Raw genomic sequence first — 539,529 nt, 5'->3', positions numbered from 1 at the left:
GCAGGACACATATTTAGTGATCAGTTAGGGAGACTAGTCCCCCAATCATCATCAGGGGGATTGTGATTTTTAGATTTTCCCCATCTTGCTTAGTTCAGCATCCAGGAATATACACACCCACAGTACACTGGCATTAGCACATGTACATTCCTGGGTACTAGACTAAGCAAGATGGGGAAAATCTAAAAATCACAACTTGGAGCCAAGGTTACTGTAGACACAAACTTTCATGAAGTCTTTGTCTTTAACTTATGATATGTTTTCATTTTTGTTTTAACATAGGTCTTCAAGGGGTCAACTTCATTAAAACATTTCTAATATGGAGGTGTTGGTATTTCTTTATTCCAATGTAGCTTGCCTAGTATCACGTGTTCCTGTTTGCCAAGAAAATCTGAATGTCATCATGGTTTTGAATAGGGCTATGCTGGAACTTTATGCTTCTCTGTCCATTCCCTATATTCACAGGGGCATTTTCACCAATTCAATCAGCATTATGGACAGAGACAGTAAGTTGACTGGTGTTTCAGGATTTCTGCCAGGCCTTTGTAGCTAGTGTAGGAGTCTCAGGGTACATAGAGTCCCAGTTATACTTCATCCCTCTTGGCACTCCCTTATTTTGCCATTATTCACCCAGGAAATTATTGTTTCCTAGCTCCATATTTTTCATTAGTCCATGGGCTACACTTTGAGAAGACTGACCAAACCCCAATTTTCCTTCAAAATGTAAACTTTTTGCTCTAAGGAAAACATTCAGCAGAATGATGAGGTCCTTTATTATTCCTCTTATGGAACCACCTTAGTGCTTGGATGAACACAATAAATCCTTAGGGGAAAGGTTCTAGATTAATGCAATGATTATTTTTAAAATATAACCTTATGGAACAGAGTTTCTTTTGATCCTATAGTTTGTTACTTCTCCCACCATGAACTTATCCTCATGAAGAGTTAAATTTCCCACCTAAGGATCCTGTTTTATATGTTTTGATTTATTAAATGAGAAAGTTGGACTAAGATGGTCTCTGAAGTTCTTTGCATCTCTAATTATATTATTCTGTCATCCTGTGATCTCATTGTGTCCTTTGTGTGCTGCCAGTGGTAATGTTAACACAAAGTCTAAGCATGACTGAAGAAATGGTATAAATTATTTTTAGTGGAATTGGGCCAGACTTTTGCCTGTACTCTCTGATGTTGGGGAGACTGAGGGAGATAGATTGCATGATTTTGTAAAGTCTGAACTATAATAGGGCCAAAAAGTTAATGGATTGATCATTAGTTAGTGACATTAATGTCACTAACATGGTGAACCCCATTGGGGGAGGGTGGAAACCTGTCTGCTTAAAGAGAGGTAAACCAACTCAGTTCAGAAACAGAGAAGAGCAAAGCTTCTAGGCTGATAAGTAGTGAGTAAGATTAGTTTGGACAAGATTGGGAGATCCAGTCTATTGGCTAGCTATAGCTAGATGAAGAAATAAATAAGTAAATAGATAATGAATGAGTAAATAAATGAATGAATGAAGTAGAGTGTTATGTAGCCTATAAGATGTCTGAAATATCTTTACAGTGTGGAAATTTAATACTAATCTGTACCTTTTTTTGGCACCCCAAGACAACCTTCTGATTTTAAAGGAAAAGAAGTTTAATCTTAAGACCAAAGCAACAACACACTTCTTCCCACTTTGCTAATTGAGTATAGGGACAAGTTCTCTTATTTATCTGTAAACATGCCTCTTAAGATAGGAAAGCAGCTAAAGTTAAGCAGAAAAAAAGTGGACATGTGCCCTGTTCCTGACTGATAGTGGCCAGAAGACTTGCCTCTTGTTTGGAGAAAGTTTGGATACTGTAATCAAAGAGGCTTGGGAAAGGGACTTCAAAGAGCACAAATTGGAGTATAGGAGGAAGGTGCTCCTTTCCTTGGAATTCTGGACTGGAGTAAGGTGTGCTGTCAAGCTTTGGGCAGGGACAGGTCCCTGGTGGGATGAGGTGGGAGTGGGGATGGGGAAGGCAGCTAAGGCAGCTTCTGGCCACATGTGACAGGTGCCTTTTCTTTTTTTAGCCTGCTTTTTATTATCTAATAAATAATTATAAATTAGGATATGGTCTCCAGAGAATTTTAATCATAATAACCGAATATAAGAGAAGGAATCTACTATATCATGAAGTCCTCTGTAGAAAATAAGCACTCTGAGTATTCCTGGAACATCACATATGTGACAAAGAGAATAGACCTGAGAAGCTAATTTCACTCAGGAAGTTACTACAGCATTTCCCTAGGAGAAGCACCATCTGCTACTGTGTTTATTATTAAATATCCCAAGCGATAGTAACATTCAGTGAAAACATAGACAGAAAGGCAGGATATGTTTTCATTCACAGCTGCCAGTCTTCTCACTTAGGCAATAAGTTTACAGGACCTGCTTAAAGACTTAACAAAGGATCCCTTGACTCCCTCCTTGAATCTCATCCACTTAAACATGTATGGATTTGAACTCTTGATTTTCTGAGCAGTGTTTATTTGGATGACCCAGGCATTGAAAGGACCATCCTATGGGAAATTTGCTTAGCCTTCATATTTGGCAATTAAGAAAGACAATGAGAAATGCTGCCCAAAAGAGACAGTAAAGGTGGTTCAGTAGATTGAGAGCCAAGCTCAGATGCAAGAGATCCTGGGTTCAAATCTGGCTTTGGATGCTTCCTATCCCTTATTCTGCCTTAGAACCATTATACAGTATTGATTCTAAGACAGAAGGTAAGGGTTTAAAATTTAAAAAAATAAAAATAAAAAACAAAAGTGACAGTGAAGAATACACAGATATTCAGAAGGAGGCACTCATATTGACTCATATCCTTTTAAAATATGTAGTGATTATGGTATTATATTCTATGGAAACAAGTATGGTATAGTAGAAATGGAGCAGAACTGGGAATCAGAGGATAGGGTTTAAATCTTGTCTCTGCCATTTACCTTAGGCAAGTCAATTAACTTCTATGGACCTTTTCTGGGTAACAAGGAAATGACACATATATCAGAGTGCATCAGCATGCCCAACTAATATAAATTTCCCCCTTTGGAGAGTTGGGGAGATGCATCCTGGAGCATTTTTCTGATTGTCATTGTATAATTAGAAATTTGCTCCCCAGGAACTCTCTTTCCCAGCTTCCTATGTTCTTTCTCATGTTACATGCTAATGTAGGGAGGATATAAGTTTTAGGTAGCTCCGCCCTCTTGTGCTTTTTATCCTGATCATGGTTGGGAGGTTAGGTGAGTGCCATGAAGAAGAATTTTTCTCATGTGTCTTTACTCAGGTTTTTACTTTTGTTCTTGTATTTTTCCTGCTTTTTGTTAATAAATCTTATAAAATATAATACTTGAGGTTATTGATATTAATTTTAATCTTACATTTTTGGTAAGCCACAAAGGGACAGAATCCTTTTTTTTTTTTAAAGAAAACTTTTGAGTAAAGATAGGGAGTAGGTTATTTTGAAAAAAAAAATGCGTTTCCTTTCTGCCACAGCTTTTTACCCTCCCTTTGGTGATGAGGACCCACCTGTGAGAAGGTGGAGCTACACAAAACTTATATCCTCCCTATGTTAGCACTTAATGTGAGAAGGAACATGGGAAGCTGGGAAAGAGAGTTCTGGGGGAACAAATTTCTAATTATACATCATCGAAGTACCTTGGAGAACCTGGAGTATGTTGTAGAAATTCTGTAATTGGTTCCAGTCTGTTAACCACGTGATTAGGAGAAACCTTTCCAATTATTATGTTGTCTGAACTGGGTGAGATGTCAAAAGACCTTAGTTGATCCTGGCAATTCATTTTCTTTAGTTGTTTTCTTTGTTTGGCCCTGTTGATTGTGAGAGATAGAGCTGTAAGGTCATTGAGTATTCTCTTCTGAAGCTGACATGTAATCCTATGAAATAGATCTCAAATCTTTTACCTCTGAATTTGTTCTTTTCCATTTTAGGTGAAGAGTTTGGAGACTCCCTACCTTGAGTGTTTTAAAAGGTCAGGAGAGGAAGCTTCTAAGAATTCTGATATTTCAACTTCTAGGTTTTTTTTTAAATAATATTTTATTTGATCATTTCCAAGCATTATTCATTAAAGACATAGATCATTTTCTTTTCCTCCCCCCCACCCCCCATAGCCGACACGTGATTCCACTGGGTGTCACATGTGTTCTTGATTCGAATCCATTTCTATGTTGTCAATATTTGCATTAGAGTTTCGTTTAGAGTCTCTCCTCTGTCATGTCCCCTCAACCGCTGTAGTCAGGCAGTTGCTTTTCCTCGGTGTTTCCACTCCCATAGTTTATCCTTTGCTTATGCATAGTGTTTTTTTCTCCTAGATCCCTGCAGATTGTTCCGGGCCATTACACCACCACCAATGGAGAAGTCCATTACATTCGATATACCACAGTGTATTAGTATCTGTGTACCATGTTCTCCTGGTTCTGCTCTCGCTCTGCATCACTTCTTGGAGGTTGTTCCAGTCTCCATGGAATTCCTCCAGTTTATCATTCCTTTTAGCACAATAGTATTCCATCACCAACATATACCACAATTTGCTCAGCCATTCCCCAATTGATGGGCATCCCCTCGTTTTCCAGTTTTTGGCCACCACAAAGAGCGAAGCTATAAATATTTTCGTACAAGTCTTTTTGTCCATTGTCTCTTCAACTTCTAGGTTTTGCAGTCAACTCAGTATTGATGGTCAGAGGAATAAGAAGAAAGCTGGAGAAGTGACCTATAAGATCCAGCCCAGTGATAGATGAGACAAAGACTTGTTGAGTAATGATGCTGATATTGAACATAAAGTTGGTGAGACTAATGTTATGGAGAAACCAGGTTAAGTTGAACTTTGTTTTCCTCAAAGACCGAGATGGTGAAAGAGAGTGTATGCCACCAAGGCATTGGTAGACAATATTTGTACTTTTGTTCTTTCAACTATCCCTTTGTAAAAACTAGTCAATATGAATTGATTAAATGGAATGGGGGCTCCAGTTAGTCACTGGCAGTTAACAGTGGAGAAATATAAGAAGTAGGGGCTTGAACCTATAGCATTAGAGGAGATATACCCACAAACTTCTCAGGATATTCCTTGAATCCTCAAGAGATGTAGGAGCAGGGATACGAGAGTGAACAATAGCATACTCACTGTATCTATGAAATGAGATCAATAGGGTCATAAATTTAGAGATGAACAGACAATAGTCTACAGAGATTAAGTGAATTCCTCCAGGACACATGAATAAGAAGTGGCAGAACCATGTTGATTTGAAATCAGGTCACCTGACTTCCAATCCATTATCCTTTCCATTTCATCACATAGGACCTAGCTCACAGGGTTGTTGTGAGATTTGAATGAGATTATATATACACATATAATTAAAAAAAAAAAAACCTTAAAGTAGGGAAGGGAAGAAACAAGCATTTATTACAGGATGCCAGGCATTGTGCGATGCTCTGAAGATACAAAGGGGGAAAAAACCCCAACAAATCCATAACCCAGTGCCTATTCTGAAGAAACTCAAGATCTAATTTGGGAGACAACATGTAAATAACTATGTACCCACAGGATATATGTGTAACTACACCTACATATCTATTTCTTTTCCTCTATTTAGTTTAATAGTATAAAGTGGAGATTATCAACAGAAGGAAGGTATTATTAGTATTATTTTAAAACCCTTACTTTCGATCTTAGAATCAATAATAGAATCAATTGTTTCCAAAGCAGAAGGGTAGTAAGGGCTAGGCAATAGGGGTTAAGTGATTTGCCCAGAGTCACATGGCTAGAAAGTATCTTAGGCCAAACTTAAACCCAGGACCTCCTGTTTCCAGGTCTGGCTCTGTCTACTGAGAGACACTGAGTCACCCCTAAAGGTATCAATATTAAGGAGATCAGAAAAAGGCTTTTTAAAGAAGATAAGATCTTCTCTGGGATTTGAAGGAAGCCAGGGAAGCCAGGAGATGGAACTGAGGAGGGAGCGAATCAAAGACATTGGGGAACAGCCAGTGAAAAGACACAGAGTTGGGAGATGGAGTGTCTTGTATGATGAACAGCAAGAGGTCAATGTTACTGGGATGCAGAGTACATTAGGAGAACTCGGGTATAAGAAGATTGGAAACACATGATCAGAAATGATCCTAAAGAACAAGTCATTTGAAGGACCAGGAGTAGCTCTAGATGCTGAAAGGTTCCTACATTTTACAATAAACAGTGCTATACCATGGTAGACTCCTAGACCTGAGTAAGTCATTTTCTTAGAAAGGGACCCATATCTGCTGGGCATGAAACACAGGATGTCTGGGTCAGAAATGTGACTACAGCGTGGAACTTACATGTAAATGAGGGACATAACAAGGGGGTGCACTCTTAGAATGCATTGAAGACATAGTTTTTAGAAGTCAACAAATTCTTAAGACTGCATAGCCCATGGCAGAGATGTCTACAGGGACTAGAAAGTCAATTTGCTGGCAGTGGGCAGTTTGATAGTATGTGTATATTCAGTTTACCACCAGGGAAAAAAAAAGAAGGTTGGGGAGGGAGAAAACTCTTTGAGTTTGGTTGTCCTGTGTGTTTCAGGGACCCAGAAGAATTTTCAGTCTCCAAAGAGTAAACCTGGTGTGCACAGATAGGTGGACAATAGAGGTTGCCACTTAGCAGGAAAAGGGCAAGGCCATTTCTCCAGTAACTCTCTTTGTAAGGACTGGGTTTCCCTCTGAATGAGGAAGCTTGAATTTTTTTCCCCCTTTCTCTTTTCTTTCTTGTCTTTGAGCTTGGCCAGGCTATTGAAAGTGCCAAGACAGGAAGTAACCTATGAAAATTTTGTAAAATGATACTTATCTGTGAAAATAGCCCATGAATTTGAGTGTAAATGTAATTACCAGGTCTATCAGGTAGGGCAGGTCTATAATATTGTAGAAGAATGATACTTCCCAAATTGTCAATTGTGTCAGATGGATTTAATAAAAAAAGCATCAGGTTGACAAGGGACAACAAATGTTTAACTGAGCAAAGAGCAGGAGGGGTGGAATGTGATTCATCCCAACTCAGATGATACCATAGAAAGCAAGAACCAGATAACAGAAATACTATTTTAATGTGTGAACACGGGATCTTTTCATGAAATGTTAACCCCTTTTGCTTTTTTAAATTAAAGGGAACAACCTTATTAGGCAAGCAACTACTTTAGCTTTTATAATTGCCTGTATCTTTTATTTGCTTAAAAATTCATCTCCTATCCACAGTTCTGGAAAGTGTATGATCACTGCTTTTCATCTATATTTTTTAATTGCATGATCTTAATTTTCAGGTCATATATCCATTTTCAGGTTTTAGTGGAATATAGCATGAGATTTTAAGAACCCTAATAAGAACCTTAATTTTGGGCAGCCTGCTTTCCAGTTTTCACAATAGTTCTTATGAAATAAGGAGTTCTTTTCCTAAGTAATGTAATTTAGCCTGCTGAACACTGGGTTATTGTTTTAATTATAATATTTCTGATTCTTCCTTGTCTTGTCTGTTCTACTGATCTATTTTTCCATTTTTAAAATCAGTACCAAATGGTTTTCATAATTTCTTAAAACATAATTTGTTAAATTATGTGAAAATTGACAGTGAGGAAATAAAACTATTTCTTTTTGCAGACAATATGATTGTATATTTGGAAAATCCAAAAGATTCAACTAAAAAAATTACTTGAAACAATAATTTAAGTAAAGTAGCTGTATATAAGATAATTTTAAATAAATCATCAGCATTTATACATATTGCACAGTCCTGGAAGAAAAGATAGTAAGAAATATTTCATTTAAAATAACCATAGACTATAAGGCAGTTAATCATCAAGGCAGTGTGGTATGACTAAGAAATAGAATGGCAAATCAATGGAATAGATTAGATACACAATTTACAAGAGTAAATGACTTCAGCAACATGGTGTTTGATAAGCCCAAAGACCCCCAGCTTTTGGGATAAGAACTCATTATTTAACAAAAACTGCTTGGAAAACTGGAGAATAGTATGGCAGAAACTATGTATAGATAGACCAATATCTCATACCCTATACCAAGATAAAGTCAAAATGAATATATGATCTAGATATAGAGTGATAACATAAGCAAATTAGGGGAACATAGAATAGTTTACTCTTCAGATCTATAGAGAAGGGAAGAATTTATGACCAAACAAGAGATAGAGTATTATAAGATATAAAATGAATAATTTTGGGGCAGCTGGGTGGCTCAGTGGATTGAGAGCCAGGCCCAAAGACAGGAGGTCCTGGGTTCAAACCTGGCCTCTGTTATGATTAAAATTTTTGGGTTTAAGCTGTAGCAGGTAAAAATTAGTTTCTTGCTAGAAGTATTATATTTTTTATGAGGTTTATTTAAGATTAAGAATTTAAGAAAATCCAAGTAAGAAAGGCACGTGCATAGGTGGGCCAGAAGGCCCATTCAATTTCACTTACATTATGAAAGATGCGTCTGCTTGGAAGCGGAAACAGGAAGAGCCAGTAGGCTTTTACAACCAGTTAAATAGAACTTTTGATCCCACCCAGGTGAATATCTCAGTGAGAAAGACTTCTGGGGATTGGAGTCCCGGGTTCAAGTCTCCATTTTTACATTTCCTCGTGTGATCATTTTTGGGGGAAGAAAAACAAAAAACAAAACATTTTTTCCCCAAAAGGATCACGAAAACATAATCAAAGATTACAGTAATTTGAGGATAAGAGAAAAAAACAAAACCAAAACCAATAATTGCTAGGCGCATTGACAAAAAGCCAGTTAGAGGGCAGTTCCCTTTGGCATAAGAGTGTACATTCAAAATAAATGTTCAATCAACTTCACCCAAAGTTCATTCTTGATCTTCTTGTGCAACTTGTGGTCTGGAGGCTCCTTCATGGTGTCTTCTCCAACAGTTCAGTTTCTGAATTCAGAGAAAAAATAAATTACCTAAAATTCTTCTCAAAAGAAATTTAAACTTTGCAATTTAAACAATAATATTTTTTGCATTTCTCCATGTTGTGGGTGATTGAAAAACACAGGATCACTTAGGGATGCATGGCTGAGTTATGAGGTATATGAATCAATTGGTAAGAGAAATGTAAAAGACATCAGAAAAATCCAAATAAAAAAGAAAAATTTCTGGATAAAAATATAGACTATCAAAGTCTTATGTGTAAAAATTCCAAGTAAAGGAAAAATAAATCTATAACAGGTTCTTAATTCAGGGCCCAATTAAATGATCTAAGCAATGATGCATTTACCCAGTCAGTAGCCAGGACTACAGAAAGTTACCACTCTATGAAAGACAGAAAAGGGACCAGATTATAGGAGCCAGGAAGGAGCCAAGGTTTGGGGATACTCGTCTGTAAGTATTTTCAGAGTGAGTGTGGACACAAGGAAAGTCTATGTCGTAACAATGTTAAATCCACTGCCTTAAGTCACTCTTGAGATTGGCCAGTATGACAATAAAGGAAAGTAATACATGGAGGTGATGTGGAAAAATTGGAACACTGATGCATTATTGATTTTGTGGACTGATGCAACCATTCTGGAAGGTAATTTGGAATTATGCCAAAAGGGCCATAAAATTGTGCATACCTTTGAACCAGTAATACCACTACTGGGTCTGTATCCCAGAGAAATCATAAAAAAGAGAAAATGACCTACTTGTACATAAATATTTATAGCAGATCTTTTTAAGGTGATAAAAAAACTGGAAAGTGAGAGATTGTTCTTCAATCGGGGAGTGGCTGAACAAATTGTGGTACACGATGGTGATGGAACACTAGTGTGTTATAAGAAATAAGTAAGATGAATTCAGGAAAAGTTGGAAAGATCTACCTGAACTGATGCAAATTGAAATAAGCAGAATCAGGAGAATGTTGTACCTAGTAACAGCAATATTTTCTGATGATCAACTGTGACAGACTTTGTAATTCTCAGAAATATAATGATCTGGGATAATTCTGAAGGACTCATGATGGAGAATACTATCCATCTCCAGAGAAGGAACTGTTGGAATCAGGTACAAATCAAAACATATCTTTCACATCAGTTTATTTATGGTTTTATTTTGAGGGTTTGGTCTTGTATGAGTGTACTTTTATAACAATGACCAATGTGGAAGTATGTTTTGCATGATAATACATATATGACCCAGGTCAAATTGCTTACCATCTCCAAGTTGAGGGAGAGAAGTAGATGAATGTTGAGATTAATTATTACATGTAATTGGGAAAATAAAATATCTTTGAATAAAAATAAAATAAAATAACTGTAGACTATAAAAATACTTGAGAGTATACCAAATCTAGGAATTATGTGAACATAATTATTAAGCTGTTTTTATACAAATAAAGTCAGATTTAAATAATTGAAAAAATAGTCATTGTTCATAGGTGGGCTGAGCCAATATGTAATAAAAATGACAATTCTACCTAAATCTCCTTATGTGGTGCCATCCCAACTAAACTACCAAAATTTATTTGAAAGAACAAAAAATCAAGAATATCAAAGGAATTATTGAAAAATATAAAGATAGGACATCTAAGTACCAGATTTAAAATTGTATTAGAAAGCAGTAATTATCAAAACTATCTAATATTGACTAAGAAATAGTGTTAGATCAGTGGAATAGAGTAGGTATACAATATACAATAGTAAATGACCATAGTATCTTCATGTTTGATGAGCACAGAGATTTAAGCTTTGGGTATAAGAACTCATTATTTGGTAAAATTGTTGGGATAACTAGAAAGTAGTTTGACAGAAATTAGGTATAGAACAAAATCTTACACAGCTTACCAAGATAAGATCAAAATGGATACATGATCTAGACATAAAGGGAAATATAAGCAAATTAGTGGGACATGGAACATCAGGTTTATGGATAACAAAAGAATTTGTGAGTAAACAAGAGACAGAGAACATTGCGGGATGTAAAATGAATATTTTAAATTATATTAAATTAAAAAACTTTCCATACAATGCAACCAACATAGAATGAAAGCAGAAAGCTGGAGGAGAAACTTTATAGACAGATTCTCTGATAAAGGCCTCATATCTCAAATATATAGAGAACTGAATTAAATTTATAAGAGTATAAGTCATTCCCCAATTGATAGTTGGAAGATATGAATAGGCATTTAGGGAAGAAGAAATCAAAGTTATATTTAGCCATATGATAAAATGTTCTAAATAATTATTGATGAAATAAATGTAAATTAAAAACAACTCTGAGGAACTATCTCAAAACTATTAGATTGGCAAAAATGACAGAAGGGGGAAAAGATGAATGTTGAAGGGGATGTTAAAAATTTGAACACTAATACACTTTTGGTGGAAGTGTGGATTGATCCAACCATTCTGGAGAGCAATTTGGAATTATGCCTAAAGAATTATAAAACTGTGTCTAGTTTTTGATCTATTAATTCTCCTATTTATAGTAGGTCTCTGTGTGATGACAAAAATTTTGAAATTGAGGGGATGCCCACCTGTTGGGGAATAGATGAATACATTTTTTGTTTTATTTTTTCCCCCTGATTATATATTGATACAATTTTCAACAATCATTTTCTGACATTTTCTGTTCTATGTTCTTTCCCTCTCTCTCACCTATCCCCCTGAATGGCTGGATAAATTATGGTATATGATTATGATGAAATATTACTGTAAGAAATGATGAGTAGGTTAGTTTTAGAAAAGCATTGAAAGATTTACATGGAACAATGCAGAGTAAAATGAGTAGAACCTAGAGAATGGTGTATACAGTAAAAGTAACTGTGAATAACTGAGCAATTCTGGATAATATGATAATTTGAATCAACTATTAAGAGGTTATAAATAAAAAAAATTAATCTGGAGGCTTAGTACTAGATTCATAAGCATTTATTGGTAAAGAGAGAAAATCTAGAAAAAGGGGGTTTAAATCCATTCTAACTTTAGGTAAAGATCCAATCCTCCATTGCAGTGGACCTCTAAACCACTACCTGTCAGAGATGGCCAGGTGAGATAAAAGAGCAGAGAGAGCTAGCTCAGAAACAATAGTTTCTTCAGAGACTCATTCAGATCTACTACTCCCATCCAGTGTTCAGAAAGTTCCTAGCTTCTCTCTCCTTGGTGATGTTGCGCTGATGCTGAGATGCTCTGGAGGCTGGGACACCTGGGTCCCCAGGTGCCAGTTGGTCAGACAGAATATATTTGAAAGAATACAATAATCCTCAGGATTAAAAAAAATTTTGTGAATAACCTCCTTGAGAAGATCATGTGTAACAGGTACCTCTATTTCCTCTCACTCACTAAAAACTTTTTTCAAGATTACGTCAATGCAATTTTTAATATTTGTTTTCTGACATTTTGCAATCCACATTCTCTCCCTCCTTAACCCTTCCCACATGTCAAGAAGGCAGGTAATATGATGTAGGTTGTAGATATATTATCATATAATACATATTTCCATGTTTGTCATATTGTGAAACAAGATACACATTGCTTATATTAGAGAAAAATTCACAGAGGAAATAAAGTGAAGAATAGTACATTTCAAATTGCATTCAGACTCTATCCCTTTTATGATGGTAGATAGATAGTCTTTTTCATCATGAGTCCCTTAGAGTTGTCCTAGATCCTTGCCTTGTTGATAATAGTTGTCATTTACAGTTGATCATCCCATGATAATATTGTTACTTTGTACAACATTCTTGTAATTCTGTTCACTCAACTTTGCATCACTTTATATGTCTTTCCAAGCTTTTTGTTTGTTTGTTTTTTAAATTTTATTTAATTGATTAATTAAGACAATTTTTCTATGGTTACATGATTTATGTTCTTTCCCTCCCCACCTCCCACCCCTTTTGCATAACTGACCACTGGGTTTTACATGTGTCACTGATCTTTTCCATATTATTGATATTTGCACTAAGATGATTGTTTAGAGTCTATATCCCCAATCATAACCCAATCTACCCATGTGATCAAGCATTTGTTTTTCTTCTGTGTTTCTATTCCCATAGTTCTTCCTCTGAAGGTGGATAGTGTTCTTTCTCATACGTCCCTCAGAAATGTCTTGGATCATTGCATTGCTGCTAGTAGAGAAGTTCATTACATTAGATTGTGCCACAGCATAACAGTCTCTGTGAATAAGGTTCTCCTGGTTCTGCTCCTTTCACTCTACATCAATTCCTGGAGGTCATTCCAGTTCACATTTTCTAGGCTTTTTTGGGATCATCTTGTTTGTCATTTATTATGGCACACTAGTATTCCATTATAAGCATATATCACAACTTGTTCAGTCATTCCCCACTTGATAGACAGTCCTTCATTTTCTAGTTCTTTGCCACCACACACAAAAAAAGCTGCTATAAATATTTTTGTACATGTAGTTTCTTTTCCCTGTCTTTAATCTCTTTGGAATACAGACCTAGAAGTGGCATTGCAAAGGGAAAGAGTATGGACAGTTTTATGACTCTTTGGGCATGGTTCCAGATTGCTCTCCAATCAGTTCACAACTTAGTGTCCCAATTTTTCCACATTCCCTCTAATAATTATCATTTTTCTTTATTTTGTCATGTTAGCCAGCCTGGTAGGTATGAGGTGGTATCTCAGAGTTGTTTTAATTTGTATGTCTCTAATTAATAATGATTTGGAGCATTTTTCATGTCTAAAGATACTTTTAATTTCTTTATCTGAGAATTGCCTTTTTATATCTTTTCACCATTTGTCAATTGGGGAATGCTTTGTGCTTTTATAATTTGACTCAGTTCTCTATGTATTTGAGAATTGAAGCCTTTATCAGAGACTTACTGTAAAGATTTTTTCCCTAGTTTGTTGTTTTCCTTTTAATCTTGGTTACATTGCTTTTGCTTGTACAGAAACTTTTAAACTTAATATTATTTAGTCATTTATCTATTTTACATCTTATAATGTTCTTTAAGTCTTGTTTTGACCTAAATTCTTCCCTCATCCATAGTTCTGACAGGGAAACTACTTTATGCTCTCTTTATTTGTTTATGGTATCACCTTTTAGTTCTAAACCATATATCTGTTTTTACTTTATTTGGATATATGGCATGAGGTGTTGTTTTATGCATAACTTCTGCTATTCTGTTCTCCAGGTTTCCAAGCAAATTTTGTTAAATAGTTCTTTGAAAAGCTTGGATTTGCAGGTTTGTCAAACACTAGAGATTACTAGGGTCATTTATCATTGCATATTAAGTGTCCAATCTATTCTACTGATTTTTATTTCTTAGTCATTATCAATTGCTTTGATGGTTGCTGCTTTATTATATAATTTGAGATCTAGTTACAGCTAAGCCACCTTCTTTCAAAATGTTTTTCCATTAATTATCTTAATATTCTAGGTCTTCTGTTTTTCCAGATGAATTTTTTTAAACATTTTTAGCTCTATGAAATAATTTTTGAATAGTTTGGTAGGACATTGAATAATAAATTAATTTAGAAAGAATTGTCATTTTTATTATATTGGCTTGGCTTACCCATGAGCAATTAATGTTTTTCCAATTGTTTAGATCTGATTTTATGTGAAAAGTTTTTTGTAGTTGTGATCATATGGTTTCTGGGTTTGTCTTGGCAAGTATACTCCCAGGCATTTTATACTGTCTACAATTATTTTAAATGGGGTTTCTCTGTCTATTTTTTGCTATTGGGATTTATTGGTGTTTCAGAGAAATGTTGATGATTTCTGTGGATTTATTTTATATATTACAACTTTGCTAAAGTTTTTCATTGTTTCAATAAGTTTTTCAGTTGATTCTCTAAGATTCTCTAGGTATACTATAATGTCATCCACAAAGAGTGATAGCTTTATTTGCTCATTGCCTATTCTAATGTCTGCAATTTTTCCTATTATTGCTATGCTAGCATTTCTAGTATGTTGAATAGTAATGGTGATAACGAGCATCCTTATTTTATTCCTGATCTTATTAGGAAGGCGTCTAGCTTATTCCCATTACAAATAATATTTGCTGATAATTTTAGGTAGATGCTATTTATGGTTTTGAGGAATGTTTCACTTACTCCAATATTCTCTTGTGTCTTTAATAGGAATGTTTTTGTATTTTGTCAAAAGCTTTTTCTGCATCTATTGAAATAATCATATGGGTTCTAGTGATTTTTGTCATTGTTATGGTCAATTATGCTGAGAGTTTTCCTAATATTGAACCATCCCTGAATTACTGGCATAAAACCCACCTGGTCATAATACATAATCCTTGTGTTACATTGCTGTATCTCCTTGCTGGTATTTTGTTTTAAATTTCTGCATCAATATTAATTAGGGATATTTGTTTATAATTTTCTTTCTCTGCTTTTGCTCTTCCTTATTTAGGTATCAATATATTTGTGTCATAAAATAAATTTGGTAGAGTTCCTTCCTCAGTTATCTTTCCAATTAGTTTATATAGTATTCAAATTAATTGTTCTTTAAATGTTTGGTAGAATTCACTTATGAATTCACCTAGTCCTGTGACTTTTTTCTTGGGGAATATATTGATGGCTTGTTCAATTTCTTTTTCTGAGATAGAACTATTTAAGTATTCCATTTCTTCTTTTGTTAATTGGGGCAATTTATATTTCTTTAAATACTCATCTATTTCACCAAATTACCAGATTTATTGGCATATAATTGGGCAAAATAACTCCCAATAATTGCTTTAAGTTCCTTTTCATTGATTGTAATCTCACACTTTTCATTTTTAGTACTGGTAATTTGGATTGCTTCTTTCTTTCTTTCTTTTTGATCCAATTAATCAATAGTTTATCTATTTTACTATTTTCCTGCCACAATACTAAGCTCCTTCTCTTATTAATTTTCAATGACTTTCTTTCAGTTTTAATTTCTTCTTTGATTACCCTTTCCAGTTTAGGATTTCCAATTTAGTCTTTAATTGGGGATGTTTAATCTGTTCTTTTTCTAGGCTTTCTTTTTGTTGTTGCCTGCCCAATTCATTGATCTGCTCGTTCTTTGTTTTATTGATGTAAGCATTTAGAGATATAAATTTTCCTCTATGTACTACTTTGGTTGCATCCCCCAAATCTTGTTTTGTTGTCTCCTTGTTTTCATTTTTTTAAACCCTTATCTTCTGGCTTAGAATCAATACTGTGTGTTATGTATTGCAGTGGGGGTTAAGTGACTTGCTCAGGGTCACAAAGATAGGAATCTGAGGACAGATTTGAACCCAGGACCTCCCATTTCTGGGCGTGGCTCTCAATCCACTGAACTACCCAGCTGTCCCCTTGACAATTATTTTCTGACATTTTAGAATCCAGGGTTTTTTCCTCCCTATCCTCCTCTCCCCTCTCCAAGGCAGTAAATAGTATGATTCAGGTTATACCCATAACTTAATGCAATACATATTTCCATATTACTCATGTGATAAAAAGTTGTCATTCTCATTAATGAAAATGTTGATTGTTTCTATAATTTTCTTTGACCCACTCCTTCTTTAAGAATAGGCTATTTAGTTTCCAATTAATTTTTAGTCTTTTTTCCCTCCAGCCTTTTATTCGGTGTAATTTTTATAGCTGTGAATTTTAAAACTATTCCACCCTAATCAGACCATTCTTTAGAAGATATGATTTAGCTATTTCCTGATCAGTAACAATAGAGATACTTGTAATAACAGAATCAGGTCTTGGGAAGTCCACATTTCTCCACCCTACTCAGTTTAACAGGGTCAGGATGCCTGCACCATACTCAAGATTAAGTATCTGGGGAAAAAAGGCAACAGACATGTGCAGAAAACAGCTGACAGATTCGTGGGCTGTCCTAAGTCAAGATAAGCTATCATTGGTTCAAATGAGACTCAGAAAAGTGCTGTAAAAACGTCTATATAAGGCACCACACTTCCTCTCTCCTCCTCTTTCCATGGAGAGATGACTCTGACTGGCAGCATGCTAAGCATCCGGATATCTTGGCCTGTGCCACCTTGACATGGTGGCAGCTATTGTCTGGGTTGGTGGTGAGTTTTCCCCTGGAGCTGATTTCAGGTTCCGGGATCTTGGCTTAGCCTTTTCCTTTTTTGGAGTTCAAGCCTAACTCCTTCCTCCTTCATACTCCAAACCCTTATCTCCTAATCTCCCCCCTCATACTAGGGGGAAGGGGGGAGAAGAATGCCTACTCCTTTCCTTCTTCCTCCTCCTTAATCTCCTCCACTATCAATTAAAATCAACATAAAATTTCCAGCTGACTTGGGTTTTTCATTAGGATTTTATAAATAAAATCCTTGGCGACCAAAATTAATTATACATTCAGTCTCAGCCATAATTTCACCTTTTACATAGCATTATGGTCTGAAAAGCATTCATAGAATAGAATTCATTTTTGTGAAGGTGCAATATACTGCTGAGAAAAAGATATATTCTTTCTGTGTGAGATAAAAATGATGACAAGTGCCCTTCTCAGCTGTGAATGAGCACAAGTACCCCACTCACTCAAATAAACAAAATCAGAGTCAGAAGGTAGGAATAAAAAGAAGCAGATCTTTATTCCCTTCATGAAAGAGAGCACTTCAATGATCGGCTAAGAAGTGTCAACAAGCAATATATACAAGTTCCCAACACAAGGCTCCTCCCCTGTCCCCTGTCAGGCCCCACACCAAGGCCTGACCTACAATCCAAAACACCTATCTGGGTTGTAGATTCTTCCAACCCAGTTCAGGTGAGGTAAGGGGAGCAACTGAGTTGTTCATTGCCATTCAGTCTTTCATCAGTCTTCCTCCCAAGCTTGTCCTGAGTCCTCAATCAACAAAAAGTAACAAACTAGCCTTTGAAAGCCAAATACTCATTTTGACAGTAACAACTCAATTCTGTATCACATACTTTCTGTTTCCATTCAGTTTTCTCCTTTCAAGTCTAACTTTTCTAAAATTATATTCACTTACTTAATTTTTTTTCTTGTTTATTTTTTGGTTTGATTTATCTAATTCAGTGGAGTATTAGTGTCCACTGCTATGTAATTTTATTGTATATTTCCTCTTGCAATTCATATAATTTCTCCTTCAGTCATTTGGATGCTATGCCATTTGGTACATATATATTTAATATTAATATTAGCTCATTGTATATGATTCCTTTTATCAATATGTAATTTCCTTCCTTATCTCTTTCAATTAGGCCAATTTTTTTACTTTTGCTTTATTTGAGATCATAATTGCTACCTGTACTTTTTTAAATTTACCTGAAGCATAGTACATTTTTCTCCATCCTTTTCTTTTACTCAGTATGTCATTCTGTTTTAAATGAGTTTCTTGTAGAAGAATACTGTGGGATTCTGACTTTTAATTCACTCTCCTATCCTCTTCTGCATGGGTGAATTCATCTGTTTTACTTTCACAGTTATGATTTCTAATTGTGTGTTTCCCTCCATCTTATTTTCCCCCTGTTTATCCCCTTTCTCTCCTTTCAGCCTTTTCTTCTTCCTGAATATTTTTTATTCTATTTACCTGTCTCCTCAAGTTTCCCTTCCTGTTTTTCTGTCCCCCCATCCACCATTTTTCATTCCCTCTCCTCTTTTTCCCTTCCTTTTGGGTAAAATGGGTTTGTTTGTTTTTTAGACATTAAAATTATGTACTTGTTTCATAAATATTAGTTTCTGAAATAAAAATTCTTCCTAGATGTATGGGAGATGATAACCACCCATCTAAGGGAACCTCTGCAGGGCCAATAAAGTGAAAAACCCTTGGCTCTAGAAACAAATTTTATTTTCATAATAGGAGTAAAGGAGAAATGAAAGGTAGATTCCTACAACTATAGATCTAATCTCCACCCACCCTCTTTCACCTCACAGTGAATTATTTCTTCTTCTTGAGAATTCACTCAAGCTAAACTCCTTATCTCTACCAAAGACCCAGAAAACACCCCAGCTATATGACAATAAACTAACCTACTTAATATTGATTATCAAAAAGGATAAAGAGGAAGGGCTCACCGATGTATTTGAGCCCTTATCTAAAGCCTGGGGTTGACTTCACTAGGTAACCCAGAGTCCCAAGTGACAAACCCTTGGGATTACCTTAGCCAAGTGGATTTCTGACAGATGGATCACAGGCAAAATTAGGGAAAAAGCAGTCTACTCCAAGGCAAACTCTCAAACCAAGGAATCACTAACCTCTCCACAAAATTAGGATTTCCAAGAGAAAATTGCCAGAGCAAAGATCCTTCTTTCAGCTCAGTCAAAACAGGAGTGACAATTAAAATAATCAAACCCCAGAATCTTTCCCCCCAGGGCTTGTATCCAAATTCTCCTCTTTTCTTCTTAAAGCTAATCCATGAAATTTACTCTATCCAATACTTCCTACATTTCACATACATGGAATCACATATACAAGGCTGTAAGGGATTTGGAAAGAGGAGTACAATTGTAGGGAATTTGGGGTATTTAAAGGATTAGGCCAATCATTTTCAAAAAACAAAAATACATTTTTGGACTACTGCCAGACTAAAGAGTTTAAAAGTATTTATTGGAAGGGTATGGAAAAACTTTCATATAAAATCATTAGTTAGTGAAACAAAGTAATAATGTACCCAAGTAGAACTTTTGTATGCATCTGTGTATCTCTTCCTTAACCTATCCTCATTGATCATCTTCAAGAAACAAACTGCCAGTTCCATCCATTTTATTCTTCTTATTTATTTTTGTTTTAAAACAATAACCATTACTTTAAGTGGAATATACTTTGTTCTATACAAGATAAACATGGGAATGATTTTGGTCTAGAGTTTTGTTTTTTAAGGTGTTTTCTTTTAAAACAATCTACAAAATGTTATTTGAAAGAGTAGTCCCTTAAAATGGCTGTATTCTGGACCAAATAATATATTGAGCATTTCCTAAAGTAGGACAATTTCAATCATGTGGAAAATGTTATCCTAATGATATGTTGCAAGCAGGATTAAATTTAAGGTCTTAATGTAATCCTCATTTAATATCTGAAACAACCAATTCTATAATGATTTGTGAATCTGCTTTCTAAAAATGCAATTTTCTATAAAGAAATCATTAATATCTGTCCTAAAACCACACATTAGCATTTGTTTTAGAAAAAAAGAAGTCATCAAAAGATTATTATTTCTGCAATTGCAAAGAAGCATAGGTTCACTGTTATCTCATACAAGCAAACTATCAAACTTTACAAATCATCTTTTGTTAAAAATCCTTTAAAATGACAACTTGAATGGGTATTAACTGGTTTTACTTAACTTTATTTATTTAATTAATTAATTTAGAATATTTTTCCATGGTTACAAGATTCTTGTTCTTTCCCTCCCCTAGCCCCACCCCCTCCCATAGCCAATTAGCAATACCACTGGGTTTTACATGTGTCATTTGATCAAGACCTAGTTCCATATTATTAATATTTGCACTAGGTTGATCATTTAGAATCTACATCCCCAATCATATTTCCATTGAACATGTGATCAAGCAGTTGTTTTTCTTCTGTGTTTCTACTCCCACAGTTCTTTCTCTGGATGTGAATAGCATTCTTTCTCATAAATCCCTCCGAAGAAAATAGGTTCTTATACCTGAGTGTGGATGTTTTTCCCATTTTGTGTAAATTCTGATGAGAGTAAGGCTCAAGCATTGACTGCCACCTCCCATCCCTATCTTCCCTTCCCCCATATTGATTCTTACATGCTTCCTCATGTAATATAACTTACTCCCCAGCTTTTTCTCTTTTTCTCTTTTCTCAGTGTATTTCTCTTCCTTATCCCTTGATTTTCTAATATTTTTTAGATATCATCCTATCCTATTCAACTTACTCTCTGCTCTCTGTCTACATATGCCCTTATTCATTGCCCTAATAGTGATAAAGTCCTTGAGTATCTTTAGAATTTTAAGTATCTTAAGTACTTTAGGCATGTTAGGTACTTAAAGTATATTTATTTTAAGCATCTTTTATAATCTTCTTATAGTTATGTAATCAATTTAACCTTATTGTTTCACTTGACTACATCAAAATATCTTAAATATCTCTTGTACCATAAGCATTCTCAGTATTCTGTTTATCACGTTTCCATGCAAGGAATATAATCAGTGTCACCCCACTGTTTCTCTTTATTACCTTAAATATATTAAGTACTTTAGGTATCTCTTCTATCAGTGAAATCTTAAGTATCCTCATTACATTTTTCTGTGCAGAAATGTTATTACTTTAACACCATTAAATCTCTTGAGTTTTTTCTGTTTTTCATCAAGAATGCCTGGAATGCCTCTATTTCATCAAATATAACATTTCTTCCCCTAGAGTATCATGCTCAATATTCCTAGGTAGGTGATTTTGGGTTGTAGGTCTAAATCCTTTGCCTTGCAGAATATCATATTCCATACTTTCTAGTCCTTTAATGTGGAATCTGCAAGGTCCTGTGTAATTCTGATTATGGTTCCATGATATTTGAATTGATATTTTCTTGTCTGCTTACAACATTTTCTCCTTGGTTTGGGAGTTCTGGAATTTATCTATAATAGCCCTGGGATTTTAATATTTTGGATTTATTTCATGAGGTGACTGTTAGATTCTGTTAATTTCTATTATCCCTTTTTATTCACGAAAATCAGGGCAGTTTAGACTGATAGTTTCTTACAATATGGTGTCCAGGTTTTGTTTTGTTTTTTAGATCACAACTTTCAGACAATCAAAATATTCTTTGATTATCTCTCCTGGATTTGTTTTCCAGGCCAGTTGTTTTTCCAGTGTGAGATTTTGGATTTTCTTCTATCTTTTTCATTCCTTTGAATTTGTTTTATTGTTTCCAGCTATCTTAGGAAACCATTACCTTCCATTTGTCCAATTCTCATTTTTTTAAGTATTTATACATACTTTCTTAAGGAGTTATTTTCCTGTTTGAGTTATTGTCTTTCCTTTTTTGAAAACTGCTTTTTTTTTCATCAATTTTTTGTTCAAAACGGTTGATTTTTTTTCCATAATTTTTTCAAAATTTTCTTCTAAGTTTCATAATTTTCTTTGAGGCTTCACACATTTTCATTTTTGCATTGCTGTCCTCTTCAGGAAACAATAAAATCAAATCAAAAGAATGAAAAAAATAAAAGAACTTATGAAATATCTCTTTAAAGAAAAAATAACTGACCTGGAAAGTAGATTCAGAAGAGATAATTTACAATTACTGGACTACCTGAAAGTCATGATTAAAAAAAGCCTAGACATCATATTACAAGAAATTATCAAAGAAAATTGTCCTGATATTCTTGAACAAACAGGGTAAAATAGAAATTGAAAGAATCCAGGAATCACCTCCTGTAATAAATCCCCAAATGACAACTCCCAGGAAGATTATCACCAAATTCAAGAGCTCCCAGGCTAAGCAGAAAATACTACAAACTGTCAGAAAGAAACAATTCAAATGTTATGGAGTCATAGTCAGGAATACACAAGATTTAGCAGCTTCCACATTAAAGGGAAAAAAGAGTTGAAATATAATATTCCAGAGGACAAAGGAACTAGATGTACAACCAAAAATCACATACCCAGAAAAAACTATATTCTTTCAGGGGGAAAAATGATCATTTAATAAAATAGAATATTTACAAGCATTCCTGACATAAATACCAGACCTAAACAGAAAATTTGATGTCCAAATAAAAAATTAAAGAGAAGCCTAAAATGTAAATAAGAAAGAAAAAATTTAAGGGACTCAATAAGGTCAAATTACTCATATTCCTACATAGAAAGATGATATTTATAATTCTTAAAAATCTCATCATTGTCATAGTAGTTAGAAGAAGTATACATAGATGGAGGGTTTGGGACTAAGTTGTTTAGGATGACATGCAAAAAAAATCAAGAGGTGAAAAAGAGGATTTCACTGAGAGAAAAGGGAATAAAGAGGTAAAATGGGTAAATTATATCACCTAAAGTGGTGCAATTTTTTTTTATACTGGAGAGGAGGAAAAGGGTAGTGATAGGCAATGCTTAAATCTTACTCTCATTCCAACTGACTCAGAGATGGTATAAAAACCATACTCACTGGATATGAATCCTATCTTGCCCTATAGATAAGTAGGAAGGGGAAAAGAAGGGAGGTGGTAAGAAGGGGAGTAATATAAGGAAGGAGGAATTTGAGGGAGGTGATTAAAACCAAAATATTTGTGTGGATAGACAGAGTGAAAGGAAAAAGTATAAGACCAAAAGGTAAAAACAAGATGGAGGAGAATAACTTGGAAATGAATGGGACAAACTCACCTATAAAATGAAAGTGAATATCAGAGTGTATTAAAAACCAGAATCCTACTACATGTTGTTAACAAGAAGCACATTTGAGGCAGGAAGACACACACAGAATAAAGATAAGGGAATGGAACACAATTTATTGGGCTTCAACTTAAATTTAAAAAAAAAAAAAGCAGGAGTAGCTATTATGATCTCAGACAAAGAAAAAGCAAAAGTACCTCTAAATAAAAGAAGGAAGGAAGAAAATTACATCTTGATAAGAGATACTAAAGACAATAAAGTAATATCAATACTAAACATATATGCTCCAAATTTTTAAAGAAAAAACTAAATGAACTTAAGGAGGAAATAAATAGTAAAACTATACTAGTAGAGGAGCTCAACCTTCTCCTCTCAGAACCAGATACATCTAAACAAGAAATAAATAAGAAAAAAATAAAAGAAGTGAATGAAATTTTAGAAAAGTTAAATTAAATAGACCTCTGGAGAAAATTGAATGGGGATAAAAGGAATATACCTTCTCTTCAGTAGCACATGGTACATACACAAAAACTGGTGATGTATTAGGGCATAAATCTTCACAACTAAACTCAGCAAAGCAGAAATAATTAATGCATCTTTTTCAGATCACAAAGTAATAAAAATTATAATCAATAGGGGTCATAGAAAGATAAATTGATTTGGAAGAACAAAGGATCAAGGATATCCAGGGAAACAATGAAAAAAATACAAAGGAACGGGGCCTTGAAGTCCCAGATCTCAGACTATATTATAAAGCAGCAGTCATCAAAATAATTTGGTACTGGCTAAGAGAAAGAAAGGAGGATCATTGGAATAGACTTGGGGTAAGTGACCTCAGCAGGACAGTATACAACAAACCCAGAGAACCCAGCTTTTGGGATAAAAATACACTATTTCATAAAAACTGCTGGGAAAATTGGAGGACAGTGTGGGAAAGATTAGGTTTAGATCAACACCTCACACCCTACACGAAGATAAATTCAAAATGGGTGAATGACTTGAACATAAAGAAGGAAACTATAAGAAATTTAGGTGAACACAGAATAGTCTACATGTCAGACCTTTGGGAAGGGAAAGATTTTAAAATCAAGCAAGACTTAGAAAGAGTCACAAAATGCAAAATAAATAATTTGGAATACATCAAATTAAAAAGGTTTTGTACAAACAAAACCAATGTAACTAAAATCAGAAGGAAAGCAACAAATTGGGAAACAATCTTCATAAAAACCTCTGACAAAGGTTTAATTACACAGATTTACAAAGAGCTAAATCAATTGTACAAAAAATCAAGCCATTCTCCAATTGATAAATGGGCAAGGGACATGAACAGGCAGTTCTCAGCCAAAGAAATCAAAACTATTAATAAGTACATGAAAAAATGCTCTAGATCTCTTATAATCAGAGAGATACAAATCAAAGCAACTCTGAGGTATCACCTCACACCTAGCAGATTGGCTAACATGACAGCTATGCAAAGTAATGAATGCTGGAGGGGATGCGGCCAAGTAGGGACACTAATTCATTGCTGGTGGAGTTGTGAATTGATCCAACCATTCTGGAGGGCAATTTGGAATTATGCCCAAAGGGTGATAAAAGACTGTCTGCCCTTTGATCCAGCCATAGCACTGCTGGGTTTGTACCCCAAAGAGATAATAAGGGAAAAAACTTGTACAAGAATATTCATAGCTGTGCTCTTTGTGGTGGCCAAAAATTGGAAAATTAGGGGATGCCCTTCAATTGGGGAATGGCTGAACAAATTGTGGTATATGTTGGTAATGGAATATTATTGTGCTCAAAGGAATAATAAAGTGGAGGAATTCCATGGAGTCTGGAACAACCTCCAGGAAGTGATGCAGAGCGAAAAGAGCAGAACCAGGAAATCATTATACAAAGAGACTGATACATTGTGGTTCAATCGAAGGTAATGGACTTCTCCATTAGGGACAATGCAATGTCCCTGAACAATCTGCAGGGATCTAAAAAACACTATCCACAAGCAAAGGATAAACTGTGAGAGTAAAAACACCAAAGAAAAACAACTTCTTGACTACAGGGGTGGAGGGGATATGACTGAGAAGAGACTCTAAATGAACACTCTAGAGCAAATACCAACAACACGGAAATGGGTTCAAGTCAAGAACACATGTGATACCCAGTGGAATCATGCGCCAGCTATGGGAGAGGTGGGAGTGGGGGGAGGAAAAGAAAATGATTTTTCTTTCCAATGAATAATATTTGGAAATGACCAATTAAAATATTTTTTTAAAAAAAGAAAGATAAATTGAAAATTCATTGGAAACTAATTTAATTCTAAAAAGTGGGTGAATCAAAGAAATTGTAGAAACAATTATTTCATTAAAGAAAATGACAATGAGGAGAAAACATATCAAAATTTATGGGACACAGTCAAAACTATTCAGGAGGAAATATATACCTCTGAATGCTTATATCAATAAAATAGAGAAAAAGCAAATCAATAAATAGGGTATTCAACTTGTATTGATGGAATTTCATCCCCTCCCCCTCCTGAGTTGCTGACCAATTCATCAGCATTCTTCACATACCAGAGTTGCATCCATGAACTTCTGTGAATGTCTCTGAATGTCAATAAAAGGGAGTGGGTAGAGCCCACCTGGGTCTTTGGGCATGGAAGGTTGGCTGAAGAGAGAGGTGAAGGGGAGAGGGATACTTGGAGAATGATTACACATGGTCAGAACATAGAGTAAGGAAAATACTTTAACTGTATGCTTATTTACCTTTCTATCTCAAGTGATTATTAAGAAAACCTTATGAAAAATAATAATTGGTAGATATATTAATCTTAAATATAACAAACTAAAAAAAACTAGAAAAGGACAAATTGAACATCTCTAATTAAAGATTAAATTGGAAATCCTAAAAATCAATGGAGTGATAAATAAAATTGAAAAAAATAAGACTGTGAGTTGATCTTAGGAAAAAAAACAACAAATAAAATAAAGTATTGGTTAATTTGGTTTAAAAAAGAAAAGAAGAAAATTGAATCACCAGTACAAAAAATGAAAAGGGTGAATTAATGTCCAACAAAGAGGAAATTAAAGCAATCATTAGGAGCTATTTTGTTCAATTATAAGAAAATAAACCTGACAATATAAATGAAATGGATTAATATTGACAAAAATACTAATTGTCCAGATTAACACAAAAGGAAATAGAATCCTTAAATAATCTCATAGAAAAAGAAATTTAACAAGCCACCAATGAAATTCCTAAAAACAATTCCTCAGAGTAAAATGTATTAACAAGTAAATTCTATCAAACATTTAAAGAACAATTAGGCAGAGAAGGAATCCTACCAAATTCTTTTTATGAAACAAATATAGTACTGTTACCTAAGCCAGAAAGAGCAAAAATGGGAAGAGAAAATTATAGACTGATTTCATTAATGAATACAGATGCAAAATTTTTAAATAAGATACTATCAAGGAAAATATAGCAATATATCACAAAGATCATTCACTATGACCAAATAGGATTTATACCAGGAATACAAGGCTAATATTAGGAAAACTATCAGAATAATTGACCATAACAATAGCCAAACTAGCAGAAATCACATGATTATCTCATGTGACAGAAATCACATGTGATTTCCCTCAATAGATGCAGAAAAAACCTTTGTCAAAATAAAATACCCATCCCTATTAAAACACTTGAAAGATGGGTGGAGTCAGGATGGTGGCTTAGAAGCAGCAATGGTTCAGACCTCTGAATACCCTTCCTTACCAATTACAAACTAAATGCTCCCAGGGGACTAAAAATCAAACCTAACAAAAAGACAGAGCCAAGGAACCCTCCTGCTGGATTCAATTCAAAAAGTATGCTCCCCCCAAAAAAGTCATAATTTGAGAACACTCAGGTTTAAGGGGAAGGCAGAAGGAAGGTCCCAGGACTCTTTCCCCCTACCTAGAGTACTAAGCCTCCAGCTGCAGTGGGAACCTCCAGGCAGGCAAAGGCCCTGGACTGGAGGGTGTACCTTGTGGGCAGGGCTATGCCAGGCCCAGATCATCCCACACTGGTGGTGGGGAAGGAGTTGGAGAGGGAGCACAGAGCTGGCAGCCTGGTGACAGCTGCTGAGACCCTCCATATTGCTCTAGCCTTCCAGAATGTTTTGGCCTCAGAGCACACCCAGCCCAACCCACCTGAACTTAATCCCATCAAACGTCTTCAGAGGTCAGAGAAGCCAGAGCTCCAACACCCCTCCCTTAGGGACTGCTGGGATTTGATCCAATCAAAAGCCTCCAGAGAACAGGGAAGCTCAAACTCCAACACCCTTCCCCACAGACTGCACTGTCCTGACAAAGCTCCAAGAGGGGAGACTGACAGAAAAACCCAAGACCAAAAAAAAAATGAGAGGAGCAAGAACACAGACAAATATGGGGAGCAAAGAAGGGGTAAATATGAGCAAACAACAGAAAAAGAAGAAAGGAATTACAATAGACCACTTCTATACAGGCAACGAACAGAGAACAAACGAAACAAAGGAGCATGGATCATCAAACAATAAGTCAGAAATTCCAGTGAATTGGATACCGGCTTTAGAAGAACTCAAAATGCAATTCAAAACACAATTAAGAGAGGCTGAAGACAATTGGGAAAGGAATTTAAAAACTAAGATAAGTCATCTGGAAACAGAAAATAGTGTCTTGAAAGCCAAAATCAACCAGTTTGAAAATGAGGCAAAGGAGGTGAAAGATGAGGTAAAGAGAATGAAAGATGACCTCCAAAGAAAATCAGACCAGAAGGAGGGTGACCAAAAAATCAGGGTTGAAATCCAGTCTTTAAGAACCAGAATACAACAACTAGAATTAAGTGACCTCACAAGGCAGCAGGACACTGTAAAACAAAACCAAAAGAATGAAAAAATTGAGGAAAATATGAAGCACCTCATTCACAAAACAGAGGATTTAGAAAATCTTTCAAGGAGAGACAATTTAAGAATCATTGGTCTACCAGAAGACCATGACGAAAGAAAAAGCCTGGACATAATACTACAGGAAACCATCCAAGAAAACTGCCCCGATATTCTAGAACAAAAGGAGTAAGTGGAGATTGAAAGAATCCACAGATCACGTCCTGTACTTAATCCCCAACTGACAATACCCAGGAATGTTATAGCCAAATTCAAGAACTATCAGACCAAATAAAAGATATTACAAGCTGCCAAGAAGAAGTCATTCAGATACCATGGAACCATAGTGAGGATAACACAGGATCTGGCTGCATCTACACTGAAGGACAGAAAGGCATGGAATATGATATTCCGGAAAGCAAGGGAACTAGGTCTACAACCAAGAATCAACTACCCAGCAAAACTGACTATATTCTTACAGGGTAAAGTATGGTCATTCAACAAAATAGAAGAATTCCAAGAATTTGTAAAGAAAAGACCAGACCTAAACAGAAAATTTGATGCCCAAGCACAGAACTCAAGAGAATCATCAAATGGTAATTTAAAAAGAGGGGGAAAAAGAAAAGCAAAACAAAACAAAAAACAAACAAACAAACAAAAAACTTTTTTAAGAGACTCAATAAGTTAAAATGATATGTATCCCTATAAGAAAAGAGGTCATTGGTAACCCTTAAAAATTGTTATTATCACCTGGGCAGCTAGAAGAATTATACTTAGAAGGAACAGTGACAAACTATAAAGGATTAAATGACAAGACATAAATAGGTATATAGATATATGTATGCAAAAATACATATACATGTATATGTGTATATATATATATATATATATATATATATATATATATACACAACTAGAGCTAAAAAAAGAGGTTAGTAGTAAAAGAAATGGGAAAAGAAACTAAAGAGGGTAAATGTATATGTCACAAAGAAGCACAGGGTGGGAGGGGGAAGAACATCAATACCCTGGAAGGGTAAAGAGGTTGGAGATAGGAAATAGTCAACTCTTACGTGCATTGAAATTGACCCAAAGAGGGAAGAACAATCCAATCCATTAGAAAAAGACATGTACAAAAATATTCATAGCTGCGCTCTTTGTGGGTGGCAAAAAATTGGAAAATGAGGGGATGCCCTTCAGTTGGGGAATGGCTGAACAAATTGTGGTATATGTTGGTGATGGAATACTATTGTGCTCAAAGGAATATACAAATGGAGGTATTCCATGGGGAATGGAACAACCTCCAGGAATTGATGCAGAGTAGAGGAGCAGAACCAGGAAAACATTGTACACAGAGACTGATACACTGTGGCACGATGGAATGTAATGGACTTCTCCATTAGTGGCAATGCAGTGATCCTGAACAACTTGGAGGAAAAACTGTGGGGGTAGAAACACAGAAGAAAAACAATTGCTTGATTACATGGGTCAAAGGGATATGGTTGGGGATGTAGACTCTGAATGAACATCCTGTTGCAAACATCAACAACATGGAAATAGGTTCTGATCAAGACACAAGTAACACCCAATGAAATTAAGTGTTGGCTGCAGGAAGGGTGGGTGGAGGGGAGGGAGGGAAATAATGTGATTATTGTAACCAAGGAATAATGTTCTAAGTTGACTAAATAAACTAATTCAAATTAAAAAAAAAAAACACTTGAAAACATAGGGATAAATGGGTCATTCCTTAAAATGGTAAATAGTATCCACCTAAAACCTTCAACAAGTATCATCTGCAATGTGGGTAAGTTCGAAGCCTTCCCAATAAAATCAGAGATGAAGTAAGGAAACCCATTATCACCACTACTATTTAATATTGTATTAGAAATGCTAGATTTAACAGTAAGGAAAGAAAATGGAATTGAAGGAATTAAAGTAGGCAATGAGGAAACTAAGCTATCACTCTTTGCAGATGATATGATGGTATATTTTTTATAATCTTAGATAATCAACTAAAAAACTAGTTGAAATAATCAATAAAGTTTAGTAAAGATGCAGGATATAAAATCAATCCACATAAACCATCAACATTTCTATATATTACCAACAAAGTCCAGCAGCAAGAACGAGACAAAAAAAATCCATTTAAAATAACTCTAAACAATATAAAATACCTAGAAATCTACTTGTCAAGGTTAACAAAGGAATTTTATGAACACAATTACAAAACACTTTTCATACAAAGTCAGATCTAAACAATTGAAAAAATATTAATTGCTTATGGAGAGGTAGAAGTAATATAATTAAAAAATGACAATTCTACCTACATTAATTAATTTATGTAGTACCTTAAACTACAAAAAATTTTTTTGTAGAACTAGAAAAAAATTCATCTGGAAAAACAAAATATCAAGAATATCTAGGGAACTAATAAAAAATGTATCAAACTGTACTATAAAGCAGCAATCATTAAAACAATCTGGTACTGATTAAAAAAGAATGGAGTAGATTAGATATACAATACACAGGAGTAAAGGATCATAGGAACCTAGTGTTTGATAAACCCAAATATCCCAGCTTTTGAAATAAGAACTATTTAACAAAAATTGCCAGGAAAATTGGGAAACAGTATGGCAGAAGCTAGGTATAGACTAAAATTATTAGACTGGCCATAAATTTAATTATTTTATTAATCAGAAAGGAATGTGGAGGAAGGATGGAAAAAAAGAATATTTTCCTTGTTTCTTCATTTAGCTTGCTATTCTGTAGCTGCTATGTGAGCCCCCCTGATCATGCTAACATAGGAGTTGATCCAGCACCAAACAAAGTAGAGAGCAGCCCACATACTTCCTGATTGATATACTCTCCTGGATCTTCCCTCTGTATTGAAATTGCACTGATGACTAGCCTCAGGGACCTGGAGACATTTAGGATGATGCCAGATGCCTAGCAGATGTTGACAACAATGTTTTAGACTGAAGTCAGGGAATGCCAGACTGTGATGGATGCCAAGAGGGTAGGTTAAGCTATTTTTCCTCACATGCATCTTATCCCAAGATAAGGAGAAAATGGATATATGATTTAGATATAAAGAGTGATACCATAACTAAATTAGGGGAACATGGAATATTTTACCTGGCAGATCTTTGGAGTAGGGAATAATTTATGACCAAACAAGACATAGAGAGTATTATAAGATGCAAAATTAATCATTTTGATTATATTAAATTAAAAAGGTTTTGTAAAAATAAAACAAGTGTAACCAAGAGTTGAAGGATAATAACATACTGAGAAAAAAAATTTTTTTTTGTAACAAATGTCTCTGATAAAGGTCTTATTTCTCAAACTTATAAAGAACTAAGTCAAATGTAGGGGAATACAAGCCATTCCCCAACTGACAAATGGCCAAAGGTATAAAAAAGCATTTTCATTTGAAGAAATCAAAGCTATCAATAATCACATGGGAAAATGTTCTAAATCACTCTTGATTAGAGAAATGCAAATTAAAACAATGCTGAAGTATGTAAGGTTTAATTAGTTATATAGCATAATTAGAAGCAGAGAGATAAGTACAAGAGAAAGGATTCTTTCCTTGTCCCTGTAAGGCACGGCCAGGGGGAAAAATCGCAGCGGTCACTTTAAGGAAGGTTGGGATGCTGGGAAGATGGTTAGAGGATTCTGGGCCACTATTCATTGACATGAGAAGTATTTGGGAACTTTTCTCTGGATACTATCAGCTAGTAGTTTTGGTTAAATTTAACTTTGAAAATTTACAAGAACATCTGCAAAGGTGGGAAGAGTTTTGGTTTGATGTGAGAGCTGTTCTCCTGAAAGGGAGAAGCAGCTGCCAAGCAGAGGGCACTGTTTGCTCTTAATGAACAGCGTGAGATATGCCTCTGCTGGGAAGAGTGAGAGGAAACCATTGATCTCTAACTACCACATCGGTCAGTTAGAAAAGACAACTTGTTACTTTTGATATATAATTTAAGGAGGTTAATAATATTTGAAGTGTATATGTTAGAATAAGTTTAAGTGGATAGAATTGGGTTTTAGGTAGACAGTTTAGAATAGTTACAAGGAGGTTCACCCTTGGTGAACAAGAAGCAAATCTTTGTAGATTAGTTTGGGGAGGTTATATTTAGAAATCTTAGAATTAGGGTAAGAGTTTTCCTACTTTATTTCTACCTGCTTTATCCTATCCCTGACTCTCCTGATAGTGAATAATAAATTTTGCTGGTTTAAGCTGCCTCCATCAAATTCATCCACTATCTACAACCAGGTGACACTAACAGTTCAAGTCTACCTATCTCAATGGATAAGGATCAATCAGCTATCTATATCAACTGGCCAATCTGTGACAATAACTTATAACAAGATCAATATTACCAATAACAAGTACCACCTAACACCTATTAGACTGGCCAATATGGCAGTAAAGGAAAATGGTAAATGATGGAAGAGATGTGGCAAAATTGGGACACTAATGCATTGTTGGTGGATTTGTGAACTGACCCAACCATTTTTTTTTATTTTATAAGATTTCTTAATAATCACTTGATTTTTTCACAGTATTTTTATTTGAATTTTATTTATTTATGTTTTGAATTTTTATATTTAATTTAATTTATATTTTAAATTATATTTTTAAATTTATTTATATTTTATTTGAATTAATTTATTTAGTCAATTTAGAACATTATTCCTTGGTTACAATTTCCCTTGGTTACAATTACATTATTTCCCTCCCTCCCCTCCACCCACCATTCCCGTAGCCAATGGGCAATTTCATTGGGTATTATTTGTGTCCTTGTGATCAGAACCTATTTCCATGTTGTTGGTGTTTGCATTAGGATGTTCATTTAGAGTCTACATCCCCAGCCACTTCCCCTCAACCTATATATTCAAGCAGTTGTTTTTCTTCTGGGTTTCTACTCCCACAGCTTTTCCTCTGAATGTGGATAGTGGTTTTCCTCATAGATTCCGCCAAGTTGTTCAGGATCACTGCATTGCCACCAATGGAGAAGTCCATTACATTCGATTGTACCACAGTGAATAAATCTCTGTGTACAATGTTCTCCTGCTTCTGCTCCTTTCACTCTGAATCACTTCCTGGAGGTTGTTCCAGTCCCCATGGAATTACTCCACTTTATTATTCCTTTGAGCACAATAGTATTCCATCACCAACATATACCACAATTTGTTCAGCCATTCCCCAACTGAAGAGCATCCCCTCATTTTCCAATTTTTGGCCACCACAAAGAGCGCAACTATGAATATTTTTGTACAAGTCTTTTTTCCTTATACTCTCTTTGGGGTACAAACCCAGCAGTGCTATGGCTGGATCAAAGGGCAGACAGTCTTTTAGTGCCCTTTGGGCATAGTTCCAAATTGCCCTCCAGAATGGTTGAATCAATTCACAATTCCACCAGAAAGGCATTAATGTCCCAACTTTGCCACACCCCCTACAGCATTCATTACTTTCTATAGCTGTCATATTAGCCAATCTGATAGGTATGAGGTGATACCTCAGAGTTGTTTTGATTTGCATTTCTCTGATTATCAGAGATTTAGAACACTTTTCCATGTGCTTATTAATAGTTTTGATTTCTTTGACTGAAGATTACCTATTCATGTCCCTTGCCCATTTATCAATTGGGGAATGGCTTGATTTTTTGTACAATTGATTTAGCTCTTTATACATTTGAGTAATTAGACCTGTTTCAGAGGTTTTTATAATGAACATTGTTTCCCAATTTGTTGCTTCCCTTATAATTTTGGATGCATTAGTTTTGTTTGTACAAAAACTTTTAATTTGATTTAATCAAAATTAATTGATTTTACATTTTGTGACTCTAACTCTTGCTTGGTTTTAAAATCTTTCCCTTTCCAAAGGTATGACATGTATACTATTCTGTGTTCACACAATTTACTTATAGTTTCCTTCTTTATGTTCAAGTCATTCACCCATTCTGAATTTATCTTGGTGTACGATGTGAGGTGTTGATCCAGTCTAATCTCTCCCACACTGTCTTCCAATTTTTCCAGCAGTTTTTTATCAAACAGTGGATTTTGGTTCCAAAAGCTTGGATCTTTGGGCTTGTCATAGTCTGTCTAGCTGAGGTCCCTTACCCCAACTCTATTCCACTGATCCTCCTTTCTGTCTCTTAGTCAGTACCAGATTGTTTTGATGACCGTTGCTTTATAGTATAGCTTGAGATCTGGAACGAAAAGCCACCTTCCTTTGCATCTTTTTTTTTTCCATTATTTCCCTGGATATCCTTGATCTTTTGTTCTTCCAAATGAACTTTGTTATGGTTTTTTCTAATTCAGTAAAAAAGTTTTTTTAGTACAATGGGTATGGTACTAAATAAATAGATAAGTTTGGGGAGAATGGTCATTTTTATTATGTTAGCTCATCTTACCCATGAGCAGTTAATGTTTTTGCAATTGCTCAGATCTAGTTTTAGTTGTGTGGAGAGTGTTTTGTAGTTGTATTCATATACTTCCTGTGTTTGTGTCGGCAGATAGATTCCTAAGTATTTTATATTGTCTAGGGTGATTTTAAATGAAATTTCTCTTTTTAATTCTTGCTGCTTAGATGGATTGGAGATATATAGAAATGCTGGTGACTTATGCAGGTTTATTTTGTATCCTGCAACTTTGCTAAAATTGTTGATTTTTTCAACTAGCTTTTTGATTGACTCACTAGGATTCTTTAAGTAAACCATCATATCATCCACAAAGAGTGATAGCTTGGTCTCCTCATTGGGAATTTTAATACCTTCAATTTCTTTTTCTTCTCTAATTGCTACTGCTAGTATTTCTAGTACAATGTTAAATAATAAAGGTGATAATGGGCATCCTTGTTTCACTCCTGATCTTATTAGGAATGCATCTAGTTTATCCCCATTGCAGATGATGTTGGCTGATGGTTTTAGATATATACTGTTTATTATTTTTAGGAAAGACCCTTTTATTCCTATACTTTTTATCATTTTCAATAGGAATGAGTGTTGTATTTTGTCAAAGGTTTTTCTGCATCTATTGAGATAATCATGTGATTTTTGTCAGTTTGCTTGTTAATATGGTCAATTATGTGGATGGTTTTCCTAATATTGAGCCATCCTTGCATTCCTGGTATGAATCCTACCTAGTCATAGTGAATAACTGTAAAGATTAAAATTTTGGGAAACTGGGGCAGGAAGAAATTAGTTTCTCTCTGCAAGGATTATTATGTTTTTATGAGGTTTATTAAAGGTTAAGGATTAAAGAAAATACAGAATAAGAAAAGCATGTGTCTAGGCCAGAGAGAGAGAGAGGCCTAGACAACCTCACCTACATCATGAAAAAGTCCCGTCTGCTTGCAAGGGGAAACAGGAAAGCAAAAAGAGCCCCAGAAGCCTTTCCAATCAGGTTTAATACCCCATCTCGATCTCGGCCCAGGTGAGAATTCAGTGATATTACAAAGCATTCTGGGGAAGTGGAGCAAGGACTTCTGGGGATTGAAGTCCTGGATTCAAGTCTCCATTTTTTACATAACCCTTGTGATGACTTGCTGAGTCTTTTTGATAGTATTCTATTTAAGATTTTTACATCTAGGAGATTGGTCTATAGTTTTCTTTCCCTGTTTTTAACCTGCCTGGGTTTGGAATCAGTACCATATTTGTGTCATGAAATGAATTTGGTAGAAATCCTTTGCTTATTCTGTCAAATAGTTTGTATGATATTGGGATTAGTTGTTCTTTGAATGTTTGATTGAATTCATTTTTGAATCCATCTGTACCTGGAGATTTTTTTCTTAGAGAGTTCTTTGATGGCTTGTTCAATTTCTTTTACTGATATGGGGTTGTTTAGGTCATCTATTTCTTCCTCTGTTAGTCTAGGCAATTTATATTTTTGTAAATATTCATCCAGATCACCTAGATTGCCATATTTGTTGCCATATAGTTGAGCATAATAGTTTTAAATGATTGCCTTAATTTCCTCTTCATTAAAGGTGAGGTCTCCCTTTTCCTCTTGGATACTGTCCATTAGGTTTTCTTCTTTTCTTTTTTTAATTAGATTGACCAGTACTTTGACTATTTTATTTGTTTCTAATCTTATTTATTAAATCAATAGTTCTTTGACTTTCAATTTTATTAATTTCTCCTTTGATTTTTAGGATCTCTAATTTAGTCTTCATCTGAGGATTTTTAATTCGTTCAGTTTCTAGTTTTTTTAATTTGCATACCCATTTCATTGATCTCTGCCCTCTCTAGTTTGTTAATATATGAACTCAAGGATATAAATTTCCCCCTGAGTACTGCTTTGGCTGCATCCATAGGTTTTGAAAGGATGTCTCATGATTGTCATTTTCTTCAATGAAATTATTAATTGTTTCTATGATTTGTTCTTTAACTAACCAGTCTTGGAGAATTATATTGTTTAATTTCCAATTAATTTTTTTAGCTCTTCATGTACCCTTACTAATTATTATTTTCATTGCATTGTGATCTGAGAAGGTTGCATTTATTATTTCTGCTCTTTTGCAGTTGTTTTCAATGTTTTTATGCCCAAATACATGGTCAATTTTTGTGAATGTACTATGTGCTGCTGAAAAGGTGGTGTATTCCTTTTTGTCCCTATTTATTTTTCTCCACATATCTACTAGCTCTAATTTTTCTATGATTTCATTCACTTCTCTTACATCTTTCTTATTTAGTTTTGCTTTTGATTTGAATAGAGGAAGGTTCAGGTCTGCCACTATTATAGTTTTTCTATCTATTTCATCCTCTCCAGCTCTTTCCCCACTGCCTGTGTTTGACATTCTGAGCCTGCCACAGCCCTGCCCGCAAGGTATTCCCTCCAGACCAGTGCCTTTGCCCCCCACCCCCAGGTTCCCACTGTTGCTGTAGTCTTAGTGCTCTAGGTAGGGGAGGGGTCTTGGGACCTTCCTTCTTCTTTCCCCTTAAACCCAAGTGTTATGGTTCTGGCTTTTGGGGGGCATACCTTTTGAATTGAGTGGAGCAGGAGGGTTCCTTGGCTCTGTCTTGTTGTTAGGTTTGATTTTCATTCCCCTTGGAGCATTTAGTTTTTAAATCGTAAGGAAGGTTTTCAGAGGTCTGAATTTTTGCTGCATCTACACTGCCATCTTGACTCTGCCTCGACCCAACCATTTTGGAGGGCAATTGGAACTATATGCAAAGGACAGTGATCCTTTGATCTGGTAATGCCACTACTGGTTCTATATACCAAAGAAATAATTTAAAAAAGGGAGGGCACAGAATCCACTCCTACAAAAATAGTTATAGCTGTGTTTTTTTTTCCTGATAGCAAAGAATTGGAAATTGAGGAGATGTCCATCCATTGGGGAATGACTAAACAAATTGTGGTAAATGTTGGTGATGGAATAGTATTTTACTATAAGAAATGCAAATGCTATAAGGAAGCAACATGATTTAAAAAAGAGATGGAAAGAACTGTGGGAACTGATGCAGAGTGAAATAAGCAGAACTGGGAGAACATTGTACACTGTAACAGCATTACTGGATGATGATTATCTGTGAAATTTGGCTATTCTCAGTAATGCAATCCTTAGACTTGTGATGGGGAATGCTATCCACTTCCAGAGGAAGAACTGTTAGATTTGTTGTTTGAGTTTGCTCTTACAACAATGACCAATATAAAAGTATATTTTGCATGATAAGAAAAAAATGGAAAGAAAAAAAATAAAATAGAGCATAATTACAAACACAATTATAAAATACTTTTCATACAAATAAAGTTAGATCTAAACAACTGGAAAAATATTAATTGTTCATGGGTAGCCTGAACTTATGTAATAAATATGACAATTTTACATAAATTAATTTACTTATTCAGTGACAATAATCAAACTATCAAAAATTATTTTAGAGAACTAGGAAAAATAATAAAACTCATCTGAAAGAATAATAGATCAATAATATCAAGGGAATCAATGAAAAATATGAAGAATGGTGGCCTAGCAGATCTCAAACTATACTATAAAGCAGTAATCATCAAAACAATATGGTACTGGCTAAGAAATAGAATACTAGATCAATAAATTAGGGATAAATGACCTTAGCAATCTAGTGTTTGATAAACTCAAAGATCTCAGCTTTTTGGAATAAAAACTTACAATTTGACAAAAATTGGGAAAACTAGAAAATAGTATGACAAAAATTAGATATAGACCAATATCTCACACCCTATGCCAAGATAAGGTAAAAATGGATATATGATTTTGACATAAAGGGTGATACTATAAGTAAAATAGGGGAACAAAGAAGAGTTTACCTGTTAGATCTATGAAGAAGGGAAGAATTTATGACTAAAGAAGAGATAGAGAACATTATAAGATGTAAAATGAATATTATGATTATGTTAAATTAAAAAGATTTTGTACAAACAAAACTAATGTAACAAAGATTAGAAGAGAAACAAATTGGGGGGGAAATTTTATAACAAATTTCTCTGATAAGGGTCTCATTTCTCAAATATACAGAACTAAGTCAAATTTATGGGAATACAAGTCATTCCCCAATTGATAAATGGTCAAAGGATATGAAAAAGCAATCTTCAGATGAAAAAAAATCAAAGCTATCAATAATTATATTTAAAAATGTTCTAAATTACTCTTGATTAGAGAAATGCAAATTTAAAGAACACCAAGGTATACACTTCTCAAATTGGCCAATATGACAGAAAAAGAAAATGATAAATATTGAAGGGAATGCAGCAAAATTGGGACACTAATGCATTGTTGATGGAATTGTGAACTCCCCTGTTCTTGAGGGCAATTTTAAACTAAGCCCAAAGAGCTATAAAAAGTATGCCCTTTGATCCAGTAATACCACTACTGGGTGTGTATCCCAAAGAGGTAAAGGAAAGAGGAAAGGACCTATTTGTCCAAAAATATTTATAACTGCTCTTTTGGTGGTGGGAAAGAATCGAAAATTGTAGGAATGTCCATCAATTGGGAAATGGCTGAACAAATTGTGGTATATGCTGGTGATGGAATACTATTGTGCTATAAGAAATGATGAACAGAATAAATTCAGAAAGAGCTGGAAAGACCGACATGAACTGATGCAGAGTGAAATAAGCAGAAGCAAGAGAACATTTTACACAGTAACAGCAGTTTTGTGTAATGATCAACTGTGGTAAACTTATCTACTCTCAGCAATTCAATGATCCAGACCAGTTCTGAGGGACTTGTAACAAAGAATGCTATCCACCTCAAAGAAAGAACTATTGGAATTTGAATGCAAATCAAAGCATTTGATTTTTCACTTTAATTCATTTGGGTTTATTTTGAGGTTTTGGCTTTATATTAATAATATGGAACAATAATGGGACAAAAATAAAAAATAAAATAAATTTAAATATTAAAAAATAAGCTGTTAAAAAACATTTATTAAGTGACTATGTCCAAAAGAGATTGTCTCCTAAACCCTGAGAACATCACCACCTCTCTATCAAAAAGTGGATCTCATGTTTTATGTTCCTCTAGAGATATGGTTTATATTATAATGACTAAATTTTTTATCCATTCAATATTGTTTTTCTTTATAATGATATTGTCCTTGTAAAAACTGTTCTCTTCATTTTGTTTCATTCATAATCAGTTAACATTGGCCAGGATTCTATGAAATTGTCTTTTTTATATGGTGCAATAATTTTCCATTACATTCATATAATACAATTTGTTCAGCCCTTCCTCAATTGATGGGCATCTCTTTATACTCTATTTTTTTTCTTTTAATTCTCTACTCAAGAAGTTTATTTTGCTTGTGACTATTCCCTTCCTGGTATTATACTTTCTCTGTTGAGTTTGATGCATTTCTATAACAACTTGCTTATGTGTTTGTGTATTTTTGTACATCCTTCGAATTTATTTTGTTTAGGACAAATCTCTCCTTTATTCTACCTTCCCCCCTCTACCTTCTCTCCTTGCCTTCCTGTTTATGTTGTTTGAGATGTATTAATCTACTCAACTCTGTTTATGTTTTTGTGTATTTTCCTCTCCTTTGACCACTTTCGATGAGAGTGAGGTCAAAGTTTCAATCACTACCCTTGCCCCTTCCTTCTTTTTGTATAGACTTTTACTTATAAACCCAATTATGATGTCATTTTTCCTATCCTTTTTTCTTCCATTCCCAGTGTAATAATTTTTCATTCATGTTTACCTTCTTATGTTTCTCTTTGTCTGTCTTTGTCTTTGTCTTTGTCTGTCTCTCTTTTAAAACTCTTATTTTCTGGCCCACTAACAACTCTCAGACAGAAAGGTAAGGGCTAGGCAAATGGGGTTAAGTGGTTTACCCAGGAAGTGTCTGAGGCTATATTTGAACCCAGGTCCTCCTGACTCCAAGCATCATAATCTATGCATGGTGCCAACTAGCTCCTCTCTTTGTTTCTTTTTATTCTTATGTTTGCACCTCAGAGGTTCTAGGTATTTGTAGTCTTTTCATCAGGAAGGCATGGAAGTCTTCTGTTTAGTTAAAAATCCATTCCCTGAATGGAAACAGAAAGGAATGTATTTTCTTCTCAATGGTGAAAGTAGAAATATTAAATACTTCCTTTTCAGACCATAAGGCAATAAAAATTATATATAATAAGGGACTATGGAAATCCAAAGTAAAAACCAATTGGAGACTTAATAACTTAATCTTAAAGAATGAGTGGGGTAAAGAACAAATCATAGAAATAATAAATAATTTTATCAAAAAGAATGATAATGTTGGAATCACGCGTCGGCCACGAGGGGGTGGGAGGGAGGAAAAGAAAATGATCTTTGTCTTTAATGAAAAATGCATGGAAATGATCAAATAAAATACTATAAAATTAAAAACAAAGAATGATAATGAGACAGCATACAAAAAACTATGGGATACAGCAAAAACAATAATTAAAGGAAAATTTATATCTCTGGATGCTTATATAAATAAAATAGAGGAAGAAAAGATCAATGAATTGGAAATATAATTTAAAAAACTAGGAAATAAATAATCAAAACCCCTTACTAAACACAAAATTAAAAATAAAATTGAATGTAAGAAAACATGAATTAATAAATAAATCTAGGGATTGGTTTTATGAAAAAATCAACACAAGATAAAACATTGGTTAATATAATTAAAGAAAAAAAAGAAGAAAATCAAATCATTAGCATTAGAGATGAAAAGGGTGAATATACCACCAATGGAGACAAAATTAAAGTAATCCATAGAAATTATTTTGCCCATTTATATGCAAACAGATTTAACCGTGTAAGTGAAATAGAAGAATATTTACAAAAAAATAAATTACCTAGACTATCAGAGTAGGAAATAGAATATCAAAATAAATATTTTTAAAAGAAATTAAATAGAATATAAATGAATATTTTAAGAAAAAAAAGCATCAAGATCAGTTGGATTTACAAGTAAATTCTACCAAACATTCAACTATCAACTAATTCTAGTATTAAATGAATTATTTTAAATAACAGATAAAGAAGGAGTTTTTATTGAACTCCTTTTATGAAACAAACATGGCTCTGTTATCTAAACCAGGAAGAGCAAAAACATAGAAAGAATATTATAGAGCAATTTCATTAATGAATATGGATACAAAAACCCTAAATAAAATACTAATGAGGAGACTATAACAACATATCACAAAGATTATACAATTGTGAACAACAAAGAATTTTACCAAGAATGGGGGAATGGCTTATTAAAAGGAAAACTTTCATTCTGATTATACTAAATTTTATATTAATTATAGTAGTAAAAAAAAGTAATAAAACTATATCATATTAATAAGTGCTGAAAAAGACTTTAACAAAATAAAAATTATTTCTATTAAAAACATTGGAAAGCATAGATAGAAATGAATTTTTTCTTAAGATGATATGAAACCTCTACCTAAAACCATTAGCAAATGTTATTTGTAACTGGAATAAGCCTAGAAGCCTTTTCAACAAGATCAGGGATGAAACAAGGATGCCTATTATCACCAATAATATTTAACATAGTATTAAAAATGCTAGTATTTGCAATAAAATAAGAAGAATAAATTGAAGGAATTAGAATGGGCAATGAGGTAACAAAATTATCTATTTGCAGGTGACATGATATTTTATGTAGAAAATCTGAGAGATTCAACTAAAAAGTTAGTTGAAACAATCGATAATTTTAGCAAAGTATCAGGATATAAAATAAACTCACATTAAATCATCAGCATTTTTATGTTGCTGGCAAAATTCTGCAAAAAGAGAGAGAAAGAGACTCTTTTTACCTGGGAGTGTACCTGTAAAAACAAACCCAGGAATTACATGAATATAATTATAAAATACTTTTTACTCAAATAAAGTCTGAACTAGATAATTGGAGAAATATTAATTTTTCTTTGTTAGATAGAACAATATAATTAAAAGTATTATCCATCCCAAACTAATCTACTAATTAATTGCTATCCCAATGTAATTACCAAAAGATTATTTTATTGAGCTAGGAAAAAATAACAACAAAAACCCATTTCCCATCCTCCTCCACATAGAACTATATTTACTTTGTTTATTTTTAAACCTTTACCTTCTGTCTTGGAATCAATACTGTGTATTGGTTCCAAGGCAGAAGAGAGGTAAGGGCTAGGCAATGGGGGTCAAGTGACTTGCCCAGGGTCACACAGCTGGGAAGTGTCTGATGTCAGATTTGAACCTAGCATTTCCCATCTCTAGGCTTGACTCTCAATCCGCTGAGTTACCCAGTTGCCCCCTATATTCAGTTTTGCAAGCTAAGTTATTTTTGCCTATAATGCTTTGTGTCTTCTGGAATATAATAATATTCCAAGTTCTTAACTCCTTTAGCAAAGTGACTGTTAAATTATGTTTGATCCTGAATGCATCTCCCTCATACTCAAATTCTTTCTTTTTAGCTACTTGAATTATTTTTTATTTGAATTGGAAACTTTGGGTTTTGGCTACAGTGCTCCTGGGAATTTTCATTTCTTTTTAAAGAGCTGAGTAGTAGATTAGTTCTATTTCCTCTAGTTCTAAGAGATCCAAGCAGTTTCTTCTATAATTTCTTGGAATAAGATGCTGAAACTCTTTTTGGGGGGGTAGGGAGGGGTTATGACTTCAGGTAGTCTAATAATTCTCAGTTTTTTTCTCTCCATAATCTTTTTTCCAGATTGTTTTATTATTTTGCTATAAGATACCTGACTTTTTTTTAGTCCTTTGATTTTATTTTACTATTTTTTGTTGTAACTTGGAATCTTGTATTTGGTCCATTTTAATTTTTGAGGAGTTTGTTGTTTTGGCAAAGTTTTATAACTCTTGTGCCATTTCCCTTCCAATTCATTTTTCCATAGTGCTAATTTCTTTTTCCCTTTTTTTCTCCTGTATTCTCTTTATTTATAAAAACATTTAAAACTTTTAAAAAATCCTCTTTTTTTCTCTCTTCCAGGAATTCTAATTAAATTTGTGGCCCACTTATGTTTTTCTCTGGGACTTTGTTTTGGAGTCATTCACTTTTTTTTGTTTTAGCTTTATTTTATTTTAATAAGATATTTATACATAAGTTTTCCAAATTTATATGATTCATATTGTCTCCCTCCTGCATTCCCTCCTCCCTTCCAGAGTTTATAAGCAATTCAGTCTGGGTTGTACATTTATTATCACTCAAAACATATTTCTATATAATTCATTTTTATAAGTGAATAATCTTATAAAACCAACAGCTCAAACCATATACCCAAATAAACAAGTGATAAATCATATGTTTTCATCTGAATTTATACTCCAATAGTTCTTTCTCTAAAGGTGGATAGCATTCTTTTTTTTAAATCCCTCAGAATTGTCCTGGATCATTGTATTGCTGTTAGTAGCAAAGTCTATCACATTTAATCATCCCACAATATTTCAATTTCATTACTTCTTTTGAATTTGTCTTGAGTTTCCCTGTCACTTGTTTTGCTTTATTTTTTGCTCATATTTCCAGCCTTCTTTCTGACATTAGACTTTACATTAGAGCCAGACTGCCCACTTATAGGAAGAAAATCTGGTCTTGTGGCTGCTTTCTTGGGCTGGTGAATAGAGTGTTATTCCACACTAGTAGCCAGCCCAGAAGTCATCCTGGCCTCCACTCACTTTTTCTCTCTCCATCTCTCTGTCTCTCTCAGATACACACACACACATTCACACGCACACACATCACCCTATCCATATCCAAACTGTTGCTGAGGTCTATCATTTTCACCTTTACAAAATCTCTCTTCTGACACTACCACCACTCTAGAGGAGGCTCTCCTCTCCTCATGTTTGGATTATGGCAATAGCCTGTTGGTGAGTGACCCTGCCTTAAGTCTCTCCCCATTCTAATCCACCTTCCATTCATCCACAATAATGATTTCCCTAAAATGCAAGACAATCCTCTTCCTCAAACAATAAGGTTCATTGGCTCCCTATTGCTTCTAGGAGCAAATGCAAAATGCTTTTTTTGGCATAGAGTCCTAACCCCCTCCTACCTTTCTCATCTTCTTATGCCTTATTCCCTACCACATCCTCTTTGCTCCAGTGACACCCCTGTTCCATGAATAAGATACTTCATCTCATGGCTCCAGGCATTTTTTCTGGCTGTCCCTCATGCTTGGTACATTTCCCATCTCTACTCTGACTACTGACCTCTCTGACTTCCACTAAAATCTCACCTGCTAGAGTAAGCTTTTTCCAACCTCACCCTTAATGCTGGTGCTTTCCTACTGTTAATTATTCCTATTTGTTCTGTATAGGGCTTGCTTTCAATATATATTTGCCTGTATATTGTCTCCCAATTAGATTGTAAACTCCTTGAGGGTAAGTGCTGCCTTTTGCTTCTTTCTGAATCCTCAACACTTAGCACAGTGCCTGGCATATAGCAGGCACTTTATAAATCATGATTGATTGGTACGAGATCTAAGTTACATGTCAGGCTGGGGAGCTGCAAGTTTTCCGTCCTTTAAAGATGTGATCCAAGGCAAGGTTGGTCACCCCTGCTCAACCCCAGGAATGTTGCAAGTTTTTGAAGTGGGCTTAGGTCTATGAAACAGTAGACTGCTGTTGGATTCAGTCACTCATTGGAAAGTTTTACTAGTTCAGTGACAGAACAGCAGGCTCTACTTATGTCTAGGATTCCTGCCTTGATTAATATTCTGCAGGGTTTCAGACTGGACTAGAAGCTAGACTAGAGATGCTGATCTGCTACTGGGCTACATCCCTGCTATTTGTTTCTGAACTTTCTCCTTTCTTGGTACACAGGCGAGGGTCCTCAATGGTTTCTCCCTTAGGAATGCCATCTCTGTGTGCACATCCCTTCCTCAGTTCACCCTGGATCTGTAACCCAGAACTAGGTAACAGGTGACAAAGAGACCAGAAGACCTTGGCATTCATGAGGTCTCAATGTTCCATATAGATGTGGGAAACTCTTTTTGCCTGGAATTCATAGTCCTTTTTGCCTTCTGGGATTCTCTCTGAGGCCTTGCTCCCAGGCAGTCCCCGTCCTCTGTGTCCATAGACCTCTCTTTCTCTTTCTCTATGCTATCCTGGTCTGTATATCTGGTCTGATGTGATATTTTCTTGATTATCTTGTTTAGGATTTGGTCTGGTATGCGTTCTAGGTCTTTTTGGAGGAGATTTTTTTAGGAAAGATCACTGTTCTTCTTCCCATTCTATCCTTTTTTTTTTAAACCCCCCTCCCCCTTTTTTTAATCTTAGAATTAATACTATGTATTGTTCCAAGGCTGAAGAGTGGTAAGAGCTAGGCAATGGGAGTTAAGTGACTTGCCTAGGGTCACACAGCTAGGAAGTGTCTGGGGTCAGATTTGAACCTAGGCCCTCCTGCCTCTAGGCCTGACTCTCTTTCCTGAGCCACCTAGGTGCCCCCTTCCTATTATGTTTTTACATCTTGTCTACACCCTTAATAAATGTTTATTAATTATCTGACTCACCCCAAAAAAACCTCATATTAAAGTTCAGACACTAGAGATGATACCTGGAAAACAGCCAAGAAATGAGGAATTCAAAAGATGTGATTATTGATCACATAGGAGCTAGGAAGTGTTCTCAACAAAATGCTGCTCTATAGATGATGAAGGTATTACTATCTCTGATGTCACCCAGTCAGACCAGAGGGCAGGTGAGAGAAGCAGCCATGTGGTGGCTGTATGAAAAAGACTTGACTGTAGAGAGCATCTTGCAAATGGGCCAAAATGTCTTGGACCAACTCATCTACTAGTAATTAGAAATCTTGAACCCTTGAACTACATTATCCAGCACCCGACTCTCCTCCTGTCAATTACATACTATAAATTCTATATTTCTCCTATAATTCTCTCGCTATAAATTCTCCTTTTTTCTGCCTAACTTCCTCTTTCCTTCCTATTGGTGACTTTGGTGGAGCAGGCCCTTTTGAGCAGGTAGATTAGCTTGGACACGTGTTTTTTTTTTTATTAGATAATTACCTTTTTATTCCTTTACTTCTAATGATTATTAATAAATCTTATAAAATATAATATTTGGAGTTATTGTACATTAATTTTAATTTTTACTCTACCTAGTTGACTTCTGGAGGGGTAAGATGAAATGTATAAAGTATACAAGTGAATCTATGAAGCAGTAATATGGAGATTCAGACATTCCAAACATTATGGTAGACTTGCCATGTATTAAATCCAAGACAGCACACTTAGCCTTGGCTGTTCCCTCTGGGGCATGGTGTCAGATATCCCCATGAATACTTATTTGGCACATCAGATAGAGCACTACACCTGGAGTCAAGAAGGTTTAAGTTCAAATCCTACATTAGTAGTAGTAGTAGTAATCTCTTGGTAACCGAGGATGACGATTCTCTTTGTGTGTTTTCATCAATGATAGATGAGTGTGCACAAAGACACTTGTGTGTGAAGGAGATTTAAGTGGAAAAGTAGATGCACAGAGACAGTCCCACTCTCTCGGCGTTGGAAGCCTGGGTCCAGTGGCACGAAAAGTCGTTACACCTGGAGACTTCCTCAGCTGCATTGGATGGCCATGTTGTCCTTTGTGCTCCAACACGCCCTAAGCACTCCACAGTGCTTTGCTGCGTCGCCCTCTCAGCCGTTGAACCTTCTTATTGGTTTCTTCTGTCTGTTCGGCAGAAGCAGTCTTCACATGGTGGGTGAGCAAAGCCCTAGTTCACCAGGGGTCGACGACTGGATGGCTACCCTCACAAGGTTTGGCCAGCCTGTCGAAGCCGTTGCCCAGGGTGTGGCCGCTGCTGCATGCTAGCAGCTTCTAGGAGCCACAAGTGAGAGGTGGGTGTCAGGTGGGGGTCAGAGGTTGTCGTGCCATAGGAGGGCACGACAAGCCCTCCATACCAGAGATACTACCCCTCCCTGAACACCTCATACACCCCAATCCTACATTAGATGCTTACTAGTTGCATGATCCTGGGCAAGTCACTTTACTTCTGTTGTTTCAGTTTTCTAGAAAATAGGGATAACAATCATACTTACTTTCCAGGGATATTGTGAGAAATAAATGAGTTACTATTTATTAAGTGTTTTGCAAAACTTTAAAGCACTATTCTAGCTACTATTATTTAAAGAATCACCAATAGATTGAAGTGGACAAAGAGGGAGGACCTAGTACTCCAAGGAAACCAGAAATGGCCTGGAGAACTGGCTTCCAAGGAAGCTGTGGAAGGAGATTAATTTGTTGTTGGCTGTGGTCAGCAGACTTGTCTTCTAATGAACCTTCAATATTCCTTAACCCAATGGGCACTTGGCAGTGGAGACCTCAATCCAGCCTCTGAGTCTGAAGAAGAGGGCATCTTGGCCATATCAGCAAAGGCCCATCTAGTACTGGCCCATCAGGAGTAAGGAGCTAGACTGACAGTTGGTGTTGGAGATACTACTCTACTCTTAACTGGGATGTACAAGGTGTCAGGGAAGACTAATACCTCTGGTGCTCACTCTCCTTCAGTGTAAACCTGCCACCCAGCTCTCTCTCCTATGGCTCCAAGAAACTGTAGCATGAACAGTTTGTTTCTGCAGGGCACTTTCTTTTCCCCTACAGTCTTGGCAGGTGGCAGGTGGGCTAAACTAGGTTGAAGGTAATTGATGGGCCTTAAACCTTTGGTGGGTGGATTAGAGTATCTATCCCAGGCATATTAAAGACTTCCCTCTGCAGAAGGGGCAGATGAGAACCATTTGTTCTAAAGGCCACAGAGGTGGAGAGCAGGCACTGTGGAGCACTTAGAGCTTTGTTACATACCAAAGAAGTCAAGATCATTCACTGCATCCTGGGCCATCCCTAGTCATCTTGATTTTTGTCTTGCCATTTGATTTTGATGACTCTGAAAGAGAGAGTGAGGCTAATGACTTTGTGCAACTTTGCCTCTCTTAAATCCAATTTATGTAAGACATCACTCAATGATGTCATTTTGGTTCTCTTCCAATATGAAGCACAACCACTACCACCACTACCATTATTCTTAATTCAGCTTGTTTGGAACACATTGGCCATCTCTGAAAAATGAACTTGGTGATCCTTTGGTGCTAAACTATCTTGGGCTGAACTTTAGCATGCCCAACTCATTGGGTTTATTTAATAAAATTTTCTTTCAAAGAAAGAAAAAAAAAACAGTCTTGGGTCCTTCTTTTTGGTATTTTTCAGATGCCTTCTCTCTTTTGGATTTCTAGAAAGGGGGAGGAGGGAATATTTCTTATTTTCTCTATCCATAGTAACAGTATGTCTATAAGCATCTAAGAATAGGAATATATCTATATCTATAACTATTTCTATATGTATATTATATATATATATATATATATATATATATATATATATATATATATATATGCCTGCCTTGGCAAATTTGAGGTCCTTGGCTGGTTCCTGTTTTCTCTTTCTTTCTATGAGCATAGGTCAGGAATTAGATATTCTGAGAAATGAACTAAACGCCAGCCTAGGTAATTACTACATAAATTTCAGAGTTCCTGAGGAGCAGGGTGCTCTTGGCTGATCAATGGGAGATAACTTCCTTAAGGGTATAGAATCCTGCAACTCATGCTCAGCTGCCTAGGAGGTCTGAGGTTTAAAGCGAAATATCCTGGGGTAGCTAGGTGACCCAATAGATAGAAAACCAGGCCTGGAGACAAGAAATTCAAATATGTTCTTGTATTTCTTAATAAGTTTATATACTTCTTAGCTGTGTTATCCTTAACCCCAAGCTTTTAACCCCAAATGCATAGTCCTTACCACTCTTTTGCCTTGGAACCAATACTTAATATTAATTCTAAGGCAGAAGATAAGGGTTTAAAAAATATAGTGAAATATTTTTATAACAATCCCATAAACAGCATTTACTCAGAAGAGATGGGGAAGGAGAAGGACAGGGCACATATAATGGGATCAGGTTTTTTGCATTTTTTACTTTTGCCATTTTAGTCAAGCATTTTCAGTACAAGATGAAATAATGCCTTATATTTGGTATTCTTATTGTCCATTGAGTTCCTTTCTTTTTACCTACATTTTGGGGCAACTTAGACATAAGCTGTAGCTAAACTTTCTTTTCTTTTCTCTTTTTTAAACCCTTACCTTCTGTCTTGGAGCCAATACTGTGTTTTGGCTCCAAGGCAGAAGAGTGTTAAGGGCTAGGCAATGGGGGTCAAGTGACTTGCCCAGGGTCACACATCTGGGAAGGTCTGAGGCCAGATTTGAACCTAGAACCTCCCCTCTCTAGGCCTGGCTCTCAATCCACTGAGCTACCCAGCTGCCCCCTAAACTTCCTTTTAGAGATTTCTCTTAAAAGAACTTAAAAAATAAATATGACTGTCTTATTTGGTATTAGGACTGTTAAAGATTTTGGCAAGAATAGCAAATATACAAAAAAAGAATTTTGAAAGTCAAAGTGGGCATGGGTTTCATGTGAACAGCAGTTAAGACTGTATCAGTTGGTCCCAAGAGCTGGACGAATGACATTCTGAAGACTTAAATGAACAGGATTTCTGGAATGGAAGGAGGAATATTTCTTTCTTTTTTTTTAAATTTTAAACATTATTTTATTTGGTCATTTCCAAACATTATTCACTGGAAACAAAGATCATTTTCTTTTTCTCCCCGCTCCCCCTCCCACCACCTTTTCCTCTCCCATAGCCGACGCACGATTCCACTGGGTTTCACATGTGTTCTTGGTTCAAACCCATTTCCCTGTTGTTGGAATTTGCATTAGAGTGTTCATTTAGAGTCTCTCCTCAGTCATATCCCCTCAACCCCTGTAGTCAAGCAGTTGCTTTTCATCGGTGTTTTTACTCCCACAGTTTATCCTCTGCTTGTGGATAGTATTTTTTAGATCCCTGCAGATTGTTCAGGGTCATTGCATTGCCACTAATGGAGAAGTCCATCACCTTTGATTGTACCACAGTGTATCAGTCTCTGTGTACAATGTTTTCCTGGTTCTGCTCCTTTTGCTCTGCATCACTTCCTGGAGGTTGTTCCAGTCTCCATGGAATTCAGGAGGAATATTTCTAGTGAGTTGGTCCTATCCAATAGAAGGACCACAGTGGGTATATGCATGAACACAAGTGGAGCCATCTCTGTGGCTTTATAGATGAACTAAAGTGAATCTCCTTGACTCATAAAAGTATATCCTCCTTGATTCCAAGTGGCCAGACTAATCAAGAGTTGCTGTGCCACTCCAAGAAAGCAGGCATGTCTGACTCTATAGTAAGTGTCTCTTTTTTTTCAAAGATTTATATCCTATAATCTTATCAAGTGGAATGGGGAGGTTCCCAGAGCCATACCTCCTTCTCCTTTATAAGATGAAGGGAATTACTCCTTAGTTTCTCCTTAAACTATTTATTAGCTGATATGGTTGTCCTAACCCCAAACTTCATGCAAGTTAGGCTAGTTTTTCCTTAAAAGGTATTGACATTATCCTTGAGATTTGGTTGGTTCAGAGGACTAAGGGCTATTGACATCATTTCTTGGTTGCCTGAGTATAAAATAGAAGAGCTCTGATTCTTGGCTGGTAGAAAATAAAAGATAAATAGTTCTGCTCAGCCAAATAATTTCCAGAATGCCTATCCTTACTGAATACCCTTCTCCTGATACAGTGGAAGTAAATTTCATTAAAAAAAACCCCCAGAAACTGTTGAATGGTCTACAAATGTCTCTTTTTATTCCAGTGTTGAATCTCAAATTCCAGGTGACTGGCTTAAATCATATCCAGCAGCTACCTTTGGGTGCTTTCCTAAGTACACAATCTAGCTTATGGGACTTATGTCTCTAGGGTTTCTCAGATAAAAGGTAAACAAGATAGATCAGAATACCTACATAGCAAAGTAATAAAAAGAACTAGGTGGAGAGTGATAAGGCAAATGCTGACTCAACTCTTATTTCCTGTCCCTTTCTATGCTTCTTGGTTTCCTTTTAGGTCTCAGTAAAGATTTTACCATCTTTAGGAAGCCTTTCCAATCTCCTTTATGCTAATGCCTTCCTTCTGAGATTATCTCCATTTTATGTATCATATTTGTATATAGTTAGTTGCATGCTGGTTCTTACATTAGATTATAGGTTCTTTTAGAGTAGTGATTTTTGATTTGTGTTTGGTATCTTTGTACCTCCAAGTGCCTAGCAGAGTTTCTGGCACATAACAGGCTCTTAAATGGTTGTTGACTTGACTATTGCAAATTAATCTTTCAGTTTTAGTACAAAAGATCTGTGATTTCATCATCAATAGCTGGTTCTCCCTTCTATGATAAATAATTTCTCCATTCCTTGGAAGGTTTTTGAGTTATTGTGTTCTAAAAATTAATCGCTTGTTGATAAATCTTCTTAATGGACAGACTGGTCTTTAGATAAGTCTGCTTTCATTGACCTCCACCCTGTAGGGCTTTGGTGGAAGTCCATCCCAGAACTTCCAAGTAGGAAGGAGGGAGGTTCTCCATCTGGGCTACCAGGTATACTTAGTACCAATACTAACTAGTATTTACTGTTGGAAAATTGAATGGCAGAATTGCTGCCCTCCTGGCCTTCTCCCCCAACCCCCACCCTGCTTTGTTTTTAGACTCTTTTATTTAAGACTGAGCAAGGAAAGAGTATGTTTGGAGATGTTGAAATTTCTGCCTCTCAGGTTTAGACTAAATACCAATGACTCCTTGGTAGAAGGTGGATCCCTTGCCTCTAGTTACTATTTGTGGTTAGACAGCCTAGGTAACTTTCTGCCTCCCTCATCATGTCAAGGTGCTTAGAAATAACAATTAAATTGGCTCTTTCATTTTCTTTTGGGGAAGGGAAAGGCTGGAAGCTTTAGCTGACTCAAGACAAAGACTGAGATTAAGTGCTTAGAGCTCACAGGAATTAACTACCCCTCAGTTTTGACAGGCTGAACAATTTCTAACCCATGAACAGAATGTCCAGAGTCGGAGGGGCTAGCAATAGATGAGGACTATCCAGAGTTTAATCAGTTTTTACATTTGGGTGCTAGAGGCGACAGCAAGACTTTTGGGTTGTACCTTGGCTGTGTGCACACATTTCCCTTCATGTCCCTCTACAAGCCATACTACCTCCTTGTACTACCTGCTACGTTGGACTTGTAAGAGTAGTGGACTGCTCTGAGAAATAATAGGCTTAAAAGGGTGAAATAGGCTAGACCTAATGCCATATTCCAGGCTTAGAGAGGTGGAGGGTGGGACAGGGAAAGAGGTTTCCGGTTAAATCATTCACCTGGAGTGGCTAGAGAGACTGTAGGTGAATAAATTGAAGTCCCATAACCTTGATTACAGTCTTAAAAACAACCCAGAAACAAAACTCAAGATGATATTTTTCTCCAGGTCATGATGCCCAAACGACTTCATAGAAAATGCATAGCATCCCAGAGTAAGAGAAGGCAATGCCCTCAAAAGGGAAAAAAAAAGCACCTCTAAACCTTCAGATAAATAGACAAATAGTTAAGTAGACAGATAAATAGCTAGACAAATAAATAATTGCTCCTACCAAGGGACAACCCTCTTCTCTTACTGAATTTCCATGGCTCTGCTGCCTTCCCCAGAGTGGACAATGACAAGCAAGCCTTTTGGGATTTTGCAAGCTGGAGTTTAAACATGCATTCCTTTGGGTGAAGGGGGGTGGGGGGAAGGGGAATTCTTCACAGAAATGAAGCTATCTTCATATATGTATATATACATATATATATACACACACATACATTATGCTACAAATAATTGCTACATATGCATTCCTTATGTAGCAATTACACTATACAAGGTGTCCCAAAAGCCTTAGTGCAGTGTTAAGCTATTAAAGCTTAAATACACACTTAGATATTTATTATTACTACATATACACAGGGTGTCCTAAAAGTTTAAGTGCAGTTTTAAGCTATGAAATCTTGCAATTAGATATTTATTACTACTATGCACATATACAGTGTGTCCCAAACGTCCTAGAGCAGTGGTAAACTGTTATTAGAGCTTAAATATTCACTTAGATGTTTATTTATTAATACTATATACAGACAGGGTCAAAAAAATCAGGGTAGTTGTAAATTATTAAAGCTTAAATAAGTAGTTAGCTGGCATTTAGGTGTTTATTACTGTACACACATGCACATCCAAAGCTTAGTGCAGTTTGGTTATTAAGAGTCAGTGTATATGATAACAAATAAAAATATTAAAATTTAGTAATAATACATATTGAAGTGTATCTAAATAAATAAACAAATTTTCTAAATTGCCGAGCAGGAAAATCCTATAACTGACTTATTAAGTACGGCCTGTTCCGGGCCCCAGCCATGGGGGAAGGGCGCTCAGCATCTCCGCATCCCGGGACAGGAACAATTTCTTAAAAAAAAAAAGCAAAATAACAGTTTAACAAATAATTACAGCAACAAACAAAACAAGGGGTTAAATTAGAATGTGAATTTCGAATACAAATGAAAGTAGCGGAAGAGGTGGAGGGGGGAGTGTTACCAGGCCGAGAGGCAGCCTCTGGGGCAGGCTAGAGGACGCCCCTCCCTCTCCAAACTTTCCGGCTCGGGGCGTGGCCGAGGCGAGGGGGCGGTGGAAACTGAGAGGGCGGGAGTTCGACCTGGGGGAGGGGAGAGGGCCAAGCTGATGAAGGCCGGCTGGAGGAAGGGGGAAGGGAGATGATGGGGGGGGAGTCACTTTAAAGGCTTTTTCTTTCCCATAATGCTTTGTGGGGACGTTGACAAGTGGATTCAAGATGGCGTAGAAAGTAATGACAGGTAAGTCCTGACTTCCCCCTTCTAAGCCCCGGGGGTCGCCCCGGGAGCCTCCTCTTTGCTCCCAGGACGAGGCGTGAGGACTGACCGCACTTCAAGGTGGCCTTCGGCTGGGGAGAGAGAGGCCTGGGGCTGGAGGGCCCCAGCGGCGAGCGGCGGGCTCTGGGCCTGGGGAGTAGGGCTGTGCGAGGCGAGGCCCGGCCCGGGCGCTGGGAGGTCTGGACTGTCCTTTCCTCCAGACTTGGACCTAGACCCTGGACCTGCAGCAGGGGGGTGGCAGGGGTTTCGATCCTGTGGGAGGAAGAGGCCGGGCCGACTCGGGGCCCCAGGGGCGCCTCTCTCCTATGGGTCTTGGGAGCGGACGCGGAGATTGGGAAGGAAGCTTTCTTCCTTTTCTCCCACTCCCTATAACTCTTCCTCCACTTCCCCGGGCCACTTGGATGCCCCCCCCTGGACTGGGACTGCTCCTTGAGGGGGATGGGTTAGAGAAAGTGGGTCATCTTTGTTCCCGCTCCCTGCTCTCAGCCCAGGACTCCCCGACTTCCTTCTACCCCCTAGTCCCTAATCGCCTTCCTCGGAAATCTTTATCGATGCTTGCACAAACATAGACATACCAATAATAAAATTAGCAATGAAAAAAAAGTAACAACTTAACACCACTTTTCTATCGCGTAGGAGAGGCTCCTTCAAAGTGACCATCTTCCCCATTGAGGGGGGTGGTGTATAAAGACTCACAGCCTTTTGGGGGAACTCTTGAGCTTCCTTACCCTCACCCTTTCTTCCTAAAACATGCCTGCTTAAAGTTTTTTGTTATTGTTGTTGCTGTTTTTTAATAATTTTCATCCTCCAGCCAGACTCTTGACTGGAAAAGGCCAAGGGTTAAATATGGAAGTGTTTTGACCGTTAGTTGGAGTAGATATTCAAATATTATTACCTCCATCTTTAGGTCTTGCCCCACCCTACTCCCAGTCGTCCCCCCCCACCCCCCCATCCCCAAACTATAACATCGTCCAAGAAAAACATCAGTTCGGAAAGAAAAGTCTACCCACAAAGAGGGACTTAAAGTGATTCCCCTAGTGGTGGTTGTGGGATGTGTACGTGCCAATGTGTGTGTGGGGGAGGGTGGAGAGTGGGGAATGGGGGACCTTGTAAGACTTAATTTATCATTTAAAATCACTGAGGTTTAAAATCTTATCACTGAGCTTACTAGGAGTAGAAGAAGAGCCTTTGTCAGTGTGTTTTGGGCCTCCAGCTTGAACTACAGGTTCAAGATAGATACCATTTTATTCTACTAATTGAAATACTTTTAAAATAAAGGAAACACTTATTTGCAAAGACATGCTCTTCTAGTATGTCATAAAGTAATTTGCTTTTCCCCCTTTAATATGTAGATACCCTTTTGCTTACTGATGAATACTTAAGTTTTGCCTTATCTAATATTGATTCTGAATAGACGTATTTTTACTTTTTTTAAATTGTCCTTAGGAATTGGATGAACAATTTAACTGATTGATCACTAATGAACTCCACTGCTGTTGAAATGAGTAAGGTGAGGTTTCAAACTATTTTTCTTCTCTACTATTCTCTTTTTATGCCTAAAGGTAATTCTGAAACTATGTAAACAAAATACCTTTTTTGCTTTTGAAATTAGTCATACATATAAGAGTATAGATGGAGAAGACTTAGAAATAGAAAGTATCCCTGCAGTATAGAGCATGCTTCCTCTCACACTTTTCAGAACTTGCCCTGTGCTTTCTGGCATTTCCATAAGCCTTAAATGTTGTCTTCAGAGGGTTATATTGTTTTATATAACCTTCTGAGCATTATGGCTTTTTAGATTCAGATTTCCACATATAAGCTTTAATTATATTTCTTAATTTTGTTTTTTCTCTAATGTCCATGTGCATTTTGTTTACATTAGAGGTATCATCTGTATATCAGTGATGGTAAGTATGAATATTTTATGTAAATAGTTTGTTCCTAACTTGTGAAGTGACACTTTTATATTAAAAAGGTAAGCCTTGGACATATCATAGCCTTTTTTTTTGGTTTGGAAACTGAACATAGAGCTTTTCTCCATCTTGTGGTGAAGTTGAAATAACAAAATAATATGGAGTATGAATACAGATTAATGACATTAATTTTTTGTGGTTTGTGGAAATTAGACATATTTCCTTAGAAATTTAATTCCTCATGGAATCAAAGAATCTTATAGTTTTACCTCAGTAGTCATCTAGTCCAACCCCTTGTCACACGTTTTTCCGAAATTTCTGATTGACTCACCTGTGATGGGTAAGTTGTAGCATTAGGAGGCTTATTAAGATAACTCTAATTTTAGGAATTCAAAATGAAATGTTTTCTTATAACTTTCACCATTAGCTCTGACTTAAAAAAGACTACATTCTTGGAACTCTTTGGTGTATTGCTGCTATTCTTTTTTTTTAGTTACAAGATTGTTGTTTTTATTGTGTTTTTTTTTCCTTTGGTTAATTGGGAGGAACTGATTAATGAGAGAGATACTCAGATGTAATCGTTATTGTTGTTATTCTTAATAGATTGATATAGTTTTTTAAATATGGATGATGGGGGATTTATAAGGATAGAAGGTTGAAGAGGTATTACATAATATTTTCTCAAAGTAATTATATATACTTTTGAACTTTTTTCTAAAAATGAGCCATAGTTTAATATCTTTAAGCAACCATATTTAAGTGAAATGATTTCTAGTTTCGTTTTTGGGAGGGCTTACATTATTTTTCCTATTTTCCTGGTAAGGAAACTGAGACAAAATAATAAGTAATTTGCCCAGGGTCACACTGCTAGGAAGTGTACGAGGCAGTATTTTAACTCGGGTCTTCCTGACCAATGCTTAGTGTATATAAGAACACATATATTGCTATGAATCAACAAGCATTTATTAAGTACCTCATATATGCTAGGTATTATGCTGGGTGTCAGATTACAAAGAGCAAAACAGCTCCATAAGGAACTTTCATTTTAGTGGTGGAGAATATATGTACATGCATAAACAGAAACAAAACACATACAAACACATACACCATAATTTGGGGAGAAAAGATTCTAGCATCCAGGGGGACCAGAATGGTAGTGCTTGAACTAAGTCTTAAAGGAAACCTGGTATTCTAAGAGGTGAAGAATACCTAGCATATATGAGGTACTTAATAAATGCTTGTTGATTCATAGCAATATATGTGTTCTTATATACACTAAGCATTGGTCAGGAAGACCCGAGTTAAAATACTACCTCGTACACTTCCTAGCAGTGTGGCCCTGGGCAAATTACTTACTACTTTGTCTCAGTTTCCTTACCAGGAAAATAGAGGTGAAGGTATGGAAGGAGTACCAGGGCTCTTTTTGTTTTGTTTGGTGTTTGTGGGGTCAGGCTGTAAAGAGCTTTAAATGTTTAAACAAATGAGTTTATATTTGATCCTGAGGTGAGAGGCAATTACCTGGAGTTTGAGTGGGATATGCATGGTTAGGAAAATAATTTTGGATGTTATGTGGAGGATGGATTGGAGTGGGGAGAAGCATGAGTCAGGGGAGCCAAATATGAGGCTAGTCCAGGAGAAGTTAATGATGACTTGAACTAGGGTGGTGACTGATTGGAAAGAAGAGGATTTTATGTAAGAGGGATTGTGGAGTTAGAAATGGCAGGATTTGTCAGCTGATTAAATATTTGAGGTGATTGGGAATGAGGAGTCAAAGCTGACTGACATTGGATAATTTAAAAGGTTGGTGATGTCCTTAATGAAAATTAGGAAATTTAGAAGAGGAGTGGGTTTTGGGGGGAAAGTAGTGAATTCAGTTTTGGACATTCTGAGCTTGAGTTGCTTATTATGGGACTTAATTTTGAAATGTTCAGTAGGTTTATGTAGGGCTTAAGACCTTGGGAGAGAAACCAAGGCTGCATATTTAGTTAGCTAGCATTTATATAGATAGTGCTTTATTATAAATATTAATCTCATTTTATCTTATGGGTGGTAGAGACCATTATTATTCCCAGATGAAGAAATTGAGGCAGACAGATTAAGTGACCTGTAAGAGATGCCAGAAAGAGACAGGCTATATTGAGTTTGGATCTTTCTGACTTTAAGTTCAATACTCTTATCCATTGTGCCATCTAGCTGTAGTCATCTGTATAGATTTGATTAAACCCTTACGAATTGAGGTTACCAAGTGAGTATAGAGAAAGAAGAGGGCCCAAGAAATAATGTCTTGAGGTATATAGCTGACATGACATGGGTAGTGATCCAGTAAGGGAGACTGAGAAGAAAAGGTCAGAATGCTAGGAGAAACAAGACCTAGCAGTGTGGTGAAAACTAAGAACATGGCAAAGTATCTTAGGAGATGGTGCTCAATAGTACCACTTGCTTTTATAAAGGTTAAGAAGGATTAGGATTGAGAAGTGGTTGTTAGCTTTGCCAATTAAGGGATAATTGGTAATTCTGGGAGAGAGCAGTTTCATTTGACATTAGAAAATTGATTACAGGGTATTCTAAAGAAAGTGGGAAAGAAAGTAGAGGTCCTGAATGTGGATAGATTTCAAGAAGTTTGCCTGAAGGGCCAAATTTTTTTTAAAAGGATGTTTATATGTAGCAGGAAAGGAACCTGTAGGACAGTAATATTGAAGCTTGGAACAGATGTTAGTGAGCACAATCTGTTGGAGAAGTTTGGAGGGGATGTGATCAAGGGTACATGTAAGGGTTAGCCTTTGTGAGAAGGAAGGGCCATCTTAGTTGATATTGGAAGTCCAAAGGAGGAAATGGTGGGGGGTTTGTTGAGTGATGGTGAGTTGAAAGGTCAAAATAGTTGTGTATGAAAAAATGACAATACTGATATATAAGTATAATTTTTGAGTTTTTTAATTGAAGAAATGGGGTCTTTGTTCATCATTCTCTTGTCATTGCCTCCTCCCCTATCCTGTAGTTACTAGCCTGAAGCTGGCACATTCAGACCCTATAATAACTCAGTACAGGTTATGATGGGGTTAAAATCTAGTAGGTTTTTAATCTGTCATAATGTTGGTTCTGTTATAAAAGAGTGGAAACTGGTAATTTAGGCCTAAAAATGCCAAAATGCTCTTCACATTTAATGTACCTGTAGATTATGCAAATGTATTATATTTGGAATATCAATACCATTACTATCACAATAAAACCTTGCATTCAGTAAAATCTTCAAAGATGGAGGAAATCAGTATATTAAAAGCTGTCATAAGGCAAAAATCCATAATTGAACATTTTACTGTAATTTTTAAAAGTTGGGCCTTTTGAGATCAGGTCATTATTTTTAAGTAAAGTTGTACTTTTTAGAATTAGTAGGTTTTCTATCTGCTGCTAAATTTGAATGGTTTGGACTTTGCAATCATGTAGCAAGAAGATAGGTTTTAATAGCAAAGTTATTTAATTTACATTGCTGAGTCAGCTTTTTATGGAGTACTGACTTACATTGAGTACAGAGATATGAATTTGGAGCAGGAAGACCTGAGTTCAAAACCAGCCTCAGATACTAACTAGCTGTGTGATCTTGAGCCAGTCACTTAACCTCTGTTTGCTTCAGTTTCCTCAATTGTAAAATGGGGATAATATTAACACCCATATTGCAGGGTTGTTGTGAGAATCAATGTGATATTTGTCTAAAAGTGCATAGCTAGAACAGCTAGGTGAGTCTGTGGATTGAAAGCCAGGTACAGAGATAGGAGGTCCTGGGTTCAAATCTGGCCTCAGACACTTCCTAGTTGTCACTTAATCCTGGTTGCCTAGCCCTTACTGCTCTTCTGCCTTGGAACCGAAACACAGTGCTTATTCTAATATGGTAAGGGTTTAAAAAAAAAGTGCTTAGCACAGTGCCTGTCACATGGCAAGTGTATATAAATGCTTATAGGGCCATTATATATAACGCTAAATGCTTAAAACACATGATGATTTTTACTCAGAAATGATCATAGGGCTTAGAGCTGGAGAGAATTTATAAATTTTGTAGTTCAGCTATCTCATTTTTCCAGATGAGGAAATAGATCCAGAGAAGTCACATAGCTAAGCAGTAAAGCTTAGATTTGAATCCAGGTCATCTGACTGCAAATCCAGTGTTCTATAAACTATATCATGTTGGTATCATTCTAGATGGGGAATATGTAAAAAAAAAAAACTAGGAAAATTTATAAAGGAGCATATTAGTGAATAGAACTCAACAGAAAAATGCTAATATATAGTTGATAAAGAATGAGATGTGACATTCCTATTTGTGTACAGATTAAAATATAACAATCCATGGTAATTATAGGCTACATTTAAGTTTCAAATGCTTGCCTAGCAGTAGTAAAATAGTCTTTTCATGCTCTTTGAATTGTGCTGAAGGGACTGGATAAACTTAATCAGCAGCAGGTGTTTAACTTCTCAGCTTAGAGGAAAGAAAGGAACTTTAAAAAGCAACAATATGAAAAACTGTTATGATTGCATGCTTTTTAATAGACTTATTAAGTAAATATATGTAATCTTTTTGTCAGAGGGTCATAGACCCTTATTAAGTAAATATGTGTAACCCTTTCATCAGAGGTGCAGAGCCCCTTGTGGTGCTTGTCATATATTGGATAAAAATCCTTACCTAGAAACCTTGGAAGTGTACTGAATACTTCCATATTTGTAACTGTGCTTACTCAAATCTCAAAAAAAAATTAATAAAGATTATGCTATACAACATATAGTAGCCCACTTTATTGGGATCCCGGAGCAGAGACTTCTTTTCTTTTAGGGGTTCCAAAGTCATTTAGAGTTGGAATCATGATCCATGACTACCTGTTTCATACCTCAATGGAATTCTTTGCCTCTGGTCAGCTGCTTCTCTTGAACTTTTAGTGTCTGTGAAATTCATTTTTTTCTGTTTGTTATCATCTCACCACACATATCCCTGAGGTCAGTGGAAATAGGATCATTGTATCTTCTTCAATTTAAGATCTGCCTCTGTACATTCTGCTCAAGTACTTGCTAGGCAAATGACTGCCATTTCTATTCAGTTAGAATGAATAATAATTAGCCTTTGATTTTTGTATAAAATTTGCTAGCCTTGTTTTTAAAATATTCCTAAAAAAGAGTTATGATAGATTGAGTATCTTTTCAGGTTAGTTAACTTCATAAAAATTTTTAGATATAGTCAGTATCATTCCTTTATTATATAGTTAGGTTCATAATTCATGGTGGTTTTACGCATGTAGGATTCCTTAAACATAATTATAAATAATTTACTTAGCAAATATATTTTATTTGTATATATTTGTGTGTATATGTAAAGCATAAATCTTTTTAGGAGATTTGCACATATAACTGTAGGAATGGTTTTTTTCTAAGTTTAAATAGTTTCCATCCTATTATATTTCTTTTATATTATGCAGAAGTTAAGTGCTTCTGAATTTAATATTTAGCAGTCACATCAACCTTTTCTTATAAGTTAGGCATATTCAGCTCAAAGGATCAGCAGATTTACTAGAAAATAGGTTGGTGAAGCCAAATCTGGCACGCTGATTATTCTTTCAAATTTCCAGAGAATACTTTTTTTTTGGACAGAGGTTAATACCTTTTTATAGCTTTTATGATACCTGTAACATAATTTAATCATTTTGGGCAGCTATCAATTTACTTTTTTTTTTTTACTGTTTTACTTTCTTTATACCAAAATTGCTTCTGTGCTTTTGGTGAAATTATCCCTGCTAACAGGTAGTTGATGCAAATCACAAAAAAAATCTTGGAAACCTGTCTGGGATTCACTTGCAGTGGCAGAGATGGAGGTAGACAGTAGGAAAAGATGAAAGGTAGGGCATTGAATCAGAGTTTAAATGTATACCCTTATTTAGGACACCCTTCATTAATATTTTCTACACTTGTACTGCTTAGTAGTTTTGCTACTAAGTCCCAGAGAGGACTCCCCTCCCTTCATTCCCTTCCCCTCCATTTAAATATTGATTACAAGGCAGAAGAATGGTAAAGGCTAGGCATTTGGGGTTAAATGACTTGCCTAGGGTCACACAGTGAGGAAGGTTTGGTCTCTATTTTCTGAGCCACCTAGCTGCCCTTATTCTATGTTTGTCCCACTATGTAAGCTCTCTTGAAGTCCTAAAAACTGAAGATTTGATGAGAATGCTCTAAAATTTTGTTATATGATATCTTTGAAGGTTTCATTCTCTCAGAAATTCCAAAGAACTCTTTTTGGAGTGATATGCAGTGCAGAAAGCTATGTGACTGGGAAGAAACATTTTCTATTTAAGAAAATAAAGCTTTTTATGATATCTAAAAATAATAAGTAAAACTATAAGCAATAGCTTGTTAGAAAAATAAGGAGCTGTCTGGAGAGCAAAAACAGAAATTTGAAGTTGACAGTCACAGCCAAAATTTGCTACTTCTTGGTGAGATAAAGTATTGCATTTAGTCGGAAGAATCTGTTTTGACTTCTTTGGGAAGTCATTTTGTTTCAGGGAAGAGCTTGAGGGTAAATTGTCTACTTTTCAGAAAAAATAGTAACCTTTTTTACTTGCTATGAGTTCTTTGTACCTAGATCATAAATTACTTAAAGTAAGGACTCTATTTTATTTATCTTTGTTGACTAGCACAGAAACTTGTATGTAATAGGTTGTCAGTAAATACTTGTTGAATTAAATTAGATTTTTTCTGTGTGTGCTTAATTTATGTAATATGTCAGTGCCTTGTAGAAATGACTTGGGATCAGTGTTGGGTATCTGACAACTCCAAGACAGTATGTGTGTGTGTTTGTGTGTGTGTGTGTGTGTGTGTGTGTGTGTGTGTGTGTGTGTGTGTGAGATATCTGTTGGGGAAGGACACAACTTTTCATCAAAAGTTGGAAGGACAATAGTTGATAGTACAGTTGGTGAGTAGTAGCTTTAACTTGGTTATCTACCATAAGAGTTCTAAGGAAAGAGAAACTTTATACTTCTTCCCTTTGCTCCTTGCCCCCTGAGTGTGGTGAGTTAATCCTCAGTAAACTCTCAGGACAGGGTACAGAAAAAAATCAAGAAAAGTAGTAGTGTTATTGTCGGTAGACAATGAGAGAGTTATGAGCTGAAAGGATTGTTGTCAGCTAGGCCATGGATGATATTGTATAATCATTATTATTAAAAGGTGACTTGAGCCATGATTGTTTGCAAATGAGGTACTTTAGGTGAGTGAAGCAAAAACCTCAGGCAATAACCCAGACTGTAATGGTACTAACCCTCTATGTGGATTGTACTGTATTTGGAGCTTTGGAGGATCTGAAATTTTCATGTTACTATTTTTAGAAGTGATTGTCCCTTTTCCCTACTCTTTGGTATGCAGAACTGTTTAATGATCCAGGCTTTAAATTTGTCTGTTTTGAACATATCAAATGATCATATATTATCTCATTGTATCATTAATTCATATCATGGAGAACATTTTAAATGTCAAATAGGAATATCAACTTAATATTTTTGTTTTCTTACTCTTAAACGACTGATTTTTTCATCCTTGTTTGCCACATAAAAGTGAGACTAAGCAGTATTTTGACTGGTGTCCTAGAAAGAGCCCTGAACTTGGAATCACTAACCTACGTTTGATTCCAGGCAAATTACTTAATTTATCTGAGCTCCAGTTTCTTTCACTTGTCTTGCCTGCTTCACACCATTGTTGTGAGGACCAAATAAGATAATGATTATAAAGGGCTATTATATTACTTCAAAAGATGACAACAAAATCATAGATATTATTTAATGAGGCTTGTGATCTGGTAAAGGGAGAACCTATTACACTGATTAGATGATTTTTGTGTATTCACTTTACAGGATGACTAATTTCTCTGCCTCATTAAATGATACTTATATTGTGGTCATCTAGTGATCACCTAACAGAAGGCAAATCTCTTCACACTTGGCTAGCTTGTTCTTTACATGAGAGACATAGTCTCTTACCAGGCCCAAAACTGAAACCTTTTCAACTGAATGAATTATATGGACATAGCCTTTAAGAACCTTTAAGGATGGGGAGAGATTCGCTTCATTGGCATTATGAATCATTGGAATAGGACTTTGGGGGATATTATGAATTTAAAGTGCTATATAATTGTAAGCTTTAAAGACTTTTATTAACTTTTTTAAGATTTAAGATTTTTAAATTTATAAATGTAATCTTTAGAATTTTTTGGAATAATAGACACAATGACAATAAGATATAGAAGAAAAGAGAAAAACATGGATTGTTTATAAGAGTGAGCAGTTGTATAAAGGGCCACCTTAAACAGATTTATTTCACAGAATCTTTGTTGGAGGTCATGTAGTACAATATACCTTCATTGGATTCCCCTTGTAACTTATCTACTCTTTGTTAAAATAATTTCCTTCCACATCTGGACAACTTCGTTAGGAAGTTTTGCCTTATATCCAGTTTAAACTTTCCTTTTCTCTACTTCTATCTTAAAGGACCAAAGATAACAAATCTAATTCCTGTTCTACCATTCCTGGAATCAAATCCAGTCTTTTTTAAATAGGTTAGCTAGTAGTTTCTCTTTTTTATATGTTCTCTTTTTCCCCAGGTGAAACATTTCTATTTACCTCCTCTTTAAAAAGATGATGTGATCTTTAGGCTCTTAACCATGCTTGTAGTTCATTTCTGAACACTCTTCATCTTATTGCTCTTCTTAAAATGTGGCGTCCAGAATTGAACACAGTATTTCAGATGAGATCTGATCAGAGCTTAGTACAGTTGGTGCTTTTACCTATTTAGTCTTTGATATGCCTCTCAATTTAGTACAAGAATGCATTAGCTTTTTTAATCACAGAGGATTGTTCTTATCATGTTGAGCTTGTTTGTTAAGATCCCCAGATCTTTTTTAGTTTAATTTCTCTCTAGCTCTGCTTCTGTCATCTTTTACTTGTAAAGTTGATTTTTTTGAATTAATGAATAATATTTTACCTTTATTATTTTAAAATTTCACCATATTATACTAATCTCAGTGTTCTAGCCTGTCTGGTAGTCATCCAGTATGTTAGCTATCTTACTCAGCTTTATGCTTTTATCCAAGTCATTGATAAGAATGTTAAGCACTTCTGAGGGAAGCATAGATCCCTGGGTTCCTCAGCTGGTGGTTTTATTCCAACTTGACATTGAACTGTTAATTACTATTCTTTGGCCATTCAGCCAGTTCTAAATCTGCATAATTATACTATTATCTAGTTCAAACTTTTCTGTTGTTTCTACAAGAATAACACAGGTCTCTAAAAGCTCCAATGGCTCCCTATTTCCTCTAAAATGCAAGCACTTTGCATTTAATAATCTGACTTCAGTCTACTTTTTCAGGTTTTATATTACTCTTCTTCACATACTCTGCTATTCCTTAGACATTTTACTCCATTTCCTGCCACTGTATTTGCATAAGCTATTCTCTATGCATAGAATGCCCATCTCAATCTTTGCTGCTCAGATCCTAATCCATAAATTATTTCGTATTCCTCAAAGATTTCTCTCTTTTTACCCTATATTATCTGGATAGATATACTATTCCAGAATACCTGAAGTTAGAAAAAAAATGCAATTCAAAAGAATCTTATCACAGTAATAACTGTGCCCTAAGTGGAGCAGTGGAGGTAGAGCAATGGACTTGGAGTCTAGGAAGACCTGGATTCAAATTAGACTTTAGAGTTTTTAATTGTGGAAGTCATTTAACCTTTTGACCTCAGATTTTACACCTGTTAAATGAGGAGTTGGATTTGAGGACATCTAAGGTCCCTTTGAGCACAAAATCTAGGATTCTGTGTATGATTTTTTTTGGTTCATTACATCCATAATATTTCCATCTTTATGAATATATAGGCAGTCTCTAGGGATTGTTTACATTCAGGGCATTTTTAGAATAAGAGGAAAAACTTGGTGTAGGATGAAGACAATAGTACCTTCTGTCATCCTGTGCTTAAAGTTCTTTCATCTTTTTACTGATGGCTTGTTACTTTCATTAAAAAAGGTCTTTTTGTTTGTTTGATTTTGATAATCTTGACTTCTACTACAGTTAGTCTGTTTTTTTTTATTGTTGCCTCTGAAATAAGTATATAATAAGATAATATTTTTTGGGAACATTATAAATTCTATTCTCCCCGTTCCCCCCCAGCCATCTCAGCAATGGAAAGTTACTATGTCTAATGAAGTTACTTGTTACTCTCTTTTAACAATTATTTAATTAACAATTTTTTAATTTTGGCTACTCAGTTTATATGTGACATGTTGGCTAAGAGCCTTAGCTCTTAGTTTTGTGAGGGTCCATGCTTGAAAAAAAACTTTTATCAGTGTAATGACATTTCTTCCAGCTGTAGAAATAGTATTTTATATACTTATAGGAGAATTCCATTTACTTTAAGTGTAGGCTGTTTTAAACCTCACAATAGCAGGTAAAATCAGTTATTATGAAATAACAGTGCACTATTTCAGGTGGAACTAAAAAATTGATACTATGTAGGCTCTTTGATTGCTGTTCAGTTGATTGTAAGATAGCACCATTTGAAAAAGATCTGGACTAAAAGTTCTGAAAGGTGACACAGTAAATTGAGCCCTAGAGCTAGAATTTGGAAGGACTAATTTCAAATGCAGCCTGAAGTCTTATTAAGTATGTTAATTCATTTGCAAGTCAAGATATCATCCCAGTCTTTGGTCCTCTTCAAAAACCAGAGGATGAACCACCAACTACCTTGCCAAGTCATTTAACTTTTCTTATTTTCAGTTTCCTTGTCTTTAAAATGGGAATAATAATAGCACCTACCTCCCTGAGTTGTTAGGGTAAAATGAGATATTAGTAAAGGACTTCATTAACCTCAAAGCACTATGTAAATGTTAACTGTTGTTATTATTTTTATTGAGAGATTAAGTGACTTTGCCTTTGGAGGAAATAGATATTTGACCCAGGTAGTAACTGAGTCTTTTAACTTATCAGGAAGACCCATTTTATATTATTGTGGTAATACTTCACTACCTTAAATCAACCAATATAGTATATATATTTAGGGCCTATTATATTCTAGGCCTAGTGTTAGGTATTAAGGTTACCAAGGCAAAAATGAAATAAATCTTGCTCTGAAAGCGCCCACTCTAGTGGGTGAAACATTTTGTATATACTCATACATATGTATATACATTATATATGTTTCATTCAGCTCCAGTTTATTTATTCATATTTTACTTCTCAATGACCAACCTACAATAAGCAAAATATACAAAATATGTTCAACGTAATTTTATTTGCAGTGGAGATAGTAGCAGTTAGGAAGTTTAAGAAAGGTAGCATGTGGTATGCCATTTTAAAATTCATGCTATCAGTGGGAATCCCAGAGAGCTATGTGTCAGTATTATCTACATTTAAAAGAGAAAAGGCTTGGAATTTGGATACTTTTTTAAAGTTTAAAACATGCTATTTATTAATTAAGTCAGTATTAGCTTTTGTCTGAAATCACTCATTAAATCAAATTTCCTTACTGGAGAATTTTTCTTCTAAATTCCAAATCCCTGATTTACCTTAGTCTCTTACATATGTGTTACATTTACTTTAGTGGCTTTTGTTCAAACTTAGCACTCTTATAAATTGGGTCTTCCTTGAGAGAGCTTCTGTTTTTGGGTTCACAAGAGTACCTTCTGGATCCATACTTGGAAAACTAGAATTCTTGATCTTCTACTAGTAAGTTTACCTTTAATTATTAGCTAGTAGACTCAGTCAGTTCAAAGCAAAGTAAAAAAGCATAGTAAGAAAAACAGATATAAAATATTCTTATCTCTCTAACCTGGGATGCATTCTTGTAGAAATGTAGCATCTGTGGGAAGAGTTAGCACAAATTTAGACTATGAGGTGTAAGACACAGATGGGGCCACATCAGTTTAGCCCTTTTTGTACTGTGGGATCCCCACCCACCTTTTTTATTCCCATGTTGAGTTTTCACACTGCTCTGTCTTGAGATGGATGTGTTTTCTCTTCCTAGCTTGAATTCTTAACTGCTAGGGTTAGTTTTCTCTTGAATCCATAGCTCTTTTCTTTACTGTTAGAGGTCTTATTCCTTGAAGCTGTTTCCTGTGTGGTATTTAATTCTTTTCTTTGTATTTTGGGGTAGTGTGTGTTCCTGTTTCCTTCTGGATATATGCCTTAGTCTCTCTTGGATTTCTCAAACTGAGTATCTTGTTCTTGCTACTCTGTATGGACTAACTTTGTTAAACTAATGGCCTAGTTCTCTTTCTAATTCTTTTAGAGACTCATCCTTCCATTGGGGATAGCTAGGTTTATATTGTTTTACATATGAATACTGCCTTAGCTCTTTCTGCTTTATGTTCTCTAGACACTTGAACCTCTTCTAAAATTCTTTCTTCCTACTTTTTAAATTCTCTGTTCCATTTAGTTTATCATTATAGGATTTGATCTCTGGTTGCCAGACCAATAAATGTGAAGGCAAATCTTTGAAGCCTTTTTTCCACTTTGATCCACTATTGCTTCTGCCTCTACCACTTCACATACCCCTTTCTCCCCCGTCTTATTTTCTTTTGGGACTTGACTCTAGGGAAGAAGCTATTAGATTTTCTTCTCTGCTGTGGACCTCAAAGAAGAGAGAAGCAACAAGTACTGTCAGTGAAGCAGATGATAGTCTTTAGAAATAGGACTAGAAGGAGTAGGAGCAAAAACTTTTCAGTTGGTAATTGTGGCTCTTGGTCTTTAAACTGGTAAAGGACTTCCATTGCTATTTCTTTAAGAGTTCTCATTGCTTTAAATTTTTTTCAAGATTCATGTTTATTTTATTACTATTTTTGGATTTATAGCATTTATTAGTTACTTTTAATGTTTATTAATTTTTTTGAGTTCTAATTGCTATCCCTTTCCTTAACATTTCCCTCATCCATTGAGAAAACAAGCAATATGACATTCATTATACTTGTGAAGTCATGCAAAGCATTTCTATATTAGCCAAGTTCCCACTCCACACCCACCCAACAAAAAAAAAGAAAAAAGAAAGTGAAAAAAGTGCTTTATTGTGCATTTAGAGTTTATCAGTTCTCTCTGGAGGTAGATAACATTTTTCATCATGAGGCCTTTGAAATAGTTTTTGAATCAGTTGTTTTGATCAGAGTCTGTTAACAGTTGATTATTGTTGCTATTATTGTGTATAATGTTCTCCTGGTTCTGATCACTTCATTTTGTATAAGTTCATAGAAGTCTTCCTAGGTTTTTCTGAAACTATTCCTCTAGTCATTTCTTATTGGACAGTAGTATTCTTTTTTGCTACCACATATAGGTTCATTTCATTTTTCTTTGATCCCTTTGGGATATAGACCTAATTAAGGAAAGGGTAATATAGAAGAATTGCTGAGTCAAAGGGTAAACACTGTTTTATAGTCCTTTTGGCATAGTTCCAGATTATTCTTTAATTATTGGACCAAAATTTGATTGGACAATTCCACCCTTATGTATTAATATATCTATTTTTCCTTATCCTCTTTTATATGTATCATTTTCCTTTTCTATCATGTTAGCCAATCTGATAGGTGTGAGGTGGCATCTTAGAGTTTTTTTAAATTGCATTCTCTAATATTAGTTATTTGGAGCATTTTTTTTGGTATTACTAAAGATAGTTTTATTTTTTTCTTCTGAGAACTACTGGTTCATATCATTTGAGTTAGTCCCCCTCCAAATTAGAGAAATGAGGACTTTATTAGAGAAAGTTGCTATAAATTATGCTTCCTTCTCCCACCTTTCTGCCTTCCATCTAATTAATTTTGACTTTTGGTTTTTGTGCAAAAACTTTTAATTTCATGTAATCAGAATTATCCATTTTACTTCTTTATGAGTCTATCTCTTGCTTGGTCATAAACTATTCTTATACATAAATCTGATAGGTAAAATTTTCCATGCTCCCCCAATTTTTAGAATATTACCTTTTATGTCTAAATCATGACCCCTTTGATATATGGTGTTGAGATATTGATCAGTTTGTAGTTTTTACCAGCCTACTTTTAATTTTTCTCAAGAGTTTTTGACTAATAGTGAGTTCTTGTACCAAAAACTGAGTTCTAATTTCTGCCAGAACCAGCCTTTTCCACATTATTTGGAAGTAATTCTTCCTTTAAGATACTAGAGTCATCAACAGTGACCTGCAGTCAGGCTCTATTTTGGTCTATTTCCCTGGAAAGCATCTTGGAACAATGGTGAGAGTGCTGAATTTGGAATGAGAGAACCTATGTTCTAATTTATAATTCTGCCATTCACTTTGTAACTTTGTACATACCACTCAACATGCCTTGATTTGGGGTTCTTCAGCTGTAAAATATTATTGTTGGACCAACTAACCTAATACTTCCCTCTATCTCTAAATCTGTATTCTCTTAATCCCTGTTATTCTAAATTATGTTCCTGTAGGCCCAGGGTAGAATTCTAAAAGGATTTTCTTATAGAAATGTTATGATGATTAGTTTTTTATAACATTATTCTATGTTTTAGGCATCTCTGGTAATTCAAGAGACTATAATTTCATTAGTATGGGTATTTGCACTCCCTAAATTAGCCTAGATTTCTTTCTTTTTTTTTTTAAACCCTTCCTTCCTGTCTTAGAACCAATATAAGGTAGAAGAGTTGTAGGAGCTAGTTAATGGGTGTTAAGTGATTTGCCCAGTGGGGTCACACAGCTAGAAAGAGTCTGAGGTCAGATTTGAACCCAGGACCTTCTGTCACTAGGCCTGACTGTCTACTGAGCCAACTAACTTCCCCCCATTAGGATAAATTTCAACTCCCTTATTCCTGAATAAGTGGTATTAAATAGTTTGCACTTTAAATTTGTGGATGATGGACACACAAATTGTGAACAGGCCTAGCCTGTCCATCCATCCATCTGTCCATGCATCCATGCATCCATGCATCCATGCATCCATGCATCCATCCATCCATCCATCCATCCATCCATCCATCCATCCATCCATCCATCCATCTTCTAACTATCCTATATACCATAGAGGTCTGTAGTTATTTTAGTTGAGTGATTTGCCCAAGAAATCCAAATCTTGGACCTTCCATAGGTGGAGTTCTTATAGCTTTGTAGAATCTATGCTCACCTCTATGTTATAAATCATTTAGGAGAATTTTCTGGAGAGTATACCATATGGGCTAAATATGCTTTTATGGACTTTCCTTAGAATCTATTCAACATTTTCAATATTATTTCTTTGTAATAATGCAGTCCAAATTCCAAACAGCTGCTTGCCTCAGAAACTTTTTAACATCACTCATTCCTTTTCTTTTTTTTAATCCTTACCTTCTGCCTTGGGTATCTTGAGTATGGATTCCAAGGCAGAAGAATGGTAAAGGCTAGGCAGCTGGGGTTAAGTGAACTTGCCTAGGGCACACAGCTAGGAATTATCTGAGGTCAAATTTGAACCCAGGTCCTCCTGAGTCTAGTCCTCTATCCACTATGTTATCTAGTGGCTTCAACACCACTTATTTTTAAGCAAGGAATTGCCTATATTTATATTTAAAGGTGGATCTTGTGAATTTATTTATCTACCAGAAAAAAACAACATAAATCTTTTCTATGTTTTTATGGAATCATTTAACATTGACTTCTTCCTTTGTTAAAAATTCTTTGACATTTACTGATAGATGATTTGGTGTAAGGAGGGAATTTACTGATAGATGATTTGGTGTAAGAAGGAGGAATTTATTTTTTTCTTTATAAAGTTCTGTTATGGTGATAGTGGTTGATGGTAGTTCTTCATAAATCACTCTATTATGGTAATGTGTTAAAAAAAAACCCTGACTCTTATTTTCTTAGAATCAGTATTAAGTACAGTTCAAGGTAGAAGAGTGGTAAAGGCTAGGCAAGGAATTAAGTGATTTGTCCAGGGTCACAGAGCTAACCTAAGTTGTCCTCATTTCAGACCTAGTGCACAATTCATTGAGCTACCTAGTTTTCCCTCACTATTTTTCGAGAATCAGCCTGCATAAGTTCAAAGAGAAATCTTCGCCAGTTAATATGTAAGATGATTAATTTTTCCATAATATAGTTTTTGAATATATACTATCATAATGGAATTGTGATCTTTGTTGGTGGAGTACTACTTGAAGTAACAAAACCATAGATTCTGGAAGCAAAAGGAGAATATATATATATATATATATATTTTTTTTTTTTTTAAATCCCTTTGCCTTATAAGGTCCTGGATTTGGAGACAGATTGTGAAAGGCCTATTCTTCTCTTCTTTGGTCCTTCCTTTGGATTGTCAGCATTACTAGCTTGGTCTAGTCAAACCTTTCTCCTCCTGGTGGATTCCTCCATAGTCACCTCCCTTCTTTCCAAGTCTGTATAATTATGGGGGGGGGGGGCGGGGAAGGGAATAAATCAAGAATCATGCTCTATCATTCCCATCTTATTCCCTGGGACACTAAATGATAATTTTGACTTTTAACCTAGGAAAAAGGAAAATAATCCATTTAAGTTTTGCTTTAGAAAAAATTTTATTTACAGATCAATTCTCTCTTTTTCTGTCTCTCCCTCTCCTCCCCCTATCCCTTCCCCCCTATCTTTGTCTCTATCTTTTGTCTCTGTCTCTCTCAGGCTTGACCCTTTGGCATTGGGAATTGAACCTTTGGCCTTTTCTGTATTTTTGTTTGCTGATCCCAAGCACTGCACTACTCTTTTGCAGCTTCCTTGCTGAAAATTAGGAATGATATAATTAAGAGGCAGTTAATATCAATCCTTTTTTCTTGAAAAATCAAATGGATCTACTTTGATAATAAAAATAGAAAGTAAACAACTTAAAAGAAAGAAAATCCTGGACTTAAATAATCTTCTCTTGAATGGAATGAGAGTGAGGAAGCCCCCAGTTAGTGATTGTATACTCCTCATACTCTGATGAAATTTCTCAGTGGAGTCTGAGGGCTCACTAGCACTCATCTCAGTGGTCAGTGCCTGTCTCTAGTAGTTCCTCTCTCTACTACTCTAGGGGTGGTGGGGGAGAAGCTTTGCAGTAGCACTGAGTTAAAAATTCTCTTTGGCTCAATCCCTACCATAGCCTTTAAGACTTTCCAGAGCAGAAGGAAACAACTCTGGGCTTCTATTTCCCAGAAACACATGCAACTAAGCTCTGAAAACCTTCCCTGCCTGCAGAATGATCAGTTTGTAACAGACAGCTACAGTGCTCCCCAGGGTTTTGAATTTTGCAGTACCTTACAAAATCAGCTGCAATGAGCTTGACATCTGGAATTATACAGTGTAGGATTAGCATAAGCATCAGCACTTAAAAGGTCAAGGCTGATTAACGCACTTACCTTAGGGTGTCCTTCACATTAAATATACATCAATAATACATGCATAAGGCATATCACAGTATAATGCAGTTTTTGACAGACTTCTATGATTCCATCTCTAAATTATATGCAGGATATAATTCATATCAACACAATAATGCACATCCATAGAACACAAGCTGATATTTATAATAGCAAAATAAAGCAAAAAGAACACCAGTAGACTGACATTTTGAAAAATGCAGAAAAAGCAGTATATTCACAAATAAATGCTAAAACTATGTTTAACAGACTTAATATAGCTGCTATTCATGCATATTTACAAAAGCAAATAAAAATCATTAAGTATAATGAAACAAAAAAATACCCAAACATGCAGCAATTAACTGCATTATTGATTTTATGTAATCATGCAAAGCACACATTATACATATCAACAACATTAACTTTATTATCTGATCACATGTTTAACTATTTTTGCTATTTCTCCTTGGACACTGAAAGTTTGTCGAAAACATTATGCTGTAAACTAATTGATTGAGCTTATCATAATCCTAATAAGAACTATAGTCAGTCTTGCCTTTGTAAACATGAATTTGTAGAGAGCCCTGGCTAGTTAATAGTGTGACTATACACTCTGTGGTGTGTGACTATTCACTAGAAATTTTTTAAAAACTCTTCTTCTGTCTTAGAATCAATATTGATGATCAGATCCAAGACAGAAGAGCACTAAGGGCTAGGCATTTGGGGTTAAGTGATTTGCTCAGGTTCACATACCTAGGAAATGTCTGAGGTCAAATTTGAACTGAGGTCTTCCTGACTTCAGGTCTGGTACTCTATCACCTAGCTGCCCCTGTACTAGTAGTTTTGACACCTGAAATATTAGATAGAAAAGATGCTCCTTTCTTTGGTTTTAGGCATTTTTCATTACAGAATTTGAATTGGTTTTTGGATTATAGAATATGGAGACATATTCAGCTGAAATGTCTTTCTCAGCCATTATCTGGATTAGGTAGTTTCTGTATAATGGACAGACTGGCAGATAATCTCTTCATAGGCAGTAAGTTGTGATGGATTGTCTTTGTAAAACTTCCACCAATATGAGGGGCTATTTTGTAAAAAGGCAGATTAGTCAGTCTTTCTACAACAAGGAATGTGGGGTAGTTTTCTATTAATCTCTTGTGAGTCCTTGGAACACCAGAATTCCTCAGCAAAACTTTTTTTTTAGTTTCTTTTCTCAGCTATGAGATTCATTGTATTTTTTTTGTCTCTATCCTCAGATTCCAAAACATATCAATAGGTAGGCATGGCTCATGCACCAGTTGGTAGGGTGTAAAATCAATGGCATCATTCCTGGTAGAGTTTATGGATATATCAGAAAAAGCCATGTTCTCTCCACTGAGATTTTGGTTAAGTGTCCACCTAGCTGCCTCTTTCAGTGGACTACCAAGTGTTAGATGTGGAATCCCAGAAGGAAGTTCATTTACTGGAAAGACTTCTTCTATAATACTTTAGCAACCATGGGAACTTTCTGGCTCTAGCTTGGATGTATTTGTGCATATCTTGTAAAATTTTCAGTCACCACTAATGGCTTATGTCAATATAGACAAGTTCCAGAGATTTGCTAGATATTTATATTTTTCCAGTATTCAGCATAAGTTGGGAGTACTTTTTTTTTCTTTTTTGATACAGTGAGCATGTGTCTCAGTTTCTTTGTAACATCTGTTCACATCTTGAGCCAGTAAATTTTTTTTCTTATTAGCTCCAAGGTCTTCTTTGGACCGATGTGTTCAAATTCATCATGTAAAACTTTCATGGTCATGAGGTAGGCTTCATTAACTACTTTAACATACTGTAAGTGCTTAACTTATTGTCCCATATATGAGCTCAGTAAATGCCCAATTCAGTAGTTAATAGCACAGCTCCAAGATTTGCTACTGTTTTAATAAGATAGCTTCAAAGGAATATTACTTGATATCACCTTATTGCCTTTTGGCTTACAGCACTTCTTGTAGTCCTTTGTGACAGCCATCTGTTCTTATTGTTAATCATCCATAGATAACTTGAGGCAAAGAAGATTGGCTCAATGACCAAGTTCACTTACGCTGTTGGCATGTTGTCTAGTGGAAGTCTCAAACTTTTAGCTATGCTTATATTTGCTTGTAATTCAGCTCCTTGGGTATTAAATATAGTTTGTCCAAATTAGGTGATTAAGAGGCTTAGCAGTAGCAGGATAGCTTCTAATAAATTTGTGCTTATTACCAAATGCTAGAGGAGTCCTTAGATTTTAAAAGTTTTATTGGATATGGCTAAGCCAGGGGTGCTTCTTTTCTAGGTTGTTGTTCATACTGTGTTGTGATTATGTAATGCATGTACTTAATAGAAGCTCTTCAGAACTGGCATTTTTTTTTAAACCCTTACCTTCCATCTTAGAATCAATACTGGGTATTGGTTCCAAGGCAGAAGAGTGGTAAGGGCTAGGCAATGAGGGTTAAGTAACTTGCCCAGGTTCACACAGCTAGGCAGTGTTTGAGGCCAGATTTGAACCCAGGACCTCCCAACTGTTAAGATTAAAATTAGTTTCTCTGCTAAAGGTATTATATTTTTATGAGGTTTATTAAAGATTAAGAAATAAAGAAAATACAGAAAATACAAAATAAGAAAGCACAGAGAGAGCTGCCTGTCCCTAGAAGCAGAAGCCGAGAGAGATTGGCCAGTAGGCGGAGAGCCCCTTTAAATAATAATTTGTGATCTTGCACTCAGGTGAGACTACAGGGAATTCTGGGAACTGCGAAGGACTTCTGGGGATTGAAGTCCGGGGTTCAAATCTCCATTTTTATATCTCTGCATTTGATCATATTGGGAAAAGATTTTCCCCAAAAGGATCATGAAAACATAATCAACTTAAAGATTACAATAATTTGAGGATAAGAGGAAAAAAGAACAAAATCAATAATTACTAGATGCATTGACAAAAAGCCAGTTGGGGGAAGTTCCCTTTGGCATGAAAAAAAAATATATATATATAGATATAAATAAATGTTCAATCCACCACACCCAAAGTTCATTCTTGATCTTCTTGTGCAGCTTGTGGTCTGGAGGCATCTTCATGGTGTCTTCTCCAAACAGTTCAGTTTCTGGATTCAGAGAGGTAGCATCTTTCTTAACCTAAAATTCTTCTCAAAAGGAATTTAAACTTTGCAATTTAAAGTAATAATATTTTTACATTTCCCTGTGAAGAGGGTGATTGAAAAACACAGGATCACTTAGGGATGCATGGCTGAATTATGAGGTATATGAATCAATTGGCAAGAGAGATTAAAAAGACATCAGAAAAATCCAAATAAAAAAAGAAAATTTCTGGATGAAAATGTAGACTATCAAAGTCTTATGTGTAAAAATTCCAAGTAAAGGAAAAGTAAATCTATAACAGGTCCTTGAATCAGGACCCAATTAAAATGATCTAAGCAAGTAAGCATTTACCCAGTCAGTAGCCAGGACTACAGAAAGTTTGCCACATTATGAAAGACAGAAAAGGGACTAGATTATAGGAGCCAAGTAGGAGCCAAGTTTGGGATACTCGTCTGTAAGTGTTTTCAGAGTGAGTGTGGATACAAGGAAGGCCTATGTATTAAGGTATGTTAAGTGTCGCAACCTTGAGTTTTCACACTAATATATCCTGTGTGCTCTTTGTGTCACTAATCAGATTTAGCTTTGTGCTTCACTGGCCCCGTGAATTGACTCTTTTGTATATCTTGTCCTGAAATTAGACAGAATCATTAAACAAAGTCCCATAATTTTGTTTAAACAATTAGTGGCATCATTTTTATAGTCTCAACCTTTTTGGGCATGCATTGACATTATAGCAAATGTATTTTAAACATATTACTGCAAAATCAAAAAGTTAAAGAAAATCTTAATACTGGTGACGTGCTTCAAATGTAAAAAGGAGAGAAAAAATACTGAAATAGTATTTTGCACATGTAAGAAAAATATAATAAAGGAGTTTTAAAAATAAAAATATAGCTTATAATCATTGACACACTGTGTCAGCTAAGAAAATATAGAATACAAGGCTTTCTCACCAAAAATGAGATCTATTTCCTCTTCATATCTGTCCACGACCCACTGTGAGTATAAGCAAATGAATTTCACAAGGTAACTTTTTTTTAAAAGAACAGTAGTATAAATATTATCCCCCAAATTCTCAATAGCCCAGTTAATTACAATAGCAAACAAACATACTATCATTTTTTACACGAGTTGCTGAATGACATTTTTAAAAGCCTATGAACTGATGGATATTTGTCACAATTTTTACAAATGTAGCAAATCTTTCAACCTTGGTAAACATATTTTTAAACAAAGTGAAACTTATTTTGGGTTTTGAAAGTCATCAAGAATTCTAGATATCATTCTGCTGGAAGTAAAGTAAGCTGAAGGGTAATAAATGAGATGCTCTGCTTTTGGGAATCTTCCAGGGGTTCTATATGCCCTGGGATTAGCTTCCCAGCTTCCATTCACATTTTTATAAATGCGGAAGTTGGGGTTTATAATTGTATTTCACTTCAGCTACTAAAATGGACCTTACCTCGTGGTAGGGGTAGGCAAAATGACCAGAGATTGTTAAGAAAAAAAATTCTAAAAATCATGTCTAAAGAACCCTTAAAATCAATTTGAGATATTTAGCTCATTAAATTTTCCAATGGTTGTTGTAGCAATTTTTTGACGGAGTCCATCTATCCTCTGTGTGACAATTTACAAAGTCAAAAATAGAAAAGCTGTTTTTATATGGGCCTACTCAATAATGTTTGTTCAGTATGGTTATAGGGGAAAAGCAACAGAATTTAGCAGTAGTTAAAACCCAGTACATTAAACTGATTCGGTGTAACAGAATAGTATTGAATGCAGTAATATATGAACTTAAAATCACAAAGTTAAACCTTAAAACAATCAGCAAATGCAATAGAATACAGAGATTTCCATAAAACATGGAGTCTGAAATGCCTTAAAAAGATTACCTCCAGTCTCTTTAAAGTTCCTTGGTTTTTTTTATCCATTTAGATTTCTATTGTCAGAAGGCAGAAGATTGGTAAGGGCTAGGCAATGGGGGTTAAATGACCTGTCCAGGGCCATACTTACAGGAAGTGTCTGAGGCCAGAATTCAACTAAGGACTTCCTGTCTCTAGGCCTGACTCTCAATTCACTGAGCCACTGAATTGCCTCCCCATAGTGAGGCATCTCAAATTTGGCTAATGAGTTGCAGGGAGCTGAATTTTTCCCCTGGCACTCAGGTGAGATAAATGAAAAAATCAATGCAGTCAAAAGATATCCTTTTAAAGTAGCCATGCTTTAAGTTCCTGTTTGGGAAATCTCTTTTCCTCTTCCTTCTCCACCCCTCCCCCCCATTCCCTGCCCCCCAGTCCATGTGGAGGCTAATTGTAGCCTAAGGAAAAATCATCCCTGTTTTTACCAGCCAATGGAAGTGAATCCTGGGCCTATGAGCAATCTACTCTGAGGCTAGAGTTGCTGGGCCAGGTGGGTTGGGACCAGGTGAGCGAGATCTGGGTCAAACAGGTCCAGATGCTGGGATCAGGTGAGTGAGAGACCAGGAGGCATTTCTGAAAATTCTTGGAGGAACTTGGCTTAAAAAACAAAACAAAACACTAGGCACTAGCTATTAAAAGCTGAACTTAGTTACAGTAGAGAAAAGATCAGAAGATTGAAGGTATTTCATCACAACTGACGTGGTTCGCCAAACTGTTAAGATTAAAATTAGTATCTCTGCTAAAAGTATTATATTTTTATGAGGTTTGTTAAAGATTAAGAAATAAAGAAAATACAAAATAAGAAAGCACTTGCAACCTACATCTTGCCAGATAGGTAAAGAGCCACCTGTCCCTAGAAGCGGAAGCCGAGAGACAGCGGGCCGGTAGGTGGAGAGCCCCTTTAAGTAATTTGTGATCTCACACTCAGGTGAGACTACTGGGAATTCTGGGAACTGCCAAGGACTTCTGGGGATTGAAGTCCGGGGTTCAGATCTCCATTTTTACAATCTCTAGGCCTGACTCTCAATCCACTGTACTACCCAGCTGCCCCCAGAACTGGCATTTCTGTTTGAAAACTTTAGGTGGTTCTACTCTAGATGATCTAACACTTTCATCAGTTTTTACTCATTTTGTTACAGGATCTTCCCAGGAGCAATTGTCATTAATGTAAATTAATTCTTTCAGATAGTTTGTGTCTCCAACTAATTTTTCTATCAGTTTTGGAGAATGATATGTGCCCCTGAGATACTTTGAGGTAATATGCTCTAACTCATAAAATCCAGTTGGGTAAATTAAGTCTGTCTTCTCGTTATCTTCCTCTGCTCTAGCAATTTCATATTAGTCACTGTGTAAGTCTAATGCTTGGAACTACTGGTTGCATAGCAATCTAGAACCTCAAACTTTTGGCTAGACCTCTTGTTGCATTTTGTTCACTATCCAGTAGTCAACACACATTTATATTTTTATATTCTTCAGTGTTATCACTATAGGCAATTCATATGGGCTTTTGGTCTCTGATGCTTCTGTTAAACGATAGTTTCTTGAATTTATCCATCACAGGCAAAGGGATTTCCCTACATCTTTCCCTGAGTAATTAGGAGTAAATTAGATCCATTGGGTTGCTTCTTGAGTATATTCAATATCCTACTCATGCAGTGACTTGAATTTCTACCTGAATCACTCTTTCCATTTCGATGGTAGTTGGTAATCTCTTAAATCAATTTGTCTTTAGATTACCTTTAGAGATTGAAGACTCATTGCTTTTCTGTTATTGTCTGATTCTGTTCCTGTATTATATGCCTTTGTACATCCTGCACAAATGGTCAAAGCATGTAGGTATTAGGTTTCATCTTATCTACAATACTCTGTTAATATCTTGAATGTACTGAAATTTTTTCCAGTTGAAGATAATATTTCATTGACAAGACCTTAGTCAACAATTTCTTTTAGAAGAAATATTTCCATGTATTTCAAATACATATATAGCTTATATCACTGAGAAGTCCAAGACCAAATCTTTCCAGAGGCTATAATAGTCTTTAAATGTCTCATAAGAGGAGCAAGGTATTGGTCACTTGTGTTCTACCATCCAGGAACAGTATCTCTGGCTCTTGAGCAAGGCTGACTTGAGTTCAAGTGTTACCTCTAATATATTTTTGGGGTTTGGAGTTTTCAGGGAGGACAGGCACCTCTAGTATGAGCACTTGCTGAGCCCTTTGTAGGGCCATTTGTCCACCTTTCACCCAGCTCCTACTCATGGTTCCAAGAAGCTGCAGCATGTACAACAGCCCCATCCCATTAAAACTATCTTGACAGAAGGGATAAACCAGGTTTAGGGTAACTCATAGGCTTCAAACAGGTGCTTAACTTAGGGAGATGTCTTCCCTAAGTATGTGAAGACTTCCCCAGAGGAATGGGCAGATGAAAACAATTTGTTCCAATGGTATTAATTTTCCTACTTCTAGTTTTAGTCTTTATAACTCTTACTTTCCCAATGGTAGAATTCAGATGGCAATTCTCTTTTTTTACTCAGTAATATTGCTAAATTCAGCTCTTGACGTTGTGGTAGTACAGGCAACGTTATAGAATAAGTCGAGTTTTCAATGCATTCCAGATCTTATGTCTAGGGCCATGTTGGTGAACCTATGCCCCCCCCCCCCCCAAAGGCTGCTCCCCTCCCCCTTTCCACCACACCTGAAGACATTTCTCATATCACCTGCCCCTTTGCCCAGCAGTCCAATTCTCCGTCTGGGGTAAGGGGGCGGCTCACATTCAGTTTGTACTCTCAGTCTCTGGAGGGTTCGCCATCATTGGTTTAGGGTTTCTTGTCTTTAGATCCCACAGATATAAGTTCAAATTTAGGGCCTTTAAAGTTTTCGCTCAAAAGTTAATCTTATCCATGTCAGAAGCTCACTAGCTCTGTAGGAAATCTTTTGGATGTCCCATTTAGTAAAGGTTCTTTCTAGGAAAGTTCCATCTTGGACTTATCTTGATATTTGTGACTGTTTTATCTGGGCTGAGTTTGCAACAGAGATCTAGCCTAGCCCCCCTCACTCATCTCATGCACAGATAAGTGATTTCTTTCCACATAGTGAATCAGATTTAAAGTTTTTCACCGATGTTGTCCCAGTAACTGATGCAAAGTGAAGGTGCTAACCTTCTATCAGAAACAGATAAAACTTTCATCTTTGGCATAGAGAATGAAATCAGAATTACTTACAGAATAAGTTATCTTATTCTGATGAGAATAACTCATTAGCTTCTGTATTGGTGAGAACCAAGTATATATCCAAATTTATGTCTCAGTTGTTATGCTGATTATTCACTCGTACTTGTTGTTATTATAACTTTTCTATGCCACTGCATTTCTAATGAAGGCAATATAATAAGCTAGTTTCCAAATACTATATTGGAATAGTGTGAGGAAAAGATAGTATCCTATCCGGATATTGTTTTGTCAAGCATTTTTGATTGATCAGCTATGTCAGATCATTCTCATTCCTAGGTAGATTCTATCAAATTTATTTCCATGTGTACTTTTTTTACAGAGATGTGACCTGACAACTGCCTCTCTAGGTACTATAGCCCCTACTTCAACTGCCCCAGCTACCAATGACGGAGAATAAATAGTCATGGTTCAGCATCAATGGCTTAATTGATAGGAATAATGTTAAAGAAGATATGTTGCTATTGTCTTTGTAAGTGTACCTTAAAAATCACTGAGCATGTTGCAAAAACCAACTCTTAGCTGAAACCTCTTTGATATGTTGTCTCTTATTAGAATGTGTGTTCCTTAAGAGCAGGGACTATCTTGCTTTTTTTCCATTTGTTTCCCTAGCTCTTTACACATTCATTCGTGTATCATTCGTGCTTAATAAATGCTTTTTTCATTCTCTGTATCGAGAATAGGCATATTTGTGTACTCGTGTATCTCTTTAGTATGTAACTATAGAATGTAATTTCTTGAGGAAAAGGATTATTTTGCTTAGGGCATAGCAGAGTGCCTGGCACATAAAATATTCAATATGTGCTTGTTGATTGATTTATCTAGCTCTAATCTCTCCTCTGAACTCTAACCTGCTTGCTGGTTAGCTCCACCTGCATACCCTAAAGGCATCTCAAACCCAATATGTTCAAAAGTGAACTAACTCATTAATCTTATTTCTATTAAATATACTCTTCCTCTGAACTTTTCTTTTTCTATATTGGTAGCAATAATGTAGTGCTGTGAATGAAACAAATATTCTAAACACGTATTATTTATTCACGGCTTTTTGTAAAGCACTTACCTTATAATAGCTCCAAAAAGGCTAGTACTTCCATTTATATAGATGAGGTTAAGAGAGGTTAAATTATTTATGATCACAGTAAGTATCTGATATAAGATTCAAATTTAGATTTCTCAACTCCAGTCTACTATTCTCTTATTCATTACTGGGCATCTTTTTCGCTTTTTTCCTGCTTTTGTCCCTTCTTCCGCAATATATCTTACATCTGACCATCTCTTCACTTACATTGCCTCACTCTAGGTTAGCCTCCCATCTCCAGCAATAAGTATTTTATTGGTCTCATTGCCTCTAATCTCTCTTCTCTTTACTCCATCACTTAATTGCTGAAATAATTTTCCTAATGCATAGATCTGAGTGTCTTTTGTCTCAAAGCTTTAATGTTTTCTTGTTGCTTCTAGTCAAAATACTAGTCTTTTAGTTTAGGCCTTAGATTGGCTAAAGGTCATGTGTTTCCAGACAGAATTGCTTACCTATCAGATATATACTATTGTTTACTGCCTCTTGCTCCTTTGCATTCCTTTATGATTGGAATACATTGCCTTCTAATTTCTTCCTGTGAGAATTCTTTTCCTTTCTTTAAGGTGAAGCTCAGATTGTCCATGAATCTTCTGATTCCTCTTTTCCCCATCTCTCCCAAACTGGAATTTTCTCCTTCCTCAAATTAGAGCATTTTGTTTAACTTTCTTTCTCTCATCACACTAACCTTGTATCATACTTTAATATAAAATGCCATTCCCTTTAGAAAGTAAGCTTTTTGAGGCACTACTGGTACTATGTTATAGTCCATCTGTAAAATATTTGTTTTTTGTTGTTAATGCCTGATACATATAGTAAATGTTTAATAAATGCATTTTTTTTACTATGTTGAGCTAGCGTTTTCTTCTGTATTCATTATTATATAAAGATTAAAATTAAATGGTTGGACTAAATATATAAAAATGTGGTCACTGAAAATATTACTCAAGTCAGAATGACTTCTTATGGTAGTTTATTTACAAGAGGAAAAAGAGTCAATGTAATGGAAATGAGAGAGAGAGTAGATAATTACTCCTGTGAGGTCCAAACCAGGCAGGGCTTCAGAGGCCCTAGCAAAGATGGGGGCCTAGAGGTAAATTAAACAAGGGTTCTAGCTGTGAGGCCTCCTCCAAGATGAGGGGCCTCTCCGGAGGCTAGTACCTCCAGAAAAGCCAGGAAAAGGAGTCAGCCTTTAAACTCACCCTTGTGACAGTCCTAAGGGAAGATCCAAGAACAGTCTTACCAGAAAGTCTAAGGTCCCAAGCCAGAGCTCCTCCAAGGCCAAGTTCAAAGGAGAAAAAGCTTGTCACAGGAAGTTACCACCATTTTTAAAGACAGTTCTTTGCATCACTTCCTGTGTCTTCCTTCCACTTTATGTGGACCAATTGCAGCTTTAGCTTTGCATTGGACTGTGTTGTTTTTGATTTGTCACCCACTATAACACACATGGGTCATAGACACCCCCTCCCCTGCAATTAAGGATTAAGTGGGGGTGTATACATGCCTCATGGCTATAAAATCTATAAAAGCTAGGGGAGAGTTGATCTTATCTTCACAATTATAATTGAAGACACCTTATAATCAAGGTCTTTAAGCTTGCTTTCAAAATAGCATTTGTTTATATTTGTAAAAGTTACTATTTCTTATGACCACAGAGTGGATACTAAGTACTATAAGTTAAGTACTATAATTATAAAGTTCTTTTTTTAGTTAATTGGAATAGACTTAGAAGACCTAAAGAGAAAATAACTTGATATAGAACTCTGCAGATTCTAGTAATTTCTTTTGGCTCATGCCATTTAGTCATAATTTTTTCATGATTGCTAAAAATTTTATGTCTAAAATGGAAATTTTGGACTTGAATATAGAGAGAGTCTAAATTTGTTAATTGTAGTGATTAGTTTCTATTAAAAGAGATAATATTCTCAAGCTTCTGACTTTCTAATATATATAAGGAGAGAGGTAGTTTGACATAGCCGATAAAGATTCAGCTCTAGTTGGAAAGACCTGAATTCAAGTTTGATACATTTTGTCTGTGTGAGACTGATTCTTGTTGCTTAGCAGACGCCGAGTTGCATTAGTAGAGGGGGTTTCTTCAACTGTAAAATCATAGGCCCAGGCCCACTTTCCCTCTCACCCCAAACCTCAAATTGAGAACACTCAGGAATTGTTGTTATTTTTACTTTGGTTTGTCACTACTTGCTTACTGTAACTTTTTTTTTTAAACCCTTACCTTACCCTTACAATATTGCAGAAGAGCAGTAAGGGTTAGGCAATGGGGATTAAGTGATTTGCCCAGGGTGACACAGCTAGGAAGTGTCTGAGGCCGGATTTGAACCCAAGACCTCCTATCTCTAGGCCTGGTTCTTTCCACTGAGCTACCAACCTGCCTCCTTCCCTTTCCCCCCATAACTTTTAAAGTATGCCTTTGTAAAAATATTTATATCAGCTCTTTGTATGGTGGCAAAGAAGTGGAAATTGAGAAGGATATCCATCAATTGGGGAATGGCTGAAAAAATTGTGGTTCTATGATGTTGATGGTATTATGTTGTAAGAAATGATGAACAGGGTGATTTCAGAAAAAGCTGTAAAGACTGAGTCAGAACTGAGGCAGAGGGAAACAAGCAGAATGAGAAGAACATTGTACCCAATAATGACAATATTGTATGAAGACAGCTACAACGAACCAAAATAATTCTGAAGGACTTACGACAAAGTATGTTATCCTCCTCCAGAGAAAGAACTGTTGCAGTCTGAATGCAGATCAAAGCATTCTGTTTTTTACTTTATTTTTGTTTCTATTTGGGGGTTTTGGTTTTATATAAATATTTTCTTATAACAGTGGACATTTTGGAAATTTGTTTTTTGTGATAATTCATGTATAACCTAGAAAAAAATACTTACTAACCCGGGAAGGGGAAAAGGGAGGGAGGATGGATACATTTTGGAACTCATAACTTCCTAAAATGTATGTGGAAAATTTATTGCATATAATTGGGAAAATAACATGTCTTAAAAAATAATGTATGCCTTTTGGATTCTTAAAGTGGAAAATATGTGTGTTGTATTTCTAGGAATTAATTTTTTACTCCTAGAAGTACTTATTTTAATCAGTATTGTACATGAGTCCATGTTGTAAAAGAATGAGTCCAAATACGATTTTACAATGAAATTATTTCATGTTACTCTGTATAATATTTAATAGCTATTGTCACACAAATTACTTTCCTCATCCTCCCTGTAATGAGTCCCCCAATTTGGCTACTATTGCAAACATTTTTGTTCAGGCAAGCCTGCCTAAAAACTTTAATAACTTGAATAAAACTTAATAAAAATTAAAAAAACTTAATAAAAACTATATTGCTGTTTATTTAACTTTTTTCTGCCCCATATTTATTTTGATGCTAGATCAGTTATCCAGCTAAGAAGTAAATTCTTCCAAAGGATCCCAGATTTTTTGCCAAGAAAAGGGTGTTTACTATAGAAGAATTTTACGTAAACTCAGCAATCTTTTGTGCCCATTCCTCTTTCTTTCCTTCCATATTCAGGAAGGCAAACTGAGTTTGGTACCTTACTTCTTTCCACTTAGAAACAAAATTCCTTATTCCTTTAGACCGTCTTTTTACATCATATTAATTTAAAGACATTGGGACTGAGTATTTTTATAGAAGGGTGATATGAGGTAGTCAGGCATATAAGTTATATTGCAGAGTCTGAATGGTATCTTAAAATTAATTTTCAGTGAAAGCATGTTAAATGTTTTCATGTTTTAGGAATATAGAATTCTTGGGTGTTGGATACAGGTAAGACTTGCTAATTGAGAAGACAACTTTTTTTTAGACTTTGTTATGATTATTAGGAATGTAGTTTCTAAATTTGTACCCTTTATAACTCAGAACTATGTAAGAAAAGCCTTTAAGCCCATTAAAGAGTTTAAATTGGATGTAATAATTTTGTTTTTTGGTGTTTGTACTATAGTATTTTTCTGCTTCTGCTTTCTTTGTTTTACATTATTTTGTGAAAAATTTCTCACGTTTCTAAATTCTACATGTTTTTTGATTCATATGATATAGTGATATTCTATTTCATTCATATTCTGTGGCTTTTACACCTACCTATGTTACTGAGCACTTATTTAGTTTCAGTTTATTTGCTACTACAAAAGGCAACTAGGAGGCAGAGTAGAGTCAGAAAGACTCATCTTCCTTAGTTCAAATCCAACCTCTGTGACTCTGGGCAAGTCACTTAACTGTCATCTGTAAAATGTACTGGAGGAGGAAATGGCAAACCACTCTAATATCTTTGCCAAGTAAACCCTGAATGGAATCATGAAGGATAAGACATGACTGAAAAATTATTGTACAACAACAAAACAGGTTATTGTTAATATTTTAGTATGGTTGAACTTTCTATAGTTTGGATATCATACCTCAAATAAATTTACTGCAAAGATTTTGTCTAGTTAACACCATGATTATTTTCTTACAAAGAAGAAAGTGATGAGAGAATGAATGTGATCAGTACAGTGGTTTATAGTTTAAGTGTCCTTTTTTAGTTTTATTGCCCTATTTCTTTCCCTTTTAGTTGGGCCCAAATCATTAGTTCTCACTTTTTCACTTTTTTCCTCTTTTTAATTCTACCTTCAGAGTCCTTTTCCCATAGTTGAAGTTTGTTTGGTTTGCAATTATTCTCTCTTGGTGTTATCCTTCTTCTTAATTACCCTCTTCCAATTCCCTCCTCTTTCCTTGTTGAGTCTGATAGATTTCTACCTCAGATGTGTGTGTGTGTGTGTGTGTGTGTGTTTGTGAGAGAGAGAGAGAGAGAGAGAGAGAGAGAGAGAGAGAGAGAGAGAGAGAGAGATAGACAGACAGATAGACATGGAGGTCAGATCTGATTCTGGGAAAGAAAATGTGAAAACTCTTCTGTCAGGGTCCAAGGTTTTTATGGGAGGAAGGGAGATTAGGAGGATGAGGCTGATTGACCAGATTACAGGGAATTTGACTTTATATTTTTTTCATTGCTTGACTTCTTTTTTTCCAGGTATTCATCGAGGTCTTATAAAAAATCCATTATTTTCCTTTGAGTTTTCCCTAGTAGATGTTGTGGGACAGTCAGTTTTAGGTTGGATTTTTGAATATGTCTGAATCTATACTAATTTTTTATAATGACTGATATTTTCTTTGCATATTCTTATCTTTTACTTTTAAAATCCCTGAATTGTGTTTTTGTATCAGGGCTTTGGCATGGTTTAGAACTGGGCACTCATGTAACATCTACCTTTCTGGATATTTTAAGGTATTTTTAGGTTTGAGCCCTGCCCCCTTTATTTTTGAGACTTAATTTCCTCTCATTGCCCTCTATTTGTAACATTTTACAAATTTTTTTTCTATTTTAGAGTCCCTGGGCTTGTTGTTGACTCAGTATGAATTCTGTCTTGCCCAGATTGTTATTGTTACTTCTGGTAGTGTCCACAGTTTACGCTGTGGGATTCTAACCCCAAGACTTTCTCAAAGGAATTTTCTTCTCTTGCCATCTTTGGATTCAAAGTATGGTATCTAATCTGTTTTATGCTAAGTGACTTTTAAGTTTGTCTTTTCTGAAGCTAGCTTAACTGGCATGCCCCACCTTTCCTATTACCTGTGGCTTTCTGGCAGATGTTTTGTAGAATTTGGGATGGATCAAGTCAATCATTGTAGTTTCTCATTGGATTTTTTGATCATAATTTGGTATATTGCAATTTTTTTTTTTGCCACTGGAGAAGGCATATGGGAACTAAACTCCCTGCTTCTTTCTGTTCAAGCAGAAATCTTTAGCCAGAAATTTTCATAATATTCTTTTAAAAGGTAATAGGGTGACTGGGAGGTGAAAAGGTATTGTTTTACTCATTCATTGCTTGTGATTTTTAATAAGTTTCCCCCCCAAATTTAGAAAAAAACTTGAAAGTTAGAAAAATGTCCTTAATGAAAGCATATAGAAGAAGGGTCAACTAGGTGACACAGGTCTGCAGTCAGGAGGATCTGGGTTCAGATACTATTTAGAAGTATGACCTTGGGCAAATCACTTAATCTCTTAGAATTGTTACTAAAGCAGAAAGTTAGAAAAAAAAAGTATATAGAAGTATAAATTATATAAAGTACTGGAAGAGGTATTTCTGCATCCTTTCTGGTTGTTAGTACTTTTCTTTTAATCTCCCCCTCATATTACTTGTGTTTATTTTGCATGTAACTTTTGCTTCTAATAGGATATAATAAGGGACATTCTCCCTCCCCCTCTTCTTCTAGAATAGGACATCTCCCAGGGTTCTGGGCTGCCTCTGTGTAGCTGGTTCTACTTGCCCTGGCTCTAACGGGACAGACTTGTCATATCCCAGCATTAGTAGATAGAGTGTCTTCCCCAGTCATCCTCTATTATTATATATTTATATGGATGCTTGCTGTTTTCCCCATTAGACTATAAGGCATGGCATATACTGTTGTGCTTCATGTTTTTAAACATTTTCTGTTTTCTGTACACAATAAATAGATGGTTAATAAATTATTTATTGAGTTTAAGAATCCGTGTACATCCCCTTTTCTATTATGTACAATTCCTACCTGTATTCCTATTTTGAGATTCAAGTGACTATGAACATTTTAGTGATGTTTCTACCTTGTTTTTAAAGTGTAGTACTTTGAATAATCACAGCAAGAGAGCTAAATAAACAAAATACACCTTAGTCTGAATAAGCATTTTTCAGACTTGTTTTACTCGTTTTAGAGTATTATTTTTTTGTGAGAAATTTTCACAGTCTTAATGTTTTAAGTTGGAAATGGTCTGGAAGCTTTTTTGAGAGGCTCTTGCATTTTTTGTTGAATTCTTTGAGAGTTCAAGATCTGATATTTCACCATCAGTACATGTGAGAAATATGCAAATTTTATTTATTATATCATTTTAATACTGTATTTATCATGCTGTGTATACTAGATAAGTAAACTTTTCTTCTCTCTGCAATAATGTAGCATCCAAGATTCCATGGCATAGTTAATGAAAGTCATGGCATACCAGTGTGCCCTGGCACATTCTTTGAGAATCATTGTCCTGATCTCTGTTCCATATAGTTTCTCCTTTGTAAATTTTATGTCTTTCAGCCAAGAGCCAACTTGATTTAGCAATTAACATGAAGCCTGGCACATAATAATTGCTTGATAAATACTTATTAATAGACAGCTGGCCTTGGAACCAGGTAGACCTGGTTTCAGATTTTAGCACAAACATACTGGATGTGTCATCCTGGGATGTACTGAATAACTTCTCAGTGCTCTAAAGCAAGCAAGTTTTCTTTAAATATCAAAGAAGGTGCCAACTTGATTTTGTAGAGTTTTTTCCTCATTTGGAAGCTTCCTCTGCCAATTAAAGCCCCTACCTGTTCTATGTCAGCATATCATTGTTAATTTCTTTTCTAATACCATTCTTCACCTCCTGACACATACATTCCTTTAGTTCCCAGGAGACATAAAATAATTGCATTTTCCTAGTTGTTCTAGGCATTTCTTCTGTTTGAAAAAACTACTAGCCCAGATTTCTAAGCAAGTAAATAGTTCATTCATGTGATCTCAATGAAGGAGAAAGAAGCAAGGAAAAGGAGCCCTTAATGCCAAAGGAAAGGCAAGACCTGGAAAAAGAAGCGTTCACTCCACCTTACATCTATAACTTTACTAATTCTTCCTTCTTCCCCTAAATGAGATACTATTCCTTAACCCTTTGCTGTTGCCAATCAACCATATATCTCTTTATTTCCAGACAAAGGACTTTAATGCTTCATAAAGAGAGTCTTTTCAACCTATAGAATTGTGTGGGTCTAGTGTGGCCCAGCCCTGGCCAGGAATGTCTAGGGACCTAGCCAGTTTTCACAGCTGTTGGGAGGGCTAATGTGACACTTCACTATTAGACATGAGAATGAGTGAGGGTGCTAGTGTCAATGTACTTATGAAATAATAGTAAAATATTTTTTTCTATAGCTTTATGTATAAAAAAAGCTAATGCACACTTCATTGATTATCTTGCATATCCCCTTGTATATGTGCCACTTACTTTGGACACCACTGATTTACATTGTAGACGTTTCTTATTTAATATTTGCTACCATAAAATCTTCTGTTTGATAGGAAAACAAACAATTATCTTAGTGGCGATGTAGTTGAGTGGACAGCACCACCAGTAATAATGATATCAGTTTTTTACATTTGCCAGGTTTACTTGATGTGAGGTAAAACCATTTTTTTATATGAATATTTTTTTACTAAACTGGAACATTTTTTATATGACTGTTGATGGTTTGTGATTCATTTTTTGACAACTTCATATTCTTTAACTGCATATATTGGCAAATGTTTGTTATATTTGTATTAAAATTTAAATATATCATGTGACTTTTATTAGAGATATTTGTAAAAACTTTTCACCACTTGCTGCTTATATTTTAGCTGTATTGATTTTGTTTTTTGCAAGACTTAATTTTATTTAATTAAAATTGCTTGTTTTCAATTTTATGATCATATTTATTTGACTAAAAACTCTTCTGTGATAATTGTGAGACCTCTGTTTTCTTTCTTTTTTTTTTTAACTGGATCTCCCTGTCTTACCTAGGCTACAAGTGTGGGGTCTACTCCTAGCTTGACTCTATTACTTACTGTTACTTGTCCAGGAACTTGATTACCTTAATTTCAAAACTGAGTCAGTTGGCTCCTGCTTAAGCCATCTGATGGTCCTACTATTTTTTGTTTGTTTTTAAAAAATTAAACCCTTACCTTCCACCTTAGAATCAATAAGGTATTGGTTCCAAGTCAAAAAAGTGGTAAGATGGAGATTAAGTGACTTGCCCAGGGTCACACAACTGGGAAACATCTGAGATGAGATTTGAACAGGATTTCCCGTCTCTAGGCCTGGTTCTCAATCCATTGAGCTACTCAGCTGCCCTTGGCCCCACTGATTTAGGGGTTTACCATATTTATGCTAGATTTAGTGTGGATACTCATAGTCTAGCCTGCTGCAGCTCAAAACTCTCATAACCGAGGTTACAGGCATGTGAGTGTGACTTAAACTTTTTTTTTTAAACCCTTACCTTCCGTCTTGGAGTCAGTACTGTGTATTGGCTCCAAGGCAGAAGAGTGGTAAGGGCTAGGCAATGGGGGTCAAGTGACTTGCCCAGGGTCACACAGCTGGGAAGTGTCTGAGGCCAGATTTGAACCTAGGACCTCCCATCTCTAGGCCTGACTCTCAATCCACTGAGCCACCCAGCTGCCCCCGTGATTTAAACTTTTAAAATAATATAGCATTTTATATTTAGGTTGTTCCTTGCTGCCTTGATGTAGGATAACTGGTCTAAGCTTACTTTCTGCCAGATTCTTTTCCTGGCACTTTTGGTTGAATAAAGACTCTTAAAAATTTTTTTTGTTGATACATTCCTTACTCTCTCTCTGCCCCTTAACCATTCCATGTGATAAAGTATTTTTTGGAGAGGAAAAAAAAGTTAGTGCAACTGTTTGATAAATTGAAACATCCTGAAAACGTGAGCAATGTAGAACACCTTTGGATCTTTCACAAAGGAATAGGTTGGAGGTATCATCTCATATCTATTTAAGTCCCACTTGATCTTTATGATTTTGTTACATTTATTTTCACTTTTTTGTGTTATTCTTTATTTAAATTGTTGTACTGTGTTTATTTTCTTTGCACTGCTTGCTTCACTCTGCATAAGTTCGTGTAGTTCTTTGTTTCTTTGTATTCATTATATATATTCTTTCTTACTTTATAGTACTATTCATTCCATTCACATACCACAATTTGTTGAGCCATTCTCTAATTGATACCTATTTCGTTTCCAATTTTTAGCTATTACAAAATAAATGCCTACAGATGTTTTAGAGTATCTGGGGACTTTTCTTTTTTTTCAGATCAGTGGTTTTCTAGAGGTATAAACTTAATGGTATTTAGTTCAAAGCACCTGGCCATTTTAGCCACTTAATTTGCATAATTACAAATTGCTTTCCAGAATGGTTTTACCATTTCATAATTTTCCCAACAATGTATTAAGTTTCATTACTTCTTGGCCTCTTGACTAAGATCAAGTGTGGTATCAGTTTATTAGTTTTTACAACCTCTCCAACATTGACATTTTTTTTATCAGTTTTCAGGATGTGAGGTAAAACTTGAGAATTGTTTTGATTTGCATTTCATTCGTTATTTGGAGCATTTTCTTCATGAAGTTGTAAATATTTCGCAGTTCTTTTGAGAACTATTGACTATTTATCTATTGGGAAATGATTATTAGTCTCATATGTAATTGTTTATATATCTTGGAAACCAAACCTTTATCAGAGAAACTGGATGCAAAAATGTTTTTCCCATTTAACCACTTCCCTTATTCCAGATGCATTAATGTTATCTGTTCAGAAGCTTTCAGTTTCAAGTTCCTTCTTCTGCTATAAACACAATATTCCTTTAGTTACTTTAGTTTTTTTTTTAGGGTAGTCTTGCTTCCTCTGCCTTTTTCCCCTCACCACTGATCTTCTCTTCTATTTTGATATTTTCCCTTCTTCCTCCAACTAGTCCTGTTCCTTAGTTTAGTTTTTTTTTTTTTAAACCCTTAACTTCTGTGTTAGAATCAATACTATGTATTGGTTCTGAGGCAGAAGAGCAGTAAGGGCTAGACAATGGGGGTCAAGTGACTTGCCCAGGGTCACACAGCTGGGAAATGTCTGAGGTCAGATTTGAACCTAGGACCTCCTGTCTCTAAGCCTGACTCTCAATCCATTGAGCCACCCAACTGCCTCCTAGTTTTTTTTATAAATTTCATTTTTTTTGCACCCCTTTACAAAAAGAATTTCTCTTACTTTTCATTATCTTCTCTTTCTCTTTAGACATTCTAGACACTTATTCTCTGATTCATGACTCCTATAATTATCTAGTTTCTCTTTTTTTCTTTGTATTTTTCATGCTATCAAAGCTTCTAAGGTATCCTTTATAAGTTCTCCTCCTAGATGTTTCCTGCCCATTGACTTGTTGGGTTTACTCCATGGATTCCTCTTTCTTGTTGTGCCTCATTTACAGAACACTGATACTGTTGTTAAGAACAGCTAGCATTTATATAGAATTTAATGTGTGAAATTGCTTTACAATTATCTCATTTGATCATCACATCAACACTTGGAGTTAGTTGTTATCATTATCCCCAATTTATATAGATGAGGAACCTAACATACAAAGGCTAAGTGACTTTTCCAGGGTCACACAGCTAATAACTGAGGTAAAATTGAATTCAGTTTTTCCTGACTCTGGGCCTGATGTTCGTTCTACTACACTACCTAGCATTCATTGCCTCTTGGTAAGGCCAGTCACTGCATATGCAAGCTGACTACTGATCTGTACCTTCTCTTGTTGACTTTTAGCCTGAAAATTTCCTCCCTGTGAGCATGCTTATCTAGTCCTCCAGGTGTGATCCAAGTGTCATTTGCCCCCAAGAGGTTCCAGCATTGCTCCCCCCACACTTTTTAAGCACTAAATCCCCTCAACCTCATCTCCCTTTAATGTTCAGTTGTTTCCATTCATAAGGATATTTGTCACTGAACCTTCTTCCTTTCCCCTACCTTTTCAGTCATTCCTCTTTCTTCCTAACTTCTCTGTAGACTCTTTCCTTTCTGAGACTTGAGACCTTTTAAACCTCATTGTAGCCCCTGGTGCATCATTAACTCTTGTCTCTCAGCTTCTTCCCTTTCTCTTTTCTATACTCTCCAGTGCCTTTATGCCATCCCACAAAAGAGGCATTCACCTATAGACATGGTGTTGCCAGATTCTGGGCATAATACTTCTGCTTCTTTTTTGTGGTATCTCTACCAGATTCCTATCTCTTTTGTGTACAGTTAGAAATCTCTTACTTGTCTCTCTTGCTATTGCTGTCCATGCCTGTTGCATTTATTCACTTCACCTGTTTTTCTGTTGCTTGAGGAGTTCCAGAAGTAAGGACTTTACTTCTGGTTTTATTTCTAAAAATGTTTCAAACTCTCCATTACTATTGAATAACTATAGATTTGCAGAATAGGTCACCCTGTCTTACATCTTGAGCTCCTTTGCTCTTTGGAACATTATTCCATTTTTTCCCTTCTTTTTTAGTGTGTGTGGAATAGTCTTGCATTATTTGAATGTCCTTTCCTTTTTTATTAGACCTTTCTTTTAATCTCTTGAAGAACTTGTTCCTCAATTGAATTATTAAATTTAACTACTATTCTTGGAGTTTGGAGCCCTGGGATTTTTTTTGGGGGGGATGATCTTGGAATTTAATTTCCTGGTAAGTTCTAGAAAGTTCTGTTTTTTCCTTCATTATGATGTTAAGGGTTTTTTTTTTTTATCCTGTCATGTTCTCTGTTTTAGAAACCCATTTACTTAGGTTGTTTCTGCACGTCCTCTCTTTGAGTTCAATATATTGTGCTTGCAGAATGAACATATTTAAAAATTTTTTTTAATTGATTGGTTTTTCCTTCTATTCTTCCAAGTTGTCTTTTTGATGTAGGTATTTACACACCTAAACTATTACTCTCTTTTTTGTTTTTTTGGTGAGCCTTGCCATTGTAGATTCAGATTTTTGTAGATTCAGATTTTTCTATTTTGCTTATTATTTTTGTTGTGTAGGACATAAATTATGCTCACAAAATTCTCATTTCTATTTTTCTCCTTTTTTTCCTTACCATTAAGGAAGAGTATGTTTTCGTTTTCTGTTCTCACATTCTACAAGATCTTCTTTCTAATCAAGTATTGGATAATTTTCCTTTATTTTGCAGCATTTATTCATAGGTACTTGAACTTGTTTCTCCAATTTTAAAATTATATACTTAATAACCACCACCACCAAAATACACTTAAACAAATGGAAAAAAATGTGCAAAACAACAAACTCCACATTGTTTACCATTTGTTTAGAAATATGTAAATTATATATGTCTGTACTAATATAAAAATCCTCTGCTTTTGAGTTCCCTTTGAATTTGTTTTACCTTTATACTTTTTTCTCTTGACTTTGTGACTGTCATTTATTTAAAATTTAATCATAGAATATATTTTTCTCTTTTCATCTCCTCATATATTTCCCTCATTTTATTTGTAAATCCAATATTTGTCATTTCTAATATTATAATACAATCCATTAGATTTAAATACCACAACCTTTGCAGCCATTTCTCCCAATCATTGCATTTGTGTTATTTCCAATTACATTATAATTACAAACAAAGCTTCTCTATTTACATTCACAACTTTTCCCCTCTTAATCTACTTAGTCTACTAGAGCTTAATCCTAGTAATGGGATCCCTAGGTTAATGAGTATAAGGAGTTTTACAGTTTTTAATACATATTTCCATCTTGTTCTAGAAAAAAACAATTCATAGTTATTCTAGACCTGTTCTTTGTTCCTATCAGCAGTTAATCTAATCATTTTAACCAGTCTAGTTCTCAGTTAATATTTATAATCAGGACCATATTTTGTTAGATTGGTCCTAGACAGTCAATGTTATCTGTTGTCAGAACCATACTCTTTCAAAATCCAAGATTTTCTAACTTGGTCATACCCAGTGGAATCTAGCACTGGATACTAGGCCATATTTCATTCTATGATTGCTACTTTTCCTGTTGATTTATCTGTTTATATTCAAAGTTTTTGAATATTCTTTCTAATTTTTTTTATACTTCTTGGCTTTCCCCCTTATTTTCCTTATCACTTGTTTTCTGACTCCCTTCACTTTTGATTGTGGTTTCCTTGGATACTGAATCCAAAATATCTCAGCCTTCTCCTGAGGTGAACATTTCATAGTTCAACAGCCAGACTCTGCCCCAGTTGACTTCTGATGCCCAAAATGGCTGCAGCTAGATGCTATTGTAGATTAAAATTAGGGAGTTGACTAAAATACGAGATTTCTAAGGTAATATTGTGGTTGCAGATTAAAAAATATTATAACTCAAGTCAAGTGACCCTTAGTAGCTTTTATTTACAAAGGGGTGGAAAGAGTGAAAGAGAAATGTAAGAAGAGGGTATAGAAAATGTCTAGCCTATCACACTAAATGTTGCTCTGGTGTCTGGCGGAGCTCTGGCAGGGCTTGCTAACCCTAAGCCAGAGGATCCTGTGAAGTCTTATGCAAAGGTTCCAGTCAGCAATGTAGCCTCCTCCAGGAGAAGGAGGCCTCTCTGGAACTAATCTCTCCAGAAGCCAGGAAGGGACAGCCAGCCACTCACTCACCGAAAACGAAGTACAAAGGGGAATATCCAGAAGTAGTCCAAGAAACCAAGGGCCCAAGTTGAAACCGAGGTTGAAGTCTAAAGCCACCTCCAAGAGGCAGGTCACCAGCCGAAGCTCCAAGCCAAAGATTCAAGCTGAAGACACCCCTGGACAGAAAGTTCCACATCATTTCCTATCCCTTCCTCTCTTCACAGGGGCCAATCACAGCTTCCAAATTGCCTAGCACTGCCCAGTGTGAGATTTAAAATGGTTGAGGTCTTAAACTGTAGTGAGTTAAAATGGTGGAAGATATAAATTGTGATAGATATAAGAGAGGGTGAGTAAATTTGACCGCAGAAATATGTTTCACTACAGTGTCTTGGGTTTTAAAATCAAATATAAGGTGGTCGCCAGGGAAATATTCCTAATTATTCAAATACCCAAGTCAATTGGGTTTTATAGAGATTTTAATTAACAATACAATGAGTAATCAAAGAAAGAGAGAGAGAGAGAGTAAGAAAGGAATAAGTATGAAGGGCCTCAAGCCAATATGGCCTAGACCTGAGTCTTAAAAGAGAAATCAGTCAGTTTTTTAACACTCACCACAAGGTCTGACTAAACAAGGATTCTAGTAACACCAGGCCAGCTCCATCTCAGCTGACTTCACCAGAGAGAGCTCCCAAGCGATCCTCATCAGAGATCTATCTCCAAAAGGATATCTCCAAGAGATCCTGCTTTTTCTTATATAGGGGTTTTTCTCCCATGCCACCTCCCCTAAGTCCCTACATCTACCAATCACTGTAGACGCTTTCCAAAGGACTGCCCATCTGAATTCCTGCTAAGTCGACAAATCTCCTCAGTATGTCTGAATCAGAAAAAATGCTGCTGTGTCGACCAAGATTCTCAGTAAGTCTGAACTAGAGAAAACACAGCCCAGTCAACTAATCTCATTAAGACAAAACTTGCCCGACCCTTTTAGGTACCTAGCATCTCATTGTATCAATTCTAAAAACAGGCCTGGCTCAAAGAACTCCTTGCCCCACCATAAGCATGGATCCAAGTACTTTCTTTGTTTAGCAATGAGTTTTCTCCCCTAAAGCAGTCTTAAGTATGGTTGGAATAGAGATCCTCCCATTTCTGATCCTGGCGAGTTCTCACATCAAAATGGGAAATGTTTCTCAGTAGGGAATTTGTTCCAATTAAGAATTCCCTGATGGGGAAATTTTTAACATTCACAAGTCTGAGAGATTTCAAGATTTATACCAGGGGAGCAGTGTCTGTGGGATCCACCTTTCATCCTCTAAGAGTGTAAACTCTTATTAAAGGATTCACAACTTTCTGGGGTTGTCACCCATTTTAGTAAATGACTTGGGAACTCCCTTACTTAGTGTTAAGTATGAGAGAAAAAAGAATTCCATTTCACAATCCCCTCTGTGATTCTTTGGGAGACTAGTCTGCTCAATGAATCATTTAATATAACCAGCTTATACCTCTAAGGATCTAGCTAAAGATGCATCCAATATTGCACTTTTTAAGACGAAACTATGATAGTTATAGATAAGAGGGAAATAAAAGAGAGAGAAAGCAAAACCAGTGTTTTCTAGGCTCGTTGACAAAAAGCCAATTAGGGGGCAGTCCCATTTGGCATAAGAGTTTACATTCAGAATAAATGTGTTCAGTCTCCTTCAGTTCAATCAGTTATATCCCAAAGTTCATTCTGGATCTCCTGATGCAGTTGAGGTTTCTTTATGGCACTTTCTCTGAACAGTTCATTTTCTTGATTCAAGGAGTTCTTGAGCTTCTTTTCCTGAAAAATTTCTCAAAAATAATTTTAAGTCTTGGGTTTTATGAAAATTATACACTATTCCCTTTCCCTCAGACTTGGAGTACTACATAGCTCCAGTTATACATGTACAGTGCCCTGCTCCTCTATTTCTGTTCCTTAGTTCTTTTACCTGACATTGGCACTTCAGAACCTGTTTTTCCTTGCACTGGCAAAGCCTAATTTCCCTGGCACCAGCAGACTTTGCTTCCTTTGGCACTGGCACTTCTGGGTTTCAATCTCTGATCAGCTTTTGCTCCTAGAGGACTCTGGTAAAGCTGGCAACTTTCATATCCTAGAGCCATTGTTCTCTTTAACACTTGAAAGAGGGAGGGGAGATTGGGAGACAGAGGTGGGTTTTGAGTTATGTCTGTGTAGCATCCTTGGATTTGCTAGAACAGCCTTGTTACTGGCAGTGTGGGATGCATGGAAGGAATGCTGAAGGAACTAATGGTCAATGTCAGTTCTGTAGTTTTGGGAAGATTTACTTTATTTTTTGCCTTTTGTTAACTTGGGTAGTTTGTCTTTTTTTTTTAAACATTATTTGGTCATTTTCGAGCATTATTCATTGGAGACAAAGATCATCTCTCCCCCCACCCCCCCCACCCCCATCCCATAGCCGACGTGCGATTCCACTGGGTATCACAAGTGTTCTTGATTCGAACACATTTCCATGTTGTTGGTGTTTGCACCAGAGAGTTCATTTGGAGTCTCTCCTCAGTCATATCCCCTCACCCCCTGTAAAAGCAGTTGCTTTTCCTCGGTGTTTTTACTTCCACAGTTTGTCCTCTGCTTGTAGATAGTGTTTTTTCTCCTAGATCCCTGCAGATTATTCAGGGACATTGCATTGCCACTAATGGAGAAGTCCATTACCTTTGATTGTACCACAGTGTGTCAATCTCTGTGTACAATGTTTTCCTGATTCTGCTCCTTTCGCTCTGCATCATTTCCTGGAGGTTGTTCCAGTCTCCATGGAATCCCTCCACTTTATTATTCCTTTTAGCACAATAGTATCCCATCACCAACATATACCACACTTTGTTCAGCCATTCCCCGATTGAAGGGCATCCCTTCGTTTTCCAATTTTTGGCCACCACAAAGAGCGCTGCTATGAATATTCTTGTACAAGTCTTTTTCCTTATTATCTCTTTGGGGTTGTAAAAAATAGACTCGAATACAGGACTGCAATCCCCACGAGCCTTTGCTCCACTTCCCCAGAATGCCTTGTAATATCACCTGGGCCGAGATTGAGAAGGTATTTAAGCTGATTCAAAGGCTTTTGAGGGTGCTCTTTTCTTGCTCTTGGACTTCCGTTTTGGGGCAGGCCTGGCTTTTTTTCATAATGTAGGTGAGGTTGTGTCTAGGCCACTCTATGGCCTGGACACGTGTTTCTTACCCTGTATTTTCTTTAATCCTTAATCTTCAATAAACCTCTAAAAAAATATAATACTCCTTGCAGAGAGAAACTAATTTCTACCTGCCTCAGTCTCCCGTCTCCCCTAAATTTTAATCTTTACAGTTGGTGTAACCACTTCGGGAGAAAAAACTCTCAATCTTCTGATTTCTTTTCTGATCTTTAGTTCAACTTTTAATATCTAGTGCCTAGAAAAAAAATGTTTTTGAGCCATATCTATCTGGCCAAGGTTTTCTACCCTTGCAAAGCTGCTACAGGCTCCAGACCTGTTGCGTTTGCTGCCCACCCCACCTGGCTCAGCCCCATCGCTTCCTGCCTGCAGCCTTGTAGCCCTGATCATCCTCACCTGGTATCTGGTCCTGGCCTTGCCCACCCCCGCAGCCCCTCCAGCTCCTGCTCCTGGCCTCTCACAGGCCCGCTGCCTGCCTATTTCTGCGCCCCAGACCCACGAGCACAACCCCAGTTGGCTCATCACCCAGATCCTTGGAGCAGATCGCTCAGGACTCATTGTGACCAGCTGGTAACAGTATTGGCTACGTGGGCGGAGGGGAGAGATGAGAGGGAAAGGAGAACTAACGGCAATTTTCCCTTAAGCTAAGCCTCCAAGCAAAAGGGGGTGTATTGGCTCCAAGGTGGACTGGGGCAGGAGGAGGGATCATATCAGGGGAGAGGGGAAAGAGAGAAAAGGGAGAGGAGAAGAAACAGATTTTTTCAAACAGAAATCTAAAAAACAATGGGTTTAAAAGGATACCTTTTGACTCTTCTGGCAATTTCATTGATTTTACCTGCCTGTCAGGGAGCAGACTCAGCCCAAAGATTCAACTTTAACTTTGGGGAGGCAAATGGGTGGCTCAGCGACCTGATAGCCAGACATAAAGACATTCGGTCCTGGGTTAAAATCTGGCCTCAGATTCTCCCCAGCTGTGGGGTGCAGATCGATAGCCATTACCACTCTGCCTTTGGACAATAGACATTTAAATGGATAATTAAAAACAAACAAACAAAAAAACTCCCCAAGGAACTTTGAAGAGACTAATGGCTATATTTTGAGGCATTTCAGATTCCAATGGTTTATAAAAATCTCTGTATTCTATTGCATTTTTTGTTATGGTTTAACTTTGTGATTTTAAGTTCGTATATTACTGGATTCAATATTATTCTGCTTGAACTGAAGGTTGATTGAATTTATTTTGAATGTACTGAGTTTTGAAATTCTGTTGTTTTTCCCCTATAACTGTGCTGAAAATATTGTTGTGAATAAGCCCATATATGAAAAAACAGCCTTTCTATTTTGACTTTGTAAATTATCACATAGATGGACTTCAGAACTGGTTATAATTGTATTAACAACCTTGGAAAATTTAATGTGCTAAATATCTCAAATGATTTTAAGGGTTTTTTAAATATGATTTTTGGAATTTTTTTTAACAATCTGGTTATTTTTGCCTGCCCTAAGGCCCATTAGCTGAAGTGAAATACATTTTATAACCCCCAACCTTCCCACATGTGAATGGAAGTTGGGCAGTTAATCTCAGGGCATTTGTACCCTTAAAAAGCCTCCAAAAGGAGCACCCCTTTATTTATGCTCTTCAGCTCACTACTTTACTTGCACCAGAATGATATATAGATTTCTTGATTATGTTCTTAACCCTAGATGAGTTTTACTTTGTTTAAAAAAAAAATATGTTCATTACCAAGGTTGAAAGATTGCTATGTTTGTAAAAATTGTGACAAATGTCCATCAATTCATAGGTTTTAAAAATGTCATAAAGCAACTTATGTGAAATATGAAAGTGTGTTTGTTTGCTATTGTAATTAATTAGGCTATTGGGAATTTTGGGGATTTTGGTAACTACATAGTTGTACTACTGTATTTTTAAAAATGAAAAAATTGTTATCCTTGTTCAGTTCATTTGCCTTCTACTCACAGTGATCATGGCCAGATATTAAGAGGAAATGGATCTCATTTTTGGTGAGAAAGTCTTGTAATCTTTATTTTCTTAGCTGACACAGAGTGTCAATGATTATAAGCTATATTTTTGAATTTTTTAAAGCTCTTTTATTATTATATTTTTCTTGCATGTGCAATATACTTTTTCAGTTTTTTAAAATTATTTTTTCTCTCCTTTTTATAGTTGAAGCACATGTCACCAGCATTAAAATTTTCTTTAACTTTTTGACTTTTCAGTGCTACAAGTTCGAAATACATTTGTCAGAGCATGCCCTAAAAAGCTTGTGACTATAAAAATGATGCCACTAATTATTTAAATAAATTATGGGACTTTGCTTAATGATTCTGTCTGATTCCAGGACAAGATATATACACAAGAGCCATTGCACAGAGCCAAAAAAAAAGGCCAATCCAGGATGGATTGATGCACTTCTAGGCCAATACAAAGGTCTTGAACCTAGTGTGAAGACTCCTGAGGTTACTATGTTTAACATGTATTAAGACATAAGCTTTCCTTGTGTCCACACTCACTCTGAAGATACTCACAGACGAGTATCCCCAAAACCTTGGCTCCTACTTGGCTTCTATAATCTGGTCCCTTCCTTTTCTGCCTCATAGTGTGGTACCTTTCTGTAGTCCTGGCTACTGACTGGGTAAATGCCTCATTGCTTAGATCATTTTGATTGGGCCCTGATTCAAGGACCTGTTATACATTTATTTTTCTTTTACTTGGAATTTTTACACATAAGACTTTGATAGTCTATATTTTCATCCAGAGATTTTTCTTTTCTTTTTGATTTTTCTGATATCTTTTTAATATCTCTTGCCAATTGATTCATATACCTCAGACATGCATCCCTAAGTGATCCCGGTTTTTTAATTTCCCGGTTTCCCGGGAAATTAAAAATCCCGGTTTCCCAATTTGTTGCTTTCCTTCTGATTTTGGTTACATTGATTTTGTTTGTACAAAAGCTTTTTAATTTGATGTAGTCCAAATTATTTATTTTGCATTTTGTGACCCTTTTTAAGTCTTGCTTGCTTTTAAAATCTTTCCCTTCCCAAAGGTCTGACATGTATACTATTTTGTGTTCGCCTAATTTTCTTATAGTTTCCTTCTTTATGTTCAAAAGTCATTCACCCATTTTGAATTTATCTTCGTGTAGGGTGTGAGGTGTTGATCTAAACCTAATCTTTCCCACACTGTACTCCAATTTTCCCAGCAGTTTTTATGAAATAGTGGATTTTTGTCCCAAAAGCTTGGATCTTTGGGTTTGTCATATACTGTCTTGCTGAGGTCACTTACCCCGAGTCTATTCCACAGATCCTCCTTTCTGTCTCTTAGCCAGTACCAAATTGTTTTGATGACCGCTGCTTTATAATATAGTCTGAGATCTGGGACTGCAAGGCCCCCTTCTTTTGAATTTTTTTTTTCATTATTTCCCTGGCTATCCTTGATCCTTTGTTCTTCCAAATGAACTTTGTTATGGATTTTTCTAAATCATTAAAAATTTTTTTGGAAGTTCAATGGGTATGGCACTAAATAGATAGATGAGTTTGGGTAGGATGGTCATTTTTATTATATTGGCTCATCCTATCCATGAGCAGTTAATGTTTTTCCAATTGCAGAAGTCTAGTTTTAGGTGTGTGGAGAGTGTTTTGTAGTTGTGTTCATATAATTCCTGTGTTTGTCTCGGGAGATATATTCCTAAGTATTTTATTTTGTCTAAAGTGTTTTTGAATGGGATTTCTCTTTCTAGTTCTTGCTGCTGAGCTGTGTTGGAGGTATATAGAAATGCTGATGACATGCGGGTTTATTTTGTATCCTGCAACTTTGCTAAAGTTGTTGATTATTTTGATTAGCTTTTTGGTTGAATCTCTAGAATTCTTTATGTAGACCATCATGTCATCTGCAAAGAGTGATAACTTGGTCTCCTCCTTGCCTGTTTTAATGCCTTCAATTTCTTTTTCTTCTCTAATTGCTACTAGTCAAATAGTAGAGGTGATAATGGGCATCCTTGTTTCACTCCTGATCTTATTGGGAATGCATCTAGTTTATCCCCATTGCAGATGATATTAGTTCATGGTTTTATATATATTCTATTTATTATTTTTAGGAATGACTTCTATTCCTATGCTTTTTAATGTTTTTAATAGGAATGGGTATTATATTTTATCAAAGGCTTTTTCTGCATCTATTGAAATAATCATGTGATTTTTGTTGGGTTTGCTTGTTGATGTGGTCAATTATGTGGATGGTTTTCCTGAATTTGAACCAGCTCTGCATCCCTGGTATAAATCCTACTTGATCATGGTGAATGACCCTTCTGATCACTTGCTGGAGTCTTTTTGCTAGTATCCTATTTAAGATTTTTGCATCTATATTCATTAGGGAGATTGGTCTATAATTTTCTTTCTCTGTTTTTGGCCTGCCTGACTTTGGAATCAGTACCATGTTTGTGTCATAAAAGGAGTTTGGTAGAATTCCCTCTTTGCTTATTATGTCAAATAGTTTGCATAGTATTAGGATTAGCTGTTCTTTGAATGTTTGATAGAATTCACTTGTGAATCCATCAGGTCCTGGGGATTTTTTCTTAGGAAGTTATTTGATGGCCTGTTGGATTTCTTTTTTCTGATATGGGATTATTTAAGAAAACTATTTCTTCTTCTGTTAGTCTAGGCAATTTATATTTTTGTAAATATTCATCCATATCACCTAGGTTGGCATATTTATTGCTATATAGTTGGGCAAAGTAGTTTTTAATGTTTGCCTTAATTTCCTCTTCATTGGAGGTGAGGTCCCCTTTTTCATCCTTGATGCTGTTAATTTTTCCTTTCTTCTTTCCTTTTTTTAATTAGATTGACCAGTACTTTGTCTATTTTGTCTTTTTTCAAAGTACCAGCTTCTAGTCTTGTTTATTAGCTCAATAGTTCTATCATTTTCAATTTTATTAATTTCTCCCTTAGTTTTTAGGATCTCTAGTTTGGTTTTCTTCTGGGGTTTTTTAATTTGTTCACTCTCAAGTTTTTTGATTTGCATTTCCAATTCATTGATCTCTGCCCTCCCTAATTTGTTAATATATGCACTCAAGGATAGGCGTTTTCCTCTAAGTACTGCTTTGGCTGCATCCGATAAGGTTTGAAAGGATGTCTCACCATTGTTATTGTCCTCAATGAAATTATTGTTTCTATGATTTCTTCTCTAACCGATTTTGGAGTGTATGTTATTTAATTTCCAATTAATTTTTGATTTGGCTCTCCATGTGCCCTTACTGATCAATATTTTTATTGCCTTATGATCTGAAAAGATTGCATTTATTATTTCTGCTTTTCTGCATTTGAATGCCATGTTTCTGTGACCTAGTGTATGATCTATTTCTGTGAATGTGCCATATGGTGCTGAGAAGAAGGTGTATTCCTTTTTATCCCTATTTATTTTTCTCCCTATGTCTATTAACTCTAATTTTTCTAAGATTTCATTCACGTCTTTTATCTCTTTTTTATTTATTTTTTGGTTTGATTTATCTAAATTTGATAGTGGTTGGTTCAAGTCTCCCACTAATGTGGTTTTACTACCTATTTCTTCCATCAATTCTCCTAGTTTCTCCATTAGAAATTTGGATGCTATACCATTTGGTGCATACATGTTGATTAGTGATATTTCCTCATTGTCTATATTCCCTTTTAACAGAATATATTTACCTTCCCTATCCCTTTTGATCAGGTCTCCATAGTATACATTTCATCTCATTTCTTCGCTGTTGGCATAATGTTAACATGTTATAGTCTACTTATACCTACAATTCATTTTTCCTCTGTATAATATGATTTGATTTCTTAGCCATATAGCATCATAGGGAGAAATGTTAACAATAAAAAAAATGAATTTTTGTTCAGGGGAGCAGCTTGGATTCTTCAAAAGTCCTATCTAGTTTCCCAAATTTAATTCAATGAGTCTCTTTTATTGTACATTGCAGAGCCTGTTTAAGATATATATATGTATATGTATGTGTATATGTGTTTGGTGATATATACTGAGGAAAGAAAGCTAAAAGGAAAAACTCTTATCTCACTCATATTTCTAAAAGCTTAGCAACCAGAGTTTCCCCTGGCTGAATTCACTCCCACTTTCACTTGTTTTCTAACCCCATTTACCACCCTCATTCATAAAAGAGCAAGAACTCCCTAGGCATGGGAGTGGTCCTTATATAGGCCAATCCTGCTCCTAGAAGTAGGGGTACGTGGTCCCTCCTCCAGGATGGGATTGGTCCATTCAAGACCAATCCTATTCCAGGGAGTAGGAGGGACCCCTGAAGCAGCTGGGGGATGTACTTCCACATGGCCACAACATTTTGAAACTCACATAAACCCCCGGTGATCCTTTGGGAGATCAAACATTCCAATGGACCATAACAAACATAGCCAACTAATGTACTAATAATGTACATACAATTTAACACGAGGAAAATACAACAACCTGGAGACAATGAAACAAAAGTGAAACAAGAACAAAACCAATACACATACGCACAAGAGTATGTCAGGTGTTAAAATGTCAGAAGACTGCAAAGAGAGGAGGCCACAAGGTTATGAAAAGCTTTGAATATCAAAGGTTATTTGTATTTGCACCTGGAGGCAGTAGGAAGTCATTGGGGTTTATTGAGTAGGGATTTGATCAGACTTTCACTTTAGGAAAATCACTTTAGTGGTTGAAAGAATGGACTGGAGCAGGGGAGAAGACCTGAGGTAGGCAGTTCCATCAATAATCCAAACAGGAGGTAATTAAGGCCTGCATCACAGTGATGGCAGTGTCAGAGGAGAGAAGAATGTGTGTTTGAGAGAGGTGAAGGTGATATCAACAGGCTTTGGCCACACTTAGATATGGAGCGTTAGACAGAGTGAGGAATCCAGGATGACTCCTACTAAGTTGTTTTGAGAGATTGAATGCCCTTTACAGTAATAGGAAATGTAGGAAATGGGGAGGATTTTGGAGGAAATTTAATAAGTTCAAATTTTGTACTCTGGTTTAATATACTGTATACCCAGTTTGTGTCTGAAAGGCAGTTAGAGATTGAAGATAAGCATAGATATATAAATATATAAATGTTGGGTATGATGATGATGATGATGATTTCATTCTATAAATAACTAGTTATGATTAATAATGCTGTTTTCTTTTTCTTGATTTTTCTCAACTTTTCTCTACTACTTTCTCTCAATCTTTTTTTTTTCCTTTTAGGATTTTTGTCCCTGAGTCATGGCAGACAGAAGACCTGAAAAGTCATGTGAACAAGCATGTGAATCTCTTAAAAGACAGGACTATGAAGTGGCAGTGAGACATTGCACAGAGGCCCTTCTTTCCCTTGGCCAATATTCTTTGGCAAACTTCACAGAGACATGTCCATTGGAAGTAGAACGCATAAAAATTGAGAGTCTTCTGTATAGAATTGCCTCATTCTTACAACTTGTGAGTAAATGTTAATAATTATAGTGTCTATTTGTAGGTATTTAATGTATCCTATGGAAAAAAGTAACAGTGCCTTCCTGTTTTATTTTTCCTTTAACCTTTACCTTCTGTCTTAGAATCAGTATAATAAGTATCAGTTCTATGGTAGAAGAGTGGTAAAGGCTAGGCAGTAGGGGTTATGTGACTTTCCCTGGGCCATACAGCTAAGAAGTGTCTGAGGCCAGATTTAAGCCCAGGACCTCCCATCTCTGGGCCCCCACCTGCGCCCTACAGTGACTTCTGTAGGATTTAAATTAATTTCCAATACTTCAAGTATTATTTTTATAAAGTTTATTATCTGACAAAATAGAACCAGGTGATTAAATTTTTGTACTTGTTCAAAATTTTTGCTCCACCAAAGCCACCTTAGGAAGGAAAAAGATGCAGAGAGATGGAACTCCACCAAATGTATCTCCTGTTTCCGTCTGTATGTAACAACAGGAAGGAGTAGGGTGCTGGGAATCTTGAGTTCTGCTGGGGATGAGAGTTTTTAGGGTAACAGATTCAAATTACACAATCACCCCTGAGAGCCTTTGGAAGACTAGTCTCCCCAGTGGATCTTATAAACAACCAATTTATAAATTACAATAATTTGGGGATAAAAGGGAAAGAGATCCAAACCAATGATTACGAGGTGCATTGAGAAAAAAGCTAATTGGGGGGGTAGTCCCTTTCAGCATAAGAGTATACATACAAAATAAATGTTACAACCCCCCACAGTTCAATTTCACTACAACTCAAAGTTCATTCTGGATCTTTTGGTGCAGTGTGAGGTTTCTGCAGGTGTCTCCATGGAGCCTTCTCCAAGCAGATCAGTTCCTGGATTCTAGGAGGTAGCAAGTTTCTTAACTTTTTTATAAAGTTTTTATAAAGTTTATAAAACTAGAATTTTATTACAGCTATACAATCCCCTCTGAGGAGGGTATCAACAAACGCATGGATCAACTCAGGAAACATTAATTTTCATTAAGAAAACACCTTTATAAAAAACATTCTAATTCAAGATAATTCAAGAAAATCTTTTGGGTCTAAAACATCACTAAGAATCTAGATCATTCTGTTGGAGGTAGATTAAACTGAAGAGTTAAAAATTTTTATCCAGAAGCTACTTAAGCTTCCTGGGAAATGCTCCCTCTTGGGAGTCATCCAGGGGTACAACTCCCTAGGAAAACCTTCCCAGTTCCTCTGGTATGAGACTGTAACAGCTGTAAAAGGCATGTTTTTATGTGTCTCATCCATTACATTTTTAAAAATGCGGAGGTGGGGATTAGTGCTATAACACTTTACTTTAGCTACTAAATGGACCCTTACTTCTTCTTACAAAGAACTCAAACTTCTTCTTACAAACAACTCAAAGGTACTTTTATAATGGTATCTTCCCCAGTCCAGTATTATGGGGAGGTACAAATAAAGACAATATAACAGCACATATAGCTTAATTGTCAAAACACAGTAACTTAAAGTGACAGTGTAACAGAACTTAACAAAATAAAATCTTAAAACAAGCAGTCAGGAAATACAATATATGTGACAGGATACAAGCACTGAATTCATGAGTCCTTTTTTTCCAATTCTGACACAGGGATTTTTAAATAAAACAATGGAGTCTGAAAAGGCTTAAAATTCACCTCTAGATTCTTTAAGGTTCCTTCCCCTCCCCATTATCATTGTCCATCTAGGTTCCTTTTGGTCACAGCTCTGAAATCTCCCATAATGAGGGAGAATTCTGCACTGAACATAGTGTGGAGGAATGCCATACGGGTGTATTATAGAGAATGAGAAGTCCAGAATGGCAAGGGGGGTGTAGGGAGATGAATCTCTCCCTTGAATCTCAGGATTATTCATGATAATCGCAAGGACCAGTGCACCCCAGAAGAGTAGGAAAAAAACACATCCTACAACTGGGAGCTGTTTGAGATAGATAATGCACTGTTCTTTCATAGAGTGAGCCATGCTAGCAATTCTACTTCCTGTTTGGAAGAGTAACCTTCTTTCCTCTTCCCCCTAGGGGTAAAACAACAGGGAGCTGGTTGCTTCCCTGCTTGCTTCCCCTGCCACGTGGACAGGGAGTTCAGAGGGTAGAAGCTCTCTTGCCCAAGGGAAACATACCTGGGCTTCCAAGGCAAACAGCGAGCAAGCACTAAGCTGTTGGCAATGTAAGGGAAAGAGGAATTTATACTTTCCAAGCCTCCAGAGAGGGGTTCCAATCAGCGGGAGGAGCAGTAGTGGGAGGAGCAATGACTCTTCAAGGACCATCCAGGCAGGGAGGCAGGAATAGGCTGTTGGGACTACCCATTGAGTTAGCATTTGGAAGCTGGATTGGCAGCAGCATCAGCAATGCCAGGAAATTTCTGAAGAGAGTTGGGGGTGGGGGTGGAATTGGGAGTTGTGGCGATGGGGGATGGGGTAGGAGAAACATGGTTTCTTTTCAAACCAATCTACTCAGAGAGAATGAAGGGTTCTGAACCCCACTTCTGGTCATCAATAAATGTAGGATTTAATTTAATATCAATATTTCAAGAATTATTGTTATAAAGTTTATTGTCTGACAAAATAGAACCAGGTGACTAAGTTTTTCTACCTGCTCAAAAGTCCCCACTCCACCAAAGCCACTGACAGGAAGGAAAAAAAGGCCAAGAGATGGAACTCCCTTGAATTTATCTCCTATCCACATCAGCACATGATGACAGGAAGGGAGTAGGGTGCTGGGAATTGGAGTTTTGCTGGGGATCAGAGATTTTAAGAGTAACAAATTCAAATTACATACTTCTTAATGAAATGTGAAATATAGTTGGCATATCACATTGGCTTTTTGTAGATATGTGAGTTGGTTGGTACAAAAATTGTTTGGTAAATATTTTTTCCTCCAAGTAACATTTTTGAACCATGTCCATTACTATGGTCTCTTTTACAATACTGATATAACTGTGGTAATATTTATTATTGAGAACACAATAGCAAGCATTAATATAATGCATTAATGTTTGCAAGACACCTTGCAAATATTATCTCCTTTGACCCTCATAACAATCCTGGGAAGTCGATGTTATTCTCCCCATTTTACTGGGGAGAGTTTTTTTACTTAACTACATATATAATAAATATCTGAGGCCAGATTTGAACCCAGGTCTTTGGTCTCTATAAGCATTACTTTGTTTACTGTACTACCTAGCAGCTTCCATTTCTTTTAACCATTTTCCATGAAGATTATTTGCAAGATTAAACTTTAAAGTATTGAATTTTATGTTCTTTGCTGAAACCTATGAAATGAATTCTTATTCTTCAAAAATTTAAAATAATACACTTTACATTTTTTGCCTTACAGAAGAACTATGGACAAGCTGACGAAGATTGTAGGCATGGTATGTTGAAATAAAAACTTTCTAGAATTCCTTAATTGAATAAATGATAAAAAGCAATTACTATTTAGTATGTACCAGCAGACCTTGTGCTAACTGCTAGGATGCAAGCATTAAAAAATAAGATATAGTTCTTGCCCTCAATGTCTTATACATAAAAGAGAAAGGTGACCAGGGAAGGAATTTTATTTTGAATATGTGGAAAAGGCAAGGAGATAGGGACATTGGGGGAAGGTAGATGGTAAGATAAGATAAATTACCTGATCAGCTGTGAAGCAGAGTTACAGTTTGTCATCTTTTGTGAGCTAAGTGAACTAGTTTTAGTTTCCACACAATAACCAGTCCACTAGGATGGATCCTAGAGCAAGAGCTCTGAGGAGGAATTGCCTATTTTCCCATATGACTGGGTCTTTGGATTCAGGAAGAATGGAATATGAAAATATAGATCTTGATGTGAAGTATACTGGTTTAGGTGGAAAAAGAGCAAAGGCAAATGGTGGGTTTATTTAATGGAGTATGAATTGTTTTAGATTTATTTAGCAGTGCATTTTTCTTTGTTCTTTTATCAATTTCAAAAGTGATTAAAATAGCAAAAAACCCCAAAACAACCTTTTTGCTGTGGTAATTGATGTCTCTTAGAACGTGATTTTTATGCTTCACCAGAGATAGTATATATGTAAATCTTGTTCCTATCAAATAGAGGATTTTGATCACAGATAAATTTTTATTTTAATTACTTATGTTGAATAGATGTAATTCAACTTGATGAGTTTAAAGAATATGCCAACATTGCCCAATAGTATAATTTTTCCTATTTTAAAATGCTCCTGGAAGAAAGATGAGATTAATATTTGGTCTGATATTCTATTCCCTTTTATTGGCAGTAGTTTTCAGTTAATAAGATTCTTGTTCTTTGAGTATTGAGAAAATGGGAATATGTTTCCTCTTGTTTCATTGCTAACTTAAAAATTAATTCAGGAATCCTTCATAATCATCCCAGGATTTTTATCTGGGTTTAGGGGTTAGATATTGTAGTAACATCTCACTTATCTAGCATCATTAAGGAATTTTGATTAAGAGCATTTTCTAGCTAATTTCTTGTTACTAAAACATTTTTTACTTTAGTTTTTTAAAAAGTCTTTCTAAAAGGTATTCCTCCTTTCTTAAATGGAACAAATTTTCTTTTCTTTTTTTTTTAAATAATAAGGGACTAGCTATGTGTCTATAGAAGGGAGAAGGCCAAATGTTAGAGCTTCTTGTTGAAAACAGGAGGGGGCATGGCATTGTTATTAGTTCCTGATCCTAGTTTAATTTTGTTGCCCTAGGAAATGACAACTATTAAAAAATGAAGTTGGAAGCAGAGTAGGGATAATTCCCTATGGGCTTATACCTTTTGCCCATCTTGGCCTTATCCTGAGATTGGGAGCAATAGGATATATTTGGTCAGAGTAGGTCTCTTTGACATTAAGTGGACCTAGTGGTGTTGCCTTTCCAATCAATCAGTAGACATAAATGCCTATTACCTGCCAGGCATTGTACTAAATGCTAAGGATGCAAAAAAGGGGTAAAAGCCCTTGTAGAGCTTATAAGCTAATGGAGGAGATAACACATAAATAAGTATATACAAAACAAATAACATATGAGGACGAATAGGAAATGTAAGAGACAAAGCACTAGAATTAGAGGGGTTAGGGAAGGCTTCCTGTAGAAAGTTGGATTTTAGTTGGAACTTAAAGGAAGCCAGTAGTGAAGCCAAGGAGAGACAGTGTTCCAGTTATGGGGGACAGCTAGAGAAAATTCCTGGTGTAGAGTGATGAAAGCAGCCAGGAGGCCAGTGTCATTGGATAAAAGAGTATGTATTAGGGAATTAGATATAAGAAGACTGGAAAAGGAGAGAGTTAGATTATGGCTTTAGAATACCAAATGGCATTTTGTATTTGTTCCTGGAAGCAACAGGAAACCATTGGAATTTATTGATTTGGGGAGTGGCGTGGCCAGATGTTTTTAAGAAATCACTTCGGGGGCTGAAAGACAGAAAGATTGGGGGTGAGGGGAGGGAGAGACTTGAGCTAGTTTGTCTCACCAGCAGACTATTGCAATAATCAGAATATGAGGTGATGAAGGATTGCATTAGTGTTGGAGGAGAAATTGGAGGGTATTTTAGAGATGTTACAAAAGGGAAATTGGCAGGCTTTGGCAATAGCTTGAAGATGGGAAATGAGAAAGAGTGAAGAATCAAAGATTCCTAGGTTGTGACTCTGAGGGACAGGGAGGATGGTGTTAGCTTCTATAATAATAGGGAAAATAGAAGGTGGAGACAGTTTACGGGGAAAGATAAGTTCTGTTTTGAACATTTTGAATTTAACATATATACCGGACATCCAGTTGGAAATATCTGAAAGGCAGTTGGAGGTTCAAGATTGGAAATCATCAGAGTGATTGGGGCAGAAAAAATAGATTTGATTAACATTAGCGTAGAGATAGTAATTAAATCTGTGGGAGCCAGTAAGATCACCAAGTGAAGTAGTATAGAGGGAGAGGAAAGAGGACCCAGGACAGAATGAAGGACACCCAGGTTGAGAGGGCATGATTTGGAGGAGGATCTAGAAAAGCAGAGAAGGAATGATATGATAGGTAGGAGGTGAAACAGAAGAGATTGGTGTCTTGAAAATTTAAAGAAAAGAGATTATTAAGAAGGAGCGTGATTGGCAGTGTGAAAGGCTGCAGAAAGGTCAAGGAGAAAGAGAATTGAGAAAAGGCCATTGGATTTGGCAATCAGGAGACCATAATTATTCTGGAGAGAGCATTGTTAGATTGGAAGATGGATTATAAGGGGTTAACAAGAGATTGAAAGGAGAGAAAATAGAGGCCTCTTGTAGACAGCCTTTTTGTGGAGTTTAGCTATAAAGGGCAGAGATAGAGGATGATAATAGTGATAAAAAGTTGAAGTGAGGATTTTTCAGGTTTGGGGAGAAATGGGCATATTCATAGGTAGGAGGGAATGAGCCTATAGAGGAGAGGTTGAAAAAAAGTGATTTGGGATGACAGATGGGGCAATCTGTTGGAGGAGGCCTGATGGAATGGGATTATTTGTAAGGCAGTGAAAAAAGTGAAAATGCAATACATTATGATAAGATAAGGAGATTTCAGAATCATTGTGCTTGTCCCTGGTATATTTGTGGTTGATGGTAAGATCAAGAGAATGACAATCTTTGAGTCCAGTTGAGGTGGTTTAGGCATACCACAAGTGAAATCAATTGGTTGAGGATCTGTGTGCTTTAGGATATTTGAGAGAAGATAATTATGTTTGTTGAAGTCCCCTAGTATGAGGCAGGAGTTGGGAAGGAGATAAAAATTGTAAGCCAAGAATGGATCTCATTGAGGAAGGAAAGTGAGTGATATGAGGATGTGCAGACAGTAGGTAATAGGATTTTGATTGGTTAGTAGATATGAATAAAATGACCATTGAGAGAGATGTTACTTAGTAAGAAAGGAGTTATTGATGAGGAATAGGGAGGGCCTGTGTGTGGTAATGGGGAGCAAGGTATATTACAACTCTCCTGTTTTGGTGAGCTGAGGAGAAATGAGTAAAGGCAGTATTGGAAAGGGAGGTTTTGTCATCAGGGGAAAGCTAGATTTCAGTAAGAGCTAGTACATAGTAGTGGGAAAGGAATAGATTAAAAATATTTTTTTCTCCTGTAATTTACTAATATTTTATTTTTTATCTCAATTACATAAAATTATTTTTTTATCTTCCTTTTCTTTAAGTTGGAGCCAAATTCTCACCCTTCATTCTTTCCTTACCTCCTCCCTCCCTGAGATGGCAAATAATCTGATAATTTTACATGTGCAATAATGTAAAATATCAAAAAGTGAAGAAATGAAGTGAAATATAGTATGTCTGTATTCAGACCCTTATCTGTTCTTTTTCTGGAAGCTGATAGCATTTTCCATCATGAATCCTTGAGGATTTTCTTGGATAAATGTATTCCTAGGAATAGCTAAGTTATTCATAAGTGGTCATCATGTGATAATTGCTGTTACTGTGTACAATGTTTTCTTGGTTCTGCTCACTTCATTTTTGCATCAGTTCATGTAGGTCCTTTTTTTTAAAAAAACTTTTAAACATTATTTTATTTGGTCATTTTCAAACATCATTCATTGGAAACAAAGATCATTTTCTTTTCCTTGTATGTAGCTGTGCTAAGAATAGAAGAAATAATAGTATTGATATTGGAGACTATAGAGTGTCTCTTTATAATGTGATTGTTCACAGCCCTCAAATCCTACAGGAGTCTATAGAGGTGTTTGCCATCAGGCCCTCTTTTTGGTTTTTTATCAGGCAGGATGGGTGTATTGTATTCAGATTTACAAGGGATTTTTATTCCCTGTGTAATTAATGAGTTAATTACTGGGGTAATTGCCTCTTTTGAGAGGGAATACTGAGGAATGGAAGGAGGTGGGCTATATTTAGTTTTTATCTGCACAGGAACAGCCGACATCGGAAGAAGATGTGGCCCAAAGAGCCTCCGGTATATCTTCAGGTATTGCAAAGGTGGAATGCTCTTTTTTCTCCTGACTTTGTGAGAGAATTACAGGGAGTAAATTTAAAGATTCCTCCGGTACTTCCAATGATAAGGAACCATCTGGGGAGCAAGTTATTGTGGCTCTGAGTTTGCATAGAAGGTCCCTCCTCAGCAAATTTAAAGGGGAGTCAGGCATCAAAAAGAAGGAATGTTGTACCTCTAGTGGTTCTACAGACACCATTCTAGGGGGAAGTCTTTTAACTCTTTGGGGTATTCCTGATACTCCCATTACATTCTCTGAGCCAACAGAATAACATTGTAAATCAGGTGTTCTCTTTAATACAGACCAGGAAGCTCCAGTGTCTTAATAGACAATCATAATAAGTGTTACCTACCTTTAAAGTAACATGGGGTTCATTAGTATGGGGGGATAGTGGATAGGGACAACGGGTAGTAGGACATCAGGGTCCAGGAAATCAAAGGTTGTATCCTCTGATTCCTGTGCCCCAGCTCCTCCCCCTAACCCCTCCGGACACCTTCATTGTGTTTGGGAAGTTCCTTGGGCATCCTCCTGAAAAGCGCTTCCCTGAAAGGCACCCCCCTGAGGGGCATTAGCACCTCTAGTATTTTTTGGACGAGCACCATTTTTTATATATTGTGGAGTTATTTCATTTGAGTTATCATTTTCCCAATATCTATTCCTATAGTCATCATTCCTAAAGTTGTGGTTTTCATTGTCATAATTATATTTATTTCTATAATTATCACTTCTGTAGTTGTTATTAAACTGAGTATTCCTTCCTATAAACTTGATAAAAGCTCTACACTATACTGTATTGTGGCCCGTCTTCCCACAGAAGTGGCAGATGATGGATTGATAATTAGATTCCTGGAGAGGGGCAAGTATCATTGGTTCATTATCATGCCCCCTTTCTAATTTAGCTATCTTGTCTTTTACACATCTCATTTCTTTCTTCATTTCCTCCATGTCATCATTATTTTCTTCCTCCTTTTCTTTGTTTCCCTTTAAAACATATATAGCTGTTTTTTGCAATTCTTCAAGGTCTATCTCTGACCATCTTGGACAATGTGTTCTAAAATAATTCTTAATCGCTTTGCAAGAGTTACTGACGGGAAAGATCCTTCTAACTTGTCTTAAGCTATTCTCTTTAGTTAGGTCCCAACCCAGGTGTCTGTCCACAAACTCAATTATTCTATCCATGAATCTGGAGGGTGTTTCTTTCTCCTTTTGCTTAATTTTCTCAAGTTCCATCCACTTATCTGTACTGTCTGCACAATCCCTCATTGCTGTAAGGATGGCCTCTCTACAAAGGTATAGCTGTAGATAATCCTCAGGGTTGTTATAGTCCCATTTGGAATCCTGAGATGGCCAATGTGCTGCATTATGCCCCCGGGTTTTGTTGACATGAGCAATTATTTTATTTTTCTCACATTCAGTTAAAAAAAACCTGTAGCAAGTTCCCAATGTTCTTGTGAGATGGATTATACTGAAAAAATGTGTCTCCCATCTTTTTTGTTTCTAGAAAGGGATCTTGTTCATATGTGGGGATATTTTATGTAAATTCATTTATTTCTTGGGGAGTAAAAGGTATCCTTTTTTAAAGTCACCACATCCACATTCCGTCCTATTTCAGGTACTTCTCTTAGAGGAAACAGGCCTCTAGTTGAATTTTGTACCTGTGGGTCAGTTTGACTAGGACAAATTTCTCTAGGAGGACAAGATCTCCTTTGGGCTGGAATTTGGTTTTCTGTAGGAGAGGGAACATGAGAAACTGGAATTGCAGGGGAAGGGTTTTGGGGATTAAATTCAGTCAAAATTTGCACTACACGAAAGAAACAGTCGGTTAACTGAACTATAGGGAAGGTGTTTTCCATCTCTATTTCAGGGAAGGAAAATTCCTCATTCATTGTTTCTCAAACAGGTCTGTTTCTGATAAGGTGGATGTTTGCCAATTGATCCTGTAAGAAACATTTAAAATTTTCTAATTGGGCTTGCATGTTCTCTTGCATTTTATCCTTGATTTTTTGGGTGTTTTTCTGAATTTCAGCTTCAAATGATGTTTTTATGTTAGCATCTCTAAACACAGTGCTGAAGAATATAAAAATGATATTACCTATTAATATTAAAAATTGGAGGTATCCTACATTCCTCAATGTCCCTAATTCTTCAACCTCCATATAAATGTCAAAGAATGTAGTATTCATTAATATATATATATATATTTTTTTTCTTTTTTTTTGTAATTATTTTTCTAAAGGTCTTCACAAAACAGGTGGGGAGCAGGGCAAAGCCAAAACTTTCCACAGGTTTTTTTTCCACTTCTAATCTAGGCAGTTGTTCCCTAAGGGAAAGGATATTTAGAAACAGCTCTCCCAGCCAGGACCTTAGGACCCTGTTGCTAAGATTTAAAACAGCTGTGTTCTATCTATCAGAGTCACACAGCTGGGAAGTATCTGAGGTCCAATTTGAACCTAGGACCTTCTGTCTCTAGGCCTGGCTCTCAATCCACTGAGCTACTTAAAAGGAAGAAAAAAAAAATGCCGATTCCAATTTAACTTAAGGAGAAAAGAGAAGAGAGAAGATGTTTTTTATACTCACTTGTTTTAGCAGCTGTGTCTTTAAGCCAAGTTAGCTGTTAAAAAGGACTAATTGAGTCGGGAGAAAGTAGAGTAAAAAGGCAAGGAAATTCAGGAAGTTTATTGAGGGAACTTGTTAGTCCCTTCATGGTTGCCACACTGTGATATTGAAATCACTTTATAAGACTGATATATATTAATTTAAGGTCGCCAAGGAATTCAGCTATGTAATTCCTAAATGAAAAACTCAAGTCAGCTGCCAACTTTTTTATGGTGTTTTAATTACAAACAGGAGGAAGAAAGTATTAGAGGGAGAGAGAGAGAGAAGGAAAGGGGAGAGAAGGAAAGAGGGTTTAAATACCCATTCTGCTCAGGCTGAACCAAAGTGGGCTTCAGGCCCTGGATAGCCAAGGCGAGGAAAGTGATCAGTCCTTATCACTCACGTGACCAAACTGAAGAAAAACAGTCTGTGGGCTCCTCCAATTCCAAGCACCAGCCGCCTGTTCTCTACCTCACTTCCTACGTCTCACATGTGCCAATGGTGGCTCTAGCTTGACCTAGTACCGCCCAGAGGTCTGTCCTTTTTTGCACATGTCTGTTGAAGGCCATATTCTCAAATAATTAAATCTTGAGTTTTGCTGCAGCCCTTCCTAATCTTGTTACCTTGAGTAGGGTGGAGATTGTAGTTTCCAAGACCTGATTCTGTTATTCCAAGTATCTCTATTTTTATTGATCAGGAAATAGCTAAATCCCATCTTCTAAAGAATGGTCTGAATAGGGTGGAGTAGTTTTGAAATTCACACATCTTAATGCCCCAATCTTTCTCTATGAGCGATTCTTCTGATTATTAATGCATAAAATTTTTGAGAGTTACACATAACATTTCCCCCATATATTAATATATATAATTTGATCTAATTGTAGCCCATATAGGAGAAAGTTTGACTAAAAGGAAAAAAAAAACATTTTTCTTCTTTCCCCTTTTATTTCATATTTATCTTTTCATGTTTCTCTAGCTTTTTGTGTTTGGTTGTCAAACTTTCCACTGAGTTTTGGTCTTTTCTTTACAAATACTGGGAAATCTATTTTGTTGAATTCCCATCCTTTCCTCTGGAAGTATATAGTCAGTTTTGATGGATAGGTAATTCTTGGTTGAAGATCCAGTTCTCTTGCCTTTCTGAATATTGTGTTCCAGGCCTTGTGGTCTTTTAGCGTGGAAGCTGCCAGGTCTTGTGTGATTCTGATTGATGCTCCTTTGTATGTGAAGTTTCTCTTTTTGTCTTCTTGTAAGACTTTCTCCTTGGAAGCTCTTGAATTTGGTAATTACATTCCTGGGAGTTGACTTTTGGGGATTTAGTATAGAGGGTGTTCTATGAACCCTATCAATTTCTATTTTGCCCGCTTCTTCTAGAGCTTCAGGGCAATTTTCTTCGATTATTTCTTGTAGTATGGCATCAAGATATTTGTTTATCTCTGGTTTTTCAGGTAGACCAATGATTCTCAGATTGTCTTTCCTTCCTCTGTTTTCCTTGTGTGTCACCTTGTCAGTGAGATATTTTATGTTTTCTAATTCATTAATTTTTTGACTTTGCTTCCTTAATTATTGCTGTTTTGCAAGATCATTGTCTTCCAGTTGCTTAATTCTGGTCATTAAAGACTGGTTTTCCTTTTCAGTTTGGTTTGCCCTGCTTTTTGAGGCTTCTAGCTGTTTCTCCAATTGGGAGTTCTTGTCTATCAGACTGTTGACTTTTCTCTGACTTTTTTCCCATTTTTCTTGCCAGAAGGCTTCCATCTTTTGGATAAGCTCCAATTTGAGTTAAGGGTCACTTTCTTCCTGTTCTCCTTGGAGGGTTGGTCTTGGGCACAATGAGCCATCCCTTTGGTGGTTTTCCCTTTCCTTTTAGTCAGAAATTTGAGTGAGATGGGCAGGTTTTCTGTGGAGTTATGTGACGGGGCTTTTGCCTCAGGCAGGTTCTGGCGTCTCCGCAGTTTGCAAGAGCACCCGAGGTCTGTACTTTCTAGTGGGCAGGGTTCTCCTGTGTAACTGCTCTCAGGGGTAGATCCCTGGCAATCCTTGTCAGTTCCCAAGACCCTTGTGTGTCCCCCACTCCCTACAGGGGAGGAGCGGAGCTTTTGCCTCAGGTAGGCTGTGGAGTCTCCGCAGCATCTGCAGTTTGCAAGAGCCCCCGCGGTTTGTGCTCTCCAGTGCGCAGGGGTCTCCTGTGTAACCTCTCTCAGGTATAGATCCCTAGTGGTCCTAGATAGATTCCCAAGGACCCTGGTGTCACTACAGAGTCATCAGTTGCTCACTTGCTGTCTCTGGTGAAAGCTGTGGTCCCGACTCTGGTTCTGTAGGTGAGGTGGGAGAGGGTAGTTCAAATCACATTTGGGTGTGAGCTTTTTCTCCTTATAGTGTGGAAATGCTCAAACCCCATGTACCTTCAGTTCGGTGCCTACTGTAGAGTCCCTCCTTTCTTCCAGAGATGATTTTTATGTTCTTTTGAGGTAGTCTATTTCGTTGAGTGTTGGGGAGAGGAAGTGATTAGTGTCTAGATTGCAGCCTAAAATGTTTACCTGGAAGCTCCAAAAACTTTTAAATTTGATATAGTCAAAATTATTTATTTTATATTTTGTAACTTTAAGTCTTGCTTGGTTTTAAAATCTTTCTCTTCCCATAGGTCTGATATGTATACTATTCTGTTCACCTAATTTACTTATAGTTTCCTTCTTTATGTTCAAGTCATTCACCCATTCTGAGTCTATCTTGGTGTAGGGTGTGAGGTGTTGATTCAAACCTAATCTGTCCCACACTGTCTTCCAACTTTCCCAGCAGTTTTTATCAACTCCAGGTCCTTCTTAAAACGTCCTTCACATTATTTCTTACAGCATAATAGCATTCTCATAATATACCACAGCTTTTTCAGCCATTCCCGAATTGATGGACATTCTTTCAGTTGACAATTCTTTGTCATCACAAAAAAAGAGCTGCTATACATATTTTTGCACAAACAGATCCTTTACAAGATCAGAGGGTATATACAAATTTAAAGCTCTTTGGGGGGCATAGTTCCAAATTGCTCACAAGAATAGTTGGATCAGTTCACAACTCTACCAACAGTGCATTTGTGTCTCAATTTTGCCACATCCCTTCCAACATTTATTATTTTATTTTTCTCTCATATTAGCCTGTCTGATAGGTGTGAGATGGTTCTTCAGAATTGTTTTAATTTTTATTTCTCTAATCAGGTGATTTAGAACATTTTTTTCATGTAATTATATCCTTAAATCTTTTATCTGAAAATTGCCTATTCATATTCTTTGGCTATTTATTCAATTTCAACTAACTTTTTCTATATATTTGAGAAATAAGGCCTTTATCAGAGATACTTGCTGTAAAAAAATTTCCCTGGCTTTCTCCTTTTCTTCTAATCTTGTTCACATTGATTGTGTTTGTGCAAATCCTTTTTAGTTTAATGTAATCAAAATTATTCATTTTGCATACTATAATGCTTTCTATCTCTTGTTTTCATAAATTTTTCCCTTTTTCATAGGTTTTACAGGTAAACTATCTTATGGTCCTCTAATTTGTTAATGGTAGTATCCTTTATGTATCAAATCATGCATCCATGTTGACCATATCTTGGTATAGGTTATGTGATGTTGGTCTATACAGAGTCTTTGCCATACCTTTTTTCAGTTATGAATGGATTTAAGATGTAAAGATATTTGTTTCTTATGGAAAAGGCATTTCAGAAGGCACAGTGGAAAGAATGGGTGGAGTTAGAATGAGACTTTGGGGTAGGAGGATTGCCGGGGATTGGAATGAGGAATTGTATGTTAGGAGCTGTGGGTTTGGATGATGATATGCAGGTGTTCAGAGTGACCAAAATCTGGCCAGCCCTAAAAAGAGATGGGGATTTAGTGTAAACAAGAATTATGGATATGCTAATTAAAACTTGAGAGTTTAAGGTGACTTTTGAATCCTAGTTAGAGAATACCATGATAAGAAAGAAGGGATGATGCCCAGGTTCCTCATTCTCCCATGTCCCTTTTCTTCCCCTAGTCTCTAGCAATTACCTTCTATTCTGATTCTATGGAATTTTAATGGATATTGGGGTTTTTACTTTGAAAGGTAGAGTTTAGACAGATTTCTGCTGGATACAAGAAATTAAGTGATCACCATACCTGGCTATGCCACTCACTTTCGGCTTGCTAGTAAATAGTGAGTTAACATTTTTTTTTACCTTTTGTCTTAGTATCAATTCTAAGATAGAATAGGGACAAGGTTAGGTTTAAGTGACTTGCTCAGGGTCACAGAACTAGGAAATTTATAAGGCTAGATTTGAACTCAGGTCCTCCTGACTACAAACCTGGCACTCTGTCCACTGTACTATCTAGCTGGCTTGTACATTGTTAACAGTTGGCTTTGCTGGAGAAAAAAAGATATGCAAAACATATTTTAAAGTTTAATCTGCATTAACATTTTATCCATTATTCTTAAATGTAGATAATAAAATTACCAATGCCAGTTTCTGAGGTATAAATTCTCAAAATACTCATTGAAGATTTAACTTAACAATCTGCTCTTGCCAGTGAGTTCAGGATGGGCCCAGTACACCTCTGTCTGTCACCCAGTGGAAGTGGGAGGTTTTGAGGGGTACTTATACATAAGGACTGGGGCTTCTGCCCAGATAAAGATGAGAATATGACTGGTAGTACGTACATATTCTTTTGGGTTTGTAAGTTGCAGAATTGCCACTAAAAACTTCTGCTCTCATCTTGCCTGTGGCACAGTTTCCAGTGGGTCCTTGCAGTTCAGGGGCTTAAGTAGTCTCTTTTGTGTGCTGGGCCATAGGCCAACTGGATGATTACCTGTGGGACTGTCCTATGTGAGGAAGAGAGTGGATTATTATTTCTTTATACTCCTTAGATGGATTTTTTTTTAACTCTTACCTTCTGTCTTAGGATCAATGCTGTGATTTGGTTTTGAGGCAGAAGAGTGGTAAGGGCTAGGCAATGGGGGTTAAGTGACTTGCCCAGGGTCACTCAGTTAGGAAGTGTCTGAGGTGAGATTTGAACCTAGGACCTCCTGTCTCTAGGCCTGATTCTCAGTCCAGTGTGCTCCCCAGCTGTTCCCAGGTGCTGTGATCTTTACTGACTACTTGGGAGCATGGAACCTGAAGCCTAGATTTAAGATACTCCACCACCATAAGAGCAGGGTCAGTGGCAGGAATTTGTATATTCATATTGGTCAGCTCTCATCAGTGTTTGGATTACCCATTCAGCTAAAAATTGAATAATACAATAATACCATGGACAGATTCCTTTCTTAAATTTCTTCTACATTTTCTTTGATCACAGAACCCACTTTTTGCTTCTAGCAATGTGCACAGTTGGGCTTAATTTCATAACATAAACATATAATAAAACAATTAACATTACATTTTAAAACTAAGTGAATATGTGGCCCTCAGGGAACCTTATGCCATAAAGTAGTGGTCCCATTTCTATTTGAATTTGATTCCCAATGATTTATGAAAGTTCACCATTTCTCTTATTTGTTTTTCATTTTATAGTCTTTTCTATTTATTTCATATGGTCTGTTTTTGACTTAAATTTTATTGTCATTGTTGAAGAGAATAGCCATAGAAACACTGGTGTTTTATTTTCCATTTCATATTATTTATTGTCCTTCTAGTGTCTTTTATCAATGTTTTTGAGATGATCATGCTTTTCGTCTTATAGCATTTTTTAAGCTTGTTCCTTCCACATATTCTTCCCTTTTTCTCTGTTCCCTGATTAGTGAGGCAACATTGCCCTTTATCTTTTGCTTTTTTAACATCCATGATATTTTGCAAGTGACCTTATAGCCTAAAACACTACCTAGGCTGCCATGTCTTTTTAATTATGAGAGAGCAAGTATTTAGCTGCAAAAGTAATTTCTGGATCCTTTTGGTCTCCTTATTCTGTCTCCTATTTTGTATCAGTTCAATGTCTTTGTCTTTACTTTTATTCATTTTTTATTAAAGGTATCAGTGACTTGTTCTAAATAATTCGAGCTATTTGTTATTGTATACTGGAGTTTCTTCTTTTTATCTTCCTAATTCATCATTGATTTTATATATTTTTAACCATTTGATGATACTCTGTTTTGGAATGATTGACACATTGATGATCATTGCTTCTTGTTTGTTAAGATACAGGTAGTTTTATTCTTATTAGGTTCAGTTATTCTTGTTAGGTTCAGTGCTCAGTATGTGCAGCTCCCTTTTCTGTTAGTGCCATGGCCTTTTACATTCTCCAAGACATTTGAAACCTTAGTTCTATTTTCTTCATTACCCCTTGTATCTGGTTAGCAGATGTTATTATAGAATTAGAAGAGAGCCTTCTAGTTTGAAAGGACCTCCAATGTTAAACTAGTACTTGAAAAATCATTCTCTTCTATAGTCCACAAAACAGATGGTCCGCAACCTTTGTTTGGAGCTCTCCAGTGAGTAGGAAACTACTACTATTCAAAGGTAGCTCACGATACTTTAGGTTAGCTCTAATTATTAGAAAAATTTTCCTTATATCAAGTATCATTTTGTCTCTTTGAAGTGTCTACTCCTTGTTCCTAGTTTTACCCTTTTGGACTGGACAATAAGTTTTAATTTCTCTTTTCCCTGATAGCCCTTCAAATATTTGAAGGCAGTTGTCATGTTAGTCTTTTCAGGTTGAACATTCTCTATCCCTTCCACAGATTCTTGTATATCACAAGGTCTTTCATTATCTGGATGTTTCCTAACATAACAATTTTCTTTGTAAAATGTGGCTAGAACTGAATACAGTGTTCCAGATATGGGTTGTCTGGGGCAGAACACAGTGGTCCTCTTGTTTCTCTAGTTTTAGACATTATGCTATGATGACGGTTTATTTATAAAATGCTTTTAAGATTTTGAGGCCACTGGATAGATGTTATTCTGTTTGCTAGCTTAAGATGAATTTAGCTTTCTTGGCTGCCATATATCATTGTTCAGTTATGGAACTTGCAAATCAAATGAAATAATATGTTTGCTTTGAAAACCTTGAGGTTATGCAGCTGGTTTCCAGTGAATGCAAATAACTTTGTGAAATGATTGCATTATTTTTATTCATACTGCATATGATAAAAGTGCTGAGTCTGGATTCAGGAAATTCTGGCCTTAGACACTTTCTAGATGTGTGATCCTGGACAAATCACTCAACTTCTGTTTACCCCAGTTTCTTCAACTGTAAAATGGTGATAATCATAGCATGTAACTCACAGGATTGTTGTGAAGAAGTGAGTCAATACTTGTCAAAAACCAGTATAGTGCTTGTCACATAATAGGCACTATATAAATATTTGCTTCCTGCCCCTTCTTCCCTTTTGGCTGGGACCAATGACCATATTTTACATATTTATATTTTGAAATAATGGGAATTTGAAAACATAGGACCACTTCATGATACTCATTTTGCACTAATGATGACCTAGCTATATACATTTTAGTTGATGATGATGATGATAATTCTACTAAAATGCTCAAATCTGTTTTCCAAATGAACTGTTATTGAACCATGAATAACCTATTTTTTTTGTATTTGTGAAGTTAATTTTTTTGAAGCCAAGCATAAAGTTTTATGCCTAATAGTTCATTATATTAGATCTGGCCAAATGTTTTAGTTTTCCAAGATCTTTTTCAATCCTGTCAGTTAATGTATTGTCCCTCCTAGCTTACCACCTGCAGGTTTTATAATTATGCTATCTATGCTACCTTTTATCTGAGCCAGTGATAAAAAAAAGTTTTTGGAGGTCCCTGGATTTCTTCACTAGAAGGGAGGAAGTTTGATGCAGTGGAAAGGACATTGAATTTGCCTGAAGTTAACCTATATTCAAATCCTACTTCTGCTTTTATTCCTCTTTATCTTTCTCATATGTCAGTTGATGAGTTGTGGACCACAGTAGGACTTCATTTTATGCCTACTCAACTTATGCAAATTCAGATATATTTGATTGCTATTTGAAAGAAATTAAGGCAGAAAAATACATAAAATAATTTTTTAATTGCTAAATATTTATGTTTTTCTCAGGGGGAGTAAAGAAATGTAGCAGTTTGCCCAATTACAGTTATTCTTCCTCTGGGTATTGTTACTGTGAAACATTACATTGTTCTGTCCCAAACATTAGCTCCCATATCAGTCTTTGTTCGAAGTTCTCACTTAAAACAGATTGTTCCAGGTCAGAGCAGTGCTTCTCTTTGTTTTCATTAACACTATTTAGTTATTAGTAATGACTCCAAAGTATAAGAGTATTATTGCTGGTATCTGATAAGCCTAAAAAACGTTTTTGTTGGTATGTTTGTTTAAAACATATTTACTAAATAATAGAGTTCACTATCGGGTGATTTTCAAATTATACTCAGGTTCTTGGAATGTTTTGGTCATATAAAAGGGTCCTACGATATATTACTTCTATAGTCTCTTCCATCTCTCAATTTATTTTTTTATTTTTTTTAATTTTTTTTTAATTTTATAGTATTTCATTTGATCATTTCCATGCACTATTCATTAAAGACAAAGATCATTTTCTTTTCCTCCCCCCCACCCCTCATAGCCGACGCGTGATTGCACTGGGTATCACATGTGTTCTTGATTCAAACTCATTGCCATGTTGTTAATATTTGCATTAGAGTGTTCATTTGGAGTCTCTCCTCTGTCATGTCCCCTCAACCGCTGTAGTCAGGCAGTTGCTTTTCCTCGGTGTTTCTACTCCTACAGTTTGTCCTCTGCTTATGAATGGTGTTTTTTCTCCTAGATCCCCGCAGATTGTTCAGGGACATTACATCACCACTAATGGAGAAGTTCATTACGTTCGATTATACCACAGTGTGTTTGTCTCTGTGTACAATGTTCTCCTGGTTCTGCTCCTCTTGCTCTGCATCACTTCCTGGAGGTCGTTCCAGTCTCCGTGGAATTCCTCCACTTTATTATTCCTTTTTGCACAATAATATTCCATCACCAACATATACCACAATTTGTTCAGCCATTCCCCAATTGATGGGCATCCCCTTGTTTTCCAAATTTTGGCCACCACAAAGAGCGCAGCTATGAATATTTTTTTTTAAAACCCTTACCTTCCTTCTTGGAGTCAATACTGTGTATTGGCTCCAAGGCAGAAGAGTGGTAAGGGTAGGCAATGGGGGTCAAGTGACTTGCCCAGGGTCACACAGCTGGGAAGTGTCTGAGGCCAGATTTGAACCTAGGACCTCCTGTCTCTAGGGCTAGCTCTCAATTCACTGAGCTACCCAGCTGCCCCCTGCTATGAATATTTTTGTACAAGTCTTCTTGTCCATTATCTCTTTGGGGTACAGACCCAGCAGTGCTATGGCTGGATCAAAGGGTAGATATTCTTTTATCGCCCTTTGTGCATAGTTCCAAATTGCCCTCCAGAAAGGCTGGATCAGTTCACAACTCCACCAGCAATGAATTAATGTCCCTACTTTGCCACATCCCCTCCAGCATTCATTACTTTCCATAACTGTCATATTAGCCAATATGCTAGGTGTGAGGTGATACCTCAGAGTTGTTTTGATTTGCATCTCTCTGATTATAAGAGATTTAGAACACTTCTTCATGTGCTTGTTAATAGTTTTGATTTCTTTATCTGAAAACTGCCTATCCATGTCTCTTGCCCATTTATCAATTGGGGAATGGCTTGATTTTTTGTACAATTGATTTAGCTCTTTATAAATTTGAGTAATTAAACCTTTGTCAGAGGTTTTTATGAAGATTTTTTCTCAATTTGTTGTTTTCCTTCTGATTTTAGTTACATTGGTTTTGTTTGTACAAAAGCCTTTTAATTTGATGTAGTCGAAATTATTTATTTTACATTTTGTGATTCTTTCTATGTCTTGCTTGGTTTTAATGTCTTTCCCCTCCCAAAGGTCTGACATGTATACTATTCTGTGTTTACCCAATTTACTTATGGTTTCCTTCTTTATGTTTAAGCTTTTCACCCATTTTGAATTTATCTTGGTGTAGGGTGTCAGGTGTTGATCAATTCCTAATCTCTCCCACACTGTCTTCCAATTTTCCCAGCAGTTTTTATCGAATAGTGGATTTTTGTCCCAAAACCTTTGATCTTTGGGTTTATCGTATGCTGTCTGGCTGAGGTCGCTTGCCCCCAGTCTATTCCACTGATCCTCCTTTCTGTCTCTTAGCCAGTACCAAATTGTTTTGATGACTGCTGCTTTGTAATATAGTTTGAGGTCTGGGACTGCAAGGCCCCCCTCATTTGTGTTTTTTTTCATTATTTCCCTGGATATCCTTGATCTTTTGTTATTCCAAATGAGCTTTGTTATGTTTTTTTCCAAATCAGTGAAGAAATTTTTTGGGAGTTCCATGGGTATGGCACTAAATAGATAAATAAATTTGGGTAGGATGGTCATTTTTATTATATTGGCTCGTCCTACCCATGAGCAGTTAATGTTTTTCCAATTGCTCAAGTCTAGTTTTAGTTGTGTGGCGAGTGTTTTGTAGTTATGTTCATATAGTTCCTGTGTTTGTCTCGGGAGATAGATTCCTGGGTATTTTATTTTGTCTAAGGTGATTTTGAATGGGATTTCTCTTTCTAGTTTTTGCTACTGAGCTGTGTTGGAGATATAGAGAAAAGTTGATGACTTATGTGGGTGTATTTTGTATCCTGCAACTTTGCTAAAGTTGTTGATTATTTCAATTATTTCATTATTATTTCAATTAGCTTTTTGGTTGAATCTCTAGGATTCTTTAAGTAGACCATCATGTCATCTGCAAAGAGCGATAACTTGGTCTCCTCCTTGCCTATTTTGATGCCTTCAATTTTTTTTTCTTTAATTGCTACTGCTAGTGTTTCTAGTACAATGTCAAATAGTAGAGGTGATAATGGGCATTCTTGTTTCACTCCTGATCTTATTGGGAATGCATCTAGTTTATCCCCATTGCAGATGATATTAGCTGATGGTTTTAGATATATACTGTTTATTATTTTTAGGAACGACCCTTCTATTCCTATGCTTTCTAGTGTTTTTAATAGGAATGGGTGTTTTTTTTTTTTATCAAAGGCTTTTTCTGCATCTAATCATGTGGTTCTTGTCAGTTTGCTTGTTGATATGGTCAATTATGTGGATGGTTTTCGTAATATTTGGTATAAATCCTACTTGATCATGGTGGATGACCCTTCTGATCACTTGCTGGAGTCTTTTTGCTAGTATCCTATTTAAGATTTTTGTATCTATATTCATTAGGGAGATTGGTCTATAGTTTTCTTTCTCTGTTTTTAACCTGCCTGGTTTTAGAATCAGTACCATGTTTGTGTCATAAAAGGAGTTTGGTAGAACTCCCTCTTTGCTTATTATGTCAAATAGTTTGTATAGTATTGGGATTAACTGTTCTCTGAATGTTTGATAGAATTCACTGGTGAATCCATCAGGCCCTGGGGATTTTTTCTTAGGAAGTTCTTTGATGGCTTGTTGGATTTCATTTTCTGATATGGGATTATTTAAGAATTCTATTTCCTCTTCTGTTAGTCTAGGCAGTTTGTATTTTTGTATATATTCATCCATATCCCCTAAATTGGTGTATTTATTGCCATATAATTGGGCAAAGTAATTTCTAATGATTGCCTTAATTTCCTCTTCATCGGAGGTGTTGTCCCCCTTTTCATCTTTAATGCTGTGAATTTGCTTTTCTTCCTTCCTTTTTTTAATTAGATTGACCAGTACTTTGCATATTTTGTTTGTTTTTTCAAAGTACCAGCTTCTTGTCTTATTTATTAAATCAATAGTTCTATCACTTTCGATTTTATTAATTTCTCCCTTAATTTTTAGGATTTCTAGTTTGGTTTTCTTCTGTGGGGTTTTAATTTGATCGCTTTCGAGTTTTTTCATTTGCATTTCCAATTGATTGATCTCTGCTCTCCCTAGTTTGTTAATATAAGCATTCAGGGATATGAATTTACCTCTGATTACCACTTTGGATGCATCCCAAAAGATTTGAAAGGATGTTTCGCCATTGTCATTTTCCTTGATGAAATTATTGTTTCTATGATTTCTTCTCTAACTAAACGATTTTGGAGTACCATATTGTTTAGTTTCCAATTAGTTTTTGATTTTGTTTTCCATGTACCATTACTAATCGTTATTTTTATTGCCTTGTGGTCTGAAAAGGCTGCATTTATTATTTCTGCTTTTCTGCATTTGTGTGCCATGTTTCTGTGATCTAATGTATAGCCACTCTTTGTGAATGTGCCATGTGGTGCTGAGAAGAAGGTGTATTCCTTTTTATCCCTATTTATTTTTCTCCATATGTCTATTCTAATTTTTCTAAGATTTCATTCACTTCTTTTACCTCTTTCTTATATATTTTTTGATTTGATTTATCTAAATTTGATAATGGTTGGTTCAAGTCTCCCACTAATATGGTTTTACTGTCTATTTCTTCCTTCAATTCTCCTAGTTTCTCCATTAGAAATTTGGGTGCTATATTATTTGGTGCATACATATTGATTAGTGATATTTCCTCATTATCTAAAGTCCCTTTTAACAAAATATAATTACCTTCCCTATCCCTTTTGATCAGGTCTATTTTTGCTTTGGCTTTATCAGATATCATGATTGCCACTCCTGCCTTCTTTCTGTCAGTTGAGGCCCAGAAGGTCTTACTCCATCCTTTAATTCTGACCTTGTGGGTGTCTACCCACCTCATGTGTGTTTCTTGGAGACAACATATGGTAGGGTTTTGGATTCTAATCCATTCTTCTATTCGTCTACGTTTTATGGGTGAGTTCATCCCATTCACGTTCAATGTTATGACTGTCACTTGTGGACTCCCTGGCATTTTGATATCCTTCCCTAATTCTAAACTTTCTTCTTCAGCTCTACCTTTTAGTCCAGTGATTTACTTTAAATCATCCCCCCTTGTATTTCCCTTTCTACCCCCCTCCCTTCTTATTCCCTCCCTTATTTTCCCCTGTAGTCTTTTTAAAATCCCCCCCCCCCAATCCTCTCCCTCCCTTGTACTGCTTCCCTCCCCACCAGTCTGTTTTTTACCCTTCTACTCCCCTATAGGGCGCAAATCTATTCTCTTCCCCTATGGATTGGATTGTTCTTCCCTCTTTGGGTCAGTTTCAAAGTACGTAAGAGTTGGGTATTTCCTATCTCCAACCTCTTTACCCTTCCAGTGTATCGATGTTCTCCCCCCTCCCACCATGATCTTCTTTGTGACATATAAATTTATCCCCATTTGTTTCTTTTCCCATTTCTTTTAGTCATAACCTCTTTTCTTTTTTACCTTTAGTCATGTGTATATATATATATATATATATATATATGTATTTATGCATGCATATATCTATATACCTATTTATGTCTTGTCCTTTCATCCTATACAGTTTGTCACTGTTCCCTCTGAGTGTAGTTCTTCTAGCTGCTTAGGTGATAGCAACAGTTTTTAAGAGTTGCCAATGACCTCTTTTCTTATAGGGGGATACATATCATTTTAACTTATTGAGTCTCTTGAAAAAAACCTTTTTGTTGTTGTTGTTGTTTTTCCCCTCTTTTTTAATTACCTTTTGATGATTCTCTTGAGTTCTGTGGTTGGACTTCAAATTTTCTGTTCAGGTGTGGTCTTTTATTTATGAATGCTTGGAACTCTTCTGTTGTGTTAACTGACCATACTTTCCCCTGTAAGAATATAGTCAGTTTTGATGGGTATTTTATTCTTGGCTGTAGGCCTAGTTCCCTTGCTTTCCGGAATATCGTATTCCCTGCCTTTCGGTCCTTTGGTGTGGATGCAGACAGATCCTGTGTCATCCTCACCATGTTTCCATGGTATCTGAATGGTTTCTTCTTGGCAGCTTGTAATACCTGTTCTTTCATCTGATTGTTTTTGAATTTGGCTATAATATTTCTTGGTGTTGTCCGTTGGGGATTAAATACAGGGGGTGATCTGTGGATTCTTTCAATCTCCACTTTCCCCTCTTGTTCTAGGATTTTGGGACAGTTTTCCTGGATAATTGCCTCTAGTATTATGTCCAGGCTTTTTCTTTTGTCGTGGTCTTCTGGTAGTCCAATTATTCTTAAATTGTCTCTTCTTGAACGATTTTCTAAATCGTCTGTTTTGTGAATGAGATGCTTCACATTTTCCTCAATTTTTTCATTCTTTTTGTTTTGTTTTATAGTGTCCTGCTGCCTTGTGAGGTCACTTGATTCTAGTTGTTTTACTCTGGTTCTTAAAGATTGGATTTCATCTTTGGCTTTTTGGTCGTCTTTTTCCTTCTGGTCTGAGTTTCTTTGAAGATCATCTTTCATCTTATCTCGTCTTTCATCTCCTTTGCCTCATTTTCCAGCTGGATGATTTTGGCTTTCAGGACACTTTTCTTGTTTTAGTTCAAGTGCCTCTGTTTCCAGATGACTTATCTTAATTTTCAAGTTCTTTTCCCAATTGTCTTCAGCCTCTCTTAGTTGTGTTTTGAGTTCTTCCACAGCCTGTATCCAATTTGCTGGGATTTCTGGTTTATCGTTTGCTGATCTCTCCCCCTCTGTTCCATTTGGTGAGTAGTAGCTGTCTATTGTAGTTTCTTTCTTCTGTTTCTGTAGTTTGCTCAAATTCACTCCTTCTTTCCTCCCCGTATTTGTCTGTGCTCTTGTTCCTCTCATTTTTTTGTTTTTTGGGGACTTCTATCAGTCTCCCCTCTTGGAGCTTTAACAGAGGATCTCTTGGTGTAATCTCTGAGGGAGGGTTGTTGGGGGTTTGAGCTTTCCTGTCCTCTGGAGGCTTTTGATTGGCTTAAAGTCCAGCAGTCAGTGAGGATAGATGGGGAGCCTGGGCTTCCCTGTGTTCTGGAGACTTTTGATGGGATTAGGTTCAGTTGGTGTGGGCAGAATGCTCCCCAAGCCAAAAAACGGAAGGAAAAAAAAGCAGTAACCTCCTCTTCCACAGTCTGTGTGGAATGCCCGGAAACTGGCCCAGGTTACTTTCAAGGTAAGCTCTTCAGAGCAACCCCTTTGCCAGCCCTGAGTTTTCTGTCCTTTCAGTAGCTCTGAGGGCTCCTGATGGGATTGGGTTCAGCTGGTGCCCTAAAGCTGGGACCTCCCTTGAGACTCAGATGGAAGGACCCAGCCAGGGGGCTACCGGCTTCCCCCTTCTCTCTATGTTTCCTTGCCGTCTGTGTTGGGCGCCCCGGAGACTGGCTCAGGTTGCTTTCAAGGTGAGTCTTCAGAGCCCTGAGGTTCCCGCTGCTGCCGTGGGCTCAGCACTCTGGGTTGGGGGGGATGGGTCCTGGGACCTTCTTTCTGTCTACCCCTTAGACCCGAGTGATCTAGGGTTCTGGCTTTTGGGATGTGTGGTACCTTTTGATCCAGCTCCAGGAGGAGGTTTCCCCAGGTCTATCCTGTTGTTCAGCTTGAATTTCGGTGGCCTATGAGCACTCTGTTTGCGATCGGTAAGGAAGGGTTTCCGAGGTCTGAACTTTCGCTGCTTCTACACTGCCATCTTGACCGGAAGTCCCCATCTCTCAATTTATAATTGCAGTTGTGATCCTTGTAAGTTGATTTTAAATATTTGAAGCCTATTTCTTTCTCTGAGTCTTCTTAGTTTTTCAACTAGTTCTAACTTCATCTATTTGTCCTATCTTGTAACTTATATATTTTCATCTTGTCCTCAAAAGCAATTTGAAAGATTTTGTCATGCACTTAATTAAAATCTACCCATGTTTACTAGTCTAGGATTGTCAAAAGAAATGATGTCAGTATGCTATAATCAGATTGTGAAGAAACAGTGTTATCTTTAAAATCACCATTTACATTTCTAGGTGTCTACTCAGTTCTCTTATAAAGAGTTAGAGTCAATTTTATTGGTTCATAGTTGGTTCGTTTCCCTCTTGAAAATTTGGATGATATTTGCCTTTTTATTAGTTTCTGGTTCTTCTTGTCTGAGTTCTTTGAAAGATAATGATCACTGGCTCAGTAATCATGGCTTGTTCTTTGATTTCCCTGTATCTTTCACCTTGATTTCTGTAACTTGAACTCATGAAGGAGTGGTAGTTGGTCTCTATATCTCTTTTCATTTATCCTCCCCCCACCCCCTTGGTTCTATCCCTTGCAAACCCAACAGTATTCTCCTTGACAAAGAAAATGAACAAAATTAGAGGTGAATAGTTTTATTTTCTCTTCACAGACAATTCTCATATATCCCTAACAGTGGTCATTTAAACAAATATTTTTTTTGACATTATGGTGAATAAAATTGTTTACTTTTGCTATCTTTAGATTTTTCTTGCCAGCTGTAACTCATTTTGAGCTTTCAGAAATAAATTTAAGAAGTTCTACTTTTGTGGTATTTCCCATATCTGTCTTTTCTTCCCTATTAAATGTCATCTTAGTATAGGATGTCATTTCCACTTGCCTCGTCTCTGCAATAACTTAACATGTGTTCCTACCTCTAATGCCTGTCTACTATAATCTCTTCTTCATATTGTTTCTAAAATAATCTTCCTTTTGCATAGATATTTAAGAATCTTCAGGTCTTACCTTTTAAGTCCATCATAACCTGGTTCTGCCCTACTTCCATCTTATGTCATATATTATGTCCATTATGCTATAGACAAAAGCATAGACTACTGTTCTCTGTACTCTAAACATACTATGTGCTTTCTTACTTCAATGCTTTTGGTATTGCCAAATAATAGAAATAACAAATTTTTTTAGTCTAAAAGATACAGATTTGACTCCTGGCTAAGATCTACTCTTTTACCCCATGCAAGTCAGTTAATGTCATTGGGATTTAATTTCCTCATCTTTATAATGGTGATAAGCTATATTTGTAATACCTACTCCCAGGAATGTTATGAAGAAAAACCTTCATATATTTTAAAGCACTATTTGGATACTTTTTTATAATTATTCCTCATTTTGTTACTTGTTTCTAGACTTTCTTCCTTTCTCTTGTCTTGTATTCTGACTTCTGTTAAAGTTCATATCACCTATCAGTTCTTCCATAATGCCTTCTTTGATTTCTTCCCCCAGTTGGTAACAACCTTCTCTTTTCTTTCATCTACAAAGCATGTTGTTTTGCAACTTTGCCATATAACAATTTTCTTAGGATTATAAAATCCAGAACTGAATGGGACCTTAGAGGTCACTATTATTTTATGCCATAATTATATATAGTTCATATCCCTCCAGTAGACTAGAGAGACTGTGGAGGCAGGGACCATGTTTTATCTAAACATCACTCATATTACTTCTATAATTAGGCAGTTAGTAAATGTTGAATTCTAGTTGGATAAGGTACTTCATGTAATATTCAGGGTCACTTAAGTAAATATCTTGAAGCAAAAAGGCCAAACTAATCATTATAAGTATTCCTCAGATCCTGAATCCCAATTTGCTTTCATTCATCGTGACCAGCAAACAGTTGTTATTATGATATTATTTTTGGCCAGTTTGGGTAATTTAGTGTGCAATATTTGATTGTTCCTTTTTAGACAGTTAGACTGTTAATTCCCTAGTACTTGTTTTTTTTTGATTTTCCAATAAAATGGGGAAAAGGACTTTAATAGATTGTTTACAAATAAATCTTATAGAATCTTTATTTATTTGTTCATTTGTTCATTTATTTATGAAACCCTTACCTTCCATCTTATATTGTATATTATATCTGTATATTGATGCCAAGACAGAAGGGCTAGGCAATAGGGGTTAAATGACTTGTCCAGGATCACACAACTGGGAAATGCCTTAGGCCAGATTTGAACCTAGGACCTCCCAACTCCAGGCCTGCTCTCAATCCCCTGAACCACCCAGTTGCCTCTAAATCTTGTAGAATCTTAAGGTGAAAGAGTGATTAGTAAATTTTTTTTTCCTGGAGGCATACTTAAATATGACACTGAGTGGCTTTGAATATGGTTGTACTTTGAATGAAGTCTCACTGATGAGTAATTTCATTAGTTTGTAATATTAATTAGGATGGGAATAGGGATTAGATCTATGCTTTCATTTGGTATAGGGGATTCATTCTAGTAGTGCAGAGATACAATTTATAAATTTAGAGCTTCTTTAGGACATTGAAATATTAAGTGATTTGCTAGATTTACAAAGTCATTGTGCTTCAGAAGATGGACTCAAATTCAACTCTGATTCTAGGGCCATGTCTTTCTCTAACTGTTACGATGTAAACATATTGTAATCATTCTGAATGTCATAAAATTTTGTCTCTAGTTTATATTTATTCCTTAACAAGGGTAGGGATTTGGACAAGATGGACATTAGCACAACATGACCCTTTATTTCTAGAAGAAGCATAGACATCTCAGTTTTATTGTTTATTATTTGTTGTACACAACTAGGACATAATTATTATTTTATAGTCAAGAAAAATTTGCATTGATTATTGCATTGATTACTGTTTGCTATTCTTTTACAGTGTTGGGAGAGGGATTGGCCAAGGGAGATGGCTCATTTCAAGCAGTGCTTTGTTGCATGCATCTTAAAGGAAAGCTTCAAGTTGTCTCTAATGTTCTTTCCAAATCACTGATGGGAGAGTCTCTGGTAAGTTGATAAGATTTAATTTGATTTCCTGAAAAGTAATTCATGCTTAACTTTTGTCCTAGGTATATAGGGCTCATTCCAAACGTTGGAGTGATGATCAGACCCTCCACCAATACCTAACATTTAACAGCAAATGCTCTCTAAATATGGTGGTTACCAAAAAGTGAAGACAAACCCTAGTACACAACTCCTATCTGTTTCAGTGGCATTTATCAGTCAGCAAGTATTCATTAATTGTTTCTATGTATCTGGTAATGTAGGATATATTCAAAATAGATTGGAAGGCAAACTTAACTAGTTCTTACTTCATAGGGTTTTGATTTTCAAATGAGATAATGTATGTTCACATTAATGAATAAGATAAAGGCAGAGTAAATGGAACTTTGAAGGTAAAGCAGTAGTAGTCTCAAGGTCCAGGAAAGACTTCCTGCAGAAGGTGACCCTTGAGCCGAGTCTTGAAGGAAATCAAGGATTCCAATTAGTGGAGGTTGAGTAGGGAAAATGTCCAGAAAGTGAGGACAGAGACCATTTACGACATTGCAGATGGTCAGTACAAATGCATGGAGACAGGAGATAATAGTGTTTGTATCTGAGAGACAGAAAGTAGGTGAGTGTTACTGGACCAACCATAGAGTGAGTTGAAGGGATGTGTAGGAAAACTGGAAAGATAAAAAGAAGCCAGATTGTAAAGAAATGTAAATGTCAGCCAGAAGATTTATTTTATTTATTTATTTGAAAAAATATCCTTACCTTACATCTTAGAATCAATAATCAATACTGGGTATTGGTTCTAAGGCAGAAGAGTGGTAAGGGCTAGGCAATGGGGGTTAAGTGACTTGCCTAGGGTCACATAGCTAGGAAGTGTCTGAGGTTAGATTTGAACACAGGACTTCCTGTTTCTGGGTCTGACTCAATCCACTGAACCACCCGGCTGCTCCCAACCAGAAGATTTATTGAGAAGGGACATAAATGACATTCTTAGACTTAATGCTTTAGGCTAACCACTTAAAAAAAAAAACCCAAACATTACTCAGTGATATTTATTAAACACTTCTTCTGTGCCAGGCACTGTGCTAAGTGCTGAGGATACAAAGAAAGGTAAAAACATATTTCCTATTTTTAACTAACTTACATTCTAATTAGGGAGAAAATATGCAAAGAATTATGTATTTATAAGAAATGTATGGATTAAACAAAAGGCAATATTGAGAGGGGAAGGTACTGGTACTAGGGGTAGAGGAGTGGATAGGCCTCCTATCAAAGATGGGATTTTAACAGAGTCTTGAAAGAAGCCAGAAAATGCTAGGAATCAAAGATGAAGAGGGATAGCCTTCTAGGTTAAGCACTTTTTAGAAGATTGGTTAGCATCAGGAAACCTTGGAGGATGAGAGTCCAGTTTGATGGCTATTGTATTAGTTCAGGTGGAGGTAAATAGGATGTGAACTACAGCGGTAGCTGATAGGAGAGTAGTATGGGGAAAGAAATCACAACATTTGGCAATTGACTGGATATTTGTGATGAATGAATGTAGTCAAGAATGTCTTTGAATGACTGGAAGGAAAGTGATGTCCCATAGAGTAATAGAAACATCTGAAAGGGATGATTTTGGGGGGGAGAAAACAAGTTCTATTAGTTTGAGATGAAGGGTATACATTGTTGAATTATAGCTGCGATTCTCAGATGAAATAAGTACAGGTACTGAAGCTGCTTAAGGGATCCCTTTGATAAGTTTTTCTAGATTGAGGGATGTACTTCTCTGATTTTGAGTGTGTTTGTATGCCAGCCCTTTCCATGCTATTATGAGTACCAGTATCCAAGTGAGATTCAAATAATGAGTCTGATAGCAATGTAATTTGAGAATGGATTTTTTTTTAATAGAGAAAAAGCTCTGGTTCCATTATCAGACCTTATCAATGAGATCCATACTTCTCAGGTGGTCTTAAAGATTGTAAATGCTAATTGGTTAGGGTGTATGTGCCTGAGCTTGTAGATATACTTTCACAGTCATCATTGGTTTTTGTAGGTGCTTCTTGTCTCTGGAATGGGAAAGAGAGTGAAGGGATACTATGATGGACTGGTTCCCATGATTAAGGAAGATATATGGACAGGCACATTAGAAGATAGTGATTATCCCAGGATGGGCTGATTGCTTAGCGTGGATATTTATAATATCTTGCGAATGTCCTTGAACAAAAGCCATTGTTATCTTGGGGATGGGGAGCAAAGGACACAAATTTTTGCAGAAGATAGAAGAAAAAAATCTGTTACATATTTGAACAGATTTTTGAGGGTTCAAATAGACATTGTTTAAAGAAATGTCAATTTTGTGCAAGCAAAAATCATTATGATAAATAATAAATCAAACAAATGTTTCATTTCCTTAGGAAAAATGTCTCCTAAAATTAAGGTTATACTTGTAGTTTCAGTGTACAATAAATATTAATAACAACAAGAATAATAATCCTAGCTTGATTCATCACTTAACCTCATATTTACATCAGTAGTTTTTTAAACTATGAGATAGATCACTGTCATCAAAATAAGTTATTAGCTGTTAAAAAAAAGGCCCCTTAGGACAACTTATTTATGTAATTGGAAAAGGGTATCTGATTAGTTTATAAAATAATTAATAATTTCATTAAAAATAATCTAAGCATTTTCATAAGGCATAGCTATTCATTTATATATTGAGATATATAGATTCTTATTTGTTAGTTTTTATTTGGCAAATATTTGAGAAATTTATTACATGCAAGGTTGTGTGCTAGTTGATTTTTTCCCTTTATCTTTGAATTATTTTATGAAGAATGGTTATAACTTTTAAGAATTCTAAGTGAAGTAATTTGAATATGAAACATGAAATATATCAATATGAAATATATAGTTTTTATTCTGTATGCATAATTTAATAAAGCTGTGTGGACCTCTTCATTTTCATTTTTATTTTTTAAAACCTTAACTTCAGTCTTAAAATCAATTTTACATATTGGTTCTAAGACAGAAGAGTGGTAAGGGGTAGGCAATGGGGACCAAGTGACTTGCCTAGGATCACACATCTAGGAAGTGTCTGATTCAGATTTGAACCCAGGACCTCCTGTCTTTGGGCTTGACTCAATCTACTGAGATACTCAGCTGCCCCTTGGATCTCTTTTCAGAATTTTTTTTTTTTTGAGGCAAACAGTTAAGTGATTTGCCTGAGGTCCCATAGCTAGTAAGTGTCTTAGGTGGGATTTGAGTTAAGGAAGATTAGTCTTCCTGACCCCAGGCCTGGTACTCTTATCTATTGTATCACCTAGCTACTTTCAGAATGTGTTTTTAAATCAAGGGTTCTTAACCTGGAGTTTCTGAACTTGTTCTTTAAATATTTTAATATCTGCATTTCATTGTGTTTATTTTACTTTATATATTTAAATGCATTCTGAAGAGGAGTCCATGGGCTTCACAAGACTGACAAAGGCTTCCCTGATACAAAAATGTTTGAGACATTGTTTTAAATGCATAAAATATATAGGATTGCAGAGAAAACTTAATTATGAGAAATAAAAAAAAAACAAAAACAAAAACTCCTTACCTTCCGTCTTAGAATCAATACAGTGTATTAGGTTGAAGGCATAGGAGTAGTTAAGAGCTAGTCAATGGTGGTTAAATGACACTTGCCCAGGGTCACAGAGCTAGGAAGTGTTTGAGACCAGTTTTGAACTCAGGACTTCCTGTCTATAGGCCTGGCTCTCTATCTACTGAGCCTACATAACTGCTTCCTAGAAATTAAAAAAAAAAAAGTTTACAAACCATAAAAAGTTCACTTAATCAAGGTTTTGCTTGCTCTATAGTTTTTAGTAATTTTTAAAAACCTGCACATACTTTATAAATTTAATGGTTTGTTGTTATCATTATCATTATTATTAAATAGCCTACATTATAGACAAAGTTTAAAATTGTTAGGCCACAAGTTGAAGAAAAAGAGTATTACTTTTCATAATGTTTGCTTTGTTGGAACTTACCAATATTTTCCAATTTGATGGGGATAAGAGATGAGAAAATGATTGTTAATTACACAATATGTGATCCCATTCCTGATAACACAGGACTTAGAGTAGGCATTTAAGTCCTTCCTCTCTGATTCTACATGCAGTTTTATTTTTATTCTTCTGATCTGAATGGTAAAAGAGATAGACAGTGCCAGTCTAAGCAAACAAAAATGTCTCAAAATGTCTAATAACCAAGCATCTTAAAAAATTACTCCTCTCTTGAGATATTATTAACTATAGAACAATAGCATTCAGGTTAGCAAGACTTTGGGTACTTTTCTAATTTTTCCACTTTTTAAAGCAAATACATAGATAAATTTGTGCAAATTTTTTCCATCACTCTTGATGCTTTAATATTTTTAGATGTGACATTTTGAAAATATCAGCCTTTTAGTTAATAAGATTAAAGGACACAAAAGTTAAGATTTTTTCCCCCTTTTCTTTCATCGTTTTGGCCTATGTTTATGTCTATAGTATGCCTTTTTTATTTTCCATTTAACTAAGCTGAAGTTCATTTGCAAAATGTGAGACTTTTTACTTATAAATTTTCGCATTTTAGCACTATGTCTGTATTTTCCTTAATTTTTATGATTTGGTCAGGCAAACTGGAGAATCAGTTAAGGAATTAATCTTGATTCCAGATTGAAACTAGTAAAAGAACTAATCTCTTGATAACCTCCCTCCCCCCTTTTTCTTCAACTTTTACTATTATCAGAATGGAATGGCAACAAAAGATTTGACACGACTAAAGACACTTCTCACTGAAACAGAGGTAAGAATATTTGTGGAGCTTTTTAGGGGGAAATTTTGCTAATTTTGATAGTGGGCTATTTGTTTTGAATTGTTTGGAATTACATTTTTATTGATGTCAGCTAAGAAAATGGTGAAGTGATCCTTTGTGTTGAGGACAACTTTCAGTTCTCCATAAAACCTGTGTTTCTTAGGATTTCTGTGTTTATGCTTGAATCCTATTAATTCTAAAGCTAGCTAGATAATTGCTGATTATTCTTTCTGCTATTCAGACTTTGTTATTACTCTGTAGCCTGAGCATCTCTAAACCTGCAAGCCCCGAGGTCAGAGGTTAGCAAGGTAATGAAGGGGAGACCAAGCAGTAGAAGTTTCCTTTGGAGATTAAGGGCCCAGATACCTATACTCAACACGTGGATTAAATGGCTTTGAATGTACTCTGAATTCAGTCAGATGAGTCTTTACCCTGAGAAAAATACATTCAATTACAGCAGTGGGGCTTGCTTCTTTATTTCTATCTCTGTAGATATATCTCTTTTTCTCTTTCTGGTGAAGTCAGCCAAGCCATCTATCTGGCAGCTATTTCTCTTCATATATACATATACATACATATATTTAGGTATATGTATATACATCTATATACATATGGTATATACACATATAAATAAACTTTCATATACATATATGTATATGTGTATATATTTGTATATATATATTGGCCCAGAGCTGTGATTTTAAATGAATTGTGATCAAACAGAGTTACAGTTGTCCTATCATAATTACATATAGGGCCTTGTAGGTTCATGACGAAGACTTTGCTTTTCTTCATACAAACTGGAACGTTTGACAGCTTGGGTGGACTTCTTGTATTTGTTTTTATCTATGAACTCACAAAATTGGCTTGAATTTCCAGCCTTTTCAAGGAAAAGATTCATTGTGAGTGTGTCTAGGACCAAGTAGATAGTAGAATGTTAAATGAATGAGTAATGTGCCCCTTCTACTCTGCTGAAAAATGACCTATGAGTCTTGATATTGAGATAATTCTTCATTAGTGGGTAAATGAGGTTTTTGTTCATAAACATCAAGGCTCTATGGTAGTGGTAACTGCAATAGGTGTAATGCAATTGTAAGTACTAAATGATCTCCAAGCTTTAAGGAAGTCATCTTGCTTCCTCACTTAAATTTTTTTTTTTTGCATATCATCTTCATTTATTTTTTAAAAATATTTTATTCTCCCAATTACTTGTAATAACAATTTTCAACATTTTAAAAAAATTATAAGTTAAAATTGTCTCCCTACCTTCCCTACCCCCTCCCAGAGATGGTAAGCAATTTGATCTGCATTATACATGTATTATAATGCAAAATGTTTTTCCTTATTGGTCATTGTTATAAGAGAATACTCATAAAACCAGAAACCCAACATAAAAACATAAATAAACTAATGTGAAAAATAGCATGCTTTGATCTATATTCTGACTCTCAACAGTTCTTTCTCTGAAGGTAGATAGCATTCTTTGTCATAAGCCTTTCAAAACTATTCTGGATTATACAATATTGCTGTTACTGTATGCAGTGTTCTAGTTCTGTTTGTTTTACTCTGCATCAGTTCATGTAGGTCTTTTCAGCTTTTTGTCATTGCTTATAGCACAATTGTATTCCATTACCAACATGTACCACAATTTGTTCAGCCATTCCCCATTTGATGTATGTCCTGTCAATTGCCAATTGTTTGCCACCACAAAAGGGGTTACTATAAATATTTTTGAAAGTATTACATTTGAGTTTCCCACAATGTGTTAGTTACTCTATAAAATGTTCTCCTGGTTCTGCTTATTTCATTCTATCTTAGTTTGTGTAGGTCTTTTTTAGTTCTTAGAAATCCATCTGTTCATCATTCCTTATAACAATGGTATTCCATTAATGGTATTTCATCGGGTCGTAGACCCCTGGTGAACCAAGGCTTTGCTCACCCATCATGTGAAGACTGCTTCGGCTGAATAGACGAAAGAAACCTATAAGAAGGTTCAACGGCTGAGATGGCGACGCAGCAAAGCACTGTGGAGTGCTAAGGGTGTGTTGGAGCACAAAGGACAACACTGCCATTCAATGCAGCTGAGGAAGTCTCCAGGTGTAACGATTTTTTGTACCATTGGACCCAGGCTTCCAACGCCGAGAGAGTGGGACTGTCTCTGTGCAATGACTTTTCACCTTAAAATCTCCTTCACGCACAAGTGTCTTTGTGCACACTCATCTATACACCATAGATGAAAACTCACAAAGAGAATCGTCATCCTCGGTTACCGAGAGACTACTACTACTATATACCATAGTTTGTTCAGTCATTCTCCAATTTAGGGACATCTCTTTAGATTCTAATTCTTTGCCACCACAAAAAGATTAGCTATGAGTATTTTTGTACAAGCAGAACCTTTCCTATTAAAAAAAAAAGATCTCCTTTGGAAACAAATCCAGTAGTGCAGTAGTGGTATCGCTAGATCAAATGACATACATTCCTTTCAAGCCCCTTGGGCATAATTCCAAATTGCCTTCCAGAATGGTTGGATCACTTCACAACTCCAGTAACAATGCATTAGTGTTCCAATTTTGCCACATCCCCTCCACCACTTATTATTTTCCTTTACTTTCATATTGGCCACTTAGCTAGGGATAAGGTGGTACCTCAGAGTTTTTTTGATATGCATTTCTCTAATCAGGAGGGACTTAGAACTTTTTTTATGTGATTATTGATAGTTTTGAAAACAGGAGATTTTTAATTTGTTCTTTCTTTAGTTTTTTAGTTGCATGCCCAATTTATTGATCTGATTTTTCTTTATTTTTTAAATATAATCATTCAAGGATATAAATTTTCCCCTGACTACTGCTTAGGCTGTATTCCATCAATTTTGATATACTGTCTCCTCATTGTCATTCTCTTCAGTAAAATCAGTCATTACTTCAATCGTTTGTTCTTTAACCCACCAGTTTTGAAGAATTGGAGTATTTAATTTATAATTAACTTTTAATTTGCCTCTCTTTAAACCCTTGTTGAAATAAATTTTTATTGCATTATGACCTGAAAAGTTTGCATTAATTATTTCTGCTTTTATGCATTTGCTTGTGATATTTTTATGCCCCAGTACATGGTCAATCTTTCTATATGTATTATATGCTGCTAAAAAGGTATATTCTTTTTTATCCCTATTTAATTTTCTCCTAATATCTATTAAATCTAACTTTTCTAAAATTTCATTAACTTCCCTTTTTTCTAATTTATTTTTTGTTTAGATTTTTCTAGTTCTGATAGGGGAAGGTTGAGGTCCCCTACTAGTTTAGTTTTACTATCTTCTTCCTTTTTAAACTGCTTTATAATTTGGATGCTTAGGAGCAGCTGACTGTCTCAGTGTATTGAAAGTCAGGTCAACTTCCTAGTTAGGTGACCTTGGGCAAGTCACTTAACCCCCATTGCCTAGTCCTGATGCTGAACCATTTGGTGCATTTATGTTGAGTAGTGATATTCATTGTCTATACTGCCTTTTATCGAGATATAGTTACCTTCCTTATGTCTTTTAATCAAATCTGTTTTTGCTTTACCTTTGTCTGAGATCATGATTGCTACTCCTGCTTTCTTTGTCTCAGTTGAAGCCCAATAGATTCTGCTTCAGCCTCTTACCTTTACTATGTGTGTCTCTTCCAGCCTCAAATATGTTTTTTTTAATACCATATGGTAGGATTCTGGTTTTTAATGCATTCTGCTATGCATTCTGTTTCTGTTTTATAGGTGAGTTTATCCCATTTGCATTGCCATATATGTATTCCCTTCCATCTTGATTTCCTCTTTTAATCCTAATCTTTCTCATTTCATTCTTTCTGTCCACACCAGTGTTTTGCTTTTAATGACTCCCCATCTACCTCCTATTATTCCCCTCCCAACCTACCATCCCCTTTTTATTTCCCCTTATACTTTTCTATAGGTTAAGATGGGATACTATACCCTAATGAATCTGGCTGTTCTTCCCTCTCTAAGCCAATTCCAATGAGAGTAGGTTTTAAGTATTACTCATCACTACCCTTATCCACCCCTCCATTGTTATAGTATTCTCCCTCTCTGTAGCACCTCTTTATGTGATATAATTATCCCATTTTACCTTTCTCTTCCCATTTCTCTTAGTACAATCTTCTTTTTCACCCCTCGCTTCTTTTTAAACATATCTTAAACACCTTACTACTATGCCCTCTGTCTGTATTGTAAAAATAAATTTTACGAGCTATAAAACAAAATATTTAGATGGAAAACCTGTACCAATATAGGTTCAAAAGTGTTCAAAACTGTTCAACTGGCCACTTAGGTTCAAACTGTTTGGATACTTTTGGATACTTTTGATAGAGGTAATCAAAAGTATCCTCAGTGATGAAGTGAAGCTGAAATGTGAAATTCCCTTCAGGACTAGGCGCAAGGATGTTAAGAGACTCTTATTATAAATATAAAATGTTTATTGAAATATATAAGGACAAATAAAGGATTTCTAATTCTAAGGGATTCTAAATCCACCCAAATAAACTCCCAGTTACCATAAGGAACTGCTTCTCCCATGTTTCACAGGCTATACTAATCCTCCCTGATCTAACTAACCCAAATTTATAGTATCTAAATAAAAAGTACTGCGAATATTCTTATAAATCTTAATTTCGCCTTCAAATTATAAAATAGCAAAGGTTAGCTGGTTGAGTCTCAATAAGAATCCAGTTAGGACTCTGAGTCTTAACAGTCTCAGAGTCCAAACCAAAGACCAGGTTTTTCTTTGGATTTCTCAGATATAAACCAATTTATAAAACCGCAATAGATAGTCACTAGTGTTTCACAAGTTGGGAAAGGAAAACACTGAACTCCTTCAGATCTTTCCCTCAGATAGAGAGAGAGGCAAAGATGTTACCTCCTCCAGCCCTGAGAGAGAGTCTCTGAAAGTGTGTCTCTGCCAACTGCCAGAGACCAATTTCCAACTGCCAGAGAGAGTAACTGACATAGAAAAATAGTTATAACTGTCAGCAGTTGAAATTAACATGTTCTCTCAGCTCTGCTTTAAACTCCAGTTCTTTTCTCAAGCCAGTCACTTTACTTCTTATCCCTAAACTAATAAAACAACAATTATTTTCTAATATCATCCTTACAATTTATACTTTTCTACTATGTTAATGGTAACAGATACCATCTTTCTATATAGTAATATAAACAATTTGACCCTATTAAAGTCTTTAATTTTTTCCTCTTGTTTACTTTTTTATGTTTCTCTTCAAATTTGAATTTGGACATCAAGTTTTCTGTTTAAGTCTGGTCTTTTCTTCAGAAATGCTTGGAAGTCTTCCATTTTATTAAATGACCATATATTCCCCTGCAAGAATATAGTGAGTTTTGATGGGCAGGTGATTCTTGGTTGTAAACCAGTTCCCTTGTCTTTCAGAATACCATATTTCAAGCCTTGCATTCCTTCAATGTGGAAGCTGCCAGATCTGTGAAATGCTGACTCCATGATATCTTATTTATTTCTATCTGCCTGCTTGCAGTATTTTCTACTTGCCTTAGGAGCTCTAGAATTTGTCTGTAACATTCCTGGGAGTTGTCATTTGGGAACTTATTGTAGGAGGTAACCTGTGGTTTCTTTTGATATCTATTTTACCTCCTTATTCAAGAATATCAGGGCGTTTTCTTGGATAATTTTTTGTTATATGATATCTATGTTGTTTTTTTGTCATGACTTTCAGGTAGTCCAATAATTTTTAAGTTGTTTTTCCTGGATCTATTTTCTAGGTCATTTGTTTTTTCAATGAGATATTTAATATTTTCTTCTATTTTTTAATCCCTTTGACTTTGTTTTATTGTTTCTTGATGTCTCATGAAATCCTTAAGCTTCTTTTGCCCAATTCTAATTTTTAAAGCCCAAGTTTCTTCTGTGACATTTTTGATCCTTCTTTTTCATTTGATGTGTTCAACTTTTCATGTCATTCTTCATTAGATTACCCCCTCCTCTTTTTCCAGTATATTAATTCTATTTGTTTTTTTAAGACACTTTTTTCTTCATTGGAATTTGGGCCTCATTTTCCTGTTGACAAATTTTGCTTTTTAAGCCGTTATTTTCTCTGCATAACTTTTATTTCTTTCTCCCATTTTTCTTCAACCTTTCTTATTTAACTTTTGAATTCCTTTTTGAGTTCTTCCAGAGAGTGGGACCAATTCTCATTTTTTTTAAAGTTTTGTTTTGTAAGGATAATTTTAGGGTTGTGACCTAAATATAAATTATTTATTGGTCGCCAGGGGAAATCCCAGATAAAATACCCATGTCAGCTGGAAATTTATGGTGATTTTAATTAATATAGAGGAAAGAAATTAAGGAGAAGGGAGAGGGAAAGGGTGTAGGATTTCTCCCACCTGGCCTGTGCCAGGGGGAAGATTAGAGGCTTTTAAGAGGATAGTATTGGAAGGTAAAGGAGAAAGGAATCAGCCTAAAACTCCAAGAGGGCTCAGCTAAGATGCCTGAACCTGAACTAGCTACTCAGCTTCTCCCAGTATGGTATCAAGGGAAACTCACCACCGAACCGGACGATAGCTTCCGCCATGCCAAGATGCTGGAATGCTTAGTATGCTGCCAGCCAGAGCCACCTCTTTGGGAAAACAGCCTGAAGAGAGGAAGTGGCACGCCCTCTATAGATGGTTTTACATCACTCTCCCGCATCTCATCTGTACCAATTGTAGATTAAGCTTGACTTAGGATAGCCCAGGGGTCTGCCAGCTGTTTCTGCACATGTCTGTTGAAGGCCATCCTCCTAAATACTTAATCCTTAAGTATGGGTATAGACATTCCTGATTCTGTTAGACTAAGTAGGGTGGATTAATGTAAAGTTCCCAAGACATTCCTGATTTTGTTAGGCCAAGTATCTTCATTGTTATTATCTCCTGATAGTTAAATCCAATCTTCACAGCTTGTAGCTTCTTGATTTTTACCATCCTCTATTGGTTCTCCTCTTTGCTCATTTTCTCTTTGATATTTTTGAGGGTTACATTGTTTTTCTGTTTTTTTCCTCTCATTTTTCTACCTTCCCCTCTCTTTCCCTCCCCTTCATGTTATGTTGAGGAGAGCCCCTTAACTGTCTTGCTGTTGAATTTATATTCCTGTTTGTTTGAAGCACTTTTTAAAGATTCATATGGAAGGATAGTCAGTGATTTTAGCTTTTGCTGCTACTAGGCTGCCATCTTGACTTCACCCCATTGTGTCTTTTTCTACAGGCTAAACAATCCCATTTCCTTCATCCAAGTCTCATATGAATAACATAGACTCAAAGGCCATTCAGGCATTATGAATTGAATTAATCAGGGGTGCTTTTTAATTATCGTCATCTGCGGTTTCCACTCCTTGTTATCCTTTGTTGTCTAGTTGACTTCCTCTGGATGTTTTTTACATTATCAATGATTATTAAATGTGGCAGGAGGACACAAATACAGGACTCTAGGGATATTCTAAATAGGGCAGGGTACAGAGGGACTTTTTCTTGAAGCTCTTTTTCTCTGAATGTCACTTGCAGTCTCATTAGATTTTTGGTTTCTACATCACACTTTTTTTTTAATTGGAAGGATTTTATTTAATTAGTTAATTGAGAATATTTTTCCATGGTTACAAGATTCATGTTCTTTCCCTCCCCTTCCCCCAACCCACTCCTGTAGCTGACGCACAATTCCACTGGATTTTACATGTGCCATTTTTCCCATATTGTTGATATTTACACTAGGGTGATTATTTACAACCCCAATCATATCCCCGTTGACCCATGTGATCAAATAGTTGTTTTTCTTCTATGATTCTACTCCCAGAGTTCTTCATCTGAATGTGGATAGCATTCTTTCTCATAAGTTCCTCCAAATTGTTCTGGATCATTGCAATGCTACTGGTAGAGAAGTCCATTACATTTGGTTGTACCACAGCTACATCACACTTCTAACTTACTGAGTTTCAGTGCACTAAAACTCACAGATCTTTTTTTCAGACAAATTGTTTTCAAACTATGCCTCCCCTAACTTTGTATTTGTCAAAGTTGATTTTTTAAACCCAAATCTTGAGATTTTATATTTATCCTTATTTTCACTCTCTTATCTTCCTTTTTCAAAATCCTTCCTCTCTGTCTTAGAATCAATACTATGTATTATTTCCAAGGAGGAAGAATGGTAAGGACTAGGCAATGGGACCTAAGTTGTTCGCCCCCAGTCACACAGCTAGGAAATTGTCTAAGGCCAGATTTAAATCCAATATCTCATTTGTTAACCTGGATTTCAATATATTGAGCCTAGGGCACCTAGGTGCCCTTTTCTCTCTCATTGAATCCTGACGTTGCCAACCAATGTGTTAGGTGTTATTTTAGTGGGATTTGCAAATATTATGAGCTTTCTAACTATCCTTTGTCTGAGGTAATGATAAAAATGTCAAATAGCACTGGATGAAGTACAAGTTCCTGGGAATGTCTCATTGAAATGCTGCAAAACTAATGTTGACTACTCTTTGAATCAAGCCATTCAACCAATTCCATCTCATTATACGTCATCCAGTCTGTTTATCTCCATCTTCAATAGCGTATATAATAGATTTTTAAGAATTCTTAAAAATCTTAAGTTTTGTTTATATACAGACACACTATTAAAATTTTAAATTGAGGGGTCAGCTGGGTAGCTCAGTGGATTGAGAGCCAGGCCTGGAGATAGGAGGTACTAGGTTCAAATCTGGTTTCAGACACTTCCCAGGTGTGTGACCCTGGGCAAATCACTTGACCCTCATTGCCTAGCCCTTACCATTTTTCTGCCTTGGAACCAATACACAGTATTGATTCCAAGACAGAAGGTAAAGGTTTAAAAATAAACAAACTAAATATAGTTCTATGTGGAGGAGGATGGGAAATGGGTTTTTGTTGTTATTTTTTCCTAGCTCAATAAAATAATCTTTTGGTAATTACATTGGGATAGCAATTAATTAGTAGATTAGTTTGGGATGGATAATACTTTTAATTATATTGTTCTATCTAACAAAGAAAAATTAATATTTCTCCAATCATTATGTAAATATTCTTGGTATAGGAAATATAAAAATCAGAATTGAGCAACTTTGTGTGCTCCCTGTTGACAATTAGTATTGTCCTAACCATCTCAAATCAGATAATCCATCTCTTTGACCATTCTTTTCCTCATAGTATAAATAAAAATTCTTTTATTGTCCTTAATTTCACTTGCCAGGGTTAGCTAATTTGGAACTTTTAGCATTATTTTTATAGGACACTGATGCTTTTATTATTATTTTTCCTTAATTCCATTTCTTAAAGATTGGTTGATGAGTTCTTTGCTCATTCTCGTTGATCTTTTCTGACAGTTTGTATTTTTCTCCTTTATTGGAATTGCTCCCTTTTGGGTCTTTATAGTTCTGTTCTTTAACATTTGTTTCTAGAAAATTAGTTCTATTTCTTGTATTTTTCTAAATAGTAAGAGAATCATTGATAAACAATTACAGCTTTTCCTTTTATTTAAATTTTTGGAGAGCATAACTAATGGATGTTTGATATATAAATCTCAAGGAATTACTGATATATAAATCTCAAGGAATTACTGAGGCACAAAGCAATTACATGGCTATATTCTGTGTTCCTGAGATTTCAAGTCATGATTCCTAGCTTATTATTATTCTCTGTATGATACTAAACTGTCTCCACAATCACTTGATAGAAACTAAAATGTTAGTTTTGATTTTGTACATCCATCATATGCAAGTTCCTTGAATATCACTGCATCCTTTTTTTGACAGCCATTTTGAAGAATAATTTAGTTTGCTAATAATTTATTCACACCTAGTTTTAATGACTTGTTTTCTCTACCTAGAATATAATTTCTGTAAGTCAATCATGTAATATATTAAAAAAAACAAAGTACTTTTGATGAATATTAAAAAACCAAAGCATTCATTAAAGAAAGATAATAAAAGGCAATCTGTTTTATTATACTTTACTTAGAAAATCATGACAATTTTTTATTCAAAAATAAGATTGTGTTGCCATATGTGTTTGGATGAATTAATTAACATTTATTAATTGTCATCTATATATTAAGTAGTTTGCTAGGCTTTGAAGATACAAATAAAAATATGAAACAATCCCTGCTTTGAGGGAGGTTACATTCTATCATCTTAGAGAGTATGTACATCTAAAAGTACATACAGATTAAATATACTAAGAATAGCTTCAAAATAGTGTCTTCCTTACATTTGTGGGGGATTTAGAACGTATTCTCTTGGATATTCACTCATTTCAAGGTCTTTTGGGATCAGTTATTGATTGCTATGACTCCTTTAAGTTTCTTTTACTAGTCCTTCCATGTCATGCTCCCTAACCTTGAGTGTCCTCCAATGCTCTTTCCTGAAAGGTCCCCGTCCCCTTCTTTTTGTCTATTCTGTGTTATCTCAGAGCATCAGCTACCATCAGATATTATCTCCTTACATATGATTCCTAGACCTTTTGTAACTAGGCCTCATCTCTTTCTTGCCTGATCCACAGTTGTGCCTTTTGGACATCTCTAACTGAACATGTCCCACTGGATGAACTGGATTAACAGTTCAAAATCTATCTATCTATCTATCTATCTATCTATCTATCTATCTATCTATCTATCTATCTATCTATCTATCTATCTATCTGTCTGTCTGTCTGTCTGTCTGTCTGTCTGTCTGTCTGTCTTCTATCTAATCTATCTTTCCTTCCTGTCTCCCTTCACCTTCTGTCTGTGTATTAATTTTAAGAGTACTAAAAGCTGGTTAATCAGAGTTCCGTGATTTGTCAAGGTTCACACAGCTATGAAGTATTTGAGCTGATTTCATTCTAGGTTGTTCTGACTTCTGTGCTTGTGCTCTATCTACTGTGCTACCTAGCTGCTCCTGTCTTGCAAGTGTTTCAAACTCATCATGTTGCAAAATAGAGCATTATCTCTTTCCCCATCTACCTCTTACAACTTACCCCCTTTTCTAAATTCCTTATTAGTGTCACTGATATTACTTTGTAGTCACTTTGCCTCATACAGTCAATATAATCCATGGCTTTTTACTCCAAATAGCTATTATATTTGTCTAATCTTGTCATTTCTGTCTTCAAACATTTTGTATATATTCTATTCTGTTCAGTCCACCACCCTACTTCATGACCTCACTGCCTTTTTCCTAAACTACTGATATTTTTATTTTTTAAATTGATCTTTGTCTTTACCCATTCTATTTCATCCTCCACTCACTTGCCAAAGTGATTTTTCTAAAACATATATCTGCCTATGTCATCCAATCTGTATTCAATACCACCTTCATTTTTATTCTTTGGTATTTACAGCTCTTCATAACTTAATCCCATTCTTCCCTTTTCAGGCAAATTATGCTTACTACTCTCCATGTACTATGATCCACCTTTCCTGTTCTTCTTCTTCCTGTTCTCACTTGACTCTCTATCTCTGTATATTTAAATTGGAAATCTCTCATCCTTGGAAAACTTTACTTTTTCTCCTTTACCTTTTAGATTCTCTGGCTTCTTTCATCATTCAACTCAGATTTCACTTTATAGAATTCTGACATTTCACAGTTCCTTCCCCCCGTCCCCCATGGCCTTCACCCAGAGATTATTTTCCATTTATTCTATGCTTATATTATGTATACTTATTTATTGACATACTCTGTCTTTTGTCAGAGTATGTGTTCCTTGAGACCAGGACTGTTTTTTGCCTTTTTTAAGTATATGACATGTAATAAACTTTTTAACTTATTGAAAATCCAGTGAGTAGAGAGTTTATAGGAAAGTCAATGACATGTGCAGCAAATTGGTAAAGAATAAAGAGGACATTGGCTAGCAATTTAGCTATTAAATTAACTTTGAAGAGAGCAATTTCATTTAAGTGTCATATTTAGAGGTTGTGTTGTAAAGGCTGTGAGTTATATAAGAAATGGAGGCAATGAATGTAAACAGCTTTTTTCTAAGAGTTTTGACTGAGAATGGAGGAGAGATGTAGAATTATAGTTTGAGGGAATGATATGATGTGGTGAAAGTTTTTAAAGGCTAGAGGAGACTTGAATATACTTAAAGACTGGAGAGAAGGAAACAGAAAACAGACATTGAAGATTAGATAATGAGTAGGATGCTTGAAGGAGAAATCTTGGTGAAGATGAGATAGAATGGAATCAGGGATTCATGGCAGTCATAAGGGCTACTTCATTTACAGAAATTAGGGAATAGAAGTGAAAATGGGCATAAAGAAATTGTTTTGTGATAATTACAATCATTTTTCTAATTCTTTATTGTTACATTTTCTAATAAATATACTTGTTTTTAGTGTTTACTGGAATTTTTATATTTTAACTGCCTTTTGAGAAATATTATATAACTTAAAGCAAATCATGGTCTATCTAATGTCTTTAGCTGTTAGCTTAATTTGTGGGCCTCTGATCAGTTAAAAAATGGTGTTTTCAAATATTTTAGGTCCCCAAACTTTGATAATAAAAGAGTAAGCATAAACAGGTTATCATAATCACTTGAATAGGCTCTCCTAATATGGAAGCACATTCCGTCATTTAAAACAGTATGTTGAGCACAAAAGTATCAGCATGAATGTAATCTACACATTTTCTGGTCATTTATCAACAATAGTTAATGTGCTTTAGTACATTTATCATGCATATTTCCTTTTTAAAAAAAATTATACTTGGAGTCCGTATGGTATGGTGGAAGGAGAGCTAGTTTTGGGATTAGAAAGACCAAGGTTCATTCTGCCTCTAATATGTACTGGCTATGTGACTCTGGGCAAGTTATTTATCCTCTCAATTCTTCACAAAAATATCTTAAGACTTCAGTTGTAAAGAAGTTTCTGATCTAAATTGGTAGAAATAGTCTTCTCTAGTTCTTCCCTAAAGTGATAAAGATACAGATCTACTAAAGAAAACCGTTTTATATTTTTGATAAAAGCTAATTTATTCTCATTCACACATTTTGTTATTTCATTGGCTAAGAAAGAGCTAAAAGAATTCAATGGTATACATATATAAAGTAAATTTATGCACAATAGAGTGCCATGAATATATGTTTATACCTCACTTAATACTACTGATTTATTTCTTTAAAGTTTAAGACAATTTAATCATATGTTTAATAGACTATGATAGCTTTCTATTTTAAGAGATCTTGTAAGTAAATCTTTTTAGAACACAGCACCATTTATAATGTGAATACTTGTAAGCTCAGATTTTCTGTTAATGGTAGCTTAAGAATTTTTGCATATTTCAAAATTTCATTTGTAAGTCAATTCAGAACTTAAAATACATGTTCCTAAAGCTACTGTTTTAAATTATGGTTAGGTTTAATAACATGCCTAACATATGAACTAAAATAATATGAAAAAGTCTTTGAAAAACCTGAAAGCATTATATATATATATAATATATTATATATATGTGTGTATATATGTATATATACACACATTTACCATATATATTATTATCATCATTTCAGTCATATATAACTTAGTTTTTATAACATTTTTTCCATTGGAATTTTATTCTGAGTTCTAGCTTGAGATCTTTTCCCTTTTATGAGTTGTAATGTCTTCTCTGGTATGGGTGTGCATACAGAACTTTATTTCTCTATATTAGGTCAGAATTTGGTAAAAAGGGGCAGTTTTTCCTACAAGATAAATACTTCTGTTGTATGGCCATTTATAAAGCAAAAATTGCCTGTATTCATTTTTTTTTCTTCCTAATGTAAGCTGCATCTGTATTGTAGCAAATTTCTTCCCCTGCTTAATTTAGTGTATTATAGAGAAAAATATTGTGGAACCAGGTGAATGTTTTAAATTTCTATGATGAAACCTCTTTTATTATAATTATAGTTTTAATGTTAATAACCCTCCCTTTTCCATAGACCTGATGTTGCATTAAAAATGTAATTCTTGAATTTTAAAATTGTATTGGTTTTCAAAATACTTTTTGTTTAAAAAATTACAGACAGCAACTAGTAAAGTCCCATCTGAATATCTCATGGAAGACTTGGAAGAAGGTAAGGTCAAGTTAAATAAATTTCTGCTAATCTAGGCTTTTTTTTGGGGGGGTGGGTCTTCGTTATGATGGAGAAATCTATTTAGATATTTTATATTAGTAGAGAATATATTAGAATTTTTTTCCGGTCCAGACCATTGGAGTACATTATTTCTAACTTAGAAACTCCTTCCATCAATGTAATTTGTCTCTAACTTAAGAATTAAGAGAGTTGCCTGGAACATTGGAAGTTAAATGATTTGCCTCTGGTTACTTAGCTAATATTTGTCAGAAGTAGGAATCGAATCTATTTCTTCTGACTCAAAGGCCAACTATAACTATCACTACAGAAAATATTGAATACTTTTTATTCAAATATTATGGGTAATAGGAAATTTTCCAAAGGTTTTTTTTTGGAGTAACAGGTAGAAAAGAACTTCAGGTCATCTAAATTCCATTTATCTGTGTCCTAAATTTTAGAGCTAAATTTAAGCCTCATATATCTTAAAGTTTAATTTTCCAATTTTCTCTCTAGTCTAATCTCTTGTTTTCAAGAAGTTCTTTTTTATATAATAATTGCTTATATTGATACAGTGTTTTACAAAGTGCTTTGCTCACAGCAACTCAATGAGGTAGGTATTATAAATATTATTATCTCCATTTTCTAAAAGAGTAAACCAAAGCCCCGAAAAGTTATTGGGGCCAAAAATGAAGAAAGAACAACCAAAAAACTGTTAGACATTTGAGAATTTTTGAATGCTTGTTCTTTTTCTTGGCACCATTTTCTTTAATCATTGCACTTACATTCAGTTTTGATTGACCTAGATTTGTAACTTTTATATTACATATAAATATATGTGTAACATAAATAAATCTTAGGTAACATTGACTTCTAATATTGAGATGACTTATCTTTTTGTATGTGAAACTTTTCCCTTTCAGAAAGAACTTTCAGTAAAAAAAAAAATTGAATACTTAATTTATCTCAGGTATCCTAACATTTTTCTTTCATGATAACTAAAGGGCAAAAGATCTAAGATGAGGTTTTGAATTAGATATATATCAGTTAGTTTATAGGATAGAAAGCTAATAAAAGGATTAGATTTCTACTCCAAGTTAACCTCTAAATGTGTTTTCAGGAAGGACAGTTGTTTTATATATTTTTGTGTCATCTAGAATAGTGATCCTAGAAGCAGTATTATTTTTTAGAAAAATATTAAAATATTGAAATCATTAGCAAGCACATAATAAAAAATACATATCCTGATTATTCTTCAGGTTCTCCAAATGGCTGGCATTTCCGCCCTCCACCTAGAGGAATCACCAGCAGTGAGGAGTATACTTTGTGTAAAAGGTAAAATGACAATTATTTTTATTTTTAAAAATGAATCTCATGTTTAGATCTTTCCCCTGTTTTTTTTTTGAAAGTCCATAATTTAGTAACTCTTAAATTGTAGACAAATCACTTGACCTCTCAGTGCCAGATCAGAAGTTGTTGATCTGCTTTGATCAAGTTTTATATTCAAATTTTTTTGACCATGTCCTTCTGTCACTAAAAAGAATTTTGAACTTTCTCTTCCAATATATCTATGTTTACTTATTTGTTAATTGTATACAAATAGTACTGTGCTAATTATTTTTAGAAAATGTATATAAAAATACAAATTAAAAGAAAAGATGAAATAGAGGTAAAATAATATTTGATCCTAAAGTCATTATGGAGCCAGTGGAATTTATTAAGTAGTGGAGAGTCATATAATAAGACCTGTACCTTTAGCAGAACCATTTTGGCAACTGTTTGGAGGAGGTAGACACTTGAATCAGGAAGTCTAGTTAGGAGGAGAGTATTGCAATAATCTAGATGAGAGCCTTGATGGTATTGTTATAAATAATGAGAAAGAGGACAGATGCAAGATATATTATGGAGGTAAAACATTTGGCAACTGATCATATATTTGGGATGAGTGAGATTGAGAAGTTGAGGATGATAACAAGATTTTGAATTTGAGTGACTGGAATGATGATGTTGCCTTTGATAGAAATAGGAAAATGTGTAGTAAGGGTGGAAGGATAAATAATCTAATAAGATACAGATCACAACTTATCCATAGCTATTCTACCCAAAATGAAGTTGGGTTGAAGAGCCTGGCTCTTACTGGTCACACTGCGTTAGAAGCTGAGACCTTTAAGGTGCCTGCTGCCATCAGGTGATCTGTGGGGTAGAGGTTTTCTCTATTGGGTGAGTGGAGACGGTGCACATTTTCTTAATAGTTCTTACATAGGTCCTACAGTTGATGCTTGGATAGTGATTATAACTTTGGGGGCACATATACGACTTACACGGGAAAGGTTGAAATCTTAATTAATGTTGGGAGGGAGGAGGATAGAGAGAGTGTTGGTGGACCATTGCCCCATGCCATTAAAATTACTGGTCTGATTTTTTAAAAATAAAGTAAATTAGTAATACTATTTTCAAGAAAGTTCTAAATTTTCAAGAAAGTTCTAAATAAGGAGAACTATATCATTATAGATTTGAAATAAGAGAACCCAAAGGTCATCAACATTCAATAAAGTCAGTGCCATATTTTGTTATAGTCAATTAAGGCTTAAATAATATTTATTGTAGCTATATATTGTTTTCTTTTGGAGGTTTTATGTTTTTACAATGATCTTATAGCCAAAATGTCTAAAACATATTAATTGCTAGTCTCTAATCTTAGATGACAACATTTTGAGATTTTTATGAAACCTGAAATAGGTAATAAAGTGAAATTCATAAAACAATAATTTTTTGTTTTTTTGAAAATAAATTTATTATAGTCATGTTTTTGTGACCTTTTTAAAGATTAATTTTTTCAATCAATAATCATTTATTCTCTTACTTCTTCTTCCCTCTCCCTCCAAAGAAAAACAAAATCCTTGTTAAATAAATATTCAGTCAAGAAAACAAATGTATATCTACTTCAACATAGTGAGTGTATTACCTATTTGTTAGGAGGTAGATAGCATTCCTTATCATTGTCACTCTGGAGTCATGATTGATCACTGTATTGATCAGAATTTTTGACAGTATTTGGAAGTTATTATCTTTTACACCATTGCTTTTACTGTATGTAACATATATACCCTGTCCCGTTATCCCAAAACCATACTTGTTTTATTGACCTCAGGATACCTTGGAGGTTGAATGGGAGGTACTCCTTTTTTCTTCTGCCATTGGCTTAAATCTCCACTGACCGTAATACTCTACTTTTTCTTTGAGGAGCAGTCACCTAGCACTCCAGTTCCACTTAACCTGGATAACTGGGTAATTTGTACAAAGTGATAGTTACCTCAAAAATACAACCAGAACAGTCATGCCAACATTTACCTCAGGACCTCCTAAACATACTTTTTACCAACACAGTTTCTAGGTAGTATGCTCAAAGTGTAGTGCAGATCCTTCATAGCATTGATCTCTACCACGTTTGTGCATATTGGTGACTTCATTGCTGGAGGAATCTTCATTTCAGCTATAAACATGGGTTCAAAAGGTCACTTCCAGAGATTACTGCTTTATCCATGAGGCATTTATATGTCCTCAGTCTGTTGTAGCCTCTTTCCCGGTAGCCAAGCCTCTGGAACGCTGGGATGCTGCAGCAGCATCATGATGGACTTTTGAATACACTAGATCATGAGGCTCTCTACTCAATCATCAAGAACAGAAAAGTAGGAACAAAAAGGCTCAGGACCAAGGCCCCTTTTCTTGAGGATCATATGGCCTCAGAAGGGAGAACCAAAGTGAAATAGCTAGCTGAGGCGGTGGACATTTTTGAAAAGGCCAGCAATTCTCCTGTTGTATCTAATTTAAAAAGACTTATAACACTGATGTGGTTAACCAAGCAGAACTAGTTACAAAGTACCTTTGTGTACTCCATAGTACCATGATTCTTCTGGGAGTAAGTACCTGAGTAGTACCTTCTTTTGGACAGGTTGCATCAACTAAGTAATCTGATTGGATCTGTACTGTTCATATATAAATTGATTCATATATAAATTGTTCATATATAAAAACTCTTTCTCATTTCATTCTGCATCAGTTTATACAAGTATTCCCATGTTTCTGTCATTTCTTACAGCACAGTAGTATTCCATTTAATTTAAATAACATTATTCATTTGGTCTTTCCCCAATTTAAACCCTTTTTCTCCCTATCCCCTCTAGTTTTCAGTTTTTTCCAGTGCTTGATTTTAACATAGTTTATATGAGTGATTTGTGTATAAATTAAAAACTTAGTAACTTAATAATTATGTAACAATATTCAGTGACTTTAGTTCGCTTTTAAAATTATCTTTTGTATATTACCATCATTTCCAATTATATCACTTCTTCCATCTTGAGCCTGGAGGAGATAAGGTTAGTAAAATGAATTAAGATACCTACTATGTCTGATAAGTACAGTCAGTATTCCATACCCATAGTTCTTCTAAGTCTACAAAGAAAAGAGAAGAGGCATTGAGTTTTAAAAATTATACTTAAAATTATTAGCCAACTTAAACATATAATTTTAATTCTGAAGTTTAAATTTTTCCATGAGGGCAGATTCTACACGCAAAGCAAGAATTCTTAATTTTTGAATTCTCTTTCACCTTTATTTGGATATGTGAAGAATTAAATGAAAGAACCTTTTGTAGCTCTAAATTCTGTAATTTTAAAAAGTCATGATTTCAGATTTTTTTTTTTTGGTTTGAATTTATGATTTCATTGGTACAAAATCTTTCCATTATAGAAGCACTCTGCCCTGATGCTCATGGTCAGCTTTTCTATAATTTTTGGTAATTTATGTAATTTATGCTCCAGGTTCTGAGGACATTACCCATATATATGTCTGTCAGAAGCAGGATTTTATCTTGGGTATTCCTCAATTGAAATCCAATCCTTAATCCAGTATGGTATATTTCTCATTTCATTTCTATTGTAAAAATGAGACTACTTATCACTACTTGAAACTTTTCTTGGGAAACATAATATAGGTAGTACACAGTGGTGAAAATAAAAAAGAAATAGTAGCTATTTTGCCAAGATAAAACAGTATAGAAAATGAAAGTTCTTGATTGTTTAAGGAAAATTATTGAAAGTAAAATAGTTAAAAGAAAATAAATGACTTATTTGCATACTATGCTCTCTCCTTTTTAACTACTCCTTTTTTTAAAAACCCTTACCTTCTGTCTTAGAATCATTACTGGGTATTGGTTTTAAGGTAGAAGAATGATGAGGACTATGCAATGGGGGTTGTGACTTGCCAGGGTCACTCAGCTAGGAAGTGTCTGTGTCTCTGGGGCTGGCTCTCAATCCACGGAGCCACCCAGCTACCCCCATTACTCTTGTTTTTAAAAATGTTATCTTTTATATAGATACCTTTTGATTTTACATCACATTTATTTCAGTGTGTATATACACATGCATACACCCTTCCCTTACCCAGCAAGGTATAACTTACAACAAACTTTGAAAAAAAAATAAGAAAAACAAAATTCAGCAAAACCAATGAAGCATATTGATCAAGTTGGACAATATATACAATAGTCTATTCTAATTGTCTTCTACTTTTGTACTAAAAGAAGAGAAGTATATGTTATATTAATTTTTCTCAATGTCTGCTGTTGTATACTAAGTTAATAAACAGGGAACATAACTAGTAAGTACATAAGTAACATGAATAAATTCTTTTTAGAATAGATTTTTATTTATACTTTTAGTTTTCACACTACCTAGATTTACTCCTGTATTCCTCACCCTAACCCTTCCCAAGAGTCATCCCTTCTAACAAAGAATAAATCAAGAAAGGTGAAGAAAATGAAAGCAAATATGACCTATATATATTGAAAAGATCAGTGATTATATGCAATGTTTCAAATCCATAGCTATCTTTCTATTCTTCTCCCTTCCCCCCTACCCATTTATGCAAAAAACTACAGAAGAAGCTGTTTTGTTATACAGAAGGGCTCCTGTATTTGCAGGAGATACCTACTGTGGATTGCTGAAACAAGAGATATAATTGAATACCTGCTGACTCCATATATAACTTGATTTTCTTATGTGTGTATATATTTTAAAAGTTTAGTTGTAATAGTTTAATATTCTGAGAAATTGACTCCTGGGTAAAAAAAAAATGGTCTATTGATTAGGATAGCATTAACCAACAAATGAATTGGTCAGTGATTTCTTCTGGTGGTCACAGATCCTCAAGTCCCCTCACACAGGCCTGTAAATAGACACTTGTGGTAGTTAGCATTTTTCAGCTCCAAGACATTCTAAGACATCTCTAATTGGTGAATAATCAGTGAGGAGGCGATCTGTCAAAATTTTCAGGTCCTTCTCATGTTCCAGGAGATGACAGTAGTCATGTACAGATAATGCTCTCCAACTATCTAGGAGATAAATCCCCTTTTTCTCAGTCAGAGTTGACTCCTGCAGTGATTCCCAATGGGAGGTTGAATAACTTGTTTGGGCTATGTGTGGGTACATCTACAATAAGCTGATTTTATTTTACAGACCTCACAATCTTTTCCGTAATCTTCCTTTTATATCTATTCCTCAATGGTAGAAGTTCTTTGTGTGATGCGTAATGGAATGGGTATAGCGACTGAAAGGATTTATTTGAACTTCGAATTCTAAATCCAAATGTAGAAATAATTCAATACATGTTAAAAATAAATCCTCATAATTTATAAATCAAACACAGGTAAGACATTACCAACATTAAATTACAGTAACAATAAAGTACTTTATACATTATTCATGTAGTACTATACTCTCTTGGGGTTTATGGATATTCAATGAGAACTAGCACCTTAGGTGAGAAGGCTTCCTTGTGCCCTTTTCAGGGCTACTCATTCATTTTTTAAAAAATTTTATTTAATTGATTAATTAAGAAAAATTTCCTATGGTTACACGATTCATGTTCTTTTTCTCTCCTCCTCCCACTCCCTTCCCTTAGCCAATGTACAATTCCACTGGGTTTTACATCTGTCATTGATCAAGATCTATTTCCATATTATTGATATTTGCACTAGGGTGATCATTTAGAGTCTACATTCTCAATCATATCCCCATCAAACCATGTGATCAAGCAAGTTGTTTTTCTTCTGTGTTTCTACTGCCACATTTCTTTCTCTGAATGTGGATAGTATTCTTTCTCATAAGTCCCTTAGAATTGTCCTGGATCATTACATTGCTGCTGGTAGAGAAGGCCACTACATTCAGTTGTGCTACAGTGTATCAGTCTCTGTATAAGGTTCTCCTGGTTCTGCTCCTTTCACTCTGCATCAATTCATGGAGGTCTTTCCAGTTCACATGGAATTCCTCCAGTTCATTATTCCTTTTAGCACAATAGCATTCCATCACCAACAGACACCACAATTTGTTCAGCCATTCCCCAATCAGAGGGCATCCCCTCATTTTCCAATTTTTTGTCATCACAAAGAGTGTGACTATGAATATTCTTGCGTAAGTCTTTCCCCTTATTATCTCTTTGGGGTACAAACCTAGTAGTAGTACACCTGGATCAGAGGGCAGGTGATCTTTTAGAGTTCCAAATTGCCCACCAGAATGGTTGGATCAATTCACAACTCCACCAGCAATGCTTTAGTGTCCCAACTTTGCCACACCCCCTCCAGCATTCATTACTTTCCTTTGCTGTCATGTTAACCAATCTGCTAGGTGTGAAGTGGTACCTCAGAGTTGTTTTGATTTGCATTTCTCTAATTATAAGAGATTTAGAACACTTTTTCATGTGCTTATTGATAGTTTTGATTTCTTTATCTGAAGATTGCCTATTCATGTCCCTTGTCCATTTACCAATTGAGTAATGGCTTGATTTTTATATATTTAGACCTTTGTCAGAGGCTTTTGTTAGAAAGCTTTTTTACCAATTTGTTACTTCCCTTCTAGTGGTTTTATTTGTACAGAAACTTTTTAATTTAATGTAGTAAAAATTATTTATTTTACATTTTGTGATATTCTCTGTCTCTTGCTTGATCTTAAATTCTTTCCTTTCCCATAGATCTGATAGGTATACTATTCTATGTTCACTTAGTGCGAAGGAGGGGGGCCTCGTAGTACCAGATCTTAAACTGTACTATAAAGCAGTTGTCATCAAAATAATATGGTACTGGTTAAGAGACAAAAGGGAGGATCAGTGGAATAGACTTGGGGTAAATGACCTCAGTAAGACAGTGTATGAAAAACCCAAAGATGCCAGCTTTTGAATCAAAAATCCACTGTTTGACAAAAACTGCTGGGAAAATTGGAAAACCGTGTGGGAGAGATTAGGGTTAGATCACGGTCTCACACTCTACACCAAGATAAGTTCAGAATGGGTGAATGACTTGAATATAAAGAAGGAAACTATACATAAATTAGGTGAACACAGACTAATTTACCTGTCAGATCTTTGGGAAAGGAAAGATTTCAAGACCAAACAACAGTTAGAAAAAATTACAAAATGTAAAATAAATAATTTTGATTACCTTAAATTTAAAAGTTTTTGTACTTATTCACTTTTGATATTCATCTGGCATGCAAATCTCAACTGTGACTCCAAGAATCTATATTTTCTTTGTGGCTAATCTTGTTTTCTAGCATTCGCCTTTTTTGTGGTGGTGGTGGTTTCTTTCCCCAAAACATATGTTGATGTAATTGTATATATTGTTTTCCTGGCTCTGCTTAATTCACAATTCATGTAAATCGTTCAGTTCTCTGTATTCATCATGTTTCTAGTTTCTTAGCAAGAAGTAATATTCCATTAAATTTATATGCCACAATTTTAGCTGCTCTCTGATCAGGAGGGGGAACTATTTCCAATTCTTTGCTATCACAAAAAAATGTTGCTATAATTATTTTCCTGTATAAGCCTTTCTTTTGGGTGTTTTAACCTTTCTTTTTGTTACTGATTTTCTTGGTGTGTATGTTTATCTTTAACAGTTCTGGAGCAAATGATATGGACATTTTAGCTACTTTATTTGCTTTCTCCCAAATTGTTTTTGATAATAGTTATGCTAATTCATAACTCTACAAACAATGTGTTACAGTATCTCTATCTTCCTACATTGCCTGTAAAAATGAGCTATTTCTAATTTTTGGTCATTTTTGTGAATGTACTGGCTGTGAGGTTATTTTATGGTTATTTTGATTCAAATTTCTCATATCATTAGTGATTTGGAGCATTCTTTTATATGGTTATTTCTAGTTATATTAATAGTAAAAACTTTTTTTTGAGAATTATTATCTTTTCATTACTTAGCTGTTGGAGGAATCACTCTTTGTCTTTTATAGATTTCTGTTATCTATGTCTCTTGGATACCAAACCCTTATGAGAGATATTTGATTCAAATCTTTTTTTCTTTCTTTCCTGCTTATCCTAAATATATTAATTTTAACATGAATAAATTATAAGGGCAAGTAGTCAGTGTATCATGAACTTAAATTTCAGATAATTACCTTTCTAAATATAATGAGATATTGTAATTTGTTGTATCATCCATGTTTTAATTTTCCACCCTTTATTTAATTGTTTGTGAAATGACTTTTTTTGATACCACAATTATGCATTAAGAATTTTTTCTCACAAGAGCACTGTCATTTATTATTTTTTTATTTGGTTTGCAAAACTGGCCTATTCCTTCCTCTTGCTATCCAGGTCTTTTGGGAGGTTTTTCATATTCTTTTTTTTTTTTTAATTTTGAATGGCTTTTCCATATCACTATCAATGAGAAATCATTAATTTTTATATATTTTTTAAAAAGAAAACTGAGATGAAAACCAGTTTAGAGAACATCATATTTGACCTTGTAAAATGATTTTTAAATCATATTTATTTTTAATTCCCTTAGAAATCATGGCAATACTTTGAAATAAAGTATTGGTTAATGGTAACAGGCAAAGTTGGTACTTGTAGTGAAAATATTTAGTTCATAGCATATTATTTAGTCAAAATCTCATTTATATTGAAATTTTTCATTTATATGAAAATGAGAAGCATTAAATGCATAATTTAACAACTTATTTATCATAAGGAAATGTTTTTAATTTCAAGGTAATTTCTATTAGATTTTATTTTGAGTAGTATATACATGTATTTGAATAGTCGAACCACTTGATGTCAGTGTTGCTTCAATAACTTAAAAAAAAAACTTGTCTAACAGATAATAGTAATGTGCCATATAGGATGAATGTTTGTAGGTGGAATTTTTTTTTTGTTTGAACCTACATTTTATTTTTATTAACATTTTTCTTTTTAATTTTACAGATGTTTCTATTGCAAAGTAATGTTGCTAGATTCATCTAATATCTAACGAGACATGAAGAGGAAGTGAATTCATTAGCTCCACTCAATTGCTAACATTGTAGATTTAAATCCCAGAACATTTTTTAAGAAATTAATTTGAGTCAATGAGACTTTTCCTTAGGAGAAAACCTCAAGATCAGGTCACAAATAGCTATAAAATTGTATGGTCCACAAACAATCCTAGACAAATGCATTGGAATATTAGAATGGAATAATGTGCATGTTTTTATTAAAGAAACTAATTTTGTACAAAGTAAAGCATTGAAGGGACTTTATTAGAAAGTCTATGTTCATAAATCCTAATGGACTGTCTAATCTTCCTACTTCCAGTTACTCTCAAAAAGGAACATTAAAAATAATGAAAAAATTGATGTAAAAATAATGAAAAAATTGATGTGTAGGTGGAATTTTTGAGAGATCCTCAGTTTGTTATGATTTAGGCCCTACCTGTTACTGCTTTATTCCTTCCTTTTTGCCAAAAAATACAGAATGAGATCATTAAAGGTAGAAGTGTGGGAGGCAGGCTTTTATTTGGAACTGTAGTAACGTTTGCTGCTGAGGGTATTCTTTTTTAACCAACTCACTGCAAGTTAATCTACTGGAAAACACAAGTTGTTCTAGGTGGTAAATAGACAGAGAGCACATAATGAACTTTGGTGTGTGTTTAGAAAGATTAAGGACATGATATAATTATCTTTTCTTTTTTCTTAGATTTTTAGAGCAAGGAATATGTAGGTATGGTGCCCAGTGTACATCAGCCCATTCCCGGGAAGAGCTAACCGAATGGCAGAAAAGATATGCATCAAGACTGATAAAATTGAAACAGCAGAAGGAAAGCAAACAATTTTCTGGAAGTTACATGGAAACCTTGATAGAGAAATGGATGAATTCACTATCTCCTGAGAAAGTGGTGAGGGAAAAAAAATTCATATTTTTCATTTGTTGGGTGTTTGTCTCATTTTTTGGATAAAAATGTAAATTGACTTCTGAGCAAAGTGTCCTGGCGAAGTGCAAAGAGCACTGTTTTTGAAATCAGAAAACCTGAGTTCAAATCCTGTCTTTAACATATACTAGGCACTTTGGGCATAAATAATGTCACTGTCAGTTTTCTTCTCTGTGAAATGAAGATAATAATGGTTATATTCATTATCTCATGAAGCTATTTGTGGATCATATGAGATTAACACATATGAAACATAAACTTGAAAACAGTTTATATTGTTAACAGCAAAATATTTTTATACCCCAAATAAATCTAAAATAAAACAGATGTCAGTTGTTCATGCTATAGCCTTAGTTTAGGCATTTGAGGGTTGACAGTAATTAAAACATTTTTCATATATTCTTTTTTTAGGGCATATATAATTGCCAATTTTTCTTTTGTTAATTTTTCATGTACTTTGTTTATTAGATTCCATTCCTATAAAAGAAGTTTCTTTTGTAAGCAGTTTTCACAGATGAAACAGTTTGAATGTTGAAACAGATTCACTAGACCTGATTATTTTTGATAGTAGATATGTTACAGTTACTTTCTTTTAAATTCCAGCTTAGTGAATGTGTAGAAGGTGTCTGGGTGGAACATAATCCGGAACTCTCTCTTACTGTTAACACCAAAAAGTCACATCAAACATGGACATTTGCTCTCACTTGTAAGGTATGGTTTCTGGTATTGATTTAAAACAAATTAACATTGTTAAAGAAGTATATTGGGCATTTAGGTTTTTGTTTAAAGATCATGAATATATTATGTATTCATATTAGCTTTTCAAAAAACCAATATGTATTGTATTTTGGTCACTAAAATTTTTTAAGTTTTTTTGTTAGGATTTGAGGAAATATCCTCCCTACCTCCTTTTTTCCCTTCTTCCCTCTCTCCCTCCTTCCCTCTCTCTTTCCTTCCCTCCCTTCTTCTCTATCTTTTGTTGGGCAGTTCTTTAAATATGTTATTTAAGGTACCATTTCTTAGATTTATTCCACTGGAAATTGAAATTGTGGCCATGAAAAGAATTTCATCTGTTTTTGTAGTTGGTGAAACTATGTCATGGTGTCAGTAGGATATATTATATTGATAATGTGACATATGGGGGATATTTTGCTGCAGTGTTTGCCTTTTTAAATGGTTATGTTTAGGGTTAAAATTAAGGAAAATCAACACTTTGTTTGAACATGCATATTGAAATGTGTTATTACTTTGTGAATCATATTCTCTTACTACACTGTCTCTTTATCATACCTGGGTGTTTTGTGTACCTGGCTGTGAACACCTCCTTCACTGTTCAGAAATGTCACTTCTGATGTATTGCAGACACTGCTATTGGGAAGAGGATAGGGAAACAGGTGGAGTACTTGAAAAACAGGTGACAAGAGGAAAAGCAGGGATAGTATTGAAAGGTTAAACCATATGCCACAAATAGATAACTTTTTAATAGTTGCTTTTAGGATTCTGATTTTTGTTTTAATAGCTCATCAGTAAAATGTAGATTTTTATCTTATATTCTGAGACATATGGGAAAATTAAAGTTTTCTGTGGAAATAACTTAAATACTAATGTTTGTTAACTTTCTTGTAGCCTGCAAGAATGTTGTATCGAGTAGCATTGCTTTATGATGCTCATCGTCCTCATTTTAGTATCATTGGAGTATCTGCTGGAGATAGTACTACCCAGGTATCACAAGAAGTACCAGAAAATTGTCAAGAATGGATAGGAGGAAAGATGGCCCAAAATGGATTAGATCATTATGTTTATAAAGTCGGGGTAGCATTTAACACCGAAATATTTGGAACTTTTCGCCAAACCATAGTTTTCGACTTTGGATTAGAACCAGTGCTCATGCAAAGAGTAATGATTGATGCTGCTTCTACAGAAGGTAATATTTGGAATTTTTTTCCTCTGGTAGTGTACCTTTAGTAGTTCTATTAAAAGAAATATGTTAGTCTCCAAATGGTCTATGAGTAGGTGATAGTAGAGATTAGGGATTCCAAATTAATTAAAATATTTCTTACATAATTTGTAGGTTTAGTATTGTGGAATTAATAATGTCCATTTTGTACTCCGTTCTTATGATGCAAGGATCTGTTATTATGCCTGTCTTTCTTTGAGAATTCTAAGATTTCTATGAATAGAGGATTATATATATATTATTTACTAACTTTTTCCATTATCTTTTAGATATAAGAATTATTACAACAATTATTTTCACATATTACTACTTGTAGTGGTCAATAAAGTAGTAATCCGCATGTTTATTATAACAGGAGAATTTCATGTCCTAGATGACTATTCATATTAACACTTTTTGCTGATTTAGATAAAATAGTGAAAAATGCTGTGTGATGTTCTCAGTACAGAGACAATCTAAATAAGCAAAGATTTTGTGTGGGAATTGAATAAATAAAAAACAAGTTTATTTTTATATTTGTGTATGCTAATGAGTATTTAAATTAAATTTGGAATGTTTAACAAAATACATTTTTGAGGAGGTTTTAAAAGTTGGGTTAGGGCATAGAAACACAAGGTACTACATAGAATGACCAATAGCAGTGCTTAATGAAAGTACTGGAACATCTGGCATTAGAAACAGATTTGAATAAAAATTTTAAAAATCTAAAAGTCTTTGTCCAGTTAATTGTGAATTATTTTGAAGGTAAAAAGAGAGATAATCCAGGAACAAGAGTGACTCAAGGCATTTGAATTGAGATAAAATAAACAGTTTGTACAGTTTTGGTTATTAGTGATAACAAATTTTTAACATTCTTGATTTAGGTGAATTTATATTGAAAGAATCCTAATATCTTGCTAGGATCTCTAAAGCCATAAAACTACAAGGGTCTTTTATGTAAACAAGATCAGTTCTTTGCTCTAGGAAAAGAATTAGTCCTTGAAAATAAAGGACAGATTACTTTGTAGAATTATCATATCCCCAGCTAGCTTAGATGTTTTAATTTATAGTATACTCATATGTACTTAATAGTTTGTTTCACAGTTTGAAGCTCAACTACCAAGGACCAGAAAGCACAATTTATACCATAGACACATCTATAAAGAAAATACCAGATTTAGAAATGGTTTATGTTCCAAATGTTTTGGAGTTGATCATTTGAAAACAGTTTCTTAAAGAAACCAGGATATAGATGATAGAGATGGTCATTTCCTTGGCTAACCTTTAAAACCCTGTTTGACATATAAATATTGTAAATATTATATATTTACATTGAAATTCTTAACGAGCCGTGATCTCTCTATTGATCATCAATTTCAATTTTCCAGTTACCTCTTGGATATTTCACCTGTCTATCTTGTAGATGTAAACTCAATATGCCCAAACTGTACTCATTAGTTTTTGTTTTTTTTTACCCTTACCTTCTGTCTTGGAATCAATATGAGAATTGGTTCCAAGGCAGAAGAGCAGTAAGGGCTAGGCATTTGGGGTTGAGTTACTTGCCCTGGCTTACCCAGCTAGGAAGTGTCTGAGACCAGATTTGAACCTAAGAACTTCCATCTTCAGGCCTGGATCTCTTTCCATCAAGCCACCTAAATTCATTAATTTTTCCCTAAAACCTTTCCTGTCTCCCTTATTATTGTCAAAGGGTACCGTCATACTCCCAGACACAAAGGTTTACAAAGGCATGATCTTCAACTCTTCACCTTTATTTATTGTAAATTCAATATGTTCCAAATCCATTACAATTTGCCCTTGTAACATTTCTTGTATATGACTCCTTTTCTCTAATTACATTACCACTGACCTCGTTCAAGGCACTCATTACCTTATGCCTGGTTTATTGTAGTAGCCTTCTGGTTTTACTCCCTGATGTATAAATTTCTTCCCACTTCAGTCCATCCACCTCTCAGCTGCCAAACTGATTTTAATGTGCCAATCTAACACACTCTTTCTCTCTGTTTCTGTCTCTCTCCCTTTGTCTGTCTCTCCCTTTCTTCTCTCTATCTCTCCCTCTCCCATCACCTTTAGAATCAACTATAAAATACTCTCTTTTCAAGTCCTTTTCAACCTGACCCATTCCTATGTTTCTAGTCTTTTTACATATTTGACACTGACATCATTGCAGTTATTTGCATGAGACAATTATTTCCTAACTCTTGTTTTTACTGGTTGTCCCTCATACCTAGAATTCTCTCCTTCTTTTCCCCATCTTTTGGTTTTCCTTGCTTTCTTCAAGTTCCAGCTAAAACCTCATCTACAGGAAACTTTTTTTTTACTTTTTTAGTGATTTTCTTCTGTTGATTCTCTCCAGTTTATTTTATACATAACATATTTGTACATGGTTGTGTGAATGCTGTCTTCTCTGTTATACTTTGAATTTCCTTGAAAGCAAAGACTGACATTTGCCATTCTTTGAACTAACCCTCAGCTTAGTGCTTTGCATAGTGTAGGTGTTTAATAAATGTTCACTGACTGACAGTGTAGATATTCCTTCCCTGAAGACCTTTATATATTATAAAGCACTATAATAAATTCAGGTTGTTGTTACTATTATCATTATCATCATAATTACCACTGATACATATTGTAGGTCTTTTAAATTTTGGTTGGTACTCATAAATTACTGTAGCAAGAAAAAACCATCATCTACTAGGTAATAAACTCCCTCCTTAGTTTAGTTGGTTCTTGGACAACAGAAAGAGGTATGAAACAGGAAGGAAAAAGATTTTCCTGAGACAAGTAGGAAAGAGTTAGAAAAATGAGTAGGAGATTAAAGATATGAGATTGAGACAGTGCCTGAAGTGACAGTAACAGACCTTTCAGGGGGCTGTGGTCAACATCCTAATTAAGTTCAAAGAGGCTTGACACCAAAATACTCACTTTTGAATTATACATTTGGCTACAAATGTTAAGTAGTATGCCAACTTCTGGCATACTACTTATGCCAGAAGTTATAAGCCTATGTCTTTAACACATGTTAAACACAGTAACCTCGAGTCTGCACACAGGTTCAAGACCTTTGTATTGGCCTAGAAGTGCATCAATCCATCCTGGATTGGCTTTTCTTTGGCTCTGTGCAATGGCTCTTGTGTGTATATTTTCTCCTGGAATCAGACAGAATCATTAAGCAAAAGTCCCATAATTTATTTAAATAATTAGTGGCATCATTTTTATAGTCACAAGCTTTTTGGGCATGCTCTGACAAATGTATCTTACAATTGTAGTACTGAAAAATCAAAAGGTTAAAGAAAATCTTAATGTTGGTGATGTGCTTCAAATATAAAAAGGAGAGAAAAAATAATAAAAAACTGAAAAAGTATATTGCACATGCAAGAAAAATATAATAAAAGAGCTTTAAAAAATTCAAAAATATAGCTTATAATCATTGACACTCTGTGTCAGTTAAGAAAATATAAAATACAAGGCTTTCTCACCAAAAAATGAGATCCATTTCCTCTTTGTATCTGGCCATGATCACTGTGAGTAGAAGGCAAATGAATTGAACAAGGTTAACAATTTTTTCATCTTTAAAAATACAGTAGTACAACTATGTAGATATCAAAATCCCCAAAATTCTCAATAGCCCAATTAATTACAATAGAAAACAAACACACTTTCATATTTCACATAAGTTTCTGTATGACATTTTAAAAACCTATGAATTGATGGACATTTGTCACAATATTTACAAACATAGCAATCCTTCAACCTTGGTAATAAACATATTTTTTAAAACAAAGTAAAACTCATCTTGGGTTTAGAACATAATCAAGAAATCTATATATCATTCTGGTAGAAGTAAAACAGTGAGCTGAAGAGCATAAATAAAGGGGTGCTCCTTTTTCTTGGAGGCTTATAGGGATACAAATGCCCTGAGATAAACTGCCCAACTTCCATTCACATGTGGGAAGGTTGGGGGTTTATAAAATGTATTTCACTTCAGCTACTATTGGCCTTAACTCGTGGTAGGGGACGGCAAAAATAACCAGATTGTTAAAAAAAAATTCCAAAAATCATATTTAAAAAACCCTTAAAATCAAATCATTTGAGGTATTTAGCACATTAAAATTCCAAAGGTTGTTAATACAATTATAACCAGTTCTGAAGTCCATCTATCCTCAGCAAAATAGAAAAAAGCTGTTTTTTCATATATGGGCTTATTCACAATAATATTTGTTCAATAGTTATAGGGGAAAAACAACAGAATTTCAAAACTCAGTACATTCAAAATAAATTCAATCAACCTTCAGTTCAAGCAGAATAATATTGAATCCAGTAATATATGAACTTAAAATCACAAAGTTAAACCTTAAACAAAAAATGCAATAGAATACAGAGATTTTTATAAACCATTGGAGTCTGAAATGCCTTAGAATATAGCCTTTAGTCTCTTCAAAGTTCCTTGGGTTCTTATCCATTTAAATGTCTATTGTCCGAAGGCAGAGTAGTAGTAAGGGCTAGGCAATGGGTTTCAAGGGACCCGTTCAGGGCCCCACAGCTGGGAAGTATCTGAGGCCAGATTTTAACCCAGGACCAAATGTCTTTATGTATGGCTATCAGGTCGCTGAGCCACCCATTTTCCTCCCCAAAGTTAAAGTTGAATCTTTGGGCTAAGTCTGCTCCCTGACAGGCAGGTAAAATCAATGAAATTACCAGAACAGTCAAAAATCCTTTTAAACAGCCCATTGCTTTTTAAGTTTCTGTTTGAAAAATCTGTTTCTTCTCCTCTCCCTTTTCTCTCTTTCCCCTAATATGATACCCCTGTGGCCAATACCCCCATCCACGTGGAGGCTTAGCCTAATGGAAAATTGCCCGGTCTCCTTTCCCTCTCATCTCTCCTCTCCACCAATACTGTTACCAGCTGGTCGCAATGAGTCCTGAGCGATCTGCTCCAAGGATCTGGGTGATGAGCCAACTGGGGTTGTGCTCGTGGGTCTGGGGTGCAGAATCAGGCAGGCAGGGCCAGAGGGCCAGGAGATCGGGAACCAGGTGATTGCAATCTTGGTTGAATCAGGTGGGGGGGGGTGAACACCTGCAGGCAAAAGTGGCTGAGCCGGGTGGGGTGGGCGGCAAACACAACAAGTCTGGATCAAGCAGCAGCCTTGCGAGGGTAAAAAAATTCACCTTGACCAGAGAGATGTGGCTCAAAAAAAAAAATTCTAGGTACTAGCTATTAAAACTGAATTTAAGATCAGAAAAGAAATCAGAAGATTGAAAGCTTTTTTCCTCATTAGGTCGCCAACTGTAAAGATTAAAATTTAGGGGAGATGGGGAGACTGAGGCAGGTAGAAATTAGTTTCTCTGCAAGAAGTATTATATTTTTTAGAGGTTTATTAAAGGTTAAAGATAAAAGAATATACAAGTAAGAAACATGTGCCTAGGCCAGAGGCCTAGACAAAATAACCTCACATCACGCAAGAGAGCGCCTGCTCCAAAACGGAAATCCAAAAAGAGCCAAGAGAGCTCCTCAAAAGCCTTTGAATCAGCTTAAATACCTTCTCAATCTCGGCCCAGGTGAGATTACAAGGCATTCTGGGGAAGTGGAGCAAAGGCTTGTGGGGATTGTAGTCCTGTATTCGAGTCTATTTTTTACAGAGATAGACTTCTGTTTTTTGGTTTTGTAACCTGAGCGCTTAGAAAAGTACTTCCTTGACAGAGGGCAACTAATAGATTCTTGTTGAATTAAGATGAATAAAGATTGAAATGTAAAAGTATTGACATCTAAGCTGTTGGAAAGAATGTTTTCTTTGATAAAATCATAGATTTGTTCATGTATTGAAATGAAAGTCGTGAAAGACATAAATGAGGTGACAACCACAATATTTATATCCTTCAATTTTAGAGAAAGATAGATTTTGATAGTGCAGATTGGGTTTGAAGATCCCTGATGCTGACTAGTAATCACTGGTTGGCTCATGACAGCTTGCTTTTTTTTGTGGAGGAAATAGTGACCTGTGTGTACCTAAAAAGTTATCCAGTTAACTTTGGGTAACTTGGGGAGGGCCTATATATCTAAATATAATATAAACTCTTTTCATTTCTCCAACATGATGTTTTGAACAAACATAACTAGTGTATTATATTCAAATAAAAGAAATTTAAACTCATATTTCTGCCACTTTGGTGCCAAGTAATCAACTATTTTTGTATAGCATAGTACACAGTGCAAGCTTAGATAAAATGTAGTAATTTTAACTGCTAATTAGGATGTGGTTTTTCCTGTATTTTACTAGATAACTGACCTAGAATTATTTATCAGATAGTCAGTGATAAATGTAGGAGATGATTTTGGAAATATTTCCTAACCTGTAATGTAAAATGCAAGAAAATTCCTATGTAATTGAGATAAAATTTGTTTTTGAGAGCATAGAAAATACATAAGCTTCATAAAACATTATATTTTATCATCTGAGATTTAGAATATAATAAAAAAGCTTGCATGTGAGTAAAAAGCACACAAACCCCACCAAAACTTAAATCCTGATTTATTCTTTAAAAAAAAAACAAAAAACCCCATTACCTTTTTGCCTTAGAATCAATGCTATATATTGGTCCAAGGCAGTGGTAAGGGCTATGCAATGGGGGTTAAGTGACTTGTCCAGGGTCACATAGCTAGAAAGTATTTGAGGTCCGATTTGAACCCAGGACCTCATCTCTAGGCCTGGCTCACAATCCACTGAGCACCCCCCCCCCCCCCCCCCCCCAGTTTAGTCTTGCTATATTACACTTGCTCCTGTGGTCAGACTTAAAGGCTAGTTGAAGTTCTGTGCTATGAATTTTAGATAGCTGGAGCATTAGAACTTAGAAGTAGGACTTAGAATCAGAAAGACATAGCTTTCTCATTATAGCCCTGGGGAAGCAATTTAACTTCTCTCAGTCTGAATTTCTTCATCTATAAAACAGAGTAGGGGTGGTGGTGGTGGTGGTGGTGGTGGTGGTGGTGGTGGTGGTGGTGGTGGTGGTGGTGGTGGTGCAAGTTGAATTAAATAACTTTTCAGATCCTTTTAAGCTTTGAATCTAGGATCTTATGAGTCCCATTTTCCTCAACGAGTTTTAGTGTTCTGTTTTTATATTATTTTTCTGAAATCTTTTACCATGTCTACCCTTGTTTCTACGAGATGCATGCTTAATGGTTGGTCTACATAGTAATAGGATCATAGACTTGGACCTGGAAGCAATCTTAGATGTTAGTATGTCCAATTCCCACATTTTACAGATGAAGAAACTGAGGCCCAAAGTCATACAAGTAGGAAGAATCAGAGGTAGAATTTGATGTGCCTTTTTTTCTCCATTTTACTGTCTCTCTAATGTATTGTATGGACATTTTAGTGGCTATCCTTTATTTTTATCTACAATTTCTTTTTGTTTTAGGGTCTTAGTGTGAGTATGATTCAGTTCTCCCAATAGTGTATTGACTCATTGATCCTAAGTTAGCCTATAGTTTGTAGTGAACAAAAAGCTGTGTAACTTTGTTCACTCTGGCCTATTTCTGCTTGCTCTTCCAGTATCCTGAAGGAAATAGAAAGGGATGGACTGTTATATAGTTTCATAAATTTCATGAGTTTCCATGCACACTCTCTCTCTCTCTCTCTCTCTCTCTCTCTCTCTCTCTCTCTCTCTCTCTCTCTCTCTCTCTCTCTCTCTCATTCTCTCATTCTCTCTCTCTCTCTCTCTCTCATTCTCTCTCTTTCTCTCTCTGTCTCTCTCTCTCCCTCTCCCCCCTCTCCCCCCTCTTCCCCCTTACCCCCCTCTCCCCCTACCTCTTCCCTCCCCTCGTTTGGAGGGACATGAAGATGTAAAGAATCATAGTTCTGCCAGTGATTCCAAAAAAATCGATAAGGTCACAGACAGTGCAATTTTAAAACAAACAGTTGAGGAGACATCAGAAACTACCAGCTCATGACTTTCTTCTTATCTCTATAAAATATAAGAATCCTTGATGAATGCATGAGAAGAGTATAATCAGGCTTTTATAGATTATTGTTATTTTTAGATTAAGCCATTTCTTTTAGGCCACAAATGATCAAGAATTTTAGATCCTGGTTTGCCTATTTGTCAATTCAAAACAAAACAAAACATGACAATAGAACAATAAGCATCCTTGGAAGTTTTCTCTTAATACCATATCTCACATTAAAATGATACAAGATGATGACAGAGCCAGCTACACAGAGAATCCATTAATGTTTAATTGACAGAGATATGTATTTATCTAGCATAGTCATCGTTATAGTTAAAATAGGAATTTGATGTTAATATAGTATTTTCCAATTGACATATTCATAGACGATTATGTATAAATTACACTGAGCCCCATAACACACAAAACTTCTTTAATGAAATCCTACAATTAATCTAAATAAGATTGTTCTAATAACCCATGTTAAAAAAGCATAATGGATAAAGATTGTCATGAATGACAGTTGGGAAGATTTGAGTTCAAATATAGCTATAGATATTTACTAGCTCTCTCCCCAAGGCAGGTCAATTAGACTTTGCCTCGTCTATACATATTTTACAGATTTCTCAGCTGTAAAATGGGAATATCAAAACACCTACCTCCTAGGGTTGTTGTGAAGATAATATAAAGTGCTTCATAAATCTTAATGTATATAATAACTTGTTATTATCTTTAATTCTGTAGAACAGTTCATTAAGTTATTTTATCAGTGCAAATTATCTTAAATAGGTATTGCAAATGGATAATGAATTGGGTCCCAAGTTGAGTATAAAGAGATTTGGGTTCTTGCTCTCAAAAATCTAAAGATATTTGCTCCTGCAAAAGTTTTTTTTTTTTTTTAAATATATTTTATTTGATCATTTCCAAGCATTATTCGTTAAAGACATAGATCATTTTCTTTTCCTCCCCCCCACCCCCCATAGCCGACGCGTAAGTCCACTGGGCATTAGATGTTTTCTTGATTTGAACCCATTGCTTTGTTGATAGTATTTGCATTAGAGTGTTCATTTAAAGTCTATCCTCTGTCATGTCCCCTCAACCTCTGTATTCAGGCAGTTGCTTTTTCTCGGTGTTTCCACTCCCATAGTTTATCCTTTGCTTATGAATGGTGTTTTTTTTTCTCCTGGATCCCTGAAAGTTGTTCAGGGACATTACACCGCCACTAATGGAGAAGTCCATTACGTTCGATTATACCACAGTGTATTAGTCTCTGTGTACAATGTTCTCCTGGTTCTGCTCCTCTCGCTCTGCATCACTTCCTGGAGGTTGTTCCAGTCTCCATGGAACTTCTCCACTTTATTATTCCTTTGAGCACAATAGTATTCCATCACCAACATATACCACAGTTTGTTCAGCCATTCCCCAATTGATGGGCATCCCCTCGTTTTCCAGTTTTGGGCCACCACAAAGAGCGCAGCTATGAATATTTTTGTACAAGTCTTTGTGTCCATTATCTCTTTGGGGTACAGACCCAGCAGTGCTATGGCTGGGTCAAAGGGTAGATATTCTTTTGTCGCCCTTTGGGCATAGTTCCAAATTGCCCTCCAGAATGGTTGGATCAGTTCACAACTCCACCAGCAATGAATTAATGTCCCTACTTTGCCACATCCCCTCCAGCATTCATTACTTTCCTTTGCTGTTATGTTAGCCAATCTTGCAAAAGTTTTTTAAAGCACACAATACTGGAAGTGATAGAAAACATCATGTTGTGAATCATTCTAAGATCCCGTGGAACATAGTGAACTCAGGGGAATTAAAATTACCAGCAGCTCAAAAATCAGTAGAAAAATGACTAGTGGGAATAATTTGCACATACTATGTTACCCACAATGATTTTTTTATTCCTTACTCAGGAGAGATTATTGACCAGAAAAGGATGTGGCCAGTTAACATAGCAAGAAGAAAGTCAATAGATAACTAGCCTGAATATTACTGAGATATGAAAAGAAATTAGACAATGACCTCTCTTTTTTGGGCTCTGTGGAAAATTTATGGAATGAGAGATAACTGCACAGAGAGAGGCTCAGAAGAATAGTGTGATATTTTCATTGATGGAAGCAATTGGCATATTAATGTAATCGTGGAGCACCACAGAAAGGCAGTATGATACAGTCCTAAGTGTGATACTTCATACTTGTGATTAATAAAATCTATTTGACTACATGTCTATTGTGGAAAGAGTACTGGATTTCAAGTCCAGAAAATTTGATTCAAATCCTATTTCTTTGGGTCCTTGGGCAATTGAACCTTGTTGGACTTAAGTTTCTTTCTTTCAAAAAGAGGAGCTTGAATGAGATAATCTTTGAGTTCTGCTCTCACTATAGTTCTCTAGTTCTAGCTCTATAATTCTACCCTCATGTGATTAGAGAGCCTCTTAGGTCTTATTCAATCTTAAGTCTTTGTTCCTGTATAAGTATTTAAATGTTAATTTCTTCATGTTTTTTTTTCCACATTTGTCTTGCCACACATATAAAAAATATCCTTTTAAGGCCTTAATCACAATTTATAATCATGTATCAAAACTGTAGTCACTGTTCTAGTTAATAATCAAAATAACATGATAAGATACAAAATACTATTTGTGTCTGAGTAGACTTGAATTCTGTTACTGACAATTGTAGCATAGAGACATTTTGTTGAAGATCTTGGTAGTTGTCTTCCATTTACACTGACTTTTGAAGGTTACCATTGGATATATCATCTATGAATTCCTTTAAATTATTCTTATTTTGGAAGCTTTGCTTTTTATTTTAGAATCTATAGAAAGTAAGACTAGGTTATTGGGGTTGAGTGACTTGTCCATATAGGCCTCATGAGTGTTTGAGACTATATTTGAACCCATGTCCTCCTGCCTCTAGGTCCCATGCTGTATCTACTGTGCTATCTCTATAAATCGTTCTTTAATCTATTTTCATTTTCTGCTGTTTAACTTCTAAGGTCGTGAATTCCAATGAGTTTACCTCTCCTTTAAGGCTCAAGTATCTCAAATTCTTCAATTTCAGGATTTGGTCATCATTGATGTTTATCCATTCTCTTGATAATTTTGTATAGTTGAATCTCATACCTTATACCTTCTGTCTTCATTTTTTAAATATCTTGATTTTTTCTCAATTAAAGTTGAAGAAATATTCATATCTTCATGTGTTTGGATTTTTTTTTTTGACAGAGCAAAAAGGGCACAGAATCTGACATCGGAGAATCTGGCATTATATTTGGCCTCTGATCGTTTTTCTTTTTAACCTGTTTTACTTGGAGTAGGTAATTAACCTACTTAGGAATCAGTTTCCTTATCTGTAAAATGTCAGGGTTGGACCTCTAAGTTCTCTTCCAGCTCTAGATCTGTGATTCTATGATCTAGTGACCTGACGTAATAGAAACACTTTCATATCCTAGCTCAAAGACAAAAATGAAACCATCCCAAATATGCCAAAATATACTTAGCAGCACTTTTTTGTGATAAAACTGGGAATAAATTGTCCATCGATTGGACTGCTTCTCCAGTGATGATTCTATTGACATTCTGATTGTTCTGACTCTTCTGTATGTCACCAAATATACTTAAGACACAAGTAGAAATGAATACCGGCTCCAGAGGCATCATGGATGAACATAGGAATTCTAACCCCATCATCATTCCCTTCTTTCATTACCATTCTTGGGGCCATCTGTCTTTAGTCTCTCTAATTTAAAACTGATACCACTTCCTCTTGGTATTAATTAGGTTTAAATCTACCCTTCTTCTAACTAGAGTATGATTTTTCACACCTCTTTGTTATATAATTCACTCCATTTTATCTCTTCCTTTCCTTTTCTCTCAGTGAAATCCTCTCACCCCTACTTTTTTACATATCATATGATACATACTTATCATTACATTTACATATACATTGTATCATCTTACATCATCATTCATCCTATCATCATAATCAGCTTACTTTCCCACCCTCTTTCTAAGTTTATTCCTTCTTTATGCTCTATTGCTAAGAGTAATGTTTGAAAATTACAGATATCCTCTTTTCATGTAGAAATACAAATATTTTAAATTTAATGAGTTCCTCAAATATTATTCTTTATTATTTACCTTTGCAGGATTGTCTGGGGACTTGCGTTTGGACTTCACATTTTTTGTTTAGGTCTGGTTTATTCTTCAGGAAGGCTTGGAAATGTTGTATAATGTCCATTTTTTCAAATGAAGGAATACATTCAGTTTTGCTTGAATAAGTGACTCTGTGTTGTTAACCTAGCATCTTTCCCCTCCCTGAATATCATATTCCATGTCTTCTAATCTTTTAATGTGGAAGCTGTTAAGTCCTATGTAATCCTGATTGTAGTTACATGGTATTTGAATTATTTTCTAATTGCTCGCAGTATTTTATCCTTGACTTGGGGCACTCTTGAATTTGACTATTCCTGGAAGTTGTCATTAGAGAATTTCTTTCTGGAGATGATCTATGGATTCTTTCAATTTTTATTTTATTTTCATGTGTGAGTTTATGTGGATAGTTTTCTTTGGTAATCTCTTGTATTATGATGTCCATGCTTTTTTTTTTTTTTAAATCCGCTTTCAGGTAGACCAATATTTCTTAAATTATTTCTCTTGGTTCTATTTTTCATGTCAGTTTTTCCCCCCAATAAGATATTTCCTGATGTGTTTTTTCATTCTTTTGATTTTTTTTATATTGTCTAGGGTGATTTTAAATGGAATTTCTCTTTCTAATTCTTGTTGCTGAGATGTGTTGAAAACATAGAAATGCTGATGACTTAATGTGGGTTTATTTTGTATCCTGCAACTTTGCTAAAATTGTTGATTATTTCGACTAGCTTTTTGGTTGATTCTCTAGAATTCTTTAAGTAGACGATTATCTCATCTGCAAAGAGTGATAGATAGCTTGGTCTCCTCATTGCCTGTTTTAATACCTTCAATATTGCCTGTTTTAATACCTTCAATTTCTTTTTCGTCTCTAATTGCTACTGTTAGTGTTTCTAATACGATGTTAAATAATAGAGGTGATAATGGGCATCCTTATTTCACTCCTGATCTTATTGGGAAGACTTCTAGTTTATCCCCATTGCAGATGATGTTGGCTGGTGGTTTTAGATATATATTGTTTATTATTTTTAGGAATGACCCTTATATTCCTATGCTTTCTACTGTTTTCAGTAGTAATGAGTTTTGTATTTTGTCAAAGGCTTTTTCTGCATCTATTGAGATAATCATGTGATTTTTGTCTGTTTGCTTGTCAATATGCTCAATTATGTGGATGGTTTTCCTAATATTGAACCATCCTTGCATTCCTGGTACGGATCCTACCTGGTTAACCTTGTGATCACTTGCTGGAGTCTTTTTGCTTGTATCCTATTTAAGATTTTTGTATCTATATTCATTAAGGAGATTGGCCTATAGTTTTCTTTCTCTGTTTTTGACCTGCCTGGCTTTGGAATCAGTACCATGTTTGTGTCGTAAAAGGAATTTGGTAGAACTCCTTCTTTGCTTATTCTGTCAAGTAGTTTGTATAACATCAGGATTAGTTGTTCTTTGAATGTTTGATAGAGTTCCTTTGTGAATCCATCTGGACCTGGGGATTTTTTCTTAGGGAGTTCTTTGATGGCTTGGTCAATTTCTCTTTCTGATATGGGTTTGTTTAGGTAGTCTATTTCTTCCTCTGTTAGTCAAGGCAATTTATATTTTTGTACATAGTCATCCATATCACCTAGATTGCCATATTTATTGCCATATAATTGGGCATAATAATTTTTAATGATTGCCTTAATATCCTCTTCATTAGAGGTGAGTTCTCCCTTTTTATCTTGGATACTATCAATTTGGTTTTTTCTTTCCTTTTTAAATTTAGATTGACTAGTACTGTAATTATTTTATTTGTTTTTTTCAAAGTACCAGCTTCTAGTCTCATTTATTAAAGCAAAAGTTCTTTGACTTTCAATTTTATTAATTTCTCCTTTGATTTTTAGGATCTCTAAATTTAGTATTCATCCGAGGATTTTTAATTTGTTCACTTTCTAGTTTCTTAATTTGCATGCCCAATTCATTAACCCCTGCCTTCTCTAATTTGTTAATAAATGAACTCAAGGATATAAATTTTCCCCTGAGTACTTCTTTGGCTGCATCCCATAATTGAAAGGATGTCTCATCATTGTCATTTTCTTCAATGAATTGTTTCTATGATTTGTTCTTTAAATTTACCAATTTTGGAGAATTGTATTGTTTAATTTCCAGTTTTGATTTTGATTTGATTTGCCTCTCCATGTACCCTTACTAATTATTATTGTCATTGCATTGTGATCTGAGAGGGTTGTATTTGTTATTTATGCTCTTTTGCACTTATTTGCAATGTTTTTATGCCCTAGTACATGGTCAATCTTTATTAATGTACCATGTGCTGCTGGAAAGAAGGTGTATTCCTTTGTGTCCATATCTATTTTTCTCCACATATCTACTAACTCTAATTTTTCCAAGATTTCATTCAGTTCTCTTACGTCTTTTTTATTATTATTTTTGTTTGATTTATCTAGTTCTGATAGAGGAAGGTTTAGGTCTACCACTAGTATAGTTTTTCTAGATATTTCATCCTTGAGCTCCACTAGTTTTTCCTTTAGAAATTTGGATGCCAAGCCATTCATGGTGAGTACTGATATTTCCTCATTGTCTATACTACTTGTCTATACTACCTTTTATCAGGATGTAATTACCTTCCATATCTCTTTTAACTAGATCTATTTTTACTTTGGCTTTGTCAGATATTATGATTGTGACTCCTGCCTTCTTTTTATCAGTTGATGGCCAATAAATTTCATTCCATCCTCTTACTTTGACCCTATGTGTGTCTACCTTCTTCATGTGTTTTTCTTGTAGACAACATATGGTAGGGTTTTGGATTCTAATCCACTCTACTATTCACTTGTTTTATGGGTGAGTTCATTCCATTCACATTCAGAGTTATGATTACCAGCTGTGTATTTCCCAGCATTTTTATTTGCACTCCTAGTCCTGCCTTTTCTTCTTAAACTATTTCCTTCTACACCAATGTTTTGTTTTTAAATCAGTTCCCCTAATTCCCACCATTATTTTACTTCCCTTTCTACCCTACTCCCTTCTTATTACCCCCTTATTTTCTTTACAGTCTTTTTAAACTACCTCCCACTGTCTCCCTCCCCTGTACTGTTTCCCTCCCCATCAGTCCATTTGTTAACCATTCTACTTCCCTATATGGTGCAAATCAAATCTCTGCCCCAATGGATTTGATTGATCTTCCGTTTTTGAGCCAATTTTAATGTAGATAAGAATTGAGTATTTCCTATCGCCAGCCTTTTTTACCCTTCCAGTGTATTGATGTTCTCTTCCGTGCCGCCATGAACTTCTTTGTGACATATAAATTTACATATTTATGTCTTAGCATTTCATCCTATAGTTTGCCACTGTTCCCTCTAATTGTAATTCTTCTAGCTGCCCAGGTGATTTTTTAAACCCTTACCTTCCGTCTTGGAATCAATAGTGTGTATTGGTTCCAATGCAGAAGAGTGGTAAGGGCTAGGCAACAGGAGTTGAGTGACTTGCCCAAGGTCACACAGCTAGAAAGTGTCTGAGATCAGATTTGAACCTAGGATGTCCCATCTCTAGGTCTGGCTCTCAATCCACTGAGCTTCTCAGCTGCCCCCGATAATAACAATTTTTAAGAGTTATCAATGACCTTTTTTTCTTATAGGAATACATATCATTTTAACTTATTGAGTCTCTTTAAAAAAAGTTTTTGTTTTGTTTTGTTATTCTTTTTTCTGTCTTTTTAATTACCTTTTGATGATTCTCTTGTGTTCTGTGTTTGGGAATCAAATTTTCTGTTCAGATCTTGTCTTTTCTTTAAAAATTCTAGGAATTCTTCTATTTTGATGAATGACCATACTTTCCCCTGTAAGAATATAGTCAATTTTGCTGGGTACTTGATTCTTGGTTGTAGATCTAGTTCCCTTGCTTTCCGGAATATCATATTCCATGCCTTTTGGTCCTTCAGTGTAGATGCAGCCAGATCCTGTGTTATCCTCACTGTGGTTCTATGGTATCTGAATGACTTCTTCTTGGCAGCTTGTAATATCTTTTCTCTGGTCTGATAGTTCTTGAATTTGGCTATAACATTCCTGGGTGTTTTCAGTTGGAGATTAAGTACAGGAGGTGATCTGTGGATTCTTTCAATCTCTACTTTTCCCTCCTGTTCTAGAATATCAGGGTAGTTTTCTTGGATAATTTCCTTTAGTATAGTGTTCAGGTTTTTCCTTTTGTCATGGTTTTCTGGTAGTCCAACAATTCTTAAATTGTCTTTCCTTGAATGATTTTCTAAATCCTCTGTTTTGTGAGTGAGGTGCTTCTTATTTTCCTCAAATTTGTCATTCTTTATATTTTGTTATATAGTGTCCTGCTGCCTTGTGAAGTCACTTGATTCTAGTTGTATTCTGGTTCTTAAAGACTGGATTTCATCCCTGGCTTTTTGGTCATCCTTCTCCTGGTCTGATTTTCTTTGGAGGTCATCTTTCATCATCTTTTCCTCATCTTTCATCTCCTTTGCCTCATTTTCTAGCTGGTTGATTTTGGCTTTCAAGACACTATTTTCTTGTTTTATTTCTAGTGTCTCTTTCCAGATGACTTATCTTAGTTTTTAGGTTTTCCAGTTGTCTTCAGCCTCTCTTAATTGTGTTCTCTATTGTATTTTGAGTCCTTCCAGAGCCTGTATCTAATTTGCTGAGGTTTCTGTTTTTTTGTTTGGTGTTCCCCCATCCTTCTCTGTTCCATTTGTTCTTTGTTCATTGCCTGTATAGAAGCTGTTGATTGTAATTTCTTTTTTCTTTTTTTGTTGTTTGCTCATATTTACCCCTTCTTTACTCCCTGCAGTTACCTGAGCTTTGGCTCCTCTTTTTTTTTTCCCATGGTTTTTGGCTTTTTTTTTTAGCCTTCACTCTTGGAGCTTTGTCAGCAAATCTCTCAGCACAGTCTGTTGGGGAGAGGTATTGGAGCTTGAGCTCCCCTGCCTTCTGAAGGATTTGATGGGATTAAGTCCAGCTAGGTTGACCTGGATGTGCCCTGAGGCCACAACGTTGGGAATGGGGGGTGGGATAGGGAGGGTCTCCACTGCTGCAACTAGGCTGCCCACTCTGCCCTCTGCATTTCTTCTCTAACTGCTTCCCTATCACCTGTGTTCGACACTCTAAGCTTGGCACAGCTTTGCTTGCTAGGTACTCTCTCCAGAGCAGAACCTCTGCCCATGCAGAGGTTCCCGCTGCCCTGTAGGCTTAATGTTCTAGGTGGGGGTGGGGTCCCAGGACCTTCCTTCCTCTTTCCCTTTAAAACTGAGTATTCTCCAATTCTGGCTTTTGGGGGTGTACCTTTTAAGTTGAGTCCTGAAGGGAGGGTTCCTTGTCTCTGTCTTGTTGTTAGGTTTGATCTTCAGTACCCTAGGAGCATTTAGTTTGTAATCAGTAAGGAAGGATTTTCAGAGGTCTGAACATTTGCTGCCTATATGCCATCATCGTGACTCTGTCTCCAGCCATCATATTTTCATTTGGGAACTACCTTCTGGGAGGGTTTTGTTTGAATCAAGTTAATTTATAGACATCTTTATTTTGGTTTTCTTTTGATCTTAAAGAAGAAAGTACTATTACTACTTAACCTTGCTTTTTGATCAGATAGTTGTTTGTGGTGAGAAGTGAAACATTTTCTATACCCAACAAAATTTGTCCTGCTGCATTAAACATTTATTTCTTGCACATTAGATTTCTCTTTTATGTGTATTTATTATTGGATTCTCCACTTTGTAATTTTTGATAGGTTTCTAGCATTTGTACTCAATTCATAGATTTCTGTTTTTTTGTATTACCATTTTGTTAGATTACGTTAGTATTCTGATAACTGGGGAACGAACACTAGTAAGAGAAAAAGTTTATGTGCAAGTCAAGTACAAACAGAAGAATTCTGTCTTTATTGGGTAAAATAAAAAAAATGTAGGATAGTATTTAAGGATTGTTAGTGGATAAGTCCGTATATAAGCATGCTTTCCTTTTCTCTTTAGATCTTGAATACCTAATGCATGCAAGGCAACAGTTACTAACGACTGCAAAGCGCTGGGATTCCACTTCTAAAACTATTATTGATTTCGAGCCTAATGAAACTACTGATTTGGAGAAAAGCCTTCTTATTAGATATCAAATTCCTCTATCTGCTGATCAGCTATTTACACAATCTGTTTTGGACAAATCATTGACAAAGACCAATTATCAGTCACGGTTACATGACTTGCTCTATATTGAGGAAATAGCACAGTATAAAGAAGTTAGCAAGTAAGTTATCATTTAAAAAATGTTTTTCATTAACTGTTTGTCTCATGATACTAGGACTTATTATGTGGTACTTTGAATGATAGGTTATAAAGTAATTGTTCTACCATCTTCTCTAGTTTTTTAATTATAACCCTTCATATAAAAAGAGAATTAACAAGTATCTTGAAATATAATTATGAGAATAAATATATTTTATTCAATTTTTTAAAAATAGGACCTTTTGTTAGTCATTGTAGTAGTTACAAAAATGTTATAGTCTCTGGAAAATGTTATTATTAATGGATGTCTTCTTAATGTCTAAAATGGAATATATGTATAAAAGGCAAATTTTGAAAAGGAAAACAAAATGTTAAGCCATTTTAAGTAAGTTGTACACTTTGCCAAATTTTAATTTCAATGTTAAATACAAATAAATTTCATTTTTAAAATTACATTTAATTAAAAATTTAAAATATTCAATAAAATTTTTTGTAGAGTACTCATTCCCTTTCTATTAAACCTGAGTGTGCATTCATAAGTAGTATTTTATTTAGAAGTTGCATTTTTTCATGTTCGTTAACTCAAGCTTGGATCAAAAGCAAAAACATTGAATAATTTGTAACTCAACAGCATAGAACTTATATGATGTTAATACTTTCTATGTTTATATTTGATGCACATTGCATTTCCTTGTCCCAGGTCTCTCAGAATTTTTATTTTGTTGTTGTTGTGGTCAGCTGGGTGGCTCAGTGGATTGAGAGCCAGGCCTAGAGATGGGACATTCTAGATTCAAATCTTATCTCAGACACTTCCTAGCTGTGTGACCTTGGGCAAGTCACTCAACTCCTGTTGCCTAGCCCTTACTGCTCTTCTGTCTTGGAATCAATATAGAGCATTGATTCTAAGATGGAAGGTAAGGGTTTTAAAATTTTTTTCTTTATTTGTAAATTATTTAAACTAACTGTATATTTTCTGATTTAGGTTTAATATTAAAGTGCAATTGCAGATTGTAGCAAGTTTCATGCTCACGGGTGTTTCTGGAGGAGCAAAGTATGCTCAGAATGGTCAACTTTTTGGTCGCTTTAAGCTCACTGAAACTCTTTCTGAAGACACTTTGGCTGGAAGACTGGTGATGACCAAAGTCAATGCTGTTTATTTATTGCCAATCATTAAAGAGAAATTAGTACAGACCCAGGGAACCAAAGAAAAGGTTTTTGAAGCAGCTATTGAAGAAAAAACAAAAGATTATATTTTCTTGAGGATATCCAGGGAATGCTGTGAAGAGCTTAATCTTCGAGCTGATTGTGAAATGCAGGTATGTTTTGAAAAAGCTACTTGCAGGTTGTTTCTCATTCTCAGGATTACTAGTTCTCCTTTGATTATTTCGACTCATTCTTTATGTATTTACCATAAGCAGAGTTGTAATTGACTTCAGAGGTGAATGGGGATATCAGTGGTATGAGAATTACGTAGTCAGTAAAGTACTAGTTAAAGTTATAACAAAGTTAGTTTTCTTGTATTTTAAGAATCATAGTTATTTTGATTAAAATATAAGTATTAGAAAATTATTTTAACATTAATTGGAGGGAAAGTTTTTTAAAGACTTCCAGTGAATAGTCTCCATTTTTAGTAGATAAATACATTCTCATAGGTCTGGAAAAAAAAAATCTTGATCTTATGAGGTCATTTTCTTCTCCCAGGTAAGTGAATACTTTAATGAATTATAAATATAGTGAGTAGTTATTATAAAAAGAATAATGGCCTGCTGATTCAGTGCTTACTAATACAAAATAGTATATAAAATAAGTGGTTTTGAATGAAAATTAAAGATGTTCTGTTTAAAAATCCATGGTATTATTGCAGTATTTTTATTATAATAGGACATTTTTTAGGAAGAAAACACTTTAGTAGTCATTTATTCTAATCTATATTAAAATAGAAGTTTCTTCTACAACAACCTCCTTTTCTTTTCTACCCCTTTCTGTCCAACATGACCATATGTTACTTACAGTAATCCAATGTGTCATAGAGGGTGTCCTAAATCATTTGAAGTATGGAGGTTGGAGGGTGAAGGCACTGTTGTTGCCAGGTCCTCGTTTTCCATATCATCTGTTACCTTGCTGCCCCTGAAAGCCACTTCAGAGTACGTACAGAAGCTAGGACCTCATGTTATAGGACTTGTAGATTTGCATTTCCTTTATTTTGTTTTTGGTCTCTCTTCTGACTCTTCACTGTGTTGTGGAGGAGATGATGGGGTTTCAAACACACTACCAAAGTAGTGCAGGTTGTATTTGGGCTTAAAGTTTTGAATACAATTTTAGCACTAGACTATATTGTCTTAAGCACCAGAATGGCATAATATGAAAAGTAGAAGGTTGCCTATTAGGTAATAAATGTTTTGGTCATTGGGACAACATGAAATATGTAAAAATACAAAATGTTCTTGACTTTCACAGTGAATGGTGATAGTAGTGGAAAGGGGGGCAGAGGGTGTAAAAGCTCATTTAATTCTTATACTATCTTTAGTATTTTAACTGTACTCTTGATATTCAGTCTTTGACAATATATTTTTTGGAGGAATGAATCACATTCATGGACTTACTTTAAATAAAACTAATAGTCAAATTAGTTAAAACTAAATGAAAATTTGGTTTATTAGTTTTCCTTGTGTAGGTGAATAATGGAATTGCTGGAGTTAGTTTCATTGTATACCCAAAATTAACAAGACACATCAATTCATGGGAAATTTGGTCATCTCACCTTGCAGTGCTCATGATGAACGTAAGCAAACAGACTACAGTGAAGATAATTGCACCTTATGTACCAACATCTGTTTAGAGGATGAAGAAGTAGTGAAAGTCTATGAAGAACTTGACAAGATCCTCCAAAGTGTACCTTGATACTTGGTGACTTCAATGTGAAGGTGGGAAAAGGGGAGGATGGCAAAAATCATGTTGGAAAATATGGTTTAAGATCAAGAAATTTAAAAGGCCAGAGGCTGATAGACCACTCAAATACCTCTTTCCTGAATATCATTAACACTTTCTTCTAAAAGAATTAGAAGGCACTGGACATGGTGAGCACCTACAAACGTCACAAAAACTGAGATTGACTGTGTTTTAATAGGAAACAACTAGGTATCAACGTGGGAGTCATTTCAGAATCAGTTGTCTTTGTACAGTCAGAACTTATGAGAGCAAAGGTTAAAGTAAATTAATTGGAAGAAAAGATAAAGATGACAAGACTGTATTTTATGTGATATATAGAAAGTTTTGTTGCTGTCCAAAATTTTTTGTTTTATTGATACCATTTATTTTTACCTCAACATTCCCATACAGCTTAGTAAGTTGATTATATCCAATAACACAGATTAACTTTTTATAATCAGAGTCCTCCCATTGTTCAAGTTAAAGGAAGAATTAATGCCTTTTGTTTTTTTATACCACACCCATTTCCTTGATAATTTCACTCCCCCTAATGAAATACTCCCTTGTTTCAAAATACTTGTGCAAAATAAGCCAATGAAACAAACCTCACATTTTTTTATCTTACCCATGACCAACAGTTATATTTTTACTTGTTATATGTATTGAATGCAATTTACATTACTGTAGTTACTGTGTATATTGTTCTTGTTGAAAAAGATCGTTCTCTTGGTTCTGCTTACTTATGCTCTGATCTATAAATTTTCTTGCATTTCTCTGAATTTTTCATATTCATTATTTCTTATGCCATAATAATGTTTTATTGCATACCACCAATTGGTCAACATCTTTTTGCTTCCAGTTTTTTTTGGAACCAGAAAAAAGCATTTCATATAATTTATAGCAGTATCATTGCAGTCTTAAACAAATCTCTTGATTCAGAAAAACAAGAAATGGACAAAAATTATTAACTTTCACCATTTCTTGGAAAAGTTTACATTATGCAAAATCATTATCACAACAAGGAAGCTAAAAGAGCACATAAACTATATGAGCTAGCAAAATTACTGAGCAGAGAAATGTGATAGTTAAGGATTTATAGAGGTTAATATATACAAGTTTATGTTCAAAACACTGCAGAGAAAGATGATGAAAGAATATAAGCACTATTGCCTCAGGAAACAATATAAAATAATAGAAGGAAAAAGAAGTTTATATGGGAAAGATAGATAGATTATCCAGGAAACATTAGAGATGAAACTTGGAGGACAACAAATATATGCGAAATGAACAGTTCTGCCAACATTTCTATGGCAGGCTATTTTGATCAGTAATGGTAATAATTCAGTCAAGCATTTAGCCTATGTGATGAAGCCAGAATGGTATTTAATTGAATTTGCAAAGAATGGCTTTATTTGACCAAATCCAAATAGAAATCTGTGCTGGAGAATACACAATTTTTAAGACACTAAAGAATTTTTCATTATTTCTAAGAGGAAAAGATTCCATCAAAAAGAAGGAGAAAAGAAAAGACAGCAATTTGTGCTATAAAGTTGTGACTGGGAAAACATTAACAATTATTCATGGTTGCCTTCTCATCTTTATAAAATTTTTATGAAAATAAGACTGCAGGCATTGAGAGGGTAGCCTTTATAAATACATTAGAATGCAATAGGCAGCTTTTTTCACATAATTTTGGTTAGCAGACAACATTTTCACAACCATTCAAGGTACAAAAGGTACAGATAATATATTATTTTACTGTCAATTATTTGATGTTTGTAATCTCTTCCCATCCCCCTGAACAAAAACCAAAGAAAGCATTTAACATGACTGAACAAAGGCATGTTTAAAGACTTTTCTAAAATAAGATGAATCCCATTCATATTTTTAAATTATGCAATATCTTAATTCAAATATGATTATTGCAGTAACTTTATAGAAAAAATTTGTTGAGTATGAACATTAAGGCCCAAACAGGGAGACCATGTTTTCAATAAGGTGATGGAAGATGTCCTACATAAAATCCAACTAGAAGAAAATTTTCCTACTGATAATGAAAATTTCCAGATTCTGTTTGCAGATGACATTGTGCTAATTACCTGGAAAGCCCAACTCAGTGAGATCATATCTACTTAAATGAGATTGGCCTATCTTAACATGGAAAAATATGTGTTTCTCTAATAATGGAATGGAGTTTAATAGAAATTGAATTAATTCAGCGTGGCATTGATGTAAGGTATTGGCACCATTTCCAGCACTCATCATGCTTAAGGTTTTCCATTTACTTTCCAAACATTCTCATTTAAACCTCACAGCAGCTCCCTGTCATAGATACTTTAGATATTATCATTCCCATTTTACAAATGAAGAAACTAAGGTTCAGAGTCTATTATAGAATTATGACTCAAGTATTCTTGACTCTAGATCTAGTACTTTATATAATATACTTTCCTGCATCTCATGGTAGTAATAATGTGAAATTTTCCTCAATTACTTGATATCCTTTCCTTTTTGAATAGCTTGAAAATTGATCCCTTACTGATCTAAAAATTGTGTCATCTCCAGCATGGACCTCCTTTCCATATACTTGGTCTAGTGCAGCTGTTCTTTTAGGCTATTTTCTTTAGTACCATTTTGACTTTACTATGTAGCACATCATTGACCATAATCTTATAGTCGTCCAATTGTATTGATTCTGTTGACAATGGTGAGATTTTGGTGACAATTTTGTTATAGTAATCTTGACAAATCTTTTTTCATTTTTTGTTCTTTATTGTCCTCTGTTAAGTTTCAACTTTAATGCTTATAATTATCTGCCTTAATATGGTGTCTTGCCAAGCTTTCTGTGAACTTTTTTCGACCTAATTTCTCTTATTATTTTTATTGATGATATTATTAATGAGATTTTTTCCCATTCATTCTTATCGGATTTTTGTGAATGGATTTAGATCTGAACCAGTATTGTTCTTTCTTGGCAAGGAGATCAAATGTTTCTTGGCCAAGGGAGTTGCTATCCTCTTTTGGTCTCCCTTTTGTGAAATTAATTTTGTGTTAATTGAAATTCCTTAGGAAACAGTGCTAATCTGCTTTATTCTTTTATTTTGCCCATTTCCCATTTTCACACATCAATGAGTTATTAAATAGGTTAGGTTGTAGTTATTTTAATTTTACTCCATATCTCATTTTTATTCTTTCTTCTAATTTAATATTGATTTTTCTCTTTGCTCTAACAAATTATGGTCAGATTGCTTGCAGTCAAGTAGTAGATTCAAAAATGCCTCCTAAATTTGTAACTAGTTGTTTTCTACCTCTCAAAAAAGAATGAGTTTTATTTTTGTGATGTTACTGAGTGCTACCTGTAGGCCAATGACTATTCACCCTCTTGATGCAGAAACTATTTATTATTTATAAGGATGAGATTTTTGTGTAGTCTGTAATATGAGGATTGGCCTTTCTTTTTGCATATTTCTGAACCATATTTTCCAATTTATTTTTCTTCATCTACCCTTATCTATGCCTGCCTTTGCATTGATATTAAAATGCATTAAATATATATTAATTTAATATGGAGGGTCTTATTGAGTTTTCTAACTTCTCATCCTCTTCAAGAAATCAGCCTATAAGTTGTATTTATTTTCATAGTTATCATTTAGCAAAGAAGAAAAATAATAAAGAACTCTCTGCTCTCAGGGAATTCAGCCTTTTGGGGAATGCCACATGTGAGCAACTACGTACAAACAAGAGATTGACAGGACAATCTGGTGATAATAAATAGAATGAAGGATCTAGCATTATGAGGGATTACACAAAACTTTTGTGTAAGAATGTGGAGGGAGAGAATTCCAGGCACAAGAATGGCTTCAATGAAATGTGTGGAGTCAGGATATAGCCTGTTTGGTGTGAGGAACAACCAGTAGGCTAGTGCCAACTGAATTTCAAGAGTCTGTGGGGGAAAGTTAGATATAAGAAGAGTGGAAAGGTTGGAAGGAGGCTATATTATGAAGAACTTTGAGAGTGAAACAGGATTTTATACTTGACTCTGGAGATGATCAGGAGTAACTAGAATTTATTTAATAGAAGGATTACATAGTGAGACCTGTTGTTTAGGAAAAGACTGATAGCTGAATAGACTGAAAAGACTGATAGATGAACTAGAGTGGGAAGAGACTTGAAAGAAAGAAATCAACCAGAAGACTATTGTAATAGTCTAGGAGTGAGTTGATAAGGGCTTGTACTAGAGTATTAGTGGCATTAGAGGAGAGAAGGTAGCATCTTTAAAAGATGTGGCAAAGGTGATTGACTATAGGGGTTTTCTGAGAGAGAGTGAGAAGTAAAGGAATGCACCTAGGTTGTGAACCTGAACATTTGGGAGTCCTTGACAAGAATAGTGAAATGTGGAAATTGACAGGGTTTGGAAAAAAAAAAGATAATGAGTTTCATTTTGGATATGTTGGATTTAAGTTATCTACTGGACATCCAGTTTGAGAAGTCTAATAGGCAGCTGGAGATGTGAAAATAGAGGTTAGCAGGCAGGTTAGGACTAGATGAGTAGATTTGAGAATTGTAAGCATAGAGAATGATAATAGAATCCATTGAAGGTCATGAGATCATTAAGTGAGATAATATATTGGGAGAAGAGAAGGGAGCCCTACATGCTCTGTAGGACTTTATGGCTAGCTAGCAGGTGTGATCTTAATGAAGAACCAGCAAAGGAGACTGAGAAGTAGTCAGATAGATGGAGAATAAGGAGAGAGTAGTGTTGAGAAAACCCAGAGATTAGAGATTATTAAAGGGAAAATCATTATTGACGGTGTCAAAGATTTTGGAATTCAAGATTTAGGATTAAGAAAAGACCTTTAGATTTGGCAGTTGACCTCGTTATTGACTTTGGAGTGAGCAGTTTCAGTTTGATGAGAACAGAATCCAGACTATAGTGAATTAAGAAGGAAGTAAGAAGAAAAAAAAAAGTAGAGGCACTTATTATAGACATCCTTCTTAAAGAGGTTAGCCATAAAAGTCAGGAGAGATGAGATGATAGTGGAGATAAATGGATTAGTTGAGGGTTTTTGAGGGTGAGGAAGTAGATATGGGTGTGTATGTTGGTGGTAGAGAAGAAGGCAGCAGACAAGCAAAGATTAAAGATTAATGGGAATGTAAGAATGATAGAATTGATCCTTGTGATTTTTTTAAACAAATGCTTATTATGAGCAGTGCAATACAACCTACCCAATTGTCCAGTGCCTTGATTCTTGTTTCCTTTAGGTAACAATTAAAATTTCAGCTGCATTAATTAAGTTCAGGATGAATGAGGGAAAAGCTCTGTTGAGTTTTGGGTGCCAGAATTTAGGATGGACATCTAAAATACATTGTATTTCCAAAGAACAGCAACTTAAATATTGATGGAATTTGAATACATGTGATATTGTGAAATAGCTATGGTTTTTTAACCTTGAGAAAACTTAAAGACTTCATAATCAAGTTCTTTAAATATTTAAAGGTTTGTTAAATTTTTAAAGAAGATGGTTTTCTTTGTCCTGATGACAGAACATGCACTCATGAGTAAATGTGATCTGAGTTCTTTGGAGGGGGAAACTTCCCAAGAGGTACAGTAATTTTTTTTTTAAACCCTTACCTTCCACCTTAGAATCAATACTGTGTATTGGTTCTAAGGCAGAAAAGTGGTAAGAGATAGGCAATAGGGGTTAAGTGACTTGCCCAGGGTCAGACAGCTAGGAAGTATTTGAGGCCAAATTTGAACCCAGGACCTCTCATCTCTGGGCCTGACTCTCAGTCCACTGAGCCACCTAGCTGCCCCCTGTACAGTAATTCTAAAATGGAATGATCTTCAAAATTTAGTTAATACCACTTCATTTCAGGGCTTTAGTTTGAAAAAACAGACACATACACGCATCTATTTATCTAACTGTCTGTCTGTAGTTATCTACACACACAAATATATATACTTATATAATAAAATATTTGTATGTAGTGCTTTTTATCCTCATATACATACATATATAATAAAATGTATAAAATACATCTATATGTTTATATCTATTTATATATTTTATACATACAGACATATATATGTGTATGTGTGTGTGTGTGTATATATATATATATATATATTTATACAAGGATGACGATTGTCTTTGTGTGCTTTCATCTGTGATGTAGATGAGTGTGCACAAAGACACTTGTGTGTGAAGGAGATTTAAGTGGAAAAGTCGATGCACAGACACAGTCCCACTCTCTTGGCGTTGGAAGCTTGGGTCCATTGGCACGAAGTCATTACACTTTATATATATATATATATATATATATATATATATATGTATATATGTATAAATTGTTCCTCATGATAATCTTGTAAGGGAGGCAGGCACCATTATCCCAGTTTTACAGAAGAAAAACCTGATGATTAGGGAGATCATGATCTATCCATGGAACTGCAATTGATAATAAATGTGGGAGATGTGATTCAAAACTGTTTCTCTTCTTAGTCTAAATTCAGTGTCATTCTTCTAAACCATTCTTCCTTTTTTCAGGTAAATGACCACTAATGGGGTTATCTTGTACCTTCTTAATACCATTATGATACATCTAAATGACACCTAAAAAACCCCTTCCAATTTGTTCAGAGCTCAATTTTTGAAGCAAGATGGAGTTCTCACTATCATTGCTTCAATTTAGAGTCTGCCTTCTAAGGGGAGCGCATGTGTGACAAAAGCATCTGCAGGGGAGACAATAGGTGGGGAAGGTGACTAAGGATGCATTTTTCCCAGTGTTAGTTATTAAGTTACTATTATGGGTACCTTAATGATTGTTAGATTATAATTGTACTGAAGAGCCTGTTTAGGAGTAGCCCTGCCTGAGTGGGGAATGTTAAGAGCTTACAGAATAGATGAAGATGAAGTTGGAAGATATTTTGGGGGATCAGAGTAGGAGTGATCATATTATTGATAAGTCCCACAATTGATTATCTTGAGGATGTGAAATGACCCATTTTCCCACTCTTTAATTGATTGATCACATTTCCTTTGCTTAGACCATCAGGCCACAACTCTCAGTTCAGTGAGTACTATATAGAGTATTGTTTCTTTAAAAAATTTTTTTAAACCTTTACCTTCTATCTTAGAATTGATACTAACTGATATATGGGCTGGCTACTCCGGATAAGAAAAAGATAAAAAGGTCTCAGCCCTTAAGGAACTTATGTCCTGAAGGGTTTAAAATATCACATAGATAAGTATGATAGAAGAAGGGAATGAAGGGCAAAAAGGAGGAATCAGATAAAGTGATCTAGATTAATAATCCTTGAGAATGAAAAGAGTATAAAGAAAAAAACCGAGTATGAGGAAGGTCTTTGCAGAGGAGCACTTGAGTTGAGCCTTGTAGGAAGATTGAAATTCTGAGAATTTAAAATGAAGATGGTGCACTATTCTTTGGTAGTTACCTAAGGTAGGTTACCTACCTTTTTCTATTGTGTCTTACTTCATACTTGGGCATATGGGGTTTGAGGATAGGAACTAGACCTGTGAATTAATTCACATATAGATATTTCTGTCATTAGAATTCTCCTATCAGTGAAGGTTAGCTCCTCTTTGCAAATTAGTCTTAAAAATTTATCTAAAGGCAGGACATAGTGGACAAGCCTGCAATCCCTTCTACTGGGAGGTTGAGACTGATGGATTGTTTAAACTCAGGAGTTCTATGTCACAGTAGAAATAAAGTTGTACCCACTAATTTTGGCATTAATATGGTAAGGCTCTGGTGGTATAGTGGTGAGCAAAGGATACCTAAGGAAGGAGGAGGAACTGACAGTGTCGGAGGTAGAACACATCAAAGTTTCTGTGCTGTGACCAAATGTACTGATTTAGTCCTTTAAGGATGGTTAGATTTAAAGCAAGATGGCGAGACCTAGTTTCAAAAAACAGTTACATAGAACATTAAGGGATGAAATGATTTGCTGAGGTTTACTTCATGATTTATTCAGCCATTCCCCAACTACTCTTTATTTTGTTTCCAGTTCATTTCTGCATCAAAAAACAACCTTTTACTCTGTCCTTCATTTCTTTGCGACATTTGCCTAATAATATTATTGCTATGCCAAATCATATGGAAAGTTTCAGTAACTTTTTTTGTGTAATTCCACTTTTATTCCAGAATGTTCAAACCAATTCATAGCTACTCTTTGCATTGTGATTGAGGCTGGAGTAGAAGTATAGGTCATGATTTAAATAAATAGGGGCTGAGGAATTGGCTTCAGGAATTTGAGGTCATGTTTATATGAATATTAAAGTCTCAATAATTCAGGGAAGTGAGGAAGATGTTGCCATGAACTAACAAAAGTAGAATGATTTGTGCAGTGCTATAATAATAACCATCATAATCTGGATTGGGTGGAAAATTTTAATTGACTACTTCAAAGTAGGGATAGTTGTTGATTTAGATACTTTTCTAGAATTTGTAAGTGTCGGTGGGGAGTAAGGGGTATTCGGACTCTTTCCAGAATGTGTTTGTATAGACATGAAAAGAATGCTGTGAGAGAAGGTATAGTCTGTTCTGGAGAGGATCGCTAGGGATGTGTTGTCAAAGTAGAGTCAAGTCTCAGTCAGGGTTAACATAAATGGAATGACTGAGAGCAAGATATTCAGAATGAAGGATTTAATTGAGTACAGGAATGGAGATGGGCAAAATTAGTGTGAAACAGGGAGTGTTTAGGATGGAGGAAATTGGGAAGGATAAAATGGGAGAAGGAGCCTAGGGATAGTTTCTTCTAAATGGCTAGTGGTCAGTTAGTACTGGCATAAGAAGAGAAATAGAAGGCCATGGGGGTTAATAGTTATTGACTTATGAATAGTGAAGTGCATAATGCCCTGAGGGATGCTGTAGAGTTTATTGGAACTATTCTTCCTCTTGGGTATTTGGGGGAGTGGAAGAGAGCCTTAGGTTTAGGAGATAGTTTTTTCCTTCTCTCTTTTGTTTGATCCCATCTTATCCTCATTTTTAGGAGTGGCAGTTTGGAATGGGACTATGCAGGTAGTGGAGCTCAGAAATGGGTTGTGGTCCCCTTAATGGCCAGATAGAATTAATGAGTTGAAACTTTATCATTCAAGGCCTTGCCAGTTATCTATATTGCAGTTTTGTAATTTTGTTAATTTTTGGCACAATGTATTCTCAATCTGTGGTAGATTTTCCTAAAGCTAAAAAAGTACTTTTAAAATGAAGATTAGGTTTTCTTTGTTTTTCCTTTGGACCATAATAATCTCCTAATTGTCAATTAAGACCTTTTCTTACTTATCCTCCTTGGCTTTTCTGCTGTTGACTATCCTTTTCTTCTTTGGCTTGCTTGGGTTCTATGATAGCTTTTCTTTTGATAGTTCATGCTTTTTCAATCTTCCCTAGTTTCCCTTCCAGTCCCAAATGCCTAAAATCTCAGTCTTTCCTCAGCACCCAGCTTTTTGACTGCAGCATAATATCTCTTTTGGCCATTTCATCTAATCTTTTGCCTTCCATTATCATCTGTAATATCGATTCCCAAATTTATCTATTTTTGCTTTCTGCTTCTGTCTCTACATTTCCATTTGCTTGCTCATAATCTCCTTGGTGTCTTATTGGTATCTGGCTTGTTAAACAAATGTTATACTGTATATCTAACAAGTATTTGAAGATTCTTATTGAAAAGGAGTCTGTCATCTGTGACACAAGGGGTTAATATTGTACTGGGGCTGAGACCTGATAGAGTTAATGAGCTCAACTACGCTTAGTGATAATTGTGAGTAGCAATGTTGTGGGGGGGTTGGGGGGGAATTTATTAACTGGTTCAGGAGGGCACCTACTTAAAGAATTACCAAGCTCCAATGAATCATTAAAAGTAGAGGATTTTATTGAGTGAATGGCTGTCAGGCAGATGCAGGTGAAGGCTGCTTCCTTGAAAAGAAGTCCAAGATTTTTATACCTTAAAGGAACAGAGACAGTGTAACCCAGAAAGCTAGGTCTGGAGGGGGCCAAACAAGAAGGATTAAGTGACATTCCTGAGTGAGAGTGAGGTGGCCTGGATGGAAGCACTGGTATACCTTGTTCCTGACTGATTAGGCCCTGATTATAAAGGAGGGTGAATTGCATATCTCAAGAGAATCTAGTGATGTTTGAGATGCAAACAGAAGGTATATATCCATGCTAAAACTCTTATCAGAAGACTATGGGAAATGCAACTAAAACAGAATGAAATATATCTCTCAGAGAATCCTTTGTTTATGCCATTATCTCTTTATTTGGACTATGAGCACCTTTTTTCCAGCCTCCAGCATTTCTGGAATCCAGGACATGGAATTCCTCACATACTCTTTCTGACCTGGGATTCCTCTAGAGACCTGGGGTTGTCCAGTGGGTCATGTACCTCCATTCTAGCAGTAAGGTTCAAACTGCCAAATCTTAAGAAGAGGGGGAGAACCAAGCCTACAAATTTGAAAGGCATGTTCGAAAAGGGAAGTTTTCTATAGATATAGGTTAATCTAAAGATTGGGGTTTGATTGTGTCTCTTGAGGTTAAGGTTACATTTTGAAGGCATCTGTAGGTTTGACCTTATGACCAGAGACATGGTCTTTATTCTTTTATGCTTTTTAAAAAAAATAACTACTTTAAATCTATCCACAGGTGATGAAGTGTTTAGCTGTAGCCATCTATAAATTAAAAAAATAAAATAAAAAATGGCAATCATTTCTGTGTGTCTCCCTTCTGCTTCTGTAGTGATGGTTTTAGAAAGGTGGTAGATGATACTAAGAATCATACAATTTTTAGAATGTTTACAAATATTTACTGTACGTGAAATATGAGATTATGTCTGTTGACATTCTCTTGGAAGAACTAAATCACGTCAATGTTATTATTCTTATTATAAATGAAAAAAGAAGACAAAATGGAAGTTGTAGCTTAGATTGCTCACTGATTCTCATTGATGATATTGCAAACAAAAAGAGTTGAAGTTTTTCATTGTATGCCCAAAGGAAATAAGAAATACCATTTTTGAGACACTTGTCATCTCATCTTGCAGAGATTAAAAAAAAAAAGCAAAAATGCCATAATGAAGATGACCACAAGCTCTGTGATAACATCGGTTGCAGAGAAATAAGTAGTGAAATTTTACATGTGATGAAGATCTTCCAAAACAAGCCAGTGTATACTTGGTGAATTCAGTGTACATTCATTTCTCCTGGAGAGCATGGTGAAAAGTATGTTAGAAAATCTGACTCAGGTTTGAGAAAGGAGAGATCAAAGACTTGTTGACTAAGGGACATGTGGTTTTCTGGTAGAAAGTTAGAATATACTTGATGAAATGAGGAACAAGAAACAAAAACCAAAATTGACTATTAGCAAATAACTGGTCACAGACACAGCAGTCATTTTAGAAACATCTATGTTCAGTCAGACCATTTGCTAGTTAAAACACAAATTAAAATCAATATCCAATTATAACTAAGACTAAAATTGGGGAGAAAACATTGTATATACAAATGTAATGGCTTTAATCTGACCTGTTCAGCCAAGCCATCAATCACTTGGAGTGATTCAAGGTGTCTTCCCATCTTCATCTTTTCACATACCACTTTTATTTTACCTTTATTATCACCATTTCTGTTAAAAATTTAAGCTAATTTGAAACAGTTTCTGTATTAGGTAGGCAAAGGAGCCAGAAACTACCTTTGTCAGCAAATGTTTTATTTCCTTTCCAACTGGAAAGACATAGCACCAAAGAGAAGTACCAACTTGAAATAGTCTTTTGTGAAGCACTACAGGGAGGAATTGCAAATTATAAGCAGTATCATCTTTTAAAAGGAACCAGTAAAAGCTATTTATAGAATATTTAATATGAGAACTAAGACATATCATCCAAAGAGAAGGAAAATCAATTTGATTTTTCAGCACTATTATATTTTAATATATCATTATATATTGTTATATGTTTCATCATTGACCATGGAGCCCTCATGTTTTGGCTTCTATAATTGCTAGTGGAAAAAAAGTAATAAAAATACCAACAGATCAATTCCATTTTCCTTCAGTTTGTTGTCTTACATGTTTCAATTGTGAATGCTTTTTTGTCATGTCCTAATTAGACTCCCAATGGAGGGGGAGGGATGGGAAGAGGAAATAAAAGTGGTTCTTAAAAGGATAAAGATGGGGGGGAGGCTGGATCATTCCATATATATAGCTGAGTCAATCCATGTTGGAGGTGACCCTTTCTTAGAAGTAAAGAGAACTTATTTTATAAGATATTCAATGGAAGAGATAATACCAAAAGAATAAAAAAAATAGACCATAGAAGATATTATTCTTCAAAAAAAGTATTTGAGGAAATCATCAACTACTCAATCATATATGTATACATAACTTATTCTCTCATTTCTCTAATCTTTTTGGAAATTTTATGTATGTATGTTAATGGTATGTCTAATGTAAATATGAGGATACTATAGGAATACTTTTTGAAAATAATATGTAGATTACCTGTTTACAGTCATAATTGACTTTAAAGTGCCAAGGATAAATGATCCTGCTATTTCTGTTATTTTATTTACTCAAGAGCATTAACCCTGTAGAATAAAAATATAGTATTAAAAGCTGTCTGAGGAGGACTTTCTCCTTGTTTTTATGTATATCTCTTTAATGTAGTATATGTGTTAAGATTATACAAGAGTCCCTGAAAAAAGCAGACAACCCTCTTTTTCTGGTTCTCTTTGTATCTTTTCATGTAAATCTTAACATGTGTCTCTGTGTTCTACTTATTTCTTACTTAGTATGACATTTTAGTGAAAAAGATAGCCTATTGTACCTTTGGCAAAAGATAAGTCAGTAGCCTTATACTGACTTCCTTATTCATAGGATTGAAGGAAACTTACAGTTATAAAGTCAACCATCATAATCATGTTCAGAGTATTTTGTGTTAATCCATGTTAATTTTCAATTGCATAAAAATTTTATGTTTACCTCATAATCCACATCTTTTATATTGACCATTCTATAGGAAGAATCCCTTTCTTCATAGGTGACTGGGCCAAATGCTAAGTTCATGCCCTTGAGTGGGTATGAAGCTTTAGGGGGTAACATAATATGGGGGGAAACCCCACACTTAAGATTCACTGGGTGTTTTGAGGCAAAGTCTATTAACCTCTGAAGGCCTTTGTAAATCACAGGAGCTAAACTAAATGACCTCATAGGATGATAATCTCTGGTAATTTATAGATTCCTATTTAGATGACTTTGTTTTAGAGGATTTAGTTGGAGATTGTCTTGTAGATAATCAATCCATTAAATTATAATGCCCAGTTGCTTCACAATGTGGAATCACTCAATTTTTAAACAACTTATTTAGCCTCTAGTTAAAAAAAAAAAAGGATTAGCCTAGTTAAATCAGTTTTGAACAAAGTGTCTTATTCTCTTAGACTTTTCTTGTTTTAGCATCTTTTTATTTTTTCCCTTGGCTTGAGTTTAATTGTTTTAACTACAAGTAGCTTTTTTTTTTTTTAAACCATACCTTCCATCTTAGAATTAAAACTGAGTATTAGTTCTAAGGCAGAAGAATGGTAAGGGCTAGGCAATGGAAGTTTATATGATCACACAGGTAGCAAGTATCTGGAGGCCTAGGACCTCCCATCTCTAGGCCTGCTTAGTCCACTGAATGACCTAGTTGCCCCATACAAGAAGCTTTTTACTCTGAATGGTTAGAATGGAAATAAATCCTAGATTCAGAAAAAAAATTAAAAATAATCCTTTTATTTGAAGTAACCTATAAAACCAGATTTTCTCATTGTTTTCTCATCCAGTTCAGTGATATGCTTAGATAATTAATAACGTTTGTCTTTAAATTTAGGTAGGGAAATAAATTTGACATGACTATTAAGGGGAGCTTGTAAGTAGGATCTATCTTCCAGATATAATTGTGAGGACATATACTTGTATACTTGCTTATCAAAGTGTTATCCCTAAATCAGGTTAGAGAGAAATTAATCTAAAATAAATTATACTTTAATTGATTGCCTACATGTTATAAGTGTTGTGAATAGAGATTCAGGAACCCCTCCCTCCCCCCAATTACCTATGGTTACACAACAGAAATTATTATCAATCAATAGGCTATATACCATTTGCAAGCATAAATGTGATGGCTAGTTAACATTAATATTTAGTTACTTAACAGTGAATAGACTAGCATTTTGTGATCTTGTCATAATCCTTCCAATTTGGTTATATTGAGTTGGTTTCCCAGAGCCTGATCATATTTGATAGGCAAACTAATCAACTCAAGTTCGTGATCTTTTAAAGCTTGAGAACCTAAACATAGTTCAAAATAATGCCACATGCTAAATTTTGAGCAGTTAGCTGGCCTTTTTCTTCAACATAGTAAACAGAAAATTACTATGACCTAAATTATAACAAGGAGAATTAACATAGAATCAAGGTGATGAAACTTGGAAAGCACTTCCCTTTGGACAGCTCCATTTAAAACTAAGAAACATTTGATAAGGATCAAATATAAAGTCATATGTTTGGTTTTTAAAGCTTTCCTACCTTTCTTGCATTCAAACACATTTTTCCCCCTATGTAATCTGTGGCCCAACCATACTGGCTTACATGCTATTCCTCACATATATGTTCATATATATGAACTTGCATTTGCTGTTCCCCAGGCCTAGAATGCTCTTCATTCTCCCCTCTGCCTCTTAGAATTCCTTGCTTTCTTCTAGACTCAGCTCAAATACTACCTTCTGTAGCAAGCAATTTCTATTCCTCCCAGCTTCCCAGGTCATTTTGATCCTCTTCAAATGCAAAGGACAACAACCGACCAGCCTTCAAGAAAGCCTCTGTTTTCTCATTTGTAAAATAGAAATAATAATAGTAATAATAATAATAATAATAGCACCTCCCTCCCAGGGTTATTGTAAAGATAAAAAGTACTCTATATTATTCTGTTAGCTGCTTGTGGCCGGGCTCCTTTTTACTTTTGTTTTTGTATCCCAACCACTTAACCCTGGGCTTATCCCATGGTAAGCATTTAATGAATGCTTACTGATAAATCAGTTGTACTGATAGAGAAAGTACCTTACCAGGATCTTCCTAGGAGACCAATTAATGAAAGCTGTACAAGGCACTGCCCAAGGCAGTAGGGGGATACAAAGACAAAGCAGAAAAAGTCTCTTTACTCTCATATATGTAAAGATTTATGCATTTGTATTCCAATAGAGATTTTTATACTTAAAGGTTTTATGCTTTATACTTCAAGGTTTTCTCATATTTTTGGTTGCAGGTTGAACTTCAGTTTCAATTAAATCGATTACCACTCTGTGAAATGCATTATGCTTTGGACAGGATCAGAGACAACAGTATTCTGTTTCCAGATGTTAGCATGACTCCTACCATACCTTGGAGTCCTAACAGGTACAATAACATAAACATTTTAATACTCTAAGCTCATTAAATGCCATATTAGATTTTTCATATCATCTAAGGCATGTTCCAAAATACAAATATGCCTGTATAAAATCTTCATCTGGCATTGTAGGATAATAGAGGAGGAGTAATTGAAAATGCCGTTGATATGAAGACAAAGTTAAAATATCAGATTTACAATTAATTTTCTATCTTTCTTTGCTTTGCCTTTTTTGGTGCACTAATTTGGTGATAATGAAACCAACTTTAACACTAGAAAATTTTTCTGTAAATTATAGAAATATGAATCTGTAGGCCTATTCTAAATTTGTTCTAATAGCTAATTTTTCACAATATATTTTTACTTAATATACTATTTACTTCCAAACAGATCAATATGGAAATTGTCTTTTCTTTGACTTAGGTCTGGCACATATTCATACTTTTTTCAAAATAGATAACACAATAATAAGTCTGATTACAGAGTCTCAGTTATAATGGTTTATAATTTGAAATTTGAGTTAGATGTTATATGATCATTGAAATGTTTTCTTTTGAGCATTTTTATTTAAATAATGAAATCTTGCCAACTGAAGTAGTAAATATGTGTGAGTGAGTTCAACAAGCATAAGTGAGATGAAGCCATCTAAAAGAAAAAAAAATACTTGGATCCAGATGGTGAAGGAAAGACCAAACTAAGAAATTTGTAGTAAAATTTTATTAAGTTTTATTTTATTAAAAAAATTAAAGAAATTTTATCAATTAAAAATGCAAATCAGGAAGGATCAAATTTAAAATTAGTTTAGATTATTTAATTGTATTAAGTAGAAATTTTTAAAATTTTTAATTTTTAAAAAATTCTAAAAATGATAACTACCTCTTATTAGAATAGACACCTTTTTATCTGTCTCTAGTTCAGCTATACACATTGGAGATGATGTCAGTGGAAATGGGTTCAGATTCCAGCTTTATCATCTACTACTTGTGTAACCTTGAGCAAATCCCTTTACCTCTCTTGGCCAGTTTTCTTGTCTGTAAAATGAGATTGTTGTAATGGATGACTTTTGAGAGGTTCCTATCACTGCATGCTGTCCTTATACACGGTGAACCAAATGATTTTCTTTTAGCTCATATTTTTCCCCTACTCAGTTCCTGTAGTTTGCTATTGCTTCCAAAATGAAATATTAACTTTTTACCTGATCCTCACTTATTTTTTCAGTGTTATCTTCCTTTTTCTTCCTTCTATACTAAATAATTTAGCCAAACTGACCTTCTGTTTCTTACCCCCAACACTGTAACTTGCTATCTTTTAGTCTTTGTTCTGCCTGCTACTTATCTAGAATATACTTCTTCCTGACTTTTGCTTTATATAGTGTCTTACTTTCTTTAAAATGTTATTCAAGTACCACTTTCTGTATCAAGCCTTTCCTGAAGTCCCCATCTACTGGGGGTTTTTCCTCCCTATATTTTTTATTTAACTATTTTGTATACATTTATATTTATAATGTATTTATATTGGCACTTTTCTCCTCCATTAGAATGCAATCTCTTTCCAAGTAGAGATTGTTCCATATTTTTTGTCCTTGTATCCCTAGTATAATGCATAACACAAAGCAGGTGCTTACTAAATGTTTGTTGATTGCTTGATTAATAGAAGAGTATCTTTGGGCAAATCACTTCACCTGTGACTCCCAGTGGTATGAGCAACATCTATAGGGTAGGCTAGGTTTTTCCCCTAAGAGGTAGGACAACTGACTGGGAAGGTGGATCAGTGGCATGCACTTTATCTTCTCAGCCCATAATATCTCAGACCACTGAAGCTAGATCTATTGGCATGGCTTTCTAATTTAGGGCACAGCCATGTAGGCTGGGCTAGTTTCCATAAAAAGCACAAAAGCAGTCCCTGAGGCCTGATCAGGTGGCTAAGGTTTGAGTCATTAATTCTAATTTCCAGTTGCTTATGGAATAAAAGGCCTGCCCATGAAGAATTGGTGCCTCTCAGACTCAGTAACTGTCCTAACCAATGCAGTACTGACCAGATATATTTCTGTATGGAGTCAAGGGAGAAACTCTCTACCTGTTCTTATATTTATTTTGCTTTCCATGCTATGCCCAAGTAAGCTTCCTTTTGTTGAGATAGTTTGACTGTCTCATTTTTGTTTAAATTATGAACCTGAAGCATGAGATGGGTTTGAATCAGTTCTAGGTGATGCTAGTCCTAATTTCCTCATTCATTATGTGCTGAGGGCCAAATGAGATAAATTTCCTGACCTGTTTGCTATGAGTAAAGGACAAAACTGGAATTTATATAAATCTGAAAAAATTTTTACCAATTTTTGATAAAGTATTTTAATAAAAATAACAAATTGTTAACAAGAACAATTAAATGAACACATGAGACAAAGAATACAATGGTATGTTAAACCTATATCCTTTAACAAGGCAGAACCAACTGCTACTAACAAGCAATAAAGATTATTCTGTTCTCTTTCAGACTCATCTTTTGACTTGATTTTTCTTCCTTCTGTTCTTCCAATAATACAAGTTGTACTTGGTGTTCATGAAGTTCTGTTTCTGCTGATTTGACTCTGCATCATCTTGTCTGTTTTTCTGTATTTGTTATATTTTTATCATTTTTATATTACTACAACATTTAGTTAAATTAACCTACATTTAAAAATAATTTTAATAATTGTTTTTCATACAGGTTAATGATCAAAATACTTGAAAAATGCATTATGTACTTCTTTGCTTCCACAAACACAGTATATCAAAAGTAATCTAGGGCCATCATTATAAATAATAATTATTTTACTGTGAATGCAGACTAGTGTAGGAATAGAGACTGAATCTTTGACTGCATTCTTCTAGTGAACTCCAGGAGGTGACCATTACTTCCACTCATAGAGATTGATACTTTGATAATTTAAGGTTCTATAGAGTTGCCTAGAGCAGTGAGAGATTAGATGATTTGCCCAGGGATGCTTTGCTAGTAAGTTTTAGGTGGGAATTAAACCCACTTCTTGGCTTTGAGGCCAGTTTTCTATTCTTTATACCACGATATGTATACATGCACATAATATAATAATAACTTTGAAGAGTATTGAGTTGATTGAGTAGTTTGATGCTAGGTCAAATGGCCATAGACACCTGTATTTTGCATTTGTGTTTGATTTGTACAGGTTTTCTGTCTGCACCCTCCTTCTCTCTGGACTTCCTTGTCAACTTATTAGAGACTATTTAAAATAAGATCTAAATGAAGGCCTGAGAAAATGTCTCTGTGGAAGAATGCTTTAATTTTACTGCATTACTATATGTGACCTTCATTTTAGTTCCTTGGAAGTCCTTTTTAAAAAAAAATTGCTTCTCTGAGTTCTTGGCCATGTTCTGGATAATTAAAATTTCCAGAAAAGTGACATCCAGATAAGAGAGTCCTTACTGTATACAAGTCTAGATAGTCTAAGGTAAAAAGAACCTTTGTGACTTTTTTTTTCTTGTTTTTAAATAACACCTTAGAGCATAGCTTCACGGTGTTTTTAATGGCAATTTTCAGTAGCTTTTTCTGTGCATAATTAAATTAGCCTGTGTCTTCATTCAGAGAGCATTTTGCTATCAGAACTATCTTCTATTATACAAAGATTTTGGCAGACATTTTCATTGAAGTTTTCTTGAGATTCTTTTCTAATTAGGCTTTTTTTTTAAAACTTCACATATCTGTCATCTTCCTCATAGAACTTATTGTTTGTTTTAGTTGTTATAATTTTGATAGAAAAGTATACAACAAATTCCCTACTGAGTTTTTTCACTGCCTTAACCACCCAGTGAAAATCTTTCAACTTCAGCCAAATTAGGACCATTTATGTTATTGTGGCAAGTATTCACAGGACAGTATACTTATATCATTGCAAAGCTTGCAACATTTTTTAGATAGGCTTGAATCAAGCATCCAGCTTCCATTTTCTAGATGTTTGACATCTTTGAATGAAAATGGTTTTGATATGAAAACAAAACTAATCTTGGAAAGCTATGCTTTCAGTGTTTAGGCCCAGGATGTTTACTTTTTTGGTTTTCTAGAATAAATAATAAATCTTTTTATGAATTGTCAATGGATTCCTCCTCTCAATTTTGTATTATCAACTACACAATCAGTAATTGATTATACATAATCAAGAAATGAACCTGGATTTCTGTAATGCAGTGTCTGCATATTTATGCAATAATGTATATTGTTTCAGATGCTTTCATAAAATTATACTTTCAAAGAATGAGAAGTTTTTTGGTAGACCATGTCACCGAATAAGTAAATGGCATATAAGTGGTTTATGATTTTTTAAAGTAACTTATTAAGATATTTTATTAAGGTGGCAGCAAGGTGACTCAGTGGATTGAGAACCAGGCATAGAGACATGAAATCCTGGGTTCAAATTTGACCATGAACATTTCCTAGCATTGTGACATTGGGAAAATAACTTGCCTCCTATTGCCTAGCCCTTACTGCTCCTCTGCCTTGGAATTCATACACAATGTTGTTTTTAAGACAGAAAGTAAGGTTTTTCAAAAGTCTTTTATTACCTAAAATAGAGGAAACTTTTAAGGTTAATTTTTATTTTAGTCTGGTCTAATTGGTTAATTGTAAATCACTCTATACCAAAATTGAATGGCATTTTGAACAAAAGAACTTTCAAAATAAGCGTTAGTTTTCTAGATAATTGAAATGTTTATTTTCATTAGTTAAATAACTTGGTACATTGAAAATAATTTTCTTTCTTTTTGTTTTTTAATGTAGGCAATGGGATGAGCAGTTGGATCCTCGGCTAAATGCAAAACAGAAAGAGGCTGTTCTGGCTATTACCACCCCACTTTCAATACAGCTGCCTCCTGTTCTTATCATTGGTCCCTATGGGACAGGCAAAACCTTCACTCTAGCTCAGGCAGTCAAGCACATTCTCCAACAACAGGATACTAGGTGAGGTGGTGGTATATGGAGATTTAGATATTTAATTAACAGTATAAATAGCCAACTTTCTTTTTTACATACTAAGTAAGGGTTAGTAGAAAGTACAACAAAATTTTTTATCCAGATTAAGAAAGTATCTTGTCATTTTTGGAGTACTAATATTTAATTATTTACTCTTAACATTATCTAATTTTTGAAAGAATTTGCAAAAAAGAAAGAATTGCATTTAAATAGTTTAAGAAAGCTCTCCATTAAACATTTAAAATTATGATTTTCTTTAGATTTCCAAAGTGTATTTATATTGTAGTATATTATCTTACCTGAAAGATTTTAAATATAATTTATATAAAATAATTCTTTTGCTAGTTTAAAGATTAACATAACTTCATAAAAGCCTCATTAATATCATGTATCATGGAGATTAGTGAACAGTTTTAAGAGAAATGTATGGAAAGATGGCCACTGTTTGCTTTTTATTTTTTTTCGATATTTTACTACTTTGATTGTTTTGTGTTTTATCATTCTTTTTATTTGCACCATTTATTCCAGCAGGATTCTCATTTGCACCCATTCTAATAGTGCTGCTGATCTCTACATAAAGGATTATTTACATCCATATGTAGAAGCAGGCAATCCCCAGGCGAGACCTCTCAGGTATTTTTTAAGGCTTATTATGTATATATAAGCATACCTTTATTATTCTTAAGAAAAGGTGTCTGTAAAATAATTTCAGTAACTTTGAAAACATTTAAATGTTTAAATATATATTGACATTTGAAAGCTTTGCTTTTTAAGAAACAATTTGAAAGGATTTGAATATAGTGAAAAGTTTTAAAACTTTTTATAATTTATTTTCTACACTCAGTAAAGACATCCTTTTTTAAGTTTTACTTATATGAAAATGTCTTTTCTTTCTGAGGAAAGTTTAATATGCTCCTCTAAAAGCTACTATGATAAAACAATATTAATTGGGTGTATTTTTAAATATTGTAACACATTGAGCATGTACTAGTCATGCAATAATACGTATGAAAGTTAAGTTGGAATGGTGATCCTTATAAGAAGTTGTCATAGAAGCTATACATTAGAGAACCATGAAGAGTGGTGTTTTCTGTTATGAACTGTATTTTGTTATTTGAAAAATTTATCCAAAGTTTTGGGAAGAAAGTGGCACAAGGATTTAAAGTAGACATAGGAAGACCCATTGAATATCTGTAAATGCAAGAAATATTTAAATGTGGGGATAATTTTGATAGAGATGAGATGAAATAATCCTTTTCTTCAGAAAGCAAAATAACATCACCAAATTATTATACCATTTGCTCTCATTATATTCTAAATTAGTGTTTAGTTTTATCATCTTACATACTAATATGCCATGCTTGTGTTGTTTGGATTAAATTACTGGTTACAACTTGATTCACAATTGTAGCTCTAAATCATGATTCATTAAATTTTTATTTTTAGCTGAAAACTGGGCAAAAAAGTTGAGATTAAGCAAATTATTTCTTAGTTAACTATGGTGTACCCTTTTTAATGATTTTATGATCATATATAAACAGTGAAGGTGGTGATACTAATTATAGTGATTCTTGTTGCCAACCCTAAATCCAATTCTGAAAGATGCATTAAAAAAAATAATTGCCTTTAACTATATCATGCTTATGTTTTATTGAAAACTGTTTAGTAAAGGGGCAGCTAAATGGCTCAGTGGATTGAGAGTTAGGCCTAGGGATAGGAGGTCCTAAGATCCAATCTGGCTTCAGATACTCCTATGCAGCGTGACCCTGGGTAGGTCATTTAACCCCCATTGCTCAGCCCTTACCACTCTTCTGCCTTGGAACCAATACAATGTATTGCTTCTAAGGCGGAAGGTAAATGCTTTTAACAAAAAAAGCAAATTGTTTAGTAGAGCAGGATTTATGAATGGAGGAATTTTATGCTTCTATGAGAGATAAAAGAATCACTTTATTTCTTCAAGACAAATGAATTTTGATAGGCTAGAAAAGTGTTTACTTGAATGAATGTGGTTTTCTATGGATTACAGAATATAAATGCATATGAGAAGTATTATTGGAAGATCCAAAGTACTAGTGAACTTCGATGTCAGATTTTTGAGGTCTACTTCTGAGTTTGGTAGTTGTTATTTAGCTTATACAGTATTGGGGAATGTGACCTAAATTTAAGTTTTGATTGACCTTGTCCTTTCCTCAATTATTAGGGCACATAATTTACCTTAATACTATATCCAAGTCGGTTAAACAGGAACTAACAAGAGCCCATATATTTATATTTTGTTGTATTCCATATGTAAGATACTTATGCATTGAAGGAAAAATTATGTAATTTTTCCCCATATCTCTCCCCACCAAAAAGAAAACAAAAAGAAAATGCCCAAACTAAAGAAAAAATTTCTGAAAGATATTGACACAGTTTGGGAGAAGCATCTAATTATATTCAAATGCAGCCCCATTTCCTTGCCTCTTACTCTAAAAACAGTAAATAAAATAATAAGTACATTAAAAACTATTGGTTAGATGACGTAAGGCCTTGAGAAATTTCATAAAATTGTTTTCAAATTTTTATCAAGTCAGTAGAACTAAATATGGTGTAATTTCAATGGGTGCCAAAAGGTCTATCTTTCCCAGAACATTTCTTTCCCGGGGTTCCAAATTCTTGCCATTATTGTTCCTCTTTTAACAAAGGCCCAAACAAAGTGTGTTTGTAAAGAAAATTACTCTCAAAACATGTTTCTTGGAAAGGATAACACATTAAATGATTAGAATTTATTATCTGGTGTTATCATTTTAATTTGAAGTTTGTTTATTACTTTCCTAATAGATAAGGCCCTCTTGGGGAATGACTAGGGAGACAATTTTATGGATAAAATTGGATGTAGGTAAAAGTTAGAAACATGGAGGACAGACTTGGGTTACCCTGGGGAATCCAGGAGGCAGAGAACTGGAGGGATACGAAGTGTCTAAGCTTTCTGGTGGGTAGTGGTTGACATTTTGACAAAAAGTGCTAAATAATAGGAAAGTGACTGGTGAAGTCTGTATATAGCACAATTTTTGCATATATTACAGTTTTGTTTAGGGCAGATCTTTGTAGATTAAGCACATCATTAATATAATAACTGACTGTTTGGCTTTTACAAATAATGTAGTTAGTGTGAGAGTATGTATACTGCAAAAAATGTTCAAAATGTTTTGGGTTGGACCATTTTAGAAAAAATATTTTCTTTAATATTAAATTATTTCATTCTCAGAGTTAAAATTAAGTATATAGAAAAATTATTTTGGTTGCTTTCATCTGATGCTTGAGATCAGCTTCTGATTGTGGCAAAGTTTGTAGTGGAGTTTTGTGTATTAAGACAAATATATATATTCATTGCTTTGCATGCATGACTTTTTTTGTTATGCCTCTGGATAGGTTCCTATGTATTTAATTGTTGCTTTGCTTGGTGAAGGTTTATAGTCAGAATATTTCTCCTTATTTGCAAAATCTTAAGTGAGAAGTTTACTTATTTAACCCCATATCTGAAATGTAAGAAATTATAGTGAATTTAAAATGTATATTACTAGGGAATGTTTTGTTTTAAAATTCAGTGAAAACATTCTGAAGTATATGAATAGATATAGTTTTGTAAAATTTCACCTTTGAAAAGTTAGGATACTAAAAATATTTTTAGAAGTAACTGGTCCTTTAAGTGCAAAATAAAAACAAAAGTACAGAGACCTCAATTTTTATTCATGAAAAGAATGTTGGTCTTTTTTTTTAAACCCTTACCTTTTATCTTAGTATTAGGTCTAAGACAGATGAGTGGCAAAGGTTAGGCAATTGAGGCTAAGTGACTTGCCCAGAGTAACATAACTAGGCAGTGTGATCCTCCTGATTACAGGGCTGGGGCTCTATCCACTGTGCTACCTAACTGCCCCAAGAATATTATCTTTTTAAGAAAATAGTCTACATAATCAATTTTTACCATCATGTTAATTGTCTAATCACAATCAATGGACACTTAACCTCTGCTATCCAAAGTAAATGTGAAAATACAGATTGAGACATAAATAAATAATTATTGAGAGATAAAGCCTTTTTAAGTAAAGAAATTTGGAGTAGAATTTGACAGATAATTTTTTTGAAGATATCATTTTAGACAGATTTTTAAAAGAACAAAAACTAAATCAGTGTATCATTTATACTTTGGACTGCTTCATAAGAAAGGAAAACTTCTTAACATTTAATCATTTTCTGCCTGAATTATTGCTTGTAAATCTTGATACAAAAACTACAAATGATTACATCACATTAATTCAAATTTCCTAATGAATTGCTTTGTTTGTCTATATATTTTATGCTTCCAATGCAGGTGGGCCCCAGTTTAAGAAAACTGGATTTTCAAAAATCCAAATTTATATAACAGGTAAATTAGGCAGTTATATATTTGCAAATCAACTTTAAAATATTAAGTATAGAATTCCATTAAATAAGGAATTCCTGCAATGTGTTCTACATAAAGGTGACTATCCAGCTTTTTTGAAGTATGGTATAAAGTGAAGTACCCATCTCTTTCATCTGAAAGATTACTACCGGTGTTAACTGATGTTTCCTATTAAAATAATGTTTATTGATGCCATTTCAAAATTTTACCTCCATCCCTATCATTTCCTAATGATTGCCATTTCTTCCATCTCCTGGCCTTCAATTCCTACTCTTTCCTGATATGGAAATATGGGGTATGTTGATTAACTGACTTAAATTTACTTTTACCTTTTATGTTTTTAGTTTTCATTATTAAAATGTAGATAAAATACCAAGTCTTAAAGAACCCTCTCATTCACATTTTTCCACTTTGTAGATTAAAAATAAAGAATACTTGAACAAAAATAGTAGATATGCTCATATGCTTTGATAAATTTAGATAACTTTAAAGCTCCTAGGGACTTTAGTATCATGAAATCATAAGTCCCTTGTTTCAAAGACTCCCTTCTCCCTCCCCATGTTAAGCAAATTTTTAGTACCTTTTGTGGATCTTATGCCATAGGACCAGAAATTTCTCACTCTGGGTTAGCCTTAGTTTTGAGCAAGCATGCTTTAAGAATTTTACTGCCAATATATATCTGCTTCTGATCCTTTGGGAATTAGTAGTACAAAAGCATAGCTATTAACATGCTAATTAAATTAGTAAGAGCTAGCTTATGAGAGAAGAGAAGCTTTGGTTAATGAAATAATAGTGCATCACCTTTTAAGAAAGTCATTAAAAAGCTACACTTTATTTACAGAAGGCAGCCACAATAATAAGAGGATTGGATTACATGTTATAGGAAAATAGATTATAGTTGAAGTAAGTGGTAAAATTTGACCTCCAGAAGAGAGAACTTTTTGGTGGAGTAGAGATCGTTGGGAACATGCAATTGTGTGGATTTTCATGATTTGAAGTATTTTTATAGGCTAAGGATCCACAAAGTTGCATAAGTCAGAAGGAAAAGGAATGGTTGAAATTAGGAGAGGGTAATGATTTTAGCTTGATGTTAGGAAATATTTCCTAACAACTACAGCTGTGTGGAATGAGTTAACTTGGAATGTAGTGGGCTCCTCCTCACTGGAGATTATTAGGTGGGTACCAGATCATTTGTCAGTATTGTATAAGATGTTCCTAGTCAGGAATAGTTTGGGTTAAATGACCTCTGATCATTTAGCTCTAGATTCCATAAATCTGTGAGTTGTATTTGATCATGAGAATCAGTGATTATAGGAATTCTAGAAAAAACTTTTCCATGTGAAATGCTGGAAATTCATTGTTTTCTCTCCACAATAGAACTTGTGGATTTTTAAAAAAGTCTTAAAATTTCTGTCCACTTAGTGATAAACAATGATTTCTTCTATTTAAAAAGTTCATATTGCATCATACTGTCCAATATATTCTATTATCCTATGTAACCTAGTGGCTTTTAGGGTTCTGCTTTTTTTTTTTTTTAATCCTTACCTTCTGTCTTGGAGCCAATACTGTGTATTAAGGCAGAAAGCGTGGTAAGGGGGTAGGCAGTGGGGGTCAAGTGACTTGCCCAGGATCACACAGCTGGAAAGTTGGCTCTCAATCCACTGAGCTACCCAGCTCTCCCCCGTTCTGCTTTTTTTTGAATTGTTGCTAACACCCGATTAGCCAAGAGTAGGTTTGGGGATTTATAACTGAAAGATCTTAGAGGTCATGTATTATGATGCTCTCATTTTACAAATGATGAAATTTAAGTATATGCCAGACTCTCTTCTTTGGATCTCAGTTTTTCAAATCTCATATCTTTATGTGTTCTTTAAGCTTTCATCTTAATGTTTTACCATATATTTTTGGACAGATATCTCAATTTAAGCACCATAACTTAAGTTTTAATGTAGAAAAAAGGAGAAAATTCAATGATGATACATTTTCTTGACTGTAAAACAGTAATGTAGCTTATTTGTCCTGTACATTGACCTATTATGATTTGGCAGAGTCACTTTGAAATTATGTTTAGAAGTTACTTAAAAACATGTTCATTGGATCATGAATCTAGAGCAGGAAGAGACCATAGAAATCATCGAGCCCAACCTCCTCCTCCCTGTGTTGATGAGGAAAACTGAGGCTCAGAGAAACTAAGTGACTTTCAAGATTGCATGTGCTAAGTATCAGAGTCAGGATTGGTACCCAGACCATTTGACTCACTATCCACTGTTCTTTCCACAAATGATTACAGATTTGACTTGTCTCATTTGTAGAATTTTTTAGACCAAAAAATTTGGTTGTGTGTGTGTATATATGTGTAATTGCTCTAATAGTTAATCATTAAGTACCCATTGAATCTTTACTCTGTGCTTAGCAATATGCTAAATATTGTCTAGGGATTGAGGAAGGAGTGGTGCAAAGTATGCAGAAGAAGTAGAAGATATTCCTCCCTTTTCTTCCTGAGAATGATATGCTGGCTGGGAAAATAGAATAGATATAGGAAATGGAGAATAGATAAGTGTTAAACAGGGACATCATTAGAATACATTAAGAATTCAAAGAAGAAAGGTTATTTAGGTAGTATGGAAAAAGGTAAGCTGAAGTAGTTAAAAGATGGCTTGATGGAGGAGAGTGAGAACTTGAGTTGGGTTTTAGGGATCTAGTACACTCTTAAGAATAATGAAGAAGAACAGCATTGTAGTTATAGGAATCACACTTTACCTGTCCTCAACATGGGACTCCTACCCCTACCATCTGCTTTTAAAAAATTTATTCCTAGTTTCAAGCTGCTTTCTGATTAGAAAGGTAAAAAAAAAAATTCAGTGGATTAGGATTTTTGCCATTCATTTTATCTAACCTTATTTGGGCTTTCACTGCTATTTGGAATTCCTTTTATACAATTCTTTTTTTTTTTCCATCCAGAGCAGCTATTCCAAACTTTCTTCTCTCCCTTTAAGTTTCCTAAGCCTATCTTTTCCCCTTTCTTTCACCAGATGACCTCTACTTTACAGAGATGATGGGGGACATTTCATATTTTCATTTCCTATCTTCCAACTTCAAAACTTTCTACATTTTCATCCATTCTTTTCTCCTTTACTTTAGTCTCAGGGTGACTCTTCATCAACATTGAGCACTCTATTTGTGCCCTTGAACTTCTTATCTTCTCATACTGTCATTCGGTATTTCTCCTACCTTTTATATTGCTGCCTCTACTTCTCCACCTGTTTATTCCTCCTCTCCTTGTAATCTGATCAGGTCATGCCATTTTCTAATCATATATAATATTGAAAAAGTTTTTTTTTTTACATCACTTCTTGCACATAATTTAGCATGGTCATGTGTTATTGACTACTTATACTGACCATATTTTGGGGGTTTTGAGTTTTGAATCTTCATAGATGATGGTAGTCTATGATTTGTAGCTATTTAGCATCACCAGAAGAATATGAGATTAAAAAGAGGGGCCTTTTGTGACAGGGAAGAGCTTGGAATCAATTGAAAATGCTGTGTAGTTTTCTAAAAGGATCCAGCTTCATCTCTTCTTTCTTTTCAATTTCAGTCCCAGGTCAATGTCTACCTTCAGTACCTCTCAAATAAGATAGTATTTGTAAAGTACTCGGCATTGTTTCTTGCACATAGAAAGCACTTAATAGCATATATTAGACATCCCTTTCCTCCTCCCTGTCTTCTTGTTCTCCTATCCCTTCACCTTCCCCTGCCATCCACAAATTGGAACTTCTGCATACCATACCATCTGTAGGAAATAAATCTCTTTCATTTTGACTTTGTGCAGGATTTTCTCCATTTCAGTGGTGAATGCTTTTGGCTAGCATATATTTCACTTTTATTCCTCAGTTTAATGATAATTTGAGGATTATTGACCTATTGTGTCCATGAAGGCATCCATTATGATCTTAAATGTGTAGGAGCCACCTGGTTGGAGGACGTCTATAATGCTCTATTTTATTTTGCTTTGCTAGATAAATATTTTTGATGATTAAAAACAAGAAGTATGCTTGGATTTTATATTAGCTATACTTCAGTTACTTCTGACTATGGAGATGTAGTCTTAACATGGAAAATTATTTTTAAGAACCTCTCTAATCCTTCTATTTTTCATAAAAATGTAGTTTATATACATATGTAGATTATTCTTAAAGGAATTTTATTAAGATGAGAGAAGGCAGGCAGATATTATTTATAAGTTGATACTTTTTTGATAACAATATTCATTTTTCCCAATTGCCCAATATCTTCCCCTCTTATATATCAATCTCTCAAAACTTTCACAAATATTCTGGTACAGCTACTTTTCATGTCTTTTTGCCATTCGTGCCACTTTCCCTTATTTTATATAGCACATCATGGACTAAAGTGTTAACAGGACAAGTATGGTGGTTTCACTGTCATTGACAATGAAAATAGTATATTATAAAAATGCCAACACATTTGTTTCATTTTTCATCTGTTTGTTGTCTTCCTTCCAGTTTCATCTGTGAATGCTCTTGGGATGATCTGGCTTAGTTGGGCTTCACACCAAGGTTTCTGCAGACTTGGTTTTCCCTCCACCACTCTTCGCTGTTTTGTGAGGTGATACTGCTCATAATCTTCCACCATCCTCTTCTGTAAAATTTTGCAAATGAGTTGATATTCTAGAACAGTATTACCCTTGGCTGCCATGTCTAATCATTTGTGGACTAAGCCAGTTTCTAGATTCTTTTGGTCTCCTTGTTGTGTTGATTGACAGGAAATGATAATAAATCATGTCACTGTCTTTTTGTGTCATTATTTTGACCTCATCCTATTCAGCACCTTCTGACTCCTTCCTTAAGAAAGTAAGTATTCATGACATATAGATATGAGGCTTCTAAACATCTTAGCATTTCTTATTGCCAAACCATATTTTTCAACCCATTTTACCATCCCATTGACGGTATCTACCAACCATATCTACCGTCCCATTGTTTGTCAGTTTATATGTTGACTTAATTTGGAGGCTGATAATATGTCCTTTATGGAATATTTCTAAATTTTCTTTCTTTGAAACTGATGAAAACTAAAGATGCAAATGTTTTCATAGTGGTCTTTTTTTCCCCTCATGCCTTAGGGTGTTTAATGAAATCAATATTATCAGCTCCTTTTTTTGCCTATTCAAAGCGAATTTAAAAGGCATTTTCCCATTTAGTGACAACTTCCTTCTGCCTTTTTTACTTCATTTATAATGAAAGCGTTTTTCAATATGAAGCAATTAAGTTTGTTGGTCATCGGATAAAGATAACACATTTAGATTTCTGTTAAATTATGTTTGTTGATGTTTTAAAATTCTTAGCATTCGGCCTGTCTTTCTCCGAATTTTGACTCCATAGCATTTTTACAGAAATAGCACAGAACTACTGTGTATTTTTCTTTCTTTCATGAGTAATCATGCCTAAGTAATCATTTAGTGACTTGTCATATTACAGCAAGCCTCTGTAGTTTCGGTTGTTAGTCAGTGGTATTGGTGTGTGTGTGTGTGTGTGTGTGTGTGTGTGTGTGTGTGTGTGTGTGTGTGTGAGACAGACAGAGAGAAGCACAGGGACCATACTTTTCTAATTTGGAATTTTTGCCATATCTTGTGTTCTATCCATGATGAGGTGATGAGGTATTGAAGTAGGATTTTTTGGAGCTTAAAATAGAGAAATATTCTAAATTTCTTTTTAAAATGCTTATTTTGATTTATGTTTGCATTTTCTACATTCTTATGCTTTTTTAAAAATTAGAAATTAAGACATTGTATGTAGATTGAAAGAGAACATGTCTTATAGAACAGTTGACCTAAAAGGGACTTTAGAGATTTTCTTGTTTAACTGCCTCATCTTTCAGAGGAATCAGAATTACAGAATTTGGGAGTTGAAAGGAACCTCAGTGGCCATCTAATCTTAACTGTCACCAGAAAGAACATACTGTATAAATCCAATCCTTGCTTAAAAAACCTCATGAAAGGAGGAATGGATTTCTCCAAACACCTCATTCCACTTTTGGACAGTTTTAATTTTTAGGAAGGTTTTCTTTACATCAAATGGCATCCTCTTTTCATCTTAAAAACATTACTCTTGATTCTGTTCTTGAGGGCCAAACAGAACAAATATAATTCCTTGTCTATGTAACACTCTTGGGGCTACTTTGAACATAATTATATTCCTCTTGAATCTTCTCTAGGCTAAACACCTCCAGTTTCTTCAACTAATCTTCATATGACATGAATTTAAGACATTCCCCTCTCCCCTTTCATTATCCTAATTGTCCTCCTCTGGATGTTTTCCAGCTCTTCATCAGTGATTACAGAACAACCAAATACAATACTTTAAATGAGATTTAACAAGGATAGAATATAAGGGACTATTATACTCTTATTACATGAAACTAGACCTCTTAAAGCAGCCCAAGATTGTCTGACTTGTTTGCCCTTTCATAGTCTTGACTCATTCATTAAACCAGTAATCTAAAATTCTTAGTATGTGTTGGTACTATCCTATTAGTTGGCTGTTCTAAGGAAGACAAAACACAAATTCATCAACACCTGCCCTTGGGGAGGTTGCATAATAATTAAGGAGACAATATGTAAACAAATGGGTATATACAACATAGATACTTTGTAAAAAGAAATTAACCTGAGAAGCCACTTAGAAGTATAACTAGGTAAATGGGATGAGTAAGAAGGTCACCTATAGAAGCTGGCATTTGAATTTACTCTTAAAAAAATACAGAGCTATCAATAGCCAAAGATGAAGGAGAGCATACCAGACAAGGTGTGGAGGTGTTGCAAAGCCAGGTAGAAGAGAAATAGATAAATTGTCATGTTTTGAAGGAATAAAATAGATCACCATGACTAGAATGTCGGTAAAATGTAAATGCTATAAGGATAAAAGGTGACCAAATTATGCTGACCTTTAACTGTCAAGGTGATGTTATATTTGATACTGGAAACTCCTGCGGTTTATTGAATAGAGGGTGATGTGGCAGACCTATGCTTTAAGAAAATTATTTTGATAGCTGAATAGAAGATGGTTTATACAGGAAGACCATTTAGAAGATTGCTGTAATAGTCTAGGACAAAGATGATTAAAGTCTGTAAAAGTGGTAGGTGGGTAAATGAAAGAAGGATGTATAGGTACATATATGTATAATACATATGTATATATATGTGTGTGTGTGTATGTATACCTAATAATGACAAGATTAGATGATGAATTAGATATGAAGAAAACAACAAGCCTGGGAGATGGGCAAGTATTGGTACCCTCAAGAGTGACAGGGAAATTCAGAAGAGGGATTGGGTTTGTGGATAAAGATGAGTTCAGTTTTAGACACATAGAGTTTGAGATGTTTATAATGTTTAATAGCCAGTGGGACTAAAGCTCAGAAGATAGACTAATGTTGCATATATAGATACGGGAATCATTTCTATAGAAATGATAAGTGAATATCAATAAGATTGCCAAATGAGAAATGTAATGGGAACAAAAAGAGAGAAGTCCCCAGACAGACACTTGGGGGATATCTATAGTTAGGATTTGTGACAAATATAAAGGCACAGAAAAGATGCCTGAGAAGGAATGGTCATGTAGGAGGAAAACTCATAGATTTTAAGAGTCATGGGAACACATTAAATTATGAGCTTGTAGTTCACAACAGTCACTAGATCTTTGCTCTCTAACCATGTTTCTCCTTTTATTTGTGAAGTTGGTTTTTGTGCCTGAGTTTGAAAGAAGACTACATTTTTCTTTATTAAGTTTCCTCATACTAGATATAACTCTCTTCTCTATGCTGGTAAAATCTTTTGCTTCCTCACTTTGTCATACAGTCTGTTAACTATTCCTCTCTATCTCTAGCTTCATATTATCTACAGATTTGATTAGCATGCTATCTCTGCTTTTATCTAGGCATTCATAAAAATGTTAAATAGCATAAAACAAAGCATTTCAAGGTAACTCCCCTAGAGACATTAACCTATTAACTGCTGCTACTCTTTAATCATTCAACCAGTTTCCAATCTCTACAAAATGCATTAACATCTAGTTAATATGTCTCCATATTTTCCATAAGAATAACATGATATACTTTTTAAAGGCATTGCTAAAATGTAGGTAACTATATTTACATCATTTCTTTGATCTGTTAGTTTTGTAATCTTGTCAAAAAGTGGAAATAAGATTGGTCTTGTATGATCTATTCTTGAAGCCATTCTGACTCTTTATTGCTTCATTCTCTTGATGCTCAGTAATTATTTCTTTAATGATTCTTTCTAGAATTTTCCCATAATTGAAATCAAGCTCACCAGCCCGTAGTTTGCAAAAAAAGCCCAAAGAAGTTAAGTGATGTTTCCAGAGTCACCTGGCCAAGTAGTAGTATTTGAGATTAGAACTGGAATGTTATTTCTTGATGTGTGAAATGCTTATTCACAGAATGACTTATCTACTTATTCCCTTATAGGAAGGAAAATTGCATGAAAAAATAAGAAAACAATATATCTTTAAATTCCATTTTCATAATTTACTCTTTGGATTACCAAACAGTAGGAAGTTATTCACAGAATTAAGTTTATAAATTTAGTACTCAAGGTGTCCATTTCTCCCAATATATTCTGTTTATAATTAGTATAAGATTCCTGTTGATAAACCTTGGCTTTTTTCCTTTATGATCTGAAGAGCAAAAATATTTATATAAGTGTATTTTATTCTGAGAGAATAACTGACTTGCTTAATTTATTTAGCTATTATTATCAACAAAATTATCAAATGCTGTTATCAACAAAAATTACCTACCTTTATCAGAACAGCTGAGCTTAAACTTTTTTTTTAAAACCTTTACCTTCCATCTTATAAGCTATACTATATATTGGTTCTAATGTAGAAAAATGGTAAAGGCTAGGCAATTGTAGTTAAATTTCCTGAAATCTATACATGCATAGTTCTAGGGATTAAAGTCTCTTTCCCTTAACTTCTGGAACCCCCCATCCCCCGCTATCTCTCTAAAATTGGAGTTTATAAATGCCATGTGTTAAAAAGAATGCCTCATTTTGAGGTAGAGGATTTGGATTCAAATCCTGACTTTACTATTCACTACCTATGTCACTTTGAGTACATCAGTTAATATCTCTAGATCTTAGCTAACTCATTTATAAAATGAGGGAGTTGAACTAAATGATTTGTACAGTCTCTTCTAGATCCAGGTCCCAGAAATATTTTCTGTACATTGGAGCTTGCCTTTTCTAATGTTCCAAATCAGCTTGCTGAGATTAGATAATCCTTCATTCTTTTTTCCATGCAACTGAAGCAGATTATAATGACATAGATCATTTTTGTGTTAGTGGTGTATACTCTTTTGGCTGCCTTTTTCCACTTAAAGGTAGTAATTTTCCAAATTTCTCTTAAAAGTTGGGACCTTCTTCCTTTATTGAAAAGGATGTTTTTTTGCTTTTTTGTAGTTACAATTTACATACAGTGACCACTTTGGTTTTAATCATAAAAATGAGCAGATACCATTTTTTAAAAAAGGACATTTTTGAAAAAATCAGTTTTACCTCATTTAACTCATTTCTTCCTTAGTAAAGTTCCATTCTTAATTGGAAGTGTTGTGTCTTAGAGTAATCCAATAAGATTCAGGTTGCTATATTAACCTTTAGGGGACTTTTTGTCCCTGTAGTCTATAAAGCTCTGTATTCTGCATTTTTAATTTGTTATTGTCAGCTCTATTATAAAAGTATCTGATGCTTAGTATTACTATTTCTACATCTTCCTGCTTTCCACCACTATTGCTGTAGCTGCTATTTCCCATCTTTTCACATTGCCTTGAATCTAATGGGTGTTCAGTAAATATTTGATGTGTTGAATAAGATTATTTAATGAATAAAATTGCTTTTTGTCTCTCTTTGCCTTTTTTTTTACCATTTTTTATCTTGTTGCTTCTCTGTATCTTGACTTTTTGTATGAAAAAACTGTTCTGTTTTATAAAGCCATCCAACTTGTGAAATGTTCCTTTTGGTTGTAGCACCAGCTAAGTATATTATGTTGTATGTAATATTCAGATCTTCATTTTATTTTGTTTGTTGTTGCTGAGTGTTTAGGGAATATTATTTGATTTTTGAAGTTTTTTTCTTCCTTGTTTTAGACCCATTCTAAGTGTGAGGGAGCTAAAAAATTGCTGTCCATAAATATAAGGCTTTATACTCCAACTATTTGTTAGGTAGTAGTGAAAGAGCAGAATGGAAAATGTGAAGTGGGAAAAAAAATCAAGAACTCTCTATGTCTGGTGAAAAACACAGATTAGACTAAGAATCTGTAAAACCTGGTTCCATATCCTGACTCTTCCCAGTTGGGTGACTTTGAGCCTTAGTTCTCAGTGTCTTCCTGTATAATTTGAAGATAAGAATACCTAATATCCATACATTTGAAGATAAGAATACCTAATATCCTCTACATTTTACAGTGTTTACCTGTGTTACCTCATTTGAGTTTTAGCTAGTTAGTAGGCTACACTGTCAGGATTGAAACCTGTTTTTTGTCCCTTAAGTCCTATGTTTTTTTTTTCACTTCTGCACAAAAGTATTTTTAGGCCAACAATTGCTATCATGATAAAAATGAGATAATATATATAAAAATGCCTGTCTAAACATTTTAATGTGGCATTATTGTGGATTCTTGGAGGATATTTTTTATTTTATTGCAGTTTTAATCTTGTCAGTTATGAGACATCTTTCATATTTTATCTATTCATAGGCTCATAGATTTAGAATTGGATGAGACTGTTAAGATTATTTGACTAAATAACATCCTCATTTTGTAGATGATGAAACTGAAACTCAGAGAAGCCAAGGGATTTGCCTAAATTTGCCAAAAATAAAAAAACCTTAAATTTAGGTTTTCTGATATTATATCCATTGTCAACTCTTAGAATGAAGGGAGAATTCTGAGTGAAGAGATAGGTTGGAAAAAGAGAATAATTTTTATAATTATTCTTTAATTAGTCCTTGATTATGTGGCATCATTGTGTTTAAGACATAGACAATTACAGTTTTAGACCCTAAGGGGGAGAATAAGGATTCTCTGTAGCAGTCAGGTTTAATTAAGAAGGGATATTTACAGACTTAGAATGTTCTATATAAAACATAGTTTTAAAATACAGCTCCTACATTTGCTAAGAAATTGTAATTCATGAGTTAACCGTTTGTTGAAAATTAGCTTATTGAGACCCTTTAATATGCAGTAGAGATAGTAGAAAAGATAATTTGTCAATTAAAAAATACTCAATGTATGTTTACTTACATATAAAAAAGATCAGGGCAAGCTGTCTAAAACCAACTCAAAGTAAGGTGCTTCTGCCAACCATGTCTTTTCATTTTGTCCATGGACATAAGTAAGCCATCATACACTTAAGGGATCCTAGATAAATGAATTCTTTAGTTGACTAAAAGTCAATTCACAGTGCCAGTGCCTTGTAGATTCTTGATAAAGATTTATGAAGTTCAATTTATATTATTCATCTCAAATATAATTTTGTGTTTCCTAAGTATCCCATAACTGGAATGTTACTGTCCTACTTAAGTAGTCTTTCCATAGGAGGTCTGAATATTTTGGGGGGGGAGGGTGGTAATGAACAGAAATGTACATTTTGACATGAATTATTGTTAAGTTCTTAGAATAGTAGGCTTATTTGTGTTTAAGTTGAAGTACAAAGACACAGAATCCTAAATTTAGATCTAGAATGGATACCAAGGGGTCATTTAGTTTAAATTAACTATTTACAGATGAGGGAGGAACTCAGAGGAGTTACTTCAACTTAGCCACTGGAGTAGCCAGAATTTGAATCCCAAATTCTGACTTCAAATTTATTGCATAACTGCTAACTGCATTCTCATATCCTAGATAAATGACTTTGCAGTTACATATTAATGTGATTTAGTAGTTAGCATAGTTAGTCTTAGTCAGACCAGGGGCAAGCCACTTATCCTCTCAGTACCCATACAACTCAGTAAGAATTTGAGTTGCTGAGCATGTCCCAACTTGCATTGGTAGAGGAAGTTTTTACAGTGGAAGTAGTCAATATTTATGAAATCACAAGTGAGTTTGTAAAGAATATAAATCGCTATACATACACAAACATATACATAATTATTGAATCACTTTTTCCTTAATTGTCTGGATAATTAGCAATTGATTCTTAATATATTTTGCTTTAACAGTATTCTACTGAGAAAAGATATACTTAACCATATATTGAAATTTAAAAAGCAACATCTCTTTTTTGTTTCTACAACCTACATATTAATCTCTCTGGAATATTTTTGCAAGGTTGATTTGAACAATTTAAAAGGACTAGACATGTGTATTCTCTAGTTGCTCAGTTGTTTTCTGTTTGTATTTTTCTTTTACAAAAGATGCTAGTGGCATTTCTCTTAAGGCCTAATTAAGAAGTAGAAAAATAGGCATTGTAAAAAATTAATATTAATTGCTTTGGTTGTAAGGTTTAATTGTCAATTGAATAAAAACTTTTATCATCAAAGAGAAAATTTTATCTCATAGAATTCATGTTGTACAAATCAAATTTTATAATTATTAAGGTTATATTGAAAATAAGCTCTTTTCTTGTTTTCTAGGGTATATTTCAGAAATCGCTGGGTAAAGACTGTTCACCCAGTCATACATCAATACTGTTTGATCTCAAGCACACATTCCACCTTTCAGATGCCACAGAAGGAAGACATTCTTAAACAACGAGTAGTAGTTGTTACTTTGAACACTTCACAGTATCTTTGTCAACTGGATCTTGAACCTGGTAGGCAGCCAAGAAATACAAGTTTCAAGGTTGTTGGTGGCTGGTGAAGGGAGGGGGTGGTACTTGGAGACTTAACAGTAGATTATAAGAAATAATAAGAAAAAAGGGATAAAATTATTAATGCATTTACTATTGCTGTTCTTGTCTGTGTCAGTATGGCAGAGCATGGAGCCCAGACCTTGAGGGTACAATTCTATTGATACTGCCAATTACTCTTTTAATATTGCTGTGTTTGAGATGTCAAAAACAGTTTTTCCTTTAACTGGCAAAGGGGTTCAGCATAACTTCCCATCCTTTCTTAGGGTTACTCAGATTCTCCTTCAGATTGCCACAATTTGGCAGGTAAAGACCTGAAAGAGGCCCAACTTTCTGAGAGCATTGATATCCACCATTATATTAATGATATAATGTTCACTATGTGGGATGAGACCATGACAACAGTCTTTAAATTTTTTGATGGCTCATATTACAAGGGGCAGGATATCAACTCAAAGAAAATTCATCATTTGGCTTCCTTAGTTAAACATTGGGAAATACACTGTAGATGGAAAAAACTCAGAAGTGTATACTGTAGTAAGCTACTGACAGTTGTGACCTTATTAGCTGAATCTTAGTGGCTTATTTTTTTGGGTTCTGAAGAATTCATATTTCCCTATGTTGATATTTTGATGAGCCCCATTTCCCCTTATGTCTGCCTCTTTCACTTGTATCCCAGATTAGGGCATATCCATGGGCATACCCAATGAGCCATCCAGCAGTCTCTCTCCTGGGTCCTTATGGTTCCTTAGTTCCTATGATATTTGAGGTCTCTATTTATATGGAACAGGCCAAATGGAATCTTTGTCAGGAATTAAGGAGTGACCAGATTAAATAACCCTTAGGCTTCTTGATTTGTAAATTCCTTGAATCAGTCAGTTATTATATTGTTTTTGAAAAGTACTTGTTGGCCATTAGTTGCCTTGAACAGTTGATAAAGGATCTTACCATTACCTTTCTTTCAGAATTTCCCATCATGGTTTGGGTAATGCAAAATGATCCTCCTATCTAGCAAGATGGGTAAAGTGAACTGAGTCTTTTAGAAATTGAAATAGGTTGTGTGAGTGTGTGTGTATGAATGTATTCAGAATTATGATAGGTCTCATGTCTTGGTGTATTCCATGAACAGATTGTGATTTTCCTGAAAGTTGAGAGTAACTCAGAGTAACTCTTATTAACTCAGATCCTTTGCATCTTTCACTAGCTCAGTGCTCCTGTCTATGTGGACTTGGCTCTTGAAGAATGGAATTTTACTTGGTTTATTGATTGTTTTACCAACTATGAAAGAGTTATATGCAACTAGATCTTGACAGCCATTAATCTAGTAACAGGGTAAACTCTGAGGGTTAGTGATATTGGCAAGTTCCTTTGCTGGATGGACAGCATTTGAAAGAAACATGAGGTATCAATCAGATAAGATGTACATCTATACTGATTCCTGATTGGTACCTATGGGTATGTTTGAATGCTATGGTGCTTAGAAATGGATTGGACAATCCATGTCTTTTGTTAAAATCTTCCATGGCATGTGGCTGTTTGTGAGGCATGCTAGTGCCTATCAGAGATATCATATACTCACTGCTAAATTGAATAATAAAGTTGATGCCCTTAAAAGAATGGAAGAGAGAGAGGCTAATTACATCACCATACTGAATTATGGGTATTGTGATGGTAGGTTTCTGAGGAAGAGACTATCTGCCTTTCAATGATATTCCTTATGCCCAAGTATCTAATTTTGAAAGATGGGTATGGCATGATCTTGTGTGATTCGTAACCTATCTCTGTCAGGAAAATTGATACATTCACACTTTTTCTTCATTTCATCATGACCTTGATTATTAAAGTTACTTGTCCCACTTCCCAGTGGCTGTATTTATGGTGATTGATGCTGCCCTTGAAGGCAGATGGGCTCTCCTCTCTAGCAGTCCTAATTGACTCTCTCTAAGCTTTCCTAATTTTATTCTTGCACAATTGCCTGGTCTTGGGTTTTTCCCCTTCAGAAAGAGTTCTCTTCATCCTGAGAAATTAATTCATATTCCCTTTAATTGATAGATTTCTTTTGTTCTGGGATAGTTTGGACAACTTCTTCATAGAAAGAGTTTGAGGAATCAAAAGGTAGAACTGTTGGGAGCTGTCCATTCATGTAGAGGGGAGATGAATTTTATCATGGTAAATTTTTATTTACCTGCAAGAAAGGGGATCTATCAGCTGATTTAGAAGCAATCTTGAATCCCTGAGTGATGGTAGAGAGGTGAGTCTTCAACCAACTCCTACAAGAAGAGAGTAACCTATTAGAGGCCTGTAAAGGGTCACGGATTCAGTATTGTTCTCATGATGGTTCTTGTTGCCAGGTAGAGTGAAGTTGTGATGGTGGACTAGAGAACACTGAGTTGATGATGGGGTGTGTGTGTGTGTGTAGCCTTGATATCATCTTGGGCCCTAGGATAAATGCATTCAATAGACTTAGGACTCTTTTATCTAATTTGCTACATGTAATCACCATTGCACTAGTCATTTATGACTGTTGGAGGTGTTGCCATTGATGCTTTGACTGTTATTCTTGGTTTGTTTTTGTTCATTGTTGCTATTTTGTATCAGGAGACCTACTATGATTTGTCCTACCCCAATTGCATGACTATACTTTTTAATTGTATTTTACACATATTATATATTTATTATACACAATATACTTTTATATCATTTGATATTGTAGTTTTTTTATTTGTATTCCATTTCTTCTCTCTGCTATGCTTCTTGCAGAGATTATTTCTTTTGAAGTTTTTAAATGATGGAAGCTCCTCTAGAGGATTTTTTGGACCTTTCCTCATGAAGGGTGCAATGTGTTTGGAAATTTATTTTATGTAAATGGATAGTTTCCCTTTAAGGAGGTAAGGAGGCCATCCCTGGGATTTGGTTGGTCCAGAAGACTAGAGATATAAAAAGCCTAGTCTTTTATGGAGGAATTGTTCTTAAGGTTTGGCAAAATTCCCATTTTTTTTTTTAAAGATAACTTTCTGATCCAGAATTCATGATCCAGGAATCATGCTAACTTGGAGATGGAAGGAAGCAGCATTTTTTTAAAAATTTCCTTGCATAAGTATAGTAATTTTCATTATTGTAACTTGTAACTTTATTTAGCTATATTTATTTTTATTTGATTTAATTTTATTTTTTTAATTTTTTTCCCCATGGTTAAATGATTCTTGTTGTCTCTCTCCTCTTTTCCCTCCCTGCTTCCAGCATTGACAAGCAGTTTCACTGGTTATACATATATTATCACATACTAAATTTAAAATTGCATTTTATTGAATGGTTCATGAGTGCTTCATGACATTCCAGTTCTGAGCTTGTTTTTGCTGGGTTGTTCTGAGTTAGGCTTTTCTGTTAAAGAATTGTGGTGTGGAGAGTTAAGAATTGAAAACAAATGTGAAGTTAAATTCTGATTGACCTGAAGGGTGGTGTACCCTTTATTGAAAGAGTTCAGAATTGAGGAGGATAGTTTTGAGGAACACTAATGTATTTTGGTTTTTGACTTATTGAGCTTAAGATTTCTATATGATATATGATTGGAAATTCCCAGAAGGCTATTAAGGATCCAGAACTTATGCTCAGAAGAAATACTATGACTGAATGTACAAGTCTAGGAGTCATTTGCATAGAAAGTCTAAATAAACTACATGGTGACTAATGAGATCATTAGGAGAGAGCATATAAAGAGAAAAGGCCCCAATACAGAGCCTCTGGGAAATGAGATTTTGGTGATGATCTAGCAAAGGAGACTGAGACTTAGCAACAATAGAGGAGAAAAACTGTGATATAGGAGTGCCACTGAAAAACTGGAGAGGAGAGAGTATCTAGGAGAGAGAGGTCAACACTGAAAATGTTGTAGAGAGGTCAAGAAGTATGACCAGCTGGAAGAGGTCATTGGATATGCCAGTTAAGAAAAGACTTCTAACTTTGAAGAGAGTAGTTTCAGTTGAATAAGGTTAGAAGCCATGTTGCAAGAAAGGAGGGGGTCTAGAAGAAGCAATGGGAAGCAAGGAATATGCCTATTCATGCTTCTGGTCTAGTGTATTAGGGGAAGTGAAAGAAGGTGTATCAGGCACAGTAGAAATTTAGCACAAAAGCAATATCTATGTGGGGACCCAGGTTTCTTTTAGGTTCAGAAGTTGTAACTTGTACATGAAGAAAAAGCTTAGGGCAAAGAAAAATTAGTTAACAGTAGAATCATTTTAAAGCCAGGAATGGAAGGGAACAGTCCTTATTATGTTATGTTATAGTTATTATACGGATGAAAAATCTTTGAGAAAAGTGCATTTATGTGAAAACGTTGTCTCAGACCTTCACACAAAGCTTTTTTTCTTGGGATATTGTGAGGAGTGCTAAAGTATTGAGTTTTGAACTTTAATGGAAGACATTAAATGAGAGGGAAACTGATATTGTGCCTGTAACAACTTGAATTCACTGTTTGCTCCTGAAACATACTAGCTCTGAGGCCTTGGGGATGTCATTTACTCCTTCTCTGCTATATGCCACTCTCACATAATGAAGTTCTAGATGAATTGCTGATCTGTATCTGAGCAGGAAATTTCCACACCCAGAGTGCCCTCCCCTGATGAAATTATCAGTCCAGACCAAAAATAACAAAACATTTTCTCAAGATTTTAAAACTTGTTTAGTTTTCGATAGCAATATAAAGCACTGTTTAAATATTTGATGTTCTAAATATTGAAAATAGAACACTTCTGAGGCATTCAAATAAGATATATATATATATATACACATATATATATACATGTATATGTACACACATATATATTTATTTACACACATTTTCTGAATAGATTTCTTTCTATGTTCTTTTTTTCTTTATTCTGAAGTATCACTTTATTTTTGCTGTGAAGGGACATCCCTGTTTCAAAGTTACTCATTGGTATTTTACCTAGTAAATATGGAAAGACCTTTATCTATTAGTACTTAGTTGCTATTTCTTTCCATATAAGTAAAAGAAAATTATCTTTTCGGGATTTTTCAAATGGAATCTTCTACATCCTAATCATGATGTAACTTGGATCTTTATTTCTTGATTTTGGAGACCTATTTCAAGATGTGTTTAGTTTCTATGACTAAATCTACTGATTAATATGATATACCTAATATTATAGCTTTATTTTTAAAAATCTATTATTTGTCAAAGGAGTGTGATTTGATATTTAGATTTTTTGTGTATCTAAAACGAAAGTCTCTCAAATTGTCTAGATTCTTTAATGGTAAAGAAAGTAGTGCCTGCTCTCTTTATTGTCCCTGAAATATATTTTCCTGAGGTTTCTTGCTGTGCTTTCTAGGGTTTTTTACGCACATTCTATTGGATGAAGCTGCACAGGCCATGGAGTGTGAAACCATTATGCCTCTTGCATTAGCAAATCAAAACACAAGGATTGTTTTGGCTGGAGACCATATGCAAGTAAGTTAGTCTAGAATGAAATTCTGATTAACAAAATATTATAGTATATTTATTGGTAATGAAGTAAAATAATGTATGTAACAGGTATTAAGATTCATTTTAAATGTTTCTAAACTATATGTTCCAATAAGTATATAAACTGACAAATGGAAGACAACTTAATGTTAATTCCTGTTATAGTGACCATTTTAGCAAATTTGACCAATTCCTCATTTTGCAAAGGAATTTTACATGCTAGTATTAGTCTTTTTTCTTTTAAAGTAGTTATACAGTTGGAGTGGGCAAAACTGTTACTGCTTTTTTTTCCTACTTTTGTTGATTTGAAGTTTTATTTTTTTGTGGTGCAAATATTTGAGTTTTACTTTGTTACTTTTTCTTCTATTTCTCTGTGGAGTTAATTAGTTTTCAGTCAAAGCAAACAAAGGGGTAAAAGTATTCAGGAACATTTTAAATTTTGCATATTTAAATACATACCTCTTTAAAAAAACAGAAATTGACATTTCTGTTTGAAGCAGAACAGTGGATAGAGTGACTTGCCTAAGGAACTAGCTGTGTGACTGTGGATAAGTCACCATAACCACTCTTTCCTTATCTGAAAAATGGGGAGAGCAACAGCATTTAACTCCTTGAGGTGTTATGATGATAAAGCGATAATATTTTTAAAGTACTTTGCAAACCTTGAATAGAGGGAAGGGAGGATGGAAGACAATTTGAATCATATAACTTTGTTGTTACACGTAATTAGTGTTTTAAAAAAAATCCTTCAGAATTGTCCTGGATCAATGTATTGCTGGAGATAACTAAGTCTTACCCCAGTTGATCATTGATATTGCTATGATTGTGTACGACGTTCTCTTGATTCTGCTTATTTCACTCTGTGTCAGTTCATATAGGTCTTTCCATTTTTTTCTGAAATCAGAATGTGTGTTTTTCATCATTTTTTATATAGCACAATCGTATTCTATCACCGTCATATGTTTGGCCATTCCTCAAATGATGGAAATCCCTTCAGTTTCCAACTATTATTATCCTAATCACATTATTTTTATTTTGCTTAGCTATTTTACAGCTTAAACAATGAATATATCTTTGGAATTAACCAAAAAAGTTTTTTTTATTATTTAGAAAATACTTGTTTTATATATAAACTATCTTTACTGGGATCCCTAAAATCCTTTTGATTTATTTAGAAGGGTTAGAAAATCAACAGTTTGAGTTTTTAATCCTTCATTGAATAAATGAGATTTCATGAATTGGTAAATTATTTTAGCCATGGTAGAAAGTGACTTTATCAAATGTTAGATTTGCAAACAATCTAGAAATTTTTAGATTGGACAGTCCAAGATTAAGCATATAAAGATTTAATACATAACATTTTTAGCATATGGGATTTTATGTAAGTAATTTCCAGAAGCTTTTTGCAAATTTTGTTAATTTTTTTTCTGTATGAATGTCTATTGCAGCTTAGTCCTTTTGTCTACAGTGAATTTGCCAGGGAGAGAAACCTTCATGTTTCTTTACTTGATCGACTCTATGAGCATTACCCTACAGAATTTCCATGCCGAATCCTACTGTGTGAGAATTATCGTTCCCATGAAGCTATCATCAAGTAGGTGTGACTTTTTTCTAATGTACCTGCAACTGGTATTAGTGAATGTAAAATTAGTTTTTAGCATTAGTGAGTGAGAGTGTTAAACTGAGCCATAGGTGATATTGGTGTTATAAATAGCTTTTATTTGTTTTGTTTTTTTTAAAGGAACACTTGAAGAAACTCTTTAAAATTGAAAAGAGAAATTTTTTAAAAAGTCATTTAAATTTGGGACACCAGAACTTTTAATTGGCTTGGATATGTGTCATGTTTGTATATCATCCTGTGTTTGTAAATTTGCACATACTAATGTGAATATTAATGAACCACAAAAATAACAAGAATTTTCCAGTTTTGCAAAGACTTTTTTGGGTAGGGAATCTAATTAGAAAATAAAATAAATAAGGGCAAAGAAAGCAAAAGTTAGTTATTTTTAAAAGTTCAGTATATTTAGGTAATGTGAATAGTTCCATTATTATGAGTAGGTGGTTAGGAGGATAAAGAGTGAAAATAAATTTAGTTTCCACTTGGGCTTTTGTCAGCATCTTAAAATAGAATTTCTTCTTTGATGATCATTTGGTGCATGCAAAGACCATACTGGGAGGCTTCTATATGAATAAAAGGGTTTTCAGTAGGCTTAGAAAAATGTTGAAATATTGATTGTCCTTAAATTATGTTGCATTGGCTTTGAAGAGAAATATTGTATCTCATGACAATAGATAAATCAGAAAAGTACACATCAAGTTGCTTCTCATTCTTATTCTCTTTATATATAACTGTTCCCTAAATGTATTAAGAGCAGTGTCTGTTATTGATCCATCATATCTCTCATCCTTCTCTCTTTAAGTCTCTTACCTTTCTTTCCCTTCAAAAAAACCCCACCCAATAATTGTAGAGTAACAAGGACATACTCTGTAGGGTTTTTTGTTTGTTTGTTTCCTTTTTTTAAGGGAAACATTCCTTCATATTAAATATTTTGTATAACATTTGTTGTGGGCACAAAGTTATATATTTGAATGTAGTTCTTTTATCGACTAGGTTTTTTTTTTTAATGATTTACATTTTCATTTTGTGTCTTTTTTTGTAGTTACACATCTGAGCTCTTCTATGAGGGGAAGCTGATGGCAAGTGGAAAACAGCCAGCACACAAAGATTTTTATCCATTAACCTTCTTTACAGCACGTGGAGAAGATGTACAGGAAAAAAACAGTACGGCTTTTTATAATAATGCAGAGGTAATTTCCATATTTTTGTAAATATATTTTCTTTGAAAATTTGGTCATTATGATTTTTTTCTTTTAACTTGTATGGTTTCATATTATATTTTTTCCTTAAATTCTTTTATTGACTTAAATAATAACTTTAATGGCATAGAATAAGATATAGCATTTCTCTTGGCATATAGCATTATACTCATTGTGTTATGTTTAAAATGAGGCAAATTGATGCACATGATGAATTTATTAGAAAAGTGCAGATTTTCTTTATAAATAGGATCTCAACTTTCTCAGTAAAGCTAAGACCCCAAAGTAGGGAATAGCTACCCTTTTTATAGTTTTTAGGGATTTGCAGAACAAAGAATAGGATTTTATAGGTGGAGAAAAAATTGTGATTGGCTAAAAGTGTTAAACATTATATCTGGCAAAATCAGTATGTTTATAGTTACAAAATTAAGGGGTAGGAAACAATATAATTGGTTGGAAATTAAGTATGAGGGGCTAACACCAAACACCTTTTCCTCCCATGACTAAGAAATGTTCTGGCATGAGTCTACTGGCAAGGTCATGTATTGCACACCATACCCCACCCCACCCCAGCCCCCAATCCTTCTCTTTTGTCTTAGAATTGATAGCATGTATCAATTCCAAGGCAGAAAAACAATAAGGGGTAGACATTTGGGGTTAAGTGACTTGCCCAGCATCATTAAACTAGAAAGTATCTGAATTACTTTTGAACCCAGCACCTCCTATCTCCAGGCTTGATTCTCTATCCACCGAGCCTAGACTTTTTTTGGATAACAATCCAGATATCCTTGAGGAAAAACTTAATGATATAAATATACTAGACCAATCTCCTTGGCATCCACCTGCCTTCTTCAAAGATAGCAGATTTCCTTTAATAATGATTTACAAGAGAACTGGATTTCTAAATTTAATTCCCCCATCAAGCATATATGAAGTACTTAGTATGCATAAGATATTGGGGATGTAAAGAAAGAGAAAAAAGAATCTCTTCCTTCCTGAAACATATATTGTAATGAATGAGACAACATGCAAATATATGCATAAGAGATGAAAGTAATTTCAGAGGTGAAGGCAGATGGGGAAACCAGGAAAGACCTCCTACACAAAGTGCAAAGGTATGGTGATGTATGATGAAGAGATATGCACAAATATGTCATTGTAGCTGTATCTTAGTGTGTGTAAAGTGGAGTCAAGTATAAGAAGATTTAGAAGGTAGGAAGGAGTCAAGTTATGAAGAGCTTTGTATGTGTCTGCTCTCCTGTAAAGTCCACCTTATGTAGAATGGTGCAGCAAGAATTTATTTCACTGAAAAGAAAGGTCCAAGTTACTTTTCTACTTGCCAATCAATAAGCAGTTATTAAGGACTCCTTATAATCAACATACTATGCCCTAGGGATACAAAGGCAGAAATTAAATAGTCTCTGCCCTTAAGTAGATTATATTCCTATGGAAAAAAGAATGTGTGAATAAATAAATACCGAGTATGGAATAAGTATACGTAAGCTATAGCTATACACAGTAAATACAAAAAAGGTTCATGAACTTTGAAGGAAACCAGTAGTGTGTTCTCTCTCTCTCTCTCTCTCTCTCTCTCTCTCTCTCTCTCTCTCTCTCTCTCTCTCTCTCTCTCTCTCTCTCTCTCTCTCTCTCCCCCCTCTCTCCCCCTCTCTCCCCCCCCCCCCTCTCTCTCCCTCTCTTCCTCTCTCCCTCTCCCTCTCCCTCTCTCCCTCTCCTTAGTTTTATTAGTTTTATTCCAGAAGTATTTGCTGGAATCTTGTGAACAGATGAGTTAGATCTGTGCTTTACCACTTTTGCAGTGAGATAATATAAAAAAGAGTGGAGACTTGATGAGATGACTAAAGTAAGGTGACTGTAGGAATGGGGAGAGGAGAGCTAATATTCAAAACATTGTGAAAATAGAATTCATATAACTTGACATATATGTGGTTGTGTGAAGTAAGAGTGACTGAGGTTGATTGCATCCTCAGTAAAAATAGGGAAGTTAGGGCAAGAGGTACATTTTGGAAACATTTGAGACATGTTGAATTTGAGATGCCTTTGAGACTTCCAGTTTCAAATGTCTAATTAGTAGTTCATGATTACTGGGACTGGAGCTCAGAAGAAAGACTATAATTGATCTATAGGTCTGAGTCATTTGATTTTAGATGACAACTAACCCCATGAGAGCCAATGAGAAAGTAGAAAGAAAATATAAGCAGGTCTAAAACAGAGTCTTTGAATTTTAATAAAGAGGGTTCCCAAAAGAAGGAAAGCAGACTATCAACAACCATTTAAAGAAAGTTAACAAATTCTCTACATATTAATAAAGTTTCATCTCTGATGACAAAAGGATGCTAGGCATTTTAATGTAAATAGTTGTAAATTGTAGCCATTCTGAAGCAGTTTAGAACTATACTATATGTTATTAAATTTTGCATACCCATGGAACTTAGTGATTCCACTATTAGGCATAAATTTGAAATTTTAAAATAGAAGGGGGGAAAAAGGGGGTGAAAACACCTTTGAGTATAAAGATATTCATAGCAAAACTTTTTGTTGTAGCAAATTTCTGGAAACCAAAGATTTCTATCATTAGAGGATAACCAAGCAAAGTATGGCATGTGAAAATAATGAAATATACATTTTGCTGTTAGGAATCAAAAGGGGTGGATTCAGAGACAATTGGGAAACCTTAGTGAGCAGAGTTAAGAGAACTATATGGGTTCTCCTAAATATGTGGGTTGGGGGGGGAAGGGAACAAACATTTATTATCTAGCATCTGCTATATGCCAGCCAATGTGCTAAGCACTTTCCAGACATCATTTAATCCCCACAACCCAACAATGTAGATGCTTTTATTATGCCCATTTAATAGTTGAGGAAACTGACATTAACTAGAGATTAAATGTCTTGCCCTATAGGGTACCACACCTAGTAAATGTTTGAGGTCACATTTGAACACAGCTCTTTATGGCTTCTGACCCAGCACTCTATGCTTTTCACCATCTAGCCACCTTGTAATGACTGTAACATTTCAAAGAAAAACAACTTTGACAGACTTAAGAACTCTGATCAATGCAGTGACTGGCTATGACCAATGAGGACTGAGCAAGAAGCATGTTTCCCACCTCTCTGGAGATGTAGAGATGATGGACTAGATATTCAAAATCAGACATTTTCAAATATGGCTAATAAGTGGATTTGTTTTGCTTGGTGTTGCTAACGTAAGGAAGGGTTAAAATTTTCTGTTACCTATAACAATTCACAGTAGTATATACAAAATACTCTTTTTTTCTTTTTCTTTACATATGGAAATGTTCATGTTTTTTTGTGCTTGTCCAGATCAGAATAACAAAAAATTCCTTTAAAAATAAGATTTGTTTCTGAAAGTAGTAACACCACTTGAATCAGAGCATTGATTAATTTACATTAGGCCACCAGAAATATTACCAAAGTTTGTTAATGAAGCATAACATGCCTTTAAGTCTTTGATACTCTGTATATAAATATATGACCAAAAAGGTATCTTCACTGATTACACTACTAAATTAATAAAAAAAAATTAAAAGTACCTTTTATAAGGGATTTCTCATTTAAACTATTTTATTCATATCAACAAACTGTTAGTGTGGAGTATTAGAGAAGAATATGAATAATCTTGTAACTTAGAACTGAATTTTTAGATGACTATTAAAATGATATTTCAGACACGGGTTTAAAAACTAATCTTTTTTTTTTTTAAAGGTATTTGAAGTGGTAGAACGTGTAGAAGAGTTAAGGAGAAAGTGGCCTGTAGCTTGGGGAAAGTTAGATGATGGAAGTATTGGTGTGGTCACTCCTTATGCTGATCAAGTGTTCAGAATTCGGGCAGAACTTCGAAAAAAGAGATTATCCGATGTTAATGTAGAAAGAGTACTCAATGTTCAGGGTAAGAAACGAGTTTCTTAAAGTTATCAAAATGTAAATATTTTGAAATGCTTTAATAATCTTTTTATTTATGCCTTTATACTTTTTGAAATAGAAAACCACATGATATGGTAGCTAGAGAGCTGACTTTGGAGTCAGGGAGACAGGTTCAAGTACTGCCTCTGTCATATCATAGCTATGTGATCCTGGGTGAGCTGATTAAACTCTCAGTGGCCTCAGACAGCTCTTAAGATTGGGAGGGACAGAGAAAGTACAAATCCCTATTAGTGGAGGTTCCTTATGACCAATGAAATCACAGGTTTGGTTAAAAAAAATTATATATAGATATAGATATATGAAAAATTGATTTTTCAGTAGCTTTATTTACAAAGAGGTGGAAAGAACGAAAGTAGAGAAATGTAAAAGAGCATAGAGTAATAAGTCTAGCCTATCAACCTAAATGTTGCTCTGGTTCCCCATTCAATCCAGATAGGGCTTGTTAACCCCTCAGCAGGAGGATTCGATGGTGAATTAAACAAGGGTTCAATCTACCTGGCTTTCTCCAAGAAGGAGAGACCTTTCCGGAACTAATTTCTCTAGAAGCCAGGAAAAGAGGGTCAGCTTCTCACTCACCCAAACTGAAGCTCCAAAGGAGAAGATCCAGGAGCTGTCTTACCAGAAGCAGTCCAAAAGTTGAGTCCCAGGTCAAAGTCCCAAGTCGTAACTTCAAGCCACAGTCCCAGTCTAATATCCTCCAAGCTGAAAATTCAGGCTGAAGAACCCCTTGGACAGGATGTTCAGGACTTTTATAGTCCATTTTCCATGTCATTTCCTGTCTCTTCCTCCACTTTATGCGGGGCAATTGCAGTTTTTAAATTTGCTTAGCTCTGCCCCTGGTCATTCACTTCTGGAGTTGATACCCACTTATAGCAAGTGGCTTTCAGACCTCCCCTACTTAGTGTTAAGTTGGGGTTGATTAATTTAAAAATAGGGAAGGGGAGAGTTAATCCATACGTGTGTGTGTGTGTGTGTGTGTGTGTGTGTGTGTGTGTGTAAAAGCAGTTAAGCATTAGCATTTTCATGCCTATCCTATATAATAAAGATTGGACCCAGGTTGATTTAAAAAAATACTTTATAAAATTGTGCAGAAGTGTTCTTCACAATCACCTAAATGAAAAGTATAAGTAAAATGAAAAATTTCAATGTATCTTTTTCTTTATGCTAGACTAAAGATATTAAAAAAAAGTATAACACACAAAGTTGCTATAGCTAGTTTCCTTTTGGCTATTACAATATGAGATTTTTTTTAATTAGAAAATTTACCACATCAGGATAACAGTAATACTTATATTCTGTTTGACTTATATTCTATTTTGACTTTTTTGGGGTTTAGTTTTTGTGGTCTGATATTAAATTAATAGGATTTTTATTATCCTTTTTACCTTCCTAATAGACAATAATGATATTACTAGTCTATGATAAGCCACCAGTTTCATTTTCAGAATTCCAAGTATGTTTCAGTGAATAATCTCTGGCTACATTTCTGAGCAGTAAAGAGAGGGTTAATTTGTTTTGGGAAGATAAACAGCATTAGCAAAAATTTCTTATACCTAAGAAATAATACTTCAATGCATTTCAAATGATCAGTTTATTTTTTCTGTTTATTGGAAACTCATCAAAGATTTCATGTGATACCATTATGATATTTAGTTTTTTTCATAGTTTACATTCATGTCACATTTGTTTGTAAACATGGCCCTTTCTTTTGCCTACTCATTGAATTGTAAAGTGATTATCAAAAGTTCCATTGCTTTTTGTGCTGCTCATTCCACATCTATGATATTTTTTCAATTTTAGGCACAATATTTTAAGAGAGGCTGACTATAGAATGTCTAGAAGAACAAGAAGGGGATGGTGAGGATACTGACTCATGTAATTCTTGAAGGAACCAAGAATGTTTAGCTTAGGGTACAAAAGAATTAGGGACTTGATAGATACCTTCAAATATTTTGAACTCTGATAACTAGATGGGAAGGAATAGAGGGTCTCTGAGATCTCTTTCAAATCTAAGCTCTTAAATTCTAAATTATGAGAAGAAATTTTGACTTAACATGTGAAAGAAATTTTTGCTAGCCTTGGCCAACAACTAGATTTGTACAATTTTGGAAAGGATTGCCTCATGAGATAAAAAAGTATTTAAGCTCAGACTAGATGATGAGCTATCAGAATTATTGGAGTAGGAGCTCTTATATTCGCAGAATATTATATAAGTTGATCTTTGGACTTGATTTTAACTCAAGTTTCTAGGATTTTGTGAAAATGTGATCCTTTGGTTTTGTTACTGATTAATAACATTAAATGTAAAATGTTCTTGTTTTCTTTAGGAAAGCAGTTTAGGGTTTTGTTTCTGAGTACAGTACGCACACGGCACACTTGCAAACATAAACAAACCCCAATTAAAAGGAAAGAGCAACTATTAGAAGATTCAACAGAGGATTTGGATTATGGTTTTTTGTCCAACTACAAACTTCTCAACACTGCCATAACAAGAGCACAGTCCTTGGTAGCTGTGGTGGGTGATCCTATTGCGTTGTGCTCAATTGGAAGATGCAGGTATTTTGAATTGTGTGTGTGTGTGTGTGTGTGTGTGTGTGTGTATAGTTAATTAATGATATTGAGAAGCAATTCAAAGATGCCTTAATAAAATGGCCATATGGCATTTGATTAGTCACTTTTTCTTAATACATTTTTAGCAATAATAAGCGCATGGATTTTATTTTCTTGACTTGTTGAATATCTGAATAATTGTTTACCTCTTTGTAACAGTTTTAAATGACCTTTAAAACTAGGCATATTTTAAATGACCTTTCTTTCTATAGATAGGGAATGTGATGATCTTCTCTTTTCAGGCATTTCCTAGCATGACTTTTCTTTGCACTCTTTAATAAGTTTCTATCAAACAAACAAGATTTTTTAAATTTTTTTTTATAGCTCTAAAAAGTGCCGTTGCCTTGGTCAGCCATAAATTGTAAGAAACTCTCGTCTTAATATGAGAACATTATCAAAACAGGCACCGAACATTCCTTTTTATATACCTTATACCCTTTATTTGAATGCTGAAAATTTGAATTTAATGGTATTAGGTATAAACGTTTAACTCTTGAAAAATCTTATTTGTGTGTATGGCTCAAAAAGAAATTTATAAAACTTATAATATCTATCAAACTGAGTTCAGAATCATAAATGAGGTCTGTGAAGATTTGAAATGTACCTTGGGTAACAATTTCTTTATTATTATTGCCAAAATAAAAAGTAGCAAAAATTTTATATGATGCTTTTAAGGTTTGAAAATCATTTATTTTTTTCTTCACTATGACCCAGAGAGATAGGTGTTATTGTTATACCTATTTTACTACTGAGGAAACTGAGGCTTGCCCCAAGTCACTTAGCAAACAAATGACTGAGGTCGTATTTAAAGTCAGATTTTCCTGATTGTGTGCCACCTTATCTGCCTATTGTATGAAGCTATTATTCTGTGCTTGTATTAAGACAGACATACCTGTTTGGTTGGAGTCCCTTGAAAAGTCAAATCAACTTGGTCCACTTAAAAATAAAATGATTATTTTAGCAGAACTATAACTATCTCAACCTATTATTTGTTTGGATCTTTAATCATAATCTCCTTATATACATAGGTGATCCCATTCTATCCTGTCTTTTCCAGAAGACTGCTCTCTCTGTCATCTAAACCCTTTAAATTGATCTTCAATTTGTTACCAATTTACTGACTTCTTCCAAACTGTTTTCAAGCCTGCATATATTTTCCCTATTCTCATTTGAACCATTGATCATGACTAATCCCCTGCCTTTTATGGCTTAATTCCTAAATCAAATGGATTTTCATCTGTCTTCATTTTTCTTGATCTCTTTGACACTGTTCATCACTCTCTTCATCTTTACATTCTTTTCCCTCTAGGTTTTCATGAAACTGTTTACTCCTAGTTCATTTTCTACTTGTCTGATCCCTCTCTGTTTCCTGTGTTCTTTATCCCTGTCATACCCACTATGGGGGCTCCCAAACCTCTGCCCCAAGTTGTCTTCTTTTCTCTTTGTATACTATTTTGCTTTGGGGTCTCATCATCTCTCATGGATTCAATTATCTTCTTTATGTAGATAATTCTCAGATCTACTTGTCCAATCTAAATCTCTCTCCTGACCTGACTTACTTCTCCAGCTGCCTTTTAGACATCTCAAACTATATACGCTAAAGAAATTTTAGGCTCAAAATGTTCAAAATTGAACTTATGTTTTCCCCTCAAACTCTCCCCTATTCTTGTTTGTATATTGTCTTTTTCATTAGTCTATGAGTTCCTTAAGAGCAGATACATTTTTTTTTGTTTTGCTTTGTTTTGCCATTCTTTGTATATCCAGTACTTAATATAGTAGATTCTTGATAAATACCATTTGACTAACTGTAATGTGAAGAAACTTCTACCTATGTCACGAGAGATGGCAGGGGATAATGGATAAAGTACCAATCTTAGAGTCAAAAGGACCTGGGCTGAAATCCTGCTCCAGACCCTCAATAAATATATGCCTGTAGACAAGTCACTTGTCCACTCTGAACCCCTGTTTGCTCTTTAAATTAGTATTTAATTCAATGGGATTTGGAATCTTTCTGGCTCTAAATCTATAGTCTTATGCATAATCATTTTGCAATTTATAATTTTAGAGTGTGGACTGGGGGCAAAGAGAAGTTATTAAGTCACATATCCAAGTATGTGTCAAAAAGCAAGATATAAGCTTAGGTCTTCGTAATACCATTAGCCAATTCATGCTTTATCCATTATATTTATAGTTATCTAATTAAAGAAAATCAGAATAGACAGGGGTTTCATTGTTATAAGACTGTGTTGGCAAACCTGAGACATGCATGCTGGAGGGGACTGCTCCCTTCTCCCTCTCCGTGCAACTGAGGATATTTCTCACTTTACTCACCCCTCTCCCCAGCAGTCCAATGGGAACACTTCCTTCCTCCCCTGTCTAAAGTAACACATGCAGCATAAAGTTTGCATTTTGAATACTCAGTCTCTAAAAGGTTTTCCATCACTGATATAGGGGATTCCTAGTTAAGAAAAGTTTGCCAGTTTGCCTCCTCCACTAATAGTCCTAGAGAGTTAATGCCTGACAGAGAGGTTAAATGACTTTTCAAATGTCACATAGCCAGCATGTATCTAAGATAGAACTTGAACTTAAGCCTGCCTGGTTTTAAAGTCTACTCTTTCCACTCCACCATATTACTTCTTTCAGCTTATAAGGCTTGATTGCAAGCATTAATAAATGAAAATTTTGCCATTAATGCTGTATCTAATGTTAAATTTTGATGTATTTGGAAAATTGAGGTTATCATTCCTTTTTCTCAGCCTAGGACAAAATTAAATTGAAAGTAGATGATTAGAATTAAGTGTTGAAGTGTAGACATAACACCATTTAATGAATTAGTTAATTTGTAGTTGTCACTTGAATCTTATAGATTATCTACTATTAGATTTATGATAAAATATATTCAAAACTAAATATAAAGTAGAGCATCATGCATCAGAAACAACAAAGCCTGCAAAACAAAATTTAGAAGTAATTATTAAGAATATGAATATCTTCAAAAATGATGTCCAGAAATTTACTAACCCTCACGCTTTCTAGCAGTTACCCTTTCCTGTAATGTTTTTATTCATTTCGGACTAATATTCTCATTTTGTTCTATGTACTAGATATTTTTTGCTGTGAAAAAGATGACTGAGTCTCCCTAAAATTATATAGTCATGATAACCTAGGACTAGTTTTTAATTTTAGAATGGTATATCATCAGTGCTTTTCTACCTGTAAGGTTTTATGTTTGTTACTTTTGAATTTTATCTTCTTATATTAAGCCAGTACTTTAGCCTGTCGAGATCTTTTTGGATCCTGCACTCCACCATCTATTGTGCTATTTATTCCTTCTGTCTTGTCACTGAACATCTTCCAAGGTACTAATCTAAATGATATGTTTAGGGTTACAAACTAATTTTTACTACAATCTAAATGATATGTTTGGGGCTACAAACTAATTATTTACTCAAACAAAATATAATTAGCAATTAAAACATGTTACAGAAAAAATCTTAAATATCCAAATACAATTTTCAAAACTTTTATTTTATATGGTTCTTCTTCATTTGCAGATAATTTACTGGTGTTCTGGGGCTAAAACTAAGCAACAGTCCCTGAGGCATTCAACTGGAGACCTCTCACCAAATGATACTGAATCATTTACTGCTCTTTTGTTCAACCATTTCCCAGTCCATCTAATTTTTTAAAAAGTGAACTCTAATGACTCCCAATAAGTTCAAGTTCAAATTTAATTTTTTCCTTTTTGAAATACATTTAAAATTCTTTATAGCATAAACCTCACCTGTTTTCTCATTAATTCCCATAACAAATACTATTGACCATTCAGATATCATTATTATTTTTTCTTCATACACAGTACCTCTCATCTTTAAGTCTCCTTGCCTTTTTATTGGCTACCCCCCATGCAAAGAAGGCTGTCTCTTCTCATTCTAAAAATCCTTAGTTTCCTTCAAGGCTCAGCTCAGAAACCGCCTTTTGTATGATACCTTTCTTCCTAGTGCTTCAACTCTAAATTATATTGTGTCTATTCACTATATAATGTAAGAATTAAATTTTAATGGTTTGACTAAAATATATGGTAGTTGCTGATTCAAAGTATTATTGTTTCAAAGCTGAAATTACTTTAGCAGCTTTTATTTACAAAAGAGGTGGAATGAAAGCAGAAAAATATAAAAGGGTAGAAAAGACGTTAGCTTATCTAACTAAATATTGCTCCAGTGCTCGATAATTAAAACAAAATTAGTTAAATTTTGCTTAGCTTCTCTGCACTCCGTGTTCCATATAACAGGAAATGGCAGTGAAGGGGGCAGCTGGGTCGCTCAGTGGTTTGAGAGCCAGGCCTAGAGACAGGAGGTCCTGGGTTCAAATCTGCCCTCAGCCACTTTAGTTGTGTGACCCTGGACAAGTCACTTAACCCCCATTGCCTAACCCTTACCAATCTTCTGCCTTGGAACCAATACACAGTATTGATTCTAAGACGGAAGGTAAGGGTTTTAAAAAAAAAAAAACGACTGTGAAATTAATACCTGGTTGATTTAGAAAAAAATAAAAAGAAAGATTTCTTTCCCTCTCTATGTACATATACGCCATACATATGCTGTATGTATATTAGATAGATAGATATACAGATATACACTTTGGAATTTATAGCCATAAGAGTTCACAGTTGAATTCTGAAACAATAAAGCAATTTATAGATTGATAGCCCTTAAATACCAAATTAAAGATAACCAGTCTCTGATTTTAGACCATAAGCTATGGAAATAAGAAAGTAATTTTATTTGTTGTATTTTGTAGTGCTATTCAGCTTTTATTTGATAACAATATGTAAAGCAGTCCTATGATTTGTTGAAAGTATCTTTTTTTAAGTCAAATATTTTTAAATGTTATTTGCATATAGGATTGTTTTGCTCATTTCAACATTACACTTACATTTTTTTAAAGTTAAGGAACATAGAAGAATATGTATATAAGCTTATTTAGTAGAAAATTTATTTGTGATGGCCATCTCTACTGCTATTTTGTTATAATACGTTTTTCTATTTATGTTGTCTTGAACTTTTTTGATTATGGGAGAAATCATTTTCATATTCTACTTTTTAGCATAATTAAAATCTCTTTTGAAACTTGTTAAATATTCTTATAATGATTACATAGACTTTAAAAACTTTTAAGTGGTTATGTTTCATAACATTTAGTTAATTACAGGATATATAAAATCTTTTTAGCTTTTTAGGATCATTCTTCTGACTCGTGTAAGATTGATAATTTATTTTAAATAACCTATTTAAGTTAAATGACATTTTCATTTTAATGTGTTTTGAATTCCTGTATCACATTGTACTTTGTTAATTTCTTCTCCTTAACATTATTAATTTAATTCCTTTGCAAATTTGTATAATGTTTTAATGCTCATTTTAGACAGCTGAAGATTAAGAAATTTAATATTTTTGAGAAGTTTTATTTTAGAAAAGATTGTTAAAATAAAGGAAGAATTAATCAGTTTTCTTCAGTTACTTTTTAATAACCTCAATATGACTTATCCGAGCCAATTTTCAATTCTAGGTTGGTTATTTGTTCTCACCTGATTGTTGATTATCTCTAACCAGGAATGCAAGTAAAAGTAAATATATATGAAAAAGTAAGCGTATTTCTCAAAACTGAAGTGTTCAGATCCTTAGTTTTTAAAGCAAATCTTTCTGTAAGAGCATCTCTCTATTGACATAGATAATTGAAAGTTGACTATTCTAAGGTAAATTATCTAACAAACATTTTGGATATCTGCCTTATGTATAACTTTGTAGGAGACAATGACTATGATATTTTGAGATGATTTGCAAATGTTTTGTGACCAAATGGTAAAGATATTCCTAAAATTCTTGTTGGTCAAGTAAGCTATTTACTGATGACTTAAGCTATTATTAAGTATTTTCAAGGAAAGCAATTCTTAAGTCTCTTCAGTTTATTTTGTTTGTGATCTCTTTCTTTCTACTGATAAGCTGATCTTTATATCTTTTCCATAGGAAATTTTGGGAGCGGTTTATTGCCCTGTGTCATGATAACAAAAGCCTACATGGCATCACTTTTGAACAGATTAAAATGCAGTTAGAGGCTTTGGAGCTCAAGAAAACATATGTCTTGAATCCACTTGCTCCTGAATTTATCCCTCGGGCTCTAAGACAGCAACATTTGGGAAATACCATCAAACAGCAGCAGTCACCACCCAAGGTAAAACTTTTAAAATAAAAACTACTAGATGGAATTGGAAAAAAAAATAACTCTTGAGAAATGATATTTTATTATATTGTTTTATTATTACATATTTTACATACAATATTATATAATTTATATTTATTATGTATATTATTAGATTAGTTATAGTAAGTAAGTGATATAGGAATTTAAGTTTAAAAATGTAAGTAGACATAGTACCTATTGGAGTTTGTATAACTGGAGATTTAGATGATACAACATGGTGCTTCTTAGCCATGTTTTTTATACTTGGTTTTTAAATACAACTTCATCAGAAGTTATTTAATGCTAACTACTCTTGGTATCCTCATGATAGTAACCTTCTATTCCACTATCTAATAGATTTCCATCTTAGCAAATTTTGGATACATAATGTAATTTTAATGTCTTTCTAAACTTATTCAAATTATTCTTCTTGTAGTAGTAGACTCATAAGTCTTTGTATAATAGATATATTTAGAGTCTTTGTTTATAGACTATTATTTCAAAGAATATTTCATGCTATTTCCTAATTTAGATATCACCAGATTGTATATTTAAAGCTAGCAGGAACATTGGAAGTCACTAAACCCACCCCCCTCATTTTGCAAAAGAGAATATTGAATGACAGTCTGTTTAACTTTTACATCGTCCCCCAGGAAGAACGTGGCAGAGGCAGGATATGAAATCAGGTTTTTGAGTCCAAACCAAACATCCTTTGCAGTATCTCATGCTGCCTGCCATAAAAGGACCTGTCTTAAAGATTGTTGAAATGCCTTTTGACCTAGATTTGTTTCAAGAGAAATGTAAAGGAGGACATCAGGACCCTTGTAGATAGTCCGCTTATAAGCTGTTTTTATTAAAACACTGAAGTACACAGTTAATATATTTGTGAGGACTCCTGATAAAATTTAATCATTAACTAAACAAGGTAGTGATAGGAATGACATCTTTAACATTTCCCCTAGATTAAAAAAAATTCCAATATTGTTTATTAAGGAGGATTAAAATTATTGATATTAATCAATCATAAAAATATTATTTATAAAGATGGAAGCATTTCTAATTCACTTTTGACAGACACAATAGCAATTGAGTCTGCATTTTATTATTTAAAAATATTTTCTTTTCCCAATTACATATAATAACAATTTTAAACATGTTTTCTGAGATTATAAGATCCAAATGGTCCTGGCTTCCCCCTCCTCCCCCAAGCAATTTGATCTGGGTTATACGTGAATGATTATGTAAAATATTTCCATATTAGTCCTATTGGGATAGAAATATATAAAACAAAAATGCCAAAATAAAAACACAAATAAAATTAAGTGAAAAATAGTATGCTTTGATCTGATTTCAGATGCCATCAGTTCTTTCTCTAGAGGTGGATAACATTCTTTGTCAAATAGTCCTTCCGAATTATCCTGTATTCCTGAGATTAACTAAGTCTTTTGCAGTTGATTATTATACAGTATTGCTGTTACTGTGTATATTGTTCTCCTGGTTCTGCTTATTTCTCTTTGTGTCAGTTCTTATAGAGGTCTTTACAGGTTTTTCTAAAGTAATACTGTTCATTATTTCTTACAGCACAATAGTACTTAGTACCCAGGAAATTATTCAAGTTACAGAAGAATGAGACATTTTGATTAAATAAATTTTGAAATAGTTTTATTTTAAGCTTTTAACCATAGAAATTGAAATAGGGATAAGGTTGAATAGTGGAGAACATGCCTGGGCTTTGAGTTAGAAAGAATTAGGTAATTTGTTCAAAATAATAGGCCAGTAATTTGTATCTTTTTCATAAAGATGAAGGAATCATGTTTTGAATTCACTTGTTCCAACTAAATTGTGAGTTCCTTAGGGACAAGGAATATATATTCTATAACTTTGTAACTTCCCCAACACATAATTTTGTATCTTTTATATAGTAAATGCTCATGTTTGCGGAATACAAAAATGAATGAAGAGTTATTAATAGCATAATCTTTGTTCTACATGGTTCACTACACAAAATACAAAAATGCTGAGGTGGCTTTCTCTAAAATGATTTTTTTTTTACCACCTAGAAAATCTTATTCCCTTTCTTATTACTATTTACCATTGATTTCTGAGTGTAAATAACATTCAAAACTTTTTTTGTATCACCCACTTTCAAGATTTTATGGTATAGATTTTTCACGGTATTTATACCACATCCCCCAAAATCTTAATCACTAAGTGAAAGTGAAATGTCAGCAGAAATAACACCGAGCCATTTTCCCCTATATTTTCCTCGTTACTTTGCTTTTATCATAATTCCACATAAAGAGTTAAATTTTTCATCTTTAATATTATGATAAGATTTAAAGATTCACATAGGAATAGCCTCCATTCTTCTAAATATTTTTTCCTCTCTGGATTTTTATGACTTCTTCCTCCTGTTTCTCCCTCTGCCTGAATGTGAGCTTCTTACTTACCTTTGCTGGATTATCATTTATGACATGCCCACTAATCATGAATCGTCCCCAAGGCACTGTGCTGGTCAGTATTTTCTCTCTCTACTATATTATTTGCTACACTTATCAACTAATATGAAATCAATTATCTTTATTCTGATAATCCCTGGATCTCTATACCCAGCCCAGATCTCTCTCAATTACATGCCCACCCTATAAACCTCTTTTGGGACATTTCAAATTACTCTTCCAGCTGAGCATCTCAAAGTTTACATCTTCTGCATTAGGCCTTCCTGATTCTTCCAGTAGCTAGTGCCTTTCTTTCTGAGATTATCATCAGTCTTCTCTGTTAATACCTTGTACATATTTATTTACTTACATTTTTATTTTTCTCATTAGAATGTAAACTCTAGGAGGCTAGATACTGTTTGAGTCTTTCTTTGTATATCTAATGCCTAGCACAGTGCTTGTCGACTAGTAAGAATTTAATAATGTGTAATATTGATATTAAATACCACTTAATTATTTGATAGTATTTACATGTAAATCTTTCTGTTTTGACTATTTTCCCCTTTTTCATAATTCTTTTACAGAAAGTTCAGTTTTTAAATTTAAGAACTTTATTATTTGTTTGATTAATTTTAGTAATTTATATTTTTGTAGATAATTTCCCCCTTTAAAAATGTCTCATTTTTATTGACGTGTAATACACACACACACACACACACACACACACACACACATAAAAATGATAATTCACATTTTATTATTCTTGTAACTTTTCCTTTGTTCATTTGTTATTTTGGTAATTTGTTTTTCCTCTCTTCAATAAGGTTAGTTAATTATTTATTGATTTTGTAGGTCTTTTAAAAGCTTCAACTTTTTGTTTGATTTATTTGTCCTGTAGTGAGCTAGGTGAATAGAGTCCTAGACCTTGGGATCTGGAAATCCTGAGTTCAAATGTAGATAATGATATCTCTGTCTACCTCTGTTATTTTTTTTTGGTTTTGGGTTTTTTTTGTTTGTTTTTTTTTTTCAGTTGTAAAATGGGGATAATAATAGCCCCTACATCTCAGGGCTGTTGTGAGGATTAAAGGAGAAAGTATTTGTAAAATACATTGTAGTATCTGGTTTGTATCTGGTTCTTAATAAATTCTTGTCCCTGTCCTTTCCCTTTCTTCCCTCTATATTTTTAATTTTATTTTCCATTTGATCTATTTTCCTTCTCATTTTCAAGATTTTTTTTTGCTTAATTGGATTTTGTTATGCTATAGTTTTAAAATTGCACATTCAGTTTAATAATTCTTTCCTTCCCCACTTTTGTTAATATATGCTCTTAGAGAGGATTTTTACTCTGAGGGCTATTTTAACTGTATCCCAGAAATTTAAGTAACTTATTTATTTATTGTTTTCTTTCCCATAGATATTAATTATTTTTAGCATTTATTCTTCAATTTATTCATTATTTAGGTTTCATTGTTTTCTATTAGGTCTCTGCCTTTTAATTGTGTTTCTTAATTCTTTGCTATTTTTATTACATTGTAGTCCATAAAGGAGGTATTTTTATTTTTTTATAATAACAATGAATATTAATTCACAGGGTATTGTACAGATGTAATTGTGGATATTTGTTTTGTTAGGCACCTTCCAGCTTACCGGCAAGTTGGAATATGTAAAAATGATGACCATGTACTAATACTGCTTTATGAGAGAATACTACTCTATTCACAAGTATAGAATTGGTAGAATAGTTTTGTTGGCTTCAAAAAAGCATGTTCTTCTGAAATAATTTTTCTCTGAAAATTCACAAATAATAGAACTTTAAGTAAAAATAATAGTCAGGCACATTTGAAACTACTAGGACCATGACATTTTCTAATCACCAAAAGTTATATTTTGAGGAAGCTGGTAACCTTAATGTTGATTGTTATAATTAGCTTAATTGTTGTATGCTTAAAACCCAGGAGCTACTGAGATCACCATGAAAAAAGATATTGAGGGAGAAAGAGAAGAGGATCCAAGACAAAGCCTTGTGGGGAGAGGACCCTCACTATTAGTGGGTATGGTGGAGATAAAGATACAGGAAAGAAGATTGTTGAAAAAATAGTTAGATAAATAGGAGGAGAACCAGGAGAGAACAGTCTTCATGCAAAGCTAGAGAGGAAGAGGCAGTCAGTAGTGTGAAATGGTGCAGAGAAGTCAGTCTGGAAGAATGAAGATTGAGGAAAGGCTATTAGATTTGTCATTTAAGAATCACTGAGCACTTTAGTAGTTGTGGTTGAAAGAAGTAAGAACTAGATTATAAAGAATTAAAGAGGGGTCATCTGGGTAGCCCAGTGGATTGAGAGCCAGGCCTAGAAATGGAAGGTCTTAGGTTCAAATCTGGCCTCAGACACATCCCAGCTGTGTGACCCTGGGCAAGTCACTTGACCCCTATTGCCTAGCCTTTACCACTCTTCTGCCTTGGAAACAATACACAGTATTGATTCCAAGACAGAAGGTAAGGGTTAAAAAAAAATTAAAGAGAAAGTAAAGGAACAAGTAGTGGAGGTAATGAATGTAGCTTTTCCAAGTTTAACCAAGAAGGGGAAAAGTTAAAGGATGTTAAAGGAGAGTATGGAAGGAAAGAATTATTTTAAGGATGATGATTTAGACATGTTAATATGAGACAGCGAAAGAGCAAATATATGGAGAGTCTGATGATTAGAAGAGTGAGGATGATGGTTTGGAGGGCTGGGTCAAGATTCCCTGTAGAAGGACAAGCAAAAAGACCACTATCAGAGAGTAGAGTGAAAGTAGAAATATTGTAAAAAGATGTCAGACAAATTAGAGATGAGGAGCAGATGTTGAATATTATGGATTTTTGTATATAAGTGTGTGCATGTGTGTGTGTGTGTGCGCAAGTGCAATGTTTTGAGAGAGTTCTTTAGTTGAGAGGGTGAGGGAAAGGATTGTATAGGAGGATTGACAATATTAAAAAAATTGTGGAATTTGATGATGTAGTCAGAGTATAACCAAAAAATATTGGTGGTAAAATATGGATTATTCTTTCAAGGGGAAACATGGGACTATAGAAAGCATTGTATGTTTTCTCAAGTACAATTCAACTCATTTTTTTTTCCTTGTAAGATAATTTTGGGGCCACTTCATTATTCATCTACAGTGTATATTCCAAATATTTGTATCAGTGAACCAGCTCAGTGGTCTTGTTTTTATAATTACATATCAATAATTGGGCTTTTCCTTTGCAAATATAGGCCAATAGGCAAATAAGCCAAAATCTTGGAATGGATTATGGAATTTGGAAGTTTATTTAATATAATCCCCCCAGTATTACCTTCAAACAAGAGTATCTAAAAGATAACATCTACCACAGGGAATTCTGTAGAATTAGGAAAGGTTTCATAAAAGACTGGCACTTATGCTGAGTTTTGAAAGACTAAGGATTCTAAGAATTAAAGATGAAGAGGGAATATATTGATACTGGTGATCTTGGTAAATGAGAAAGTAGAAAGGCATGCAATAGAAAGTCATGCAAAAGGGGAATAAAATGTTGTGTGTGAAGGATGTTAAGAAGCCCCATTTAACTGGACTAGAGTATTCATGAAGGCTTATAATGTAAGGATAAGATTGGAAAGATAAATTGAACCAAGTTGTGAGGGACTTTAAATGCCAGAGATGAAATTGTAGTTTATCCTAGGGATAACCAAGAATCAAGCCACTAGAATTTGTTGGGCAAAGGCTTGATATGGTTAGACATGCTTTTTAAAAATATCACCTGGAGAACTCTATGGACATGAAGTAGAAAAAGAATTGCTGGAGGGTGGCCAATTAAGAGGCTATTGAAATAGTCTAGGCAAGAGGTCTGAACTAGTGTGGGTGCAATGTGAATAGAGAGAAGGGAACTAATCAAGAAATATAGTGGAGTGAGGAACAAGATTTGTTAGTTCAAAAGCTGTGTAGAAAGAAGGGGAGCAACTAGTCAAAGATAATGATGTACTTGGAAACCTGTATGACTATAAGGATAAGCCCTTGACAGATGCAGGGCAATTTAGAAGACTTGTTGGTTTTAGGGAAAAGATTCTCTTGTGAACATGTTGAATTTGAGTGTATAGAACCTCTGGTTGCAGATGTCAAATAAGTAGTTAGTACAGTAAGACTAGCACTCAGGAGAGATATTAGGGCTGTATATACAAATCTAGCAATCATTTATGTATATATATAATAGTAATTTATATGTGATAGAGAGGTAAGAGAAGAAAAGGTCCAGGATACTTTTGGAATATTTTTGTAGGGGACATGACAAGATGATAATCTGGTAAAGGTGAATGAGAATTAGCATTCAGATATGTAGCCAGAGAGCCAAGAGAGAACAATGTCACAAAAACCTGAGAGAGTACATAGAATCCAGATGGATAGGGTCATTAGTAGTATCAGTGCTGGATAGAGGTCAAGAAGGATTAGGAAAATTCTAATTAAGAAAGACTTTTAAAAGATAATTTTATTTGGTAATTACAAGAGTAGACCTAACTTTGTTTTTAACTTTATAACTATTGATAAACATTTTTTGAATCACTTGTTAGATGCAAGGCTATATAATGAATGCTATGTTTTTGCCTGGGGGTTGGAGTGGTGGAGTGGGTTCTTAACCTTTTTTGTGCCATGGATCTCTTTGGTAGTTTGATAACACCTCTGATGTTTTTAAATGCAAAAAAAACCCAAAAACATAGTATTTCAAAAGAAGTCTACCTCATGTGGGCACATAATTGTTAGTGGTCATCCTAATACTAGATCAACAGTTTTTGTCACTAGTAAGGCTGTGGCAGCTACTCCTCTAAGACATGGTGGTGCTCCTGATGCTACTGGGTCCAGTTGGGCAGAATAATCAGCAGTTGGGTACTGAGAAGGTCCCAAAGTCTGAGTTAAAACACCTGAAGCTACCCCTCTTCGCTCATGTACATACAAAGTAAATGGCTTGTAATCTGGGATGCCTAGAGCAGGGGCAGACAGGATAGCCTGTTTTAGGTCTGATAGAGCTGGAAGATGTTTTGGCTCTAATCTGAGGGGTTCAGGGACAGAATCCCTTATTAGTGCTATTAGGGTTTTAGTAATTTCCCCATAGCAAGGAATCCATTGTCTATAAAACCTTTTGTTCCTAAAATGGCTCTCAACTGTTTCTTAGTGGTAGGAGCGCTTAAATTTTGAATATTTTCAGTTCGTTTGGGAGAAATAGAGCAGGCACCCGCAGTCAGGATGAACCCCAAATAGTCTACTTTGGGGAGACACCACTGAGCCTTATTCTTTGAGATCTTATGCCCTCTTTTATGTAGTTCCAATAGAAGGTGTTTACTATCTTCCTGACATGCTTCTGCATCTATGTTGAGGCTGAGTAGATCATCTTTGTATTTGATTAATTTACTATATTTAAATGTTATATTCATCTGTGTCTTGGCTCAAAATTTGTGCAAATAAATTTGGGCTTTCCACAAACTCTTGTGACAGACAACTCCATGTAATCTGAGAGCCCCTCCAGGTGAAAGCAAAGATATGCCTGGAGTTCTCATGTATAGGTATGGAAAAGAAAGCTGAACACAAGTCTACTACTGTAAAGTATGTAGCTGTGCTAGGAATAGAAGAAATAATCATATGTATGTTGGAAACTATGGAGTGTCTCTTTATAACGTGGTTGTTCACAGCCCTCAAATCCTGTACGAATCTATAGAGGTGCTTACCATCAGGCCCTATTTTTGGTTTTTTAACAGGCAGGATGGGCAAATTGTATTCAGATTTACAAGGGATTATTATTCACTGGTCAATTAATGAGTTTATTATTGGCATAATACCCTCAATTGCCTATTTTGAGAGGGGATACTGAAGGATGGAAGGAGGTGGGCTAGATTAGTTTTTATCTGCACAGGAACAGCTGACTTAAGTAAGCCTACATTGGAAGAAGATGTGGCCCAAAGAGACTGGTATATCTGCAGGTATTACAAAGGTGGGATGCTCTTTCCCTTCCTGACTCTCTGAGAGAAGTACAGGGAGTAATTTTAACAATTCCTCAGGCACTTCCAATGATAAGGAACCATCTGGGGAGCAAGTTATTATGACTCTGAGTTTGCATAGAAGGTCCTTCCCCAGGAAATTTAAAGGGGAGTCAGGCATCAAAAGGAAGCAATGTTGTACTTCTAGAGGTTCTACATACACCATTCTAGGGGAAAGCTTTTTAACTCTTTGGGGTATCCCTGGCACTCCCATTACATTCTCTCAGCCAATGGAATAGCAATGTAAATCAGGTCTGCTCTTTAATACAGACTTGGAAGCTCCAGTGTCTAGGAGATAATCATAATAGGTGTTAACCACCTTTAAGGTAACATGGGGCTCATCAGTATAGGGAGGGTAGTGGATAGGGACAACAGAGTAGGACATCAGGGTCCAGAAAATCAAAGGTTGTATCCTCTGATTCCTGTGCCCCAGTCCCCTACCCCCATTCCCTGGACACCTTCATAGTATTTGGGAACTGATGGGCATTAGCGCCCCGAGTATTTTTTTGGACGAGCACCACTTGTTGTAGAGTCATTTGGTTTGAGTTATCATTTCCCCAATATCTATTCCTATAGTTATTATTCCTAAAGTTGTGGTTTCCATTATCATTATTATAGTTATTTCTATAATTATCATGTCTGTAGTTGTTATTAAACTGCATGTTCCTTCTGATTGCCTTGAATAAAGTTCTATACTCTTATTATTCTGTGGCCCTTCTCACAGAATTGGCAGGTAATGGTAAGGGACAAGTGCCATTGGTTGAGTATCATGCACTCTTTTCAGTTTAGCCATCTTATCTATTAAATATATCAATTTTTTCTCCATTTTCTCCATAAGATCATTATTCTCTTCCTCCTTTTCTTTGTTTCCCTTTGAAACATATAGAGCCATTTTCTGCAATTCTTCAAGGTCCATCTCTAGCCATCTTGGGCACTATGTTCTAAAATAATCCCTGATCCCTTTGCAAGAGTTATTGACAAAGTGCCTTCTAATTTGTCTTATGCAGTTTTCTTTAGAAAGGTCAAAATCCAGGTATTGACCCCCAAACTCAAGTATTCTTTCCATGAATCTGGAGGGTGTCTCTTCCTCATTTTGCTAAATTCTTTCAAATTCTGTCCACTTATCTGTACTGTCTGCACACTCTCTCATTGCTGTTAAAATGACCTCCCTACAATGGTATAGTTGTAAATAATCCTTAGAGTTGTTATAGTCCCATCTGGGATCCTGAGATGGCCAGTGTGCTGCATTGTGTCCCCGGTTTTATTGATATGATAAATTATTTTTCTCATGTTCAGTTAAGAAAGCCTATAGCAAGTTTTCAATGTCTTTGTAAGATGGATTATACTGAAAAAATATGTCTGTCATCTATTTCATTACCAGAAAGGGATCTTGTTCATATTTGGGAACATTTCGTGTGAATTCATTTATTTCTTGGGGAATAAACGGAATATTGTGCCTTAGAGCCACCACATCCCCATTTCATCCTATTTCAGGTACTTCTCTTAGAGGAAAAAGACTTCTAGTTGAATTTGGTACCTGTGGGTCAATTTGACTAGAATGAGTTTCGTTAGAAGGAGGAGATTTCCTTGGGGCTGGAATTGGTTTTTGGGTAGGAGAAGAAACAGGAGAAACTGGGATTTCAGAACTTTGGGTTTCAGGAGAAGGGTCTTGGGGATTAAGTTCAGCCAAGATTTGTAGACTAAGCGAGAACAAGTCTGTTAGCTGAGCTATAAGAAAGGTATTTTGCATCTCCATTTCACGGAAGGGAATTTCCTTGTTTAGAGGTTCAGAAACAGGCTTTTCAGGTTCAGACCTGTTTTTGGTGGGGTGGATATTTGCCAGTTGATCTTGTAAGAAACATTTTAAATTATCCAGTTGGGTTTGCATGTTCTCCTGTATTTTAGCCTCAAAATTTTAGCCTCAAAAATTTTTAGGTTTTCCTGTCTTAGCTTAAGCTTTTTTTATGTTTTTCTGTATGTTAGCTTCAGTTTTTGCATAATTTTCTGTATTTTAGCTTCAGATTTTTGCATGGTTCCCTGCATTTTAGGTTCGAATTTTTTTCGTGTTTTTCTGCATTTCATTTTCAAATTTTTTCAAGTTAGCATTTCTTTTTTTTTTTATATATATATTTTATTTGATCATTTCCAAGCATTATTCGTTAAAGACATAGATCATTTTCTTTTCCTCCCCCCCACCCCCCATAGCCGACGCGTAAGTCCACTGGGCATTAGATGTTTTCTTGATTTGAACCCATTGCTTTGTTGATAGTATTTGCATTAGAGTGTTCATTTAAAGTCTGTCCTCTGTCATGTCCCCTCAACCTCTGTATTCAGGCAGTTGCTTTTTCTCGGTGTTTCCACTCCCATAGTTTATCCTTTGCTTCAAGTTAGCATTTCTTATCACAGTACTTAGGAGTATAAAAATGAAATGACCTAATAACATAAGAAATTGGAGATATTCTGAAATGTTTAATGTCCCCAATTCTTCAACCACCATATAAATGTCAGAGAATGTGTATTCATTTATCTATGTATGTATTATTTATATATATATATGTATGTGTGTGTGTGTGTGTATATATATATATACATATATATATATGTGTGTGTGTGTGTGTGTGTGTATATATATATATATATATATATATATATATATATATATTAGTTATTTTCCTACCAGGCCTCACAAGACACATGGGGAGCAGGACAAGGCCAAAACTTCCTCCAGGTTTCCTTCACTGCTAATTAAGAGTAATCTAGGCAGTATTGTCAGTGACTTTTGCCTAATTGGGCCCTTTGTTCCCTAAGGGAAAGGGGATTCATACATAAAATGCTTCCCCAGACCTGTTGCTTTTAGGTTTAAAAAAACAAACAAACAACCTGTGTTCAATTCAAATTAAGGAGAAAAGAGAGGGGAAAAACTGCTTAAAAGCTGACTTCAGGAAGTAATAAAGAGAAAAAGGAAAGAGATTTCACAGAAATTTGGGGTCCTCGTCACACCCTTCGTGGATTAGCCAGACTGTAAGGATAATTTTAGGGTTGTGACCTAATCTAAATTAAATTTGGTCACCAGGGAATATCCCAAATAATGTCTTAAGGAGAAGAGAGAGGGAAAGGTATAGGATTTCTCCCGCCTGTCCTGTGCCAGAGGGAGTACAAAGTCCTCTTCCACGAGGTCTTTGAAGATTAGAGGCTTTTTCTAAGAGGATGGTGTTTGGAAGGAAAAGGAGGAAAGAGTCAGCCTTAGCTCTGAAAGAACTCAGAGAAAACACCTCACCTGAACTAGGTTACTAGGCTTCTTCCCATATGGTATCAAGGAAAACTCACCGCTAACCCGGACAATTGCTGCCACCACACCAAGATGCCGAAAGGCTCAGCACACTGCCACCAGCCACCTCTACGCCGCCAAAGAGGCCTGAGAGAGGAAGTGATGCAAAATATATAGATGGTTTTACATCACTTTCCTGCATCTTACATGTACCAATGGTAGCTTAACCTTGACTTAGGACTGCCTAAGGGTCTGTCAATTGTTTCTGATTTGTCATTTTGCTAGCACATGTCTGTCATAGGCCATCCTCCTAAATACTTAATCCTTAAGTATGACTGTAGACATTCCTGTTTTTGATAGACTTAAGTAGGGTGGTGTAATCTAAAGTTCACATAATAATGAAATACAATGATCAAAATATTTTTTAAAAAGTTCATGGACCTAGATTAAGAACCTCTGTTTTAGAGAAAATTATAAAAAATAGTTTCTGCACTTAATGGGTTTATAATCTACTTGAGCAGATAATGGATTTACACAAAAATAAGTAAGTTGTTTATTACTAAAAATAGCTAGGAAGTACAATTTATTTTTCTACTTCCTCTTTTAGCATGTTCCAGACTTTAAAATAAAGATAGGGAGAGTGAGGGAGGAGCCATGGGGTACAAAAAAAATTAACTTTTCAAGTCTTAAGTTTTCAAAGGCATGTATATTACAGTTATTTGGGAACATACCATAGGGTTTTAGTGGACTGCAAGCCTAACATGAGTTAACAGTGTAATGTGGTAACTAAAAAAAGCTAATGTGTTCTTCATCACCATTAAGAGAGGTATAGATTCTGGGAGTGATGAGGAGGTAGTAATTCCATTTTACTCTGCCTTAGTGAGGTCTCATTTGGAATATTTTATTCAGTTTTGATTGCTGCAGTTTAAGAAGGACATTGGTAAGGAAAGCAACTAGAATGGGCCTTGAGTCTGTGACTTAACAAGGGCTTTTTGAAGGAATATAATCAATTTAGCTTAAACAAATTCAAGATGGCATGGCAGCTGTGTTGGGATTAGATTTATTCTTTTTTGTCTTAGAGGGCAGAATCAGGAATAATAAATGGAATATGTACTGGCCATTTTAGGTTTGATAACAAGAAAAACTTCCTAATAATTAGAGCTGTCTTAGAGAGAGTGAGAGTAAATAGGGTCTGGATATTCATTTGTCAGGTTTCATTATTCAAATTTAAACTATTTTGAAATATCATTATATGTAAGATATGGAAATATACAAGAAAAATTGGCATGATGTGACCACTTCATGGAATTCACAATGAGAATTAGTAGCAGTAGTGAGGATTCCTTTCAGATAGTTTGGTTTAGATGACCTCTGAGGTCCTTTACAACTCTTACATTCTGTGAGTCTTGGAGGGATCTTCAACTTTTGGTCCTCTACTACTCAAAGTTATATAATATTGCTAGAAGAATCTATTTAGAAATAGATCTTTGATTTACTGTTCCTATAATCAATTCTTTAAATATGTATTTAAATAAATAAATCAATAATTGTCACCATTCAAACTATTGCCTTGTTTTCTTTTGCTTCGCTTTTCTGATTTTCCTTTTGTTCCTTCCTTTTCCTGACCCTTTTTCTGTGTGCTTCACAGAACTATTTTTTTTTTTTTGTGGAAATTCACTTTTGTAGGCACTGATAGACAATGAGTATATTTTTTCTTTTATTGTTAACAGTTATAGCTCATTAAATATAACTTTGTCTCTTCATTGCTTTTATTGTTGTTGAATTGTTACTCAGGAGTTTGCATCTTTGTCAAAGGCAATTTCTTCCTTTACCAACTTTTGAGTTCAACTCTATTCTGGACATTTCAGATTGTTCAAGTTTGATTTTTGTGCAATTGAGATGTTATGGTATTGTTATTTTGGCCAAAAGTTAATTATTTTTTTCTTGCTGAAGATATTAGCCCTTGTGTCTTGAGTACTATATATTTTTATATAGTTATATATATATATAGGTATAGATATTATATATAAAAATTACTATAAATGTATAGTACTTTAATGTGTAAATTGTGAACTTTAAAAAATACTGAACATATACTGTTTTTTCTTAAATTTTTTTATTGTTGATTTTTAAAATTTATTATTTTATATATGACATCATGGAAAAGATTTCCACATTAGTCATGTTGAAAAAAAAATAAGTAAAAAAATATACTTCAGAATTCATCAGTTCTCCCTGGAGGTGGATAACATTTTTTTTTTAATCAAGAGTCCTTTGGAATTGTTGTGGATCATTGTATTGACCTTAATAGCTAAATCTTTCACGTTTGACTATCATTACATTTCTGATACAGTGTACTAGTGTGAATTTTAAAACTACTCCACCTTATTCAGACCATTCTATAGAAGATTGAATTTAGCTATTTCCTGATCAATAACAATAGAGATACTTGGAATAACAGAATCAGGTCTTGGAAACTACAATCTCCACCCTACTCAGTGTAACAAGATTAGGAAGGGCTGCAGCAAACTCAAGATTTAATTATTTTGAGAATATGGCTTTCAACAGACATGTGCAAAAAAGGGACAGACCTCTGGACAGTCCTAGGTCAAGCTAGAGCCACCATTGGCATATGTGAGATGCAGGAAGTGAGGTAGAGAACAGCCTCTAGAGTTCTTCCTGGGAGGAGGGCTAGAGTCAGTTGAAGCCTGGTGTTTGGAGTTGGAGGAGCCCTGTGGACTGCTTTCCTTCAGATTGGTCACGTGAGTGATAAGGACTGATTCCTTTAGACTATCCCAGATAGCCTTGGCTATCCAGGGTCTTAAAGCCCACTTTGGCTCAGCCTGAGCCAGAGTTGGTATTTAAACTTCTTATCCTTTTCTCTCTCTCTCTCCCTCCCTCCCTCTCCTCTGATACTCTCTTCCTACTTCCGCTTCCAAGGAGACACAGATCTCCACCTAGCAAGCAAGATGTAAGTGGTTGTGAATGGGATCTCTGGGCCTAGGCACATGCTTTTCTTATTTTGTATTTTCTCTATTTCTTAATCTTTAAATAAACCTCATAAAAATATAATACTTCTAGAGTAAAACTAATTTTTACCTGCCACAGTTTGGCCCAAATTTTAATCTTAACACTAGTATACAGTCCTAGTTCTGTTCACTTTGTATCGATTCATATAATTCTTCCCATCTCCTTAATTTGTACTGAAAACATTCCTGTCGAGAGTATTTTAGGAATTTTAAACTAGGGGGAAACTGTTTTGGGGAGATATTGGTTATAGGAACAAAATGTTAAGAAGAGCATTAATCATTTGCAGTGCTTATTTTTAGTACCTTTTTTCAAATGTTCTATATAGTCACTTCGTTTTTTTAAGCACATATTAACAACAGAAATTGCTTTTTCCAAAATTAATAATGATTTCTTGACTGTTGTGTCTGATACCTTTGTCTTAGTCCTACTGCTTCATGATCTCTCTAAAGTAATTGACACTGTTGATCACCTTTTCTTCCTGGATAACTCTCTCCTTTCTGAGGATTTTTTTTAAACAGTCTTAGTTTTCCTCTCACCTGTTTCAATCTCTTTTCTTCATCATCATTCATGTGGGTAACTTTGGGTATCTGGGTATCCCCTAAGATTCTGTCATAGACTCTCTCCTCTATACTCTCTTATTTGATGCTCTCATCAGCTCCCCTTAATTCATTTATCCTCTCCCCACAAATGATTGTTAGGTCTATATATCCAACCTGAGTATTTTCCATTCCTGTCCTGAATCACCAACTTCTAAACTGGATGTCTCATATTATAATAACCACACTTATCTAGTCAGTTGATAGATCTTGCCACTCCTATCCTCATAATATCGTTTGCATCAGTCCTCTTCTCTTTACTCACATGATTACTACTCTAATCTTCTTATCACCTTTTGCTTTGACTATATTACAGAAGCCTGCTAATGGTCCTCAGTATCATTTCTCTCCTATTTAATTCATCACACCAAATTTACAAGATATTCCATGATATCCAAGATCAAACATAGGTTTGATCCTATGGGTCTCCTGATCATCAGTAAGCTCTAGTGTCTCTCTGAGTTGACTCGGAGATTAAATATAAACTCTTCTTTTTGATATTTGAAGCCTTTAACAGCCTGATTTCAACTTAATAGCTACTCAAATATGATCTCCTCTATGAGGACTTTACTTATTATTTCCTTAGTTGCTAGTACCTTTCCACTAAAATGACTATATTATTTTTTATTCTCATATATGTGTATTATATTATTTTTTATTCTCATATATGCATATATACATATTTTATCCCTTCAATTGAAATTAAGCTCTTTGAGGGCAAGGATTTTAATCTACAGCAACTAACACAGGATCCCACGTATGGTATTGAATAAATACTTGTTGATTGAGTATATATAGCTTATTCACTTTATAAAACAATCATTTTTTTGGCTTTTTTAGAAGACTTGAAAGGAAAAACACAAATCAAAAATCATAACAGAAAAGTTTCATTATTTGTTACTATTGTGCAGGCAGTGTGAGGACTGCCCCCCTTCCCCCCCCACCCCCACCTCTGTCCCGGGCAATGCTTTTCAAAAAACTGACTTTTGTAAATTTGGAAACAAAACCAGGGAGGGAAAAGGTGAAAAATTAAAAGTACAATACCTTAAAATATTGTTATTGTATTTGTTTTTCAGGTGACCTGAAAAATGTCCCCCAAGTGAGCAGTTCCTTCCCTTCTTACTAGCATCATCTGGCTTATAATAATTATAATGTTTTGTATTAATTAGGTATATGTATATTTGTTTACAAGATATATTATCACTATTTAGAACTCTTTTCCAAACCCTACCATCTGCAATTTCTATATTATGTTGTGTACCCATTTTGAAAAGGGAGATTACAGTGAATTATGTGGTTTAATTCTTTTGCATTTTGTGATTTTTAGAATTTGATCTTTCAGTTCTTTTTTAGATATTAATTGGAAAATACTAATTTAGATCAAGTAAACAGATGTAGTCCTTAGTGTTGTAGAGTTTATATTTTAAAACACCATGAGCTACTTTTAGAAGATAGTAAACAGAAACTTTATTTTCAAAGTATTAATTCTCATCATGAAATGTTTGCAACAAAAAAATTTTCATATGTCATTCTTGGAGAACTTACAGAGAAGTTTTCAGGAAACTAATTTTTTTTTTAATACCACTAAGGTAACTAAGGTAGTTAATCTCTGCTTTTATAGACACACCCATATGTACAAATAAAATTATTGCTAAGAGACAACTTAGAAGTCCAACCCCTTCATTTCATAAATAAGGAAACTGAGGCCTCAAGATTAGTAACTGTCTCTAGGCATAATTTTGTTTTTAAACCTTTGCTTTCCATCTTGGAATCAATATACTGTGTATTGGTTCCAAGACAGAAGAGTGGTAAGGGCTAGGCAAGGGGGGGGGGGGGCAGTTAAGTGACTTGCCCAGGGTCACACAGCTGGGAAGTGTCTAAAGCCAGATTTTCTAGGCATAATTTTTAAAACAAAGTTAGCCAGTTTAGAGAAATCTCATAATCATTTAATATTCTCTCATATATTTGGTTCTTTAATGATGGCTATACACATTCAATTTATAAAAGATTAGGGAAAAATCATACAAATTTGTCAGAATTAAACTAATCTAATCATAATTTTTTTAAAGGGAAAAGGCCATAATCATAACCAGAATGAACATTTCCAGAATGAGGGAATTGGTGAGTGAAAATTTACTATTAAAATTTTTTTTTCTTTTGTTTATGTGAATATTTATAACATGAATTTCAGGGTGTTTAAAATAGAATTTAGGATTTGACTTTCCAATTGCTTTTTGCAGCATGCTTGACTATTTGTGTACTTGTATTTTTTAGTTATGTAAAAAGGAAGTGTTTTAAAAAAAGGTTTTTTACCTTGAGTTTTCAGGGAAATGAGCTAGGAAAAGATGAGTGTTTTGAGAAATTATAAGTTCATTCAGCTTTCCTTTTTTCTTCACTTTAGAGATTTTATTTTGTTTCTGAATTGTTTCATGTCCATGTTTTATGTTTTACTATTTTCAGGGTATACTTAATTAAAATTATAACTGAAAACATATTGGGAGTAAGTTACTTAGATCATTGCTAAATTTCACTTCCTGGGTGCATTTAAGTTAAAATTTGCTTAGAAAAAAAATTTTAACTTGTTTGAGCAAAATTTTTTCTTTTTTTCTTAAAATCCTTACCTATTTAAGGCCGAAGAAAGGTAAGGGCTAGGCAATTGAGTTTAAGTGACTTGCCTATATTCACACAGCTAGGAAGAGTTTCAGGCCAGATTTGAACCTAGGTCCTCCTAATTCTAGGCCTGGCACTCTATCTACTGGGCTACCTACCTGCCCTTTAAAGTAGATTTTCTTAATATCTATTTCTCTCAAAAAGCTCTTCTCCTCAGTCTTATCTCAAGACTGTTGAAATGAAGATTATAATGTACATAACATGTACATATTGTATTATTTTGTGGTGTCAAACTGACATCATAAATGTGCAAATGTCTAAAATGTATCATTATTATGTATTAAATGTATTATTGCCCAATAGTTCTCTTGGATGAATTTTTTTATTCATAAGGAGTACATTTTGAAAACATTGACATTTTTTTCCCTTCTCTTGTTTATTTTTAGTTCAAACCAATCCTTCTGTACTCATTGGCAATCCTATTAGAGCATATACTCCTCCTTCCCCTCTTGGACCCCACCCAAATATGGGAAAGTCTCCTAGTCCTGTTCAAAGGATAGATCCTCACAGTGGGACTAGTATTCTTTATGTACCTGCTGTCTATGGAGGAAATGTGGTTATGTCTGTTCCTTTACCAGTAAGTATAGATTTTAGATATTTGCTATTTATTAAATTAATTACTAATTAATATAATAAAAACTGACCCAAACAATGCTCAATCCAGTTGAGACTCTGTCTCAATACTACAGAAAAGCTATGATTTCATCCATGTAGGTATTCACTACACTACAAAGATTGCAACCCTTTGTTACCTTAGTTATAATCCTCATGAATTGCTGTCTTAAAAACAGTTCATTATCTAGACAATGTTATGTGTTGATGCTCTATGAAGTTAGCTAGTCTTTTCATTACAATAAGCTTCCCACCTGGTACTCCAGGCTTTTCAACCTTTATAGGAAGTAGTACCAGAGTTCTCATTCTGCTGGATTGTTCTTGGAGGATCCAGGACTGTCTTCTCAAAAGAATGAGATGTTTGGATAAAACCTTGAAATTCTAAGTTTTATTTAAGCTAATGAACATGGTATATTTTGTTTATACTATGTCATTAGCATATTTGGAGAAAGAAAGGAATAGGTTATTTCTGAAGAAGAGGTTCTTGAAAAAAAATTTTTTTTTTATCATGGTTAATTTGGCTAGAGACTAGCGAAGCCTATGATTCTATGATTTGGTCTCTTATTTTAGAAAGTGGTGTTATTTGCTTCTATAAAACTTCACAGATGGAGATTTTATCTTTTCTATACACTAAAACAACTAAGGGGTAACAGTCATTTGAGAACACTTTGCCTCCTGAAAAGGCTTCAGATTATACCTTGTTCTTAGCTTTATTTGAGAAATACCTCACTTTATGATGTTTTATAGCTACTTAAAAACACAACTTTGCCCTTTCTATGAGTATTGACTTTTGGGACCTTGGACTGTTAACCCATGGGATAGTTTTTTTGTTTTTTTTTTTAATAACCCTTACCTTCCGTCTTGGAGTCAATACAGTGTATTGGCTCCAAAGCAGAAGAGTGATAAGGGCTAGGCAATGGGGGTCAAGTGATTTGCCCAAGGTCACACAGCTAGGAAGTGTCTGAGGCCAGATTTGAACCTAGGACCTCCTGTCTCTAGGCCTGGCTCTCAATCCACTGAGCTACCCAGCTGCCCCCAACCCAAGGGATAGTTAAAGAGATTCAGTAATAGATCTCAGCATTTTTCAATACATTTTTAAAACATTTCAATTTCCTTTGAGACTTAGTATATTTTAGTAATTTAATTTGATTTGCTGTTCCATCTGCCAGATCTAGGGATTTAGCCAAGATAATGTGTTTCCTTTATAGCAATTAGTTCAAGCAGTTCCTATGATTCATTGTATTACCCTATTCCTCTCTTGATTCTCTCCATGCCTATTCTCTACTCCCTACCTGGAAAAAAAAAATAAAGCTGCTCAGAAAGAAATATTTTTTGTCAAATTGGCCAGATGTCATACTTCAGGTATCTAATGAGAATAACTGTCATCTCAAAATACAGAGTTCATATACAATAAGTATAGACTTTATAATTTATGCTAGTTTCTTCTTATTAGACATCCTAGCCGTGGTAAACATCATCTTTCATAAATAGTACATGCTTTAGAACTAGGTTTCATTTTACTAGGTCACAGAAGCTTTTGTTATACAAAGTTTCCAGTAGTCTACATTTCAACAGATTTTAATTAAATGAAGAATTGCTACTTCAATTTCTATTTATTCATTTTGTGTGAATATACTGGGATAACATGTGAAGATCTTTTTAAATAAGTTTTTTCAGATTTTATGACCTAACATGTAATCCGTTGACAAAGCCATTCACTAATACTTGCAGAAGGAATAATATTTTTGAGTTTTATCCACAAGAATAATTTTTTTATTCACATGTAGATTAATGTCTAGATTAGATGATTGCTTTCAAAGATTATTTAAGATGCACAGACTAAAATTTTCTTTTTTCTCATTAATTATACACAACCTATATGGCCAGCTGCATTTCTGGCATAATATCTTTCATGGTAATCTTAGCATATATTCTGGTGAGGAGAAATGTTTGCAAAGCAATGATAATAAATAAAAAAATTTTAATACCTCTGTTCCTATCTAAACTCATAAAATTTCAACTTTCATTTATGCACTAATGGTGGGTGGGTCACATAATTTCTTTGCAAATAAATGTATTGTTGTAGTATTCTTTATGATGAAATGTGTGGTGGTCATTTTGTAAATTCTGACTAATCATGAGTTATTCTCCTTTCTTGAATTGACTTTCACCCCTGATATTCTTTCACCTATACCAATACCATTGGAATAGTTGGTCTTTTGCAATCTTTTAAAATAGATCAATAATCTCAATTCTTCTAATTGTATAGGTACCATGGACAGGGTACCAGGGTAGGTTTGCAGTTGACCCTCGAATCATTACACATCAGGCAGCAATGGCATATAATATGAACCTGTTACAGACACATGGACGGGGGTCACCTATACCATATGGCCTTGGACATCATTCGCCAGTTAGTGTAGGGCAACAACAAATTCAGCAACAGGAAAAGGATCAACATGAACAAAATCGAAATGGTGAGTTGTTTTTGCCATACTCAAATCATAAGTAGAATATAAGCTAAGCATGTCAATAGCCACCAACTAGAAAATTCCCTTTAAAGAACCCATTAGTTATGCTAGATATGTTATTTTCTGGTAGAATATTTAATGTTTATGTTTTAAGTATTCAGCACTTAAAATTTGAGACAGAAAAATCCAGTTCCTTTAGAAATTCTTAAACACAATTTATGACAATAATTGATTTAAAGAGATTATTTTAATTAGGTCACGGAAGAAGAAAGCATCCATTGTATTTATTTACCCTGAATTTTGAAATTATAATAAAACCCCATTGTAAAATTCCTTGCTCTACCACAAGGTTTATTTTTTTGTGGACTTATTGATGAGCCCTGTCTTTATAGTGATACATAGAACAGTTCTCAAAATATAAAACACAAGTTCCTTATCCTTCTAAAAGTCAGGAACACTACATTGCTTTATTATAGTGACTATCTAATCTCATGTGTAACACTAAGAGTACATCAGTATTATATGGGTATGTATAGTGGACTCCATAAAGATCCTAACAGCCATCCAAAAAATGTGCATTAGCAAGTCATTGACTCTATTATGTATTTGTTTTTCTAAGGTAGTTATTTTTAATTAAAAATTGACCTATGGGGAAATATATTTAAGACAAAGTTCAAGATCAACTTCCTTTTTATAGAAGATTCTGTTTCCATTGAGGAATTTCTTAATGTAAGAAATTGTAGGAGTTGATTTGTATCATTTTATTTAAATGGAATATTATCTTAGTATCATACTTAATGTTCATATTTTTGTTGCTTGTTCCTTGCACAATCATTAAACTGAATCAGGAAGATAGAAGGGAATTTTTCATTATATAAGTGATTCTGGTCTATCAGAATTTACTGAGAGAAATTTCAGGTTGATAGAGTTAATCCCAAGTTCCCCCAGACATAGCCTTAGAAAGCATAATAAATCGGAGTGTAAGCTTAACTCAATGGCAACTTGAAGGTAGTTTTTTGTTTTTGATTTTTAGAAAAGTTTCTTCTGAGTCAGAAAAAACAACAACAAAAAACAGGGAAGAAAGATGTCAAAAGTACAAAAGTTGTCCATGTCCTTTGCAATATATTTTCCTTGAATCAAAGTAAGGGACCTAGGTTCTAGTCATTTAAGTTTTTGTGCCTCAGTTTCCCTGACTATAAAATAGGCAACTGGATTAGTTGATCTTTCAAATTGTTTGCAGTTCTAAATTTCCATAATTCTGTGCTCATTTTTAATTCTCTTTGAGTTGTCATTGTTTAAACTTTCAAGCAGGAAACATGGCTACACTGTAAATTAGCAAAAAAAATGAAAATTTAATAGTAAAATATCATTATTATAGTGTTCTCTACTATGAAATTTGCTGTAATCTAGTGATGAGAAGCATGATTACTTCTGTGCATAAAGTACAAAATAATTTCTTGCACAGAATTTTGGGATATTGAAGAAAAGGAACATTCAGATTAAAATCAGCAGCTTTTTTTTTTTTCATGTAGAAAATCTTAAGAATAAGTCATGGCTTTGCCACTTATTAACTGTGGCTCTAAACTTTTCAATTCCTTACTTTTGTTTGCTTAATGGAGACAATACTTAAAGTCCTTAGCTCACAAGTTGTGAGGTAAGTACTTTTTAATCTGGAAAGTTCTCTTGTTATTAATAAAACTACAGACTAAGTAATCAAGATTTTTTAATGGTATAAAAATGACCAACAGATAAGGCCCACATATTAAAGGACTTTCTGTTTTAGAATGCTTCTGAAATTTGGGTTTTTTGAGATTTAAAATTTTAAATTAACTTACTCATTGCATTTACTAGTATCCATTTTGTTTTTAATGTAAAACCTTTAATACACTCAGATAATTCATATGTTTTATAAAATATATAAGAAGTACTTACTTATCAAATGTCCATATCATTTTGAATTAATGAAACTTAATCATATATTTGTAAATAAAACTCTAAGCATTTGCTGAAGGGGTAGAATTCTGTTCAAATAGAATCAAGGTAATAAAATAAACATGCTGTAGGTTTTATGGTAATTATTGTTGTTTTGTATAGTACAACTCTCAATGTTATACTTTATCATTGACTTTAGTAAGAGGATTTATTTTCTTTTGTCATTTAGCAAAAAATTGCAACTTTTTAAAAATGGAAAGAACAAAATTTAAATGGGAATATGAAACTAATCCTTTAATGTGTGGATAATCACAAGAAGTTAGTTTCATTTCATTTATATAAATCAAAACAATGGTTTCGATTACTTTTTTTAGGTAAAAATGATTCTAATCCTGGACCTGAAGTAAATAAAATTCGCACTCCAGAGAAAAAGTCTTTAGAATCCAAACAGGTATGGTCTTTACATTTAGTAAATGTATTTTGTTTTTCAGTATCATACTGTCTTTTTTGATCATTCATTTATCCAACATGTTATTCTCAAGCATTTTCATATCCTTGTCACATTAGAACTTAATAGGTTTGAGGCTACTTGGTGGCACAGTGGATAGTATGGCAGGCCTGGAATTGAGAGGACCTGGGTTCAAATGTGACTTTAGGCATTTCCTAGTTTGTGCAGTCCTGGGTAAGTCATTTAACCCTATATGTCTAGCCCATGCTCTTCTGTCTTAGAGTTGTTAATAAGAAAGTAAGGGTTTTAAAAAAACAAACCAAAAAAACACTCAATAGGCTCTATTCTAGAAGGTGTCCCCATGATACTTTAAGGCTACACTTGTAAATATCAGAATTTTCCATGACAATATATGAATATGAAGGTATAATAGCCTTAGTATAAAAATTCTGATCAAGATTATAACTGGTTTCATTGTTAATTTTTCATCTCTAATTATAGCCATGTGTGATCAAATAGATTGTTAAGATTCATTTTGGGGAATAGAGGACAATTCTAATGGAGAGATTTGAAAGTTAATCCTTTTAAGAGAATACATTTCAATCCATCAAAAAACTTTTCTTAAGTGCTTCCTATGTGATAAGGAAAATGCTATGGGATGAAGATATGTAAAACAATTCCTGTTCTCAAGGAGCTCATGTTCTAATATATGTAATCTTATATTCTACAACTTATGAGTAAGTTTGTATGTATATTATACATGTAGTAGACAGATGGTAATCCCAGAGGGACTGGGAAAGGTCTCTGTCAGAAGGTGCTTTTGTAAATGAATCTTGAAAAAACATAGGTTGGGAAGGGAGTGAATTCTAGGGATGGGAGACAACCAACCTAAAAACATGGGGAAAGTATATGGAGTTTTGTGTATGAAGAATAGCAATTAGGTCAGCATATCTGGATCATATAGTATGTGGAAAGGAGTAAAATGTAAGAAGATTCAAAATGTAGCAAAGGGCCATTTTATGAAGAGCTTTAAATGCCAAACAGAGGATTTTAATTTAATAGAGGAAATAGCATTGAGTCACTAGAGTTTATTGAATTGGGGATGGGACAGGGAGACAATCAGAACTTCACTTGAGGACAGTCAAAGGAATGAATGGACTGAAGTAGGTGAGAAACTTAAAATTGTGAGATCAACCAGTAGACTAATAGTCTAGGTGGAGGATGGTTTGCTTTGCAAATGGGCTTTGTGCCAGATGTGGCATTGTCAGAGGAAAGATACAGATGTTATAAAGGTAGACATTTCAGGACATGGCCAAAGATTGAATAAAGGGAGTGAGGGAGAATGAAAAGTTGATGATAGCACTTAATTTGCAAGCCAGTGTCAGTAGCAATGTGGTAGTACCCTCCACAAATAATAAGAAAGTATGGAGTAGGATAATGAGTTAAGTTTTTGACACGTTGAATTTAATGTCTATAGGATATTCAGTTTGAGGTGTCTTATTAGATTAGGCAGTTGGAGATATGGGATTGCAGATCAGGAGAGAGATTAGGGTTGGATAATTAGATCCAAGAATCATCTGCATAAAAATGAGAATTGAATCTATGGGAAGGAATATATGGTCATCATTACCATATAGTATATAGAAAGAAGACAGGGTCTTGTAGGATCTTAATGTTAATTGACATGACCTAGATGAAAATTCAAGAAAGAAGACAGAGAGGAGCAATCAGAGTTAGGAGGAGAACGAGAGAGTAGAATCATTAAAAAAAAAAAAAACCTATAGGAGAGGGTGATTAACAGTGTCAGAGGCTACAATGAGCTCAGAACTTTGAAGATTGAGAAAATGCCATTAAATTTGAGAGTTAAGTAGTTGTTGATAACTTTAGGAAGCATAATATCTGTCAAATAATGAAGTTCGAAGTCACGTACTGAGAGTGAGAAGAAAAGAAAGTGAAGGCACTGTTTAAGTCCTTGTTAAGGAGTTTAGCCAAGCAAGGAAGGAAGGAGAGACATAGGACAGCAGATAGTGGGGATGGACAGGTTTCTTGAAGGTTTTTGGAAGATGTAGGAGAAATCAATATTCATAGAGGCAGTGAGGAAGCAGGCATTAGATAGATATTGAAAATAGTGGGAGAATGGAAATGATAGAAGGATGATTCAACTGGAGAAGATAGGATAGAATGGGATCACTTATGCAGATGGAAGGATTTCCCTTGGCAAAGAGAAGGGCTACTTCTTTAATTTGAGACGATGTTAAAGGAAAAAATAGTGGTATTTTGATGGCGGGTAGGTGATGTGAAAAGGTGGAGAGGTTTCTAGCTGAGAGTGTGGTGAATGAGAACAGTGGGTAGTTTGAGGAGGGAGAGAGGTTTTGGCAGAGGTGCTCTGGTAAGTGGGAAAGTGATTTGATTAGGATGATGTAGAATTGCCTGGCAGCCACAGAGGCCTGGTTAAGGTTGTATAACATACATCTGTAATGGTCTCAAACAGCAGTTTTGTGAGTTTCTTTAACTCTGCAGCATCATCTATATAGAATGAGGGCAATAGATAGTGAGAGGGATCCAAGCCCAAAGTTTGGAAGTTCAGGATCAGTGATACTAGGGCAAAGGACTTGAGAAAAGAGGATAATGATAGCATGGAGTTCATTCATTGGTAGGGAAGAGGGCCAAGATGGGAAAATGAGAATATAGCTGGGCCAGGGTAATGCCCTGAGAAAAAACTGAAGAGTCAAAACATTAGAAGACAAAATATGGAGGAATAACAGGGATTTGGAGTCTCAAAACCTCAAAAGGAAGTGTCCTGGAATTCAGTAGAAAACATATTGATGATTCATTACTTTTTAATGATGCTGTAGTATTTAATTTCCAACACTCCAAGAATTATATTTTTATGAAATTTATTAATAATCACTTGAAGTAGAAGGAATAAAAAGGAAATAGAAGTTTTAAAAAAAATAACCTAATGATTTAAGAAAATTAAGACCACATGACTTACGTTCTCCTTGCCTGTTTAAAAAGCCCACTCCACAAAGCCCCCAACAGGAAGACCAGAGAGTGAGAAGTGGGGCTACACCAAATTTATATCATCCCTACATTGGCATGTAACATGAGGAGAGTGGGGTGCTGGGAATTGTAGTAATTACAGTTTCCCCTGTGATCCTTTGGGAGACTAGTCTCCCTAGTTGATCATTTAAACATAACTGTCTTATACCTCTAAAGATCTTCTAGTTACAAGTGCATATAATATTGCACTTTCTAAGAGGAAGCTACAATAGTTGGAGATAAGAGGGAAATAAAAGAAGAAAGAGAGCAAAACCAATGTTTGCTCAGCTCATTGACACAAAGCCAATTAGGGGACAGTCCCCTTTAGCATAAGAGTTTACATTCAGAACAAATGAGTTCAATCCCTCACAGTTCAATTTCACTATATCCCAAAATTCATTCTGGATCTTATGGTTCTTTATGTGGTTTCTGCAGTCATCTTCATGGCACCTCCAAGCAGTTCATTTTCTTGATTTAGGGGGGGTAGCAAGTTTCTTATCCTAAAATTACTCTCAAACAAGAATAATTTTTATAAAATTTATGACAGTTATAGTATCCCCCCTGAGGAGGGTGTTGACAAACACACGGATCACCCAGGGATACTTAGCTGAGTTATGAGGTATGTGAATTAATTCTTAAAAGGAAATAAAAAACAAACCAAAAAAGCAAATAAAGGGAAAAAAAGAATTAAAATTAAATAGTACTTAAAAATTCTGAGTAAGCAAGAATAAGCTCATAACAGGTGCTAGAATCAGGGCCTAATAAAATGATTTATGTCTCACAAGCCTGTAGGATCATTGCAGCAATATTCACTAACCCAATCAGCAGCCAGGACTACAGAAAATTGCCACACTTATGATAGACAGAAAAAGGACTAGAATTTTGTAACAGACAGAACATAAAATTCCCTGGTCTGATTTTCCCTTTACTCTTAGGGATAGGGGAGCCAATATCCTAGCCAAACTGAGGTACTTTTCAGAATATGGCAAAGGGAAATCATGCATCTGACATTGTCAAACAGCCAGTTCCTTGAACCCCAAAACAAGTTCTCTGTCTTGGTGCAGATTCTCATCAGTCCCACAGGGATTGGTTGGTCTCCTTGACCTTGTGATCTGTACAGATTAACTTTGTACTTCCCTGGCACTGTAAAATGGTTCTTTTGAGATCCCTTCTTCTGGAATCGGACACAATCATTAATCAAAGTCCCATAATATTTAACAATTAATGGCAGGTTTCCATAGGCCAAACTTTCGGGTATGCAGTAATATTAAGGCTAATGGATATTGTAAACTTATATTTGTGCAAAATCAAAAAACTATTAATACTGGTAACATGTGCTTCAAGTTCAAAAAATGAGTGAAAAAAAACAAAACTCGAATATCCCATTGCACATACAAGGAAAAACAATAATAAAATTTAAAAAATCAGAAATATATAATTCACAATCAGTGACATACTGTGTTTGCCCAAGGAAAGGCAGAATGCAAAGATTTCTCACTCAAAAATGAGATCCATTCAAGAGCCTCCCTTTCCCCCCAATTTTGATGGCTGCTTACAGAGACTTCTTCACTTTGTAGGGGAACAAAACTCAAAGAGTTAGTAATGGAGTCTGAAAAGGCTTAAAAAATTCACCTCCAGCCTCTTTAAGGTTCCTTTCCCTCCCCAATATCATCATCCATCTAGATTCCTTTGGTCACACCTCTGGGGTTCCCCATACCCTCACTGGGGTGTAGGGAAATTAATCTCTCCCCTGAATCTCAGGATTACTCAAAATAATCGCAAGAACCAGCGTCCCAAGGAACAGTAGTAAGAAATTATACCCCCAAAATTTGAGCTGTTCAAGCTCTATAATGCTCTCTTGGAATGGGATCTGTGTTAGATAGTCAGGAAACTGGGCCAAGCTTGCAATTATACTTATTAAATTGGTTGCCAATCTACTTTCTGTTTTGAAGAGTAACCTTCCTTCCTCTCCCTGCCAGAGGTAAAAACACCAGGGAGCTGCTTGCTTCCACTGCCATGTGGACAGGGAGTTAAGAGGGTAGAAGAGTTTCCTAAGGTAAAAGCCCTTTAGGAGGCTGATTGTTGCCTAAAAGAAACACCTGGGCTTTGCATTTAGGTGTTAGCAATGCAAGGGAAAGAGGGGTTAATACTTTACCAGCCACAACAGTAGGAGGAGGCTGCAGTAGTGGGTGGGACCCCCAGGCAGTAAGCGAGGGAGGGAGGCAGGCAGGCAGGAGTGAGCAGCAGCAGCAAGAAGCAAGGAAGACAAGCAGAGATGCCACTACTCCCTGGAGGTGAAAGGCTAAAAATCCATGGCAGGAGAAACATGGTTTCTTTTCAAACTAATTTACTTAGAGAAAATTAAGGGTTCTAAACCCCACTTCTGGTCACCATAAATGTAGGACTTAAATTAATATTCAGCAACTCCAAGTATTAATTTTTATGAAGTTTATTAATAATCACTTAAAGTAGAAGGAATAAAAAGGAAATAGAAGTAAAAAAACTAATTATTTAACAAAATTAAGACCACATGACTAAGTTCTCCTTGCCTATTTAAAAAGGCAGCTCCTCCAAAGCCCCAACAGGAAGACAAGAGAGCAAGAGCAGGGCTACACCAAATTTATATCATCCCTACATCAGCACATAACATGAGGAGAGAGGGGTATAGTTTTTAGGGTAACAGATTCTAATTACACAGTGCTCCAAATCTTGATTTTTCATGTTTGTTGAGGATTGGAGTAGAGTTAAACTGAAAACCCCCAAATAATCTTTAAATCTCATTTTAGTTATTTTTTCATATCCTTCTAAGAAGGCCAATAAATAACAAATGTGTCTTATATACATATATACACACACACTCATAAGTATTATTAGGAAAATAAACTGGTTTCATTTTTCTTCTCCTGCATGCTTTTACGTTGTCATTAGTGCTTATCAGCAGTGACTTGACTAGAAGTCAGAATTAAGAAGGAAAAAAAATAGAAAAGCTAGAGTAGTGATGATTTGTTAGTAATATTTTTAACATTCTTTTTAAAATTTTTGAGTTTTGAATTTTCTCCCCTCCTTCCTGTTTCTTCCCATCCCACATTGAGAAGGCAAGAAACATACTATTAATTACATATGTGACATTATGAAAAACATTTCTATATCAGCCATATTGCACTTCTCCCACCCCGAAAAAGGAAGAAAACTAAAGAAAGTGAAAAATTATGCTCCAATCTGTGCTCAGATTCCATCAGTTCTGTCTCTGAAGATTGATAGCATTTTTTATCCCAAGGCCTTCGGAATTGTCTGGGATCGTTCCATTAATTAGAATGGCCAAGTTTCTCATAGTTAATCATTGTACAAAATTTCTCTTATTATGTACAATGTTCTCTGGTTCTGCTCACTTCACTACATGAGGTCAAAATAGATCTTCCTAGGTTTTTTTTTTAACCATCCTACCTGTCATTTCTTATAGCACAACAATATTCTGTCATAATCGTATACTACAACTTGATCTGCCATTCCCCAGTTGATAGATATTTCATCAATTTCCAATTCTTTGCTACCACAAAAAGAGCTGCTATAAATATTTCTGTATTTATAGATCCTTTTCCTTTTTCTTTAATCTCTTTGGAATTCAGAACTAGCAGTGCATATCAAAGTGCATATCAAAGGATATGCAGTTTTATAGCCCTTTGGGTATATTTGCAAATTGTTCTTCAGAAGGGTTGTGCCAGTTCACATCTCCATCAACAGTCAATTCATGTTGCAATTTTCATATCCCCCAACATTTATTATTTTCTTTTTCTGTTATATTAATCTGATAGAAATGAGGTGGTACCTCAGAGCTATTTTTCCATTTCTTAAATCAATAGAGATTTAGAGTGTTTTTTTCCATATGACTATAGATAGCTTTGGTTTCTTTTTCTCATATTCTTTCCATGTCAACATTCAGTAAAGATTTATTAAGAATCTGCTATATGCCAAGGACTGCAGATACAAATATGAAAAAGAAAGTCCCTGCCTTCAATGCACTTACAGTTTGATGGAAGAAAATGGCACACAAAAGAATCCTGAAAAATGGGGTGGTGAGAGTAAGGATAAGGGAGAGAGGAGATGCCAAAGAAGTCTAAAATGAGCACAGCTGAGTGAGAAATGAGACATGAACTTTAGTATACTAATGCTTAGCTTTTCTCTCGATACTCTTTGTTTTCATATCTCTTTCAAAATATTGTGTTGTGAACTTATATTTTAAGTTTATTAGTATCTTTTGTTTTTAGATCATCCTTATTTCCAAATATATCTCTCCCTAAAGGGCCATCATTTCTAAAAATAATTTTTTTTAAAAAACAAAAAAAATTTTGCAAAATCAACTCATGAACCAAACTGACAGTATATATAGTGTTTCACATCTATAATTTCCGACTTCTCTTGAGAGAGGGAGTAAAATCTTTTCCCTTCTTTGTGGATGAGCTTAATCATTGAAATTATATAGTATTTTCATTTCGAATTGTTGTTGTTGTTTTTGTTTTGACATTGTTATAGTTCTATATGTTTTTCTCTCTTCTTGATTCTATTTTGCATCACTTCCTGTGGATTTCTGTGCTTTCCTTTATTCTTCATATTTTTAACAGTACAGTAATATTGCATTAGATTAATGTTTCCTGACTTCTTGAGTCATTCTCTAGTCAATGACTTTGCTACTACAAAAAATGCTGCTATAAATAATTTGATGTATTTTAAGGGACTTTTTTTTTTCTGGCCATGTCCTCTTTTGCTTGTGGGATTTAGTTTAAAGGATATAGACACTTTAAGTCATTTTTTAAAAAAGTATAATTGCAAATTGCTTCCCAGAGTTGTTGGACTAGTACCCAGCTCTACCAGTGGTACACTAATTTACCTCATTAGGTTAGAAATTCCGTAATATTGGACTCAGAGCTCTTCAAGAAGAACTGGCTTTTGCTTTTCTTTGTATTACTAGTGCTTGATAAATTTATATTGACTTCCTGTTTTTCTATAATCCATCAGACATTGACCATTCCCACTTGTCATATTTGGTAGTTTTCTGGTTGTGAAATAAAGCCTCAGAGCTTTGTTTTGATTTTAATTTCTTAGTGATATTAGTGACTGCTCAGTCTTTCATATATATGTTTATAAACAGTTTGTAATTCTTTAGGAAACCATTTGTGTCTATTCTTTGACTACCATTGCAAATGTTGTGTGTGTGTGTGTGTGTGTGTGTGTGTAAAAATATATAATTTTTTCTTCACAATTGGCAGCTTTTCTTCTTAGCCTAGAAACATTAATTTTGTTTATGTAGTTGAAATGACCTATTTTATCTTTTCTGTTTTGTTTGGTTATATAATCCATGTTTTTAAGTCTTTGAGGGCCCACAAAATAGTCTATCATCTTTCTTCAGTGTGTTGTAACAAGGGAATCACTTTAAAAGACTGATATATATTAATTTAAGGTCGCCAAGGAATCAGCTATGTAATTCCTAAATGAAAAACTCAAGTCAGCCGTCAGTCTTTTTTGGAGTTTAATTACAATAGGAGTAAGAAAGGAATTAGAGATAGAGAGAGAGAAAAAGGGAGAGAAGGGAATAGGGCTTAAATACCCCTTCTGTTTAGGCTGGGCCAAAAGGCCCAAGCCCTTAGATAGCTGGGGCAAAGAAAAGAGATCAGTCCCTATTACTCACGTGTCCAAAATGGAGAAACAGTCTCAGAGGCCCCCACCTTCAGCTTCCTTCAGAGCAAGCCTTCTCAGAGCCCACACGAAACACACCGACCAACTCTCCACCCTCCCCCGAGTCTTCAGACCCCCTATCTTTAAGCAAACCCTCCAAGTTGCCTCCCCTCAGTCCTCACATCTACCAATCACTGTTCATCAATTTCCCTGTCAATGGAGGCTCTAGCTTAACCCAGGACTGCCCAGAGGTTTCTGGCTTTTGCACATGTCTGTTGAAGGTCATATTTTCAAATGATTAAATCTTTACTCCTTTGCTACAGCCCTTTCTAAATCCTGTTAACTTGAGTAGGGTAGAGATTGGAATAATTAAATTTTGATCTAGGCTGCAGCCCTTACTCAATCCTATTAGGACTGAATAGGGTGGAGATTTATTCCAAGTATCTCCATTGTATCAATTCTAAAATCAATCAAGACTCAAAGAAATTCCTGTTCTATGCTTGAGCATAGGTCAAAGTCCTTTCCATTGTTCAGCAAAGGGTTTCTGTCCTAAAGTAATCTTAAGAAGGGAAGAGAAAGAACCTCCCATTCCAATGGGGTTCCCATTCCACTATCAGTAAGAAATTTTCCAAGTATGAAATATCCCAATGGTGAAATTTCCAACATTTATAAGTCTAAGGAAATTTGAGGTTTACAGTGTAGACTATTCTTTATGGTGACTTATGTTGTGAATTAAAAATAAAAATATGTGATACTAAAATGCATTTCTTGCCAGCAGTATTTATTGCACCCAATAAAACAACTTTTTTTTTTAAACCCTTTCTTTCCATTTTAGAATCGATATTAAAGTATTGATTCCAAGAAAGAAGAGGACCAGGCAATGAGTATTAAGTGACTTGCCCAGGTTCAAACAGCTGGGAATCGCCTGAGGTCCTCCTGTTTCTAGGCCTGGCTCTCAAATCACTGACCCACCAAGCTGCTTCCCCCAATTTTAACTTCTATTTAATTGTTCTAGTTGATAAATTAAGCCAGTAGAAGAATTTTCACTTTCTTGTATTGCAATTAAAGGATTTGGCCAGTCCCAGAAAGTAATATTTCATTTAATTATAATATTAAAATACTTTTTGTTCTTCATTAGTAGGCTTAGCTTTCTTTTTTTTAATTGAATTTTATTTTTTTAATTACATGTAGAAACAATTTTTGGCAATTCTTTTCTGACATTTTGTGATTCAAATTCTTTTCCTCCCTCCTTTCTCCTCTCCATGTGGTGGTAAATAGTCTGACATAGATAATATCAGTGCTTTCATGCAATACATATTTCCTTATTCCTCATGTCATGACTCATATCATATATACAATATCATATAGATAATAAAAAACTCCAGAAGAAAATAAAGTGAAGGGTGGTATGCTTTGATTTGTGATCAGATTCTAACAAGAATTCTTTAGCTATTGATAACTTTTTTTTTAATCACGAGTCCCTTGACCTTTTTCAGTTTGCATCAGTTCATATGAATCTTCCCAGCCTTTTCTAAATGCATCTTGTTCAACATCTCTTATGGCATGATAGTCTTCCATCACAACCATACACCACTGCATGTTCAGCTATTCCCCAGTTGATGAACATCTCTTCATCTTCCAATTCTTTGCCATTCTAAAAAAGAGCTGCTATCAATATTTTGGTATAAGTAGGATTTTTTCTATTATCTCTATAACAGACTCAGTAGTGATATTGATGGGTCACAGGGTATGCATACTTTTATGGCACTGTAAGAGTGTTTCCATATTGCTCTCCACATTGGTTATATCATTTCACAGTTCTACCAACAGTGCTTTAGTGTCCCAGTTTTTCCACATCCCCTCTAACATTTATCATTTTCATTTTTGCTTATATTAGCCACTGATAAGTATGAACTGATACCTCAGAATTATTTTTATTTGACTTTCTCTAATCAAGAGTGCTTTGGAGTATTTCCTCATAGAGAGTTTTAATTTCTTCCCCTGAGAACTGCCTGTTCAACTCCTTTGGCCATTTATTATTTGGGCAGTGCTTTGTTTTTTTATTAATTTGGATCAATGCTCTATATATTTGAGAAATTAGGTCTTTCAGACACACTTGCTATAAAAATCCCCCCCCCCCCCCCATTTTGTGGTTTCTCTTCTAATCTTAGTTGGTTGCATTGGTTTTGTTTGTAAAGAAACTTACTAATTTAATGTAATCACAATTATACATTTCATTTTTTTGTAAATTTCTGTGTCTTGTTTGGTCATAAATTCTTCCTTTATCCATAAGTCTGACAGGTAAACTTTTTCACGTTCCTCTAATTTATTTATGGTAATCCCTTTATTTCCAGATCAAATATCAATTTTCATCAAATAAACATCTTTGTGTATGGTGTGAGATTTGGTCTATGCCTGCTTTCTGCCATATTTTCCAGTTTCCCCAGCAATTTTTGTCAAATAGAGAGTTCTTCTCCCAATAGCTTGGAATTTTGGGGTTGATCAAAACTAGATTACTATGGTTGATTTCCTAACTTAGTCCATTGATCCACTACTTCTTAGCCAGTACCACATGTTTTCTTATATTTACCACTTTATAATATAGTTTGAAATATGGTACAGCTAGGCCTCCTTACTTCATGGTTTTGTTTTGTTTTTTCATTAATTCCTTTGATATTTTTATCTTTTTCTTCTTCCAGATAAATTTTGTTATTATTTTTTCTATTTCTAGGGAATCATTCTTAGGTAGTTTGATATGGTACTAAATAGGTAAATTAATTTGTGTAGGATTTTTCTTATATTGGCTTCACCTACTTATAAGCAATTAATATTTTTCCAATTATTTTGGTCTGACTTTATTTATGTGAAGTCTTTTGTAATTGTATTTATATAACTTCTGGGTTTGTTTTGTTAAGCATACTCCTAGGCATTTTATATTGTCTACAGTTATTTTAAATGGAATTTACTTCTCTATTGCTTGTTATTGAATGGTAGTTAGAGGTTGATTCTGTAGTTTTCTATATATACTATCATATCATCTGCAAAGACTTATAGTTGTGTTTCCTCATTGCCTATTCTAATTACTTCAGTTTTTTCCTACTCTTATTGCTATAACCAGTATTTTTAATGTAATATTAAGTAGTAGTGATGATAATTGGCATCCTTGCTTCTCCTCTGATCTCACTGGGAAGAATTCTAATTCACCCCCATTACAGATAATGCTTACATATGGTTCTAGATAGATGCCTTTTATCACTTGTATAAATGGAAATTTTGTGTCTTTGAACTACATTTCCCAGCATCCCTTTACTCTTTCATCTCCCGTCTTGCATGCTTGAGTATTGGATGTAGGTGGATGATTTTTTTCCGCCTGCTCTCTTTTTCCCATGTGCATGGCTGGGTGAGCTCTCTTTTTCTCTAGCCTTTTATTTTCCTTTTTGTTTCAAATTATTATTAATAAATCTTATTAAATTTTTTTTAGAGTTTCAAGTTAATTTTGTTTTCATGATCCATTGGGGAGACTAGTTTCCCAAAGGATCATGGTGGAGAATGTATAAATGGAAATTTTGTGCCTTTGAACTACATCTCCCAGTTATGAAACTTTCACCTTTTTAAGATTGTTGTAATATTGAACAATGGCTGCCAAGGAATTTGCTTATGAAATTCCTAAAATGAAACACTCAAGTCAGAATGGAGTTTATGAAGGTTTAATTACAATGGGAGTAGGGGAAGGAGAGGGAGAGAAGGAGAGAGGAGAAAAGGGAAAAGGGCTACTCAACCTCTGACCAAGGCAGAGGGAGTTTTAGGCCCAAGGCCAAGGTGGAAAGAATCAGTCCTTAACTCACATGACCGATCTGAAGGAAAGCTGTCTGCGGGCATCCTCCCTGTCCAAGCTTCTAACACGAACTTGCGTCTAGCTCTCTCCACAGGAAGTGAGCGAGTTCCAGAGGCTATTCCCTACCTCACTTCCTGTGTCTCACAAGTGCCAATGGTTGGCTCTAGCTTGGCTTAGGACAGCCCAGGTGGGCAGTTAGTTATTTCTGATTTGTCATTGACTAGCACATGCCTGTGTAGTGTGGGTGTGCACAATTTTTGGGTGCTATACCAAGATAGAGACTTTTAAAATTCACACCAGCATCCCATTCCTCTTTCATCCACACCTTGTGTGCTTGCTTATTGAATATATAGTTGTGTGTAACTCCTCCCCCCACTCTCTTTTCTCACAACTGCAGTTGAGTTAGCTCCCTTTTTACTCTAGCTTTTTACTTCAGTTATTATTAATAAATATTATTAAATATGATTCTTGGAGTTATTGTATACTAATTTTTAATCTTACACATTTTAAATGTTTTCTATTTTTTTTAAATAAGGGAAGAGTGTTATTGTTTTCTAAAGGCCTTTTCTGCATCTATTAAGATAACCTTATGGTGTCTGTTGGTTTTGTTGATGATGTCAATTATGCTGATAGTTTTTCTAATATTGAACCATCCCTGCATTCCAGGTATATATTAGGCTTAACTTCTTAAATGAATATGTAAAAATAGTCTGATAAATCCAAGTATCAGAATAAATTATTCTAATATGCAACACCAGAAGCTGACAACATAACTCATTTTTGGTATCAATGTACCTTCAAATGAATTTAGATTTTCATTGTTTAGGAAATGAATCTTCTTGCTCAATCATTGCTCTCCTGTTAATTATTAATAATCATGTAGTACTTTAGGAGATGAGAATAAGATTATCTCATATATTTTGCATTTAAATCCACTATACTTTTTTCTCTTTGATTTATTTTTTATTTTTTACTATACTTAATTGTCTTGAAGTGAATGGTTTAGGACTTATAATAGAACTCAGGACATTGTTACTTTTATAATTAAGAAGTTTCTTTTTTATTTTCTCTAGAGTGATTTAGATTCAAATCCACAGAACCGAAGTCCAGAAGCTCGTCCTGGTTTTGCTTATCCTAATCCCAAGTTTCATCGCAAAGATAATCTCAATGCGAGACACCTAAACCTTCATCTTACTGCTCCCCATGCACAATATGCAGTCCCTCATCGCCACTATCAGCACTTATCCCAGCTACCAAGACAACCATTTCCAGCTCAACAACCCCAAAATTTAGGTCAGCAGCAGAATCATTTCCCTGAGCAACCAACTCAAATACCACCTCAACCACAACCAAACCAAGCAGTCCAGCAGCATAACCACTTGAATCAACAAACTCAGCAACAACCCTCTCAGCTGTCTCCTACTTATCAAGCAGGCCCTAACCATTCCTTCTTTAATAATGCAGTCTCTCATCGACCACATTCTCCTCCTGTAGATTCAGTGATTTCTGAACAGCACCCTACTCCTATGCTTCAAGAAGTTAACCCTTTGAGATCCACTGCACAACCCAATCCAGTGATACCCTCTCACTTGAATAATTTCATTGAAGAAAATCCTCCAGGATTACCAATAGGGGAAGCTTTAGGTAAGTTTTATTTTTATTTTCCTTCAGTGTCTCTGCTCAAAGTGAAAAAAGATTAGTGCATGTACTACATGATAATACTTTAAAGAATGGATTTATTCAGTTCTTAGAGTAATCCCATGAAGAATATATTACTTATCATAATAATTAGGATTATGTTAATAATCAGTTTTATATGTTTTGGAATTATGCAGTTTTGGCCATTTTAAAAATTTAGATGAATGGTTTGTTAAATAAAACTCTTACTTGTTAAGAAATGTAGGGATTTCTTACATTCTTCCCAAAACTAATGGTAGCTCTTATTGAATCTTTGTGGGGAAATTCTTGTTGTTGGCAATAAAGTCTTTTTTTTTTTAATCCTCTTCTGACCAACCATGTGTATGGCTTATATTTTTTGTAATCCACCCTCCCTCCCCCCCTCCCCACAGAACGTATGCATGGAAATGTGGCCTTAGAAGCATTAAGGCAACAGCAAGCAAGAATTCACCAATGGAGTGAGCATAATGCTTATCTCACTCAAGGCAGTCTTCCATATGCACACTATCACCACCCTCACCTACAGCATCTTTCCCAACCACCAGCAGGATTACATCAACATCCAATTAGGGCAAACTGGAAACTTGCTACTAATGCAGAAGATGAAGCAAAAGCAACACATGCAAGGTATTTGAACATTCTTAAAGGTATCTTCTAATACAAAAATTTTACCCAAGTTTCCTTGAAAAATCAGTACTTTTATGGTTAAGTAGGAGCATTTTTGTGAAGAAATTTTTCATTGCATATACAGGGATATGCAAAAATATATTTTTCAGAATTTATTCAGTTAAAACACCTAGAGATTTTAGTTAGCCAAAACACTATTATTCAGGTATGGATTATGCAGACTGACAACTACATGTGTTCCTGTTTCCTTGTCTGTTCATTTCTAGGGGAAATATAACAATCTCCTTGAATCTATATTCAGTAAACATTTGTTGAATTATTAAGCTTAGATAGAGACTAAAGTAAAATCAGTAATGCTTAAAAGTTATTCATTTGTAACTTTAAATGTTATCTAAAAAATATAGAGTACCATCTCTTTATTAACACAGGTGCCTAGGATAATATATCTCTTAAGAATTGTCTAGGACATTGAGAATTTAGATAACTTGCCCAAGGTCACAGTATGTCTCATAGGCAGAGTGAAAACCCAGGTTAAAAAATAGAAAGGACCTCAGAGGCCACAAAGTCCAGCCCTTTATTTTATAAATGACCAAACTGAGATTCTGGTTAAGTGACTTCATGATTCCAGAAACAGGCTTCAAGGGTTTTGAGTCCAGATCATCTGATTCTGAGCCAGGCTCTTTCTCTTCTACCTGATTAGATTAAATGAATTTTCAAGTCTTGTTGATTCACCTCTACAATATTTCTCATATCTCTCCCCTTCTTTCCACTCACTTCAACCTCTTATTTTTTTCTCACTGAGGTTATTATAGTGACTTCCTAGTTAGATATCTATTCTTGATTCTTTCTTCTATAGTCCATTCTCTATAAACATTTGCCTAAATAATTTTCCGTAGATAGAGCACAAGTGTTAGCATGTTTAAAATCTCTGGTGGTTCCTTATCACTTCTAGGATAAAAGAAAAAATATTCAGCATGGTATTTAAAGCCTTTTATATGTCTGACTCTAGCCTATCTTTTTTGGTTCATTTCACAGTACTCCCCTTTGCACCCTGTATGGGCCAGCTTGTTATTTTCTCCTTCACTCAAGAGTTCTGGATTTTGGCTTTATTATTCCTTTGAGTTTTCATTTTGGAGTTTCTTTCATAAGTTAATGGTGAATTTTTTCAGTTTCTACTCTGATCTCTGAATTGTCGTGATTTAAATAAGAGTCTGGCCATAAGATTTTATTTAATCAGAACGGAGAAGTGGAGAAGGATGAGAGAGAGAGGGAGGAGATGGAAGATTTACCCTAATCTTGCCTCAGTTTATCAAGTTTTCTGTCCACTAACTCTCATACATCATGCCTAGTGATCCAATTGTCTCCTTTCTTCTTTGCCTGCATGGACCAGAGGAAAGGCCAGACCTGCCTCCTGCCTCATGAATCCCCTACCTCAATTTCTGGCTTTTCCTGCTGACTACAAGAGTGCACTAGGGCTTCCATTCTATCCTCATGATCAAAGTCCCCTCAATGCTTTTCTTCACACAGTTTCTAATATATCTGGGCAGTTTTCCTTTAAAGTTTCATAAAAATATGATGCATAATCGGGTTTCAGTTAGTTTCAATGATTCCTGAATTCACATCTCTTCAACTTATTTTCTTGGTCAGTTGTTTTTCACATAAGATATTTGATATTTTCTTCTATTTTTGAAGTCTTTTGACTTATTACCTAGAAAAGGCACCAGGCACTATACATATACATATACATATACATACATAGATGTATATGTATACACATACACCATAGATATACATCTCTTATATAAACTCATCTACCTGAAGGTAGGAACTGTTTCCCAGTTGATCATTTTTCCCTCAAACAACTAGCACAATCTCTTATAGTAGGATCTTAAAAAAATACTTTTTGAATTAGGTGGTTTTTCTGTTGGAGTTGCTTTCATGATTTTCAGTTTTTCCAACTCCTTTGGGTCTGATCCTTTTGGTTTTTTTTTTTCAGTGAAGACAGTGTCTGATGTGGGAACTCTCTCTAACAATTTATTTGTTGATTTAGTTATATGTGATAAGGAGCTAACCTGAGATATAAAAATTAAGTGATTTATCCTTTGACTAGTAGGGAATGTGTGCCTTCTCAGCTCTAAATATAGTACTCAATCTACTGCATAATACTATCTCCATATATTGGAGTAATAACTTAAAAAAAGAGATGGCAGTTATGAAAAATATCAAGGAAGAAGGACCCATTTTTTTTTCAGACTTGGTATCATTTTAGTGATCCTATTTTTCTAATTCTAATTATTTTTCTAATTAATGCATAATTTTTTAATAGATTTAAGTCCGAGTCCAGTAGTATGATTTAATTTGCTTATATGTATCATTGTGCTTCTGAAATTATATGTGCATGTTTTAATGTTTTCATTTTTCTCATGTTGTAACTTATTCTGTTCTTCAGGTTTCAAGACTTAATCAGAGAGCTGGCTCATCATGATCAAAGTGAAACACGGGAGCTAACTGAAATGCCACCACCTCAGTCAAGACTTTTACAGTATAGACAAGTTCAAACTAGAAGCCCACCAGCAAACACTTCTTCATCCAATTCAAATCACAGTGGCCACTTTTCTAACTTCAGTGACAATATCAGAGAAATTGAAATGGCCAATAATCCAGCATTTCAGCAGCATCTGCCACCCCAAATATATAACTCCTCATTCTCAATACCATCTGAAAACCTTACCCCTACACCTTTGAAATATCTGCCACCAGATGGATCCTGGACCTTTGCTAATTTACATCAAAATCATTTAATGGGACAGGGTTTTCACTATAGCATACCACCATTACCCCACAGACCACAACAAAACCCTTTTATACAAATTCAGAATCAACATGTGGTTGGTCAGGAGCCATTTCACCCACTGTCATCTCGAGTGGTATCTGCTTCTTCTCTCCACAGTCTAGAAGAGGTATGGTTACATTCAATCTCCTACACCCCTTCCCCTCATTGTTGATATGTTTATGTGATCGTGGTAGGGTAAATACTTAAAATATTTAATGACTGATGGTAGGCAACTTTGTTGAATTAACATGGGCTCAGAGGCATTCATATCATACCTCTTAAATCTAAAGAAATTTGAGCTTTCTAAAACTTCTGGAATTTCTTTGTATTGGTTGGTTCTGTCATGTTTTGCTAATTTTGCTAACTCATCTATTTCCACCTTGCATTGATCAGTTGTGGACTATGATTATCTAATTCTGTTTTCAATTATTTTCAGTATTCACTGACAAGTCAAATGAAAATTTTTAAGATTGAATTCCTACTTAAAATTTTTTATGCATTTGAGGCAGATTATAGTATAAATCATATGTGTATATACATACATATGGTAGTCTCCAATTTAGTAGTGATAATTTTAATATCATTTCTATAGCTGTTTAATGCTTGCAGAATGTTTTTTATGTTTTGTATACAACTTGTCCCTACTTTGTATTTCCAGCTTCATTGATTATTACTCTCCCTCCCATATTCTATAATCCAGCCAAACTGGCCTTCTCTCTGTTCCTCATATATAACAGTTTCTTCCCTGTGCCTTTTCAGTTGCAGTCCCTCATTCCCAAAGAGTTTCTTCCTTTCTCTTGCTTTTTAAAGTCCTTCTCTTCCTTTAAGAAGGAGCTCAAGCACTTTCTTCTTCATAAAACCCTTCCTGATCTGCCATAATTGCTAGTTACTTCCTTCCCAAACTATATTTAAAAAAAAAAAAAATATATATATATATATATATATAGACAGTTCTCCCTTCATATAAAAAATTCTGAAAGAAATCTGCATTCCAAGAAAAAACAATGCTAACTTTGTTTTAGAGTACTCTGCACTCTCATTGTTGTCCCATCTGTGGCCCCCCACCCCCCACATCCCCACACACATACATACTAGAAACTCACCTAGTAGTGCCATTTTGGACTTAGATCTAGTAGATTGGTTGACCCTAGCACCTTGATAGAAATTAGATAGTTACTATATTCATTTTACCTGTGTGTTTCTCTTTTTCATTTGAAGAATTATGTGGTTCCCAGGAGTACTAACAATGGGAATAGTATTGAATCGTTGTACCATCTTTTTTATAAAATGGGAGGAATGAATTTGATGCCTTTGGCTATAGCAGTGGTTATCAAACGGGTTAGTTTGCTTGCTTCAGTTGACCTGGGGCAGATTTAAAAAAAATGTGTTTATTTATTTAGAATATTTTCCCATGGTTACATAATTCATATTTTCCCTCTGCTCTTCCCTCCTCGGAGCTAACAAGCTATTCCACTGGGTTATACATGTATCATTATTCAAGGCCCATTTCCATATTATTATTATTTGCAATAGAGTGATCATTTAATGCCAAAACCTCCAATCATATAGCATTCTTTCTCATAATATTGTCCTGGATCATTGCATTATTGCTAGTAGAAAAGTCCATTACATTTGATTATGCCACAATGTATGTCTCTGTGTATAAAGTTCTCTTGGTTCTCCTCCTTTCACTCTACATCAGTTCCTGGAGGTCTTTCCAGTTCACGTAGAAATCCTCCAGTTCATTATTCCTTTTAGCACAATAGTATTCCATCACCAATAGATACCACAATTTGTTCAGCCATTCCCTAATTGAGGGACACACCCTCATTTTCCAATTTTTTTCCACCACAAAGAGCACAGCTACAAATATTTGTGTACAAGTTTTTTTTTCCTTATTATCTCTTCAAGGTACAAAACCAGCAGTGGTATTTTTTTTCTTGAAAAATTTTATTTAATTAATTTAGAATATTTTTCCATAGTTACATGATTCATGTTCTTCCCCTCTCCTCCTCCCACCCTCCTCCTGTAGCCAATGAGCAATTCTACTTGATTTTACATGTGTCATTGATCAAGACCTATTTCCATATTATTTGCGTTAGGGTGATCGCTTAGAGTCTACATCACTGGTCGTATCCCCATCAAACCATGTGATCAAGCAGTTGTTTCCTACAGTTCTTCCTCTGAATGTGGTTAGTGTTCTTTCTCATAAGTCCCTCAGAATTGCTCCGGATCATTGCATTGCTGCTAGTAGAGAAATCCATTACATTCAGTTGTACCACAGTGTATCAATCTCTGTGTACAATGTTTTCCTGGTTCTGCTTCTTTCATTCTGCATCAGTTCCTAGAGGTCATTCCAGTTCACATAGAAACCTTCCAGTTCATTATTCCTTTTAGCACAATAGTATTCCATCACCAACAGATACCATAATTTGATCATCCATTCTCCAATTGGAGAAATTGCCCTCATTTTCTAATTTTTTTGCTACCACAAAGAGCACACAGCTATAAATATTTTTGTCCAAGTTTTTTCCTTATTATCTATTTGAGTTACAAACCCAGCAGTGATATGACTGAATCAAAGGGCAGGCATTCTTATAAAGCCCTTTGAACATAATTCCAAATTTCCCTCCAGAATGGTTGGGTCAATTCACAACTCTACCAGCAATGTATTGGTGTCCCAATTTTCCACGTCCCTTCCAACGTTTATCACTTTCTTTTGCTGTCACATTGGCCAATCTGCTAGGTGTAAGGTGGATGGGGAAACTTTCTTAACATTTAACTAATGATTTTGTGAGGAAGAGAATTAAGTGTGACCTTCAGTCAGGGTACCTCATCAAATATTTAAATGCCTCAATAAAAGAGGAATTTAGCAATGAGGTAAAAAGCTATGCATCCATTTATGTCTGTCCTCTTCTCATTTGACCAGTAAAATAAAAATTGACTGGAGCCAAACTGACTAGTGTCCATCTTTATGGTTTGACAATTGCTCATTAGTTCCTGGGAGAACCAATTTAGAATGTATTCTGAAGTAAGATCTCCATCAGTTTTAAAATCAGTACCTAGTTGAAATAAAACAAGTACATCAGGCAAGGGGGTTTTTAGTCACCACCATGGCTTTAGCCTCAAAACTTTTTATGAGGGGGAGAGGTTCTTAACTTAATCTGCTGAATTGGCATTTGTTTTCATGAATAAAGCAACCAGGTTGTTTTCCTTGAATGTAGCAAGAAGATTTGGCCCTAGAGGCTCTGTTAGTATTAGTCTCCTGAATGAAACATTATCTTATGTTCTGTGCCACTGTAACCATCACTTGAGCAGCATTGTCTTAGTACCATAATGCCTTTTAAACCAAATTGGTAAGATTGGTTACTTAAGTCAGAGGAAGAGAGCTGATGAAGTCATTTAGAATTTAGAATGTAGAGAGAAGATAATTGAAGTGCACATAAGAGTTAGAGGATAGTAATGTAGCAAAGGAAACTGAGGTACATTAGGATAAATTAAGAGAAGAATCACAAAAGAAGTATATCACGAAAACCTAGAAAAGAGAAAATCCAGGCAGAGAGAGAGTGGTCTTTTTCAAATTATGCAGGGAGAAGAAAAAGATCAAGAAAAGACCATTAAATCTGGCAATTAAGAGAGGTAGTGACTTTGGGGACATCAATTTCAAGGTTGAAAAGCCAGATAGCAAAGGATTTAAGAGAGTGAAAAGAATAGAAGTGGAGGCAATGAATGTAGACAACTTTTTTCTAGAAATTTGGGTGAGAAATTGAAAATAAAGTGTAAGGGTTTGAGGAAGGTTTTTTTTAATGGATAGGGGAGTCTTGGGCATCGTTATAGAAAGCAGGAAAAGGGGCCATTAAATGATTAAATTAAAGATTGGGGGAAAGTGGTGTTTGTGGAGCAGACTGTTGGAGAAAACAAAGTGGGATAGAAAAGAATTTTACCTTTATTAGGAGAAAGTCCATTTGAGAATGAAATAATGGAGGAAAGGATGATGGGATAATATTATGGTGCTCTGGGATATGGCAAAGGAGGTTATGGTAAATGGCCTCTTTTTTATTTAGTAAGTACTAGTTAGCTGAAAGGCTTGAAGAAAAAGGAGAAATGTAAAGTGTACCTAACCCTAGATTACTTGCTTCCTTACACACCTGCATCCTTAATTCCTATTCAAGTACTTCAGTGTGAAACTGGAAGAAATGAAGCAATTGTGTCTCCTACAAATTTATATTATCTGATTTCAACTGGATCTTTACTACAGCAAAGCAATCCTTCTATTCTTCTCTCAGTTCTCTGTCTTGTTTACCACAACAGTTGTTCCAAACCTTCTCATTTCTTCTCTAAACTCTGTTGCCAGATAGCTTAGATTCAGATTATGAAAGTTTTCATTACTAAACAATGGAAGTTATATTTGCTTCTGAAATACAAAGGAAGCTATTAGAGTTTGCTGAGTAGGGGGAGTAACATAGACTATGCTTTAGAAAAACCACTGACCTCTATATTGTAGAGAGATCAAATTGGGGTGAGACTTGGAATAGGAAGACCAGTTGAGGACATTTATTAAAATAGCCTGGGGGCAAAGTTGGTTCTGAGATTGGAAAGAAGGTGGCAAATGCTGCAAATATGTGGAAGTATATTATCCACATCTGGCAGTTGGTTGGAGGGAGAGTAGGATGAAAGAGAGTGAAGGGTTAAAGAATAAATGGATGGAATAGTCATGCCCATCTGAGAGCAGGCTTTATTTTTCCTAAATAGTCATATGTACGATATATGAGGGAGAAAATCTTGGATATTTTGCTAATGACTATTGTTATGAAATTATAATTTAGGGTTGACTAATTTATGGAAGGCCTTTCTTTGGAGTTGGTCTTTCTGTATACTGATGCTGCTTAGATTTTCATTAGCTTTAATGTCATATAATAACTCTTTACATAAAGCAATTACATTTGATCTTAGTGTATGCTTAGAATGAAATTAGTTTCATTAAGAATATTTGGTTACTTTAATATTTTTTTACTGAATAACTCTTACTTTCCTTTTTAAAATCAATACTGTGTATTGATTCTAAGAAAAAGAGTAGGAAGAGCTAGGCAATGGGAGTTAAGTGACTTTGCCCAGGGTCACACAGCCAGGAACTGTCTGAGGCTGTATTTGAACCCAGAGCCTCCTATCTTCAGGCCTGGCTTTCTATCCACTGAGCCATCCAAATGCTCGCTGGTCACTTTAATCTTAATTCCTACCTTACATTAGTTATAGTTGATACTGCTAAAGAAAATATTAACCAAATGTTTACCAAAGCTTTGCAGATTTTGAAATTATTAATATTGTAAAAGATTTTTTATGTTAATTGATATTAATTAATTTGATACTAATTGATATTGCATTTAAAATGCCTTTTCAAGAGTAATGAAATTATTTTTGAACTTATCATCTTCTATTCTTTAAAATTAAATCTACATGAAAAACACAAAGTAGACTAAAATTCAAGATGTATCATCACAGACAGTCATCTACTGTGAAGAGAACTGTGTTTTATCTTCATAGCTTAGAAGTAACTTGTTTGGGAGATGGCCTTTCAGCTTCATACTTGCTCTTTTGAATTATGAAGTAGCAGTTATATCTTCAACTACCTTGTCTGTCTGAAGGCAGTTATATACTTTAAAAAATTTTTTTTAGTTTCTTTTTTTTAATTTGACTTCCAGATTCTTTCCCTTCCTCCCAGTCCTCCACTACCCTTTCAGTAGGCAAGCAGTATATATCAATTATTTATGTGAAGTCCTGCAAAACATTTCCATATTGTGTACATACACACATGAAACATAAGGAAAGTTTTATATATATATATACACACACACACACACACACACAAATAAATATATACTCATCATTTCAGAAGGTGGATAGCTTTTTTTCATCATGGGTCTTTTGGAACTGGAAGACAGAGAAAGAGAAAACAGCCAATGAAACAGCCCAGGGCGACAAAGAGCTACAAGAAGAACTTTTTGCATCAAGGAATAGGGTTTACTGAACTCAAGAGAAAAGTACTAGCAGTTTAGAGAAGAACCCTGTAGAGAGACCTGCCTGTGTAGCAGTCACTTCATCTCTCCCTTCCTCCTGCCCAGGGGATTTTCAGAGGAAAGAAAGGACATAGAGTACTAGCACCATGAGTTACACTGGTCACATATACTTCACTACCAAGTGGTGCTCACTCTGGCCAGATGCTGAACATTTTAGTGAGACACCCCATCTCTCTCCCACCCCCACCCCCCAGTTTATGGGGAAAATATTTTGTAGATATTACTCTTAAACTATCCAAACAATTATGTTGCTTTAATCTAATTGTGCCTATTGGTTTACTATTAAAGTTAGACTAACTAGTACAGACTTTTGAGCTCTAGTGTTAGGAGTGTAAACTCACAAAATACCCTAGTCCTTGGAGATAGTATTCATCCTGGACACCCTACCTAAAAACCTGTGAATGTCTCAGAAGGGGTGCTAGACATATGTCATCTCAAATCAAGTCTCAAACCAACCCCATGAAGCAGGAACTATAAGATTGTCTTCCATATTCATACTTAATAAAACCCAATAAATTGTTTGGAAATTTTCATCTTTTCTTTTACAAATACTGAAAGGTTATGGAGTCCCAGGTTAGAAAGTGATAGAATTTGAACCCCAGTCTTTCATATTCTAATTTAGAACTCGCCAATATATCACATATCTCTCTAAATCACTAAGATTACTTGATTTTAAAGTTATAGTTATTTTGGCCATTTTTCCCCATTGACATTAAGTATGAAGCATGTTAATATGAATACAAAGAGTTAAATTGTGGAGTTGTGTGTAGAGATACTCTTTCAGAACCCTTTTGAGGGTGATTTATCTAGTCTGGTTCAAAATGGAATCACATTTCTGATGTAATTGTTTTCCTATGATTAAGTTAGAGAACTTTTTGGTGAGATATTGCCAATAGCTAGATATTGTCCTAAGTGAAAGGGTGCCACCCTCCTCAGTATAGCACCTAATACTGGCATTTCTTACTCACAGGCTAACATTTCCCTTTATAATAATTAGTACAAGGTCATATTTGTGTTGAAGAAGGAATTTGATAGGATCCCTCCTTTACATATTTTTTCCAACAGTTTATGTAGTATTAGAAGTAATTTTTCTTTAAATATTTCATATGTTTTAATAACCCATCTGGTCCTGGGATGTTTTTCTTCCAGAGTTCATTTGTGTCTTACTCAATTTCTTTTTTTAAGATCACATTATTTGTGTTCTATTTCGTATTCTCTTAATCTGGACAATTTATGTTTTCATAAATATTCTCTCATTTCATTTAGATGTTTAATTTTTTAGCATATAATTAGTCAAGAGAATGCTTTAAAATTGCTTTTATTTCTTCATTGATTTTGAATTCATCATTTTTATTTTCTATATTGATAATTTGGTTTTCTTTTTTGTTAATCAAATTTGTTAATGACTCATCTATTTTTTGTTTTTTTAAACTGTTCTTAATTTTACTTATTAATTAGTCTTTCCAGTTTTGTTAATCTCTTGATTTTTTAGGATTTCTATTTTGACCTTTAATGGGTCTTAATTTGTTCTTTTCTTTTTTGTTCTAGTTCTTTTAAGTTGAGTTCTAGTTCTTTACAGTTGTGAGTTCAATTTATTGATCTGATCTTTTTCTCTTTTATTGATAAATGAGTTTAGAAATAAAAATTAACCCTGATTGTTTCTTTAGCTATATCCCATAAATTTTAATATGTGGTCTCCTTTTATTGGCATTATTTTTAATAAAATTGATGTGTTCCTAGAATTTGTTCTTCGATGCACCCATTTGGTAGTATTAGATTATTTAGTGCCCAATTAATTTTTAGTCTTTACTTCAAAGTCCTTATTTTAAAATGTAATTTTCATTGCAGTGTGGTTGGTAAAAATATCTGTATTTGTTTGTGAGATTCTTACGCCTAAATACAAGATCAGTTTTGTGAATGTGTTAGTCTGCACACCTGAGAAATAATTATACTCCTTTCTGTTCCCATTCAGTGTTCTCCAGAGGCTAAGTTGATGTAGCTTTTCTAAATTTGTATTTAGGTCCTTAACTTCTTTCTTATTTATCTTGGTCTCAGAGGACTAGATTTAAGTCCCTTATTATTGTAGTTTTACTGTTTTATCCTTCTTATAACTCATTTAGTTTTTCAATGTTCAAGAATTTAGACACTGTGCCAGTTTGTTCATTAATGTTTAGTATTCATATGAATTCACTGTCTGTGGCACTTTTTAGCAAAATGTAGTTTCCCAGTTTATCTGTTTAAATTAGGTTTATTTTTTCTTTTCCTGAGAGCATGATTGCTACCTCATCCTTTTTAACTTTGAGAATAATAGTCTATTGTATTCTGCTCCAGACCTTTATTTTAACTCTGTAGTAAACACTGGGTTAACTCTTAAGTTAAACACACTTTCAAATATGTTTCTTAAAACCAACATGTTGTTGGATTCTGGTTTTTAATCCATTCTGCTCTCTTTTCCTGTTCATCCCATTAAGAGTTTTGATGACTGTATTTCCCTCCATCCTCTTCTCTTATACTTTTCATTCTCTTTTCATCCCTCCCATCCCTTGAAGAGTGTTTTGCTTCTGTCTAATTCTCCCTTAATCTATCTCTCTCTTATTTTTCTCTTTTCCCTTAACTCCTTTCATTCCTATTTTCTTGTGGGCAAGATGTAATAATCTACTCAACTATGTTTGTATGTATGTATGTTCTTCCCACCTGTAATTAATTCATATGTGAGTGAAGTTCAAGTGCTGTCCAGTCCCTCTCCTACTCCCTGCAACTGCCTTCTCTTTGTTGGATAAACTTGTTTTTATGCACCCTATTTATATGTATTAATTTTCCCTACTTATCTTCTCTCTTCTTCTCCCAAGGCATGCCTCTTGACTACCCATTCTCTTTCTTTTGAAATTGTCTTAAATACAAAAGAATCACAATGGGGTCCTCTGTTATTAGACTTTTTTGTGACCCCTGGTAATAAAGGTCTGAGGGGCTTTATGTATCTTCTGACATAACAATGTAAACAGTTTAACCTTATAATGTTTACCTTTTTACTCTTCTTTTGGCTCCTATGTATATTAATTTTTTTTCTTCAGGAATGTTGGAAGTCCTCTGTTTCATTAAAGATTAATTTTTTTTCTTTGTAGGACTATACTCAGTTTTGCTGAGTAAGTTATTCTTGGTTGTAAGCCTAGATCTTTGCATTCTGGAATATCATATTCCAAGTTCTTTGCCTCTTTTTAGTGATGCTGCTAAATCTTATATGATCCTGATTGTGATTCCTCAATATTCGAATTCTTTTTCTGGCTAATTGAAGATTTTTTCCTTTACCTAGGAGTTCTGGTCTTTGGTTTTAATATTCTAAGTTTGCATTTTATGGTTTCTTATATAATCAGCCTATCAAAGGTGAAAACTCAGTTTGAAGAAATCCTAGACACTTTTGTTAATAAGAGATGTAAGCTGAGGGTAAATAAGTCCTTAATAATTTGAAGTGATTTGAGCCATTGGATAAAATCAGTTGATGTTGCAAAAGGATTATATTGGGGATTGAAAGAAAGACTTCTAGATACCTTTGACCTATGCATATTGTAGAAAAGATTCCAAAATCAAGACAGTCAAGCTTCAGGAACACCTTGATAAAGCAGATTCCTTGTGTCTATACTAGAAGCATATAGGAAGGTGGTAGGGAATGATCCTATTGTGTTGCCATCTCCCACTTGACCATTAATAAAGAATGTATAACTAGAAGCTTAGAAAGGAAGGACAAATTGGACACAACCAAGAAAGTCAGTTTTAGGGTGTAGGACCTCTTCAGGTAGAATTGTAGCTATGGACTTTACAAAGGCACTGACTTTTGGAGCACAGTAAAATACAGTACCTCAGGAGATTTTTGTGAGGACTACACACAAGCGAGAAAGGACTCTTATATCCAAAAAAAAAAAATCTATGACTTATCCTTGTACTGCCAGTGTTCTTTATATTTGAGCCCACTCTTCCCAGGAACTTTGTGTGCACAAAAAGAGAATGTACTTTTGGATTCAAAGAGATTGCCTCAATCGGAGGATTGTAGAAATTTGTAGCTGAATAAGATCAAAGGAAAAAATAATTTAGAACTGGACCCCACAATATGGAGTCACATCATTAAGGGCTTTATGAAGTAGAAGAGTTCCTGTTATGTCTTAGGAGCACTGAAGTTTCTTGAGCAGAAGAGGAACATGGTCAGACTGGGACTTTAAGAATATCAGTTGTCATCTGTGTGGATTGGACTGGAAGATGCACACCAATTAGGAGGCTATTGAAATTGGAGGGGGAAGTTGATGAAATTTTCAATGGGGAAGTGATGAAAATATGCCTACCAGACATTTCCAGATACGGCCGCCTCTACTCAAGTTACTTTCAAGGGTTATTTCCCAAAATAAGCATTTCTTCATGCCTTTTAGATAATTTATGTTGTAGTCTCGCTGACCTTTTTTTGTTCATCTTCAATGTCATTTCTATCTGGTGACTGAAACTTTAAAACAGGGATTCTTAGTCTCGGGTCCATGAACTCATATATAGATATAAAATAACTATTAGCATAATTTCCTTTATAAGCCTATGTATTTTGCTTTATGCCTTGTAAAGCATTGTTCTGAGAAGAGGGGAATAGGTTTCAATCAGATGTTGCCCTTTTTTGTAACTCCAGTGCTTAACATAGTTCCTGGTGTGTAATAAGTGCTTCTTGATTCAGTGTAACAAAGAAGTTTATGACACAAAAAGGTTAAGATATCCCCTACATGAAAGCATCACTTTAGCTATATCATATGCTCAACAACTTGAAAGACACTGATGACAGCAATTCACAGTATTTTTAATGAAATTTCATGCTTCATTGAAACACTGTGAATATCTTCATTATTAGAAGCCATCTTCTATTGGACCTGGTAAATATCATCAGATTCCTTTTTGTCTGAATATATTATCTTAATTCATGAGATTTTTGCTGGGTTTTTTTTGTTGTTGTTGTTGAATTTTTTTTAAAAATGCAATAGTTAATTAACACTATTACTTGTTCTTATGCCAATCTTCCTTTAATTTTTTATTTATTTCTTGCCTGTTAAGGACTTGAGAAGTGAGTCCATTTGCCTAGCATCTATAAAAAGTTGGTATTTTTTGTTGACACTACTAATTTAAATATTTTATATTCATTATTTCTTAAGAGTTTTTTTATTTTTACAATCTTTCCTTAGTCTCATTTTACACAAACTCAATGCATACAAATTTAGTTATTGGTAATTGAAAAAATTAAGGCAGAAAATATGTAAAGTAAAAATTTTTAAATGACATGCTAAATCTACACCACTTTCCCAAGTGTCATAGAGCCTGAATAGCAGTTCAACCAGTCATACTCTTTCTCACTCTGAGAGGCATTAGTGTAAATCATTACATTGTTTTACATGAATCATCAGTTCCCCATCAGTCTTATTAACCCAGAGTTCTTACTTTTGACAAGTCATGTCCATGTCAGAATAATGCTTCTTTGTTTCATTAATGCTATTAATTTTTTAATAATGACCCTAAAGTACTAAAGTAGTGATGTTGGTAATTTCTAATTAGCTTAAGAAAAGTCATATAAAGTACCTAGGTATATTTATATAAGAAGCACTTATTCAATAATGGGGTTCACTCTTAAGTGTTAATTTCAACTTAATTTTAGAAGTAGTGGTTATTTAAAAATGAGGCCCGACTACATTTATTTTCTGGTATATATAGATATAGTGAGCAATGATAACCTAGCACCTAAGTGGATTTTCATATTGAAGATAAAAATGAAAACTTTATTTTAGGACTTAATGGTTCATTTTGGAAGACTATTGATAAAACATGTGTCTCTGTGTATCTTTTTCTTCTTATGTATATATTTAATATATCCATATATTATGTGTATTATATATTATGTCACAAGTTTCCTAGGGCTTAATAATTTCATCATTATCTGAGTTAGGTCCGATGAATTAATGAAGTTCATTAATTTTATTAATGACCTGGACAAAGGAATAAATTAAGAAAATGTTCATTAAAATTGTACTAAATTAAGTGAGTTTAATTCTCAAGAATAGTGAAATAAAATATAAAATTATCTTACGTGTTTGGGAGAAAATATTGTACAAAGCAAGATAAAATCAAGATGGCATATTTATTTTCCCGTTTTTTTTGGACCAGGCTTGTGATTTCAGTAATAGTAGTAGTAGTAGTAGTAATGTTGGTGTTTAGCATTTATATAGTACTTTCAAGTTTTGCAAATGCTTTAAAAATATCTCATTTTATTCTCACAACAATGCTGGGAGGTAGATACTATTATCCTATTTTTACAGCTGAACCTGAGGAAAACATTAAATGAAATGCTCAACATCATATATAGTGTCTGAGGTTAGCTTTTAATTCAGGTTCTCTTAAAATCCAGTATTGTGTATTATATCATCTAACTGACTAGGGAGCTCTGAAAGAGGAAATTTCCTCTCCAAATGCAGATCTATACTGTCTATGCAATTTACAGGATTAGTTGCCTGGTTCAATAGGTCAGTAGTGAAATTTGAATCCTTATCTTTGTGACACAGAGACCAACTTTTTATCCATTCCCCTATTTGTCTTATTTGCTATTAGCACCTTTAATTAGTAACTTATCTTTGCCTTTTTTCCACTAATAAATCCCTCTGCCTTGTAACAAAGAAAAATTTAATTGAAATTAAGGTCAACAAATCAATTTTCTCTGAAAGAACATGCACTTTTAGTCCCCCACTTTTCTACAAGGAATAAGGGTAAGGGTAAGGAGACAAAAAAAAATAACACATAAATCTTGGCAAGGTATATATACAAAAGAAAAAGTTCTGATAATCATGGTTGACCATGAACTGAATATGGAGTTGTTTTTTTTGTTTGTTTTTTTGGTTTTTTTTTTGGTGTTTGTTATTGATTGGGAGGAAAGGCAACTGAATTCTGTGATTTGTTTAAAATTAATCTGAGGTTTAAGGAATAATCCAACCCATGTACATTGATTAGTCAACTTTTTTTAAGAGTACTCAGTTTACTAGTCATTGCCACCTCATTCTGCCTCCCCATTCCCCCTTAGAGATGAAGGTGTTTGAGAGGGATATGGTTAAGAGAAGGGAATAATGTGTAACACTGGGCAAGTCCCCAAGTTCTTACCATTCTTCTGCCTTGGAACTAATACTTAGATTCTAAAACAGAAGGCAAGGATTTTTGGGAACCCATTTTCAAGTATATGGAGAGAATTGTTTTTCAAAAGAATGAGAAATTGATTAGCCACTTTCTATGCTTGTGAGGAACAAATAATAGATATGTTAAAGCAACTGAGAATTTTGTTGGTTCAATCAGTCTATATAAGTCAAGCAGTTATTAAATGCCCATTATGTGCCAGGCACTGTGCTATTCAAGGGATACAAAAAAAGGGTAAAAAACCAGCCCCAATTTTCAAGAAGCTTACAGTCAGATGGGAGATACGACATGCAAACAAAACGTATGTCCAAACAAGATGTCTATAAGTAGCAGATAATCACAGAGGGAACCTTAATATCATTAAAGGATTCTCGTAGGAGGTAGAATTTTAGCTGGTACTTGAAGGAAAACCAGGAGGTAGAAATGAGGGAGAAAGTACCAGGTATGATGGCAGCCAGTAAAAATGCCTGAGTTGGGAAATACAGATTGTCTGGTGCAAGGGATAGGGAGCAATAAGGCCATGGTCTCTGGATTATGGGGAATATGTAGAGGTAAGTAAAAGGGTAAGGAGACTGATAAAATAGGAATGTGTCAGGTTCTAAAGCACTTAAATTTGACACAAAATTTTTTTATCTGCTTCTAAGGTATATCGGATTGTTGAGTAGGGTATGATATACTTATAAGAACTATGGAATTTGGATAAGACACTAGAATAAATTCCTCTAAGGAGGTTTTGGAACATCATCACAAGATCCTTTTTTGAATGCTGTAGGATGTTTCCCTAATCCAGTGATATTGAGGTCCCTTCTACCTATATTTCCTCCATTGACTTTGAGGCACGTGCGCATGCATGCATGTGTGTGTGTAAAGTTTTGTATATATGTATGTCCTTATAGACACACGCATTCCATTTAAACTTCAGCCAATCATTAAGCATTTATCAGATAACGATTATATGCTGAGGGCTGTGTTAGGTACTAGAAACTCAAAGACAAAACTAAAACTGCCCAAGGAGTTTACATTCTTTCAGGGAAAATAATATGTAAACATATGTATATAAATAAAACTAAATAAATACAAGATAATTGGGGGGAAGAAAAGAGGGGGAGTAAAGGCATGTAGGAGGTAGCATTTGATCTGTGTTGAAAAGGAAACAGGGTTCTAAGAAATGGAGGTTAGGGGGTACATTTCAGGCATGGGGAAGGGTGGAGCTGGGCAACAGCATATTAGTAGTTGATGTAGTATCATGTGTGAAGAATAGCAAGGTCAAAACCAAAGAGTACATGAAGGAGTAATGTAAAATAAGCCTTGAAAAGATAGGTTGAAGCCAAGTTATTAAAGGATTTTAACTGCCATGCAAAAGAGTTTCAGTTTTATTATAAAGCAAAAAAAAAAAGAAAAGGTTCCATTGAAACCAATGAACAGGGGAATAATCTAATATTCAATTAGGAATATCATATTGCCAGTTGTGGAAGATAGATTAGAGGAAGAGAGGAGAGACTTGAGGCAGGAAGACCAATTAAGAGATGCTAAGGAGGCAATAGCCTAGTCAAGTGATGAAGAGGGCTTTCATTTGATGAAAGAAAGTGATAAATGACCTTTATTCTTTATTTTTTTTATTATTAACATTTTGAAAAATAGCTAAGATGGAAATCTGTTTTTACATGCTTTTACATGTATAATGGATATGTTAATTGTCTTCTCAATGGGTGGGGGAAAGGACATGAGGGAGGGAGAAATTTGGAACTCGGTAAAATTAAGTACACTAAAAAATAAATAATATTTGCTTAAAAAGAAGAAAGTAGTGAATGAGTGAGATTTTTATGGAAATAGAATCAATAAGAGTTAACAACTGATTGGGCCTGTCAAGTTGAAATATCTCCAGGACACAAAATATGTGGAATGTTCCTTTATCCCTGTACTCCTTGGTTTTAACATAAAACTACCAGATTTTTAGAGCTGGAAGAAGCCTTAGAGAACTTCACACATCCAGCCCTTCTACTTTCCCTGCCTCCCCAACTCTCCCATTTTTTAGGTAAGGAAACTATGGTTCCAAAAATTAAATGATATGGCCAAGACCACAGATGGTGACAAAAGTTAAAGCACTTGTAATAGAACCCATGTATTTTGATGGCTAAGTGCTCTTTCCATTTTACTGCACTGCCTTTCTTATGTGTACTCCTGAAAAAGAATGCTCCCAAAGAATTATTTCCTAATAAAAAGTGTCCCCAAATTTTACTAAGAATATATAGAAAAGTTGTTGTGGGTTAAAAATAAAATATTGAACTTAAAAAAAAGGGAAATGCATTGTGTTAATTTATAAAATGTCCTTCTTCATGCAGTATGAACCACGAGGACCAGGCAGGCCATTGTACCAAAGAAGAATTTCATCTAGTTCAGTACCACCTTGTTCTGAAGAGTTAAATACTCCTCAAGACAGTCTTGCTCAGTGTAAAGAGCATCAGGACCATAATAACCGATCTTCTTTCAACTATTCATCACCGGAGTTGTGGGTAAATACCACCTCATCTGCTCCACCTCAGAACATTCCATGCAATGGATCCAGCAGAACAGCCCCACCCAGAGAATTGTTAGGTAAGGCAAAACTCTTCAACTTTCCACAACCTCCATATTTCATTGGCTTCCCTAGTCTTCTCTATTTTTATCTTCTTTCCCTTTGTTTTAAAATCACCATTTTTGGACAGTATCAAATCTGGTTCATTATACTTTAGAGAAGTAGAATATCTGCTTAAGGCAGGTTTCTAATTTATATGCATTGGATAAATGCAAAATATGCCAGTTCTTCCTTGGAAGCTGAAACCAGTTGGTTTCAGCCCTGTTACTGAAAGGATCAAGTTGCTGAAATCCAGGCAAGTATTTGAGTCAGAGATAACCTTGCCTTTTAGAATTCAGTAAAACATAATATAAATAAAAATTAATGAGAAAATAATAGATTCTTATAAAACCATAATTTATGATTGGCCATAATAGAAAGGTGGGACAGTTAGATAGCTAGTATAGTGGATGGAGTATATATATATATATATATATATATATATATATATATATATATATATATATATATATATAGTAGTAGTAGTAGTATATATATATAGTAGTCTCTCAGTGATCGAGAATGACTATTGTCTTTGTGCAGTTTCATCTATGGTGTACCCTCATATGGCTTTGGAGTCCAAAGGCTGAGGCGCAAATTTTGTGGCACGTGGGGCATGGGACTCCAGTTGTTATAGGAGGTGCGGTTGTGGCCTGGTGTCGGCGTTCACGCTCAGCGGCAAGACGTCAACGTCGCTCATCTTCAAAGGTGATGGCGGCATGGTTAATGTGGGTTTGCCAGCTGCTTCTGTCAGAGGCAGCAAGTTCTAGTTGCTTTGGTGTAATGCCAGCCCACTTCAAGTTTGACTTTAGCTGATCCTTGAATCTTTTCTTTGGTCGGCCTTGTTTCCTGAGTCCAGCTGACAGTTCACCGTAGAATACCTGTCTTGGTATTCGTTGTGGGTCCATGTGGATGACATGTCCAGACCATCGTAGCTGGGTTTTGAGGACCATGACTTCGATGCTGGTGGAGTTGGCTCTGTTGAGGACTTCCTGATTGGTGATTCGGTCCTGCCATCGGATCCTCATGATTGACTGGAGGGAGCGTTGGTGGAGTTGCTCCAGCTGTTTCATGTGCTTCCGGTACAGTGTCCATGTCTCACAACCGTACAGGAGCGAGCTGAGGACCACTGCGTTATACACTTTGAGCTTCGTCGCAGTGCTTACACCTCTGTGTTGGAGGACTTTGGAGCACAGCCACCCGAGTGCCTGGCTGACCTTTTGGATCCTGGCATTAATCTCGTAGTCTAAGGACCCGTCGTTGGCGATGGTGCTGCCCAGGTACTTGAAGGTGTTGACGTTAGAAAGCTGCGTGCTATCAATTGTAATGCACAGCTGGTTAGTTGGCCTCCCTGGTGCAGGTTGGAACAGCACCTCTGTTTTGCTGAGGCTGATAGTCAGGCCAAACAGTTTTGTTGCTGTGGAGAACCTGTCCACAATGGTTTGGAGATGATTTTCTTGGTGGGCCATGAGAGCACAGTCATCTGCGAAGAGAGCTTCCAGGATGAGTCTCTCTGTTGTCTTTGTTTTTTCAGTCAGGCAGCGAAGGTCAAATAGTGAGCCATCCAGGCGGTATTTGATGTAGACGCCCAGGTCTAGATCCATCATAGCATGTCATAATACTTGGGTGAAAAATAGGTTGAATAGTACCGGAGCGAGGACACAGCCTTGTTTCACGCCATTGGAGATGTTGAAGCGATCGGAAGTCTCTCCACCAGATAGGACTTCCCCTGTCATGTCGACATGAAAAAGCTGGATCAGTTTGACAAATTTTGCTGGGCAACCGAGCTTGCTGAGGATCACCCACAATGAGTCCCTGTTCACTGTGTCGAACACCTTTGTCAGGTCTATGAAGACAATGTAGAGACTCAGGTTCTGCTCAAGGCATTTTTCCTGCATTTGCCTCACCGTGAAGACCATGTCGATGGTGCTGCGATCTGGTTGGAAGCCACATTGTGATTCAGGCAGGTTCTGCTCTGAAACAGATGACATGAGTCTGTTGAGTATAACACAGGCAAGGATCTTTCTGGCAGTGGAGAGTAGTGAGATGCCTCTGTAGTTGTCACAGGCTGCTCGTGAGCCTTTGTTCTTGTATAGGGCTACGATGGAGGCATCTCTGAGTTCTGGGGGCATGTCTTCCTCTTCCCATATGCTGGTCAGTACTATGTGGAATGCCTGGAGCGCCTTTCCATTTAAGGCCTTATACACCTCGGTTGGGATCCCGTCTTTTCCAGGTGCCTTGCCTGCTCTCATTTGTTTAATGGCTTTTTGGACTTCCTCTATTGAAGGAGGGACATGAAGTTGTTCAATGGAGTGGTTTTGGGGGATCTGGTCAAGAGCGCTTTGGTCGACTGAAGAGGGTCGGTTGAGAAGCTGACTAAAGTGTTATTTCCACCTGTTGCTGATGCCTTTTTTATCATTTATGAGAGTGTCACCATCAGAAGATAGCAAGGGAGTGTTGGTGGGTTTTAATGGTCCATAGACAGTCTTGAGGGCACTGAAAAATTGTTTGTAGTTTTTCATATCAGCAAACCGCTGGATTTCTTCTGCCTTTTTTCCCCACCATTGGTCTTGCAACTTCCTGATCTCACGCTGCGCCATGGCTTGGAGAGACTTGAATCTGTCCTTTTTAGGAGCAGAGTTTGGGTTATTTTGCCACTCCATAAAGGCTTTGTTCTTCTCGCTCAATAGGTCTTCAATAGCAGTGTTGTTCTCGTTGAACCAGTCCTGGTGGTTGCGTTGTTTTGGGCCTAGGACTGCCTTTGATGTTTCCTTCACCGAGTCTCTGAACTGGTTCCATTTCTTGGTTGAGCTTCCAGTGAGTGGTCCATTGGCAGACAGATTGTTGTCCAGGCAGGACTGGAATGTTTGCAAATAAGATGGATCTCTAAGACGACTCATTGTAAAATGCGCGAACTGTCTGGGTGCTTTTTGGATGGCGAGGCGCAATGCACATTTGAAGAGTCGCTCTAACCAATCGGTGGTCTGTCCAGCATTCAGCTTCTCTCATGGCTCTGGTGATGTTTACATCCTGGATGTCTTGCCGGCTTACAATGATGTAGTCAATGAGATGCCACTGTTTTGATCTTGGGTGCATCCACGTTGTTTTATATTTGTTCACCATTCTGAACAGTGTTCGTGATGGTGAGTTCGAACTCTGAGCATTTGCTGAATAGCAGTAGGCCGTTGTTGTTCATTTTGCCCATGCCGTGTTTGCCGAGCACTACATCAGGACATTACTTGATAGAGAGAATACCCCAAGACCTGAGAGAAGAACAGCTCAAATCGGTAAAGAACTGGCGTGATATAACATCGACATCACAGCCTTAAGTGAAACACGCTTACCAGAAGAGGGATCACTCAGCAAACCCACCACTGGATACACCTTCTTCTGGAAAGGTAGAGCCTCAAATGAAGACAGAATCCACGGTGTTGGCCTGGCCATCAAGACCAATTTGCTCAAACAGCTGCCAGACTTGCCTGTGGGCATCAGCGAGAGGCTCATGAAGATCCGTTTGCCTCTCAGCAAAGACCTGTATGCCACAATCATCAGCGCATATGCCCCAACACTGACCAGCACAGAGGAGACCATTGAGCAGTTCTACTCTGACCTGAGTGCTGTCCTGCACTCAGTGCCCACAAATGACAAGCTGATACTACTGGGAGACTTCAACACCCGCATTGGCCAGGACCATGAAAGATGGAAAGGAGTACTCGGCAAACGCGGCGTGGGCAAAATGAGTGGATGGAGTACTAGGCCTGAAATCAAGACTCTTCTTCTAAATTAAAATAATGTCTCAGCCACTGTATCTGTGGGTACCCTGGGTAAGTCACTTGATCCTGTTTGCCTCAGTTCCTCATCTGTAAAGTGAGCTGGAGAAGGAAGTGGCAAACCACTAGTATTTTTGCCAAGAAATCCCTATATGGGGTCACAAAGAGTTGGACATGACTGAAAATGACTGAACATCAACCACAACAATAATAGAAAGGTAACAAGTTTGAGACAGAGAAAAACTTGGCATATGTATGATTCCCATATTCAAACAACCAATTAATTGGAAACAATTAAAAAATTGTATTTGACATCTTTCCATGAAATTTGAATATTAGTGTTATTTAATCTGTTCTTTTCTTTCCCTTTTAAATAATCACTTTAAGTGGCATTCATTTCTGCTCAACAGTGCTAACTAAAAGATGATTTTCTTCAAGTGGACATTTTTGCTTACATTATTTGCTAAACTAACCTCTAATTTGCAGCTAGAACAAAACTAAACATTACAATAACAGTTCTTTTCTCTAAGTATTGCAAATAACTAAGGAAGTTTTATGATAATTCATTTTCCCCTAGAATATAATAATGAGGGTCGAGATATATTTTTGAAACTGTGAAACTAAGTAATGATACTTTGGTCATAAATATTTTCTTCCTGGTCATAGCAACCCCTGAAAGTGAGAATTTAAAAAAATAAATAACCCTCCTCCCTGGGTAGTATTCTTCAGTAATGATGTAGCAAAATGGTAGAGGAGGGGGCAGAGAGAGACTGTTTATACCCTCAATAAACTTCAGTATAGCTGGAAGATCTAAATTATATTGTAGTTGACAGTGATTTTTGTCATATGTTGACTCAGAGGCAACAAAACATATTTCATAGGATATTTGTTTAGCTCTATATTTGGGGGGAAAAGACCCCTTTTAAAATAATTGCTGTTTATGCACTAATATCAGTTGCTGAAATGAAATGGTAGAGAAATTCTACAGAAAACTTGAACATCCTCCAAAACAGCCTACACTCTGGTACTTTATTGACTTCAAGGAAAAGGTGAGGATGAGGGGAAACAAGTCAGAAAAAAAGAAATGGAAGAGGCCAAAAGACTTGTAGATTTCCCAGAAACCTCATGTCTTTAAATCATGACCACTTTCTCTAAGAAAAGAATCAAGAGACAATATAAGCAGTATTATCTCAAAAACAGAGAGAGGCAGCAGAGGGAAAAACCAGTTTAAAGAAACTTGGCCAAGATATCCAACTAAGCAAATCCATCCATTGAGCATCGAATAATGAAAATGGAAAAAGGAATACTATAAGGAGAAGAGAAATGGTAAAGTTTGGGGGTGAGGGATGGCATTTTTACACACTTTTCTTTGAGTATGGTAGAACTACCACATACTTGGTCCATAACATCATTTACAGTCCCACAGTTGCTTCTGAACAGGTTAGAAATGGTACTCACAAGAACAGAGATCAAAGAGCATTTGGATTGTATCAAGTTTATTTAGAAAAGATCTATGATATGCCTGTGATAATATCAAAGGAAGGGAAGTTACTAAAGGTGTGGAAAAAGTATTGAACCTTATTAATATTGAAAAAAGTGATCTAGAGCAAAATGTTATAAATGTCCTAACTTACTGTACTATCTATACAGAACGGTTGTAATAGTTATTTATACATGAGTCAAAGGCATCTTCAATGAATATAATAGTAAGGTTGTAATAGTTATACATGAGTCAAAGGCATCTTCAATGAGTAAAATAGTAAGGAACATACAAGCTTTCACAGGCCATATTCATTACTGAAGTGCATCTTGACCATTTCACAACAACATAGAAAAAATTTAATTTCTCTTTGCATTTATTGTTTGTTGATTTTTTAAAATTTTATTTAGTAGAGCAAAACTCTTAACCTATGAACTCTTTCACAGCAAAATCTTTCTAATCCATATATCAAGGATATAGAAAATTACATGGAAGATAAAACAACAGAAATAATTATATTTGGTGATAATCAGTATTGAATGAAACAAAAACAGGGAAGTGTGTGGTAACTCTTGAGATTTGCCTCTGTGATAGAGGAGATCTAGTGAAGCATACAGGTCAGAGAAGGCTTCCTTGTGAATAGCTAGGTCCTCCAGGTGTTCCTGTGTGCTTATTGCTTTTAATTTGACAACTTTGCAGAGCCTCTTAGGAGAGATTTGTAAACAATCAAAAGTTTAACCTGTCATAGCCACAGAAGAAAGACTTAAGTAAATGAAGAATTGCCTAGGTTTCAGCATTCAATCCAATACTTACTAAACTCCTATCCTATCCTAGGACCTAGGAATGCTTTTATTTTCCCTCATTGGAAGTACTCAGTTAAGCCATTCCTTATGACAAAGGTTTTTTGCTTTTTAACAGAGTACAAAAAAAAAAGGACAGTTTAGTAAAACCAACCGATACATTATCCATGTCTGAGATTATATGAAATATTCCACACCCATCATTCCTATCTGCAAAAGAAGTAAGGGAAATATGTTTTCTACCACTATTCCAGGACTACAATTGTTCATTATGATTCTACAACATTCAGTTTTGTTTTGTCTTTTCCACTTACATTATGGTATTCACTGTGTATAATTAATAAACACTTTTTAGAGCCTATTGTGTGTCAAGGCATTGGGCTTAATCACTGGGGATATAAAGAAAGATATCAAATGGGAGAAGACAAAATATAAAATGAAACTAAAAATGGAGGTAGGTATTTGGGCATATTTGGGCACTGAAGGGTAGGAAGTGATTTGAGGAGTTGTGAATTTCAGAGTTGATCTCATCTTTCCCAATGATGAGTTTCTGGAGATCATAAGATCCAGTAGAATAGCTGGGTAGGAAATGATGAGGTTAATACCCTAAGGTCATTATCAGAAAGGACTGTTCTGATGCTCTGAAGTCCAATTCCATCCTCTTAGATAAGAGGAAGGGAGGGGCCCCAGAAATAGGGTTTACTGAGGAAGAGTGAATTTCAGAATAGATTTCATCTTAAAGGATGATGAGTTTCTGAAGACCATGAAATCCAGTAGGTATATGTTGTTTTCCTGATTTTGCATCAGTTTACATGTCTTCCTGAACTCTTATGTTGTTTTTTGTTACTCAGGAATACTATTGAATTACATTATCAAAATAATTTATTATTATGTGTAATTCACTATTATATGACTTAAAATTAAAGTACTCCAATTTATTTAGCCATTCCTCAGTCAATTCAATGGTCATCTAATTTTCTTTTATTTGTTTGCCACTTCCAAAAGTGTATATTTCATAGTTATATTTTGGTTGGTTTTGCTTTTGACCTTTTTAATGTATCTTGGAAAGGATAAAAGACATTTTGGTCACTTTTTTAGCATAATTCCAATTTGTTTCCCATAATTATTAAAACCAATTCCCAACTCCACAATAGTTTATTAATGTGCCTGATTTTTACATAGCCCCTTCAGAATTAACTATATTTTTCCATCTTTATCAGTTCCTCCACATTATGTAATAAAAAATCTCTTTCATATTGTTACTGAATTTTTATATGAAAAATCAGTATCACGTATTTGAGATAATCAAATTGTTTATAACTTGAGGACCTACCATTAAATCGACTTTTTTTGTCCTTTGATTTTAGCTCCATCAAAGCCCTTGAAATCCTCTGAGGATCACCTGAAATCTGAAAACCTTCAGCTGTCCAATTCGTTCAACTACAGCATGTTGCAGCATCTAGGCCAATTCCCACCCCTCATGCCCAACAAGCAGATTGTGGAATCAAACAGCAACAGCCAGCCAAGTTCTGGGGGAAACAAACCTACTATGTCCTACGCAAGTGCTCTACGGGCGCCTCCAAAGCCCAAACCCCCACCTGAACAGGCAAAAAAGAAGAGTGACCCTTTGTCTCTGTTTCAGGAACTTGGCTTAGGTAGATCATCAGGTAGCAATGGCTTTTACTCGTATTTTAAATAATCAGTTTTTTAAAAAGAGAATCTGTTTTCTTTTTTGTTTATGTCAATAGGATAAATATAGTTGGGCCTCACTTATAGTTGCAACTATTCCTTTGTTTATATTAGTAAATATATCCTCAATGCTTTTGCTGCTGGACTTGAAACTAATTTTTTTAACTTTATCCCATTATTTTACATTTTCAATGTGGGTCAGAATTTTGACAGCTTTTATGTAGAACAACAAATATTTTTAAATTTGTGTAATGTTACATTTGTGTTGCATTAAGCTAGCAGCTAAAAAGTTAACTTTGCAACTATACAAAAAAAAAGAAAAAAATTGTCTAAATTGTATTTAAAAAGAAAAAAAAATTGTAAGTAGCATTTACATTTATTCAATAACATTAGTATACAATGCTGGGTTTCTGTACCAGAAATGACCAGTTGATGTACAAATGTATGTTATTTTTGCTTAAATTCATTTTAATTTTTTTAAATAAAGGGGCAGCATCTTCTAAATACTTTCAGTTTTATCAGTTTTTTGTGAAAGGATGCTGCATTCTAAGACTTTTATAGTTTTAGATTCTGTATGATGTGGTATTGTAATCTCCATCCACTATAGGATAGAGTTAAAGGTATTCCTTGCAGACACATTGAGTATACCACCGTTTTTTAAATATGCAAAAAAGCATTGGTATACTTAATGCCCTCTTTTATTTTTGGACAAGCTACTAATTCAAGCTTGTTTTTAATGTTAATTTGATAGATTTTTTTAAATGAATCATGAAGCTGAAAATAATTTTTAGGTATTGGTGCTTAGTAGATTTAATAATTATTTTTTAAAACTGCGTGAATTTAGTAAAATACCTGGGTCTTTCCCCCTACTATGCTTGTATAAATGTTTGTAATTTGGCTTCCCCCCTTTCCCCACAGTGGTATGAAGAATTGTGCCGCTTTTTTTTTCTTCTCCAGTAAAACTTTTGGTACATTATTTGATGTTTACATTAAAATGTGACATTACATATGGAAATTCAAATATTTTGCTAACTATTTTGTTTGAGGAACATCAATGAAGAAGAAATATAATGTTTGCCAAAGTTGTGTCCAAATTTGGCTACATCTTCACTATGGCAGAAAAATGACCCTTATGTTTTCATGTGAATTATAATTCTTCATAAACACTCCATGGATTAATCCTTAAAGATAAAATTAAAATTGATATTTTAAGTATTTCGTAGCCTAAGAGTATTTTAAATGAACTTTGGACAAAATCCAAAAAGAAATTTAACCTTTAAACATTGTGGTCTTGTATACTATCCACCCTCTTTATGTGATGCATGTATTTACTGAAAACTACAATTTAATGTGTTTTTCTAAGAAAATGAGAATGGGAAGTATTGCAAGTCAATATTGCAGCCTACATGACAAACCATTGAAAAATTGTTTTCCTATTGAAGGACCATTTTAAAATGGGTTGTCCCTATGTTATAAAAGCACATTTATGAAGTTGCATTGAGAAACAGCAAGGGTCAAAATCATTTTCTCTTTTGATTGGACTTCAGTGTAACTAAAAGTCTGTGTGATTTCTGTCTATCTGTTTAGTTGAAGAGTTGTGTTAGTTGAAAGTCAATAAGCAACAGAAAAAATTAATAGTGAGTATAGTTTCACATTGCAAGTAATGAGTAACCAGCTTGTACTCAGTGGCCTGCACAATTTTGAAGGTTGGGAATAAATCACATTTGGAAAACTAGGCCAATGAGGCAACACATTTTCCATTTATGAGCCAAACTGAGCAGACATAGCCATATAATTTATTTCTTATGAATAATAATGTAACCAAAAGTAAAAGAATAAAAACAGCCCTTGTCAGATATAATGAACATTTCCAACATATAATAAGAATTTTTAAATGTGGAGTTTTTATGTTCCTGGTCTGCAGTTATTAGTGAATGTGAATTTTCTAGCCTGTGATGATGTCCTTATAAAATGTGCAAGACTACAATGCTTTAGATAGATTTCAAATGCATTTTCCATAATACTAAGATAGCACTGTAACTTCAAGGTTTTCAGCTCTTGGAGTAATCTCTTTATTCTGTTTACCATACTTGAAGATTTTTTTAAAAAACCAGTTGCTAATTTTTGTTTATTTGTGACTTAGTTAACTAGTTCCCTGCAGAAGACCACAAGCATATCCTACCAACTTATGCAAATATACTGATAATCAAAGCATGTGACAAAGAAACTATTATAATAGTTGAGGTGACAAATCCATTCAAAGTGCTATTTCAGAAATTTTGCAATATGTGTATATATATACATATATATATGTATATATATATGTATCTCAAGTATATATAATACAATATTCCAGTAGTGCAAATGTTTTTCAGTAGTAGATACTTTATTTTCAATTTGTCTCCATAGCCAAGAATACTGTTTCCATCTAAGTTGTTTATTTTTTTTTAATGGGATCTGCTCTGAAAGTTTATTTTAACCTAGCTTACTCTTTAACCTTTATCATTATTGTATAATGTATAATTTTCCTACCACACTTTTAAATAGTATATATTACTGGGTGCAGAGTAGCTTCTAAAACATTTGAGCAAATCTTTGCTTATTAAGCAAAGACAAAAACAACCCCAGGGAGAAATGAAGTGTGACTGTGTTCTCTAAATAATGTTGATTCTACTTGGTGTTTGAGAAGTAGTACAAGCACCTTTGAATAAAATAAAATCTGAGGAACTGACATCAGGTTCAGGCTTTCAGCTCTAGGCTTCAATTAAGAGCAGGAATATCTTGATAATCACCCTTCAGCAGTACCAAGTGCTACCAAGTTCATTGTCTTTGCAGGGCAGATTCCTCCTCTCAAGTGAGATAAATTGTTTTTGGGTTTTTTTGTCTTTGTACTTCTGTTCTTTGTAGCACACTGAAGTTTCTAATATTTCTTGCCAGGAAGAATTTGTATTCACTTTACTTTTTAATTTGACTTCTACATGAAATTTTTAAATCTTCAAATGCCTTTTTATTATTTTAGCGTTTAGTTTTGTGAAGTAAAATTTTCATGTAGAATTTTTTTTATTAATCATGATTTTTTTTGCAAGTAGGAAATTCATTCGGCCACTTTTGCATATATATGTGTATGTATATGTGTGTGTATATATATATATATATGTATATGTATATATATACATATATAACCCCTTTTTTTTCCAGCCTTTTAAAGTTTTTCTTTTTCCATTTCCTTCCTTTTTCAGATTGTTGCAGGAAGACTTCCTTTGGGAGGAGAGCTAATTAATAAAATAGTTCGTAAATTGACTGTATTTTTTCTGTCCTCACAAATATACTTTATTCTATCCCTTTTTGTGTTGGTATGACAAAGTGCTTTGTGCAGCTTTTGCATCAGAGGTTCTAGAACACATTCAGATTCAATGTAAGCATTAACTGCTTTTCTTAACGAATTGCAGATTAATAAAATAGTAAAAAATCATATTGTATACACATAATCAATCACAACATCATAAACTCAAAGATCTATTTATGGGAATATTTCCCTGCTTGAATTTGCTGAGAAAGTTAGTGAAATTTCCTAGCTTCGGATGTAATTAGTATCTCAGCCTTAATATTGAATAATTATAGCAAACTTGACTTCCTATTTTAATATTTTCTATGTATCTCAGGAGCAAAATTATAGGTGCATGTGAGTTTTATTTCACATCCTATAGTGGAGGCTTGTCAGGGAGTGGAGAGAAAATTTCAGGGTGATTCTTGTGTTTGTATTACTGTTAAGTAAACTAGATCTACTAAATAATACTTTAAAGGATAGACTCCCATTGCATAGCATTGTTTCATATTGGAGTTGATAAAAAGGAAAATCTCAAAAAAAAAAAAGTAAAAAGTTTTAGTAAATCAAAGAATGTAATTTTCTGCCTTAAAATGGTGTCCAGTACATTTATCTTTTCCCTCTTTAAAAACTTGGAAAATATTTTGTCCTCTGGGGTTTTTTTGGACATTATTAGTCTTTCCTAAGTTGACCTTTAATTTAAGAACACTTCCATATATGTTACCATCTTATATATTTCCCTCCTACGCCTTAAAGAAAAATTTCAGAGTCTAGCTTTTTACCTTCTATCAATCATCCTACATGTTCTAGACTGAACTATTTCTAAAGACAACAAGTAATTTTGAAAAATGGACATGGCACAATTTTTATTTTAAAAAGTCACCCATAGATTCACTTCTAGTGACATTGCAGGTGTCTTCATTAAAGAGAAATAAGGAAGCATAATGCTGACTTGGAAAAATATTCCTTTTAATAGAATTCTCTTATTTCTTCTTTAATTGAGATTAGGTGCACATTTGCAATGATTCTACTGCATGCTGCTAAACTCCCATTTGCTGCCTTCATTCCTACTTCATATGCAATTCTGAGGCTCTTGTTCAATTCAGTGAAGTCTACTAACTCTAAAACATTCAAAAATGATACCATTTTCATTTCCAAATCAAAATGCCAAGTTGAATGGATTTTTTTTGTTGTTGTTTTTATATCCATTGTGACATTTAAACGTTTTGGCAATAATCTGAAAGACTTAGTTTGGAGTGAAATTTAAAGATGCAGATTCATTCTGGGGGTGACTGAGTTTTCTTTGTTGGAAATGACACAGCTTAGAAAAGTGAACTGGTGTTGACACTGTCTTATATGAAAGAAGTTTTATCTTGAGCTATGCATATTTCAGTAGTTTTAGGTGTCTGAAAGTTATTTAGGTTATGAGACCCATCCTTATTTGCAGTTTTATCAACAGGGTTTGTTTTGTTACAAAAACTAGCATAAAGTCATTGAGTGAGCCTTGTCCCAATCTGTTGAGTTCATTCAACCAAGTAATATTTTTTGTTAAGCATTTGGAACACTCCTTGAGAGTTTCTACCTCCTATACAAAGTATAGCATTGACTTAGCAAGAATCACAGAATTCAGAGTTGAAAGAGCCATTGGTCATCTAATTCAACCCAGAAGTACTTCAGAAGAGGGAGAAAAATCTAATTTAAATTCTTATCTCAAAATGCATTAGTTTTAAAAATAAATTCTGCCTTTATTCATTTCAAAATAAAAAAAACATTAAATCAAATAGCTCCATTGCCCTTGTTTCTGAAAAATCAAGAATATGACAAAGTTGTAGGATAGATTATCTAGCAAAAATTAAATCCTTATTTATAAATCTATCCTTAAGAGAAAATTATGAAACACAAAGAGAATGTTTGACTGTCTTTTTTCCTATAATGATTTTTAAAAGTATGACAAGACAAAGCTATTGGACCACAGGTGTTTCCATAACTCTTATACTATGAACAAAACACTGACAATGGAGACCTTTAAACTGATTATATTTTCTAGCCCGATGGCACTCATTAGTAGTATACTTGGCTCAGAGAGACAATAGTCAATAAGCTCTTGCAATTTCAGGGTGAGTCTGTTTTATTGCACATTATTGTTAGTACTTTTTTCCAGGAGGGGAAAGAGGTGTAGTGTAGATATGGTTGCCTCATACTCAAATACAGTTAGATCAGAAATTATTTTAAGTGCATAGTTATACTTCACACTGAACAAATGGATCACTCCAGAGAGTAGATAATTAGATAAATTAAATTTGGAAGTTTTGTTTTTATGTTTTTTTCTCAGGCTAATATTAAAATAATTTTGCACTCCCTGAACACAAATATTGGAGTAGGTGATCCTAGACATGAATCATCTATAAAATAGACAAAATATGGCAGGTAGTTTAGTATTGACTGATTACTAAATGATGTTTTCATACACATTTAAATTTGAGGAGCATACCATCCACACACCATAAATAAGTTAATGTGTGATGAGAGGAAATTAATGTAATCAAATGAGGTGCCTTATATGTTTTGATATTTTTTAAAATTAACATTTAACCTACAGTGAAATTTTTATGATGTTAGGTACATCTTCAGGTTTTTAGTTTTGTTTTAGATTTCCTGAAGCACTAGGAAGATTGTTTGTTTTAAGGCAAAAAGTTAAAAGGGCTTATGGAAGGGGAACAGTTACAATGCCTGTCATTGTAGTCCTTTAAGAGCAAACTTTCTTCTTTAAGCTCATTAGTATGAAATACATGTTTAATGCTTAGTTTATCCAGGCCCAGCAATGTGGATTTAAACTTTATCTGTACTGATTTGCTGTACAAAATATCTTGCATGAGAAATTTCTATACATTGGAAATAGGAATGATTGTTATAGTATTTAATCTGTGCTAAAGGGGTATCCATATGTCAATTGTGTTCTCCAATATGTTTGACTCCTAGAGCCTCTTTCCTTTGTATGGCAAGAGTCTCCCTAGTTTAGCTGGGTTTGAATATATTCAAGTGGGGTCCAGGACTGACCTGCTTCTAATAAATCCAGATTATGAAGTTGTACTGTATTTTCTTTTTAGTGATGGGCATCTGACTTGGTTTTTTTTTTTTTTTAGAGACCTAAGAAGTTACTACTTATCCCTGCATATTTATGGTATCATTGGCAAATAGGATGCTGGAAGTACCTCTTGTTGAAATTTTGAAGCTAGTAGGTTATTTAATAGGGTATTCATTCCTCTGATCCCCAAGCCAGTATATTATCAAACATGGCAACTTAAGAAACCAACACCCTGCAAAAATATTCTTATCTAGAATTTTTTTAGCCCAATTCAAGCTACTTTTTGCATAGCAGCTTTATTTGGGGCTATGTGTGGAAAATAAACAATAAAGCTTTGCAAGTGATTGTATGAAAACAAAAGTGGTAAGTTCCTATCTCCTAAAAAGAAAACATTTACTAGTTTTGAAGGTATCTAATCATGCTTTACTTGTAGAAAAATGACATCTAAATAATTTCATTTTACCCCTGAGGTTAATTGGTACTTAACTTGAAAGGCTCCAATACTCAAAAAAGATTTATATTTAAAAGTGAAAGAAAGTTTGGTGTTCCATAATAGTGACCTTAAAGCTACTCTGTAGAAAATTTTTAAGCTTAATTTTTAGATTGATTAATTTCAGCCACTTTGATTCCTCATGAAATGCTTTCAGATATGGGGCTTACAGTACCTACAGTGTAATCATTGTTTTGGTGCAGTCTTTTTTGTTTTGTTTTTAAAGTTTAATGATAACACAAAAATGTATTTTCCTGCTACATTTCAAATGTATTTATAATAAAATACCTTTTTTAATAATATCATGATTTATCTGTGTATTATGTGTGAATAAATTTCATGTTTCTTCTCAGATTGCTCAGGCTTAAGGTTCTTCCAGAAACCAAGGAGAGTACTTGGATTTAAATAAAAGTGTTTGTAGGTAAAAATCCTTTTTAACAAAATTGAGCAGAAAATTTAGCCAAAATGATATATTTGGCAAGTTTTCATAGGTTTGTGATTTTCCTTAAGGCCTAAGAATACAATAGCATCAAAAGTCTTATTGATTTTCTAAGCGTTGTGAATTTGAAAGCTTAAAAAAATATATTAGTGACCAGTAGACAAGCATCTTACAAATAGTAAAATCTTGCTTTTGTGAACCAGGATTTCTTTCATTACTCAGAAACCAACACACAGAGGTATATAAAATACTTGACAGTGGATTGTGACAGGTATTCTTTGGTGACTGAGAAAATGATGCAATCTGTGCACAAAATGGCCCAGAATTGAGACCTATCTTGTTTTTGTTGAAGAGATAATTATCTGAATCTTCTATGATGCAGTTTTGAAGAGCTTTAGCAGGCCATAGAATGCTTTGTGTGCCCTGACTATTTTATCTCTAACATCTGATTGAGCTGGCACTATAAAACAAACTTGAATGTACTAGGCTTGAAGTCTACAAATAAAAGTGGACAGAATAGGCTATTTGTAATCAAGAGAATAACTGACTCTTCGCATTGATTCAGGGTCTTTTAAACAAGGCATCTCACTTTCTTTGAGATAAATTGCCATCAGATTACTTAAATCTATGAAATTTGGAAATAAAAACTATATTAGGGTGATTTGGGGTGACATTGAGAGTATCAGTTCTAGAAATTCCCATTTTCAGAAGGAAAATACAAATGTGATATATGCCAGTATTTTGGTACCCTTTGGAGCTTCTTGTAAGACTGGTTTTCATGCAAAAATAATTGATAAAACTAAAAGGTAAGTAAATTAATAATCTGTCAGATACAAGATACATGTGTAATGATGATTAGGACAAGCATGAGGATGAATGAGGAGCTTGATTTAGTGGATAAGAGGTCTAGAATAAAAAATGGAATGTATTTATATGGCTGAGACAAGAATATCTCAAATATATTGAAACAACAAAAATATACTGCTAATTTATGATGTCATAAGCAGTCTGAGAATCCTTGAACCACAGTGGATATTGATGCCTAAGGCTTATAGTGTTGTCCTGACAAATTTAATAGATATATACCGTTTCTTAGAATTTGAGGGCTCATATATCATTTTATCCATCACAACAATAATGACATTTAAATAGTGCTTTAAGGCTTCCAAAATAATTTGCATTTATTATTTAAATAGGATATGCTAGATTGAGAAATCCTGCAGGAAAATCTACTACTCTTAAAATTTAGACACTGATGACTTTTGCCATTGTAGCCTGACCAGAAGAAAAGTTGAGAACTATGATAACCAGATAGCAACTTAACAAAGAGCTATGTGTGTGACATTGTTCTAGTCACTGGGGAATAAAAATATGACACAATCTGTCCTCAAGGAGTTAACTTTCTGTGGTGGCTAGCATACCATACACAAAAAAGTAAAATCATATTAAAAATAAAATATTTTTATTTGGGGGGCAGTGTCAGGGATAGAGTATATAGTAGGAAGGATAAGCAAATCTATGTTTACTCTGATGAAGTCCCTATTCATTTTAACGGGATAGGGTATAACCCTTTCCAAGAAAAATCTGTCAGCCACAGAGCTGGACATGTACCCTAGTTAGCATTTTTCTGGAAGGATACAGCAACTTCCTCGCTGATTCCCAATGACTGAGGCTGTATTGATGAAGATTGATAACTGAGAATGGAAGGATAATGGACTGGCCTTTGGTCTATAAGAGTGAAATATGCAAAGAGCTCTAATTCCCTCCTTTGGTTGGGAGGGTGGACATATCTCCAAAAGCTTTCACTACTTTGGACTTCCAACAAAGAGCAGGAAAGGAAAGGATTATTCCCCCATTGTCCTTTTCCCAGGAGCAATTGTGACAAAAAGCAGAAGTACATTTTATTGGGATATGTTATCTTTCAAGCTTGAGACTGAAACTAGAGTGCCTTAGATCTTGCAGTACTGGCTACCTTCTGCCTTTTACTTTTCTGAGCAGAGGTCAATAACTAATAATAATAAAAATAAATAAGAAATTACTATTACTATTAACAATTACCACATAGCTAATTCAGAATTAAAAGTTCCTTAGTTCCAGAGCTGCATAAGGAATCTTTCCCTAATAACATGCTATTTAAGGAAGATGATAGTCAAGAGAAGCACCCTGAAAGTATGGTAGAAAAGTAATTTGATGAGGGTCCAATCCTCCATAATTTCTGTGAATTTGTTAGATAATATGTGTTTGAGGTAAATATGAAATAGCTATTCTACAGTCTCACTAAAGGGGCTTGGGGGAAGATAATGTAATGAGCTAAGTGCTTTATGATCCCTCTTTATGTTATTACACTTAATTTTCAAAAGAAGCTACATCTCCCTCCCATTTTCCTACCCATACATTGATAAATCTGAAAAAACAAAACTGTTGCAAACATTTATTGTCAAGCAAAATAAATTCACACAGTGGCCATTTCCAACTAAATATTGCCTCGATATGAAATTTGAATCCATCATCTATCTTGAGACTTCTGCAATAGTAGTTGGTCATTTTGTTGATCAGAATTGCCTTTTATTGATCAGTGTCTTTTGAAGATGTTTGCCTTTATAAAATTTTATGAATTATTTTCCTGATCCTCAACTTGCTCTATATCAGTTCATATAAATCTTTCCAGGTTTCTCAGAAACTGTCCCTTCATTTCTTACAACATATTCTATCACATTCATATGCCATAATTTTTAGCCATTTCCCATTGATGAGTACCCTATTACTTTCCAGTTCTTTGCTATCACAAAAATAGCTACTATGAATATTTTTGTACATGTTGGACCTTTCCCTCTATCTTTGATCTCTTTGGAATATGGACTTAGTAACTATGTCATTGGTTCAAAGGGTATGCACAATTGCTTTTGGAATCTAATTAACAAATTGCTTTCTAGAATAGCAGGAGCAGTTCATAGCTCCAAAGGTACATTTTTACCTATTTTCCCAGAGACCCTCCAGCATATAGTTTTTCAGTCTGATGGAACTTCTGAATTGCTTTATTTTGCATTTCTAATTATTAGTGATTTAGAACATTTTTCATATAGCTATATATAGATTGTGTTTATTCTTCTGAAGACTACCTCTTCATATCCTTTTGACCATTTATCAATTGGGAAATAACTAATTCTTATAAATTTGAATTGGTTCCATATACATATATATATATATATATATATATATATATATCAGGAATAAAGCCCTTTATCAGAGCAACTTGCTGCAAAGAATTTCCCTTCTTTGCCTACTTCTAATTTTAGCTACGTTGGTTTTGTTGGTGTAATTAAAAAATTCCTTTTTATCTAATCCACATTGTCTGTTTTATCTTCTGTATGCGATCCTCTCATTTGATCATGAACTCCTCTTATCCATAATTCTGGAAAGTTAATTCCTTTAATTTGTGATGTCGTTGTTTATGTCTGTGTCATGTAACATCTTGGAGCTTATCTTGGTATATGATAAGAGATAATCATCTATATATACCTGGTTCCTGCCAGATTGCTTTCCAATTTTTATCAAATAGTGCATTCTTGCCCCAGTTTCTGAGATCTTTGGGTGTATCAAATACTAGGCTATGGTGGGCCTTTGCTTCTAAATTTTATATACTTAATCTATTCTACTGATCAACTATACTAAATTGTTTTGATGATTACCATTTTATAGTATAGTTTGAGATCTAGTATTTTTAGGCCCCATTCCATCTACTTTTTCTTTCATTAATTTATTTGAAATTATTGGCCTTTAGTTCTTCCAGATGAATTTAATTTTGTTTTTTTTCTAGTTTTATATATTAATCCTTTGCTAGGTTGATTTGTATAACACTGAAAAAGTAAATTAATTTAAGTAACGTCACTTTTTAAATATTGGCTTTACCTGCCCATGAGCTCTAAAAATATCTCCATTTAGATACGTTTTTGTGAAAAGAACATTTTGCAGTTTTGTTCACATAGTCCCTGTGTGTATCTTGGCAGGTAGAAACTCAAATATTTTACACTTTCCGTGATTTCTTTAAATGGAATTCTTTTAAAAAATATTTTTCAACAATTACATGTAATGACAAATTTCCACATGTTTTCCAAAGTTATATGATCCAAATTGTCTCCCTGCATTCTCTTCCCCTTCCCGGTGCTGGCAAGCAATTGGATCTGGGTTATACATGTACTTCTATATTGTTCATTTTTGTAAGTGAATAATCTTATAAAACCAAAACCTCCAAACAAAAACCCAAATAATTGAAAAATTATATGCTTTCATTTGCATTACAACTACAACAGTTCTTTTCCTGGAGGTGGATAGCATTCTTTGTTATAAGTCCCTAGAATTGTCCTGGATCATTGTATTGGTGAGAGTAGCTAAGTCTATCACAATTGATCATTCCACAATATTGCTGTTACTGTTCCAGTTCTGCTTATTTAACTCTGCATCAGTTCATGTAGATCTTTTTAGCTTTTTCTGAAATCTCATGTAGTTTTAAAAATATTTTATTTTTTTAAAAATATTTTTCCATGTTACATGATTCATGTTCTCTTCCCCTCTCTTCCCTCCCCCCTCATCAAGCTGACAAGCAATTCCACTGGATTATCCATGTATTATCACTCAAAACCCATTTCCATATTATTCATTTTTGTAATAATCTTCTAAATTCAGAACCCCAAATCAGAATATAAATAAGTGATAAATTATATGTTGTCTTTTGCATTTCTTCTCCATTTCTAGATGTGGATAGCATTTTTTCTCATAAGTCCCTCCAGATTGTCCTGGATCATTGCATTGCTTTTAGTAGCAAAGTCAATTACATTTGATCATCCCACAATATTTCAGTTACCATGTATAATTTTCTCTCTGTTTCTTATTTTACTCCACATCAATTCATGTAGGTCTTTCCAGTTCTTATAGAAATCAAGCAGTTCTTCCTTCCTTGTAGCACAATAGTTATTCCATCACCATCAAATACCACAATTTGTTCAGCCATTCCCCAAAGAACAACCCCTCATTTTCTGATTTTTTGCTACCACAAAAAGCACAGTCAAAAGTCAGTGTTTTAACTGCTCTAGGATTCTCTAGATTTCATCATACCATCTGCAAAAGTGATAGTTTTGTTTCCTCTTTGTCTATACTTATGTTCTCAATTTTTTTCTTTTATTCCTGTGGCTAGCATTTGTATAATTATATTGAAAAGTAATGGTGAAATGGAACCAAGATGGCAGACTAGAGGCAGCAACCCAGCCTAACACTCAACAATCCCTTCAAAATAACTGATGATAATATAACTTATAAAATAACACAATAAAAATAGTTCCTTAAATCTTGATGCAGCAGAATCTCACCAGAGATTGACATGAGATTTTCCCAACTTGAGACAACTCAAGAGATCAGAAGGAAAGGTATATGACAACAGAATTGGGGCAATTTTCAGAAGACATCAGTGCTATCCATAGTTATGTGAAAAAAATGTTTCAAACCACTGCTGAATAGAGAAAGATAAAACAACTCTGCAGTACCATCTCATGTAACAGAAATGACAAATTCTGGAAGAATTAAGGGATATTTGGTGTACTAATGGGCAGTGGGTAGAGTTGTAAACTGGTCCAATCATTTTGGAGAACAATTGGAACTATGCCCAAAGGCCTATAAAACTATATACTTTTTGATCCAGCAATCAGTTTGTATCCCAAAAAGATTAAAGATAAAGGAAAAATATCTATGCATACAAAAATATTTTAAGTAACTTTTTTTAGTGATAAGGAATTAGAAATTGAGATTAGGGAATGGCTGAACAAATTATGGCAGGTGATTGTGATGGAATACTCTTGGACTACAAAAAATAATTGGGAGGGAATAGTTTCAGAAAAATGGGAAGAAAAAAGGGATGTAAAGTGATGTGAGCAAAACTAGTAAAAGCAATGATGATGATCAACTGAAAGACTTAACTACTCTGATCAATACAATGATCCAAGACAGTTCCAGAGGACTAAAGAAGCATGCTATCCACCTCTAGAGAAAGAACTGATGAACTCAAGTTGAAATATAATTTTTCACTTTATTTCATGTATTTTGGTGTGTGTGTGATATGGCTAATATAGAAATATTTTCACATATATCATTTTGCTTGCCTTCTGAGTATGTAGAGAAAAACATGGGAGGAAAAAGAATTTAAAGCTCAAAAAATTTTTAAATGATAAAAACAAATATATAAAATAAAATAAAAAAGTAAAATAGAGACTAATATATATATTAAAAAGTAATGTTGTTAATGGACAGCCTTGCTTTACCCCTGAACTTTTTAGAAAGGTCTCTATTTTATTCTCATTACAGACAATGCTAATTCTTTATTTTAGATAATACAGTGGTACCTTGATACACGAACAACTTAAGTTCACAGGCAATTTGAGATAGGAGCAGTCACAATTGAGATTGTTTGCTTGAAGTCGAGGTGAATATTTGAATCCTGAGTTTCTGCCACCTCCCACTAGATAGCAGCAGCATACGGAGGCTGGTTTGGGTTTTGTTTTGTTTTTTTCCCTAGTGCTGCAAGGCGTTTATTAAGTGCCAAAAAAACTACGCACACATCTGCAGGAGAGTACAGTCTTGCCTACATAAACTACAATGAGGTAGAGATTTGACTCAAATATTCACAAAAATCCACACAGAGCAACTGAGATACGCTCAACCAGAGGGAGAGAAAGAAAAAGGAGGGTTATGACACTGGTTCTTTGGCACAAAGCTTCCCGGAAAGGGGCAAGTTCTATTTTCTTTTTTTAAAAAAAAAAGTCATTTTAAAATCCTTGTTGCTTCATATACTTTTTTAAACAAACAAACAAAAAAAAAAACCGAAAGGATTAATTGTATTTCCATTAAGTTAAATGACGGAATTCGATTTGACACACCAAGCAAATTGAATTATTAGCTTGACCATGAAATGAATTAGGGTACCACTGTACTACTTATTAAGGAAACATTTGTCCTTATACCTTTTAGTGTATACACACACACACACATATTAAACTCTTACTTTCCATCTTAGAATCAATACTTTGTATTGGTTCCAAAGCAGAAGAGTAGTAAGGGCTAGGCAAAAGGGGTTAAGTGACTTACCCAGGGTCACACAGCTGGGAAGTGTTTGAGACAAGATTTGAACCCAGAACCTCCAGTCTCTAGGCCTGGCTCTCAATCCACTGAGCCATCTAGCTGCCATCCTTTTAGTATATTTTAAAAACATGAATTAGTTATATCTTGTCAAAAGCTTTTTTTTGTCTTTTGAAATAATCATGATTTTATTGCTCTTGTTATTAATATAATCAATTGTGCTTATAGTTTTTCTAATACCTTACCAGTCCTGCATTCATGAAATAAATCTAGACTGATCATAATGGATAATCTTTTGATGTATTTATTGCTGTAGTCTCCTTGGTATATTGATAATATTTTAAAATTATCATATTTATTAGGGATATTGGTCTATTGTTTTCTTTCTCTGATTTAGATATTAAGGCCATATTCATATCACAAAAGGAATTTTATGAGACCATGTGTTCTATTTAGTTTATGTAATGTTAGAATTAATTGTTCTCTTAAATGTTTGAAAGCATTTGATTATAAATCCATCTTTGAGAGTTCACTTCTGTCTTGTTCAATTTGTTTTTTCTAAGATTAAGTTATTTAAGTCCTGTATTTCTTGTTCTGTTCATCTGTTTATTTTTTTATTTTTATAACTATTCATCCATTTCAGTAGAATTATCAATGCCATTGCTATATAAGTAGGCAAAGTAGTTCCAAATTATTGCATTTATTTCTTCATTGATTGTGAATTCATCCTTTTTAGTTTAATACTGATAATTTGGATTTCCTGTTTGTTTTTAATTCAGTTACCTAATAATTTACCTGTTTTATTCCTACTGCCTCAAATACCTCTTAATTTAAAAAAACAAACTCATCCAATGAGTTTTCCCTTAAATTTTATAAAGCTCTTATTTTTAGCATTTCTATTTTTGTATTTGCAAGTTTTTAACTTTATTGCTTTTTTTAGTGGAATGCCCATTTTGTTGGTCTGATCTTTCTCCCTTTTGTTGATGAAAGTGTTGAGCAATAAATTTTTTCCTAAAGACTGCTTTGAATGCATATGCCAAAATTTTCCATATGTTGTTCCACTGTAGTCTTTTATCTCTAAAGAAATTATTGATTATTTCTGTGATCTGTTATTTCACACATTCATTCTTAAAGAATAAGTTAGTATTCAGCTTATAAATGTTTCATCAGCAGTCCTTTCATATAATTTTTATTATACAGTATTGTGGTCTATAAAATATGTAGTTAGTATTTCTGCCTTTGAGAGATGTTTATGCCCTATCATGTTTTCAGTTTTCATAAAAATGTCATGCATAGTACATATAGTAACATATATTATATTCCTTTCTATTCCCAAGTTCTATCATAGCTAATTTTTAGAATCCTTACCTTCCTTCAAGATGAGACATTAGGGACAGTAACCCAGCTAGACTCTCCCAACATTTCTCTCCAAACAACATTAAAATAATATCTCAAATAAAATTTTGAAGTGACAGGGCCAGCAAACGGTCAGGGTAAGACATGGATCTGGCCTAAGAAAATTTTAAAAGATTGATTAAAAGGAGCCATCTATGGCACTCGAGTTGGATGCTATGTGGAGCCACACATGCAGTGGTGATAAAAGTTACCATCACAGCAGTAGGAGTAACTATGGAAGCTCTCCATCCAAAGATGGCAAGGAGTTCGGAAAGAGGGGGACTCTTGATTAGCATTAGGTGTACCTGGCACTAATTAGGAATTCTATTGCCCGTATTCAGTTCCCAGTCATAGTTTCAGGGTACAGAGGAGTGCTTGTGTCAATCACAAGGAAGCAGGGGCTCTGGTCATGGTACCAAAACAAAGAGGGGATTTTTTTCCCTCATAAAAGATGTGCACAAAGAAGAACTTTTACAATGGAGGGGGAAATTGGGGTGGATAGGCAATGCTTGAAGTTTTCTCATAAATATTAGTTCAAAGGGAGAAGAATACACACACACTTAATTGGGTATGGAAATCTGACTTATCCAATAGGGAAATGGGAGGGAAAGGATTTTGGAAGCAGGGATGATTAAAGGAAGAATGGGTTAAAAGAGGCAGAGATTAAAAGTAAAGACATGAGAAAGGATGTAATAAAGAGAGGAAGAAACAAGAAAGTAGGTTGGAGGGAAACGCAAAATAATTAACTGTGAATGGGATCACTTCATCCATAAAACAAACAGAAAGGAGAATGAATTAGAAACCAAAATCCAACAATGTCATTTAAAAGAGATGCACTTGAAACAAAAAGACACAGCTACAGGGCCAGAGCAGAATTTAACATGCTTCACTTGAAGTGAAAAAAGCAGGGGTAGCAATCATGAGCTTATACAAAGCAAAAGAAAAAATAGGAATAATGAAAAGAGATACTCAGGGAAACTACATTATGCTAAAAGAAATAATATCAAAATTTCTTATAGAGTTTCTCTAATAAAGGCCTTATGTCTTAAATATATATATTGAGTATAGAACTGGGTCAAATTAATAAAAATAAAAACCATTTCCAAACTGATAAAGGTTCAAAGGATATATAAACAAGCAGTTTTCAAGGAAGAAATCAAAGCTATGTATGGTCATATGAAAAAATGTTCTAAATCATTATTGCTTAGAGAAATGCAAATTAAAGCAATTCTGATATATTAGAAATTATAAATATTAGAAGAACACAACAATGTGAAAATAGCTATAAAAAATACTCAAAGAAAAATGCTATTTGGACCGAAACCCAACAAGAATTCCTGGAAGTCATAAAGAAATAAATTATAATTATATATATATATGCATATATATATATATATAATATGTATTACATATATTAGAAATTATAAATGCTGAAGGAAATTAGGGGAAAATAGGTACACTAATGAACTGCTGGTAGAGTAGTGAACTGGTCTAACCATTCTGGAGAACAGTTTGGAACTATACCCAAAGGACCATAGAACTTTAAATATCCTTTAACACTAAATCTTTACTAGTTCTGTGTCCCAACGAGATAAAAGGAAAAGGGAGAAGTATTATATATCCCAAAGTTTTTATAGAAACTCTTTTTTGTAGAGGCAAAGAATTGGACATTGAGGGGATACTCATCATTTGGGAATGGCTAGATAAATTGTGGCATATGATAGTGGTAGAGTCCTATTGTACTTGTGTAGATAAAATTCACTCCCCAGGCTCATCCTCCTCAAGCTCCTCTTACCCCACATCCCATTTTGCCTGGGTAAGTTGCAGGATGCAGATAGATCTGTCTGGGTTGGGAGTGAGAGCTCAGGTGCCTGCTGTGCACTCAAGGGCTTTTGTGGGGTTTGTTGTCTTGATGGACTTCAAATTTTAATTTCCCGATTCAGCTGAGGGTATTTTAGCTAGGTATTATTTGCTGTCTCTTCCCTATATTTCCCTCCTTTTACTTTATCTCCATTTTGATTAAAACTTAATTGTTAACAGCTACTAACAGACTCCTGACCTGAGAGTTAATTTTATAGATGGTGACCATAATCTTTTTAAATTAATATTACATTTAATATTTTACTTTCATTATTACATACTATAAGAAATGATGAGTGTGATTTTGAAAAACAAAAACATGGTAAGACAAATGAATTGATGCAAAGTGAAGTGAAAAGAACCAGATCGTTGTGCACAGTGATGTCAATATTGTAATGATTATAAACTGTGAAAAACTTGATTACTCTAATCAACATGGTGATCCAAGACAATTCTAAAGGTCTTCTGAAAAAAATGCTCTCCAGCTTCAGAGAGAGAATTGATCATTTCTGAGTGCAAATTGAAATATAATTTTCTCTATTTTTCTTTTAAAAAAATATGTCTAGTATAGAAATATTTTTCATTATTTCTTATGTATAATTTGTATATTGCATTTCAGTGGGGGGGGGCAAGAGGGAGAAAGAGAATTTGGAACTTAATTCAAAAGGAATATTTAAATAAATAACAAATTAAAATGCTAAAACAAAAAGATTCAGAACTATATTGAAGGGACTGTTAGGTGGCTAGAGCAACAGACCTGAAGATAAGAGGTCCTGGATTCAAATGTGACCTCAGATACTTCCTAGCTGTATGATCCTGGACAAGTCACTTAACTCCAGTTGCCTAGCCCTTATCACACTTGTCTTGGGATCGATATTTAAAAAACACATAGCCAAGTCCTTCATTTCTTTTTTGTTTAATTTTTGGTTAGATTTTTCAAAATAGGAGACAGGATAAATTGAGGCTCCCTCCCCCCAGCATTTTTACTTTTTATTTCTCCTGGTTACTCATTTGACCTTTCAGTATTTAGATGTTAAGCCATTTGGTGCATACATATTTAGTACTTATTTTAGTTAATTGTCTATGGCACCTTTCCTATATTTGTTCGCAGACACCTGTGAGACCTTTGTACCTTCTGTGGTTGAAGAAATAAAAAGTTATCCCATACCCAGGGTGTGCTGGTAATCCTCTCAAAAAAAAAAAAACAACAACATGCAGGACACATTTTTAAAGTTTAATCTACATTATTAACACTTTCGTAAGTCTACACAATTAATAAAACAATAGATCAAGTCCTGATTTATAACATTTGCCAGTTTCCATGCATAACTGCTCACGCTGCAAATTTAGCAATTACCTTTCTTGAGCTAATTAGAGCTGGCTCTAGCACACCTCTGCTTATTTCATGTGTCCATATTGAATATAATGAGTACCCCTGTGAAAGTAAACTCTGTGTCCCACAGCTGGGGAGACCTTAGACATGAGCTATACCTGAGCATTTTAGATATTTCCCTGGAGTTTTACTCTGGGTTGGGGCTGTAATGAACCAGAAAGAAGCCAATTAATGATTCTTTGGGCTTCAACCCCTAGGATAAACTTTTGACTTTGTAAGTTTGTGCCATGAATGTCATTTTAGGAGTTTATCTAGGATTTGGGGAGGGAGCAGGTATCCAACTCCACATACTTAAATTGCTTTTTTGGAATCTCAGATCTTAGGAACTTAAATGAGATAATCTGGCTTCCTTTTGAGGTTATCTACCTACTTATTTTAATGTATTGCAGGAATCTGTTGAAGGGATCTTGGGTCATTTTGATTAGCCCAATATATCCTAGGGATGCACTGGAAAAATTTTACCCAAAACAATTCAGTTTTCCACTTGATAATGAAGGGATGATTTCCATTTGATCCAAGGCCCTTGATATCTGCTGGAAAAAAACTGCATCATGGGAGCATATTTTTTTCTATGAAGGGAAAGTTTGTTTCTCCCCATTTTATTTGTCTGCTTTTACTTTTTTTTTTTTAATAACCCTTACCTTCCATTTTAGAATCAATACTATGGGGCTTAAGTGACTTGCCCAGGGTCACCCAGTTAGGAAGTGTCTAAGGCCAGATGTGAACATAGGACCTCCTATTTCGAGGCCTGACTCTCAATCCACTGAGCCACTCAGCTGCCCCCACTGTTGTTTTATTTTAATTTTGTTCTTTCCAGATTATTTGGGATTGAGGCAGGCACTTTAAAACACTGAAGGCAAGAAGTAACCTATGATTGCTGTGTAAAATGTGGTTTGTTTGTTGAATTTGTATAACTCTTCTTAGGGATGAGAAAACTCTCCAAGTCCACCAGCTATAATAGGTTGGAACCCTCATGCAAGTTTATTGAATTTTTAAGTGTTTAAAAATGTAATAATAACTGAGCACATGGGAATTGATGAGTTTAATGAGGGAGAAGAGAGAGGAAAGGAAGGGTATATGGGAAGAGAGAGGGAAAAAAATCTGTGTTTTGTGTCTTGTGGCAAAGAACATTACATTTCTAGAATTGTTTTTTATAAGTGCCTATTCACTAAAATATTTCAGATTGCAAAATAATTTTATCTGATAAATATTTGATTATATTCTTTGCTTTAGCAAATACAGGCTGCATGTGGACAAGCTACTCTCACTGCTTAAAACCTGGGAGTCAAAGTCCATTCTTTATTTCTCTTTTTTATTTCCTAGATCTATGCTTCCTGTTAGCACAATACATATTTACAATGCCCATAATCCTTAGTAAATACTTACTGTTCACAATGAATTCATTTCTATTTACATTACTATTGTCCTAGCTGAGTCCCTCAATACCTTTGTAAAAATAGACTCGAATCCAGGACTTCAATCCCCAGAAATCCTTACTCCACTTCCCCAGAATGTCCTCTAATCTCACTGAATTCTCACCTGGGCCAAGAGTGAGATGGGGTATTTAAACCTGGTTGTGAATAGGCTCGGCCTTTTTTGGACTTCCGTTTTGGAGCAAACGAGTCTCTTTCATGATGTGAGGTTATCTTGTCTAGGCCTCTCTGGCCTAGGCATGTGCTTTCTTATTCTGTATTTTCTTTAATCCTTAACCTTTAATAAACCTCATAAAAATATAATACTCCTTGCAGAGAGAAACTAATTTCTACCTGCCTCAGTCTCCCCTAAATTTTAAACTTTTTAATCTTTACACCTTTCTCTGGACAACTACAATAACCTCTGTAACAGTTAAAATAGGAGTTTTGACAAAAAAAAAGAGAGCAACTTTTAATAAATTAAGTTTTAATGAGAATATAGTAGAGTTATAAATTAATATTAGCCCTTTAAGCCAGAGAAAAGAAAACTTCTAGCAGCTTTTAACAATTAACAATTTAGCTTAATTAAAATAGAGAGGGGGGAAAAAGGGGGAAAGATAGAGAAGAGGAAAGAGAGAGATTACTAATCTTATATCCTATAAATATACCTAAAATTCCCAATAATTACTTCTAACTGTCTTCTGAGGACCACTTCTTCTTGTCTGATAAACACCAGGCCTATCTAACCTACATTATCTATAAATGATTAATTACCCAATTCCCTAAAATAATACACAGCTACCACTCACTTGCTCCTTCAGTCAGTTTTCTATAGTATCCTGAACTGTCAGTAGCCAACTGACAGCAGATCTTTGCGCATGAGACAGACCGATCCCAGAGGCAAAAAGCCCTTTTAAAGGCTAAGGTCAAAAGCCCTCTCAGTAAGCTCAGGCCTGCCTTTATATTCCCACAACTAAACACCAACTACACCACCAGCAACCAACCCCCAACAACCAACTCATGCCCAGCAACTGCTAGCCCTAACTGTCAGCAACTCACTGACCAGCTGTCAGCAACTGACAGCCTGCAACTGATGCTGCCTCAGCAGGGGGCTCCCCAGTTTCTACTTCCTTTCATTGTGGGTTAGTTAATCCCTACACACCTCTATGGTAAGAGGACTTCCAGGTCCCCCATTAAATTAAAGAAATTAAAGAATTCCTTTTTACACCTCTTTTCAAATTTCTCCTTTATTCTCTTCCCTGTCTCTTATGCATCTTGCACTATCATCTGATGATCTTATTTTTTAAAAATTGTTCTAAACCTTAAAACACAAAAATAGCATTTCTAAGTACATATTAAAACACAAAAATGATTATGAATCTATATTCCATACAACTTGTTTTTTTAATGCATATAATAAATTCAACCTACATTTTCAAAACTGTTCTTACTTGTCTGTGCTTCATTATAAATGTCTCTCGGTCCTCCTCTGTTCACTTTCCCTCTCCTTGTAACAAATATGCATAACCAAGGAAAACAAAATCCTGAGATGGCCATGCCCCCCCCCCCAAAGATCTGCATACTCTTTGATGTTTGACTGTTTCTGATTTCTACTCCTTTATGGCTGCTTACAATATTTTTTTTCTTGGACATAGAATCCCTGGATTTTGTCTATGATATTCCTAGGTATTTTTCTTTTGGAATTTCTTTCACTAAGCAACTGGGGATTCTATCTTCACTTTGCCCACTACTTCTAATAGATTTGAGCAGTTTTGTTTATGATTCCTTGAAATCTGGTCTTTTAAAAAAAGGTTTTCAGGAAATGTGTGGATGCTTGAATTCTCTCTCCTTGACCAGTTTTCTGGGTTTGTTGTTTGTAATTCCAAATATCTAGCATTTTTTTTCTATTTTCCCCATTTTTTATTTTGTTCCAATTTTTTTTTGGTCTCATGGAAATATTAATTTTGGTTTGCTAATTTCCTAATTTTCAAGGAGGTAGCTAGGTGTTACAGTGGATAGAGTACTGAGCCTGGAGTCAGACAGACTCATTCTGTAGTTCAAATCCAGCTTCTGTTACTTCCTAGCTATGTGACCCTGGACAAGTCACTTAACCCTATCTGTCTCAGTTTCCTCATCTATAAAATTATTTTTTGTTAGATTTAGTTGATGTCTCCTACTAATATGGTTTTAGTGTCGATTTCCTTCTTTAGCTCATTTAACTTTTCTTTTAAGAATGTGAATGTTGGTACATATATGTTTAGAATTTTTTTACTTCATTTACTTCATAGTACCTTTTAGCAAAATGTAGTTTCTCTGCTTATTTCTTTTAATTAGACCAATTTTTTATTGCAATTCCTGCTTTCCTAAAATTTCAGCTGAAATATAATAGATTCACCTCCAGTCATTTGCCTTTCCTCTGTATATCCTCTGCTTCATGTGTATTTTTTGTAAACAACATATTGGAAGCAGCTAAGTGGCTCAGTAGATAGAGAACCAGGCCTTGAAATGAGAGGTGCTGGGATTCTGAGGTGTATGACCTTGGCAAGTCATTTAACTCCATTTGCCTAGCCGTTCTCACTCTTCTGCCTTGGAACCAAGTATTTAATATTGATTCTAAGATAAGAAGATATCGGTTTAAAAAAAACTAGCAGCAACAACAACATATTTTAAGATTCTAGTTTTTAATCCATTCTACTACCTGCTTCCATTTTATGGGTGAATTCCTTTCATTCACAGTTATAATTATGATTAATAACTGTGTATTTCATCCATCCTGCCCCCCCATTTATTTTTCTCTGTCTCTTTTCATCATGTTCCCCCTCAAAAACGTTTTGCTTCTGTCCCTGCCTCCCCCAATCAAACCACCTTTCTATTAACCCTTTCTATTCTTATCTCTCTCTTCACTTACTTCCCTGTAGGATGAGATCAATTTCTATATCCATCTGAGTGTTGAAGGTGTATATTATTCCTTCTGTGAGCCATTTCTAATGAGTGTATGATTCAAGTTTTGTCCACCAACCATCCCCATTTCCACCTCCAATTGAAAAGCTCTTTTGAATCAATTTTATGTGATATGATTTACTCTATTCTACCTCTCTCTTCCCCCTTCTCCCAGTGCATTCCTCTTTCTTACCCTTTAATTTTATTTTTTTGGAAGGATATCATTCTATCATAGACAACTCACACCCTTGTCCTCTATGTACACTCCTTCCAGCTGTCCTAATAATAATAAAGTTCCTAGGTATCATTGAAGTATCATCTTCCCATGTAGAAATGTAAGTAATTTTACCTTATTGAATTATTTTATTATTTCTCTTTTATTTACCCTTTTTCCTATTCACTTTGGCTTGTATCTTTCAATTTTTCTGGTTTTTTTTCCCATTGGGAATGCTCAAACATCCTCTATTTCATTAGATATTACTTTTTTCCTTAAAGGATTATACTCAGTTTTGCTGGGTAGATTATTCTAGCTCCTGATGAAACCCCTGAGCACAAGATCCAAGGACCCTTAGCTAAATAGTCCCCAGCCACATACACTCTCCTCTATCTAGAACATGTTTGTATCCCACATCCCTGGAAACTCTAGCAGGTGACATCATATTCCATATGTTTTCATGTAACCTATGGATACCGCCCCCCCAACCTCCAGTCCCCATACAAGGTATAAGGTTCTCTGTTAAAGATTACCTGTTACTACATAAACATTGCCTGTTCCCATGTATGCAGAAAATTTGGGTAGAAACTTCAACTGGTAATTAAAATCACCACTTCTTTCAATAAAGTTGTCATTGATTGCCATCATCCCTCCTGAGTCTGTTTATATTCTTACCCCTCCAGAACCCAAACAGGTGGTCCTGATAAGCTCCTGATAAGGGGCCCCGATGGCAAGCACCTCTATAGATTCGTACAGGATTTGAGGGCTGTGAACAACCATGTTATAAAGAGACACTCCATAGTTTCCAACATCAATACTATTATTTCTTCTATTCCTAGCACAGCTACATACTTTACAGTAGTGGACTTGTGCTCAGCCTTCTTTTTCATACTCATAAATGAGAACTCCAGGCATATGTTTGCTTTCACCTGGAAGGACTCCTAATACACATGGAGTTGGCTGCCACAAGTTTTCGTAGAAAGCCCTAGTTTATTTGCACAAATTTTGAGCCAAGATAAAGATAATATAAAATTTAAAAACAGCAAATTAATGAAATACGTAGATGATCTACTCTTGGCTTCAACAGATGCAGAAGCACGTCAGGAAGATAGTAAACAACTTCTTTTGGAATTGCACAAAAAAGGGCATCAGATCTCAAAGGATAAGGTTCAGTGGTGTCTCCTCAAAGTAGAATATTTGGGGTTCATTCTGACAGCTAGTGCCTGTTCTATTTCTCCCAAGCAAATTGCAAGTATTCAAAAATTGAGTGCTCCTACCACTAAGAAACAGTTAAGAGCAATTCTGGGAGCAATAGGGTTTTGCAGACAATGGATCCCTTGCTATGGGGAAATTACCAAGCCCCTTATAGCAATAACAAGAGATTCAGTCCCTGAACCACTTAAATTAGAGCCAGAACACCTGTCAGCTCTATCAGATCTAAAACAGGCTATCCTGTATGCCCCTACTCTAAGCATCCCAGATTACAACAAGCCATTTAATTTATATGTACATGAGTGAAGAGGGGTAGCTTCAGGTATTTTAACTCAGATTTTGGGAACTTTTCAGCTCCCAGTTGCTTATTATAAAGCCCAGCTGGATCAGTAGCTTCAGGACACCACCATGTCTTAGAGGCGTGGATGCTACAGCTTTACTAGTGACAAAAACTATTGATCTAGTATTGGGATCCCCATTAACAATTATGTGCCCACATGAGGTAGAAACATTGTTGCTAAGGCATAGAACACAGGCATTTTCTGATCAGAGAATTACAAGGTATGAAATAACCTTGTTAAACAAACAAACAAAAAATTACTCTAAAAAGCTGTACAACCCTTAACCCTGCCACCTTGCTTCCAGATTTACCAACTTCAGGGGAACCATTATACAGTTGTGAAACACTAGTATCCATGGAAGAAAAGCCTCGCGATGATCTTTTGGACACTCCCTTAAACAACTCAGATCTGGTCGTATTTACTGATGGTTCTTCTTTTATGAGGGATGGCATATGCTATACTAGAGCTGCTGTAGTCACAGAATTTGCCATTGAGTGGTCAGCTTCACTGCCCTCTAATATTAGCACTCAAGGGGCAGAACTCAGCTCTGAAACATACCTGTATAATTGCCAAGGGTAAAAAGGCAACAATTTATATGGATTCTAGATATGCTTTTGGCACTTGTCACTACGTCGGGATGCTATGGCTCCAGAGAGGATTTTTAACCTCAGCTGGAAAATCCATAGCTAATGCAGAAATTATTAATGAAGTTCTTTCTGCTCTCCAGCTGCCTGAAGCCCTAGCTGTAATTCATTGCTCTGCCCATACAGGTGGCACTGACCCTGTCTCTAGGGGAAATGACTGGGCAGATATTGCTGCAAAGCTAGCAGCCATAGAAGGGCCTGAATTAATTTTAACATTAACAACCACTGATGATTTAAATTTATCACCTTCCTATAATGAAAAGGAAGTGTAAAAATGGAAAGAAAAATTCAAAGCAAAACAGATTAATGGAATATGGGTGTCATCTGAAGGAAAAACCCCTGTTCCCTAGAAGTTTCTATCACCAAATTTTCCAATCTGTTCATAAAAATGGTCACTTTGGTACCCAGAGCATCGTGAACTCTATTAAGAGAGTATGGATAGCCCCTGGTATAACTACCATAGCCTCTAATGTGTGTACAGCCTGCTTTACCTGCGAAGCATATAACCAACATACCTTCCATGGCAAAGCCTTTGGTGGGCATGCTCTGGCTTACACACCTTTTGAGTACCTGCAGATAGATTTTATAACAATACCAAAGGCTGTACAATATAAATTTTGTCTAGTCATAGTAGACCAACTGACCAGATGGCCAGAAGCATTTCCTACAGCCCGAGCCACAGTGACTTTTGTTGCTAAGATATTTTTAAAAGAGATTATTTCTTGCTTTGGCCTGCCAGCACATATTGATTCAGATAGAGGAAGTCATTTTACTGATTCTGTTCTAAATCATATATATTCTTGCTTGGGGATAACTCCCAAATTCCATGTTCCATATCATCCCCAGAGCTCAGGCCAAGTTGAAAGAATGAACAGAGAACTTAAAAGTATCATTTGCAAATTATGCACTGAGACACATTTAAAATGGCCTGAAATTCTCCCTCTGGCACTATTTTATCTTAGAAGCAGGCCCAGGGGAGACCTACATATCTCACCATTTGAGATGCTTTTTGGAAATCCGCCTATACAGGCTAAAACTTTCTCCCCGGCATATACATCACTATTAGGGGAAGATACTACTATTGCTTCTTATATACAGGGATTACAGCATAAACTGCACGAACACCATGAATCCAGAGCTGTAGTACAATCAGTACCACCAGACTTTTCAATTCATGACCTGAACCCAGGAGACAAGGTGTATATAAAGAACTTCCAGCATACTGGAGCAACTCAGCCTTCCTGGGAAGGACTGTTCCAAATATTGTTAACTACTCCAACATCTATAAAAATTGGAGAGAAGGACTCTTGGATTCATTGCTCACATGTAAAGAGAGCATCTTCTATTGAAACTGATTGACTGTATCCTATACATGCATTGGAGATAATAATCCATTGACAAGTGGATGCTGTTTTTTGACACATTGAATTCCCGATTTTTTCTCTTTTTTTCCCTTATTTTTATTATTGCTTTTATTTTTATTAGAATATTTGATTTCTCCCTTTTCTCATTTCTTGTACTTAAGGTACATACACTCAATATTAATTTTTATTCTGCAATAATATAAGTTTAAAAACATATATATACTTGCTATAACATTAATACATACATACCCAAACAGCTTTACTGTGGAAACCTGCAATTTATTCATAATTGTTATGGGACTGTAATTAATGTTTGTATCCGATTCTAGGAAACAGGATCAAAAAGGAGCACAGACTTAACCCGAATAGTGCCAAAAGAGCACACAGGTCAAAAAAAGAAGAAACCAATCCAGGTAGGATCGATGCACTTCTAAGCCAATACAAAGGACTTGAACCTAGTGTGAGACTCAAGGTTGTGACACTTGACATACGTTAAGACGTAGGCCTTCCTTGTATCCACACTCTTTGTGAAAATACTTACAGACAAGTACCAAAGTTTGGCTATCATCCTGGCTCCCTCTATCCCTGAGAATGAAGGTAAAATCAGACCAGGGAATGACACTTCCCTATCAAAATAAAAAAATCTGGTCCTTTTTTCTCTCCTATAGTATGACAACTTCCTGTAGCCTTGGCTACAAATGGGTAAGTGAAATATTACTGCATTCTGTCCTACAGACTTGGGGGATTAAAAATTACTTTAATTGGACCCTAATACAAGGGCTTGTTATAAAGTTATTCTTGCTTACTCAAAATTTTATTTACATAGATTTTTGATATTTTGATACTGAATTTGAATTCTTCCTTTAAAATTTTTTTTTAATTTTCTTCCATTTATTTTTGTTTTTGTTTTGTCTTTTTTGTTTATTCTTTTGATAATTGACTCACATGCCTCATAACTAAACCTTGCATCCTGAACTGAACTAGGTGTTTCTCAACACCTTCTTCAGGGGGGATTGTATTTTCATAAAATCCAAGATTTAAATTTTTGTTCAAGAAAGATCTTCAGAGAAGAAGCTTGCTAACTCCTAAATTCAGGGAATGAATTGTTTGCAGAAAGATACCTAAACCCTTACACTTCAGGAAGATCCAGAATGTGGTTGATTGAACTGAAGATTAATTGAACATTTATTTTGAATGTACACTCTTATGCCAAAGGGGACTGCCCCCTAATTGGCTTTTGCCAATGCACCCAGCAAAACATTGGTTTTGCTGTCTCTCTCTCTCCTATTTCCCCCTTAACTCTAACTATTGTAGTTTTCCTCTTAGAGGGTAAAATTTTGTATACACCTGAAGTTAGAAATGTTTGGGGTTCAGGACACTTATGTTTAGTGATCATTTGGGGAGACTAGTCCCCCAATCATTATCAGGGGGGATTGTGATTTTTTAGATTTTCTCCATTTTGCTTAGTCTAGCACCCAGGAATGAACACACCCACACTACACTGGCATATGCTAGCAAATGACAAATCAGAAACAACTGACTGTCCCCTGGGCTGTCCTAAGCCAAGCTTGAGCCACCATTGGCACATGTGAGATGCAGGAAGCAATGTAGAGAACTGCCTTTGGAGTTCTCGTCACTTTCTGTGAAGAGGGCTGGGTGTTCAATCCTGGAACTCGAGTCTGGAGGAGCTCCCTCAGACAGCTTCCTTGAATCGGTCATGTGATCAGTGATAAGACTGATTCCCCTTTCCCTTGGCTCTCAGGGGAAGGTCGCCCTTGGCCAAGGCCTTGAACTCCTGCCTGGTTCAGCCTGAGCCAGAGCAATTTGAGTTAACTCTTCTCTCTCTCTCTCTCTCTCTCTCTCTCTCTCTCTCTCTCTCTCTCTCTCTCTCTCTCTCTCTCTCTCTCTCTCTCTCTCTCTCTCTCTTAATTTCTTCCTCCTATTATAATTAAATCACCATAAAATTCCATTCTGACTGGAGTGTTTCATTTAGGATTTAAGAAATTAAATCCTTGGTGACCAATAATTTTTACATCCAGTCTCAACCCTAAATTTACCCCTTACATATTCCAAGTCCTCTGATCCTTTATGTAGATCTGCTAAATCTTGTCTGATCCTGATGGAGTCATCACAATATTTGAATTTTTTCTTTCTGTCTACTTGTAATATTTTTTCCTTGATTTAGGAACTCTGGAATTTGAATATATATTCCCCAAAGTTTTCATTTTTTTATCCTCTTTCAGGAGGTGATTGATGGATTCTTTTGATTTCTATTTTATCCTTTTGTTCTAGGATAGCAGAACAATTTTCCTTGACAAATTCTTGAAATATGATGTCTAGGTTCTTTCTTTGATATTGACTTCCAGGTAGTCCAATAACTCTTAAATGATCTCTCATTGATCATTTTCCAGGTCAGTTGTTTTTCCAATGGGATATTTCACTTTTTCTTCTTTTGACTTTGTTTTATTTTTTCCTATTGTATAATGTAGTCATTAGCTTCCACTTGCCCAATTCCAATTTTTAAAAAATTATTTTCTTCAATGGGATCTTATGCCTCTTTTCCCATTTGACCAATTCTGCCTTTTTAGATGTTTTTCTCATTAGTGGATTTTTGTTCCTCTTCTACCATTTGACTTATTCTGTTTTTATAAGATGTTATTTTCTTTTCAATTTTTTGTGCCCCCTTTACCAAACCATTGACTTTTTCTGTGATATTCCTGCATTACTCTCATTTATTTTCCAATTTTTTGTCTTTTCATTAAAAAAATTTTTTTTGAGCTTTTTGAGGATTTATTTTTTGGGCCCGAGAACAAATCAGTTCTTTGAGGATTTGCATGTTAGTGCTTTGATTTCATTGTCTTTTTTTGAATTTGAGTTTTGGTATGTAGCATCCCAAGCATATTCACATCTATGAAATATAAATGACTGTATGATTACTGTGTCTCCAAGCATAAGGTTATACCAATGAGGCTTGTGAATGTAACCTTGAACTGGCCATGCGGCCCTTGGCTAAGACAAAGTCATTAACATGCTCGGACTCAATTCCCCGGGAAAGCGCAGTTTGCAATCTACACGCCCAAAGGTGTTCCCTCTACCTTGCCACCCAATCTTAATTGTCTATACTTTGTGATGTGGGTACTACGTCCTTGGGAGTACCGCCCAAGCAGGACAGGAATAAATTCAGAGGCAAACCCATGAACTTCCTCTTGCCTCTTGGCCTTTCCCCTTTCATGGAGCTCCACTGGGCTCCTCAATGACTATGTCTCTCTCTCCTCTTGACCTTCTCCTTCCCCGAGGCTGTAACCATCTCGGCCTGCATTCCCTATCTTAATCTCCTCCTCCACCTTGTGTTCCTTTGTACTCATACTCTCCTATCAAAGGGAGTATCATAGGGATTGCCTGCCCTATCCAACCACTGACTTGTCCGTGTCTTTCATTTCCACCCTGGTTCTCGGTTCCTACCTCTCCTCGGGTCCCATCACAAAGGTGAGCCCCTTCCCTTGTGGGACCCTGCTGGTCAGGGAAGTCCATTAAGGAAAACCCCACATGGTCTTCCCTGTCATCATGGTAACTTCCTATATATGGTCAGGTTCTTTTTAAAAAAAATTTTTTGCTCATTTTTCTAACTTATTTTTTACTTTTTGAGTTATGTTAAATTTAGACTTTGCTCCTAGAAGTTTTGCTACTATAATATATTTCTAACTGGTCTTTCTTCCTCTCTCAACCTCTCCAATTCATCCTTTTGTCTGAGTTATATTTCTAATGCATCCATTTGATTGAATTTTATCACTTTCAGTGACTCCCCACTGCTCTTCCACTAAAGCATAGTTTTTGCAATATTTGGGCCCTTCCACAATTTGGCTCCACCCTATGTTTTTATTGTATACTTGTCCCTAAACTGGATTACTTACCTATCTCTGTTCTCAAACTGATCTCCTCAATTCTCTGCATATCTCTGTATGTCATCCCTTGGGCCTACAATGACTCTCTCCTGCCTTTATTTCTCACTCTTAGAATTTCCTCATTTCCAACTCAAAGAGAGTTGAAGCCTTTCTTGGCCTCCCTGCCCATCTTCTCTCCCTTCCAGATGGTGGTCATCTCCAATTTTTCTTGCATTATTTTATCAATATTTTCTCTTTAGACTCATAAACTACTATTACGACTACTAACAACAACAACAACAATAATAATAATGAAAGGTAGGATATTTTATCCTTTTGTTAGATTATAAGCTCTTTGGATAATTTCTTGTAATATGATGTCTAGGCTTTTTTTGGGGGGCCATGGCTTTCAGGTAATCCTATGATTCTCAAATTATCTCTCCTAGATCTATTTTCTAGGTCAAATTTTTTAAAATGAAATATTTCATATTTTCTACTCTTTTTTCATTTTTTTGATTTGATTGTATTGTTTCTTGATGACTCATGAAATCATTAGCTCCTATTTGCCCTGTTCTAATGTTTAAAGACTGAAGTTCTTCCATGGTCTTTTGGTCCTCCTTTTCTATTTCGTCCATTCTAATTTTCATGGCACTACTTTCTTCATTGGATTTTTGTGTCTCTTTTTCCCGTTGACCAATTTTATTTTTAAGACTGTTATTTTCTTTTTGCATTACTTTCATTTATTTTCCTCATTTTTCTTCAACCTATTTTATTTGATTCCTTTTTGAGTTGTTCCAGAGCTTGAGACCAATTCCTTTTTTTTTTTTTTTTTAAATTTTGCATGTAGCTGCTTGGATCTCATCATCTCCTTTTAGTTCTGTTCTTTGCTCTTTTTTCCCCATAGAAATTTTCAAGGGTTAAATGTTTCTCTTGTTGTTTGCTCAACTTCCCAACCTTTTTTTTTTTTTAAGCTTGTGGATTGGGAACTCCAAAAACTTCTTGCTGATTCTTTTGCTTCTGCTGATTTTTGCCCTAGGGCTAAGTCTTCACTGCTGCTGAGGAGGCTTGAAAAGGTGCAGTGCTATGGACTCTGGACCTCACTTTGGACTAGTGCCAGGGCCCTGAACCTCATGGGGTGGGTCTGAGATGCTCCCTTGCTGGTGCACCCTGCATCCTGGATTCCTTAAATTGGCTCACTACCAGGTTCTGAATCCATCATGGTGGGTGTTTGGGGTGGGGTGTTGGCCAGTACTCCTTTGTTTGTAGTTTTGCTTCTGTGCCCCCTTATCCTATGAAAATCAATTCTCTCTGCCTGTCTTTCAAGTTGCATTCTGTGGGAGAGCCTCCTCATTCATCCTGTTTTAGCTCCTGTGGTTTTGAGGTGCCTTATAAAGATTGGTTTGGGAAGGATAGTCAGAGTGGTTTTGGGTTTGGCTACTACTAAATTGCCATCTTGACTCTGCTTCAGATTATAAACACCTTCAGACCATGATCTTCATATATTATTTGTTTATATCTTACATGCTTTTCTGTGGGGACTCATACATAGATTGGAGAAATCACAGAAACACGGTAAGAACGAGACCATTACCTCTTCTAAGGCAACTCATTTTACTTTAGTATATTTCTCATTATTAGGAAGTTCTTTTTTCTCTGATTCCAAACCTGATTTACTTTCTTATAAATTCTACCCACTTCCTTCAACAGATCTTTTTGTGGTATGAACTTGAGACCCTTCACCATTTTGATTACCCTCCTCTGAACATCCTTTAGCCAATCAGTGTCCTTCCTAGACCAGTACCCAGAATGGAACACAGTAAATACTCTGATATTATATGACCAGGGGGAATATTACCACCTTATTCCTGAAAGCAACACTTAAATTTTTTAAATTTTATTTTTTATCATGCAAAATTCACTTCCATATTGATCATTGTTATAAGAGCAAACTAATTCATAATCAAAACCCCAAAATAAAACCATAAATACGCGAATGTGAAAGATGACTCCAACAGTTCTTTCTCTGGAGGTGAATAGCATTCCCCATCCCAAGTCTTTCAGAATTGTCCCAGATCATTGTACTGTTGAGAGTAGACAACTTTTCACAAATGATCATCATTCAATATTGTTGTAACTGTGTACAATGTTCTCCTGGTTCTGCTTATTTCGCTCTGCATCAGTTCCTGCAGATCTTTCCAGCTTTTTTTTGAAATCATCTAAGCAACACTTCTTAATGAAACACCAAAATCATTACTTTTATTTTTGGCTGCCAAATCAGTCTAATGACTTATATTGAACCTGAGATGTTTCAGACCTACTGCTCTCTAATCAGGACTCCCCCACCCAATATTCGGAAATGTAAGACTTTACATTTATTCCTAGCTCATACCTTCTTATTTTTTTAAAAAATCCTTACCTTCCGTCTTGGAGTCAATACTGTGTATTGGCTCCAAGGCAGAAGTGTGGTAAGGGCTAGGCAATGGGGGTCAAGTGACTTGCCCAGAATCACACAGCTAGGAAGTGGCTGAGGTCAGATTTGAACCCAGGACCTCCTGTCTCTAGGCCTGGCTCTCCATCCACTGAGCTACCCAGCTGCCCCACTCATACCTTCTTATTAATGCACAGACCTAGGCCCAAGTATTAAAAAAACTTTGCAAAAAACTGGTTCTATTCAAGTAAAATTTATATTAGGACCTAAATCAAGAGAATAGAAAATAACTTTCCTAATGGCAATCACCTTCATTAACTTCATTTGCAATGCAATAGCAATCTTCTGTGATATGACTGCCTAATTATCTTTGTATCTAAAACTACCATTTAGGAAATCTTTAGCAAGAGACAATTGCTTCAGGGGCAGCTAGGTGGTTGAATGGATTTAGAGCCAGACCTGGAGTCAGGAGGACCTGGGTTCAGATGCTTGTTATAACTTCAGATACTTGTTAGTTGTATGACCCGTACAGGTCACTTAACTCCATTTTCCTAGTCCTTACTGCTCTTCTGCCTTGGGATTTATATTCAGTATTGATTCCAATTCAGAAATAAAGAGTTAAAAAAAGTCAACTGCTTCTTCATCAAAGCATTGATTACCCATGATTCCAGAGGACAGATAATGAAAAATGCCTCTTGATCAGGAGGCGGTAGGCACAATATAAAGCACAAGGCACACATTTTAAAGTGTAGCTGATGTGGGAATTTTGTTTTTCTTGACTATATTTATTTGGTATGAATTTTATATTTATTTGTTTTTTTCCTTTTCCCAGAGGCATGTAAGGGAGGGGAGAAATGCTTCATAACTGAAAAAAATAATCAAAATTTAAAGCCCATGGGGGGCGGGGGCAGGAATAGGCAGCTGCATTGTCAGTTGGACACCAAACATGATAGCAATAGACAAGTTCTCCTTCATAGGTTTTACTCACATTTTGACAAGTGAAAACAAACTGCATCAGTGCATTTATGTATGAAATGCATAGTATTTCAATAGCCAACAATTAAGAAAAAAACTCGTCATGCTGTTAAAAAAGTATTTGAGTTCAAACAGTTCATATTTCAAGCGAGGATTGAGCATCACTTGGCAATTCTTTTTATCTCTTATCAAAAGGATGCCTTCCTTACCTTTTAGAGTATCATTTGTATGTCCCCAGAATGTTGTGGGTTTTTTTTTTTAAGAGAGGAAGCAAATGTAAATAGAGAAAGGGCAATAGAGATAATAACCTAGTTTAGTGGAAGGTGCTTACTCTAAGAGTTAGGATACCTAAGATTCTAATTAGAATCCCAGTCATTTATCCTTGGGCAAATCACTTGCTTCTCTGGACCTTGAGTTTGGGCTTTTTTGTTTGTTTGTTTTGATTTTGATGAAGATAAAAAACTCCATACTTTGGAAGTGAAAGCTGCTATATAAAACAAGATATGATTATAATTTAATTTAGGAAGAGAGAAGGGAACAGAATTAGAATATATGTCTAATTCCAGTCCTGTACCCTAGGGAAAAAGGCACAACTGTTTTATTTCTAAATATACATCTGTTTGTTCATTTGATACAAAAACAAAAATAAAAAAAACTAGATACATCCTCGATGAAATTCTTCATTAAGGTGAACTTTTCTGTATTTGGATTCAGTGATTAACCAACATCCTCTTGATAGGCTGATTTTTGATATTTGTGCTGGTTTTTTTTTTTTTTTTGGCATGTCAATCTCTATTTTTCTAATGTTTCTTTTTCTTTTTCACTATGATGTATGAATGAGTGGTAGAAGAAGAGGCTTGATCCAGTAGCGTCAGTCACCTTACCACCTTATGGTGGCTTTACACCCCCAGAAGTAGATTTATGGTAGCATCTTGGTGGAGCGGATGAGTCTGGATTTGAATTACTCTTGTTTATTTCTGTTCAGGTGAAATTTCAACCAAGTGTCAGAAATACCTCATCAGCTCCAATGTTTTCAGGCTCACTGCAAGCTAGAAGCTAGAATTGTTTAAATCATTCCATCTACCTCCAAAGTACTGATTTGTGTTGCTAAGGTAAAATAGATTTTGCTCCTTATGCTTCTCACATATGCCAGCCGATGTTCTCACTTTCCTTCTCCGAGACATGCATGTAAACTAGTTATTTATAAGTTGTCTCCTCAGTCAGTACATAAGCTCCTTGAGGGCAGGGAGTATTTTTGTGCTTTTGCTTTTCTTTTTCTTTTGGCAGCCAGGTAGCATAGTATATAGAGCAATGGATCTGGAGTCCAGGAAGACCTGAGTTCAGATTTGACTTTAGACTGTTAACTGCTATGTCACCCTGGGCAGGTCACTTAATTCTGTTTATCTTAAAATGGGGACAGCTGGATGATGAAGTAGATAGTGTTCAAATCTGGTCTCAGACACTTACTAGCTATCCTTAGCAAGTCACTAACCCTGTTTGCTTCAATTTCCTCATCTACAAAATGAGCTAGAGAAGGAAATGACAAGACAGTTCAGTACCTTGGCCAAGAAAACTCCAAATGGGGTCAGGATGAGTTGGACATGATTAAAAATGACTAAACAACAAAATGCAGATAATAATAGCACTACCTTCCGGGGTTGTTGTGAGGATCCAATGAAATAATACTTGTATAGCTTTTTTTGACAGTACATAGCTCATAGTAGGTATTTCTATAAAGACTTGTTCTCTTCTCTTTTCCTACCCATATGTACCCTGAGTACTTAACATAGTAAGTACTTAATAAATGCTTGTTGATTAATTGGTAGTCACCAACATCTATGCAGTGCTTTAAATTTTATGAAGTTCTTTACACAGACTTCATGCAAGTTAAAAAACTCTTAAGAGCTTAAAGGTGCACTAAGTTTTTGGAACACAAGCTCATTTGAGCCACACAGCAACCCAACAAGAGGATACTACAGATATTATTGCCCCATTTACAGATGAGGGAACTGAGGATCACAGAATACATAGATGGAAGTGTCTGAGACAGGATTTATTCATTAATCCAAATCTTCCTCTAAGTTTGATTGCCTTAAAAATCCATCCTACAATGGAATCCAAAAGCACATGTAAAATTCTCTTACTTATCATTGCCCTAGGTAAAGAGGTATGTTTGGTGAGAAGTGGAAGGGGAATAAATATTCTTCTTCCCATTTAAAAAAATGGGTAAATGGAGGCAGAGAGGGCTGATGCATTTTGCCAATTGTGAGCTCTGAATGGGACCTCTGTTTCTTATACTAGTGCTGTGCCAGTGATCCACGCAGCTTCCTGATTTACTTATTCAAAAGAGTGTATTTTCCCTTGGGCAAGAAAATAATTTTCTTAGCCAGAGGATTATGGTAGGGGGCTGGAGAGCAGAAAGAGGTTGCTATCCTTTCTTGTCAGGAATAACAGAGGTCCAATGTCCAATCAGAAGCCTGTGACCTAACTGTTTAAATTTTGGCTTGGCACTGAGAGACACATTACTCTTAGGCAAAGACAGACCTTAAGCCTAGAAATAGCCTGATTCTTATTTTTAACACCCTGTCTAGCCAGACAAAAACTGATTCCTGGTTTCTCCCAAAGAACATTCCTCAATCCAAGGGTTTAAATGGAAATTTTAGACTCCCAAGCAATTTCTATAAGGAAGATCTTCCTCTGCCCTGAGAAATGTCCTCAGCACCATCCTTGAGACACCCCCCCCCCCGCTTCCATAGCTTCACCCTATAAAAGGTAACCTGGTCGAGAGCCATGTTTATAGATGTCTAGAAATTCAAGTGAACTTTTAGTGAAGGGCACAGAAGGGATACATTTTTACAGAAATTTTATTTTAATCCACACTTCATTTCTTCTCAGTTGGAAATGCTCATTAGGGATTGTGAAGCATTAGGACAAAGAAGAAGAATTCGCTTTGGAATGAATTCCAAGTAGCCCTACTGTGGGTCTTGGCACTCTGTAGAGGAGTGGTTGGCTATTTCTACAAGCAAATCCATTACTCTGGGGACTTCTTCCCAGGGGCTTCCACACACAGAGCATGAAAAAAAACCTGACATAATGACGCAGTGAGGGGTAGAGTGTAGGGATGGAGTAGTTTATAGAGAACCACCTGAAAACTGTTTGAAATTGTGTACAAGAACATTTATGAACTATAACTGTAAACGCTAGAAGATACATGCTCTCCCCCAATGTCCCTACCTATAGACACTGCTCAGAGTGTATGTAGAAAATCAGACATTTGATTTAAGGCCGATAAAGCTCTGGACTCACACATTCTGCTACCAGATTAGAGCAGAGGGTCATCACCACTCAATGAGAGCATGGGAAACTAGCAGTCTGTAGGCATAATGTAGTGGCAGGTGTTGGGGACAGTGCCACACATCCAGACACCATTTTATATCATGTCCAGTGGATGGGGAGGTGGGGAAGGGAGGATCAAAGAAGGATAGAGAATGAGACTGGAACAGATGGAAAAGAAGCCTCAGATAAGGGAAAATATGATCCCTTCCGGGGGGACCCCATTTACTATGGGGATGGGAGCAATGCCACCACATTCTCTTTTCCACAGTTTACCTCTTCTTGACCCAGTCTGGCATTTGGTTTCTGTAGAGAGAGGGCCTTGGAAGCTGCTATATCCCTAGTCCTGAGCCCAGCCCATCAGAAAAGGATGAAGTCAATTTAATGCTCAGGCTCAGCATCCATACAAGACTCCCAGGGATTCTGGGGCATGCGGGGCAGGGAGATAAGTAGGAGAGCGATGCCACAGATGAAGAAGAGAACAAAGGAGGTACAGGCACAGGCAAAGGACCAGGAATAATAGTACTCGATCCAGACTGTCTCCTCACTATCAATCATCCGCTTCACTGACTGCCTCGTGACTTCCACAGAGACGATGATACAAAGGCCTGGAAAGACAAGGGAGACATTATTCTCAGGTTCTAGTTTGTCCCTCACCCACCTGCTGAATTTGGAGCTGGCAAGGACCTCCCATCCAACTCCTTCCTCTTATAGATGGGGAAACCAAGGCTCAGAGAGGTAAAATGACTTCCTCAAGGTCACCTCCCATCCAACTCCTTCCTCTTATAGATGGGGAAACCAAGGCTCAGAGAGGTAAAATGACTTCCTCAAAGTCACCTCCCATCCAACTCCTTCCTCTTATAGATGGGGAAACCAAGGCTCAGAGAGGTAAAATGACTTCCTCAAAGTCACCTCCCATCCAACTCCTTCCTCTTATAGATGGGGAAACCAAGGCTCAGAGAGGTAAAATGACTTCCTCAAGGTCACCTCCCATCCAACTCCTTCCTCTTATAGATGGGGAAACCAAGGCTCAGAGAGGTAAAATGACTTCCTCAAGGTCACCTCCCATCCAACTCCTTTCTCTTATAGATGGGGAAACCAAGGCTCAGAGAGGTAAAATGACTTCCTTAAGGTCACCTCCCATCCAACTCCTTCCTCTTATAGATGGGGAAACCAAGGCTCAGAGAGGTAAAATGACTTCCTCAAGGTCACATAGTTAAGCAGATCGAATCAGAATTTGAACCTCGTTCTTCTGTCTTCACTCCACTGCTCACAACTTCAGGGTCATTTATGGTTACTCTGTATATCCAATCTGTTGCCAAGTTTTGTCATCTCATAACATCTCTCATATATATCCCCTTCCTTCTACCCACAGAGCTGCCTGGGTCCTCATCACCTGAAGCCTAAACTATGACAATGGCCTTTTTAATTAGCCTCCCTACCTCAAGTCTTTCTATGCAGCTGTCAGATTGATCTTAAAGTGTAGACCTGACCACATCACCCTCCTATTCATTTAAACCCAGTAGCTTCTTCTTATCTCTGGCATCATATATGAAGTCTTGTTTGGCTTTTTAAAAAAAACTGATACTCAGTAGGGATTTCAAGGCAGAAGAGCGGCAAAGGCTAGGCAATGAGGGTTAAGTGTCTTGCCCAGGATCACATAGCTGGGAAGTGTCTGAGGTCAGATATGAACCCAGGATCTCCCATCTTTAGGCCTAGCTCTCAATTCCCTGAGCCACCCAGCTGCCCACCCCGTTTAGCTTTTAAGAAGGTTCTTTGCACTTGATCCCTTTCTCCCTTTCTCCCTTTCAGTCTTCTTAAAAGTACTCCCCTCTAGGATCTACTACCAGCACTGAATATCTCTCTGCACTAAAAATCATAGAAGAAGCCTTAAAGGACATTTAGTCTAAATTCCTCATTTTATCAATGAGGAAATTGAAGGCCCATGGTTGATTTATAGATTTATTTTTAGAATTTCTTTCATCTGTACCGTTCCCATTAAATTTGAAGCACAGTCAGCCACAATTTCCAGGGAACAAGGCAGAGTCTCTGTCTCTCTAATCCACCCTACCGTCCTTTTACCTACACCCAAACATCTTACCTGCAAACGTATAGAATAGAGCCGCTGGCTTCAGAAGATATTCCCTTTTTTTCCTGAAGGACAGAAGGATGAAGATGGTTCCCATGATCATGAAAGCGATGCTGAAGATGGCAATGGCTGCTGCAGAGATGCTGAATTCTACCGAGATATCAATAAGGGCAGAGACTGGTCAGCCCATCCCTCCGTACTATCTCCCTTGCTACCAACAGCTTTGCTGCATCTAATCTGGGCCACCAACCAAATTGGTGAAATTTGTGTTTGCTCCCCGAGGATAAGGAAACCCCCTTGGGATAGGATGACTAGGGAGAATGAGGTTCCTAATTAGGAAGGTGGAGAGGAAATTAGTTGGTCTTGGGGATTTTCTTGGCAAAGATACTGGACTGGCTTGTCATTTCCCTCTCTGGCTCATGAAGAACTGAAACAAACAGAGTTAAGTGACTTGCCCACGGTCACCCAATTAGTAAGTGTCTGAGGTCATATTTGAACTCAGGAAGCTGAGTCTTCCTGACTCTAGGCACAGCCTCTATCCACTTAGCTGCTCACACTCATTCTTAAAGGCCACTAGTGTAAGCTACTGCTTCTAGGCACTGAACACTAGCCCCCCAATGACTTCTTGAATATTCCCAAAACACTTATTTGCAGAAGGTCATTTATGCCAGGGGGATAGGCATGATGGGTCCCCATCATGTCAGAGAACCAGAAGAGAGATTTAGGAAGGCTGACATGATCATACTTCTTTATACACCTTCTAGGATTTGGTAGAAAATATGCATATATATTTGCTTTTAGCAGGCTTAGAATTCTAATAATTATCTCTTTTACCACAACCCTCCAGGACCTTCTTTAAGGTCTTTAGGGGACACGAAGCTAGGCTTCAACAACAAAGAGTGAAGGAAGAAGAGGCATTTTAACCAGTTGGGGACATTGGCACTGGTCTGTTTTAATTAGCAGCTGAAAAGTCAGCCCTTTCAGTCAAAGGACTTGGCATTTTTGTTCAACACAGAATTCTTCTGGAAAACCTATTCAAGTCCCTTTCCCCATCATGGACTTACCTTTTTGTGTGGTGAATTCAAAGATTTCTGAGCTCTCTCCTGGGTTAAAATGTCTGAAGTATGAACAGTTCTTCTCTGTAAAGGAGAGAGAGAAGGACTCAGTTGTCCTGGGAAGGACTCAACTTGAGTACAGAAATGGGAAATGAAATGTAAGCCCAGTCTTATTTGGATATTGATAAGGAGTCTAAGTGAGTAGGAACCTTCGCCTTCCCCTCAAGAGTATAAATCTTCATCTGGGTCTTTTATTGAAAAATGATGATTTTCACATGTATATAAGTGAATCATGATCATTATGAAAATATTATATAAATATATATAATTATGCATATAAAACAGCCCACATAATATCTGAACTAAGTTTAAAATATAATAATCTATTTTTTTTAATCAATTAAATGTCATAACAAATTTTACATGTTTTTCAAAATTTTGAAATTCAAATTCTCTCCCTTCCTGGCTTCCTTCCCCTCTCCCTGAGATAGGAAGCCATTCAATCTAGGTTATACATGTGTGATCATGCAAAACATATTTCCACATTACAGACCCAAACATTTTAAAAGATTTAAAAATTCTTTACCTTCTGGGGGCAGCTGGGTAGCTCAGTGGATTGAGAGCTAGGCCTAGAGACGGGAGATCCTAGGTTCAAATCTAGCCTTAGACACTTCCCAGTTGTGTGACCCTGGGCAAGTCACTTGTCCCCCATTGCCTAGCCCTTACCACTCTTCTGCCTTGGAGCCAATACATAGTATTTATTGACTCCAAGACAGAAGGTAAGGGTTTAAAAAAAAATCTTTACCTTCTGTCTTAGGATTGATTCTAAGGCAGAAGAATTGTGAGGGATAGGCAATAGGAGTTAAGTGACTCACCTGAAGTCACACATCTAGGAACTGTCTGAAGACAAATTTGAACCCAGAACCTCCCATCTCTAGATCTGACTTTCCGTCCACTGAGCCATCTAACTATCCCTTCCTTCCACTTCTAAAACAACTTTAAAGTTAGAACAGAGGTCTGATCATGGGTACCTGTAGCTCTCAATGTAGGGCCAAATATGGCCATTGACCTAATTTCATATATAGCCTTTCGCAAGTTTGATTTCAAAGGAGATTTCAAATCAATGGCCATAAAGCTGTCACTCCCTGAATAACTTTCCCACAGGCAAGCCCAAGCCTCCTGAGGCTTGATAAGAACCACTGAAGAACTATAAATCAACAATTTAAACTATCCTCAGGAGCAGCTAGGTAGCACAGTGGGTAGAGCTCTAGGCCTGGAATCAGGTTTTAAAAAAAAGGTTTAAAGGTTTTTAAAAAGCTATTCTCAAAGGATTCCCTTCCATTCCTACCTCATGCCCCACAGGAAGATTCTGATTCACTAGAGGAAGGTAATAAGCATTTATATAATACCCACTAGGTGCCAGGCACTTCACAAATACTCATTTGATTCTCACAATAACCATGCACAATAGATGCTGTTATTATCCTATTTTACAGTTGAAGAAACTGAGGCAAGTGACTTGGCCATGATTATATAGCCAGCAAATTTCTGAGATCCAATTTGGACTCAGGGGTTCTTGACTCTAGGCCCAATGCTCCATTCATTCCGCCATCTAGATGTGGCTGAGGTTGTTCAGTCATTTCAATTATGCCCTTGTGACCACATTTAGAGTTTTCTTGCTAAAAATACTGGAGTGGTTTGCCATTTTCTTTTCTACTTCATTTCACAGATGATGAAAGTGAGGCAAAGAGGGTTAAGTGATTTGCTGGGGCTCACACAGCCAGGAAATATTTGAGGCCAGATTTGAATTTATATCTTCCTGAGTCCAAGCCTAGCACTCTATCCATGAAGCCAACTAGTTGTCCTTATCACCTGTCTGTACTAGATTGAAAAGCTGGAGACTCAGAGCAGTGTAATTAATGATGGTCTCAACCATTAAAGGATACTGGGCTTCCCACTATGGTGGGCATCTTGCCCTCTTTCTTGCTATTACACCCCTTCTTCCCACCAGGACTGATGATCTTCAAGTGGACCAACAGAGATCATGTACTTCCTCATCCCCTGCCAAAGTGGAGGTAAATCTACTTGGAGTTGAGCTGCTCTGATTGGTGCATAAAGTGAAGGCTCCCCTCAGTATATTTATTTAGCCTTCCTACCAATCATCTATTTACATTAGGCGTGGCAGACTTTTAGCCACATGGGGGATAGAAGAAAGGTGTTTCCCTCCTAGCTGGTCTTCCTTTGTGAGTGGTACCTTGTGTTCCCAGGTCCTCCCTCAGAGCCAAGCCTTTCTCTTTTTCTTGAAAGTGGGGTAGGATGATCCGAGTATTGATGGAAAAGGAAAAATATTGCCTGAGGTACCAATTAGAAGATCACACTCAGCTGCCACCTAGCTATTGGGCTCATTTTCTGTCCAGAGTTTTACCTTCTTTGCAACTTTTAAAATATTATAGAATATGAATCATTAAAATCTCTCTAGGTTATCTGCAATTAAAGAGAGAGTCTATCTCTGTCCTTCATATACATTTATATCTATTTATGCATATAAGTGTATACTTATACACATATATATGTATATGTTTACATGTGTATGTGTCTATATACACACAGCAGTATAAAAATTCTTCATCTCTCCTATATGCTTTAATATCCATTACTCTGTCCCTGTACATTTAATCATGGAGATTCACATGTATAATGAATAATATCTCAGAGAAATTGGTTTCTTTCAAAATAAAAAGTAAAAGAATCTCTTAAAGCAAAGGAATATTGGGTAAATGAACTCATCACTCTTCTGGAAGACCACAAAAACTAAATGTCAGGATAGTACAGTCACCAAAAATGGTGACCAATATCTCCTCCATGTGGCCTCTGTATAGTTTGACTACAGTCTTTGTCTTAAAGTCTTGCCTTCCTTCCCCTTGAATTCAGTGAAAGAAACGGTAGCAGTCATAGCAGTGGTGTGGTCTTACTTCCCTCCTGTTTCCTTCCACCCTGTCCTGTATTCCTTTGAACTTTTCAATAGCATCACCTATTCTTTCTTCTTTAGGAACGGGAGATGCCAAGTCCTCTTGGAGATTCAGTGGATAAACATTAGATACCATAGTCTACAATGTCCTGCTACCACAGCCTCTATCTTTACCTCTATTTTTGAGAACTTCATTAAAAGAAAAATCTCTCTCTCTCTCTCTCTCTCTCTCTCTCTCTCTCTCTCTCTCTCTCTCTCTCTCTCTCTCTCTCTCTCTCTCCCCACCCCCAAACCCCAATCATAAAGCCCATTGGTAAGTGTGAAGATTAAAATTAATAGTCAATAACAATTATTATATTTATAAGATTTATTAAAATTTAAAAAAAAATTAGAGTGAAAAGAGGAAGAGAGAAGCAGAGCCTCAGGACTCAAACTAAGGGACTTCTGGGGGGGATAAAGTCCAAAGGTTCAAAATCTCCATTTATGCATAGGGTACTTTTTCCTTATTGGTAGAAATAAATGCCCTGAACCAGCATGAAGGACAAAGTTTAAGAGAAGAGAGATCTCTCTCTTGAACCTTTGAGTCTTGTGAGGTTCTTTTTTCTCCCAGTCTCAAGAAAGGCAATAGTTGATGCCAACCTCACTTCAGGTTGTTCAAGGAAAGAACTCTGGAAAAAAACCAACATGAGAGGAACTGGCTGTCTCAATCATCCCCATCCCTGGCTTGCTACACTAGAGACTTCGGGGAATTTTTGTTTGGTTGGGATCCAGTTCTCTTCTTCTCTCTCTTGTTTGACTGGAGGTTCTTTGTTCCCAATGGAAAACCCCCCTCACTCTGCCTTGTGTTGTATGTATTCTCTCCTATGTATGCTTTCTTTAACCCCCCTCCTTTTTGAAAAAACTAGTTGCTTTGTGATTTTCTCTATGTTAATTGTGGAACTAGTATTTGGAGGAAAGACAGTTAAGCTTTGGACAGTTAAGCTTCCCCCAGTAATGAATAACAATCAGAAGTTAGTTTGAATCTGAAAACCATATCCCTAAGACTAACAATATTTAAGGGAGCAGATAGACATCATTATAGACCGATACACTCCTCTTTGAGGAGGGAAAAGGGGTTAAGCTTCTGGTCTCAAATTCTTGTTTCCCCTCCTGGAAGGAGTTAAAAATCTCCTTTGAAGAAGGATGAAGAGGGAAGAAGCTAGAGATGTCTATTTTGACCCCTTTCAAGCCACACAATGATACCTCCATGCTACTTGTGGAGAAACAATCCTCATTATGTGTGCATATATATCCATTTCAGCTTCCATACTCATAATGGGTATAGCAATATAAGAGATATTAGTAAGTAAGCATTCAACCATGCAAAAAGAAATTGGTCTGACCTATAAAGGAAACACACTGGAAAATTGACTCTCCAATTATACTCTAACATGAAAGGAAAAAAAAATACTAGTTTTTCTCTAGCAGTTCCCCAAATTCTAGCATAACAAAGAAGAGTCCTAGATTGGGTGCCTGAAAATGTATAGGGGATCCAAATATATCCTGAATGATGATTGTGAAGCACCATATGTTGTATGCTTTTATTGTTATTATTGTGTCCTTTGTTTCATAGAGTACCAATCATATCATAAATTAAGGACTTGACCATGAATTTGATGTAAGTGAGTCAAAGTTGCCCAGTCATCAGCCTCACTCTCTCTTCCAAAGTCATCCAACTCTAGTGGCAAGAAAAAAGTCAGAATGACCAATGATAGCCCAGGATGCAGCGTGTGGCTTTGACATTTTCAATGTCTGACCAAGCTCCAAGCTTGCCTCAGCTGCTTCATGATCATTGGAACAAATTATTCTTATTTTTTTATTCTACTAAGGGAAGTCTTCACATGCTTAGGGTCAACATTCCCCTAAGTCACTGGTGGGTTTGAGGCCTGTCAGTTATTCTCAACATCATTTACCAGTCTGTCAAGATGGTTTTACTAACATGTGGCCATTCTGTGCTCTGCATGCTTCTTAGAGATGCAAGTGAAAGTTGGGGGACATACAAAGGTGGATGAGCAACCCTGAAAAGGCTCAAGTTTCTCCTAACTTTCACTCAAACTTACAGATTGGGTCCCTGGGGAGTTATTTTGAGGTTAAAAGAGTTATTTTGATGTTTTAGGTGAAAGAACCCTTCCTAACACTATCTTTAACTTAATTTTTGTTCTATCTGACAATGCCTTGCCAAACCCCAATCTTAGATTACTTCCATCATCTCTTGCCACATGAAAGAAAAGAAACTAAGAAAATTGTGGTGACTCTATATATTTATGTTAAAAAAAATCTTAATTGGGGCCTGGATACAACAAGGCAATCCTTTATACATCCCTAACTGATTTGCTTTCCCCCTGACTACAGTAACTACTCCAAATCTTTCATCTCTCTTCAAGACTTCCATAGCACTCTCTCCAACACTCTTAGTTGAAGACTTCAGCTTAAGACTTTAACTGAAAAAAATTGAGGTCATTTGATGAGAGCTCCATTTTCTTTTCTTCTCTTTGTCCTTCCTCATCTCAAATCACTCAGAGATCTTCTCACACTATATCCCACCTCCCTCTTTATACCTGTTTCCCATGAAGAGATGGTCTAGCTAAGGCAAGCTATTCTACATACCTCCTTGATAACATCTTCTAGTATTCTTGAGTAGATTGTCCCTTTCAATCATTTCCACTCTGGAAATGCACAAAGACAATCGTCATCCTCGGTTACCGAGAGACGACTACTACTACTACTACTACTCTCTAATGTCCAGTCTCTTGAACCTGAAAACCATATCCTCTGGACTAACAATATTTAAGGGAGCAGATAGATACTGTAAATCTTGAAATCTCTCAGATTTGTGAATGTTAAAAATTTCCCCACCAGGGAATTCTTAATTGGAACAAATTCCCTACTGAGAAACATTCCCCATTTTGATGTGAGAACTCGCCAGGATCAGAAATGGGAGGACCTCTACTCCAACCGTACTTAAGACTGCTTTAGGGGGAAAAAACTCCTTGCTAAACAAAGAAAGTACTTGGATCCATGCTTATGGCGGGGCAAGGAGTTCTTTGAGCCAGGCCTGTTTTTAGAATTGATACAATGAGATGCTAGGTGCCTAAAAGGGTCGGGCAAGTTTTGTCTCAATGAGATTAGTTGACTCAGCTGTGTTTTTACTGGTTCAGACTTACTGAGGAGATTTGTCGACTTAGCAGGAATTCAGATGGGCAGTCCTTTGGAAAGTGTCTACAGTGATTGGTAGATGTAGGGACTTAGGGGAGGTGACATGGGAGAAAAACCTCTATATAAGAAAAAGCAGAATCTCTTGAGATATATATCCTTTTGGAGAAAGCCTTTTGGAGGATCTCTGATGAGGACCGCTTGGGAAGAATCTCTTGAGAGAGGCCTTTTGGAACAGTCTCTGGCTGGAAGGCTCTCTGGTGAAGTCAGCTGAGATGGAGCTGGCCTGATTTCACTAGAATCCTTGTTTAGTCAGACCTTGTGGTGAGTGTTAAAAAACTGACTGATTTCTCTCTTAAGACTCAGGTCTAGGCCATATTGGCTTGAGGCCCTTCATACTTATTCCTTTCTTACTCTCTCTCTCTTTCTTTGATTACTTATTGTATTGTTAATTAAAATCTCTATAAAACCCAATTGACTTGGGTATTTGAATAATTGGGAATATTTCCCTGGCGACTACTTTATATTTGATTTAAAAACCAAGACACTGTAGTGAAACATATTTCTGCGGTCAAATTTACTCACCCTCTCTTATATCTATCACAATTTATATCTTCCACCATTTTAACTCACTACAGTTTAAGACCTCAACCATTTTAAATCTCACAATACTAGGAGCAGATAGATAAGGGAGCAGATAGATCCTTGCCACCTAAAAATATGGCCATGCTGTCCCCATTTTTTAAAAACAACTCTTATTTGACTACCATCTCTGCTAGCTATTATCCTATAGCTTTTCTCCTTTTCTTGGCTAAATTCCTTAAGAAGGCCATCTACAATAATTTCTTCCATCTGCAATCATTTCCCCCATCTACAGTCAAGTGCCTTCATTTCCTCTCCTCTTTATATTAAACTCACTTGAATTTAGCTTCCTACCTCTTCAGGAAACCAAAACTTCTCTTTTCAAAGTCACCTGTGATTTTTAAATTGTCAAACTATCATTTTATCCACATCCACTCTTTATGATCTCCCTGCAGCTTTGGCATTTGATTATCCTCTTCTCCCGAATTTTGTGATTCTAATTTCTCCTAATTTTCCCCCTGCCTCTTCTGTTTCTTCTGGGTAGAGAGGGAAATTTAAACCTGGGTCTCCTGACTCTTAGTCATAGTATTCAAGCACTGTGATCTTAGTACTATGTGCCAAGTACTGTACTTAGGACTGTACAAATATTATTTTATCATCATCACAACCCTGTGGAATAGGTGCTATTTTTATCCACATTTTACAGATGAGGAAACTGAGACAAATGGAGATTATGTGACTGGCCCAGGATCAAAGGGCTGTTAGGTTGCATAGTTGATATTAGGAATACTCATCTTCCTGAATTCAACTCTGGCTGCAGACACTAGCTGTGTAACCCTGGATAAGTCACCAAACCTTGTTTGCCTCAGTTCCTCATCTGTAAAATGAGCTAGAGAAGGAAATAGCAAACCATACGAGTATATAGTGATACTAGTATCACTGCCAAGAAAACCCCAACTGGGACCCTAAAGAGTTGGACACGACTGAAATGACTGAACATCTGGCACCTACTAAGTATTTAATAAATACTTGATGATTAAGGATTTAGAAGGACAGTTGAGGATCTGGGAACACCTTAGATTGGATTATCATTGATTGGATATGCAAATTAATACGAGTTTAAAGTATTCTGGTTGACAGAATGTTGGCTAGCAGAAATCTTATTTTATTTTAAAAAATTAATGACACCACAAATTATGTGAAATCAATTGGGAATGCTGCTTCAGGAAGAGGGGGAAGTGTTAGCTCATGTTCTAGCTCCATAGACATCAGTGTCTGATGCCTCTTCATGGCACAGAGCTGATGTGAAGATTATAAGGGCTATGGAGCACTGGCCTGGTGATAGATAATAGATTGGTTGTCTAAAGAGACTAGCCTAGATGATTGCAGAGAGAATCCATACCAGAGGGTTGATCATCAGATACTAGACATAAGAACCACAGAAGGTAAAAATTACCAAGGTATCATGGAGTTGGGATTTGCATTGATGGGGGGAGAATCTAACCCAGTGAAACCATAACTCTTTTTGAAATACCAAATGTTCAGCCTCTGTGGTTGAATTATCATTAATACCCTCAAGTAAACCTTCATAATGATATGTTACTGGGACTTAAACCTTTTTTAAATGCTCTCAATAAATATTTATTTTCTTTCCTTCCCACTCCCATGGTATCCTCCTATGAGGAAAAAAAAAAGATAAACAAAATCTCTAACAAATTCTCACATTGGCCATGTCAAAAAATGTAGGTCTTATTCTGCCTCCCAAGTCCATCAGCTCTGCCAGGAGGTTGGAGGCATGGTTCACACTGGGTGGGATTTCTAGGGCTCTGACCAAATTCCTTCTGGCGAAAATATTTCCCTCCTTTTCCAATTGTCATGGACCACTTTATCCACATCTCTCCTTTAGTCACATCTCCCTTACCTTGATCTATTGACTTTATATTATATTTATCTGTATATATGTGGAATCTAAAATCTAAACTCTTTGGAGGCAAGGATTATGCCATTTAAAAACAATCTGAATGATCCCAATACTTAGCACAGTGCCTAACACACAGTAGGTGCTTAATAAAAATTTTGTAGAGTTAAATTTAATCAAAGTGCTTCGCCCTTCTTTCAACAAATCAGGCTAGTTCCTAGGCACATACAACCCCATTCAAGAACCTATCTACCCTCTCCACTGCCTCCTCCAGAACTAGATTTAGCTCAAACTTCAAAACTCTTGTTTTTACTTTTATTTATTTATTCATTCATTCATTCATTCATTCATTCATTCATTCATTCATTCATTCATTCATTCATTTGTTTGTTTGTTTGTTTATTCATTCATTCATTTATTTATTTGTTTGTTTGTTTGTCTGTCTATGTGTTTGTTTGTTTGTTTATTTGTTTATTTATTTTTAACTCTTACCTTCTGTCTTAGAATCAATACTGTGTATTGGTTCCAAAGGAGACTAGCAATAAGGGCTAATAATGAAGATTACATGACTTGCCCAGGGTCACACACTTAGGAAGTGTCTAAGGCCCATTTTGGACCCAGGATCTCCTGTTTCTTTTGTTTTTAATAAAATTCTGTTCCAAGGTAGTCCCTCCAATTAATCACTGTTGATGATTAAATGGAGAGAGTATAGAGTGAATGAATAGATAAAAAAAATTGTTAATAAATTAAATGCTTACTATGTGCCAAGAACTGGAGCTACAGAGAGAAAAATAGAGATAATTCCTGCTCTTGAGGAACTCATGCTCTAATTGGGGAAAGAAGACATGGAATAACAGCATTTCTATATGGGGAGGTGAAGTTGATGTCCAAGGGAAATGGGGCATTGGATAAGTTGCTTCTTTTCCCTGAGTCCACTGAACTTTGCAACAAGGACAAAACCAACATCATCAAGGGATGGGGAATGGTAGTGAGAGAGTATGTGTTTTGAGAATGGAGAACCAGAGGGAATTGGATTGATTTCATCTGTGTGGTTATTAGAATTTATAGAATATTTTTACTTTTTTGAGACCTTAAAAAAACCAGCTGAGGACATTTCCAGCTTTTCAGGCTTAAGAATTCTATAGTTGGAAGGGGTCTTAATAAGTTTATTTCACCCTCCCCCCCCTTCTCTTTCCCATTCTGCCACCTAGATAGGACCACCTTGATTTCCCATTCCGATAGCTTGTCCTTTCCTATTAGGAGTGCTTAGTTGTGTTTCAGTTTTAGTTAGTTTCATTTAGTTTAGTTCAATTTAGTTTAGTGCTAGATTTCAAAGTCAGGCCACAAATGAATGATGCTACTTGCTGGTGCTGCTTCCACTGGAAATTAGAGAAATTCAGGGAGAACTGTTCCTGATACAAGAAGAAGAAAAATGAAAGAGTGTTTTTCCAAAAGAAAAGAGAACCCATGGAACCAGAGACATGCTGAGGTATTAATGAGCACTAGCTTTGCCAGGGGCTGATAGTCAAGCTGGAGGGCAAAGAAAAAAAAAACACAACCAAGCAAGCAGGTGCTCAGTGCCACTGGTCTAAGCAATGCTCAGCAGTGACCAGGATGAGAGGAGAGATTCCAGGAATACAGCCCAGCTACCTGGATTATATTCAAGGCACGGCTCCTGGGACAGGTCATGTTCCACTGTCCAGTGGCTCAGCTCTCTAAGTGTTCTTGTTTCTTACTTGTGTGGACTGTTCCCTCACTTATAAAAATCAATGGATTTTTAAAAGGCAGGTGCCGCAGGGTAAGGCGGGTTAGACCAGAACTTTTCTGCCTATACTTAGACTCTGGAGAAGCTGCCCTGCCCTGTTCATCCTCAACCCAAGGGAGCTGGTAAAGTGAGCAATATGTTTATGGGGCCACATTTAGCACAAGCAGGCAAGGAGGCCTGGGCATCTCTGCTATGCAACGCCCAAACATCCATATGCCAGTGTCCATCAAGATTCCTCCTTGTGCCCCTTAGCTATCTGTCTCGAGAGTCTGCTTTCCTGAGAAATTCCTGAGTCTTAAATGCATTTGGTAGCGATCAGAAAAGGCGGAGGTCTCTTCAGGCAAATGGGGCTTGGGTTCTATTTCTAGGAATGATTTCCAAACACCCTAAAAACCAGTGATTGATTTATAAAACCAGATGTTGATCCTAACTAGTCTTGAGGATAAAGGTGCACCTAGGCCACATTGCTATTTTGGGGAGAAGCTGCCGGAATATGGAATTTTTGACTCTTAGAAGTGGAAGGGACCTTTAGAGGTCATGTAGCGTAACTCCCCAGTTTGCAGTGGAGGAAACTGAGGCCAGGCAGGATTAGTGAGGTGCTTGAGATGACTGGAGTGCTAGGTAAATAGAGCTGATGTTTGAATATAGGTCTTCTGATTTCAAATCCAATCATCTTTCCAGCTGCTTCCAATGCCTCTGGAGTCATGCCATGTAGTTCTTTGGTCACATACCTTCTGCCTCAATTTCTTCAATTGTAAAGTGGAGCCAATAATAGCACCTACCCCCAGGATTGGTAGGAGGATAAAATGAGATATTTGTAAACTATTTAACACTGTGTCTGGCAAAGAGTAGGCTTTTAATGAATGCTCACTTCCTTAACTTATGATTTAAATAGTAGGACACATAGCTGAGTGCTCTAAAGCAAACCAACAAATTATTTTTTGAGCCTGAGACCACTGGACCTGGAATTTCTTCTAGCTTTTGCATGGGGTTCTTAACTTGGAGTCCATGAACTTTTTTTTAATCACTTACCTTCTGTCTTAGAATCAGTACTATGAGTCAGTTCCAAGACAGAAGAGCCATAAGGCTAGGCCATGGGGGTTAGGTGACTTGACCATGGTCACACAGCTAGGAAGTGTCTGAGGCCAGATTTAAACCCAGGACTTCTCATCTCAGCACCTGGCTCTCAATCCAATGAGCCACCCATCTGCTCTCTTATGAACTTGGTTTTGAAAAAATACTTAGTTGTCTCTTAATGTAATGGTATTTTGGGGGACAATCTACATATTTTACTTTATGAATTTAGAAACACTATTCTCATAAGGGGTCCACAGGCTTCACCAGACTGCCAAAGGGGATCCATAACACAAACAAAAGTTAATAACCCTCTGGTTGAAGATCTGGTCAAGTAGTTTCAGATGGAAAGTCACAGAGAAGGACTGAACATCTCTGCTCTTTACTTTCCCCTTCTGCTTTCTAGACTCTTGTCCTGCCCATCTATCCTTTCTTCTGGGCTAATAACTTCTGCCGTAGAAGGACAAAAAGAAATATATATATATATATAATACTCGCTAGTCATGGAAGCCAATACCATCATCACAAGCAGTTGCACTACGGATTGTAGGGGCTGGAATAGACAAGCAGTTTTCTAGAGACCTGGGAAACCCAGACACTGTCCACTCTTTTCCACATGCAACTTTTTGGAGGGAAGGGGTTGAAGTGGGAAAGAAAACAAGGAAATAGGCACGTTACCCCCTGGTAGGCTGATAGGTCCACAGCTCTTGTCATTGGTGTTGCCCATGTAGATCCTTTTGGTGCAAAGCCTCCAGAGACCAAAGTGGGCTGCTTCGCAAGTGGTATTATACTTTTCCACCCGGGGGCTCAGAACTGCCCAGTGATCTGTTACCACCGCAGCCATCAACAAGCAGACGCCTACCAGGATGATGCAGAAAGTCAACCGGACTTTCAGGGCCTTGGCCTCAGACATGGTGACTGAACCGGGGGTTCGGCAGGCTCAGGGGAGCTGATTCCCTCTTGTCCAAATGGCTTAAAACTGGTCAATAGTGGGCTGAGGCAGTGGTTGGTGTGGGATGGTGGCCGTGTCAAGCAGGGGCGTGGGGTCTAGGAGTGGTGTGAGCCTAAGCACTTTCAAATGTCAGTCCCAAGGAGCCGAGCATTTAGGAGAGGGGGACGTCGGCACAGCTGCTAAGTCGTGTCAGGGGCAGTGAGAAAGGCTTCTATTAATGCACCCATCCAGCAAAGACGGGTCGGCTGCTGCTCAGGTTACAGCAGCCTGCTTCCCAAGTTGGATCTGGAAGTCCCGATGGCTCCCTGTAGGGAGGGAGCAATGAACTCCACCTCTTCACACTAGGGAGCCTTAAGCCATAGTCATTACTGCATAGCTGAGTGGGGTGGGGAAGGGAAAGTCATCTCAAATATTGCTTGTGTAGCTCAGAAGGGATGTCAGATGGTTACTTGAGAGTATAACTGCTGTGGAGGAAGATGATATTTGACTAAGCATGGTGGATAAAGCAATTTATCCAGCTGGAGTCAAAGGAAGAGGGGTCCTGATCCCAAGTGTGCCTCCTTGCTTCCCTTCTGTCACTGGAGTTAAAGGTGGGATAGAGACATGGGAAAGACTGAACTCATCCTGCAGAAGTGTGAGGCAAGAGAGCGCTGGAATTCTGCCTAAAGTAATCTAGGATCTTTGGGGAGAGCCAAAAGCTAGCACTCTCTTAGTTTATTTTGGATTTGGGGACAAAATGAGGCACTTGTAGGTCCCTGAACTGATAACCAAAAAAGGAGGTTGACTTTCTCATAAAACATCAAGGAAAGAATAATAAAATATGTATAATTTATAATAATAAATAATAAGGAAATAGCATTTAGTGTTTATAGATCCTTATATATATAAATCTCTCATTTTTGTATGGAAACTTTTTTGACTTTGTTATGATTAAAATTATCTCAAGAGACTGATTTTTCAGGAAGAAATATCAATTTATTGAATATATATCCATTTATTGGTTGTCCCTGCATCATGACCAATAAAGTACCATATAGGTCTAGGGCCCTCTCCAATGACCAGACACAAAACCTCATCTGGAAGCTTAAGAGTCTTAGTCTTAGAGTCTCATCATTCAGTCTCTCCACTGAATTCCCCAATACATTTCTAATTGGCAAATAACTAATTAAGAGGTGGTCCATCAAAATGTCCACACTTCCCCATCTTGAAGCCACAGGAAGAGAATTCTTGCTCACTTCATTTATTAACCAAATTCTGTTAAAAGGAAAGGCATTCTTTGGGATTTCTAAGGACGAAGAAAATGCAAAAAAGCAGTAGACTCTATGAAATCTCTGACTCAGATCCTGGCACATAGGAATACATACTAATTCTCTCTAATATATAGGAATTGGGACCTTTCTACTCTAGGGTCCTGATATAAGATTTAATACATTATATGAAAAGTAAATTCTCACAGTTGATAGGTCATAGTTTGGTATTTCACCTGGTCTTCATGTATCTGTCAACTCCAGGTCCCCTGACTCCATGTGAGCCGGATTTATGCACAGGAAGCTGTATCAAGGGAGGCAGGTGTGAAGATGGGATTAACTCTTCTCTATTTATTCTTTAGATTTAGCCACCAGGAATATATACACCTCCACTTAATCCTTAAGTGGGGGAGGGTATCTATGACCCATGTGTACTAGTGAGTGACAAATAAAAAACAACTGACTGCCCCTTGGTCAGTCCAAAGCAAAGTTAAAGCTGCCATTGGTCCATATAAAAGTGGACTAAAGGCACAGGAAGTGAAGCAAAGAACTGTCTTTAAATATGGTGGTAACTTCTTGTGAAGGGGCCTTCCCCTTTGAACTTGGCCTTGGAGGAGCTTGGGCTTGAGACTTCAAACTGCTTCCCTTTGGACTGGCATGTAGTAGTATAGTATAGTATAGTATAGTATAGTATAGTATAGTATAGTATAGTATAGTATAGTATAGTTTAGTGGTAGTCTCTCAGTGATCGAGAATGACTATTGTCTTTGTGCACTTTCGTCTATGATAGATGAGTGTGCACAAAGACACTTGTGTGTGAAGATTTAAGTTGAAAAGTCGATGCACAGAGACAGTCCCACTCTCTCGGCGTTGGAAGCCTGGGTCCAATGGCACGAAAAGTCGTTACATCTGGAGACTTCCTCAGCTGCATTGGATGGCCGTGTTGTCTTTTGTGCTCCAACACGCCCTAAGCACTCCACAGTGATTTGCTGCATCGCCATCTCAGCCATTGAACCTTCTTATTGGTTTCTTCCGTCTGTTCAGCTGAAGCAGTCTTCACATGCTGGGTGAACAAAGCCCTGGTTCACCAGGGGTCGACGACCCGATGGCTACCCTCACAAGGTTTAGCCGGCCTGTTGAAGCCATTGCCTGGGGTGTGGCTGCTGCCGCATGCTAGCAGCTACTAGGAGCCACAAGTGAGAGCTGGGTGTCAGGTGGGGGTCAGAGGCTGGAGAGCTGCCTTAGGAGGACACAACAAGCCCTCCATACCAGAGATACTACCCCTCCCTGAGCACCCCATACACCCCGGACTGACATGTAGGTTGAGTGAAAAAGGCTGATTCCCTTTCCTTGGCTTTTCTGGAGGCAGTAGCCTCCAGAGAGGCCCTTCGATTTGGAGGAGGCCTCGTGGTTAGAAGCCTTGTTTAATTAACCTTTGTGTCCCCCTCTGCTGGGGCCTCTGAAGCTCTGCCTGGCTCAGACAAGGCCAGAGTAGTTCTCTCTCTCTCTCTCTCTCTCTCTCTCTCTCTCTCTCTCTCTCTCTCTCATTTTCCTTACTTTCACTTTCTCTATTTGTAAATAAAGTACCTTAAAAGTCATTCTGACTTGAATAATTCTTTTGGAATTAAGTAATTAATCCCTGGCAACCATACTCTTAAATATTCAGTCCAACCATAATTTTACCCATTACCCAGGGACCAATAAAAACTAATCTCTGTTGCAGAGAAAAGAGAGAACTGTTTTTTTACTACTAGTACTACTACTACCACCACTACAACAAGAAGAAGAAGAAGAAGAAGAAGAAGAAGAAGAAGAAGAAGAAGAAGAAGAAGAAGAAGAAGAAGAAGAATAGCTAGCATTTACTTAGTGCAAAGCACTTTATAGCTGTTGTCTCATTTAAGCCTCATAACAACTTTGAGAGATGTTATTATTTATCCACTTTGTGCTGTTGAGGGAACTGAGCTAGAGAAGTAAAGTGATTTGCCCAAGGTTACCCAGCTAGAAGATATTAGAGACTAGATTACAAATTTTTTTTTTACCTTCTGTCTTAGAATCAACTCTAGCATCAAGGCAGAAGAGCAGTAATGGCTAAGCAACTAGGGCTAAATGACTTGCCTAGAGTCACACAGCTAAGAAGCATCTGAGGTAAGATTTGAACTCAGGTCTTCCTAACTCCAAGTTGGATACTCTGTTCACTGTACCTTCTAGCTGTAGAGTTGTAATGGGAATTTTGCACCTGGGAAAAAGTGGGAGGGATACTTCTTCTATAGAGAAAGGAGATAATTGTACAATGAAATACCCAAGATTTCTACCCTATTGAAGGACTGGTACAAGGAGATAGGCCAGGGTGGGCCAGCAAGGCTATTGTCTGTGGGAAAGAGCAGGCTGGGAGAAGCTCTCAGTGCTTTCAGGATATTCTAGGAAAGCCTTGATCATTCCACCCTAACTTCATTACAGCCCTAACTTCACGGAGCTTACACTCTAATAGGGGAAGAAAACTCTAGTTGGACAGTGTAAAAATGGAGATTTGAACCCCAGACTTCAATCCCCAGAAGTCCTTGCTCTAGTTCCTGAGATGCCCTCTAATCTCACTGAGATTTCCACCTGGGCGGGATCAAAAATTTCTATTTAACTGGCTGTAAAAGCCTACTGAGTACTTCCTACTTCTGCTTCCAAGCAGATGTGTTTCTCATGATGTAAGTGAAATTGAATGGACCTTTCAGCCCTCCTAGGCATGTGCTTTCTTACTTGTATTTTCTTAAATTCTTAATCTTTAATAAACCTCTAAAATATAATACTTCTAGCAGAAAAATGAATTTTTACCTGCTACAGTGTGGCATAACCACTTTGGGAAAATGAAATACCCTCAGTCTTCTGATCAGCCTTTAATAGCTAGTGCCTAGTTTGTTTGTTTTTTAAGCCACGTTTCTCTGGCCAAGGTTTTTTACCCTGGCAAAGCTGTTGCTGATTCAGCTTGTTCTAGCCATTACATAGCACACAGGCTCCCGGCTCCCAGCCCTGCCTGCCTGCATTCCCGCCTCCGCTCCAGACCTGTTTGCTGTTTGCCGCTTACCTGGCCCCATCCCTGTCTCATTCTGCCTGCCTGTTTCCCCAGACTCCGGCGGCTCCTGCTCCTGGTCTTTCTCTCACTCACCTGGCCCAGCTTGTCCCCACACCTCTGGCCTCCAACCCAGACGGCTCATCACCCAGGCTGCTGGTAGCAGACCCAATTTCTTCAGGATCGAAAACCAACTGGTAAAAAAATGGGGTAATTTTCCCTTAGGCTAAGATTAGCCTCCACGTGGACTGGGGGCAGGGGATCACAGGAGGGGAGAAAGAAAGGGAAAGAAAGAAGAGATTTTTCCAAACAGGAAGTTGATTACAAGCATGGCATATTTCAAAGAATATCTTTTGAGTGTACTGGTCCTTTTATTTATCTCACTTGAGATTCAGGAGAGAAATTCATCTCCCTGCAACTCTTTGCCATTTTTGAGATTAAAAAACTCACTATGGGAGGGCAGCTGGGTGGCTCAGTGGACTGAGAGCCAGGCCTAGAGACGGGAGGTCCTGGGTTGGAATCTGGCCTCAGACACTTGCTGGCAGTGTCTGAGCGGGTCGATTAAACCCCATTGCCTAGCCCATACCAATCTCCTGCCTTCTGACAATAGGCATCTAAATGGATAAAAACCCAAGGAACTTTAAAGAGACTGGAGGTTATATTTTTAAGGCATTTCAGACTCCAATGAAAATCTTTGTATTCTATTGTTTTTTACTGTTTGTTTTGTTTATGGTTTAACTTTGTGATTTTAAGTTCATATATTACTGTAGTCAATGCTATTCTGTTACACTGAATCATTTTAATGTACTGAGTTTTAGCTACTGTTATATTCTGTTGCTTTTCCCCTATAACCATTCTGAACAAACATTATTGAATAAGCCCATATAAAAACAGCTTTTCTATTTTTGACTTTGTAAATTGTCACATAGAGGATATATGGACTCCATCAGAAAATTTGCTATAACAACCTTTGGAAATTTTAATGTGCTAAATATCTCAATTGATTTTAAGGGTTTTTTAGACATGATTTTTAGAGTTTTTCTTAACAATCTCTGGTCATTTTGCCTGCCCCTACCATGAGGTAAGGCCCATTCTAATAGTTTAAGTGAAATACAAATTTAACCCCTAACTCCCGCATTTCTAAAAATGTGAATGGAAGTTGGGCAGTTAATATCAGGGCATTTGTACCCCTAAAAAGCCTACAAAAAAGGAGCATCTCTCATTTATACTCTTCAGCTCATTTTACTTCCACCAGAATGATCTCTAGATTTCTTGATGATGTTCTAAACCCAAAATGAGTTTTACTTTGTTTAAAAATGTATTTGCCAAGATTGAAAGATTTGCTACATTTGTAAAAATTGTGACAAATATCCATCAGTTCATAGGCTTTTAAAATGCCATACAGCAACTTGTGTAAAAATGATAGTGTGTTTGTTTGCTATTGTAATTAACTGGGCTATTGAGAATTTTGGGGATATTGATACCACATATTTGTACTACTGTTCAATTCATCTGCTTGTACTCACAGTGGACCATGGCCAGGTATGAAGAGGAAATGGATCTCATTTTTGGTGAGAAAGTCTTGCATTCTATATTTTCTTAGCTGACACAGCGTGTCAATGATTATAAGCTACATTTTTATTTTTAAAACTCTTTTATTACATTTTTCTTGCATGTGCAATATACTAGTTCAGTTTTTTATTTTTTTCTCTCCTTTTTATATTTGAAGCACATGTGACCAGCATTAAGACTTTGATAGTCTATATTTTCATCTAGTATTTTTTTTAATTTGGATTTTTCTGATGTCTTTTTAATTTCTCTTACTAATTGATTCATATACGTCATACCTCAGCCATGCATCCTTAAGTGATCCTGTATTTTTCAATCACCCTTTTAACAGGGAAATGTAAAAATATTATTATTTTAAAATTCAAAGTTTAAATTCCTTTAAAGAAGAATTTTAGGTTTAAAAAGATGCTACCTCTCTGAATCCAGAAAGTGAACTGTTGGAGAAGCCATGAAGAAGCCTCCAGACCATAAGCTGCACAAGAAGATCAAGAATGAACTTTGGGTGTGGTTGATTGAAAATTTATTTGTATGTATACTTTCATGCCAAAGGGGACTGCCCTCTAACTGGCTTTTTGTCAATGCATCCAGCAATTATTGGTTTTGGTTTTTTTCCCTCTTATCCTCAAATTATTGTAATCTTTAAGTTGATTATGTTTTCATGATCCTTTGGGAAAAACCTTTTTTCCCAGAGTATCATATGGTAAAATGTAAAAATGGAGATTTGAACCCCAGACTTCAATCCCCAGAAGTCCTTGCTCTAGTTCCTGAGATGCCCTCTAATCTCACTGAGATTTCCACCTGGGCGGGATCAAAAATTTCTATTTAACTGGCTGTAAAAGCCTACTGAGTACTTCCTACTTCTGCTTCCAAGCAGATGTGTTTCTCATGATGTAAGTGAAATTGAATGGACCTTTCAGCCCTCCTAGGCATGTGCTTTCTTACTTGTATTTTCTTAAATTCTTAATCTTTAATAAACCTCTAAAATATAATACTTCTAGCAGAGAAACTAATTTTTACCTGCTACAACAGGCAAGTGCCATCATGGCCAGGTAAAGTGAAGACTCACCAATTGAAGTTCAAGATCTCGGGGCAGTGTCCAAGTTCTGTCAAAAGTGTAATTAAGGCTATATAGAAGATTACAGGTATAAGAATTTAAAATTTTAAGTTTTATGTTAAATATGAAAGTTCTAAAGTAATATTGTGGTCACTGATTTAAAAATATTATAGATTAAATCAAAATGACTTTTAGCAGCTTTATTTACAAAGAGGTGTAAAGAATAAAAGTGAAAAAATGTAAGAAGAAGGTAGAGAATTGTTTAGCCTACCACCCTAAGTGCTGCTCTGGTGTCCTGCTTAGCCCCATAGGGCTCAAAAATCTTTAGCCAGAGTACCTGGTGGTGTCTTCAGCAAGGCTGCCATCAATGAAGTCTCCTTCAGGAAAGAAAGGACTCTCCAGAACCAATCTCTCCAGAAACCAAGAAAGGAAGGCCAGTTGGCTGATGCAGAATCAATTCACCCAGTTGGCTGATGCAGAATCCAGGGAAAGAATCTCCTCCTTTAGTCCAGCTCACTGATGCAGAGTCTCAAAAGATCAACTCCAAAGGAAGAGAAGTTAAAAGAAATCCAAAGGAGATGTCCAAAGGAGAAGATTAAAGGGCAAAAAAAAAAAATCCCTTGGACAGGAAGTCCAGGACTTTTTATAGACCTTTTCCCACATTACTTCCTGTCCCTTCCCCACCTTATGGGAACCAATCGCAATCTTTCAATTTGCTTAGCACTGCCCAAGGGGATGGCAGTAGCCTTTGGAGGTATGAGTTTACTCTAGTAAGAAACTAAGAATTCTCTTACTTAGTGTTAAGTATAGGTGTTTAAGTTTTTGATTGATTAATTTAAAAGTTGCTGATTGATAAAGAGAAAGTTTGATTCACTCTTCACACATAGGTTTGGAAATAGCCAAGGAGACACTGCTACTTGGATAATAATAATAGTAATTAGACAAAGCTAATAATAATAATAATAGTGTTAGGCTGTGGGGCCTAATAGTTTATGAAATGATGGAATCAACATTATCTCCCCTGTGAGGCATGTGGGAAAGATATCATTATCCCCAATGTATAGATAAGGAAACCTGAATCTCAGAGAGTTTAAAGTATTTGCCCAAGGTCACACAGTTGAGATTCAGCCTGAGGATTTCTGCTTCTAAGTCCTTTCACAGAATCCCAATGGAGGAAGGCAAAGCAAATTCTGCTTATTCTTTTAGGGTGAAATAACTCCAGGGAGTTGCTATCTTTTATCTATTTCTTTCTGGTAAAGTAAACCACTTTCCACTAAATTCTAGTAATTGAAGATTTTTAGATTTGAGTTTATGCCGATGCTGAGTTTTTCTTGGAGATACTGCTTGTGCATGTTTTAGAGTCATTCTCTTCTCCTACATTTACATTTTGAGCATCTTTGCCACCATAAATAGCTCATTAAGATGGGGTTATTTTTTTGTTTGTCCATTCTTCCAGCTTACTTCCTGATTTGGGATTTGACGTTAGGATTAGGCTCTGCCAAACTTCTAGAGGGAAAATCTGAACTGGTCGTATTGCTGCTTTCTGGGAGTAAAAAGTGCTTTGCTATTCCAGGATCTCAGGGGCAGGCTGCGGACCTGCAGGTTTTTGGTATTTGGTCTGAAATAGAACAGTCTGATTACCACCACCACCACACCCACCCACACCTCTACCCACCAGCAGAAGTCTTGAGATCTGTAAGTTCCTGACCTGAGTTTGGGTTTGAGCAAAAGTAAACTACAGCTGTGACTTAACCCTTACCATTAAGCAAGAAAGCTCTGTTGGTTCACAATGCCAGAACTGTAGGCTCCCTTTTGGATTGAGATCCCTGCCTTGGTTATTCTTCTGTAGGTACAACTGGATATTGGAAGTAAGATCTAAGATCTGACTTGGGCTCTAAACCACATTGCTGCTATCGCTAGTTTCTGAATTTCCTTCTTTTTCTTTACATAGCCCAGGGTTTCTCTATCTGTTTGGCATTTAAAACCTTCATAACCTAGCCCTTTCTATCTTTCCAGTCTTTTTACAATTTACTTTCTGACATTGACTTACTTCCTGACTCATAGATTCAGTGACACTGGCCTCCAGCTTAGGGAAGTCTTTCTGGCTGTTCCCTTAAGTCTGGAATGCTCTCCCTCCTCCACTTTAACTATTGACCTCCCAGATTCCCTTTAAGTCTCAATTAAAATCCTATTTTCTATAGGAAGCTTCTCCCAATTCCTCTTTTCTTTTCTTTTTTTTTTTAGACCTTTACCTTCCATCTTAGAATCAACACTGTGTATTGGTTCCAAGGCAGAAGAGTGGTAAGTGCTAGGCTGAGGGAGTGGGGGGTGGGAAGCTGGGGTTAGTGAATTGCACAGGGTCACATAGCTAGTGTCTGAGACACATAGAAGTGTCTGAGGACAGATTTGAACCTAGGACTTCCTGTATCTTAGACCTGGCAATCCACTGAACCACCTAGTGTCTATGTGTGTGTGTGTGTGTGTGTGTGTGTGTGTGTGTGTGTGTGTGTATGCATATATATGGTTTTTAAAAAATAAGTAGATTTATTTTATTTGGACCCAAGTGGTAAAGGCACTGGAGTGTGGTTTTCAGTGTGCTATCAATCCTATGTTTCTTTAGCTAGTTGCCACACTATTTTTCCATAAGGAATTAGATCATAAGCCATAATGATTATTCTAATAACCATTTGATTATTGAATAATTATGCAGATAAATTACATTGAGCAGAGTGCCTGAAAATGTAACCATATGTGTTGAAAAATTGACCATTATTAAAATGGGCTATCAATTTAAATGCATTTAAAGCAATAACGTGCAAAAAGCCTACTTTGATTGTCCTTTCATTGTCATCCGCCCACAAAAACATCTACTTTCATTCTTTATTTCACTCTTGATTAGTAATGTGTTCTGGGTGGCAAGGCAGTTGTTTTTCTACTCTAGGTTTTGAGCCATAGCTTGGAGAAGTCCCATGATGTAATAAAAAATTATTTATTTAGAATATTCTTCCATGGTTACATGATTCATGTTCTTTCCCTTCTCTCTCCCCTCCCCTCTCCTGGAGCTGAAAAGCAATTTCGCTGGGTTATACATGTATCATTATTCAAAACCTATTTCCATATTCTTCATATTTTCAAGTCATCTTTTAATGCCAAAACCCCAATCATATCCACATCAAATCATGTGATTGATCATTTGTATTTCTTTTTACATTTCTACTTCCACAGATCTTTCTCTGGATGTGGATAGCTTTCCTTCTAAGTTCCTTGGTGTTGTCCTGGATCATTGCATTGCTGCTAGTAGAAAAGTCTGTTACATTTGATTGTGCCACAGTGTATCAGTTTCTGTGTACAATGTTCTCCTGGTTCTGCTCATTTTACTCTGCATCAATTCCTGGAGGTCTTTCCAATTCACATAGAAATCCTCCAGTTCATCATTCCTTTCAGCATAATAGTATTCCATCACTATCAGATACCACAATTTGTTCAGCCATTCCCCAATTGATGGACACCCTCTCATTTTTGTTAAGGCTAAATTAAAACTCCAGTCCTTAATTTCCATAGCTTATTAATATTTACTTGAAATAGAGCATCCAAGGGAATAGAGAGAGACCACTTCCTGGACCTCCTCTTTTATTTCTTCTCCTTTACCCCCAGATCCTAACCTGATCCTTTCTAGGTCATTGTGCTTAGGTCACTTCTCCCATGACCTATGTTTGGAGCACTCTCATGTGACATAGTGCATGCAACACAAGGATGCAGGTAGGAAACTCCAGTACATAATTTCTGGGGGAGCATTCCCTTTACACAATCTCCCCTTTCATTCTTTGGGAGACCAGCATGTTAAAACCTCCTTATTTGGGTTTTCTGGAAAATTAACATGCCAGGTCTCCCCAATGAATCACTACACATATATGGCTTATACCTCTAAAGCTTCTCTTACTAGAGGTGTATAAAATATTGTACTTTACAAAGAGGGAATTACAAAAAATTTGGAGATAAGAGGGAAAGAAAAGATAAAGAAAACAAAATGATTGATAGATGCATTGACAAAATGCCAATCTGGCACTTCCCTTTGGCATAAGAGTTTATATTGAGAATAAGTGATATGTTCAGCTCCCTTCAGTTCAGTTCATTATATCCCAAAGTTCACTCTGGTTCTCTTGATGTAGTATATGATTTCTGTAGGCATCCTTATGGCACCTTCTCCAAAAGATCTGCTTTCTTGATTCAGGGTGTTGGTGATATACTTTTCCCAAAATTGCTTTAAAAGATTTTAAACATTGGAATTGAGGATAATTATACATTTTCCAATTTTTGGCTACTACACCAATACATGGGATAACTAGAATTTTCCTAGACTATTCTAGTATTAAGTACTCCCATTTAATCTGGTCAAGGACTCCTTAGCCCAACCCTCTATGAGAGTTTAAATTTAGGTTTTATGCTAAATATGATAGTTTTATAAAGTAATATTGTGGTTGCTGAGTTTAAAATATTATAGCTTAAGTCAAAATTACTTTTATTTATTTATTTTTTAAACCCTTACCTTCCATCTTGGAGTCAATACTGTGTATTGGCTCCAAGGTAGAAGAGTGGTAAGAGCTAGGCAATGGGGGTTAAGTGACTTGCCCAGGGTCACACAGCTGGGAAGTGTCTGAGGCCAGATTTGAACCTAGGACCTCCCATCTCTAGGCCTGACTCTCAATCCACTGAGCCACCCAGCTACCTCCTCAAAATTACTTTTAGCAGCTTTATTTACAAAGAGATGGAAATAGTGAAAGTCGAAAAATATAGCTAAAGAGACAGATTTTAACAAGCCTACCAGCCCTTCTCTGGTGAAGTGAGGTTCAGCCCCACAGGAGCTTCCCCACCTCCCTTGTCACTACATGGATTTCCTGGTAATCCTCAGCCAGAAGTATCAGTGGTGTTTTCAGCCAGAGTTCCACCAACATAACCTCCTCCAAAGCCAAGGCAGGAATCTAAGATTCCTGTAGCAACTCAACCAGTCAGCTGACACAGGATCCAGGGAGAAAATCTCCTCCAAGCCAAGACAGAGATCTCCAGAACCAATCTCTCCAAATGCCAGGAAGGGAATGAATGTTAGACCATGTTAGTCTCTTTTTATACCCATTTTCCCCACATCACTTTCTGTCACTCCTCCTTCACAGAAACCAATGGCAGTCTTTTAATTTGCCTTGCTCTGCCCAAGGGGGGGGGGTGGCAGTGGCTTTTGGAGTTGTCATTTACTCTGGTAAGTGACTTTTGAACTCTTATACTTAATAAATACTTTAAGTTCTTGATTTGATTAGCTAAAAATAGACAAGGGGAGAGTTAATCCTATCATCACACCTCTATCCCTACTGCTACTTCACAATCTTATGGAGCTGACTATATTCTGAGCTACCAAGAGTAATACTGCTACTATGGTATAATATAGAGGTATAATGTGGTTATTAGGGATGTATCCTAGAGTATTTTATTGACTAGATAAGTGAGAGATTCCTGAGCTACACACCAAATTGGGGGTTCTAGTGGGTCAGACTCCCATAGATGGACTAGTCAAAAGTTGGAGTTTCAGGGCTTTAAAGAGGGAATTTATGGATTATCCTCTCAGTATGGTCAGTATCACAATGTGATCAGCTCTATGCATGACAACATACAGGGGACCTTGGAGTTATTACTGCCTTTGAAGGTAGGATGAAGAGTATTGTGGTATCAATTGAACTGAAATCAAAACTGAAATCAACAGAAAATCAATTAGTAAGGAACTTCCTCATTGACAAATTGCTTTGTCCTGTGTTTATAATACTGTGATTTGTAGGTCATTCTGTCTGTGTGCTATTGAGAACTACCACTATCAGGGTATCAACATTGCTTTCTGGTTAGCCTAGGCTATTGGATAGGTGTCTAGTATTTCCAAGTAGGTGTCAATTATGGTCAAGACATATTACTTATAGGATTTGATTTGGGGGGGAGGAGTGCCCCTATATAATCCATATACAAGATTTTAGGGTGACTTTCCCTAAATCTGATTTTTTCCTGAAGTCTTTCCTAGTGGCCATAGATTTGTGCATAGAACACTGATATGCCATATTCTTTGGTTATTTCCTGGTATAACAGAGAACCTCCATTGGTGTGTTCAAGCATAAGAATATTCTACCCACAGGTCTTTATGCTGATAATATTTCCACTTGGTCAGACTTTCTGGGAAATGGGTTTTTGCCATCACATGGGCCAATTTATCTTCATACTTGGGAACTAGACTGTTAGGATCTCTTTTAGGGATATGTTCCTTGAAGTTATATCCACCTAATTGGCTTTATCTCTTAATTCCTACATATTTGAGTACTACTTAATAAATATTTAGAATTGATGTTCCATGGAGCTTCTTTCCATATGCAGTCCCAGAGGGTTAGGTAGCTCCTCTTATATGCCTCCCAGCTGTGGGTACCAGGGTTAGTGAACCTTTTCCCAGCTCGAGTGCCCAGAGGGCAAATTCAAACTGTCTGTGAGCCCCTTGGATTACCTGAGAGAGTAGAAGGAGAAAGTGCTTGCTTGCTTTGGGTGGCTGGACAGAGGGGTGAGTAATGCAAAAAATGTCCTAGGGCTCTGGGAAGAGAGGGAATAGAACAGCTCCCTGAGTTCAGGCTGGACATGCGTGCCATGGCTTTGCCAATGAGGGTATATACATATGCCTCAATTCTAGGTTGGGCTTCCAGTACCATCATGGTATGACCTTGAACTCAGAAAATCAAAAGGATCCGACTTTCTCATAATTGCAAGATAGTCTTATCTGTTGGACTATAAACTAAGGATACTTTTATAGAACTATATAAAAACCACATGTACTTCTTCTGTGTTGCTTAGGTAGGGTTTAGAAAAGCGATATTTCTTTCTTTTTTTTTTAAACCCTTACCTTCCGTCTTGGAGTCAATACTGTGTATTGGCTCCAAGGCAGAAGAGTGGTAAGGGCTAGGCAATGGGGGTCAAGTGACTTGCCCAGGGTCACACAGCTGGGAAGTGTCTGAGGCCAGATTTGAACCTAGGACTTCCAGTCTCTATGCCTGGCTCTCAATCCACTGAGCTACCCAGCTGCCCCCTAGAAAAGAGATATTTCTAAGAGTGTGGAAAGCATGAGGGTTTCAAAAGTTATTTTCTTACCAATTTGTTGTTTATTGTACTTTAGATATGCCTGATTTTTATGCATTAATTCTTTCATGCAAGTACATCTTCTCAAACAGGGTGGTTTGTTATAGGCTACCTATATGGGTCCCTAACCCATTATCTCTAACTCACCCTCTGATGGACAATTGAGTTAATAATGTGACTGGCAAATCTATCACTTAATAAATAATTGCAATGTTACATAAATTATTTACAAAAATAGGGAAAGCAGCAACTTACCAAATTTCTTCCATGAGACAAATATATTCTTTCTATCTAAACCAGGGTGGGGTGAAGCAGAGAAAGAAAACATACCACTTCTCTAATGAATATTAATGCAAAAATATTGACTATAAGTATTACCAGGAAGGTTATATCAATATATTAAAAAGATATATAATATAATCAAGTTGACTTTATGCCAGGAAGGCAAAGTTGATTTGAAAAACTATAACTCTAATGAATCATTTTATTTCTAATTTTTTATAATCCTTATCTTCTGTATCAATCCTTAGCATCAATTCTGAGACAGGATAGTGGCAAGGGCTAGGCAATCAGGTCAAACAGCTAGGAGGTATCTGAGGCAATATTTGAACTGTAGTAAGCAAAGAAAGACTGCATTAAGCAAAGCATAAGCATGTGACTCAGAACTTCATGAGAGCCTGGGTCAACATTCCAAGGGGGAGGTGTGGTTCCAACTGAACAACAGTTCTTTCTTCTGGAGAAGAAGTAGGAGCAGTAAGTGTGGTTGGTAGCTACAATTCCAACTATCCAAAGATAACACTGGTCCTTGGAAGACATCAGCTGTGGAGAGGGACTACTTTAGCCAGATTGCAGGTCAGCTGGACTGGAGAATATAAGGAAGATTCATCTACTTGGCTAGGAGCTATCTTTCCTTTTGAACTTTGGCCCATCTTGGACTCAACTTTGTGAGATATTATTTATGTGGGACGTAACTTATTTAGCTTAGGAAGTTAGCCAATATGATAGTTATTATAGGGGGAATTAGGTTTGGGGATAAAATTTAGAAATTTCCCTTCTTGTTACCCTCATTCCTTTCCCATTTCCCCATCAATAAACTCAAAATATTTATATGTTTACCTCTTGTTTCTTCCCCTAAAACAGCCCATAATAATAGAAACTAGGTCCTTTCTCATTCAGCACTGGTACTCTATTCACTGTGCTACCTAGCATGTAACAGATCATTTTAATGACAAAAAAAAAAGATTATAACCATAGATTTAGAAATGACAGATATTGAAGGAGCTACGGCAAACAAGCATACTCATGCATCTATCAATTGTTCTAGCTATTCTTGAATTCAATTTATGCCTCTAAAAAGGAAGTGCATTACCTTTTTACTTAGAAATGCCAATTTTATACCCTGAAGAGATCAAAGAAAACAGAAAGAGGCACATATGTACAAAAATATGTATAGCAGTACTTTTAGTAGTAATAATGAACTGAAAACTAAGGAAGTACCCACTTCTAATGGCTAAATAAATTATAGTATGTGAATAAAATGGCTAATGTGGACATTTATTTTGTTTGACCATTCCTGTTTGTCATGAAAGCTTTAGTCTTCTATTCCTTTTATTGGTTAATTAGAGCTGGAGATTAGAGGGAAACAAAATAAGTATTTGTTAACAGGAAAAGTAATACAATTAAGGTTGGAAAAGTTACATGGTCATATTAATAGAGTCAGGAAAAAACTTTTGATGCAACACATAATTTCATTATTAAAAATGGAAATAAATGGACCTTTTCTTAATATAGAAAGTGGTACTTATCTAAATCTAAGCACCGGTGTTTTCTGTGATAGAGAATTGCTAATGGCTTTTCTAATGATATGGGGTAAAGCATTATTACCATAAATCCATTATTATATGATATAAGTTTTTAAAGATATATTTGTTATACTTCTGAGAATGCTAGTTACATCAATAACAAGAGGGATTTAACAGAGACAAACAAAACAAAATGATCTTTTTTGCAGATAAACTGAATAATTATTAACTTAAGTAAAGTAGAAGGCTATAAGATAAATTCATAAAAAATCATCAACCACTCCATGTTACTTAAAAAAAACCCAACAGGAAAAGAAAGAAAAAGAAATTCCACTAAAAATAACTACAGAAGGACTTTACTGTCATTTGTCCAACAAGATGGAAGACTAGACATTCTCTCCTGGCTTTGCTAAGTCACAAAAACTGACCAAAATAGGAATTATATATCAGAGGAAAAGCAAACACACCTTTCAGTTCAAACCAAGTTACAGAGAAGCTTAAGTATACGTAGCAAGACAAAATAGGAATTATATGAATTAAATTATTGAGACTTTAAAGAAATAAAGTTAGGTATTTGAAGAAATATTAATTGTCCATGGTTGTGCTCTGCCAATACAACAAAAATGACAATGGCTACTTAAATTAATTTGCAGATTCAGTATTATGCTAAACAAACTGCTAACTTTTTATAGGACAAGAAAATAATAATAGCCAAATTTACCTAGAAAAATAAAAGGTCAAGAATCTCAAGGGAAATAATGATACAAACTGGAAATAAAAGGGAACTAGCAGTACTAGATCCCAAATAATGTTTTGTAAAAGGGAATTCTTTGTTCTCTCTGAGTTTACACTTGTGAAAGGGAATCCTTTATTCCCTTTGTCTATTTTGAGTTAACACTTTGGTTAACAATAACTTAAGTACCCCAATTTAGTACCTCACCAGATTGTGAAGACAGGATTAACTCTCCTTTGTTTACCTTTTGATTGAATCAACTCAAGCTTGAACTAGGTGGAAGAGCTAAAAACCACTTGGTGAATTCACACCCTCAGAAACTCAATCAGCTAGGATGAGTGTTCACCACTCCAGAAGATGAGAACTTGCCTCCCCCTCCCTGGGGCAATGCTAGACAATTTGGAAACTATGAAGAGGGGCAGGGACAAGAAGTCACTATAAAAGCAAGCCCTGAACTCTCTCAGAGATTATCTTTGAGAAGATAGTCTAAAGAGATTGTCTTCTGAAGATAGTCTTCTAACTGGGGAGAGTCTTCTAGGGAGCTTCGCTGGAAACTGGGGCTTGGATCATGGGCTTGGTGCTTAGCTTCAACTTAGACTCTGACTCCCGGACTACTCCACTGGATGAGTGAAAAACTGATCCCTTTCCTAGTTTCCTAAGAGACTAGCTTCCATCTTGGAGGAGGCCTCATGGTTATTTACCACCAGCCTTCCTGGTTGAGAACCAATTAATCTCTACCTGGATTAAGCAGACCAAGAGTAAATATTTAGGTTGATAGGATAGATAACCTCTCTAACCTCTTCACATTTCTCTACTTTATTGTTTCCTCTCCATTTTGTAAATATTTGTAATTAAATTTCTGACTCAAGATATAATAAATATCGGTGACCACATAATTTCATAAAATTATTATCTAACCATTAAATTGAACCATTACAGCTTTAAAGCAGAAAACAGAAAAGTTGATAAGTGGAATAAGTGAGAAAATTCTTTTTTAAACCCTTACCTTCCATCTTGGAGACAATACTGGCTCCAAGGCAGAACAGTAGTAAGGGTAAGGCAATGGGGGTTAAATGACTTGCCCAGGTCACACAGCTGGGAAGTATCTGAGGCCAGATTTGAACCCAGGACCTCTCATCTCTAGGTCTGACTCTCAATCCACTGAGCCACCCAGCTGCCCCCAAATAAGTGAAATTTTAAAAGAGAAAGTCAATTTCACTGATAAAGCCTCATATTTAAGATATATAGATAACTGACATATATATGAATAGTCATTTTTCAATATCTTAAAGTAAAAGGAAATGAAAAGGAAATTCTCAAGAGAGGTAAGCTATCAACAACCATATTGACAATTCTCCAAATGTCTAGTAATAAGAAAAATATGAATTAAAACAACTCTGAGATTTCACCTCCTATCTATCACATTGGCAGAGATTACAAAAAAGAAAATAACTGTAGTTAGAATGATTGGGGGTAGCAGTATGGCATCCTTGGTAGATATGTGAAGTGGTTTGACTATTCCTAAAAGCTATTTCGAACTATAATATCCCCAAAGTCACTAAACTGCATTGCTGTTGACCCAGTGATAGGACTATTAGATTTATATGCCAAAGAAATAAAAAAAGGAAAGAAACAATGCTGTAGATACAAAAAAGCTTGAAGCAATACCTTTTTAATAGGAAAGAACTGGAAACAGATTGTGTCCATCTATTGGGGAAATGACCAAAACAAATCATAGTATATAAATCAGTGGAATATTATTGTGCTATAAGAAATAATGAAAAAAAAAGCCCTTGTAGCAAATATACTTCAACAAAACAAGTTCCCACATTGTTCATGATCAAAAATAAATATTTTATTCATCTTAAGTCTATTATCTCTCTGTCAGTATGTCTTTAGGGCACTTCACCATCAGCCCTCTGGAACTGTGGTTGGTTAAGCCTTTCAGAGTTGTTTTTCTTTTAAATACTGTCACTGTATAAATTGTTCTCCTGCTTCTGCTCACTTTACTCTGTCTCCATTCTGCCTTTCACTCTTGGTGGATGCCAGAAGACCAGGTAGTGAGTCACCACACCCTGCCCTGTTGAACAGAAGTGTTTCCATATGGAGGTTGGGGGAGGGGGGAGATTGCATTTATAGAAGCTAAGTGTTACCTTATCCTTGTTGCATACCCTTATTATATTAGGGCTAAGTAAACTTCTTTTTGCCAACTGTTCAATGACCTTCTCATGCTTCATTTCATCACAATAATGCACCTGAATTAATAGACCTGCCCCTGGGATTTGGTATAATTGAGAACTAGGGTGAGCTAAGAGAAGCCTTGTAGCTCATATCATGACTGAGTTGGGAGAAGGGTGCTGCAGATGCATTGGGTGGGGTGATAGTCTACCAAATATGGCATGGTATCACCTGGTGGTAAAAGTCTTTCTGATGGAATAGGGGGAGTCTTTTCAAAAGAGCAAGGAGCAGACTACTGCTTGGTTGGTACTCAAGGAGGCTGCCAGAAAGAATGAAGAAAGCACCAAGTCTAGCATTCCATGATTATTGTTGACCATCCTGTAGAGTTATATTGCCAACATAAGACAAAATGAACTGGTTAATTTCACATTTAGAGATTGGAGAGAGAGATCTTAGTTTTTAATCATTGTGTGCTGAAAACAGTGGCCACCCAAGGGAAAGGAGCTCTTCTGTTGGAGGTGCTCCCATTAGGAACCCACACAAAATTCTGCAATACAGACACTCCAGGGCATCCTATTAAGATTGGAGTCATGAGACAAGAGAATGATCATGGAAATGAGGAAGAGACTTAGGAACTTTTGCTAGTGGTTAAAAAATAAAAGACCTTAGATTTATTTTATTACTTTTTCAGGAAGGAAGGTGATTGCCTCCATGAAAGGAGCATGAGGTGGGTGTTTATCACCAAGGTACTGGGCAGGTTTCATGAGAATTTTAAATAGAAACCCGAAGAGTCACTAGAACAGTAGCCACCGAGGACATGGTCTAATGGAACCAATGTTGAGATTCTGTAGCTGAATTTCATAGACTTAGGGGAATCTTTGAGGATTTATTGCTACAGTTACCTCAGTCAATTGGAGTTTCCAAATAAGGGTTCCTCTTGTCCCTTGTTAGATGCCTGAGATAAGCAATTATTTGCACCTATATCTGTATTCCTATTGCAACCAGTTCTATGGTGGGGATATATAAAGGAGAGGGTGAAGTTTCTAAAGGAAATGATTTTGATTGATTGAATATATGTGCTCCCAGCCCTGGCTCATCCTATGATAAGCCTGGCTTGGAGGTCAATTAGATTCCAACTTTTAGGTAGAGCTCCATAAAAAGGCTTCAGATGTCAGCTATGAATCTCTTCCATCACACAATGAATTACAGGTGTAGCCTAATGAAACAGTGAAAGTTGAGCAGATCACCAAGCTATGACTTGGGTAAGTATTACTGTCTGGGTAAATGAGTGTTCAGGAATGGGGAAAAGGGGAGGAGTCCTGGAAGAAGGAAGAGTCCTGGAGCTAAAGGTCATGGTAGGTGATGATTCCCTCTTTTGGAGGGAGGTTTGGGTGTGACTCTTGAAACATGGTGTTAATAAGGAAGCAATTAATGACCAGTCTAGTGGGGTGCTAGTAAAATGGTACAGGGAAATTCAGTACAAGGGAGGCAGGGGCTCTTTGTCCCTGCTCAATCCCAAAGCATTTTCGTGGGCCTTTGCTCTATCTGGATCTTTCAGGGGAAACCATGGTGGGAATATATATGAGTAGGTAGGTCTTTTCAGTAACTTCTGCACAAGTTAGTGTGAGTGGGGCCAAATGGAATCCTTTGGAGTTTCCTGAACCATCGTATGGTGTTAACAAACAAAAAAACATTGAGTATCCAGGGAGGGAAAAGATATTTCTTCTCTAATGATGGAGGTAGTGTATTCTTATACTTGCTCCCCTTACAGCGATGCTGGCCAGGAAGGCGAATGGCCTTTAGAAGTTTACAGTGGACTCCAGGAATATCATTTCCATCACTCCAAATATTTCTGACCTTGTCAGTGTCATAGACTAGGGTAGTTTGGGCTTAGGGTGAATCATATGAAGTTACTGACCTCACCAATGTGTGTTTTCTCCATCTCTGATGAGACCAAAGAAGAGAGGTCTATTTTCACCTGGGAAAGAGTCAAGTAATTTTTTTAACTCTTACCTTCTGTCTTAGAATCAATATTAAGTATTGGTTCCAAGGCAGAATAGTGGTAAGGGCTAGGCAGTGGGGGTGTGTGTGTATGTCATACCACTAGGAAGCATATGAGGCTAGATTTAAACCCAGGACCTTCCATCTCTAGGCCTGGTTTTAAATTTACTCAGTTGTCTAGTTGTCCCTTAGTAATCATTCAATATCTTTTTCTAGGGCTATTTGATATCCCCTTTAAACTGCCAGACTTTATAATGGGAGGAGACCTGAAAAAAGACTCTCCTGAAGACATTGTTGTTGGGTAGTGGTGTCCAACTCAAAAAAAAACAAGGGGCTGCTAAACCATATATAAGGTTCCTAATTGACATATGTTGACTTAACAAACCACATGTTAACCATTATCTACGGTTTATTTTATTTTTATTTATTTTGTTAATTATTTCTCAGTTACATTTTAATCTGATTTGTATGGCACGTGGAAGTGTTGTGGGTTATATGTGGCTTCAAGCTGCTTGTTTGACCCTATTACATTAATGATATAATGTTGACCAGACCTGATCCGAAAAGAGGTAAGAAATCATTCCCAAGAGAATTCAGGGTCCAGCTGCTTAATTAAGTTTTAGAGAAAACAGTAGACAGGAAAAACCCAGAGTATACTAGATATAATCTGGAATTGATATTAACTTTCCTATGTTATAAAAAGAAAGCCAATAGACTTATTAGACTCTTTCAGTATTAGAGAATAAATATTCCCTACCTGGGTGTCCGGGGGCCCAGAAGAGACAACTGCTCTGGAAGACATAAAGTAGACTGTCTAGCAGTCTCCTACAGTGGACCTCTAGGGCCCTTCAAGGCCCACATTTCTCTGAGTTTTCTGTCCATAAAGACAAGGCTGAGTAGAACCGTTGGCAGATCTCATGGAGTCACAGTGAATAAGTCAATGTTAGGTGTCTGGAATTCCAAATTCCCTAGAGCAGACACTCATTATATTGCTTTTGAAAAGCAATCACATGCCTTTTACTAGGCTCTATTTACTACTGAACAGACGACATGGGTTGCACCAAGAGATATTTGTTCAGAGCTGCTTTGTGAGGTACAAGGTAGTCTATCTAATAGGATAGAATAGGGTATAAGAGGTTTCTCTGGCCAAATGGAAATGATCCATTCAAAAACACTCTTTCCTTTGTAACTACAGAATTAGTGTCCTTCACAATCAGGCAATAACTATAACAGAGACAGAGACTTCCATTCCAACCTCTAGAACTTTGCCTTTTCTACAAGGTTCCTGTTTTCTAAAAAACACCATTTTGCTTGGTTTACCAATGGCTCCATCTACTGCAAGTCTGGCACATACAACTGGGCTTCCTTAAGTTGCTAATCCAATAACAGGAAATGCAATAGGGAATGTGGGGCCTGGTAAGTTCTTCTAGTGGGCTGAGGTCTAGGATGCTTGGTATGTGACAGAACTTTGAGGGAAAGAGTAGACAAATGGATCCTTTCCAGATGGGCAGGGTAAAGGGGCAAGGAACACCAAGGAAAAAGGTCCTGGAGAGTTGATTATCTCAAGAGGAATGGAGAGAGCCAGTGGCTAGGCTCAAGCTGAAGGGGGCAATGATGAGCTGACTCTAGGGCTGGTAAGAAGCAACTTGCTTCAGGTCATATTTCTTTTTCTCCCTTTGGCTCTCCAGTAGATAAAATTATTTTTGGCAGTTAATTATTTACTTCCTGAATTTCCATCTCATCTTTATGGAAGCATGGGAGAGAGAAACACAGGTTTTGTCCTTTCTTGGTTGCTAACTAAAGCAGCTGGTTTACTTTCATTTCTTTTCTATTTAGCCTATTATTTACAAAAACTAACTGGCCATTAACTTGAACTTGCTAGTTTATTGCACATATGGAACAAGACTGAGGGAGGAAAAATTTAGGGTTTAGTGGAGGGAAGATGTAAATCTATCTTTTTTCCCTTCTTTCCTTCCTTCCTTCCTTCCTTCCTTCCTTCCTTCCTTCCTTCCTTCCTTCCTTCCTTCCTTCCTTCCTTCCTTCCCTTCCTTCCTTCCTTCCTTCCTTCCTTCCTTCCTTCCTTCCTTCCTTCCTTCCTTCCTTCCTTCCTTCCTTCCTTCCTTCCTTCCTTCCTTCCTTCCTTCCTTCCTCACTTCCTTATTTTCATCCTTCCTACTTAGACTGAGATAGGGCTAGAGAACCAGTGATATAGTCTGTTAGCTGATAATTTTCCAGGACGCATAAAAGACTTGGTTATGAAAGCAGTATGTTATTACAGGGAAAATCACTGACTTTGGAGACAGAGTGCCTGAGTCCAAATCCTGCCTTTGAGGCTTACTACTTGTGTGGCCAAGTCATTTCAGCTCCTGTGATTTCAATTTCCTCATTTGTAAAATAGGTGTCTGATGTCCCTTCCAGCCCTAGACCACTGATCCTATGTAGAAGTCATGAGCTGTGTACAAAGTAGCTATTTTAGCCAGAGGGAACCTTGGGGCTGCCAACTCCGTGGCACTGAGGTCAATAGCCTGATCTGATGGGAGGTAGTGTGATTTTGTTTCAGAAAAGCTGCAGCTACTTGCATTTGGCACTAGAGGGAGGAGGCACCCAGGATTCAGTGCTGGTTTTGGAGTTTGGATGATCTGAATTGAATTGTCTCAGACACTTATTAGCTGTGTATTCATGGACAAATCACTTAACCTCTCTCAACCTCAGTTTACCTCATTGGTAAAATGGAGATAATGATTGCACCTACTTCATAGGGTTGTCATGGGGATCAAATGAGATGATATATGTAAAGTGCCATATAAATGCTAGCTATGGTCATTCTGTCATTTGACAGTAGTGTAGGAGCCTCACATGAACAAGAAATTTTTTTTCTCCTAAACCACAGCTTTAACACCTTTGCTTTCTTTGATAAAAGTCTGATACCTAAGATATATAGATAACTGACTCAAATGTAGAAAAAGTTTTTCCTCAATAGATAAACAAAGTATATCAATAGGATGTTCTCAAAAAAAGAGAGGCAAAAACCAAAGACTCAGAGGGGATTGATTATCCTGGAAATAAAACTGAATGCATAGATCCTTAAGATGGATTCTCTATAACCATCCAACCCTCTTGAAAGATTTTGGCTTGGAGCTGCCATCTTGATCCTATAACTCCCTTGATCCTGCAATTGCCAAAGAAGTTTTTAAAGACACATCTGTGAAATTGAATCACCGACTAAATGGATTTAAGCTGACTTGATGGGGGGCGGGGCATGGTTAAAAAAAAAAATTCAATTCTACACTGAGTGGCTTGGGTGAATACTGATGTTATTTCCTATAATTCTTTAGCATGGATCTATACAAATCTAGTCCTAATGTGCCTTTCCAGTTGAATCTCCTATACTCCACTAAACATAAAGTATGAAGAAGACTGGGCCTTTTCTTGTTGATACTTTCTAGTCTTTTGGCTTTTACTCATAGTGTTTCCTAGAATCCCCAGCCTCCTTACGAGAAAGGGTTAGCTCAAGGCAGCCTCTTATTTGAGCCCTTTCTTGATCCACTAGTCATAGAGTACCCTTCCCTGTCCCTTATTACTTGGACTTTTATGGAATATATTTTGCCTTTACTTTCTTGTGTATATATTATATATATGGCTTGCCTCCAGTAGAATACTAGTTCCTTAAGGGCAGGAACTGTTTTTTTTCTAGCTTTTGCATGCCCAGTGCCTATTCACCCTACCATGAACATAGGTGCTTAATAAACAAACACATATTGAGTGAATATCAAGCATTTATAGAGCATCTTAAGGTATTCAAGGTAATTTTATATGTACTATCTTGTTTGATGCTCACAGTAACCTTTTGAGGAAGGTGCTACCATTTTCTCTATTTTACAGATGAGAAAAATGAGACGGAGAGAAGTTAAAAGCTTCCCAGCATAGAATCGGTACTAAATATTGTTTCTAACGCAGAAGAGCTGTAAGAGCTAGTCAATTGGGGGGTAAAGTGACTTGTCCAAGGTCACACAGCTAGGAAATATCTGAGGTCATATTTGAACCCTGGTCTTCCAGTCTGTAGGTCTGGCTCTCAATACACTGAGGCACCTAGCTGCCCCAAAAGACTTTTCTTAAACAAGCATTTATTAAGTGCATCATTAATTAGTCTAGGCACTGTGCTAAGCACTTTATGAGTATCTCATTTTAGCCTCACAACCACCCTGAATTTCTGTGCTATTACTATTCCCATTTTATAGTAAGAAAATAAAGGTAGGGTCACAAAGCTGCATTTGAACTCTGGCCTGTCTTGATTCCTAGTCCTTGGCTTTATCCACTGCCCTACCTAACTGCCTTAGTGAATGAATCCAATCCTTACCCCTCTACCTCTCCTACCCCAATTGCCCATATAGGTTCCTTCTAGTTGTAGGCGATTATTTTCCAACGACCACACCAGAAATAAAACATTTGAAAAATGGTTTTTATTATTATTATTTTTAAAAAGACAAAACCAACAACTGGGAAACAATAGTAGATACAAGATTCACATGGTGCTAAATGGGTAGAACACACATGAGTTGATAAGGGGTCAGAAGGGAGGATGAGGAAAAAACAAGTCTCCCCCTCGGAGAGGGTTAGAGCACCACTGCCTACTCTGTAAGAACAGTAGCCCAGACTAACAAGGAAGAGTGAACCAGCTCTCCTCCCTTGCTGGGGGCCACTTACTGAGCCGAGACTGAAATCCAGCAAGGAAGGGTTTAGTGGCAAGACAGGTCATGCCTTAGAGATGGGTAGGAAAGGAAGGGATAGAGGTAAAGTCATCCGAAGGCCAAAGGGTCAGAGCTTCTTTTGCTAGCGGTCATTGTCCTCTTTCTCAGCCCCTCACTCTATCTACCCCTTTATTCCCCATCAGTCAGGCATGTTTTCTTGGCCTGGGTCTGTGTGAAGGGTAGAGTCTCTTCCATAAGATTTTAGCTGCTTCAGGGCAGAGAATTTGGAGATGACTAATTTAGAACAGTTGCAAGGCAGCTGGCTCTCTCGACCTCCGAGCAGAAGCATGGGGACAGCGATAGTGTGTGAGGGTCTACAGATCGGAGCTGGATTCCAGGCAAAGAGGATCCTGATCTGATCTGGAGAAGATGGTGCTGGTGAAGTTGGCCCAACAGCTGAGAAAAGGTTTTGTCAAGACAAACCATTTCACCCTTCTTTTTTGTTGCAGCAAATGCTCAGAGACACTATGATACAAATGCCAACTTCAACTTGGAAGGAAAAGATTACAGCAAAACACAGAGGGAAAACTAATTTCTACCATTTATCTCACTAACACAGGGAACAATCAGCTGGAGGAATTGCACCTAGAAAAGGAATTTCTCTAACAGGTGCAAAGGAGGGTAGTGTGAGTGTGATGCCATAATCAGACAGAATGGACCAAATTCTGTGCCTCCTTACTCCCATGAAGCTGAGCCATTAGTCAGTGGGAGTTGTGAGCCAGTAGTTGAGGTAAGAATTTGATGGATGTTTTGAAGCACATTTACTGTGTTCAGAAATGCCAGATCAGGTTGTGTTGTCTCAAAAAAGTAGGAAACAATTTATCTTTAGAAAGCACAAAGGCATGTTTATATAAAAAGAGGGAAAGATCCATGTCTTTCTTTTGAACTTGGACAGACTCTACTTTTCCCTCTTCCTACAAGGGAAAGAAAGAGGAATTAGGAAAAGTAAAGGTTGTATGAATATGTTCCCCCATCATGGTTGTATCTTGAAAAAGGAAATTAAGTATTAGGTCTTTTCCTTTTCAGAGCCAGAAACAATGAGTATTTCTGCACATTTACCCAAATATCCTCCATTCATTACTCTCAAATTTTAACAAAATAGATTATAATGATGTGAGTTTTTAGAGGGAAAGAACCAAACCAATCAAGAAGTATTTATTAAGTGCTTATTATGTACCAAGCACTGTGCTGGGTGCTGGGGATACAAAAAAGGAATGGATATAACTTGTTCCCCTGGCATGTATTTGTAATAAAACATGTTTAATAATAAATCTACTAAGTGGGTTTGCGTTCTCTGTATTTCTCATAGCATCATTTATATATTAACTCTAAGTTCACAAATCTGTACAAACATTCTCTATGCCAAAAGCTGGCTAGAACCAAAGTGGAACATTGCAGTCACTCTGTCTTGGCCTACAGAGAGGCAAAGGGGTGGGATCCATGATCCGGCCCCATGTTCTTTCTTTCACCTTTTGTTTGGATAGCTCTTTCCATCTACAGTCATGACTACAAACAGAGGCCTGAAGTCACCTTCACAATGGCTGCTTGGCATATTTCCATTTGAACATCTAGTTGCTTTTTTCCTTTCTGGTGGACCAGTCCATTGCTCTCCTCAATTCTTCTAGGTCCCTAACCTCAGTCACTCAGTGCCTGCTATGTGTAGAATTCCAGGCCAGCTCATCTTCTCCCTTAAATTCCCTTAATGGAGCTGGGGTCCTAGCCACAGGCATTGTGGAAGTACCAGCTTGTTGCTGATTTTTTGTCCTCTGCTCATAATTTTTCAACCCAAGTCCACTTGCAAGAGAAAAAGACAGAGAGAGAGAGAGAGAGAGAGAGAGAGAGAGAGAGAGAGAGAGAGAGAGAGAGAGAGAGAAAGACTGAGAGAGAAAGACTGAGAGATAGAGACAGAGAGAAAGAAAGAAAGATGGAGACAGAAAGAGAGAGAGCAGCTTTGGTTTTCTCTTCTCTATCACAGAAGGCAAGTGAAATACTATTCTAAGGAGCAGTAGTCATCTCCACAATAGCCCTCCATTGTGTAAAGTGGAGGCTTTCCAGCAGTTCTGGGTCCTAGGAAGTGCAGGTCCATAGAAATCCCATTCTTCTGTAAAGTTATGTTTTCAAAAGGAGATAATGGCTCAATTTTGTGTTCTAGCATCAATAAGACTGAGTTACTCCTGAAAGCTCAGGTAAGCAATTTTGCCTTCTTCTGAGGCTGACTAAACCTTTTAAGGCATTTGAACAACCTCCTTGCTTAAAGTCAGTCCTCAGTTTCTGATTGCTGCTCATATTCCAATTTCCCCGGGTCCTTATTTGTAAAAACCAGCACTTAATGTGTTTTTGGAGATCAGGGAAAATTTTCGTTTCAAGTGAGTTTTTTTTTCTTTTTTCTCTTTTGGTCTGTTTGTTCTGTAAAGGATCTTCCTGTTTTATCAAAAAATCCACTGTAGTAAGGAGATGAAAATTATTTTTAAGGGGAAGGAGATCCTGATCTCTCTTCACACAGGGGTGGTCCGCCGATTAATCATGCTGACATGAAATCCTTCTTTCAGCTCCTTCTGCAGGAAGTTGTGAACCTGGAGGAAGCCAGCCTCTTGCTCTGGATTGTAGCTTGCTGCCGTGGTCACTTTCAGGGGTTCCCTGGACAGGGTATACATGGAGATCTCTCCCATGGGGATGGAACTTGAGATCTTCATGCTGACGGGAGAGACATCCCTGGAAGGAGAAGCCTCTGTTGACTGGGAACTAGACCTGGATCTCCTCCTTCTATACCTGTAACTTGGCATTCTGGCATAAGGGGAAGAGGAAGAAGTCTTAAGGAACTCCCGTTTGGTCTTAAATCTTAACTCTTTATTTTTCTCAATGTAAATGTTTACAGCCAAGACGCCTATGGTCTCAGCCACAATAAAAGACAGAGCGCCAAAGTAAAAAGACCAACCATAGTTGTAATGGTTTTTTTTGTCTTCATCTCTCTTGTCACTTGGGTCACCTGCATTGCTGGAGATATAAACGATGATTCCAATGATGTTACTCAGACCTGAAAGGGAAAGAGGAAAGGAAGAAGAATGATAAGTTTTGGAGCCCAGATAGCTGGATCATTAAGATGGTTTGGGAAGTGATGAGTAGGGGGTCATTTGGATGAGGCAAGCAGGAGGTCTGGATTCCAACATCCTTTGGCACATTCCAAAAATGTTCAACATAGATACATCTTAATGGTTCCCTCCCACTCTGTTGTTTTCTTCTCTTTCTAACCTTATTCAGCATGCCATATTTGCATGCTAAATTACAGCCTTTTTATTAAGAGTCCTGGAAATCAGTATTTTTGACCTTTCTCTGTCACTAACACCATGGGTGACCTTGGGGATGGGGGAGGGGAGCAAATCTTTTTTCCTCTTTGGACCTCACATATTAAATGAATCCTCAATGACTTGCAAAGTTCCTCCTAGATTATTTCATCATATATTTCAACGTTCCCAGGATATTTCCTGATTAATCTCTTGATTAATCTCATCTTTCTAGCCATGTTATTCTTTAGTTTGGTTCCACTTGAGCTAAATCCCTCAGCCAATCCCTTCATTTTAACTGCACATCTTAACTCCATCTTAACTCCACCACACTTTATGTGCACAAGCCTGTCCAATTTTGTTCCCATATTCTGCAACAGAATACCTAGAACACCTTCATATAAAAATGGAAGGATGTGACCTTAGACCTTGTCATCTCTTAGTACTATATTACTTTCAATATCCCTAATCTTAAAAATTCTGCCCTCTAATGATAATCTCCTATTCTTTCATGACTCCTACTTGCTCACTCATTCTAAAACTGTCATTTGCTCTCATCCTAAATGTTCATCCCTTGGTCATTCCCTCTTCTCCTAATCCATTTCTCCCATTCTGGTTTTTCTTGCCTACAAATTCTGCTATACTTCTATAGTGTGTTATTTTAATGACTTTTTAATTACCACTTTAGAATCTCTTACTTATGACCTCCCACCATTTTCTTGACCTGTTAATATTTGAGCCCTACTTTAATTTGACTCCTCTATGTCTACTCCTAGGTTGCTCATCAGAGTTGGGAGAAGCCACGAGCTCTAAATTCTTTAGAGCATTTTCAGGTGAATCATGACTGCTACTTGGCAATCCTTCTCCTCTACTTTTAAATACACAAGCTGTCTATACCTGATGTCTTTACTTCCTCATCACCCACTCTCTCCTTTAAATCTAGCTTTTATCCCTATTACTTTGCTTACACGGCTCTTTCAGAGGTCACTTAGTCACTAAAAACACTGGCTCTTTTCCCCAACCTCATCCTTCTTGACCTCTCTCCCTATGCAACAGTTGGTATTGTTGGAATCCTCTCTGATAATCTCTCCTCTGTTCCCTAAAGAAGTGATAAATACCCACACTTTTGAGATCTCCTTCTGCCTCTCTGATGGGGCTATTTTTCAAATGTCTCCACCCCTGGCTCCTCATTGATTTTTTCTTTTTCAGTCTTTACAATGGGTGTTCTTAAGGTTTTGCCCATCAGTCCTCTTGTCTCTCTTAACTTATTCTTTTCCCAATCTTATTTACTGACATGACTTTAACTGCCCTCATTCCATACTCCTAATTTTTAAAAACCCAATTCTTCCATGAACTTTTCTGGATCTTTCTGATAAATAATGACCTTTACCTCTTCAGATTTACATTGTACTTTGCTTAAACCCCGTTTATGCACTTTGTGATTGTTGTTGTGTCTGAGTTGGGTATAACTCTTCTTGACCCTTTTTAGGGTTTTCTTGGTAAAGGCATTAGAGTGGTTTGTCATTGCCTTCTCCAGATCATTTTACATATGTGGAAACCAAGGCAAAGAGGATTAAGTTTTTTGCCCAGGGTCACACAGCCAATAAGTCAAGATTCTTGATTCCAGGAATGGGGTTCTATCCATTGTAATATCTATAAGCTCCATTATGTCCCTTATGCACTAATGTATTATTTTGAATTATAGTTACTTGTATATGTGTGATATCCTTTGCTAGACTCTTAGCTCCATAAATCTAATATCCATGACTTATTTAAACTTAATATTTCTCTAGTATCCCTCTAGCCATTATATCCTTATTAAATATATACATGTATATACAAATACACAAATATATATATATGCACATATATATATATAATATTTCAAGGTTTACAAAGCACTTTCCTCACAACAACCTTATAAGGTAGGCAGTATAGCTATTAGTCTCCCCATCTTCCAGAAGAGAAAACTAAGACTCAGAGGCTTGCTTGACTTACTTAAGATCATGAGAAGTGGGCTTTGAACTCATGTTTTCCTGGTCTTGAGGCTGGCTCTCTATCCACTCTTCCATGAATAATTACTGCCCTCTTCACCACTCTGATTATAGTCTCCCAAATAATATTGCTGATATTGACCCCTTATTCCTCTACACAGCAGACCTTCTCTTCTCTCAAAAGACTATATTGCTCCAACCTAAATTACTCAATAGCAACTACATTTCTCAATCCTCACCATCTTGGGGATCTCAATCCTATCCATGTATTGCTTTGAGTTATACAGAAAGGGAGAAGGAGAGAGGGAAAAAAGTGAGGAGAAGAGCAGATGAAGGGAAGAGGGGAAAAGAAGAAGAATTAAAGTTTTCTAAAGGACACAAATAAATATTGATTTTTCTTGTCTCCTTCCTCACCCCACTCCAATCCTACCTCCAAACCACCACCAAAGACCCACTCACATGTAATACTGAAATTATAGGATAGGAGAAATCTCTGAGCATAAAATGGTTTAGGGGAAAGGATATGGATCTAGAGGTCAGAAGATGAGTACAGTCTTGGCTCAGTCACTAATCTTGGTAAATCATTTCAACTCTTTGGGCTTTATTCCCCAATGAATGGGGAGTATTCATTCATCTAGCAAGTATTTTTGAGTACTTAATACTTTCTTTATGTCTTGACTAGGAGACTTTTGAGGTTTGGTGAGATAGAATAGAATCATAGAACATGAGAAAAGTCCTTGGTACATATTTGTTAATTCAATAAGGATTTATTAATTACCTATTGTGTCCCAGGCATTCTATTAGAGTCTGGAGATACAAAGAAAACTGTAAGGTAGTCCTTAATCTAAATAAAGGAACTCATTATATTGGGGGGACATATATATCATAATATATAATAAATATATGTTCATATATATTTATAAAAATATGCCAATTAGTTTCCAGCAGTGAGGGACAGAAGTGATGGAAAGGAGCAGACAAATAGGAGCAGTTCCTAGACAGAATTTAGGGACCCTAAGAGATATAAGGTATGCAGGGTAACGAAGGAACTCATTCTAGGCTGGTATAGAGGCATCAAGATGGGAAATAGAATGCTGTATACTGGAAATGGCAAGTAGTCCAATGTGTGAAGGAGAGTAATAAACCCAGAAAGATATAGTGGAATCTTGATGTTAAAATGCAGAACGTTAGGACATCAGAGCTGGAAGGGGTCTTTGCTGTTCAGTAGTAGTCAACTCTTTGTTACCCTGTGGACCATGCTGTCCATAGTGTTTTCTTGGCAAAAATATTGGAGTGGTTTGTCAATTCCTTCTCCAATGGCAGTTAAGTGCCTTACCCAGGTCCTATAGCTGGTGTCTGAGGCTGGATCTGAACTCAGGTCTTTCTAACTCTAGGCCCAGTGCTCTAACCCCCAAACCATCTAGTTATCTCCTGAAGGAGTCTTAGGACACATTAAAGTCCAACTCCTTCCTTTAACTAATGAGGAAACTGAATTCTAAGAACGGAGATTTCCCTCAGGGTTACAGAGCTGACAAGCTGGTACTAAAACCTGTAATAATGAGAATGTGTTTGAGTGCTGTTAACATTTTTTTTCTGTTAATTTTTATGGGAGTCTGTGCGGAGAGGGTTGGGTTGAGCCACTATGGAAGTGTTCAGTACTGAAAGGTGTTGGTCTTATTTTAGCCAAGTGAGCTGAGAAGCCACAGAAGGTGCAGGATTGATTCTGCCTGTCCCTGTATTTTCCCAGCTTTCCTCCCAGTGAGGGAAAGAAACAAATGAAGAGAACATACTTACCTGCAGCAACGAATAGAATCCCCGCACTAAGGATAATGTTGTTTTTGCTGCTATAAATCCTCCCGGCACCAATGCAGAGGCCTCCCAGCAAAAGGAAGACTGTGCTGAGGATAGGGAACACACTAGAAGCCCTAACAATACCTGCAAAAAAGGATGGGAGGGAAGATGTCAGAAGGAAGGTGAAGAAAGAAGAGACAATGAACTTTAGTTTTCTTGGAGTAAAGATAAGATTCCATAGAGATGCTGTGACCCCAGTGACTGTTCTTTGAGTTGGAATTTCTCACCAGGTCCCCAGTTTCCCCATCTGTAAAACAAGATGGGGGAAGAATCATCATGCCTACCTTTGGTGTGGGGGGATAAAATGAGATAATATATATTTATATATATTATATATAATAAACAGTATGAAAATACAAGGGTAATTACCATTGAAAAATATTTGTAGCATTATTAATGATGCTTTTTGGCAGACATACTAAGGGAGGGAGGCAGAAGATGATTGCTTTTCTACTCATTAAGGTTCCAATTTTTTTTCTAAATATCACACTAATCATATATCTGGGACTTGTCGTAAAGTACTAGTTAATTATACAAGCTAAGTATATTACCCATTAGTGACACCTAATGTGTTTTACTAACAAAGAAGGAAGGAGTTAATTGCGACTCCAATTTTTTGGAAGTTGAAAACAGATATAACTCACCCATTCTCCTTCCAGTGAAGTAAAAGTGGAAACAAAGGGAAGTGGCTTGGTGTATGGTGATATTAGCCACTTAAAAAGTAAAAGAATTAAAAAAATTTTTTGAACTTCACAATGAACAAAAATGAACATTTTAATGCACAAAGAATAAACAACCATATATGGGTGATAAACTTCTATTATTAAAGTGTTGAAAATTACATATATGTTAAATTTAGCTAAGGAGTAGCCATCTAACAATGGCAGATTTATTTAATCATATCAAAGGATATCCATTGAGTATACTGCATTTATTCAGCTCAGTATATATAGCATCCTTGTGGTGGCGTGGGTCATGCTGTTGGTCTGCAGGTGAGAAGCCTCAGGGAGGATCTGGATGTCCTCTCATCTTAAGCCTTTTGTACTCAGGTGATCAGGAAATGACTTCATTGACCTGGGTCTTTAGTCCTATTATGATTAAAATTTTCTTGAGACTGATTTTTGGGTAATAATAAAACATATTGATTAGATCAGGTTTATCAGTTGGGCCAGCATCATAACTGATACAGGTCTCCATGGCTTTCTTGGGACCAAGGATGACCTAAGCTGGGTCAAGCTGCCTAATAAATAGATTTTTAGGAACTCATTATTTAGCTCCTCCCTTGACCATTCCAAGACATCTTTAATTGGTGATAGTGGATTAAGACGTAGTTCATTAGCTTATCCACCCCTCCCCATACCTACACAATGGAAAATACAGACACAGTAAAATAACTTTGGTCCTCTTCAATTATTAAACAAATTCTGTTAAAAAGGAAGATACTTCTTTGAATTCTCAAGGATAAAGAAAATGCAAAAAGTAGCAGACTAGATGGTATCTCTGACCCAGATCCCAGACACAGTACATTCTCCCTAACAACACACAGTATTACAATACACAGTAATTCTCCCTAACATATAGGAATTGATAGAAAATATGAAAAATAAATTCACATGGTTCTCTGGGTCAACTGAAGACAGTTTCATGCCCTTAAGGAAAAGAACTAGCCTAGTTTGTGTTTTAGGGGACACCGATTAATATTCCTTTCATCATATCTATCTCCTGGTCTTCTTAAGGAGAACATAACAACCACTAGGAGGAGAAGTCTAAGTCATACTGTAAACCTTAAAATTTCTTAGACTTATAAATGTTGGAAATTTCACCATTGGGAAATTTCATACTTGAAAAATTTCCTATTGATAGTGGGAACTCTATTGGAATGTGAACCCCATTGGCATGGGAGGTTCCTCTTCCTCCCTTCTTAAGATTACTTTAGGACAGAAACCTTTTGCTGAACAATGGAAAAGGCTTTGACCTATGCTTAAGCATAGAACAGGAAGTTCTTTGAGTCATGATTGATTTTAGAATTGATACAATAGAGATACTTGGAATGACAGAACCAGGTCTTGGAAAATACAATTTTCACCCCACTCAGTCCTAACAGGATTTAGGAAGGGCTGCAGCAAAGGATCAAGATTTAATTATTTGAGAATATGACCTTCAACAGACATGTGCAAAGCCACAGACCTCTGGGAGGTCCTGGGTTAAGCTAGAGCCACCATTGGCACAGGGAAGACATGGACAGTGATTGGTAGATGTGAGAACTGAGGGGAGGGAACTTGGATGGTTTCCTTAAAGATAGAGGGGTCTGAGAACTGAGGGGTGGTTGGTTGGAGAGGTTTTTGCTCTGAGAGGTGGTGCTTTGAGAAGTTTGCTCTGAAGGAAGCTGGAGGTGGAGGCCCCTGAGACTGTTTCTCCATTTTGGTCATGTGAGTGATAGGGACTGATCTCTTTTCTTTGCCTCAGCTATCTAAGGGCTTGGGCCTTTTGGCCCAGCCTAAACAGAAGGGGTATTTAAGCCCTATTCCCTTCTCTCCCCTTTCTTTCTCTCTCTCTCTCTCTCCCTCTCTCTATCTCTAATACCTTTCTTCCTCCTGTTTGTAATTAAACTCCATAAAAGGTTGACTGCTGACTTGAGTTTTCATTTAGGAATTACATAGCTGAATTCCTTGGCGACCTTAAATTAATATATATCAGTCTTTTAAAGTGATTTCCTTGTCATAATACATGGCTGGCTAGAACCTATGGGGCATGTTTCTCAAATAGTGAAGTTCTGAGGTGAAGGGGAAATACCTTTTTAGGAGTCTCATAATACTTTGTATTTTAATTACCAGTTTCCTAGAAGAATATAATAAAGGTTATAGGTAACTACTTCATGTTATAAGTATTTGTCTACATGTGCTTTAAGTCTTTTGCATTTTAAACAATTCTTTTGTGGTGAAGGAAATATATAGCTGTCCTAGACCCAATCTATTTTGTGTATCTAGCATCTTTTTTTTGTAAAGATATTTTATTTTATCATTTACATGTAATAACAAATTTCCAAATAAGCTTTCCAAAATTATATGATCCAAATTATCTCCTTCCCTCTCACCCCTCTCTTCTTCTGGAGCCGTCAAACAATTTTATCAAATGTATTTCCATACTGTTCACTTTTGTAGGAAAATAATCATGTAAAATCAAAACCAAAAAATCAAAACCCAAATAACTAAACTGAAAAACAGTATGCTTTGATCTGCATTTTTACTTCAACAGTGTTTTCTCTGGAGGTAGGTAGTATTCTCTGTCACAAGTCCCTCAGAATTGTCCTGGATCATTATATGCTGAGAGTAGCCAAGTCTATCACAGTTGATCATTTGACAATGTTGCTGATATTTTGTACAATATTCTCCTGGTTCTGCTTATTTCACTCTGCATCAATTTATGGAGGTCTTTCCAGTTCTTTCTGAAATCATCCTGTTGATCATTTCTTATAGCACAATAGTATTCCTTCACCAACATAACATAATTTATTAAACCATTCCCCAATTGATGGACATCCCTTTAGTTTTCAATTCTTTGCCACCACAAAAAGAGCAGCTATAATTACTTTTGTACAAGTAGGTCCTTCCCCCTTTTTTTTGATCTCCTCGGGATACAGACCTAGTAGTGGTATTACTGGTATGCACTGTTTTATAGCCCTTTGGGCCTCATTCCAAATTAACCTCCAGAATGATTGGATTATTAGTATCTTTTCTGAAAAGATCCAGTTAGTTCCTTTTGGGGGACTTACTAAACAGGAGCCAAACCTAAGCTTTAAAAGATTTTCCCTGAGGCTCCTTGGGTAATGAGTCAGAGAGTAAAAGAAGAGCTGGATCCCAAAGTTTTAGGGTCAGGATACCCTAGAACATGAAACTTGTTTGTAGGAGCCCAAAGATGGGACCCTTTAGGGAGAAAGGATTTCTTCTCTCCCCCAGATCCCTAGGTGGTAGGATTAAAAAGCCCCCTATTTTCCATCATAGAATAAATACTGTATATTGATTTCAAGGCAAAAGAACAGGATAATGGGGGTTCAGTGACTTTCCCAGGGACACACAGCTAGGAAGTGTCTGAGGCCATATTTGAACCCAGGATCTTGTCTCTGGTCCTGGCTTTCAATCCACTGAACCATCTAGTTGCCCAATCTTGTAGGATTTACTTATGAAAAGACTTTTCAATTTTATACAGTTGAAATTATTCGTTCTATCTTCTATCATCTCTATGCCTTTAGTTAAAAATTCTCTTCTTAGATATAGTTGTGATAGTTATCTCCTTCCCTTCTGCTCTAATATGTTTATGATAAGACTTTTTATATTCAAGGCATGTTTCCATTTGAGTTTATTATAGTATTTGGTGTGAAATGTTGGCTTAAACCCAATATTTGTTGAACTTCTTTTCATTTTCCCCAGTATTTTGTCAAAAATAGAGTCCTTATTCTCATAGTTGATGTCCTTATGTTTATCAAATACTAGATTACTATGTTCAATGACTTCTGGGTCTTGTGCACCTAATTTGTGTTATCAACTTTTTTTTTTTAAACCTTTACCTTCTGTAAATATTGGCTCCAAGACAGAAGAGTGAGAAAGGCTAGACAACTGGAGTTAAGTGACTTGCCTAGCTAGGAAGCATGTGAGGTTAAATTTGAACAGAGAACTTTTTGTGTCTAAGCCTTGTTCTCTATCCAACGAAGCCACCTAGATGCCCCTCAACTTTTCTATTTTTGTAACTGGTACCAAATAGTTTTGATGACTATTTTGTTGTATAATTTAAGCTGATTCAGCAAGGTGCCCTTTAAGCCTACTTTAAAAAATATTTCTCTTGAGATTCTTGACCTTTTGTTCCTTCAGATTATTATTTTTTTAGTTCTATAAATTTACCCCTTGGTAATTTGATTCCTACGGCACTAAATCTATAAACTAATTTAGGTAGTATAACTTTTATTACATTGGCATGGCCTAACCATGAATAATTAATGTTTCCAATCAGAGGCAGGGGGCCCAGGGGCAGAAGTACTTCTGCAGTGTGAGTTCCAGGGATGAAGTGATCTAGTATGAAGAAGATTTTGGAGCCACTGAAAATATATGGAGTCAGGATATTCAGGAGTGTTTTGTTTCCAGAACAGCAGAGAAGCCTATTCACTTGATCAAAAAATGTGTGTTGGGAAGGAGAATAGAGGGTTCCTACGTGGTACAATGGATCAGAGCACTAAGCTTGGAATCAGGAAGACTCATCTTCATGAGTTCAAATCTGCTTCAGATACTTACTAGCTAGGCAAGTCACTTAACCCTGCTTGCCTCAGTTCTTCATCTATAAAATAAGCTGGAGAAGAAAATGGCAAACCTCTCTAGTATCTCTGCTGAGAAAACCCAAAATGAGGTCAGGAAGAGTTGGACACAAAGAGGCAGAGTAAGGAAAACTACATCCAACTCCTGCATTTTTCTTTCTTTGCTCTCATTTTGACTCTTTAAGAAAATAGAATAGAGAAAGGCCAATGGTCTCTTCTCCTTGTTTTAAATTTATTTACTTTTTATTTTTAAAAATTAATTCATTTAGAATAATTTTCCATGGTTACATGATTCATGTTCTCACCGCCCCCCCCCCCCCCCAGCTGAGGAGCAATTCCACTGGGCTATACATGTATCATTGTTCAAAATCTATTTTCATATTATTAATATTTGCAATAGAATGATTATTTAAAGTCAAAATCCCCAATAATATACCCATTGAACCATGTGATCGATCATATGTTTTTCTTCTGCGTTTATACTCCCACAATTCTTTTTCTGGATATGGATAGTGTTCTTTCTGTTAAGTCTCTCAGGATTGTCCTGGATCATTGCATTGACACTAGTAAAGAAGTAATGGTCCCTTCTCTTAGGAGAGTTCAATCATCATCTAATCCCTTCAAATTGCTCTTTAAGTATTACATATTAAATATCCTACCTGGTTTTATCAATTGAAATGTTTTATTAACAGAAATATGCTGGGTTTATATAGCATATTCTCTTAAAGGTTCATTTGCTTTCCATCGTAACTTTCCATGCTTTGCATGCTTTTCACACTTTCCTCTTGTTTTTGGAAGATAAATTATTCTTTGTTTTAAATTCTTTTTTTCCTCCCCATTTTGGGTACATTGCAGTTCAGGTTTTTTCTTTTTATAGTAGATGCTGCATAATCTTGTGTGATTCCGAGTATGGTCCCTTGGTAATTTATCTCTTTCTAACTACTTCCTATATTTTTTCTTTGACCTGGTAGTTCCAGATTTTGGCTAATGCATTTTTCATGGTGTTTTCCATTTGAGGTTTCTTTCATGTAGTGACCTGTAAAATCTTTCCATTTTCATTTTGCTCTCTGGTTTGAATAGTGCTGGATAGCTTTCTTTTGTGATTTCTTGAAATATAGTATTTGGGGGGACTTCTGGCAGGGGCTCAGTAGATTGAGAGTCAGGCCTAGAGATGGGAGGTCCTGGTTTAAAATCTGACCTTAGACACTTCCTAGCTATGTGACCCTGAGCAAGTCACTTGACCCCCATTGCCTAGCCCTTACCAGTCTTCTGCTTTGGAACCAATACACAGTATTCATTCTAAGATGGAAGGTAAGGGTTTAAAAAAAAGAAATATATTACTTGGGTTCAATCAAATAATATTCATTAGGTAGCTGTTATGTGCCAGGCTCTGTGCTGAGTACTGGGTTTTTTTTTTTAAAACCCTTACCTTCTGTCTTGGAGTCAATACTGTGTATTGGCTCCAAGGCAGAAGAGTGGTAAGGGCTAGGCAATGGGGGTCAAGTGACTTGCCCAGGGTCACACAGCTGGGAAGTATCTGAGGCCAGATTTGAACCTAGGACCTCCCATCTCTAGGCCTGACTCTCAATCCACTGAGCTACCCAGCTGCCCCCTGGGTTTTTTGTTTGGTCGTGATTTTCAGAGAATCTAATGATTTTTAAACAATCTCTCATACTATTTTCCATGTTTTTCATAGTTTTCATAGTTTTCATAGTATAGATACCTCATTTCTTGTTTTGTTTTGTTTTTTTCCTTTACTAAGTTCCTTTTTTAAGGATTATTATTTGATTACTTCTTTTCTGAGTGTTATTTTCTATTCTTTAGTTTTTTTGTTTTAGCTCTTCTTTCACTGCTCACATCTACTCTTAAAAACCTTTTAGCTAAGCTACTCTTTTTCTAAGGTCCTACTTATAAATAATTAACTTCTTCTATGATACTATCTTCAGATTATAGCAGTTCTTCATTGTTTTGAAACTTTTCTTCTGTTTGCTCATGTCTTCAGCCTTGGTTCCGCGATTTGGACAGTGCCAGGACTAGGTTTTTTGGATAGGGAGGTTAAGCCTGGCCAGGTCTGGTCTTCCACTATAATACTATGGTGGGATACCACTGTACTGGAGCTAGGTCCTGCAGTCATCTAGATGCCTCTTGTTCTTGTTCACTTGTTGCAGTTGTATCTGACTTGTCAATACCCCATTCGATGTTTTCTTAGCAAAGATACTAACTAGAGTGGTTTGCCATTTCTTCTTCCAGCTCATTTTACAAATGAACTGAGGCCAACAGGGTTAAGTGACTTGCCCAGAGTCAAACAGCTAGTAAGTGTCTGGGGTTGGAAGACATGTCTTTCTGACTTTAAGCCTGATACTATCCACTGTATCAGCTAGTTGCCCCTAGATGCCACTGCCCTGTGGCAATTTTGGATGGGGTGGATAGGTCCCGGTTACTTTCCTTACTGTGTAGTACCTAGCTGGTAAGCTATCAGCAGTCAGGCTCTGATTCCTTTAATAGCCCTGTTTTAGGACTGAGAACCAGACTCAGAACTGTGACCCTTTTTTGCTCTTTGTTATAGTCTTTCCTTTGTCTCTCTCTCTCTTTCCCCCCATCCTTCTTCTTCCTTCTTCTCCATCTCCCACCATGAGCATTCAGTAAAAACAAAACAGATATCTTGGGTTTACAATGGCCACATTAATGATTTATAAGAGAAAGCACACATTTAGAATGAAGATTAAAGTTTCCTTACTTTCAGAAGAGGTCCTGACCCCTGATCATACCAGTTTCAGGCTCCACTTTCTTCATCTACAGGGAGGTATAGGGGTTTGGGCTTTCCCTCTTGGGGAGACCCCAGTCAGACATCCCTGGATAGCATACTGGTTTTCTGCATATGTTAACTGGCATCTAGAACATCTATAGCTTTCAGGTTATCTTCTGATGCAGTCCTGGATCTGATGTGGGACTTCTCTGATGTTTATTTTCAATTCTGTTAAATCTATTTCATCTTGTAATCCCCCCCCCCCGCCCATTTTGTACTCTTCTTAATTTCAGAGGACATGATCTTGGCTGGAACTTTAGCTAGGAGATCTACTATTGGTTTTCCCTCAAATGTTTAGAGATTTCCTCTTTGGTTGCCTCTGGGGAGGTGTCACACTTCTGCTAGCAAAGCAATAAGAGAAAAATGCCCCTAGGGCACAAGGCAGATGGGGGTGGGGAGGTAGCAGCAGTTCCAGGGATGGAAGCTGTAGTTTGAAACAGTAGAAAAAGGGAGGGGGAGAAAGCCAAGGGTAAGTGGAAGCCCAAGGATGAAACCCAGAGCTCTGCTGTTGCAGAGATGTGCCAGAGCTGATTTCTCCATCTCCAGAGGAAGAAATAACTAAGCTGACATCCAAAGACTTAGAAAAAGAGTGGGTGAGAAAGAAATGTTTGAGAGGAGGGACAATGTTATCAAAGTTTCCTTGTTGCTTTTGAAAGGCACTTTGGGGGGAAAAAAGAAAGAAGCCAGTAGGATCTTGCTTCAGAGTTAGGAAAGGTCTATGTTTCTGGGTAGAAAACAATATAAGCCACTTCTCTCTGTCAGATTGGAAATGTGACTAGGAGTAACTTCTAAATGCTACTTTTGGTACAGGGAAAGGAGTCCTGGATTTGAAGTTGGAGAGGCCCAGAGTTTGAATTGCAATTCTGCCATTTACTACCTCAAGTGACCCCGGCCAAATAATTTTACTCCTCTGGACCTCAGCTGCTTCATTTCTAAAATGAAGAGGGTGGACTAGGAGGCTTCCAAGGTTCCTTGGAGCTCAGAATCCATGTTCCTATTCTAACAACTAGGTGGCAAGCAAGGCATAGCCTACTGCCAATCGATTCTCCCTTCCACATCTCTTTAAACCTAGGGTGCTATCTAAGTGCATTTTTGGAGAAGTTATTTAACCTTCCTTGCTTCTGGCAAGAGCTTTCCCAGCCTCACATGACCCTTGTGGGCCATGGCTTTCTTTTGAATGCTGCAGGAAGCCTGTGAGAGAAGCAATGTTTGACCAAAAGTGGCTGTTCACTTCCAAATTGCAGATTGCTTCTGGCTCGTGATTTCTTTTGATTAAATAAAGAAAAGGAAGGTTTCTAGAAATATCTTGAGTTCTGATACTTTGGGTACTTTTCTCTAGGCTTGTGAGAGTCTAATTTGTCCCCCTACTTGGCACTATAAATGTCTCCTCTCTGAAATAGGAAGATTCTCTCTCTCTCTCTCTCTCTCTCTCTCTCTCTCTCTCTCTCTCTCTCTCTCTCTCTCTCTCTCTCTTTCTCTCTCTCTCTCTCTCTCTCTCTCTCTCTCTCTCTCTCTCTCTCTCTCTCTCTCTCCCTCCTTCCTTCCCTCTCCCCTCTCCATTCTTTCCCACTCCTCTTCTCCTTTTCCCCCTTTCTCTTCCTCTCACTTTCCTTCTCTCCTTTCCCCTATCCTCTTCCTCTCCTCCAACTCCCACTCCTCTTACCCTTTCTTTCTCCTTCCTTTCTCCCTTCTCCTTTCCTGTCCTTCTTTCCCTCTCCCCCTTCCTGGCCTTTCCTTTCTTCTACCCCTCTCCTCAAACTATTTATATGTATGAACATTTAGCAAAAATGCAACAGTTACACTGATCAACAGTTACATAACATTTAATGACTTAGAAGAGAGAATATGTATGCACTTAGGATAAAGACTAAAGCTTTCTTGATCCCAGAGGAAGGCAGGTAGTTTAGTTGATAACCCACAATTCAGCTGCCTCAGAGAGAAAAAAAAAGGAAATAGGGGAAATACATATCATCTCTCTTCCTGGTCCTCAGTCTATCAGGAACAAGTATAGATTTTGCTCACATCATGGCTATGCTCAGGGCTCAACTCATTTTACTACTTGCACTGGCTTGACCCCTGCCATTAGTTCCCCATGTTTCTCTCCCACATTTATTAAATTTTTACTGCGCTCTGTACTGTGCTAAACTCTTGGAAAACCCAAGGGCCCTATATGGAAATTGCCTTAGCGTTAAGGGCCTCTGAGCTCAAATCTCAAAGAGCTTGTTGAATAAGACTCTATTTTATTTCCTCTCACTTTACCAAGGGGACTGGATTTGTATTATGACCTCCGTTTATATAGTGTTTTTAGGGTTGCCAAACTTTTATATACATCACCTCATTTAATCCTTCTAATAGTCTGGTAAGGTGAGTGATACAGCTGTTCTTATCTCCATTTTACATACGAAGAAGCTAAGAATGAGAAGTGAAGTCACAGACCCAGGGGCGCACTTCAAGCCCAGGGCTCCCTAGCAACCAAATAACCTATCCACTGTGAATGGTTTTCATTTTTTTCCTCAGGCTCCACACCAGACTCTCTAGACTTTCTCTACTACAACCATCATGCCCTCATACAGATATATTCCTCATCTATTCCTCTTTCCTTTTATGTTATTTCCTCCATTAGAATGTAAGCCCCTTGAGGGCAAGGGATTGTCTTTCTTTTTGCTTGTATCTGTATTCCCAAGCTTAGCACTGGTGCTTGGCACATAGCTTAATCAGGCTATAATAATAATAAAAATGGATAAATAATAATAATTAAGAAAACTTGATACAAATACTTAATAAAGGCTTGTTGACCTAATCAACTTGTCTATGCCATGCTATAAGAATTTCTCAAAAAAAGCATTTTTATATCTGTTCCATAGTCTGTGTCTCACAACTACCCTGCGAGGTAGGCATTCAATGTATTATTCCTATTTTACAAATTGGGAAACTGGGGTTGAGGGAGGTTACATGATTAGCTATGAATGACCAGAAGCAGGAATCAAACTTAGGTTTTTTAAATTATTTTTCACTCTATCTGCTATTACAAAACCATTACCTAGAGGTTAGAATAATGTTCCTGAAGTCTTTCATTTGCTTGCCAGGTCATCTGATTCCAAAAGTGTATAGTCAAAAGTAGCTCATCACTTGGGGGATTTCTGTCATTTGGAATGTTAAAAGAGGGAATAGGGTATGTGAAGTGGTTAAAAGAGTTCTTGATATAGCATCAAGAGACCTTGGTTCAAAACCTGTCCATGATACTTAATTAGCAGTGTGACATTGGGTAAATTGCTTCATTTCTCCAAGTTTGTGTCCTTATCCAAATGTAGCAAATCTAATTCACACTCACAGGTTATATTAGAGAAGAGGGAAACACAATCCCAGATTCAAGTTCCTAGGTGACTTTATCCTCTAAATAAGTAGCCCCCATTAGTACATTTGCCTTAAATTCATCCAGTTGGTACAAACAAATTAACAAAAGTATTTACTAAAACAGAACACCTGTGGTGAAGTGGATAGAGTGCCAGGCCTGAAGTTAGGAAGATTCATCCTCAATCTGGCCTCAGACACTTACTAGTGTGTGACCCTGGGCAAATCACTTAACCCTGTTTGCCTCAGTTTTGACTCTCCCCCTTGTGACCTGTCTGCCAATCAGGGGAAGCAGTCGCTGGACATATCCTTCACATCTCCAAGCAGGTTCCCAGCTACCTAGGACACAGGCATTCACTGAGGACATGTCCCTAAGACCCTGTGCCCACAGACTTTCCCTCCCTGTTATCTTAATCCTTTTTACTTTAGCTCTTAACTACCTGACCATAACTATTTCTTTCCTTAAATTTTGGGTCTTCTCCTATGTTTTAAATCATGCATACCCAGCCAGCTGGACATATAATTCTCTGATTCGGCTTGGGGAAGCAGTAGCCAAAATGGGCCCCTCTAACTGTTGGGTCTGTATGAAGCACCCCAAAGTGGAAAGAACCCCAGGCCTCTAGCCCAAGGTCTCAGTGCCTCGGAGGTATATTCAAGACTTGAGGCTTTAAGGAGATTAGCAACCACTCTAGTTTTGGCTACTCCCCTGTGGGATATGTGGACCTTGTATTTGTAACCTTGTCATCTCTCTAGTTGCTTCTAGAGTAAAAGCACTCATGGGAGTCACCCAGATGCCAGATGCCACCATAACCTCGGCAACCATCCCAAACTGATGCTCTGGACAAGACCTACATACAGTCAATACCTCTCTCCCCTAACATTAGGCAGGGACAACTCTACACCCATTCTCAGCTCTGAAGAAGTTACAGAAGACTCTGAGACCATCATCCCTTTTCCCTTACATATTAGGAGAGGGGGGAGATGACATGGGCACTGTACCCCCAGAAACCCAGGCTAACTATTATCAGGGAAACTCCCTTGCTTCCTTGCATCCTTGTGACTAAACCTAGAAACACCCAATGACCCCCCCCCCCCCAGGGCCCTGAGATGTTTATCCTCCTTGATTGTCCTCTAGATTTAAGATGGACAAAGAGATGAATCTTTATGCCTCCAGGCAGACCCCAGTCAGATGACCACCCCAGCCCACCAAATGCCTGAGGGATTAGCACTCTAAAGTCACATCATCTGTTGTAAAGAGTATAAAAACCCAAGAACTGATATCGTCTGGGGGACAGCTTTTCCACCCATGCTGTCCCCATGGGGAACAGCCTTTCCTTTCATGCTGTCCTCCCAAGGAACTGCTCCCCATCTTGCTGTCCCACCTTGCTATCCTCCTGGCCATTATCAACATTACTTCCTAAATTAATAAATTTCTCTTTTTCTTTTTAAGCTAAGTTTTGGAGTCTTGCATTCTTGTAAAAGGTATCCTTCCTGAACCCCAGGGATACACATCTGAGCCCCCATAACACCTGGCTCTTTGTGAATCCTAATTGGAATATTCTTAGGAAAGATGTTAGAATGGTTTGCCATTTCCTTCTCTAGCTCTTTTTATAGAGGAGGAAACTGAGGCAGACAGGATTAAGTGACTTGCCCAGAGTCCCACAGCTAGGAAGTATCTGAGGCTAGATTTGAACTCCTGAAGATGAATCTTCCTGACTCCAAGCCTAGTGTTTTATCCACTGCACCACTTAGCTGTCTTACTGGCACAGAGTAGTTCCATAATAATTCTTGTAGATTGACTGGTGAACATAATGCTATGGAGGGAGGGGTTGTTGCCTGCATTCACTGGACAAAATGAATATAACCTTACACAATGTACCCACAAGCAATGACATTTAGAGTCTGGGTATGTACAGAATTGTAAGGATAGAATTGATACTTAATTAACTCCAAAAGAACACAGCTTCAAGAATCCTTTACTCATGGACAGCCAGTTAAGTGAATTGTAATTTTTCTTGAATGTGAGGAAACAGGAATATACAAGGAGGTGAACTCTAAGTGACCTGGATTGAAGTCCTGGGAAACCTGCCAGGTACACACTCTCTTGCCCTAACTCCATTAGTCACCAAAAAGATATCAGACCAATAAACCCTCAAAGCCTTGTTCCTATAACCCTGGATAGCCCCTGAAAGAACTGTCAGATGAAAACTGGGAGATCATTTGGCCCAATCTCTTCATTTTAAAGAGGGGGAATCAAGAGATTGCTGTCAAATGAAGAGGTTGGCCCAGATAATCACTCATCCCTCAAATTTGATAACTAGGATTCCAAGATTGGTAATAAAAAGAGAGAAGCAGGAACAAAAAAAAAATGCAGTCTAAGTCTAGTGGGTATCATCCCAAGTGGGAATTCTTGCCTTTCTGAATTACAGATTATAGCTTTGGTGATATGGCAAACAAGCTTCCCCATTTCCACTTCCAAGAGATGGGGAAAAAAGCACTTCCCCTTGGGGAATTAGCTCTTACTAGCCAACATCAGACAAAGAGTTGAGGCACTGAGGCAAATCCAATTCTTGACCCCTCTTCCTTTCTCCCTCCTTGCCCTTAAGTCTTTTTGATTGTTAACAAATCTCCCTTTCCTCCCAATAGGGAATACTTAAAGGAGGTTATCTTCATCCCAAATGAACAGTAATTGCTAGATTCCTGTCCCTATCATTTTACTGGGGGGGGGAGGAATTGTTCTTGTAAACCCTCTCCTTTTCTCTCCACCTCCTTTCCTCCACTATACTGGAACTCTCTTAGCCAAAGACTCGGCAGTCTGCAGTCTTCTTCCTGAAGAAGGATCTCTGAACTGTATCTCTCTATTGCACCACAGGATGGGTTTAACCTGATACAAAATGATGTAAAAAGGATATAGCCTGTGCAGAGTGGTACTTCTCAAATAAGAGGCAAGGGGAGATCAAATTCAGTTTCACTGTTAAAAAAGGAACAGAAGGTTGGAGTCTGCAATGGTGGACCTTGCTTTAAAATATTCTCCCAGAGGGAAGGAAATAGAGCAAAAGGGACTCTTCTGAAAATAAGGGGGAAAGGAGAAGAAGCAAGGATAGATCTGATCCAGATTGAAAAATAAAAAGTTTAGAATTAGCAATAGGAGCTCACTTTAGAATATTCACCTAGAACTGTGTTGGTGAACCTAGGGCATGTGTGCCAGAGGGGGCTTTCCCCCCTCCCCCTCTCCACACACACCTGGGGACATTTCTGATATCACTCACCCCTCTGCCCAGTAGCCTATTAGGAGCACTTCCTCCTTCTTCTGTCTAGGGTAAGCCAGGCAGGTGGCTAGATCACATGTGGTATGAGGGTTGCAATTTGGGCACTTGGTCTCTAAAAGGTTTGCCATCACTGACCTAGGGGAAGGGAAATAGATTGGTTGAAATATTGGCCAGTATTTCCCCAAAGTCAACTCATAAAGTCAAGCTAGATAGAGGGTTCAGAGCCTCAGACCATTAGAGTGCTAGCTGCCCTTTTCTCCATCTAAGAAGGTATTCATGATGACTGGGGGGTGGAGGGTGGAATAGGGTAGCCATGGAAGAAAGGTGATTGGTAGAATGGCTTTGGAATCCCTGAGAACCTGAGGTAAGCTATTTTGGGCATGAGGACTGGAGGGACATGACTCATCTTTTCCCTGGTCTCTTGGACCCTCCATAAATGTTTATTGGTAACAATGAGAGGAAAGGAAGAGAGGAAAGAGTAAGCCAGAGGCTGAAAGGCTGACCTGATTGTTAGAGATTGGTTGCCTGGTTGGGGCTGTCCTGTTCCAGGACTCCTTGGGACACCAACATTCTATGTTGCTAGGTGATTCATTGCAAAAAAAATCCATTTTTTTCCTTTTTGGAAAAATTACCCCTAAGCAGGTGCTGAGTGAATTACTTTTGCTCAAAAGGGCCTGGTATTGATTCTCCATAAATGAGGCTGAATCTACTCTACCCTGAGGTATGCTGCTGAGCAAGACCCTGCATGTGTCTGGACATTTTGCTGTCTTCACAGCAAATTGACTTTTAGATGTTACTGTCCTTTCCCTAATTTCTAGACCCTTTGCTGGTATATTCCCTCCCCTCCCCCTTATAGTCTCCCTCTTTAACCTTCTAAAACTCTATTTTAATGACAAAGGATTAGGTAGAGAAGAGGAATCAAGGGCTGTGTTTAGAGCTTAGATCAGAGGCCATCACAGGCTACAGAAAACTGAGGGAATAATATGGACCCATGCTTTGGGGGAATGAGTACTAAACTGTCCCAGCAACCAAATAGTGAGGCAGAGACTCTGAGATGCAGCTAGTGGGACAGAAGGAGCCAACGCACTCAGGCGATGCTTTGAAAACACAGTAAACTTTCAAGAGTCTGGAACTGTGGGTGCAAAAAATCCTCCCTACCCTCCTTGGGTAAGACTATATCTTGATTGCCCATTTGTCATTCAGTTTGTCAATAAATATTTGAGGTGACTTTTATGTTCCAGTCAATAATGCTAAGGATATACACTGCTCTCTCCAAAGTTATCAATGATTGTTTAGTTGACAAATCCAAGTGCCTTTTCTCAGTTCTTATTCTCCTAGAATAATTAATATCTGGCCTTCTTCAAAGCCTTTGACATAGTTGATCCCTCCTGCTAGATACTCTCTTCTCTCTAGGTTTTTGGAACACTATCTTCTCTCTTGATTCTCCGCCTACCTATCTAACCATTCTTTCTCAGTGTCCTTTGCTGGAACCTTCTGTAGATCATGCCTTTTTAAAATAATTTTTAAATAACTAAATTTATTTAATTACTTTAGAATATTTTCCATGGTTACATGATTCATGCTCTTTCTCTCTCCTTGTCCCTCCCCCTTCTGTAGCCAACGAGCAATTCCATTGATCAAGACCCAAATATTATTAATATTTGCAATAGAGTGATCATTTAGAGTTTACATCCCCATTCATGTCCCCAGTGAACCATGTGATCAAGGCAGTGTTTTTCTTCTGTGTTTCTACTCCCACAGTTCTTTCTCTGGATGTGGATAGCATTCTTTCTCATAAGTCCCTTAGAATTGTCCTGGATCATTGCATTGCTGCTAGTAGAGAAGTCCATTATGTTTGATCGTGCCATAGTTTATCAGTCTCTGTGTATAAGGTTCTCCTGGTTCTGCTCCTTTTGTTCTGCATCAATCCTGGAGGTCGTTTCAGTTCACATTGAATTCCTCCAGTTCATTATTCCTTTTGGCACAATAGCATTCCATCACCAACATATACCACAATTTGTTCAGTCATTCCCCAATTGATAGATATCCCCTCATTTTCCAATTTTGTGCCACCACAAAGAGCACAGCTATAATAGATCATGCCTTTTAAATGTAGGTGTCCTATAGAGTTCTGCCCCTCTTCTACCTCTATACTACTTCACTGGAATTTAATTACCATCTCTATGCAATGATTTTCAAATGTGCCAATCCTGCTCTAGTCTCTCTGCTGATAACCAGTCTCAAATCTCCAACTGCCTTTCAGATATCTTGAATGGATGTCTAATAAACATTTTAAACTAAACATATCCAAAACTGAATTCACTATCTTTTCCCCTAATCCTTCTTCATCTCTTACCTTCCCTATCACTATAGAGGGCAACATCTACTTATGGGCAGCTAGTTAACCACAGTGCTTAAGAGAGCTAGGCTTAGAGTTGGGAAGACTCATCTTCATGAGTTCAAATATGACTATTAACCATGTTTACATCAGTTTCCTTATCTGTAAGATGAGCTGGAGAAGGAAATGGCAAACCATTTCAGTATCTTTGTCAAGAAAAATCCAAATGAAGTCATAAAGAATTGGATGGCAAGACATGAACACCACCATTATCAACTCAGTTCCCCAGACTCACAGCCTAGGAGTCAGCCTGGGTTCATCCAATCTGTTGCCAGCAATATCACTTGAATATGCTTGCTTCTCTTCTCCAACACTGACACCATTCTAGTGCAGGCTCTCATCACCTTATGCCTGGACTACTGCAATAGCCTGCTGGTGGGTCTGCCTGCCTCAAGTCTCTCCCTATTCCTATCTATTCTCCAGTTAATCACTAAAGTGATTTTCCCAAAATTCAGTTCCAGCCACATCACCCAGTGGACTTCAGTGGTTTTCTATTGCTCCAGGATCAAAAAGAGGTGTCCAAAGCCTTCCTACATTTTCAATTTTCCTTTCATCTTACTCCCTTCCAGCTCTTGAGGGCAGGTACTGTCTTTTGCCTCTTTGTATCCTCTGCACTTAGCACAATGCCTGGTCCAAAGTAGATGCTTAATTAATATTGATTGATGATCAATACAAAGAAATATATAATATAGTCTTTGCTCTTGAGGAGTTCACCATCTAAAGGGGGAGACAACAGGCCAACAACTGCTTTCAAACAAGCTCTATAAGATAAATTAGAAATAAAAGACAAAGGGAAGGCAGCAGAATTAAAAGGAGTTGGGAAAAGCTATGTGGAAGATGGTTGTTGAGGGAAGAGTCTTGAGGCCAGATACTAATTAAACTAAGAGACCAACAAAAGAGTCTTAACTAAAGTAGTAGTTTTAAGTGGCAAGAAAAGGACAAAAGTGAGAGATGTTGTAGAGGTAGAATGGAGAAGACTGCAAGTGATTGTTTTTCTATGAAAGAGAAGCAAAGGATTCATGGTTTTACATGATGGGGTGAATGTTCATATCATTTAGGTCCCATGGGTGTCTGAATTGTTGGCTTCTGTTTATGTAATGGAATTGGTTGACTAGGGTTGAGAAGGGAAGAATGTCCCTTATGTTTTGACCATTTTGCTGTCTTGCCCAACAAACTTATTTAGCTCCCTATTATCTTTAGGACCAAATGCAAACCCCTTTGTTTGACACTTAGAGGCTTTTAAGTCCTGGCTCCAATCTACGGCTTCAACTTTATTGTTCTCTATTAGCCATTCAAATTTATTGTTCAGTTGGGTCCATCTCTTTGTGACTCTGGAACATATGGACCATGGACTTGTTTTTTTTAAACCCTTACATTCCATCTTAGAATCAATATTGTGTATTGGTTCCAAAGCAGAAGAGTGGCAAGGGCTAGACCTGGCTCTCAATTTACTGAGTCATCTAGCTAGTCCCTCTAGGTTTTTTTGTTTTGTAAGGACACTGGAGTAGTTTGCCATTTCCTACTCCAGTGGATTAAAGCAAACAGGTTAAGTGACTTGCTCAGGGTCAAGCAACTGATTGTTTATTTACAATATTATATATTATAGTGACTGATGAGACCAGATTTGAACTCAGGTCTTCCTGAGTCTCTCCACTAAGCCACCTGGCTGCCTACTTCCCTTTCAATATCATGAATAATCTCTTTCAGTACTTTTGATAAAATGAAATCTATATGGACCATCAGTGTACAGTGTTAATTGCAGTTTTATACTCGATCACTGAGAGACTACCACTATATTATAATTGACTTTTAGAGTGTAGGTGGTCAAGAATGTAAAATGTGAACTTCAAAGATTCAGAAATAAGCTTTGGAATGGATCCACACTAACCTCGTGGGGGAGAGGCAAGAAGGGAGTCTTACCGTTCCTAGCAAAGAACCACAGCCACAGTCTGTTCTTTTGTGGCTTTGGGAGGATCCTACATCTCACTCTCGATTATGGTAGAGGCAGTGGTGGAGTTAGTTTCATTTCTCTCAGTTGTACAGCAGAGAAGTTGAGGATCACTCGGCCACTGGATGTCCTTAGAACTGAAGCCACTTTGATTCAGAAATGATGGGGAGGAGGGGTAGTGACAGCCTTCTTGCTTTTACCCACCATCATGGCTGCTTTGGGGAATTTATACTTACCAGCAAGCACTGATCCCCATGCCTCTCTATTCCTCTCTATGTATGAGTTATTTCTCCTGTCTAGACCATGAGTTCCTTGAAGGCAGGTCTTTTTTTCTCTTCTTTTTTGTAATTTAATCCCAATTGCCTTGTCCTTATTGCTCTTCTGCACACAGTATTGATTCTAAGATGGAAGGTAAGGGTTTAAAAAAATAATAGATTCTAAGTATGGATTCTAAGGCAGAAGAGTGGTTAGGGCTAGGCAATGGGGGTTAAGTGACTTGCCCAGGGTCACACAGTTAGGAAGTGTCTAAAGCCAGATTTGAACCACAGTCCTTCCCATTCCAGGTCTGGCCTTCTATCCACCATGCTGCCTAGCTGCTCGAACAAGTGGTAGATATGTTGTTGTTCAATAATTCAGTTGTGTCTGACTCTTTGTGACCCCATAGACCATACTGTATGTGGGATTTTCTTGGCAAAGACAATGGAATGTTTTGCGATTTCCTTCTCCGGCAGATTAAGGCAAAGAGAGGTTAAGTGACTTGCCCAGGTTCACAGAGCTAGTAAGTGTTTGAGATAAGATTCGAATCCATGTTTTTCTGACTCTAGACCCAGTGCTCTATTCACTGAGTCACCTGGCTGTCTCCTTGCTTGGTAGATGGCTGGCACTTAAATATTTGACTGATTGATTGCAGATCCAAAGGACTGAGTTTCCTAATTCGTGAGAACCTATAATTATTCAGTCACCTCTTTCTAGTAGCTCTGGCCCCCTAACATCTCATTGGCAATAAAAATAAATTTTTGCCAATTACTCTTTTCAAAAACAGAAAGGAAATGAGGGAGTATAGAGGAGAAAGACTTCCAGGCATGACCAAATGGGAGCCCAAATTCATACTAAGAAAAATCATGAGTTGGGAACTGGAAGGAACCTTAGAGACCATGGAAAGATTGGTGAATTTGGAGCTCAGATTCCTGGGTTCCAATGACATCTCTGCTGTTTAATATCTGTGTGGGCAAATTATTTCATTTCTTTAGACCTCAGTTTTCTCAAAAGTAAAATGAATGGTTTGGATTAGATAGGATTGTTTTCTTCTGGAATATTCTAAATGCATTATGATACTATGATCTCTCATTTTACAAATAAGAAAGATAGAAACTTGGAAAGATTAATCAACTTGTCCAAGGTTATATGACTGGTAAGTGGGGAAAGTGGAATTCAAACCCACTCTCTAAACTCATTCAAACCCACAGTGCTCTTTCTTACCTTCTTCCTCTTAACTCCTAGAAGAAGAGTTAGGATCCATTTTGTCGTTCTTATTGTTGAATCATTTTTTAGTCATATACTGATCCCATTTGGGATTTTCTTGGTAAAGATACATTAATGGTCTGCCATTTCCTTCTCCATCTCATTTACAGATGAGAAAACTGAGGCAAACAGGGTCAAGTATAAACATGTGGGACTGTTAGAATTTTGTCTTTCTATCTCCAGTGCTTGGCTGGGACTTCATAAATACTTGTTTAATTGAAATGAATTGAAAAGTTGGCCTATCTTTCCTCCAAACTGCCTCGCCCCACTTCCTTCTGCCCCTCCCTAATAGAATTGGTTTTTATACTTACGAAGAAGGTATTCTGAGCTGTCATGGTCATAATCATTGTCTTCTGGGAAGTGGTTGATCCGGAAACAATGACCTTTATAGATCCCTAAAAAGAACAGAAAGAGATCATTATAATGTGCTGGAGAATGAATGCTTCAATAATTTTGTGTGTGTGTGTGTTTTAAGGAAAACTTGCTCCAGATAATTACAGATGCATTTTGCTCACAATAAAAATGCCTGGCATTTACTACCCTAGTCCAGATCCCATGAGGTTATTGATCAGAGATATAGTGTTGACTCACAATTATCCATATAAATTAGGGATGATGAGAATGGGGGTGGCAATGGTGGTAATGCATGATTAATCAAGTCCACATTTTAGACCTGTGTACCCTCCCCTGCATAGAGAGGTTTTAAGTCCTGCCTTCTCACCCCACCCCCACTCCCTTGTCCTTCTTTTTTGGGAGGAAAACAGTGAGACCCTGAAGAGGTGAAAAGGAGGAAGGAGAAGCTATAGTCTGGATAATCCATAGAACAGAAAACTAGCTCCTGAGTAAATGAGAACAGATCATCCTCATATAGTTTCTCCCAGAGCCTAACAAAGATCCAAGGTCTTCCAGCTAGATAGGTGATGGTCATTTGTCTGGATCCTTTTTTTTGTTGTTGTTGTTTTTCATTTGGTTTCAGGGAGAACAGAATTCCCTTCTCTCCCCTGGAGAGATGAGATTTTGACCTTGAAGATAGTAGTGTGGGACTAGCTAGGGATCAAGACAGGACCTTTCTAGAGGTCCTTATGCTGAACCTTTTCAGCCCAGGATGGATCTCTACTCCTATTGACTGGTTCAAAAGAAGTCCTAAGCACAGAGGCACAGTTAAGCATATAATAAAAGAAGTAACATATTCAAGTGTTTTGAAAACATTAAAACACCATATAAATGTCAACTATTATTATAACTAGCAGAAAGGGGTCCAGTGACTGTTGGTATCCATTAGCACATGAAGCAGCAGGTATCTGCTGGTAAGACTAGTTTGAGATTTTCCCAGAGTTCTCTGGGGAGCAGAAGTCCACTCTTCTCTTAATCTCCTCTGTCCATGTCTCATTTTTTGCTCACCCCAACAGAGAATGGGGTGGAGAGGAGGAGAAAGTCCTCTCTTAGTGGCAGTCTAAGCAACTGGCATTAGTAACTGTTATCTTTTTAAGCAGTATTTGGGATTTTCTTGTTATATGTTTGAAATTGTAATTAAACCAGATAGCTATTGAATTTGTGCCAATTTTGCTTATTTGAAATGAATGTGGGAAGACTGGAAGGAGGGAAGACAAACTTGAAAGAGCAAGAGATCGAAATTATTGAGGTTTTATAAACTCAATTTAGATTTTGCTAGTGCAAGTTGACTGGAGATTCAGTGGCAAAAATTGAAAAGACATAGACAGAAAAACATAGTGAATGCTATTAGTAAACTTGGGTTGATTGAGATGAGGCAGAGAACTATTATCTCTCTCTCTCTCTCTCTCTCTCTCTCTCTCTCTCTCTCTCTCTCTCTCTCACCCCCCTTACCTTCCATCTTGGAGTCAATATTGTATATTGGTTCCAAGGCAGAAGAGTGGTAAGGGCTAGGCAAAGGGGGTTAAGTGACTTGCCCAGGATCACCAAGCTGGGAAGTGTCTGAACCCAGACTTGAACCTAGGACCTCCTGTCTCTAGAACTGGCTCTCAATCCACTGAACTACCCAGTTGTCCCCTTCCCTTTCTCTTGATGGTATCATATGCTGGGTTGAAAAATTACAATTTTTTCCCCTATTGACAGTAATCTATTGATTTCCCCTTTCCCCCTGGGGTGGGGGTTTGGGAAGGGAGAACCTTTATAACAAACATTCATAGTCAAACAACAAATGACCACATTGGCCAAGTCCAAATACATATAAATATATATACCATTCCATATTCTAAGACCATCACCTCCCTGTGAGGAGGCAGATAGCATAGTTTATCATTGGTCTTCTTGGATTGTGGTTGGTCATGGCATTGATTAGAATTCTTGGGGTCTAGAGCCAAGATAGTGGAATAGAAACTGGGAAGCTTGAAATCACCATGAGAATCCTCTCCAACCAATCTTACAGTGGAGGGTGGTAACAGGCAGGGAAGGAATAACCATACTATTTGGATATAGAATCTGATCTTACCCTATAGAGAAGTAGGAGGGGAATAAGTCAAGGGAAGGGGGGTGGTAAGAGGAGAGAGGGGAAAGTGGTGGGGTGATAAAAAGAATTCTTAGGCCTTTAAAAATTGTTTGTCTTTACAATGGCATATCCTTGAATAAGTAGTTCTCCTGGTTCTGCTCACTTCATGCTCCATTCTTCCCAGGTTTCTCTGAAACCTATCCCTTTCATCATTTCTTAAAGCATAATAATTAGTATTCCATTACGTTCATAGGATGTAATTTGTTCAGGAATTCTCTAATTGAGGGGTACCCCCTCCCTTTCAGTTCTTTGCCACTACAAAAAGAGCCCTTTTAAGTCTTCTTGTTTATATGTGTCCTCTCCCACCTTCTTTGACCTCTTTGGGGTTATAGGTCTAATAGTGGTACCATTGACTCAAAGGCTATAATCCAGTTTAATGACTTTTGGGGCATAGTTCCAAATTGCTTTCCAGAATGGCTGGATCCGTTTTCAAAGCTCCACCAATAGTTGAACCAAGTTTTGAAGGAAAACCACGTCCCTCAAGGGGAGTAAGTTGTTAGGGAAGCTTTACCCATACAAAGGTAGGGGGGTGAGATCCCCAGTGATGTACAATTAAGCCCCCAGACTTAGGGGCAATTGCAAAGATGTGCTGAAGCCAACTTGAACAGCTTAGCCAATTAAAAAATTTCCATTGTGGGCATTTTGTTCTTCAGAAATTAGCAAAATACATATCAAGGCATGGTTTAATGCTTTGTTGGTTGTCTAGACTTAATAATTAATAATGCAGATTAAACTTAAAAGTGTCATAGTTCCCCCACCCCAGAGAGCTGCTTGTTAAACATTTACCTCTAAGGTAATCTGAACCACATCTGGGTTATTGTCTCTTTAGCCTGGTTTGCTCTTACTGTGCCACCTGAAGGGTTATGCTTATATGTGAACATATTTTGTAATTTGTTTTTTGTCTTTCCCCAATACTTTTCTCAGAAAGCACTTAATAAATGCTTGTTGAGATAAAAATGTAAATTAGGAGAAATATCAAAGGACTGAAAGTCTGGGGCTTCAGTTTTGTGTGACTAGAAGCAAATCACTCTACGAGGCTGTTTCCTCTACTTTACAGAGGGGTTGTAAAAAAAAAATTGATAATGGATGTGAAAAAAGTTTGTGGGACAGATAGGCGACTCAGTGGATAGAGTGCTAAGATTGAAGTTAGGAAGACTCATTTTCCAGAATTCAAATCTGGCTTCAGACACTTACTTACTACCTGTGTGACCCTGGGCAAGTCACTTAACCCTTTTGGCTTCAGTTTTCTCATCTGTAAAATGAGCAGGAAATAGCAAACCATTCTAGTGTCCAAAATGGGGTCATGTAGAGTCAGACAAGACTGAAAAATGGCTGCAACTTATAACTTATATCATTAATAAGTTGCTATTATTATTATCATCATTCCAGTAGAATCTAAGATTCTTGAGGGTCAGGTCTGCTTGATTTTGGATTTGCAGCATTGTCTCCAGTACTAATTCAGTATGTATCCCATGTAACTCAGTCCCCAGAGGTGCTTAATACATGCTTGTTGAATTATGTGGAATTAACACCAGAAAACACTACATTTTTGCATAGTTCTCACCCCTATTCCCACCCTGGCCTCAATTTCTAGGCTGGAGCCCTACTACTGAGAAGAATGAACAAAGGCCAGAAGGGTGGGGATGTTTTGCATTTGTAGCAACACTTTACATTCACGAATAAAAATCTAACTAACTCCCTGAGCACTTTGGCCACCTCACTTTCCCAGCAAGAGGCAACATGGGTCAGACAAATGAATGGCCTCAACAATATTTTCTCCCCGTCTTGCCACGAGTAATACTTGCTTAGGTCTACTGGCGGCTGAGGGCAACCCATCTTCAGTAGCTTCTGTAAGACAGCCAATATTGACCTTAACCAGCTAGCAATTCATCTAGCCACAGTGATGACCTCAATATAGGCCAGGTGAGATCTTTAACACAATCTAATCTCTCTCTGCACAGCTCCTAGAAGCACTTGGGGTTTACTGTAATTGGGAGAGGCAGCTAATGAACACATCTCTCTTTCCACCCTGATTTCCCAATTATCAGGTTTTGGTTGATCTCACCGATCTTATTCCCCTTTGTTCAGGAGGCATAGACCTTCACAAATTCCAAGTGACTCCCCAAATCACTTGAAAGGCACAGAGTCGAGGTGTTTGAAATCATCCACATTTTTTATGTGGCCTCTAGCCACCAGACTCCAAAAGTTACCTTAAAATCTGTGTCACACAGATTTTAACACAACAGTTGGAAGGGACCACAAGAAAGGTCTTCTTGCATCCCAGGCCCAAGACTTTTCTTGGTATTTGTTATTCTGTGCCTTTGCAAGGGCTATATAGTCCCTATGCTTTCAATACAATCTTTCTTCACTTCTGCCTCTTGGAATCCAGTTTCTTTTAAAACTCAGCTCAAAAGGCTGTGGGTTATGTGGATCAAAAGATTGTGGCCCAATCTGCAGGGATCTAGGAGAAAAAACACTATCCATAAGCAGAGGACAAACTGAGGGAGTAGAAACACCGAGGAAAAGCAACTGCCTGACTACAGTGGCTGGGGGACATGACAGAGGAGAGACTCTAAACGAACACTCTAATGCAAATATTAACAACATGGCAATGGGTTCGAATCAAGAACACATGTGATACCTAGTGGAATCATGCATCGGCTACAGGGGGTGGGAGGGAGAAAAAGAAAATTATCTTTGTCTTTAATGAATAATGCATGGAAATGATCAAATAAAATACTATAAAATTAAAAAAAAAAGATTGTGGCCTAAGAATGTAATGGAATATCGAAATGATGAAAATGATGAATACATAGAAGTATGGAAAGCCACATATGAAATGATGCAAAGTAAACTTAGGAGAATCAGGAAAACAATATACATAATGACTACAACAATGTAAATGGAAAGAACAGCAACAAAGCAATCAGAACTGAATGCTGTGAATTTATAATGAATGAACTTGAGCCTTAAGAAGAAACAGAGGCATGGGCGTCCATACCTCTCCTGTAGAGGTTGGAAGAGCATGGGTACTGAATACTGAATGTAATGTAAGACTTTGTTGATATTGGTTAGTTTTGTTGAACTGAATTTCCCTCCTCTTTATTATTCTTAGTTATAAGTGACTGCTCTTTGGAAGAGGGAGAAGGGAAAGATAGATTAGGAAATGTAGGTAATTGGTGTCTCTGCATGTCCTTCTACTCTTCGTTGGAGACCCTGGCTTGTCAGAGAAAAAAGCACCAGGAGATATCTACCAGAATGGTGGGGATGGAAAATTCCACTGCCTATTTCTGTTCCATACCAAATCCTGCTTTGTCCTACCATGAGTAGAGTCATTACCTTCCCCTAACTTCCTTTCTCCTCCCTCTTTGTGTGAGGAAATTCATGAGTAACAAAACTCCTGACACATACAGACTGATACATTCTCTTCAACTTTAGACAGTTGCCTAGAGAACTGAGACATTCAATGTTTTGTCCAGGGTCAGATAGCCAGTATGAATCAGAGATAGACCTTTAAATAATGTCTTCCTGGTTTCAAGGGCAATTTTCTGTCTACTGTGCAACACTTTGACTCAAAAGCAAAATGATATAGTAGAGAACACTTGACCTAGGAATTAAGATCTGAGTTTAATTCAGAATGGGTAAATGACTTAAATATAAAGAAGGAAACTATAAGTAAATTAAGTAAACATAGAATAGTATACCTGTCAGATATATGGGAAAGGAAAGAATTTAAGACCAATCAAGAGATAAGAGAATATCACAAAATGTAAAATAAATAATTTTGATTACATGAAATTAAAAAGTTTCTGTACAAACAAAACCAATGCAACCAGAATTAGAAGGGAAGCAATAAATTGGGAAAGAAATCTTTATAACAAAAACTTCAGACAAAGGCCAAATTACTCAAATTCATGAGAAGCTAAATCAATTGTACAAAAAAAACAATCAAGTAATTCCCTAACTGATAAATGGGGAAAGGACATGAATAGGCAGTTTTCAGATAAAGAAATAAAAACTATCAATAAGTTCATGAAAAAGTGTTCTAAATCTCTTATAATTATTGAAATGCAAATTAAGAAAGTAATAAATGTTGGCAAAATTGGGACATTAATGCTTTGCTGTTGGAGTTGTGAATTGATCCAACCATTCTGGTTGGCAATTTGGAACTATGCCCAAAGGGCTTTAAAAGACTGCCTGCCATTTGATCCAGCCATACCACTGCTGAATTTATACTCCAAAGAGACACAGAACAAAAGGAGCAGACCCAAAAGAACATTGTACACAGAGACTGTGGCACAACCGAATGTAATGGAATTCTCTACTAGCTGCAGTGCAATGATCCAGGACAATTCTGAGGGACTTATGAGAAAGAACACTATCCACATCTAGAGAAAGAACTCTGGGAGTAGAAACACAGAAGAAAAGCATTTGCTTTATCACATGGTTTGATGGGCATATGATTGGAGATTTTGACTTTGAATGATCACTCTATTGCAAATATTAATAATATGGAAATAGGTCTTGATCAATGATACATGTAAAATCCAGTGGAATTGCTGGATGGCTACAGGAGGGGGAAGGGAGGAGAGGAGGGAAAGAACATGAATCATGTAACCATGGAAAAATATTCTAAAATTAATTAATTAAATAAATTAAAATTAAAGTAAATTAAATTAAAAATTAAAATAAAAAAAGAAGATCTGAGTTCAAATCCTCAGACACTAGCTGTGTGACTATGAGCAAGTTACTTTACTACGTTTCAGCTGTCTCATCTACCAGATGGGGACAATTGTATTTTTTATTATTATTATATTTTTATTGTACTTGTAATGGCTACCTCACATGGTTATTGTGAGGTTCAAATGAGACAATACATGTAAAACACTTTGGGACTTTGTCAGTATATAAATTCCTCTTTTCCTCTTCCTTCTTCCTTTTCCTCTTCTCTTTTTCTTCCTCTTCCTCCCTTTTCTTCTTTATTATTATCTATAACATCTGGTCTAAGGGGCCCAAGTAGTCAGTAATTATCAATAACAGGAATCTCAGGGAAAAGCCCACTACCAGTTTCTTTGATTCCAATTCAAGAGCTGTTCTCAGAGAGCCAAGAAATAGTGAATGGGGTTAAAGAGTATGGGGAAATACGTACAGTTTCCAAATCAAAACACCTAATTACATTTCCTGGTTCAGAATAAATTACTGCCAATGACTTGATAACCGAACTCCTGCACAGACTGCAAAAATCAGGAAATGATTTTGAGAAAGGAAATATAGACTTTTAAGATTTTCACATTTTCTCCTAACAAGACTTTGTAATGACAGAATTTCATTATCATCTAAAGCAGCAAGGTTAGACTGGATATAGAGTGGTTGTAACACTGGGTCTGATATTAAGGATATCTGAGTTCCAGTCCAGCCTCAGACACTTAATTGCTGTATGATCTGGGCAAGTCACTTAACCTCTGTCTGCCTCAGTTTTAATATCTGTAAAAAACGGATAATAATAGTACCTACTTTCCAGGATTGCTGTAAGGATTAGGTGAGATATTTGTAAAGTGTTTTGCAAATCTGAAAGTGCTATATAAATGTTAACTATTAACCCTTGTAGGTGAAAAACTCAGCAGCCCTTCTAGCAAATCACTCTTCTGACAAAAGTAAAACTATGTGCTATTTTTAAAAATAATATTTTATATTCTAAACTTAACAAGCAGCAAATAAAATGAGGATCTTCATGCACACAGAACAGAAAGAGGACTATACATGAAACGGTAGCTTTCTATTATACAGTTCATTTTTCTTTTTCTTTTCAATTATATAATAAATTCAACTTATAGCCTTCAAAGGTGCCCTCCTCTTTTGTGATTCTTTCTGGCCTTCCGTTCTCTTCAGTGCATTTTTCAAAAGATTCCTCAATAATCGTCTTTTCTAATGAGAGCTATGTTTTCCTAAGCACCTATGGAAAACATTTCTTAACCCTGGGCCATCTGTATTTCCTTTCACTGCAAACAAAGGACTTTGGACTAAATAATCTCTAAGGCCCCTTTAATTCTAACATTCCAAGATCCTGTTATCCAGTAATTAAAATATAAAGGGCTGGAAAGAGTCCAGAGTTTCAACCTTTCCTATGTTCCCTTTCCTATGTTCTCTCTCTTTCAATGTCTAGATTTCACTTACTATTATTTATTAAATGTTAATTATTATTATTTACTGTGCAATGAGTAATGGTAATCTTGGGGGAACACCAAACTTTCAGGCAATGGGAGTAGTAGTGAATGATGGGGTACTTTTGGCATTCTGAAAGCTGGCCACTACTATGCTAGTTCATACCTTTTTCACCTCTCCCTTGGATTACTGCAGCAACCTTTTCTCATTCCTATATTCCTCACCTTCTTTTTATTGCTTTTCAGTCTGTTTCAGTTGTGTCCATCTATTCATGATCCCATTTGGGGGTTTTCTTAGCAAAGATGCTAGAGTGGTTTGCCATTTCCTTCCTCAGTTAATTTTACAGAGGAGAAACTGAGGCAAACACAGTTATATCACATACCCATGGTCACACAGCTACTAAGTATGTGAGGCCGTTTTGAGCTCATGAAGATGAATCTATCTTATTCCAAATCGAGTGCTCTATCCACTGTGCCCCCTAGTTGCCTTTGAATACATGTTATTTCCTCTTGATAGATTATAAGCATTGAGAAGGCAGATAATACTTAATCTCTATCTTTATATCTCTAGCATTGAGTACAGCGCTGCCTAGTATATAATAGGAACTTAATAAATGGTTGTTGATTGAAAACTAGCCGTAAGACCTTGGGAAAATGACTTTCCCTCTCTGGGTCTCATTTTCGTTATGCATAAAATGAAGAGTTGGATGAGAAGATGGTCCCTTGTAGGATTTGATGATTTTAGGCATCATAATGGTTCTGAATTAGGGGAAAGCCATGCCCAATTGAACAAGCAAATTATAAAAACTGACCATATATTCAAGTCATATACTTAATATAACAATCCAGTCAGTCAGTCCAATAAGTATTATTAATCACTTATTGTGTACAAAATGTCAGGTTGGGGATAAGAAAAATTGTCCTTATCCCCAAGGAGTCAACACTCTCTAGTAGGAAGGAGTATATAAATAACATGAATAGAAAAGTATATACATGATAATTTGGGAAAGGAGAGAGAACAAACAATGAAAAAGCTGAATCTTGAAGGAAACTGGAGATTCTGAGACACAGAGAAGAGAAGGGATTATTGGTGGAAAAAGACATGGAGGTGGGAGAAAAGGAATCAAGTATTGGAATGTACCAGCTCAAACTGGGCTCCTGTCAATGTTGAATTGTCAGTGGGAGCATTTACCTGGAGTATCTCAAATATTGCAAATCATGATCTGACCTATTGTTTTTTTTTTTAATATATTTTATTTGATCATTTCCAAGCATTATTCGTTAAAGACATAGATCATTTTCTTTTCCTCCCCCCACCCCCCATAGCCGACGCGTAAGTCCACTGGGCATTAGATGTTTTCTTGATTTGAACCCATTGCTTTGTTGATAGTATTTGCATTAGAGTGTTCATTTAGAGTCTCTCCTCTGTCATGTCCCCTCAACCTCTGTATTCAGGCAGTTGCTTTTTCTCGGTGTTTCCACTCCCATAGTTTATCCTTTGCTTATGAATGGTGTTTTTTACTCCTGGATCCCTGAAAGTTGTTCAGGGACATTACACCGCCCCTAATGTAGAAGTCCATTACGTTCGATTATACCACAGTGTATTAGTCTCTGTGTACAATGTTCTCCTGGTTCTGCTCCTCTCGCTCTGCATCACTTCCTGGAGGTTGTTCCAGTCTCCATGGAACTTCTCCACTTTATTATTCCTTTGAGCACAATAGTATTCCATCACCAACATATACCACAGTTTGTTCAGCCATTCCCCAATTGATGGGCATCCCCTCGTTTTCCAGTTTTGGGCCACCACAAAGAGCACAGCTATGAATATTTTTGTACAAGTCTTTGTGTCCATTATCTCTTTGGGGTACAGACCCAGCAGTGCTATGGCTGGGTCAAAGGGTAGATATTCTTTTGTCGCCCTTTGGGCATAGTTCCAAATTGCCCTCCAGAATGGTTGGATCAGTTCACAGCTCCACCAGCAATGAATTAATGTCCCTACTTTGCCACATCCCCTCCAGCATTCATTACTTTCCTTTGCTGTTATGTTAGCCAATCTGCTAGGTGTGAGGTGATACCTCAGAGTTGTTTTGATTTGCATCTCTCTGATTATAAGAGATGTAGAACACTTCTTCATGTGCTTGTTAATAGTTTTGATTTCTTTATCTGAGAACTGCCTATCCATTTCCCTTGCCCATTTATCAATTGGAGAATGGCTTGATTTTTTGTACAATTGATTTAGCTCATTATAAATATGAGTAATTAAACCTTTGTCAGAGGTTTCTATGAAGATTTTTTCCCAATTTGTTGTTTTCCTTCTGATTTTAGTTATATTGGTTTTGTTTGTACAAAAGCTTTTTAGTTTGATGTAGTCAAAATTATTTATTTTACATTTTGTGATTCTTTCTATATCTTGCTTGGTTTTAAAGCCTTTCCCCTCCCAAAGGTCTGACATGTATACTATTCTGTGTTTACCCAATTTACTTATGGTTTCCTTCTTTATGTTTAAGTCACTCACCCATTTTGAATTTATCTTGGTGTAGGGTGTGAGGTGTTGATCTATTCCTAGTCTCTCCCACACTGTCTTCCAATTTTCCCAGCAGTTTTTATCGAATAGTGGATTTTTGTCCCAAAAGCTGGGATCTTTGGGTTTATCGTATACTGTCTTGCTGAGGTCGTTTTCCCCCAGTCTATTCCACTGATCTTCCTTTCTGTTTCTTAGCCAGTACCAAATTGTTTTGATGACTGCTGCTTTGTAATATAGTTTGAGGTCTGGGACTGCAAGGCCCCCATCATATGTGTTTTTTTTCATTATTTCCCTGGATATCCTTGATCTTTTGTTCTTCCAAATGAACTTTGTTATGGTTTTTTCTAAATCAGTGAAGAAGTATTTTGGTAGTTCAATGGGTATGGCACTAAATAGATAAATAAGTTTGGGTAGGATGGTCATTTTTATTATATTGGCTCGTCCTATCCATGAGCAGTTAATGTTTTTCCAATTGTTCAAGTCTAGTTTTAGTTGTGTGGCGAGTGTTTTGTAGTTGTGTTCATATAGTTCCTGTGTTTGTCTTGGGAGATAGATTCCTAGGTATTTTATTTTGTCTAAGGTGATTTTGAATGGGATTTCTCTTTCTAGTTCTTGCTGCTGAGCTGTGTTGGAGATATATAGAAAAGCTGATGATTTATGTGGGTTTATTTTGTATCCTGCAACTTTGCTAAAGTTGTTGATTATTTCAATTAGCTTTTTGGTTGAATCTCTAGGATTCTTTAGGTAGACCATCATGTCATCCGCAAAGAGTGATAACTTGGTCTCCTCCTTGCCTATTCTGATGCCTTCAATTTCTTTATCTTCTCTAATTGCTACTGCTAGTGTTTCTAGTACAATGTCAAATAGTAGAGGTGATAATGGGCATCCTTGTTTCACTCCTGATCTTATTGGGAATGCATCTAGTTTATCCCCATTGCAGATGATATTAGCTGTTGGTTTTAGATATATACTGTTTATTATTTTTAGGAATGACCCTTCTATTCCTATGCTTTCTAGTGTTTTTAATAGGAATGGGTGTTGTATTTTATCAAAGGCTTTTTCTGCATCTATTGAGATAATCATGTGGTTCTTGCTAGTTTGCTTGTTGATGTGGTCAATTATGTGGATGGTTTTCCTAATGTTGAACCAGCCCTGCATCCCTGGTATGAATCCTACTTGATCATGGTGAATGATCCTTCTGATCACTTGCTGGAGTCTTTTTGCTAGTATCCTATTTAAAATTTTTGCATCTATATTCATTAGGGAGATTGGTCTATAGTTTTCTTTCTCTGTTTTTGACCTGCCTGGTTTTGGAATCAGTACCATGTTTGTGTCGTAAAAGGAGTTTGGTAGAACTCCCTCTTTGCTTATTATGTCAAATAGTTTGTATAGTATTGGGGTTAACTGTTCTCTGAATGTTTGATAGAATTCACAGGTGAATCCATCAGGCCCTGGGGATTTTTTCTTAGGAAGTTCTTTGATGGCTTGATGGATTTCAATTTCTGATATGGGATTATTTAAGAATTCTATTTCCTCTTCTGTTAGTCTAGGCAGTTTGTATTTTTGTATATATTCATCCATTTCTCCTAAATTGGTGTATTTATTGCCATATAATTGGGCAAAGTAATTTCTAATGATTGCCTTAATTTCCTCCTCATTGGAGGTGCTGTCCCCCTTTTCATCTTTAATGCTGTGAACTTGCTTTTCTTCCTTCCTTTTTTTAATTAGATTGACCAGTACTTTGTCTATTTTGTTTTTTTTTTCAAAGTACCAGCTTCTTGTCTTATTTATTAAATCAATAGTTCTATCACTTTCGATTTTATTAATTTCTCCCTTAATTTTTAGGATTTCTAATTTGGTTTTCTGCTGGGGGTTTTTAATTTGATCGCTTTCGAGTTTTTTCAATTGCATTTCCAATTGATTGATCTCTGCTCTCCCTTGTTTGTTAATATGAGCTTTCAGGGATATGAATTTGCCTCTGATTACCGCTTTGGCTGCATCCCAAAAGGTTTGAAAGGATGTTTCGCCATTGTCATTTTCCTTGATGAAATTATTAATTGTTTGACCTATTGTTTTGTTGTCTGTCTAGACTTAAAAAAGTGGAGAGAAAATGTTAACAATTGAGATTAAACTGAAAAGGTAGACTGAAGCCAGATTTCAAAGAGGTTCAAGTGTCAAGATGAGTTTTTATTTGATTGTAGAGGCAAGAAAGAATATTATTTTGGCAGATGAGAGAGAAGAGATTGCAAATCTCTGAAAGCTTTGGAGGATTTTGCCTTCTAGTAAATGGTTAATCTCTGGTTGTCCATTTGGCCAGTATGACCAGTTCACTACAGTGACCCCAGCTTAGTTTTATTCCATGGTCTTAGAGGAATATTACATACCTGGCTAACAGACTACTAGAGTGTAGCTGCTTGAGACAAGGAAAAAGCTTCATTGGTGAGTTGTCCAGGGTCACATAACAGGAAAGAAAGAAAGAAAGAAGAAAGAAAGAAAGAAAGAAAGAAAGAAAGAAAGAAAGAAAGAAAGAAAGAAAGAAAGAAAGAAAGAAAGAAAGAAGAAAGAAGAAAGAAAGAAAGAAAGAAAGAAAGAAAGAAAGAAAGAAAGAAAGAAAGAAAGAAAGACAAAAGAAAGAAAGAAAGAAAGAAAGAAAGAAAGAAAGAGAAAGAAAGAAAGAAAGAAAGAAAGAAGGAAGGAAGGAAGGAAGGAAGGAAGGAAGGAAGAAAGGAAGGAAGGAAGGAAGGAAGGAAGGAAGGAAGGAAGGAAGGAAGGAAGGAAGGAAGGAAGGAAGGAAGGAAGAAAGAAAGGAAGGAAGAAAGGAAGGAAGGAAGGAAGGAAGGAAGGAAGGAAGGAAGGAAGGAAGGAAGGAAGGAACAAAGAGAAAGAAAGAAAGAAAGAAAGAAAGAAAGAAAGAAAGAAAAGAAAGAAGAAAGAAAGAGAAGAAGAAAGAAAGAAAGAGGAGAAAGAAAATGTCTGAGGGCCAGATTCAAAGCCTAGTACATCCTATCTTTGGACCTGGCTCTCAATCCACTAAGTCACCTAGCTGGCCCTGAACAAGCCTAATTGGTCAGTAGCTTCTACAGTGAGTGACTTGTATATAGGAAAAAGTTTTAAAATGTTTGCTGAGGGGTAGCTAGGTGGCACAATGGATAGAGCATCAGGCCTGGAGTAAGGAGGACCTGGGTTCAGATATGATATTAGATGCTTCCCAGTTGGGTGACCCTAGGCAAGTCACTTAACCCTGTTTACCTACCCCTTGACCTTCTGTCATGGAGTTGTTACTAAGACAGAAAATAAGACTATTAAAAAATAAATGAAAAAGAAATGTTTGCTGAGTGACTAAATAAATGACATATTTTTAAGGGGCTGAACAACAATATAAAGGAGCAGCATTAAGGGAATTCAGACTGGAAAAGAAAACTGAGGGGGGATTTAAGCTCATGGCATTTAGAGTTGGAAGAAACCTTGGAGAAAATTTAGTCTCTGTCATATTAAAGAAAAAGGAACTGAAGCTTAGAGTAACTTGTAAATATCTAAGATTATACAGAAAGTAATTGGCAGAGATAGGAATCAATTCAAATTATTTGACTCCAAAAGAATGTTTTGGTCAAATTTAACAAGCATTTCCTAAAGACTTCCTATTTAGGTCATTGTGCTAAGTGCAGATTTGTTTTGTTAAAAATCAGAAGTGATTTCTTCACTGAGAGATTTCTCCCTCCAGTACAGACTGACACCTTCTTTGCAACTTAAGAGTTTTAGAGAGTTTTCTGAGGACCCTGAGAGATTAAGTGCTTGGGGGATGATTATCCATAGTATGTAGTAAGGATTAGACTTGAACCCAGGTCTTCCTTACTCCACGGTTTGATCTAGTTATACTGTGCCATGGCCTCTAGAGCTGGGGACATAATGACAAAATAAGAAAAAGTCTCTGTGCTCAGGAAGCTTGTTGCTGTTCATCCTTCATTTTATTTTCTTTTTTTTTTTAAACTCTTACCTTCTGTCTTAGAATCAATACTGTGTTTTGGTTCCAAGGCAGAAGAGTGGTAAGGACTAGGCAATGGGTTAAGTGACTTACCCAGAGTCACCCAGCTGGGAAGTGTCTGAGGCTAGATTTGAACCTAGGACCTCCCATCTCTAGACCTGGCTCTCAATCCACTGAGCCACTAAGCCCTACATCCTTCATTTTCAAATTGGACCAATGGCATTATGGGGTGGTACCTTGACTTATGCATGAATTGGATTTAAGTGAGGCAGAGTTGCACAGTCATTGACCTCACTCTCTTTTTCATAATCATCAAAGTCTAATGGCAAGACAAAAATCAAGATAACTGACTGGACACTGTGAATGACCTGAGCATCTTCCATGTTTGACCAAGCCCTACGAGCTCTACTCAATCTGCTTTAGTTGCCTTCATGGCCACTGGACAAATTGTTCTCATCTACTCATTCTGCCAGGGGAAATCTTTCCATGCTTGGGGTAGCCACCCCACTAAACTCATTGATTAGCCTATATGCCAAGTGGGTTTTAGAAGTGAGTGGCTGCTGAGTATGCTACAGCCTTTTGGAGCCACAAGTGAGAGCTGGGTGAGAGGTGGACCCCAAAGGTAGATGAGCATCCCTGAAAAGGGTTCTCAGCAAGCCTTCAGCAGAGCTGTTACTCTTCCCTAACAAACATCCCATACACCCCTCAGGAAGCTTACTGGCAGAATGTAATCTGATCAACTTATTATACATTTGGTATTTATCTAACATACAGGATTGACATGTTATTTAACTGTCTTCTGATCAAAAAAATTTTCAGTAGCTCCCTATAGTACAAATTTTTTATCTTTGAAGTGCCATTTCCAATCTGAATCCAATTCATTTTTCTTATATTCCATTCCTCCCCTTTACAAATTTCATGTTCTAACCATACTTAACTAGTGGCCATAGTTCTTCAAATCTTTTTTTTGCTTAGGTGATATTATTCTTTCCACTGACATTGTTGCAGCCATGTATATTGTTTTCCTGGATCTGATTAATTTATTCTATATTAATTTTGTATGTTTTCCCATGCTTCCTGAATTTTTAATATTCATCTTATATTATGACTCAGGGATATCCTATTATACTCCTTTAGCTTGGCCATCCCTCAACTGATGAACAACTATTTAGTCTCCAAATCCTTGTTGCCACAAAAATTATTGTAAATGAATGTTTGGGTACCTAAAAGACTTTTGACTTTTCTTTCTGTATTTAAATTCATTGGGTTATATGCCTGGCAATTGAAATGTCTGAGTCTTGAGTCTGAGTCCTGAGAGGCAGGAAGAATCACTTTCTTAAAATTCTAATTCCAAATTGCTTTTTAGAAGGGCTGAACCAATGCACAGTCCAACATGTATCAGTGTGCCTCTCTTTTCACATTCCCTCCAGCATTGAGATATCCATCTTGGACAACTTGCTAGGTGTGACATGGCTTCATGTTGTTATAATTTACACTTCTCTTACTAGTACTTTGCAGCATTGTTTCATGTGGTTGTTAATAGTTTGCAATTCTTTTGAGAAATGTTTGTTCATATCCTTTCACCACTTATGCAATGGGGAATATTTCTCAGTCTTACATATTTCTGTTGTTCAGTCATTCTTCAGTTATCTGACTCTTCATGATTCCATTTTGGGGTTTTCTTGTCAGAGATACTGCTCACTTTACAGATGAGAAAACTGAGGCAAACAGGATTAAGAGCCTTGCCCAGAATTACATAGCTAGTAAGCATCTGAGGCTAGATTTGAACTCAGGAAGATGAGTCTTCTTGACTTCTGGTCCATAACTCTATCCACTTAGCTGCCCTATATATTCATATAAGTTTTCTGTGTATTCTATGTTTCTACTTCTGGCTTTTATGGCTGTGGAAGAAAGTGCAAGACAGAGATGGATTAGAGCTGAATAAGTAGAAGGAAATCCTATGGGTGACTTGGAGGGATTTGGATCAATGGAGAAGGTCAGAAATTTAATTGAAAAAAAAAATCCTTACCTTCTGTCTTAGAGTCAATACGGTGTATTGGTTTCAAGGCAGAAGAGTGGTAAGGGCTAGGCAATGGGGGTCACACCGCTGGAAGTTTCTGAGACCAAATTTGAACCCAGGACCTCCCATCTCTGGACCTGGCTCTCAATCCACTGAGCCATCTAGCTGCCCTCAGACATTGAATTTCATGAGGAAAACTTTGCTGATATATAAGAGAAGTTTGAAGGAGAACTATTTCTAGGTTCTGATACTGGTTTCAGATTCTACTTCCTTGCTGACAGAGGAACCAGATCAAGGATAATTAAAGAGATTATAGGGGGCAGCTGGGTAGTTCAGTGGATTGAGAGCCAGGCTTGGAGACGGGAGGTCCTAGGTTCAAATTTGACCTCAGTCACTTCCCAGCTGTGTGACCCTGAGCAAGTCACTTGACCCCCATTGCCTAGCCCTTACCACTCTTCTGCCTTGGAGCCAATACACAGTATTGACTCCAAGAAGGAAGGTAAGGGTTTAAAAAAAAAGAGAGATTATAAAAGGATTGTGGAGGATCATGGGAATAGTGAGTATAATCTGAAAAGGTAGAACCAAGGGGAACCAGGAAAGGAAATTCTTAAGACAAAGGAAGGATGAGAAATGAATAAAGGTAAATGGAACAATTGGAGGGCTATGAGGCAAATGAATGAAACAGGAAGTCAGTGCAAGACTGAAGGGGAGGTAGGGGTGGCTGTGAAGTTTTTATTGAGTCTAAAGAAAGGAGTTTGAGTGGGATTGTCAAGTTATTAAGAGGTGATAATTGGTTGTAAAAGTTTTAACCAGATGCTTATGACTGAGGTGTAAACACACTCAAGCAGTTCAAAAAAAATCAAGGCTCAAAAGCTCAACTATTATGGAGAAGGGAACAATGTGCTTCATGTCTGTTTTTTTGCCACTGTTCCAAGTGCAAGCTGATCTATCTTAGAGAAGGTAAAAGCACATTTAGAGTGCCTTTCTACACTCCAGGTTGCTAGGGAGAATGAAAAAAATCTGGGGGTGTTAGTGGACTGTAAGCTCAACAGAAGTCAGCAGTGTTATATGACAGTGAAAAAAACTGATATGATGTTGGGATGCTTTAAGAGAGGAATAGCTTCCAGAAGTAGGTCATGCCTAGCGGGAGGAGAAATGGAATGTCGGGACCAGGTCAATAACGTCCATATTCCAAGTGTGGGAATCAGAGAAAGGAGTGAGCACCTGTCCCTTTTGTATTCCAATATTAGGCAAAAAGACCTCCAAAGACAAAGGCAAAATATTGGAGATTACTTTCAGGTATGGTTTGGTGTAGATGACCACTGAAGTCCTTTCAAACTGTAAATTCTGTGATTCTGTGAGTTGGGTAGTCTTATTGACATAACTATTTTATTTCATTAAATAACACATATTTCTTTCCTTTTTAAAAATCCTTTTGTCTTGAAATCAATCAGTTCCAAGGAAGAAGAGCGGTAAGAGCTAGGCATTGGATAATAAGTGACTTGCCCAGGGACATATAAGTAGGAAGTATCTGAGGCCAAATTTGAACCAAGGACCTCCTGACTCTAAGCCTGGAGCTCTATCCACTGAGCCTCCTAGCTACTCCAGTTGCTACATGTCTTGAAGGCAGGTATCATGTCTTATTTATTGTTATATCTTCCTTATCAGACAACACAGTGCCTTGAACATAGCAAGTCCTTAAATGTCTGCCAGATTTATTGAAGGAACCTGTATATCACATTTGTCGGAGATGAACTGAAGCCCAGGTGGAATTACAACTTCCCTTAATTCACATGGGTATGGGTCAATAAATCTAGCAACAGAAACCGAGATTCGTGACTTCCCAATCCAATGTTCTAAGTACTTACTCATTCTTCCTCCCTTAGAGGTATTTACAGGACTCTTCAGTTCTGTATCCCCAGCTTTCAGCTTCCTTTGTGTTTCAGATATTCCAAACCAATGAGCCTTTTATTGTAGGCATTTAGATTTTCTGATAATCTCTTATGTGGTGTGTATGTGTAAACCTGTGAGCATGTGTGCACATGCATGCATACGCTCTTCTTGCATGGGGAAATGTAAGTAATCTCAACATTGTACCTTATGGCCACCAGTTCCCAGACACTGTTTCTGGGCCACCCTTGTCTCTAGATGAAGAGGGATGAAGAGGATTATTCCTGCCCTGGCTGATGTTGCTTCCTAAGGCAGAGCTGAGCCCAGCCCTGTTTGCTCTTATTCTAAGGGCCAGATGGGGATGACTGAATAATGCAAAAACAGTCAAATGCCAACATGAACGACAGCAGCAGCCTGTGTTTCCTACTTGCTTGGATGCTCACTGAGTCCACATGAAGCTGCTTACTTCCCTAAACTTCTCTCGGCTGAACATAACTTCTTCTTGCCATGGGTGCCTTACTTAAGAGAAAGAAGACTGCTTTGGAAAATCTTTAATCAAACCTAAGGCAGAGAGCAGCCAAACTTATATGTAAGCTGTCGTGCTGTAACTAAGGCAGGGTGTCCAAAGCTTTGCTCAGAGCACTAACATGAAGGAGAAATCCTTCCATGTGGTGCTCCAGAAACCATTTTATGGGATTCATGGTCTTTAGTTGGCCTTAGGTATATCATACAGGGGCAATCCACTCCCTCATTCAGGCCTGGTTGGCATATAGTAGGTGCTTAACAAATGCTAGCTGATGGACTGATTTGGGTCCCTTTCCCAAGGATCAAGCTTTCTTCTTATCCTCCATCCCATGGAGCAATTGAACAGTTTTCTGATTTTCTTCTGCACTGTCAAGCCCAAATGGTTTTGCCTAGTATGAGAGAATTCCCCCTATAAGCATATAATCAATCAACAAACATTTAAGTCAATAAACATTTAAGCACTTAACTAAGTGCCAGGCATGGCTTTAAGCACTAGGAATACAAAGAAAAAGCTCATGGTCCCTCCACTCAAGGATCAGATATAGCTTACAAATAACTATGCATATGTGGTGTAAGTAGAATTAAACTAAATCTTTCTTACAGGGAAGGCATTAGAAGTGGGAAGAACTAGAAAAGGTTTCCTGGAGAAGGTGGCATTTGAGCTGTCTCAGAGGAAGACATAGAGAGGGTAGAGATGAGAAGGGAGAACTTTCTAGGAAAAGGAAACAGGCAATGAAAAGGCACTGATTCGGGAGATATGAAGCTGTATTCAAAGGCTAGAAAGAAGGCTGGTGTGGCTGTTTGGTAGAATATGGGGGTGGGAGAGATAGGAAAGTAAAGTATAAGAAGACTGGAAATGTAGGAAGGGCTGAAGTTGTGAAGGGATTTAAATGCCAGACAGAGGATTCATATTTGATCCTGATGGTAACAGGGAGTCAGTGGAGCTCACTGAATATGAAGATGACATGGTTAGACCTATGCTTTTGAAGATTATTTTCATAGTTGAGTGGGGGATTTCTTGGAATAGGGAGAAACTTGTGACAGGGAGCCCAATCAGAAGGCTACAGCAATAATCCTGGCTTCAGGTGATGAAGGGTCTACATCAGGGTCATGTTTGTGTGATGGGAGAGAAGGGGGCATATATGAAACATGCTGTGAGGCAAAAACAGCAAGACTTGGATACGTAGTAAATATATGAAGTGAATGTAAAGATGAGTTGAAAATGACATACATTGTGAGCCCAAGTGATTAGAAAGTGAGTAGTGCCCTTGACAGCTAGGTGACACATCTTCCTGATTAAAATCTGACCTCAGACACTTTACCAGTTGTATTGATGGATACGGGGCAGCTAGAGGACACAGAGGATAGAGTGCCAGTTCTGGAGTCAGGAAGACTCATCTTTGTAAGTTCAAATCTGGTCTCAGACATTAACTAGCTTTGTGACTCCAGGCAAGTCTTTTAACCCTGTTTACTTCAGTTTTCTCATCTGTAAAATATGCTGGAAAAGGAAAAGGCAAACTATTCTAGCATCTTTGCCAAGAAAACCCTAAATGGGGTCACAAGAGTTAGATACGATTCTAACAACTGAATGACAACCATATGAATGCCCTTGACAGTAATAGGGAAGTTGGAAAGAAGAGATGATTTAGGGGAAAGATAATGAATTCTCTTTTGGATATGTTGATATGATATGTTTGGATATGATGGCTATAGGACATTCAGATAAAGATAGCTAAGAGACAGTTGGTGATGTGAGACTGAAGGTCAGCAGAGACTATAGATGGATATAGAGATCTGGGAATTATCTATATAGAGAGATGATCACTGAGTCCATGGGAGATTATGAGATAACCCATTGAGATATTAAAGAGAAAAGAGGGAAGGATCCAGGACAGAGCCATGGGGGATGCCCATGATCAGTAGATGTGACCTAGAGGAAGATCTAGCAAAGAGGTTCAAGAAGAAGTAAGTCAGACAGATAAGAAGAGAGAAAGTAGAATGCAATGTCCCAAAAGCCTAGATAGAAGAAAGTACTGGGAAGAAGAGGGTCACCAGCAGTGCCAATGGGGATAGAAAGGTCAAAATGAGGAGTTCATTAGATTTGACAGTTAACAGATAATTGATTATTTTGGAGAGAGAAGTCTCAGTTGAATGATGAAGTCAAAAGCCACTTTACAGAAGTTTTTAAGAGAATAAGAAGAGAAGTGGAGATGACAAGTTTAATAAGCCTTTCTCAAGGAGTTTAGCCATGAAGAGGAAGAGAGGATTAGGATAAAAGCTAGAAGAGATAGTAGGATTCAGTGAGTTTTTTTTAAGGATGGGAGATATGGACATATTTGTAGAAAGCAGGGAGAGGCTAGTAGATAGGAAGAGACTGAAGATAATAGAGGGGGGGGATAGTGAAGACAATCTGCTTGAAAAGATGGGAGTGGGTGTAATCAAGAACATTCAAAAAAGTCTTGTCCTTGGCAAGGAAAAAGAGGGGGAAGAGTGAGGGAGGAGGACTGGAAGAAGAGAGAGAAAGAAGAGTGGAAGAAGGTCTGAAGAGGGCTGACCAAAATGGTGAAAGAAATGAAGATATTCAAATGCCAACCTCACAATTTTGCTTATGGATTATCTGACTAGAAGACAGAAATTCATTCAAAAGTTTGAATATCCTTCTGACATGCTAAAAGAACAGAAACTTCATATTCTTTCTGTTATCAAATTATTTGCTAATTATCAACACATAGAAGTATATAGATACATTTATAACCTGAGCTTGTCTGGGCATAGCTCAATTATCCTAACTTGGAGGTATCTCTGCATCCTGTACCACATAGGTGAGTGTAGTCTCTTTTTGTGTGCTGCTTACACCTTTAAAATTGGAAAGATCAAGATGGATGCTCCTCTTTGGACTGCTCCCTTTTTGGCCCTTTTTTCTTGTGTTCTTTCTGCTGCTATGAATTTTATCAGGGAGGGGGGAAGGACTTCCTTCACCTACTTTCCCCTCTTCTATCCCAGCTCTGAGAAATGGGTCTGGTGGAATTTGTTTATGTTTTGTGTTGCCTTCTTCAGTTCAGTTACTGAAAGTGATCCCTAAGTGACCAAGGAGTTTGAGTCATGACAATATTGGAAACAGATTTGCAGACAGAATGGTGTCCATAAGTCCTGAGAAGCCAGAGTGCCTTGGACTTGAGCCTGAGCTGGTGTTTTAGACTTGGAATGAGGATTATGCTCTATGAGCATGTTGGCAAACCTATGGCACACATGCCTGCTTCTCTGCCCAGCAGCCCAATGGGAGTGCTTCCTACCTCCCCTGTCTGGGGTAAGGCAGGGGGGCTCACATGCAGTGTGAGAGTTGCAGTTTGGGCACTTAGTCTCTAAGGTCTCTAAAAGGTTTGCCATCACTGCTGTATAGCAACTAAGCTAAACCATGGACGAAATTCTCTTCTCCTCTCCAGAAACTGAGATAATGCAAAGGGGGGGGGGAGATGATACCTCCCACATGTTGGGGTAGTAGGTTTGTATATCTGTGATTATGAGGAAATAAAAATTCCTTTTTGAAATAAAAATTCCTTTGTAAAAGCTAACTTGATTACCAGTAGCTAAATGGAACTGGAATCCAAGGGATTCTCCAAAATTGAGGGAACAACATTGGTGGGGACTGAAGTCATGTGCAGAGAGCTTGGATATTCCTACTTTAGGGAAAGGGTGAGACATAATTATCTAGTCCAGCTCCTTCCTTCCATAGAACAGCCTTCAGCCAGTGGTGGCCAAGGCAGTCAGTATGTTATACATATATTTTTACAATGGTAGCTGAGGTTTATATAATATTTTGTTTTTATAAGAGCATTATGTAAACCATTATTATTATTTTGGCCCTCAGAATAACCCTGTAGGATAGAACTGAAATGATTATTTTGTATGTAGCTTATTGCATGATTTGTTAGCATTTTGTGCTAGGGAAGGCGATAAAGTCCTCTGAGGTGGCACAGGATCAAATGCCAAGGGGAGGAAGCTGGGAAAGCCCACACGGTGCAATCCTTTTTTTCTCTTCTCTATAATACCCATAGTACCAGTCTCACTGGGTTGTTGTGAGGCTTAATTGAGAACAACCCTCTGAGACTGGTACTATAGGTATTATCTTCATTTTACAGATGAGGAGACTAAAGTTCAGAGATGAAAGATATTAGAAGTAAAACCTCACAGAGTATCTAGTCTAACCCCTTCATTCTGTAGAGGAAGAACCCAAGGCCCATAGAAAGGATGACTTGCTTGCCTGAAGTCATTGTCATTCATAAATCCCAACTTCTTTGTAAATAGTCTTGGGTTTTACAGTTCCTTTCAAATATGCCTATTAAAGAAGCATCAACTGCTTGGGAAACCTTAAAATTGTGTACAAATTTGAACTCTGACTGTTATTTCTTTTATTTTTGAATAGCAAGTGATATTTGAAGCCAATGAAGATCACCCATCACTAAAACTGCCTCACTGTACCAGATGTAATGATCAAGATTCTCAAGAGACACTACTTCTTAATTTTAAAATAATTCATTAAATTAATTCTCAAGACATCCTAATTATAGTCAAAGGATTTTCTCAAATCCTCTAAAGATTCTGAAAACCCCTGGCCCAGGTACCTATATGTACTCTTGGGAGCTCATTATCCAGCTCCTCCCTTGAATATCTCAAGACATCTCTAATTGATTATCATCTAATTAGGAGGTGGTCTATCAAACCCTCAGCCCTTCTCCAAACCAATAGATGGACAGGTGATTTGATTGTCCTGCAGGAAGGAAAGGAATCACTGTAAAAACCTTCCTGTTAGCCAAAATCTGTGATTCCTAAGGTCAAAGAGAATGCAGAAATAATATATTATATGAAAAATAAATTCTCATGCAGACTAGCTAATGAATTTCTGGATATCCTTTCTGAGCAGTGGTCCAAATACAAGTGCTTAAAGGACATCCTGGCTTTTAGAGAATTCTAGACTACTGGCTCCACTGAGATGAAAATATCTTCGTTCATGCTCCTCTCCCACCTTGTGTTGAAATCCTTTGTATTCATGGCTAGACTAAGTTTTGGCTGGAAATCAACCACTCCCTGTAGCTGGCACAGGGGTTTATCTGGGGTGTTATTCTGGTTTACTGTCATGAGTTTCTGGTCTTCAGCTGCCCTGAAGCCTTTGAAATTCCCTGAGAAAACTTGGTGTGGATTGCGTGCTGTCCTAGGGAGACAGTTCTCACCTCCAGCTTTCTGGTCCATCTTGGTGGTCACTTGTTAGTAATCCCAAATGTGTCTTTGTCCTCTTATACAAGCAAGTAAATAAAAGAACATAAAAAAATATTAAGCCCCTACTAGGTACAAGGCACTGTTAAATGATGTAGCACCCTAAAAAGTACAATTACAAAGCACTAAATCCAACCCAAAGCCTTTCTTTATGGAGGGCAGAACCTAGACTTTGAAACTCAAGCCATTTTCCATCTCTGGTGCAACATAACTCCGTAGAACAAGATCTCCTTAGCCAGGGACTGCCCTGATGTTGTCTCCTCCCTGTCATCCCCACCTCTGCCCCAATTTCCTCTTGTGTGCTATCTCCCTCTATTAGACTATAAGTTCTTGGTGGACAGAAACTAACTTTCCTTTTCTTATATGAATCCCCAACACTTGGCACAATAACTGGCACATAGTAGATGTTTAATAATTTTTTTAAAAACCCTTACCTTCTGTCTTAAAATCAATACTAAGTAGTGGTTCCAAGGCAGAAGAGTGGTTAGGGCAAATGACTTGCTCAGGGTCACATAGCTAGGAAGTATCCAAGGTCAGATTTGAACCTAATCTCCAGGCCTGGCTCTTAATCTACTGAGAAACCTTGTTGCCCCATAAATGTTTATTTTTTTTTAACTAAAACCATTTTAAATTCAATTACATGTAGAAACACCTTTTGACAATTATTTTCTGATCTTTTATGATTCTTAGTATATGTTTACTGATTGAATTAAATGGCTGTTTCAGGGAGCATGAACAATGATGGAAATATGGGAAGGAATCTCTTATTTTACTCCGTATCTCTCCATTTCTGTTTTGTTGTTGTTCAGTTGTTTCAGTTGTGTTGGGCTCCTTGTGACCCCATTTGGGGTTTTCTTGGCAAAGATACTAGGTTGGTTTGCCATTTCCTTCTCCAGCTTATTTTACAGATGAAGAAACTGAGGCTAACAGGGTTCAAGTGTCTGAGGTCAGATTTGAACTCAGGAAGAGGAGTCCTCCTGACTCCAAACCTGAGACTCTATTATGCCACCTACTTACCCATAGCTACCACATATTTAAATCCTTCATCACTTCCATTCTCAACAATTTTAATGGAATTTTAATTGATCTTCTTGTCTCAAATATCACTCCTCTACTATCCACCTCTATGTGAGTATCAAATTGATATTCCTAAAGCACAGATTCCATAATATCATGTCCCTATCGAGGAGCTCCATCGGTTTTCTACACTGACTCTAGGATAAAATGCAGATTTCCTTGGTATTAAAAACTCTTCACAATATAGAGTCAACCTGCATTTCCAGGCTTATTGAAATATTAATGTTCATATTTGAGTTATATTCTCACCCTTTACCAAAATTATTTTGTATTTATTTTGTATATATTTTTTATTTATCAAATTTAAATTCCCCAAACAGAATATAAGCTCCTTAAGGTCAGGGGCTGTTTAAATTTTGTGTGTGTGTGTACCCAGAGCTTAGTACCATGCCTAGTACATGGTAATTATATATTAACTACTTGTTGAATGAATGATTATTATCAATAAAATAGTAATTAAGTTTCTAACTGAAATTATCTCTCCCTTGCTTGGGAGGGATGACATATAGTTATCCCAGCTCCTGGGGAAAGCTGAGGCTGATAAATCTCTTGAACTGGGGAGTTTTGAGATGCACTGGGCTAAACTGATAGGATATCTACAGAAAGTACAGCACCAATAAAGGAAGCCCTTGGATGGAGCAGGGTTGGGAGTAAGGTTATTCAAGGAAGAATGAACTAGCCTTGGTTGGAAACAGGGACGGTCCAAGCTCTTATGAAGATCACTAGTGAGATTGGATTTATGACTGAGCCCTGCACTTCTGGCCTGGGCAAGATAGGGAAATCCAGACTTCTGAAAAAGCAAAACAGAACCATCATTGTCCTAGGCCTTCTACAAAGAGAATAATAACTCAAAACCACCCATAACCGAAATTGTAAAGGGGAAAAAAAGCTCACCCACTAGGACAATTTAGAATTTCTAGAAAAAATGATGCAAGAATTTTAAAAAAAGATATAAAAGAAATGAGAACTATGGAAGAGAGATTTGGGGAAAAGAACAATAGCTGAACAGATCCTTGTAGTAACAAATTGGAATGGATAAACTAGAAATGTATGACTCAAGGAAACAATAGGAATTCTCAAAACCAAGTCAAAAGAATGAGAAAACAGAAAGAAGATAATACAAAATATTTCATATTTTTAAAACTGTATCTAGAAAAGAGATTAAGGGGAGTAAACTTGAGAATCACAGGACTACCTGAAATTCATGACTAAAAAAAAGGATCCTGTATATTCTTATTTTAAGAACTCATTAAAGAAAATTGCTCAGACATATTAAAACAAGAAGATAGGGGCAGCTAGGTAGCACAAAAGATAGAGCACTAGGCATAGAATCAGTAAATTTAAATCTGGCCTCAGACACTTCCTAGCTGTGTGACCCTGGGCAATTCATTTAATTCCAATTGTCTAGCCCATGTTGCTCTTCTGTCTTAGAATTAATACCAAGACAGAAGGCAAGGGTTAAAAAAAAAAGAAAGGGAAAAAAGAGGGCAATATGAAAATTTCAAGTTCATCTGAAAGAAATTCTCAAATGTAAACTCTCTGTAATGTCACTCCCCAAATCCAGAGTTTCTAGATAAAAGAAAAAAATATTGCAAGCAGCCAGAAAGATTTAATTCAAACATTGAGAAATGACAAGAGTTAGACAAGATTAAGCAGTTATCACTACAAATAAGCAGAGAACATGAAATTAGATATTCCAAAAGGCAAATGATAAAGATTCATGACCAAGAAGCCAACAAAAGTGAATATAATCCTACAAGAAATAAAGAAATTTTTAATGAAATAAAGAATTTTCAAACATTCCTGATGAAAAAAATGAAGGTGAAAAAGAATTTTGAAATACAAATAAAGGAGTCAAAAGAAAAACTAAAAAGAAAATACAAGTGAACAATTAGAGTGGACTTTATAAGAATGAACTATTTATATTCTACTGGAGAGGCATAGGATATTAAAAGAGTTCTAAATCCTAATCCAAGAAAGAGTCTCTTGAGACAGAGAGCTATAAATAATATTATGTTTTGAAGATGCTGTAAGAAAAAAAGGGGAGGGTGTGTGTGGAAAGGACATATTAGGGGAAATGGGAAGAAATATGGGGAACTTAATTGACACATAATAGAGTGTACAAGTGGAACTATATACATATATAAAGAAAGGGTGTGGAAGACAGCTAGGTGGCTCAGTGGATATTGAGCCAGAAAAAAATGAGAGGTCCTGGATTCAAATTTTACCTCAGACACTTCCCAGTTCTGTGACTCTGGGCAAGTCACTTAACCTCACTTGCCTAACTCTTACTGTTCAAACAATATGTTGTTTACAAGAACCACACTTGAAACAAAATCTTCCACAAAGTTAAAATAAGGAGTTAGAGCAAAATCTTTCATGCCTCAGCAAAATACAAAGATATGGAGACTGCAATTATAATTTCACTGAGGTGACCAAAAGAGAATTAGTTAAAAGTAATAAAAAAGGAAACTACATGGAAGAGTAAAATACATAACAAAATGATTTCAATATTTAATATTTGTGCAGCAAAATGGCAAAGTTCCTAAATACTTAAAGGAAAAGGAGAAATAAACAGCAAAACTGTAATAGTGGGGAACATCAATTTATTGCTATCAGCCCTGGATTATACTAATGACAACAACAACAACAAAAGAAAGAAGTTAAGGACTTAAATAGAATTTTTAAAAAATTAGATATGACAGGTGATTCTTGAATGGAAATAGACAGGAATATACATATTCTCAAGTAACCATGCCTTGGGGCATAAAAATAACATGAATTAGAAAGGCAGGAATAAAAAAGTTTTCTTAATCATGATTCAATAAAAGGATATTAAGTTTTAATAAATTAAAATTATATGAAATGAAGGACTGAAAAGTGTTAAAAGTCAACCAGAGACTAAATAACTTAATCTTAAACAATTGATGGGTCAAGCATAGAAATCAAAGAAATGATACATAATTCCAATAAAGATAATGATAATGATATCACATACCAAAATTTTATAGATTTAATCAAAACTATTAGTAAAAAGCATATAAAACTTTCATTAACTAAAAGAGAAATAACTAGTCAATGAATTTGGAATTTAACTAAGAATGCTAGGAAAGTAACATATTTTAAAACTCCAAGTAAAAATATAAAAATCCTAAAAATTAGAAGTTAACAAAATTGAAGGAAAAACATTGAGTTTTAAAATAAAACTACGATTAAAAAAAAACCTTTAAAATAGATAAATCCTTTGTGAAAATGATGTAAAAAGAAAGCAAAAACCAAATTACCAAAAATGAAAACTGAGAATTCACACCAAATAAAGAATATTTATGATTATAATATATAACATCATAATGATGATTATAGAAAGCATTTTGCCTATGTGCCAAAAAAACCCAACAACTTAAATGAAATAGATGAATGTTTAAAAAAAAAATACACAAATCAACAAAATAAGAAATAAGAGGATTTTAACAATCTACTTTCAGAGACAGAAATTAATAGGTCATATATGACTTCCATCCAAGACCAGATGGATTCACAAGTGATTTCTATTAATCATTTAAAGAATAATTAATTCCAATATTATGTAAAGTGCTTGCAAAAATAGCAAAAGAAGGAATCTTACCAAATTCTTTCTATGACACAGATATTTTCTTGATATAGAAACAAGATTCAAAACAAAAAGGAAACTATTGGCCAATGTCTCTAATGAACAGAGATGCAAAAATTTTTAGTGAAATATTAGCAAAGTGACTAAAACTATATATCACATAGATTACTGGATGTATGCCCAGGATGAAGAGTTGGTGAAATATTAGGGAATTATAAATTATAAATATAATATATTAATTCAAAATTAAATTATATCAATACAGAAAAGGTTTTTGACAAAATGCAACACTTACTTCTGTTAAAAACACTAGAAAACATGGGAATAAATGAATCTTTCCTTAAAATGTCATATTACCTATATCCTATCAGGGATATATATATATATTTATATATTTGTGCATAAATATACATATACAGACACACATGTGTTTTTTAGTTTTAGTTTCCTAGTGTCTTTAAAACAGATAGGTATACACACATATCCCCTGCTAATCTCAGTTCATTATTAGAACTGAACTAGACAATTGCAGGTCATTCAACCATTATTAAAAAGAGACTTACTCCATCATTGGAAGAGCAGGTTCATTATCAAGGATGAACACTGACATCCCAAGTTGATTCATTTTGCCCAACTTGCCCATTCTAGTTTATCAGTCAAGCATTAGAAAGTACTTGGAGCCTCAGAGAATATCTGGAATTCCTTATGGCTATTTCATATTCAGGTGACCAGGAAGTGATGTCAATAGCAACTTTAGTCCCTTAAACTAATTAAATTTCAAGGATGGTTTTAATAGCTTTTAAAGGAAAACTAGCCTAACTTTCATGTGATCAGGAGGACTGAGGATATTGTTCAGGGACAGGATTTGGAGTTGGGTCCTCTGACACCAGAGCTACTATTCTTTCCACTCTACCCCACTTTATTATGCTACATTATCAGAGAAATTCACAGGGTTGATTCTAACCATAAATTATGAGGCAGGAATTGATTGGAGATTTGAGGGAAATTCAGTTTTTGATATGTTGAGGTTGAGGTTTCTAAAAGATATCTTGGTAGAGATAAAGAGCAGATAGATCAGAGATGGAAAAAGACATTTGATAGCTAAATCCATAGGAATAGATGAAATAACCAAGCAAGAAGACTCAGAAATACTCAAAGAAGTAAGGACAGAATGGGGCAGTTGTGGGTGCAGTAGAGAACCCAGCCTAGAGATAGGAAGACTAATGTTCCTGAGTTCAAATTTAGCCTCAGACATTTACTAGCTGTGTGACCCATGACAAGTCACTTTGCCTAAGTTTCCTCATCTGTAAAAACAACAAAAAAAAAAAACAAAAAAAAACCACTTTAGTACCTTTGCCAAGAAAACCCCAAAGGAGGTCACAAGATTGAAATGACTGAACAGAAAGAAGAATTTATTTGTATTCTTTTCTCAAATGTTTAAGTTGCTAGAAAGAAATATTTATTAAATTGTATGTAGCTATATACATACTTATATAAATAATATACATACATACATACCACATATATACACACACCCAGTGAAAAAAATTAATGAGACCCCAAAGGTGCTACGAATCAAGAAAGTTTATGGAATAAATGAATGGCAAGAAAACAGACATAGTAGAAATAGATTAACTTTCTGAAAATTTAGCAAAGGATCAGTATCTTGAGAGGATAGCAGCATTGAAGGAAATGAGAGTTGAGAAAACAGAAACGGTTGGAAGCAATAACTGTGGGAACCACAAGAGGATGTCAATGAGATGAAAAAAAGAGTCCAGATGAGGGTTAGATGAACAACAACAAAATATAACAACACTGAGGACTCAGAGATTAAGTAGCAGGGATTTATAATGGATCACATCAGTTTGAATGGAGAAAGCGGACAATGAAGGCTACCCAGGGCTAGACAAAAGGAAGTGCTGGAAGACATGGGGATGAGGGATTCTCTGGTGATTGTGAGTTCACTGTTGATATAACTGACTAAGGGACTGAGGCAGAGCAGAGAAGATAAAGTCAGAACAGGGGTCGGAACCTGAGAGAATACTTAGAGCATTTCCTAGACCCCAGGGAAGACACAGCCCTGCTTCCCTCTCCCCTTCCCTTTGTCTCACTTGGTGAATTCTTCAGTAACATTAGAGACAGACTCCTAGCCCCTTCCAACATTCTGTTCCACACAGCTAGGGGTTTTCTAGACTTCCTGCTGAGATTTATAATTGAGAAGAGCCAGGGAGAATTCCCTATAGTTCATTACTACCCTCCCTGCCCATCCCCCTGTCCCTTGCTACAGGAATCCTGAATGCTCAGTTATTGTTCTTTCCATGACCCAGACCGAAGACTATCTTTTCTCCTGCTTTCTTTGTTTGTTTGTTTTATTGTGGTCGATTTTTAAAAAAAATCAGTCATTCCCTCTTGATTATCTTCAACACTGAACCCTTCTTTGATTAGCCTTCTAGGAGGAGAGTGTGAGCAAGACCAAGAGCCCTCTTGCCCCAAACAATGACAGCTAGCCAGCTGTATCCTCCCTAAAAGTCATGCATGTATGATTACTCCCCCTCCCTCATAAGGCCAAGCTATTAGGCAGGCAAGAGGGAAGCTGGCCTCCCCAACGTGCACTCAAGCTAAAGTGGTGACTGTTTTTCCCCACAGCATAGCTTTCTGGCTCATGGTTTGTATGGATCTATTTATGTCTAGGGTATAATCGGGACTTAGATTTACTTTTGAAGGTTATGAAAATAACACACTCTTTCTTCAGCTCCAGCTCCCACTTCCAACTTGTGATGAGAGAAAAAGGACTGTTGTTCCTTTAAGGATTTTGGCTTCTCTCTTCTCTCATGGTATATTCAAAAAGCACATTATCTACATTATCTCAAGTTGATGGTCATCAAGTTTTTATAACAGCAGTTTAAATAGCATAGACACTGAAAATCAGCAATTAGAGAATAATTTGCCCCCCAAACTGGCTGCTTAGAGCTCTAATGGTGAGAGGACAAAAATTGTTGTTGGTTTTATTTTTAATTCTCTTCCTTCCCTTCTCTCTCTCTCCTCCTCTGTTCTCTTACCTTCTGTCTTAGAATCAATATCAGTTTTAAGACAGCAGAGTGGTATGGGCTAGACAACTGGGGTTAAGTGATTTACCCACAATCATACAGCTAGGAAATGTCTGAGGCCAGATTTGAACCCAGGATCTGCTATCTCCAGGCCTGGCTTTCTATACACTGAGCCACCTAGCTGCCCCTTCCCTTCTCTTTTGAACTCAGGTGCAAAAGCATGAAGTGAAAGAGAGATCAACTGACAAATTGGAAAACAGCTTCCCCAATGAATGGATTGAGAGAGGAAAGAAAGTACTACTAAATAGGTTAATGTTTTACCTCAGCCCTAGGGTATGGTGGCCACCATCTTGCTCTTTCCAGCTTGCACCTAGTTACTACTTCATCCCACTTGTGATGCGACTGCATCTGGTTAACATCATCTTCCACTCTCCCCCTACTCTTCTCTCTTCCATGCCACAGAAAACTGAAGCTCAGGCAGCTTAATTAACTTATCCAGGGGTAAGTGTTTGATTTGAACCCACATCTTCCTAACTCCAAATCTAGTGTCAACCCTATGGCCCCCCTACGACTTCCAAAACAGTAAATTATCCCCGTGAAGTTGGCTAACAAAAACCTTATAGGATTCCATTTATATTGTGGACAAACTATGCCTTAAAACCTCCCCCCAAAAACTGTTTAAAGGAGGACTGGAATGGCAGTTAGGTGATTAGAGTTCTAATCCAGATGTTGATGAACTAGCTGAACAAGAGCCTCCACCTCCTCCAGACCACAGATTCATACAACCCCTCTTCTGCATAGCACACCTCATCTCAATCACTACTCATCTCCTGCTTCAGTGGGACTGCGCTCCCGTATTCTGATATTCTCTGGGGAGAAGACCTAGTCTACCTCCAAACCCTCAAGGCAAGCCAGTCAGCCAGCTGGACCTCTTGATCAGAATCCCATACCCCTGCTTGCCTGTTCTGAGTCAGGTCTCTTTGGATCTCACAGGACAAACCATCACTTATCTGCTGCCAGATTGAATCTCAAGAGAACATCTTTATGGTCTAATTTTATGCTTCCTTCAAAAGATCCCTCTCCAACCATTCATACTGTGCCTAGATGCATTCCACAATGGTTAATATACTCCCATCCCTTTCAACTCAACTCATGCTGGTGATTCAGGTTGCCAATGTACAAGCCTTATTCATAATAATAATGATGATGATAATAGTAAGAGCTATCATTTAGTTAGGTCCAACTGAAACAATTGACCAACAAAGTTTTACAAAGTATTTTACAAATATTATCTCATTTAATCCTTATAACAACCCTATAAGGTAACTGCTATTATTTTACCTCTTTTACAGATGAGGACACCAAGGCAGACATAAGTTATGTGACTTGCCCAGGATGGCACAGATAGGAAGTGTATGAGGCTAAATTTGACCTAAGATCTTTTTGACTCCAGGTACTACCTCATCCCCAACTCATTACTCCTTCATTTTTATCCATCTCACCCTTCCAGATCTGTCTGTCCCTTCCTTATGCCCTCTGTAATATCAGCTCTATAATGAACAAATTTTCTTTCATCTTAAATGTCATCCGTCTTGAGCCCTGGTTCCCTCCTGATGATAATGATGACTCCCTCCTTGATTTTGATGTCAGACTCTCTCACTGTCATCTTCATTAAACAACCTCTCCTCCTCTGAATTTCACACTACTCAAATTTACCACTCAATTCAGATCCTCATGGCTGTTTCTTATTAAAGCCCAGGACAATAATAATAAAATGTTCATTGCCTGACTCATAGTCTTTCCTCATTTTCTGGGCTCATGCTAAGGGACTTCAACATACATACTGATGATCCTTCAAATATCTTATTTTTACCCCCCAGTTGCTCAGTCTAATCAATTCTATGATCTACTCCTGTTTCCCCTCAGCTACACACAGATGATCATATTCTTGTTTACAAATTTTGAAATTCCTTTATTTAATTATAATCTTTATTATTTTATATTTCTCTATGTCTTAAGATCTTGAATATTTCCTTTGTTCTTATTGTATCCTCCCTTTCCTCTACCATTTGGTTTTCTCCCAAGACATCACCCTTGCCCTAGTGATCCCTTGGTGAACTAACTCAACTAAATATTATTTTCCAATATCAAATCCTTTTGTACCTCATCTTATCTTTGATCAAACTCTGCAAAACTCCAACCCTGCATTACTATCACCATGACTCTCTTGCTCTCAAGTGCTGCATGGAACTAGGGAAATTTTTTAAACCAAGTTGATATGGTCCACTACAAATTTATAATATCTAATTTCAACTGAGTCTTCACTGAAGAAAGGCAAATTTTCTATTTCTTTCCTCCCACGGCATCTGTTCCTCTCACCCTCTTATCTGGGTATCTTGCATAATACTTCATTGACTAAATTGAGGCCATTTACCAAGAGCACCCCCTTTTCTCTTCATTTCATTTCATTTGAATATCGTCCTCTACCATATCCATCTTCATTCCAATCTTAGATGAAGCTTTGAATCTTCTTTCAAGAATCAATTTATCTTAAAGGTACTCTTGCTCTCATCTTTTCTCAATTTTCCCAGCAGATCATCTCCACTATCTCTTTTATCTTTAATCTTTCCCCACCTATCTAATGGCTCTCCTACCAAAGGGCATACAAACATACCCATCCTTTTAAAAACAGAAACAAACATTTGATCCTATAATCTTTGCCAATTATCTTCCTGGATCTTCACCTTCTTTCCTGGTTAAACTCTTTGATAAAACAGTCTACACCAGGTGCCTTCATTTCTCCTCTTCTATACCTGCATTCTGCATAATTTCTACACCTGCATAATTCAACTGCCTTCTCCAAAGTTACCAATGATCTGCCAGATCTAATGACTGTTTCTCAGTCTTTACCTTTACCTTTCATGACTTCTTTGCAGCATTTGGCACTGTTTAATCATCTTCTCTTTTTTGGACATTTTCTCCTCTTTGGTTTTTGATGACACTGCTCTCTCCTGTTCATTCTCTTGTCTGTCTACTGCTTTCTAAGCTATCTCTCTTGGTGATGCCATAGGTTTCAGTGAGTTAAATAATCATTCCTAGGCAGATGATTCCCAGTTCTATATATCTAGCCTTGAAGGTCTTATATCATCCTCTGCTTTTTGGATGTCTGATAGATACCTCAAACCCAATATGTCCAAATCAGACCTCATTTTCCTTTCCCTCAAAACTCTCCTTTCTCAACCCCACTTCCCTGTTATTGTCAAGGGTACCATTAGCTTCCTAGCCACTAGACACAGAATCTTTTTTTTTAACCCTTATCTTCTCTCTTAGAATCATCACTACATATTGGTTACAAGGCAGAAGAACAGTAAGGGCTAGACAGTTGGGATTAAGTGACTTGCCCAGGGTCACACAGCTAGGAAGTAACTGTGGTAAGATTTGAATCCAGAATCTCCCATCTCTAGGACTGGCTCTCTAACAACTTAGCCACTTGGCTGTCCCTATAGGTTCAAAATCTTAATGGTACCCTCACCTGACTTTGACCATTTCTAACTAAATCCATTGCCAAATCTTGTCATTTCTGCCTTTATGACATATCTCATCTATGTCCCCTTCTGTCCACTCATAATCATAACCTTAATTCAGCTCTTCATTGCCTCCTGCTTGGACTATTGTCACAGCCTTCTAATTGTCTCCTTGCCGTAAGCCTTTCTCCACTGCACTCTACCCCCACTCAGTTACCACACACTGATTGTATGGCCCCAGACAAGTCATATAACCTCAGACTATCTTAGTGCCCTAGTCAATTGTTTCAGACTAAATTTCAGAGAAGGTACTGACCTGCTTTGATAGAAGGAATTTCTTCATCTGGGAGTTCCCTATGCCAATGAAATTATAAATTCAAGCCCTATGCCGTTCTGTACTACAATTATAAGATAGCAATTTACATTTATTTCTTTTTTTTAGATTTTATTTTATTTCTATTTTAACATTCATTTAAAAAAAATTTGAGTTCTAAGTTCTCCCCCCTCCAACTTCTCTCCCACCCATTAAGATGACAGCTTTTTTTCCTTAAAGAGAACAAAACCACCTCATTCCTTATGTTTGTCTTTTCTAATTCCCTCTGCGATTAAAGACAGTGGGTTACTATAGGGACCCTTGTGTCTTCATCTCCTACTAGAATTTAAGCACATCATCATTTAGATTTGCCAGGCAGACAGGAGCTAGCCCACGATGAAGGTGGGAGGGATGCTTCTGACTGTGGTTCCTTGTTATTTGAATTCTTCCTCTTTTTGGCTTCTTGCAGTATTTTTTCTTTGATCTGAAAGCTTGCTTGTTTGGACACAGCTGCCCCCATACATCTGGATGAAGTGGCTAATTCTAGGCCTCTACCTTTGACTCCATCTCTGGCTTCTATCTCAGTCTCCTAACCTCCCTGTGTGATGCTAGATTTGGCCCATCTCTGACTTTCTTCTTACATAATCTCTAATAGGGAGTTGGTTCTGTCCCTTGCTATGGCCTCAGTTGAGTGGTAATCAACACTAAGTATTGGTTCCAAGGCAGAAGAGCAAATTTGAACCCAGGTCCTCCCAATTCCAAGGCTGGCACTCTTACACTGAGTCACCCAGCTGCCCTTCATCTTGTTTCTTACTGTGGTTCTCAGTCTTCCCAGAAATGCATAGCTGGGCTCCATCTCTTTGTTCAGTGACCTGTGGGGACTGGCTGTGCCCCCTGATTTTTTTCCTGATCATCTGGGGCTCAGATCTCATTGGTTTCAATCACCAATTACCAAAACTCCTGTTGACTTCCTGCTCCTCTGGAGCATGCCTGTTCAGAGTGTGTCTAAGTTCCTAGCATCCCTGAAGCATCCATGCTCAGTGTCAGTGAACTTGTGGGGCTCCTGGATTCAAGCCTGTTAATCAGGGCTTGAGATGAGCTTCCCTTTCCTCTGGCCATCATCTTGTGCATCCCTCCCTGTACTACTGCACAGAGGGGCTTATTTCTGTTTCTCTTTGGTCTTCTTGATCATTATTCAGCCTGGTGTTCTTTTTAGATCTTTGCTGGAGTATATGTGAAGAGGCTGGGGCTCTTTGCAGCCTTTCAAGTCACCATCTTTTCCAAAAGTGTGAATAGCTTTTCTTTGACTCAGGCAGGGAAATGAAATTTTGGTAAAGTACGGAAAGTGTCCTATACTTGAAAGCAAAACAGTTCTCTATGTAATCTTCTTTCTCCAGCCCACTCTCATCAGCCAGAATCTTAGGGCTTGAATAGAATTCAGGGTCTATTGATGGCTGATTAGGACTCCCCACCTAACTCTACCAGGGTACATTTCCTGCCTTTTGCCCAAGAAAAATTTTACATAATAACAATGATAACTGATTATTATAACAATAGTAATGATAACAACTTAGGGCAGCTAGATAGATAGTGTAGTGGGTAGGACATTGGGCCTGGAAGTCAGGCCCTTCCTGGGGTCAGGAAGACTAGAGTTCAAATCTAGCCTCAGATACTTAATACCTGTGTGGCCCTGGGCAAGTCACATTTAAACCTGTTGTCCTCAGTTTCCTCATCTGTAAAATAATCGGAAGATAGAAATGACACACCACTCCAGCATTTTTTCCTAGAAAACCCCAAATGAGGTCATCAAGGGTTGGGCACAAACTGAAAGGACTGAACAATAATGATAATAACAGCAACCACTCATTTCTGTAGTGTTTCAAGAGTTATAAAGCACTTTCATCATAACATCTATATGAGATAGTTATTAGAGTATTATCAAACCAGATAATACTTATAAAGTGCTTAGCACATAGTAGGTACTTAATAAAAACTTGTTTCTTTCCCTTCGTACTTTTGTGGTCCAGGTTTGTGATTCCACTGCTGTTAGAAATGGTCAAAACAGTGTCCATTGATAACAGAAAAGCAGCTCCTCTTTAACTGAGAGGTTAAAGGACTTGTCAAGGTCACAGAGGTAATATGTATCAGAGATAGGACTTGAACCCAGGTCTTGCTGACTCCAAGGCTTGCCCTCTATTCACTAAGTCATGCTACCTCTTAGTCAATGAAAGCATTGTTTAGAGATGAAAGGTCTGAGACTTGGAGAAATTCAATGCTTTGCTCTTGGTCTCCTGATTCCAGGTCTATTGCTCTGCTGGTGTCACCATCCTACCTTTTACAGCACAGGGGACTTTCCTCTCTGTCTATGCTCCCCAAGAGAGAAATAACAAGAGGAAATGGGATTTCCCTTTTGTCAGTCCCAGGGTGACTGGAGATGGGTAATTAAAAAAGGTCTTGTTTAGCCCAGTAACCTACATGGTGGTGCTTTTCATTCTGCTCCTAAATACACCAAGGATTGTTTCATTAAGTGCCAGTTGGGGCCCTTCAAGGGCTCTTGGTTCCTTGTGGTCTGTCCATATCTTACAGATATCTCTCTTTTCAATACTTGTCAGTCTTCTGAAACATTTCACCTCCGCTATGAAAGCACACCTCAGAAGGAAGCCTGCCTGCTGAGAGCTGCCTCCACTTTTTCCAAGGACCTATTTTCTCAGCAACTTTTTCAGGTATCCTCTGGAATTGCTTAGAACAGTCTTAAGGGATAGTACATAATGCCTGTCAGTCTTAGCTTCTTTTGCTCTGCTCTGAGACAGGGTACAGTTTTATGACTCTCCCTTGATTTACAGGGAACCGTATCCATCAAGGTTGACTTCCTGGGTGTAGAATGTAGAGCCTCCTTCCCTTCATATAGTATCACAATATCCAGGGGACATGAAAACAATCCCCTCCTTCCTGGTGTCTCATGCATCTCCCACCCCCATAGGGCACCTGATACACATGTGAACAAAGTCCCAAGAAGAATACCAAGTTTTCCATAGTTTCACCAAGGTAAATATACAAATGATCCCTGATATTAACTATGGATAAGACAGTCCAGCATGGTGGCAAGAGTCCTGGATTTGGAGTCAGAAGGACCTGACTTCTGCTACTTAATTGTCTATCTGACTATAGGTAAGTTACTTAATTTCTTTTGGTTTCAGTTTCCCCCTCTGTAAAATGAACTAGAACAGAGGTTTTTAAACTGTCCTCCATGAACTTAAACTTTTTTTATTTCATAATGGTATTTCAATATGATTGATTTCCTTGCATCTTATTTTATGTATTTAGAAATATTACTTTGAAAAGGGTTCTCTAGGCTTCCCTGGACTGCCAAAGAGGTCCATGACTCAAAAAATTAGGAACTCCTGAACTAGATAACTTCCAGATCCCTTCCTGCTCTGGAATTTATGATCTTACGAAATTGCTCTTTAGCTTTTGACCACTCTTCTTTCAGTTACAAAACAACCTTCTATTTTCAGCCTTCTGAATTCTCAGTTAATAGGTAATTCTAGCTTCAAGTGTTCACCTGGAAATTTGGATTTGGGCACTGGATTTTCTCTTGCATTATTGGAAAATGGTGACTCTTTCCCCTCCATAACATAGTTCTTATTGAAAAGGGGAGGGGGGCAGGAGTTCTTTCTTTCCTCCTGGGAGTGATCTGACTGTGGCCAAAGGTACATTAGAAACAGTGCAGGGAACAAAAAGGAATGATTGTCACTGAATTAAGCAGGTCATCCCTGAGCAGGATTAAAGTTAATGGAAGAGTCATATTAGAGCTCCCAAAGAATAAGTCAGAGAAATGCAGTAGCCAGAAGAGACCTAGAAATGCAGTTTTTGTTTGAAAAAAGAAATTGCTGGGGCTCAAATGGATGTGATCTGGGCACTAGAAATGTGTGAAGCAGCAGCATATTAATCAACTCATTAGGAAGGTAGTCAATGTTTTGACATCACTAATTTTATCTAAATTCTCCATGTGGCTTTTAATCTATTATGCCCACCATCAGGTACTGTCCCTTTCAAATGCCCATTTAAAGGCCATTTAGAGAAAGGAAACAGCCTTCTTTAATCTGTCTAAATTAAAGCCCACAGTCAGCCTATTGAGGCTGTGTAGGTTGACATCCCAAACTTGCACCCTCATTTATTTTAACGGTTAACAGTTGTCTCAATTTTCTGCCAGATACATAATGGGCACAGTTTGGAAGATGGATGAAAGGAAATGGCCAACTCTTGAGCCAAGTAGCTAACCAAGAGCTGGGGCTAACCGTACTGACTGTGGCTCAGGAAGCTATCTTAGGTCTGGTTACTGCAGCACAAAGGGCTGATTTAGGTGGAACCTCCCCATATCTGAGCTTAGAAAGATAATAGGTAACTTTGGAAATACCTAAAACAGAACCAATTGGGAAGGTATTATGTGTACAAAAGAAGGGAACAAAAAATCTCCAGCAATTCAAGTTTGCCCTGGAAACAAAAGGGGGGTACTGGAAGAGCTGGTGCAAGATCAACCATGATTCCAAAAATTGGAGTTATGATAAAATAACTCTGACCACCTTATGACAGGTCGTTCCTTCCTTCCTTCCTTCCTTCCTTCCTTCCTTCCTTCCTTCCTTCCTTCCTTCCTTCCTTCCTTCCTTCCTTCCTTCCTTCCTTCCTTCCTTCCTTCCTTCCTTCCTTCCTTCCTTCTTTCCAAAAGAAATAAGAGGGAGAAAAAAATGAATACTTGATGATTGAAAAATAAAAATAAAATGACCTACAATCATCCTAGCCTATCGCAAGTCAGTGGTATGAACCAGTGTACCTCTGATAATAGCTAACATTTATATAGTGCTTCCTGTGTTCCAGGCACTGGGCTAGGAACTTTACATATACTATCTTATAGGATTCTTACAGGGGTAGCTAGGTGATGCCGTGGATAGAGTGCTAGACCTAGAGTCAGGAAGATTCATTTCCCTGAGTTGAAATCTGGCCTCATACACTTCCTAGTTGTGTGACCTTGGGCAAGTAACTTTACTCTGTCTCACTTTCCTCATCTGTTAAATAAGCTGGAGAAGGAAATGGCCAACTATTCCAGTAGATCTTTGCCAAGGAAAATCCAAATGGGATCATGAAGAATCTAACATGACCAAAAATGACATGCTCCTCATGACAATCTTAAAAGATTGATACAATTACTATCCCTGTTTTATAGATGAGGAAACTGATGCAAACAGAAGTTAATTGACTTGCCCAGGGTCATATACCTAGTAAGTATCCAAGGCTGGATTTGAACTCAGATCTTTCTGACTCCAAATCTAGTAGTGCTCACTGTGTCACCTAGCTACTGTTGATTGATGATGATGGTGATAGCTGGTATTTAAATAATAGTTTAAGGTTTTCTGCCCCAAAGTATGATGATGATTTCAGAGGCCAAATTCTCCAAGGATATAGAAGATTCTTTTGTTTTATTTTATCTGGCCCTGAATGACTAACCCATGTGCTAGACCTAGAGTCAGGAAGATTCATTTCCCTGAGTTGAAATCTGGCCTCATGCACTTCCTAGTTGTGTGACCTTGGGCAAGTCACTTTACTCTGTCTCACTTTCCTCATCTGTTAAATAAGCTGGAGAAGGAAATGGCCAACTATTCCAGTAGATCTTTGCCAAGGAAAATCCAAATGGGATCATGAAGAATCTAACATGACCAAAAATGACATGCTCCTCATGACAATCTTAAAAGATTGATACAATTACTATCCCTGTTTTATAGATGAGGAAACTGATGCAAACAGAAGTTAATTGACTTGCCCAGGGTCATATACCTAGTAAGTATCCAAGGCTGGATTTGAACTCAGATCTTTCTGACTCCAAATCTAGTAGTGCTCACTGTGTCACCTAGCTACTGTTGATTGATGATGATGGTGATAGCTGGTATTTAAATAATAGTTTAAGGTTTTCTGCCCCAAAGTATGATGATGATTTCAGAGGCCAAATTCTCCAAGGATATAGAAGATTCTTTTGTTTTATTTTATCTGGCCCTGAATGACTAACCCATGTGCTAGACCTAGAGTCAGGAAGATTCATTTCCCTGAGTTGAAATCTGGCCTCATGCACTTCCTAGTTGTGTGACCTTGGGCAAGTCACTTTACTCTGTCTCACTTTCCTCATCTGTTAAATAAGCTGGAGAAGGAAATGGCCAACTATTCCAGTAGATCTTTGCCAAGGAAAGGTAGTGGCTCTACATCTGGGATTCATCCCTTTTATTTTTTGCATTATGTATTCCTTTGGAAAGGTCTGATAAATCCTGTGCTTCTCTGAGAAATGCTTTAAATGCATAAAATAGAACACATAAGACTACAAAGGAAACAAATTATATCAAATTACACTTATTAAAAACCATTTGTTAGACAAGTTCATGGACACTGGGTTAAGACTTCTTTGTTTTATGCAAAAATACAGACCCCTAGTTATATTACAGGCTCTTCATGCCTATGCTCTCTTTAAAGGCCATTCTACTCTCTTTCTTCCTCCCTGAAGTGCCCTGAGAATTCAAAGATGTGGTGTGGTAGGTGCACACTGGCCCCAAATGCATGTTTGGGATCTGGAGAGAGTGAATCAATGGGGGCAGAGTCAAACAAACAAACAAAAAACAAAGCCCAAACCAAATCCTTTTACAAAATACAATCATTGAGCCAGGATATATAGGACCAGGTGCAGCTCTACAGGCCCCTGGCACACCAGGATGCTTTCTGATCAATAACAACAGCTGGCACAGGAACAAAGAGTCTCTTGGATCCTCAGAACTACATGCCCTTCTTGATGGTGGTTTTTTTGTTGTTTGGTTGTTTTAGTTGTATACAACTCTTTGTGACCCCATTCGAGGTTTTCTTGGCAAAGATACTGGAGTGATTTGCCATTTCCTTCTCCAACTCATTTTACAGATGAGGAAAACAAGATTAAGTGACTTGTCCAAGGCCAAATAGCTAGAAAGTGCCTGAGGTCAGCTTTGAACTCACAAAGATGAGCCCTCCTGACTCCTGGCATAGCACTGGGTCACCTAACTACCAATGCTGGTTTATTCACTAGGAAACAGTCCTTAGTGCATTTAGTCTATTTCTTTCAGGGTTTCCATGAGTAGGGACTATGCACACTTTTAAAATAATTAACACTATACTATACAGAAAAAAAAAATCCCTTGATTTCACTTCTGTTGTGGCTACACCATACCAGTTAAGAACAAGACCATATTTTATATTTGGTGATAAATGATCTAGATCACAGGCCTTGACGCTAACATGTCAGAACAATTGCCAAGATAACCACAAAAGTCAGAACTGTTGGGGTCTGCTAGGTGGTTCAGTGGATTGAGCTTCCTCGATTTGTGATCCTGGGCAAGTCACTTAACCCCTATTGTGTAGTCAGTAAGCCTTAGAATCAATACACCATATTGATTCTAAGATTCTAGGATGGAAGATAAGAGTTTAAAAAAGGAAGTCAGAGCCGTTGCCAAGATAAAAACTATTCCTAAGATCACACGGAGCTGGAGGTCAGAAATTATCTTTTTTCAGAACAGTAACCAGGAGCATAAAAAGCCAGTTCTTGTAGGATTTGAAGAGCATCTATATACCAAAACATCTCTAAAAATGATATAAAGAAGTAGACACAAAGAGGTTTTAATCTCTCTGCTCACAACTTGTTCCTTGGCCTGAGATACACTTCTCTGTCCATTCTATATTTTCTGGTCCCTTGGCTACCACTTCCCCCCCAGAGGGCATCCACCTCTGGGCAGCTGAAACCACATTTTCTGGTCTAGAATGTAACAAATCTCAAATTCCTCTGGGAGTCTGACTGCCCACCATCTGACTTTTGCTCAGAGGCTGGGCAGAGGCATCATAGATTTAGAGCTGGCAGAAATGTTAGAGGCCACTAATTGAACATTACCTTCCCCTATCTCCCACAGAACCTTTCCTTTACTCGGGCTGTGACAGAATCACTTGAACTCCCATATTATCTGGGCTCCCTGTCTCTCCCTTCTTGACTTTCAGAGAGGTGATCTTTCCAAACCATCTAAGGGAAGAGATGAACATGAAGCTGAAAGGCATGTCTTGCATATAAGGGCAGGTAAGCCCAACCCTGACCTCAAGGGTAGCGTTGTAGGAGAGGTAGGGTGTACCCTGTGGCATGACAAGGAACAGATTGGGAAATGGTATAGAGTCCTGTGCCCTGGTGAGAGGAAGTAATACTTGGCTTACTATAGACTTGCTCCATTCCTGGGCTCTACCTACTCTATCCAAGTTCATGCCCATTTTCAAAATGGAAATCCGAGTGACCCTTCCTTCTTTCTCCTCTTCACCCTCTGCTGCCAATGCTTGCAATTTGAGAAAGTTTGGGCAAATTAAGGGGCTTCCACTGAGCTCTTCCTTCTGTAATGGGCTGGGATGTCAAAACAACACAACAAAATGAGGATCCTCCCCCAGCCAAGTGTAACAAATCCATTTCTACTGTACATTCCCTCAAGTTTATTTATGACTGTGACAGGCACATATACTCCTAGTTGTCCCATCATTTTTACCAGGGAGTGGTCTTTCCACCCCTTACCTTCACCATGTATTAATTCCCTCCAAGCATCCTACCTCTTTTAGGGTTTCTATGTTTAAACTGAATGCATAGCTCAGGGATGAGAGTATGCCAGCAGATTCCTAAAGATCTGAACTCTGCCTCCTACCCAATAAATGGTCACCTTGGCATTGAGCTGCCTATGCCAAAAAATGAACAAATGTGAGGAGGATGGGCTCATGTATGACAGTCTTTAAATTCCATAAAATCAGAATACAAAGGAATTGTTGGAGGCCTGGGAGCTCTGGAGCTCCTTCCCTTCTTTTATGGTTTTTACTCTCCAGGGTGCTAAAGTACAGTTTAAGATGTTCTTTTTATCAACCCATAAACAAAAGTTCCTTTTGTCAACCCATGTCAGTCTCCCATTTTATCCACCAGATCCATAACTACTTTCTAGACATGATCTCTTGTCTTTCCATCCTTTTAGAGCTGGTCACCTACCGGGCCAATATTTGATGCTGATATAAGTCAAATGAGGGTTTAAGGTTTAGGTTTCTTTCTACTTGGGAGAGTAATCAAACTCCATGGAAGGTAGCTGCCATATGTAATATAGTGATATAGATGTAAGGTCAGCATACAGGTGAAAATCAGTTGGTGAGGGGGTAAGAGGAGTCTTTAAATCTAGAAATACTCTTACTCACCAGTGTATTTATGTAAGGGCAGGAAAGTATAAGGGAACTACAATGTATATGCCAACAAACTAATTCAAAAGGTGATCCTTCTGGTGCACTCAGAAGCCTCCCCTACTTTCATTCTGTGCTGGCTTTGATCTATTTTGCCAAGCATATCTTCTCTAGTCTAGGGAATTCTAAAATTTGCTTCTGGTGATCAATCTCTCTGTTTACACTTTCTCTTGTATATCAGCTTTGATCTTACTAATGAGCACAATCACCAAGAATGACCAAAAAGACTTGGGGTCCCCTGGGGGGAAAATCATTACTGCCATTTTCCTATATGCCTTTTGCTGGATGTTTTTCCCAAATGGACTAGTTTCCCCAACCTCTATGACTGATGCTAGCATTGATTATGCAAGAAGGGTTGCTTAGTGGCTACTGACTTCTTTTCTTCCTTCCTTTCCCTTTCTTCCCTCTTTTCCTCTCTCCCTCCCCCTTTTCTGTTTCTCTTTCTCTCTTTCTTTTTTCTTTCTCTTCCTTTCTTCCTTCCTTCCTTCCTTCCTTCCTTCCTTCCTTCCTTCCTTTCTTCCTTCCTTTCTTTCTTTCTTTGTCTCTGTCTGTCCATCTCTCTCCTTTTCCCATTACCTTCTGTCTTAGTATCAATTCTAAGACAAAAGAGAGGCAAAGACCAGGCAGTTGGGGTTAAGTGATTTGTCCAGGGTTTGAACCTCCTGACTCCAGGCCTGGTGCACTATCCACTGTGGTACCTAGCTGATCCCGATTTCTTTCCTATAAAGGGGACTAAGTCATATAATAACAAGGAGGAGTGAGAGACAAGGGAGATAATTTATTGGATTTGCTGGAGCTAGTACCAGGAACTTTTGAATTCAGGAACAATAGCTTTTCTGTGTATCTCTCTCTCTCCCCTTATCCTTTTTGGGAAAGAGATAGATATAGACCTTGGAGGAGTTGCTTAGTTAGTGGTATCTTTCTTTCTCTAGGAGGTAGGAGAGAAGGCAATGTCTCTGAGAGGTACTAAGATTATGTAACCAATCATTGTCTCTATCCAGATGACAAATACGTTAATAAATTGTCTTTATCAAGGTGACAAATACCTTAATAGCTTCAATGGAGGTAAATCAATAGTTTATCACAGTTTCTTAGAGCCTAGGATGGAGTGCAAAATGCCTGGTTACCTGACATCTACACATATGGCATTAAGATGGTGGATGCCACATGAATTTCAAATCTGATTTCCCCATTCTTGTCAAGCTCTTTTCATCATTTCTCCCAGAATTCACTGTGATATTCTTCCTAGAAGTCAGTCAATAAGCATTTGATTAAGCAGTTATTCTGTGCTTAACTATGTAATCTCTGGGGATTCAAAGAAAGGCAAAAAATATCACTGCCCTCATGGAACATATATTCTATTCAGGGGGATAACATGTAAATAACCAGGTACCCATAAGATATATGTATATAAATATATATATATATATATATATATATATTTGGGGGAAGAGAAAGATAGAGAGGGGGGAGAAAGAGAGGGAGAGAAAGAAAGAGGAGAGAAAAAGAGAGAGAGAGAGGAGAGAGGAGAGAGGAGAGAGAGAGAGAGAGAGAGAGAGAGAGAGAGAGAGAGAGAGAGAGAGAGAGAGAGAGAGAGAGAGAGAGAGAGAGAGAAAATAGGGAATTTAGGTGTCTCAGTGGATAGAGAGCCAGGCTTAGAGATAAGAGTTCCTGAGTTCAAATCTTCAAAGCCTCAGACACTTCCTAGCTATGTGACCTTGGAAAAATCACTTAACCCTCATTGCCTAACTCTCACTGCTCTTCTGCTTCTGCTTTGGAACCAATACATGGCACTGATTCTAAGATGGAATGTAAGGGTTTATTTTTTTTTAATTCCTGGAGACATGCAAAAGTTTTGAGATGGGAGATAGTGTGTTATGTTTGAAGAGCTGAATGAGGCTTATTGCAGCTGGATGATAGCATGGAGAGAACTAAAGGGGATGAAGACTGGAAAGATAGGAAGAAGCCAGGTCATCAAGAGCTTTAAAGCAGACTTTAAAGTTGATTCAGGGAGTCATAGGGAGCTGCTGGAGCTAACTGATAGGAGTGTGTGTGTGTGTGTGTGTGTGTGTGTGTGTGTGTGTGTGTGTGACACAATTAGAATGGTGCCTTAGAAAAATCATCTTGGTAACTAAGGGGAGGATTGATTGGAATCAAGACAGATGAAGTAAGGAGATGCATTAGAAGACTATTAAAATAGTGTAGGCAAAAGGTACTGAGGATCTGAACCAATGTGACTAGATGAGAGGACAGCTACAGGAGAGATGCTGTAAAAGTAGACATTGAATTGGATATGTGAGGAAAATAAGAACAGATGACACTAAAGTTGTGAACTTATGAACTTATGTGACTGGGCCAGTAATAGCGGAAGTCTGGAAGGGGAAAGGTTTTGAAGAAGAAAGATAATGAGATCTATTTTGAACATGAGTTTGACATGCCTATTGGACATCAGGTTCAAGGTATCCAAGAAACATGTGATTACCTTAGCAGAAAAACTAGGGATGAACAAAAAGATATGAGGATTATATGCATAGAGATAATAATTGAACTCATGGAAGCTGATGAAGTTGCCAAATGATAAGCTGTAGTTTTGGTTGTTGCCCTTCATATTTGAAGAGGATCAAGACTCATGTGTAAATTGTATTTAAGTGAGGCAGATTTGCAGGAAGTCATCAGTCTCACTCTCTTTTCTAGAGCCATCAAAGTCCAGTGGCAAGAAGATTACTGGTGATAGCTCAGGAGGCAGTGGATGATGGCCTTGGCTTCTTTGAGGTCTAATGTATGGTATAAAAAGAAGAGACCAAGAAAAAAATTGAGGGATAAATGTGGTTACTGGGCATGACCTGGATGAAAATGGAGAAGAAACAGTTAGTTGAATATACAGGAGAAAAGAGAGAGCATTGTCATTAAAACCTAGTGTGGAGAGTTTGTCCAGAAGAAAGTGGTCAGCATTGTCAAATGTTGCAAAAAGATCGAGGAGGGTAAGGATTGAAAAGAAGCCACTAGGTTTTCCAGTTGGGAAATCATTGGCTCCTTTGGGGAGGGCAATTTCAATTAAATGATGGGGTTGGAAGACATATTACAGAGAATTTAGAAGAATGAGAGAAGCAAAGGCAGCAAATGAAGATGACTTTCTCAAGAAATTTAGTCTTTAAGGGGAGGTAAGATAGAGGATTAAAGGTAACAGGAGTTGGTTGAATCAAGAGGAGATATTTTAAGGATGGGGGAGACCTGAAAGTGTTTGTAGGCAACAGTGAGAGAGCCAGTAGAGGATGAGATCAAGGAAATATTTGAAGGGTTTGTGGTCCCAATTCTTATGTTACTGGCTGAGGGATGCTAGGTGGTTGCCTAGCAACACTGGTTAGACTGATACAGGAAGCAGAAAACCTCTGATCTGCTTAACAATCTAGGAGGCCCACCCTATGTTCAAACTTCAAAAGTACATCCATCCAATCCTGAACAGTAACAGATGGGGGAAGGTCCACGACAAGTAACAACTTCTAATGAGGAGGAGCTCCCTCCAAGAACCTAGCTCTAATGGGCCCTTAGGAAGCAGGATGCTCCTAACTAAATGGGAACTTATTTCACCTGAATGGTATTACACAAGCAATCAAGAACTCTCAACTCTTTCTGATAACAAGTTTCTATCCCTTCCTCACCTCCTACCTCTAGACTCTTCCTCAGAACAGGATAGTCTGGGTTCATCCTGAGGGTGATTCCCACCTGAACAATCTGAAACAGAAATTCTGTTTCTTATCCCAACTGTCTTTTAATTTTTAATCTATTAATCTCTAATTAATTTCTCAAATTTATGAAATTTGGTCTCAATAAACAAATCAGTATGTTTCTATTGACTATAAATTAACCAGTCAAGCCTGTTATGATATAGACCCCCTTTGGTAGGTATGCTGAAGCCTAGGAATTCTTTCTCAGAATAATGTTTTTAAATTTAAAAAAATCTTCAGGATTTATAAGGAAACCAATTATATTGAAATAATTATCAAAATATTAAAAAAATTTAAATTCAGACTCCAAGTTAAGAACTCTAGCTAAAGCCTCCTCTCTCTTGGTTTTGCTAAATATTAGAAAAGATTTCTACATTTCTACATTAACCCAAGCAACAGATTTTCTTAAAAGACAGTTCTCAGACAACAAATATCCTGTATACAAAGAGAGACATAAGTTCTGATTGTCTGAGAGAGCTAATGCAATGATAGTATAAGCTTGTGTAGGAGGTATACAGTAGAGAAAGAACTTGGGAGAACTGGTCAAGGTAAATATAAACTTTTAAATGGCAAACAAGAGAACTTCCCAGATTATGGGGAGAAGCTTACCTCAACCATGTTCTTTGATTTCCAGAACCTGCAACTCTAGAGATTGCTAAGCATAGACTCTCTTTGGTGAGATCATTCTTTCTTCTTGCTTGAGCTGAGATCTTACCTCACTCTTAGATGAAGAACTCCCTTTGATATATTCTTTGGTCTATTTTAATTGGTACAACTTCCTTAATTTTTGTACCTGATTACTTGGATAAGGAGATATTCATCATGGTCTTTTGTGTATTTAGTAAGAGGGAACTAAATTGGTGGTAGTATGCTAAATAATATTCTCCCCTGGAGAATGACTAGGGAAAGTGCCTTTTATTCTGATCCCTTTATTTTACCCTTAGACTACTAATATTTGATGTCTGAAGATTAATATAATTCAAGCTTGATACCCTGCTTAAAGATAGGACTATGTAGGAGAGACCACCCAGCCACAGCAGTTCTGAATCCTTCCTCTTCCTTTTATCACATTACTGAAGGTGTAGGTGCAATCTTCCTTCCTTCCTTCCTTCCTTCCTTCCTTCCTTCCTTCCTTCCTTCCTTCCTTCTTCTTTTTTTGCTTCTCACAAAGGTGGAAATGATTATATCTCTTAGAGATTAGATGGGCCAGATCCCAAATCACATATCTATGCCACACATGGGCTAGCTTTCTTTATATTACTCAGCCCTACCACATCTACCTCTATAATAACAAAAGCCTGCGGAGAAATAAACAGTCTGCCAGCTCTGAAGATCTATACTCTCTTCTTGACAACTGGTTTATCTAGGATTCACTGCAAAGTAGGCCTCTGTGAATTTATCCTGTCCCTATTCCAAGGCTCCATGACTTAAGGACTAGACATTCACTTTAAATCATTAACACCATTCAGCCTGCCTACTCATTCCCTTAGGTCCAAGACCTGAGCACAATGAGTAAAGCCTAAGATCAATGGGAAACTTATTTCAGAAGTGTTAGTGCTCTGCTGATTCTCAAATTTATTTGTTTCAATGAGGAATTTGGTGGCTGGAGTTGACCACTTTGCCCCTCATGCCCCACTGGAAGTGAACTTCCATTCTGCCCCTGTCAGCCAAGTGATGAAAATTTTGCATATGGCATATATACCCCCTCTCTAGTTTTCTTCCTCTTCAGGTAATAGTGTAGAAATGCCACAGTCAGAACCCTAGTGACACATGTATGTAAAGGAATATTATTGTGTTATAAGAAATGATGACTATGAAGAATTCAGAGTAACATGAGAAGACATAAACTGATGGGCAAGAGAAGAAATTAGAACCTGGAGTACACAGAGAATGTAATGCTGTCAATGTAAAAAATACAAAAAGACATTTGAAATCAGATTGAGTGCAATGTCTAATTTTTATTCCAAAGGATTAGGGAAACAAAGTATGTTGCCAATGGGCTTGGGTCTGTGCAGACTTTTGCAGACAAATCAATGCAAAAAGCCCTTAAAAAAGACATGGTGGAGGCTTTGAAGAGGAAGCTACAAAGTTAGATTCCTCTACCCACTAACAAGCTGGATTCCTTCCATAGAGAGCACAATTCCCATATCCCCAGCTCCTGTTTCAAACTACCTTACTGGGATAGTGTCTTTTTTTCCCTTTTTTTTCCAAGGGTGAAGGACTCATTCATTCACAGCAATTGACATCAAGTAGCAAAGGAGAGAAAAAGGTCTGAGGATTATCTCCCTCCTTTAGGTCATGTGGAGCTGAAAAGTGGTGTTTTGTCCATTTTGTTTGTCCTTTTTTAGTTTTAGCATCAGGGGATGGAATAGAGGATCTAGGATTGAGTTATTTTGGAACCAAGGATTGTAACCAGCACAGCTGTGAAGTCCTGAGAAGTCAGGGTCCCTGGACACTAGCCCAAGGCAAGGCTTTGGACTTGAAATCAATTAAAAAGGAACCGAATTAAGCTGTCTGTAAACCTAATCCCTGTTCCCACCTAAGAGACCAAGTAGGTGTAAGTGGTGATTATGCCTTCGATGCTAGATGTTGGGGGGAATGCAGCAAAGGGTAGGCAATTAGAGTTAAATGACTTGCCCAGGATCCCACAAGTAGGAAGAATCTGAAGCCAGATGTGAACCCAGGTCTTCCTGACTCTAAGCCTGGAGTTCTATCCATTATACTACCTACTCATCCCCCTTTTATACTTTTGAAATAAGCATTCCTCTGAAAATTGTTATTATATGTAATTGGGAAAAGAAAACATTAAAAAAGAAAACAACCATTTCTTTGTAAAGAAAGCTAACCTGGTATTAAATGGTAAAATGGAACTGGGAAGCTTTGGGTTTCTAAAACTGGGAGAACACTACCTTTGGGGGCTCTAGTCAGTGGTAAAGAGCAAGAGACATGCAACCTTTAAAGCATAGGACTGGAGCAAACCTTTCCAATCTTCTTACACCTTATTGCCTCATGCACTCTGGGATCCAGTGATATGGGCTTCCTTGCTGTTCCTTGAATAAGATCCTTTATCTCTTGACTCTGGGCATTTTCCTGGGCTTTCCCCCCCTATCTATAAATTCTCCTCTCCTCCCCATTCCTGTTTTTTTAAGCTTCCCTGTCTTCCTTGAAATCCCACTTAAAATACCACCTTCTATAAAAAGCCTTTATTCACCTTAATCCCTCTGTTGATTATCTCCAATTGAATCTGTATATATCTCGTTTGTACTTAATTGTTTGCATGTGGTCTCCCCCATTAGACTGTGATTTCCTTGTGAACAGAGACTGGTGTATTTTGTTTTGTTTTTGCTTTTCTTTCTAGCATGAACACTTAGCCTAAGAAGATAACAGTAGTTATTTAATAAATGCTTGATGACTTGGCTATGTAAGCAAAACAGTGTAGAATGTCAGATGGGATGGCTAATTTTGAAACTTTGTTTTTCTTTGTTTTAATGAAAGGCAACATGCTTCAGTGGCTATTGCACTGGCTTTGGAGTCAAAAGAAGGGCAAGGATTCAAATCCTGCTTCTCATATTTACTAGCTATCTGATCATGGACAAGTCACTTAACTTCTCAGCTTCAGTTTCTTTCTCTGAAAATGGGTATAATATGTCTGAAGTACATACCTCACAAGGTTTTTGTGAGTCTTAAATGAGATTCGAAAGCCCTTTGCAAATTTTAAATCACCACATAACTGTCAATTATTATAAAGAGGGTTCCAATGGGGAGTTAATTGGAATTTATTGGGAAGTAACTGGTATATGAAATAAAAAGCATTGCTAAAATCTATTTTTTAAATGCCATAGCCACATGAAGGTTAGAAATGCCATGTACTTCAGTGAAACATTTCACCAAAATGAATAGTAAGCATAAATAAAACATCATGTTTTTGATAAGACTCAGGTGAATCTTACATATTCTTGATAAATTAAAAAAGGAAAGCATTTAGGAATACTTTGAAGGACCAAGCAAGTTTTTGCATCAGTTGACATACATAGTTCTTCTAGTATTATTTTACTCTATTCATTAACATATGGCAAACTTGACTGCTTTGAGGGAATGGTGACTGATGAGGGGCCACCTTAAGTATTCTCATTGATCACATTTTGAGAATTATTTGGTTATCATCGTACTACACTTTATCTCTCTGTACCTCAGTGCTCTTATCTGAAAAATAGTGATAATGCTTGCACTGATGATCTCACAGGGTGGTACTTCATGAATTTAAAAAGAACTATAGAAATATGAATAGCTCTGATTTTTAATCCTTTGTGTGGTGGTAGGGGACTGGAATCTCATCTTTAATTGAGGGTGTTGGATGAAATAATCTCTGAAGTTTCCTCAAGTCCCTAATTCATGTGTCTACAATCAAACAAACAGATTAGACTCGGGAAAATAAAATGAAGCTTAAGAGAGAGAGAGAGAGAGAGAGAGAGAGAGAGAGAGAGAGAGAGAGAGAGAGAGAGAGAGAGAGACAGAGAGAGAGACAGAGAGACAGACAGAGACAGACAGAGAGAGAGAGAGACAGAGAGAGAGAGAGAGACAGAGAGAGACAGAGAGAGAGAGACAGAGAGAGAGAGAGACAGAGAGAGAGAGAGAGAGAGAGAGAGAGAGAGAGAGAGAGACAGAGAGAGAGAGACAGAGAGAGAGAGAGAGAGAGAGAGCAGCTTGGTGACCTAGTGGAGAGAGATCTGGGCTTGAAGTCAGGGACATTCATGTCTGGCCCTGGGCAAGTCACTATTTACCTCAGTTTTCTTATCTGTAAAATGAGCTAGAGAAGGAAATGACAAGCTACTCCAATATCTATGCCAAGAAAATCCCAAATAGGGTCATGAAAGTCAGACATGACTGAAATGACTGAACAAAAAGGAAAGAATTGGTCAATGTGATTGTCAAGATCAAATACCGTGTACTAAGTGATTCTTGACAATCTGTCATTTCAGTTGAATAGTCAGCATTCAGAGAGAAAAGCCCACAGAGATAAAGACTAATTATATATATCCCAAGTCTATGATACTCTTCATAGAAACATGAAGCCCTCTTCTTTTCTCTCCAGGCTGTACTCCTGACTCTTTAGCCACAGAAAACTCTTCACCCTGGAAGTTCACTCCCACCCTAGTCTTCTTAAACTGAAAGGATCCTCCACCTCTTTGACTTCTTCCTCTATTGACTAGTTCCTCCTAGAGACTCCATTTTTAGCAACAAAACAAAAACAACTCAGGCCAGCCATTCCTTTCCAGTATCCCCTTCTGGCTCTATGGATCTATCTCTACCACAATCTCTCCCTTTTCTCTTTTCTCTGCATCCTTTTATGTATTGTCTTGCTCTTTTAGCGCAGTGGCAGTATTCCTTCCTTCCTTCCTTCCTTCCTTCCTTCCTTCCTTCCTTCCTTCCTTCCTTCCTTCCTTCCTTCCTTCCTTCCTTCTCTTCCCTTCTGTCTTAATTTCAATTCTAAAACAGAAGAGCATCAAGGGATTAAGTGACTTTCCCAGGGTCACACAGTTAGAAAGTTTCTGAGGGCAGATTTGAACCCAGATCCTTCTGACTCCAAGCCTGGTGCTCAATCCACTGTGCTACCTAGCTGCTCCAGGGGGTAATCGTTCAGTTTGTATTTGTTTTTTTAATAGAGTTTAGCCTAGTTTCTGGCATATGGTTAGGGTGTAATAAATGCTTATTGACTTGATTCGCAGCTTGAAAAAGAGCCCAGAAGCTGGAGTCCGGAGAGACCTAGGTTTTCATCAAATCTTCAACATAACAGTTCTACAAGAGCGAGTCAGATGCTTTATCTCTCTGAGCCTTGATTTCCTCATTTATAAAACAATGACGCTAATACCTAGAGTAGTCATCTCACAGGACTGTGATAGGGATCAGATGGGAACATGTATGTAAAACCTTGTTTGCTTAATGGCAGTTGAAAACTTAGTACTGAGCAAATCCTGGGAAGAAGCCAGAGTGTGATATTAAAGCTTTCATTATTCATTAGGAATATTTTTCTCACCAGCTAATTCTGATTCCCAAATTTCACAGGAGCTTCTTTCACTTCTTGAACTGATCCTTTCTCTCCAACGTCCATGAATAAAAAGCCAGGGAATGCTATTTTCAAAAGGTAGAAGAATATCAGGAAGATAAAACAGGTCAAGTTAATTTCACCCTCTTCAGTTAGAAGAGTGAGTGAATGCCAGGACCCAGGGTGATCTCAACACTAAGGGACATGAATATTTTACAATTAAAGGCTTTGACTCATGGATGTTATGCCTTTAGATACTGTGGTACAGCTTCATTTGAAATTGGCCTTTGGAGAGGAGAGAGAAGTATTTGTTAAAAACAGATTTTTGAGCCTAATGGATAGGGCTCTCGAAGGCTATGCTCACCTTGACACAATTTTCTGGCTAACTCAGGGGGAAAAAAGTCCCTTTGTGCCAATCTCCATGAAAGGGCTATGATCTAGGTCCATGATCCCTTCCAAAATATCACCCTTTCCTCCTCCAAACTATCTGGCTTCTTCCTATCTATACTGGAACCACCCACTTGCAAACATTTCTCTTCTTGCCTCTCCATCATAATAATAATCATATAATAATAATAATAATAGCATTTAAAGGTTTATAAAGTGCTTTACAAATATTATAGCATTTTATCCTCACAGGAACTCTGGGAAGCATGTGCTATAAATATCCCTACTTAACAGATGAAGAATATGAGGTCAGGTAGCTTGCCCAGGGTCACCTAGTTAGCAAATTTCTGGGACTGGATTTGAAGTCAAGTCTTTTTGATGAAGGTCCACTAGCAGTGCTGGCCAAATGACTTACAGATGCCAGTAAAATAATAGCTTAGGAAATGAGATAGAAGGGAACTTTATGGAGTCATAACTAAGGCAAGGCAACTAAGACTTTGGGGCCAAGCAGCAATATTTATAGGGTACTAATAGCACTTGTATTCCTCAGCAGATAGAAGCAACTTAACTTAGTATCTAGTTCACAGTCAGTCAACCAGCATTATCAGTATATTATGTATCAGGCACTGTGCTAAACATTGTCCCCTGCCCTTTAAAGAGCTCATACTCTTAGGTGAGAGACCACATGCAATAAACTATACATGTAAGAGAAATACAGGGGCAGTCAGGTAGCATAGTGGATCGAATCAGTAAGAAAGAGTCAGCTCATACTATCTGTGTGTTCCTGGGTGAGTCACTTTACCCTGTTTGCTTCCATTTCTTTATTTGTAAAATGAGCTGAAAAGGAAATGGCAAACCACTCTGGTATCTTTGCCAAGAAAAACACAAATGGGGTCATGAAGAGTCAAGACACGACTGAAACAACTGAACAACAACAACAAAATATATATAGTATTAATGAATGGAAAATAATTTCAAAGGAAAAGCAGAGATGGTAGAGGTAGAGATAGAGGTAAAGGTGGGGGGAGGAAGGGGGTGGGATTCAATCTGAGGCTTGAAGGAAGCCAAGGAGAAAGCTGGAGAACATTCCAGGCATGGGGAATAGTTAATAAAAAAGCACAGAATTGGATTTAGAGTGTTATAGCAAGAATAACTTGTTAAAACAAAATAAATTTTAGATTTAGAAAAGAAGAGAGAGTCAGGTAGAGTTGTTAGAGAGCCAGTCATGGAGTTAGGAAGACCTGACTTTATGTCCTTTCTCTGACATATATATTAGTTGTACATTCATGGGCAGGTTATTTAATCTCTTGATGCTCCAGGCAACTCTCTAAGTCTTTAAACTGCCAACAAATTGCCCAATTGTACTGATGGAGAGTTTTTACAACAGGAATTCTCTTTCATAGATGAAATCATAGATCTTCAAAAGAAGAAGGGGAAAACCCTATAAAAATCAAGGCAGAAGCCTCTAGAGGATATAATAACTTCTACCCCTGCTTAACAGAGTTTTTCCTAAAAAGTTTATTTTGAGGGTGCCTGCCTGCTGCATGCCCCTGGTACATTATGTGAGGTATGCCCCAGGTATAAGAACACTGAATTTAGTTAGGGTCTAGCAACTTTGGCAAGATGGGCTAGAGAAGCACATTCACTAACTCCCTCAGCTTTATTCTATTAAATGAAAGTATGTGAGGCTTAACCCCCCCCCAAAAAAAAAAACTGGGTTTTCTTCCTAGGGAAAGAGAAATCCAATACAGGTAGTTCAGATCATGCTTATTTAGGGCAACTATATTTGGGAACGATGTGAAAAATGGGCCCCCAATGTAAGGAGAAGATCCATTATTGCCCTAACTGTAGATATCTGCTTTGAAGCAGCTCAAAATCATTTGTGGGTTAACAGAGAGGTAGGCAACAGGCACAAAGCAAATGCCAGAGGAAACATTTCATCAAGAGTATGTGTGTGTGTGTGCCAGCAGACCAGACTCCTTGACCCTTCTGAGCCAGAGCTTCCCACTGAGAGCTAATTCCCAGGGATGCTCATTAATAAATGATTAGGTTGCTCCTAGTGGATGTAAAGCCCCCAAACCCCAGGGCTCCAGCCCAGATTGAAAAGAGAATCAATCAGACCTTTGAATCTCTAGAAATTTTAAGCCAAATTTTTCAAGAAAACTGAAATCCTGGGGCTTGGTGGACAGTCTCCAGAGCCTTCAAAGCTTTTAATTGCATTTCATGCGCTGACAGCTCATGATATTTAGATTTCTTACAGAGGACTCAAAATTGGCCAGATTAAAGTTTATACCTTGTATTGAAATGTGAACAATTTTCAAAACCAAGAGTAGGGGGTTTTCAGCTGAATTCCCTTCAGACACTTCTCAACCAGCCAAATCCTAAGTGCTCTGTTTGCAGACAGAAGTTTGAAAGGTCAGTCTGATTAGCTTGTTTTTAAACATCCTAGAGAGTAGAAGAGAGAGACAACAGGAGCTGCTTTCCTGGTCACTCTCTCCTACTGGTATGGTCTTCATCCAGCTTGGAACAAATGGTGGGTTTCATACAGACTCAGGATCGGCCACAATTTTCCAGAAAGGGCCTCAGAAAATAGTTTTGAGGATCATAGATTTGGATCCAGATTACTTTGGAAGTAATCTCATCCAATCTCCTATTTTTATAGAAGAGGAAATTAAGTCTGAGAGAGGTTAAATGATTGGGTCACATTGGTAGGTAATGAATAGCAGAGGATATTGCCAGCACTTTTAATCTTCAGCGAGCAGAAGCAAGTGCATTTAGCACCTAATTAGCAGCCAGTCAGACAACAAGCACTTATTAATTACTAAGTGTCAGTTGTTCAATCGTTTTATTCTTTGTGATCCTATTTGGAGTTTACTTGGCAAAAATACTGGACTGGTTTGTCATTTCCATCTCCAGTTCATTTTATAGATGAGGAAACTGAGGCACATAGGGTTAAGCGACTTGCTCAGGATTGCACAGCTAGGAAGTGTCTGAGGCCAGATTTAAACTCAGGAAAATGAATCATCTTGATTGCTAAGCCTGTCATTCCATCCACTGTGCCACCTAGTTGCCCTGAGGAAAAGGGCAAAGATCCTCATATTATCCTTTCTCTCTCTCCCTCTTCTTCTCTCTTTCTTTCTATGCCATGTCTTTTCCTCTATGTCTGACTCTCTTTAAAAGAACTATTGGCTTTAATCTGATGAAAGTAAATTCCATGGCCCACAGCGTGCCCCCTGGAGCTGTTCTAAGGCAAAGACATTTAAAACCAGGTGGGGCTTCAGCCTCTCAGTGGAAGGCAATGGAAACTGTAAAAGATTTTCCAGAGTGCTCCCAATGATTCTGAACACATTTAAACTGTTAAATTGTGCATTTGTTAAACAGATCAACACGAGAGGGGCATGTGCCAAATACTTGCTTCAGTTACATACTATTGGCTTGGCAGAGACCAATGAGGCAGTAGTTGACAGAGGTTTGAACCCAGTGACTTGGGCTAGCCAACTGGTAGTAAACATTACCACTGTCTTCAAGTGTATGGAATGCCCAACTTTCTAGAGCAAGAAAGTATTTCCGATTGGTTATCATATTTGGTTATTATAAAAGTGCTTTTTTCCTCCTGCAACTATTTAAATTTTAAATTTTTTCAATTCAAAGATATTTTATTTTCCCAATTACATTTAATAATAATTTTCAACATACATTTTCCAAAATTATAAGATCCAAACTGCCTCTCCCCCCCCCCCAACTTGGAGATAGTAAGCAATCTGATCAGGTCATACATGTATTATCACTTCCATATTGGTCACTTTTGTAAGAGCACACTCATGCAAAACCAAAACCCATCAATATAATACCAGTGCTGGAAGACAGGTAGGCATGTTTGTCATTAGCCCCATTCTACAAAAGCTGACCTATGGGAGAGTAGGGGATAATGGTTGGAATATTAGTGCTGAATTTATGAAGATGATGCATGAGAGGTTTACCATTTTCTTCTCTGGCTCACTTTACAGATGAGGAAACAGCAGCACACATGATTTAGTGACTTGCCCAGGGTCACACAGTTAGAAGAACTCAAGAAAAAAACAAAGAAAGATAAACAGATTTTCCTCACACCCAGAGGAAAATGTTTTAGGCTCTTATGAAGAAGCCCAAGGGGATAAAGGAGATTGACACAGAGGGGATTGTAGCCCTGGAATGTGGACAAGCTTAAACAACATAGATTCTGACCTGATACACTAACTATACCTTATGCCTATTTAGTTTAATCAGCTTTGTTCCTATAGTTGTAACCAGTTTTTTTTTTCCCCCCGGGGGAAGTATTTGTCAGGGCATCCTGATCTCTCAGATATAAGTGGCTTCTTCTAGTTTCTCTTTCTCCACCAGCATGTGTCTTTAACTTACCCAATCAAGACCAGGATTCCATTTTGAGTTTATCTCCTGGATTCAATGAACTGACTTTTAATGGCCTCCCATTTAATGGCCTGTCATTCTTCATTTTATGTATTATTTCCTTTGTGATACACTCAAGTGATTCAATGGCGTCTTAAAATGGAATCAAATTGCATGGCTTAGTTTTTACAGTTAGTTTAACCCTTCATTACTTGTCACCTTTTCTGTGATTAGCCCTAGCAAAGTACCCAGAACATAGTAGGTACTTAATGAATATCTGTTAATTAATTATGAAAGACTAATTCTCTTACATTCTCTCCCTAGTTAAATAATTTGCCCTCCCCAGCAAATGCACGGGGGAGATATTAAGCATATTCAATTCTGGATAACTCTGTAGTGATTACAGGTCTAAATAATGCATAGTATATATTACATGAATATGATATAACAGTATAAAAGAAAATATACATAGAAAGCAACGTAGGGGCGGCAGTTAAGTGGTTCAGTGGATAGGGATTCAGGTCTAGAGAAAGGAGGTCCTGGATTCAAATTTGACCTTAGATCCTTTTTCTGTCTTGGAATTGACACTTGTCAATTGAGTCCATCAAGCCATTTTTCTGTAGTCAATCTAACACTATCATTAGTCCCCTTAGTTCTTCCACACAGTTTTTTAATAAAGTACACCAATACTTACAGTTCTTGTTTCCAAGTACTTTCTCCATCAGTTATTAGAAAGCAGTAGGCATTCCTAAGATACCTCGAACACAAACTCAAACTGTTAAAAACCCAGTGGGGCTGCTGAAAACCATCTTTCCTTATATTCCCCTGTCATAGGAATCTGGTAATAGTCAATAGCTAGGTGATGCAGAGGATAGAATTCTGGGCTAGAAGACAGGAAAACTTACTTTTTGAGTCCAAATCTGGCCTCAGACACTTATTAGCTGTGTAATCCTAGGCTATTCACTTCATCTTGTTTGCTTCAGTTTCCTTATCTATAAAATGATCTGAAGAAGGAAATGGCAAGCCACTCCAGTATCTTTGCCAAGAAAACCTCAAATGGTTTTCACATTTAGGTTGTGGGTATAAAAACAGGGGCAGGTAGGATTAGACTCTCAGGTCATAGGAGACCTTGATCTAAAATGGTCCCTATCAGGAATATGACTCACATGTGCCTCATCAGTGGAGGAGTCAGCTTGCTAGAAGCCTTCCCAGGTCTCCCTAATGCTACCACCCTCTATTGTTTATATCCAATTTATCCTGTACAGGCATTCTTTTGTTTTGTTGTGCTTTGCAGATATTATGGTTTTTACAAATTAAAGGTTTGTAGCAATCCTATATCAGGCCAGTCTATTGGTGCCATTTTTCTAAAAGCATGTGCTTACATTGTATCTCTGTGTCACATTTTGTAATTCTCACAATATTTCAAACTTTAAAATTTTTATTATATATGTTATGGCAATCTGTGATCAGTGATATTTGATACTACCATTATAATTGTTTGGGGTCGCCACAACCCAACCATAAGATAGTGAAATTAATAAATATTGTAGGTGTTATGACTGCTTCACTGATTGGCCATTCACCCATCTCCCTCTCTTTCAGCCTCCCTACTCCCCGAGACACAACAATATTGAAATTAGGCCAGTTAATAGCCCTACAATGGCTTTTAAGTATTCAAGTGAAAGAAAAAGTCAATGGAGATGTGACAACCTTCATTGTCCTCTTATTTTAAGAAAATGCCACAGCTACTCCAACTTTCAGCAACCACCACCCCAATCACTGAGCAGCCATCTACCTCAAGGCAAAACCCTGTACAAGCAAAAAGACTATGATTCGCTGAAGACTTAGATGATGGTTAGTATTTTAAAAAAAACAACAGTATTTTAAAATTAGAGTATATAAATTATTTTTTTAGACAAAATACTATTGCACATGTAATAGGGTACAGTATAGTGTAAACATTACTTTTATATGGATTGGAAAACCAAAAAATTCACATGACTCACTTTATTGTGGCAGTCTGGAACCAAGCCTGCAATATCTCTGATGTATGCCTGTATGTGTATCTTGTTTGTGCATAGCTTTTTGCATGGTGTCTTCTTTATTAGAGGGAATGACTTTTGCCATTCTTTATATCCCCAGCCAGGCACATAGTAGGTGCTTAATAGATTCTTGTCTTGATTTATGCTAACTCTTCTAGAACATGGAAGTTTTTTAGCTAAGCAACTCAGAGGAGTCAGTCTGATGATAGTTGATAGTTGTTTTTTTAAGACCAGTAAATTGAAGTATAGATCAGCTGAGTAGAGATGAGAGAAAGAAAGAAAGAAAGAAAGAAAGAAAGAAAGAAAGAAAGAAAGAAAGAAAGAAAGAAAGAAAGAAAGAAAGAAAGAAAGAAAGAAAGAAAGAAAGAAAGAAAGAAAGAAAGAAAGAAAGAAAGAAAGAAAGAGAAAGAAAGAAAGAAAGAAAGGAAAGAAGGAAGAAAGGGAGGGAGAGAGGAAGGAAAGAAGGAAAAAGAAGGAAGGAAAAGGAAGGAAGGAAGAAAAGAAAGAAGAAAAAGAGATAGAAAGAAAAAAGATGACAGAAAAAAGAGATGGAGAAACAGTCAAAGGCAGAAAGACAGAAATAGTGAAAGCCTAGAGATTCACCAAAAAGTTTTGATCATATCAAATGAATTTTTTTTACCTTTACTTCTGTCTTAGTAACAACTCTAAGACAGAAAAGGAAAGGACTAGGCAAATGGGCTTAAGTGATTTGCCCAGGGTCACACAAGAAGAGAGAGAAAGAAAGAGAGAAAGAGAGAAAGAGAGAAAGAGAGAAAGAGAGAAAGAGAGAAAGAGAGAAAGAGAGAAAGAAAGAAAGAGAGAAAGAAAGAAAGAGAGAAAGAAAGAAAGAAAGAAAGAAAGAAAGAAAGAAAGAAAGAAAGAAAGAAAGAAAGAAAGAAAGAAAGAAAGAAAGAAAGAAAGAAAGAAAGAAAGAAAGAAAGAAGAGGTGAGGGAGAGACTTTTGGCCGGAATTTGGTTGGTGACACTTGCAGCGTGTATTCACATACTCAGTAATCCTGAACAAATAGTCAATAAACATCCAATCAATCAATCCACAAACATTTATAGAACACCTTGGCCTAGGCCAAATGGAAACAAAGAGGAATCACCTAGAGGGTACTCTAGGAAATTGCACTATGGGAAGCTATTTAACAAACAGATTTTGGAGATAGACTGGACTCTAGAGGTCAAATCCAACCCTTTCACTTGACAGAAAAGGCAACTCAGGCCCTGGTAAGTGAGGTGACTTGCCCAAGCTCACACAGGTAGTAAGTAGCAGAGTCAAGATTCAAATTCAGGTCCCTTAGCTTTCTATAGTATTCTGCTTTCTCTGCCACCAACTGAGACATCCAAAAGAAAAGGCTGCATTATGTACAGAGTACTCTAAAGTCTAGATTTGGATTAGGTCTAGGTTTAAGTTTCAGCTCCTTTACTTATTAGCTAGTGATTGTAGGTATCTCCATCTGAGCCTCAGTTTTCATCTCTACAAAATGGGCTTACTACTATTTGTACCACCTGCATAAATGGATTATTGTGAAATACATTGTGCAGCTAGATACACGTGGACCATCATAATTATGATGATGAAAAAATAAACAAGAGAGAATAAGCACAGATTTATAAAGAGAACATAGGATTTGGAGTTAGAACGAAACATATCTAGTCCTCATTCTATAGACGAAGAAATTGAGGTCCTGAGGGGCCAGTGATTTGCTTAAGATAATAAGATAATAAGTACCATAGAAAGTTATAGAGTTAGGGCCTGAACCCAGGTCCTCTGACTCCAAATTAAAATGAAATAAAAAGAGGGCAGCTAGGTGGCTCAGTGGATTGAGAGCCAGACCTAGAGATGAGAGGCCTTGGGTTCAAATATGACTTCAGACACTTCCTGACTGTGTGACCATGGACAATTCATTTAACTCTCATTGCTTAGCCCTTACCGCTCCTCTGCCTTGGAACTAATACACAGAATTGATTCTAAGACAGAAGGTAAGGGTTTAAAAAAATAAAAAAACAACAATACTTACATATTAGGGCAGATAAGTGGTGCAATGAATTATAGAGTGCCAGACCTTGAGTCAGCAAGACCCAACTTCTTAGTTCAAATCTGGTCTCAGATACTTACTAACTGTATGACCCAGGAAAAGTCACTTCACCCTGCTTGCCTCAGTTTCCTCATCTATAAAATGATCTGCAGGAGGAAGTGATAAACCATCCCAGTATCTTTGCCAAGAAAACTGACAAAGAGTCAGAAACATCTGAAAATGACTGACCAACAATAATATGTATATACTATCAGCACAAGAGATAGTTTGAGAATCCTGAGTTCATTAAATCCAGCCTCTTATATTTACTAACCTGGGCAAGTTTCTTAACTTCAGCCTGTCTCAGTTTCTTCATCTGTAAAATAGGGATAATAGTAGTAACAACCTCCAAGAGTTGAGGCAAGAGCCAAATGAGATAATATTTGTAAAGTGTTTTGCAGACCTTAAATCGCTATATAAATAACTATGTAACAGTTATAGATATATATGAATAACAATATAAATAAAAGGAATAACTATTATTGTTGTTTCAAAAGAGCTCTATAAACCTTAGAGAGTGTAAGCAATGCTATTATTGCATGCTCTCTTTAAGGTTTTTAAAGCACTTAACTAACATACATGATCTCATTTGATCCTCACAACAACCTTAAGAGCCTGGTGTTATTATAATTATTATTTGCATTTTACAGATGGAGAAACTAAGACACAGATGGAGAAACTAAGTCACAAATCTGGTAGGTTCTGAGATGGGACTTGAATACATATATATTCCTGACTATTTCCAGAACTCTATTCATTAAATTCTATTCCTATGCTTATTCCAGAATGGTTGAGTGCAAGGGAGAATGTCAATGGTCAACTTGGATGATGAGAAAGGTGGCTGAAATACAATATGACTCTCTCTGAATATCTTTGAGAAGAAAAAACGATCACTATCTCCCCAGGGTAGAGACATCCATCCAACCTAAGGCAGAAAGCTGAACCCAAAGATTTTTTTAAAATACTTTGCAGAAATCCCTGATCTACGACTTCGGACAATTGTCTGTTTAGCTGAATCCTTGCCATCTTGGGGATAAGACCTGGCACATCCAGACTGACAGTTAAAACAATGCTGCTTCCTACTGAAGGTTTAGAAGTGCTTTCAAAAGATTGTCTTGAATAAGTACCTACTATGGCGTTTCAGAGAAATAAAATGGAAAGAAGAGAAAGGAAAAGAAGAATATATACGGACTCCAAATTGTGGAGGAATTCAGCCATAGTGAGGGCTTTGGGTTCTTGTTACATGTGAATTGGGGGAGGCAGAAATAAAAATTTATTAAGAGCTGACCATGAGTCAGTGTTAAGGATTGGGGAAACAAACAAAATGCGGTTTTCCCTGCTCTCAAGAATCTTATGGTCCAATAGGGGAGGCTACATGCAAATAACTACTGACAAGCTATATACAGGATAAATTGGAGCAATCTCAGACGGAAATAATTTTAATTAAGGGGAAGGGGAAAAGTTTTCTTATAGAAGGTGCTATTTTAGTTGGGACTGGAGAGGTAGATAAGGATGGAGAGTATTCCAGGCATGGGAGGAAGCTAGAAAATGCCTGGAGCTTGGAGATGGAGTGTCTGGTTCGAGGAACTGCTGAGTTCATTATGCCTGGCTCCCTGAGTTTGTGGGGACTGGAAAGGGAGAGGGCAAGCTATAAGGACCTTTGAATGCAAAAAAAGAACTGTATATTTTATCCAGGAGATGATAGGAAGTCACTGGACTTTACTGACAAAACTCACCAATGGTGAGACCATGGGGTTCTTGTTAGGTTGCATATTGGGAAGGAGGGTAGGGCAGGGGGGAAAGTGGGCCATGACAATGGTGGCAATCCTGGGGGACAAAAGTACTGGATCAAATCTTGTCTCTACTACTTAGTTCCTGTGCAATCTTAGGCAAACCATTCAAATTTTAGGACTCAGTTTTCTCATTTGTAAAATGAAGGAATTGCCTCCAAAGTCCCTTTCAGCTTGGAAGCTATAAGGACAGAGCCCTCTGGGTAGGGTCTAGCTTAAGGGAGTACCCCGAGGAGGTTAATTTCTAGAGGCTAATTCCAACAAGGGACAGAGAGGCCAGGGGACACAACAGCTAAGCCATAGCCCTAAGGAGGTCAAGCAGATGCTGGACTTCTCCAAAGACATGGCACCTGGACTTGGACTTGCCCCCAGGAATTTGGGGACAGGGAAAACAACAAAATCCATTTTTTCATACTAGAGGAGGTGGACATCACAGAGAATCAGAGCCCCTTTGTATGACAAGCCAAACTCGATGAAGTGAGAGAATGTCTTCAATGAAGGGCTCAGATGTGAGCCCTGGAATAGCCCAGCACTCCTGATCATAAATGGGAGCTTGTTATCTGAGCTTTTCAGAGGGAAGGAGGGCCGGAAACAGGGTCAGACTGGCTAATTGAAGCTTTCATTCATCCCCCTCCCCCTGCTGCATTTTAATTATAAACCAGTAGCACAGCCTTATCCAATGAACCCACAGTTCACTGGAAGGGAGCCCACTAGTTCCCAAATGCTCTTTAATCACTTTCCCAGGGAAAGCAGAAGGGTATAGGAGTACCTTTCTCTTTGGCTGCCATCTCCCCCAAGTGGGCAGTAGAGGTCAGGGTCAAGATTAATGACTTTGCTATCTAGGGGCAGAAAAGAGTTCCTTTTCTTAATGCTTTCCCTCTCCCATCCAGTGGTGGATTCCATGGTTAGGTCAAGGGGAAAGTGGAATCCTTAGGGCTAAACAGAAGGAAGGTAAACTCCAGAATCTGAAGGCCATTGGATTTAGAGCTGCAAGAGACCTTAGAGATCATTTGGTTTAACTCCATCATTTTACAGACAAGAAAACTGAGGCTCAGAAAAGCAATGTGAATGGCTTATGGTTACAGAGAGAAGATGTACCAACTCCTCTACGTGAATCAATGACATTGTCGTTGAGTCATTTTTTTTTAGTTATGTATGACCCTATATTTTGGGATTTTCATGGCAAAAGTATTGGAATGGTTTGCCATTTTCTTTTCTGAGGCAAATGAGATTAAGTGACTTGCCCAGGGTCACACAGGTAGTAAGTGTCTGAGGCCAGATTTGAACTCAGGGGGATGAGTCTTCCTGCTTCCAAGTCCAGTGCTCTCTCCACTGAACTACCTAGATGCCTTATAGGAATTTGATTACCTTTATTATTCTGCCAAGCTGATTCTGTTTGTACTATGACAGTCATCATTATATATTTTGTTTCATATTGTTTTCTAATTGCCTCATGTGTCCATATCTTGTCTGCCAAATGAAATGTAAATACCTTGAGGGGAGAGACTGTGTGCCTCTTTTTATATTTTCTCTATATAATCACGGAACCTGTTAGACAGATCTTAAGTTCTATTAGCCTGCCTTCTCTCTGGGGAGGATGCCCAAAGGCAATTAACTTCAAGGAAATATTCACACCAAGAAAGACTCTCAAAGAAAGAATACAGCTATGGCAGTAATTGGAAGAAATATATATCAGTAGCTGTATTTCTCAAAATACAGTGGAATGTAAGATCCTTGAGGAAGGGAATAGGGGAAGTTTGGGTTTTGTCTTTGTATTCCAGGGCTTACCATAGTGTCTTTGCACATAGTAGGTGTTTTAATAAATATTTCTTGAGCTGAATTGAATGTGAAGCAACAGGATTTTGACTCAACTCCTATCTGAGAGTGGGAAAACAGAATAAACCACATTTTTTCCTACTCAAAAGGAAGTGGACAGATTATCATCCTCTTGAGAACAGGGACCATATCTCTCTTTCAGTTTTGAATCTTTGTCAGCACTGGAGTCATACCTGAAACATAGTAAGTAGTTAGTAAGGATTTGCTGACTCAACAAAGTATCTCAAAACCTACCAAACTCCAAGGATGAAAATCTCTAAGGCAAGCCTTGACAGGGCAAAAGTAATGTGTTCACAGAAGTCAGATCTGACCCTTGAAATGAGGAAATAGGTGATGTTCTCTTCTAACTTTCCTTGTCTGCTCCTTTAGGTGGTATCACATGGCCACAAAATGTCAGAGCTGGAAGGGACCAGAGAGGTAATTGTGTCCAAATCCCTGATTTTACCCAGGAGGAAACCGAGGTTCAGATTTTTTTTGCTTGAACCAAGAGAACAGTTTATGCAGTAACAAACAATATAGTAAATATAACTCTAAAAGAATTAGGAATTTGAATCCCTGGTTGCTCATTACATTTAGCATTAGCTGAGACATGGTTCCTACCTCACACTATGGTAAGCCCTAGAATACAAAGACAGATGAAAAAGGCACATAATGAAACAAACATTTTGAGGGCATAGCCAGTGGGGGCACAGCCATCCCCCCCCATTATGTTTGTAATAGCTCAAAAACTTAAAAAAAAATTAAACCTTTGCTCTCTGTCTTAGAATCAATACTTAGTGATTCTAAGACAGAAGTGCCATAAGAGCTAGACAACTGGGGTTAAGTGACTTGCCCAAAGTTACACAGTTAGAAAGTGTCTGACATTAGATTAGAACCCAGGTCCTCCTGACTCCAGGCACCATGCTACCTAGTTGCTTCAATAGATTTTGTTTTTTTCTTTTATTCTCAATTGTGAGGGTGGGGTTGGTGGGAAGGTGAGAAGTTGAATTGTGCTGCCTGAGAAAAATGAAGGATACTCATTCTCTAGAAAGGAAAAAAAAAAGTTCCTTGCTTATAAGTGTTCCAGGAACTCTGCAGTTCACTGAACATGTCAATCTCATATCTGTTCCCCACACCTGGAATGTTCTGCCCTTTCATCTCTACCACTTAATTTCACTAATTTCCTTCAAAACTCAGCTCAAATCCCAAGAGGACTTTCCTGGCTTCCCTCTTGCTCCCCACTCCACCAGCTGTGGATGCTTTCTCCCCTCAGATTGTCTTCAATCTATCCCATATATACCCTGTAAATACCAAATTACTCACATGTTGTTTTCTCCACTAATTTTTCTTGAGACAAGGACTATATTTTTGCCTTTCTCGATATGTCTAGCATTTAGCACATTGCCTGGCATGCAGTAAATGCGTAATAAATATTTCTTGACGAGATTTAAGTGTGTTGTCCTGTTCTCTTCCTTCTAGAGGAATCTGGGTGGTACAGTAGTAGAGACTTGGACCTAGAATCATGAAGACCGGGGGACAAATGCAAATATTTACTAGCTGTTCAACTTATGTGCTTGGGACACTTGGGATATCGTGGGACAGCACACTTCCTTCCCTTAAATTCCCTCCAGGTAGACAGGTTACTTCTGCTTGCTATTCAATTTGCTTTATCTTGATGTCAAACTGAAGTGATGCAGATCAAAAAACTGAAGAGGTGGTACAAGCACAGTGTCCAGCACATAGTAGGTGCTTAATAAATTTTTGTTTCCTTCCTCATCAAAATCATCAAAAGCAAGCACACTTCATTCCCATAAAATCCCTCCAGGTGGACAGCCTACTTCTGCTTGCTTTTCATTTTGCTTTATCTTGATGTCAAACTGAAATGATGCAGATCAAAAAACTGAAGAGGTGGTTACAAAGTGTCATCCAGGAAAACCCACCTGAAATCACTGTCACGAATACTCCCTCACATTTGTAGCATACTTTTAACTGTTCCATAGAATTCTCCCATCATGGTGGAAAGAGCTCTCAATTTGAAATCAAAAGCTCTGGGTTCTAGTTCTGGTTCTTTCACTAAAGAGCTGTTAGTCCTTGAGCCAATTGCCTTACAAATCTGTGCCTCATTTTCCTCATCAAGAAAATGAAGGAGATGGACTAAATTATCTATAACAGGAGCTCTTAATTTTTGTATGCATCACAGATTTCCTTTAGCAGTCTGGCAAAGCCTCTGAATATTTGTGGGGGGAATACTGAAAATATTGTGAAAATAAAACTGTAATCTCCCCTTCCCAGTTTCTAAGTCTCAGACTCTAAAATCTATAAATGGTCCTCTGGGAGGGCAATGGACTCTAAATTAAGAACTTCTGATCTATAAGATCTTTGTCCTCCAAATCCTTGATCTTGACAACAACTTTCAGAAGTTATACAATGAGAGCCCCCCAAAGGGGAGTAGGTACCCCAGGAGATAATGTGTCCCCCACACTGGAGGTCTTCAAACAAAGAATGAATAAACACTTGTCAGGTATATTATAGAAAATATTTTTTTTTTTTACCTATGGGTTGAAGTAGGAGGCCTAAGGTTTTCCTTACTCTAAGATTCAGTGAAATAGGCAAGACAGGTATGAGCATCTCCATATGACATCTTTGGAAAAGGTGGCTCACAAAAAGGTAGGCAGCTCAGTGGATAGAGAGCCAGGCCTAGAAATAGGAGGTCCTGGGTTCAAGTCCAATACTTTGTAACTGTGTGACCCTGGGCAAGTCACTTAACCCCCATTGCCTAGCCCTCACTGTTCTTCTGCCTTGGAACCAGTACACAGCATTGATTCTAAGATGGACAGTAAGGGTTTAAAAAAGAAAGAAAGAAAAAGAGTTTTAGTGAGTTGCCTAAAATTCACAGCTCTCTAGGATTGGAGCTGAAAGTAGGCTCTTTTCACGATTCAGCAAGGCCCCCTTGTCTGAGGCTTTGCTTTCCACAGTTTCTGTTATCCTTGGTCAACCTGAAGTGCTGGAGGTCCCCTGTGCTAGCCAGTAGTCCACCTGCAATCCCCCCTGCATCAGCAGCTCATTCCCTTTTTTAGGTATTTTTTGGGGTCGTTGAAGACCATGGCATATGAAGCCAAGGGGAGGAATCAGGAAAGAAAGTACATATATTTGAGAGGGTCAGCAGGTGTTCATTTATTTGTGCAGTTTCAGCTACTTGCAATTAGTTTTTTTCTCCTCCTTTCTTTTATTTTGAACCTTTACTTTCTATCTTAGTAACAACTCTAAGACTGAAGGGCAAGGACTAGGCCATTTGGTTTAAGTGATTTGCCCAGGGTCACACAGCTAAGTAATGTTTGGGGCTAGATTTGAACCCAGCATCTCCTGTTTCTAGGCCTAGCTCTTAATCTAAGCTACCCAGCTGTCCCTCTTAATATCATTTCTTTTAAAAATAAAAAAAAAAGAAAACCTCAGAATCAATGTGAAGAATTGATTCCAAGGCAAGAGAGCAATAAGGAGTAGGCAGTTTGGGTTAAGTGACTTGCCCAGGGTCACATAGCTAGGAAGTGTCTGAGGTCACATTTGAACCCAAGTCCTCCCATTTCTGGGCCTGGCTCTCAATCCACTGAGCCACCTAGCTGCCCCAGTATCATTTCTAAGACAGAAGAATGGCAAGGACTGGACAACTGGAGTTAACATGACTTTCCTAGGGTCATACGGTGAAGTGTCTGAGGTCAGATTTGAACCCAGTCCTCCTGACTCCAGGTTCTATTCCACTGTGCTACCTAGATGCTCCTGTGGTAGGTCTTGGAATGCGTCCCCTGTTGGTACCCAGCCCCTACTATACTGAAAATATCTTCAGTTTCTTTATTCTCTGGACTTGGATTTGGGGAGACCAGAATTTGGTTCCAATAACTACTCATCCTTTGACCATGGGCAAACCATGCAGTCTTTTTGAAGCCCAGATATAAAATGGAGGTACTAATATTTGTATCCACAAAACCTCATTTGATTAGGTAGAGTAAGCCACATCCTTGGGGACTCTCTTCAAACAGGGCATCCCTCCTCCATATATGGTGAGACGACACAGGATTCCATGGAGATGATTTTTTTCCAATGACCGTCTGAATGTCAGCATCAAGTGAACCATAAAATAGGGAGAGATGTGCTTACCAAAGTTCCCCAGTCATGAATGCTCTGTGCAAAGTCCAAATGGGAGGATTTCTTCCCAATGGGTTGTTATTCCAGATGTTACTATTTACTGATGAAATTGTACTGATAACCTCCAGCTCTGGAATACTATAGAGACCACTTCCTTGCACTCTACAAGCACTCAAATCAGATCAGCTTAGCAATCCAAATAGGAAAAAAAGAAGAAAAGAAAATCCAAAGAGATGAAGAACGTGTGTCACCCAGATTATGGCATACAGTTGGTAGCCCACTGGGAACAAGTTAACCTGTGCATCATGGGTGCTGCAGATGTAAAATAAGCTCAGGGGGAGTAGGAGAGCTGGCCGGATCACTTTGGGGAAATCCTATCATACTTTTTCTCATCTTAAGCCTTGTGGCTTTTCCTGCCACAAAAACCTATCTTCTTAATGTCACAACTTCTTCAGTGACGTTATATGGCTGCAAGTCATGAGACACCATCATCTCAGAAAAGTCGCCATTAGAGATCACCCAAAGGGTAATGGAAAGACACACTGTGGATTTAAGTAAGCTTGCAGAATCTAGCAATGATAACTTGTTGGCAATAACAGGGTAAAGCACATCTATCAATAAGCATCATGTACAATAATAATAATAAACCAATAAGTGCTGACACTTACATCAAACTTTAAAAGTTATAAAGTGCTTCATATAGACTGTTTTAAAATATATGCTCATTCCATCTTCCCAATAACATTAGTGAAGTATTATTATTAGTCTCATTTTCTAGAAGAGTAAATTTCAGTGACTTGTTCAGTCAGACAGCTGGTTAAGTGTCTAAGGCAGGATTTGAACGGGGGTCTTCTTGACTCTAAATCTAGCCATTTAGTCACTGTGCCTTCCAGCTACCTCATATATCATGTAGTGTTGGGTGTACAGTCATTTCAGTCATGTCTGAACTGTTTGTGACCCCATTTGTGATTTTCTTGGCAATGATACTAGAATGATTTACCTTTTCCAGCTTATTTTACAGATGAGAAAACTGAGGAAAACAGTTAAATGACTTGCCCAGGGTCACATAGCTAGTAAATGTCTGAGGCCAGATTTAAATTCAGGAAGACTCATCTTCCTGACTCCAGGCTTGGGCACTCTATCCACTGCACTATATACCTTTTTTTTTTAATTTTTACTTTCCATCTTGGAGTTCATATCAAATATCAGTTCCAAGGTTGAAGAATGATAAACACAAGGCAACTGGAGTTAAGTGACTTGCACAGGATCACACAGCTAGGAAGTAACTGAAGCCAGATTTGAACCTAGGACCAGATCTGGTTCTCTATCCACTCATCGACCTAGCTGTCCCTGCTGAACTTCTTTTTCTTTTTCTTTTTTTAGGAAGTCCATCTGAGGATAAGGCTTGTTTCCCTAGCTGAAGAGAGCACTATAATATTCCAACTGAAAAGAGCAAGTAACAGTCAACTGAGACAGAAGCTGGAAGTGGTGGAGTCTAAAGCAGTCCATTAAAGAGGGAGCCCAGGGAATCTAGCAAATTGTTCCTCTCCAGCAGAGATCCTATGCCCTGGGAAGAGTCTGTCAGCTAAGCAATCTGTGTGGATTAGCCCAGGCAGCAGCAACCTAACAGCTAAGAACCTGACTGTCCTATCAGGCCACCCAGGGACAAAGAAACTTTCCCAGAATGCCAGTAGTATGAGGCAGCTCAGTGGCCCAACATTTGCTTGAACCAGCCAGCCATTAAACTGGTCCATCCTTTGAGGAACCAGTCTAGCCTAACAGTAGATCAAGACAGAAAGACCCTTGAAAGGACCTGTTTGCAAAAAAAAAAATATTTATAGCTTTGCCTTTTTTTGTAGTGGCAAAGAATTGGAAACTAAAGGGATGTCCCTCATTTGGGGAAATGACTAAACAAACTCTGGTATATGATGGTGATGGAATACTATTGTGCTGTAAGGAATGATGAACAGGATGATTTCAGAAAGAGCTGGAAAGACCTTCATGAACTGATGCAGAGTGAAAATAAGCAGAACCAGGAGAACATTAATCACAGTAACTGAAACAATGTGGGATGATCAAATGTGATAGACTTTGCTACTAAAAGCAATACAATGATTCAGGACAATTCTGAGGGACTTATGATAAAGAATGCTATCCACCTCCAGAGAAAGAACTGTGGGAGTAGAAATGCCGATGAAAATAGCACTTATCACTTGTATATTTGGGTATATGACTTGGGGTTTTGGTTTTATAAGATTATTCTCTTACAAAAATGAATAATATGGAAATATATGTATCGTCCATGGAATTGCTTATCATCTCCAGGAGGGAAGAGGGGAGGAAGACAACAGGAATCATGTAACTTTGGAAAACATATGTGTAAATTTGTTATTGGAATAATATAAAGATTAAAAAAATAAGACTTCCCCATTAAAAAAAAAGACAGAAAAGACCCTCACTGTTCTAGTTGTGAGTTGCCTTAGTCATATGTATTCTCCTCATATATGCCTCAGTTCCCTTGAACATGTTCATATCTATTCTTACTCTGGCAGATTTTATGTATTTGTGGGAGATTTTGCTCCAGGTTTCTCTGAGAGAAATACTTTGTAACTACTGTTCTTATTGCTCCATTTGAATAAAAAAATTTTCCCCTAGAAAACTAATTGAGTCTATGGGTTGATTATTAAAGGAAAACACACCAGTGGGGACTCATTGGCTACAGTGTTAGGATGATAGCCACCCATAAGTTGGCTTCTAGGACACAAAATTAGCAGCCACTCCTCTTAGAACCCAAAATGATAATGCTAATGTGAATTGGGGAAGAGAGTTCAGAGAGGGTGAACATGTGTGACTAGAAAAAAATCAAGCAGATCATGTAATGAGAAAATCAGCAAATGGAGAGCCTATTATTTGTCCAATGTGACAAAAAAAATACACTTTTCCTTTTTTCCAATGTGATAAAACAGGATCTACACCCTCAATTTTAGGTTTAGTTCATTGTCTGCAGTGCCTGTCCAAGATAGAGAGTATTCATAAAACATTAAAAGAACCAGATGAAGCCTTCCATTGTGTTGGGTTGATCCTCTGAGGGGGTGGAGGTAGATTTATGGAAAGATGTGGAAAAAGGCTGCTCTGAATGAGAAGGCATGAATAGGTCGTAAACTGTACCAATGAAAGAATAACCCACAGCAATGAGATCGCAGCTTTGCTGAAATATTGAAGGAACTTGAACTATTTCCCAGAGTTGTAAGGAAAACACTTTGCAATCTAGAAAGCATTATGTAAATACAAATTATTGTTAATAATAAGAATAATTCATTATCCTACCAATATTCAGCTTTGATCATGATATTCTCATTTTTCCTTTATTACTTATGACCTATATATCCTTAGTCAAATCATATAATATTTCTGGGCCTTTAAAATGGGGGCAATTGGTGATCTCTAAGGTCTATTCTATAGATTTACTATAAGCCTATGAAATTTTCTTGATCTAATCCTTCTTACCTTTGCAGCCTGATTTAAGCATTGGATCTGGAGTCAGAAGACCTGGGTTCAAATTCTGAGTCTAGCTCTTAATATTTTTGCAATTTTTATTGGCACTGCTCTTCAATAATAATAACTAGCACATGTGGTTCCTACTTTGTGCCAGTCACTGTGCCAAGCACTTCACAAATATTATTTCATTTGATCCTCACAATAATTCTATAAGTTAGGTAATATTATTATCCCCATTTTACAGATGGAGGGCAAACAGAGATTAAGTGACTTGCCCAAGGTCACGTTGCTAATGAGTGTCTGAGGTTGGATTTGAGTCAGAGGCCTTCTTGACCCTAAGTCCAGTGTTCTGGGCATGATGATGCCCTAGTTACCTCTATTTTTTTTCTATTTACTTAGTTCTGTAAAATGAAGGCTGAACTAGATGTCCTAGGCTTTCCTCCAGCTCTAAGTCTCTCACTAGGTCCTTTGAATGCAGGCAATATTTTTTTCAAACTGGACTATTTACAGTTTTCCACAAATACTCTCTGACTCTTCCATTTCCATGACTTTGCTCACACCACTGCTTACTTCTGGCATACCTTACCCAAAATCTTTACCTTTAAAAGTCTATTCAGTCTCTAAAGTTTAACTCAACTGCTACTATGACTGGGAAACCTTCTTATGGCCTAATCCCATTTTAATAGATTTACAATGGTCACATTTGCAGTGTGTGTGTGTGTGTGTGTGTGTACATGTGTGTATCCCTACCTTCCAAGAATTATAAAAGATTGAAACCACAATTGGTTGTTTGTTTGTTTTTTTATCTTTAAGTTTTCATCTTTTTTTAAAATCTTTTTATCTTTATTATTTCCCAGATCTGGGGCAGTTAGGCAGTGATAGTATTGAGCCTGGAGTTAGGAAGACTCATCTTCCTGAATTCAAATCTAGCCTTAGACACTTACTAACTGTGTGACCCTTAACCCCCCTTTGCCTCAGTTTCCCCATCTGTCAAATGAGCTAGAGGAGGAAATAGTGAACCACTCCAGAATCTTTGCCAAGAAAATCCCAAATGGGGTCACAAAGAGGCAACCACAAAATATTTCCCCAGTCTAGTACTAAAATAGTGCATGGAGGAGGTGTTAAAAAAAACAAACACCTTTTGTTGAATACATTGCCACAGTATATTATAGACAGACCTCTGGGTTCATAGCCAGGAGATCTGGGTTCAAATCCTGTCTCAGATACTAATTAAATGATCCTGGGTAAGTTGACTTCTTAGAATCTCAGTTTTCCTATCTATAAAATGGGTCTAATAATACACTACATACATCACAGAGTCATTATAGAAAAAGTACTTGGCACATGTCAAGGTACTATAGAATTGCAAGTTTATTATTGCTCTCATACCAGAAGAGTATTATTCCGTTACTGCCTTTCTTTTCTTTAATCCTTACACTGTTCAGGAGCTTCTCTGGGTGCCCACATAGCATTAGCCAATGGCATATTTTAATGATTGGTGTTACTTATTGAACCAGCAAATGGGTGTAAGAATACATTAAACAGTAGACTTCATTGCTCCTGGGGCAATACACCTTCAGGCTAGATCCTATTTCACATCCTAATTGTGATCTGTCATGGTTTCTATTTAATGTTTCACTAGCAGCCATTTGGAAATTCTGCCTTTGGGAATCGAATGAAGAAGCTTAATGCTCTTAACAGGATTGAATGTTACTGGGCGATCCCTCAGTTGCCTCTATTTCCAGACCCGGGAGGTCTTTAAACCAGAAGGAAGGCTGAACTGACCTTGATGACTCCCTTGGACCCAGTGTGATAAATGATTGCTTTAGTGAAACTTTTCTGGTTCTGGAAGGCAGCACATTTAGGGTAAGCTGTGGACATCACTTGGCATACTTTTCTCTTCCCTGGGTTCAGGAGGTTAAGGATGATGGCCGCAGAGGTTGAGGATTCTTGAAAGTTTTCTGACAAATGAATTTTCTCAGTTACCAAGTCTAGACATCAGTACAGGGATTTTTTTCTATCCTTCAGTACAGATATCCTCAGCAGGGAGACGTGGCAAGACAGACTGAATTACTACCAGTCAATCAATAGGAATTTATTGAGCTCCTACTCAATACTGTGAAAAATGTCAGGCAGTCAGTGTTGTACATGGGAAGAACATCAGGTCTAGGGACCAAAGACCTACGTTTGAATTCTAATAATAGTTAGCATTTATGGTACCTTTAAAATTAGAAGTGTTTTTACATATGTCATGTCATTTAATCTTCACAAGGCTGTGAAGTAGGTTCTATGATCATCCTCATTTTACAGGTTGAGGAAACTGAGGTTGAGAAGAGGGCGAGTGACTTGCCCAGCACCACAGAGCTGTTAAATGACTTGGGCAGGATTTGAGCTCAGGTATTCCTTGCTCCCTAAGTAGCACAGTAAATAGAATGCTGGACCTGGAGTCAGGAATACCATGAGTTCAAATGTGGCCCCAGATATTTACTAGCGGTGTGACCCCCCCCCCCCCGATAAGTCATTTAACTCTGTTTACCTCAATTTCCTCATTGGCAATATGCTCTGGAAAGGGAAATGGTAAGCCACTCCAGTATCTTTCCCAAGAAAACCCTCAAAAGAGGTCCCAAAGAATCAGACATGACTGAAATTGACTTGGCTCCTAATCAGTAAAGTAAGAGAGTGAAACCAAATGATCACAAAGAACCTTTCCACTTTCCAGGCTCCTATTGTCAAGGATGTTACAAACCAGTTGAAGAGAGGTAAAGAGGAGACCGAACAGTCTGACTAAATATATAGAGTATCCCCAGACTCTAGTACAGTTTTAACTTTTAATAGTTTAAAACTTCATGAAGACTCTTGGATAACTTGTATAAACACCCTGATTAGATGACATGAGGTAGTGAAACATAGTAGGGCTTCAGGGGTAGAAAGATGGGGCAAAGAGGGGGAGGGAGATGGCCCTCAATTTTGAAATGGGTCTTTGAATATTGGTCGAAGTTGGGGAGATGGAGAAGAAGACATATAGCACATGGCATGATGGGAACCAATGCAATCAAAGGAGTTTGATTCAAATGATTCTTAAGACAAGCAGAAAATGTAATATATCTCAGAATTGCCAGACCTCAGGCCTTGTATATCTTACTATGTATTTTACTTTAAGAGTAACAACAACAACAAAAAGACATAGTTTAGGGTAGTGAAAAGAGCATCACTGGATTTGGAGACAGAGGTATGAACCCTGACTCTGTTATTGACTGAGTGGTGACTTTGCAAGTCAGCATTACCTCACCATCATCTTCATCTCACTTTCCTCCTCCATAAAATGATGAGGCTCAACCTTAAATGATCCCTAAGGTTCCTTCTTCCTCTAAATCCCATGACCCTAAGACTGGTTCTTTCTCAAGAGGTCTTCTCTACTAGATAATTTTGTTGGAGTGGCAACAATTCAGTCTCAAAGGGAGGGGGCTACAAAGAGAAGCAAATCAAAACAACTCTGAGGTACCACCTTATACCCAGCAGATTGGCTAACATGACAGCAAAGAAAAGCAGTGAATGCTGGAGGAGATGTGGCAAAGTTGGGATATTAATTCATTGCTGGTGAGTTGTAAATTGATCCAACCATTCTGGAGGGCAATTTGGAACTATGCCCAAAGGGTGCTAAAGACTGTCTGCCCTTTGATCCAGTCATAGCACTGCTGGGTGTGTACCCCAAAGAGATAATAAGGAAAAAGACTTGTACAAGAAGAATATTCATAGCTGCGCTCTTTGTGTTGGCAAAAAAATGGAAAATGAGGGGATGCCCTTCAATTGGGGAATGGCTGAACAAATTGTGGTATATGTTGGTGATGGAATACTATTGTGCTCAAAGGAATAATGAAATGGAAGAATTCCATGGGGACTGGAACAACCTCCTGGAAGTGATGCAGAGTGAGAGGAGCAGAACCAGGAAAACATTGTACATGCAGTCTGATGTAATGGACTTCTCCATTAGTGGCAATGCAGTGATCCTGAACAACCCAGAGGGATCTGCGAGAAAGAACACTATCCACATAGAGGAAAAACTGTAGGAGTAGAAACACAAAAGAAAAACAACTGCTTGATTACATGGGTTGAGGGGAATATGATTGGGAATATAGACTCTAAATGAACATCCTAGTGCAAACATCAACAACATGGAAATAGGTCTGATCAAGGACACATGTAATACCCAGTGGAATTGCATATCGCCTATGAGAAGGGTGGAGGAAGGGGAGGGAAGGAAAGAATATGATTCTTGTAACCAAGGAATAATGTTCTAAATTGACTAAATAAAATTTAAAAAATTTAAAAAGGGAGGGGGGCTACTATAAGGGTCACAGACTCAGTTTTGAAGCTAGAGGGGTCTTAGAGCCTCTTAGCCTGAAGGGACTTGAGAACTGAGTTGGTATTATATCCCCATTTTACAGATGAGGAAACTGAGTCCCAGAGAGGCTAAGTAATTTGCTCAAGGTGACACATCCAATAAATGACTGAGTGAAGATATGAATTCAGGCCCCCTTTTCCAGAGGGAGGTGCCAAGGGATTTGTACCACAGCATCCTTAAAGAGTAAGAATTAGTCTTTTTTTTTTTTCAGTGAGTGAGAACTGGAAAAAAAAGGTTCTTTTCCCAAGGGAGTTGCTCGATATCATAAAAGAAAAAAACAACTCTTGTTCCCTCCCTCCCTCCTTCTATCTCTCCTTCCTTCCTTCTCTCCTTTCTTTCTTCCTCCCTCCCTCCCTTCCTTCCTTCCAGGAAGACTTAAAAAAAAAAAACCTGTATAGGATGAGCACTGAGACTTGGACACAACACCCCCTCTTTCTTGAACAAGGACAAGCATTAAGGGGCACTGAGAAGAAGTGTCTTGTCTGTGATCACATAACTAGAATGTGTCAGAGGCAGAACTTGAACCCTACATCTACCTAACTCTATGGCTAGCCTTCTTATGACAGACTAAGTTAATTTTCAGCTGACATTTTGGACTTTTTTTCAATTTGTAAAGCACTTTATGTACGTTAATTGATTTGACCCTCAAAATAGCTCTTTGAAGTAGGTACCACAGATACTATGATCCCCAATTTACAGATTAGGAAACTCAATCTCAAAAGAGGTGCAATGACTATACCACAGTCCTATGTCCAGGAAGGCATTCAAGGTGGGATTTGAAACCAGGTTTTTTCAATTTAGGATTGAAAAGATCTATACATTATATATCTCAGGTAGTACAGTTACTGGTTAAGATAGGATTTGAACCCTCTGCTTCTAAGCTTAGTGCTCATTCACTATATTACATTGTAGAAGACATGATGAGCCTCATAATTTAACTTTATTTTTAACTCTTGCTTTCTTAGAATCAATACTAAATATTGGGTCCAAGGCAGAAGAGTGGTAAAGGCTAACTGAGGTTAAGAGACTTGTCTGAGGTCACACAGCTAGGAAATGTCTGAGGTCAAATTTGAACCCAGGACCTCCTGTCTCCAGGTTTGAAACTCTATCCACCAAGCCTAGGTAGCCCAAGATTTAACTTTTAAACAGGATTAAGATCTTGCTGAAAGGATTTTAACTACTAAACCTTAAATACCAACCTGGAGAAGGAAATGGCAAATGGAAGAAATGACAAACCACTCTAGCCTCTTTGCCAAGAAAACCACAAATGGAATCAGGAGCACTCAGAAACTACTGAACAACAATGACCAAGTGGGAATCCAGGTGGGGCAGTGGATAGAGTGCCAGCCTGGAGTCAGGAAGATTTCTGTGTGTTCGAATCTGGCATTCCTAGCTGTATGGCCCTGGTCAAGTCACTAAACCCTGTTTGCCTCAGTTTCCTCATCTATGAAATGAGCTGGAGAAAGAAATGGCACACCACTCCTGTACCTTTGCCAGGAAAATCCCAAATGGGGTCACGAAGAGTCTAGCATGACTGAGAAATAATTGAATAACAACAAAAGACCAACTTGTCCAACTCCCTAACTGTATGTACAGAGGAGGAAACTCTGACCTGCTTGCTATCTCCTCTGCAATTTTGCATCCAGTTGTTCTATATGTCCTCTAGTTCTAAAGCATTCCTTGACCTTGATTAAAACTTCAGTTCAAGGAAAGTTGTGGCAAAGACTTGCTTTAAAGAGATGTTCACTTTTCTCTCTCATTTTTCAGAAGCCTCCAGCATGATCTCTCTTCTCAAAGCTGACTGTGCTTGGGCATGCACCCAGTCTGGTCCAAGACAAAATTAGACTGTGTTGGCAGAAGTATAGGATCTAAAAAAGGACAGGTGATAGTCTTACTGTATTGAACACTGGTCAGAGCACATTTGGGGTATTTTATTCAGTTCTATCTGCTACATTTTAAGAGTAAGTTAGAAAACATACTAGAGAAATAAAAGGATAAAGTCCCTTCCCTTTGTAGCTGCTTCTGGCCCTCCTCCCAACCCCGTAACTCAGGGAGAAGTGATTTCAGAGTTTGTCTCACCCAGGAACAGGCTTTCCTAATCATAGATTTCTTACTACTTTCCTGCTTGGGGAGAGTGACCTGGGGCCTAGAAATCACACTGTACAGAAAAACAGTTGAGGGAATTGGAGGCATTCTGCCCGGAGAAGAAGATTTAGAAGCAGGACATGATTGTGGTCTTGTGATATTAATATTTTTTTCTTTTCTGCACTTGCTTTTCACTTATTGCTTTCTTTCTGGGGCTCAGAGGACACAGAGAGTGGAATCCCTCTTTTTCCTGACTATTGTTTTGTACTTACATTTGGGTCACTGGCATTTAGCACAGCACCCAGCACATAGTAGGTCCATGAAAGAGATCTGGATGTTTGAATCTAAGCTCTGTCACTTCTTATGTGTATGGCTTTTGTCTAATCATTCCTGTTTTCTTTTTAGTGCCTTATGCAAATCCAATTAAACCCCACAGACATTTCTTAGCTGGAGAGACTGTGTGGTCTCTGTATATGGAGTCCTTAAATATAGAAGTGAGATTAGGTTTATCCTGGATTCCAATAGCAGAACTAGGACCAGGCTTCAGGGAAGGATATTTCAACACACTGTGTAGAAGTTTCTAATATTGGAAAACAGAACAATGGAAAGACTGCTCCCTGGGACAGTGAGATCCCCATCACTGGACATGTTCAAACAGAAATGAGTGATATGCTTTGGTCCAACTGACCACTTACTCTTCACCTAGAACTTCAATTAACCCAAGCTTAGGTTTCTCCATCAGAGATGCTGTAAAGGAAATTTCTGTATCCAATTGAGGTTGTAATAAATGCTCTCTTCCCACTCAGAGAGTCTATGATTCTTTTTCTTTGTACCCAGCATGCCACTGGCCCAGAGTCAGTAGGATTTTGTAAATATGCATTGAATTTATTTGATGTATGAGTTGGCAGGACCTCATCCACACCTTCTCCTTCAATCTTTTTATATCCTTAGATGCTTTATTGTTTGCCAGGGTTGTCCACGTGTTTATAAATGAAGATCAAATGAGATGACATATGTAAAGCACTTTGCAGACCTTAAAGTGCCTTATAAAAGCTCTATATTCAATGACTGATATTGGCAGAGGAACAGAGGCAGCCTCCTTCCAGACCAGTATTTCTCTAGAAGTTACTTTAGAACTAAACAGTTGGCTATCTGCTTAGTGTTGCGGATCCAGGACTGAAACTATTGCTGCACCTGCATTGATAGCACCTGGCCTAAAGGGATTGGGAGGGCTTTGCATTATTGACCAATCATGATATTCAATTTTTTTCTGCCTTTGCTTTTGACCTATTGTTTTCTTTGTGGGGATCAGATGACACAGAGAGTGGAGTTCCCCCTCTTTTTCCTAGCTGAAGTTTCATGCTCATATTTGGATGACTGGCATTTAGCACAGCACCCAGAATATAGTAGGTACATGAAAGACATTTGGATGTTTGAATCCAGGTTCCATTACTTATATGTATAACCTTTGTCCAATCATTAATTTTTTTTTAAACGCTTACCTTCCATCTTGGAGTCAATACTGTGTATTGGTTCCAAGGCAGAAGAGTGGTAGGGCTAGGCAATGGGGGTCAAGTGACTTGCCCAGGGTCACATAGCTAGGAAGTGGCTGAGGCCAGATTTGAACCTAGGACCTCCCGTCTCTAGGCCTGGTTCTCAATCCACTGAGCTACCCAGCTGCCCCCCATTAATTTTCTTTTAAGTGCCTTATGCAAATCCAGTGAAGTCTCACAAACATTTCTTAGCTAGAGACTAGTCCAAAGAATACTGTATTTGAAATCCACATTTACTTCAGGATTCAGTTTCCTGATTTGTAAAATGAAGGGGTTGGGCTAGATGACATTTATCTTTTAATCCTAAGTGTTTGTTTTGGGCATTGACCTCTATTAAAGCTCAAACTGGGGATCTTGGGTTCTGAAGGGCTATCTCTGTTAGGATCCATCAAGCTGGAAAGGGCTTGAGTCAATTATCCAAGAACCAGAATAATTAAGTTAGAGACTCAACCCCAGAGGGTTTGGATGTAAGGTGAATTTTGGGGGAATAACTCATGAATACCATCTACCAAAGCATGGAAGCATAATCTGGGCAGTTAGGGACAATCTCACATTGATAAGATTGTGGATCCTTGAAGTATTGGAATATGTACAAGACAACTCACTTCATCTTTGGACTTCCTCTGTAAAATTGTGTGCCTGGGCTTAAATGACCTCCAAGGTCCTTTCCTTGAATGGCATCCTATGTACTAAATATTATGGCTATTGACAAGTCACTTAAATATTTATTAAACATCTCTTTTTCATTATCCTTCATTCCTCACTCTCCTCCAGCCTACATATCCAACCAATTGCCAAATCTTGTCATTTCTGCCCCTGTACTATCTCTCACATATGGCCCCTTTTTCCCTACACTCATAAGGCTGCCATCTTGTTTCAGATCCTCATCACTCCTCAACTAGATTATTGCAACTACCTCATATTCTCCAGATTTAAGTTTCTTCCTACCCTACTTCATGTTACACACTACTATCAAAGTCGTTTTCCTTAAATGCACAACTGACCACATCAGGTTCCTCTTCAATTAACTCCAGTGATTTCCCATTATCTCTGGGATCAGTATAAATTTCTGTTTAGATTTTAAAGCCCTTCACAACTTGTCTATAGCCTATCTTTCCAGATACACTGAATATTAACTCTCCACCACACAATCCAAACAAGTTAGCTTTTTTCTTTATTCTTTGTACACAATACTCCTTCCCTTTGCCAAGTGACTTTCCCACTTTCTTGGAATGTACTGTTCTATACTTCTACTTCATAAAATTCCTTTCTTCCTTTAAATTGCAACTTTTTCTGCATGAAATCTTTCCTCCTTCCTTCAACTTCTAGTGTCTTCTCTCCCAGTCTTGTATTTATCTACTTTGTATATATTTGTATTTATTCCTTTATAACTATGCTGTATATATAAGTGTGTGTGTGTGTGTGTGTGTGTGTGTGTGTGTGTGTGTGTATGTATCTTTATATGTACTTGTTACTTGCTCCATTAGTATGTAAGGTCATTGTGAGTAGCAATTATTTCTTTGTAGTTATTTCTAGTAACCTAGCACTGTTCCTGGCACATAGTAAGTACTTAATCAGTATATGATAATGATGATATCTCTTACTTGCCCATCACTGTGTTAGGTGTCATGCCAAAGAGTATAAGATTTCTGGAGAAATAGGCCAATCCAAAGTGAGAGATGGGTGTAGTACAAAGACAATTCAGGGAATCTTAGCTGACAGAATCTGAGTCTGTCTAAAGCTATGTAACTTGTCCATTACACAGAAATTTTATACTCTCACATCAGATCATTCATCCTCACCTAAGCCCAAGGGAAGAAATGAGGCCATCAATTAATGGAAACCTAGAAACTATTGGGAAAAGTATCCTGAAGGATGTGATTCCCTCCCCTATATCTCCCTTCCCCTATCTCCTCCATTCTATATACCACCTCTGCCCTGAGTCCATTCCTTAGTGGAGTTATTCATCATAATTACTCTGAAATATAACCCTGGCAGATTGCCAAAAGCCTTAAATATATAGCAAGTTCTTGTTACGAGTGACTGTGTCTACTGGTGGAAAATAACCCAGGAATGGAACCCTCTATGGGTAAGTTGCTTAAAAATCCTTAAAAGCCTCATAGTGGTGAGAGGATTAGGTGCTTCATTTGATACTTCTTGCAATATTTCTGAATAGCAAATTTTAAATGATAAAAAAGTAAGCTTGTTTTTAAAGCTTTAAATCCATTATATTTGAAACATGTTACCACAAACCATGTTAAATATTAGGGAAAAAAGTTTGAGTGGGTCTCCTTTCCTTTTCCTTTTCCTCTTCCCTCTCCCCAAATACTCTGATTTATGTTTTTATTCATGATACTATCAACATTGTAGACTGGCAGAAGCTTCTTGTAGATTGTGGACGTGTCTACTTAGATGTGTCTTTACGATATAAGAATGATCTAGCGGCTGGGAACTAACAAAAATTATCAGTCCAGTGATCACAGGGAAAATGAAGTATTCTGAAATGAGCTTTTAAAGAGATCTGACCTGCATGGAAATTCATATCTCCAAATGTTCCTTCTCCCAGAGTCTCATTCTTGGGACCTAGGACAAGGGACTATGGCAGAGAGACAGGCCTCTTGGCCAGGTGAGGCCCAGAAAAGCAATTTGCTATTGCCTTTTTATGCATTTGTTTTGTCATTGTGCTAACCTTAGAGCTGTCCAATGAACATCAAGCATAAAAACTCCAAAAATGCCTGGGATATATCAATCTTAATTATGAGGAGGAATGGCCAATCGAGTTTCTTTCCAGGATCTATGGAGATCATTTTCAGTTTTAATTTTTTTGTGGGGCTCCTTTCCCCTATAGTCCCATATATTGTAAAGACAATCCACATTATAATCCCAAATGAGATATTTGTAAATTTCTTAGCCCAATGCCTGGCACATAGGAGGTGTTTCATAAAAGTTTATTGAAGCTGGGATATTGTCATAAGCATACCAATTAATTTAGGCTATCTAAAGAACTGACCATTTTCTTATTAGCAGTGGGAATCATATGCTGGGGTTCAACTGTATATTACTACTTGACATACACAATACAGAGAAAAGTGAGCCAAACCATCATTTGCAGGACCTAGAATGGAATGAGAATTTATATAGCAACTACAATATAGCAGGCATTGTGCTAAAGACCATTACGAATATTATCTCATTTGATTCTCAGAGCAATTTTTTCAGATGAGAAAACTGAGACAGAGACAAAATGTTTTGTTCGGGCTCACATAGCCAATAAGTGTCTGAGGCTATTCTTGAACTTAAGGTCTTTCTGTCTCCAGGTCCAGCAGTCTATCTACTGTGCCACCTAGCTGCCTAAGACTTGTGGTCTGAGTTTGAATCCTGGATACTATTGACCTTAAACTAATCACTTCATCTCTCTGGGTCGCAATTTCCTCATCTGTACAATGATAGAATTGGTCTAGATTATCTCTAAGGTCCTTTCTCTATTCTAAATAAGGGATCCTATGTAACTTCCTGTTTGTGGTAAAAGCTGTAGCTTTAGGGATTTGTTTTTGTCATGAAGGTATTTGGAGAAATATGAAGAAAATGAAGATATTTTATGTGTTTACATCTCAGGTGCTCATGGTAGGTAGTGACGTGGGTGTCTTTTCTGGATTAGAGGAGTAGGTGTTCAGGAGCTGAGCAATTTCATAAAAGGAATGCTATTTTTCAAAAGAGAGGATGGAGGAGGAGAAACTCCTGATCCTACGAGCTTTGTTGTTTATCCAAGTCTTTGAGGGACTATTGATTTCACACTTAGTATTACCTGAAGACTCCATTTAGCTCAGACAGTTTCCAAGTGCATTCTTAATATGTTAGTTGTGGGGGAGGGGAGATAGGAAAGGGAGGAGGAACTGAGAAAGAAGTAGGTGGAAAAGAAGAGTAGGAGATGACAGGATTAGAGATGAGAAAATAGTTTCAAAGAATTCAGAAGAAGCTGGAACTGACAGCTCCAATTCATCCTTAAAAGTGCCTTGAACACTCCTGTCATGTTGGTTCATGAGAGATTTAGAATTGAGAAGAACTCAAGTGGGCATCTACTTCAATTTCCTCATTGTGAAGAGGGGGAAACTGAGGCCCAGAAAAGCTGTTATTTACCCAAAGTCATAGAAGTCTAAGTGGCAGACCCTGAGATTCAGTCAGGCCTGCTGACCCTAAATCCAGCATTCTTGCCATTGGGCTAGTCTGCTTTAGTAAATTGTTTGTTGAAAACAGAAGTAACTTCACAATGTCAGTCTCCTTTTTATTGGATTTTTCAGACTAGATTGCTTGGTTCAATCCCTAGATTGAAAATTGAACAGAAGGGGGGTGGAGGGGGAGGAGACTGGCCCAAGATCACACAGTTGCCTCTCCAGGGAGACTCCTTTTTTTTCTAAAAGGCTGAATTGGCTTACTTTAAATTGCAGGGAGAACTTCTGGTTAGGTGGATGGAAGAATTTCCCAAGTATTCGGATGGATTCTGAAAGACCAGAGAGGGTGTTAGTCATCTCTCTGGTGCTGCTTAAAGCCCTTCTAGCTGGGTGGATGAAGCCACAGTCCTGCGTGGAGGTTTCACTCTATAGTTTCCTAGGATGTCCCGTCCTGTGCTGTTTGGAAACAGCCACCTGTTTCTTTCAAGTTGCTGCTGCTGAGTTGGTCCACAGCGCGGTACTGAAGGCCAGCCAGAAGATTGGCAAGACCAGGGGAGCAACCCTGGGTGTCTTCTTTCCTGCCTACCTTACCCCTCCCACTCCATTCAGCCCTTTGCCACCTGAGCCCCAGCCTCAGTCTCAGCCCCAGGGGGCTAGATGGGCATTCGTTTTGACTTCTGGAGAACCCTCCGTACCAAATAGAGGACCGAACACACATACTCCTCCTTCTGCTTCTCCAGCGTTTAAAAACACGACTACTCTCTCTGACTGGCACGGCCTGCTCTTTGATACCACGGGCGGTAGGAGACGTGACCATTGCCACTGCCATCGTCACCATCACCTAGTCCGGCCACGAGGCTAAGGGGCGGGAGCGCTCGTTTCCCGGCTCTGGGTTCCGGCGGTGCCTCCCATACTTCGGCTTCCAGGGCCCCCGTTCTCTCCCGAGAAATGGCGAAGGACTCCAGTAGACTAGTGGTTCCGTTGTTAGTACCTGGCCCGCACCCGGTCCAGCCCCACCTCCCTTCCCCCGAAGACCAGAGTTGCGCCGCCTGTGCCGCTGCCACTACAGCTCTTAGCTACCCGCCTGGTTGCGCCCTGGAGCGCAGGGGCCCGCCCCGGGGAGCGGCTGGAGCAGAGAATGACCGGAGGCCCCAAGCCTCCCCAGCCCCCCGTCCTCGTCCCCATCCGCCCCAGTGGAAGATTGCCCGTTCCCATAGCAGTTGCACAGACACTGGTTGCCAAGCAACCTTCTCCCCTTCCCCTATCCCCCCTCCCTCCTTCTCCTCTCCTTTCCTTTCTCTTTTTCCTCCTCCCCTCCCCTTTTTCCTCCCTCTCTCCTTCTTCCTTCTACCCCACCCCTTCTTTTCGCCTTCACCCCGACCCTTTCACTCGGAACCACCCGACTTGGCCACGTCCGGAGCCCTCCGGCGGGTGTTTTTTGGGGGAGACGGAATAAAAGGTGGGGGTGGGTTAGGAAGAAGGGTAGGTGGGACGCTTCAAGGAAGGAGGGGGTAGATGGAGAATGAGGAGGCTTGGTCCACCTGGGAGAGCAGAGGTGGGTCCACATCTGGACAACGAAAAGACTTGGCTTACTCGGGGGCACCATCCTCTTTGTGTGCCGCTTCGTATAAACCCTTCTTCCCTCCCTCCCTCATTCCCTCCCTAGGGCTCAAAGGGCAGCAGTCTCCCCTCCTCTCCTCCTTGTGGACCCTCTGCCTCTACACCCCGGTACCCCACCTTCCCCCGGGAGGGGGAATGGGGGCGGGGCGGGACATACCTTCGATGCAGCAGACCCGCCACAGGCCGGAGTGCGTGAGGTCGCCTCGGGCTCCTTGGCGGGGCGGGCCGCCTTCGTCCATAGTCAGGTTGGTCCCGTTGCAGATGTGCGCGCTGGAGTAGAGCCAGTAGTCGGTGCCGATGGCGATGGCCATGAGGGAGAAAGCGGCGAAGGCTCCAGCCGTGGTCAGCAGCATCTGAAGCCCGCGGTCGCATCGCACCATGGTGGGCGCCTCATAGTCTGCCCCGAACCCCCTCCCCGCGACGCTGCCTCCCTCTCCTGGCGCTAGGAGGTCGTGCGGGGGAAGAACACCGAATGAGGCTTAGGGTGGGGGTGCGATGGGGGTGCCCTGGAGAAAAGGGCAGAGACCAAGCTTTCCTCCTCGAGGCCGAGTCCAACAGGACTGACACTCCGGACCCTTGACCAACTCGGTTGCCCGGCGTGGTTTGTCTCCCCTTCTTCCTCTTTCTCGGGGACCAGCACCGCCCCCTCCCAGCTCAGCCCCCAAGAGCTGCTTGAGCTCAAACTCCCGTAGCTTGGAGTCTGAGGCTTGGGCGTGCGGGGCTGGCTGACTGCTGGCGGCCAGGGGGCTCCTCCCCTCTTTTTTTCTTCCCTCCCCTCCTCGTCTCTCCCCTCCTCTCCTCTATTTTCCCCTCCCCTCCTCTCTCTTTCCCTTCCCGATATTCTCCTATTTCCCCCTCCTTCTTTCCTTTCCTACTTCCCTCTTCTGCTTTCTTCTCCCTTCTGTCTTCATTTACTCCCTCCTCTTTCTTAAGTCTCAATTCATCGTCTCCCCCGGTTTTATTACTATTTTTTCCACTCTTCTTTCTTTCCCACTCCTCAAACTCATTCTTCTCTTCTGGTTCAATGACTGTGTTCAAGGAGAAGAAAGGAAGGCAATGGGAGCTGAGAGTGGACCTTAAAGAAAGCCTCTTCCCCCAGCCTTTCCATCAGCCACCTCCCTCCTAGTGATCTGGGCAGCCGCTCCACGCTCCACTGGGGGCCTAAGAGAAAATGTATTCTTTGAAACAGTCAGCCCTCATCTTAGCCTAGCGGCTGGCATTAGAGAGGGGTGTGCCTCATCTATGTCACTGTCAGTCAGTCTTGTTGTTTCCCTCTCCCCTGTTATGCTTGTGACAGTTGAAAGACAACTAGTCAACTCACCGTAGCCTCCCTCCTGGTGATCCGGCAGGAGGGGGGAGGGTCGGGAGTGGGAAGAGAGGAGCGCTGTTCTGCTTCTCCAGATGAAACCTCACAGACGTAGCAACTTCGTGGGCTAGGCAAGTCATCTATCTCTGAAATCAGGCAGTATTTGATTGCTGCCTAGAGACAACAACTTGGGGAGCAAGGAAGAAAAGAGAAACTCCCTCTTCAGTCCCTGGGGACACTGTCTCTTCTACCCTATTCTTAAGCTTCTCCCTGATCCCCCCCTCCCCAACTAATCCAAACACTTCATTGTCTCTTCCCTATAGGGGGGTAGCTCATAGGCTGCAAAGAGGTACTCATTTATATAGGGTGTGTGTGTGTGGGGTGCACACAGGAGTGGGATTAGAGCTAGGACTAGGAGAAGGCAAAACAGGCATTCCTTTAAGGTCTAGCATGCAGAAGAGTGGGTCACACTTTTAAGAAAACTTTTTAACATCCTTAAAAAAGATAAATGCACCTATTTTCAATGACAGAAAACTCAGCTGTCATTGGGACAGTAGAGTTTCATTATGTGTGCTAAGTGGAAAGAGCTCTAGTCAGAAAATATCTGCTCAAAAACTCATTTGCAACTAATTGACTTTGGCCAAGTCATTTCAAAAGCCTGGACTTCTGTTTCCTTATAAAAAGAGAAGGCTGAATTCAATGGTTTGATGCCCCTTTTAGTTCTAGATCTAAAATCTTATATGTCATCCTAAGTCACTTGTTAATATAATCATATCATTTATATGGTGTCTACTACATGACTGCCATTATGCTAAGTGCTTTACAATTATTGTTTCATTTGATCCTCACAGCAATCCTAGAAGGTAAGTACTCTTATTATCCCCCCCCCTTTTTTTTTCAAATGAGAAAATGGAGGCAAACAAAGGTTAGGGTACTTGCCCAGAGTTTTAGCTAGTAAATGTTTGAGAATGGATTTGAACTCGGATTGTCCTAACTCTTCCCTCTATCCAATGCTACACCAACCTCAATCAACCCACCAATCACTCAACAATAAACATCTACTATGTGCCAGACACTAGGCATGAAAAAAAAAAGGCAAAAGATCTTGCTCTCAAGGAATTTACAATCTCATGGAGGAGGCAAATGTAAACAAAAAGATATAAAGCAAACTATATTCAAGATAAATAGAAATTAACAGAGGAAAGGCACTAGAATTAAGAGGAAAGGTTTGACTTTCTGTAAAAGGTGTGATTTTAGATGAGATTTCTTAAAAAGACAGTAGTTGGAGTGGAGGAGAGAGAGGGTTCCAGGCATTGGGGGGAATCCAGAGAGAATACCCAGAGTTGAGAGGAGATATCCTCCCTTCTCCCAGTCCTCTCATGTAACATTCTTGGATTTTTTGTTTCAACTTAGCTTTGTTATCAATTACTACTTGATTCCTGTCACAGCATCCACCCTCTCCTTAGATTTTCTTTCCTAATTTGATGACTTTGCTAATAACATTACCCCCACTTGGGTAAAGACCCTTGTCCTTAGTTGCCTTCAATCTACGTTTCTTCTCAGAAATCTAGCTATAATCTTGTTCTTCAAGGAAACCTTCCCAGACTAACCTACTGTTTTGGTTACTTTACCTTTATGATCCATTACCACTTATGTAGGAGATATGACCATGCTCAGCATGCCCTTTTACATTTATGACTATTTCTGGGATCCTCTCCCCATTGTCTCCTCCACATGAATGCTACCTGAATTCATGCCAATTTCAACTCTTCCATGCCTCCTTATCCTTTCTGATTTTTCTTTCCCCAAATCATTCATAATAGGTCTACCAGAGGCCAACCTCTAATTCTTTAACATATTATACATATTCATGTTCAGTCATGTCCAACTTTTCATGACTCCATTTGGGGTTTTCTAGGCAAAGATACTAGAATGGTTTGTCATTTCCTTCTCCAGCTCATTTTGCAGATGAGAAAACTGAAGCAAACAAGATTGAGGCTTGCCCACAGTCACATAGCTCATAAGTGTCTGAGACAGATTTGAACTCAGGAAAATGAGTCTTCCTGATTCCAGGCCCAGCACTCTATCCACTGTGCCATCTAACTGTATAATATTTTAGATATACCGCTAAATTATTAGTGTGTATGAACATTTACCTGGTAGGCACTCTGTATAAGGTGCTAGTAATACAAAGTGATCTCAGACTCATCTTTCAAAGAGTTTGTGATCTAGATTCAGCGAAAAAATTTACATATTAGTGTAACTAAAAAGTATCATTGAGGAACAGAGTCTGGCTGGTTTTTGTTTTTATTTCTTCCTCCCAGTAGGAAAAGGAGAGGAGCTAATTCTTTCCAAATCATTCTTTTCTTCTTTTATTGGGTAACCCAGTACAAGATTTTCCTTTGGTCAACAATCCTACCTCCCATTTTTTGCTTGGAGACTTTGCCTGAGGCTCCCTTAATCTAGCAATCTGAATCTGGCTACAATAGTGATCTTTTGAGTTTTAGCCTAGAGGTGAATTGCCCTGGTTCACTTGGGTTTTTCTATTGCTGATATGTTAGGAGTCCCTAAATTAGAGCCAGCTAGGTGGCATGGTAGATAGAGGGCTGAGCCTGGAGTCGGGAAGATCTGAGTTTAAATTTGACCTCATACACTAGTTGCATGACTCCAGGCAGGCTGCTCTGTCTGTTTCTATTTCCTCAAATATAAAGTGGAGATAATGATGGGACCTACCTTGAAAGAAGGCAACATTTGTAAACTGCTTGGCAAAATAAACGTTTATTTCCTTATAAGTAAAAGTTATTAACACAAATCATTGCTGTAAAATTCTCTCATACATTATCACTGGAATAGTAGGGGCAGGAAGTACTAGGTTCAAATATGACCTCAGATACTTTCTAGCTGTGTGACCCTGAGCACAGTCACTTAACCCCCCCCCCCCATTACCTAGCCCATACCACTCTTCTGCCTTGGAACCTTAGGTCCCCTTACCTTCTGTTTTAGAATCAATATTATATATAAGTTTCAAGGCGGTAGAGCAGTAAGGGTTAGCCAGTGGGGGGTGGTGATTAAGTGTCTTGCCCAGGGTCATACAGCTGTCTGAGGTCAGATTTGAACTTGAACCTCTCATCTCTAGGCCTAACTCTCAATCCCCTGAGCCACAAGTTGCTCCCACCTTCTATCATTTCTTACAGCACAATAGTATTCCATCATAATCATATACCACAATTTGTTCTGCCATTCCCCAGGTGATGGGCATCCCCATAGTTTCCAATTCTTTGCAACCACATACACAAAAACTACTTTAAGTGTTTTTGTACATTGGGGTCCTTTTCTCCTCTCTTCTCTTCTCTTCTCTTCTCTTCTCTTCTCTTCTCTTCTCTTCTCTTCTCTTCTCTTCTCTTCTCTTCTCTTCTCTTCTCTTCTCTTCTCTTCTCTTCTCTTTCTTCTCTTCTCTCTCTTCTCTTCTGTTCTCTTCTCTTTCTTCTCTTCTCTCTCTTCTCTTCTCTTCTCTTCTCTTCTCTTCTCTTCTCTTCTCTTCTCTTCTCTTCTCTTCTCTTCTCTTCTCTTCTCTTCTCTTCTCTTCTCTTCTCTTCTCTTCACTTCTCTCTCTTCTCTTCTCTTCCTTTCTTTTCTATCTCGTTGGGATTACAGACAGACCAATAAGAATATTTTTGGGTCAAAGGGAATCCACAATTTTCTAGTTTGGGGCATAGTTCCAAATTTTATTCTAGTTGGACCAGTTCACAACTCCATCAACAATGCATTAGTGTAATTATTTTTCAACATCTCCAGTATTTATCATTTTTCCTTTTCTGTCATATGAACCAATCTGTTGGATTTAAAGTGGTAGGTCAGAATTGAAAAACTGTAGAATTTGGGATTAAAAATTTGAATCCCTAACCTGGTTAAATTCTGTACATTTTCAATTAACTATTGATATGCTTTTTTTTGCATATTCTTGGACCAGAACAAATAAGCAGACACTTGATTCAAAGCACTCATGATTGATAAAGGATATTTTATATTAAATGCAATCAAGAAAGTGCCAGAAAGATAATATAGAACATGTTACCAAATAAGCATGGGCGAGGGAGCTAGGGAGCTCCTTTTTGAGCTTTTCCTTAGTTTTTAAAGGTACTTAAAGTCACTTAAGGTAATTTAAAGTTAACAATCAGTAGCTCTACCTTTTATCTTTTGTTCCGTTGTGCAAAGGAGTGGACTTTGAATCTCTCTTCATTAGTTCTTAATGCTGGAGCTTATGCCAATGATATCTTTGAACACAGCTACCATAGCACTCCTTCCACTTTAACCCTCTCTTTCTTATTTACCCCATCTTTCTACTTCAAAACTCCAGGTGCCACCTATCAGTTACCTGGTTCAAAAATTGGAATAGTCCTGGTCTCTTTTAGGACTCCTGAGATAATGTTGCCTTTTTTAGATTGTAAGTCCTAGGATTCTTGGCTAGGTTTCAAATCTCTTTCCTTGATTTCAGGTAGTTATGCTGGGAAATGTGACTTACCATAGATTCCATCCAACAAGCCTTCTTTATTAAACACCTAATGCATGTAAGAAGACAAAAATGAAAAACAAATCTTGATCATACATTCTACAGATTTGACATGGCACTAGGCAATTGTTGACTGAATGCTGAATTAACTGAGGGATATTCATTTGCTTTTGTTAGGTTCTCTTTTCAGTTCTTTTCTGGACCATATAGTCTGTATTTCAAATAGCCATGTGATCCTGGACAAGTCACTTATCCTCTTTCATAAAATGTAGATAATAATACTTACTTCCATTATGGTTTTTAAAAATTAATTAATTTAGTCAATTGTTTGTACAAAAACTATTTTCCATTATGATTTTGAGGATCAAATGAGATAATAGTTTTAAAGCATTTAGCACAGTATCTGGCACATAATAGATGCTATATAAATGTTATTCTTCTTTTTGTTGTTATCATTCTAAATTCCTGAAGGAAAAAAAGATCATAGATTTTGAGTGTAAAGAATGATGTAAATGTAAAGATCTAGAAAGACTTTAGAGATGATCCTAGAAGTTATATTTTGGAGGGGAGGGAGGCTGTCCTTAGAGAAAGACAGCTACTAGCCATCTCTGAACATTGTTGGGTGTAGTTTACATCCACATTCCCCACCCCACAATTGCTAGAGTTCTACTTTCCCTTTTGCATACTTTTCTTCTTCTTTCCCTGCTACCATGTTATATATTTCAAAGTTGCTATAGGGTCCATTTCCTCTCTTTCCGAAGGGTTTATGTATAAATTTTAGGTGGTCCATAAACTTGAATGGGAAAATATTATACTTTCATTTAAACATATTTAGTTTTCTTGATGATGCTATAGATATACATACATATAGGCATGTTATTTTATGCATAATTATGTTTCACACATCCCTATGCATATAAGTATATGTTGTTTTATGCATTTAAAAATAATATTCTGAAAAGGGCTCCAGTGGTTTACTAGGTTGCCAAAGGAGGCCCATGACACATAGATGTGTGCTGGTAAACGATTGGAAATCAGATCTCTGGAAAAAAATATGCATGGCATACCTCCATGTTTAATCTGCATTATTGATATTTTTTCTTTCACTTTCTAAAGTCTAGACAATCAAGAAAATAAAAAATTAAACTCTAATTTATAACATTTTCTGATTTCCAACTCAAAAATGCTTTAATATTCTACCATTTAATATTGTGTTAAATGTTAACATTTAAAATTTAACTGGTTGAGAGTTTAAGAGCTGGAGTTGACTCTAACATACCCCTGAATCAACAGGGGATTAAGATTAAAAAAGATTAAGAATCTCATTCTAATTGTAGGTGAAATAGGATATCTCTTTTAGAAGGAAGGCAGAGAAAAGAATAGGTACCATCTGGGAAGTAGAAGAGGTTTTGCCTTGGGTGAAATTGTGAGAGAAATAGCTTTGAGCTTTGACTGCTTTCTGGGAAGTTCTTTGTTTTCTGAAGTTGTGGTCATAGCAGAAAGGTGTAATGCTAATATCCTCTTAAAACTTGGAACTGTGCTCTTCCAATTCTTAATGAAGAAAGTTTATTTTTTATCTATTTATGGTCCATGAGTTTTGTTGCATATAGAAACATTGAACCTTCTGGATTGTGTCATCCATTCTCTTTCCAAGGTGCTTTATCTGGAATTCTATGTGCCCATTGGTACTGTCTCAATAGAACAGGGGTCATTTGATATGACATCTCGGGTCTAAATAATTACCCATTTGTTCCTTTCCCAAATAGTTTGTATATGATTACAGTTAGAATAACTAGAATCTGAAGAAATCATCTAGCTCAGAAGTTCTTAATCTTTTGTGTATCATGGAGTTCTTTGATATTCTGGCAAAGGTGGACACAGTGTATGTGGAAAACTGATTTACTTTTGCTTATTAGTCCAATGAAAACATTTATTACATTTGCATTTTATTTTATAAAGATATTTTATTTTATCAATTGCATGTAATAACAATTTTCCACATACATTTTCTAAAATTATAAGATTCAAATTGTCTCCCTCTGGAGGGGCAGCTGGGTGGCTCAGTGGATTGAGATCCAGGCCTAGATGGTGGGAGGTTCTGGGTTCAAATGTGGCCTCAGACACTTCCTAGCTGTGTGACCCTGGGCAAGTCACTTAACCCCCCATTACCTAGCCCTTGCCACTCTTCTGCCTTATACACAGTATTGATTCTAAGTCAGAAGGTAAGGATTTAATAAAAACAAATAAAACAAACAAATAAAAAAAAACAAACTGTTTCCCTCCCTTCCTTCCTTCTTCTTTCCCAGAGATGGTAAGCAATTTGATCTCAGTTATACATGTATATTATCTGCAAAACATATTTCCATATTGTTCACTGTTGCAAGAGACTACTCATATAAAACCAAAACCTCAAAATACAAACACCAAAGAAACTAAAATAAAAAATCATATACTTTCATCTGCATTCCTGCCCCAACAGCTCTTTCTTTGGAAGTAGACAGCATTCTTTGTCATAAGCCCTTCAGAACTGTCCTGGATATTACTGAGAGTAGCTAAGTCTTTCACAGTTGATAATTTCACAATATTGCTGTTAAACATGTACAATGTTCTCCTGTTCTGCTTATTTCACTCTGCATCAGTTCATGGAGGTATTTCCATCTCTTTTTGAAATCATTCTATTATAATTTCTTATAGCTCAATAGTATTCCATCACCCACATAATTTATTCAGCCATTTCCCAATTGATGGACATCCCTTCAGTTTTCAATTCTTTACCATCACAAATAGAGCAGCTATAAGTATTTTTGTACAAATAGGTTCTTCCCTGCTTTTTTTTTTTATCTCTTTGGGATATAGACCTAATAATGGTATTACTGGATTAAAGTTTTATAGCCCTATGGGCATAGTTCCAAATTGCCCTTCAGAATGGTTGGATCAGTTCACAACTCCACCAACAATCCATTAGGGTCCCAATTTTGCCACATCCCCTCCAACACTTATTACTTTTCTTTATTGTCATATTGGTCAGTCTGATAGGTGTGAGTGGGTACCTCAGAGTTGTTTTAAATTGCATTTCTCTAATCAAGAGTGATTTAGAACATATGATTATTGATAGCTTTGATTTATTTATCTGAAAACTGTTTGTTCATCTCCTTTGACCATTTGTCAATTGGGGAATGGCTTGTATTATAATTTTGACTTAGTCTCTATAGATTTGAGAAATGAGACCTTTATTAAAGAAATTTTAAAAATATTTTTATAGTTTGCTGTTTCCCCTTCTAATCTTGGTTACATTGGTTTTGTTTTTACAGAAACTTTATAATATCGTCAAAATTATTCATTTTACATATTGTAATTTTCTCCGTCTCTCGTTTTGTCACAAATTCTTCCCTTTTCCATAGATCTGATAGGTAAACTATTCTATGTTCCCCTAATTTACTTATGGTGTCCTCTTTTATGTTTAAATCATATATCCATTTTGACATAATCCTGGTATAGGGTGTGAGATATTGGTCTACACTTAGTTTCTACCATACTATTTTCTGGTTTTCCAAGAAGTTTTTGCCAAATAATGAATTCTTATCCCAAAAGCTGAGATCTTTGGGTTTATCAAGCACTAGATTGCTAAATTCATTTGCCCCTAATCTATTCCATTGACCCACCCTTCTATTTATTAGCCAGTACCAGATTGTTTTGATGATTACTGTTTTATAGTACAGTATGAGATCTGGTATTGCAAGGCCACTTTCCTTCACATTTTTGTTTCACTAATTCCCTTAATATTCCTGATCCTTTGTTTTTCTGGATGGATTTTGTTATGCTTTTTCTAGCTCTATAAAATAATTTTTTGGTAATTTGATTGGTATCACATTGAATAAGCAAATTAATTTAGATAAAATTGTCATTTTTATTATATTAGCTCAGCCTACCCATGAGCAATTAACATTTTTCCAGTTGTTCAGACCTGACTTTATTTGTGTAAAGTGTTTTCTAATTGAATTAATGTGATTACTGTGTTTATCTTGGCAAGTAGATTTGCAAGTATTTTATATTGTCTAGAATTATTTTAAATGGAAATTTCTCTTTCTTTTTTTTTGTATTTTTCAATGCTAGTAATAAAATTTTATTAATAAAATATGTGCAGGGATTAATTAATTTATATTGACTATTAGACAATACAAATATTAACCCCACCAGGAGGAAACTACCAATCTTATTTTCTAGGACTTCCTAGTAAGTATGTCTCATATTGGTACTCCATTAAAGTTGCTTCTCTGCTTAGCCAGAGCCCATCTTTACAAGGTAGTTACTTGGTAGGTCAGTTATTTCTGCCAGTCATTCAGTAGTACCCCCAGTCAAACATACAAGAGCCAGCTTCAGTCTCACCCAAAATAAGGGGAAGATTGGAGACTCTGATTGGTTTCTTATATTTTTAGTTATGGATATTATTCAGCTACACTAAAGTTCTGATTGGTTACCTAAGCCAAAGATGAAAACTCTCAACCAAAATTAAAATCTTTAGCAAGGATTTATCAGTTGATTTGGGAGATACATGTTATTACCCAATTGTTTATCAAATATGGGGAACAGGAGGCTGTGTATCTCAGTGGATTGAGAGCCAGGTGGTCCTAGGTTAAAATCTGGCCTCAGACACTTCCCATCTGGGTGACCCTGGGCAAGTCACTTGACCCCCATTGCCTAGCCCTTACCACTCTTCTGCTTTGGAATCAATACGCAGTATTGACTCCAAGACAGAAGGTAAGGGTTTAAAAAAAATCTGGGGAACATACACATCATTAGTAATTGTTTATCAAATGTGGGAAACACATAATTAGTAATTATTTGCCAAATCTGAGAGACACACATCATCAGCAAATTGTTTACCAAATTTGGAATTGTATTGACAAACTATACCTTTCAAGTCCTTATATTATAGAAACCCAACATATATAACAACTATTCAGTCACAAATGTAGGCTTAAAACAGAAAGGAGTTAGGAAACAAACATGCTCATTTTAGCAAAAGCTATGAACTCCTCTGAATTATGCTACATATTTTTTTAAATAGTTAACGGAAATTCCAAATTCCAATTAGAGGTTAATAAAAATAAAGATTTCTCCTCCCCCCCTAAGTTCACAGATCTCCTCTACTCTATCATCAGATGTCTCAGTTAAGAACCCTCTATCTAGTCTAACATCTTCATTGTACTGATAATAAAATGGAGGCAGAGAAAGTAGTTGGGAATCTCATCAGTTTCTAGACCCTGTCTAGAAGTTCCCCTTCAAGATCCCAAGGCCTAGATTCCAGGCCATTAGCCCTGGAGTAGCAAAGGTTATTTCCCAACAATTCCAATCCAATGAGAATTTATTAAACTCTTATACTGTGCAAGACGCTGTTCTAAGTGTTGTGTACTTAAAGACAAAATGAAAGGATCTCAAGAAATGCTTGTGTTTCTGTGCCACAGAAAATAGCTGTTCCTATATTGCCACAGAAATTGCTCCTAGATATAATATGGTACTATTGGAATATTGACATTAGAGAGATTGGTACTAGCTTGCCCACTAATCACTTCTGTGATCCTGGGCAAGTAAGTGATTTAACTTCTCTACAGTTCAGTCTTCTAATTTATAAAGTATAGATAATCATACCTGCCTTGCCTGCCTCAGAAAGCTGTGGGGAAGATCGAAGAAGCTAATGGACAAAAAGTGCTTTGTAACCCTAAAGTGCTGCATAAATGTGAGCTTTTATTATCTGAAATGCACCAAAATCCATTAAATCAATTACGAATCATTGACAGGAAAGTGTAGCTTCCCTCAGAACAGACTTAGTCTTAGGGACTAACACACTGGTGAGTCTGAAGACCTGGAATGCCCTCTCCCAACAAAAAGCTGATGATTAATGTTGGTCTGATCTGTTTTCCCAGTACTAATTGGTTTATAGCAGGATAGAATCTTTATTCTTGACCTCATTAAGAGAGGTGAAAGAATAAGCCTTCAAAGCAGAGCCCTGTGAAACAGTCAGCCCCTTGCACTTTTTCCAAATGTTATCTTGTCCCCAACGGGTCTGGAATAATTTGGACCTCCTCTCCAAACAGTTAATGTGGTTGGTCTTGTTGTTATTAATGTATAGAGGAAGAGTTCTTAATCTAGGGTCCATGTACCAGTAAGAGGTCTGTGAATAGATTTCAGGGGGTCCATGGAGAGGAAAAAATTGCATCTTTTTTTTTTTCACTAACTTCTCATTGAAATTTCATTCATTTAGAATGAAATTTCATTCAATTATTTTCCTTCAATTAGAAAATTTTAAAAACTCCTAACATTATTCCAAGAAATGATTCCCAGATAGGACCAGATTGCCAAAAGAGTATGAGACAAAAAAGAGTTTAAGAATCCCTGGTATAAGAGAGTATAGTTAAGGAAAGGAGATTGAAGTTGTGCAAATTTAGAGAATGACTGGGATGGAGGGATGATCTACAAAACCAAGGATCTCTTCCATGTAGTATAAGACAGTACAAGAAGGCAGCTTGAAAACTAAAACAAGGGAATCTGTCTGAGGATATCAGAAGCCAATAGAGTCTCTGGTAAACCCCAGCAGGTTCTGTGAGTAGGATGTGGGAGGGTTACTGGGTCAGGTTTTGAATGCAATGAGACACTTGGTGAATCCAATAGAATCTCAGCCCTAGTGGGTCAGGTTCAGAGTTGTAGTGGGGAAGAGAGCCAGCTTTTGACAAGTTACTGGACAAAGAGGAGTTGGGCAGTTGGGTCTCATTATTGGCAGCTTATGTGGGGTGGGCTAGGGCAGGGAAGTGGATCTCCAGAAGTCCTGAGATCAGTAAAATATTTGACATTCATCTGGGGGCCGCTTAGGGCAGCAGCAAGAGATAGAATTCCTGGCTGATAATTGACTTAGAAGACAGAGTTGGAGATTTGGCTCATTTTGGATCAGCAGAACATGGAAGCACAACGTGGACATTATTGCGGAAAGCATGGCTTCATCCTAACCACTCCATTCAAAATGTGAACATGCAGATTACTGAGCAGACATGATCCAACAGGGTATGTCTGGTCCACCTAAAAATATAAGGATCATATCCTAGGACTTGTATATTTAGGTCCTGATTAGTTCTAATAACAAATCTCCAGAAGTGGCTGCATATATTAGATTTTTTTACTATTTGAAGTTATAATGGTAATTAGTTCCAATTGAATGAAAATATGGAGTTAGAATTCTAATAATTTGGCCACTTCATGGAATTAAGTATTCATTGTTAATCTGGACCTAGCAGTACAAAGTGACCACATAGGAATTGAGATAAGAGATTTGCATGAAAATACAAGAAAGGGTAGATTCTAAGATAGTATAAAATACCAATCTAGGAGGTAAGATTGGAAATATAACAGAAGAAAACTACAATTATAACAAAGAAATACTATGGTTTAAAGAAATGGAAAATGGAAGAAACTTCATGATATGTACAAGTAGTGTCCTGGAAAAAAAAAGAATAATTTAAAAACATGGGCTCTCTAGCATGGTAGACAAGTTGTCTGAGCCTCCAGGGACTAGGGTGCTCTCACTTCCCTGTCCTATCCAACCATATGGGTTGGACCAAGTCCCAACCAGGAGAGCCTTTCTCTTCTAGTGAAAGTGCTTTCCCCCCCAACTGGATGGTTTGTTAAATCTTTTTAAGTTAGGGAATTATTTTAAAATATGGTAAATTAAATAATGACTCAGAAATCTAAAGAGTTCCCCAAAGTGAGGGAAATAAAAAGGGTGCTCAATACAGAATACATATTCAGATATGGTGCAGCTAATTTATTACCCATAAGGTGTGTTGAAACTATCCCATTCCATTTTAGCTTGTGAGAACTAGGTGAGAACACATAAATTACATGATTTAGACTAAGTGTGAAGGCTTTGACAATCATTTCTGGAAGCGAATAATACCTGCCTGTTCCAAAAGGCTAAAGGATTCCATCATGTCCTCTGGGACATATTTAAATGCATGGAGTTAGCTAGAATGGGGAAGGGGAGTTCAGAAAGTAAAGCAAATGTGATGATCTAGCCAAAACCCCTGAGAAGGAATTCATTTTGGGGAAGAAACCTCTGCTTTAGCTCTGGGTCTCTCCTCCTGCCCAACCTTCCATCTCTTAATTAGAAAAGGAGCATCTTTTAATTTTTGGAGAGCATAGAGGATTTTGGACTTCCTATTTTCCCATTAACATCCTAACTCCATACCCTTGGCATCGATAAGTCTGGTGGCAGTGTTTCTATTGAGCCAAGACTGACTGGATATAGATTTACTATACTCAAGGATGAATTCTAATGTTTTGCCACAGGCTATTCCCTAAACTTGAGCCCTGCCTCTTTTTTTTTTTCCATTTCTTCTTAAGTGTATTCTTTCCCCCTCCTTTTTTTCTCCTCTCCCTTAAAAAACAACAAAGAAGACTAAATCATCCCTCATGTTTACATTTCTGAGCCTTGAAGACATAGTCCTTAAGAGGTATTTGTCTCTTCTCTCACTATTAGAATGTAGGCCCTTCATCAATCATTCATTGCTATTTAAACCCTGCCAATTAATCAAATGTAAAATAATATTAATTTTTCTATTTTTATTTCCTCTTTTGTTTGCATTTAAAATATTCTATCTAGTAATTTCATCAGGATTGATTCAAGGTTTTCTATTCCATTAAACTTGTTCTGCTAACTTCTCCCACAAAGGATTATATTCAGTTTTGGTGAATAAGTTATTCTGGTTTTCATTTTTCCAATACAGAATAGAAAGATCTTATATCATTTAAGATAGTTGCAGCCTAGCCTTGTGTGATATTGACTATAGTTTTTTGGAACTTGACCTCTTTCTTTTGTGCTATTTGCAATGCTTTTTTCTTTGATTTGAAGATTTATATTTTGGCTATGATATTTAATGAATGCTTTTATTTTGAGGTTTTTTTTCAGGAGGTGATTAATCAATTCTTGATATTTTCACTTTGTGAAACTTTTATCTTTTTCACACTATTTTTCATTTTTCTTCTAAAGATCTGAGTTTTGGTTTGTGATTTTTTGAAATGTTTTATATAGAATTCTTGTTTGTTTGATCAGTTTCCATAAGTTCCTTAAATTATCTGCCCTCAACCTGTTTTCTAGATTTGTTGACTTTTGATATTAGATATTTTACCTGTTTTCTTAATTTTTCAGTCTTTTGACTTTGTTCTAATATTTCTTCCTTATGGCATTATTCATTTCTATTTATTCCATTCTATTTATTGGGGATTCCATGCCTTTGTTAAGGTTTTCAATCTTTTGTTTAAAGCCATGCTCCTTTCATTTTCATTCCCCCCCCAACAATAGCTTCAATTTCATTTTTATTTTTTTGTTTATTTTCTTCCATTACTCTTATAGTTCTTATGGCAAGCTATTCTTTTTTTTCCTGAGGTCTTGTCTATACTTGTGTGTTTTTAAAAAACTCTTATCTTCTCTTTTAGAATCAATATTAAATATCAGTTCCAATGTAGAAGAGTGGTAAGAGCAAGGAATTTGGGGCTAAGTGACTTGCCCAAGATCACATAGCAAGGAAGTATATGAGACCAGATTTGGACCTAAACTTTTCATCTCCAGGCCTGGCTCTCTATCCACTGAACCACCTAGATTCTTTGCCTTACCCCGACTTGTGAAGTTACTCTTTTCTCTATTTTCCTCTTTGGCTTCTCTTCATCCATTTTCCCATTGTGTTAAGTATTTTCTTCTGTTGACTCATATCTCCAACTTTGCTTTATGGATTGGGACTTTGTGGAAGGGCTAAGTTCTACCACCTTGGGTGCTCTTGAATGGAATGGACCTGTCTTTTTTTGCTTTATCCCCATTGTAGTCTTGATTCTGCTGCTACTACTGTCCTGGATGGAGTGCCTGGGATCAGGCCCAACTCTTTGCAATGATTTCTGACTTTTGCCTCAATCTTTTGTTGGACAAACATGAATGCCAAAGATGGCCAGCAAAAGTCTTTATCCTTATCCTGGTATATTCTCCAACAGAGAGTTGGTTCCATCCCTGGCATTTGCCCTGATCTAATGAGATGCTGATCAGGCTGCTATGTGATCTCCCAAAAGTCTAAGTTTTGGTATGGTTATTGAGCTGACCTTATCTGCTCTGTGGCCCCAAATGCTTCCATGCTGGTAATGAAGACTTGAAGTTTTGATCATTATTCCAACAGTGAAAGGCAAGATTCTGAGGGGTTTAAGCCTTCACTGCCAAAGTTCACACCAAAACTCTCTTCCCCTAGCAATCCAGAGGGTCTCTTCCTTAATTTCCCCAATTATTTAGCTTATTGTTTCAATCCTCTACTTTATTTTGTCTGTAAAGGCAAAATTTGTGAATTCAGGATCTCCAGATTATCCTGAGGATCTCATTTTACTGAAATACAGCATGAGTCTATCCATTATCTATAAATGGGGATATCAAAGCATCAGAGAAGGTTGCATTTTTTTTTCAGAGAAGGGAGCAGAAGCTTTGAGCTAAAACTTTAGCTTGTAAAATATTGGTGAATTCTGGAAAAGTTCTAGCAGATCTTTATTGGTTTTATTTTTCCCTTTGCCCTCAAGAGAACAAGCAATTTTCTTGCCTCAACTTTTTTGGTAATAACTTTGAAGATATGGTCCTGGCGACTTCAGAAGATTCAGCGAAAGGATCTTGGGAGACCTCAATCTGAATGAAAAAGGAAGAGGTGGCCTTCTTGGTGTGGAGAGTGGTCTACTTGTGGAGCTAAGAGGCATGACTGATTTTAAGCCTTGGTTCTGTCACTTTCTGGGTAACCTGGGGAGAGAAGTGGGCATAGACAGCAAAGACGACTAGATTTGGAGTCAGAGGACCTGGATTTGAATCTCTTTTCTACTATCCCCCAAAATTTATCTCTCTGGTACCCAGTATCCTTCTCTGTAAAATGAAAGGGTCCATTTTAGATGACTTCTAAGTGCCCTTCTAGCTATGATTTTCAGAGAGAAATTGCAACTTTCTTTAGAAAATAATTTGGGAAAATTAATTTCCAAGTCAAGCCATAACTGTGCCTAGAGAGAAATGCATTGATTCAGAGAACAGTTGCATCACAAGTGCCCATATCCCAGGAAGTGTTAGTCCATTCCCCAATGGAGAATAATGAGGAGAAAGTAGGCCTAGGAGGACAGTTCATTTCCCATCTGACTGCACTCCATCATGCCTCAGGAACCTCATTATCCTTCAGGATCACTTCAGCCCTGGAACTCACATCTCATCAGTACAATGCCCTAGAGGTCCTTCTTTCTGAATAGAGGATAGGAGAGCTCTTCCTAGGATCTTCATTTAAGGAGGGCACCCAGGGCAGTTATCTCTTCTTTTCCCATTCTCCTCCTCTATTTATGCATCAAGTCCCTACCTGTGTACCTTTACCACCCTTTGCCAACTTCCTTTAAAAAAATCATTTATTTTTTGTTCCATTTTGAGTTTCAGTTTGTCTCTCCTCCCTCCCAGCCCTACATTAGAGGTCAATATCTGATATATTTATATATCTCCACACACATAAATACAAACACATTATATATACATATATGTGCACACACATCTATAGATGTATATATGTACATATACATTGTAAAATTTAAATTAATATCCAATAACTCCAAGTATTATATTTTATAAGATTTATCAGTAATCATTTGAAGTAGAAGAAATAAAAAAAGAGAAATACAAAGCTAAAGTATGACCACATGAGTAAACTTTCCTGCCTGGCTCTCACAAAACCTCAACAACAGTTTTCCCAGGAGCAGAGAGAGAGAGAGGGATGGGGTTACATCAAAATATATCCTCCCTATGTTAGCATGTAACATGAGAAGGAAAATGGGAAGTTGGGAAAAAGAGTTCTGGGGAGAAAATTCTAATTATGCAACATGTATAGGCACATACATATACATATACATGGAATTATATAATACATTCTTCCATATATCATTTCTTTCTCTCAAGGTAAATAGCATTTTCCTTCATAAGTTCTTTGAAGTTAATTTGAATGATAATTTTACATAAAAATAGCTTAGTCATTCATAATTACTAGTCAACTTTCTTTTGTGTGTTATCTTCCCCCATTAGACTGTAAACTTCTTGAGGGTAGGGACAGCCTTTCCCCAAAACTTAGTATAGTACCTGGTACATAGTAGGTGCTATATAAACATTAGTTATTATTATTAATATTTATTATGAGAATATTTTTTAAAACCATTATATAGGAGTCACAGGGAGAAGGAGTTCTTTTGGTGTCTAGGAAGCACACAAACTAAAACTGGGCCTGGAGTTAGGAATACCTGAGTTTAAATCTAGCCTCAGACATTTATTAGTTGTGTAATCCTGGGCAAGTTATTTAACCTCTTTTTGCCTCAGTTTCCTCAACTACAAAATGGAGATAATAATAGCCCTTTGTCTCTAGGGTTTTTGTGAGGATCAAATGATATAATATTTGTAAAGCATTGAGCATAGTTTTTTCCTTTTCTCCTTCTTTCCCACAAAAAAACCCACCTCCAAATAGTTAAGGACCCCTGTAGAAAGATTATTTAGTTCTCTACTGGATAAAATAATTGAAAATGTGGAGTATGGGGCTGGGAATGCTGGACAATGACAGTGAATTCACAGGTCAACCTTTTACAATTCTTTGGAAAAGGATTAGACCTAGAGGGGGCAGGGTGGCAGTGGAATGGGCAGAACTGCTTTCTGGTGGACAGGTCCTTTTTCCAGTGCTCTCTAAGCTTCAAAAGGTTTTAGATTTTACCTGAAGGTAAGTCTACAAGAGTACTTAATTTTTTTTTTGACCCTTACTTGAAGGAGATGACAGGGTTAAAAAAAAAAAAAGCTAAGTAAGCAAGAGACACAGAAGCAAGCAGGAAGGCACACAGACTGAGTTGGCAGATACGTGAGAAGGACTGGCAAATAGGAGTTTATATCCAAAACTCTGTTATCCTGAATTGAGCTGAGTATCATTATTCCCCACTGACAGAAACTGGTATTGAAAAGTCAGGGTCAAATCCCAGAATTGGTCAACGTTCATCCAGATGCAAGGCCCAGGGTATGATGAGACTGCCATGCAGGAACTCTTCCCTCCCTTTTTGCTTCAATTCTTTTCTGTGAGGACAAAGAAGGAAAGAAGCAATAGGATGCGCCCTAGCAGCATAGAACCCTGCCTATGGCCCTTTGTACTATGATTTCTGTGATTGCTCTCGCTATTGCTTGTTCTTAATGCAACCTAAAACAAAAAAAGGCAAGTGCATGATCCTGTTGAAAAGTCATGGTAGATAGAGAACCAGCCTTAATGTCAGGGAAACCAGGGTGAGAGTTTCACCTCCTTTATGTACTAGCTGTAGGAATTATTTATAATTATACTAGAAATTATGAATAATAGGGTTACAAAGGAAACCAATTGTATTAAAATAAAATTATCAAAATATAAAAAGAAAAAAGCTAATGGATCTTAAATTAAGAAGGGTAAGAAGCGATTAATTTCACTCAATCTGGTCCCAATCAGAAAAATAAACTATACCCTCAGCCACTGAGAACCCATTGGTTTAAGCCTCTTTCCTAGAATGTGTGGGGGTGATTGGGAAGCAGGGTTGAGGAGAGGGAGAGAGGGGATGAGAGGGAGGGAGGCTGACCTTTGCAGGACAGGTAGGAAAGGAGGGAGGAGTAATTAGAATTCATAGTTTAGGGATTCCTAATTCCTAATTCTCCCATCCTTCTACAGTGAATAACAATAAACCCTGTGTTTGATGTTTCTAAACCTTGGTCTAGGAGTCAGATAGCATTCTGGGCCTGAGAGAGAGAGAGAGAGACAGACAGACAGACAGACAGACAGACAGACAGACAGAGAAATAGGGAGAAAGGAAAGTTATATGAATATGGCAGACCATCTTTGATTTGGTGGAGGATGGGCAGCTCAGTTCAGTGGTCTGGCTGTGTTCTCCATCACCACCTGGCGGTTATACACCTTCAAAAAATACATCCTTTATGTTTTATTTTTAAATTCTAGACTAAGGTTTAAAATTTTAAAATATCCTAAAAGAAGGCCGACTTTACCTTCTAGCTGTTGGATAGCATCCCTTTGTTGAATGGAGGATTTTGATGTAAAAAGGGTCTGACTGCTTTCCACATCTGGGCCCTTCTTGCTTATACGTGGCTTTCAGCAGGATGCCATTCTGTCACCTAATATAACCTGGCCAAATGGATTTTAGTCCCACTCACAGTTCCTGTAAATCTCTAAGTATTAATTGGTCCTCCTTGGTCAATATATCTTGTTTATGTAACCCAGGCTACTTGGGCCCCCACTACCTGAATGCCAGGTAGATTATGTCTTCACCCTTTTAATCCCAGGGTTCTCCTACTCTTAAAGGGATTTAGGAGGTATCAAGGCTCTCTGCAAATGGCTATGGCCCCTATTGTTTGAGGCAGTCCATAGGACCCCAGCTCCATTAGCTACGAACAGACTAGCTTTTACACAGAAATATTGACTTCAGAAGGTATGATCATAAATATACAAAGTTGTTGCCCCAACATGTAGAAGGCATAATCTGCGTTCCCCTACTGCGTACCATTTTAGGCACTGGGGAAGAAAAGGAGATTAAATTAATAGTTTAGCTCAGCTCCTGTAGAGCAAAGGGGTCTATTTGCTGGAATGACAAATTTCAAACAAGGGAAATATATAACGTGGGCTTCTTTGGGCATGCACAGTTAAGATGGGCCTTTGGAGCATGTCTAGAATACCTAATATGGAGGCCTCTGCATCCTCTACCACCTAAGGCGGGAGTAACCTCTTTGATTGGCTGCCCAAGACTTTTGGCCATTCTTGTTCAACTATTTCTGCTTTGGGCAGTTCTTATTAGCTATGTCCATGGGGTGAAGGGCCATGTTCACCTACAGAGAAGACACACACCATACACTGACCCAGTGAGGGGGGAGACTGTGACCTGGAAGATATGTATGTATAGATGGGGTGTGGAATAGCCCTCTTGGAGGGCTTTTTCCCCTGCTTCCTCTCTTTTTACTCTGTCTCTGAGAAAAGAGCCTGGGGGTGTTTGTTCCATTCTGGGTTGTCTGAATTGTATTTTCCTACTTATATTACAGTTTGAGAATTGCTCAATATTCCTCTGCCAGACTTTGATCTGGATGGGAGCAATGTGCCTCCTAAAGTTTAAGCTTTCTACCTTCTTTCCTGCCTTCTCACTTTCTCAAATTATTATTTATTATTATTATTATGTTTCATATTATAATATAATTATTATATTATTTTTAAAATACTTAGGCTCTTGGGGGCCTTCTTTATTTACACATCAACTAGTACTGATGAAAAAGTGCTGAACATGTGTCCTGGCTTACATTTAGGCAATACAATCTGTGTGACCTTGGATGAATTCACTATAATCTAATCCAATCCAGCATAATATAATACAATAAAATATTTGGGGCAACTAAGTAGCAGAACCTCAAGGAACTTACAGTCTAATGGATCCAATGGAAGTCACTTTATTTCCTTATCTGTAAAATGCCTTTGTCCTGTAGGATATTGAGTTCTTGTCTTACACTAAAACTATGATTCTCTAAGTACGCAAATCTCCTTTAGAAAAAAAAAATCCTCACATCCTTTAAAAAATGTTAATGATACCTTTTGTTTTTATATGACTTTCATTTCTCAATATCTACCCTATCCCATCTGAACTCTCATTTGTGAGACAGAAAAAAGTTAAGCAAAAAAAACTGATAAAATGAACACACTATATAGTATATGCAATATTCAGGTATGTGTCATTATTTGTTTTCAGGAGACTATTATTGATTTTTTTCAGTTACTCAGAGCTTGTCTTTCTTTTGGTGAACTTTTCATTTGCATCTTTATGGTCACTGCATATGTTGTTCTGATTCTATATTAGCTCACCCAATTACAAAACTCCTTTTGTAAAATGAATCATCATCCTTTAAATCATTGGTTTTGTAAGCTTCTATTTTTATGTCATTTTTTCTTAAAGTGGGGTCAACTTCCATTAAACAATTGTTATTATCTTAGGATCTAGGCTTGTTGTTCAGTTTTTAAAAGGAATATCATAATTTTTTTATACTGCTATAGTGCTTGTGTCAGAGCTTTCTCCCTATAGCTCAAAAAAAAATCACACTTTCATAATTTTTTTTCCTTCTTCATGGAAATTTGGGTAGCATGGGTTAGTGATGTTTAATTTTACTTTCTTTTAAAATCCTTCCCTTGTGTCTTACGATAGATACTAAGTATTGGTTCCAAAGCAGAGGAACAGTAAGGGCTAGGCAATTGGGGATTTAGTGACTTGCTCAGGGTCACACAGCTAGGAAGTATCTGAGGTCAAATTTGAACCCAGGACTTCCTGTCTCTAAGACTGACTTTCTGTCTCATTGAGTCACAAAGCTGCCCTCTATTCTTTTTATATTGTACAGAATAGTCCCTCTCTTCCATTCCATTTAGGATTATGGTGAATCATTTCCTTGTGAATCATTACTGCATCCTGGCTATATGTTTTCTGTTTATAGCAGTATTTTCTGCTAGGCTTTAATACTCAAGGGGTAACCCTAACTCTCTTTGGATCAGTTTCTTTGTCCCCCATTTTCCTCTATGGATAATAGACTATATTATTCTAATGGCTTAAAACATGAATATTAGTGGCCCAGAATTGCCATGAATATGTTGTCTCAGAATCCACCAGGACTGGTGTGACACTATTTAATTATGGAATTATTTTGGAGAGAATTCTGGGAGAAAAACACCAGAAGGGAAGAAACTGAGTTGAGAGTAAGAGTTTGGAGTTCAATCTTCATTTTAGGACCACATTTCTGAAAGCCTTCACATTTGGGCATTCTCCTCCACTTCTTTCTCTCAGCCCCACTCCCCCATGAATTCCATCCCTAGAGAAAGAGACTGGAACCAATGGGTATACTGAGGTTGTATGATTTTAAAAATTAATATGATATTTTATTTCTTCCCAATAAATTTTAACATTCATTTTTCAAAAATTTGAGTTACAAATTTGCTTCCTCCCTCTCTCCCCTACCATCTCCCTTCTCCACTCCCTAAGAAGGTAAGCAATTGGATCTGTGTGTGTTTGTTGTTCTGATTGGACCAGATTGGGTGAGATGAAACCTCTCTTACATCATTTCATATAAATCTTTGCCTACAGCCCTGTTGGCAAACCCTAGGGCATGCTTGTTAGAGGGGGCTGCTCCCTTTCCCCAATCCATATGGGCCTGAGAACATTTCTCACTTCACCCAACCCTCTGCCCAGTAGCCCAATGGGAGCATTTTCTTCTTCCCCTGTCTCAGGTAAGGTGACATGGCAGGGCTCACTTGCAGTGTGAGGGTAGCAGTTTGGACACTTGTTTTTTAAAAGGTTCATCATTACTGCCCTAGAGTAAGGGTTCATAAGCTAGGATCCATGACCTTCTTTTTCTTTTTATATTTTGAAAACTGTGTTTCAATCCTAGTAATTATGCATAATTCCTACCTTATCCTATGCATTTTATTTTAGACATTTAAAAATATATTGTCCTAAGGAGGGATCCCTAGGTTTCACTGGACTACTAAAGCATCCTTGATACACAAAGATGCTAACAATCCTTGTTTTAGAGACAATTTCCTTCTCTGTGACTAGGGGGAAGCACCTGCTGTTGATTACCCCATTTTTCTAGAGTTTTTGCCTTACCTAGAGAAGAGGTCAAAGAAAAGTCAGTGTACAAACCTATGGCCCTTTGTCCTATCATTTTTATGCTTGCTCTCACTATTACTTATTCTCAAAAACAACATAAAACAAAAAAGGAGGCATTTAATTTTATTGAAAAGTCAGCATGGCATAGTTAGATTAAAGAACCAGCCTTGAAGCCAGGAAAACTTGGGTTTAAATTTTATCTACTTTATTTATAACACTGGGCACCTTTCTATGTCTCATGAAACTCTTAGAAAATAAATTGATTTGTATTGGAAGAGGGAGTTTCCTCACTTGGGCATTTCCTATGCCAATGAAATCACAGATCGAGTCCTTATCCCCAGGTCTATATTGAATTCTGGCAAGGATTTTGGGAAAGAACAGTCTAGATAAAAAGTGAAAGATATATCCAACCCCTAACTTGAGGCATAGGATAGAAAGTGATGGAGTGATGATTTCTTTCTCTAGGATATTATAAACCTTTTAAATTATATTTCTATAGTATTCTAAGTGATAAGTAGGAAAAGCAATATGCATAGAAAAGTTTCTAACTTGAAGTAAACTATAATCTATTAAATTAGAGATATTTTGTGAGTCAAAGTTTGGAAGATAGGAGAGAAGAGATTGGTCAGGTTCCATTGAAACATTTTCTTTTTTTCCAGATATGCTCATTCTTCTTCTTCTACTTCCCTCCAATGGAAATGTTATAAATCTATGCTCAGGAGACCAATTCATGCAAAACTTAAAAAGAAATAGGAGTATGAGTAGCCTAACTTCTCTAATCTCCCATAATTTATATCACACATGGGAAGAAAATTCTTCAATTCCTTTTTATTTTTTTATTACACATATTATTCTTGCTGCATCTGGAATAAGAAAAGGGTATAGTAATGGTTTCTTCTTTCCTATCATTTCTGTGCTTGCTCTCACTACTATTATTTTTTCTGTGCAAAATTTGCTTCTTTTTATTATTTATCAGTTCAATGATTTTTTTGTTCTTAAATTTGTTTATATATATGTATATTTGTTTTTATAGAAATTCTTTTGTTTTGGTTTTGATTTGGTTTTGCAATGTTTTTTGATGGCATGTCCAATTAATTGATTGGTTCTTTTTCTCTTTTGCTAATGGAAGTGTTTAGAAAGACAATTTTTTCCCTAATGACTTCTTTGCCCACATCGCAAGAATTTTGGCGTGTTGTCTCAATGTTGCTGGAATTACCTATTGTTTCTATGATTTTTCTTGGCACCACTAATTATTTAGCATTATTTTTTTAGTCTCCATTTAAGTTTCAATCCTTTCTTCAAAACCCCTTATAGATTATAATTTTAATTTTATTACAATCAACAAAATTCACAAGACTAAATATTAATGGAGAAGTTAAGGACAATGAGTCCTTTATCTGGTCTAGTTCTGCATAGGAAGACAGACAGAGAGGTCTGTAAACACCGAGTTTAGGGCTAAGGTAGGAGCATACAGCTTGTGGGACACTCCAGTACCTGGAAATAGAGTGTATACCAGCACCAAAGGAGGTCCCAGATCCATAATGAGGCACCCCTAGACGCATACTGGGACATAATAGCAGGGAAGGTGCAAACTGGCAACTTTGTTGTCCATATCCTGGGTTTCAAATAAAGAATGGAGTTAGAAAGTAATCTCTTTATGGTGCAATGTTGGGATTCCTTTTTCCAGAATTAAGGTCTTGGGAAGTATACTAGGAATGGAAGAAGTTCAGACAGCAGCAGCAGGAATGTAGATAAAATTCCAAGCTCATTAGCAGGGTTTCATTTTCAAGAATCCCAACCATAATAACTATTAGAATATCAGAGACACTCAAAAATAAATGTGGAAGAAGATAATGATTCCAAAATAGCTAAGAATTGGGTACAGAAATAATATTTCACTTAATAGGAAAACTGGAAAAGAGAAGGAGGGATAGTTTAGAGGGAAGACAGATTGAGGGGAATTAGTTCTAAACAGAATAAACTTTCTAAGGTACACAAAAATACTGATACTTCTTTTTGAGTTGGAAAAGAATGATAATATAAGGGAGTGCCCATAATTTGAGGAATGAATAAGTTATACTACATACATATAATAAAATACTCTTGTACTAATCTCTTAAAAGCTAACCAGGATTTCAGAAGATTAATGATGAAATGTTACCAAACTCCTGATAGAGAGGTGAAGGAATCAGAATGCAGAACAAGACAAAATTCTTTTCAAATGGTCAATGTGGAAATTTGTTTTGATTGACTACAAATATTTATAATCAGTCTTGTTTTTCTTGTGTGTTATCAGTTGAAGGAGGGGAATTTGGGTGGGAAAGTGAGAAGCTGGATCTTGATTAAAACAAAGTATATTTTTGAAAAGCTAATTAGCTTTGTCATTAAGTACTTAGACCCTATATGCTATACTCAAACCTTAGAAAATATTCATTATATATGTATATGTATAATATTGAAAGGAAGTACTGTTACTATTTCATTTTATGACATCTTTACCCACAATGTAGTTTTCATCCTTGTTTCTTTTAACAATGAATATTTTTACTATTGTCTTTTCTGATATCATGATTACTATGCATTACCCATTTTTGAATATTCCTGAATCATAACAGATTTATTTCCTACTCCCTGTGCCACTAGTTCCTTAAATTCAACATATCTAGAACTTATACCATTTTCTTTCTCCTATACCTATTCTTCCTTTCTAGCTGCAAGGATAAACTAGACCAACTTACATGAAATAAATATTGCCTCTACCACATAGCACCCATTGGTGGCAAGTCTATAAAAATCTTTATCACTTAATGACATTAAGATCATTACCAAACAACTTTGACTTCAGAGATATGAGAAGCCTGAAACAGAGGTGGAATTTACTGCAAACAAAACAAAACAAAAGCTCTACGATAAATAATGTAACAGGAATTGAAGAAATGAAGTCTCTTTAGTGGGGATGACAGGGAAATTCACAGTTATTCTCCTTATGCAAAACAAAATAATGAATGATAAGAGCCCTAGGTTACAGAATAAGTGATATTTTTGGCACAGTCACCAATCCCTACTATAGTAGAATAGTTAGTGGCATCTGTAGTTAAGTAGCTAAGAGGTTATAATCATTTTATATACATGTTCCAGTCATGAGACTTGCCCTGAACTATCTACTCACTCAAGTATTCTCCAGATCACAGCTAGAACCTCCTTCTTCCAGGAGCCCCAAAGGGATATGTGTCTGCAACCAAGTCTTTGGCCCATTAGAAGCCTCTGCTGAAAATCCATCTCCTTCTTCTCACTTTCACTTAGGGCCCTCAGGATTGTCACTGTAAGTCAACTGAAGTATGCTATTTATTCTAGGTACATTAATTCTCATCCTAACTATACAAAGATAGCTTCGCCTTTTTTCTGTAAGAAATCAAGACACTTCCCAACAATTGCACCTTTTAGAATTCTCCCAAACCCTTTCAGAGAAGGAGTTATTTGAACAATTACAGAGGAAAAGTAACTTAACAGTTAAAGGAGATCTAAGCCATTTCTCTCAGGGCATATACAAGCCCTCAGGCAACTCTATATAGGGGATCGAATAAGGAAAGACCAGAGATGGAGTGTCAATCAGAACTATATATAAAAACAGTCAGTCTTTATTAAGCAAGCCTTCTTAGAGGCCAGAACCAAAAATTTACTCTATTGGAGAACATTCCTCTTCCTAAGGTGGCACAAAGTCATCATAGACATAGCTTCTGGAAAATGGAATACCTAACCCCAATAATAAGGGAATGTAATAATGAAGCTGCTTTCCTAGTGTTTTGTATGCCAGCCTGATTAGGAAGGTACAGAAGATGGGAAAGAATGAAGGTTGGGAAGAAATAAGTATTTATTAGACTTCTCCTATGCTAAGTGGCTTACTAATAGAATCTCATTTGAGAGAATAGCAGATATAAAGAGGATGGACGTAATCATTGACCTCTTTTATTGTGAATTGGATACTCTGTTAAGAGTAAATGGTATAGGGAACAATAAGGAAAAAGGATATTAAAAGTTTTAATGGTCATTACCATTGTGGCAGACTTAAGTATTTCAATGCCATATCCCTAAAAGCTCTCAATTACAGTAAGGGCAAATATCTTTCCCCAAGATAAGGTAGAAGAGTGGGCAAGATAATTAGTCAGAAGTAGGTCTAGAAAGCACATGAGATCCTGCCACATTGATCTTTCATATATAGGTATTTTGATTGGTGAAAGGAGCACGGTTGAAAAGAACTGCTTTATCTTCAGTTAATAGAACCATATGGTCTTGTGCCCACCGTAAGATGGCACTATGATCCGTATGTCCAGATTGGCGTTATATCTATTTCTCATTTTCTGCGGTTTTCCTAAATTTGTTGACAGAATTGTTCAATTCAACTGAGTGTGTGTGATGTTTGCAACAGGCCCCAAGATGCTCTACAAAGAGCTATGTTGTGGAAGGCATCAGAAAAATTTTTCCATTGGTCTTGACTCCAAAGAAGAAAGTCTATTCTCTCTAGGCTCTGGACCATTCAATAGGACCCATGGTTACCATTTAGAAATAAAAATAGGTAAAGATCTTATATACCCTATGCTTCAAAACTCTCTTACAGGTTAGGCATGAAGTTCATAGCTTAGGCTATTGGGGGGACTTACTAGAGCTCCATCCCTAAGGTTGATCTTGTTACTGGATTAATGATAACTGAGGGACAATTATTTTATGTTTCTGACATAGCAGATGAAACCACATCAGAAACTAGGCAAAATGGAACTCCTGAGACGCAGATTTCATATATTATGCCCAAGGGACTATAAATTGTGCATACCATTTGATACAGCAATACCTGTACCCCAATGAGATAAAAGGAAAAAGACTCAGATGTACAAAAATATTTATTGGAGTTGAGAAATGGTTGAACAAGCTGTGACATACGACTGTGATTGAATACTATTGTGCTGAAAATCTGATAAGCATTATATGAACTGATACAAAGTGAAATGAGAAGAACTAGGAGAATATTAACAGTAACAGCAATATTATGATGATAATCAATTGTGAAAGACTTTGTTACTCTGATCAGTACAACGATCCACAATATATTTTACATAATTTCACATATATATGTATCGCAGTTTTTTCAAGGGGTAGGGTAGGCATTGGGAGGAGGGAGAGAATTTGGAGGTGAAAAAAATAAAAATAAAATGAAATAAATTTCACCCATAATCTCCCCTTTAACCCCATGTGGAGAAATCATTCCCTCTTTTTTTTTTTTTTAAACCCTTACCTTCCAATACACAGTATTGACTCCAAGGCAGAAGAGTGGTAAGGGCTAGGCAATGGGGGTCAAGTGACTTGCTCAGGGTCAGACAGCTGGAAAGTGGCTGAGGTCAGATTTGAACCTAGGACCTCCCATCTCTAGGACTGGCTCTCAATCCACTGAGCTACCCAGCTGCCCCTGAAATCATTCCCTCTTTTTTTTTTTAAAATATATTTTATTTGATCATTTCCAAGCATTATTCGTTAAAGACATAGATCATTTTCTTTTCCTCCCCCCCCCACCCCCCATAGCCGACGCGTAAGTCCACTGGGCATTAGATGTTTTCTTGATTTGAACCCATTGCTTTGTTGATAGTATTTGCATTAGAGTGTTCATTTAGAGTCTCTCCTCTGTCATGTCCCCTCAACCTCTGTATTCAGGCAGTTGCTTTTTCTCGGTGTTTCCATTCCCATAGTTTATCCTTTGCTTATGAATGGTGTTTTTTTCTCCTGGGTCCCTGCAAGTTGTTCAGGGACATTACACCACCACCA

General features: G+C 36.5%; 4 protein-coding genes and 4 long non-coding RNA genes across 13 annotated transcripts; 4 read left to right on the top strand and 4 right to left on the bottom strand.

Annotated features, from left to right (window-relative positions):
* Nucleotides 1-53,408: 53,408 nt before the first annotated feature.
* LOC130456919 (uncharacterized) lies at nucleotides 53,409-64,416 on the bottom strand. Its single transcript, XM_056814677.1, has 4 exons — nucleotides 64,312-64,416; nucleotides 54,528-54,826; nucleotides 54,088-54,451; nucleotides 53,409-53,958 (listed from the first exon to the last, which is right to left on the bottom strand). The coding sequence occupies exons 1-4, from the start codon at nucleotides 64,414-64,416 to the stop codon at nucleotides 53,881-53,883; spliced, it is 846 nt and encodes a 281-aa protein (XP_056670655.1). The 3' UTR covers nucleotides 53,409-53,880.
* Nucleotides 54,259-321,154, top strand: HELZ (helicase with zinc finger). Of its 6 annotated transcripts, none has more exons than XM_001379116.4 (33): nucleotides 54,259-54,362; nucleotides 55,845-55,908; nucleotides 107,669-107,896; nucleotides 111,261-111,297; nucleotides 136,878-137,002; nucleotides 141,746-141,802; nucleotides 155,826-155,877; nucleotides 157,134-157,209; nucleotides 166,894-167,092; nucleotides 167,729-167,836; nucleotides 168,752-169,049; nucleotides 187,155-187,422; nucleotides 188,383-188,716; nucleotides 205,636-205,766; nucleotides 210,544-210,723; nucleotides 211,267-211,368; nucleotides 227,832-228,010; nucleotides 233,392-233,510; nucleotides 234,974-235,119; nucleotides 236,186-236,333; nucleotides 240,087-240,270; nucleotides 242,633-242,861; nucleotides 248,942-249,146; nucleotides 266,589-266,640; nucleotides 267,576-267,766; nucleotides 270,071-270,278; nucleotides 272,579-272,655; nucleotides 286,273-286,843; nucleotides 287,269-287,503; nucleotides 289,953-290,463; nucleotides 305,944-306,196; nucleotides 313,633-313,932; nucleotides 317,194-321,154. In XM_001379116.4, the coding sequence occupies exons 3-33, from the start codon at nucleotides 107,687-107,689 to the stop codon at nucleotides 317,232-317,234; spliced, it is 5,826 nt and encodes a 1,941-aa protein (XP_001379153.2). In that variant the 5' UTR covers nucleotides 54,259-54,362; nucleotides 55,845-55,908; nucleotides 107,669-107,686; the 3' UTR covers nucleotides 317,235-321,154. The 6 variants fall into 6 exon arrangements, with proteins under 6 accessions (XP_001379153.2, XP_007482829.1, XP_007482833.1 ...); XM_007482767.3 differs by having other exon boundaries at nucleotides 211,264-211,368; XM_007482771.3 differs by lacking the exon at nucleotides 141,746-141,802 and having other exon boundaries at nucleotides 211,264-211,368.
* Nucleotides 321,155-349,766: 28,612 nt separating this feature from the next.
* On the bottom strand, nucleotides 349,767-367,617 carry CACNG1 (calcium voltage-gated channel auxiliary subunit gamma 1). The gene is made up of 4 exons (XM_001370308.4): nucleotides 367,129-367,617; nucleotides 354,961-355,035; nucleotides 353,909-354,046; nucleotides 349,767-352,415 (listed from the first exon to the last, which is right to left on the bottom strand). The coding sequence occupies exons 1-4, from the start codon at nucleotides 367,361-367,363 to the stop codon at nucleotides 352,189-352,191; spliced, it is 675 nt and encodes a 224-aa protein (XP_001370345.1). The 5' UTR covers nucleotides 367,364-367,617; the 3' UTR covers nucleotides 349,767-352,188.
* Nucleotides 367,618-371,661: 4,044 nt separating this feature from the next.
* LOC130457259 (uncharacterized) lies at nucleotides 371,662-395,628 on the top strand. The gene is made up of 4 exons (XR_008916426.1): nucleotides 371,662-371,904; nucleotides 376,575-376,631; nucleotides 393,501-393,671; nucleotides 395,491-395,628. It is a non-coding gene; the product is annotated as an uncharacterized LOC130457259 (long non-coding RNA).
* On the bottom strand, nucleotides 392,632-511,726 carry CACNG4 (calcium voltage-gated channel auxiliary subunit gamma 4). Its single transcript, XM_001370279.4, has 4 exons — nucleotides 510,336-511,726; nucleotides 420,974-421,057; nucleotides 400,011-400,151; nucleotides 392,632-395,975 (listed from the first exon to the last, which is right to left on the bottom strand). The coding sequence occupies exons 1-4, from the start codon at nucleotides 510,556-510,558 to the stop codon at nucleotides 395,437-395,439; spliced, it is 987 nt and encodes a 328-aa protein (XP_001370316.1). The 5' UTR covers nucleotides 510,559-511,726; the 3' UTR covers nucleotides 392,632-395,436.
* On the top strand, nucleotides 408,634-444,845 carry LOC130457260 (uncharacterized). Its single transcript, XR_008916427.1, has 2 exons — nucleotides 408,634-415,516; nucleotides 444,715-444,845. It is a non-coding gene; the product is annotated as an uncharacterized LOC130457260 (long non-coding RNA).
* On the top strand, nucleotides 464,332-486,393 carry LOC103094900 (uncharacterized). Its single transcript, XR_001628128.2, has 4 exons — nucleotides 464,332-464,686; nucleotides 465,186-465,261; nucleotides 485,757-485,801; nucleotides 485,892-486,393. It is a non-coding gene; the product is annotated as an uncharacterized LOC103094900 (long non-coding RNA).
* On the bottom strand, nucleotides 508,658-509,758 carry LOC107651379 (uncharacterized). Its single transcript, XR_001628129.2, has 2 exons — nucleotides 509,254-509,758; nucleotides 508,658-508,887 (listed from the first exon to the last, which is right to left on the bottom strand). It is a non-coding gene; the product is annotated as an uncharacterized LOC107651379 (long non-coding RNA).
* Nucleotides 511,727-539,529: the final 27,803 nt, after the last annotated feature.

This window comes from Monodelphis domestica, chromosome 2 (genome assembly GCF_027887165.1).
Source record: "Monodelphis domestica isolate mMonDom1 chromosome 2, mMonDom1.pri, whole genome shotgun sequence".
Classification (NCBI taxonomy): Eukaryota; Metazoa; Chordata; class Mammalia; order Didelphimorphia; family Didelphidae; genus Monodelphis; species Monodelphis domestica.
This window is presented reverse-complemented; position numbering and strand designations above follow the sequence as displayed.

Coding starts and splice junctions, on each gene's coding strand:
- LOC130456919 (XM_056814677.1), bottom strand. CDS start 64,416: ATGATTCATAATGCCAATGAAGCGAATCTCTCCCCATCCTTAAAGGTT. Junction 54,827..64,311: donor AGGTTTCAGTTTTGGGCCTG/GTAAGAGACTAT, acceptor ATCCCCCTCAAG/GAGCAGTCCCAGTCCAGGGG. Junction 54,452..54,527: donor CGCACAGCCCTACTCCCCAG/GCCCAGAGCCCG, acceptor GCCACCTTGAAG/TGCGGTCAGTCCTCACGCCT.
- HELZ (XM_007482767.3), top strand. CDS start 107,687: ATGGCAGACAGAAGACCTGAAAAGTCATGTGAACAAGCATGTGAATCT. Junction 107,897..111,260: donor TTGCCTCATTCTTACAACTT/GTGAGTAAATGT, acceptor TTTGCCTTACAG/AAGAACTATGGACAAGCTGA. Junction 233,511..234,973: donor TGGCTGGAGACCATATGCAA/GTAAGTTAGTCT, acceptor TGTCTATTGCAG/CTTAGTCCTTTTGTCTACAG.
- CACNG1 (XM_001370308.4), bottom strand. CDS start 367,363: ATGTCTGAGGCCAAGGCCCTGAAAGTCCGGTTGACTTTCTGCATCATC. Junction 355,036..367,128: donor ACCTATCAGCCTACCAGGGG/GTAACGTGCCTA, acceptor TCTCCTTTACAG/AGAAGAACTGTTCATACTTC. Junction 354,047..354,960: donor TGAATTCACCACACAAAAAG/GTAAGTCCATGA, acceptor ATATCTCGGTAG/AATTCAGCATCTCTGCAGCA.
- CACNG4 (XM_001370279.4), bottom strand. CDS start 510,558: ATGGTGCGATGCGACCGCGGGCTTCAGATGCTGCTGACCACGGCTGGA. Junction 421,058..510,335: donor GCGGGTCTGCTGCATCGAAG/GTATGTCCCGCC, acceptor TGTTCTTTTTAG/GGATCTATAAAGGTCATTGT. Junction 400,152..420,973: donor CAGCTCAGAATACCTTCTTC/GTAAGTATAAAA, acceptor CCTTTTTTGCAG/GTATTGTTAGGGCTTCTAGT.